This window comes from Bombus flavifrons, chromosome 6, assembly GCF_040668555.2.
Source record: "Bombus flavifrons isolate JBK064 chromosome 6, iyBomFlav1_principal, whole genome shotgun sequence".
Lineage (NCBI taxonomy): Eukaryota > Metazoa > Arthropoda > Insecta > Hymenoptera > Apidae > Bombus > Bombus flavifrons.
In genome coordinates, this window is record NC_138447.1 from 16,106,761 (window position 1) to 16,683,476 (window position 576,716).

The following is a 576,716-nucleotide window of genomic DNA, read 5'->3' on the forward strand; positions in this document are numbered from 1 at the left end:
AAATTGAATAAGAGTGAACGTTCTAAGCTGGTTCTAAGTTAAAGGGTAAACTGATACCTCGAAAACAATTGTGGAGAAAAAGAAGTCCTTTAGCGAAGTGAAAATGTTCGCTGTGAAAGGAAGCGAAAGGTCGCAAAAGGATCTTTCTCGGTTTCTAGTGCTGGGAGGTAACGATGAAACACGCCACGTGTCGCCATCAAGACTGGGAAGCCGAGTAAATTGTGTCATCCGGCGGCGTTGTTTCTAACCGGTGGTCACGCGAATTAGAAACTCCGGAAATCTGTAAATGACTGTAATTGCTTTCCCGCTGGAAATCAGGAACATCTAATTTTACTAATTTTCCAATAATCAACCATTCGCCATCCTCTCTATCTTCACCTTCCATTCGATTTTTACTCGTATAACCAAAGAAAAATGCTCCACCGTTACATACGAAGTTTTCCTTTCAATGGAATCACAGTTACACCATTATTCGCATACGTGTTGATATAGAATACATATAAAATTAAAGTAACGAGAATGACTGGAATGTATATCGAATAGAAAAGATAAATAGCAACGATGTATCCGATTCAACGATTTTAAACTAAACGAACCGAAATTGGTCGGACAGGAAGGAAAGAGGATTGAAAAAATACGCGAGGCGTGCGCGGCATTCGAAAACGGGCGAAAATCCCGCAACGCGGCGCCCAGGTCGCGTTGAATCCGTTAATCTAAAAATTACGGTTAGAATTAAGTGGTTAACGCGTGATTACCCTGGAGCGCTCGCTTCACGCGTTAAACGGATCATGACCGCGTCCGGGGTTCAATCGAAATTTTCATGCACGATTGAGCCTGAGCGCGACGACAGATTGTCCTACCTGTCGCCGTTTAAACGGGCTTCCTCCACGTGACCAAATATCGTTCGATTACAGAATCAAAGGCCGAAGGCGTAAAACAGTATGTAAATAACAAAGATGGAAAAGACTGCTCATAAACAAGCGTTGACCCGAAGCTAAGATAATCATAAAGAGAGCAGAAATTTAAAATTTACCAACAAACACGTCTGAATTTAATTTCATCGTTAATCGTAGCATGATAGTTTTCTTGATCACGATGGAATCAGGTTCCAAGCATTGGTGAGCCAAACTGAAAGCAGAAAAGGGTTAGAGTGTTGCAACGGGAGACCGGATCAGCTTCAAGCAGAGAAAGAGGACGTTAGTCGACGATAAAGTAAGAAGCAAGAGAGGTGGTCGTACGTCCTCTCGCGAAAATGTCACAAAGCGTGCCAATTACATTGGCACCCGAAATGGTCCCCACGGTGCGTACGACTGTCTGTTCGTGACTTCGAACAACCTCGACGTTTCGTAGGAACGCCTTTAACGAGTTTCGTTTCCTACGTTTCAGTGGAGCTGGTGTCGCGTTCGATGTTGGCAATAACGCTGTTGAGGAACGTTACTTTCACCTTCCTTGACTAAAAGAATCCTAGTTGCCGAGATTTTGTGCGTGTAAGAATTTCTCCGATATTTTAGATTCTTTCGGCCAGTTGATCGATAATCGTACATTTGTTCGGATAATATTTTATTTTGTGTTTTGCTACCGTTGTATGGTAATCGATTTCTAGTTGCAATTTATCGATTATGAGTGAAAATTATCGTCTTCTCGTGACTCGCGTAACTAAATCACTGTCCCAATTAGACTCGGTCCGACTAGCGAGTCACGGAAAACTATGATTAATAACCTCGTCGATATTCGCTCGACACAATACCGACGGCAGCCAAACTGTGGCATCCTCCTGGACGTTAATTGACCAGTCAATAATTGTGTTTGCCCTAAATGATATTAAGGCACACGGAATTTGATATGCCGCTTTATGATAGACATAAAATGAACCATTTCGCGGCTGGATAACGGTGTTGCTCATGATCGCAGGAACGTGTATGCAAATTCGTTGGTGAATCAGCCCGGTATTCCCGTTGGTCGTTGACGAAATTAAGGAAAAATTCAATTGTCGCGACCCTCGCGTTGCCCTCGAAATTCTCGTTATCCTTCTCGAGTTTCTCGTTCGTTCTTCGCCTTTCCCCTTTCGTCCTTTGACGAAAAATCCTCCTCGTTGCCCTCGACATCCAAGGCGTTTCACTTCTACGCGTAACCGTGAAACTTTATCACAACTATCCTGTATGTGTCTCAGCCAGGCCCCAAGGTTTCGTCGTCAGGGACCCACAACCTTATTTCGTAGTTGCGGCGAAATTTCGTTACGATCTTCTATCCCCTGGCCGTTTCAGCTCGGTTAAAGGAAGAAACAGGCCTTAAAGAAAGTCATAACGTCGCGTAGCCGGGAGATCGACCGGGACAAGAGAGAAATACAAAATTAGAACGTAAGAGTGGAGATGGAACTTATTAGAACCGCCAAAGCGTACGAAAGATTAAAGTTTGGTCGACTTGGTCTTCTTTTACCTTTCTCGATTCAGCTACGCGTAGGCGCTGATAATTGTTCCCTCCTCTCTTGCTCCTCGCTTTTTATCGGCGGTTTCTTTCGGTGAGTCGCTGTTATCCTCTGACAAGAACTCGCGATGTACTTTTGAGGTAACCCGCAGGAAGTCTCGCAGCGGAAATAATGGCTGTTGACAGAAAATTATAGTTTACGATCCGGCCAGAGTATCCCCGGTGCAGAGGTAATAAGGGGAATTGCCGTTGAAAGGGGGGAAAAAACCAGAGAGTTTCTGTTGTTCCGTTAATTTCACAACATACTTAGCTGCAGGTGGCGCGAATTAATTTAGAATCAACGATTCCGCGTCTCGCATAGTCTTCCCTTTAATTCATACGAATCTTAGATTCTGCGCTATATTAATTATATAATTCTGCTAGCATTGTGCTGGAGAACTATCGTGGCTATAAAATGTGTATATATATATTTATAGCATTTACGTGCGAAATAGATCCAAATGTATTCATACGATTCGGTAGTACCTTCGTATGATTACAAAAATTTTGACAAAAATTATGACAATAAAATGTAGAACTTGTCAAAACATCGCTTCAATAAATAAACGTGCGTACCAATATTTTTTGTAATCATTATACCTTATAACATACTTAAATTCTTTTCAAAGGTGATTAAATCTACTTTGCATCTATTGAATAATGCTAGTCTTTTCATAGTAGAAGATTATGTTTTAAAATATATATAAATAACTACTACTGTTTCTATTCTTCCTTACTACTACTACCATTCCTTAAAAATAGCTAAAAGAAAAATGAGGAATGCACAGTACAGAAATACAGGTTACTATAGCAGTTCAAGTTTGAAAGCAGTTTCTGCGAGATTATTAGCGAAAATTTGGGGATAAAGTCAAGTTTTCCTACCCTTGTATTAAAGGCAACAGGGTTTCGGTGCGCTGGCTCGATTAGCAAATTCTAATTTCCAACGATAAATTAGCGATGCCAAACATGGCGATATTAAACCGATTGAATATTGATACGCGATCGTGATTTTGAAGCAAAACACCGTGCCGACGATATCGCGACTATTATTAGTATACGAGAGACACGACCGTTTCAATAGATTCAAATATTTAGCCAAAATCCTTCGATTTCGATGCGAACGAACATTTGCTGCTAATCATGATATCCAGGAACAAGCTGGCTCACCGGAAATGTTGTAAAACGATACTGTACTGTTTGTTTTCCATCCATATTCACGAATGGATTGTGAAACAAAATGTTGATTTTCTCCTTCGTCAAATCGGAGATTTACATATTTATGGAAATTCATATTTGTATAAATGCAAGTAAAAGAATAACATTCAGAGCGAGATTTGTTTCGTCTACTAAATACTACAACTTACAAACGTATTTTACATATTTTACCTAAAAATCAGCAGTTTATTTATGATATTCGATAAATATCAGTTGTCTTGACGGCACCAACAAGCTCCCGTCGATATTCCATTGAAATAAGAAGCTTCGCTTACTTGAAATATTTATTTTATGAATACATCTCTATTTATTAATGTAATATTTTCGAAGAAACGTAAAATAATTCCACGTAATCCAACGTTCGATGAAGCGTCTCGAAGCAAAATTGCGGAACCATCGGATGGCGTTTCGATGCCGAGGATCAGATAAAACGGCGGACAGCCGGTCTCGGCTACCAATTTGCAATATTTTCGTGTTAGTCCTGCGACAGGCTGAGATATCCGGGAAGCCTGGTTTTTACGTTACGGTGTAGATGATGTGGCTGTTGCCGCAATGGAGATAAGAGATAGGAGGTGACGAGTAAAAAGGAGCAATGAAAGTAAAAAAGGAACGGATAAAAAAAAGGAAGGAGAAACCGACGAGAATAGACAGGGATAAGGGGACGAGAACGAGGAAAAAGTGGGGAAGAGAAGGGCAAACAGAAGAAGAGGAGTGTGTTTTGACAGGGGACAGGATTATCGACGTCCCGTCAGGGGATAGACTTCCACCTTGCTGCCTCTTTTACTTTCTTTTTCTTTCTCCTCGTCATCTTTCCCTCCATTGAAATTTTTCATCCTTTCTCACTTTTTCTCCTTCGCTTGCCATTGATACGCTTGTCACCGATTCCGCGACACAACCGAGCGGAAGACTCAATGAGCGGAATCTGATAACTGCTGGAAAACTTCGATTCGAATACGCGACACTCGCGAGAACGTCTCCGTCTCCACCTGCTATAACCGAGTGAATCGACGAACCGTTTGGATCTGTTATAGCATTTCACGGAACGTTTCTGGCTGCGTCGCGTTTCTACTCCCACGAGTAAATTGTGATTTCTATAGATAACCGGTTGCGAACCGACAGGGACCCATGTCCGACTCGAAATGAAACGTCAAAGCGTGATTTGCGGCAACTACCAGGGTTCACTGAGCGGCTACGCAACCCATGAGTTTGTCGTCCAGTTAATCCGGCTCGCAGTTTGGAAACCAGCCGCGAAGATATGTTGCAACGTAGTTCGTTGTTTTACGCGGTGAACTGCGGAGAGCCGCAATTAACCGTGCTCATTGTCTTCATTAATTTCCATGACCATTGCTGTAGATACTTGCGATATTGTTCGCACACGTCTGAAATGAAACGTGAAACAGACGGATGCAAACATCGCGTACGTTCTACGAGGAAGGACCTGCGTTAAAGCAAAGAAACGGTTTCAGCGGATCATTGGCAGTGGAAAAATTCGTCCTCACGTCCGGATGCTCGACTGATGCGCATTTACTGCAAATCCATTCTCGCGAGCGGCAGCTGAGCCAACCGATAACGTTGAAATTGCGAAATAATATTTTAACGGAATCACGTCTGGCCGGACGTAAATTTGCAGACTTTAATTAAAAGTTTCAGCGAAAAGCGTAGGGATGGGAATCGAGTATATACATGCATTGTGAACGGTAAATAATGAAGTGCGCGTTTACGCGAGCAAAACATTTCAAAGTACGTCGGCCGACTAACGTTGTGGTATGCCGTTGAATAACGTCGAACATGTCCTGCACACGCTTTTCTATAAAAATTAATCCAAAGAATACCACGCCGCGTGTAACCTTTGAACTGTAACTCGTTTTTCTTCAATTACCGCGGAAATGAATAACGTCGTTCTCTTAATTTTCTTTCCAAACTCCTATATGAAATGAAATAATAATTTTACACAGATATAGTTATGATATTCAGAATCGAAAATAATTCTCACTTTATATATACAGGACATTAAATTAATAATTTATTTCCAACAACGTAACACAGCGTGTCGAAGTGGTTCGACATTTTTTCTCCACGGGTATATTTTAATATTACGCATTAATCTATAGCGGTACTTCCGATGGTCTTTCAGTGTCGACGCTGATAAGGATACCAGTCGTTAACGAGAAAGATACTCCCCGATGATAAATTTCCTGAGTATGCTTAAAGAGGTATCCATCCATAGATTATACGAGGACGGTAAGACCGGGGGTATTAGCGGAACCTTATTAGCGGCTTAGCCAAGTTACGTGGGGGTAAACTAAATTCTCCCGTCTTCAGGCTTTCTTGCCCGTCGCAGGTGATTCCCTCATAACCGATACGCGACGGAGATGCTTTTTCACGGAAATATTTTCACCCGAGCCCATCTTGATATTATGAAAAACGGATTATCCCGTTCCATTAGACGGTAACGTCGTTTGCCACGTCGCGACTGCTATTTTAACCCTTCTCGTCTGCTCATCAATCCTTCGCGACAACCGCACAATCGTATCGTAAATTTTCAGTTATCGCCAGGATGATAAATTATTTTTTCACCGAAAAATTCCAAGTTCGAGGTGGAACAAGTTCGCGAAAGTAATTAAAATATGCTTAGGGTATAATCTGTTTAATTAGATCGGTTGTAAATCAAAGATTAAACGTGTTGTAGGGAAGTTTAGGAAGGGTTAATGAGGATCTTATTAGTTACCAGAAGCTTGAACACAGTGTTCTTGTATCTTTATCTCCGATCTTTGTCTAAATGGATTTCAATATCAAGTTGCAGTTTATTTAAAGAAAGAAATAAGAAAATGTGCTTTTCAATGTTTATCCAAACACGTTGTTTTCGTCCTACGATCTTCGATCAATCATCGTTGAAAGCACCGTAGGAACATCTTCCGATGCTTAATGTAGCGTGACAGGAGGACTGCTCGCTAAACGCTCGAAACAACGTTGAGGCGCGTGTAAAAAACGAGCTTCAAGCCTCGTATATCTGCGGTCACGAAAAAACTTTCTGCACGCGTGCTCCATCGCAGCGATCTCGCGCGTTCTTAGCGCGTAACCCGCTCGGATACTTTTCCTCTACGCGTGATTTACGCATTTCCGTCAGTGGCGCCGTAGTTCGAGACAACTCGATTAAAGTTATGCTTGCTGCGGCTTAGGGAGGATAAGACGGAGTAGGAAACAAAGAGAGAGAGAGAGCGAGAAAGAGGGAGAAAGCCTTAGTAACTTTTGGACGCGTCCCTGCACATTGCTAAGTGTAATATATAATGGATTTTTGGCCGGAAATGGCGAGGTGTCCATAGATCATGAACCCTACTTCCGTCGCACCTAAACCCTACCAGAGGCCCTGCGGTCTGATTTATTTTCCCGGTGGCGCAACGTCGTCCCTCTGCAGGTCCATTATCTTCGCGCTAGTTTCCTCGATTTGTTGCTCCTTGAATTTCCATTTCGCTACACCAGAGGAATAAGTCGCGTTACCGCGAACCTTGGCAAATTTCTGACTGCTACCGAGAACAATGGAACGAGCAACGAGGAAGGCGTTGAGTCGTCAACAAGCAGATCTTATTTCAACGTGACAGTGGCGACTTGTTTCTTTGTTCTTTCACGGAGAGTACAATTCGATTGAATCGTTTTATTCGTCGTTATTATTTTATTATATTTGCCTTTATTTCAATCGACCATTCAAGCTGCCGCTCCAAATAATTCTGAACATAATGAGAAGCATAAATTCCAATGTAATTCGAACTGTGTAATATAGATTTCAACGATGTACACTCGTGGAGAAATTGGGACATCGCGGTTATGAGACTTGGTCACGCGATTCTATCGCCATAAAGTATCCCAACACGGTACGTTTATTCAAATTTTACGAACCAGATCGATACACTGGTTCCTTATCGTGAGATTTCCTTTTTCGGTGGCGAGTACTTATTACGTGTTACGTCAATGTCTTCGAAGTATTTATCGCTTGGAAAGCGAAGCATTCCAGGTCGAGTGGCATTAAACTATGTATTAAACGACATGTCGAGCGAAATCAGCTCTTTTTTATGCCGACGGAAATCGAGAATTGGATCAAAAAAAAAAAAAAAAAAAAAGGGCTGAAATAAGGCTGGACGTTATTACGGTAATTAGACGTTAATATCGACTGTTCTTTCAACGAGACCGGCTGTTTCAAGAATAAGTAAGAAGGGAAACTCAACTTGACGATGATACTCTTGGCAAATGTAGGTACGTGGTGCTCCATGTGATCTCCATACGAACGCCATCGACGAACGTATCGCAATTTGTATGTTAATGTGCCCCCGTTTTGATAAAGTTCTACGCGGCTGGCAAAAGGAGATCACGAGATTCATATATGGAAAAGAATTAACTTCATAATGAGTACATAAGTTTATGTATGGTTGGAGTCGTGGAAAGCATAAATTTTAAGCGAGAAAGATACCTAGATGAAGGCAAAAATTCCTACAAACATTTCGACGATGAATTATAATCCGGTATATATTCCATAATTTATTCAATGACTAAATCAAACGAAGATTATCTAGATAAAAAATGGCACTTAGTACATTCTGTGGAAACCACGATCCTCTTGTTGGTTATCTCTCTAAACGTTCCACGAGTCATCCAGAGAAAGAAATGAAGAATCGTACAACTGAAAAATGACTGGATCCTTAACAGACGAAACGCCTTTACAGCTGATGTTTCTGCCGAATGGTATTCGCCAATACTGGGCGCGAGTTCTGAAGAAAAGTAAGAGCCACCGCGAAAAATAATAAGTCGTTGCCGCCCGAAGGCGGAGAACAATGTGGAGGGACGACAGGCAAAGGAGGAAACGATTTAGATGCAGCACGACGAAAGACTCGTCTGGGGACCGGCGGGCTTGAAAACGCTGGCTGAAGACAGCACCGAGCAAAAGAACGTCACCCGGGACCTCTAACGACTCTCGTTTACAAGCTGTGATTTCTGATTATACTTCGCCGCCCCACTCGGTCCATCCTTTTTACGACTTTCTTTCCATCCTATCCCGGGGGAGACAATCAATATAGGAAACTGGGTCGACTTTCGATGAGTTCCGATATCGTCCGACGATGTGCACACCGTAATAGCACTTAATCTTTCAAGATCTCCACGTAAAATTTCGATGTTCTCAAATTGAACGATTAATTTTTCATTAATTGAAATAGCTTAATGCTTACTTAAGACTAATACAACATCGTGTCTTAATAAATAAGTAGAACTTTTAAAGAATAGAAGTTTTCACGAAGATAAGTAAAAGTTGCAAAATTCAGTGCTTTACATTCTTAAAACAAATTTGAAATTAATAAAATGACAACTTAAACCACCGCTAATCCCGCGTATATTACGTATATTATATTCTATTTTAAAGGGAATCCCTGACATGAAAATCAAACAGCGACCGATTTCACTTAGGTCGATTTTCAGCGATTGATACGCCAGAAGTAACGTTCTCTTCTTAATAATACTGCAGCAGGTTATCGATGCAGCAACTGCGCAATGTCTACGATGTCTGTTAATGCAATTGCACTTGGCGTGCCAGCAGTTCAGCTACGTTTTACCAGCAGAGAAAGTTACAATCCCTCGACCACGTAGCGGTGGTTTGGGTTCGCGCGCCATATGCTTCGCGGCTGCGATATCGACATTCCCCGCCAGACAAACGATCGCGTACACGGTCGCGGGACGACGATTACGTAGCAAAAGGGTTGGAATGGGTGCAGGAAAAAGAACGAAACAGGATTTTCTGTGCTAGTCCAGGAATCTCAGCGAACTTCGAACGACGCATTAAATATTCGTCGCTTTAATCTTTTCTCGGAAGGTAGAGCGGCCGTTTCAATAAAGCGGAGAATCCTCGATCTATGATTGCGATTTTATACAGCAAATAGAGAGGCAGTGCCCTCGAAAACTGATTGCTCAGCGATAATGAAATATCGAGTCGCGCGGTCTCAATCGATCGTCCAACATTTCATCCATCTTTCCTGCTCGGTTACACGGCCGTGTCTAATTTAAATGCTCCGCGCTTCCGGCCGGTTGGCGTCCACCCGAATCCAGACAGGTTATTTCACCGGCAATAAAAAGACAATACGCCTGCGGCACATTCGATCGGCCCCGTTCGACAATTATTATTAGAGAAGGAACACAGTGTAGTTAGCCGGAACGAGAAGAAGATAAATAAGGGTTGAAGACAGAAGAAACGGACATGCGTAGATTACACACGTGCAGCTCGTTAATTATAGCCATGCAGGAGACTCGATAACGTTTCGAATTTGGCAAGCGATTTTCACGAGGATGCGTAACGGAACAAATGTCGTATGTAAAAATGACATGACGGAGAGAGGGGATGGTTGGAGGATAGAAAGAAGGACGGAAAGGCGAGAATGAAACGGAAACTGTCGGAGAAATATGGTGGGTGGGGGCCTCGACAGAGGGTTAAGAGAAATGCGTCGTTACGCAAGGAGGGTTAGGCTGTCTCCGCGCCATAGCAGAACGGTGTAACGTGACGTAGCAGTGTGAAATCCGAGTAGAAATTCCGGCGAGCAAGCGAGCGAGCAAGCGAGCGAGCAAGCGATGGAATCACGCAAAACTCATCCCGGCTTGAGTGCAAATCGAGCACAGAGAAAGAGCTAGAAATTGGGGGTGGAGAAGAGAGAGCAAGTAATCCAGCTCGCAGCAGGAGACAGAACACAGCGAGGGTGTCGCTATTTTTCATTAACCGCCTGATAGAGCAAGGGGGTCTTCTTTGTCTTCCCCTCCCTTTCTCTCTTTCTCTTTCTCGATGTTTTATTTCATCCAGTACTTTTTCTCTTTTTCCTTCGTTTCCTCTTCGTTTCCTTTCCCTAACTGGTCCTTACCCTCTCTCTCTCTTTCTCTCGTTCGTCCTATCTTCGTTCCTCCAACAGATTTTCCCTTCACTTTCTTCCGAACCCTCTGTTTCTCTTTTTCACCAGCTCCACCCACAGTTCTTACACTTCTTTCCCCGCCCAAAACCACCACCCCTGTGACGACGAAGCGGACCCTTTGTCACCCAGTCCCGGGGCAGTCCTTTTTTTGCTATTTTATTCAACTTTCTCACAAGAGGGGCGAATCCTTTTATTACCTGAGCGCGCGACTCCAGTGTTTAGCGGACAATAAGCCGATGAAAGCTACGTTTGAGCCTAGGGGATCCTTTTAAAAGTCCTTTTTCACCAATCTCTCTCACTCCCTCTTTCTTCAACCCTCTGACCTTCCTCTCGATATTTTTCTTCCTTTCTCACTCTTTCGCTTTGCGTTTCACTTCCTACCTTATTTTCTTCGTTCGTTCCTTCTCCTTTTTTCCACCAAGGATATTCGTCCTTAACTCACCCTTCACGGAAATTTCACGCCATCTTCTTTCCTCTCTTTTCTTTTCATTATCCGCTTTACGTCTTTCTGCCGTGTTGCCTGACTTGGAATTCCTTCTAGTTCGAAACGTACTCCATGAACTCTAGAATACTCGAGAGGGAGACCCCTTGCCTTCTTTCAACGGCGACTTCGGCAACGACAAAAGCGATCTTACGCCCCGCCAGCGGAAAGCAATTCGCGGAAAGGCTGAGAATTCATCTTTGATTCTCGCGAGCTGCGTACACCATGGATAATACGTCCGCTCGTTTCAACGACCGTTTATGGGAAAAGAAGCTCTTGTCCGCGCTGAAGTGTCTCTTTACGTTTAACGAGAAACCTATGTATCGGCACGTTAATACGATTATCGTATATTTCCTTTCTTATAATTTACTCCCACTTCTTATCAGAATTATTAATAAGTTTCGATGAAATGATAATTATGGAGCATTCTGATAATGGGCCCATAGCTCTATTGGTAAATGTGTAGACGTCGAATGCACTTTCTAGTTATATGGTTGAAATATTATACAAGCTTTATTTATTTTTTAAAAAGGACAAAATTCTCAAACACCAGTTGTCAAAGACCAGCCATTATACAGCAATCTAGTGTAGTTAATATTGAAAAAACTAGACCTACCGACACAGTATACCAGTTTCTCCATTTTGTCTTACGACATTTTGTCTTTTCCCACAGAGTTCTCCAATTTTATATATTTAAACTTGTATTCACTATTGCGCGTGATTAACGACAAGGAGGTATATTGTCAGTCTAAACCGACGTGCTAAGTTCAGAAAAGACATATTTTCGAACGCAATCCCTAGTCATAAAGGAGACGCATCCTCCGCTCCGGAGATACGCTCAATCGGCTCGGAATTCCTCCGTGCCATGAGATTACGTCAGCTGATTTATGGAAGAAGATTACCGAACCTTCCTCTAGGACTAGGAAGATAGCGGAAGTGGAAACACGCCAGACGAAGTGCAGACTGTACGACCAGGGGGTGACTCGTTGGGATATAAATAATAATTGCATGATACGCTTGCGACGACAGACGAGAGGTAAGCCATGTCGCAGTTCTTAATAAGAACGCTGTCACGGTTACGCTCGTAAAGCAAAGGGCTGGCAGGAATATCTAAAACGATGAAGATTCTTCGAGGCAACGGAGCCTCGGGGATCGCCGGCGCTCCTAGCGACCGTGCAGGGATTTTCTTGAGGGGAAACGGCTCTTCGTTACGAGAACAGCACCGAGAAGACAGCGATTCCTCGACGAATGGAATTTTGATGGCAGTAAAAGAGCAATTGGTTCGTTTGCGACGATCGTTAACGAATCGTTGTGACTTTGTAATGAAGAAATTGCTGGATTATTTACAGAATATTTTTTATGAGAGGAGGACGCGAATAATGCTTGGGGAAGTAACGAAGCTGGGGTAAATTAAAACTTGAATCGATTAACCTCTCCAGGGACCTCGTAAAGACCCAGAGGAAGATAATTATTTCTTATTTTTCTGAGAAAAATAATTGCCTTTCCCTGGCCTGTATAATATTAGACGTTACGGTTAAACATTTGTGAGAGGGTTTCATATACTGTAACGTTCATTATACCTTTGATAATTATGCTTGAATTAAAGAAAAACTGTTTCACACAAGCTGTCTTATGAAAAATTTCCTACGTCAGAAGGAACAGATTAATTTTCTCCTGTACGATTAAAAGCGAATAATGAAAGAAAGCTCGAAAAATAATTCAACGACCGCGAATAGTACTATCGGTATTCCGGTGGAAATATTCAAGCCACGAAAGCTACTTACTCGATAACGACTTTCTCGCGATAACATTGTGATCGTTGTTAAAGCAACATTCGGATGAAACCAGCTAAACGCTTTAAGTCTACACTCTTGTTCGCATAAGAAGCGAACTTTCGGCGACCAGAAGATTGCCGGTGGTTGCGCGAACACCAACGGGGTGGAAAGCCGAGGACAAGGGCAGAGGATGGGGTAGATAAATGAAGGCAGAGAGACTTAATGAGAGCCGCGGGCGCATTCATATTTATGTGAACCAACCGACGTACCTACCCAACCTAGCTCTCTAGCACTGAATCAGACTCATACCAACTCGGCTCGTTCCTCCGGCCACCGTTGCCCACCTTCTCGCTACGGCCGCCCAGAAACCAACCCTATTTGTTTTTATAATTCTATTTGAATAATTGCCAGCCGCTGCTACCACTCCTACACCTATGCCCCACGTGCTGCTTCATCTTTCTCCCTTTCTTCATCGATGTTGTCTGATTGTCGAAAGAAAGGTAAAAGGGAGCAATTGAAACATCACTTAGCCATTTCGTGTATTTATTGAAACGAAAGATGACAAAAGCCATAGGAGAAAAGAACGACAAGTTGTAATTTTACTTCGTTATTTAATGGGAGAATTTTTATATGATATGATTGAAAATAAAAATAATTTAGACAATATTCTAATATCTCTGTATCTATTGTAATATTATGACGAGCAACAAAGATAGAATTTCAACGATAATTTTGAAGTGGAAGTAAAGCTGAAAATAAAGAAATAAAAATATGGTGAATAATATCGGGTCGTAATTAGCATGTTGTACTTGATTTGTAAATGAAATTTATGGTAAAAAGGGCTGAGCTTTGATGAAAACTGCTGTTGGTTCAGGTTAGGAAAGGTTCCAAAGTTTTTAAGGTAGTCGACGTAGGATTACGAATGAGTTAAGCTCTTGATCGTTTGACTTAGCCGTGCGCAAACAACGCTTTTCTATTCTTCGCGAGAAAGATTTTTCCACCACTACGGTTTTCTCGACGAGCCGATCCTTGTACCTACCTATTCCACGATGCCTTCTCCGTCTTTCTATTCCCAGTGCGAACATATAAAAAGAGAAGAGAGAAAGAAAGGGGAAGGAAGAAACTCGAGGAAGAATCGGAAAGCAAGATAACGGCGGAAGCCTCGGCGAAAGGAGAATCCTTGTAAAGAAACCAAACGTAAAGGTCGTACGTGCGTCGAGCTTCAAACAGCCGGCCGGAAATTGCATCGGTCGTCTGAGACAACGGTAGACAATTTTTGCGCGCATTGATCGAGATAGAGAATTCGATCGGAAATTCGAGACCCAGAAAACGCACGATTACGAAAGATTGATTCGTACGTGTCGCGTTTATAGAACTGTGCGTTTCTGATGCCGTGTGAAAGAATCGAAGAAACCGCAATTTACTCACTTCTACCAGCTTCAAAGTAGTACAGAAAGAATGTAGATTCATCATACAGTGTGTACATAAAGTATTGACACACCATTCTGTTTACCATTGAACATTCTTATCTGGATACAAAATATTTCATTGCTATAAGAATGAAACGAAGTAATTTCTATAGTTTTCATTTCGTTTTAGACACTTTCCTCTTACTTGAAAAAGTCTCTCTACAGCAAAGAAAATTGTAAGTAATGTACGTATTTTTAATAATATTTTATTACCGTATTAGATCGTTTCCCATATGGCATCGATATCAATCTTTCGTTATCCCTGATATACCAGGTGCGTTTAATTTCGTGCAAGGCTTAACGGAACACTTCAGCGCGGTAATAGCCGATTGTCGTTCGTTGTGGATTACCTTACCGAATACTTTCAAGCAGGAATGTTGCCCATGGCGGTTAGCGTTCGATAAATTCCGTTCTCTGGTCACTATCGTGACCAAGGTGGCTGCGTTCCTCCTCGAGGATAATTTAGATTCCTGCAGTGTGATTTACTGGCTTTTTACCAAGCTCTAGTCAACCAGCTTACCCTTCCCGACAGAACACTGGCGTTCGCTCAACGAAATTCCGTCGGTCTTTATTATTGCCTCAAAATTTCTTGGTCAACTCCGAACGCTTGATCTCTGCGTCTGAGCCATTCCAAACCATACTACTACGGCGCGCACGCGATACAATTACACGAGCTGCCTGTCTGCTTCTGTTCCTGCTGTTTCTCCGATTAACTTTTCCTAATTCTTGTTTCTACACACACGGTCCCATGAAAGTATCCGAACACTTGTAGCCATCTTTTACGAACATATCACGCGTATAGTACGAAACATTTTGCAATATCACCAGCATTATGAAACAAATTATTAAGATTATATTGGTAAAGTTTGAAGTAAATATGGAGATTATACATATAGGAATTACGAGATATTCAGTACAAATATATATTTCCCAAAGATCACAGAAGTATCTAAACATTCAATTATCCATTAAATTAATAAGTTTTGATATTCAATGGGACCATTTAATGTTCTATTTAAAGATTCTATTTCAGTTATACAGTTTCAATCGTTTTCATGCCACAAGACACAAACGCTGACAGTAATTAGAGAGTTCGAGAAGCGAGAATGTAGCGTGATAAATACTTGAAGGTTAGTCGACGACAGGTAACACTAAAATTCAGCCGATCACATGGATGGGAACAGCACCCCACCAATTTTCACTGCAACCGCGTCTACCAATGAGAAACGTACGGAACACCAAGGAAAGGGGACTTCGTAGCTAGGAAACTCTTGGTGGAAGGGTAAAATAATTGTCGGTGCGCGTGACTCCCATGCCAAACATCCCTTACACTCGAAGCCGACTAGGCAGCAGCCTTGGAACCACCGCAATGCACCCATAAAGTTAATACTACCGTTTGCTGACTCTCGCCTATATCTGCCTCCTCTCTTTCTCCACCTCTGCCTTTCTCTGACCTTTAAGCCATGTTCTCGACTTACGTGTGGCTCGATACTATAACGTATATCCACGCCCTCGAGGTCTACGCTGTGCTGCAACCTGGCTGTCCCGAGGTATCTCCGACTTTTATACCCCGAAGCTATCGCAGAAGGGAATATTCTTGCATCGAGTTTACCTTTTGTGCCGCGCGTTATGAACACTAGGATTCTTCGCTAGTAGATGCCTCAGAATTTAAAAACTTAAAATCAAGCTCTACCATTATTTATATGTAATAGTTGAAAATAAATATATGTATATAGTGGCACTCCTAGAAATATATTATATAAGTTATATAAAAATTTTGTATGATACATAACCATGATCCCGATGAGTTTAGTACAAATCCGAAAATTTCGTTAAAGAACCTTGAACGTAAATTAAGCGAAAGTCGTATTCTTAAAATTTTCTATAACTTTTATCACAGTGACAAACAATTTTATCTCTTGCACGTCTATGGATGAGACAGAAAACTCGTAATGCGAAAGGATCGTTAGCATCAGTTACTCTGATTCTTCCTTTATTTCGGTAATTTTTTCTTTCTCCACGCTTTCTTCCTGTATTTCACGTAGCCGAGAGAGCCCTTGACTTATTTGCGAAGTTCGGGAGCCTGACAAATTTCTGGGGGGAACAAGAAAAATACGCATCGGTTCCAATGTCTGAACAAGGAACGGGCGGCGTCCGCGAAAACAGGGCTGTAATCTTCGCCGAGGGGAGAATTTCAGCGTGGAGGAAAAAAACTTTTGTACTTATGGTATTCGAGGGTAAAAGGGAAGCCTGTGTTTTCGCTGATCGTCGGCTAGATCGGTAGCGCGAGTTTCTCCGCTTTTATTTCGCCATATATTTCATCCGAACCCCGTCGTAATCGTTGGCGGTTAAACGACAACTATCGCATTTTATTGCATCTTTTGCTACAGTATTTCACTAGAAATTGCGTGTAAACAAAATAAAGTAAAATCCTACCGGATATTAATTTCCCCTGTATTTCAAGACTCTTGCAATTGAACCGCGTAAAATCGTGAAACGAAACGTTCTATGTTAAATCGAACGATTTAAATTTACAAAGACACACGGTTAAAATAAAAAATTTTCTAATTTCGAGGAAGCCGATCGGATCGACGATTAATTTCAGCTGGCAGGAAACAGAGATTCCATGATGGAAATCCTCTGTTGGTGAAGCGGTGGAAGGTGTGCAGGTGCTGCAGTGGGCAGTAACATTCGACCGGTGGAAATCGGTCATCGGAGATTTATTACGAGAATCAGAATTTATTTTCGGAATCGGCTTACGGACACACATGTAAGAGCGTGCCGTAACAGTTCGTGCGCCGCTAGATTGGCAATATACGAAACGGATCTAGGAGAACGAACAGCGTGATTTTCAGGTCAAACGGGAGAAAAGTTAATTTTCCGCGGCTCTCTATAGCGTTGCATCATCGACCTGTCATGAAAACGGTACGGTGTCGCGAATCGAGAAATAAATGAGTTTTGAAATCGAGTGCTAATCGACCTACTGGTTACCAGGAGCGAGAGAAACGGGCGAGGGGAAGAAAGGGAGAAATATGTGAACAACGAGCGAAGGGAAAAAAGAGAGAAAGAGAGACTGGAAAAAAGAGGTACGTGGGCTCGACGGTAACCCTGAAGACGAAGTTTCAATAAACTTCCGGGAGGTGAGACATTGGTGTCAATTTCACGGGGCAATCGCAGGTCACGAAGCAACTCAATAGAGAAAAAAGGAGCCAATGACTCTGGTGCAAAGAACGCCAGATCGCTACAAAAAGCGACTGGTATTTGGAACGAAGAAATAAGGCGAGGCGAGAGGACGTCGAGGACGATAGAAATAAATAAAAAGAAAAGTCTAGCTCGGTCGTGTTTCACGTGTACCCAGGACGCTGGTAATAGGCCGAGTCAATCTTGCTTGAAAAAGGTTCAGCGAAGAAAATTGGGCGGAAACAGAGCCTCGATAGAGAAGAAAATAGGAATTATTTTCATTTTACTAAATACACGAAGTAGAGTTCAATTGAAATGTTAGAATGGCTGAGAATATTAAAATTTCTCTTGTAAGAAGTAAAATAGAAAGAACCTGACCTTAAAGAGGTATGCAATATTTCACGAATTTGTAGTTACGGACGTCAATTCGATCTGATTAAATCTCGCTTCTCGGTTCATCAGCCTTTCAACTTTCCGGCAAGTTTTCGTCTAAGTATCCGCTTCGCAGCGGAGATCAGGCCAAGAGCAGGAGAGTTAGAATAACAGGGTGGTAGTTGCGGGCTCGAAGAGACTAAAAGGGCTCTGGTCCGACCAGGAATGGCGGGTGTTCGAAACTTGTCTGTCCTGGATGCGGTTTTCCGTAAGTACACCGTGAGCTGGGCCATGAGCTGTGGAAGAAGGCTACCGTGGCGGGATCGAAGAAGGCAGGAGGGATGGGCATCGAAGGTAAGGTGGAGAAATGAGACTTAACTGCACGCGATAAACTGTAACTACCGCTTCGAAAGCTGCTAGCCAACCTAGTAACTGTTACCACCTAATTATGGCCGAGGCTAATATCAGCTTCTCGTCGCTATTTCGTTGAGTTGTTGCGGCCTCCTCTTCCTTTCTGTACGAGGTACCTATCTCTCGAAGAGGTCAAAGGACCTGATCGTTGCCCCAAACCTTCTACATTAACTAACGATCGGTTACGCGATACATTTACGTACTAAAAAATGCTTGCCACTGATGGTTCTAGCACCACTCGACATTCGAAACGAATTTAATACGATCGTACAAACGAAACTGTCTTTCATTCGGTCTTAGCGAATCACGATTTCGACGGTTGCACCACCGTTAATTCCATTCTACTCGTGGAGGGTTTTTATCGTTTGTAGGACACTCGATAAAAATACGAGCGTTGCCGCGTTGCAGCTCGCGCGCGTCGAACGACCCTGAATCCGCGATTACCATTCAAATTGCCGCAATTTTTCCTATCAGACTTAAAGCGCAGATGGTAGATTGTAGTTTCGTGCCAGCACGCGTTTTTCAACCGCAACCGGCATAATCGGCACGATCCTTTATCCCGAGCGACGTCAAACTCGCCGCTTTTATCGCGGTCGCGCCTCTCCACTCACGCGTTAACGTCCTCGCGTCGCTCTCGATACCGTTTCAAACTTCGAAACTTCACGAAACTCGTTCACGACCCGAACACCGTTACAGCATTCGTTGCGTGGCATTCTTGCGCGTTATAAAAGGAAAGGGAAACGTTCACGTGCGACCGATTTAACATCGCCGCCACGGTTAAATTCCGTGGAATCCATGTAACGGGGTAACACGTACGAAACGAGGTTGTAAAACACTTCCTCGCGATAAGTCTCGTGATTTATCGATCGACGCGGACAGCCACGAATCGCCTGCTTCGAAACGGCTTGACGAAACGCAGGCATTTTCTTGCTTTTCTCTTTGGCCAGAGAAAATTGAAAGCGAGGGGAAAGAATAACGAGAAAGGGATGGCTGGTGATCGCGACATTACCACGATTTTATAGCATGCGAACAACTAGCAGATGCTCGGCTCAGAGACATTATCGGTTTTTTGGTGGTCGGGAGATTTTAGCTTTACTGCTCGTAAACACTGCAACGGAAAAAAAGTTATCGTGCGTTCGCGACTTTCGCGTTTCATCCTTCTTTTTCGGGCGACAATCTTGGCTGCAGCTCGCTTTTCACTATGAATTCGAGCAGACTGTCTCGTTGGAGTTTCAACTACTAACTGCGTGGTAAAAAGCGTGGCACACAGAGTCGCGGAATGAACGACGCGATCGTTGCGCGTGGCTGGTAATAAGACGAATCGGTTTATTGCATTTGGACGCAATCACGCCGGGTGCCGGTGGCGTTTTGTGCGCGTCACAGCTGCGAAATAATTCATTTGCCAGTCGAAATTAAAAGACTGAATCGCGCTGTCGCCGCCGCTATCGGCCGTCGACAAACCGTCCGAACGAATCTGGAGTCGCAGGACGAACGTGGGCGCGCGGATTGCGTAATTAAGCCCAGGCCTGGTAATGACGTTTAATCGAGTAAATGCGTACCGTCGCGTCGATCAGGTTCGCGCGCGCGTACGTCTATGCCGTACTTTTCATTCACGTTCAAACAGCTTTTCCGCGTTTTTGCCCTTTTGTTTGCACAAACGAAACACCGGCTAGCGCGTTTGAAGCTTTTCTCGCGCTACGAAGCTGGATTAACTCCCGGGATTATTTTATAACGTTAACACTAGCACGTGCAGCCCTCGCCGTTGCCTCGCCGAGACCCGTAACCGGTTGTTTGCTGTGTTAATATTTTGCGTTACGCCCGGAAACTTTTCGATTAATCGAGTGTCCATAGAAGCTTTCCAATTACCTTTGCTTCCCGACTATATAATTGCCCATATGGAATTCCTTGCCGTGATTAATTTTCCTTTAGTTTTAAATCAACATCGCGTTATCATATCACGCTATATTTCATTATACATTCACGCTCCGACTACGAGACGCGTAATCGAAATAAAAATTGCAATATAAATGTCGGTATTACAGTTACTCGTAAATCGTTCCGATTTTGATGCTACGATTGGGTATATCGAAGATTGTTTTTTTAGTAGATTTGATAAATGGCCCTTGAATTGGATGGATTGGTTCATAGATTGAATCGTTTAACGAGAACATTCTGATATTTGATTGGTATTGTTACACTCGCTTAAGTTTGTAAAACAAGAACCTTGTTTGCCCGTTCCGGCAAACATTATCAAAAAATGAAACATCCGTTTGATTAATTAAAGCAAGTTCGGCTGGACGGTCGTTAAATTTATAACTCCAAAAACAATCGACGTTATTACGGGAGAAACAGGCGCACTATCGAATATTTCTCCAATTGATTGCTGTATGCGTAAATATGTAAAATATTAAAAATATTAAAAAAGGCATGAAACGTTTCTCGTGGCACGTCGCACTTGTTCTAGCTTTATTTCAAACAAATTGTTTCGACTAAACCGTTATACATGACCCTAAGGAACGCCTAGTTATCTCGGATCTATTCGCAACATCGTATGAAAATCAGACTTAGGCATCGAAACAAGATAGAAATTGTCCGTCAAACTCGCCGAGTCCGCGCACGTAATCGTGTGCAGGGAAACTCTATTGAAATTTTGCCGAGTTCCCATCGGACCCGACGCTGGAAGCGCGTCAATGCGTTCATTGCCCGATACAACGAGGATTCCGTCTTCACGCGCGAGATTCTGCTCTCCATTCGTCCGATGGATCGTTTTGAAACGCGAATCCACATTCCTTGATCCTCGTAAAAGCCGGACAACGTCACAAATGCAGCTCCATGTTATGCTACATCGAAGGATACAACGTAATCGCGTGTGCGAGATCCACTCGAGAACACGTTGCGTCGTACATCCACGCTATTACGGAACTGCAGCTAGCTGAACTCTTCGGTTCACCTACGCATCCACGTGCTCCTCTCTCTCTCTCTCTCTCTCTCTCTCTCTCTCTGTTTTCATGGCTGGAATGTACCATTTCCATGGTTGGATTTTACACTCGGCTTGGAAGTTCAGCGAATAGTAGCGCAGAAATGCGATATATTCGTAACTGCCGCTTGTATCGGAGAATACTACGCATCGAAATATCAGTTTCTCGTTTATTAACTCCTGGAACTGGGAGAAACGTGTATTACTATGTCCAAATTTAAACGGAGTTTAGGTATTGGTAAAGTAGGTTTATTACTACCATCGAACGTAGATTATTAGTTGATCGTGATAAGCGTTTGATTATGAAACTATTACCGTTAAAACAGATATTAGTGTAATAACCCTATGACATGACGAGATCCTCAATTAGAGCGTCAAATAGCAACATTGATCGGCACGTTAATAGCCTTTGCTTCTTTCAATAGAAAACCACGTTAACATATACTTCATGTACCTTTACTTGTTATTCCAAATTTTTATCTTCTATGATTTTAGTAAAGCGGCTCGAAAATATACAATTTTACGATTCAACGTACAATTCCGCTATACCTCTTCCAACAAGTATATTAAAATCTCTTGCTTGTTAAAATTCGTCCCATAATGGTAGAGAGGTGGGATGATGCAGCATATGCAATGATCAGTATACATCACGCGTGCAGATCACGGACCTAAAGATAACAAGAATTAAGTCTCTATGCATACTTATGCGCCTTATTACAGAATATTCGACTCAAATACGGAGCACTTGCAATCAGATGGTATTTCAGGTTAAGTATCACTTGCTGGGTTTCATGAAAGAATGGGGATTACTACCGGTATTCTTCACCGACATTCTAATTAATTTTAACGCTATAATTGCTTGAAGTACCCTAGTACCTGGAAGATCTAAAGCTAGTCGACTATCCCTCGACTGATCGACTATCTGTCGTGGATAGTATCCACCCTACGGGTCAGTCGATAGTTAATTAGTGATCAGTCAGTGGTCACACTGTCTAAGATGATTTTTGTTGATCGGTTGACAGATATATGCATTTCTTAGGGATATATCTTCCGGTTTTAATCCCTGTCATGGACGATGCTTCAATTAATTTATCAACTTACATATGATACTGCGACAAAATTGATATTTAAAAAAAATTCTATATTCTTCTTTCAATAAAGAAAGAATTCCTATAAGCAACAAAAATAACGAGAGAGCTCTAAACAGAAGCTTTATGAATAAAAAAAGCAACGTAAAAATATCAAAAGGGGATTCTATCGATAATAAAATAATTTTGATACCAAAAGGAAAATTCTATCAATAATAAATAACGTTTTAAAGATATAAGAAGAGGAATTTCAGCGCAAAATATAATATGAAAGTGCACTGCTCTAAAAAAAGTTCACGTAATACAGTCGAAGAATTCAAAGGAAAAAATTCGAAAAAGAAAACAAAAGGGGCAACCCCTGGGAGTCGACACGCGAGGGAAATTCTGATTGACGCGAGACCACGTTCCAGCGGGCCCCGTACGCGTCTTGTAATTTTAAGTATCAGCGCACTTTCTCTCTCCGTCTCCTGGCTCTCTCTCTCCTTTCTGTCGCTGAAACATCGTGCGAGCCGCGAAACCCCTTTGCGACCGGTTGACATCAGTCTACCGAGTTCCAGTTGTGACTTGAATTCGAAATCGCACGGTCGGTCTACTCGAAATCGACACATTAACGATTTATTTCGCGAATCACGCCGGACGAACTGCGACCGTCCGGCTGCATCGTAAATACAGTCACGCCCGCTCGTTTTCTTCTTCCCCGTCAACTTCCCCGCTACGTAATGGTAACGATGCGGTTGAGACGAATCGATTGTCGATTCTATAGGCGACGATTCCTCGATCACCTGGACCTAAAATTTTCCAGAGGCGAGGCTTCGTCCTACATGCCACTCCGATCGACTTAACCGAGAACATTGTATTGTAACTTCGTTTGAAAAATCTTTACCGTTGTCCTTACCTTCTACTTATTGTCAATCTAGTTAATGGGTTGCACCTTGGCAATTTTATTTCTTTTCTTCTTTTTTCGAATAAAAGTTGTAAAGGAGAAAATACTAGTAAGCCTGAGCGAGATAAACCAAATGTATAGCAACAGATACGATCGGTTTTTCACGCGAATGCTTTTGTTCCTTCTGCTGTGTCGAACTTTTATTTTCCTGCGCGAAGATAAAAAAAGAAGCAGATGAGAAAAATATCTAAACATCCTGTTTGTTGTTCGGTCAAGCCCCGATAAAACGGCGGGATCCTCGAAACAAGTCGCGTTCACATCCCCCTGGTAAATCAACGCCAGACAAGCGGCAGACTGTAGTAGGTCGTGGACTGGTAGTAGATCCGGCAACCCGCTCGAATGCAAAATCTACGGCGTATAATAGAGGGAATTCAAGCTTCCCTTCCCCCCGGACATTCGCAGCCTCTCTCTCTCCTGTCCGTCCTATGTCGTCGTCTCTCTGTCGTTCGTCCCTCGCGTTGCTAGCAACGCGTGCACACACGTACGCGCATCGAACCAACCGCTCTGAACTCTTCTCGCTTCCGCGTTCTAGCTTTGTGCTCTCTTTCTCCCTTTCTCGTCTCCCCCTCCCCCCTTCTGTATGCCTCTCCCTGTCACCTATCCTCCCCCTCACCCCTGACACTAGGTTCTGCACCCTCGACCAACCTTCCGCTCGCACCTTTTGTTGCAGCGAGAACAAAACGCGTGTAAATTGGCACACCCACCAATACACTCGGGAGAGACACCCCGTCACACGCATGTACACACGCGTCTTTGCCTTCTCTCTCTCCGTCACCCTTCCTTACGCCTATCTCCCTCCGTTTCTTTCTCACGTTTTTTCGCCCCTCCCCCGCCCGTTCTTTCTCCTTCGGTCCACTTAGTCTCTGTTTCCATGCTCCTTTTCTCCTGTTCGCTCACTTTTCTATGCGGCGACGTGTGTACGTGGCCGAGAGTGCGAACGGGGGTGTGAATTCAGCCTGCTCGCTTCAACCCTTGGCCATTGCCGAGCATTCTGCGGAGCGTGCATACAGGCATCCCGTCGTCGGTGCACTCCTCTTCCTCCCGCGCCTCTTTCGAATCGCGCCGCTCCAGCAACCTGAGACGACGCGCCTTTGTCGGAGCCCTCCTTCGAATAATTTTTGCACGGGAAATACCTGGGATTAGAAAGAGAGAGAGAGAGAGAGAGAGAGAGAGGGACGGAGAGAGGGAGAGATTCACTCTGGCGTGTATAATTCGTAGGATTCGTAAAAATTTACTTGGTTTTTTTGTTCTTTTTTAGATGTAGTATACTTGTAGTATACTTTAGCGAACATTGTAAAAGTTTATTTTAGATGAATTTCGTTGTCGTGACTTTTACAATGAGATGTAGGTTCTCGTATGTTTACTTCTAGGGTTTACCGGTTTTCCTCGTTTCCCTAAAGTGTAAAACGAAATTTCGGATGTAAGAACGGAGGAAACCCGCAGGATTCGAGCAGGCTGGCTTAAGCCGCGTCCAATTGTTTTGAGTGGTTTCAATTATGCAAATCAGATGGCACACCGCCGAATTACGGGCCAAGAATCCACTTAGTTCCTGAGGATTCCCCGTTCGAAATACAGGGATCTAGTTTCCAAGTCTCCTTCCTTACGAGAAAAATCATCTTTCCTTCTTTACGATCGTCATATACATGATGTTCTTTAAATTTGAAGATCCACGCTGGACGAAACGAGTGTAACATTTCCAAAAGAGTATCGCATTTTAATAAAGAGACTGTTCGTTAACATTCCCCTATAACGTATACAGAAGTAATATGACAGTGATATCGAATATCAAACTGACAATTTTTATTCACCTGACACTTTTGCTTGGTGAAACATAGTTTAGAACAAATCCTCGAACATCCTCGCCAGGTGTGACGACACGGTATGACCAGTATTTGCCGATTTTGCGCGTAGCAGGGTAGAGTAAAAAATATTTAATTCGACCCTGCATGTCCATCAGGACGTCTAAATTAAAATTTTTGACGAACGACGGACAAGAGGAGCACGGAAAATGAAATATACATCGTTCCCCGTATCATTTCAATATTTGAGTGCGCGGCCGCACCGGTTATTTTGGAAAGTAGCCGGGAGGAGTATGTTTGAAAGCCGGATGGATGGCCGGACACGCAGTGAAAAAACGTATTCATTATCGAGGATATCGAAACGGAATAGCGAAAGGACAAATATTTACCTGACGTTTCATTGCTTTGTTGCAGATGTACTATTTTTCCGCGATTAATTCGTCTCTCGCCAATGATTCGAAAGTAAACGAAAAGGGGGCTGTTTGATATCTGTCCGGGAACCGGATCGTTTTATTAATTGACCATCCTGTTTTCCAGTATTGTCATATCTCGTATTTTTTTTTTTTTTTTTTTTTTTTGCAGATTCAAGCGTGAAAACAGAACGTGTTAGAATATCATGGAAAACGATTTTTTACCCTGTAAAATTACTCGTTTAAATCAAGAGAAGTTCACGCAACACGTATTCGAGTAAACCGAATTTTTCTGGTCGTAAAGCGGACAACAGAAGTAGGGAATTTCTTTTCTCGTAGCGCTGGTCGAAGATGAGGCATCCATTGTATTCGCAAGACCTTGTTTGCCGTAACTCTTTCCCGTTCTCAAAACTAACAAGTATCATAAAGGGAACTTACTTTTACGACGTGTACGACGTATAGATAACGACGACTAAAAAGTTTCGTGAAAAATGTTAGCGAGTAATGTTACCAACAAAAAGGGGACGAAGAAACCGTTCTTCCAATTCTGCAATTTCTATGTTGTTACTACAATACATACTTTATTTATCTTATACTTTAAAATTCTCGTTTGCTATTCGACCATTGTTATATACATCGACATACAGACCGAAAAATTTATCTCGACTATAATAGTATATTACGATGGTAAATTGTTAGTTAATCTCGAGGTGTATCGTTAACAAAGTTGTCTAGTCACTTAATTCCAGCAAGGTTTTAACAACGCCGACGTTGCCGCGAAATCATCGTTGCTGCTGATATTATCGCCAGTGTTCGTGAAACTTCGTAAATTTAGTATTAACCGGGCCCCTTTAAGGAAAGTTCGGAAATCACTTGAAAGACTCCGGCACCAAAGTTTAAATCATTTGGCCTGGAACAATGTAGTCAGTTCGACGAGGCGATGAATTCATAGAAATTTCACCGTGGAAACGTTTTATCGATTCGACTAAGGAAATTTTCATGTATTTCACCGTTACCATCGATCTCAGGGATCGCGGTGACGTTCTCGAACGATTTTCGACTCTCGCCGACTCGTTTCGCGTTCTGAGAACCCGTTTAAAGCTGATAACCATCGCGATAGCATTATGTCAGAATCGTAGCCATCACGAAGAAAGACCGACACGTTCATTGTCATGTGAATTCGCCACTTCCACGGTCGTCTGCTAGTCGCCTCTCGCGGAAGCAATTTCTCATGGAGGAAATAATTGAATTGAGTCAGCTATCTACTATAAATACCATTGAATTTCAATTTCTTTCATGATTCTATGGGAATTTATTCTATTAATCAATGTTTTGGAATTTCGATTAAATACAGTATACAGTATATATAACATCCAATTTTATTTTTCTGTATAAAGAAAGAGATTGGATCAGTGAAAAGCTACTGGATAGAAGCGGAAGAGTGTAAAGAGAGATTAACACGGAGAATAAACGCTATCCGAAGCGTCAAAATCCATTTGGTTGGTGTGGCATCGATAAATGGGATAAATAACAGAAACAAAAATAGAAGAGAATAGAAGCTTTCACAAGAGATATACGAAACTTCTGAATGTTTACTGTTATTGCGATTATTCCATCATCCGTTGAGTTTGATTGTTTCTAGAGATATAAAATAAACATCTAATTTTTAATCGATCGAGAGTATTCAAATTTCAAACGATACAAAAGAAACGCATTCTACGCGAATTTAGGAAGTCTCGCGAAACGACGAAGCAAATGAAATTTTCCAAAGTACCGGAAAATAGCAGCTCCCTGCGAAACCTCAGAGGACCCTTTTCGAAATACCGTGCACACCCACCCACGCTCTGATTTCAACCGTTCGAGTCTGCTCGCTAACGAGCCATAGATTTTCCTTTATTCTCTTTACTCACGAATTACGAGAAGTTCCAACGAAATTAGCTTTTCCCGATGGGGAATCTTACGTACTTGGTTATTTGAATGAAAAATGCGCGGATGTCTGTGCTTCGAGCCATATACTTCGATAAGGGAAGCAAATATATGAAATCTACCGAACGAATATTATTTTTGCTTTTGTTACATTCTCTGTAAATTCGGGATAGAAACGCAGCATAGTAGAAACGGTAGTTTGCAAACGTACGACACGGTTCCTACGAACGGTTTCCAGACGGAATATGCTTTTTAATCGAGTCTCCGCGAAAACCGATACGTGACTGATAGTTCCGAATATCGAGCATCTGAAGTAATCGCAATGAATACACGAAGTAATTAGAGAAGCAAAAACGTGGAGGATGAAACAGCACAAATCGTAAATCAGAAGGGAGAGGCTGGATCATCAACGATGAACATAGACAAACAAACAAACGGAGGAAGAAATCAATTGCGAGTGTCAAGGAGGTATGGGAGAGATCACCGGTGTCAAAGAACTCTCGATAATTACAGGTCGGCCGAGAAGAGAAACCAGTGAGTTCCATTTTCTCCGGGGCTAACCCCAGGATGATCAACCAGCATGCGCGATCGCTTCTGGAACGCCGCCCTCTCGTCCATCGATATAATATATCGCGCGCCACGTTTCGCGTCATATGTGTACACGTCATGTATATAAACGCGCACACATGAAATTCACACCAAGAACAATTCACGCACGCATGCATTTTTATTTTGTCGGGGTACGCCGCTGCATCACCCTTCGCCAGCTCACCTCTCTCACCTCCGACTATTCCCTCTCCTCTTATTCTCTACGGCCTTTGCCACTCTTTTTCCCTCTCGCTGCTTCTCTATACGTTGCTCCTGTTCCACGCTATGGTACTGCCAATCCCTGGTGCGTGGTTCGTTCACGTCGTCGTCGTCGTCGTCGTCGTCTCGTTTCGCACGGTCCCGCACTCTTTCACACCCTCCAGATATTCTCCTCCGCGTATGCACATATGGTTCTCTCAGTGCACTCTCGTCTACCCTCTCTCTCTCTCTCTCTCTCTCTCTCTCTTCTTTCTCTTTCTTTCTTTGGTTTAAGCGACGTGGCGACATCAGCCTGCTCGATGCAGCAGCCCCTGTGTCGCATACGAGATTCTCACACGTGTGTATGTTTGTATGAGGGTGTACGCATACGTGGCAGTCGTTTTCGATGAATAGGTATACATATGGTCGTAGCGAGCCGTTCGTTCGACAACGACGGCGACGACGATGACGACGAGTAACGCAAGCGATGTAGACGGCGACGGTAACGACAGGCAACGATGACTGCAGGACCGCGTCGAGGAGTTCAGGGTTCGGTGACCCCGTAACGACCGCGCGAATTAACACCTTGCTTTTCACTCTAGCCAGGTCTGATGGTTAATACGTAAGAACCTGACGTATACCTGTTTCCCCGGCAAGAGAACTATTAGTTCAACGGCGGCCGTTCTCATTTGCTCCGATACGACTGACGTCGGGTGAAATCCAAGCCCGACGGGGATTACTAACGGAGGAGGGCTCCCCCGAAAAGTTTCCGTAATGGGTTCACGATTAGCAAACAACGTAACGTTTGCTTATGTGCGTAATTTAATTGATGGACGTGGCGTGTTCCTTCTCTACACATTGGGAGCTAGAGGGGTGGTTTTTGGCTTTATCTTTTGGGAGAAGATCGATGCTTTTTCAAGAAGGTTTCTTGCCAAATGGGTAACTTCGAGGGTACACCTTTTAGTGGAATGAATGACACGAGGTACATTAAAAGCAGATTGAGTGTTTCACGAATATGTGGTATGGCGAAACAAGATCGTTGAAAAATTGTATGAATATCATAAATCTACAAATTGACCGGAATGAATATATAGAGAATTTATTCAGTTCTGTACAAACGCATAAATCAATCGACGTCGACATTTTTCAAATGAGTCAGTTTCTTTTCAAGCGATATTTGTTTCGATTCGTTTATTTTTTTTTTTTTTTTTGACGTGAATAGTTCCGAATATAATCGGGGATATATGTATATTTGCGAGTACGAATTTAAATAAAACTTATTCAACGAGTTGACGCGAGCGCTCATCCCTGAAAACCTGTGCCTGATGTTTATTAACAAACCAACTATTTTTATTCGCGGTTCTTCATCGAAATAACAGGAGTGTTATAAACTCATATCTCTCGTTGTTTCGACAAATGATCCTGCAGGTGCATATAGGCAATTTTGAAAACGGCCTAGCGCTATAGCAATCGATGGGAACGGACAACAGAGCCAACTTCTGTTTCCATAACACGTAATCCCATTATGATTATACAAATTTTAAACTATACCCCTGGAATATAATGCGAAACAGAATAACATCTATCGTGTTTCCATTATTGCAGAACGGAATTTGCCATACCAAAATTTATTGCATCGTATTTGTGTCAAACTCCTTTTTTAATATCGCGAAATATTTTTGTTATAACTTAAACACTAAATCTCCGCTATAACGATCCATAATATCGCGATATTAAACCGTTAAACGTTACAACTTTTTGAATCGTTATATGTACTATATCTTAGCATAGAAAAGAAAAATGTCGAACAAAGTATATACTTCGTAATAACAGCGTAGAAAGCACGTATCTATTGTTCTAGAGGGCAATATGATCTAAAACGAATATGACAGATATCCTTTTCATTTCCATTATCTCCCATGGCGTTTAATGATAAAGAGATCACGGGGAAAGCGCACCAGTTCGCGGGAAATATGTCGGGGTAATTGAACAAAGTTTGCGGCTACCTGAAGCTAGGGGTTGCAGGTAGAGGGATGAAAAGGGCGGCATTGTTGGGATACAGACCAAGGGCGTCATCCAGTCGAGATTTGTTTTGCCATCGAAATTATGCGGAACTAGTTTCTGAGGGTAGTTTCCAATTTGCGTCGCCTCGGATGGGATCGAATCCCGATTAATTTCGCGCCGGCCGCCTACAATATACGTCGGAAGGCTGTCGCACAGAAATTGTGACACAAGCCTACCCGGACAGGCAGCGCTGCCCATTCCGGGACGATTTAATCGGAAAGAAACGTGAACATCCGTGGTCCATGGCGTTGATTGGCTGAAACACATTTATTCTCTCCGATCGGACCCACCCCGTAGTCGGCCTCTGATCGACATTCTCTTCTTTCCTCTGCTGCTACTCTGTTCACTCTGATATTCGCACCGTTGAAACTCCATTAACCGTCAAAAATAGATCGACTAACAATGGCGGCTCGATCAACTGGTCTATCGCATTATTTTCAGCAGATATATCAAGAGTGAAATAGCATGTTTCTAATAAATATCGGGAAACACTCGAACAAATTGGTACCGAAGAAGAATAGCTACGAGAAACGGTATGGTAACAAAGTTAAAAATCGAATCATCGAGACAGTCATTTGTATATATATATATATACAGCTATATTAAGTACCTTAGTAAATTTTGAAGTTTTCTCAGTGTTACGTCTAAATTTCGATAGAGCAGATTCTACTTAAAAATTTTCATAGAATCTTGTACACCGGACCTGGGAAAACCAAGTTTATATATCTGAATATATCTGAAATTCTTAAGATTTAAGAATTCCAAGAAAATCCGTTTCTTGTAACAACAATGTCGTCGTTCAATGATATACAGTACATTAACTAAAAGACGCGGAAACATCAAACGAAGCGTAGATTCGTTTTCAAAACGAATGCGCAGCTGTCGCTGGTCGTTCGAATGACGCGAAGTCGCGGGAATTCGAATTCATTAAAATTAAAACGTCATTAGTGGCCGTGGGGTTAGGGCAGCATTAATGCTCTGCCGATGATGTTTCCCATGGAGCCAGGGAGCCAGGGAGCCAGGAAGCCGCGCGCGATCGTTAATTAAAAATAATGATACGCGCGGTTCGACGCTCGGGAACGTTAACAATGCAGCTTCAAGATGCCCACTGTCTGCGAAATAATTTCGCGAGAAGGAAGACGGGACTTGGCGCGAGCGAGTCTCATGGTTACGGTTAGACTACGCGTGAATCCACGTGGCAGGGCGAGATAGGCAGTATCCTTTCGCCACGTGAGGACAAACCGTTGGGCAAAGGGGTGACTGCAACAAGGGAGGGGATCGAGTTGAACGGAGGGCGCAATTCTACTCATTAAAACTCCGGTAATTAACGGGCGCAGCCCCACGATCTGGCACCCCACATGCTCGCTCGTTTGTCTCTTTTAAAGCAAGAGGGTTGCCGATGGAAACGGTCAAGGGTTAAGGCAGCGAAACGAGAAAAAAGTCGGGGTTCGGGAATCGTAAAAAGGAAATCAGAAGACTTTTGATTTCGTTATGACGTAAGACCGAAGTTTCGAGAAATTTGTACCCACGGAATAGTCGACGAATTCTCGGATCAATGTCGAGGATCGAGGAATTGAGAGATAAAAATCTTGATCGACTTTAAGCGTCGAATTTGCATCGGGCGTACCCTTTAATTGACCGATATTTAATGAACGCGATTGGATTATTAGATTGATTTCGGTCTGATTATTTATTGAATGGATAATGGCCCTATTAAATTTCGATTGCGATAGTCACGATGCCGCGGCGTGTAACGCGCAGACGCGCGTGCGCGAAACACGTTTACCGGTAATCACGTCATTTGCCGATGAGTTACTTATTAAAAACCGTCATCGGCATATTCCAGCGTAATCGCATTAAACGGTGATTAACATGGCGCGCAGTCGGCTCCGTGGTTGGAATGATTATTCGAACAACAGAGTTCAATTGCTTTCGTTGTACCGACGAAATAGAATTAAAATCCAGATCTACGTCAATCATAAGGACATAAATAAAATGCAATATGTATTCCGATATAAACGAATCTTCACGAAGTGATCCTCCTTTCAATAATCGTTATAAAGTGAATGGTACTGAAATTGTATCTGTGTAATCAATAGTATCTGAAATAGTAAACGACTTCACGATACCTAATGTACAATTGTCACGGTAGTGGCAACGTTTCTCCAACCATGTGCTAATTACCATCGATTACGAAGGCGTAACCAGCTGCCGCTATCCTAAAGCCGGTTAATACGGAGGTCTAATTAAAAGAGAGGGAGAGCCGATGATGAAGCAATAATTAACACGATGATGAAGCAATAAACCAGGACCAGGCGAGCCCTCCAATCTCAAAGTTGCCTTTCCGTGCCAGGTCCGTTCAACCCCCTTATAATTCGTCGGACCAGGAGGGGTTGTGACTTGTAAGAAGCGATTTGCCGTCAAGAACAGATTCTCTAAACCGTTGCCAAGTTATTAATCGATTCAAGCTGCCCTTGTTCAAAAAGTAACATTCGACCCCCCCTCCAACGTTCCGAATGATGCAAAACGAACAGGATTACGCAGGATATAAATGGCAGTGGTACCCTGTTCTTGGACTTGCTTTTCATGCAACGTACAGTGGCGCGATTCGTTCAGGAGCAACCCCTCATTATTGGACCGGTACTCAACCAATGACTGGAACCAACGAGAGAAGTCTCGGACATGGTATCTATTAATCGACGCTCGGACTTCCCTTTAATTAGCGATCGGCCCCTAGATAGATAGTGTAACGACGCTCGTTGACTCGCATATTTGCCGTCCTTGGTTTCATTGGCAGAAGAGATTTCAGAATCGTCGGCCCAGAACGAAATGGGAAGAAAGGGAGGGACGTTAGAGGAGCTATATAACGATCTATGTTATCCACTGGTCGAACGACGTAAAATTAAAACCGTTTCAACCGCGTCCGAAGCGAAACCATCAATTTCACCGCTTGCAATTAACGCGTAACTAGCGGGAAACGCGTTTGCGGTACGAATAAGTAAAGAGGCCAGCGCCGGAACGGCGTGGCTAGTTACCGGAGCAGCCATTCCGTGCTTCCCTCGTCCCTGGTGCTACTTGATAGTACGTTTTTTAGCGTGATCCTGGGTCGGTTATTATCATGCTATTCGCCTTCGTCCCGTATGCGATGAATCTCGTATATTCGGATCAACACGTGGAGATATTTGCCAGTCTTCATCGAAACATTTATTTGTTAATTGCTGCAGATATATCTTAGATTTATTCAGGGTCAGTCTTGAATTACGATCAAAAACAGGATTTTTGTATCTCGCATATTTCTCTCTTATTATCACGCACTCGCTTGATTCAGATGACTGTTAGTATCAGATATGAACGTTTCTTCGACTGAAGCACAGCGCGAACGAGCGTTTTCCTAATACCTGGAAAATATAACAGGATAGACAGATAGAGGAACACGATTAGCCAGCACGATCTGTTCCCTTGGTTCTCTTTCAATTATTTGTATTAGCTTAGCTAACCGACTGTTTCTTTTCTATTTTCAGGTAAGTAGTTCGGCCAGAGGTTGGCTCTCAACTCCGTCCCAAGGTGGTCGTCCTGATGCTGCGTGCTATCACGATACCCTCGAACCACAGCATCGTGCCCTCCCCATCGGCTGGTTCACCCTCGTCGTCCTTTTTCGAACGTCTATATTCCCCTCTCGACTTCTTCCTTCGCCCTTAATGCTCCTCTCACTTATCCGACCGCCCGTTTTCCCTGCAGCTCCCTCGAAAGTCTGGCCATAGTCGACTGGTAAGTTTACCTTTCAATTAATCGGCCGCCATACCGAGGCCAGGCTAACTGCCAACTATCCAGCCATTATCCACTAGAAGAGTAATTGAGATTGGAAGCCGGTAGGCCTTACGCCGCGTACACAGTCGCGAATAAGGACGGAAAGCGGCGAGTACGCGCGATATTTCTGAGCTCCCTTGATCCAAGATTTATTTTCTACCCTCCAAAGCTGCTGTTCCGCTTTCCAGTTTCTTTCGCTTTTTCATGGTTTTATTTTTTATGGCAGCAGGATGAAAGGCGACGGTGACAATGGTGGCGGTGCGGTGTAGCAAAGTTAACAAGGTTAATGAGGATAGCGTAACGTTACGCGATTAAAGCAGCCAGTTTTTAGTTGAAGTTCATTAAGGAAGTGGTAACGTTATCAGGATCATAGACGCCGGTGTCACGAAAAATTCTTCTTCCTCCCGACGGGACCAACTTCCCGCCAAGAAATATTAATTATTCCGTCGTTTAATATATAATGATAACGATACCACCGTGGGCGCGTGCTGTAGCTAGTTTTCATCTCGAGGAATTTCGGGAAAAAATTAATGGCGTAGCGTGTATCGCACATTTCAAGCTGTCTCACGTGCCAACATGTTGATTAGGATTTGTCGCGTAGTGAAATGTGGACGTTTTTAATCAGACATTTCGGTTCCTAGGAACACATGCGCTTTTGACATATTGCGAAAAGTCGCAAACACAAACCGCGATAGTTCGAAATTCACGTAACCTCTCGTATATTCGATTATTAAAACTAATTGTGCTACCGATGAAAATGTTAACTGAAAGACACTTATCTCTTATTTTTCGATCGTTTCTCTCTAACGAGATAAAATACAGGTCATGTGTGTTAATACACCATAAATATTAAGACACTTAATACAAATTGAATGCATTTCGTAGCTTTATAATGTGAAATATAATATCAAAGAAGATAAAATTTGCTGCAAACGAGTCCTAATACTCATGATCGACAGTGTAGCCATATAAAACACCAATTTGTTTATGATAGAGTTCTGACAAATGGATTTTGCCGGTATCATCGAAAATGACCATTTTAATTAGTAATCAAGCTGCATCGATATTGTTCAAATACAAATAATTATTAATTACACCAACTAACTCTCACACTATGACGCCATCTTTCTCCCTCTCTTTCGTTTATTTCCCTCTATCCGTCACTGTTTTCATTTTAACATAGTCCATAGACCAATCGATTGGTTAAAAGAGCCGAGGGGTTAGTTTATTAACTAACCTCGTTTAATTATACCTAATTATGTTTCTGGCAAATCAGTGAAACACGCCGCGAACGCAACTGTCACAGAGATATTATCAAATCGCTAAGTAGATATAGTTGATAAATAAACAGCGGGAATTAATGGACACGAATGTTCGATGCAGTTTAATATATCTATATTACTTCGGCGAATTTCAAATGTAGATTTCAAGGATATTAATCGATTCGCGACTGTCGCCTGCAGCTACGCGAAATGTTATACACTGTCCACGCTTGTAAATTGTGAAAAGAATCTTCCATAGACGTTGTGAACATAATTTAATGATAATCGATACCCTGATGAAATGTGATTAACACAGGTCTTTTATTTTCGCGATAAGAGTTTTTCGATAGTCGCGCGTTAACTTACGTCCACTGGGGCACTTATCGGAAGCTCTATTTCTCGGGGAAATTGAAATTTCGCGATGATTAGAACCAGGTCGATTACGGTCGGAATTACCAACCAATTAAACGTACTTCCCCAGCCGTTCGCTGCACCAGGAAGTATTCGCCGCGGTTAATAACTCGTAATAGATTGTAAGGAGACTCGTAAATATGAGATGCGGATCTTACAACTGCGAGCCGCGGACGTGACGGATCTTTTCTCTTTCCTTAACACTCGTTGGTATCCGAATAAAAAGCGGAACGCAGAAAAAATGGTGGAAGAAAAGGTGCTTCCTGGACGAAAGGGTCTAGGGAAGAATGAATCATTTATCTTCCTTTGATTTCTTCGACGTTTCTCGGTAAAGCTCGCAAACCCTCTCCTCGTTCCACTTTATTCTTTTTCCTTGCACGAACTTTGGTTCGCCTTTAGCAGCTCGAACTCGTTCGATTGTAAAAAAAAGAGAAGCATCGAGAAGGGTGGAAAGTGGTTGAAACAAAATCAAGCCCATGAATGGGGGAGGAGAGAAGAGGTAGGAGGAGCCTGGCGGCCTTCATTATTATCATAATCTTATTCAGCAACGAAAATCAGTCGCGTGTCCCGTGAACTTGCCTGAGAGTAGATACACAATGGGGGTCGTTCTTCCATTGTGAGCCTACCCCTTTCGTTCTTTCGCGTTCTTTTCAGGCATTGGCCTGTCCGCCCATTATTCGTGGCCAGGCAGCGTCAAATTATTTTATCAGCGCCTCTGCGGGTGCCGATAAACGCCGAAGGATCGATCCCTTCAGTTTCGGTCGGCCGAGCACGTGTATCGCATTGTCCTCGCCAAAGTATTGTCAACTATTTCCTCCGCGATATTTTCCACGCTCGAACGAAAAATTCGACCGCGTCGAACGCTTTTCACGCTGTTTCCTATCTACAAGCAACCGAGTATTCTTATTGTATTGCGTTTTCTACAAGGATCGTGATCGAACTCTGTCGGAAGCTCGCCTCGTTTCTCAAACATTTCCTTTTAAACCAACGCGATTGTCCGGAATAATACGAAGGAGTTTCTGTAAAGATTATATTTATTACTGGACGGAGAACGTACTTTATCGTCAATTCGTCCAAGTGTACGGCAGACGAGGACGGAATTCGTATCTATATGCTCGGTTCGAACAAATATCGAGAACGTTGTTGATCGATAAGACGCAACAACGTCGACGAGGCAACTGTTTAATGGGGTCAATAAGATCTCCCGAGAGCGTACCAGTGATGTAAACGGATCTAGCGGATCCCCGGGCGAATTTCACGAGTAAAATGTAAATATGATCGGAGAAGGCGATGCCAGCTGAGAAAGTCGGAGAAAAGGACTATCCCGCTCGGGGCTGCACGTCAGTTCCTCTCGCTTCCTCGTTTTTCTCTCCGACGCGCACATGCACACGTTCGCCCCGCTATCTCGTTTCGATCCTCCGTTGGCCCCCAGGAATTCCTTCGTCGGTTCTTTCGTCTCGTAGTTTCTGCCTTAGCGGCCTGCCCGGAGCATTTACCGCCACTTGATTTCAACCCGATTTGCCTTTCTACTCCCACAAACCCCGCCGGATATTTGCTTGGTTCGCTTGCTGAAAATTTCCTTTCCGATCGGCTGCAGAGGTTCGGTTTTTTTAAAGGAAGATTTGAGATACGCTTTCTTCTGTTCTAGCGTTAACTCGCTTTTTGTGTCTCTCGTACCGAACCTCTCTGCTATTCAAATTACGCGAGTGTTTATGCAAATTCGTATTTTTATAAACGTACATAGAGGAATGGAATTTGAGTATGGATATGCCCTCTAAATATTACAACAAGTATTTTACTTTGGCTATTTTGTATAATTTTGCATATCGCATGCGTTCTGTACATTTTTACACATTTAAATTCCCCATACATGCATAAAAATCCGTAGTACGTTAATCACTTTTTACCACCTATGACCTAACACCTACGTACACTCTCGTTGTTTGTACAAAATTTCACCTACACTGCCAGTATTTTTCGCATGGAAGTTTCTTAACAGTCCACGACTGGGCTACACTAATGTACGCAATAGACTTGCACTTCGTGTTGCAAGATATATTTCAGGCCGCTTTATCACGGCCGGTAATACGACGGATCGGACATTGAAAGCCTCGTGAACGTTCCTCTTCATCCCCCAGGGCTATCGTCCGGCCTGATATATCGAAGAAACGTAACCGTAGGAAGTCCTTAGTAGCGAATCCATCCTCTAACTTCCTCGCTAGCAGCCAGCTATCGCAACGAGACGGACAGGTGGGTGGACGTCGGTATAACCAGGCGTGAAGGGAGATTCTTGAGGCTTAACGTATCCGCGTAATCCTTTCATCCCTTTTCCCATTGCCACCGTCGTCCTTGGACGGCTCCTACGTGAATTGTACTCAACCGCACGAGGACTGATTTCGAAGCTGTTGCTCGATTCAGACGCCCTATTTCCATCTCTGACCAGAATAATATACCTACTCGCATCGGTCAACTAAAATCAAGCTAATGAAGCGACGATTAAATACAGTCCACTTGGAAACAATGGTCGTTCCTCTTCATCATTTTTTCGCGTGAAAGCGCCCGTCGCGGCCAAACACCGTCCAACCAACTGGACCTTCGATCAGCTCGTTATTAACAGCATATCGCCACATTTATCTTTCACACGCGTTTAAAAACTGTTGACACTGCGCTCGAACGCACCGCACGTTAACATTTCACATGCGCATATTGCACTGAATAATGCAACGACCACGTCTAGAGCACCGACCACCAACGATTCATAACAGCCGGCCGGTTATTTTTCTCTGCTTTTCGCTGCTTTTGCGTGTGTTCAACCACTTTTTCCTGCTCCTCGATGTCTCTTCCCTGTCCCGCTCGGGGAAGATACCGGTTTGATTCATCCACGTCGATTATTTATTATTTCGTGGTTTGCTGTTGTTTGTTCTTTCCCCCTCTCTCTCTCTCTCTCTCTCTTTGATTTATTTATGGCCTTCTCGGTATAATAATTTGACATCTACGTCGAGTTATAAATCCAAATAGCTAATCCAATATTTATAATAAATTTGACAGTATACGAAGATCGAAACACAACCGGAACTGTTTTCAATCTACTTGATCCATCATCGACAGTCCTCTGACTATCTCTAGGTAATAGTCCCTCGAATGAAAGGTGTCGCTATTACGGCTTGCAGCAGAGATACTCATCTATTATTTCATTAACGATGACAGAGACCGGCGCCGCTACGGTTCAAAAACAGTCATCACCTAGTCAGTGCGTTAGCATAATATAATACACGCTATATTGGACACGAGGAATGGCACGCGATTCATGTAATGGCGCGGCCATTGTGGGCTCGATCAATGCGCCAATTGATTAATATCGTGTTGGGTTACGCGAACGTATGCATACGCGTGCACGCGTGGAACTGTTCACGTTCACGAATTTCAGCTACATTGTCTTGCCGTCAAATCGCTCCATGCATTAAAGGAACAGAGAAGAAAAATATAGAACAGTAGAAATGCAAGAAAGAAGATAAGGTTTGAAGGGATGGTAGGAAAGAGCAGAAGAGAAATTTTGAAGAGTGCAAATTTGTTCATCGAGGAGAATGAAATATTTATTTGCTGGAGATCTGATAGATTCGATATCAGCGTAATCGAAAAAGTATGTAGCTGTATGCGTTGTTAATAAAACGGGTATACATGTTACAGATGAAGGTACATCCTGCATACTTTTAAACAAACGATAGTAATACGATCAACGTTTAATTGGTCATTCAACATTGATTGAAACTTAATACTTGTGTATCTAACTGCGCTTGACCTTCAACCGTACGTTGCTGCTAGGTTTTTATGATTGGAAAAGCGTACCTGTGTTTACTATACTTACACAGAGTGGAATTCAATTTTTATATTTTTCCGATAACTTTTGACCAGTACTGTATTTAATATTATTCCAAGTAATATTACTCGTGACTCGGGAATCAAGAAAGAACCTTAATCAAATAAATTTCTAGTTCGAGATTGTGAAACAACGAGAAATAAATTTCATTCGTTCACGTGCCGGTCAAAGGATCACGGAATGCTAGATATATCAAAGCTGAACTAGTCAGAACGGCGTTAAGACGTTGAAATGTTACGATTAAAATTCCAGCAAGGTTTCTATAACAATCGACTTCTTTTGTCGAGCTTCATGTCGGCTGGCATCGGCTTATTTTCTAGTCACGAACGTTCTATAACGAACAGCCTTATTCCAGAGTTCATTAAAAGCAGAGAATTGCCTAGTTCATACACATCCCTGGAAACTATTAAAACTATGAAAGCTATTAAAATCGCTGGAAGCGGAACAATATCCTTCTCTTTCTATTTTCAATATCAAAGAAACGAGACCGGGAGAAAATTGCTTGTGTTATATCTACTGTTATTCTGCCAATCGTACCTGGTAAACGAGCTCATTCACCAGAAATAAGTGAGATTTTTTCGTGGGAATGGAGATATCGTTTACGACTTACGGAGGCAGAAAAAGAGCGTATATTAAGTTCTAACGATACTCTCTTCCTTGTCCTGACTACAGAATAGTCAAGTGTAACGACTGCCGAATATTTATTTCGTTTACCGTGCCAAATAACTCACGACAGAATTGAAAGTGCAATTGACAGGCGGCCTACTGTTAAGGGAGGTGCTTGCAAGGCCACCGGCAGGGTAACCCTTGTAACGAAAGCGACCGAAAACTTGGCCCATTCGCAACGGGTGGTACGTCGCACGTGCTTAAAATTCGTACACACTTCGTCGTTCACTCGCGTTCAAATAACAATTCACTTCCCCTCGATAATAACACGACGCACGTTGTCGTCTCTTCAGGCAGTATCACTTGATTTCTGACGAAGGATCGGGTCTCTATGGTGGGAAACATCGGACAAAATGGGTAGGAGATTAATCGTGATGAAACGACTCGAGACTATCGTGCTGTTCTCGACTCGCCATGTCGCCATTTTATCTCTGGTTCCTTGATTTCCTCTTGTCGAGATCGTCTACCGGAAACGCGTATCAGAACCGACGACTTGTTACACGAGAATTCGATCGACGTTTATCACGGTCGGAAGTATCTCGATCTCGAGGTGAAAATCTAACGTCGCTGGATTCGTGGCACGTTTATCGAGTCTGCGAAACCTTCGTGTTTCCCTCGGCGCAGACAATGCAAACATTCTATTCACGCAAGTCACTCGATTCCGGCTGAACCCGGGGAGCTCGTAAATGTCTTCATTAAGGCGTCACTTTGTAATCAAGTTGTCTGCTCTGTAATTAAGATAAGCGTTGATGCCCTAGATGTTTGCTGAACGTTATTAAGTTCGGTAGCGAGTCTATCAGCGAGATGCCACACTTCGCGCCTCATAAATTTATTCAGGGACGTGAACGCAGTCATTGCGACGGAGGTTTGCATAATGCGACAGCTTCCCCCGAAAATAAAACGAACGAACTCGATGCGACGAGGACCGACCGAACCCTTGGGGATAATTGAATTGTTCGGTGTTCGTGATCGTCCAAATTCGTTCGCGATAGCGGAAATTTCCTCTTTTAGTCTTTTTTTGATCAAATGTGATATACGCTTATTGGAGAATAATATGACGTACAATAAATACGATGCGCGTGACAAAAAAATTTTCCGCTCTGAAGGTTTGAAAACACATATAAATTCCAGTTTTATGGTGAGCTAAAAACAAAGACCATTTTCATTGTACAACTGCTTAACAATGATGTATTGTAATTTACTTAATCGTCTGACTCGAAAGCCACACTTTGAAAATCTATTCTTCTTTTTCCACGCTTTGCAAACATTACAATTAATAATAATTCTCCATTTCTCTAAGTTTACACTACATATAAAAACATTTGATCCAAAAACTTGAAGTGGATATTATTATTAAACGTGTTGGTTGGTTTATTAATGAGACGAGTGATAAAATTGTAATAGTCGATTATATTAAAATCACAAGTACAGAAATAGGGTATGTGGTGGTAATCGTCGCTCGCTCGATGCTACTGTTCAACTCTACGCTCGCTATTCGACTGTATGTCTCGCTGTACGACGACTGTCCTAGAGAGCACGTTCGTCTATTTGTATCGACCGGTGTTATTACAAAAAGTTCAAATGTAACTCCGGTTGACGATTACAAATAGCGACGATAATGTTTTGTCCGGCGTTCGTTTACCTTTGAACCTAGCAAACCAAAACAATATTCCAAGGCACAATAATATGAATTTCTACCGAATCAAGTCTTCTATTGACTCATGTGCCGCTACAAACTTCTATATAATTTAGTATTATTAACAAATTGTAGTAACTAGTAATTAGTACAATTTACTGTTAAATTGGAATAATTTAATTATCCAATTACAAACATATTTCTACGATACTTTCTCTCTTACATCTTACATCCTCCTACATTTGTATCAGCTAAGGAACCAGCGACTAGGCAAACATTCACGTACGCGGTAAGACACAGGATATAAGACAACACACGGGAGGACCTGTTCCGCAGGTTAACCGGCAACAGGAAGCCGGTATTAACGACGTGCCCCGTGGAGCCATCGAATTAATATCATTATTTATGCTCGGAACATAAATGCGCTTCGTGACATTATCACTGGCGTCGTTAGTTCGATTCGGTTATCATTACGCGATCATTATGCCGACCGTGCTGTTTATCACGCGACGAGAACTCGTTATTTTCATAGGGTTCAACGGCCTACGAATTCTTCTTCTCGGATTACTCTGGATCTTGTTTCTGATCGAGATCGAGCAGCTGACGCGGTCGTCGTTCGCTCTTAATAAGCTGGAAAACGTTGATTTCGGAGAAGAGCGAGCAGAACGCATTGAAATGATTCTTCGCTGGTGTCGCAGCGTGTCATCGTGAAAGATGCGTCTGACCATTTTGAGGCGCTACAGAGCTTGCTTCTTGTTACCGACTAGAGATACGAGATCGTTTAACGAGCCTGTTGTAAGAGACTCGCCGACTCCTTTTTGGGAAAATGCCTTCTTCCTTTGTGCTTGCTTTATGGAAATCGCGTTTTGTGTTAACAAGTAGACGTGATGGTGTTTCTTGGCTGCAGTGATGTAATTTTGATATATATAGTATGTTCTATGTGACTCATAAAATATCCAGTGTTCAAGGAATTAAGTAGGTATTTATATCGAATTAACTTGGATAGATTTTGAACATACATATTTCGACAGAGATAAACGTAACTCGAGTGTAACTTCGAAGTTTCGAATTATAATATAATATTTTCGGAAATCATTTGGTAAATACTAGAAAGCATTTATATTCCTATTTTGTATCTTTAAACGAACATTTCGAGAAGTATGGTATCTATTTTCAATCGATATCGGAATCCGCCTGTTCGTGATTCTTGTCGAGAAGCGAGCATCTCAAGCGTGTTTTTATTTTCCCGCCACGCGTTGTAATTTATGCATTGAATTTCAAATTGGCTTGTACTTCTTCGATAGAATCCAGCCGATGCTTCGACAGCCCGTTAGATTTCATGACTAACAAATGTTTTATTGGTTGGCTGTGTTGCATCTATAGATGCCAACGAACTTCCACGTTACGATTCACTGCTCAATAGCGTCTGAACTGTTCCGGGGAAATAAATGGTGCTCTCTCTCCTTACCTTGTAGACTTAATACCTTTATGATATTAATCGAAACTTTAATCCAGTCATCAAACGATATTTTAATTTTAATTTCATGGGAGGAATATCTATTTTTCTTACTTCAACGAATATTCAAGATATTTTTTATTTCAAAGATAGAGGTAGAGAAAAGAATATTCATACGCTGTTCGCATACTTCTATACTCTGTGCACAAAATTTCTAGAGTTACTTAAACCGTTGTAGGAAAAAATCCTGCATATTATACACCGACACTGCGTTCGCAGACAATTTTCAAGTCTATCCAGAAATCCGTTTTCATATCAGCGCAACGGATCCGAACCGGATGTTTCTCTCATGAATGGAGATAAGATAAAACGTCCGGAAAAAAGAAGGTTCGATCGAGGTTGGAATTCCCAGGGGACGTGTAAGGAACCGTGAAGCTTTGAGGTGAATAAAAAATCGGTGGTTGGTGGCCGACGTCGAACGTCTCGCTCAAATATGCACCCCACGATTCTTCACGGGTCGTCACTAGCGTGGGACCTCTTATAATTTTCAAACGAAGGATTAATCGACTGGCAGAAACATTAACTCTCTCCGAAACCGTCGGGTCGCCCTCGCATAAATAATAAATGTCTCTTTTCGTTCCAGGTCGCTTTTAAAAAAGCTATGAGAAAAACGCTCCTCGCGACTACAGCCCCCTCTTGTCCACCGTATCTAATGCATGAAAGAGTTATTACGCGAGTCTAACAAGCACGCAACCGAACTGACGCATTGCTGCTATATTTAAAGCAACGATATGTAATTTATTTTGTCGTTAATCTTCCTATTTTCGAACTATAACTTATGAATGAAATGTATTGATCTTCATCTAGTACACTTATTTAACAACCCTGTTTATTCTCCTATAAAATCCAGTCGACCCCTATACACGCAACATGGGCTTTCTAGAAATTTCATACGCGTAATCTTGTATGTAATTTAGGCAAATGAACCCATGGAATGAAGCTTTCATCGTTACCGGAGGACACGTAATGCGGCCCATTTCGACGGGATTTAGCTCGTCGCTTAACGAGGTATATTCTATTCCACGCGAATGAAATTACTCGTACTCCGTCTAATAAAACACCGCGTAACCCACAGCGCCTGTTTTAATCGCTACGTCAGACGGCACCGAAATTACCGTCGGCGAGCTAAGGATTGCCCTTGAATTGGATCAACGACACGACACGCGCGCACCACCGCGTGGCTGCACGCTGGAGACGTAGCCAGAAGCTTGAAACGTATCAGTTTCGCGTATCTGTATTCATTTAATTTGAAATCCCCGCCGGAGAAGGTCAAATGCAAGGGAAAAGGGTGGGGTGCGAGCATAAGGGGTTGAAATCTGAATTGCAGATGGCCGGTTGCTCCGTCCTTTCTTCGGTTCGACTCTGTTTCCTTTTCTCTCTTTCCCACATTCACCACGCTATGCATCTTCGTTCCGCGCCCGTTTGACAACCCTCTTTGCTCGTTCGTTTCCCCCGCGCGTCTCGCTCCGTTTAAATCAGTTCCACTTCAAGTTAGAACCATCATTTACTCGTCGAGCCGTGGACTGACAGCCGGATGAATCTCTAGCAATAATCGATTCAATTTACGCATTTATTACGGGTACAGGGAACGTTAATGGTATATTCATAAGGCAATATTTTGCCAATGCTAATGACAAATAGGTAATGAACTCGTTCGGTATAATGGTGTAATAATTCTTTGACCGCAGTCCGCGGCAGGGCTGGTTACATTGTGCCGTGAACGCAAACTTTCGATGCACCTCCGGGCTATCAGTTGATAAAGTAGCTCCGATACATCATGCGATTTTGTTCGAACCGCGAATTGACCAACGCGCCATGCGTGACGCGCTCTGTCCCACTCGTCTCGCCTGGGATTGATCCCTTCTTGCTAATTTAATTACATTCTCTGCTTCGACATCCGTGTCCTGTGACTTTCCATGAACTCAGAATAACATTACCAATTCGTGAAATTGAAGCTTTGTCTTCCTCGTGCCTTGTCCCTTGTGTAATTGCTAAATGCAACATGAAACAGCGAGAAAATAAACTGATACTTCTAATTCTAGAATAAACTAGTTCCATGTGCAGGAGACTGTTTGGTTATCCTCGTTCAAACGTATAAAGTCTGCACAATGGAAGATTATCCCGTTTCGAAAAGCTCCACTACGTTCTACGCTATTACACTTCCTACAATGGGCGATATTCCAGTGTCCGTTCATTCGTCAAAGCTATTTTACACGATGTTCTTGCAAATCAAATTTTTAGTATCGCAGAGTAAGAGGTAGAAACTCCTCTCAGCTGTGTTGGTCTTTTATTCAATGGTTCTACGTCTACAGAGAACAGACCTTGTCTGAGGACGCATTCATCGTCGCGAAACGAAAACTATTCCCCGTGGCTCGCGAGCCACTTTCGATCTCCGGCGCGTACGAGCGCGGGAAAAGCTCAAGGGAACGGAGATGAAGTCGAGCGGACGATCGTGCGAATCGTAGCACGTGCACTGCTCGTTTCGAATTTCCATAGACTGCGCTGATAGAGAGGTCTCGCCGCGGGACCCAAGTCTCGTGTGTCGTGAAAACGATTTCGCAAAAATGTCCGGATTAAAGTGGCCGGTCACGTGCGAATGGCCACGTAACGAGGATGGAGATCTCGAGCGGTTCGCCTCGAGCTTTCATGATATTCTCAGGTTCGATGATTGAAACTGACCACTGTGTTTTTCATGTTAAACGATTTTCTGATTGCTGAGGTTGCTTTCTAAGATCTTTTAGCGACGGCTTTCATGTTGCATAATTTAATAACCCTTGAAATTTTGCATCGTTTCTTCCTGTATTTGAAAGAATTTATTGAAAAATATTCGAATGAAAAACTAACTATAAATATAACTTGCTCTGTTTTTCAAATTGAACAACAAACATACAACACTCGTTGTCCAACAAATGATATAAAATATATCATTTATACAATATACTTATATAAAAATAAATCACTTGTATGAAAATAAATCACTCACATGTGAAAGCAGAAATTCATCTAACATCTCGTGTTTTAGACGATTTTTTAGTTTCAATATATATTTAATATCCAAATTAATAATCAATATTTCAAAGAAAAAATTATCTCATAAAAGATCCCAATTATTAGATTTGATATTCTCTTTAAAATTATTTTTACCAAATTTTCTTCTCTTCCATAACACGGATCCTATTTCCACGAAAAAAAGAAGTGAAACCTTTTTCCTATCTTTCCTGGCATCTTGGTAGAATTTTATACAACGCAGAGACGATAATTCGCATCAGATAGGCAGTCCTAGTCAAGGCGATAGGATCGACCGGGAATAAAAAGGAAAAGTCGAAATGACAAGAGACATATGCACCCATACAGATGGGACGTGTCCACAGGCGCGTTCGAGTGGCGGAAAGGAGCGGGATAAGGTCTCCGGAACGTAATCCAACTTCAGGGATATTTCCCTTATCTGTCGGAAGCCACTGTAAGGGTGAAGGAACTCGCCCACGGCCAGCTGCGAGAACGAGGAAAGGGTGAGACGGTACTCTGGCTATCGAGTAAATTTAAATTTTAAATAGCGATGTTTACTGGCGAGAGGGAGTGGGGGCAACCAATTCAACATTTACCAGCTACGGGATTAGCCTTTCCTTGAGCTTGTTCCGTAACGTTTTCGTCCCCTTCTATTCGTGAGAGAACGGGAATCTTGATAAGAGGGTGTCTTGTGTTTATAAAGTGGTGTCGTTGGGAAATTAGGATGGATCGTAGCAAGCTTCCATAGAATATATTTTTATGAGAAAGATTTGTAATGAAGAATTCGATAATTAAATTTCACGTTATCCAAAATGTAGTTATGTTCTTAAGTGACGTTGAGTTTAAAAAATGTAAACGCGAGTAGAGAATCCGAGGTGTTAACTCTGCATAAACATCATTAAAACTTTGAGAACCGCTTTTGCTTAGCGTCTACTTACAATTAGCGAAGCTGAGTAAGTACGAATACACTTTCGTGTTGTTATCTGTCTTACAAGCGAACACGTGACACGAAAAAAGCGACGTACTTGTTATTTTCCAACGAATATAAATTTTATTTTACTTTATCTTTATTAATGGTAATTATCATTGTTATCGTATTAACTCGTGATATCGGAAAATAAACTACCCGTAGCAAAGCAGTATTCAGTTCCTTACCGTAATCTGATTTACACCGCATCGCTCTGGTCGGTTATCAATTACCCGAGAATCCGCTTAACCTAGAACCGAGGTAGCAGCTTGTGACGTAAATCAGTCATCGGATTTCCCGGCGATCCTCCCCTAAATGTACGATGCTTCGAGGAGTCGTGAAACCAGCAGCGTGTTCGCGTCGACTTGGACGAGCTAGAAAAACATTGGGTTGGTGAGGCAAATGGCAGAGAGGAATAGGCGACAGAGAAGAGCATTAATCCCATTGCATCCCCCTGTCGTGATTCGAATCCGCAGGAAGGAACACGTAATCGGTATCGATAGGTGGAACGAACCTGACCACAGGTTAGAAAACTGGCAAAGCCAGATATCGCGTCGGTTTTTGGATGCCAAGATTCACCGCACGTATTTCCCCTTGACGAATCCTCCCCGTTGGTCCACGTGTTGTCGTTGTCGCAGTTGTTGTCATTATTGTTGCCTCTCTCGTATAAACGCGCCTCTCGTCCGACAAAAATACGTGTGTATGCATCTATACGTACGTATACGCATCCTTTAACGTGTTCGTCTATCCATGGCATCCTGCACCATCGTCGAACCGAACGTGTGTATCTAAAGGGGTGGAAAGAAAGGGTAGTGAGCATAGAGGTGAACAGGAATGGTCCGCAGCTAGCTACAAATAGAATCCAGCCTCTCTCGAATGGAAGGATACACCATGCACCGTGATGCAGCGAAGTTTGACCGTGAGAGGAATCGGAGAAAAGTCGGCACGATGGATACGCGTATTAGCCAATCGTCGAGTCATTCGATATCACAATGCGGTTCGCGTAATTTTATTAATCATTCATATCAATCGTATTCAGAGGCAGACGACAAGAAGAGACATTCGATCCACGTACGATCTATTTTTTGATAATGAGAAACCGGTGGATTGAGTCGCGATGACATTTTTTAAATAACTTGTTCATTTTTAAAGTACATATCTGTGTACTAAAGATGGAACAAAGATATCTACGTCTGTTTGCAGATGAATGTAGAGATGACATAGTCGCAAGATTTTGGTTTGCTATTCCCCTTGTAAGGGTTGGTAATACGCGGTGCTGCAAATATTAGTACGTACTCGAGCTTATCGCGAAAAGTGGAATAGGCGGAGAATCATCATCGACAATCGACACACATCACCGGGAACGATTATGTGTCAAATTTTCCACTTGACCTAGCTCTCGGAAACCAAGTGAATAGTCCACCGGCAAACTTGTTCGGACCCTTCATTATGACGATAACGAGGGATCGATACGGGGATAGTCATCGAAATTTGGGTCAGCCTAGTCACGCAGTCATCGACTCTCGCCCTGTCGCTTTTAACACTGACGCACACTGCGAGACACACTGTATAAATCTGCATCTGTTTGAAGGGTCGTTCAATCAATAATTATCGGGATCGCGTAATTCTTTGAAATTTTATAGCCTGCCTGACATGCGAGTTAATATCGTCGCGCCTCCGTTTCTGCAAATATTTTCAACGTTCGATCATAAAACGCAATGACGCGTTCGTCCTCGATGCAATTAATGACCATTTTTCTTCTCTTTTTTATTTATTTTGCTTCTTGTTTCTTTTCTAACGAATGTTTACTAGCTTCGACACGATATAAAAATATCCAATGGCTGAACATTGGTTTTGTCAAACAAAGAAAAATAGAAACGAACATCAAAGCACAATGAAGCGCAGAATTTTTTACTCTACCTTTATTCGATGCGCGTTGCATTCACGACGGGATCAGTAACCATCACGGTACATGTAAAATCATATCAAATTCGTTGCGACGTCAAATTAACTGTCCCACGCTCGAAACTCTATACGTGCACCAAAAATCCGTATTCGTTAATTTTCTATCAATTTTTGTTTCGAGATTAAATATGACAAGACGCGAACAAAAAGAGAATATATATCTGAATACGTGGAAAAAATAGTTTGACAGAGAGAGGAAGAAAAAAGCGGTATGGAACAACAAAAGCCGAAAGAGGAAAGAATCGAGGCGAGTCTAGCGAAAAGATCGATGGAAATTTATTACTTTCCTGTTTATTGGCGGCGGCCGCTTCGCAAATCCACGTGTTTAGTCCTCGCAATAATTTTCAAAGGGAAACAAAGCCCGCCAGAGTCACTTTATTGTTAACGTAGTTGGTGCTTTTATCTAGGACCGTTATTGCGCGAACAATGAAAAAATAAAGAATGCGGGTTAATATTTGAACGAATATTACTCACATACGGTGGCCATTGTTGTCCGCGCCAAACTCATTTATTGTCCGGCGCTCGGTATTTTCCCTCCGGTGCCGCGGCGGGGACGCCATTATTAATATTTTTAATTAAAGCCTCAACAAAGAGAAAACGTACGCACGCAACCCAGGTGAAGGGTCGCAAAGCGGAATGAGATCTACGCGTGTTCTCGCTTCATATCTTCCTAAATACCGAATTTCATGCGTGGCCGGATGCGAATTTCATGGCGGAAACTCGGATCCATGCGCTACAAAAAGAGCGGCCAATTTCGTGCAAACGGAGTTTAATCAACGAATATTGACCAAAGGACGAAGAGCGTACAAAAATCAACGCGGGCAATATCATCGGACGTTCCTTTGCTTTGCACCGACCTTCCGTTTTCACCGTACGACTTAATAATCCATTTCCTCAGACGAACTCCATCGGACTGATCGATACAATTTATAAACAATTTTTAGTAATACATCGCTTTTCCTTTGTACTCGAATATAAGATTAGATAGATAACAGACCTTAATTAAAAATATCAAATTACAATTTCAGAATTCTCCTTTACGTTACCAATATTCTACTCGTAACACGAAATAAAGAATACCACGAGATGGTCCGTTACTGTTGATAAATAAGAAGATCGTTCATTGTCGTGAGATACCAATGCAGCTAACATACAAGCTCTGTACATAACAGGACCGGTCTCTTCGAGCTTAGAAGCGCTATTACTGGACGTTAATGGAATGTAGTTCCATATTAACGGGTCCCGATTTCGGATCTTCCGTATAGGCTAGGAAACAGCCGTTCCGTCGTTGAAACGAGATCGCGCGAAGGACCTGGCATTAATGGGACAGAGACCAAGAGAGATCTGCGAATGATACTGTAACGCGGCTGGGATTATAACGTGGCCTGTAGGTTATAATGAGGTGCGTGGTAGTCTCATGGCTGGCCACGAGAGATAGCGGCCTGCTGCCCACTTAATTGGCCTCGACCTTCCTACCCGTTCTCGCGTTTCCACCCCCGCCACCGACCCCTACTTGAACACCGCGATAAATCCTGCGAGAGCTCGGTGACGTTTACTGAATTCTGAATTCTCCGTCGCTTCTAGCTTTCCTCTTCCCTTCTCTTGGCCTATTTAGTCCGAGATCGTCCGATACTCGAATACGGAAAACTTCGAAGGTTTAAAATGGAGGAATCGTTTTTTTTTTTTTTATCTTTCCATCTCGATCGTGGAAAATTACACAGATCCGAAAAAAGATCGTAATGAATTATCATTGCAATAAATGCGCGTTCAGGTGAATCAGCGCTCTGGATGAGATATTTGAAAAACAAAATGCATTCACTCATAAGAATCCATACACATATTTGGTTGCTCTGATACGCATCCGCTGTAATCACAGTCTTAGATTCATCTCAATCTCACATGTATTTTTGACCGAAATGCCAGTTGCATCTACCAATTGAGTCGTCCGACGAATGAAGCAATCTTCCTTGCTTCTATGTTTCTCTGCTAGTATTCTTTCCAGCTATGCATAGTACAAGATCGTTTGCATGAAATAACAACGGGGAAAATTAATTCAAATAAAACTCGAGTGCTCCTTCCAGAATTTCTAAAGGACAGAGAAATTGCTTTTCGTTCGATACGTGGTAACTGGAATCCAGTAAATGAATCGTTTGGTCAAAAACCGACGAGAAATTCCATTGGAAAACACAGTATGAACAACGGAGCTCGTATCCGAAATGGTAATACCGCGCTGCGTTTTCGACTGGTTCGAACTATCGGTAATACAGGATGGAGTTTGTTCATTCTCTCTGTAAGGGCGTGCAGAGTTTTTCGAGGGTGTTTTAGGGAAGACTTTACATCCAGAATGAATATTCGAAGAAGTAAGTTGATAAGAGGGGATACGGGTAGGGAAAAGAAGGGACAAGCAAGCGAGTTCGTGCTCCTGTCGACGACAACATCGGAATGCATGCATCTCCCGCTTTCTTTGCGGCTCTTGCCTCAGGAAAGAGGAGAAAACGCGAACAAAGCAACGAGCAAAAGGCCGAAACTGCGGGGTAAAAATAAAAATGTTCGTCGCCGGACGAAACCGCATTCCGGATTGCCGGGTCGCCGGACAAAGCGGCTCGCTGCTCGTCGTTCGCTTGGCTCACGACTCGAATTCTCATCCTCCAACGAGCAGTCCAGCTTCTATTCGATGCGCTCCTCATCGCCCCTTTCGTTCGTTCGCCGGCGTCTTTCTTCTTCGTCTCATTCGATTTCCTCCCTCTTCTTTAGTTCCGCTGTGCTTTCCGTCGAGAATCTCTCTCTGTTATCAATCGTTAACGATCCTATTCTGTCTCGCTGTAATCGAATCGTTATTTTTCTTTGAATATATGCGAGGCTAAGAATCTCTCTCGCACACACATACGGCATAAGTCAATGAAATACTAGTTTTTTATAAAATAGCGTTCTACGTTTATTATTGTAAAAGTTACATTTTTCCATGAAAACGTTACGCGGTAGAAAGTACCGATGATACATTCAAAAGTTAGAATATGCGATTATATTGAACTTCTTGAAACCTTGACATACATCACTATGATTTTCTGCCTGCCATTTGTCAATTTCGAAAACGTATGAAATACAGGTGAGATGATTTAAAATAGGAATACAAAGTAAATAGGAACGTTTCAAGACGCTCCCTTCTGCTTAAATTATTTTCTACGTATTCTACGTTCTTTACATTTTTTCTCAAGGTTTATCGTTTTCGTTTTACCGTTCCATTATACTTGCCGCACCGTAAAGCTGTTTCGCGCCTTTCAAGCGTAACACCAGCCCCGTTTCAACATTCAACACCGCGCTTATTAACATTTCAGCTACATTAATGTGGCCAAAGGTTGTTACACCCTTTATAACATAGAGTATCGCTTACAGCGTACACGTACCGTGTATAACATGCAAGTTTTACATTTTCGCGTGAAAATCTCCTCGCCGTAACCATCGAGCGACCCGTATCCTCTCGATCGTCAAATGTTCTCGTTTCTTTCATTTACTCGCTGTCTGAACTACTCCCAGCTTCGCACCAGCTTTTCCTCTCTCCTCCCTTCTTTCCTCTATATAATAAATTATCTATTTCGTTTTCTACGTCGATCGATCACGAAATCGCGAGACGTTGTTCGCTGTATTCGAGCGTGGTCGATCGATACTCACGTTCGAGTACCAATCAGCTCGTTTCCGCACGAATCGGAGAATTATTCGAGCGACGAGCAGAACGTTCTTCGTAGGGTAACGATCGAGGCTCCGAGCGAAGCTTTCCACCGTTCGAGACGCGGAAACGGTCGAATCCGTCGGTCGTCGAGAATCAAGCGGGAATGGAAGATGAAGGAGTGGGAAGGAAATGACGTAGAAGGAAAAAAAGCGTGAAGGAAGTAAGCGAAACGAGAGGACGAACAGGAGCATACGGGCTCGAAGATTTTCGCTTCGCCGCCTCGTTGAATCAGCGACCGAGTCTTGATATTTATTCGTCGATAGCATGTTCGATCGTAGAATTTCGAGGTGAAAAGCTCTCGAGGTACGTAGGCTTATCGTCGTCGTTTTCTCGCCCCTGTAGGCTAGGCCTCTCCGGAGGATTGAAATCTTCTCTGGAATTAAATCTGTTCCCCCGATAATACAAACCATCTTCGGGTAGTTCCAATTGCGAACAGTTTACTTCGAGAGTACGTACAAACGTGGCTTCCTATTGCATCCGCTGATCGGGGTAATCCGTTCACTCGCGCGACTGAACGGTTATCGTATTTCCTTACAGGATCGAGTATTGGCAAGGATCACGTATAAAACGATTTATATAACGTAACGACTGCGTTGTTATGGAATACTTTTTGCATAACTGGTAGAGGTATTTCTTAATTATCAGTACTTGCGCCTTTAAATCTAGTTCAATCTTTTTTTTTTTTTTTTAATATTAGTATTTTAAATACAAATCATTTAATACATTTGAGATTTAGTGATTTGGTCTTTTAACGATAGTTCTTCATAAAGCTAAAATCAATTTTTTATGAAATGTACGATATATACGTTATATACATTAAACTTTCTGCGTTCTTCGGGTCATTTTTAAAATGAGAGATGTTTTAAAAATATTATGTGTTTTTGTTTGCGGAAACATTAAAGAGATTGAAATATAAAAATTAATGAGTTAAGGAATCAATATTTAATATACGATTACAAGATTCTTAATTATATTTTACAAAAGCTATGTCATTAAGAACAAAGATCCCCTGCAACGAAGTCAACTTTCTTCGAGTCTCACCGAACGCCATCGATTCGACGAATCTGTCGACCCATAAAAATGATTTTTCACCCTCGTGTCCAACGGAGTCGGCGCTCCTAAAAAACGCACTCCGTAACCGCATCTCAAAGTTGCACAAAGCAAGGCGATATTTACGACGTCGTCGACTACGAGCCGTGAACGAGAAGCCGTTCTCCTCGGTACGCTTTCGCAACCCCCTTGCTCGCAATCTCGAGGGTTGTACCCTCGAACGAGCACAGCTCGGGTCCCGTCTGGCCGCGACAGAGTAACAGCTCCAATTAATCCTTCGAACTGGAGTTACGAGCCAACGAAATGAGTCGTTATATAATACGGAGGTTTTAGCCGTGGCGCGCTTCGTGCGTAGAAGCGGCTTTCGCGGCGTGTTTGCGCTCGGCGAAGCCACGCATTAGGCCTCACGGTCGGCATTGTTCGCGCTTCTGCGCTCCCGTCGATCGTAAAATCTCGACGAGGCCTCGCCAGAGCTTGGGATATCTCTCGGGGGTGATTTAATGGAATTTGCCGAAAACGATTGCCGGGACGTAAGAAGGCTGACGCGAGGGCGAGCCGGTTAAACGGTCTCCCTCGTAAAATTTACCACCGCGCTGGGCATAAAGTGTATCGCGAGCGGTCGCAATTATTTGTCCAATAATTTATTTTCAGACAAAAAGGGGGTCGAGCGGTGCGGAGGCGAGAGCGACGTTTACACTGCCAGCAAAGTAATGCACGGTCGATGTAACGGTGATTTAGTGGTAAACGAGCAGGGTATAAAGAGAAGAAGTCGTCGTCGAGAAGAGAGAAGAGAAGGGGAGAGGGAGAGGACACACGACGAGAACGGAGTTTTGGCCGGTGCTCAAAGCGCGTATCACGTTCACTCGGGAAAGCAGCCTTTCTCTTGGAAAGGCTCCCCGGTCTGGCTGGCAAAAGTGCAACGAGCGTGTAATGCACCTCCTGCGGTTTCTACGGGATTAAGTATCCAGATGATTCGGTTTGCTTCGCTTTCGTCCGGCTGACGCGCCTCATCTTCGCCGCTCGTCGAGCAGAATTTAGGCGCACGAGCACGAAGTTGTTCGCAGTCACCGGCTACGTTCCACTGGCTTCGTTTGTTCCTCTGACCATGCCACCGTTACTTGACGCTGTGTCCAAAAGTTCCTAATCGAATATAGCACGGTCCTCCGAGATATGATAATTAACGCTTCGATGCGAAATTAATTCAGCTTCGAATAAACGGAATTAATTTTAAGAGCAAGCGAAAATGTTTTGGCTGCGAACTATCCAACCAAATCCCCTTTCAAAGGAAAACCCGTTTTCAGGAACCTCTGACTCCGTTTTATTTGAAAATTCGCGAATATTTCGATTCTAATTGCCCTCCGTATTCGGAACGCCAGCATGAATACGAAATGCAGAGAAAGGATCCTTTAAGCCAAGTACGATTCAGAACAACCGAAACACGTGGCTATATCGCGTTCAAAATCGCATGTACTATCGAGGGAAGAAAACCGGTAACGGGTATCAGGATTCGCGGACCAGGAACCTTGTAGACAAGCTGGTATTTCGACTCTCCTGGGTATGGACCACTCTATTGCATACTTTGAATTCAAACGTCTCGCCCATACATTCATGGATGCCGTATGCAAAACACCGATTCGACCGGCTAGGTCGGCTGCAAGGCGATGGAGGCAGGAAGTTTAAAGTAGGTACAGAGAGAGTCTCTGATGCGGGATTTCGGGGGTTGGAGCGCGGCAGGGGGATGCATTTAGCGCTTAATTCAGGCCACGATGGTTGGTTTCCCGATGTGATTCAGTGGAACTGCGCCGCCCCTAGCCGACGCCTAATGAAGACACATGCTTCGAGCGGAGCAAGCCAAATGATACCTGCCCGTGCATACGTTCCGCATGTCGTTGCGTTCGGTTCCGTTCCATTGTACACGCTAATGGCGTTCCGCGTACAGCTCGGTTGCCTGAAAATTCAAGGGGTTTCGACGAACGAGTCGCTTTGGTGTACTACTAAGTGCACCGTAAGAAATGACAAAAAAATTGCACGATTTCTCATTCCGGGGTAGAATATAATATCGCGTACGTTCCTCTCGTATATTTACCTGCGAGCGTGAATATCTCTGAGAATAATTTACTATATCGTTAAATCTGTTTACAATACGAGGACGTAGCGGAGAACGCTAATTTCCGGAAAGGAATACCCGAGTTCGAAGCTTTTTATGAATCTGTCTTTTTACGAAGCTGCCTCTCTATTCCTAAGGTGGTATTAAGGATTAATCGGTAGCAATTGCGGCTTTAAAGCAACGAAAGGTCTGTTTGGCTCTATTATACTTCTTAAGAGCGAATCTTTCGGTCGTGGTTCCAAGCAACCCCCGTGGAAGGATACGAACGACACGCAGTCAGACACACAATCGGAGGGTGGCTTAATTTACAGCGCGAGGGATCTGAGATTCTACGGGGGATTACCACCAGGGAATTTCGCACTCTCAGAATATACGAATCGAGAGTATCGGGTATTAGATAAACGTTTCGGGACAGACCACATCGAGATTCCAAGGGGTTCATTTAGTTCGGACACGCTCGAGTCTACGAAACGGTAAATCCTGATTGCCAAATGAGAGACGAAGATACGAGAAACCTATAAATACCAGGGGTGATGTCTGACAAATTTTCTGTGTCTCTAGATCCCCAAAGCTTATCGGCCGTATTTACATCATTTGACCAGAAACCGTTTATCTGACTTTGTCAGACTTAATCTACTTTAACAGCTTTAATTTCTCGGAAGTTCCAGTTAAATTGGATCGTCAGGAATTTTCAAAATATTATTTTCTATCTCTTGTAGGGAAAAATATCTCGAACTTGGCGTCCAAGTACATATCCTCAAGTACATTTTTTTCCTCAATTTCGCAAGAACATCTTCTTTCTTAACTTCTGTATCAACAAATGATCTCAGAATGTCAACCCTTTCATGTTATATGTTGTGTATACGTAATGTTGTATATACTTAAACCTATCTAAATGTACTTGCTTTCGGTAAAATCTTGTCTTCGATTCTAGTGCATTATATCATCTGTCTAAAAATACCAGAACAAATGTGTTTGTTGCGAATTCTCAACTAATTGGCGATCGGTCAGGTTGCAACTGATCGGTTGATATCGCGTACCATGAACGAGATTAACGCTCATGGTGGAGGTAACTTAAAGATGCGGAATAGTAGTATGTTTAGTTTATTTATTTGCACCTTTTAGTATACACGAAGAGGATCACTAGCAAGTTAAGATGCGGAATAATGTTATGTTTAGTTAATTTAATTGCACTGTCGAGTTACAGGAAGACTTTGACGCTCTGACGAAGACTGTTTTAAGACTGCCACAAGAAGCTTCCCTGGTCCTTATATACTAACTTTCCGTCCCCGGGGTTTCCTTCTTACCTAAACTAAAGATGGTTTTTATAGGACGAGAATCTATTACTTCAAATCTTGTAATTGCGTACTCTAGTGGGCGCATACCCTTTGGTATTGTTGATTGATACCAGATGTTTACTTTTGACTTGACCCATCGGGCACTTAGAGTGTTTATTAGCATCTTATGAGGTCTTAATGAGGTTTACAAGTTGGCAGGTAGGAAATTCGGACTTTCCCAAAGATAGCAGATGTGTTGTCCGAGTCGTAAACGGACTGCCACTCCAAATCCCGCGAACGGTATTTCTTATCAATAAATGTTGGAATACAACGATATCAATCGCATGCAGATAAGGTGGTTGATCGTATGGATTCTTCCTTTCGTTGTCCAACGCTATCCCCACTAGTGCGCGTTCGTGAGATGTACCATGGCGGCTAGCACGTGCATGCCCTTTCGAGAATTTAGCGGAAGAAGCTTAAGGATATGGATGGAACATTCTCGATGGGCACGTCGAGAAGCTACTAGAAGGTTCTGTAGCACATGTGACGCCACACAGACACTCACACAGGTCACACTCATTACTGCATACAGAGTGGAGTTCTAAACCTTTTTAAGGGCCATGGGTCACTAAGCAAGCCAGTCTGTGAACAACTAGCCAACTGTCAACATTCATAACGCTTACTTGTATTTTACTTGTAACTTTGTTTAATAAAAATCATAAAGTATTGTTTCACATTGTGTCTTCCACAGTTTATTAATCTTAATTTCAAGATTAAATTCTAACAATAAATAATGAAAGGATGTATCTTAAAACAACCTCAATTCTGGAACAATTAAATTCATAATGAACTCTTCGATTCAATAATTGCCGTTATATCACAATACCATGATCCATATTTTGAAATGCTTACAACGTTCATATCTATGTGTATGTCCTGCAGTCTGTCATTGACCTCGCGTCTCGAAAGGTCACGCGAGATCGTCAACGACAAGGAAGGAACGTAAACGTGACACGGGGGACTGTCCAGCGAACTGGACGAAGTCGCGACGCAAAGAGTTAATCGGATGCAACGGTCAGTTTCAATTTGGCGCAAGTGGCACCCGTGGGAGGTAGTCGCGGAACAGGTCTGCGACTTCATCGAGCGTCCCTTTCGCGATACAAACAACAACCAAGGTTCGACGATATATCGAGAGTGGTAGTTGGAATGATAGCACCCGCGAGACTTCAGGCTTCTCAGGAAATCACAATATTCAGCGGTCGGTGGGCGCATCGTCGAACGCTGCACCGGAGGCAGCGTAGTCGGAGCCCGCATCCGGTAATATCTCACGATACGGAAGCGCGATAAGGTATCACGAGGAGCGTGCTGCTCGATGCACGATTCTCTCTTCCCGCAACGTTACGTGGCCTCCTTCGTCCTTCCGGATTTCCCGTATTTCTTTGTCGTCGGCTTTATAAAAATTTATAGGCCCGGCCAGATTCGCCTGGATTAAGGCGATCGATTCGAGATCCAGGTCACCGAGTGACGTAAAGTTCCAGTAAATTATAATACACCAGAAGAACCATGGCTTATCTTCGAAGTTGAGAATTCGTGCATAAGGAGATTTCGATGGAAATTTTTTACTTTATTTTCGATCATTCTTATCGAGCCAGTAAGGAATTATCATCTTGCGGGAAAGGAAATTGAAATTACGATCTTCCCATTTTCAAAAAGAGATTCATTCTTTTGTAAGAATTTCCTATTTAGGTAATCCAATGATGCATAGTCTATAAATTATATCACACTGTTCAATTTCCTTGTATGCACGTCGGGAATTCAAGAGGATTTATACACGTGCATTTGACGAAGTATATCCAGAAAAATGCCGTGCTTCTAAAGCTTGTCGAACACCGGTAAGCCGCACGAAGGATAGCATCGATCGTATTCCATAATGCGACACCCCGCTGCGCGTTATTTCGTCCATGACGTGCTGCCTTTCGCGCACCTTGACCTCTCATCCATCAAAGCACGTCTCCGTGCATCTACTTTTAACTTCATACATCACAATTACGCTGGCTTCCTTTCGGGTCGGCCATTTGCATGTCGAGTCGCCGCCCGTTCCACGGAATCGGCCCAACCGAGAAATTATTGCCCTCCGTTGGAAACGCGGAAACGTAATTGAGAATAGGTCGAGATTCATCCTGCGCTCCTAATGCACACCGCTCCGAATGCCAGTTGTACGACGAGCTCGGTCAGTTGGATTTATTTATTGCCAGGAATAATTAAAATAATCTCTGCTAGCCAGGCGCCATTGATAAGGAACATTAATCGCGGTAGTGCGTTCTCGCGTGGTATGCCGAGCGAAGGTTCGCAAACGGCTGATGCACGGATTGCCCAGGTAGCCCCGTCCGTTCGAATAAATCATGCTTGTCCGAAATCTGCGCGGGAGAAAGTGGAGGAGTCCATCTTGAAATACAGCTCCCTTGGGCGGCTCTGTCGGACCTCGGAGAGTTCCTTCGTACTGCACGTACATTTTTATTCGAGCGTGGCTAACTGCGAAACGCGACGGTGCACACAGGAGAGAAACTGCGAAAAAGAAAAGACGACTCTCGTCGTCGACTGGTAAATGAGAAAGAAACAAAGAGGAACGGGAAACGAGGTTACGTCCAGCGTAAAGAGAGAGGCAGCGGCTGCCACCGTTCTTTCTTCGTTTCTTTCTGAAGCATCTCGCGCGTGACGGAAGCTTCAAACGAAATTTACTTAACCCGTCTGCCTCGCGTCTGCTACAAAGAGCACGAGGACACGATTTAATCGAATCGGGACACGGTGCTCGAGCAGAGCCAGCAACGCCGGACAACTCGTCAGCTCGAGTGCTCTGGTGCTCCCTTTTGCCTATCACTTGGGAGAACGCGAGCGTACTTCTATTCGGGAAAAAGGGCCTCCACTCCGTTTCGCGAGGGCTCCCCTTCTCTCTTTCTCCCGCTACGATAACGACGTAATCAATCTTATTCTCGGAGAGATATATTCCGGCTGATACATTAAGCGCTCAAACTTCAAGTAGCAGAAGAAAAATTCACGACGTGCATTCAGATTCTTCCCCGTCCCGATCGTTAAGGTTGCCCGATTCAAACCGGTTTAATAGGATTTCTGGCGAACGCTGAAAAGAACATTTTAATACGGCTACTCTCTTCTTCCTTTTCGTTTATTTTCTTTTTCGCCTTCCACCGCGGAGGAGTACATCGCTCGGGAGTACGGCAAACATCTTCCTTTTAAAAAGGGAACCGTACGCGTGGCATCTATCGAGCTTTGTACGTTCGAGAATGGAAATCTTGGCGCGTAATGTCGCCTTGTCCGGATATATATGTTGATATTCGATACTGTGTTTCTTACGGAAACGTTAAAAAACATTACAAGCCGTTTTTTCCGGGTATCGAAGGCCAAGGATGAATACGCTTAACGAGAACATGAAACGAACGTTTCGTATTCAGAAGTCGCGATCATCGTGGAGCACAGAGTCAAGAGGATTTCGACGTGAAGTGACACGACGGAAGTGCGAATCGAAAGCTAGGGATGAATACATTTAAGGACGTTATCGTGACGGTTATACCTTCGAGGGAAATTCCTTCTAGCTTGCCGAGAAGCCAGATATATACGCATCCTGTGTACATACCGTATACATATGAGGAATACGTCGAAAGACGGTGTATTATCGCTTTTCAGAGTTGATATATCGTGCATCGCGTGTCGAACGAACGTAGAGCGCAACCTTTAGCATTGTACTATGATTACGAACAATTTTCTGTTAATTAAAAATTGCGAAAAGATATTCGACTCTTACTTGGATATACACGGAGAAAATAATAAACTGTAAAGGGCGAGGAGGAAAATATATAACCGCAGGAAAAATAGGTATTTTCTTAATTGTTCTCGATTACGAATATCGGGTAGATCTACGTAAATTCTAGGTTCACTACGCGTACCGATCAACGTCTATCGATCATAGCGTAGATGGAAATTATGACGGAATACGTGTCTGCTTGAAACAGGTCAAAGGGACCTTTAATTGCACCTTATCCGATTCTCGATTCCTACCCAACCCTATTATTACGTAATACAGCCTTATTAGATAAGCTTTAGATCCATTACCAGCTAATATGTACAAGGACCTGCAGAGATCCCCTCCATCCGTTAGATTGAGGAGCCAGGAATGTCGATAATTGCGGTATGAACTGCCGATTACCGGCACTCGATGATGCCGCATGTCATGAATTTCACTTTGAAGTCCATTTGATCCGCCCTGTCTGTCAGTCTTTCGAGACCGAACGTCCGTCGACGTCTCTTCCCGTGGTCAACACCTAGGAATCTAAACACTCGATCTCCCGATGAAAATTCGTCTCGCACAAAAGAAAAGACCCTGTCACCCCGTGCATTGAATTAAATCGCTTTTAAACAGATCTGTCCATCACAGCATGATTGGCCGTTCGTTCGTTCGTTCGTGCATTACTGGAGCCTGGCTCCAGCTAACTCTATTGAAACCCCTTTAAAAGGAACCAAAGATTTCCGACAATCTGCAGGCGCGCCTCTCTTTCTCTTTCTCTTTCTCTTCCCCTTCGTTCCTTTCCTCGTTTTCTGCTTCCGTTCTCTCGTCTTCCGGAATTTTTTTCTTTCGTTCCTTTGCCTTGCCTCACTACGGTTTTGCATTTGTAATTCTCCCTTTTATACCTAGCTATTAGCTTTTTAATCGCCTCGCAGTCGAACTTTATTCGGCGTCTTCTTCCTCGTTCTCTCTTTCTCCCCCCCCCCCTTCCTCATTTTTCACTCGCATTCCGTCTGTTTTTTCATTACTGCCCATCCCTTACGTCACTTCTCGTCTTTTTTAAATTCTACCCTCTACTGGTTAAAATTCTCCACTGACTTTTCCTCATTCACGTCCTTCGTTCCCTCTTTTCTCCTTCGTTCTTCGCTAGAAAAAAAAAGAAAGAATTCCTTTCTTCTTCACGCTCTCATTCTTCCTTCCATTTGCATTCTAGCTCTTTAATCGTTCCACTGTCCAACTGGCTTCCTTCTCGATCAATCGGTACACCCTTTGCTCGTTCTTCGCTACGAAATTCACTCCACTGGTCGCTTCGTTCCTTTTCAACTCCCGCTCCCCTATTGGACTCAATTTTTATGCCCTCCGCCTCTCTCCTTCTTCCTTTATTCGCTTAGCCAATATTTATCGCTGTTTATTCTATTTTGCCCTTACGTATTAGCCCTTCGATCCTTTCGTTACCCATTTTGTACTTCCACCGTTTCTCGCTCGTACTTTACTTTAAATTCTATCCACCTTCCTCCACTCCGCCTCTCTTCTGGTCACCGCTTCTTTTGAACTCAACCCCATCTCGTCGAGATCCTCTCTTGTCCTTCCCTTTTTCACATTCTCCCCCTCCCCCTCCCTGCTGTATCTGCTTCTGCTGCTGTCTCTGCGCCTCTTTGTCCGCCTCTCCCACGTTCGTACCTATTCGGCCGGCTTTACTTACTTAGTTACTTACTTGTTCGCTTCTATCGAGACTCGGTTTGCCGTACGTGCCGCCCGGTCGGTGACTGGCCTCCAAGAGTGGCGGCTTGTCTCCACCAAAGGAGCACAAAACCGACCGACGACGGTCCGCCGCGCGACTAGTCGGTCCGGCTAATTGGAATTGCATTAATTCCTTTCTTCGCCGGTTGCTTGCGCGTTAGCCTAATAAGATTGTGCCTCTCAGTATGCGCGACAGGTATCCTTCGTGAAAATCTCTGTCGCTTCCGCGTCCCTGGCATTCCGCGGGTCTTTCTTTTTCCCCTCGATTGGTGAGAGTCGATCCAGTCTCCTCCAGTTACTCGAAGATCTCGCGATCTCAAATTAAAGGCCAGCGATCAATTTGCGTTTATCGAAGCTCGAAAAATAATCAGGTAGCTTTTGCCGGTGAGTAGAGCGCGGTAGAGAAGAAACAAGGGTGAAACGGGTTCACGGAAATTGACGTCGTTAATAAAGTTACGCAGAAAATTGGCTTCACGCGATCTCGTGCTTAACCGACTGCTGAGCATGCTAATATTTGTTGCCCCCTCGATTGATTAGCGCTATCGATAAAGCATCCTTTTTGGTCTAGATCGTATCTATCGTTTCTCCGTTACGATTTTAATTAATTATCCAACGCAACGAAGATTAATAGCAAAAGATCGATATGTTAGATTTATTGAAAAATTATTTCGACGTTGAGGCAAGGATCAGAAAGTTCATCACACTGGCTTCCAACGAACGAAACTTCCGACGACTCTCGACGCTTGTGTATACACCGCGTCCCGTTTCAAAGGGGCCGTATTCCCGGCCGCTTTATCCCGCAGAAACGTATTACGATTCCGAATGCTTTCGAAGAGGCTTTTGTCATCTCTTCAGGAACTTGCTCTTTCATTAAGATTTCTCGGAGCGTGTTTGCGATTCTCTTTCTTCCGATGAATTCTCTTCTCTCCCTTGAATACGTGCCATTTAACCGCCGCCTAAGAACGACGTACAATGTACATGGTGCCGTTCGTCCTTGTATTTTTCCCTGTTACATCGTTCCGTTTCTCGTATGACCTGGTTTTAATGTTTCAATAAATTCTTCGAAATCTAAAGATAAGAATTTTCTTGGGGAATGGGCGTTTGCTTGAAAAGACAAACGTCGACGTTTCAAGGAACATATGCGAAATCTTTTTGTTAATCGTCGTGACCTGATTGCACGTCGGTTACAGAAATGTTACCTACTTTCCTCGTTCTGGAAAAGCAATATCAGAGAAACGTGATGGACTTTGGCATTTTATTTAAACGAGACTTTGCAGCGATGCGTCGTCTTTTACACGAACAATATCTTAAAGCGAATGAATTTTTTTAATTCCGTTTAAATTCCAATAATCCGTGCAGATAATGAAAGTGGAATTTATGCTTTACTAGTTCACATTTTTTTATTATTTCTATTTCGTATCAGGTAACATTTTCGCTTAATTTACAGAAAGTCAGAAAATAAGGTTTGAATAATCTATAAGTCTTTTGGTAATGCCGCCTATAAATTATTTGAAATTCATATTGGAATATACTTCATTGTCGTACAAAATCGAGTGTCATTAAATAATTATCAAATATACAACGCAGTGATAAATTTGAATAAAACAGCTTGTAGCAAAAGAATTGTTCGTTACATATACCGTTTCGTTCCATCGCTACCTGTCCCACACTCAGCCAATTCAAATGGGCTTTGAGGCTTCCCTGTGTCTCGCTGTTCTATTTTCCTCTCCATTTTCTCTAAACGAAGAAACATTGCAGCTAGACCACGCACTTTAAAAATACAAGACCTCGATCACGGTAATTTAGCTTCTCGCCTCCACGATTATCCGTACACCTTTAAAAAATTTACAGGACGCTCAATTCGCTGATCTATCTACAAAACCGAATCTTCAAAACTAATCGAAAACCATTTTTAACACCTTCGAGAGGCTTACAATTATACGTATGGTACTTTAATTTAGCACAGATATAGCCCAAAGTAATACTTGAGAAGATTTATTCCCCGGGTGCTACTATCGGGCCGGTTGATCGGAGATTGTCATCCAAGTGCACCAGTTGCACGTACTGTAACACGATTTCCTTGCTCCTCGCACGGCATCCTCCTCGAATCGGCTGAAAATCGGTACCATTATCGCGATAAGATCGACCGCCTCAACGGACGATTTATTCGTCCCGCAATTGATTCACGCTCCGTACACCGTGAGGCGTAACCAAGTCCATTTTCATTGCGATTTAATCACTCGGTCAAACATAATAAATCCGCTCGGCCGGGTTAATAAATTCCCCGTCTAAAATCTCGCGCCTATAACCAATTATGCCGGCGTTTAATTATTTATCGCGCTCTCCGGAGCCGGAGATTCCCCGTAGGCTTTGCAAATATCGGCCGCGCACCAGATGCCCTGAACGCGAGACAGCCTCGCGGTATTTAATGCCTGGATCCATATTTAATTACGCGATATATTTGTACGAATTACTGCTACGGAATTAAAATTCCCACATCATTAGTACGAGTACATTAATCGATGGCCGGACATTTGTTCGGGGCGTTTGCATTTCCTGCACGTGCTCGCTCGTGTCGACACTTTGATTCTATCATCGCTATTCGCGGAAGAAAAACGATTTGGAAAAAAAGTGGACTGTACCGTTCGTTTATCGCAATTTATTATAGAGGAATGCGGTAGATTCCACGCGATAATTCTTCAATGGTGACTTGTTATATGTCGCTTCACTGACGCGAGCTTCATTCAATTTGACGGCGCGATACAAACCTTGAATTGCTCGACGATTATAGGAAAGATCGTATTATTAGACAACAAGCTACGATATACAGGTTGCGATGCAAGATATAAATGTGTGTGTAGGTTCATGAGCAACTGACGTGAATGTTGAATTAACCAACATACACGTAGATCATAACTACGCTATTAATGTTATTTTTTTAATATTACGTTTATGATTAATATTATTTTAAATGCTGCTGCATCTATTGGTTTTATACACAGACTCACAAAAGAATTCGAACACTTGTCGTAGAAAATTTGTCGTCTATATCGTATGCACTTCGTATAAGAAAGAATGTATTCACATATATTCATAAACGGTATGCACAAGTGTTCGAATACTTTCGTAAGCCAGTGTATATTTCTTCAACTACGAAGATCGAACGTGCTTCTACCTAGCAAATGCTTTTTCACTATTTTGGTACGGAAAATGAACATTGGCTGGAAGAAGATCCTTCCTTACTATTGTGTCATTAAGCACGCATTCGCATTAATTGTACAGATAATACGTACTAGCCACCAGGTTGAGAGACAGCTCAGCTAATGGACCGTCTCTCTCCTCTTCTCTCTCATCAACGACGGCTATTGTTGACTTCACGCGTCAGCCACCGTGACGGCACCTACGCGAATCGTACCAAGCACGTCGCCAGCTTGTGTCCTCGCATTTCCCCTAGAATCGTCGCAAACTCTCGTTGGAAATTCCTTTTATTAATGTGGCCGCATTGGCGCCGACCTGGCCGAGTCGATATGCTGGTGTAACGCTCTTCTGCTTGACTAGGGCGAGGAGAATATGTTGAATGGAATTGCGTAGATTACGAGGCTGTATTACGAGAAATCAACTGATTGGAGAATTACACGTAAAGCGGGTTACGTTCCTGCAGACATTTCTGATGCACACGAACCTTCTTCACTGTATCGATGTCTAGAATCGTTTCTGTAACAGTGTATTATTTAACAGCCTATACAACAGATTAGTATAACGTTTGATCATTAAAACGAAATTCAATATCTGTCATAAACGATAACACTGACATATGAGCTGTTCAGAAGCCACATTGATCAACGTCATTGATAGTTTCATATTTGACAACCGTACCAAACAACCAAGATTCGTCTAATTATCGTCCAACCATACATCCATTTGCTCGGCAATAACAGCAATATCCTACGACAACGAATCACTACGATGTAGTAGCTATCTTCTTGGACAAAGTCGAGTTCCTTGGTGCTGCTCTTCCGCGACTGCTTCACCGAGCCCGCTAACACTCTAGATACGTTTGCATGGACAACAATGGTATGTCAATTTACTCAAGCGAGAGGTCATTCACCTTGCAGCGGGAAGCCGTCTGTTTCGCCTAAAATCCGACTAAAATTACAAGCCATTGAATCGCGTAGCATCCTCGCCTTGCAATATCTCACTCCTCCGGTGACCTTTCCTCTTTTTCTCTCTACGTTTTGCTCTTCGCCTCTTCTTTCCGCCACGCCGGCAAACAGCAACGACGTTACGTGACGTGGCTACGTTTTAGAAAGGGAAAAAGATCGGTGTTGCAGCGTCGCGGCTGGAGATGCGTGAATATAATGATAGAGCGAGGGAGAGAGGGCTAGAGCCGTACGGATGGCGCTCGAGGGTCGTGGAGGAAGGACGAGGGTGGAGAACACGGTAGACGAGGGGAAAAGAGTCGGACAGGCGGAGAGGCGGACGCGAGCGAGGGTAATGTACTGTTCTCACCTCCGACAGGCCCTGCGGGCTTCCTCGGCTATCCTTCGCTGGCATACCGAACCGAGCTAGCGTGCACGCCCGTGTACTCTGCACCACCCCGTGTATGCATGCACTTGCACACATGCCCTAATCGACGGCGTACGTGGATGCACGGTCGCATGCAACGCGTAGAATCGCGGTACGTGCGATTGAAACGCTCACCTTGGTATCTGTTCATCGGTGTTCCTATCATATCCAGGCGATAGAGCGAGAGAGCCACTTGCCGCCGCTTCTACGAAACACCCTCTTTCTCCTTCTCGTTCGCGCAACTGGATTTTCTAATACCTAGAAAACCCGTGGTTCGAGTCTGATCTAAAAAAAGAAACAGTGAAAATTCGTGGTTATTTCGCCTGTTCGATAGATGTTTAATTTTCCCTCTTTCGAGTCATATAGGTTTTGGAATTACAGCAGTTTTGTAATTATCGGTGCATATTGATTTGATCAATCGATCTGTACGACTGTGTATATGTTCACTTATATTAAAGAATACGAGAAATTAGATCGAGAAACGATTTTAGTAGCCCGGTTAACGTTCAGAGACACAGATACCGCGTCGTTAGTATGTTATATATATGGTTCGCAAATTGGAAGGTTATTTTCGACCCAGATTGCTGGCGTTTTTATTCCACGTACTGCTCTGTTTTCAAAATATCCGAAGGAACGGTAGCTGCAGTCGATTGGATCATACATGCAATCTAGAACGAGTCAGGCGAGACACTCTCCTGCTTGCTAACTATTCGAAAACGTTGAGATATCGGGGAAAATTCTCTCGATTCCTCGTCAAGATACGGGTTATGTGTGGAGAGTTCGCTCTTGAAGAATACATTAGTGCACTTCGGCGAATACAATTTGATGGCACGAGAGTTTCGAGTCGTTCCACTTAGACTTTATCTACGTCGAAGTAGAACAAGTCAGGTAATAACTACACACGGGCAAATTCATGGTCTCTTCCACTTTTATTAGATTATAAAAATACTAATGTCGGGTACTAAAACGTAATATTAAAATAATATTAAAATTGGTAGGTAACTACGTAACTTTCTAGACCCAATTTATTAACCCGCTGAAAGCGTAATCACCAGATTTAGTGGAGAGAAAAATTATGGATTATAAAATCAAACGGCATATTTTCAGGTTGCAAAATTCGCAGCATGATTCTTATACAAGACGTATAACGCTGTATTACGATATTACACGTAATACTATGTACAATAGATGTATGATAACAATACATATAATTTAATTAATAAATTTAAATCCTTTAACAAATGTCTGTTTCGTATATGTTATATTGTGTCGCAATTTTGCGCGAATACAAAATTCTGATTGATTACTCGTTTCTTTGGTATTTTTAATTAATCGTCGCGTTGATGTCCTAATGCTTATGAATGAGAGTAAATGTACGTATACATATGCGTTGGTATTCGTGAATTATAGCAATCAAAACGATACATTCACCAGACAAAGTTGATGCGAAGGCGGAAGACGGAAAGAAAGAGACGAACAGATGCCAGTCGATCCAGAGCGGCAAACAAGGGGGATGAAGAAGAGAGAAAAGGGCTGCTGACAGACAGTGACGGGTACCACTTTATCCGCGACACGATTCTGCGCTTACCACAGCCCACCCATTCACCATCGGCGTCACCGATGCCACCCACGACCGATCTGATCTGATCTGAACCTACTCGATCCGATCCTTTACTCGCGCGCTCCGTATATCTGCCGCCTTCTTCTTCGATCTTCGTCCTCTCTTCTTTTCCCTCGTTACACAACACGAGTCTCTGTTTACGCAGCGCTCGTGTTGCTTATTTTTACCGAGAAGACAGACACGTTCACGTTCCAGCGAAAGAGAGGCACAACTACGATTTGGGAATAGAACACCGATCCGACCTCATTGTAGACCGATCGTACTTAAAAGATACACAACACCTATGGAAGTTTCCTGTAAATTCGGGGTTAATAGGAATCGGTGGTACATCTATCGATGGGAGAAGCGTTTTACCGCGAACGAGATAAACCGATATAACACGCGATGTACTTTTGCGTTACTTCGATTTATAGAAGAGTGAGATAGCTTGGAACTAATCGAATTAAAGTTAATGCAAATGTGACGGAAGAACGTCACAATAATTCCTTTGTATCTGAACAGTTAAATTATCGAAATAAATCATTTTTATCATTACCATTCGGACAGAAATAACAAAGCAAATAATACAAAAGCAAAAATTCCGAAACCTGTGAATTTTAATTAAGAATTCACATTTTACTGTATATATAATACAATAGAATAATCCGCATATTGTCTAAATTTTACTTAAAAGCAACGTCTCTAAACATTCAATAATGCATGATCCTCGATGAGAATGTCGAAAAATTGAAATATTTATTTCATACCATATTTACGATCAACTCTCCACTCAATAGATTTAGATCTTTCATTTATGAATTTTACGATATACATTTTTGATCAATTATTTTCAGCAATATTTCGAAAAAGTTTTATCGTCGTTATTTATTCTCATCGTTATTTATTGTCATCGTTATGTATTATTATTATTTCTTTATTATCATTTCCAGCAGAAATAAGCACTGCAAATTCACGAGGGGTTCAATTTCGATTTTGCATATTTGTGTACGTTTCTCGCCGGTGGAAATGCGTTGCATGAATTTTTGCCAGCAACTTTCGAGTCAATTTCCGCGCAAGAAGTAATCCGATGCATGGTAACATGTATCACGCGTGCCGCTCTATATCCTTCCACGAGGATTATGGATTTCTGAATCTCTCGGAGCGAACACACGTGCAATGTGTACACTATATGGTCCCTTGCATCCGTAAATGGTATGTGCATCACTGCTCCTTCTTGACGCATCGACGTGAATGGATAATAAGTGAGATACGAGGGAATCTATTCTCCGTGAATTTTAACGAAAGAAACCCATATAATGTGGTCGATATCTGTAACTCTAAATATTTCCACTTTATGATTTTTAATGCTTCTTTGATCGAAGATTTACACAGATTATTGGATAATATACAAATTTGTATTCTTGTCAGAGATCGAGTCAAGATTCATAAATGCCGCGTTTCTCTTGTATTCTGAATAAGCTCGAGCTTCTACATTCGATGGATACTTGAGCCAAGATTGATGGTACCAATCTGATTCATGCTCTTGATGAGTTGAAAAACTTTTTCTCGACGTTCTTTCGCAATTGCGATTAACGTTGAGGCACTATCAGCAAAATGAAACGTCAAAGCTAATTCGAATCATGACGAGGTATTCGAGTGAAATCTACCGAGAGAAAAATGGTTTCGAGCTTACAGTCCAATATCTTGGCCCAGCCCGTCCGCCTGATTAAACTTCCCTGATTTTTACCTCTACAGCTTTTCATGTAGGCCGCGTCTTTCCATTTTATGATCCAACTTGAGAATTTGATTCACTGCATAATGTCCAGGACAGAGTATATTTTACTCATGTAAATGCGAACTATCCCATGAATCTTTGTCACCGATGACAATTCACGGTGGAACTTTATAAATGTAACGATACTTTATAAAGAATCGTTTTACAATTTTTACTTAAAAATATTTCGTTTTACCTTCGCAGAAATAAAGCAAGCGCAGCGTACCGCGATTTTACAGGAAAATACCGAAATGTTCGCGGGTCACAGATTGATACCGTTCAAATAAAACCAATATAACATAGGCAACACAGCGTTCGCGATAATGAACGCCGTAGCTATTCATATCTTGCATTTATTCAGGAACTTCGTACCGAATACCAAGCTCCGTGCGAAGCATCTGGTGAACCGCGATCTTATCTCTCATAAAATATTATCGAGGCACCATCTGCCAGTTACGCAAAATCTGTTGGGGAAACGTTGCATTTATCCATTTCGCGATGTTGCAGCCACGCGGAAGTAACGCATTCGTAGATTAAAGAAAGTAATCGCTTAGGAGTATGTATCTTCGAGCCGTTCCACCGTGACTCCACCCATTCCTCCCCTTTCAACAGCGGAAAATGACGGAGTTTCCTTTTTCTGGGGCACAGTGAAAAATTTACGGATTAATATTCGTCTGATGCAAACGGTTCCACAGCCGAGAAAAGGAATAGCGTGCGAATGACTGAGACGCCGAGATCACGAGAACGATGAACTTGGTAACTTTTGAAATCTTAGGACAATGTGAAAAGGAAAAGAAACAAAGATACGATCGTCGTTATCCAATTTGGGATTGATTTACTCTGCTCGAGATGTCAAATTTCCGAAACACGTGTCTCCTAGGATACCTGTTTAGAAAACACCAACGATGAAAGAAGAAGCGAAAGAAAAAAACGCGAGAAAAAGAATAATTGATTAGTGAGTTTAAAAGGAGTATCGCCATTCGTACAAGTGTTAAGGGGGGAAAAAATGAAGAAGCTCAGGGAAGGATAAAAATTTCCACTTGGCAAGTGACGAGTCCCTAAATACTAGCCTCGTAATAAATAAGAAACAATTTCGTAGCCATTAATTCTAGGTATTTAATAAGCCATCTCCTGAAGAAGAAAATCGATTCCAGATAGTGGAACACACCCCAGTGACTCGGTTCGGCGAAAGAGCCCGAATCCTTTCTGGCCAGTCATTTTGGCTCGCGGCCACTCTTTTCCCCAGCGTCTTGCTTACTGCTGCTCGATGAACCTCCTAACGACCGGTCTCTGTCGACTAATTTCAGGGCTTTCTAATTAATACAAATAACCTTGGCGACCGGCAGCTCGTAGTCCACGCGGATCCACGCTTTCTCCTCGCGAATTAACCCGTCGTCCCACTCTGCTCCGTAGGCTCGTTCTCGAGGCTCGAGCCGGCGATGTACACTGCAAAAAGGACGGGGCCACCTCGAAGACCTCCAAATTACCGGCATTTATATCCCGCGCCGCTAATGTCGACTTCGGAATAAACGCTTCGGAGAAGTCGCGGCTCTTAATTACCGGCGGCCCACCGTGAAACTTTGTCTTGCTAAAATAGTTATGAATATTTATAGTTTAATTGTGAAAGAGAAGCCGTGAGCGTGCTCGCGGCCCGCTGCAACCCCGGTCGTGCCTTTGCAACCCTTTAGCCGGTTTTGTTTCCTTTCGTTTGTGTTCCACTCTCCGTTCCTCCTCCTCCATTACGATCTCTCTCCTCCTCCGCCTCTCTTTCGTTGTATACTCTTCCACGAACGCGTAACTCGACCCGCAATTCGTGAAAATATATTTTGAGGGAGAGAAACCTTCCGACTGTTTCCCTAGTCTTTCCTTGAAATTTCGTCTACGCGTGCATATGTATATTACTTTCTCGCGTATCTATGTGGCAACAGACCTTTCGACGATCAAACCACCCGTCTACCCACGCTTTCATCCTTCGCATCCGCATTATTAGTTTCAGGAACCTTCCGCGGGAAGGAGATCCGACAAAGAAGTTAATTAACTTCCACGTTTCTTCGTCGCTCAAATAACGAACCGAGAAACGCACGAAGCGTAAACGGTGTGGACGATTTATAATTCATTCCGGCTCAAAGTAACGGGGGAATGATGCGGTGGTAGCGTTTCGAAGCAAGGAATGAGAAGAGAAGGAAGCAAGGGGATGATGATGCGGCTGTCGAAAAACGTTCGACGTCCGCGACCCTTTTCACGTCGTTTGAAACCCAAAGCGGAAAGCGGCATCGGGAAAAGCGTTTGCTCGTGCCTCTTCCTCTTCCTCTATGCTCGGCTCCTTTCGTGTAAACAATAATCCTGCCGTGTAAACAGTTTGATAACGAGAAGGGTGCAAGCTAGATCCCTTTCTCGCGTTCGCTACCCCCACGAGAGTGAGGTTTGAGAGTTCGTCCGGTGGAAAGGATCCGGCGTGTACGCGCTCAGACGTACGCACGCGCGTTTCCGCGCTGCGTTTATTTAAAAACATTGTTTATATAAAGCGATGCAAATGCCACGCTCTCGTATTTGACGTGCAAACAACCGCCGTGCCGCGTCTCCGCTGCGGCTAATGACGCTCGTCTGCCGCTCTTTTCGGAGCCTACCACTTCGACAACGATCCGCGAGCATGCATGCAATGTCCCCGCGTGTTCTACACGGCCGGAAAAACCGCTGGGAACCGCGTTTCGATGTTGGAAACTCGGATAGCGCCGCCTGTAACCACACTTATCGGATTCACCACACTTCATCTCGATGGGATATTGGAATTTACGTCTCGCAGCGATACGAAAGAGATGGAATTCATTGCACTTTCCACACGTGGTAACGTAAAAAGAGAGAGAGAAAAGAAATATAGCAATTTCACGATACAAGAAAAAATTCGTACAGAGGCAGCTATGATAGTAGCGAAAAAGATATGACATTATATTAGAAGATCATAGAAGAAAAACATGATACATCTTGTTTTTCGTACGAGTACAATTTGAGAAGACACTTTTATTTTTTCCTTTTTTCCAATGAATTTTTTCCACTGTAATTTTCATTTATTAGAATAGAAATATGTTAGGTTTAAGTTGAGCCTACAAATGCGATTATGGTAATGAAAGCGTATTTGAATAATAGATATAAATCTATAATGAGACTGTCGTTACAGGCGAATGCTACGTAATTAATGATTTTAGAAATCTTTCGAACATAATTTCTTTAAAGGCAAGATAGAAGTTAATATCATCGGAATGAGTGGGTTCTGTGTTGCTCTCGGTGAATCCAATTATCAAAATTCAATATTATTTCTTTTGATCCTGCGCTGAGCGTGTTAATAAAGTTATTACGGCATCTTGAGATTGTTATGGAAACGATAATTAATTAAAATTCAATTTAGACGAGGTTAAAACACGCGGAAAATCAGTATTTAAATTCGCAAGTATCAGAACTGTTCGCGTGACTCAGGAATGCTCGCCGATGTTAATATAGTTGGAATGATTTAGGAAAGCCGACGTAAAATAATATAAACTGTATGGAATAGATCACAATTTCAAGAACAAACATCGCCGACGAGGATAATTAATCGAACGTCAACAAAGAAATAGATATGAATCGTCTAATGCCACGATTAATTTCTGGTTAACATCGTAGATACAGTACAGTCTTCAAAATTGGTTGGCTCATTTAATTAGGTAATCCTCTAATCACTCGGAGCAGTATATTTCAATGATACAATCTGTACACGACGTTCCCTGCATTTATTTCCTCATCGTCCCCTGATTTCATCGCAGTGCGCCCCTCTCAACAGCCAAGTTACAGGATGTTGAAATCCACCACCATGACGATGCTCCCCTATTCGTTACACCTACCCTCGCGTAGCTTCCACCCTCGCAAAGGTGTTGAAATTATCGATCCTCGGCGACTTTCATTTAAATGACAATTACCAGTGAGCGAATAGTTGCGCCATTTCGTTCAATAAATCTAAAAGAAATCGCCACTTTTGGCACAATAGAATAGGAAATAAAAGTTACTTCGTACTTACAAAGTAGGGATTAACTCGTCGAAACAGCGAGAGAGTCTGATTCGCGGTACAAAGCAGATGAACGGCTGCAGAAAATCATCGCATTGAAACACTTTGAAAATCCGGAATGCGGAAAGAAAAATAGCGACGAGTGGAAGAAGAGAGCAACAGGAAGCTGGTGTAACAAAGAATAAACAAGCGGGTCAAGCTTTTAATCTGAAAATTCGAAGCGCGAGTTATTTCAATTTGTAGCTTCAACGAGTCGGACGAGCACGGGAAAATACTTTCTTAAATAACATCATGGCGCGTTTCCTCGGTATCGTGCACATTCGCGATTCTAACGTAGAAAAAGACGAGGAAACACTGGCTTATGCAGCATTAAGCTTAGATCTCTCGGTTTTCATTCGAAAGATTCCATGGATTCCAAGATTTCCATTGCTCAGATGCACTTAATCTTATTCGCGCGTCGCCTATTTAGCAAATAAACATTTCAAGCTTAATTGCACCTTAAATTCACTGTTTAAAGAGACACAAACCTTTTATTTCCATTTCCTATGATCTTATTGTACTTTATACTTTATATAATTTATTCTTGCGAACACGATATTTATTGCGGTGTTCTGTTTAAAGATCGAGCTCTGATAATGTGCGACAAGTATCTATAATGTGTACGAGAAGTTAATTTATTAATTTCCATTTGCAAGTTAATAAACTGCTCATAGAGCAATGTAAATTCTTCTTGTTAACATAGTGTTCCTGTATGCAAATTAGGATTTGAAATTAATAAAAATGATCCACTCTATTAAAACATAATCTGACAGCTAATTTGGCTAATGTTAGATGTTTTCTTAACGTGATCACGCATTTTTCACGAAAGTTCTATTTAATTTCTGCATCTTCCCTTCCTACGTTCATACCGTGATCAGTTTCTCTAGAATCGCTTCTACAGACCATCTGACTATTGTGCAAGTTTCTAGGGAGTTTCTTCCAGTTCTAACAATTTACTTTTATGGACAGCGTCCAAGCCGGAACAGGAAAGACAATAGGAAAATAGGAACGAGCTTTCCTTTGACAATATCTTCCTAAGACTACTGTGACGAATATAACATTGCAAAAAATTTCCACATTCGCGGAGTGCCCCTGCTGTAAGGTGGAATTCATAAAGAGAATCCTAGCAACGTGACGATTCTACATTTTAAGCGTAGAGAGATTTCAGTGGCAAAAAATAATAGAGTGAAGACACCAAGGAAATGTTTCCGCAGTAGAAGACACTGCAAGGACACCATAAAGAATATCAAAAGCAGAAGTAAACGAAATCATCACAAAATGAAATGCGCTGCTGAATATACAAGATAACTCCAACACAGAACAAGAAGTAAAATTTTAGGTAAATAAGAGATTTTTTGTCGAGGTTATTTGATGTATAAACGGAGAAACTCGTAGATAAATTGTAAGGTAGAAAATATATTTTAATACAGAAGTGTAATTATAAGTAAGAATACAATTTGAGCTGGTCCAGGTCCGCACGCTAGCTGTGTTACGCAATAACTGAAAACCCCGAAACCAACGACGCTTGTCTACTGTTTATGGTCTGCCTTCGTCGCAGTCTTTTGTCTGTACACTGTCGATGGCTTCGGTGCTTGAGAAAACTAAAAAGACCAGATGTAGAGTTTTCTTAGAAGTGGTGACCATTTCAATATTTTTCAATTGTAAAGTCGTTTGAGAAATATACTATTTCGGAAATTCGAGGAACTCCTTTAACTTTATCATTTTATTCATACCCTAGATAAACCTAAGGAACCACCATAAACATAATCTTTTTAATATAATGTTTATAACTTACTCTTATTAACTTGGAGGAATCTCTAATCCTGTAAGTGCTTTCGGTTTATGTATGGCCCTTAGGTTTATTGTACGCTCTTACAAATTACGGAGAAAACGGGTATATACCTAACAGGAAAGGCGGGTTTTTCCCACGAACAATGTCACCAACAAGCCACGTTGGCAGGAGGCTTCGCGAATCATCACCCTCACTTTCCTAACGAAAAGCGTGAACAACGAATCCGCTGTCTTCGTTCAAAAAACACACTCATACCGAGCTTTCCTCCGTAATAACACGAGAACGGACTTTACTTGTTCTACAGCGACAGATCCATCGACGTCTCTGGACTGGATCTGCGACATTAGGACAGTCAACATCTCGGACTGATTCAACGACTACAGAACAGTCGCCACATCTCTAAACTGATTCTCCAACTTTGGAACAGTCAACGTATCTGCACTGATTCTCCAACTTTGGAACAGCCAACATATCTTTATCGGGTTCACCCGTCAATCATTCATCTACTTCGTTCATCTCTAAGCACCAGCGTAACTAGCTTTTATATAAAGTTATTGGAAATATGTAATATCTTTGAACTGTTAATCAAGCGCTACTCATTAAAACCACCTCTATTATCCTAATCGAAATAGGGGATCGATCTGCTCGTGGCGTCGATTATTCTAATCGTAACGGGAATTTACGACTCCCGTTGACGCGCTTCCTCGCGATCGCGTCTCCCCGCGACTGGTCGATGAAACAATAAGAATACCTGTATTTTCCTTGTGAACAACGTCATCCAAGAAATCCGTCTTATTTCCGTTTACGTTTACAACCGATGAACGCCGTATTCCGAGACAATCGAGAATCTACCGCATCGAGCTTGAGATTATCTCGATCGTCGGTGCGACACGAGCAGTCTCGGTATACGGTAGAGCGTCCGGAATTTCCTGGATAATTTGGCCAGGGCGAACCGCCAGCCTGTGATTTGCGAGCTCCCGATGGATAAAGACGATCCGCCATGGATAAGACGTCCAACCCAGACAGTTGCAAAGAGCGAGGCGATGGCGAGGCAGTACGAGAGACAAAAGGGGGTTGGTAAGAGAGAAACGGATATCAAGAAAGGGGTAGGAAGAGGGCAGAGGTAAGGAAGAGGGTAGGCAAGACTCGACAATTTGCCATCGAGTTTGCGAGCGACTTCCTGGCAGCCTGAAGCTTCGTCTCCTAGACGAAGCGGAACAGAAACTACCTGGGTTAATCTATGTGAGAACCTAAGCAGCTGCCTTTGGTAGAAGGAAGCCTGTCCTTCCCTTATTTCCTTCAAGTTGACGGCGAGGAGAAACAACGGGCTTACGAAGCCAGGTTTCTTAGCCCTGCCGCCGGCCTCTCGATTACAGTTTACGCGGAATGTCAGGTGTTTGTGTATTATTACTGCAAGCAATTTACCTGGAAATCGATACTTCTGTCTCGCGGATCCCGCGAAGACAAGCGTACCACAAGTAAGAGGCACGTGGAGTTTGCTTATTTACGCACCTCTGGCTAATGCATGCGACGGCAGCAACCAGTAATAGCTTCGTATTAATATAATAATCAACGTTAATTATGCCGTTGTCGATTCTCAAACAGGACAACAGGAAATATTTTTCTTTCCTACAACGATAAAGAGAAATGAGTTGGCACGATATTAAGACTTATTTCCGAAGTAACAAAATTGCAAAATTGGCATATATATCTTATTTCGAAGAAAGAATCAACGCGTTCAAGGGACATGGTTGTCCTCTCCTGCATTTTTTTCATGATCGAGCCAGTACTTTTCAAAAATTCATAAGCTCCCAATGCAGCAAAGTCAGACTTTTCTACAGAGTAATAGAACTTCCTAGCAAAGTGTATATATTATGCACAGACGCTCGCAACAAATTATGGCTCAGAAAATGAATTCTTCGCGTACTCCTGCAAACGAACCTCACAGAACGATGGCTGCGGTGGTTATTATCTTCGTTAAATATGTCTGACATGTCTGATACGACGTCCAACTTACACGAACGTATCAAGACACACTCTAAATCAACATAGTCTAACAAAGAGTACTTTTTTTTCAAACAAACATTCTCGTATCTATAAAATATTATAACAAGTACTATATCTGAAATGTCTCATACGCTTATGCATTTTATTCTCATTCTGCGTACTTCTGTGTCTTTAAGTTAAGTTAAATTCTTAAACATCCGTAGTTTATAATAGTAAGCAACCTCATAATTAACACGTCGTACGTCTTATTATAAATAATAAAAATATACCTGTCCAATAAAATTGACCAAACTCTTTTTCTTTCTGTTCCAGGTAAGTGTCCTCGCGGCTCCCTTTCGTCGATAAAATTTCGGGTGTCCAGCGGTGCGAAAGCTGCGTGACAGGCCGGCCAGACGCCGATGAAGAACGCGGTAGTCGAAAGAGAATGGCATGACTCGCGGCCAAATTGGACGCCGGAATGACGAATCGTCGCGGTGCTCGTATGCGAAATTCAATTAGGCCGGGTTCAACGGTTAGCCCCGCGGCCTGCCTTCGAACGAGACCCGCGAGACTACGAGACGAGGAATGGCCAGTCAATTTCAACCGGCCGCGATCTCGAACACGATCGATGTCGCGGCTGATCGAGACCCGGCCCCCTCGGTCCACTCGTTTTTCCTCCGTTTCTCGATACTCCGCGCGGCCCTTGAAATATTGACAATCACGCTCCTACGGCGTGTAAAGGATTAAGCGGATGATGCACGACGAGCTAGATCGTTCTGAGGGCGTTTCACGGGCTCCGTGGAAAAAATTGCGCTCGCAAGCTGGAACGTCGCCGCTTTTTCAGGCCCGCGTTATCGACGAACGCCGTCAGAAAACGCTCCAGTAAAATTAAGCGTCAGGATTTCTCGGGAGATTCATGCTAATTCTTTGTTTGCTTTTTGCTCGGTGATTGATCGCCGACACTCTCGACTGTGTTGAAAAATAGAGGTGGGGAGTAAAGGTGGAACGGATGAAATACTGGTTTCTAGCCGTATAGTGCATGCACGCATTATCCGAGTGTAATCGCGAAGTCCCGAATTCGTTTCGGCCAAGTCCATTGTACTTGAGCTTTGTACCTCGGTTAGTAATGGCTGAAAGAATTTTAGTGGATTTATGAGAAGGCATGGCCAGGTTGCATTATCGTATACTGCTCTGATATCGATGAAGATGTACTTCGTGACAAGAAGGATATATCGTTTCTGTTCGTCGTTGTAAGAAAGAGGAGGCGCGTAACTCGTTGCATTGTGATTTCACGAAGTTACACGTATGCTTGACAAATTAAAATGAGTCGACCATTCAAAGTAAATATGTGGAGCAGTTCGAACATGGGGTTAGATGATACCTGGAACTTGGTCGCTTTGGGAAATTTGCCGAAGAAGTTTAGGTATTTGGGGACCTGTTCGTACAGTCGAAATTAGTTTGCCAGGCAATTTACAGAACATGGTCAAATGAAGAAATATTATTTTAGAAAACCATATAATTTCGAATACACTTCTGGGAATAATGGAGTACAGAAATCAATAACAGGGAACAATTTAAATTAGAAACCACACTTTAAACGTAACTTCTCACATTATATTTCTGGAAGCTCGTTTCACGTGATTTATCTGTTAAAAATTATTTTCCAATTGATTTGGAAGATAGCAAAAACTATGATTAACTGCTTTCCCAACTTTTACGATATATCTATATACTTGCAAATTCGCGTAAACGTTGGTTGCAGCTAACAGTTCCTCGAGAGCAAATAGGATTATAGTATAGCGATGGACGACACGGCTGGGACGTCGTCGCGTCCTACAGGCAGCTGGTTGGCGCGGCTCCGAGCTAATTATTATAATTCCCACGACAACGCTGGCGCATTAAAAACTAATATCCCTGATGGGAGGTCAGAATTAATCATCGCCGGAACTGGACGTAACCAGTGACCCACTGAGACCGTGGACACGGTCCAGAAATAAGTAACTTCTCGAAAGGCCATCGGTCTCAACTCGACCTACGTGTCCGGTGAAAATGGCCAACTTGCGAATCGAAACGAACCGAGTTCGTTGACCTGTAAAAGGAATGCGCTCGTCGGTGATTAATGGCGAACCCCCACGATATTATCATTAAAGGATTGTTATTTATTTCCGGTGCAGCCGACGCATTTTTAAATCGAGACACTCCTTCCTTAGCGGTTCCTCAGATAATCGCCTGTTCGTGATACTTTCAATGGCACGATCGGTGAAATTGGTCGTCTTGGAACGTTTGTCGCGAGGTAAAACGAACGCAAAATGAATTTCAATGGAATTTATACATCGAGCGTTCACATCTTCGAAATTGCTTTTATTATGTCGTAGAAGTTTCGGTTAAAATTGTTGTATCAAACTTTCGATTTTGGAAATTTCACATTTCGTTCGTTTGTTCAAAGGTACTCGAGGGGTTCAGAATTGGCTCTGGCAACAAAAATCTTTTTTCATTCGGATTTAATAATCATTAATATTTTGTACCTTGTACCGTGGCACGGTTACGATCAGCTTCGATAGTTAAACCAGCAGTCCTTGTTTAAGCGACAACGGAAACGTGTCACAGAGGCGACAGCTCCGACGAAATTAAAATTCTTTCGGCGGGAAAGTCGTAAAAGTGTACGCTAATTTCCGGGACGATCGCGCCGTAACGCGAGATAACGACCGCGATAACCGATTATAGGTCTGAATTATGATGGAAGTTTAAAACTGCCCCGCCTTCAATGGTAAACGCAATTAATTAACGAGAAACCGCCCGCTTATGAATTATTCGCCCGCCCTCTTTGCCTCCTTTCACCATCGCGTGGCTCGTGTTCGTAACATCAACGTTGAACAAGAGGCTGACGATTCCGTATGAGAGCCCGCGTGCCATGAAAAGACAAATGTCCTCTGGAAATACGTCAAGAAAGAGAAAATCGTTTCGCCTAATGTGGCTCGTCTCTTCCTTCGATGCTCGCTTCCGCTTATGAGAAAACATAATAAATTGTCACGTCGAAAGCAATCCCTGACAAAAGAATGGCTTTTCCAATTGACATTTGACGAGCTCGTATTACTGACAGATCGTTATGACATCGCATTCGATTACCCTAGATTCTGGCAGAACGCCCCTTTCGATTAGACGAAGCAATCGAATTATCAACTTCGAATTGGATCTACTAGCTTCCTATTAAAACTAGTTCGTTCCCTTAACTACGAAATTTAAAAGAAAAATTGCCCGAGTTATCGATCGATCACGAGTAACGTCGTTAGTGTTTATAACTGTTATAGAACTGTTTATAACATGCTATATTCCTGCTTCCTGGTATTCTATAGAAAACTGTCCAGTTCCATGCGAGCCAATGATCGTACTAGAGCAGAGAGCAATTAGATCGATACTTTCAGATGCCTCGTGACCCTTATTTATTCAAGGAAGCTTGCTTGGACTTGACCAGCGTTTCGTGGAGGTCAAACACCTGATTCTCGTGACGATACCGTGTTCGAGGCTTAAGCGTGCGACGAAGTGGGACTCGTTGGGACGTTTTAAAAATGACTGCGCCACTCGAACCGCCTACGTTCACTGACTCGCTATCGTTTCGTCTAAAGTGTCGTTGCTATCAAGGAGGAAAAGAGTAGTGGTACACGAACTGCTAGCATTGTGCTCTCAAGACCGGGAATTGCAACCGCGCGAGACTAGATAGCTTTAGATCCGATCAAAGCCTAAGGTAGAAATTTATTCCACGCTTAAAATCCGGAGTAAAGGTGTCCACGAGAAGCGAAAGGCAGGCAACGAGGTGTTTTTTACTCGGTAGTCGATCGACAGTCGTCGACAATCGCACAGAATGGCAATATTTCACGCGGTCGTTTGCGCGTTCGAAGGCTAAAAGTTAACACCGGCACTTTCCCTGATCGGAACTATTATTATTCTACAAGCGTATATTAATTTAAAAAAATAGAAATCCGCGGACTGTCCGGCGTACTGATGGAGTACGTAATCTCCTTTGCGCGCTCTTCTTTCCTGGATAGGAATATGCACGATCGAGCTCATTGGTTTCCGATTTTCTCATCGATGCCTGGCTATTCGGCCGAATCAGGCTCGTTCTTAAAAATAAAATTTCCTCCAGTGCAAAGCGCGCGCAGCATGGAAATTAACGTTGGACCAACGTTTCGTGTTATTCCATTTGAGCTGCCCCATAAAATACATCGTTAACGAGTTTTCACTTAAACGAACATTTAATAGAAAAACAAGTTTGCTCGATGTCGAAAGCTTTCGAACCTTTCATTTCCAGAAATAATTGAATTAAAACACGAACTCCGCTTATTTCCTTGACCGAGAAAATATCGGAGGCAACGAAGGTGACACCTCCCCGCCGTTCGCATATTTATCGAATGAAAGACTAATGATCGCCGGGGGAAGAAGCGAATGGCAATAGCTCGGGCGAGCCTCGGTGACAGATACCAGCGTCGGTGGATCGATCGACTCGGAACGAAATAAAATATGCTCGCGGGAGCACGGTCGTAATTACGAGCGGCGAAGAAAAATACCGCGTGTCATTACCGGAGGGTTAAGCGAAACTGGTCCGATTGGTTTGTGCCACGAGAACAGCAGGTTGGAACGAAGCAGCATGGAGAGAGGGTGGAGAGAAGAAGAAGTTGGAAGAAAGACACGAAGAGGTAAGAGGGAAGAAAGAAAGAAGGGCGAAACGATCGAGAAGAGGAATTACTCAGATAACTGAGAACGTGGAACGAATGAACGTAGGGAACGAAGCGAAACGAGCAAAGCTGTTTGGGAAGGGGCAAAGATGGAGGCTGCACTGAAAGCTAGGGTGAAAGGGACGGCTTGCGTGCCCGAGCACGAGTTCGGTTTAGCTTCCGGTGGCTTGCATGCTACGAATCCACTTGTATTAGCCTGGTCGTACGAACTCCAGGCTCGTGGAGCTTCGATTACGTCGACTTTACGCCGCGATAGCAACAGAAACGTGTGTCTATAAGGGTATGCCTAGTACACGTGGTCGCGATAGAAGCCGTTCCAACCAGAGTTCACCCACGTCGCGAAAGCTAATCGCGTCGGTTGAATTAATTCCGCGGCTGAAAATGGCTCCTACCGACACGTTGGTGCTCGCTATTTCGAGGAGGATGGCTATCGCTTCGAAACGGCTAGTCGCCTTTTCCTCGATATACATTTGGGATAGGTAGTACGTGGTCGCTCAGATTTCGATTATTGCCCCCCAGAGCAATAGTGCGAATCGTTGATGAGCAATTCGGTTTATCGAGCGTTATCGGGAGTATGCTTGGCGAACAAGTTGATTTTGATTGTATAGGGAAGTGCTTCATTAGCAAACACAAGATTAACTAAACCCGTTTCTGGTATGTTCTATTTGTAGAATTTCTTAGAGCTAGATCACATCAGTATTAAGACTTGAGCAAAATAAACTACTTGCACTCTATAGGATTAATATTATTACTGAATTCTTTAAATCAGAAATTACAAGTTACTTTTTGTGCGACAACGACAGGTCGGTAACAAAGAAAAAGTCTACAAGTGAATTTTATTAAAAAGTAGATTACAAGTCAGCTAACTGTTCCATTCAAGATGAAATTATAAACTCGTAAAAGTAAGCTACTTAAGACAACTTGTCTCTCGTCAATTTACTAATGTTATTGATTATTAAACTGGCTTAGAAGACCTGTTTATTCCTCGTGATAGATCAAACGTTACGATTGTTTAGGATCGACTGGCGTTTACACGTAGTGTACCGACTAATAAAAACAAACTACCGCCTATTACTGTGGGAAATAACTATTGGAACGATTGCTAAGAACTAGAGATGACGAGAACCATTAGACTAGAGATGACAAGTAACTATTAGTTATGACAAGTGACGACTACGTATGACGAGTACCGACTTGTTGATGAGTAACGACTGACAATGGCAACTAGCAACTACGGAACACGATTAACTACGGCTTATTTCTAAAAGGCGATCAATTCGCAGTCATCTCTTCCAATGCGTCCGTAGCGCGATATTACCCTTGAACACAGGTAAAGAAGTTGGTTCCTGGTGGATAGCGACTTGGCAACAGGGCGACGAATCCCCCCAGTTCAAGACTTATCATTACAAAATACCGAGAACCGTTAAGCCCGGTATCTTAACGCTTTACCGACCGATAACCGATTAATCGGTTTTGTCGCCAACGCTTACCGACTGATAGCCTATTAATCGACTTTTTGTCGCCAACGCTTAGCTACCCATAGCCTATTAATCGGCTTTTTGTTGCCAATCTTTCTCATTATTTGAGCAGTAATTTGTTATTTAGTACTAACGTACCTTGCTCAGTTGCGTCAGTTGCGTTGCTTTGTAAGCTCCCACAATTTTATACCAATTTGAAAAACTTACCATTCGCGATGAACGAAAAGAATGGTATTGGAGAGTCTAAACCGAAACAAAGCCAGCGCCAGGAAAAATCTGCACCCGAGCTGCCTGTCGGACGTGCGTATGCTGTTAAACCGCTAGCGGTCGATAAAGTGTTAATTCCAGAAAATCCTTTGAAAAATCCTTTATAATAGCTTGCTAGGAAATGAACAATGACATCTAGCAAACGAATTTTCGCTAAGTGCGGCATATGGGCTGCAGGCCGGCCTGTTAAGAAAATTTGTTGAATAGCGAACGAACAATATCTATTGCGTAGTCTGGTAGGATATTTTTATTCTTATAATTTGCTCGAAACTCATACGCTTACCGAACGTACTATCCACTCAACCCTCATCTTTAACGAGCAAAACGCTGTTCATTGAAAAGGATCGTCGAAGCAATTCGGACAATTTCGAGGAAGAAACACAGACGAAGTACGTGTCGACGCGACGAAAACGGGCCCGCTTTTTTATGATACTTCGAGCAGGGCTAGTTAAGTTAAATAATAAATGAAGATTGGCCCGAACAGTCTGTGCCGAGGGTTGGAACCGAGCCACTTTGATGTCTGGCGGCAGCCACCGATTATGGAATCAATTATTGCACGCCACTCTCTTTCGTTCTACGTCCCTTTTTCGCTGGAGTACCGACGCGGCTCGCCTTTCAGCCCGCCTCGCGTCGAATTCAGCCCCCTCCCTTTCCCCCAGTCCAAAAGGCCAACAAGTCCTATCTCTGTCTTCTGCATGTCAGCGTGAAAGAAGAAGATTTATTCCGTACAGGAAGAAATTGCCCGGTCGAACGGAGTCACGGAGATTCGATTCCACGAAAGGTCAGACCAGTGCAGGTTAAGGTCCACCCGCGTGTACAAGGATGCCGCTATTATCGTCGTATAATCTACGCCAATTACCTTCAGCGTACGAGAGTATCGCGGAAACAGGACCCTAACTGTCAGTACGTGGTTATTTCTTTCGGTTGTGAACCGATCGATCGAGTTCCAGCTTAACGACAAACCGTATGATTTCGATAAAAACACCGATGCAAGCAATCAAGAAGTAATTATATCGAAAACAAAGTCTAAAGTGCTCGAATAAATTGCGTTTCAAACGTCGAGTAATAGAAGAGAATGAGGAGATGAATTTTTTATCCAAAAACGTATACTTTATTACAGCTGATGAGCGTCTATAATACAAAAGCGTATGGTTGTACTCTATGAATAATGTACAAACGCGAGAACAATATCGGAAATAATATTGGCGCTATTTTATTATAAATCGTCCGTCAACACTGACTTTTATTCTTCTTGCTCTCTTTGATGGAGATCACGTAACGTTGAGCGACTTTTAAAGGCGGCGAATACCCATTTGCGTAATTCGCGTCCTCAAATAAGACTTCGTATTCCTCGGTGGCTGTAGTGGGTGGTTGGTTCACGACTGCCTTATAGAAACAAGTCGTTTGAGGGTACAATGCCATCACGATGGATCCTTTGGGGAAAAGAGCATGAGGATCTGTTTCGGGATTAGCCCTCATCAATGGAAGAGGCACCACTCTTCGTCTCGACAAGGTGTGCCTGTCCTTTTGCTCCTCGTCGATATCGTCCACCTCGTATTTGTTCGTCGTAGGATTGAATTGAACCACTTCTGCCAAAATCCAATCCTCTTCTTCGGACCCCTTTACAAGGGCAGCCACCATGTCTCCCATTTTCGCGATATACGTAGGCTCTGCTGGGATTGCTCCACAAAGAGGAGGTGGTTTCGCCCCTGGTGTCTTACCTACGTACAAAGGGAGCGTTTGCGCGGTGCTCAACACCATCTTCATCAGAGCACCTCGACGGATAGTTTCTTTATTTCCTGCATTCCGAGCCTGTATCCGTCGTTCGTTTCTAATTGCTCGAATTTCGTTGATTTTTCCCAATGCTTTACGCAGAATCTCCTCTTCCTGCTGAGAGTCGCCGATCGCTGCATTGAGATTCTTCAGCTTCTGTTGATAATACGGGGATACCTTGTCCTCCGGTGTTACTTTCTCGTAAGTTTTTATAATATTGTTCAGATTATGCTCTGAACGAATCCTTTGTGTTTCGATCTCGTGCACCAAGTGATACAGGTTCTTCAGTCGTTCCTGTATTTGGGTAGCTGCTGCATCAGCTGTGAATGGCATTTTGGATCGTTGAAATGAACGTAAAAGGAACTCGTGCAACCGGGTGTTTATCTTTCCATCTTCTGCCTGTGCATCTGAATACGCGCTCTGCGGATAGAAATAATAATTCTCCTTTGTTGACGAAAATATTCCAGTATAACTTAAAAGTTTATAATTATACATTACATCATACGCATCTAAATATTACGAAATACGTAAGATACTAGAAGGCTAATTAAATTAATTGAAAAAAAAAGAAATACCAGGAAATCTCCCATCGCGGAAGATTTGAACATGCGACCTCTACAACTAAAACTTTACACGCTGTACGCCATGCCACAACATTTCAGTTTTTGTCAATTAAATTTCAACGGTATTTAAAGCATATAATGACATATCTTATTAATATATATTAATTTCAGTAAATATCACTACGCAGTTGTAATTCAACGATAAAATCTCATAAAAACAAATTAATTTCTTCTCAGGTAATTTATAGGAAACCGGTTAGACAGCCAAGTTGATGAATCAACACAAACATAAAATGGCAGACGGTCGTAATAAAATATATGGAGATATAAACGTACCTCATTCTGCAGAAGAAAAATCAGTGTCCAATTCTTTGTAGTAAACTGTTGAATATTCACCTTTCTAACACGAAGTTACAGACAGCACTAAACCGTTTCAACGTCCTACAATCGACTGTCGGTTCGCTTCTGCGCCATACTACTTCTCCCACCATTCTCAATTCTCTCTAGCACACGAAGCTTGGCTAAGGTAGTGCTGCCAGCTCCAGGCAAATGCTTCAACCAACCAAGCCGCAATAATTTTGTCCGTTACAATATATATATATATACCTTTACAGTTGAATTTCTCGTTAATGATTTATATGAAATGTATTGTAAAATCCGCACGCGCAAGATGCCAGTTATAAAATGAAATGTAACGTAAATAACGTGGGATTAACAATACGATTTCACGAATCGACAACAGAAATAACGGTTATTTCAATGCACGAAACGAGGCGCTCGAAACAAATGTGACGTTATTGCAGCTTTCGGTGCAACAGACGGAACCAAGAGATTGCAACATTTCCCGAATATTTCAGTGTATGCACACTTTGACAGGAATCTGCACAAAGCGCGTGGGGCGTCGACTATTCCAATTTCGTCTTTCTTGTCAATGTTATATTGGTTTCTTCCTCAAGAAAATGAAACAATCTCGCGGTATTTTCAAACAAGAGGATTTCTTGATAGTATAGCGAATAGAAATTTCTGTAGAAAACACAACTGCCGCAAGAATGAGGCGATGTTTATACGTATATATTTTATATTTCTTTATATGTCTAATAATCTATATTAATCTCACAGTGAAACTGCACTCTATAATGCATTTTATAAACGTAATCGCAAGTTACAGAAAATCAATGACGGAGTACTCGTGATAATCAAGTAAAGACTTCGATAAACGACCTGAAGAATAATCAATTCGTTGGTAAATTACACGGCCAGCGATGGTCGCGACAACTCGCATAAATCACCTAGCGCGGAAAAGCTCTCTATCGTTCTTGTTAGGTGGCGGATGATGTAGCGCCTCGACTCCGGTCTGATCGTGCATCAGAGGCGGTGTGCATCATCGCTAACGGCCGATAGCGATGCGAAACGCTTATAGTGGCTTCCCCCCGAAGAATCCCATGAACATCGCTGGGAGAAACTGCGTTCCAGCGTGAGCGCACCATAAACGTACATAAGTGCAAGGCGGCCAGGTTCTTACGAACTTCGTGACCTATTCGCAATGAGATGCGTGTCACGCGTGCCACTGGCGCGTACGTGGCTCTTACACACACGTAAGTCTGAAATTACAGCCGATTCAACCTGTTCCCAAGCGGTGTGAACAATGAGCCCGCAGAACGCGTGGGTTGAAATGTTATTTTGTTATTTTGGGAAATTTCCATTGATATGCCTGCGTGGGTTGGTTAGCAGCTAGGTAAGAGGAATATAATTTGTTTGAACACAGAAATGCAATTTCTTTGTTAGTCTCTTTCGTCTTTGATATAGGAGAATATAATTGATCGATACTTTAAGCATATGATTTCGCAATATAACTACCTTTTCTAGGTAGTTGCAATAATCATTAAGTGACATGGCACTATAACCGGACAAAAGGGCTATACATAAAAGCAATAAATTATTTGTACCTGAGCTATTTCTATAGAACAGAAGGCATTGTTCGCTCCGATTCTAAAATAGCCAACAACTTTACATACGCGTCATTAAAACTATTTTCAACGGATGATAAAAGTGAGTATGAAAAAAGAACTGTAATCGTCTGGTAAAAAAAAAGTCATTTGTGACGATGACTTTGACGCATGGAGTACGTTAACTCTCCAAACATCGTAGTCACACGTGCTTCAGTCTTGAGAAACTCTCTCTCACTCTCTCTCTCTCTTTCTCTCTCTCTCTCTCTCTTTCCCTTACCACTTTGTAATTATTACTCCTTTTGATTTATCCCTCTACCACGTCCATTTGTAACGAAGCCCCGGGAACAAATTATTTGCTCGTAAACGAAGAAAACAATAAATGATCCGACTTTATTATTACTGGATATTAAACTCTAATAGATTATCCCGGATTCGGTTGATCGATAGCGTCTGTCTTTTAACTCTCGCGTAGTATTAATTCCATTTTATTGCTGGTACCACTTTCCCACATACCAGCATGACGATCACGTTTCACCGAGCTTACGTGTACAGATAATATCCGCGTGCAGAGACCACGAGTCTGTCTCACACGCAACGATCCTAATGATCGAAGGACGTCGAAATTCAGCGGGACTCGTCAAACGCGCATTTGCACGGTCGTCGTGGTTCTCGTAGCCTGTAGCATTAACGTTACAATGTTTATTGCAACACCGTGCGCGCGCGTGTTATGCAAGACAGATACAACGCTTGAAATCAGCAGGATATTGCGGGAGGGATCGTCTAATCTTATGGAGAGTTCGTCGTATATATCTCCGTTGCTGCTCGTGCAATTAGTGTACATTCGTACATACACGATGTATTATCAACGACCATCGTCCCTGTCATTTTGTTTCTAAGCATTGATTTATTGCCGGCGCGGTTGGCAGGGTAATTATTGACTACCATACTGGCGTGCTCTGCGTACTTTTCCTTGGCAAAATCGCGAACTGATAAGCGTTCGAGCGCTCGCTCGCGTCCCGCGTCTTTTGCATATAATGCTGAGAAATTCATTTGTCTTTAAATATGATTCATGGGTTCCTCTATGCCTCGATGCCATTGAATCGTTCTGTACATGATAATTAGACATCAATGGGCCGGCGTTGTACGCCGATTAACAATTCAAATCAGCAGACGTTCTTACGACTTACTTTGCATCAATTAGGCATAAAATATTGTTCTAATGGCCGGGCCAGTACTGGCTACGTTTCAACGAGTACGATTTCTTCGTTGGAACAATTTCCTTCGGAATCCCCGTCGTTTTCTTAATTACCTACACTCCCATCCACTTTTCACAGAATTCTGCTCGTGTAAATATTTTACAGGCTTCATTGAGCTACTCTAGTGTACGGCAAATGCCTAGAAAAGTAGGAAGGTTAAAATGTAATATTTCTATTCTTAGAAATTCGTCGCATTAATAACTACGCATCTACCGGAAAACGATGTTCGGTGTTAGTTACTCATTCGTGGACTTTATCGTCGAAATTCACCCGCTTCTTCGTTGAGTGTTCGCAGGACTCGGACGTGAAAATCAATTCCTTTTTGCTCGACAGCCACTGGGCGAGGCCCAGAATGGTCCATTAAAACCAGTATTATGAAAGGCGACGAGCTTACCACTCACAATCCGCGATATTACACCGTATACTCGTACGTGCGTTTTCGAAGCGCGAAACAAGGCGTCTAACGAGGCGTAAGGAGACGTCGGGCCCCGGGGTACAGTCGCGCACAATGCTATTCACTTTGCCACCCTGTCTGCTAGCTGATACTCATTCGAGCACATGGTTCGACCAACGAATGTGGATTTCTGGATCGTCTGGATCGCGTGTTTTTGAACATTCAATCTATTCAATGACGTTCTAGAATCAAACTATCCACGATCAACTTGATTTTCTACAAGTTTCTTAATTTTATTACTAGTCCCTGTGATTAGCGTGTAATTTCCAGAAATCAAACAATTGACCTCCATGTAGTTGATAAATTGAGTTTCCGTGTAATTCAACTGTTCAAGTTTCGTATCGAAAGATATGGCGTTTCCTTTATCTAAAAAATTCTATCTGTTACCATTTTCCCGAGAGACATAAACAAACAATAGTATTGCTCGATACGATACATTTATAGACAGCAGCATCAAAGAGCAAGAATGATGCGGGAAGGCGCACGCGCGAAATTTATCATTGCACCCGTGACATTTATGCGCGGAGCACGCGAACCAGAACAGTCAGAAAACACGAAGGAAAACAAAGAATCGCGTGGCAAAGGACGGAGGGATGCCGCATAAATCGAGGACATTGGTCGAACAAGTTCGATCGAACGATGCACGGATCGCGTATAGATCGACTTTCGATTTTCATCTAATATCGACGCTTTACAACGGCTGACTTAACGACCTGTTGCAGCCGTTAATCCGGCTACGATGCCGGATAGCAACCGGCATAAACGATATTTCAAACAAATCCTCGGCGCGGCTCGGAATGGAAATGTCAAACGCAGTGAACGTTGTTGCCGGTCGTTTCGACGTCGAGTGCGAGGCCTACGAGAGCAGGAAGAACGAAATCACGAGGAATTCAGCTCGTAAATCGAATCTCTGTTCGATGGCAGAAGGGAAATCGGTTCTTCGTGACTGGCATCTGTTTTCTCTCTTTTGTTTTGCGATCGGCTCGTTTGTCAAACGATGTAGCCGAGGAAACGAATTCGCGATCGAGCGGCTTTTCACGCGGCTAACTACTATACGTTCGAAAGGTGAAGAAAATTAGCATTCGAAGCCTCACGATTTCCTCTTATCCTTCAATCGCTGTGAAACTATTTTCTGGTGCTTGTTTATACAAAGGATAGAAAGTCCTTTCTCAGGATTAATAAAGTTCGTTACAGAGTATCAAAGGCGAATACATTTGTTTCGGAAAGATAAGAACAGACAACCGTATTAAGAAGTCACAGGGAAATTAAATTCGCGTGCAGAAATTGTCTTAAAGAAGAATCCGCGTCATCTGTTTTCCTAGCGCTGTATTATCGTCCTTCTAATCGGTTAATCGCCAGAAAACAGTATGTACCACTGCCTAATGTTGGCACAACTCGGATCCGAAATCCAGCAAATTACCATTTTCTATATCGAGCCACATTATCGATCATCTGGAATATCTTATTCGCGATTCCGTGGCGTAATAACCGCGCGAGGTGTGATGAAAATGAATTGACTGCGCCGTCGAATGGATTTACATTTCGCGAGATTGTAAAACACGAGGAGAACTCGTGGAGATCGTTTAAACAGAAACGGCCTGAGCCGTTTGAAAACGCCACTGTCTGGTTTACCCTTCGCTATCTTGTTCGTCCTATCAAGTTCTTCTAAACGGGAAAAGAAAGAAAAACAAATATGAAAATGAATAAAATTAAAATGATTTTTTACTCGATACATACGAAACAAGTAGATTAGCATAAGCGTGGCTTTAATTTGCACCCTTTATCTGAATTATCTCGTTTCCGGCCTGCAACGAGCGCGAGGAACACGTTCCAAATGAAACGTTTCCCTTTACGTAATCCTGTGCACGTGCTCTGATAAGATAAACTTACCGTTTATCATATCTCGTGGAGATTTCATGTTATAGTACAACGTTGATAGGGAAAAGAGCAGAAGATCGAATCGCTGATTCTATAAACGAGTTCCGCAGGATCTTGGTGACGTTTGATTTACGACAACGTCCGGTCGGAGGTGCCAGAATTCTAGATACGTTTCTTTTATTCCTGTGGAGACAGGATACGTCCCTCGGACTCTGTATAATTCAAGAGCACGGGCATTAACGCGATTGAATCGATGCTGTCTCCGCGTCGATCCCTTCGTCGTCCTTCGTCAGTCGAAATCGATTTCCCCGCGTTATACGCGTTTTCCAGCGCAAGCAATTGGTCGCACGGGATTGGTTAGTCCAGTATTTATACACGAGAATTTCTACCAAAGGTATTATTACATTTCCGAGATATCTCGTCAATATTCGTACGTACAGCAGATGAGTCACGTTGCAAATCGACGCTGCTTTTATCTCTGGATGTGATAAATTACCTACGCGAATCCCTTCGAAACTTATAAATATTGTGGCGACGTATCTCGGATCAGAAAGCAGGCTGTGTATAAACAAGAATTTTATCCTTCGATTAGCGTGGGTATATTATTCTCTTTATTCACCGTGGTACGTGCAATTTAATGTACAGAAGTTTTTATTGATCTTGTTTTAATTTAATTTTGATTAGATCGTTCACTTTCAAACTTTAAACGAAAATGCGATCGCGTATATGTGACAAGGTGAACGAACGGGAAAAACTGCGAGGGTCGTATTATTTTAAGCGGTGCGGTGCGATAGCTGCACTTGAATAATTAAAACGGCCTTTCCCACCTTTCTCGATGTTACTTTTTTTTGGTGGATTGACACCGGCAAAGGCGAAAGAAGGGAAAGAGTAAGCGTACGTGTCCGTCCGAAAAGTTCGGAGGCAGCGACAAGAGAAGAGGGTCTGAAAGAGGGGTTGAAACTGCGCCTGACTGACACGTTCGCCCCAGTGACAGGTCGACGAGCGTATTAATAATAAATGCAAACGGCTAACATCAATTTCTCTCTGACTTCCTCCAACCTAGCCTCACCCTCGGCGACTACCTCAAACCACCCTTTCTGAAATTTGCCTCCTCGAACCGAAGAGAGCTCATCCACCCCTTTATCTAGTCGCTCGTTTTGCTTACTTACACGCCAACCTCGACCAGACGCTTGTCAACCGGTCGACCCTGCCGAGACCCGGAGAAAGAGCTCGAGACACCGGACAAACTGCAAATTGGTACGAGCCTTGTCTTTCTTCTCTGTCTGTCTGTCTCTCTCCCTCTCTCTTTCTCTCTCTCTCTCTCTCTCTGTTCCCGTTTCTATCTATCTGTCTCTCTCTTTACGCTATCGTGTAAGCTTTTCCATGGTTTTGGAGCGGTATTAAACTTTGGTTAGGTTGACAATCAGCCCCGACCCGCGATACTTTCCCCTTCGAGTTTGCTGATAATTCAGACTAGCTTGTTAAAAGCCTTGCCGCTTATAACAGAGCGTACTCGTGAAGTTGACGTTTTAAACGATTTTCAAAATTTAATACGCAAGTTCAGAAGCTGATAAATACGCAGTTTGAAATTTCGTTTGGTTTATGGTGTTTTTTAAAGGAAGGTCGGCGTAAAAGCGTCTGTTCGAGTATGTCACAGCCATTTTCGAGGGAATTTTGTGGCCGACAATAAGATTTGTCGTAGAAGCCACGGAGCATTCTCCATCCGAGTTGCAAAACGAGGAACAGTCTTCTAGGTTTGCGCGATCGAGAAAAGAGGAACGACATACGAGAAGAAAGCGACTGCAGATGGTACGTCAAAGGAAACACGGTAGAGATTTCCCTCGTTAAATGGCTCTTTCGAATGCGATGAAAGGGGCGGGGTACACTGGAAAAGAGGAGCGTAGTTGCGACATGGCAAGCCACCTTTATCGGTGGCCAGATGCACTTCCTTCGTGGACAACCTCCTTTCCTTTCTTCTGCCGTTTTCCCTTTTTCTTTTTTTTTTCTTTTTCTTCTTTTTTTTTGCTAGTCAGACCTTAACAGCGTTCGATGTAGCGAATCTTCGTTTCGCATACTCCTGGATAAGAGCCAGGATTGTCGGTTGAGACCGATTCTTTATCTCTCCTTGGTGTAAATGGCGGTACGGATAGGGGAAGGGATCGAGCTGTACCGCGTGTTTCATCGATTAAACAAGACGAAGGGGTCCGAAACTGCTGGAAAAAAGTTTTCGAATACACGGAGACCCGGTCGATAACCGGGGCTTCTCATCTCCCTAACTAAAATCACGGTTCTCCACTTAGCGGGGGATTTATACGAGCCAAGTTGAAATCGAATCCTGTACGGATGGAATTTTAAATTCGCCGCGTCGGTTATAAATGGTCTCTCTGCTGCTTACCGCGTCGAAACTTACGTGCACTTGCCGTACAGAGTAAGAGAAGAACTGGAGCGTACGATCGATGAAAGTAGTTACCGCAGAGATACTGTTCGACGAAACAAAGCCACGCCGAGGACGGGAAACCGAATCGGAACGGCTCGGTCGAGAACGAGTTAACGATGTTCATCAAAGTTGCGGAAACAGGGCCGAGCACGAACGAAAAGACGAGACGAAGCCGCGGGATACGGGGGAACGAATTAACAGCGAACGAGATTTATGATAATTCCCGATCGGATCGCAACCACGACGAAGTTAGGCCGCGGTCTTAAGCCGACCAGTTTCACCGCGAAGTATTCAATTACATCATTTCAATAAACCCGACAAAGTTGTAGTTAATCGTTTTACGAGTCTACATCGTGTAAACGCCAATGGAAAACTGGTCTGCTTTATGCGTTTCCGGCTCATAGATAATTTATAAGAGAATTTTTTTGCCACGACTAGACACGACTGACAGCGTGAATAGGTGAGAAAAGGAAGAAATAATAAGATCGTGGTAATTTCGTTGTCAATACTACGCGCGCAATTACCAGTCTCGTAGCGGATGAGTCGAGTTGACGGTAATCTATGGGAGCAGTAGGAGAACTAGAGGATCGTTTCGCAAGCAAGGAGGACGGGATACAACCAGCGCGGGACGAGAAACTATACGTATAACTAAAAACATGAAAGCGTAGCGTGGACGCAAAGTTCCCGGTGAACACCGAGATAAATAGCATTGTAAACCGGCCAGGGATACGAGTACGTTGCTCGTTTACAGGAATTCCTCAAGTCATATATACCTTAACGCTGCCTTCTAAGCGACGTGCCGATCGTCGATCGAGAGTATCGATAAGTCGATCGATGCCGAATACCATCCCGGAGAAAAGCAGGAACGCGAAGTATAACTAGGATGAGGGAGGAGGAAGCGAATGAAGGTCTGAAAGAGAAGAAAAAATGCGTAGAAGGGGACGAAGATATGGAGAAGATACGGAAGGTGGAAGAAGAAGCGACGATGAGAAAGAGGAGTAGAATTAGAAGGAAAAAGTGTGGAGGAAACGCACGCTGGAAGAAGAAGAGAGAAAGGAAGCACTGGCTCGTATTGAGATGCCTGTATGCAAAGCGGAGGCACTCGTTCTTCTGTAACGAGCCACGACACGGTAATAAGAAAGCGAAAGGATCCCGTATGCGCTGCGAGCGCATGTTAATTACCGACAATTACAAACCCAATAAATACCGTATTTATGACTCCCCACGTATAAGCCAGCCGGCCGTGGGACGCACACCTACCAATATATCGTACGCACGGGTCGCACGCACCTACGACGCGTTGCTCCGGCTCTTATGGTTACAGGGCCGCATCGTCTTCCAATGAAATTTTCACTGAAATATCTTTTCAACAGTTGTACAGATAATATATGATTTTTTGATACTCTAAGTATGTTGATTTTCGCGCCGCTATAATTGTAATTAATTAATCCCCGAAGGAACGAGATATATTACACTATATATGCAGTTTGGAGTATGTGAAAGTTGGGCGGGTTATTCAGAAGTTATAGGAATCTCTCGTATGTGTGTGCAACGTTTTGCAACTATTTTGTTTGGTAGACAACAATATTTATTGAAATAAATTGCTCTGCAATACAATCTGCTTATTGTTTGTTTCGAATAAAGTTGATAGAAAATGAAAGTTAATGGATATATTGATGGAAGAGGTACAATGTGATATTTCAATTTCGTTATGGTTTACGATTCTACATAACCTTTAATGTCGTATAATTCCATCGAATTACTTGTATACAGTGATGCGACCTTTCTTCGAAGTGTAATAAGTTAACGCTTAAAGATCCGTCGAGATAGCTCCAATTATTCGTTAAACGAAAGTACGCAGGTTCATTAGGCAAAGTAAAATGAAGACTGCAAGATATTTTTCAGCTTAGAGAGTCAAATATAACGACGCGTCACTAATTTCAAATGAATTAAATGTCGAACGATCCGTGATACGTCCCTGGTCGACTCGCGTGTATTACTCACAATCAGAAGCTGATGCTTTTGCGCCCGCTTTATGTTATGTAAATGCAGAGTGTCGTTGGATGTAGCCAGCGCGGCGCGCCGGAGCTATCGGCCAATAACGTTCGCGCTTTTCTTCGGGCAACCGAGTGCCTGATTTTCCTGTGACTTACAAGCACGACTCTTTCTCTGTGCGCCGGTACCGATCGTACCACCCCGATATCTCCGCGACTCTCGCATTAAACCAGGACCAGCGTGTTTCTTTTTGCGCGGCGGACGTACCCGCAGGCGAGTCCACCGTGAAAACGAACAACAACGATCGGAGGCGCTAACGATCACCGAGATACGGTATGATTTGCGCTCGATCGATTCGCTGCGCTCGCAAAAACCGCCTTCCCGTAAGTGCCGTAAGTCGATTATTACTGCCACACCCCGTCGTTACGTATACAGTGTGTGTCCTGTGGCTGGATTTTCAGCAGCACGTGTGTCGTGCACGCCTAACAGGGTCGGAAGAATGCGGTAGAAGAAGGTTGTGGCATACGCGGAAGTATTCGTCGGTAGTGTCTATCGTTAGCACGAATTGCATACGCGCCGGTTCCTGATGAGGCCACGATGAGATCGTAATCAACGAATAACGCGCGGATGCGCGGCAAGCGTAGTATTGGAAATTAATTTCCGGTCCGAATATCTCGTACCTCTTCTCTCTCTTAGAGATCCAAGAACAGACGTCTTCCTTTTAAGATCGTTTCTACGTACGCTGCACGAGCCTCCGTGGCTGCTGTTACGTAATGGCCTCTGCAACTACGATTGGCTTTGAACAAATATATGGCTGGTATTATACGTACGAAAAGGTTTGTCTGCGAAAATTTATCAAAAAGGTGAAAACACCTCTTGGTATTCGTATCGTGGTTTGTAGCGTACAAAGAGAGGGTCATTTGTTGACGCTGTTCGCGTTCCGATTAATAATTAGCGCGTCACTGACACGAGGCGAAATTCGTTACGCTGTCGATGGACTGTACGACCGTACCGTATTGTATTCAACTTAATTATACGCCAATAAACTCGTTGCCTGAAACAATGAATAGAATAATAGGCGGATCGAGGATCCTATCGTTAACATCGACGAAACATGATCGGGAGGAATGATTGTATAGATTTTGTGTTTGTTAAAAAATGCAAATTTCCAAGAGAAACAAAAGATCGAAAATATACAAAGACATACATTGTTCGTGGCTTATCGATCAAAACGTCTAAAACGTTCCTCCGCATGAAGAGATCGGAGTCGAATGTCCTAGTTTCGGGTGTGGATCCATATAACGATGGATCGACGACGATGCGGGACAGAGATCGGTCGTGTCGATGGAACAAAATGCTGGAACGCACACAGAGTGTACATATTTCGACGGGAGAATCGAGCTGGCGACACAACTGGTTATGTATATGAAAGACATCGTGCGTGGTATGGGTAACACATGTCACATATTAACAGGTTGTCCCATTAAACGATTTGGCACCTCATCGCCCGACCCCCTTCTTCGTCACCGAGGACAGCCGCGATTCGCTTTATCTTGCGAATTTGAATATACCCGAAAAATAAAGGAGTCAAGGTGCATTCAATTATAATTGAGAGGTTGTCGACGCTACGATAATGTCGACTACTCGTTTCCTGCGCGTCGACACGTGTGAATCCCGTTCGACATGCGTACCGGTGGTATCGCGCACCGATTCATTGATTAAAAAGAAAGGGAAAGAGACGAATAAAATACGGACGCGCTGGCCGAGAAAGGAAACCGAAAGCGCGACCGTTTTATTGTTAATACGCACTCTGACAGTACGCACACTCCGCGAGACATTCGCGAAAAAGGGCAACGGCTGGTTTGTCGGTGCACCAAAAGGAAACGTGTCGCGTCAAGAAAGTGCAATTAATCGTTACACCGTGTTGTTGGACGTCGATGTGTACCTGGGAAGATGCGTGTTTATTTCGCAAGAGTAATCATCCTCTGCGTCTGTGCATCGTTAGGCGACTCGCGGAGATCGAAGATAAATATATTAAACGGTGAGAGGGTATGGCGAATGAGGTACGCCTAAATATGTTCTTCTTGCGGTCGCTGTTTCGTTGGCGCGGTTATAGTTCGGTGATTATTAAATGGATAAATTCGATGGGAACGGAAAAAGGACGGGAAGACGCCAATCGGTTACGTATTGAATTTCATTTCGCTTAAGCTTGATCGTCGGTTGTCGAGCCACCCTGTAGATGGTAATATCGTGAGCGCAATATAAGAGTCCGAACAACACGCGTGGCTATCTCGAGGTATCTTAAGACTCGAGTACCAAAACGTGTTCCTACCCAAATAAAGGCCACGGAGCCAACGGGACGAGATATGATAAAGATAACGAATGTTATTGCTAACTGCTAACGAGTCAAAGCACCGAGCGTGGGTATCGTCCTCGATAAAAAACCTCCTGGCCCACGGAATTCATTTATTGTTTCTCCTTTTTCTCGGGGCGTTCCTCATTCCTCCGCATCGAGTCGCGTCGCGGCCCGGCCATTATCGCAAATTTCCGTTTCGCTGACGCCACTTGTCAATTAAGGCGTCCCCGCTACCTCCACGCTGTACACCTGCGACGTTTATTCGGTCGAAGGCGATCCGATTTATCGGCTAGCTTCTCTGAAATTCCTTCGTCGCGCTTCGATTACCGTCGAGCAACCGCTCGATAAACATCGGCTAGAACATACATAGCGAACAGGACCCCGGGTAACTACTATCACGATACAGCGTGTTGCTCGTGCTGTGGTATTATAGGATTCAGCCGCGTTATTAAATTTATCGTAATCAAGTTATCTATCAGGGTAGTCGATTTATGACAAGTATCAATTAATCCTCGAGCTGCACACAATTATCGAACTTGTCGTGCTGGAAATCAGCACATCGTTTACGGTAACCGAGATATACTTCGGAAACATTTCCTGCCCATTACAGGATAATTAATATGCAACACGGCCGCTTTGTAGGATATCGACTGCGTAGAGCATTAAATTACTTCGACGCTTTCCCAGCTTCACAGGATACATGTCTAAATTGCCAGGGAACACACAGACATTCCTTCCGAATTAAATCGGGGTAACTCCGACGCGAGGCTCTACACCATCCAACTATAACTCTCTTCACCGAACCGTATACCGTTTCTCTCTCGTAACGAACACACACCGCTACGACTCGAATCGAAACCCTTCTCTGCCCGACGTCAATTATCGCCTCGTTAATACGTAGTATTAACTATGTTGCACACGTGTCAAGTCGTGCGCGGCACGTGTTTCCACGTCGCGATACAGGTGTTCGTCACGGTACGCTCTCAGGGGGTCGGAGTCGCTTCATGAATTTGGGAATAATAACCGGCTAGGACGCGGGTTTACGGTTGAACCGCAGAACAAACAGTCGCGGAATACTCTGCATAGCGGCTCTGTTTGCACACCGTCAGCGCCCTCGTTCTCTCGCTCATGCCACCCTCGCGTTAATGTAACACACGAATCTCGTAGCGAGTTGTATACACGAAGGTTCCTTCTGTCTCAACGTCGCAAACCGCTGGCTTCGAGCGTCGAGTGTAAATTAAACACACTTTTCCTATCGAATCCTGGCTATCACAGAGTCGATACGAAACCTTATACCAAACTTATCGATTAAGTATTTCATTAGCTAAAGTCAAAGTAACTTCGATGATCGACTTTTCGATAACTTTTCTTCAAGTTTCAGGGACAATGTAGAACTATAAGAAATAGTTGATGCGAAATATTAACTTTCGTGAAATACTCGAGGCTGCACGAAGCAGAATGTAAAAGCTGTTTCTGTTTTGAAACCCAGTTCGAAGCGAACTGAAAGCATAGTTCTACGCTCGCTGTTATTGCGATTGTCTCGGGCACAGTAGCATCCGTCGATGTCTTTGTTTTGCATTTGCATGCAGTTCGATTGCAAGCCGGCGGGTGCATTCGCGCGGAAAGGTTATTGGTTTTCTCGTGGCTCGCGCGGCGAACGAGCCTCTGAAAATGATTACCAATCTCAGACGGTGGCGGGTAGACATTAGCAACCGATAGATCGGATGAAGAAGGTACCGGGGTTAAATTAACTCCCTGGCGAAGGTAGCGGCGACACACAGGGGCGAACGAGACCTGGAAACCGAAACGACTGAGGGGCGTGCAGAGGTAGCAAGTAGGTATTAGCGGAGATTAATCGAACAGCATGCCCGTACTCTATATCTACAGGTGCACGTAAGCCGATGGGTTGGGTATCTTCGGACCTGGAACGAGGCTGCGCAGTTTCAGATAGAGGAAGAAGGAAAGAAGGAAGGAAGGGGGGAAGGAAAGGAGGGAGAAAAGCGACTGGAACTTAAGTGGTGAGAAATAGAGAAGGATAGAACACAGGGTGCTCGTGATTAGTTACATACCTAGTTACTCTGTAGGGGTACCAAAGTGGAAGATTTCGTCCTTTCCGGTAGGAAATCTTGGGAAAGAGACATCGCCGAGGGACCACTATCTTCGGTCTATCTAGACGCATCGGTCTCTTTTCCCTTCTTCCTCTTCTGACTCGCAGGAAACGCAATCGTCGTTCGTTTCCCGAACCGTTACTCGAAATTAGATGTTTCTCGGCGAACGATACGTTATCTGAAAACGAGTTTACGATCGCTCTCGCGAGGTTGAGTTTATGAACTGTAAAATGGAGTAGGTATAGGTATCGAATGCGTCGATAATGGAAATCGCCGAGGTTTTATTCGATTTTATTAACGCGTCGATGGAATAACCGGCGTAAGTGGGTATATAATAGGAGGATGAAGACGAGGATACTCATTGCGTAAAATATAGCGTTTATAATCTCGTACACGCCGGGAAATTTACGAGCGGCGAATCAACGTATCCCTTGTTCTCGCGTTCCTCGCACACGGAACGACCATTGTTGCGGCCATCGAGCTAATCTGTTATCCCCCTATTTTATACGCCTTTCGCGAAACCATAGGATTACCGATCGCGAACGTCTCTGCGCGTGGCAAGAAGAGACATCGTTAAACCTGCTGACTCGGCGACTTTATATTCTTCGAGCGTTTTTGCGCGTCCATACGCCGCGCTGTTGAAATTACCTCGCGAAGAAGTTCATCCGACCAGAACAAAGTCCGCTCGTGCGTTTATAGTTCACCCACGTCAGTTACTGATGAGATACGTACCGTTTTTCATTCGGCAGACACGCATACCCGACGAAGGGAAACCCGAGGAACCGACAAACGTATGCTCCTATACGAGGAAACGTACGAGCCGAAACGGCATGGCGCGACGGTCCCGTGCGCCAACCAATAGCCCAGACGTAATATTTCAAGGTTTGCGCGTAACCGTAACGACGCAGTCTGTATCGACGAGTCTTAATTGTCACGATTGGTCTCGGGGCTCCTTTGCAATTTTCGAAACGAGCCGTGGGGCGAATTTATGTTCCGCGTTCCAATTCGGCTGGAAATGAGATCGTTGCACAGGCGTCCGAAATCACTTTCGTGCAGACTCGATCACTTGAAATCAAGCGGACGTCGTCGATTAAATTAGACAGGTTCGAATTGTTCCAAAATATTATTTTCACCTATTTGATAGCTACACTGTACGTATTAATTGAACTTTTGCATTGCTACAGGGTCGCGTGCGAAAATAATATTGGACAGTGTGTATAATACCGTAAAGATCATAAAATATAATGAATATTTATACTAGTTATAACATTATAGCAATCATCCCTTTCACGATGATGAATTTCACGATCTGAGTCGGGAAAATGAATTATCCCAATGGAATCGTTCTTTAATAAATAAAAATGAAGGGAGATCGTCTCATAATTTTCCCGTGGTCCTCGTAAATAAATAAGACGATTCTGTTATACCTGTAACGTCCGTATAGCATCCTAATGAAAAAAATTAGCGGGAGAAGACAAGATGTGGAAATTCTAAGGTCGTCCGTTGTTATGGGGTTCTTTAAGTTATTGTATGTTGTCCATTCTACTTGTAGCTGATATCTCCACGTTCTTTCGTTCGGACGCCAGTGTTCTTCCAGCTTCCCGTAACACCCGGATAATCTGCTTTTTATGCGACGCGTAAACGAGTCGATGGAGGCGAAGGTAACCAGTCGTTTTCTTGTCCCGTGAAAAATATCCCACTCGTAAAACGTTCGCCATTTACTCAATGTTTACACGTTGCCCGGTGAATTTCGGGCTTCTTAACCCATAATGTCAGAATGGTATTTTATTAAGATCCAGGATAAATGTAACGAGGCTCGTTTAGATTCTCTACAATCGCCTGGGCGTTCTTATCGTGCGCGAAAGGTCCTCAAGGAAATTACCGGTATCCGCGACGATTATTTGTAAGATATTGCTCAGCCAGATCGAAGTTGGTAATTTCGACTTAGGAAGATATCGGTTGAAATATATCACGAGTTTTTCTCGAAGCCTGAAGCTATCTAAAGCGCCTAATCAAAGAAATATCAGGTCTCCGTCGTAATTCTCGGCTGTGAGGAGAGGCCAGATTAAAATATGTAACATTCTTTGGTGCGATAGTTCGGCGAAGATGTATATTGCCGCGTGTACGATCGGAAGGTCCGCGTTAAAATCAATTTTTCATCGGGCCATCGTGAAATCGTAATTTTATTAGCCGCGCGTAAATTCGTACCCGCTTAAAACTCTCCCTTATGGCCGAGTTACGGACGGCCAAGTACCGAGCGTACCTACTACGCTCGACGGGGTGAAAGAGATAGGAGGGAAACGATTCATAGCTTTTTAATGTCGTGCCGCGCGTCGAGATAACGTTGGTTGGAGAAAGACACCGAGCATCGAGCTCGATGGAAAGAGAACGGTCCATAAAAGAGGTGGAGAGACATTCACGAAGGGTGTGTGGCCCAGAATGCTTTCGGGGAGGGACAACCGTGAATTCCATGCATTTAAAATGTTTCATTAGAAACCGTCTAATAAATATTGACCCCCTCTTTAACTGGGTTTAAAAGATCATTCGGCAAGTAGATGCTCTTGAACGCGGTGTTCCCGAAGGTGAACAGAGGAAGGAGAGCCCCGGGACCACGTTGTGGTGCAACTCGTTGACGGTACCTGTGCTTGTAACAAGATCTGATTTATATAGACACCGTCGAAAATTGGTTTCATCCCCGGACCATCTCCTGGGTGGCATTCTGGGAGCCTCAGCGACGACATGCTCGTTTGGTATACCATAAATACTCTTCTCCCTCGTGACTCGTCTCGGGACTTACGTTTCAACCACGAAGGTACGAAGTTCCGCGGAAATTGATTGCCGTAACTCTTGCATGCGTATAAAACACAGCCCGACAATAACGAAAATCCTAACGTTGCCGGTTAGCTTTGTAGCCGTGGAACGAACTTATCTTGCACGTCGGACAAGTTCATACGGATGAGCACCGAGGGCCGTTTATGCAGTTCGCGAAAACTGTTTCTCCGATCGTTGCGAGACGTCTTAAAGTCTCCACGTCGTCTTTTTGCGAAAGGTTAAACCATTCTCCGTGATAAATTCCATAAATTTAGATAATAAGATATTGGAATTTCTCGTTGAACTAGAAAATATTTAATATGAATTATTTTGCAAAGAAGATATAATCAACGATTATAACGTGTTCGAAATTGATTTCCTCTTTGTACATGCAACATCATCCCTTACGATAGTGACGTCGATAGCCCCCGAGGCAACTATTTCCCAAGCAACTCGGCAAGACGCGTAGAAGCTGTCTGTCTTGCCCGGAAATTCGAATGAGCTATATCGACCTGGTGATCCGCCGATCCGAGGGAATTACCCCGTTACCTCTCCCGGATGTCACAGAAGGGATATTAAGTGCCATATTCGTAGTTAACCTAAAAGATACATAGCATGGATGGAACAACACGAAAATGTTGCTCCTCGAACCAGACCTCTCGTGTTTTGCGCTTATAAACTGATGTGACTGTTCTCGTGGAAGTAGTTTTAGGTACGTAGAGGAGTTTTAATTAGCGTGTCACCGTTACGTCGTGTGCCACTCTTACGTGGTTACGACTTCATTATTACGTTCTGGTTCGTTGCTGTATGAAGTGTTGTTTGCCGTGTACGAACCACGCCGTAGAATTACGAGTATGTTAGGCAGTAAATATTGAAATTTGAAGCACATGCAGCTATCATGTGTGCTTGTAATTACTTGTACCCGTAAATGACAGACGCCGTTCTTTCTACGTTCGCCATGTATTCAGACAATTTTATCGGATAAGAATTATAGAAATTTGGACTTCGATTTCGAAGTTCGAAATGTGCCGAAGCCTAATCTCCGCCAAGTTCCTAATGGGTCCGTGATAATACGTGGTACGAACGTCCAATATGCTGCAACTGACTTTCGAATTATCCAAAAGGAGAATTGGATATATCGACAATAGGAAACGCATCCCAAAGAAGTTTTATGGCAATGAAATTGTAAGCCTTTCGCGATCCTATATCCCAGGCGCCTGTTCCTCGATCGAGAAGAACGAATTAACGGGAACATTCGTCATGGATCCCTTATATACACGATCGAACGATGCGGTCGGAGCGTTTCACGAACACCCCATACGTGGCAGAGCCAATAATTTTCAAGGAAGGAATATGATCGAAGGAGATGCGTCTGCAGGCGGTTATACGCACATATTCCCGGATTGGTGGACCCTTCGTTGCTACGTGTGGGTGAATACGTGTACGGGTCGCTTACTCGTAAACGCGAGGGTATTACAGAGCCCCGAAGATGGTAGATGACTGCGGCGCGGACGAGAAGAAAGGAGAAAGAAGGGAAAGAGAGAGTATGCAGCCCGAAGGGTTTTAAAGCGGCGGCCGGTTTGCGTGGGTCGTACGGCACCTCCGTTCGCCATACCAACTCCACTTGGCCCCTCTCTGAACACCCTTCTCCACACCACCTTCTTCCGTCTTTCTCCTTCTTCTTCCATCTTTCTTCGTCGAAATTCTTCCCTCCTTGTTTCTCTTCGAACAACTACATGGACACGTTCGCGTACCTTGTCCTTCCTTTTCGAGTTCCTCGCGCCTTCCTCTTCGTTCCTCGGCTCCGTTCCTCTCATTCATCACGTTCCCTTCGAAACCTCTTGCTCTCTTTCCGCGTGTACCATTTCTCTCTGGCCATCCTTGTTATTGCGGCTCGGTCTTTCTCTTGCCACGTATACGCTACTTACCGTCATAAACTCATGCTCGGTCAATATTTCAAGTTGGCCGCGGTGATTTCGTGGACGCGTACTCCGTACGTGTACGTGCGTGTAAGTACACGAGCTCGCTCACTCGCGAGTCTCAACGGGAAACACTGCGTTGTTCGCCTTCTTTCCTCGAGAAAGGTGCGTTCCAATTTTATTACCCACCGTGGCACGATCTCGATAATGAAATACTTCGGGGAACATTTCGGCCCCCGAGTGAACTCCATTCGACTATAATCGAGATAAGAGTGGTGCACGTACCCCCGAAACGGATACGCGTTCACGTAAGCATGCACGATCGAGGAACGTTGGCAAACCCCCGGGTTACAAGGAGAGACTTCTCTTTGCTTTTTTTCTTCCATTCTCGTTGTCTACGTTTCCTTTCTTTTCTTTTGTACGAGGAAACGAGGTAGTACTCCACGGTTTCCAGTAGTTTATAATTCATCCGTTGTAGACGAAAATTTCAATAAACTTGGCCGAATGACGTACGAAGTTGCGAACGATAGCAGACGGAAGCCAGTCAGGAATTCTCTTCTAGCAGTTCCGCTTTTGTATCTTACGGACAATGTATGAATATTTAATGCTCTGCGTCGGGTAGAACTCTCCTCCGAAATTAGAGGAACATCTAGACCATGAAACGAGAGGGACGGTATAAATCGCGAAACGTCGAGGAACGTCTGCGCCAACCGGAAGAAACAATGAACGGGCGTTTACGGGCCTGTGGACTCGATGCGTGTTGCATTTCGGAGCGTAGTCGTTAAAAGCTCGTCGAAACTCGTTTAATTATTTTCACGCTGCTTCGGCCAGCGCCTTGTTAGATCCACGGCTAGGATAACGGATGATGCCCAGGGAAAAATTCATTATAGGTTTGCAGTTCTGAAAAGTGCCGACCTGTTAGCGATTAAAAAACGTCGGTAGTCGACGAACGAGCACCTGAGTGCATTGGGACAGATAATAAACCACCGGCAGCTTTGCGCGTTGTTGGAAGTTCGTTAATGTCTCGTTATTACCCGGCGAGTTTATTTTTAACGGGCGTATCGATTGTACGGAGCTGACACGGCTGTTTTGCATACTTTGAACTCTATCTCGTGAAGTCGATACGCAACGTCTGCGACTCGGTACGCGACACCCGTCTCCGGAGACCAACCAATCAAACTTTGTAATTACATTTCCATAATAGGTGCCGCGAGTCAACAATGGCCACCGCCGTACTTTTTATTTTCTAAGCAGTATGTGTGTACGCTTGCTATGTTTCATTTTACGCGATTCGTTTGTACTTTGCCTATGTGTGTACGCTAGGTATCTGGAGAAATCAGGGTACCGTGAAATCGAGAGAAATTAGTTTTATTTGTTCTCCGCTACATTGATTACTTAACCTTTGCCCTGTGATATTTTCAAAAATATTAGAGCACGTATCAGAAATTTAACAAATCGACACATATTCTTTCTTTAGGATTTTCCATAAAATCACAAGGTTTCCAATTTTACTTGCGTTTCATCTTCTTACATACGAATCGCGTTGCCTGTCCTACAAGCAAAAATGTTACACGTGTATCAACGGATAACCATGATAATTTTGTTGCAACTTGTGCGAAATTGCACAACGAGGGCCACGTCACGAGTTACGAAGGTTCTTTGAGCGCAATAAAGACTGGCTGTCACAAGATATAGGCGATTTATTCGCTGTCGAGGCGAGCGTCGTGTTAACTAGCCCTTTAAAAACACCTTGGCCGCGTGATCAAGTCGGTTACGGGTGTTCATTGAAAATAACCAGGTCACAAATTGGCGGAAGGTGCGTCTTCCTCCCTTCTCGTATTCAGCCCCCGCTTGAAACGAGTCGACTCGAAGCAAAGGCAGCCGGCTAAATTATTGATCGCCAACGAACGAGTTAATTCCTCGAAACGAAACAAATCGAGCGGACAAAACATTCCAGTCCAAACGAGGTATCGCTGATTTCTTATTGACGATTCAAGATCGTTGCTCCAGTTGTCCGTAGTTAGAGCCTCGTCGGACAATAATTCCACGGTCATCATGCCTGACCGTATTCCGGTCTCCGAGCGTCCCTCGTTACACGGTGTAAAGATCTCCCCATATTTGATGTCATAATTATAATATTTACGAGCTGACACTCGCTACGTTTAAATCGTTTACGCGTGATGAACGACGCGAGTGAGCCCACCGGCTCCGAGTTTCTACGCTCTATATGTTGCGCGCCAGCATTTCTAACAACAGCGAAGACAGGGTGATTACGTTCCAGATATCGACTATTTCCTATAAATATTCAAGGAAGATATTCAGGAGCACAGAAAAGCGTCGAAGAGACTACGAAATGTCATTACGGTGAAATCACCATACAGACAATAGTAGGAGGCTTGAATTTGTCGGCAGAGGCGAAAAATACCGTTTACGAAGTTGCATAAGCTCTCCTTGCCACTTTCACCGTCGCTTTCGCTCCCCTTTCTCTAACATTAAAATAATTCCTTTCGACAGGGATAATATAACTTATGAACACGTTCGACGCGACTGTAGGGGGATAAATGGTTCGGCTGTTCCCCTGAGAGAAATTACAGTAGCGGTATCAGTGGAAGCCGAGTTTGAGAAAGTTTCGTGTTCGTCGCTTCAACCTGTTTGGACCATCAACGTCGATGAACGTCCAATTGTCCGTCACCTGTTTCCATTAGATTTTTGCGAAGCTGTATACAATCGCGAGGTCGTGAGATTCCGACATTCCGTTATAAGCAAACGCACACGGCGAGGGTGAGCACGGTTTAGTACGAAATGATAGGATGCCCGTCGAAAGTGCGGCCGGCCACGAGAGAGCTTCTCTTTACCGGCTATCTCGAATAACTATGGAAATCACTACGAGCCTCGGTTCTCACACCGACTCGTCGTGTTCCTTCCTCTGCTGGCCATTTCGTTTCCTCTCTCGCCTTCAATGCGAACACCACAGCGATGAGGCGTTGGTGCCCCCTTCCTCCATTCTACTCCTTACTTCCCCTTTCGTATTCGTATATACGTACGAAGTACGCGGCGTAAACGCGTTCACGTGAGAAAGCACACACGAAACGATCCTACGGTTTCGTTCCATCGCGCTGTTGCTCTGACCACTCCGCTCCAATCGGTCTTTTCCTTTGCCCACTTTTCTCGCCGTGAAATTATCACTTCCTCGTTTACGTTTTGTACGCGTGAACATCGTCTGTAAACATGCTCGTTCGCAATTCCAGGTTCCAGCTTCGAGTTCGAAGGATATCGATGATCGAGAGCCAATGCAGGCTCGCCGTTCGCTTCAGACAAGATTCATATCACTGTAGAGGATTGTGTTGGATTAAGACCGCGGCGGCGTAGTTCCAGATGATTACGAGGCTTTTTTTTCTTCTTACGATCAACCTCATTTCGTGCTTTGACTCACGACTGCCGGTGAAGCTGATTCAGGAAGTCGAGTTCACCGATCGATTTAAAGAATCGTATGGAATATCGAAGAGGAGCGTCGAAGACTGAAAGTAGCTGTTGGCTAAATTACGCGCTTCGAGGATCATTTCTACGATGTAGTTTCTTCGAGTTCGACGTAATGAAAGTTTCCAAGTTGGAAAGAAAGCTACTACTGTTAGAATGATGAACATCGATCATCGATGTTCGAAGTGGACGAAGGTGGAAACCTTAACCATAATACAGTCGAGCCTGCAAAGTAGGACTACGGTAATAAAATTATCTCTGCAGATTTATAAGGTAGTCGAATGGCCATAAGCCGATACGCTTTATAACAATTTGTCACGATACGGTAATCGCGTCATATACCTCCGACTGTCGAGCTAACAATTGCAATAACCGTGTATTGGTTCTAAATGGAATGGAAACGCGTAAACGTTTAGAGTTTCTCCGATCGGTGGCTAATGATTGATGATGCAGTTTCGCGAAAGCGATAAGTCCTTCAATATGCCGTATGGCCGTTGTATATTCCGTAACAAAGATACTGTTTTATTACACGACGATATCAGAGATACGGGATACGGAGATCGATAAACGAATCGGCATCTTGTCCAACGTGTATTATTCTCCGTGTTTCGTACGCAATGTATATATATATATAAACATATATCAATACGTGTCCACGAAAACATGATATTGTTGTTACGTTCCGCATCGATTCATTCGACATGTTGCTGCTGCTGCATCGGCTAAATACAACCGTGGCGGGAACAATTTGCGATCGTCAGCGTGATCTGTCACCCTGACTCTCGCGAATAAAGTTCTAACCAGAGAGTGTCCTAACGATTCACTTGAAATCTAGTATCCGAAGTATCCGCGTCCCATGAGACACGATGATTTAACGTTACAATGACGATTACATTGGCGACCGCCTGTTCGCGACGGGCATCGGTACACTTCGGATCGCCGATGAAAAGATTTTCTTAATAGACCGCTTGAAACGGTTCTGCCGATGTATGTTCTACTTATGTCCGGAGAAAACCGCGGCGTACGAGATTAATCGTCGACGTGTAGCCACGGCAATCGTTCGATCGCATTTAATCCCGCATTAGAGGAGTTTTTCAATCGAAAGGTAAGATGCAGGCCTTATCTGATACATTTCTTGCAGCTTCTATTTTCTTCACTCGCGAGGTTTGCTCGCATCCCGCGACGATCGCAGAAGGGAGAGAAACTGCGCAAGAAATATCGCGCTGGAAAAGGTTACCGTTTATTTCGTAACGCTCCTTTTTGCGGCGTTCCCGCGCGAAATTCCGACCGATAGATACCGATTTATACGGATCGATCTCTCGTTTGTTCTTATCGTTGCCCGAACACGTTTCATCGGCTCGTTCAATCCTCTACGCTACTCCTACCGTGGGATTTACTTTCCAAACGAAATTCGTTACGTACACTGTACGGGACGACGGACGCAGTGCAGTTGATTGCGCTCGAACCACTTTAAAACCAGGGAAATTTTATAATTTACGCCGCGGCGCGCAACTTTGTTTGTCCTGCGAAATTAACGAGCACGACTGCATAATTAAAACGTGACCGCGCTTTCGGTAATTACTCCGACTTCGAGGCGTTCGATCGATAAATTGTTAAACCGTGTAATTGAAAAAAGTTACAAATGGTTTAGTGGTACGATCGAAACTGTTTTCGTTCGTGCATCTATAGCAGACTATTAAAACGATATACACGGACTGCCGCTTAAAAGTATTTCAAGTGTGTCTGTATCGTCTAAATCGGTCTCACAGAAACACAAAGTATCATTAGTCATAAAACGCAACGGCTTATTCAGAGAAATCAGATACGCTTACGCTTAAGGGTGATTTCAATTATAGCTTACATAGATCGTATAGGTATATACGCGTAAGACTAGCCATAAAGTGGCAGGATTTACGGGCGTTACTTTCTATGTCAATAAAAATATCTCAAATATCGAGTACCTAACTAGTTTCATAAGATAGAAACCCTCACGAAGTGTTAAGTAAGTAGATAGTACGTATAGCGTATAGAGAAATCTGACGAAAAACAACGATATTTACGGAAGCAACCGCCGGTTTAATATTTATGAATTTCTTTTTAGTATATTAATTACACAAACGTTGCTGCTGTTGCTACATAAAATAATAATTCAAATAAGCGAACGGCAAGAAACAAGAATTAATCAGGAAACTTACTCCTTTCGAAACTACATAGATGACCAACGTAACACACGCTTCTTCGACGAGAACTCACAACACTCTAAAGCACATACGCCAAAGTGAATTTCTCATCAAGGAACAGAGTACAACTACGAGACTGGAGATTATAAATTATTTCCACGCTCCATTCTAGGTTACTGCGAACAGGCGGCGTTCCAAGTCAATCGACAACCCTTGTTGCAAAGTTGACACAGAACTGTCCCCGCCATCTGTGTCCGTCAGCGCAACGTATTTATTGCTGTCCTCGCGGCGACTCGCGGCGACGGCGCCGCGCGAGTAAACGAGTAATGCGCTAGCAACCTGGTCTCGAACAGCGGTGGGACTTAATGAGACCACGTGTGTACGGACACGGTGGTCTACGCGTGGTTGTGTGTCGTGGCAAGCCTTTACGAGGCTCGCAGACCGTTCGATCGGTACGAGATATCATTCACGGCAGAGCAAAGCGCTCACGGAAGCTTCGAACTCGATTCGATCCTGGCAAATTAATGCCGCACGAGATATCTCATTCAGACGTACATACACTGTGCGTTCTTACCGGGACACGCTGTCTGCGTGCATGCCCCGAGTACGCGCAGTAACTGGCCGCGAGCCGACTTCGAACTGGTATCGTGAGTCATCTATCAAGCCGCGTCCGTATATGCCAATTTATGACGGGAATTTCTATTATGACGATATTACCATCGAAGACTTTCAACGATCGCGAACGCGGATAGAATTTCCAGCTTCTCTTTCCTCGCCGATATTCGCCACGAAGTCTTCCAGGGGCCAAGTTAATGGAAATTATGTTCCTCCGTTCGCTCGATTCGATTCGACGTCCGGCTTTGGAATTTTATGCACGGCCGTAAAATTCCGATTCCATCCGCTCGACTCGGTATTTCTCATCCGCGCGAAAGAGAATCCAGGCTCGATGGATCGACGTCTCGGCGGGGCTAACGATCTTTCTAGAGTTTCGCGGGGCTCAAACACGAGCCGCAACCCCGGCGAGAAACTCGAAGAGCCGATATCAAACGGGTAATTATCGCTTCGAGAGCGGCAATCAGCCGGTGTTTCGTGCAAACGGAAGGCGCGACACAGACGCCTCCACGACGACATATAGACACCGGGAGCGATGCGCGTATGCTCGGTTACCTGCACACGGGTATACGTGACCCGGCCCTCTCAGGTAGAGAGTCTCGCACTCAAACGTTTCGACGTGTAAACGCGGAGCTCCTCCGATTCGGCAGAAGTGAAAACGGTCACGAGGACAGCGACCGTCACGAGCTGCACTCTGTGTACACTAATTTCCGGCCTGTTTGATAGATCTTGGGTGATTGTTAATTATGTTTAGAGAACCGAATGGAGAATCTCGAGGACGGTTGCTCGTGACGCGGTGACTCGATACGATACGCTTCAAAGCGGTATTAAATCTACGGTCACCAGTTTGCTATCTCTCTTCCTCCCTCTCTCACCCTCTCTCTCTCTCTCTCTCTTTCTCTTCGCCTTTCCTCGTCCGTTTCGAGCTGCCTTTACGTTGGAGTAAATTAGACAAATACCATTTAGACGCAAACGATGGGACGGTAAATGTTAAACCGTCCTTGCCTGTTTGCCGAGCCACCTCTCGGATTCGGCACACGTACATCGAGAATGCCGGAGGTAACTTTGATACATGGGTCCCGAGCGCGCAACTACGGATTCGTTTCTGGGCTACGGAGCACGCCGTTGCTACGATTAACTGGATACGTTTGTTGGTTCAGTAACGCGATTCTCTTGGCCTGGTTTAAGGAAAATTCGAACTCGGTCGCGATTTACTTCGACGACGCGTTTTACCGTCGCAGCATTCCCGTTTGTTGCCGGAACGATTCGTTAAGGTAAATTGCAGCAACAGATTTTGATAACCTCCGCTTGTACGCAGAGATTTTGCCGTTGTTTGATATCGTTACTAACGGACGAATCCCATTAATTTTGAAATTATTACGAATACTAATTGTACGCCGAAGGAGATTAATTTGCAGAAAACAGCAAGTATTGAAGCGCATTCTCGATAACGAAAGAAAGACTATTAAGAATTAAATTTTCGCGCAATACGCGGTATAAATGAACAAATAGAATAAATCTTCAACGATAATTTAATCGGTCTAACATGATTTTTTCGTGTATACGGGTACTTTTATAGAGCTGTTGTTTTAAAGCATTATCTACGAAACGAAAGTCTGTGATATCGAATTGTTGTTGGAGCAACCAGTATATTATCGAGAAAAGATTAGAATGCTGCCATGAGTCTACTTCTTAATAGCTGGAGACCGATACGTTAACGTGCGGCTACCTCTCGCATTATTTTACTTTCTAACTTCGCACCGTTTATTATTCGCTGATATGCTTTGTGAAAATGCAATGATAGGGCCTCCGCGAGAACCAGTCGCCGTATCAACCGATGCGGTATAAACGGTTCGTGAAACTTTGATCTCGCTACTTCAATCTCGCAAAGAGTGTTATTACCACGTGGGCAGACGAAAAGAGCTGGAAGAATGCGGCGAGAGGCGAATGCGGTATTACATTTAAACGTGGGTGCTACTTCGCTGTAATTTTCCCGACAGTTAAACCGCTGATGGCAGGCCACAAGTGGCTAAATAATTATGAAACAAAGATATCGTCACGGGTTTCGTAAACTTCACGCGGCGAGTCAACCGTCGTACAATTGCAATATTCTTTGTCGAAAGAATAATTCAACGAATAGCTAATTCGAAACGAATGGAAATCGTTCAAATGGAAGAGTAAATCCCATCAGGTAACGGTAACGAGTGGTTCTCGAATGTAGAAGGAAATCAATTTATCCTAACACTCGTGATTTACGATTCTCTCGATGTCTAATTACGCGTGAAATTAAAAACCTAGAAACGTAAGAGATTGAGTCTACCAGCGATGATACACTGTTGGGACGATGAACCAGCGATAGAGAAAAGTTCGATGACTCGATCCACCTGGTTATACCTTGATCTCGTAAAATTTCACAAAAAAATATGGTGGCCGAGTCTGTTCGCGAAGGAATTACTATCACCGGGTGGGTAGGCGAAAAGCACCTGAAAAAAAGGAACGCGAAGATGCGACGAGGCCGTGTTACTGCTCGAACGTAGGTGCTATTCCGACGATGGTTTACATTCCCCATGCTGGAGCCGGTTTTATGATCAGCGAACTTGTACGGGATAGGGGATATTTTTTAGCGATCTGTTCGCAAGAAACGGCGAGATCGAGGAAAAGCGAACGCGAATAGATATCTCGAAGTTGAGGGAAGCACGTCGCAATTGCTGCGTGGAATTTTGCGTTTGGAACGACAGCTCGAAATATTCGCGAAGGTATTCACGATGAGAGAAGCACTCTGCGATTCATTGAATTTCGCGGGGGCGTTACCGTGGGTGAAAAAAAAAGAGAACTCCACGGAGATGAGAAGCCGGAATAAAATATTTTGACGCAGCGCTATTCATTCCGTAGTCGTTGGAATATTTTACTAGCGAGGAAACGCGGAGATCGCGGGTCCGCGAACGGGAGTTGATCTGAATATTTCATCATCGTAATATTACCCACTACTGCAATCTTCTTACTACGTTTAAGAACATTCTGTTTTAACGAGATGCTTCTTTCCCTATTGTATCACTCAGCTTCTTCGAACGCGTGCGTCCTAACTTTTCCTCTCCACTTCGTTTCCATAATTCAGGTTGCACTATCACAATGCTATTTTCACTCCGAGTTTCCTCTCGTATCAAAAGTAGGAAGAATAGCTAGAGGAATACGAAGCTATGCTCGTCATCGTAGTAACGGAGTTTTGAGTCGAGTTTCACATTGCCCCAAATATTCGAAGGCCTCGACTACGAAATTACAGAGAGACGAAAAGTTCGTTGTTCCAGTAGATCCGCCGTATCGCGGCGATTCTGAGAGTATCGCAGGCAGAGGTGGATAGAGAAAACGAGAAATAGGGAAAGGAGAAGCGAGTATTATAGTAGCTTAGAGGCAAATAGGGAGATTAGGAGTTGGCTGCTAATTTCGCCCAATAAATCGCACGTTCGCTCTGTGCCGATGCAGCACGCATGCGAAATTAACCGGGGGATGCGGAAATTACGGGGGCGGAGAACTTTATCGGGTAACCAACGTCGACTGGCTTTAATTTATCTCCTGTCCTGGCCTCTCGTTCTCTCTCCGTAAAGCGGCACGCATAATCTCGGTTTCGCGGAGCCTGGACGTTATCGGTTGCACCTGAAGATCGGGTTGTCTTTCTACGATATTCGAGATTTATCGTCTCAATTTCAATGGGCATGCTCGGTCGAACCTATTAAGTTATCGCTTGTTCTCCGGCACGCATAACCCTTTCGTGCTCCGACCTCTTTCTTTCCAGAATTCATTTACATCGAATCTTGTGTTAAGCTTTAATATCTGATTATCTACGATCACGACGCCTTGTAACACGCTTGTAACGCAACCGCGCGTACCACGGCAAGAATTTCCTTGGAAATAGCGAGAGGAAAAGGTGGTGCGCGTCAACAGTAGCGATCCAGGTGGATTCCAGCATGTTCTCTGGCTCATTCTCTCGGGGAATCATAATTGGGCTACTCGAACGGGGGTATACCCACGGCTGGATCACGATCCGACCCGGTGAGAATGGCAGCCATTGTCTATGAAACGTGTACGGGATGTTTATCGGTCCACGAGATCGCTTTATTGATTTTGGCCGTTGCCATCAAGATAGCTACCCATTGCTCGTACAGTTAACAATGGCCACTGTTAATGATCGACTGCAGCCAGAAGTTACGGGTTTCCGTGATTCATGATTGGCCAACGTTAGCATCTCTCGATCCTCCTCGAAAGTGATGCAGCTAGTTCAAAATCTGCACAGTACTCAAACATCTTGCCGCTTGTGTTTAATGACCAACGTTCTGTAGCCGAGCCAACTTCGTGAAGTTTTAATTACCGATTCGGATGAAACTTCATAGACGCCGGTGGCATCGTGATTTACAATACAGTAGTTTATGGCGCCAACAAATTTATCCTGATGTACTAGTTGCAACGCTTTCTTTTGTTTATTCGTGTCCTACATGTTTACTGCTTTGTATTTGACTATACAAATGTATATTTGTATTTATACCATGAAATACATGTTTACAGACACCTGGCCTAAACTAAACTAAAACTTATCTGCTTATCTATGAATGAACAATGACGATAAAATGCGTAATTACGCCACTAATATTTAATATTGTTAATAATAATAACCATTAATATTTAACGAATTAATAATTCAACGATGAAACACAAATAGAATATCTGAGATACTCTTAAATGCTGAATTTTAAGCAGAGATTTCCCTTCAAATTTCACAAATACTTCAAAAACTAGTTGCTGTTGTTAATCTCTTGTCTAAATTTCTGCAACAGTATTTCTGAATCCGAATGTTCCACGCGATCGATCAGCGATCGCTTTCGCTCGCCCGTTCTTTCCTCGTCTCACACCGAAGTAATCTCGCGATGCATCTGTTTGCGCACCGGTACCACTCGCGTGCACATGGTGTTTTACACTACCATGTGCAATCCCTCCGAATTCCGTGATCCAAGGCCGAGAATAACACCGCGGCTACTCGTAATCGGCGTAACTCATTATTACAGCGCCGACGACTTGCGGTCAGCGCTATCCTGACCTTTGCGTTCGAGTCTCTCTTGCTTCCTTATTGCGCTTCTCTCACCCTTTGGATACATTCCACGCCACGACGTATAATGACGAAACTAACTCGAATCGAAATTGAACTGTACAGTGAGGAAACGATCATCTATCGACCGCGGATGAAGTTCAACCTTCGACGCAACTTTTGTTTCTTCATGGAAAACTGACGTGGAAATATACGACGTTTATCGCAGTTTACAGTGGCATTTATTGTGGCTCGCTGTCCTAACAAAGCGTCGATATTTTGGCTTTGCAGGGAAAAGTTTACGTCTACCAGAGTTACTGCAGCTTCGTGGAAACTTTTATCCGCCAGCAGCTTTTTCCGAAGCCGAAAGCGTCACATAGAATCGTCGAAGGGCCGTGTTGCGGCTGCAGTTAGCCTCGAAGCGCTTAACCGAAGTTGAAGTGTCGTTTTCTCGTGTCACTGCTTTTTGTTGAATTCTGCGATAGCTCCGCAGAAAAGAAAAAAGCAGGGACTTCTCCTTTAAGAAAAGAAACGGTGATTAAAGTTCGCCATAAATTGACTAGTTTGCTCACGTATCGCTTTACGTTGAACCGTACAGGTTTAAAGCGCTGTAGGAATGCTACTAGAAATGTAAAATAAGATAATAAAGACTATATCGAGTAACAAAGGAATGATGGAAAATACAGCAATAATCTGACTCTAAACTGACTCTCCATTATCGTGATTCGATTTTATCCAATTCTATCTCGCATGTGTATCTCAACTCTTCGCTAATATATGTAGATTCCTCTCGTTTCTCAATTATACCATTCTTAAAACTCTCACACGGACAATACACGATCTTGCTACATATAGTCAAATCTCCATATAACTACATGCATGCCAGATTTCCTGCTACATTCTTCGAATCATTCTATACTCCCTACTAATAGTATATTCTATATTCAATAGCGTATTCTAGCATAAATCGCTCGCCATCTACACGAATCTATTACTCCCACACATCCGGAAATTTGATCTCAATTAACAAACATCCAGCTCCGAGGAGTCGTAACAGATCAAAACGATCATGCTAAATGACGAAAAATAACGTACCTAATTCGGCGGATAAACGGTGTACGCGCGTAACGGAGGATATAAACGAAATTTATAACGGCGAAGTTTATAATTTCTCTTTAAGCCCGTTGAAGCGCGCTTCAAGCTCTCTGACCGGTAGTTCGATGGGATGCCATTGTCACCTTCTAGAATGACCATATATATTCCACACCTCATCTCTCTCCAGGCCGCAAGCACGACCACGAGCAAGAGCCTGGAGCCTGCGTTACGATGTAAAGAGCCGCAAAAGATATTCCCCACCGCGCTCGCGTTAACTCGCCGCGTACGGACAGAAGCGGATCGGCGCAGCAGGTGCAAACCCGATATCTTTTCATCATAATCGTCGCTGATAATGGGCTTTAGAAGTTTTAAATTACCGAAAGAACGGACTGGAATCTTTCAAAGTCAGCTGCATTCGCACCGGCCGCCGGATATGCGGCTCCTGATATGTCCGGCGCAGTAGAAAAAATCGTTTTGCGCCGCGAAAAGAGTAACCGGCCGATTAGTCGTTGTCAAAACGGTGAATGTGTATCTGGCGGCGGTGATCTCGCTATAGTTCTACGGACCGGTGACCAAGGGTGGTCGATTTCGTGGTCGGATTGTTTCGATCAGCTGCAGCGTTAGAACGCTGGTCGAACTTAATGACGTACCAGGTAAAGTTCGTTACGAAGGGGCGATCAAGAAATTTCTCGTTCGTTATCAGCCGCAGGTGAAAGTATATCAAGCTTGTTTAAACGCGAAAACAACGTACAGTGTCTTAAAACGGGAGATCGTGAAAAACGATTTCTCTCGTAAAGCCCACCGAAAATCAACAAATTACCGGACTCCCCTTGGGGGACGGATACAATGCTGTAGAACGGGCACGATAATCATAAAATATTCGCCGGTTTCGAGCGAAAGAGAAAGAGTAAACGAAAAGAAGGCAGGGTTCATGCCGTTGCTCTCCGAGTCATTATTTCGTTTAAGACGAAAACGATGTTTCGTGCGGCCGCGGAGACCGTGAAAATTGCCTGGAGCTGGATCCTCTTATCAAATAAAAAGACGGCCGCGTTTGTTGGCACGATGGTGCGAGGCAGAGCGACGGGCCGAGCCCAGAGTGAAGAGAAGAAAAGAGGTGGTGCTCGGGCTTACGGACGTGCGAACTGACAGGAGTCCATCCCAGATATCCAGCAAGAAGGTTCTCGTTTTGCGGCCGGTGCCCACCTTTTTTCCTCTCTTTGCGCCATCACCGGGGCTATACTTACGCCGGCCGTACTCATTATTTCCCATCCGTTCCTCTCTGTGAGACCTTCTTTCATATTTAACCCGTCCGTCGCTTCGAAGCTTTCGGCATGTTTAATTTAATCGGTATCGACGCCCTCGACCGACTGAACCGTGCGAGAGGGCTGAGAAGAAAAGGGAGAGGGTCCAGTTCCTGAATATAACCACCAAGTACTCGGCCTCTTCCATTCGTACGTGGATTTCACGTGGCGTGCCGTCGCATGTTCCTCAGTCTGTTTACACGTGCAAGAAGGTACACGATCGTGTCGCTAGGTCACACGAAACGATTGGATTTCCACCGTCGTCCATAGGCGACACGTTGATGAAACATAACTTTTATCCTACTTTCGTACCATTGAAATTACTTAGAAGCTTGGCCGATAAGGTTTTCCATGAGTTGTTTCACGGATAAGTATCGTAACGGGACGATTCTATCGAACACATTACAAATGGATCATTCACGAATTTTCTCAGATAGCGTAATCACACGCAGGAAAAGCTATAGCGTCGTTTTTGCACCAAAGGATTAATGAGCGGAAAGCTGGCACGTTGTTAATTAGTGATTCTGATTTCCACATTGTAGTATTTCGAAATTTCATTTCATTAAAATTATCATCTATACGCGACGTATATCGCATCGAAATTTAATTATCGTAACATGATACCGCCAGCCTTATTGATTTCAGCTTGTTGCCAGGGGCTTCCCCTGTATACGCAGCAGTTTTTCACGCAACACCGCCGACGGATAGAAGGGAAAAGCCTGCGCGTTCTTCTGTATGTGTGTATGTTTTCCGATTTTAATACCCCGGAGACTGCCTGTCCTCCGTGGAAATGGAAGAGATGAAATCTTTTATCTCAACTTCTGCATAAAGCGGCGACTTTATGACTGTCACTTTAAGGCCGAAGCTTTACGGCCCCGGCTGCTTGCATATTTTACTCTGATCCAACGTAGCGGCGCGAGATCAGGCGAAATTGAAGAGTCGTATATTATAACGAGAGCCACTTTTGACGTTCTCTTTGTCCGCTTCCGGAAATTGCACCGTCGCTCTTTTAACTATCCAGTAGTCCTTTTATTCGGCTGAAAATCAAAGGATGCATCCGTGATCGATACCTTCTGTGTCGTTTAATTAAACTAGTTCATTAAGGACGCTTCATAGTCTTTTCGCTATCCGTGTCAGTGAAACAGACGCTTCGAAACAACACCGATTACCCCAGAAATGGAAAATCTTGCGACAGACCCGGCGGAAACGTTTTCCTTCGTTCGCCGCTCGGGGATCGTATTTTCCGATAAAACGTGGATACCCGAAGGTACAAACGGAGAGAATAAAAAATTGCGTGAAACACGGATGAACCTGTAACTTGAGAAATAAACTTTGCTTTTAAACGGTACTTGCACTACGGTTGTGCTGGAACAGCATAGAGGTTCGTCGGTTTACAGCAAAATCTCCCACGAAAATTCGCTGCGGTACTATGGTTTTCTAGCGAGTTGCAGATGTTGATAAGAGGGTAAAAGGAGTTCTGTCGACTTCTTACAGACCGTTCGGTCCATAAAGATGTCCCATCGAATGGAATGGAAGTAAAAGAGGGACCTTTCTCGCCCGTAATATTATTATCTCGATTCTCTTCGTAATATTCACGAGCTATCCGGCGAGTTACCGTGGCTGCCGCGAAATGGAACGGAGCGAATTCACCGAGTAGTCGGTGGATTTGAAAAATGTTCCGACAGTTATTACCGGAAGAGAATTCCGCCGGAGTACGTTACGTCTGTCCCGGTCTAGGGGTCATTGCGATTAATGAGCTTGGACGGCTGCCATCTCAGGAATCATATAAGAAACACGTCGCTTAAACGGCAATTCCGCGCTGCGCCGTTTGTTATCGGACGTGGAAGGAGGGCAAATGAAAGAACGAATAGGAGAGAGAGGAAGCAAAGTCACATAAGCGGCTTCTGTCTCTTCTTTCTGTAGACTGTGCAGCTGTACATTGTACACGCTCGTCGGTACACGTCCCGCCGAGTACCGAAAGAAACACAGCAAGTTGTCGCGTGTTCTTTTCCTCTTGGAACGATAAGGGTTTGAGTGACTTAGTTGTATCCGATATCTCGCGTTGCGGGGAAGAAACGCGATCTTAAGAAACGTCGAAATTTGTGCTCTTCTCTTTGCAGTCGTAATACGACGCGCAATTTTGGCCAGAAAAATATCGGGACACGCGATATGTACTCTCACGTACATAAAATATATAGCGAACGTAAGATTCTAGAAATTCGTGTGCTGTAAGATATTCTTCTCCATGATATATTTATATATGACCTATATGAAAAATAATATTGGAAAGGGTTACGTTTAAATCTTCGTATAAACACGAAGGAAATAAAAATACACGAGGAAATTCTAATATAACAAACGTTATTGTGTATTATATACGTGATAAAGTCTCCTTAACTTTATTTTCGACGCGCGTGTTTTGAAAGACGCGTCTGGGGAAGATGTAAGAGAACGTTTTCAGGTTTTTAATGGAAACTGAGAATTCTTTTTCGACGCTGGCACCTCGCCAAAGTACACGCGAACGAGTAGCGCAGGACGTTTCGTAGGCAACGTTGCGTGTAACGCATCGTGACAAACTCAAATATACCGATCGTACTCGAAGTAAGCGCCGAGAACGTACGGCTAAACCGTTTCTGGAACTGTTCGGTCTCCGTTTCCGGAACCGCTGCAACTACTATCGCGCGACTATGGCGTAGTTTCATGAAGGTCCATAGACGCTCCCAACACGGTTTTGAACGTAGTTGCCAACCAAGTTCGCCCGTCTTATCCAGGAGATATAACTTTCGGCTCGATGTAAATTATCCAGCGGAATTGAAACTCGAATTTGCGTAATACCGCGTGCTACGACCTCCGCCTTGTCGTTCTGGTTCAATTGAAAATGGATCAGGTGTGGAATCGGGCGAACTTCCATAGAAACAAAAGGGGACCCGAATAATCTTTGAATAGTCGTAGAAAGTAACAGCCATACAATTTGAAGCTAACATAGATCGATAGTTTTGCAGATGTCCGAACTTTTTTTCGCGAAAATGCAACTGTGATCTGATAACTTGCGAAACGAGACTATTCCTCCTCGCGAGTCTTTTGCGATTTCAAATGGTACTTGGGCTACTTTATATTTGTTAAGAAAACAATTAACGTTTGCCTTGAAACTTGAAGTTTCAATCGGTGACATGAGAGGAAGTTTGTGTGGAGAAAATCTGTGATTCGTTCTTTTTAAGGTAGATACGTAAATAATTATTATAAAGATCCAAGTTGCAAGTTACGAATCTGTTTAATCATGATTTCTATTGGTATATTCAGTAGATTGGTCAAGACAAACGTATTAGAATTGTACTGGATGATATATTTATGATATTAAACTGCAAACCACATTTGTAATTGGGACTTTAATACACAACGAGAATTACGAGACGCACCGAACCGATCATTTATGTCTACATTTTCCTCGGTTGACATTTGGTTCACTGTTTTATTAGATTAAACCCGGTGACATTGTGCGCCTATGTAATCACGGTGGCACTAATTGCCCGAAGGCGTCACGCGTAATTAGAATTCATTTTGCCACCGCCTCCCGTGTCTCAGAGAAAATTACCTCCCCTTCCTTCGATTTATACGTCCATCCGTGAAGCCGTAACAAAGCGTTTCTCAGGAGATCCGTCCTTTGTACCGACGTCATGTGACCCGTAATGAACTTTCCGAATAATCGATCTGGAACGGATAACGCGATCGACTGTCGGTCGATCGTAAATTACGTGGCTTTAATCAAATATCATTGCACAAGCGGACAGTTATGAATAAATTGAACGAATTCTTGACGTAACGAACTAGATACCATGACCACGTTTCGCAATGCTGCTACTCGACTGGAGCACTGTATTTTTCATCCATCATACGACGACAGCGTGTTATTTTCTAGCGAATAGAAAATTAGGAGGGTATCTAGGTCCGTTGTCTATGAAATAATATCAATAATACGTTTTGAAATGTAATTATGACGTATGAAATATGTACTGTCGACGTTGCAACACGATGATAAGCCTCGTTAATAGACCATCGATGATTTGCTATATCGTTAAACATTGCCAAATTACTACGAGTCGATTTAAACGATGAAAGTATTACACGGCGATTATACGAAATTCGTAACTATTCGCCAGTCGAAAAAATCCAGTTATTCGTATTTCTCGTTAATTCGGCCGATTGTCAGCCAGGTATAAAGCGAACACAGATAGTAGAATGGCCTTTTCGAAAGTTGTTCTCCGCTTTGGATATCCGTGTCTTTTGTGATATCAGCATGGTTGGACAATCTTAGTCGCAACTGCCGCTACAGCGGTCAGTGGCCATACATGCCGGCCCTGTTCACGTTCGGAAGATGTTTTGGTCGAAGCCAATATCTTCGCCATGCATCATTGCCGTCGTCGTGTTTCGTACGGGGCTCGTATAACAAATGGTGGCTAAGGTGTGGAGAGAGGAAGGGGAACCCCTTGTCTCATGGTGTCTTGTTCCATTTTCGCGCGCACTAATCATCTGCATTGACAGGGCCTCGTTCGAGGCAAAAACTTGCTTAAATTCTGCTGCCACTGGCTCGTCCGCTTTCTTCTCTCTCTACGGTACCGCGGCAGGCACGTTGTCCCATCCCTTTGCATGGGATCGAAGGATGCAAACGACAGGCGACTGATTTACTCGTGCGTGATTTTTACCTCGCTCTCGATACCATCGTCGTCGAAGCCTGCGCGCGGTATGAAGACCGGTGCCATCTTCGATAGCGACCGCGCCGCGTTTCAGACTCTCAGGATGCAGAAAACATTTTCGGCGAAAGACTTCGGCTGAACGAGCTGCCGCCTCGACCCATGGAATTCGCCTTTCGAACGTTTTACATGCGACTTGTATCGTGTTTCGAAACATTCGGCCGTTCTTGTTACAGAAACCAGCGTTTCCCGATACCTTGTTTTGATCGACTCGCGCTCCTCGTCCTCCAGTTTGGTTCCATAGCGCGCGGACCAATCTCGGAATATAAAAGTAAGGAATTTTAACGTTATATACTACTCGTAATACGGATATATCTACGATAGCGTCGAGCTGGTAAGGTTGCTCGAACAATTTTCGAGGAATCTCGTGTATTCGTCATCCTTTCTGGCACGATTCTCGCGTGTACCATATCATCCTCCCTTTAAAAGAATCGCGATCCGAGTTGGATCTGGATGGGTTCCACGGTGCCGGACATGGTTCATGCACACGCGTGCACACGCGTGATCGTGAATCATACGTGTTAGAGCCGTGAGTCTTGCCTCGTAGCTCGTTAGATTTATCACCTTTCGGGTTCGCGAGGGATCTAGTTTTCCTCGCGCTTTCGACGATAAGACGATACTCGACCGGTCGACTCGTACACGCTCGACGGTATATACACGCCGGTATTTACCACCGGCCGTTCTTCTCCTTCTGCCACCAATGTTCCTTGTGTACAGACGGGCGAACCTTTTGTTACGCCCGTTGTGTCTCGATCTGCTTCGTAGGATCTTTGCAACCAGGTAGCGGGCAGCCGAACAGAAGAAGAAGAGGAAGGAGGAGGTGTACCGGCGCGGTGTGCCTCCTATCGAAAGTATCTCGAAGGGCACAAAGTATACACCAACGAACCCGCCAGCGAGCAAACACCGTGACTCTCGTTCCACGGCTTCCATCGACGCTTCTCTCCTCGGTGAGACCGTTCTACGCCTTCGTTCGGCCTCCCTTCACCGCTCCGTCTTGTAACGCTCGAGCAATACTTCTACCCAGCTTCTTGTCCAAGGTGTAAACGCGTCCCGGGCATTGCTGGCCTTTCATCGGCGATCTGACTGATTGCCGATAGTTGTGCAAAGTTCTGTGAACGGTGGAATGCTCGTACAAAAACACACAACGCCGCGAAGGAACAAGCAGGAAGAGGGAAGAGACGATGGGTGAGAGCAATCGAGATGCCGGTGCGAAGAAGAGTAACCTACGTTGCACATATCGCGCACGGAGGGTGGAAAAGGCAAGTTGAATTAATAATCGGCAGATCGGTCCGGATAGCGGCCTCTCTACCCACCCTCGACGAACACGTCATCGAAGAGAAGGGGAAGAGGGATAAGAAGGCAAAGGAAGGCAGGCAATGTGGACTTAGGGGAGGGCGAAGCTCTCTAAGAGTCGAGCATTGAGTTGATTTATGCCAGATGGTAGATAGCGCGGTGGCCGTGGCTGCTTTGCCTCGGTACGGTCTCTCTCGTTGAAACACCAAGCGAGTAACCACCTTCAGGCTCGGGATATATCTGAGGTCTCGGATGCGCATCGGCTCCCTCCGTAATACCAGGGACAGAGAGGATACGGCTGTTGCGGGGAGGAGATGAAGCAGCGTAGAAGAAGAAGAAACGGCCGTGAACGATAGAGCGAAGTGGAAAGGGGGGAAAGGATGGCGGTCCCGAGGACTGTACTTGGCTCGAACAACTACCGATGCTAGGTGAATCCGTAGAGGTCACTCGGCCCGTGACTTCCTACCTCGATACATTTTCATTAGCGCCAACCCCTTTCCTCTTGTTCGTCTCCTTCCTCCCTTCCACGTGTACTTGTTGCCACTCCACGCTTAGTAGTCATGGAGGTGCACCTTCGAGCGAGTATCAAAGGAAATCCAGCCCGTTTCTTCGTCTCTGTCTTAGCATCGTGTGTCCGGTCTTTCGCCGAGCCACGACCTCCGTCGTCTCCTCTTTCCTTCACCTTCTCCTCGTTGCCTGTTTTTCTTCGCCCCGAGCTTTTCTCGACGCGGATTTCTTCGGCTTCCTGTCGGCGGGGGACCCTTCCATCATCGTTGCCCTCGCGCGAGAAACCGCTTCGATATGCATTTAACGTGCAACTCCTTCGTCCACAGCTCCCCTGCTCCGCCCAGCGTCGTAACTCGATGAAAAAGAAAAACGCTCGACGAATTCAGGCAACTTCGAACGATGTTGCATTGTTGTCGACCGTTCCTGCTGGTGTAACGACGGTCCCCGGGGACAGATATACGACGCTACCTTCTGCGAACAACTTTTGTTACCCCAGTTACAGCGCGCCTAACTGATAGACAAGAATCTCTGTTTACGATTTCTCGGTTCTTTAGCTACGGCCGAGTTAAAAACCTGATATTCATCTACTCACCGGATAGATCCATTTCTACCACCAGGGAGAGAACATACATTTTCAGCGAATAAATAGAATGTAAATTGATCTAAAGTCGCTGGAATAAACGGATACGTACGACAACCGTGGCATATCTCCGTGAAAGTAGCGAATCGTAGCAGACGTCCTGTCTTGGTTTCACGCTTTTCTGGAACGTCAGAATAGTTCGCTGTCGTTAGCCTTCTGGAACACGGATCGGAGCGGCACGTACACGGTGACGGTAGCAGAAGGTGGCGAACCGACAGGAGTCCGAGAAGCCGGCCAAGAAGAAGTAGAAACACAGCGCAAGCCGAAGAGACGATGGCACACGAGAAAGAAGGTCGAATAGCTGTCAACCGGCATTGAAAAATGTGCTAAGTCGAGAAAAAGCGGCCCCCGTGCCTCGGAGCGTTCTGCTCTCGCTCTCTTTACCTCCTACCATCTTTCTTTCTGCCAGGTCTCGTCTCATTCTATTCCGCCGAGCTCGGGCTAACTGGCCCTCTCTCCATTACTCCGCGATCCTTGCTTTCTTACCTGCCTGTTAACCAGCGGATACAGCAAAACGGTACAGGATCGGGGAATGTGGAAGACCGGCCAAGGCTACCATCGTCATTAACATTTACACGCGTCCGTGCCGGCTCTTAACGCGATCTCGACGTATCCATATGTATGTAAATAGAGGCGACGCCGGTCGGTATTCGTTCGTGCGGATGCAAACGAGCGACCTTGCTCTCATAGGATTCTGTGGGCGAACTTTTCGTACGGTCTTGGTGTTCGTATCCGTTCCTCTGTGTAGCATCGAGGCAAAAGATGCTCGAGACACGATTACACGTGTCCCGATGACGGGCGAACACTATTCTTAAATTACCATTAGGTGGCTCGTTTGCATCTTCCTTTGACAAATCGGAGCCGTTTCGGTGGTCAAGATCGAGTCGATTCGCCATTCGTTACGGGATTGAACGTCTGACAAATGAGACACTGTCGTGGAACGACGTGTTCGTTTTTTGTCTACGATGTCTTCGGAGCATTGAACTCTGGCCTTCGTTGTTTTGAAAGGAACGGAATATGCATGAAATATTCTAACTCTCTATCTCGTTCGCGCCCTCCGGCGGGGATAATGAATGCACACGAGTCTTTTCACTTCTCTGTTTTCTTTTCTTCATCGAGGCGGGAGAAAGTTTTTCTTTGAATTAAGTAGTTTTACGGTGAAATTAATTTCACTTTACAATTATTCGTCAGAGGAAGACTGAACAACGTTTTTACCGGGAGAGACAGAGAAATGACGAAGCTGAATGTGTCCTGAAGTAGAGGCTAGTTCAATTTGGAAAAAAGCATTGCTCGACGGTTATTAACAGAAATCCACTGTCGATGAGGGTTATAATATCAGAGATGAATTGCAAGTTTTATTAATATAATTTCGCTGAACGACGGATAATAACATATTCTAGCTGCCACTATGGTTCCCTGCTACGGGTCAAAGGATTTTCCGGACAACGATCCGCGCGATGATTATCGAGAACCCGTCTGTACTTCGCTCATGAAGTCAATAACTGCCTGTTCGATGTACTTGAACCATCTAACATCTCACCATCTCATTCAGCTGCATACGCAACCTCTCATGCACCTTTCTAATTTCCCAAGAATTTCAAAGAAACAACGTACCAGAACCTTCTGATAAGTCAATTAATCTCGCCGTCTCTTTTAAATCGCGATAATTCATTCTTCCATTTCATCCGTGATTTAAAAGCCCACGAACGACGACCAAAAGAACATCCGAACGTATAAGTCACCCCTAATCGACCCAAGGGATCGTGTACCACTGGAGAGACCCTAATTCATCTACAGGCCCGAGCCGTGGAACGGGCCGCAGGCACCGTATCGACCCTTGAATTCGCGAAACGCGTGCGAAAGAAGAATCACGAGGGGCAAGATTATGAAAGGAGCAACGAGCACGTTCGATCGGGCCGAAAAGGCGATTAACACGAACGAAGTTAACGCGTTAGGGTAATTATGGCTGTTCGTTCGGTCGAGGTGCCATAACCGTTCGGTCACGGCGGGGCGCCACGAAGAATATCGTCGGCGAATCCGAAGGCGCTAACTAACCGACTGGTTAGCGGTCGAAGGCGCCTCTTACTCTCTTTTATCGCCACCTTCGCTTTACCCGGCTCCTCGGGGCTCGCCCGCACACGCATGCACACGAGACCGTTCGATAATTGAGTCACACGTTTAGCGGACAACACGACAATTGATGTATCGGCCAGCCGATTCGTTCCCATCGGATATCGGTCGGCCGAAGTACGCGCCGCTCTCATACGCGCGCGTATATATTTTCGGGCGGCTGAATTTCAGAAGGAGGCGCGCGTTAAATCATTGCCGTTGCTCCGATATCCGGCCGCGAACCGTGGAACAGCGCGCCGATGTCGGTCAAAGATAGCGGCGTAAATTTGCTATGCTTTGCGGTTTTGCAAACAAGCTGGAATGTCGCGGCATAAAGAAGTCAGGGTAAGTAGAACGGTCCGTTTGTCGTCTGACTGTTGTAAAATTATTCGCTTATGTCTCCGTTATGCTCGCTGTGTACAGATTTTTAACAAAGAAGGGCGAGTAGGCGATGGTCAGCTATTAAGAACGAAGAACTTATTTTGCTTATTTTGAAGCTTTTTCTGTAACTGCTCTTGACCCTATTCTTCGCCACTTATAGGTCGACGTAAATTAACGAATTAAGCAATGTAAAGCGACGTTTAGTGTAATAAGGAGACAAGCAGTTATTATATATTAAAATATTATAAATGTTGCTTTTTTCTTGCGGATAAATTTATAGAGAGCTATTGTAAGCAGAAACAGACGACCATGTTCTGTTTAAAATGTAGAAAACGTACCTGTAGAAATTGATTGTAGTATGGCATTATTTCGTGTTATTTCCTCGCGGTTTTAAACTATTTTACGAGTATTTACACAAGCAAAGTGCGTTTAAACGTTCCGTCAAAACCAGTAGTGGAAACATCGTTACAGTATACGAAATACTAAAGGCCAAATACGAAAAGCGATAAGTAATAAGCCGGCGTCAGACCGTTTAACATTTGAAACAGGAATTATAACACGTATTTTAATTTTCGCGATCGCGACCAGTCAAAGTAAGCGTGAATTCATATAGTATTCGAGCTACGCAATGTGTCGTGTGCGGATTTATAATTTGTCGTTCCCCTCGTGTAACTTTCCTTTCCTTTGCGCCTATAAAAAGGTGAGAAAATGTACACGCGAGTGGTCGTGGCATAATTGAGTCACGAGTTTAACGTTGGACAACAAATGATGTATAGGTAGAACGATTTGTTTCTAGCAGACATTGGACGCGGTAAACGGCGCGCACGAGCGCTTGATCCTCCGTGTAAAAATATCACGTCCGCGTAAATTTCGCGGTGACAAGAAATTACTGTAATAAATAAGTATTTGATGCGATTTCGCGTAGCTATTGGAAAACGCTAAAACTGTCACGATTGTTTTTGTTTCATTCAATAAGAGAAATTTATGCGCCTCGTTTGGTCGCGGTATTCGTAACAATCGCGTCGATAGAATTTTTCGCTAACGATTATTGTTACATATAGCCGGCTATCCTTAAAATCTGCAGTAAATATTTCCATCGCGAAACATAAATCAGAACGTTCTACGTCGTTGTGACATCGACACAATAGGCATACGAAATACATAATTGAATACATTCTTGGTAAGCTTCTACACAGAAGTGAATGAAACTTCGCGAGATAGAAGTCATTTCTCATAGTTGTAAACTTCCTCGGCAACGGATTCTTCTGCGTGTTCTGACACGTCATTACCATCGGTAGACGACCACGCACTTACATATGTCGGTCGTATAATTGAGTCGCAAGCTCCATGTGCAACTCGACAAATGGTGTGTCGGTCGGCCGATTCATTTTCACCGGATATGTGTCAAAGCAAGTATGCCGCCCTGTACTTCACCTCATGCCGGTGCCATGCCATTGCCTGAGTTTATTAATGGCTCGCAAACCAGATTATTATCTTCGCTATCCACGGGAAAGTCGATAATTACGTTAAAACGCAGGTGCTACGATGACACACAAGGGCGTCGAGATCATCAGAGAATCACCTGGAATTATAAAGCGTTGATCCATATAATATCGCGAATACATGAACGTGGTAGAAATCAACGAGCAGCCAGAAATAGGATTTCAAGAAAAAATCAACGAAATGTTGCAGAACGAGTTCCCTGCGGGCGAAATTTCATCTTCGCGGGAATCGACCTTGTTGTTCGACGTACAAGCTATACGGGCGATAAGGCTACTTTGCTTATAATTTGCTTTATAAATACCTTTTAAAAGCACTTGTAATTAACGGAGAATGTATAATTAAACGAAACCGTGTAAACGTTAAACGTGTGGCACCGACGGATCTTCTCTGAGAGATTAACCAAACACATAAGCCGGGCGCTGCGGCAAACGCGTAATTTGTCATCTCGTTAAGAGATTTTCCTCGGTCGCTGCTGGCGATCAGGCACGGACAGTATGCAAATACCGTATGCAAATGCAATAACGCAGGCGTACACACGCGACCGTTTGATAATTGAGCCACAGATTTAGCACCTAATGTGACAACGCGCGGACGGGTTAAACAACAGACGTCGCTATCCTTTTTCGCCACCTAGCTACCTAACCAGACTTCTCTCGTTTCGCTCGCGTAACTTTTTCCAACAACCGCGAACTCTCGCCTAGAACGGGGTTACCGTAATGTATTATGCATTAGCAAAGAGATTATTACGATCCTCGTCATTTTTCTGCGACTGGATAATGTTAGCCATTACAGCGAAACGTGGATTTCACTTTGCCGGATAGTTCTGCGATAAATGTGCCGGAGCGTGAATTCCCTGTTTAAACAGCCGTGAGTAACGGCGGAGGGCGGCTAACGAGTGAGTAGCTGCGTACGATGACTCGAAATGCCCATCATTATGCGTTTCGCGATAACATTCATCATCCAGGCAATCGTTTAAAATAATACACGCTACCGTTTGGAATTTCGACGTCGCTACTCCAGGTCTACTTCCATAAGGAAACTTTTTGCGTTGGCTAGACCACGATATCCACGCTGTACTTTTGTCGAGCATAATTTGCAGCGTAAAACGTAGAGATTTCTGCATAGCTTAGTGCAAGGTAATATTTATGAGGAAGTTTGACTAGAATCCAGTCGAGCTATTACATATAAATACACTAAAATATTCATTTACAGTCTAATTCATATTATTTTAGATTTATCGTAACTTCGAATAACCTGCAGTTAGGTCTCTTAACCGCTAAGTACAGACACCAGGGTTCTCGTGTTACTTGTTCCTTTATCAAATCATAACGTTCTAATAAATAATTTAAACAATTCGGTGTTTTAAAATTAAATAATCTATAACCTAAACGTAACTCGATCTACTACGACTTACGACTTAACGAAAATTAATTCGAAAAACGAGTTCAATTTTACGTTGACAACTTTCCAAGACAAAATATAAAATCCACCGAAGTACGCATACGAATGAATCGGACAAAATCAGTACATTAAAAGGAAGACAGCCGCCAGTTTGACTGATCATTAGTCATGATAGTATTAGTCATGGAAAACGTTAGAGGAGGTCGGGACGAACGAACCGTTTTCGTAAGCGGAATGCTCGATCGTTTACCCGCGGCGGCGGCCACACGCGACTGGCCGTACACGGTCGTGAGCACGCACACGCGTGTAACCGATAATTGAGCCGCAAGTTTAGCGCTTGCCGCGGCAAATGATGCATCGGCCGGTCGATTCGTTTCCCCCAGATAGCGGATCTATTCGACGCGCGCGCTGTTTCGCGGCCACGTGTGCGCGTGCACGCAGCGAGCTTTCGCGCCGCGTTCAAAGAGAGAGCGAGAGAAGGAGAAAGAGAGAAAGAGAGAACGGACGCTATTAAATCGAGCGGTTGTCAACCGGCGAAAACTAACTGCTCGCACCTCGCATCTGCATACTATCGAGATACGAGCACCGTACACGGCAGCGCCCCTCTCCCTTTTCTACTTTCCCCTCTTTCTCGCGCGAGTGTCGACCGTACGTCGAAGCGGAGGACGCCGAGGAGATGTTCATCTACCCCGAGCTCTAACGTATGCGGCCGTTTGTTTCCATAAGTACGCGCGATTCGAGCAGTAAGTCTCGCAACGGTTCGGTGGAAAGCGCACCGGGAGTACAAGTTAATTGCGCGGAACTGCGAATAAGGTATTCCCGAGCTGGCGGTGCGCGGCCTCTGAATTATCGCCACGACGGCGAATCGTTGTTTCAATTAGGCACCAACAGTCTTGGAATTTATCGAGGAACGGTCTGATCGTAGGTTTTGTCGACTTTGTCGACTGTTCTTTCGACCAATTGGATAGGAATTTTTTCTTCGCGTACGGAGGCTCAAGCAAACCGCAGGAGTTAATTATTTTGGAAAAATCGTAGACGTAGGTGCTTAATTATTTAGCTGATGCGCGCTTGAAGAGCGGAAATCTTCGTTTCGTTTCGTTTGATTCTGAACAAAGAATCTAGTACTTTTAAACGAAGAAGCACAAAATTTCATTTAATATATCTAACACTTTCATTTAATATATTTAACACGTGAAGTTTACCTTCATCTCGGTTCAATCTCTATTAAACGTCGTAGAGTACCGAATGCGGTGCTAAGTACATCTTTATTAATCGTTATTAATAAGTACACGCTAGAAAATTACTACACGAAGTGGTATTAGCCAAGAATTAATGACTCTCGTAAACACGTCTTTGTCAGGCGTGCAAAACGGGTGTCGTGATAATAATTCCGCTGGGGTTATTATTCAATACCAGTCGATCGTAAAAGCTAATTTATAGAAACCTATCGGCTCAGTTCAATTGATGCACAAGTCATTGGTGCGTCGTGTCGAACCGGACAGACCAGCGCGACTCGTACATTTCGAGCCATTAAGATAGCCTATCGATCGACCATTGAACGACCTTATCGAACGTTGTTTCGCTTCATATAGCTTGTTTTCTAGCCCTGTGGATGCATTTTACCGCTTGGGACGTAAGTTTCAAACTTTCGCTGATCGTTCGTCGCAGCTACGCTGGGGGCAGAAGATATTTAGGAAAGCATGACGACCTCGATCGCGCAACGATCGATCGCGTAATCTCAGTCATTATCCTGTCGCGTTATGGAAAACGCCATTTCATCGGTAATTTTACTGCAGATAGAAATATTCAACGAATACCCGCGGCAAAATCGGCTGATCGTGATCCTACGTTCCCATATTATTACCACCGCTGTCGAGACAATTATTTTCGCGCGTCTTTTCGATCGACAGGCTTGCGAGCTTCTCGTCTAGCAGCTTACGTGTACAATACAACGTAACCGGGATCCCCGAGTATATGTATTCGTAATCGTGTGTATGTATATACGTATGGGAAATGGCGGTGCAGTGTATCATCGAGTTGATATCGAACACTCTCCGAAGTTCTTTCGTTGCCGGATACACGACAAACACATCTATGTTTTTCTCAATCGAAGGTGTCGAAGCGCGACTGCTTCCCCCGGCGATGCAATTCCGTTGCATTCGTTACCTTGTCGCAGGGAGAACGCTGTGGTTTATCCACTTTAGATGCATCGCGCGGAGCAGGTGCGCGTTTCATGAACTGCGAAAACTTTCGAGAAGTGCGAACGCACGTCCGATCGGTTTATTGAAGTTTATTTGATGCCATTGCACGGGGCATCGATACGTGTTAGAACGGAGCTTGCTTTAACCTTCCGGAAATCGCAGTTGATCTGCGAGATACGTCTGTGAAATCTTGGAAATATTTTCAAACAGCTGTATCGTGAAGCTTGCTGCGAAGACTATTCGTTATATGATATAATAAATCTGTACGCATGCATATCTTTCGGCTGAATATAAATGTGTATCGTTCCTATTTTGTAGATTTCTGTGTATATGAAAATATTCTGCACTTTCATCAATGGAGAATCCCGATCATTTTACTTAACTGATTGTTGTTTATTTAGTACTTCTTTTTATTTTCATAGATTAAATTTATATATATATATATATATATATATATATATATATATATATATACAATGACATTTTTAAAACTACCTTCCTTAAAAGACTAAAACGACAAATATGCGATAATTTCTCTATATTTATACGACATAAACTCTAGATTTATGCTGATATATTTGTTTTCAATGGAGTCATTTATACGTGATAGAAATTCTACGTTTCCACGAACATTGATTAATTTTCATTATTCTGCAAATCAATATAAACCTCATAATCTCCGCCATATTCGGCATATCGTTGACACGTTTCTCGTTAATATACGCAAATTATCCTAAACTACGGTTAATTATCGAAATCAGAGGATGCCGAATTACAACGCCACGGTTGATAAAATTATCATCGACTCGCACGTCGGACACCGTGTTGCGAAGAGCAAAAGGCCCGTGCCTTGGAGAAGACGAGGCCGACTTCGGCGGTTTTTGCCACGAATCCCGAGGTAAACGGCTACCCGTGCACGCCATTAAGTAATGCAGTCTGTTTCTTCGACTTGTCGCCGCAAACAGGACGCTCTACCCCCCTCCTTTCCTTCGTTCATAGGGGACAGTATGCGATGGTACGAACTTGTTCGCACACGTTTTCGACTCCATCCACTTTCGTTTCGTCCCGCTTCTTTCCTCCGATCGTCTAACCCGCGCGGTACTTCTTACCCGCGAATTTCTGGCGAGCGCGCGCCGCGCCACGAATGCGACCGGTGTTTCAGAGGGTTGCTAATGGCGTCAGCGCAAGAATATCCAGGGACCAGATAGAACTATCTGTTCGCTTTAGGAATGTGCAGCAACGTTTAAGGTTAAGATGACATTCGTTTAGTCTGCGGGATCGTGCTTGTGGATCGTGACATTCGAATGTTCATTTAGATTTCACAATATCGGGAAAGGAAATAATTGTGCGCTAGTCATGAAATCTGGGATCATACGGTGCGCAGATTTAGGTTTCGATTCGCGAGTCATCGCTTTGACTGTTTCAGCGTCCCCGTAGACGTAGGCTGTTCCCGTACACACAATATATTCACCCATAACCTTATCGCTTTTCTTCAAAGTTTCCCGAGAATGCATTGCACAGTCCGTGAAAGGTTTTGGCCCAGAGTCGCTGCTTCACTCCTGTAATGTTATCCGTCGTCGAAATGTCAGTTATCATAGACTCTGGTCTGTGGTTTGCGTTAACAAGCGCGTCATATTTCTAAAGCCACTGGGAAACCGTTTTGCGTGGACGGGCGGCGATCGATTCAAGCGCCGAGATCGTGGAAGAAATCGCGAGCCAGCCACTCGAGTAAGTCAGAGGAGATTTAATTAAGCGAGAAAGAGGAAGAGAGGCCATCCATTCCGTCACGTGGCGCGCGTCACGTAACGCGAAATTTTACGCGGTTAAGCATCCATTTATAGCCGTTTCGATGCACCGGCACAATCGCCGGCAGATCGTTCCTACAGGCACGATCGACCTTTGGGCAACTAGACGGGACGAACGGCATCCTCAATTGCGAGAGGTGTGTCATTACATGCAATGCTAACTGCGCGTGCCTAATAGCGCCGCAACCAGGATTGTGTTCGTGCTGCAATGCTCACCCGGACCTCGTTGCCAGATAATCGATGTCAGGGTCGGCTGTGTTCGAACGATGTTGCTAAACACGCGAAAGATCTAGCCGTGAGAGTCGATCAGACGAAATTGGTCCCTTTCAGCGGACTTCGTGAGATACGTCGATTGTATGGTGTACTCTGTCGATGATTGCTTGCTGTGCATGAAGGTGAATCCGTTGATAGTACGTACCAGAAGGTGTTTCAGTTATGTACTTTGATAATTACAATTGAATCTTAGATGCTTCGTATAAGCGAACATAGTCGATAAGATGGTGTGAAATGTTAAAAGGTTGCTCGTGCTAGGTCTTGGAGTTCAAGTTTTTGGATAAATATCTCGGTATCGAGGGCTGGTTAATTTAGAGGAGATTCGGCTACATCGGAGGTTACAGTTCGAAATATTTCACGAGATAGATTGTAATTCAGCGAGCGAGTTAAATGATATAGCGTTTCTAGCCGACTGGACTTTCGACGAACGTGACAGGTCGGATTAAAAGGGCAGCAGGTACCAGTAAATCTCGGACGGACGGGGAAATAGCGTCATGGGAGTAAGTTCAAATATCCCTGGTTGAAGAATCGCGGAAAATTCGACTAACTTGGCACTCGGATGCGGAAAGGGCGGAGTCAACCGAGCGACGGAGTTCGTCTAATTTATATCCGGTATGCCGACTCCGTACCCCAGCGGACTCTCCGAATGGTGTCCTAGATTAAATTCCCTAAAGTTTCGTTCCGTACACGTACCTGTAAATAATATTCGATAAAATATCGCCGATAAAGCCAAGCCGAATGCCGTCTGATATATGCGACTTCTACCGAAATTGTATTCCACAGGCGTGCGCCCCGTATTTCAGTCGCCACGATGGAGACCGTAATTAATTTAACGCTGGAACTTCGGCCAGCGTCGACCAAGCCATCGTTGCTTCTTAACCGAAACGACAAATTCGTAACAGTAAAAGTTGCCGGTAAAAGGTACGCGTTTCTGTTTCCTCACTTCCTTCTGTTTTTTACATATATTCGTTTTTGTCCGATTCTTTTTCTATCATAAATTCGGCTTGATACTCCCTTCCACTTGTTGTCCGATTTCTCGGTGTACGACGAACGACAGAAATGCAATCTTCAGGGCATAAATACCAGACGCAGAAGGTACCGAAAGTAAACTTAGAGAATAAAATTTCTCACTTTATGCTCATCTTAACCTCTCGAGGCATAAATACGAGCGACGTCGGATAATTCCCGCGGTCGAAAAGATAAACGAACACCTCCCCGTCTGTTAGATTTACGTTATGATTCCAATAATTCTGTCGCGATACGTAAAAGCGTTCCGCTATATGGCTAAAGACGAGAGACATGCCGAAGTGGATAACGTGTTTCTGGACCGAGCCGTGATAAAAGAGCGGCCTTTCGAGATTGAGATCACTTGGAGTTCGCCACAGAGAGGAGGGCCTTGTCGGCTCGCAGAAAGTAACCATTTTATCGGCGTATTGGCGGTGATTCAGGCAGGAGAGAAACGTCTTGAAACCCGTGGCGATCGGTAGGGCGAAAGGCGGCGAACAATAAGAATCGCCACTTTAAAATGCACTTTAATCGTCGTAAGTAAAAGGATTCTTTATCCGTGACTTATGTCGTTTTGCTTGTTTGCTCCTTACATCTTCCAAAGCTTGTTCCACATTTACAATTTAATACTTTCAATTAGCTTTCAAAAGAAATTACTTCTATTTGATTTATTAGTTGGACGATTGATATCCTTGAAAGCATTCGATCCACTCAGCCAGTGTTTCAGAGGTATTCTCGGCGTTAATGATTCGCGTTACACGCGTTTCAACCGAGTTCGTACCTCCAATACTGGTCTCCACCTAAAAGACGATATTAGGATGCATTAACCTCAGCCAATACCTCCGACAATAATCGACTTGTACGTGCATTAATTGCAATCACGTTTCTATTCATCCTCTTAGCTGTTACGTGACCAGACCTCCATTAAGAAACTATGCCTTGAGTGTACCTTCTCCTTGACGTCAACCAATGGATTCGCCTTTGCCGATAACAATTTCATGCATCACATATGTTCTTATTTTATCGAAATGATATATAGAAGTATTTATCGTTCTTAAAAGAGCCTCCTTCGTCGTTCATTTTTATACAGCGAGAAAGATCTTCAAATTGTGTAATTTCAAATTCTTGAAATAATATAACAAAAATAATGTTGAAAATGAGTACCAGAACGGTAGGAAATTTAAGATACTGCTCGTTGGAAGATAAAATAAAGAGTAAACTTTGTTTCGTATGTGCTGCTACGAAATAGATGAAATTAAGAAACGAGCATCCTCGAGTTAGATTACTAGTGGGTCGAAAGGTGGAACATCGGTGGTCTTGGACTGCTTAAGGACCGACGATAAGTGGCCAAAGGCGTTAAGGAACCACACCCCTCGGTCAAAAGGCTCTTAAAGAAATTGTCTCACCGCATCCTTGCTGGTGAACTCTCAAACGCGCCGTTTATTCCCGCTTGTCCCTCGATGCTTTGGTCCACCTGGACGTTAATAAATGATATCGAGGTGCACGTTTGTCCCTTTGTTTCATCACAAACTTGAATAAATCCACTTGAACTACCGAAGGGACAACGAGTAGAGCACACTTGCCACAACGGAGAAGTGGATCCTTTGCGCAATGGATCGTACAAAGTTTCTCCTTCTAGAAACTCTGCTCATCTCCTACCACTACTATTTAGGTACATTTCATAAGAGGGACATAAATTGAAATCAAGAACCAGGCATGTGCAATTAGGAACGTAATACATCCGATGACAATGAAGATGTTATAACGAACAGCTGCGAAAGGAGACCTGTAGGGCTGTATTTCATATTTATTAACTTACCGCGCCGTGGGGTTAATTTTCTATATGCCACGATAATTCCCCGATAATTAAGGTTTGTCCCTGAAAAATCATAATATATACGCTTGCAGCGGCGCGCCTCTCGCACATTTTAAATTACCCGAAGTGACTTTCCGAATATTAAAAGGCTATAATTCAACTGGCCGCCTCGCAGCACTCCCGTTCCTCGTTATTTTAACGCGCCCGTGCCGCACGGCGCCAGCCATTACCCGCCTGTTCGTCGCGTACAACGCAAACCTCGTGCGCGCTTACGGATTCTCCTCGTCGTTCCCTCTTTTTTCGCCCTGTTTAGTGTCTTTGGTTCCTTTGGTCTTGCGCGCGACTTGATAAATTCGCTCGATGATCGAGAGGCGTGACTAACTGGTAGGCGCTTGACGAACAGGCGTACGGTGATTTTGGAACTGGCATCGTTTTGCCCTCTAATTAGAAGTTTTCGTTGGATGGACCCGCTCGTGCTACCAAACAGCAACGAAAACCTTTTTCGTTCAAGCTATCTGTATATCCTTAACGACGTGCTTCTGCGGCGATTTTAATTGGCGAAACGAGTCACGAGACGTATTAAATATTCTGGAAAAACGTCGATGCCAACGGAATCCCGTTAATTGCTCGGCGCGTCGACAATGTGTGCACGTCCACTTAAGGCTTCGTACACGAAACGTTATTGAGCTTTCCTTTGTACCGCATCGCCGAGTATTACTGCCGCATTCAGGTCGCCACCGTGTCGCTTTCCTGTGCTATTCCCTCTTGTAGACCGAACAAATGCCAGCCGCTTAACGAAAGATATATTTTTGGCCGGTAAGGAAACACTCGTTTTGCGTCTGGCGTAATTAGCGCCGTTGCTCGCCGCGGAGACAATCGATGCCGATGCATTATGGTTCTATTGTGAGGATCGCTGGAATCAAAGGTCGATGGAAATAGGTTCTGAAACGGGGAAGAGTAATGGCTTTTCGAGTGGCGGTATTGTTGTAGATGCTGACGCTCGTCACGTGCTTCGAGCTTCTGATTTTCACGTTTCTGTACAGAATAGAAGTAGATATACCTGGAATCTACTAGTGTTTCCGCGACGATGCCTAGTATAATAGGTCCAAAGGAACAGACGAATTGATTAATCGAAGTTAAACGCTACATCGTGCAGCCTGCCAACGATGTAACCTCAGACAAAGCATCCTAAACATCGCGTTCCGCAATGAGACACAATATAAATAACATCATCCTCCCAATCTTCCTCCACGTAGTCTTAAAACAAATCCAGCCTACCCCACGACTAATCGAACCACGATATCTCGCCTGCCTCCTCGGTCGCAACTATTCGTCTCGCCGCACAAAAACGTTGGCGTTCGTTCGTGTCCGCCCATAGGACGTCCATAGGACACCCCTCGAATCTTCTCGAGTATCGCGTGCTCGATTCCCAGGGCGTTACGCAATTAATTAGACTGCGGCGTATCTTCGATTTTCCGTCTAGGACGTTGAAATTCTGGACGGGGAAAGGAATCGTCAGTCTGGTCGACCGAGAAATGCCGAGACAGGTCGTTCTCGTTCGCCTTTGATGCACCGGTAGATTTGCGGCTCTATTTTGCATTCCACGTGGCCGTCTACCACGCGATCGCCTGCCTCTCGCGTTTCCCTCTCGTCGCATGTGTCCGTGTATTCGTCTCTGCGGTTCCCTGCGTCAGCAATGCTCTTTATCCGCGTTTAGAAAATTAAAACGAGCTTTTGCGATGGCGACAGTGACGACGACGCAGCGGCGGTGGCGGCGGCGGTGGTGGTACGCGGGTGCATTGTCAAGCGTTGTTGTCGGGCAATTAGCTCCAGTCTTTGTTCGCTTTCTTTCTTCCACGCTATACTCGCTTCTTCCCGCGCACGAATACTCGAGCAACGTCGTTTATCCGGGTTCCTTCGTCTCTTTCTGATCGAAAGCGACGAAAAGCGAGCCGCACAGCAACGCCGGGGAAACCAACGCGTAGGATTTGCCAGTCCATCGCAGTCGATCTCTCTCTCTCTTTGCCAACGATTCCGTTTTCCTTCATCTCTTCTGTCCCGACTTTCGTAATGCTCGTAGTTTGCAAAAGTCGAGCCAAGAAATCCGCGTGCTCCTAGGTAACGGCTCGACGAACCTGGCAGGAAATAGATCCGTGGACCGCGTGGTGTCTACGGCGCTCGACGAAATTAGAGTCCACGCGGATCCGCGCCGGTTATTTTCGCGTTGGCGCGCGCTCCGCCTCTCGGTCAGCTCGTCGCTCGTCGGAAACACGCACGGCCGCTTGTTCGTGGGGATTTCAAACGCGACAAGTAGACACGCCACTATTTGGAACGACGAGCCACCGCCCGAGCACCCATGGTTGAGTTTAATTTAAATTTTAACACGCCGCGAAATTCGGATGACTCCGCACGAGTCGGATATTAGGATATCGGATGTTTCGTTATCGGTGAAGGTAACGGGGGTTTTCCCTCTTGCTCCTACTGCATTCCACTGGTGTTGAGTATATAATTAGAATCCATGTGACCAGAAGTATTATCTGCACGGTCATTCGGGGGACAAATGGATTTGCTTCTGTGTACATAAAATGGAGGGAGGACGCCTGGATGCTGTAATAAAGCGTACGTCGACCTCTATTGTATTAGAGAGCTACGAGTTAATCTGTTGATCGTCGCGTTTGTAATCAGAACCAATTCTCGATTTTACGATTCATTTGACCATAATGCATGCCAGAAATTTCGCTCCGTTTAACAGTTGCCGTTTCATGAAACGTAGAACATTCCTCAGCGTATCCCAGAATAGATTTAATCTAATTAGGAACTGTCGGAGTCTGACGTCGTGTCTTGGCAACTCTGTTGGTCAACTTTCCAACGATCAAAAGCGCATTTTACTTTCCTTTCGAGTATATTTAAAAGCATGACATCGAACTTCGTAAAAATAACAGGAGAACGTTCTGTGAAAGCGGTACGCTTTTAGAATATTAAAAAACAAAAAAGCTTCGTCTTTAATAATATTATTAATTCAATAGACATAATATGTCTCTAAAATTGCCTACCCATATACTTAAAAAGTTAAAAAACCTCTCAAGTAGCATTCACGGTAGCTGTACGTACAGTTAAAGCAAAGGGTCTTTTATAATTTAACTCAAATTCGCAGATTCTCTGTCCTCTAACTTCCACGATGTAATTTTCATATAAGTTAAAAACGTTTAGAGAAAATTCTTATTAACGTTTCAACTATCATACTATAAAATTGCAACGAAAAGATCCATTTACTCCATACCTAATTCAATATTAATAAAAGTCAATGTTCACTTCTTTTCTACTTTGAACCACTGCAGGCCGCTCGTCTGCTAGTCGACGAAACCCGAATACAACTAAATAATTGCTAACTCAGCCCAGTATATCTGACAAGGCATCTACGAGCTAATTAAAAGGGATGTTCGATAAAACGGCGGAGATTCACATTATCGCGGTACGGAGGCGACCCGCTGGTACGTTACGGTTTCGTTTCTCGCGCGATAAAACAAAGCGGTGGACAGTTTTCCAATAACGAGATAGAACATATCACGGTACATTTGTAATCGTGCCGGCAATCGATTGCCACGGGACTCGGATTGCGCTGCGAAAAATGCTGCTTCGCTGGAATAAAATACCCGCAACCTCGGCCCCGTTATTAAGTATAAATTACGTTGTCGCGAGCAGAGGAATAGAGAGAGAGAGAGAGAGAGAGAAACGAAAAAAAGATCGGGGAAAAAAGGAAGAAACGAACGCGTACGGGACGAAAAGAGGCTCGCGCGCGTTCGACTGGAAATACGATTCTACGCTTAGCGATGTTCCACGAAATTTACGACCGTGGTAATAGATATTGGAGCCGTGGATTCCTTATTACGTGCTGCCGTTAGATTGTAGATAATGATGATTCCTAGCCGCGAACTTTGGCACCGGCTTTCGCGTCTTATACGAACGCGTCTAGCGGGACTATCGTCTCACGCACGATAGATCGAACCTCGCTGATTATTGTATTTCAATATCGCGTGTCCATAGATTGGTGTACGCTACGTGTAGATAATTGCGACAGTGGAACTTGACTCAGAATAAATTACGACTTCTGTGTGGGAACGGGACTCGATTCCATTCTCTCGCGTAAGTTTCATTATCGTTTGTTGCTCTTTATTCCGCAACTTTGTCCCACTTTATCCTCAAATTACTACGAGTAAGAAGAACTAATAGTTTTAGTTAGTTATAACAAAGTTACAGAGAACCGCCATGAAATCGTTAATAAAAATACGCGATGGGAAATCTCGCGAGTAATTAGAATTATTTAACTGTTCGATTATTTGGATCGGTACGTTGCAAAAGGAGAACACTAAACTCGTACAACTTTCGTACGATTTCCAAACTGCTTCTAGCCACGTGATTCCCTGTCTCGTTCCATGGAGTATCAGTCAATCTTGTTACCAACCTGACTAATCTATTCCAACTAATCAACGTGCTTACGCGTTTAAAAGGCGAAAAAACAAATCGAATGACGTAATGGCGCCAACTCGCGTTCCTCTTTGCATCCTTATGAACGTACCTCGTATCTGTCTAGACCTAAGTTGTTCTAACGAGAATACCAAAGGACGAGTCGAAGAGTATACGTGGCAATCTAAGAGGCGAACCTCGATCGTATTCGTTCGACGACGTGTCAAACAGTTTCCAACGCGTCTTGACTACGATATCGCTTTTTCCTATAGAATCTCTTTGTGTTTTATTGAGAACGATATCGAGTATTCGCGAAGCGGTGCAGTTGACATGTTTATCGCCATGATGCGTAAGAATATCTGAGTGGTCTGCAACCAGCTTTCTAATTATACTTCCAACCTACCAGCTAGACCTCTGTTTCTCACATTTGGTCCATAAATCGTATCACGAGTCTCGAGAGGTTAAATTATGAAGAGTTAATTCTAAGTCGATTAACTCGATCAGTAATCTTGTACTCAATGGGGCTAAGTGAAATATACAACCGTTTGTCAGTACAGGAGATCTCCATTCATCTAAACTCCATTTAGTGAAACAAAATTTTAATTATTGTTTGATTCCTACCGGTTAAATTGATTTTTCCAAATGTGAACGAAAAACGATAATCGGTAGAATTGGCGAATTTTATCGCTACGATACCTTACGTTATCGTATCCACATACTGAGAACTACGACTAATTGCGATATAATTACATCACTCCCCTTACCTCGCGACTTTCCCTCGCATAATAATTTCATCGTAACGAGAATAAGACCTAGCCACGGTGTGCAACAAACGAGAAATAAAGTAATAGCTCGTTTCACCGGTAAGAAACAATGTCGCTGACCCGGTTGCGCGGCATGTTACCGGTCAAGAGCAGCCGTGCCGCACAAAAGCGACTAGAGAGCGGTAGAGGAGCAGCGGGTCTAGGATTCAGTGAGTTTAGTGCGTGCAGAAACGTCCGCGAAAAGAACGGCGTCGGCGGGCGCGTGCACTCGTATGCGCGCCATTGCACGCTCGCGTGCACGTACGTACGGTTGACATTTAAATACATTATCATAACAATGCACACGGGTGCATGTTAAGTTAATATCATCATACCTCCTCGTTCCGCGAGCAGCGACCGCGCAAAACGGTAGTCCTTTCCGGAGAGAAAAGCAGAAAGAGAAAGACAGAAAAGTTTTGCTCGCAGCCATCCGCCTCTTCTTCTCCTCTCTACACACTGCGAACTTGCAGCTCTACGTGAAAGCAGGATTTCTTCTTCGTCTCGCTCTCGTCTCTTCGTCCTTTTCTCCTTTCTCTGCATATGTATATCGCTGGTGGTCCGCGAATGTGTCCCGGATTTTTTCGTTTGCGTGCACGCACCGGCCTCGCATCTGCGACGCCTCGAGGATACGCAGGATAATATATCTCGTGGCATGCAGACAATTTGTTACCATCGAACAAAGTAATCGAACACGATCGCGCTGCCATTCCGTGAGCCTCATTGTCGATCTTTAAGAACCAGTGTCCTCGACCGAAGGTTTTCTGGTTCGCCTTCGAAGATCATTGGTACCCTTTTTTCCCCTTTCGAAACGATCGTTTAATCGTTACATCGAGCGTCCTTTAGTCGCGTATACTTACAGAGCAGCCGTAAGGGTGAATGGTGCGGCGAATTAGTTTCGATATATATCAGAAATGCAATATCGTTGAGAGTGCGTATCCGTTACGGATCAGTTACGATTCAAGAGATTAATATTTACGATTTTCTAGATCAACGCGAGATATACGTAGTGGAAGCGAATATTCGCAACATTATAGTTAACCTAACCGATTATTATTTAAAAATTTCGATATAAGATAGGAAATTCCCGGTGGTATCCTCCGTGGCTGGTTTATTATGCTGTCCAAGGCGTTTCCTTCAAATTCATAGCTGATGAATATTTGATCCGACTACGTAAAATATCCGCAACGAAAATTGCGCACTTCGAAGTGAATATATAGAAACATTTCGCTTCTGCTGCATCTATTTCCTCCTCATGTTAGGTTAAGCGCCGTTAGAAATACAATGCTACCAAATTTGGCAGCATCGCCGCTACAAAATCGCATCGCATCGTATCGCACTAGACACGAAGCGATTAGCCACTCGCGTCAGGTGCGTTGCCAGAGATATTGGCCGCATTAACAACCACGTGTAATTTCTTTCAGCAACCCGACTGCTTGGCTCTTGACAGTCACTTCCCTGTCTTCTATCCGTCGGTGTGTATAAAATACGAGTGCATTCAGCCTCGGCTCCGAACTTATATCGCCGCGCACGCTCTAATAAACTAGTCGGGAACGTCTCCATTCACCGCGGTCGGGTCCTCGTCCCTTTTCTCACGACATTCCACCGATTGGTATCAACTAGACTCTCTCTCAGAGTAGACCAACTAGACGGAGTGCGTGGGTCTTTTCCAGCCAAAGAATTCCCCTCTACTGTAATACCGCGAAACTGTCTCCGTCTCTGTCAGGGTAAAACGGGGCTGGTAAACGGAAGACGAAAAGGGATGCAACGAAGCTGGGAGGTGGAGGAGGCAGGGAGGATAGAGCAAAGAGAAACGTACGCTCGCGAGTACAAGCATCTTATAACCCGACAAGCTCGGACGTCTGCCGCGCGGTGTGTCACAAAGAGACCGCAAACGGCCGTAGCGAGAAAGGATTTTTAGTGCTCGAAAGCGAGAGGATGAGCAAGGAGAAGAGAGAAGGAGAGAGAGAGAGAGAGAGAGAGAGCGGCGGTAGGGGTATAGGAAATATATTGATATTTATTTACGACTGGTAATAATAATTGATCTCTGGGCTGCAACTCTATGGAGGTAAAGGCTTGGCAAGGGGACGAAAAAGGAGAAGAAGGCGAAAGAAGGAGCAAGGCGGTGAATGGAGAAAGAGAAAAGGGGGCAGAGTGAAGCAGGCTCAGGGTCTGGACTGGCCCAGGGCCTTACGACTTCTTTATTTCGTCCGGCCGTATATCAGCTCCAAACGAAAGGGTTAAAGGTGTACGCTCCACTAAATAAATTCGCGACCATCTCCCGTCTTCCAACCCCGTCTTCGTCCCTGTCCCCCGTTTTCTCCCTCTCTCTCTCTCTCTCTTTCACTCTCACCGTCTCTGTCTCTCTTTCTGTCTGTCTGTCTTGCACGCGCGCCAGGATACTTTCGACGCCACAGCGAATCGAAAATTCCACGAGCAGAAGGAATTCGCGATGCCGCGCCGAGGTTTTATAAAGATTGCATCGCGTTGTTCGCGATGAAATATGAATTAATGTAAATGGGCAGCGCGCGTCGTACGGGGTTCGGGAATGACGACCGTACAAAAGGCCATGATTATCAAATGCATGTCGATGGAAAACGTAAATCTGCTGGATGATACGTGGAAACGGGTATTATACGGATTCTGCTGTCTAATTATAATGTTTCTCTAAATAAAACAAAGAGTCATCGTCGAATATATCCGATTATAGTTGAATACCTGTAATATCTAAGTACTTCAAAATAGGAATTAAGAGGAACAATGTGCTAGGTTGTACGAAAAGTTTCTTTCGTTTTATAAGGCGATGATAATTACCTTAGGTTCATAGATGATCGACGATTTCTGTTTTATATCGTTTTATTAAGTTAGGTATGATCCATTTCGTTCTATTTCTATTATTATGTTCGTGCATAATTGAATAAACTAATATAAAACAAAAAATATTGTGCGTCTATTATTTCCTTATAAAACAAAAGAAACTTTTGGACAACCTAATAGCTTCCTTCCAGATACCGAAGAATATTATGTCAGACTGATTTTAACCACCGAACAATTTATATTCATGTATTGTTTTCTCTTTATTTCATGTTCTGAACTTACCACTCTCGGCATCGATAGGCAATTAAGAACCATCTGGGATAAATTATCGCTTCGAAAACTCCGTTCGCAGAGCGCACTCGAAATAGTGCGCCTCGTTAGTCGGACGGCGAACGTTAGCCGGCCTAAACAGCGCCGTTTAATAAATACGTCGATCGTAAACTATTTCGCCGGGGATCATTAAATATCAACATATTACAAAAGGGCCCGTTCTAGCCTCCCTGTTTCGAGGCCCGTCTCGCGTACGGCTGCCCTTTCTTCTCTTTGCCATTTCGTTCTCAGCGCCCGGCACTCGCAATAAATCTGCGCCTCCTGTGCACGTATACACACGTGCACGTATGTACGCGAGAAGAGAGATCCCTTGCACCGTGTGTTTCGTATCTACTATTATTTCGAGAGGGCCGAGTCACGGAACTGCGATGTACAGCGGCACGCTGACCGTGTTGAGGTGAAAAATTCCCTGGCGCGCCTCGCAACTACGCCAGAATCTCGCGCACTTAAAATTTGTTCGCTCTATCAACGTTGCTGAAATTTTCGTCGAAATATTCTCCAATCGATCTTCCACTCGGTTCTGGAAATTCTCATATTCAATTTATCTATGAAGAATAATTCACGCAGCAATAACCAGTGATTCCCGTCGAATGGGACAGAATGTTAGAAATTTATTTGATATTCGATCTGATCAGACAGATGTGAAATAGAAATTTTTAATTCGAAATCGGCTACGAAATTAAATTAAACGGATTTCGAACGTACCCAATTTTCTCTGCTTATCTACGAATCAAACTGTGCAATCTTCCTCGATTTACCAATGCCATCGTTTAACCAAAAATTTGTCGAATCTCCTCTCGCGAATCATCGTAATTCGAATTGATTGCACCGATCAGGATATTAACGCGGCCTCGCACGACGGAAAAAAAAAAGAAAAAGGAGATCGATATAACATCGACATAGTCGAGCGCGTTCCCTCGGTGCGGTTCTCTCTGAAAACGGAATGTGAGGCAAAGATTCCGGGGGAGATACGTATCTTCCATCAAGGTGGTCGCCAACGAGAGGTTCCTCCAGGGATCGCGAAAAACGAAAATTCTGGACTGCGTCCATTTGGTCCCGCGTAGCCTCCTATACATCATTCGAAGCTCTCTCACGGGCTTACAATACTGCTACAACCGAACATATGCATACTCGGCATCGTAACTTGGGTACGTGAAACGTGGCGTTTCGCGAAACGCATGTTGCGCCCATGCAGTCACGCGTAAAAAGTTGAAAAGTAGCCCTTCGCGTTAGAGAGTTATGCGCGAAACAGCGCGCTTGCCTTTTGGACGCTGATAAAACGACGCGAGATGGAGATCGCGGTGGTTCAACGCCGAGAAAAAGATTTAGCTGGACGGCGCGACGAAATGGCCCGGCCGTAAAAGTCGGAGTAAATACTTGGCCGTTTGGAATATTTCCTCTGGTTGGCGTGCGAATTTCGTCTCCGTTTCGTTCTGAATGCCAGAAAAACGACCACCTCGGAAGCTTCGATATTGGCGTGGCTACAGAGCGAGAGCTCGCAATTGTCCCAGTCGTCCGAGAGGAGAGCCGTGAAAAATGATATGTGTATAATAGCGGTGCAAATCATACTCTGGAAGTCTCCGACCGCTATTTTCTTGATTTATTCGCTCCGATATGTGTCGCAGTAATTCTCGCGGATAGAACGTAAAGAATGATCAAAGGAGAGTATTGAGGGGAGCACTGCGTTTCAGTAGAACGGGACATTGTGAACCAGACAACCTCGTTATTGTGATAAAGACGTCGATAAAGCGTGCGTTAACTCTTTGCCTTGTGATTTCTTTAGAATTTAGTCCCTTTATCGAGTAATTAGCGAATATCTTAATTCAATAATTTCCGAAGGATTGAAACTTTATTACGAACGAAACTTGATTTTATTAAATCGAAGTTACGATTGCTATCGCAAGATCTATAGTACAGTTCTATATATATCATAAGATAAGAAAAATGCATCTCAGAATCTTCATCGAAGCTCCAATGGCACATTTACGCCTCTTTTCGCCCACCTTCGTAAGAATTGCGTGCACACTGTGACGAAAGATACGATGATCGCCATCGAGATAGCATCGAGCGATCGCTGAATGGAAATAATGAAAGAATTTTAACGTACCTCGGTAACACCAGGGCGCACGAATCAAAAAGTAATAGCTAGTTAGTCGCGGCCAGTGCGTAAACGCACGCCCCGAATCTGCAGGGCCGAGTGTTTAACCCCGTGGCCAGGACGATTAACCGACAAATTGAACGCCTCCGACCCTCTACTCTTCGCTATACTCGCTATCGACGAAAATCGGTCTGGCCAAGGTGCAAAGAGGTTAATGATGGCAGCGTCCTCGGTGTTTGAAGCTTGGGGGGCACGAGAAGTACTCTGGACCATCGAAATCCCTTTTATTGGGAAGTTCTGCCTTGTTTCGCGTATAAAAGGGCGAGACTTATCGTTTATCGAATAGTTACTGCCGAATATTATGGATATTGAAAAACACGAGGTGAAATTGAATTAGAAGAATCGTAGGGGTGATAAGAGAGGTTTAATATAGGATGTTATAAAGAAAATATATTATAAGAATTCGTGCGCTCATAGCGCTTGATGGGAGCAATAAAACGTGTCTAGTGCAATATAGCTTTTAAAATCTATCGCATGGAGAAAAAAACACGTTTGTGAAAGACGCCCGATGTTTCGTTCCTTTCGATGTTAATACAAGACCGATATTTGCAAATCTTGGATCAACCACTTCAGAAGTATTCCTTGGTGAGTGCTATAAATTCAATAGTAATAATTCAAAGTGTTGCACTTGTATCGTAGCTATTATATTGTCAGATGCAAAGCAGTGCGTTGCAGTTAATACGCTGAAAAATTTCTGCATCGCGTGATACATTCGATTGTGAAACAATTCAGTAATTGAATACTATGCGTATGGATTATATTTCGAGAATATTTAAACTACAAAATCGCCTCGACATTATATTCGTTTAAATCTTAAAATCGTTTGCCGATTCTACGCGCGATTTTTAACGGGGCATGTGACGGATCCTGTGTGCAATCATAGATTCTAAGTTCGGTGGATGTAACGCTGGCTGTTAGCATAATTTTCCCATGCGAGGCAACGGGCCAGGCAGAGTATCAGGATGCGCGCGAACTTTAACACCTCGCGTTTGCATGCATCGGCCGAGTTAATGACGTTTTCTTTCCTTTTACTGTTTCAGGTAAGTACATGACGGCGCACAGGTGAAAACCGGGAAGACGCGATCGAAAGCGTGGGTTCGGAGAAAGGTTACGTACACGTAAGTACGGTGCAAAGGTGATCGAAGAGTCGGAATCCAGTCGGATACCAATTGGCCCTTGGCAATTGCGTCGAACGACGAGTAAATATAGCATGTGTATCGATAATGACAGATTATATCCGTGCAAAATTGCGGCAACTTTTCGCTGTCGGTGAAACGTCCGTAGCACCGAGGATCTATTAGATCAGACCTCTGCATTACGGTAAAACGAGAAAGGTCTGCTACCCGACGAGTTATCGGGCGAATATATTCAAGGAAAATTGAAAATTCCGCTACGTAACTGCGCTATCGTAGTTTATAAAAGTTTGACGAAGGTGAAGTATTCGGTATTCGGTGAAAATACTTTAGAGATTTAAATAATCGTTTTATTCTTTGTTGCGTTTGAACGGCAATTCGGTGGAAAGAACCAGCAGGAAAAGTATTCCGATTCTCAAATGACTAATGATTTCTTTAGCACGAACTCGCGTGAGTACATTTGTACGATATTTTAATCTGAAAGGATTACCATAATTACTATAGAAATTTTATCGTGCTCCTTACCTGCTCTCTCTCCCTATAACTATATGTTCCTTCAACTGATTAACTCGTTCACACTGATTCTAATTTTCTTCCATTTTTCCTGGCACGTCGTTAGCCACGCATCGCTGCGAATGCACACACTGCCGATCCTTCGGTAGCTCCGCGAGCTAACTATTAAGAAGGAGGGATGTATCTAACTCAATCGCCGGGAACGCAGCGCAGAAGTTGCCAACGAGAAAGAAGAAAAAGGATGTAGCCGTTGCGGCGCGGCGGAGGATACCGGCCGCGACGCCTTTACGCTTGTTAACCGTCCCCTCGCCGTGAGCCAGGAGGGTACATTATCCCCCAAAGGCGACGCGCTAATTATTTATCGGGTCCGTCTCGACCGCAATGGACGATCCTCGTGTCACGAACTGGACGCTGATGGTGGCGGTGTCGTTCGCGAAATTAAACGTGCACGCGAGGTCAGACCGTGTGATTCTATCGCGATAACGATAGATCGATAAGATATTAAATATGTACCGCGGCCCTGGTGATTACGAACGGAAGTTACGAGCTTCCGGCGGTGATTACTACCTTCGCGAATCGCTCTTTCTTTCTCGATAGCGGAGGCTAATTTTAGAAAATCACATTGTAGCTTTTATGTTCATTCTGGTTTTCGTTGGTTTATTTAATTTGTTGAATTATAGTCTCGTTTCATGCCCGCGATACCGGTTATACTACGAATATGGAAAATGGAATTCAACAATTGAATTTTCGGTATTGATGATTTTATGTAAATTTTAATGATTCCTTTATATTGATATTTCTAATTACTAGACTGTAGATATTTATGTAAACTCGTACTTTTACGAACATCGATAAAAAGGTACCTAAGCAGAATTTTATTTTACTTCTCAAATATTGTAAGGAATATTTTTCCTAAGATGTACTGTATTTTTTTTTTTTTTTTTTTTAATTACATGCATTGTGTAAAGCAGATAAATTTGCTACACATGCGTATACAATCTATGAAATTAGCGAACAATAATAAGCTTACTCTGGCCAAGTATTTGTTAACCGTATCTATTTATTCTACTTATTTGGTAACGCGATGTCTTACTGCAAGGTACCCTTCTACCGATCTCGTATAAAACCGACAAACGAGCAGATCAAGCGTAATATGTATCAAAATATTAACGAATCATGGTCGATATTCAAGCGGTCAAAGGCCGGAACGCTCAATTACCACGCTCAGTACCGTAAATCATGAACGAGATACAGATCTGTGGTCAGATGGCGACCCTTTAAAACACCTTCAAGGTTATGTCGGGCCGAAGCAGAAGCTCTCGATAGATGCTGGAACAGTAAACAGGAAATGTATTCGATCGATAGGGCGAAGGGGCAGCAACGGGTAGATATATATCGGTGATCGTGGGAGTTCGCCGACCGATTTATAGTTCGACGATCCAAGACACGGAGGATCATATCGTATAAGGTCCTCTTCTGGTGAACGAGGTTTCTGCATCCCTTTGTAACGTATGTATGTACGACCTATCATGAAAGAAACTGTTTTCTCAATTTCATACGAATACACGTAAAAACTCTGTGCTCTGTCACTTCTGTTCGTTACATATATCGGAAAACAATTATTCCTGATTTGTTGATTTCATGTTTGTATTATTCTTTTAACGATCGTAAATAAAAAGAAAGTTGAAACGTTTTGTTCCAGTCTAGTATACTCGTGTTTGCCACGCATTTCGATAATCTCCGTTACGGAAATTGAATTCCGGATATCGAAGGAAATTTACGCGACCCTTCGATAATGAAACTAAACTGGCACTCAGAGAAGTATTATGAATAAAAAGTTCCCGGTGTCCGCGTATAGATACAATAACGCTTATTCCCCAAATACGCCATTACTTCGACCTCGTAAATACACCCGTTATGGCCCATAAAATCGAATAATCGTCGGCCGATATTTAGCGAATACAGCGGTGCGATAACGGTTTTGTCCATGGTCAGCAGATTGCTGAATCAATGATTTCATCCATGGAAAAATCGTTCACGTACTACGGTTAGGTAACAAAATCGGCCTGTTACGACTGGATCAAGTATCGTCGTGATATTTTTATATTGCTTACTTCGTACCAATAATACAGACATAAAAATCTCGAACGACTGGAAATTTTTGTTCCTAATTTACTCGTTATACAGGTAATTACTGTTCAACCTACGTATAATTATGAATCTCTAATTACTTGAAATCATTGCATAAATTTCTATGTCAAAATTATTATCTATCGCATACATTGTAAAAATATCAAAAAAAAAAAAAAAAAAAGGAAGGATGACAGATTCGGAGCGAAACTAAAAAATGAATAAATTATCGAAAGGAATATAGAAATGAATTTCTGAGTTGCTCATACTTGAGGCTAATTCAGTCAGACCTCTAATCTTCCATACTTATCCATCTAACAACATTCTCCGGTAATACTTTATCACTAGATGTTTCCTCTCGTATATCGTAAAACTTCTTGTTCTTCTTGACTTTCTGATTAAGCGAGGCACGACAAGGGCGAATGCCTGGCACGGTTCGCGATTAATCGGCCAGGTGTCCGTCGATTTCTCCATTGTCAGTCGGCTGACCGGGCCCGGCGGCGCGTCATTCTAACGCTTCACGCTTTACAAACTATATTTCACTCGGGCCAAGGTAATTTTATGTGCGAGCTGTCCCACCTATCTCCGCGGTGCAAGCACAGCCGCGGGTACACCGGCACCGGCCAGGCTAGATACCCGAAGTTTATTGCCGTTCGGTGATAACCCGTAAATTGCTGTCCATAGGAAACGGGTATAAGCGATAGCACAAAGCCGTAATCTGCGCCGAATCGCCCGCAGAGTCGGCGAACGGTGAACGGCGAACTTCTAGTGCCGATGCGCCTGGCTAACGCGCGGATGCGCGCGTTTTTCACCGCTTCAACGCGGCTATAATTTCCCCACGTTCAGGCGTGCGCTCCACGTTTCCGACAATAATTATTGCCCCTGCCGTTGATCCACGCCTATTCGTCGAATTGTTCTCTTCTCTTTTTCTTTTCGATCTTTTTTTTTTTTTTTTTTTTTTTGCTGATGTACACTGCCTCCAAAGAGGTGCAAAGATCTCCAAAATGTATATATGTTCAGTAGTAACGCCGTACTACATCTACGAAACTGCCATTTTTGAATCATAAAAACTAGAATAGCAGGAGATCGTTCGATTTGTATGTATTGTAAAAAGAATTTTTTTAAAGATCGAAGTGCACCAAAGTATTGAAAAAGAAAAAGTTTATGTACAATATTGAAATAACTTTGACAATAAGTATTGTTTTTATTACCAGAAACACCTATTCTCTTCGTAACTGATTTACTTTAGTATAACGAAATATGTATTTTCTCGATCAAACGTTTATTCATCTTCTTCTCTCATTTTTCTGACTTTTACGCTTCACTCTACAAGACATTTATATCGACCACTCGACGAAGAACTCGGAGCTAGTGATTTCATCCGCAGAACCGCGTCCCCACATATTTCTATACTTAAAGAGCGACTCGGTAACGCAGCCATTCGTGTATGAAAATTTATGCGCCATGTGCATTCAGTGACTCACCGGCTGCCAACGGTGTCTCACCTGTGCTGGCAAAAGGTATGCGCGTACATACGCTCGTGCAACACGCACGTGATCACGTCGCTGTCCTCGAGTTCTCGGGGGTTGGTTCAACCCCGTATCCGCGCGTTGAATTCAGGCCGAGTCATTAGTCGGCGATGCTGTGAAATCGGGTCAAGTATCTCGTGCACCGCTTCATTACATGTTCACCAGTGAGGATTAAGAACGCGTTTAGGGACGTGTGACAATGGTCGAACGCCTGGCTGCTTAGGAACTCGTACAATCTGATTTCCTTCACCGAGGTGCATGTGAATCCCGAATCAAGTCAGAGGTAGAATGCAGGATTTCGAGTGGAAATATTGGCGGCAGTACGCGAGGGAATTTAATATAGGAATTCTTTAATAATCATGATTATAATGCTATTATAATTTAGTAAGGATTTGTTATGATTGTTATACATAATATATACTTCTATAAATGTCAATTTTTCTTAGTCTAAATATTTCTACTAAATTTTGTCCTTTTCCTCTTTTTCTTTTTTTTTTTTTTGAGATAATTTGAATCTACTTGAATTTTGTATAAGAACATTTCAAATGTTTAATCTTACATAAATTTAAATTAGTTTCTAGCTACTTTTATCCACAATAAATCATACATACAGTCTAGATAGATAAGATCTATTATGGACACGTAGCCTAGACGGATAAATAGGTAGAACCGATGATGTGAAAATAGCGAAAATGAGCGTCACGGAATAGCAGGATGCTTGGTATAGATACAAGTTCACATATGGTCAGTTATTTACAGAGAAATTCTCACCCCCTATTTCGCTCGCTGTTCTATTCCAGGGATAGGTCGAACGTCAAAGCATCGGATTGATAACCTGACAATAAGTGGGAGCGCGCGCTCTAACAGCGATGGAAGCTTTCAATAATTTCCGTGGTCTCTGCCATATGTTCACTCGCACCTCCACATCGATCGTAATTACGCTAATTAGTTACAATGACTTTCATGCGGCGAGCTATCTTATCGAATTGAATCAGGACGTGCGCGCAACCGACCGCAACAAAACGCCGGAGTTTCCCGAGCTACACACGTGAGAATAACGCCTATTCAAGCGAAACGCGCGTACGTTCATGATTCACGAACAAGCGGAGAAAGTTCATAAATCGTCGCTGTGAACGACGTCTTTTACCAGCTTCAGAAACGTGAACTTTATTCAAACGTCCGTCTGCACCCGCCTACGCTCGCTATCGCTATCGTTTTGCTAGCCTCCCTCGAAAAACATGGCGTTTCTCTAGCGAAAAAAATCACGGAGCGCGGGTATTGAAACGGAGGCTAGAGACTGAATTGAATGCATGCTTTTCTGCCGTTTCACCGAGCAACCGGATGGTTTTTAACACGTTACGCCATTCTCGATGTTGGATTTCTAGCTCGTAGCTTTTCGACCATGCAACCAGAAAGCTTCTGGTTTCGCGTTGTAAGCTTGTTGCGGTTCGACGGCACCCTTTTTCGCAGAGTTGAAACCGGGAAATTTCATTGGTAACGATCGTGACGTAGCGTGAGGCTACTTTGTCTTCCGAAGATTTCAGACGATGACCTAAATTCTGGTCTAACTGGTTTGAGGGTTGGCAAAGACATACCGTGCTTTCGAATGGAGCTTCGAGCTTTCACGCGGTTCTACGCCGTGTTGATGCGGGGTTGCTCGTCAGCAGCACAGATGGGGCTAGTGGTTTCACCGCGGCGAATCAATTCAGAGGAAAAGATTTCTTTTCTTCTTTCTCGTGGATCTTTTTACAGAACGCAAAAGTTTGTATTTAGAGCAGGTGGAACAATTTCCCAGTGAGTGGGAAATAAGTTCGGTGTAACTCGGATCAGGTTAAAATGATCAAATCTGTTTGATTCAAAAGGCTAGGCTAGAACGACAATTTCAGTTTCATTGTTACCTTCTATTCTGTATTTTTTTCTCTCATGTCACTTTGTGCTTTTTCATTTCTGGGTAAAAATTGGACGATCAATGCTACCTACGATGGTACGTCAGAATCTTTGACGTATTTCTCTGCCGTTTACTATCCAACAACCCCTTACCGAGCGTTTCAATTACTGTAATTGGAACACGATAACCAGAGCGAGTGATTAGTTCCACATGAATCAAGCGAAGCCGCAACTTCTTCATTCGCTAGAGTACTTAAACGTGCTTCTACTCCAATTCCATTCACGTCAATTTACCCATGGCACAATTCATGAAAAACTTAGTGACCGAAATGTTCCTACGCAACTTGATCTTCGAATCGATCTACCGACCTTGTTTTTTCATTAACTCTGCGATACTCCACTCCACCTTTACTTTCGCTTTATCCTCCCGCAGTCAAATTTCCCATAACCCCAATCATGAGAACTAAGCCATGCGATGACCGACATTTTCCTTCCCACTTCACGACACCTTCGCAGTCGTCCATTCACCTCTTACAAAAAGCAGCAAGAGGAATGAAAATGAAGGAAAAAATAAATCCACCTTAAATTCTCGGCACCCTCTCGGCCGGTATCAATTACTCCGCCCGTGCCAGGACAATCGCGTCCACGAAGAAAAGGGACGTTTATGCCGTTGGGACGCGTGACGAGCTGCGTAATTACAGAGACGACGGTCCCTATCATTTTCATTTTCATCAGCGTTATCGCGCTGCCACGATGACGCCTACGCGAAAAAGGAGCGGGAGAAAAGAAGCGCGAAAGGGGAGACGCTCTAATAGATTGCACGTTCGCTATTCGTACGCCCCCTTTTGCACGTACGCGTTGGCACGCGCTCTCGTGCGTCGGTGGAAGCGCGAAATCGCGACGACTCTGCAAGAGGGGCCCGTCGACGACGTTCTTTTTTTTTCTCTGTTCTTTGCACGCCTGCAGGAGAAGGAAACTCAACGGCCAGCGACCCTTTTTTTTCGCCTTTTGTCCCCGAATGCAGCGAGAATCTGCGGTCGCGCTTGTCTTTCCCTCTATCTTGTTACAACTAGGTATAATTACGCGAGCAAGAGCCGCGTATCGAGCCGCGTAAGTGTCGCCTGTTACCAGGGACGAGCTAAAATCCTTCTCGAACAAGGATCCCTTCAGTAGCAAACGGGGCTCGTTAATGATGGAAGCGCGAGAAAGGAGAGTCATTGTACGCCACCCGCTTACTTTTATTCGCGCCAACGCCGCGCATCACTCGCGATGACGTTCCCCTCTCACGTATGGAAATAATGCCGTAATTAAATTTCTACTGCCCGAGCCACGGCTTTATGCTAACATCACTTTGTCTATCGACGCCCCTTTATCGCGATACCCCGCCCCCTTTTGGCCCCGCCATACCTAAGGACGTATTAACTTTGATGATTCATGGCGAAGGTGTAAAGTACACTTAAATATATACGGTAAAGGCTGTATAACGCCTTCTTCCTCCATACGTGAATTCGTATAACAGGAGAAAGTAAAAAGCTAAAATTTCTCTGTTTAATCGTAAAGTGATTAAAATTAAAATGATAAATAGAATCAGCAATGCGTTTATCATGCTTTTCTATTGCGATTTTCGTGTTATAAAGATACCAACGACAGGTAACGAAAGATGCAACACGTTGACAGGAAAAATGAATACGAACGAAAATATATTATATTCTTCGTCGGTGATTTGATCCGCGCTGCACGATTCGAAGGTTAAATACGTTTCAATAGTTCCTATTAATTTGGAATAATACATTTTTGGAAGAATACAGAGGAAATCATGGTTAATTATCCGTCTTCCATCAGAGATTATCTATCCTTTATCCTTAATGGACGTCTGGAATATTCAGAATCACGGATATACCAGAACGCGAATATTCTTTCAAGCTTCTGCACCTAATCCGAGAAACGAGCTACACTTTTCCTACTTCTCTAGAGGCAGCCTCTCCCGTTTCTCTTGGCCTCTTTACAGCCCGCTACAATTTCCGCCAAGCTCGCTCGAATATTTCTAATCCGGCTTCACTCGAGGAACGGCTGGGAACACTTGTTCCCGGTTTCCCTCGTCCGCCGAGGCATCATTTCCTCGCGTACGCAGACACATGGACGCTCGTAACGCTCTACAAAGCTGTCGAAAGCACGTATCGCGTTTACTCTCTACTTCTCCCTTTCTCTATCTTGCTTGTTTGATACGTACACGCATTTTTATGACGCGTTGCTCTCCTCGCGATATATTCCTATGCGGCGGGCCCACCGCGATATAAAAAAAAGGGGTTGCTCGCAATAAAGTGCATCGCGAAGCGGGTAAAAGGAGAGGATTTCGCTGGCGCGCGCTCACCAACGTTGGTAAGGGGTACTGAGTCAGAGAGAGGGTTGAAAAAGGGAAAAAGGAAACGCACGAGACGAGCATTCGGCTGCATACGATGCAGATTATTATAATAAAAGTCCCTCCGCTTTGTTCGGTCGTCCCGGTACGCGCTATGCCTTTGTCCAGCCGGCACTCGCGTTGCTTTTCTATTTATATTTGTCGTGCATCATGCGCCGAACGCCGGACGCGCCACGTCAATAGCCAAATGGCGATGTCGAATCGCTCCTTTCTTCCCTTTGCGCGGATAGGCGTCCTTGGCTAGGCGGGAAAAGCGCAAAACCATTTCGTTTGGATCGAATGCTTGCGAACGATAAGCGGTGATCTTGAAATTAGTTAAAGCGAAATCGAATTCCCATAGAGAATACGAAGGGAATAAAGTCAAGGTATGCCGCGATTAACGCGTAAGAATAAATTTAGAAACTTGTCCGGTGCTTGAGGTAAACTACCGTGATTGTGTTAACGAGTTGTCACCTGTCTAGAATCGTTTGACAAATAAACCATTCCGTTTATCTACCTCTTCCTATCTCCCTTCTTTTGAAATAATCGCAAAAGCGGGAAGATTTATCGCAGTTTTTACGTCCAGAAGTAATCTCCCTCGGCCAAGTAATTTCCAACAAAGTAGAACGATTCACGTATACGAAACGCTCTTTCAAAATCTTAGTAGAATAAAGATATATACGCGCAGAGTATTAAATCAGTATTTAAGACTGTAAGTACTTATAGCGCTTATCGAGAGGAGCGAGAAATGTAATCGATATGAGTCCCAAAAGCAATGAAAATTGTCGATAAGTGATCTAACCTCTAGATGTCTTCGACGCCGTATACCATATATACATCAGTATGGCCCGTGGAAACGAGAAAGAAAACACGAGGCGAATGTATTCCGCGATAACCGATCACCGGCGCTCGCTCAAGAAAACGGAGGAGGACGTAGTGGCGTCGGGCTTCACAGAGCCGTGAATTTCCGAGTGGCCTGGCATCACGGCGTCGTGTAAGGCGCGCACGCAATATACGCGCCACGATTCCACATAGAGGCTCATTGTTTTACCCTGAATCAATTACATGGCTGAGCTGCCGTCCGATGCTATCTGTCCGCGAGCACCGCGTGTGTCCCTCCGTTCTGCCTCGCGAGTGTGCCCTCCTCTCGTGTGCGTGCGTACACGTACGCTAAGCCTGGCTAGGGTACAAACAAAACCGGCAGATTCAAGATCCGAACTCGGTAATTGGAACGTTCGGATAAAGCTCGACTCTGCTAGCCGTCCGTCGCGGCTTTCGTTTATCGATCTTACGTTCGTTCCTGCTCTTCCACGACTTCTTTCTCTTCTTCTCGTCCTTTTTCATCCGCCTCTCGGCGATAAGCGTTTCCGGGGGCCAATCGAGCTCGCCGCGTTTGTTCCTCCCTAGCACGCCCGTTTAATTAAATCGATGCTTTCGTGCAATTAAAGTTTCCTGCCGCGGACGAGTAAATTCGCTTATTTGCTCGCAACATTAATATCAGTTCCTATGTTTACGTAATCTGTTCGCTCGGCCTTTATATCCTTGTGTCATAGGTGTTCCTGGTTATTAAACACGGAAAGAATCATTTAGATTCGAATGATAATTCAATGTTTTCGTGTCGAATTCGAATAACGTCAAGCGAAGATCATTTAAAGATCAGTTTATGTTTATAAACTTTCCTTTTTGTTATTTCTATCCGCGAATACAGTACAGCAAGCAATTTTCACGTTATCACTGACACTGCGACGGTCCCAATTGTGTACAAGTGACTAAAAGTGTGTTATCTATGCATGAACTTTTTTTCAGCTTTGTTTTATGCATTACAGTTACACGAAAAGAGAGTAGGTGCTCAAAAAGTTATCAACAGATTCTAACATTCCCTACCGTCGTAAATTGTTTTTAATAAAAAGAAGCACCGACTAGTGAATGAACTACCTTTATTCATATTCAACGCAAGACTTCCTTAAAAAAGACTTTCTTCTATGTTTCCACACGAATACGAACGATCCTAACGAATGCATCTATGTGTTAATTCCAACGACGAATGACACAGATTTTAAACGACCAATCAGCGAATCGGCACATTTGCTAAAATCTTAACGATCGTAAAATAAAACGCTCCTGTATAACGTGCAAGACAACCGACAAGGGAGTCTCTCTACTCGCACGAGGCGCGGTGCGGGTACTGCGAAAGCGCAACTCGCCGCAGTACGCAGCAACAAGCAAAGCAGATCGAACGAGGGAGGACGAAGCTGAGAGGCGAGACGCGGATACAGGCCGGTCGCCTTCTTTGAGATTACAGAAATGGAAGGTACGCTCGGTTTCGCGTTGAAACGTATCTAGACGCTCGCATGTACGTGTACATATACTCGCGCGAGCACCCGTCGTCAATCTGTAAAAGCAGAGTCGACGAGTAGCCGCGACGAGCTACCATCTCGCCTGTCCGTTCACGCGAACCCTGTGTACTCGATGTCAGCTGCGATGTCGGACAAGCGGAACCGGTGCTTGACGATTTATCAATCGATACGCGTCGCCCGGAAAGGCGACCACTATCGCCATTATTAACCCTTTCCTCACGAAGCTTTTTTAGGTACAGTTGCCATGTATGTAGCGAAAATTGTAGCGTACGAAGGGAAGGATGTAAGTAAGAGGATTACGTAAGGAGATTGTATGGAATAAGTGTGGATAGATCTGTTACGGAAGATATTGAATCAGAAGGAATACAAACTTTTTTCTGATCGTTATTGAATCGCATTTTTTAAAGGATCATAATTCCAATTAAATTAGGGCAAATATAAGTGTAACAATGTTTAGATGATATAATATTTCTGTAGATATTATGTCATCTGGCATGGTATTATACTAGTTTGTCGGAAAAGTTTCTTTCGTTTTATGAGGATATAATAGACGCACAACGTTTTTTGTTTTATATTATTTTGTCGAATTAAGAACGATCCATTTTGTTCTGTCGAGATAAACACCGCGACATTTCACAGACTTGGTTTCACGTTTGCACGAAGGTGCACTGTTGTAAAAAACACGTTTGCGAAAGAAAGACACTTCTTGGACAGCCTAATAATTAATAGCGAACAGTTGATGCTGTTAGAGGAATTGTAAGGCAAGGTGCAAGTTGGTCGTTTACGCCAACAATTTTTCATTTCCAGGCGTATATTAAATTGTTTCCATGTTTTACATAAAATTTCGAGAAATAATCAATACGATAATAAAACTGTTAGACGCACATTGTACATGAATCTTGGTGTGCGATAATCGCTTCGTGTAATCTATGTACATGTATTCATAGTCGTAAAAACGTTTGATGCTGAGAGAAAAATTTGATTGTACGAGCCATTCGCAGTTAAAATATGTCTTCGCGTACTAAATTCAATAACACATATCACGAAATGCAATAATTAAGCAAAATACACCGCCATGAACAGTCGCAAGTAATTATGACAAAGCGCGTGGTTACAAGTACATTTCTCGTATTATTTTTATCTTTACATTTGCGTTGGAGAAAAGCTTGAAAAATATCCAGGAGTAGGAAATTTGCAATTTCTTTAAAATGTATTATGTTACATACTTTCACACTACTCTTGACGAACGGTAAAGTTCTGTTACATCGATGTTACGCGCTTACCCTAGAGAAAATCTTCCTGATAGAATTCGCGAAGCTCCTTCGATATTGTACGAGAAAATCTGTAGTGAATAAAAGTAGCAGAAAGTGAAGCGCAGCGAAGATCTTTAGCATGTCATCTTAATTATAATTTTCTTACGTTTCTCATTTTAAAATTAACTATCTGGCTTAAAAAGAATTGAAATATCGAGTGAAAACGAACATAAGCGATAGGTAAGATCTTCACTTAAAAAAGAGTAAGAGTAAAGTTGAGTTCTAATAAAGAAATTGTTATGCTTCTGAACATTAGATATATTACTATATCTATTCATAAATTTTTGAAACTTCAGACTAAAATGTTTTAGGCAAATTGGAATGTTACACGTAATTTCCTGTACGTTTTCGGGGGGAAATGCGCTTATTCTACTTTTCTTTGTCAACTATCTAGTGTTCATTTTCATTATCTCTTCTCAAATATCTTTTACGCTATCGCGCTAAGAACAAATTATCGAGACTCGTCGCTCATGGCTACGATATACGTATCGTCACTCTCATTTGCATAACGCGTCTAGCAAATGTGGGAACAGAATTGGCGGCGAGAAACGCTGGCGTAAAGGCACGGTGAAGGAATGCTCGCCGCGGAACGTCAAAAGACGCGGCGCCGGATGCCGATTCCGATCCGACAACTTGTACGAGCAAATTAATGAAAATCCACCAAGCTCGGAACACACGAGGAGGGAGAAAAAAAGGAGGACGCGAGCCGAGCGGAAGAAAGGGACGATTCGTCTTCGTTGCTTCAACTCATTGTCCGGTGACAACGATTTACGGCAAGTCGATCCGCGTTTTCTGCATTTTTTCCGTTCGCGCCAGACCCATCCGGCCGTAATTTGGTAGCAAAACGAGACACCACAAAAAACTTAATTGTCCGTACACCTCGAAACGTATCCCCAATGCGACGTTCGAATTTTTACCTACTGTTCCGACTCGTTTACGCGATCGGTATCGCGCTACCTGTGTTTGGACAGGGATCTTATTTGCATGATTGTGGGTTGTAGCATCGATAAGATTGCGTTGAATTAATAACGTATGATAGATGCGATAAGAAACCTTCATAACTGACAGAAAGATAATTGTATCATATCGTGTGTAGGATCTACGATGTTTAACATAATAAATACTATTTGATATACTATCGTACTTTTTTAATATTAGTGATTCGCAGTCGTGAATAGCGAATAACGAATAACAATGAATAACGAACAATGATAAAATAATCGACTAGATAAATTTTCTTCGCTTAGTTTTTGCACGTAGATACTAAAAACTAGAAAATTAGAAAACTTAGTATGAAATTCATAAATTTATGCCTCGATTTAGAATCAAAAACTTACATTCGTCTGCCCAAAAGATCTAGGTTCAAGATTGGACGATTAAAATTTCCAACTTCGAAATTTCCACTGCGGGTTAAACACGAGTTAGGAAAAATGTACCTAAGTACCGAAGTTTAACGCTTAATTACACATTCTGAGAAAAACGAAATTAATTCCAGGCGGACGAATAAGTGTAACTCCAGGTTGATAGGAATCGTGTTAAATGCGTTTCGTTAATGCGGCCATTGTCTCTCGGCCACGATTAATCCGAAGTTCGAGCAGGCAAAAAAAGAAAAAAAAACGAGTAGCAGGCAGATCGAACGATTTTCCAGCCAGTAGTCCGTGAGCGTTGAAAGACACGGAGATACGCGGCCGCGTTCACCGGAGGAGGATAGACGGACGGATAAAACGGCGGAACGAAAGCGGACGTAGATTGGGTGTACCGATTTAATTTCGTTGCGAATCAGGCTCGGTAAATACCGGTCGCCACCGGATTCTGAGAGAACCAATCGCGGTTCAACGAAGAAACCAACCAGTTCGAGAGGGCAGGGGGAGCGTGCTTTAATTAAACGAGCGGAAATGATGCCCGGGTAAATATTAAATGCGACCGACCAGCCGCGCGGCCGTCTCGTTAACACGGCAGCCGTGTGAATATGATTAAACTTGAATGACAGGGCCGGGGCTTTCGCCCAGGAAAAATCTCCGCTTTCGTCTACCGATATTCGACTTCACGCTCGTCCGATTTGGGTAATTTTATTTGCCTTCATCCTCTCTCTATCGTGTTGCATCGTACTCGAAAAAAGGCATCATCGTGCTACGCGTGTAATATCGTCGTCGATGGTTCTTTGATTACAAGTTCCGACGTGATGGTTCTTTAGTTCCTTTTGCAACGATATCGTTCATGATCGTAAAGTAAAAGAGACAAAATTCGCGCTGGTTTTTTGGACGATTAACGACACCGACCCGAAGCAAGACAATCGTGCGAAGAAAGACAGCCATTACACCGGCTCTCGAAGAACCATCCACTGGGGGAATCCCTGTGTACACGCGTCGAGCAAAAGGCAGATCGTCCTGACAAGACAGTCTTTATCGTTTTCCACGAGAAACGCTGTCATCGCCTGTCTTGCAATTAGTCTCGACTGACGCGTTTTTGTCCGCCGTCTGGTAGACTCCGCTTCGCGATCCCGTGTCGCGTGTTGCCACGTTAGTTTTCCCTCTTTTCTTTCCCTCCTTTCTTTCCATGTCTCGCCATCGTGAACTCGAACGTCTCACTAGGAAACGAGTCGTGAACGAGGGCGAAACAGTATGCGAAAATCGCCTACGAGTGTGACACTGGCTACGAGGCGAGACTGCAAATTCGGCTTGGTATTTTTAACCGGGTGAGAATAGTTGCTTGTTACGCCGCGTTAACCCAGCCACGCCGATACTATCGAGGCATTAATTTACGTAAACGAGTGGAGTCGGCGTGGTTAGGACAACGAGGCGAATCTTAACGAGTTTGGCAGCCGGCTGGATCAGAACTCTGTTTGTTTCTAGAGAAACCGAAAGGGGAAGAGGTCGCGCTAAATCTATCTCTCCCTTCCCCGTCGGCTTTAGAACATTTTAATCATTCCCCGTGCCTTCGTGCAACGATTGCACCGATGAAAATGTTACTGACGCTCGGTGGATTCGAAACATCATGTAGATAGAAGGTTTGATTGTTTTTGGCGTAACTCCCTTCACCGCGTGCAAGTTAATTTAGTTCGCGATTCAATAGCGAGTGCTACGAACTAAAGCAGAATCCTACAAAATTAGGTAGGGTTGTAATGCAACTGCGTTCTAAACGTTCACCTCCACTGATAGAATCGAGAAAACCAGCCTGGAGATCATCGTGAGGTGTTTATAGTAAGTCGTTTTTTGGAAGCAATTTATTTAATCAACCTGATTTATTTTATTAAACGTATCATTGAAACAACCACCTTGTAACTTGCATATGCGTTTTCGGATTGATTTCATATTCTCTACTAAAACAATGATGACAGTCGTATTTCGTTACGGTGCGAATGAAACTCCGAAAGATATCACGTAACACATATGGACATAAATGTGTATACTATGGCAACTGTTCAAAAACTTTCGCGATCCGATGTACAATATCTTCCAGTTCGTACTTGATACTTCTCCTCGATTGTAGAACGGTCGTACCGCACGCGTTGTGAATCAAGGCGACCCGTATTTACGATAGGTCCCGAGAGATTAAATTCGTGGCGCATTATTATGTGCGACGCGGCCGTGCGTAGCAAATACGTCTGGATTTCGGGGTGCGAGTCGTGTGGATCGTAGACGCATTTGTATTCCAGCGGCAAGACAGCGAAGGCTCTCTCAGCAGGCCCACCTCTTCGAGCGGTGTTTCTCGATGCAAAACGATGGAAAACGATCAGCCCCGATTCCCATGACACGACGTAACTCGACTATACGGCACAGACAAACAGCCTGGGCAAAATGCGTTGCGTGAAGTTCCGCGAATCCATCGCGGGCCAAATGGAATTTCGCCTCCCCGAATTTCGAAACGCGAGTTCCGCTTGACGTACGATTATGGCCGGGGACCACTCGAAAACGTTTCATTCGCCAGGTCGAGTTAACGTATCGGACGTGTCCGCGTGAATTAGCACGTTCCGTGACGCGGCTTTATCCGGTCAATTTGAAAACTGCCGCCGCCGTGCACCGGCCGATTAACGCCCAAATTATTTCTTTATCCCTAGCACCCCAGTTACCGATAAGAGTAACAGTTTATGCTTCTCTGTGCGATAAAATAAAGTAAATTCGGAGAACGTTGGGAAAAGTTTTCTTTTGATTTTGTTTCGTTCGGTCGAGGCTGAGAAAGTGTCGTTAATCGCGTTTAGAAATAAACTTCGAAGCTTTATTGGCAACGAATCACTTGTATTATTCTTCTACCGAATCATTTCATAATCTTTGATCTTCGATTCAGCGAAAGACAGAATTCAAATTAATTTTGCCCTTATCGATCCTGTTGCGAAATTACTCTGTGGTTATAAAACATATAATATATATTCGCACACCACCGTATATATATTATAGCTTTGATACATTAATTAATTAGCTCCATGTATATTGAATTTCATATCATTTAATAGTACTTCGTTTTGTTAAAAAAATTTGATGCCATGAAAAATGTAACTTCTAAAAAAAAATGCTTCATTGTAAGACGAGGAAACGTACAAATATACTTTATAGCCACAACAATTCCCATCAGAAATCGCTCCAAGACGAGATAATAACTGATTTGTCAACTTCTTGCCATATAGCAAGTCTCCTATCAAATATCCAACATCTTTTGGACCTTTTTCTACCAAATATCTGAACCTTTCGTTTCGCGAATTTCTTTTTTCCGAACCATATACAAAAAAAAGAAAAACGCAATAAAAGAAGAAATAGCGGCTGACTCGAGATTCCGGATCTACGAGTATCGCGATAAATCGCGAGTGGATCATAAAGTAGAAAGAATTTCAGGTTGTATCCAGCGTTTCGCGTCAGAGAAGCGGCTTGAAGTTCGGTCTGCGCGGCGATTCGATTCGCGAACGTCGAGCCACGAACCAAGGGGGGACAATTAACGGCTCGTCTCCGACGAATATATGGACCGTTCGCCAGCCACGACCCACGTCATACGTCATGTCTTTCCACGGGCGTATTTCGGCGTAACGAGTCGAGTCGCACGCGTTTATTCGTGCGCGACGTGAGTAACGATCGGCTCCGCGCGCCGCAGCGACGCGACTCGATGCAACACGATGCAGCAGCCACGATACAAGCCGAGTTTCGGATTTCCACGGCCGTTTCGAGGACTTACCACTGTCACGGAAGGTACGAGGTCCAGCCACGGGTTGAAGGTCGAGTGGAAGGGCCGCGACCGGCAGCCATTCCGTAGGCTGTAGAGTAGCGCTGCGGGAATTGGGAATTTACGGGACGACCATCGACGCCACGTTAAAAGTGTCCACTGGCACGTCGTAATATACCTCATTACTCGCGCGCCACGAGAACTCCTGAGACTTCCATTCTGCACGAGTAAATCTGCGTCTTGGGAACTTCTTATCTTCGAATGCATTTGTCTCTTGTCCAATTTGCTTCGTCATCGATGTTCTTGAAGATTTTTCCTTCTGAAATTGGCCCTTCGTGTGAAGACATACCTACGATAGTGCGTCTCCGTTTGTTTCGAAAAAATTTTAACAGAATTCCTGTTGAAACCATTTAGCTGAAGTGAACTGTTATTATACGATCGGAAAAGGGTAGCGAGTGAATAAAATCGACAAATTTATTATTATATCCAGGATCGAGCAAGGAAGACACGATAAATCCACGTTTGGTGAATTTTCGTCACTGGATCGCTAAAAGGAAAAATTTTCGTACGAAGTAGTTGAAGAAAGAAATAATCTGTAGCTTCGAGGATGTAAGCTTTTTATGTGTAGATGATATGACTTGCAATAGCTCTGTACAGATACTACCGGAATTCTACTGTAATCGATCGATGCTGAAGTAAATTTCTTAAATGAACTCCGTATGAAGTCTGCACAGTGTTTTTAAAATTGTTTTAAAAACAATTGCAATCTCACATTCGCCTCATTCAATGTAATAAAGGAATTCAAGTTTCTGACCAGCTTGAAAAAGCAACCGTTTCCATACACCACTTCAGACACCTTACACGTATCTCCGGTTGAGAGAGCACGCGTATCAAATTAGCGAATGAAAAAACACGCGTGCTTTCGCGCGGCGTGTTTGTAATTCCTTTGTTTGAACATTACGGCGAAGTCGGTAATTGCGTAGGTTCACCGGTCGGATAAAAAGAGGCGGTCGGTTCGCTGGCAGAAATCTTCTCGGTACAGACGAAACTTCTTGGGTCGGGACGAGGGTTGTTTTGACAGGGGTAAGGCCTATTCAAATTATTGCGCGTGCGGCAACCCTCTCGAAGCAAAAGGGGTAAGCAAAAACCTTTATGCCGCGTTTCAGGTGGCTGGTGAATAAGTCGAGCAGGATTTTCGAGAATCCGCCCAGGCTTTCCCTGCGAATTATCCGAAACGGGTTACCAGCACCTGTCCACCGACCGAGGAAACCTGCGCTCGTTCTTCCCGCCAGCGATTTTTTTTCAAACGCGGTACGCTTCGATGATTTAAATGGCCACGTACTACTTGAGACGCGTATCTACGCTAACCAGAAGAAGGGCAAATAAACAGGCAAAAGAACGAGTATAAGACAAAGAAAGAGCAAAGGCACCTTCGTTTCGAGACAAAAATGCGAAAGAGCACTTTGTACAATCCAAAAGAGAAAGAGTACCTCCCTAAATTTCGCGAAGAAGCTCGGAGACCGACTTTCTGTTTTCTTCGAATCAAACGAACTCAGCCTCGTAGCGTGCCAGTCATCCTTGTAACGTCGATGAGTAATTAACAAATCATTAGGAAATACTTTTCTCTTAAATCTCCTCTTCTTAAAGCACAAACTATTCGTTTTCTTCTACCTCCCTTTTATTTTCATTTTGACGCCAGAAAGTGGAAAATTGATTATCTTCTACCGCCCTAAAGGTACTCTACGCTCTTCCTTCGGTAAATCCACTTGCTCATAAAAATCGTGAAATAGCGAGCAAAAATTCTCGCCATCGCATAGATCGAAAATTTTACAACGATGGAGTATCCGACAAAAAGTATCTATCGAACGTGAGTCTCAGAGAGAACAGATACCAGAGCACCTTTGTACCGTACCCAGTTCCACGATAGATCGGAACACGCCTTTGATGGTAGTGGTACGCGCCACGGCATGCAAAATATGCAGAGGCATGTACCCGCGATTCTGACGCACCGCTCCTTTGCAACTGGTCGAACGCTAATGACCTTAATGAGGCTGTTTTGACGCTTGTACGTCCAGCTGTTCGTCTTTCGATCCTGAGGCCTCTGGCACTTCTCGCTGGGTACAACGCTGTAACCGTATTGCTCGAAGTAATTGCCGCCCAGCCACTCGACTCTCATCTAATTGCGCCAGATTCCTTGTCAAGCACGAACCTTCGATATCGAGGCTGTGGCTGCAGGATGCTTTTTGATCGGGCGTCTGGCGCTTGTTGTTTTCGGTACCAGACCGCTAATGACCGATTATTCGATTTAAATTTCAGTTTTTATTCGTTTTTTAAATTTCTTTTTATACCTCTGAAGTGAAGTTAATTATAACGATGCGGTACGAATAGATAGGACTAAGGTGATAATTAATAATTACCATGACGCGATGTACACGAACTTTCTTGTCACACTTTTCAAAGAACCGTCATAAAATATAGGTTAGACTTCCTCATCGTAGTCATCATTACGGGTGGCAAGTTTCTGGCGGTCATTTATTAATTTCGCACGATACGAGAGCGAGAAAAGCATTAGGGCCGGGTCGGTCTTTTGATTCATTGTTCCCATAATCTTTTAGTGGCTGTAATTATGTGTTCCCCTGGTAATCGCACGTTCATTATCCGCGCGCGGTTCACGGCAACGCGCGATCCCGCGAGCGCGCAGCCGTACGCGCGGCAATATTTCGCCGTGGGTAATTGCGCTGTTAATTAAGTAAATTTCGCACGATTACTCTTTTCGGTTTTTCCTAGAATCGTAACTGACAGTTTTTAATTATATTTAATGACGCCGGTGGCAGTTGCAACGAACCCACTCGGTAACAGATAGCCCATGTGGGCTGTGGACTCTTTTGTGGCGCGCGCTCGGGCGCCGCCACGGACGAATTACCGCATCGGTTAATAGGCATGTAGCGTGCGCTTAAAGTGCCAAGATTATACTGCACCTACTCTTTTTTGCGACCCCGGGACAAATGGGTCAAAATGCATTATCAGAGGGTCGGTAGTGCATTACCGTGATAAAAGGGGGCAAAACCAAGAGCTTCGTAATAACATATTTTTTATAACGTTTAACGCGCTCCGTGCCGCGAAATTCACGTACTAGAGGGAAAAGGGGAGAAATAAAATCCACTAGGTAGACGGTGGCAGTAGAAAATGAAGCAAAGGAACGGTTGCTTTTAATCGTTCACCGGTCTTTAATTACCTGGTGAGAGAAAAGTTTGCAGTCCGCCCACGAGCTATTAGTAATATCGCGGTTGAAAATCGGGCATAGGAACTCGGTCGATGTCGTCGGGAACACGCGACCCTGGATTTCATTGAAACGCGTGTGCTGGTCCAATCTTTTTTGCGAATGTTGAACGACCCAATACGAAGAAAAGAAAAGGCGAAGGCAGGTGCTTTAGAACGTGAGAATCGAACGTGTTCGTTGGTCGAAATCGTTTTTCGTCGCACGATTCAACGCGACGCCACTAAATTCGCGATACAATGAGCCACGAGCTTGCATACTGGCGCGTGGATCTAAACGTTAAACTCGCCTAGAGATCGCGTACAAATGCATCGACGTTGAAATCTAGAAGTTGATTCGGTTCGTGGTACATCGATCGAAGAGGTCGATATAATCGGTATGGCCAATTAATCGTGCAATTAGCGGACCCTTTCATGCATCGAAAACTCGCTCCGTGTTTCCACAAGGTTGCCGACTCGCTTCGAGCTTTATGGAAGTACGATGAATTTGCAGGTAGCCTAAACGCGTAGGTAGTCTCCTCTTTGATATTGGAAGGGGACAATAACAGGCGTGGCACAGACGAACCGGCTAGCTGGGCGTCACCCACGTACGTATGCTAAATTTATGTTCTCTTGCATTGACTGGTATAAGGATCTAAGAGAAATCCTCTCTCTCTCTCTCTCTCTCTCTCTTCGATCCCTCTACGACCTGTGCTCGACCATACTGCGATGCGGTCGTCGATAATACGCTTAAGAAGCTCGTCGATCTACTTTTGTGTCGTGTAACGCGTTTGAAATCTCCGAGGAATTGATGGTGGCTTGTTCGGTGGAATTTTGTTGGTTGTGATAAGCTTATTTTATTCGTTATTAGTAGGCGGATGTTCGTCATATATTTGTCATATTTGTACAAAAAGTTTGTAAATGTTACAACGAGCACTTTGCTTTGGACATTTCGTATGCCTTTCAAATTATATCCATTTTATACGTTTCTACGGAAGTAAATTTCTTATAATTCCGTAAACGTATCTAATCATCGACGAAGGAATCATTTTTTTTCAATATTTCTTTTTCGGGCTATCAAGCTTACAAACGTGCCTCAAATTCTCCATCATCATTCGCGTGATTTTCGCCTTGTTTCACTAAACCATCGTTCATTCAAGGGAGGAAAACAGTTTAAAGGATGATCGCGTGCCTGAACAATTCACCACGAATTTACTACGATACTATGCAATATGCTAATAGCGCAATAATAAACACTTTACCTGCACGACAGCAGCGGTAAATAGGGGTTTTGTCTGCTCAAACACGATACTCCGCAATGGTTTCGTCCTGTACTGCGTATCTGCTGATTAGGAGATCGCTGATAAGGGGTATTGATCGCTTCGTTAGGCGACGTAGCAAACCAGCTAAGACCGCCTTAAACCTTGCACACATGAAACATACGAGAATATCAATGATTATCCCGTACGAGTGATAATTATTCTACGAACTGTCTTATCCATCTTCATGTATGTCATTGTCAGATACTTTATAAATATTTAAACACGACATCTGTCTTAACAGTGGCAAACGCCAATCTGTTAGAGCGATGTTTCCAAGGTACACACGGTGTTCGATTTAACACGTCCGCAATTTGTTTGCCAGGCGAACAGAAACGCAAACACGAGGTGAAAAAGGGGATGAGCCTACTTTGTTGCCAACTAGAATATCGGCCACCATTTCTGTCGCTTATCCAGCCGCGATACGTGGCCGATAAAATCGAAACTCGCGGTGAATAACGCGGACCTGAGCTGCCCGATCGCTCGACTATCTTCATCCACGGTCACCATTTAAAGTCTGCCACGCGAATTTACATGCTCGCGATGTTTGCGTCTGTTTCCTGCCTCTCTATTCCAGCTATTCAAAACAACACGTGCGCATGCTCCAGCCGAGAAGTTCTGAAAACGAACGTTGTTGCGAACTAAGAGACCAAAGGAAGAATCGTCGCAGAAGCAACGATAAAAATGTCGACGAGCTTATTTAAAAGACAGCGACGCCCGTTGGTTACCTTCGTTCCAAGAAAATTAAAAGGTTGAATCGTCGGTCTGAGATACTTGTACGCGTAGAAAAGTAAAAAAATGTAAAGCATGCACGCGAGTTAAAGATTTAGTTGAACCGGTTAGTCCGCGGCGAAAGGAAAACATATCGAAAGAAGGTAAGAATCGAGCAATAAAAAGGAACTAATTGTCCCACGTAAATACCGGCTCGAGGTAGGATTGATATGCGGCAGCAAGACGGCGCGGCGTCACGGCGCATTCCCTTTTTCATCGCGTCGTTGAATAGCATTACGAAAATGAGATCTCGCGAGGAAGAGGAAGATTTGCTCTTTCTGTTTTCGAGGGAAGAAAACGAGTAGACAGAACGAAAGGGGCGGAACCTAAAGTGGAATGGCCACGGAAAGGAATGGCTCACGGTGTCGTCGTACGCGAAGAGTAGCGACGATATTGCCGGCAATAACGATAATAACGATGATAATCATAATAGTAGGAAGCAATGCGGCATGAACAATGTGTTATTCTTCATTACCAAAGGTCTGAGTCCGGCTCCGAATGTTCTCTCGTTGCAAAGTACGCGGTGAGGCTTGAAAGGGGAGCAGAAAAAGGGGCGCAGGGTCGCTGATCATTTAAACTGCGAGGAGAAATCGCGGGAATGAGATTGAAATGCATTCAGCTCGTTCGCGGCCACTCAGGCGTTCGCCTGTTCTTCGTTTATTCGTCAAGCTCCTTCGGTTAGGACGGGTAAGAAAGAAACGTCGAGACGTCGACGAGGTTGTAGGTAGAAGGAAAAGCTGCAACCAGCAACTGCAGACTGCCAGCTTCCGCATAAATATATGCCGTATTGTGCTTGCTGTATTTACCAAAGACCTCCGTTGGCTCTGTCGTTATTGTTCTCCGGCGTTGATTTCCTCTGGAGAGCTTCTTCGAAGGCGAAACGGGAAACGGGCGACGAGCAGAGCAGCTAGTTTGATTTTCTTTTCACGCGATTCTTCTCGTCGTTCCGTCGTCGTTCTCTGTTATGCAACGGCGGACGCGGACCGAAGCGGAAGTGGCGTCGAGAGTACCCGGTAAATGAAACGATCCGGCTAAAACGCTTTCACCGGATCCCAGTGTTTGTAATTACATTCGTTCCTGCGCGACTGTAATAAGCATTTATTGTTTTTTTATACCCTGTACAAGATGGTCGAGATCGCAGCTGCTAGTGGATACGTATTTCGACAACCGTCAGACTTCCTTCGTACAGAATACTTTCTTCTCTTTCAGTCTGTTAAATGAAACATTGAACCGTTTAAAAGATTTTTCTTGTGTTTAGAACAAGTGATCGTAAGTTCTAATCAATATTACCACTCCAAAGCGTTCAATTTGTATCTTTATAAGCTCCATTATTCGCATGTGCACACACATGAATCACCTTACAATACGTTTCACTTTCGCGCGGCGCAACTGTATTGTCAAGAATAATAAATTAACATTAACCTTTAACCGCTGCCTTCAACACCCAACCAATCTAGCAGCCAAACAGTAATACAAGCCGTCTCATATCCAAGCTTGTACAACGATACGTACAAATTGATCCTATTGAACCACTCAAACGTTAATTCACTTCCGTCATTGCCGAAATAACAGCCTGACGTCGAATGTCAGTGAACTCTGGAAGATAGTCGGCAGTCGGGTCCCTTCGTGCTCGTGTACATTCCCGCGGCGAATTAGCCGCGATTTCCGAGAGAGATAGAAACACATCGTTGGAAGCTGACCGGACGAAAGCTCGAAGGTGCGCGTGCAGAGAAACAGTCGCGGCGGAATTACACAGCAGAAGAATGCGGTGAGAGCATGCATTACGGTGTGGTTAAGAGGGCATGTAACTAATTTGCTAAACTGGGCTAACGTCGTAATAAATACACTCCTGTAACCGTTCCCACCGGTCGCTTCGTCTCGCTCGTGCACACCCTCGCCGCGAAAGAAGAACCGTCAGGAATGCAGCCCGACGCTGCGCCTCCGCCACGTGTCACCGCCATGTCGACGCCAGTACATCTATAATGCGATGCAGTTCTTAACGTTCGCCGCGATTTGCCGCTGTTGGATGTTGCTACTTGTTCGAGCACCGGCAAACAGAATAGGTGCAAAGACGACGAGCCAGTGCTCGAGAAGGTTTCTCGTAATTTGTAAATTGCCGGATCGTGTAAGTTCGGCGTGTTGGAGATTCGAAGACAAACAGGTTTACTCGTTCCAAGTATCTGTAATTTCGTACGCATCAATGAAACGAAAAACCTGGCAGAGTACGTAGCATGCGATTATGCCCTGCTAACTACTTGTCGTTACGAAAATTATACTCAAGGTAGAATGTGTAAAGGTCAATAGCGGAAAACGGTCATTTAATGTTATTTTAAGTATACTCGAGTGCCACTGGTATAGATGTTTATTTTAGGCGATTACGTTTATTTGACACTGAGGAATATCGTAGACGATCCTCAAACTCGAACCAGGTGCTACTCGAACGCTTGTTATTCGTCGTTGGCGAAAAATTTTCGTCGCGACTAGACGAGGCAAAACCAGAATGATCCGAAAAACAGACCGGCTCTGTTCGACTAATCGTTGTGAATCAACGTCAAGTCACCGGTCGGAATCGACCACCATCTCCTCGGTTTCTTGTTCGACTCGGTAATGGAGCCAGAACCAACGAAAGAATGGCAGTCGGTTGGAAACCAAGGACGCGAAGGGTTTCTCGAGCGGCATTTAACCGAAAGCAGCGAGAACACGATCCACGATTTCGCGATCCTGAACGTGCTCTGTCGAGGCTGCGGGTCGACGAAGGATCGAGAGGTGGCCAGGTGAAAAAGAACACCGCGGCACCTCGTGACGCCGGTGCCTGGCTACAAAAGAGGAGCCGCGGGCGGAATGGAATGGAACGGAATGCCAGCGGCGTGTGAATTACATTCCTGACACGAGCTAAGCACAACCCGACATCCCATAGACCCACCTTACCGAACTTCTTCTTTCTTTCTTTCCTTCAGCCTCGACGTCCAGTCTCTTCGCAGTGTTACGCCAAAGGAGGATGCTCATGACGCGACCATCTCGCCTCGATCAACGACTTTTTGTCAGACATCTCCTTCGCGACGGTGGCCCGATTCCCCGTAGTTGTCCTACGCTTGAGTTCTACTTGAGACAGGATTCTGCTGAACTGATCGAAGTAAAACCTCGACGACACGGTCGCAGAATTAATTGACATTTGGCGAAAATAAGGAGTGGTTTGTATCGAATCTCGTGTAACATTTAACAATGCATACGTATCTATTCGCTGATTCCTTCCTTGTTCATATTTCTTTCGCGATCACTGGTCTCGCTTGGTATGTGACTGGAGAACTCGTTGCATGGACATTACGAACTCGATGTATCGCTATCGTTGCCTTGATAGACAACATCGTACGACCTATTACGAGAGAAACGAGTTTCCTCCAACACGTCGAATCAATAACGGATCCTATTCGGCGATAAAATCTAATAGACAACTAGACACGATTCGACATGCGAATCTCCACCGAAGGAGTTCTGTCGAACGCACGGGTCTAATCGAAAAGATTGTTTCGCGCCGACAGATATAACGAAAGCAACTGAAACAGAAACTACTTTTATAGGGTAGTAAACATGTCCCAGTTAAGTAATGTTAACGCAATGCCTGGTTGCACGGTTGAGAGTGCTAGACCGTGTAACTGGTACACGGGCAATAACGAATAGTCAGCCGAGGATCGACGTATGAACGATCGCACACAGCTCGCAGATGTACGCGTATGGGTGGCCGCGAACGCGTTCGTTGTGAACCTGACGATTTTCTGGTCGGTGTTATTGGTAGCCCGGCGACAGCATCGATAATTGCCAATCATTCGTAACAACCGCTAGAAATATATTGAACGTTGGTGCACGGTGCACGGTGCACGGTGCAGCCGGCTGGCCGGTTGTGTACACACGATATCATCGTTTGTTCGCCGATCGGTTTCCACGGTGGTCTGGTAGGCGCACGTCCTGCAGTACAATACAGTTTCGTTCAATATCTGTCAGTGATTCATGCGGTGTAATAGAATTTTTCAAGTGCGCCACGCTCGAGGATCGTTCGCCGGCCTGAAAAGTGACAATACGCGTTTGCTCGTTCAATGAATCGATTAGCCTCGGCTCCTTTCTCCCGTCTCGCGCGATTGTAAGTACCTTAAGCTACTTCTCCTGGCGATCAGAATAGAGAGAACAATTTCCGCCGGACGGGCCTCGTTTCGTTCACGGAATACTTCGATTTACGACGCGTACTTATTAGCAACCATACTAATATATCCGATCCATCAAGCGAATACATACTTATTAAATTACATACGGTACCATTGTGTTGTATGGCATACTCACGTGACTGACTGCCGGGTTATTAATCGTTGCAGTCACCGTTCAATCTTCTCTTATTAACATAATTGCCTTTTAATCCTAAGCCATAGGTTATTCTATTAATCGAGAAACTGTTATTAAGCGAGTACTATCGCTACGTCGTACAACTACGACCGACTGACCCAAAAGACAAGGTACGAGCTATTCGTACATACATACATGCATTGTACGTAGAGAAACGACGGAAACACGAAGCGCGCGTTTTCTTCAAAGTTCGCGCGATGACCTTCCCATCTGGCTGATGGAAAATGCTTTCCACGGAGTCGTTAACCTGCAACGCGGCATCATCGTTCCTGGACAGCCGATCTGTTGTCTCGCGTTCCCGCGTGGAATCGCGCGTGTATGTACTTCCGTGTTACAAACCGGCATTCAGTCGCGGCTTGGGCAAAGATTGCACGTTACAAGCGGCTCGCCGGGGACACAACGGTCCGTCTGTACCGGTAACTCGAACACGACGCGGCGACAATCCGCTAGACAAACGGACGTACCAGCTAGACGGACGAACAGCGGACAGAGCCACTAGGAGCACAAGCTTACGGAGATTCTGGTAGCGCGGCAAGAGGAAGACGCAACCGTTGACCTTTTCTTCGAGCTGGCCACAACACGATACTGCCTCTACGGCGAATCCTAACGAACGAACCTCTGCCATTGGATCGGGACTCCTGTGGAATTTTTCCCTTTTCCTCCGAGCAATCAGATAACGTCCACCGTATCGAGTTTCGCTGGACAACTATCTAAACTTAACCTGTCCTGTTCAACCTGCTTGATTTACGCGTCTTGAAACCAACACGACGATCGTAATAACGAAAACGGTGCCTCGTATATGCCCCAAGGGGAGTTTTAGATATCGACCATTGTCTTTTTAGCTCAAGATTCATCGGCCAACTGTCATGGTTACCAAACGACGATCGGCGATCCGTTCACGATTTCAACGATCCACGATCTGACCGTGGCTCGTAGTAAGCGTGCCGCGTGCCCTATACCGGATAAAAAGATGTGGATCTCCACCCGTGGATCACGTTTCCCACGAACGAAAGGGTGGGTGACTCCGGTTGGAATCGACGACGAGCAGGACTTCGAGTCGAATCGCTCGCGGTCGTTACCGCTTTACCGACGACGCCGATTCCTATCCTCCTCAATTACAGATCCTCGAGACGTGACTGGAGAAGTGACCCGAGCATCGCTCCATGGCTTCCCTATCCTGCCAGCGGCTCGGTTTTATCAGGTAACCCACCTACGCTTGCTGCATTGACAATACGGCTGGAAAAGCTTTCTGCACGGTTTCTGCCGATCGCCGAAATCGTTCCACGATTAGATCGATCCGTGATCTCCCGGAATACCGGTGCACGTAGAATCGTCTGCTCACGTTAATTCGATTCCCCGAGATGTCACGTCTGCCGAAGTAAGCTGGATTCGAAGACCTCTTTGACCGCTTTCCAGAAGCATTCAAGATTGAACCAATTTCTGATCGAAATTTTCGGAAAGTCGATTCGATTAGCCTGTACCATTGTCCATCGATATGTACGAGCTAAATAGAATAGAAATGTTTACGTTTGTTTCCGAGAAGTCTTCTCTTTCGCAGTTTCGCGTTATTTCAAAATCTCTTGATGATAGAATTCAAATGAAAAATGAGATATTCGATACCGTTAAACTATTCACTCTCGGAGTTATATTTGTTTTTCTTAAAGGATATCTTTATTTTAAATAATATTTGCCCCGATACACTGTCCCGACTTTATTTATTTCTTTAACTCTAAATTAATAGTAGCGAGTGTGTTCACGTTTATAGACATTCGTAGTGACAGAAATAGATAGACACCCAGTATATGAATGTCTCGAATCCCGATTCGTCTAAGCGTGTCGAACAGTAGCTCATTTACAATGATCAAACGATAGAACGTCTTTTTTACATAACCGAACTGTCGACACGAATATTTTCGTTTCCTGTACCCGTGTCCCGCCTATCGTTTCTACCTGGACAGCATCGATCAATTTTAATTCGTCGATGAAATTCGGCCCGAACCGATCCGAGCGTCACAACACGACCGCGATACGCGTGGTCCCGATCGAAGCGCTCTCCACGGAACTCCAATCAACGCCGGACTGATCTCGATCTCGATACGATCCGACATCCCGTCGGTATCTATGTCAACCAACGTGATACAATCGACTCGAGAGACGTGACAAATGATCCGATTTAACGAAATCCTCCTTGGACCATGTTCGTTACTCGATTCGTTATCGAATCAGTCCTGGTTAAATTATGCTATCTGTGTACGATACGACCGAGAGGCTTCGAGGTTAGTTAAGTAAGGCTGGAAGTCGCCTAACTCGCACCCGTAAATCGGTCGACCTCGTCCGCGAGCGCACGACTTCTGCTTCGGCAATAAACCAACGATAAAGCAACCTCGGCCCTGATTCGCACTGGATTAGCAATTTGTACGGGAACCTTTCGTGCAGCTATGCATGATTCAATCGAATCCAGAGAAACAAGGCACTTGGTGAAACTATTTGGTTGCTACGAAGATCCTTCTCGGTGCGATTGTATTTGGAGAAACATTAGTGAAACGTAGAAATGCGAATTTTTTCGTTTCGCTCGAAGAAGCAAGAGAAAGGATTCTATTGGGTTGTCAATACCACCTAATGACAAAATCCGCCATCGCTTAGTTGCCAACCCAATATTACGTTTCTTCGTAAAGTAATATAATATTTATATCTTATCTTCATTTATATCTGCCTACAGCTGAAAACCGTTATGAAACTATAGAAGTTGAACCATCGACGAATCAAACACTTGTTCTCCTAATGTGCGTTTTTCTTTTCTCAATTTCTTTTTTTACAGTTTCCTCGAAGCGGTAGAAGAATTGAACCCATTTCTTTGCAAAGTAATCTAATGTAAGAAGTTGCAGTGCACGCAGGAGGTGAGAGAGAAGATCCTTTTCCGAGGAAAAGTGTCTCGCCGAGGAAAGAACGCGGAACGTTTAAATCTGGCCAGATAGGGATCACGTTTAGAGCTGAAGGAGATGGTTTCTATAAAAGGATTCCTCGCGAATACGTACACGCTTCTTACGGTAGAATTTCTCGATTCAATTCGACGACGCTCACGTCTTTATAATTTGTGGAAGAATTTCTGCACGTACCAGCTTAATAATGCTCGATTCCAATCCGTATTGAACTCGCGTTAAAGATAGCAACCGATCGACCTCGAAAAGTCAAGGGATTTTCGAGAAAACGCTGATCGAGGAGATTTCAACCTTTCCGCTGCGAACCGATCGTACGTGTCGCGTCGTGAAAAACGATCGCGATCGGTACCGACGATAAATGTTAATCTCTGCGTACCATCGTAACCGGAGACATCGATGTAAGTGAAAACGGTCGTAAAATACGATTTTAATTCTATTTCGCGATAACTCGGGAAGTTGTTGCGTGGAAACTACGACATCTTCATTACATCGGTAACCCGTGTCGACGAACATTTTAATCTTCAACGGACAGTATTTTATTGTCGTTAAAATATTCTCTACATTATGGTGGAAGATTAACGATAAATATGACACGGTGAAATTCTGTTTCTTCGTTGAAACGAAACGTTAAAAGATGCTATCTGATCAACCGATACTATCTCAGTAAAAATTACTTCATTCTACTCAACGCGTTCACATCAAAGCTTATAAACAATTAACGAATATTAAGCATATATACCTCGTGACGAGAGGAGAGAGCTTGGACACGCTTAATAAAATATCAATGTGACACTGTCATATGTCCACCTGCCTGATAATTTCATTTCATCAGAGGCAACAAGACAGAAAGGTCGAGCGACGACCATTTAACGTGGTCGACGATTTCAACTCCGGTTAGGTAATATTTATTTGATAAATCACGCCACGGAACGAATGCTAATGAAACGACTACGCTCGAACATTTTGCCCCGTTAATCAATGCTCGTTCTATTAGTAAACGCAATTAATAAATCTGCGCGCAAAAGCACGGTTGTGGCGTGGCGGCTCGTGTCGGATATTCTGCGCGCCTCGCTCACAATTTCGCAGATAATCGACGGGCAAAACCGACCGGCAGTCTTTCCGACTCCATCCAATGACGAGGGGCGAGTTTTTCATGTGATCCGACCTGGGTTCGCCTCGCCATGGTTCGTAACGCGCGTCGAACAAGAAGAAGAGTTATACGAGGCGGTACTGATGACAGTGATTATTATATCTTGTTACCACCGGCGGTGTGGCTCGTAGGTGAACGCGGTATGGTTTAACGCATCGTTCGCGCGAATCATTATCTTAAAGAGCCGTCCGATACGAATCTCGATCGGGTGAATACTTATTTAGAGAATTGGAAGATGGAAAGAGCATACGGCGAGAAAGAGGGGATACAGTGCGATGCGAGGGAAGAAAAATTTAAGAAGAGACGCGGATTAAATTGATATTCGATTGATATTGTTCGCGCGATTGGTTCTTGCCGAGTACTCGAACCAAGTGTTTGAAATTGCAGTTTTCAAGGATTCTGATTACGAGACGGATTTTCACGCAGTTATAGGAAATTTGCAAGTGCAATGACTCGCATATCGAGCTAGATAAAACAATTTTCTATCTAGCTTCAACTTTTTTATTCGTATAAATATACGAACTTGCATAAATATCCGCTGTCTAGCTATAACTGGAAATGTCTTTTGGAAGTGGCTGTGTGATGAATAAAAAGATAGAGAAAGAGGGTCTGTGAGCGTACAGGAATAAATGGTTGGAAAAGTTGCAGGCGACAGTTAGTGGAGTATTAATCACGGTAAGAATCAGTTAATCGAGACTGAAATCAAGAGTAGGAATTTTGATTTGTCTTTATCGTTATTTCATTTGCGGTATAGTCTCCATTATCTTCTTCGAAGTTTCGCACAAGCTACATCTTAAATAGTCAACTTTCAACTTTGGAAATTTTCAACTTTGGTTAACCAATTTTCGTTTAATTCGCAGACGATTTTCATGAAAAACAGAAGAGAGCAAATCGAAGTGGCCAATCTACGAGTCATTCGCGAATCAGATCGATCCCTCGCTAGATTACCAGCTGGCTAGAATATAGTTAATTATATTGAATTTACCTAATTGGTGGACAAGGGTATCGAGGGTTCGATATCTCTGGCCATATCTCTATCGGAGTGGCACGGCCCGAAGTTCTGGTTGGATCGGGAGCGCGAGCTGCTCCACGGAGAGCAATTTTGCCAAGTTCGAATTGAAATCGAGGATTTCGCTACGTGGATTCTATTAACTTTAAGCTTTATATCCTGTATGTTTAACATGTAACTATGATATATCGCGGGAATTGATTATTCCGAGTATACACTATTTTACTAAATTAGACTGAACTTTTTTCTTCTTCGTTCTCTATTTCGTTTCGAAGCCTCGTTCTTCTCATACTCAGATCAAATGTTTCAATATTTCAATTTACAAAGCTACAGAAGCAATATCTTTCTAGTACTCGAACGCACCAAACGAAAGGAAAATAATTCGAAATAATTATTGCAGCGAGTAAAATCTCGCAAACACTCGAAAAAGCTGCAAGTCGAATGAGATTCTGGCGAACGTTGGCTTCATAACTAATTCCCAGTGGCAATTTTTCACAGTTCTCCTCCTCGAACTTCGAAATTACATGTCCGCCGTCTGGTCGCGTTCGCCAGCCCTCTCGTTCATGATATCAACAGCGCCGGTTGAACGAGGTATGGTCAAACGGGGTGGGTGACGAGGGGTGGCGACGATCTCTGTGTTGCGGAAACGACGATCACGAACGAAAAACAGCCACGGTGAGGCTGGTATGGGTGATAGCTACCAGCTATGGACAGAAGGAAAACCGTGGGGGAGGGATCTCGTAGGAAAATATTAACTCAAGCCTGGGGATGGGATCGGCTTACAATAAAATAGAATAAATATGACGTACGCCGTGCGCACGGACGGACGTACGGACGGACGTTGGCTTGGAGTGCATAAGTGGGATCTAAATTGAATGGAGAGCGAGCACTGGCCGCTCGTAGACCAAAGTGGAAGCTACGAGAAAGCGAGTAGAAGGGAGAGAGAGACAGTGGAGGAAGTTGAAGTGGTGGAAGTGCCGTCCCGGATGATAGCCTGGCTTTATTGTTTTCTGCCCGGCGGCCACCCGGTATGTGTACCCGCGCACCCAGTCTGTCCCTCTCCCGCCAGCCCCGCGAAATATACGTATATATCGGTGTCGTAGTGGCTGGTTCGAGTTTTAATAATTCCGCGAGCAGGGCGACAAGAGAGGAAGAGGGTTGAAGTATGGAGGCAGAGAACGAGGAATGGGCTGGGAAAGGGAAGGGGGGGGGCAGGATCGGATACATCCGGGTGGATCGGTTCTATGTGCTCGTGGTGTTCGCAATATCCGTTCCACAATGCTCTCTCTCTCTCTTTCTCTTGTTCTATTCTTCTCTTTCTATTCTTCTCTTGTTCGAGTCAGGATAAATAATTCATCGATAATTTAATCGGGCCAGGGTGGGTGTCGTGCGCGCGCGCGTCACCCAACAACGCTCGTCCTCGATAATTTGAAGCTGTCGGCGCCCCCCCCCCCGAAAAGCGGGGTGTAATTTAACGAAGCGAGAAAGCGTGCGAGAGGCGCGAAAGCCGAGATTGTCGGCAGCCAGTTGTTGTATGCCGGTCGAAAGAGCGCAAAGGAGGCGCCCGTAACGAAGCGCCGGAGGTGATTTTTAGTCATGCAGATGATGCTCACCGAGAATACTTTGTATGTATCGGCCCGGTTAAATAACGCATTTTAAAGTCCGATGCAATATAGCCGTTTGTCGGGCGCTGTGGCCTTTAAAAAAGAAGTTCATTTCGCGAATAGCCCCCGTGCACCTTAATAACTTTTCCAACAAGATAGACTCCTTCCTGTTTCTCTTCGAGCGGCCGCTCTCGTTATTCATGGCCGAGCCTCTCGCGTCCCTCGATCAGTGCTAAATTCGATCGACAAGAATTAAAAAGCCTCTCTGCTCCCTACGAAATTCTGCTCTTGGTACCGTGGCGCTCTCGATCTCGTAAACAAGTCAATCCTGAACGAGGCAACACGATGGAAAGAGACAGGCACTTGATGCTAGCTGGACAAGGATTCGCTTCACAGGAACGAAATGTACACGAGTGGGTCCGCTCGTAGCCTGAAGTTTGCGAAACGGTCAATTTTCCGACGGAACGTTCCATCGCATCTTTCGAAGACCGCTTCCTCTATGCTTCGTGCATTCGCTCATTACACATGCTCGATCCCGTCTCGGGTATCAGCTTCTAAATTGGCTCCCAGAGAAAGAGTCCCGAGAAGCGAGACTACGTCGAAGGAGGAAATTGGCCGATGGATGGGACGGTTCGAGCGAGAGTTTTTCGAGCTGGTGAAAAAGAGCGCGGAAGCACGCTCTCACCCGCGAGCGAACGATCGCTTGGTTCGGGTTGACCCGTGAATGGTCGAGGAAAAAAAGAACGACACGATCGTGTGATCGTAATTTTTGCAGACAGCGGATCGCGATGATTCGCTCGAAAAGCCCCTATAGCCGCATTGACGATCGGCAATCACGATACCCCGCCGTGTGCTCTTACCGGGGGTTAATAACGGCGAGCGCTTTCAGGGAGCTATATCTCACCCGTGTATACCTCCTTAAGCCTCGTTCACAAAGCTGTTCACGGCAAAATAACATCTTCCGCGCTTTATTAGGCGCCAATCGCTACCCCGACGCTACACAGACAGCCGCGTATATTTCATGTTAACCATTTATTCGCCTAATTATTGGTCGCTCGATAGGCACCGACGCCGCGAGAAAGTGTCTCGTCGTCCCAGATAAATGGCCCGGAGATGAATGAGAAGGATATTAATAACCGGGTTCGGCGGGATGTGGCGCAAAGAACTAATTGCCTCGACTTCGTCTCGTTCAAGTTGTTTTGAAGGAGCTGATAGGTGAACAGACCGTAGGTGTTTCAATAACAAGAACTGTGTAACTAGCATAATTATGCGTTAGAGAAAAGGAAAATGTTATAGATGAAAATGGAAATAATCGGCGGTGATGTCGATCCAGATCGTACGTGATACAACGCAAAGTGTGGAATAATTCAATTGTTAAAAATTCAAAATGCTACGTTTCCAACATGAATTTAACTTTAAAATTTGTTATTCCGACGAACAATAGTATAGCTGCATTGGTTTATTCGCCATCAGACCGCGATTCAATTATATCGAGAATACATTTAAATTGCAAACTAGTCTTTTACTATTTGAAACAATCAAAATTATAGAACAAATAAAGCTGCATTTAAATTGAAAATAAATAATATATTATAAATACGTATTGCGAAAGCCTGTTTCTCCAAACGTAGTAACGCTAAAAACAGTTAATATTGAAATTATCTTGAAGCTTTGAAAACACTACGAAGGGTGCCAAAAATACAAAACACTTGCATTTCGTATCAACAACTTGTAACGATAATAAATACCACTAGAATCATAAATGGGCAAACTGAATTTAAACATTACCACCACGAGTACATACGTCAAATATGGTTCCAGAACTTCGTGACGCGAAACGTTCGTACATTTTCACCTTTCATCGACCAATGAAAAGTATATGCACGACTACTGGCCGATCCAGACACGTAACGAAAAGCCAAAAATTTATGACCCTGTTAAATTTCGTTACGAAGTGTACACTGGGGCTGCGGGATTGAAATTTAAGACAGGGAGTAGCGGCACGGCGGGTTAATGCGGCGAGCGCAACCTGTCAATTTGCGTAATTACATCTCGCGCGTCGACGCACGCCAACTCGCTAATAAATACTTCAAATCGTTGAAAGAATGATAACGGCATTCCGTAGTAACGATGCGAATTGCACGTTCAAAGGTATTTATCATCCATTTTTATTTCTCTGCTTCGCGAAACCTGCTTATGCAGGCGATTTTTGCTAAAAATTTTGCTAGGGACACTTGTCGCTCTCCATTGGAGTTACAGAGTATCGAAGAATTTGCGTAGAAAGTATTCCATAATGAGGCGAGGAATATAACAACAGAGTAAAGTACGAACAAACATATGTTTTGTTTAATCTGGTTCCCAAGATATAGCCTGCAGCATGGCAAACTGGGTGGTATAGGTGACTCGATTAGATTCTTCAAATTGCATACGATGCTATGAAAGTACTCGGAATTCTTGCCAGATCAGAAAGAGCGATGATATGGCGATTGTAAGCTTGCATTTAAAATGAAGATGGTCGTTTGACACGCTTGCAATAAAGGAAGGCAGAAACGTCTATAACTCGTGAAAAATGTCCAACAGAATATGTAAGTAGCTGACGAAAGAAACCTTGGAAAATAAGCGCTATGAAAATAACTTTATAGAGCTGCATTTGACAAGAATAGATGACCATCGGAAATGTAGTAAAGACGTATCTAGCGCAAATACCAATTTTATATTTTCAACTGTCCGGCACTGTTTTCGTTATGTTCGTATCGCATATAGATATCGCATATCCTGCATACATCAACGTTGATTGAAATTGGCGTTTCGTAAATATTGCGTTTATAGTTGAGCGATCTTGTAGCGCGCGAAGTACGTTGTCAAAACCGTGTTGTTTGCTAAAGTTTCGCGAACGTTGGCCGATCGTCGACATAGCGACCAATTTTCTCGAGCATCGCTCGACACGTCCGCCAATAATTTCCAAAGCAATCGCATTGACGTATCTTACGTCGTTTAAGTGAAATTGCAAGACTCGCGATACGCCGCTTCGTGGCCTGTAAAACGCGGAAACAAAATCGGTGAAATTACTTCGATCGAAATCTCGGAACTAGTGCAAGAAAAACCCTGGTCCGCGGAGAATTTTTCCTTGATATTTTTGCTAACCGCCCGCTTTACATTTTTCTTTTTCTTTTAACGAGGAAATTGGGCGAGAAAGAGCACACCTGGGAAACTTTAATGCAGAAACGCGAAAAAAGGAGCGGATCTCTTGAAACAAAAATAAAAGTTACCATTGATCTTCGACAGCTTAATTGCCAATCGAGTTCAGGTAAGAATAAAGCTTGGTAGCTAACCGACCCAGAAACCTTTCTCTCGGTAATTGCTCGATAAGTCTCGTCCGACTTGCGTGATCGTGAAACAAGCGGATTTATTTATCGCTCCTATAATAAGTTAGCCAAAGAACGAAACCTTAAAGACAAGCTAAAATATTCCGACGCTTTGGACGGATTGATATTTCATTCTTGAAACTAATTCCTTAGGCGATTAATTTTATCTTATCGTATAATTACAGTAACTCAGATTGATCTTTCTTTTCTCTTGTCGGTTCTACTTTTGATTCTTATCGATAAAATCGCAAAGTTCAATGAAATAATAGGCTCTGTTTACACTTAGTTTACAGATCATTGCCCCAAGCTTTTCAATCGGAGTCCAGTCTCTATTTACGACGCGGAAAAATTCCAAGGAAAGGGTACGGGGCATGGTGCACGACAATTGGACTTCCTGAAATATTCGACGAGCAGCGACCCGAACGATCCACTTAATTGGAAAGCGAAGCTCGAAAGCACTTAGCGTGCTTCTTGATCGTTCGTTCTTCTGGTGGACGAGTTTTCCTCCAGAGGAACGCAGAATTGTTCGAACGACTTTGTATACGGTCGTCTGGTAGGCCAGCCAGCTCTTTCCGAGTAATCGAGCTGAGGATTGAGCGAGTGACTGAGTGACTTACAATCCCGATAGGATCTCCCTAATGATCGGACACGGAACTCCCACACACGGCTCCTCCGCGGATCCACCTTCAATAGGCTACGATCTGAAAACCGAAGCCCTCCTTAAGGCCAATCCTGAGAGACGTTATCAGCACCGGACGTTCACGTACGCTGATTCTCCTAATTGTTGACACGCCACTCTACATACGACGTGGTTACACGTGTGCGTGCTTGTTCAACAAGGACGCGTTCACCGTTCGATCCAACATAGCCGACACGTACGTGCTGTTTCTGCACGCATTCGCATCACTATAGTTGCGTGTCAGAACCGGAATACGTTATTAAACACCCACCAATAACACGTTAAGGACAGCCGATAGACACCTAACGGGCGCCTCGTGATGTACCATTCGCGGTCTCTTCTTTTTGCTTTCGCAGTCGAGATCGATTTCGCGATCGGATATCTACAGCGTCAGCGATTCGATATAACAGAGGATATCTAATGATGGGGGGATACACTGTACGGTCGGAGGTATAACGAAGTCCCGCGTGAAGTTTACCAGAGGTATATTGCACGCGGAATGTGATATCGAGTTTTGGATAACTGGTAATTGATTTATTGGGAATAATAGCGTGGAATGGCAATGTAGACAAACGTCAAATACAAATGGACAGCCTGCTAAGATAATTACCGCGCTTTTGTACACGGGATCATTCGACGGTGCTCATTATCGGCGATCATCGACAAAGATGCCAATGACAATATCGTGACTGTAACGCTTGGATGAACTCCAATAATTCGCTCGGCTAGCAAATATTCGAAACTTTACACGCTGAATAAACAGCGAACGATCCGAATAACCATCGGCAGAAAGCAAACAACACGCGTGAATCTAGAGAACCATTTCCGCCGATTATTAACACTTTGCTCGATATCCTCGAACTAATGTTCAAAAGAACGAACGAAATGAAACTCGTAATCGATCGTTTCGAAAAACCAGCACACCGACATACTGGCAAATTATGGGCTACTCGATGATTGGTGGGAAACTGGCGCAATTTGTCGAACAGAACGAGCGTTCGTGAGAGAAACCATGCGAAAAAAAATGGCCGGTAGACCGAGAGGGTAGGATGGTGTCGGTGTGCTCGAATCCCATGACCTCCCAGAACGTGGCGATAAGTGAGTCGTTAAAAACGTACAGTTCCAGGTTGTAACCGCGTGTAATCAAGCGGCGATGCATCAGCTGGATAGGCGAGCTCTTATAACGTGTCTATCTATAGCAACGCGTCTGGCGCGACTGGGACCATTAAGGACGCCAAGGTTGCACGTTGAAGGACCGCAGGGCCAAATCGACGACGACTCGTCGACCCGTCATAAAGCGAAAATTTTCCAGCCGTAATCTCGGAACACGAAACAGCAATCGGGCGACGCCGAGGAATCACCGATTAGAACGCGGCAAAGGTTCCCGTGCCACGGGACCTTCGGATACGCTATAAAGATCCGTCCAACGATATAATAGGGCACCGGTCGCTGGCTGCTCGCGATAATGGCGCGCGATACGCATTATAAAACAATATTTTCGATTGCTCCGGGCTCAAGTACCTGCTTCGATACTCCGCGATCGCGGGTCTTTTTTTTAACGCTCCGATAAAGGACCGTCGATAGTAATGCCTGGGATGTTTCTGTCTCGTAAGCTTTTTGAATTACTCTTGTATCGTTGTTTTGTTGGATTACGTATACAATTTCATTTTTTAAGGTAATTTTAGTAAGATAAGGATGGAATAATTGGAAATTGGGGATACGGTTCATCGTTATTATCGTATCTTTATCGTACCATTATTAAGGTTATGGAACTATGAGAATATTATTAAATTATGGAAACGGTAATATGTAGCGAAGAATGCAGAATCGTGGAAAAATCGTAAAAGCTATACCGCGTAATAAAAATCATGGACGTTGTAAAACTAGTAACAAGTGCAGGACTATATCGAATAATGAAAATTATTGAACCAAGTCTTTTCTCTTTGAAGCGTTACGCGAAAAGATACTTGCATTTCCTTATTTCCTTCGACTTCGCATATCGAATAACCCAATCATGTGTATTCACCTAAGAATTACCTACCTACCTACCTACCTACCTACCTATACGTATCAAAAGATACGATGGAAACTACGTAAACTTGATCTTCAGTTGCAGAGTTGCTTTCCTAAAGTAATCATGTACTTCCAAATACGAAACTTTACGGGGCAAGTGTTAACACGAGAGATAACAGTTACTGGCGATCCGTCGAACAATATTTTTCCAATAAACTTCTATCCTCCTTCATCTACCAACAAGAAGGTATAGACTCACCGACGCGAACATAGACAAGAATACAGCCGAACTGTTTCTTCGTTACATTTTCCAGATGGTGTGGGAGCTCTGTTTCCCGGTCACGTGCACGTGGCACGTGTCGCGGTGTCGTCGGACACGTGCGGCATCGACGTTTCGGCGTCGTTCGCGGGCATCCCTCTTCTCGAACCGTCGTGATTTTCGTGTTGACAGATGCGAAAAGATTTGCCCGTGCAGAGACGAAATACTCCACTAACTCTGGATAGAAATCGCGTGTTTGACATTTTCGATTTTGAAAGAAAAAGCCCACGGGCTGTTTTTCTGTTCGAATTACTCGGACACAGGGGTGCGTCGATTTGACGATTATTAATGGTGCGGTGACTGCGAGCATAATGAAGCAACCGGCACGTTTTGAACGGTGGAACCAGTCCTGGAAACACGTGCCAGGATCTGTTACGGAAAGGGTAATTTAAGGGATGACGATGGCATTCTTGCGTTACGTACCAGCGATTTCCAGCGGAAGCTTTCAGATGAATAGGGAAGCTCGGGTAGGTGGTACGAGTGTTTGTGTTTGAAAAATATTTATGGTTTCTATGGAGGGACTTACAGTTGGTTTAGCGTAATATAGCACAGGGGTTGTTTTCAACGGTTTGAGATATTGAAATTATAGTAGATACCCGTAAATAGATCGAGCGAAGGTCGAAAGTGAAAAGAATTATTATCCGATGAGAATGAAAATCGAGAGATAGGTAGAAAACACGCGATACCGTTTAAAACATCGCATTGCGAATAATTAAGCAGAAGGTGCAGCTCGCGTATTTCCCTAAATAATATCTCCAGTCGGCACGAATGCATTCCCATTTGCTGCTTATTTGCACTCCGCCAAACACCGTTTGTAATTTCCTCCGGCAGGCCTTAATAACACTTTCCACTGTATTCCGGGAACGTGTTAACCAGATCGAGTACAATCAACGCCGGATGAAAGTGTAGCCGTAGTTCGCGAGCCACGGCAACAAGGGATATACACGCGATCCCTTTCGTGCCTCCGCATATTCGCCTCGGTAAGAAGAAAATTGCCGTCTTGGATCGTCGGCTCACGAAGGGAACGAGCCAACGAACAAAGACAGAATAAAAGTGGGGGACGAGTGTCGAATCATGCACACCACGGGCCATTTTGCGATACCTCTTCTCTCTCCTCTGCCTTTTACATTCCATTTCTTCCTTCCCTGTACTTTCTTTTCGTTATCTTCGTTCCTTCGTACTTCTCCCGCGTTCTTTTCTCCTTGCTGTTCTCTCCTCTTTTCCTTCGTTCTCCCTTCCTTCAACTTTCTTCGTTCTGTCCTCAGTTTTTCCTCTCGACTATCTTGCTTCTACCTTTTATAGAACCGCACCATCTTCTTCGCTCTCGGCCCGTGAACAAGAACTCGCGACGTTAACCGCAGCAAAGTGGCCATGGCAAACTTAAAGACCGTGACCAATACGATTTGGGTGCGCTTATTTTTCTCCAGCACCGCCGTAGAATACCGTTCGCCATCCACGCTCAAGTTAGATTCGACTCTCGACGAGGCTTCTCTCGCGCGCCATCGTCGTTTCGTTCCAGCGCGTTCCACGATTCATATAAAATTTATTCGAGTCACCGGGACCCGGCACAATTTTTCGCTTTACGAGACGTTTACGAACGACGCGAAGTTTAATATCGCGAATCGAGTCGTTCGATGGTCGCGTGAAATTCCAGGTGACAAACGACCGAAGCTCGTTCTCGCTGTCGAGGAATTTCTCGCTCGTTACTCGATTACACATTCGTCTCACAATTGCTTGGTTCCTGATGTGGTGCAATTTTTTCAGCTATGCTGGCACCGTTAACGTTGCCGCACACGTCATTGCCCCGAAGTGGCGTGACTCCGCGTAAATCGACAGGATGCGCGTTGTTTGGGGACTAATTAGGCGAAACGAATCGAATTCCTCGCCTCTATAATTCGTAGCTGGCGATCCTCTTTTTATGTGCCCGTAAAAAACACGATTATAAATACGTCTGCTTTGTTCGGTGGCCAGTCGTCCTTTTTTCCTTTCGCTTACAAGCTCCGTTCGTGAGTCATCAGATATTTAATCAATTTAGAGCGAGCCTACATTTATATCATAGTCAAGAAGTTAATTTTAACATCTGTCATTTACGAAACTCGATCGACCACTGACAAATATTTTCGTGTTTTGATTTGAAATTACACTTTGCAAATATCGCTGCAATTGGAAAGGTACTCGATACTGTATGTAACTTTTTGACAACCGGTCTGAGAATGGAAAATATCAAAAATATAATTGGTCTAGAATGCATCCCGTAGTTTGAAATTATTCTTTGTGCACAAAGAAGATCGAGTAAAATTAAATATTTTTATGGTATCTGCACCCACTACATAGTATAGATAATTTGATCTTTGAAAGAATAAAAGCATATTCTGTTTCTGGTTGTGTCCACTGTTTCACATAGAAGAAATTAAATTATATTCTGTTTCAAAAGTTTTATAAAAAAAAAAAAAATCAGCGAGTTTCCTTTCACATATAGAGACAAGAATTCCGCATAAAAATATTCATCAGAAATCTACAATTTAATTAATCTTTCATTTAATTTATCGTTCCTTTCCTATCTGTTCCTATTATCGTCAACCGTGTTATGAACCCTGGAAATATATTTTTTGGGAATACGTTCCGTGGGAAATTCATTTCCCGTTCCGACAGAAGCGCAATTTCGATAGCGAAAGTTCCTCAAACGTAACCAGTGTACCATCGCGTAGTTCGCCGAGAAATAATCAAAACTGTTTTCGCGAGGCCGAACGATGCACATCCCCGAAGCGGATATTGGTTTTATCGGGCCACGCGAAACGAATATTTTCGTGGCTGGCTGTGTTTTGTTCGTCCGACCAGAAATTCGATAGTCAACCATGCATCAAGTACCACTCTGCTCTCTTTCCTTTTTTCCTCTCCTTCTATCTTGCCGCAGTTTCGTTAATTCGGGTTAGAGGGGAAGATACGAGAATCCTCGAAGAAGTTTTAACGAACGATTGGACACTCGACACTCGAGGAACAGGGGCGTTGGAAACGCAAGAAGAAGATTGTTACGGAAACCGAATGTCATCGTTTCCTCCTAAAGCGAACGTAACGAGTAACTCTTGTTCTACTCCGCTAAACAATACGGATTCCCCGAAATTCCAGCAACCAGGGAACATCCCCTCCGCGCAAATATACGTCGTTTTCAAGAGGGTAGCAACGCGGTCGAGAGCAGGGAAATTTAGGTGGAGAGGATGGAGCCACGCGATCCGGTAGAAAGAAAATCACCGGTGCGCGTTGGAAAACTAGGCTCACAGGGGGGAAAAAGCACCCCTCGAAGTCGCGGCAAGGGAGTTACCTAGACTACGGGGCGAAAGAGTCGAAAAGCGAGAGAATCGAAATGGAATGGTTTACGAGGTTGAAAAAGAGGAAGCCTTGAAAAGGAGAAACGCGAAGCGGCAAGAGACAGAAAGAGGATAAACGGTAGCATGGAAGACCGTTACGTCGTTCCTGAATCTCCGAATCTCGAAGGATTTCATCTGGCCTCATTGTACGATCGAAATCGATGGGATCCAATTAACCTCCCTATAAGGGGGTCACAATCCCCATTGTCCCTCCGTACATACTGATTTCGTCTGTTGGGACTAGCCAGACCTCCACGGTTACGAATCAAAGCAACGATATCGAACCGATGCCGATTGTGCGTTCGCCTTCACAAAGACCGTCTATACGCTTTCTTACATTCCGTTTGATTCCACCGTCGATTCTGTATACGATTTTCATGACGTCGAGCACTAAGAGGGGTGGAATTACGCAGGCAACGAAACGCCATTATCGCGATTTCCCCTAATTGATCACTCTTCAACCGTAGTGATAAATGCCAGTGAACAAGGGCGAAGAAACTCGTTCCGAACTGGTCGGGTATAGAGAGACCCGGTGTAGAGGGTGCGAGCGTGTTGAGCAACGGGCGCATCTCGCGACGCGAACAGGAGATTTTGAAAAAGGGGCGAGCTGCGAAACGACGATTGAACCACTGAAGAATGACGGGAGATGACAGTCGAGTGGTGCATTTGTCACAGCGGCGAAAGGAGAGCCTTTTAGCATCGTTGCAGCCCCGACGGGCTAGAATTTACGAGTGACAGCAACGCGTCACGCGTTCGAAGCCTGTCATCGTCTAACACGACGCGTTATTCACGAACAGGCATCGTATTGTCGCGCGTTTCATTCGTTTTCGATAATTTTCCCATTTTTCTATCACGGCGACGCAATTCTACTCGGCGTAATTTTCTTTTTCCAGAAAACTGATAACGCGTGTATAATTATGAAGTTTACCAGAGAACGAGTAAATAAGGGAAGATTGAAACGTTCGCCTCGAAGTCTGCAGTTGTTTGAGTTGTTTCCGTATGAACGAGAGACGCGGCCGAGAAAATTAACTCTTCACATAGGTTGTTCCAGCGAGAAAAATCCAAGGAAGCTCGTAGCCGCCTTATGGCGCTCGGAGCGACAGGTAGAAATTAAGATTCTATGCGTGGCGGTGGCACGCGGTGCTCTCAACTTTGAACCGCTTCGTGACACATCGACGTAAATTCAAAACACGTCGCCGCAAGCGGAAGTCCGAGGCGGCTACGACGTTCAGGACGTTCGCGTGCGCACTTTCTTGCCGTGGTAGCATTTTCCAGACCCGTCAAGTCCGCCGATGAAAAATCATTGACAAATTGCGGGGCTAGCGAGGCCATTCCCACGACGCTTCTCTTCATTAATCCCTTGCTCTGCCTATAAGACTCGCTTGCCTCTCTTCCGTTACGTTCCTCTTCCAGACCCGCCAAACGACCTCTCGATAAATTCAACGAATTTTTCTATTTCGAAATCGCAAGTAACTGTGTCGATTCCTTGTTTTATCTGTTTGACATAGATCATTCTTAATATCACGATATAAAGATATTACTTTTATATACTTTATATGCTCTGCTAAGAGTATTTAAGGCAATAGAAATATACTTTTCGCCCCTCTATATATAGATTACGGACAGCTAGTGTAGAAATTAATTGAAATTAATGAAATCTATCGCGAAGATATAGATATTATTTAGAACATACATAGGTTTATTAAATTGTAAGGAAATATCCAATTCTCATTTGCAAAACAGACTAAACTACGAAGTACAAAGAAAATGCTTAGAGACCGCGTCGAACATGCATAAGTATTCAGAAGCCACAGTGTGCATTTAGAAACCAAGAGAATAGATTCTGCTTACTGCATACAAACGTTTATAGGATTGAAATGATCAATCGTCTCTTTATCTCTGGTTGAACAAATATGTTGATTTTTCCTGTCCCGAGACTAACATTTATAAATGATATAGTATGCATAATATGCATTTTTAATTCTATCGCCATATAAAATTCAAGATCTACGGACAACTATCGAAAAAATGCAAACTTTTACAATGTTACGAGTTGACGGAGCCTTGACACGTAACACCGTCATATTTCCTCGTTTCAACGGCTGTCTACCAGCGCGGATTGTTGTCCGCTGAATAGAAGAGACATTTTATCTTATGAAGACGTAAGCGAGCGTAACGTTGTCGGTATTAAAACGTCGTAAACCACGTCGGCGATACATCAAGCGCGTCCGTGTTCGAGCCTAAGGGATCGTTCGAACAACGTTCACGTCGGACAAATTGCAATCACTTTTCACTTTGCTGCTAATGAACGCGGATTATTCGCGACCACTACGTTCCCCCGGACGGTTTTCGAGGTTGCCGCGCGTGTACGAGGTTTATCGGCTCTGTAGCCGGCGTCCACTTTATTTCGCACCGTAGATGATTTATGGAACCCGTCTGAACGTGCGTTAAAAAACGCTCGACTGGGAAGAAGCGGGGAAAAAAAAAAAGACAGAAAGGAAAAGGAAGAGAGAGACTCGGGTCCAGTCTTTATACGCTTTCTACCGAATTCGACGCAGCTATTTTCCCTTTGTCAGAAAAGATTAATATCGTCCGGCGAAACCAGAAACAAATCTGAGAAGTACGTTATCACAGCTATTAAAGTATCCTGTGCCGAACGAGCATTTGCATGGCGGCCAACGATACTTAATATTTATCCCGAGTATGGTATATGCGCTGTAGCGTAAAGCGATCGTCACCACGAGCCCTTTTTCCCCGACTGTAAAAAGTACTCTCGTTTCGTCCTTGCTGTTTTCCTCCTCGTTGCCGGAAAGTGCCCCTCCTGGATCTCGCCGTATTAAGAGTGTTATCCTTGATACATTATTCATGGGACACACTTAAACCATAATAGCGGTACGTGGCGTCGTAGAAATCGATCTTTACACAATTGCCACAAATATTTACATCCGCTGCGACGCGCATATTGCCGAGGGATTGATTCTTTACGGTGGCCCCCATCGATGGCCCCGTGCTATACAAAACCCCCTATATACTATTTCAGCGTGGCGAACGTGTAACATACATACGTAACAAGCGGCCAGAACAGTTCGAATCTACGAGCGGAACATGGGAGCGGAAGATGGATTAAGAGATAAGGAGGCGTATCAGGACCAATCAATTACGAAGTCGAGGGTTACGGATGCGTCTACGCGGTGGGGGTGAATCATTCGTCGCTCCGTCGTTCTCCGTCCCCGAACCTATTCCTCTTACTGCGCTCGAACACCAAGCGGAGACGGAAGCCCTAAAAGTGAAACGATTTTCTGAGATATTGTTCCTCGTAACGGCTCGTGCGATAAGCCCTACCCGTGATTCTTGCGTTTTTCCTTGTACGACCGAGCCATAAACCACCCTAATCGTTTGCCATCGACTACTGGCAAATGCGAACGATAAAACATTATTTGCCGCGGGAAACGTTGCACGTTGAAACGGGGATCGATAGCTCATGTATTTCTTCCGTGATATTGACGTGGATCCCTCTAGTTGCGGCGAAGGAGCTGCATTCCTGTGGAGGATAAAGATTTTTATGACACGAATTTGGGAATTTTTATGTCCACTTTTGTTGTTTCATTGCCTTTCCCTTTATCCTCGATGATTCTTTTTCTTCTTGCTCTAAAAGAGCGGTGCTTATCTCGAGATCGAAGATTGATTAAATCACTCTCACAAATTGCAAGATACATTAGCTAACCCTGAAACGGACACCCTCTTCAATCCTCTTTGATTTAACCGGGAAAAGATGCATCCGCCGAGAACCATGAACGATCAATTCGATTTTGAACCCATGGAGGGTCACGTTAACACGAAACAATTTGCCTAAAATGTTTTATTTGTTTGTTGAAATGTTTGCGTGGCAACCCTCTTATAAATGAGAACGTGAACGCAATACCCCATGCCGGTAAAAGCCTAAATCGGGGTAGCATGGCACAGCGCTGAGAATTTTCTATTGTGTTCCTGTAATGGCGAGGTTCAGCGGGGGGAAAAATATTCCCGAAACGGAACGCTTGTAATTCTCATCTTATCCCGAAAATGGACGTAGCGAGACGACTCCGCCACCGCAGCGTGGTCCACCCCTTGCAATCAAGTACGAGATATCAAATGTTCCCTCGGCATCTCGCGCGTGGTTTCATTTATCGGAGATGGAAGCGAACCGTGTCGAAGAAGCTGAAAAACGACGCAATTTAAGCCACTACGGGAAATACCCCGTGCGTGAGAAATTAGTCGTTCGATTTCGGGGAACAGACAGTGCTAGAGTATCGAGTGTTGTTCGAACGAAAATAGTCCAAGTTTAGAGAATTCTTTGAGAACATCGTAAGAATAACGTTTATTATTCGTTCAAACCGCATCGATAAATTATGCTTCTTTCATTTACATTACAATCCACCGACACTATTTAAACTTCACACTTGAAGAAAGTAGAAATACAATGCTGCAAGCGAGGCACATCTGCGTTTTCTGTGTCAAGGGAGTTTTCCCTCTGGTCGAATGCGGGTTATAGTTTATGCATCACGAATCGATCGCAAAGATGGAAATCATGGTCGTGACCAGATGGAGCCTTTCAGGAAAAAAGGTCTCTCAGAAAAATGGGGTGGCTCGTACGACGTATGGGGTTACGAGCACATTCTCACACTGACTGCCACATACCTAATACTCTTATAGTTACGTGCGTGTGGTGGGGTAACAGGGTATACCGTTACTACGGTACATTACCACGGTTAAAACGGGGGTGGTTTGTAGACCATCCGAACCGGGATGAGGGACGAAGAAGCCCTTACCTCACGTTTCACCGTAGCAGCCACCGCTGGCTATGAAACAAATCAATAGTTTGCGTTAAAGTGAGTTAAGGAAGAGAGAGAGAAAGGCGATTCTAAAGTGGAATAGAGTCAACGAGGGTGAGTGAGAAACAGAGCGAGATAGAGGTACAGCGAATGGAAGGTAGTGGAGGCAGAGGACGGAGTTTTCACGGGGGTGGTGATTGGATGGAGTTGCCCAGAATCCCGTGAAATGATATCCATCGAAGTAGAAGCAGATAACGCTCCTCCATTTTACTTGCTCGCTTGCTTTCCGACTGTGAATGCTTATAATCGTTTGCGAATGCATCGAGCAGTCGTGATCAACTGGCTCGTCCTCTTCGACTTCGTACGACATTATGGGAAAAGTTTCAGGAATGGCTCCGGTAGCTTTCGACCGAATTTCCTGCAGTTTCGTATAGTGTACCTGAATTTCGTTGGACAGATATCGCTACCTTGAACGTATGTATCTCCATTGTAATTCTCTGACCGATACTTCGGTGATCTTTTTAAATAAAATTACCATTTCTTATTCGTATTAGTAGCATGTTAATAAAAATCGTATACGAGGAAACCTGTAGCGTAGCGACAAAAACAAATTTTTGCAAAAAAAGAAAGGTTAATCCGCAATGATGGGATTGGTCGATTTGACCAATCCGACGGTTCTGGTGTTAGAACTACCTTTCCACGTAAATTCACAAAGAAAGGGAATCGCGCTTTTGAAAGACGTCTTTTAAAACTTCGCGAACCTTTGCCTCGATTCACTTTGAGCTATTTACACTTTCGACTTCGGCGCCAATAAATAGCGGAAGGACATTCTCGAAATCCTCTTTTCACGGCGGGGAATCACGCATTCCAGTCAGTGAATCGTACGACACCTATGTCCTTTTGCCAGGAGAGTGACGCTCCGGTTTCACCAAAGGTGGATGGAAAGGGAAGACAGGAAAAAGGAGCAGGTCTGCGAGGAACGTGCCGCGGAAATGGAAAGGCGAAAAACGGGAATACGAGCGCACTCGTGGAAACACGAAACGACTCAATAGGTTTGGTTCATGGATGGGGAGGGGGCTGAAAGCGGCGAAATGCGTTCTTTTGAGGGCAGATCGGCAAGATAGGGCAGGAAAAGGAGTGCGAAGGTAATTCTACAAATTCGCATCGCACCTACGTTCGTTTGAAGCTAAATAAAAAAAAAAAGAATTACGAGTGTATGTTCAGAAATGGGGAAGAAATTGGGCTACAAAGGTGAAAAGTACTATCCAAAGAGAGAAATTCAAAACGATTAACCTACGATCAAAGAAAGAAATATTAAAAAATCCACGCTTTAAATAGTATTTTATTATGGTTATTGAATGGTTGACAACTCATGTAGCATTGCTCTTCCAAAGTAATATTTCTTGCCTATATGTTCACCCACTTCGAAGCGGTATCGATGATCATCGCTATAATATTATTTCTGCAAATAAATCTACGTCCTCCGTGCTATCCTTGGGACATCGAACCATCGAAGGTACAACCACCACCCAAGTACTTCATAGACAAGATCACAAATTTGCATAATTATACACACACATCGCAAGAAAGTGAAGTAAAGTTTGCGTACGGTGCACGCGAAGGAACTTGCGTACACGTTAGCATAGTGGCGTGCAGGAGCATATGTATATATGTAGTGTCGCTGCTGAAAGTCGGTGACCCAGCTGCGCACTGACAGTTGTCGACTCTTTGTCAATTTCCCTAAGCGATTAGACCAGACAACGCCCCTTCGAATGGCACCCTCCCCACACGGTCTGACCCAGCCCTCCGTGCGCGCTTCCGCAGAGTAGATATCGCGAGGTTCGAGTGCTGGCACTTGTCTATTTTCCCATTAAGCACGTATACGTGATTACAGAGGCAAGTTGAATAAGCTACAGGCTGGGCCAGGCTGCTTCTTGAACCTAGCGACTGCCGTGTTTAAATGGATCATCGATCTGACGCATATGGCTCCTGGACCGTCTCTCGATTAATAATTTCATACAGCCGGTTCGTCTACACAGTTGTCTATACCTGTGTGTCTCCGTACGTGTGTGCTCAATTTTCCAACCTGTGCCACCGTATACACGGTAGACCGCCTTAGAATTGACTCAAGATTACGGAAGCGGAAATCAACCAGTCTACAATCAGAGAAATCTATGATTGGAGCGAGCCTAGGTCGACGTACGCGTGGTACACGAAGCGCATCGATTCACGGCCGAATCGATTAATGATTTAACGGTGAGTCGCGTCGAACGATAGAAAATTCTTAGCATAACATTATGACGATATGCTACATGGTGTGAAACGAATGAAAAAGCACGGTGTCGTTTTTAGCGGTGAAACGACAGAGAGAGAGAGAGAGAGAGAGGGAAACGCGATGTGATTATCCGTTTTCATATTACCCACGATGAGTTCCAATTTTATGGACTGTATCTATTTGCCCGATAGACACTCCCAATGGCTAATAAGCTGTGAAACGCTTAGGGGGATCATTGAAACGCACTCTATAACGGGGTACACACGAATCAACAAAATTGATACAATTAATACGCCTGGTATTCGTGACGTGTGCATAGAATCGCAATGTTCCGGTTGTCTATACAGTACAATTTGCATTGTGCCTTCGATCCACTCGAGTTGAGAGAATTATCGGATATGACCGAGAATTATAAACACTGAGTTATACAGTTGTGACAAATCGTATCTGAGTTATATGTAGTTACAAACCGAACATCGGGTACAATAAAATTGGACGCTCGATCAATCTCATACATACTCGACAACCGACTGAATTTAATCTTAATTCTTGATTAACAAACAAACGATATCCACACCAATCGCAGGGAACAATTTTCTAGGAAAATTGCTACCTTAATTTCTCACAGATTTATATCCAATATGATCAATCACAGTTAAATCAACGTATCTCATGATTTACAAACCCGTATTCGTTCCCGTGTAATTTATGGACGAAGACAACGAACACCATTGGCAGTGGCGCGGAATCGAGCCCAAGCGAAACTGTACGGAGGGCGTCGGCGCGAAAACGCGTTCCGCATAGCCGTGGGAAATTATAAATGAGCGAATAAATCAATCTAATCGATTCAACGAGGCTAGCGCGTACAATATAAATTACAAGTGGTCGCATCGGCGCGCAGGTTTCGCGAAATCAGCCTGGTACACGATGGAAAACCGCGCGCAAGCGGCCACCTGGCGTATTTGTCCCTCGCAGGATTGTTTGCGTTATTCGCTGGTTTGTTCGCGCTCGCGAAGGTATTTGCAAACAAAAAAGCAAATGTACCACGGGGGGAGCGCGGTTAATTGCCCGGCCAGCTTCGGCAAATACGTTCTATTGACGAGCGTAAATACACAGGGAAATTTTACTCTCAAAACCGGCCTCTGATGGTGGGATGCTGTCCGTCATCGGCAAACATTACAAGTAAAAGTGAAAAGTGAAAGGTATCGAGCGGATGCCGCTTGTTTACCAAAATTTTCCCGACGACTATTTACCACAGCCTCTCACATTACCGGAGAAATTCGCAAAGAGGAAACTAGTCTGGACATTAGACTGTCAGTTAACTCGTTCGCAGCTATTAAAATGAAATAGCTGCTTCTCTTTAGAAATTGCGTATTTTATTTCGTTGGCAACGAGCCGGAGAATTCGAGTAACAATTGAATAATAATTTAACATACTGCCGATTGATTTCCTTGTGTTTACGACGAAACACGAAAAAAGGAAAAATGTAACATTTATCAACAAACTGATCACTTACGCCTTTTATTAATTTCTTCATTTCACTGTATAGATACGCGATTAATATGCATTTCGGAAATACGTATCAACGAATTACAAGTGATTTAATTCCATAAGCTCGTTAATCGCAATAAGATGACGTAAATAGTAGTAAATTCTAAGATAAATTTAGGAAACAATGTTCGTAACATGATCGCTTTTCTGTAATTTTCACCTCATGGAATTGATCAATGTGGCTTCTAAATAGGAAAGAAACACTTGAATTAAAAGCACAAAATATACTGACAGTTTAAAGCAACATATTCTGTATGTATCCTATAAATGATATCTCGACTTCTTAAGAAAGTATTAAAAAGTTTAGAATATTTGAATCTTTAACTAAAAGTATCACTTTCTACCGCTGAGAGAAGCTTAAGACATATCGTACATACTATAAATAATCGTCGTCACACGCGTCTTCGCAATCATCCTGACATTAATCTGCGATAAAGCTAACTCGCCGACACGAAACAAAGACTCCCACTGCATTCCAAAATATCACTTTCAAAAGACCCGTTCCATTCGCACCTCGTAAATCGCCGGCGGCAGTGATTCCGTTCGAACAATGCCATCCTCCCTTTAGCAGCACGAACGATCCGCGCAATCTCGTATCGCGCGCAGCAAGCTCGAAAGCTCCGGGATCCCCCGGTGCGTTAAGTATTCCATAAAATTCCCAGTTCACAGCCACGTTCGCACCTACGCGCGCCTCGCAACAAAATTCCTCGAGGACTTAAAGAACAGAGTAACCTACGGCGTGGTAGATAACGCCGCATTGTTGCTGCACTCGCAGCACGTGTAAACAATAAAACGGATGCTCTCTACCTTGGCCACGGATGTGAGTAAGTTTCAACGCGACTTCGCGATGCAGTTGGGTCACAGTCGTCGACGCACGCACGTGGCATGAACATCGTCTGGATTAATGCTATAAGGGTCAATGGAGTGAAACTTGAATAGGAAAAATTCATTTCGTCTATTGACACGTTCGGAGGTCCAAGTGAAAATATACTTTTTATACGTTTCGTTCGTCCCTTTGAGAATGTTCTTTTTCTTTTATTATTATTTAATTTGTACTTTACAATTTATCCAGCTGGACATTTGGTAAATTTTTCTAACTCGATTGCTAAATAACATGTGGATAGCTACCCCCAGCGGGATACCATCTTCGAGTTTGACTATTTTATTTCTTTAGCGAGGTCAGTGGGATGTTTTCTTTTTAGTCTTCTTTCTATGGGAGACCTTTGAGAATGTGGCTAGATATTTAGCTTAGTTAGAAAAGATTTAAAAAAAGGAGACGTATAGCATGTAACAAATTATTGTATTAGCTATTTTCTAACATAGCGGATATTTTGTTTCTTATAACTGCTGCTACTAAATTAAAAATATTCAGAATTCAGAGAACTGTATACTATAAGTGTTAGACTTAATTTCGCAGATTACACCTGAAAGCTAGTCACACTAAAATCAGTAGGCTTATCGTCAAAAATCTTTAACAACCAAACACTTTTAAACCACTACTCGTGCATTCAATTCTCCGCGTTCAAACTTCCCTAACCTGCCCCATACCACGAGGCTTTGTTATCTTACGCAACTCATTCCGTCCCGACAGCATCGCGTTAATTCGAGGTACCGACAGCACGAGTACCGACTGCAACCTTCCAAGCAACGTTCTACGTTGAAACCCGTGATAATGGAAACGAAGAGCGTAGAAACAGCTGCGAATTCGAGATCGGACAGCCGCGGTACGGCGTCCAAGTCACGCGTGGCGGGTTCAAACGCGAGTGTTTAGAACGGATATCAAGGTAACGACGAGGAGGATGCGGTGGTGCACACGAATTCTTAGAAGAGAAAGAGACGGAGGCGGCGGCACTCGCGGTAATCGCAATGATTACAAGTGCCCCAGGGTGGCTGGTATATGTAAGAACCGTGTACACGTTCCTCGCGAGCACCGTATATAGGCCGGTTTACAGCCTGGCTGCACTCTGGCTACGGGAGACCTCTCTGGCCCGTTTAACGCTGCAAAAATTCTGCTAAATGTTGAAGAAATTACGAGGCGGCTCTGTCGAGGCGATGTTTATCTGCGTAATATCTCGTGATCGACGCTCTGGCCACGCGTCCCTCGTTCGGGGAAGCGTCGTCCTCACGGAACCTCTCATTGCGACCGATGAACGCCAGCCGAGAATATAGGGACGCGACCGAGAGATGGTGGCTCGATACGCGGCTAATGTAGGGATACCGCTGACGCTTTAACTCGCGATAGAGCAATTTCGCGTTCGTCACGGGTCTTTACCGACACCCCGCGTTATCCAATTTCCCGCGAACATTAGAATTACGAAGGTTCAGTCGTCGATCGCGAGTCGCGGCCCGTTTTCGAGCGGCCCGCGAGCGTCGCACGCGCTTTCGGATTTAGTCGAAACGTTTCTGCGTACTCAACGTGCCAGTTTCGCCATTCAATTCGGAATTCAAGGAATCTTGTAATTATGGATTGTCGAGTTCTTGATGTCACGAGTGGTCGGTTTGACGCCTGATTTTTGGTGATGTTAACTGATAACGGAGGTGACGTCGAGGTCGGCCATCGGTGCCCTTGTCCGATGTCTTGGAGACTGTGTCAGGGCTTTGTTAAGGATTCAGTCGAGGGTTTCGTAAAGAGTGATAGTGTCATGTGGGAAAATGAAAATACAAGTTTGGAGTAGATACTCTGATGGAAGATTATCGTACACGTGGAGTTCTAAGAATCAGTTGAACAAGTTTGTAGAGATAAAGATACATTTGATTTTCATTTATCGGACACTTACAAAATTATTGTATAATGTACTTTGCGTTTTAGAATTTACACTACAATAACGCGATCGTAACTGAAGGACTTTGAAAGATGTTATTCGACCTTTATTTTCGAAAAATCGCAAATGTCGCAACGACGATGTTTTCTTTCCGCACGTACCTCGCTTTTGAATGCCATTGTGCAACAGACCGTGGTGCATCGTGAAAGTCGTGAAAAGCTCTGTCACAGACGCATCTCGGGACATCGTTGCCGCACAATGCCACTTTTATAACGACGTTTCCGCGTCGGAAAAAAATCCAATCGGCTCGATAATGCAAATACTCGAGCCGGCTTTACTACGGCCGCCTATCGACTCCGCCGATCGTCCGTCTTTCATACCCACGGACAAGTGAACTTTTCTTTATCGGGTCGGACGATCATCGCTCGACGATTGGGTAAGGATAGTCACGCGGCCACTTCCTTTTGAGTGCTTATCTCTCGATTAACCGTCCATTCGTTCAGAAACGATGATTCGCGATCGACAAACATCCGCCAACGTTAAACAATTGTGAAAAGTACTAAGCGAACCAACGTTAATCATGGGAAAAAAGAATAAAAAATCTAACAAACGAAAAAAAGAAAAAAAACGAAAAGAAGAATGAAAAAGTGAAGGTGAAAAAATAACAGATCAGAAAAAATTGTCGCTTTTTTACAGAGAAAAAATAGAATTAGTACTTGGATGACTCCGTATCTATTTCAATTTAGCTACGGTTCACTGGCTCGAACAAATTCTCTGCGAGGAACAACACCGTCAACGATACAATCGGTGCGCACAGTGCATCGACAATGAGAACATAGGCTACGATCTGGCGGTGCGTGAGAAAAGGCCCACTGTCGCCCATAAACTTACCATCCCTCGTGCCAAATTTATTAGGAGGCCATTGTGACCAGGCCAGAGGTGTGCATACGCGCACCAGGTGCATCGACCCACTTCGCTGACACGTGCTCCGATTCACACATCAAACACTCCGCCAAGGAAGGGCCGTTTCCGAACAGTTTCAGAGATCATTATTTTTCTTTTTTTTCTTTCTCGTTGTACATCGTGGAAACACGTTTCGAAGTTCCAACGTCGACATCCGTTTCTCGCGACCTCGTCTACATTGTCGCACGGTAGCTCGTGCTTGGATTTCTCTTATGGGAATGACCAGAGGTGCAACCGCGTTCGCGAACACCATAACAGCAAGGCAGCTTTCTCTCGACTATTGCCTGCGGGAAAGGTCGGCACTCGTTCAATGCTGTGTCGACTTTTCTTGGCAACGAGTCTGCAGCTCGGACTTTTGAAGTAATAAAAATGTATAACGCTAATGATATGTTCTCTGGTGGAATAGAAATGCTGTTTCTGAAGTTTCTGTCGATTTTGGTTGATGTTCGCATTTGTTTTCTGATACCTTTAAATGTATAAAAATCTTATCGTGCAATTACTATTAGAATTGCAGTGTTCGAAATAAATCGTAGCGGCACATGAGTCTAGAAAGCAAAGCAGTATAGCGAAGAATATAGCGAATTATCACAGCGAGTCATACGAATTACAGTTACAACCGACCTACACTGTCTCTGTACTTGTGCTTGAAGTAATTTTAATATAATGGATTATTACAAAATTCCACTCGTCTCGTTTATAACTAACACGTGTAATACCCACCTCAAAATAATGATCGATAGGCAGAGCAGACTGTCAACCCTATCTAAATTTAGCTGTCGAATTCTTTCTATCATCAAAAATATTCCAAGGTATTAAATAACACTTAACTATTCGAATGACAGACCGCTCTTTGAAACAAAAGCAGCCGACGACATCGGTTTGGGAATTAATCTTTCATTAATTCATCTTTCATCTTTCATTAAAACGCGCTCTAGAAAGCAGTCCAGCGAACGAAACTCCGCCCACGAGCGAAAAAGGGACACCGAACAAGCTGTATGTTGCCAGAGATCACGCGTCAGAATTATTTAACCTACTCCCTTACAAAAGACCACCCATCCGCGGCAAGCAACGAAGCTGCATTATGCGTGTTTCACGGTGCATTATAACATTACCTTAATACTCCACGATAAGCCACTAATCTTTTACAACAGAGGTCCCATTTGGGCGAAGCGGTTCGTAATCTGTCAAGGGGGTAGCCATTAGGTAGCGAAGGAAAAAAAAATGTCCAACTACCCCGTGAAGGTACGATATATCATTCGCCGTTCCAACTCACCTTCACCCTTCCATCGTCCCTGCTGTAGAATTTTCTATTCGATTTTCCCCCTTGCCACTCTTCTGTAACCGTCTCACCCCCGTGTCTATCACTCGACATAGACGCGATACATTGACAGGCATTAGTAGAAATGTAATCTTACTTAAGCATATGCCAGCATGACTGATTGGATGGTCGACAGCTCGGATAAATAATAGCACGACTAGAGTCCCTTTCGTTTTCATCCTACGTGTGTCGCCGATTTTCCCCTCTTAGATAGACTCCTCTCTGTATCTCTGTCTCTCTCGTATTACGAATGTTCTACGCGCTTGTGGGAATTACAAGAAAAAAATCACATATGGGTACTAGTGAAAAGATAAAGGGGGAGCATGCTGGTAGGTTGATTGCGTCAATAGTCATCGATCTGGCCACTAAGTCCTCAGCTAAATTCAAGTACACGCACGAAATACGGTCGTCCGCTGTTCTAGGACTTCCTTTTCAGTGCACCGTGTACTTTCGCGCCGTGTTGACCGATGGCACGTGTTCGTATCGATCGCGCACCACGCTCCCCTAATTCAGCGTACAAAATGCGTATCGAGTGTCGCGTAACAGCCACCGTATGGGGCCAGGGAACTCTAAGTAAATTTCTCGGTAATTTCGTTAGACGTGATTTCGTTGGCTACCAGCGACCTGCCGTTCCACAGCTTTCTGAATTATACATTTTCCTCGTCCCGCTTTTATAAAGTTGTTAGAATTCGGGGCTTGTGAGAGTAACCAGTGTCTCATAGGAATTATACCAACCAACTAGACTGTGCAAGCCTAAAATTCTTAGTTTGCTTTTCTTCTTACAAAATATAGGTTTCTTCTTCAATTTTGTATTCCGATAGATCTTCTACAAATTATGAGAGACTTAGAAGACTTATTCGTATTCATAGGATATCGACTATCTATTAAGCTTTCAAGATTTTTAAATTTCCCGCGGCTTTTAATATTTTCAAATCGTATCAGAACCGAAGGTTCAACATTTACAAAGATTTTCAATACTTTCAGATCGAACCTCTTTCAAATTGAGATTCAAACACCTGTCATTAAATATAGACAACGTAGACAACACAATGGATGAATAAATATAAAATAACATTGCCCCGTCCTGAAACAACAAACGACGAAACGCAGGTAAAAGAAAGAACTCGAGGATTCCTCGAGCCGAACAAAGTACACTAAAGACAACGACGTTTCAGCGACGCATTATTCTACGATGGCTATTACGCTGTCCAAGCAGCGAGCGATGTAGCAGCTTCAATTGCCGAAAGGAACGCGCGACCGCATCGCAACAGGAGGAGGAACAGGCAGGAGAACGTAATTGAATCCCAGAGCTCGAACGTGGAAGCGCGGTAGCTTACAAACAGCGATTACGTAAAGCTGCCATTGTGAGGCTTACTGCCGCTTTATCGTGTACACCGTCTCAAAACTACGTTATTTGATCGATCGTCAGACATTTTGATACATTGTAGCGAAACCTGTACATGGTTGATACGTGTGTCGAGTATTAACATACGTTATCGTGACCAATATTCGCAGCTACTGTTCATATTTCTTGCGTACGGCGAAAGAAACGGGAAAACTTGGAAAAATCTCGCGTTTAATCCGATATACCTTCCCGCGAATGGATTACCATAAGCCAGAGGAGTAGCTGTTTAACCGTATCTTACGACTTTACTCTCGTATTAATTATAAGAGACGCTGAATATGGAACTGGAGACGGAGTGTTATTAGCTGTGCGCTCGGAGCCATAAGTAAGCAAGTCGACGCGTTTATTTCCCCTTGTAAATTATACCCACGCGGTGAAAACTGCAATTATTTCTTCGATCTCCTGTGTGTTGCTCGCGATGAGAATAACGAAAAGGAAAAAGAAGAGGAAAAAGAATCGTGTCACCCGAGGCGACGCCGGTTCTTTCTTCCCATTCGCCAATCCCCCTGTTGTTTCACGATCCTTTCTTTTTCCTATTCTTTGACAATTTGTTTACGCGAAAAATGTCCGAAGTTGCCTGATTCGATGGGGTAGGTTTGCGCTTCCTCGTTAAGACGGCCAAGGATCAAATTGCACGGGGGGGAAAAATGAAATCTGGGAAACCGTTTGGTAATACGAGGCGAAACACATGTTGCGTCTCGTGTCGCCGCACTACGCCACCTACAGACTTTCTCCTTTAGCACCGCCATTCTCATTTTTCCGCTATTAGATATTTTTCTCATCCAGTGGAGGCTACACACGGTACGCGTTCACAAGCACGTAGAGTCGCGCCAGGGGCTAGTTTGAAGTTTCCTTCTCTCCGTTCTCTCCCATCGCTACATTTGACGCTTTTACGCGTTTCTCGTTGGTGGCTGCTCGGTTTTTTTTTTTTTTATAACACAGGGGTCGCGTCTGGAGTAAAAAGCGTTTGCACTGACAGTTTCTCGAGAACATCGAGGGTATTAGCATCTTTGTGTCGCTGTCAGTTCCTCGATCGTTTTTGCTTTCGTGTACGTCCGACGCACGAAAACTTCCCAACATTCTGTTTTTCTTGCAACGTTTCAACTCGCTTATCGCCTGCTTCGTCACTGTCGATAAAACATCTCGACGTGTTGCCATCAAGGGACGAAGAATTAATCGGTGTTGATAACAAAGCCTTTTAAATCAACTTCTCACTAACTCGTGGTATTCCAATTGAAAGACGCTATCGTTCTTCGTGCCCTACCCTTCGTACCAACCTTGACGAAGGATTGACAGAAAATGTACGACCCGAGAAAATCCGAAAAATCGTTTCTCTTTATCTCGTTCCAAGAAATACCTACTCCTATAAACAACTTCCCTAAAATAACATTCACAGCCTTCCTCGGCGAAGTTGCTTCGAGTCGAGACGGGAATGGGAATGCGAAGAATGCATGGTGTAGCGTGCTCGAAACGAAACTTCGTGCACGCGAGATATATTCGCGTCAAGTAGACCAGTGTTCGAACGTGTCGCGGATTCGCGAGAATTTCTCTTGTGACCTGGTTGGTCGACGATCGTTTCCCGATAGCAACGCATTGACAAGGAAGCGTAGGGTCCTCCATTGTCTCCGGCTGTTCGAGGCGTGCAGAATCTGTGCCAGGAGTGCATGCTATGCGCGCATTGTGCCAAATGACGTCACCCTTGCGAAACTCGTTTGCGCAGACAATCGTTCGCCCTGTACATGCTACCATCGGACAATGACATTCGATCGGCAGCGTCTAGTCAGTCGATCGCTGCCCACCTAGCGCCCAAGAATGCTAAACACACCTAGCCGCGTTTCCGCGAGGGACGCGCATATGATCAATGAGTCACGGCGTAGCTGTCGAAGCGTATTAATAGGCTGGTTCGATGCTGGTTGAGCGGAGAATGAGGAAAGGAAAGAGTGACACAGAAGCTTTCACTTCGAACTCGTTGGATCGGATAGACTACGTTAGTCTATTTCGCAAAAAGGCGCAAAAGAAAAGTTCCTTGCGGCTAAAAGTATCGTCTGTTGATTCTTAATTGATAGTTATGTAGGCAATCCGGTTTGTTTATGCTATGATTGAGTGAAATTGAGATGAATAAAATTAATGTAATAAAGATTCATTAACTTTCGAAGCTAATTTTTATCTTTCCCGAAGAATTTTGTAAACGTTTGATTAAAAAATTGATCCTGTAATACAGCAGAGGCGCTCGAAAATATTCACGATCTTTTCAAATTATTTTCGGACCTATATGCTCGCAATGTTTATTATTTTGACTAATTATCACTTGTTGTTATTATCGTTTGGTAATTCTTATTTATACATACCCTGAGTAGAGCTCAGAGATTGGTCTTTCTGTTAATATGCGATGATAGGTGTAAACGTCGATACACTTGGAACTCCGTGTCGAACATACACTAAGCTTTCACTTCTTCGGGAGTTTAAGCGCTCTTACGATCGGCCAATTAGACCGACAAGGAAAAAGGACTCGCCTGTGATAACTCATGGTCCTTTTACAGAAGCGATGTACTCGCGAAGGGCGGAGTATTATGTTTCTGAACCGTCGAACACATTGAGATTTATTACCGACGGGCCTGGTGAAAGTCGGCGTATCGCGTGTCATAAGCGCGGGAGGATCTGGCTGTTGTAATGGGATCAAATCGTCGACCACGCTCTCGCAGGTATACGTACGTTCGATTTCAATGATATACCTCGTTCGTCTTCGTTACGCCTCTCGATTTGGCATTTTCTAGTTGCTGGAACACACGTATCGTAAAGTGAAGGGTTGAGATAGTGTTCCGTGATATATAGAGTTTAAATAGAATTCGTTGCTGGCTCATAGATAGAAGTCAATAGGAGACATACGAGTATAAATGACATAGGTGAGGTAGAATTTCATTCGATTTCTAGTTCTAAGAAAAGTCTGTAGAATAAAATTTAGTATTCTGGTACATAATGGCACCGAAGTTTCTATTTAATTCCCAACATACTCTCTCCACACACGCATCACAGAGTATCTATCGAGACACGTTTGTACTATTCTTTACTCGCCAATCTTCTACTTTCGAACGATCAGACCGTACATTTCATCTTTACGTCCCAATCAAACGTATATACTTGGAAACGGCTGGCGAGAACGTTTTGACATCTCACGCTCCATCGATCGAGGACAGGAGCAAGGTAGCCTCGTCTGGAGTAGCTAGGAAAGCTATTGGCTGTTTCACCGACGGTATTCTTCAAAACGAGGCAGGAACTGTGACGCGGACCAAAATGGATAGGACGTTTGAAGTGGCCTGAGAAGTTATACTAGAAGCGGGAAAGCATCATCGGGCCATCGTGTTCTTGTCTGTCGCGAGGAGAGACGGAGAGAGTCACGGTACGGCAGTCGAGCAAAGGCGAACTAACAGCTGTCAAAGCGTTCGTGGTCTCGTTCTAACCGACCCTCTTCTCTACGACCGTCCTCTGGCCGTGATGTTGTGGTTGCTAATGTACTCGGTCCACGATGTATACAGTCGTCGGGCGACAAGCGCCACGACAAGAAGAAAGAGCCACGCTTCGACTGGGAACACAATGTGTGTTTGCCTTCCTATTTAGAAGCTACGCACTCGAACAGAGACGCGACAATGCGCCCATCGGATGAGTCACACAACACAATCGAACAACGATGGCAAGCGATCGTTGGATTCCGTGTGATAAAATTCAATGCAGGAAGAAATGTAATCTAGGTTGACTTCGTGACACGGGATTTAGAGCAAAAGCCTGACGTTTTTATTGTGGAATCGACGTGTAGATGATACGACGTAACGAGTTTTAGATAACGAAATATTTAAAAAGTTAGTCTGTCGTTAACAACGAGCAATCTCGACCGCAGTCGATTCTTCCTCAAAAGAATTTTCTTGATTCTTCGACGCTCGGCTCCGATGCTATGCTTCGTCACTGCAATCAAAGGTTGGATAGTCGTGTCGCTAGTCTTCCGTCTCGCTAGTCGAGGATCTTCCGTCAGGAAGGCTGTTTCCGATTCAAAGTAAACGGTCGGCGCGCGGTAATCCTTCGTGGTTCCGTGGTCGAGCGGCCGTAGCGACTGCCGCCGGAGCCACGGTAATTTAAACTGCGGTCAAGGCGCCGTGTAAACGGCGAATGAAAACGTTGGCCCTCTGCTGGGCTAGATTCTACGTCCTCGTTCAGCTTACTCTGGAAATTGTGGTCTAATTCGTCTTGATGGAAAACGTTAGAAACCCATACAAAGCTTGGTAGGTTAAACGTTACGCTTGCAAACCAAATTGGAGACGAAGGATAGAACTTGAGGTATGTCTCGCGATGATCCTCAACGTGGAAAGAAATCTGTACGAGATCGTGAAATAGAGGAAGCTTGGCAGCTAAAATGAAAACGATGGAGAACGATCGAAATGTCTCGGTAAACAAGCAATGTAGCTTTGATTTCGAGTCGAAGAATCTAACCGTTGACACTCGACGATGGTGGCGCCTAATGGGCTTGTCTGGCGCTAAAAATATATGCTGGCTTTGAATTTCCCATCTAGCCACGGCTGGATACAGTGCACAGGAAAAAGGAAGAAAAGGGATGGGATCAGGGAGATGCGGGGGAGATGTGACTCTGCCACTGTTACTCCACTTTCGACCGGTGAAAATAACTCGACCGGTGCTTCGCGGTACCGTGTCATTTCTTCGTCTTCCTTTGTTGTTGGCGCACGCTTCCATCGTTTCCCGCGAAACGCGACTGCGTCGTCGAGAGAAGAGAGGTAAAAATTGCAAAAGCCAGCCTCTCGCATAGATCTCGCGAGTACGTGGGCGCAGATGGAAACGCGACATATAGGCTTTTTAGACCGTCGGTCTTTGTCACGGCTAGCACTTTTTGCCCTCACTGAACGAAACATCGTTCAATGACCGAGCAATTTCACGTGACATACGTTATTGCGTGAACTCGCGAGATTAACGTTGGATTTTGTCGTATTATCGAGGACAGATGACACTCTTTTAGATAACACAAGATGTAATTTCTTAGGAATAGCACTTTACGCGTAATTTGCATTCATAGGCGAGATATTTCACGAACCGATCTTCAGCCTATGGAAGAATTTCCAATGGAAGGAATTCGCCTGCTAATAAAAGGACGCGCGATATTTCATCCGTAGTTTCGTATTGCGTATCGTCGCTTGATTAATAGATTTGGAAAAGCTGAAACATAGAAATATAAATGTAATTTTTTCTCATTCACTGATACTAAATTTAAGAAGGCGATTACACATAATAATCGTTAATAAATGTACAAAGGCACAGGGCTGAAATTTCGTGGTTAAGCAATCTCGTGGTCGATAATCGGTTCTGTACACTCCGCAACGAGGTACACCGCGTTTCCAAAGAAAAGCTGATTGCTCGTAAGACAAAGCGTTATCGAGTTTAATCTTCCAATGATCACCGCGTGGTAATCGTGTTTGCCAACGCGCGCCGCAAGAAACAGCGCAGCGACGCGTTAATTAGAAATCCAACAAAAAGGAAGAGGCATAGTTTACCCGTGCTCGACCCACGTTCACAACGTGGACACGACGCCTCGCAATCTCGTCGTGTGTGCTCACGAGGGGGCCCGAAAATACCCTCGCATCAAGCAAGGCAGGCGATCGCTCTTGTTCACGTCACGTCGTTTGTCATTCGTTCGCTGGAACAAGGCGGCCAAAGGGCGGTAACCGGCAAGACTCATTCTAATCTGTTGGTTTGCCACCGAGTAATTTTCTTCGTTCCATCGTAGAATGCCGCATCACCGTCTCCCTTTTTCTGTCTTTTCTTCATTTTTCCATCGCGTTTATTATTACCGCGCTTTCGAATGGTTGCACGAATCACGATTATTATCGTCGGTACGGCAATCACGCGGTGGCGCATGTGCAACCAGTCTCTGTCGTCGAATTTCTTCAAACCAACCACCAATCAACCTGTTCTTTTCTCGCTTCTTTTGCGCTCGAATATTGGATAAAAATCGAATATCGAGTATCAGAGAAAAGAAAAAAAAAAAAAAAAAAAAAAGAAGAGAAGAAAATCACGTTACGAAATTCGGATGAAGCCTGACACCGTGGTTGGCTGATTACTTATAAGCGCTTGTAATACAGTGGTGCTTCCCAGGCAATAACGAACGCGTCGTTACCTCGATCGATAATATACACGGATAATGGGGGCAGATCGTTGCGAAACACCGATTACCGGCAGCCTGGATGCATTTAGCGTCCTTGTCGATAATCGACGAATCGTGGATAATGTCAAAAGAAGCTAATCTCAATAAGCAGGTTCGACGAAGACTATGAGAAAATTCTTAGGCCGCTTGTGTATGCATGATACGATACGATGCGGGCGCTCGTTGGAAAGACGAGGCGCTACTCGATCACCTTGCGCGAATTCTCGCATTATTTTCTCACGAGCCTTGAATCTGCTTCCACGCGAATACGTTACCGCGCGCATAGTAATTGCGGCAATTTATTGCCGCAAAATGTCCAGTTTTTGTGCTGACACGAGATCCGCTCAGTCACACACGTGATCAACGCGGCCGCGGAAAAGTGAGCAGAAAAACGTTACTCCCTAACAGGTTTACGTTTATCTAAAGGGATCTCGTCCGACTTTATTCGGCTGAAATCACTGTTTGCAAGCACGGCGTGCTTGTTTGATCAGTTATTACAGTGTCAATGATGTTCATCACATGAAAGGTGAATTAAATTGATAAAAAAAGAAAAAAGACAAACAATGTATATTTTTCAAATGACGGTCGAAAGATTCTCTTCGTTTCCTTTCAACTAGAAATTCTTGTTTTATCGTTTCGGACGAAACGTCATCAACGGACGTCAGCCTTTTTCGAAAATAGAATCCAATCCATAGGATATATTGACACAAATAATAGAACAGCAGAACTATTCGTTCACAATTCTTTGTTTATTCAAACAGATCTCTCCGGGATTAATTCCAACGAAATCACTATTCTTTTTATCACGATATTCTGGACAAATTCATTAAAAGAGACAGTAAAGGAGCTTTCTTTAAATTGAAATTGCAATAAAAGTTTCCTCTGCCACTCTCTTTATTCTCTGCTCGACCGAACAGTTTTCTTTTATCGTCTGCAAATAAAACGTCATCGATTGATACCAATTGCCGTCGAAAGTCATGTATTTCGAAAAAATAATACAATCTATAGGATTTATTCTACACTGGCAATAGAGCAATTTCTTTGGCAAAAAGCGTATATATAGCGCCTTCGTATCGAGCCGAAGCAAGCCAGGCGCCTTTCGCATTCGCGATATTCGAATCAACTGGCTGGCAATCTTTGTATTAAATCTTTCGCGTCTGGATCCGGTATCGCGCGATCTGGCGATCCATTTCAATTTTCTTGCCCTGCCTCTACGAGCGTCCAATGGGGGGGAAAAAAAAGATCGGAACGAAACACGACCCGCGGTCCCATGGAATCCCGATAACACGGCCGGCGCTTGGCAAACCATACGTGGAAAACTATAAACCGGGTAAAAACAACACAGTATACAGTGCTGTTGCCTGTATGGATTCATTAATCAATCGTTCGCGACGGTTCTGATTGTCAGCGGTGTTTCGTCGTCGAGTTTTTGTCGGTGCCTCCGTGCAGCCATGAAAAATACGAAAAGCCGGGATCGTCGGCGTGAACGCGCGAAAAAAGTGTAAAAGAGAAAACGATGAGTCCAGGCTTCGATCGTCCCAGTCGACGTGTCGCAATTAAAAATTGTCGAACTTTCCGGTGCCGCGGATCCACGATCGTTTCGCGTAGCTATTCTATCTCTTTTCCACTATTTTTCACGTTTTCCTCGCTCTTTTTTTCCTCGTTTTGTATCGAGCAGCTGCGTACGAGCTTTCATCACACCGAAATCCGTATCGTCGAACCAATTGTTAGTAAGTTGGCAAAATCCCGTTGGAAAAATCGAACGCCGTCCATTTCAACTTTATCGCTGCCCGCTTGTCTTGAAGCTTTTTGAATCTGCTACCTCGTCGTCGATGAAGCCTTTATCACGGATTTCAGTTTTTTCGCGGAATGTTGTTCGAATCGACGTTTCAGACTACGAGCGGTCTATATTTTTATCGGCTGTAGTTGAATAGGAATGTCGAGGAAAGTTTGAACAAACGTGGAATTCTATAGGGATTCCACAAATTAGCGAAGAAATTGGTTCGTATCGTTGAATATTCTTGTAATAGGAATGTTCGTAATTCGAAATCTCTCTGATACAGTGCAAATAATAATTACGGATGCGTATGTGTGTATTGCAGTAATCTTAAAGTTTAACTCTGGACATCCAATAAAATTCATCTATTTGTAAGAATATTATTGTCCAAACGGAACTCATCTGAGATGCACGAAGCAAATTAATTTGCCCGTGCACGCATCCTTGTATCGGATCTTAGCAACATGATGCAACGGATCGCAATCTCCGTCGCCTGCATTTACGCATTCCATTTACGCAACGATTCCAATTAGAAGGAGAAAGAGATTGGTTTTTAATCGAATAGAATGTAAACCCCGTGGATAACGCGGATTCCATCGATATCAGAGAAATAGAAACGCTACGAGGTTTCATTTGCTTAACCTTTCGTCTATCTCTCTGTCTCTATCGACAAATGGCAGAATTCTTCTCTGAACATTATCGATGATAATTACCCAATTGGCAATCCGTTTCTCCTAATTTACATCTGACCGAGACAAGCGAATAGATCGCGTGTCGCAAGATTTCATCGAGCTTACTCGATCTATGACTTCGACTGGCGACAAATCATCGAGACGATAAAGTCGCCGCAGCGATTTTCTCACCCCGGATGAGTAACCGCGAAACGATTTGCAAGATTCCCACAACTCGCTAGCGAAATGACATAATGCGCGGTGAACAAGGACGAGGATACAATTTTCATCGGTGCAGCGAAATCGAAGATAAAGAGAGAATCGACTTCCCGCCGGGTAGAATTGCAAATCGAGTCGATTACAGAGAATTCCATCGGTTTATCGAGGGAACCGGGTCTTCAAGGTGAGCTCTCACCAAGGAATGAGTTCATTCAGCCGATCGTCGCGAACCAACACCTACGCCCCTCGCGGCAGCTCGCCGTTGTTCCCCGGCAACGCCTTCTCGATTCAGTCTCGTCGAGACGATCCGAATCCACATGGACTTTCGCAACACCCACCGACCCGTGGCTCACTCTCTCTATGGAACGCTAGCTCTTGCAACCCGTGCACGATTCCGCGTGACGAGACAACCGACGTTCCAGAGAAACGAGGACAGAAGAGCAGAAAGACGACGAACGAGGACATTTCATGGAAAAATGTGCTCGCAAGTCGAGTCGATCGACGAACCAAACAAGTTGGAGTTGGAGGTGGAAGAACGAAGAAAGACAGGTAGCAGAGGTTGTTGGAGACGAGACAAGAAGCCAAAAGTGGCAGAGAGAAAGGGAGAAGGATAGTGGCCGCGAGAGAATCAGATCGGACAAACCGCCTAGCCAGGTAGACGCAACCAGGTGTGAGGAGATCAGAGAAGATCGCTGCAAGATCTAAGGAGATCCAAGGATGTTCGCCGGGCAAGCTGACGCGGCGATGGTGGCGAAGGATGCTAACAGTCTCCGAACGAGTCTCTCGAGCTACGACGCCAACGTCTACCTTGGCGGCCTGCAAAAACACCTGCCTACTTCTGTCTTCTCCCCTTCTTCTCCTTGTTCCTCTTCGTCGATGTCGTCTAAGAAGGATTCCACCGCCTTCGTTCTACCTGTGTATACACATGGTGGTGACGCGCGGAGGTTTATCGACGCTGTTACACGTGCTTGCTTTTGAGCGGCTGCTTCTTCTTATTCTGTGTCGGATCCTGGTCTCGGACCTCGTTCGATATCGGTGTCTACTAGACGGTCGACGTAAAAGAATTTCATTTGACGGTGAATACGATGACATTGGAAGTACGAAGGAACTCGATCATATCGGTTAAATGTTACGTCCAGCAAACTTCGTAAAACGTAAGATTAGAAATTACGAAACTTTAGATGCTTCTTTTCTTCTCCCAAATCGTTTCACGATTCTCTTGTTGCGATTATATTTACGGAATACATGCGTAACATCCAAGCAATATCCCGGGACATCGATATGTATGATTCGTTACGTGAAACAATTAGTTCAAAATAATTTCGGAAGTGCCATTAGACATCGAGGTTTATGCTCACGACACAGTACTCCTCAAAGTCTAATATTCCATTCCATTACTATCTGGTCCAAATAGTTTCACTCGCATTCTCATTGGGTTGGCGAATCCGTCTGGCGGATGTCGCGGCGCCTGTACAGGCAGACAAGCTTGATGAGACCCATAAAGCGAAATCCGTCTGCTCGCTTTACGATTTCATTACGAGAATTTAAAAGCCCCGTACCGGTACGCATCTCGCGCTTTATTTAGTGTCTCGTCGCGCACCTCGTTTGCTCTGCCCCTCATCTCATCCTTGATTTACGAGTGCGGCATGATAAACGAGAACGCCTTCGCGTGCCCCATCGTTTCTCCATTGTCACGGGCTAGCGGCCAGGAACGATCAGAAAGGGAAAAGATTTTATTACACCCAGCCGACTGATGCAGCATAAACTGATAGTCCACCTCCTAGAAATATTATTATGTATACCGTTGTGCAATAACGGTACAAAGTGACTGAAAACGTTAACATTTATGAACCAGGAGGATATCGCGATTCGTAAAAGCGATCTGAATATAGAAGTGTTTTACGGTCTCTTTAACGACGTCGTTGACGATTTCTAGGCAGATGATCGTTTGGCTCAAAGGTTAACTGTGTTCTACGCTGAACGTGGATGTGCCGACGAAAAGAATCAATTCGAACAGTTGGTCTAGTGCGTACGTTGAATAAAGTAATGTGACGCTTTTATCGTTTATAAAGTAACAATTTTATTTCGTAATTAAACCTCATTGAGAGCACAAGCGTTTATTTATATGTTTCATGGACCACATTTCAACACTTTTCATCGGCAATGCATCGACGTATTCTATTTTGCGTATCCGAAAAACGAGATTTATGGATCTCGAGTAACCCGAGTGAGGATGTAACGTGTAATCGTAATATCGGAACCTCGCTCCTGCCGTTTTACGATTACGCGGCGGATCGATGAATCTTTGTATTCCTTCGCCTCGTAAAAAAAGGGACATCGTTATTGCTTGGCTAACAGCTGCGAAGCTTCCCCCTTTCACGATTCTTTCTGCGATTCTTCGATTCGCGGACGAAACGTTCGAGGTTGTTAAACGCATTCCTCCGTATTTTGTAGCCTCCCCATCAATTTGGATTTTATTCGTACGTTCGAGTATTTCTCGGGAATAATGTAAAAAATAAAAGAATAATATAAAAAGACTCGCGATTATTTGGATATGAAATAATTTAGAGAAAACGCGAGAAAAATTCGACATTAGATACGTAATTTGTATTTTAATTCTTTATTTCATATTCGTGTACGTACTATTTCCGAATTTTGTTTTTATTATCGGTCTTTCAATATGCAATTATTATAAAACGCGAAACGCGGTTCTCGCGAGCCATACACAATACAATTTTGATTAACAAGCTTCAACAGGGATAATAATCTGAGCGAAATGAGAGATTGAATAAATGAAATTCAATTCTGATTGATCGGTTTACTCAAAACACAGATTTTGATGGGAAATCGTTAGAATAATAATTTACTCGGCCCCAGAAATTCAATTTATCTCCAATACATACATACTTTGTCGCTCGTTTTATCGCGTGAATTCTGCACGTATTTGCAAACGCGCCTTCCTCGCGCAGAACTATACGAACTTTGTTCATTAAATTCGATACTCATGTATATGGAACCGTTAACATGCACATGTTAATTAAGTTTTATAAATATTGATTAAATCACGCGCGATCTGACGTCTACTTTAATATGTGCCCTGCATATCCAGTGCACACGAATCGCGATCCGTTCGTTCCTGTTTGTAACCTCGTACGATGTATTTTTTCATTTCTCGAAATCATTCGAATTTGAACTAAATTTGAAATAACGCACATTGTTATTCTTGTCCATCTTTGGAAGGCTAAAAGGGAAGGGAAAGGGAAATAGAAAAATTACTGGAAAGGAAGTAGTAAATCTGGCCGGCCATTCGCCTTATGACATTGAGGATGAACGTGACAATACTTAGTTATGCGTTCCAATATGAAATTATGATTGCTTAGAATAATAATTGCGTAAAACACCTTCTGTAGATATTATTAGGGAACTTTTAAATCTTTGCGAGGAACAAAATTCCTTTAATTTTAGTTTGCATATTGAAATCAAGTTTAATCTATCTTATCGTTGGCATAACCTGACACCCTTCAATATTAATTTTCATGGAATATTCTAGGTACTAAGTATATCGCGATAGATCGCCACAATACACACAATCCAAATTATTCTAAATTTTTTATTAAGCGACTATAAAAACACTTTCTCAAAATTCACCTGCACGCCCATGATATCCATCTTCATTACACCTGCTCTTTCTTGTACTCTTTCAACGTATCGAAACCATCATCATCCCCAATTAATAACATCAAATTCGAAACTAAACGATACCGAAGTCGAACTGAATTTCAAACCGAAGATGGAACGACTGGCTGGAAAACGGTGTGTGACGAGATAAGGACAATCGGGCGACACTTGGAGCAGGTGATTACGTAAACAAATTAGCGCGTCACGGAAGACTTCGTGAGAACCGGAGAAATACGCCGAGAATAGAGAGCAACGGGTTGAGAAAATCAACTTGTTTTGGTCGTTATAAGCAAATGCTGGCGCGAATGTGAGCGCAGCCCACACGATCCTTCTCCTTGGCTCCGTCTGCGTGTGGAATCGTGAAATTATGTGGATATTGCCGGGCGTTCTTGCGCATAAACGAATGCAATCCGCCTATTCGCGTTAGATTGCTTCACCCTGTAGGTACCAGACGCGACTGCTGATTCAGCTTGTACAGTTATTTGTACTGGTCGCGTTATGGTTTCACAGACGCGTGGAAAGATGAGGTTTCCTGTGTTTCCTAGTTTCTATTTCGAGTTCCGACCTTTTGATTGAATTCGCGTTCAAATTCGATGTATTTCGACGCGTTAGAAATAAAGATAAATCGCTTAGTTTCGAGCGAATTCGGAGAAATAAATTTACAAAAATTGGACTTGATCAGCTTGTCTTTCGAGTAACTTTTTTGAAGTAAAAATGTGGAAAAGTTTTCTCGCGAGACATAAAACAAGGTTGAAGACTGTAATAGAGGCTAGGCGTCATGAATCCAGGGGAGAAAAAGCGGGGAAGACGGAGCAAACACGCCATCAGGAACGTTTCCTCGTTAGTATCCGGCGGGTGATTCGATTTGAACGCCGACGCCTTTTATTTACCGGCACTCGCGTGAATTCGCCGCGCATATTGATCCACGAAAAATTCCAGCTGCCTATATATCTATTGGGCTCGTTATTAATATTAATACAAGCCGGAGATTACCTAAAAAGAAGGGGGGACAGGATAGAGGAAAAGATAGAGGGTGAGAGACGGACAAGGGAATTACGAAAACAGGGAGGGTTCGAAGTTTCTGACAAAAGGTGGGAAAACAAGGGTTCCGTAGCATACATTTAATTATCCTCCCCTGTGTTCTCTCGTCTCACCTCTCCCTTCTCGAGCGTACTTTCCAGCCCTATCTTAAAACTGAATGTAATTTTCGCCTGTTCCTTTGTTTTCAGGTAAGTGGCTGTCAGCCGACTGCAGTTTCCCTCTGTGGCCGATTCAACAATGCTATCGTTTCGGCGTAAATGAAGGTTCAATCGTGGTCCTCTCGCGGTTTACTCCGGCAGTTTCGTGGGATCGTGGTTCGTACGTCGATAGTCCGGGTTAATTCGTGCGGCCGCCACGTTATAGCATCACGTATACGTCGTAAAATTAAAGATAATCGGACTCGCTTGCTTTTTCATCGTGCCTTCGACAGCGAATCGCGTGTATTCGAATTAAATCGTCCATGAGTATAGAAATAGTTCGCTGTAGAGTCACGTTCTTCCTGTCGAAATCGGCAATTAAAGCTACGATATTTGTCTTTACGCTGATCACGGATCGCGAATCGTCGAGAACGCTTGGGGGTTGGTCGTTTAAAACCGATATACCAATGACCGCGATTTAACCACCGAAACGGTGAAAGCTGTTACGTGACATCGAAACCGATACAACACAACGATCCCGATCGGACTATTTTTCTGCGAAACATCCAGAGAACGAAAGACAAAGAGAGTGCATCGTGTTACGAGACGGCCACCGATGACAATTTAGATTGTACGAGCCAGCAATAATCGAAACAACCAGTGCATACACGAGAAGGAAGAACAGAGGTGATTCGCCAGCGTTGCTAATGAAGAGCTCAGGATTAAGTAGCCTGTAACCCGCTTTATCCACGTTCCCCCGTTACCCTACCCCGTTCACGTTCCGTGTCCCATCGTTCTGTCGTGTTACATATGTATTACGGCCCCGTCCTTTTGCCCGGTACGATAGGAGGGTCGCCAATGTGTTCCTCTGTCGGTGCGTCCTGTGACCGTCGTGTGAGAGTACGCTCGTGTGCGACGGTCGTGCTCGCCATGGTATCAATTAAATCTCTGATTAGCGAGCCCTTCGACTCTACTACCAGCCCGGTCTAGCCCCTTTGAATCTCGTTCGCGATTGTCGGTCGTCCGTGCTAACTCGGACCGATCGAAAACTTCCTCCGCTTCGACCTGTGCGAAGATCAACTCTCGAGATTCCTTCGGTCCGACGAATATTTTTGTACGCTCACGGGCACCTCCGACAGCATTTTATTTCAGATGTTTATCTTTGATCGAAAACGTTCCCCGTTATAAATGCCCGAAATTTTTCATTCCGATAGATCCCGATTCTTTCCTTTCTAACGTACTAGTTCTTTACAGAGGCAAAGTTAGGAGATGGAAGCAAATTTCAATAATTTCAATCAACTCTAATTCATTTTTATATGCAGACAATTTCGATATAGCACGATAGTTAGGTTCCTAAAATATGTCGTGTTATCGGAAAATTAATAACGTTATAACGTATTTTATATCGGTAACTACAACGAACATACAACTACTATGCATGTTTGCATACTAAATTTAATGCTTCCTCATACTTTCTCGTTCAAATAACCTCACCATAGGCTTATTCGAATCATTATCTACCATAACCATTATCATAATTATTATCGTTTCTGATCCTTTTCCTTATCGGACCTAAAGTACACTATATTTTTCACATTCTTTCGTTATTACATTCAAGACTAATGGTGCCTCACGATATACCATAAACTTGATTATTTTCTGCAAAGATGAAGATTAAATTTTAAAATATCGAAGCTTAGCTGACCCAAAAAACCATGCCTTATTTTACTGTATCGTCTCATATTTGAGTGCCTGTAAAAAGGAAACCCAATGAAACTCCGTTTATGTAAAAATTTGAACAACCCTGACGTATAAGACAGATTTCTGGAAAATTCCATCGACACGACGTTCGGTGCCAACCGCGCGCGATATCCTTTAACGAACGTTGCGGCGGTGATCGTGGCCGAAGAAGAATTTGGCATCGTATAAGCGTCTCTCGCTGGCTGGCTCGACGGCTATAAATCCTGGTCAGCGCGGGCTGCGACCAAATAAAACGGAAATCGAGATTCTCGGTGAGCCACACGGATCCTCCGGCTTTCGACCTAGCGGGGTCGCAAGCTGGCTGTGGCTGCGTGCCGCCGGCGAATAAAACGATCGCGCGCGCATGGACTGTGAACGTGGGAGAGGCAGGCAAGGTCGCCGCCGTTCAGGAAAAGCTGAAAAACCTGCAGATTTATGAATGCTACGTATCAAGGCTCGTTCGCTACCCGCAGTGTTTGGGCCGATTCTTCATGCCTGCGGAGACAAGCTTGCCACGCCATCGCACGAGAACCGGATAGTCGGAAGAGAGCCGGTAGGCAGAATCCTTGGTAACCACGCTTGTTCGACACCCGCCTGTGACTTGGCTCGTCGAAAATGCTAGTTCGCTCGCACGCGCCTTATTTATGCGTTTTAGTCGATCCCACGTCGAGTTGACCGCGAGTACCTCTTGGATATAAAGTACGGATTTTCGGACAGGACCCAGAGAAATCTTTTTCTTCGCGACGGCGTGAATCGCATTCTACCAAAGGAGCCATCTTGCCGGGCCACGAATTGAAATTCCGAAGCCTTACGATTGGGCAACGTCTCGCGTTTTCTGGAAACGTTTTTTTTTTTTTTTTTTTTTTTTAGACAAAGTTGCGGGAAGTTTGGGGGAAGAAGAATATATACCGATCTACCTTTGCCAGATTTGCATCGATTTCCCGCAAGCACGGCGTATTTTTAGACGAAACACCTTTGTTTACATTACTCCGTTTCTGTTCACGCCCCAAACTCCCAGACTATAGTTCTGCAATTTCATGCAACGATCTCCACCTCCGCATGAGAAAACCTTCGCTAATCTCGGTGATCGTGTGACTGGCGGTTTTTCCCATCCAGCCACGAGCACGAGCAGAACCGTGACGCCGGGCGTCACTGGATAACTTCATCCATCCGCCCACGAGTCGATCGACGCGGCTGCATCTCGGTAGTAGGATCTCGTGGAGTAGCAAGGAGAACCTCCCAACGGTGACTCGGCGTCCGTCCTATGAAACGCGTCGCTTACCAATCGTGGCTCGGCCTGGCGTGGAGATGCTATTAATTTGTATCGATAGAGGCGGAACAGAGGAGGAACGTGCATGCACATTCGTACGTTCGTTAGTTAATCCGGCGTGGACACAACGAGCTGGAAGATGTGTACGCGACCACCGCTCGCCTATGCTTAACGCGCGCATGGATGCGCACCAACACGCGCACACGCGTGACCGCGATAATCGAAGCATATACGTTGCTGGCCGAGTATGCCGTGCGAGGCTAAGGAAACCTTCGCACACTATTCTATAGCTGGGCGTGTACGTATACCGGGCCGATGAAACGTGTGAGTGACACGTAGGAGGATGCTCTCGGCGGGTAATGATCACGATTGAATGAGAATGAGGCCGAGAGAGCCAATACAATTAACCTCGGCAGCATGCCATTGCTAGAATGCAACGCGTTCACCGTGCAAGCCTTACTCGCCGACCGTTGCTTCGTTCCTTGCTTTACCAGCTTGGCTAGAGATAGCAGCGTACCGGTCTTGTTCGCCTGGCCGCAACAAAGACTTCCTTCCTCGACCGGCTGGATGCCTCCTTGCGAGTGCAATTATTACGGCATCGCGGGAACGCGTCCATAGATTATAGGTAAATGTGCCACGCTGCATCGGCCTTCGTACAAGCTCTGGTTTGCGCTAGCCGACTGGCTGCTGGCCTGGTTAGTCAGCTTCTCTCGTTTCGAGATCGAAGGGAATAACCGCGAACCGAACCAACCACGCTTCGAGTTGGACGCGTGTGTGATCGTTTGGTGAACGGTGGAACTGGTTCGAAGGGAGCACGTGCCTTTGGTTCATTTCGCGGACGCAATTATCGCGAGATCGAGGCTGCAGGTTGATGCGCGCGTATACACGTAGCCGAGCGTTGCTTAAGAACAGCGTCGATGAATGGAAGACGCGGCTCGTGCCCGATGAATCGCGCCGGTCTTCCCGTTCTCTCCGCTTTCCTCTATCGCGATCGTGACGACTTTATTATTGCCGATATACCTGCGATAGAGAAAGAGACTCGCGATTCCACGATCGAGACTAGTTGCGCTTTGTTGCCTCTATTACCGTTAGGATCGTATCGCGAGGAGTACCGGGGTCGCCTGATGCGATCACTGAACGCCCGGTTCGAAGCCAGATATCGCGTCGATGGAATTGAAATTAGCCGCGCTCGACGCTTCCGCAACTTCTCTATGCAATTGAACGGAGATTTCACTTACCGTACGTACGCTACCATCTATAAGTCACGGAACACTTTCAATTAGTATACTTGGGAAATGTAGAAATGGATGTTGTAATTACGAAATGAAATTAGTATTTATTAACCGCGTGCATTACGAACATCCTGTGGATTTTCATGCATTTATGAATAATTTAAGACTGTAAAATTATACGGAATCGTAATATCCATTTTCAGATCAATTTCTGCTTTAGTGTCACTTTCTTTGGTTGAATTTATCAAAATGCAAATATAAATTTACATAAATATCTGCAATCTACGTTACATTAAGTTTCAAGAATTTTATTGCTACACGCCTGTTTATTATAGCTTATGTTTAAAATTAGCAAACGTCCCGTGACTTATACAGAAGTATATCTTGACACGATATACACACGGTAAAACATTCGATGTATGCTTGATTTCCATACATTAATTAAGTTCGACGAAACGTTTGTTTCGTGTGAATTTGCGCGAACGATCATCCGTGACGGTAGTACAGCGGTTTGGCGAATCGATCGGCCCGTTGAACGGAACGCATTAAACTCGTATACGATCGACGCCGATTTAGATTACGAGAGACAAAAAATACGAGGCAAAACGTATGCGCGTAATCCGGTCCCAGCTCGAACGGTTCGATGTATTGGCCGATTGGTTAAGATTAATCCGGTTTTCACGGCGCTTCTGAAGTACGTACGTCCGAGTCTTGGCAGCTGGCGATACCTACGGCTTCGAGGATGACGTTTCCACCCACGTGCCCGGTGATCCACTAATCCTATCGTGGCATCTTCAATCCGTTATCCGTGTACGTATCGGGGAATCGTATTTGGGATACCGCGCGCAACCGATCTCCACCGCGAGCAGTAACCTGTTCGAATTATAATTTCGACAGTGGACGACGCGCGCTCGTAAGAAAAAACCGAGCGCCACCGAGTAGGTCTGGCTTTCGATTTGTATTTTTTTTTTTCTTTTTTGCGGCTAACGTTTAAAAATACCCCGGTTGAAATTGATCGATTAGTATTCCAACCAGGTGTTATCTGCGACCGTGTCGTTCAAGACGATGCAATGGCTCAACGTTTTTACACCGTACAATTGGCGTTCGTTCGAATGCGAAACGCGAATCAACATTTAGAAGATAATACGTCGGTACAGACGATTTGTTGCAAATTGACGCAGTTAAAGTTGGAATTTGAGGCGCATCGCGTGAACGTAGCGTTGCGTGAAGATAATTGCGAACGGTGTATTGCGTATCGTAGAAATTTAGCAGCTAAGATCGAGGACGTGGAACGATCGTAATAGAGATCGACGTGTATCGTTGACCGGCGTCTGCGATAATTTAATATTAGCCGTGTGAATGATTTAATTGGAGATCGTAACGAGCATGTATGAAACCGAGTATAAAAATAGTACCTTGTAGATTCGACTGAATTAATATCTACTAAGCCTTGCAATCTTCCGAAGAAACTCTGTTATGCAATACGCCGATATGCACATATTTGCCAAGCCTCGGACTCGTTATTAGCGAATAATCACTTTTATCGAACTTTAATCCTGTCTGTAGTTTTCCTCGCAGGTGCAATTTGCACCAGCTCATTACTTTTCTAATACCTAGAATTATCTCAGCTCACAAATCTCCATATCTGATACTTCTCGTTCTAATTTATAATTTTCACACCCAATAACTAATCGCGGTTTTATACTGCGCTGGTGTCGACATTCTATACACATGTATAGTAACTGATACAATCATGACAGTTGAGTCTCGTTAAAGTGCTGATACAATTTCCAAATCTTTTGTATATACAACGTACTATACATAAAAATCTTCTTGAATCTTCAAATATTTTCGTGCGTATATGAACATATAAACTACGAATCATTAGGAATAAATTATTTAATATCGCACGGTTGGTAAAGGATTACTTCGTCGTAATGTCGTTTCTAAACGCAACATACCATAATCACCTCCTAAGCAATCAACAAATTGGCCAGATCCACCCGGTATACAAGGCTGCCGTGAGTATTCACGGCGCGCAGTACTCCCTTCCTATACGATGCTGGTTTTCGCGTCTCAAGGTAGCCCGGTGTCGACTTCCAAGGACCCTCGTCTGTCGTGACGTGTTAGTTCTTGCCTCGGCGATGAGGGGATGCGTACGGCGTTCCTCTGGTTCTACCTGGGCAGAAAGACGAAGCGGCTGCTTCTTGCGGAAACAGCCGTGCGGCTGCAATTAGTGCGAGTTCCCGATAAATAATTGAAATTCGATACGAGCGTGGTGCGTTTGTTAGACGGCAGCGTATCGGAATTTCTACACTCAGCCGCTCGGCTTGGACGTACATGCAAGACGTCTCGCTACTTCGTTGCTCGTAATTAATAATATAACATAGCGATGCACAACGGGCCGTCTCCCTTTTAACAAAAGTTTTCGCGACGGTATCAAATTTCATGAAACCGGCGAGCCTCACTGCGCTTCCACTAATAACGCGCGGTATCGCCGCAAATTTCGTGTTTTCAGGACGAAATTATCGATCGTCGACGGCTTCCTACGCGTTCCAACGATGCTCTCTTCTATGGTTGCGAAATTTATTTCGTCGCTATCGACGAAACCTTGACTCGCCACGTGAAGTCTTCCCGGGAGTGTTCTTGTATTTTAATTAGAAACTGACTGAATGGATATCTTATTTAAATTTCTCTCTATGTTCCTCCATTACAAATCGAATCGTTAAAATGAACGTTCGAATGTTTTAATTAAAAATCGATTCGTGGATTGATGGCGAATTCGGTAATTGATAGTTAAATATAAGAGTTTAACTAGTCATAACACGCAGAAAGAATCGTCTATTAAAAGCTATTAGTACGAGGAATTACCACGGCGTAATTGCAATGGAACGAGTATCGAGTAGCTTCATTGTGACCAATTAAATCGTTCAAGACTGAGACGACGCGGAGTAAAGACAATTTGCATTAGACACATCACGCAAGTGTACTTCGTTGACACAGTAAATGACTCAGACACCATTGCCCTTTCTTACAATCTTGCAATCTTACAATCACAATTATCTATCTCACGAGTTACCGTTCTACATTGAACAAATGTAGATAATTCTGCGGGTCTTCTAATAACTTCATCAGCCACCTGTATCTGGCTCGTCTACGTTAAAATTGAATTTCGGGAGACACGTTGACGTGCACGTTACGCGTATAACCTAAGACTCTTGTATCCTATGGGATGGTAGAGTTCAAGAGAACACACGTCCGTTACTTCGTCTCGAAGCCGGTATTTACGATGCTGAGACGCGTCGCGTCGCGGAACATCGGCTGTCAGACCAGGTTCGTCCGTCCGCAAAGTTTCGAGACAGCATCACGGATGAACCTTCCGTGAATGATTCACGATTACTCCCAGCCCATTCTAAAGAGAAGGAAAACGCTAATTGAGGATCTCGCCGTTTCAAACCGCCATGCGGTTCGCTAATTACGCTAAGCGAATTCCAGCAACGTCCCGTTCCATTGGGCGCTTCGTTATATTCGCGAGGAATACGGTCGCGGTTCGCTGGTTCGAGTTTAAAGTCGTGTTTTATACCGGCTGAAATCAAAGGGACCAAGTCGCCCTTCGTCGAATTTCCAGCAACGGACCAAGCATTAAACGTCCGGACAGACGCAGCAAAATGAAAGTCGCACATCGTAAACTCGGGCCCGTGCTAATGACGAGTATCTCTGGCACACTCATGCTCGTGCTTCGGTGATTACATAGGAACCCGCGTATTAGCGGTCGTGAAAGCTTGATAGCACGACGAAGCCTTTCCGCGGGGTTGATAACGGTGCAAGATAACAGAGAAGTAAGATTTTTTATATTTGATGATACAGCGATACCGTGAATGGTTTTATTGCGCCAATCGAGTGAACAGAAGCCAACAATTTCTATGGGAATGATAAAATTTATGTCAAGATTGACTTTAAGACGATTATGAAGATTTTATCATCACCGGCACTTAGAAAGGCAAGGGAAAAGCATAAAAATAAAGACGACAAGGATAACTATTCTCGGATTTTTTTAAGCCACGTATGTGACTTTTGCAGCGCAATTACTTTTTTAACTATCACTTTTAATTATCTCTTATATATTTCGATCATGATATTCGTTATTACAAGTGTTTCTGATCTTGATATAAGGTTTCCTCGATTACTTGACGATTTTCTAAGTGGTAAGTCTTTGAAGACCTCGAGTTGTTTCGAATTATCCCTCGAATCACTTCTTGATCGTAATTTCCATAACTGCAGCTATTGTATTTACGAATATAGCAAATGCACATCTTCTTAGAAAACGCAGTTGCCACCTAGAACGGACGGATAAATAATAGCGAAGACTTTCGATTAAACTTCGTTCTCGGCGTGAAAAATTTCCGACGAAGTTACGGAAGAAGTTGGAAGTAATAGACATCCGACGGTTCGAGCAGGCCGATCGTGGTTTCGTTTAACTTCATCCTGTCTCCTTCGTGCTTCGGTTATCTCGCGTGACCGCTTATTTTCGCGCGCAAGCTCGCCAGATTTGCAACGCTGACAGTTCCGTGTGTTGCAACGGCGAAGAGGAAATAGGAGTCAACTTGGTTGTCAGGACTACGAAAGGGAAGTAGAAAGGAAAAGATTCGCGGATCGGACGAAGATACCAGAAGGCGTCTCGCGGTACCGACTCGACGCCCGTGGGTTCACAGTGTGGATAGCAATTTGTTAGAATGGAAGAATGTTGCGCTAGAAGCGGGAATTGCGTGGCTGAACGTATTGCAACTTTGTAAACGAACATATAGGAAACATGCGCTCGCTCTGAGCAACATGTTAATTAAAGTCGTTAAAATAAAAATCCATACTTAACATCACGGTGAGGTCCACGTATGTTAGTCTCAAGCACTTCGATGAACTTTGTATTTCGTAATTTACGTTCAATTCGTATTAGTATAAAATTTATCAGTACTTTTATATGAATACAAAATTTTACTACGATGAACATGAAATGTCGATAAATAAAAAAAAAAAAAAAATACCTCATTGAGAAATAAGGACATGTGTAAGTTTCCCGGGATAAGTGTTGAGGTACTTATGCGAGTCACTATATATATTCAGATGATAGTTCTTCATGGAGTCCGATGTCGATGGCAGAAAAAAAGAACGAAAGGAAGGAAGACACACGGGACTTAATAGACAGTCGGGACGCTGTTTAATAAGATATTTAGAAGTCGCGAAGAGCCGCATAATCTATCCTCGTGCATGTGATGCCAGTAAAGGCGCGGTGAACGTTCAGCATGAGGGAAGCTGGCCTAATGGGACAACTCCTAAAGCAGACTTAACTCGAAATAAAAGCCGACGATTTATAAATCTTACGTCCTTGATGCGATGTTTATACCGCTCGTTCGACCATCACGGACAGCTACCACTGCGTGGATAGATTTTGCATGGCAGTTTAACGAGTAAACTAATTGAAAGCGACGTTCATCGGGGATGATCATCGTTTCGTCGAAGCGTAATTATTGAATTATCTCGTGGTTATCTTTTTTCATTTAGCAAGAAAGTATAGTGGTTTGCCGATAGTCGTGCGTTTAAACGCGCGGTTATGTACGAGTAGAAGAAAAGTTAGAATATAGTTGGGCGAACGATTTTCCCAAAGAGAAATCGTGGAAACGATACCGACGAATTATAGACAGAAAATACGAACGATACCAGTTTGACCAGCTTCTTCGCAGAACGATAGATTTTACGAGAATTTTGCTCGTGATTTTAATCCCAGTCGTATCCTCGATGAAGCGGCATTCTTTCGCCGATAAATAGCCTCGTCGCTTTTTATTCTTAAATAATATCGTCGTATCTCGAGATAGCCGGCGCAAATAACGTGTCGTTTAACTTTTAAGTTCTACTTGATGGTACTCTCGTTAGAACTTCAGACTTGTACTCACCTTTAGCAATATGTATTAAACCAGGAAATCAGCCTATCGCGGAATCATATTAAACGCGCGAAAATAAAATACTCTTTACGTATACAACTACTTATACGCAAAGATTAATAGACTCGAATCTTAATATAATATACGTCGATTTCTCACGATACGAGCGACCGATCGATCTCCAATCCTAATCCTACGTCGATGAAAACAACTCACCCCGTTGGTCTTATTCGATAAAAAGACAAACGAACGTAAACGTCTAATCGCCAACGGTGAAGTCACGTTTCCCAAGGCTGTTGTATTCCGGTTTATCCATTCTCATCTCGGCGAGCGATATCCCTGGGGCGATCGTCGAGCAGGGCACAGAAAACTCGTCGACGATGAAAGATCAACTCGCTAATGCAATATCAGGCTCACAGTGGGCAGAGATAACAGCGTAACCGCATTACGACACGATACGTCAATTAACGTCGGCATGGACCCGTTATAAAGTTTCTTTGGCCGAGGATGAGAAGGGTGAGAAAAAGACGCCACAAAGCAGCATGGAATTGGAATAACGATGACTTTTCGGCGATCGAACCACGAAACGATCGAGTTGAACCACGAGAGAATTAATCGGTCGCGAGTCGTCCTATTATAGTCTATAATCCTTGTTACTCGTCGTCTGGTTTCGAAAAATAAATAAACCTGTAGCGTCTTGGTCGATCGGACGCCTTCGGCTCGGTTATTAATGAGATACGGTCGCGTGTTTTTGCATAAATCCGATAACGACCGTTCGTGCCTGGCTAAATCAAGTTTCGACTCACGCGGTTTCACGTGTTTGTCCTTATCGATTATGTTCGCAGCGGACCCTCGTGTGCCAAGGCAGCTAAATTAAGATGTTGCCTCTTGAAAGATTTTGTTGCCAAGAGTTAAGGACTATAGTTTTACGCACTTCAGAGATTCTTAGAAATTATACGATCAAATTCTTTCTGAAATTTGCATCATACGCGAAGTGTAAAAATTTACCTATAGGTAATTAAGAACGTTGAAATTAGAAGGTACGAATGTCATTTCGCAAGCGGAAACTCGTAGCAAAAAGAATTTGCCTGACGTATTAAAAAATGAAGAGCGCACCTGGACGGCAAAAAATTGACGAGAGTAACCGTCAAAACGACAAACGCGTCTGATTAAAAATTAACGAATAAACGATGAAACTCCGGTGACAGTAAAAGTGAGGCAGTTAAAAACACGACGGGGAAAAGCGTAAGCCTGAAAGGCGTTGGGAGGTATCGTTCGGTTCGCGCTATTCCGAGTTATGTATATCCGTGGAAGTCCCAGGTGCGGGCTGGTTGCAGCTGCAGCTGGTGGAAGTTTAAGAAAGAGCGCGACGATGGCGATGGTGCATCGAAGCGGGCGAAACCTCCGTGAATTATGGAAATGCAAACGGGCGGGCGCGTTATTGACTGGCTGTGCCGATCGTAATCGGGTAATTGTCGATCGGCGGTCAGAAAGGAACAGAGCGATAAAAACAGAAGAGAGAACGAGGAAGGGGAAAAAGGGACGGAATACAGACGCGAGACGGTGGAAATGGAACGTTTCCTGGTGGCCAACGGGCAGTCTCGGCGTGGTCGATAATTTCAACGTTAAACAACCGGAACCGCGTACGTAAAGTATATAAATCACGTGGGAACATCGTCGTTTCTCGTGGCGGTGCGACCACGTCGGCGGTCGTTTAATTCAATTACGATTTATAAGATTATGATCTATCGGGGCCGGTTAATTAAGACCGCGCGTAATATCGCGGTCGCACGTAATACGTGACGTTGCGCTTTACGTTTTCTTGCGTTTCCGAGTTGGCCGGTGGCATAAATTAACGTTTCAACCGGTGTCACGATAACGTCGCCGCGTTCGAAAGTTACACCAAATTATGTGACAGCCGCGCGTGAACGGTCAATTAATTGCCGCCGTTACCGCGATTCTGTGTGATTAAGCGAAGTGTCCAGGTCTGGCGTGCAGTTATAAAAAGTATCGTTGTATTCGAAACAGGGGCATGGAAGGATTGCAAAATTTATAGCGATCAGTGATTAGCGACTCGTTCTAATCCTTTTATGTGCAGCAATAGAGTGTGTTGATTAATTAAAAGGACGTACCATCGTGGTCTGTACGAACCGAATCTACGAACACCGCGCACAGTGGATCGTAACAGCCATAGTTGGACGCGTCGGTCGATAAAACTTTATGTAGCAAAAACACGTGAAAGACGTTTTCTATTTTCTATTTAATCGAAATACTTTAGTAAATTGCGATACACACTGGGCATTTGAAGATTCTTAGTACTCCTAGTATTTTATATAAATAACAAAATTGGAATAATAGACGAATAAATATATCAAATGTATACTATGCATATTCTATATATCGTACACGAATCTGTCCTTGCAATCGAACTGCATCGTTGCAACCTGCCACAGTAGATTTCGCCCGACCCGGTCGGACACACTTGCCGCTACCGCGTATCGACAACCGAACGAGGAAGTTTCGACCCTATAACTCTTCTCCATGCGCCTAAACCAACGAGACGCGCAGTAAGTAAGATATCCTATGGGAAAAAGAGGTTCGGAGGTTCGCGCAGAGACCGAAATCGGCGTTGCCTGCAATCTCAGCACATCATCCAACCGAGACGACTAACGCGTTCCGCGTGGAGCGTGCGCTGTCCAACAAAGCAAATCCCGCGAGCCGAACGAATCGAGACGGAGTCATAGGAGGCTCAATCGGCTCGTTAAGACTTCCCGTGACGGTGAACACAGAAGTGCGCGCGCGGCGGTTGCCCGCGCCGCGGTCCAGGGACATGTTTAAGACCGGTAGTAGGTTGTTTATGCGTGAGCTCGCGCTTATGGGGAGCGAAACGTAATCCACGATGGGACGAGCGTGTCGGCCCTCTCGGATACCACGTCCCTTCCCCCTCCTCGGCCCCGTGTCCCTCTTTCAACTCTCCGTTTCTTCTGGCTGCGCTCATCTGCTCGTGCTTTCTTCGACGAGTCGCGAGTCGCGCTACGTGTTCAGGATATCAAGCGCCGATTCCTCGTACCGGCTTCTATATCTTCGCGTGAATACAAACTCGCAACGCGGACGGAGGTGGGAAGAGCGAGCGGGAAGGCACACGAGCGCACGAACGACGACGCCTAGGAAAAAGGGCGAAGCGCGCGCGGTCGCTCACTCTCCGAGTACGTATACTCTGCTCTATGCCGGCGTATACCAGCGTGCACGGTGTACCTTTCCGTCCTCTGACGGACGAGCCGCGGTAGCTGACAAGTTGCCCCATTACGCCTATGCTGCATACGCGCCACCCAAGCGCGGGTAGCTCGCGTTCGCAGCGGGAACCCCGTGTTCGCAGTCTCTTAAAACTCTCCTTCGTCCGCTTCTTGGCCTCGTTCCTTAGCCGGCCATAGCTTCTCTTCTCTCCTTTCTTTCTTGCACCTTGTCGCCGCTACGCTCTCTCCTCTCTCAACCCTCCGTCTCTCTTCCTTCTCCGAGACGTTACTTTCCGCACCGCACTCGCTCGTGCAGCAGCCGCTGCACCGACCGACTCCATTTTCTGCTTCCTGTATTGCGACGACTTCCTCGAACGCGTTGATTCTTGACGCGCCTCGAGCTACCGCTTCCTTTAACAGTGTGCGCCTCGTTGTAGCGCAAGCTTGTTAATTTCGACGTATTTATGGAATTATGGTTACGATCTCGTTCTAACCTCGCGATTGCGACAGCGAGTTTGATTAAGATAACCAAACGGGGGCAATTTTGTAACGTAAATGAGGATTAATTTGCCGCTGCTGGAAACAGTCAGATCGTCTTTTTACGTTTTCAGAAGAGTTACCAGATCGGAAGGAAACTACCATTAGTTACGATCGATGTGACGCTCTGATATACGAGCGGCAGTGTGCGTTCCACGAGACTCGAATTCAGTTGCTGGCGAGTTATTCGTGAAATCCGATCTTATTTACGAAAGCAAGGGTCGCGTGCAATTTCACCGGACATTATTTCAGCCTGAAGCGTGAAACGTTTCGCGTTATGAGTGACCAGAATGTTTTGAAGTTCGCCGTTCCGCTCGGCATTCCGTTGCTGTTCCGTCGCTCGCGTTAAAGTTCCTTGCTTATCGCGACAACTTTCACATCGACGGGTTTCCATATTCATGAGACTTTGGAAATAACTTCAGGAATAATCATAACTCGATGCGGCAACGGCGCGCGTTCAAACAGGGGATTCTTATTAAAAGTTGTAAGATCCGCGAATCCACGGTTTTATTACATTTACATTCCCCAGCTAGATGTAATTCCGACGAGAGAACACTATTCCTCGATGAATTATAAAACTACCAGTATCTCGATCGACTGGTTGTATCTCCGTCTGCGTTTCTATATGACTTAGAAATGTCAAAGGAAACGCGACGACTATTTTACGTGGAATATCGAGTCACAAAGTTTTAGCACTTCTGATCCAAGCTTTTTAAAAATCATTTGGAAGGTTGTTTAAAGATAGTTGAGAATTCTTTCGAAGTTATTCAAGATCATTCGAAGATTATTCAGAGTTATACGAAAGACATTGAAAGTTATTTGGTAGCCGTTCGAGATCGTTCGAACATGCTATTCGATTCAATCGTTCGCTTTCAATTTTCAATTTTTAAGAAGCTAGAAGTTATATAGATACTTTCGTATCGACGTTTGAAGCAGTACGAAAGCCAGAGAAATGACGGTACTAACCCAATATAAAAGTGGAATCTCTGTTGGAAGAAAATCGTAAGTTTCACAAAAGAAAAAGCGCGAATTGTCTGTTGTCTCTTTTTCAAAAAGTTTCTCCAAGCTTTCTTATTCTCCTAGTTTCTTGCAATTACAGGAGATATAATGCTGACGAAAGTTTCGAGAGCGCAGGGTGTAACGCGAGGAAATCCTGTCCGTGGTATTCCGCGGTAAAAAGGAGTCCCGAAGTCTCGAAAGCGGTTGGCGGTGTGCTTCGAGCTCGCGCAGAAACTCGAACGGAAACGGGCAAAGTGCGCAAAGACGAATTCTGATCGTAGATGCGTCCGGCCTGGTTAGAAGTTCGCGTATCCTAGCACAATGCCTCTTTCGCGAGAAGTTTCGAACGGGCGGAAGCGAATTAGCGACGGAGACACAGTGGACTTGACAGAAAGAAGACTCGAGTCTTCGCGAGCCCGGATCTTCAGCTTCAAACTTTTCTTCCTGATCTCGCGTTAGCTTCCAACAATTTTTGCAGCTAAGCTCCAAGTAATCCTAATGTATTATATCGAAAATGCAGTTAGTACACATAACTGCTCTCTGAAATAGCGATTATCTGAATACTTCGTCGTCTTCGTTTGGTTTTTTAATCGAATATCGTTTTCAGAATTTTCGATTATATCGAGTGTCGATAAACGAAGACAATCGCACACGATTTAAATCTTTGGAACAATGCGATTCTATCTCGTTCAAATTGTTTCGCAAATTACGACAGTATGAAGTCAGTTAAAATACATCGAGAGAATAACAATTATAATTTCAGTCGAGGACGAAGCACGGGTTCGTTCGAATCTCGATAATCGACACATTGTGATTAAGAGACAATTATTCGCGATTTGTATCGTTACTGGTTACCTGCAAGTGTGAAACACGCATTACGAATGCTCTTTAAAACTGCTCTTATTGTCTAGTGATTCTCAATGTGAAATCACAACGAAAAGAAGTGGCAGTAAAATGAATTCGCTTAATATCTATAGCGGGCCACCGGCGTCGAGATGAATGGATCGAAGCAAAGGGGCTGAATAATGTAATTTCAATAAATTCATTCCGGTGAAACAATGGCTGGAGACGGCTTCAATAACGTCTTGCAGCGTTATTCTGAATCGTCAGTCTCATTGAATTCGCAAGAATAGGTTCGGGATGGCTAATTAAGAGAGCAGAAACCACGCTCGTGATCTTACCTCCGGTAGGATCTTCCGTGGCTCGCTTTCACTTCCGCGAATATCTCGCGTTCGGCTTTCTTCGCCATGGATTTCATCGTGGCTTCCTGAAGGATCGAGGAACACGACGCGACGAACGATCTCGGGGCCCGGCAGCCGGAGAACAACATCGTGGCAAACTGCGCTGCTCAAGTTGATTGCGAGAGAGAGAGAGAGAGAGAGAGAGAGAGAGAGAAAGAGAAGCGAGATAGTCGGGCCACTTCAACGTTAATTGTAACTTGACGTTTAGCTCGGCCATCGAGGATGCTTCCAGGCAGCAATTTTAATCCTTTCGACGTCGAGACGATTTCGCCCCGAAACGGACGAAAGCCTGGTAAAATTAATGAACTTAAGCTCGATTTACGCGGGGAAAAATACTCGGAGGATCAAACGGCAGCGACGAATACGACGACGTCGACGAGAGACGATTGCGAGAGACGTCGATGAGGGGAGTAGGCCGTGACAACGCTTAACTTTTAACGATACTGCAGCGAAAAAAACGGAGAAGGAGAAGAGAGGCTGGAGGTGGGAAGAGTGAAAGGGACCGAGAACGAGCGGAAGGGAAATCGGGGAAGAGAGAGGACTCGAGAGTACGAACTAACCCTCTGGGCTGGTTCAATTAAGCCCGAATACACGTTGCGTGGCCCCCAGCCTGTTCGTTTACGCGGCTAAATACCGCGAAGCTTTCGGACGAGCGACCAGGCAAGGAGGTGTTGTTCGGGTCACGATCAACTTTTTTAATTAACGAACAAATTATTCAGATCGTCGACGTTAGTTCGACGCAACTGGTAAATCTGAAACGTCCATTCAATACCGGCCCGCTTTATTAATAATTTCCAGACCACTTGTCTGTCCTCGGCTGCTTACCGGTCCCGTATCGATGCCGCGTATTCTTTTACTCTTTTTACCGCATCGCGTTTTTCTATACCCAAGAAACTCGAACAAGGTATTGGACCCCGCTAAATACCTTGCGCAACACGGCACAGCGGAATGGTCGACAGGGTTTCACGGCAAATACTCGATATCGGTGAAATCGCGACGAAAACCTGTCGCGAACGACATATATATCGAACGAGAAAAGGGGATATTAAATGTTCCCGTAATCCGTGTTCGACTCAACGTTCATTATGGTTCATGATTGAAATTTATGAGAAAGTCTTGATTAGATTCTTCGCATAATTCTACGACTGGGTTCCGTTAATCCTCGCGTTAATCACCGCTCTATCGTCTAGGAATCTAACCTGGAGCTCGTGCAACATCGTAGATCACACGCGACAAAGGCGAAATAACGAAATAACTAGCGTCGTTCTACTGAAAGCGGAAAGTCCGTAGGAACGTAGATCTCGCGATCAGCTTAATAACCAATAAATAACGTTAAACGCGACCCGTGTTTTGATAAGAAGGAGCCGCCCTCGCTTCTCGTTTCGACCATTACGATCTCCTTCTCGCCGCTGTTTTATTTCGCCCGCGGGATCCGAAGCTCACCGAAATCCGTGTACGTGCACGCGCCTATACCGACAAGCGATGCGTTATTCTCGTCCTATTCCCGGTTAGCGTGGGCATCCTTAAATCATCGTCCTGTCTAACGGAGAGGCTAATCCTGATTCATACCGAGGAGGCACGTCCGGATCATTCTCGTGCTCTTTTCCCGGCTTTCGGCCTCAAATCACTCGACCAGATGGCAATTAACTCGCGAGGCAGGTTTTTTTGTTTGAGACAGAGATTTCAGAAATTTGAATATCGTGATATATTTATTTATTTGATGAAATTTATTAACCCATTGAAATTTCTAAAATAATACTCCAACATCTTCGTGTCAAAGGTAATATATATTCGAAATCATCGAACGTTAGTGATAATACGATAATAGGTAGGTGGCAACGTTATGGAAATTGCACCGATATTGAAACGAAGGGAATTTGAGAAATTTCGAAATTGATAAATATTTTAATAGTTTGACGTGATATAATATAATATAATAATGGAATAAAATTTCTGAATACTCTGACATCTTCGTATCAAGTTACACGTTGTGTGATATATTCGAACTTACCTGGAATTAGCGTCATTTAACTGTTACAACACCCAATTTTGAAAATGATTTCTACCCGATGAAAGCATAAAAAAAGAAAAAAATATCCTGAGTCAATAACTCGAAAGAGAATATTACAACAACCCCATAGAATCTGAAACGACATTCCACTAGTAGAAACAAGTATAGCATTAAAGCTGGCGCTCATCGCGTTATGGATACGATCGAGGCTTAATAACACTGGTATTGTTCCCGTAGCGTCGGTAATTATAACGTTTTAATGCGAAGCCGAGGATCGTGAAGCTTTGCTCCCGCGACAACCATGTTCGGCTGGATGCCCTTTGATCACGATCACTCCTAACGAAGGAATTAATCGTAATTTACTATCAAACGATTCGCTGTAGCGCGCAGCGTGCTTCGTTGTATGTGTACGACCTCTGTTTCCAGAGAATCACCCAGCGAACAGACGAAGCAACGATTAGCTGGTTCTGACCGACCAGTTTTCAAACGATCGCGCCCCATAAAATCCGATATTCCAAAGGAGAAGCGAATCGCGTTAAATAGAACGAAGAACAGGGATAAAAAGGGGCAATTCGGTCTTCGTGTAAATGAAGAAACATACCGTGACTAAACGGGACGTGGCGCCTGGTTGCGCCAGTTGCGTGGACGTCGATGGCACTTTTCTCGTTCGCTGGCTTGCATTCTCTTGTACAATGCCCACTTTTGTTCGCTGCTCGTCACGCGGACGTCTACAACAGAAACGGTAAGCGTAATGCAGAGAATGGAACGTGAAAACGGTTAATTCCTCTGTTTAAAGACTACAAAATTATTGTTTAAAATTCTATGGTTGGTTTACTGAACTGACAATGAGAATAATTGTAAACAAGTTAAAGCTCGCGGGTTTCTCGTAATACCTTTGTATCTGCCGATGAAAACAATGAATTTGTGGTATTAAATATCGTAACACTTGGCATAATTCAAAACGCTTATGCTCTTATTACGACAAGAAGGAAGAAGGGAGAAAATAAAGATTTAGGACTTATCGGTTATGCATTTGTATGAAAGACGGAATCGGTTATTGTATTTCTGGTTAAGAATTGTCGAGCATTCCGTTTGGTATCTATTCTTCCGCTGAATACGAGAATTACCACCGTTCGATTTCAGCAGTTTCAGCGTTTCTTTTGGTCGAAGATCGTAGAAAAGATCGAAAACGGAACGAGGCAATTCGAGGAAAGTGATCGTGATTCCGGCGTAAGTTAACAAAGGGCTATTTTCGCGAATAAAAATAAGAAGCTAGATCCGTGGCGACCGGTTTCTGAGTACGTGGTCGACGATGAGTCGATGACATCGGAACGATGGACAAAAGTGAAAGCAGGTTCGATCGATCGCTGGACGTGCGTCGACTCCGGAACGTCACAACGTGCACGATCGAATCGTCCCCTTCCGGTTTCCTTTCATCTTAGCCGGCATTCGAACGTTTCAACATGTCACGCGTCGTCCACCTCTCAAGAACATCTGATAAGTTTTGATCCAGCGTGTCCATTGCTTGGCACGCGAGACGAACTGCCTACGTTGGTAAATCGTGTCAATGAAACATCGTGGATAGGCTGTATCGAAGCACGATTAAACGTCGTGCCTTGACTGACAAATCATAACACACGCGTTCCACGTGAAATTCAGTGCCAACTGACAAATATTGTTCAGACGTCGATGATAGATTATTCAAGAGATTAGGAAATAGATATCGTAACGTTGCTACTATACTACAGATTCTGCTTGATTGAAATATTCGATCTTGAAAAGAAATATCCACGATCGGTTCGTGCTCCATATTCGATAGTTTGATTTATCTTCTCTATTGTGTCCATCCTTATTGTTATCGAGGAAACGTATTACTCTTGGAATAAGGATGTTAGTGTCAGAGAATCGACTGATTTATTACGGAATTTTGCGGAAATTCTGAAGTAGAAAAGTTGGTACGATTAAAATATCGCACAAATACGACAAGGGAGAGCATTCGGAGAATTTGCTTCCAAATACGATACTTTGTAGCATCTGCTATTATTAATTCGAATAAATACAAGAAATTCTTCTTTCCTTGTACGGCCATTGATAATTATATCTAATCACTTAATCATAAAAAAAGCGTAACATTAATTTCAACGCTAGTCTATTAATATTTATTCCGCCAAATAACTATCGAAAAAGAAATGGAATTCAACTTGTAGTAGGTCTTTGTCCAAATTATTCCCGGTCGTATCTCCACGCGAATCCTCCGATCAATGGAGTAGAAGATAAAGTTTGAGCATGTCGTTCGGCTCGTTAAATCCCCGCACGTGAAATTTGCAGCGTAAAAGGCGAGCTTTCAGACCGACAGCGCGACGCATCGATCGGCCGCGATCGGTCGCGTTGCCAAGTCGGTGCGGCGTAAGTCACTTCAGAAACGCTTACACAAAATCCTCGGCTGCAAGTACATACATATATAGCCGGGAACAAGGGAAGCCTCTGAACCCCGTGTACCGAATGCCGAGTTAGATGCCGTCACGTAGAGACCGGCAGCCTCCTTTACCTTCGCTCGTTTTCTCGGATGCCGCGGCTCTACGTCGATCGCGGCGCATAATGTCGTGTACACAAGCAGCGACGCGGCATGCACGGCGGTTTCGCGTGCGTGTCAGCTAATAATCCACGGTTACCGCGATATTTTCACTGAATATAGCGCGCCTGTGCCGTTGAATTTTGTCTAGAAGTTTATGAGAGCACGACTATTTCGCAACAAAGTCAAAGAAGGGGAAAATTAGTAGATTTCCGTATTATATACTTTCCCTTAGAATATTTCGGTGTTTTCCTAATTGAGCCATCATTCATCTTCCGATTTATTTAACAGCTACTTACGATTAGAAGGATTAGGGGTCGAATTTCTAATGTTTCGATTTTGTACAGAGAGATACTTCCAAATCGGATAAAGAGTATTTAGAGAGATAAAATCATTAAATTATGTACTCATTCTATCCGTTTCTATTATAATTAAATATCTCTACTCTACAACCTCGACTTTAGTTATTTCCGGAGCGAACCGACGTCATCGAAATTAGCTAGTAAATTAACAGTAAAAGTTACATTCGTTCAGACAAACTATGCAACAGGTCTGAACTATGCAACTGGTCTGAACGTTTTATAATTGCACGTGTGTTCTAAACGAATTACGATGCATCGAAGAAACACCGAACTAGTCGTTTCCCACGCGGATGAAAGGTTTACGCGAAAATTCCGGGAGTCCCGGCAGTGTTCTCGAATTAATATCGCCGTCTACCAGCCGGTAAGACATGAAATATCCGTACTCCATCAGCGGAAAGTTACAAAATGGTAACTGAATATTACTCGCGCGAAAGCCAGTGTATTTCAGCATTATAACAGCTGTACAACGAGCGGTATTAATACATATTTCGTGCACATTCAACTAGGATATATAATAAACGTAATTACCTGCGTGTAGTATAATTGCACGAGAAACTGGCGATAAGTTTCCTTAATGGGGGGATTACAGAATCGAACGCCTCGAGCAGTCACACACACCATCGTTCTTCGAGAATCTCTTCGCCTCGAAGATCTCTTCTCTTTGAGACGCACGCGAGCGCGCGCGAAGGGTTCGAGGAGTGAAAAATTCAGTGGGCGTGTTACTTCGATAATGTATCGCGCGTAAAGAGGCGGATTAAGCGTATCCAAAGAGACGTGTGGCCCAGCGGTTCCGTTAAAAACTAAATAATCGAAGAACCAAGCGAAGAGAAGTGGCGTCGTGGAGCCACGAATGCCACGACGATTCGGTACTTTCATGAATTCGTGATTTTGACAGTAGAATATGGCCCCTGAGTAAACGGCAGCGCGTTCCCTTCCACGATATTGTACCGTTTCTTTCGGCGTAAATATCGAGATTAGACCAGGAAATGATTGTGAACGATCGTCTCGTGATACGGAGGCGTATCGAGAATTCGAAAGAATGTTCCCACCATGGGGCGGGGAGAGGGGATAAGATCGAACATCGAAGAATGGCGAACCAGGAATTTGGAATTTAATTTAGTCGCACGTCTCGATATTTTTAGGCATCGATGTATAAATTCTCAGGGAAAGGATATCTCGTTCGATGTAACAACTACGAACTTAAGCCCCTTGAGTTATGATTTCTTTAGAGGAATTTCATTGCTGTCATACCGCTGTCAAATTATAAATTAAAAAGTTAGAACCAAAATTCGAGTTCAATCTACACGTTGTTAAGGATATAACCTATTCATTAAGTTGGGACCATAATCCGTGTTACGAGAATATAACCTGTTTGTTAAATTGAAACTATAATCCGTGTCACGTGGTGAACTAATGTCACAACTTATACGTCAAGTTGCAACGAAAGCAATTGGAATATCCAAGCTTACAATGCCCTCAATAATCTGAGAATCCAACGCAGTTGCTAAGATCTACGAAGACACTTCTATCGCTGAAACCATTTTCTTCGATCTACTCATTTTTATACGTTCCTCGGAGCTATCAAGATCATCCAACGTATAATCATCGTGCAGATTGCACAGCATCGTTGTCGCAAAACTTATCGTCGCTCCCAATTTTCCATGAAATCGCAAAATCTCCAACCACTAATTTTCATCATCGTCTTAGGTAAATGGTAAATTCCAGGTGTCGGCTTAGATTCGTTAAGCTGCAATAACGGAGGAACGTGTAAGAATCGCGGCACGTAGGTAACACATGCGGGATTCTCGACATCGGTCGCGTAAAATGAAGGTTTTCATTGGCCGAAGCTGGGGTAGGAGTCGGATTATGGAAATGGTTGAAGTAGCCCTTCTCCCTTAGCTTCGCCACCTTTCTGCTCCTACCATTCGGGGGACAGGGCCTAACCCGACTCTTTATTATTGTAATGCCCGAAGTTACGACCGTGCCGTCTCGCGCCTGGGCCCCCTGATACGAGGCTTAATTTATGAAAATGATGTGAAATAGGAGTCGGGTATGCCGCTGCGTTATCGCTCGCTAACCCGAAATTTCTTATTCCGCCCTCTTCGTCCCCGCCATTCGATCCTCTCGCTTCTGTTCTTACGCTACCGATCGCGCTACCGGTCTTCACCCTGCCGGATTTGTAAATCGAACCGCGTGTATAAGGCATAGAAAGCGATCGGCGACGTGAGCGCGCTTAGCACCGACATTTCGCGGACCGCGAATCCTGAAATAAAGTGCGATACAAAGTGTGGCTGCGCGATTCGCCCCCGGCCCGTTTGTGGCCGCAGGAATTCGATGTTTATGCCCATGGGATTTGTTCGAAGCGAAAGCTAAAGAGTTAGTGGGCCGTATGTTATGCTTTAGCAGCCAGCCGGATGCGTTCGGATATCCTGTTGCTTTTTCGCTGCAGCGGGCTTTCCGTTGCTTAAACGTGAAATATGCAATCCACGGATATTATTCCGTGACGCGTTGACTGCTGAGCACCCCGTATATCCTCGTTGAATTTCGCACTGTTCCGTGGCTCCTCGTCATTCCGCCTGTTGGGAAGAAATAGCTTGCCTTTTTCTTTCCGCGTCGCGCGTTCTTAGTAGTAAGATGCTCGTTCGAAAATGGTTTTTGAAAGTTTCCAACGACTGTCGACATAGAATCTATGTGGCGGTCTTGGCGTTATTGTTAACATTTCGATAGAGAAATCTTTCCGGAAATATCGCGTTATTCCGCTTAGGTGTTTTATTATATGCTTAAAAAATTACTATAAGATCGCTTTAGCATATGTACGATGCTGAAAAATATTGATTCTATTGATTCTAACGATGCTTTAAATGATAATTCAATTTATAACTGTGCAATCACAAGATCGTATGTAATGACGATAAATTGAAGGAGGCTTGAATATTACGTTGCACATCCTACGAAGGGCGATACGGTTCGCGAGGCTATACAGTTAGCATGACTAGCGGTGCGAATACTTAAAAATCGTAAGCGGAAACGACGCGACAGGGGCGTGACAAATTCTGCACTCTCGTTTTTGCGATCGTTAACAACCGTCCAGTTGCTGTCGAACGTGACAGGGATGAATTCTATCGTACACGCTGTGCCGCTTTCCAGTACCCATTAACAACCCTTTCTATTCTAATCCAACTTCACGTTCGAACAATCGTTAAAGACTAAAGATCCAGTGTGCTTTAAAATTGACGTGACTCGAAGGATGAATCGATCGTCGATCGATCGAGGCCTATCAATCGAATGATTTTGCAGCCTTCGTGGCGAATAGGCTGGAGGTGGCGGGGGCAAAGGGGAACTCTCTTATAGGAGTGAAAGGTATCGGTAGGTGTAATCGTAGGAAATTACCGTGAAAATTACACGTCGGTTGCGCAAGGAAATCTGATAGATCAGCCGGCAAACCACCTGTCAATGTTCCTCGGCGTCCCTAAGCCAAAGTTTTCTCGCGTAATCGCGTACCGTACGACGTGGAAAAATGCACGCGTGGCGCGCTGTGACTCGTCAGCTGCAAGTTTCCGCCAGTGCACGCGTCCTACAACCGGAATGGCTCGTTTCGCGCTGGGATCGTAGCTAGAGCCTTTCCACGAGCCTACTATTATTGGCACTATAGTTCGTGACTTTTACGGCCAATCGATGACATTAAACGTTTCTTCGCTACTTTATATTTATTTCCTATGTCACGATTATTCTTGCAGTTTTATTTACTTTCATTTTTAGAACTAAAGCGGCTACAGGTGGCTCGTCAAAGTATTTCTACGTTTACCTATAAATAAATATAATAAAAATGTTCGAATTGGTTTCGAACTTGACCGATATAATCATGATAAGGCAGGAGTAATTGCTAGATGCTCGAGAAATTTCAAATGTTTTATACAAAACACACAGTGTATCGACAAAAAGTTTCTACGAATGTTCGAATGCTTTCCCGAGCCACTGCACACGTTAGCTTTGGCGCAGGACAAAAAATGAATTCTATCGTCAAAGAGTTAATTACTATTTCGCCAATTACGTCTGCCCATTAGAATTGCATGGCGGCAGAGCGTGTTTAAATCTGCAAGTCTTTTTAAATTCGCTCGTTAATACCTAATCCGGCATGTCCCTCAATTCACGTGGCTCTCCGCTTCTGCATTATTCACGGTCGCGAAACGAAATCTCACGGGCGTGGAGTAAGTGTAATTAGCGCTGAAGCGAAAAGTGCAACATGGAAGCAGTACACAGCGACGTGTCACGTTGGAATTCCACGGTTTCCGTGTTTCATAGAATGTATAAACGAAATTAACTGGAGAATCGATAGCGACGGTTACACGGTGGAATATTATATTTCTGATTTCTCGGTGAAAAGAAAATCGAGCGAGAAGCTAAAAACTATACTCGTTACGAGAACAACGTATCACGATTGCTTCGGCTACGATCGTAAATTCGTTTCGACCAGGAACTACGCCACTTTCTACGTGGAGAAATATTTCGCATCGATATCAAGAAGGAAAAGTTTTCTCTCGAGATTATACGTGCTCTTAGCGATAAAAGTTTTCCCTGACTTTCCAAGATTCTATCGTTTGTATTTCTTTTTAAACCGGTTGGATCTGACTAAAGAATAAGTTTTGCGAACAACTAATTAAATTGTGCTTCCGTTTCCTTTATTTTCCTGGGACGAAGAGTTGTTTATAATTACAGAGACGACGAGCAGGCAAGTCACGGCTGCTTTCTTACGATTTACTATGTTTCATTATATTCATTACGTTCATTAGATTTCTTGGGAAATCGTGAACAATAAATTCGGTCGTGTCTGATAATGACTTTTGATGAATCATTTTAGACGTAGGACGAAGAACAGATGTAGTGGTTTGAGAATACGCGTATAGTCGTATTCGGCAAAATATTTAGGATAATTCATTACCGATAATAGAAAAGATACAAAGGGTCAATATTTCTTAGAAGTTAGGAAGAGCTGCCTGGTAACGAGGAAATCTTTAGAACGGGACTAGTGAAAAGTAGGACGAAGGGAGATAAAGATGGCGATGCAAGACGAGGTCGACGGAGAATTTAATTAAACTACAAATAGCGGTATTGACCGGTGGAAATCGTCGACGTCTCTGACACGATAAATAAACATGGTTCCGGGATGCAAATCAAATTACCTTATATTTCAAAGCTCATTTATCGAGATACACTTAACGCGGAATAGCGAATTTGAATAATCAAACATCAACGAGAAAAATCACGCGATTCATCCAATATTTTAGACGAATGCGATGCTTGACGGAAAAACAGGACAGAAAATTGCAAGGAAAACACACGCAGAGCGAAGCATCGAGAACGGGTATGCGATGAAAGAAGGACAGCCAGCGTAAAATAAAGCAAACTGGGGGAAATAATAACCGCTACAATGCGGATTTATTAGTTTAGCGAGCGGCGAGCCAAAAACCCGGCCGGCCGGTCTCTTGGCTGAGAATACGACGACAAACGCGTGGACAAATGTTTGGCCGGCCCAAACAGGCGCGTTAAATTTTCGAACGACCGGTTATATCCGCTCGAAAAAGAGTGGTACGTCGACGGAGAAGGGGTAACGTTGAGAAGAACATGGTTAAAAAAAATCACCGAGGAGACCGCAACGAGGACGTTGGAACACCGATAGAGTAACAGAGAAGCGATCAGAGATCGAACACGAACGACGAGGAGAAAAGAGACGTAGTAGGGTGGGGGAAAAATGGTTAGACGACAAATAAAACATATTGATGTTTGCAATTAAATCGGCCAGACAATGGACAAATACCGATTCACCCGTTTTGCAGGGACCGTCGCGGTTCGATTTAATAAATATCCACCTATTAATTTTCTCTCGTGATTCTCCAGCTTCTCTTTCTCCATCACCACCTCCACCTCTGCCTCCTCCACCTCCACCAGTGACTCGACTCTTGGTGACGCGTCAACCGAGCCTGCAGAACTATTTTATTCGTGGTAGGCCACGTATTTGCCCGCGCGTTTATTTTGCGCTTGTTACCAGAGCGGCGACGCTTTACGCAAACCCCTGCTATATAACCGGCCGCTTCCGACGCTCGTTTGCATTTCATTAACTTCACCTCCGGCCGATTCTCTTTGCGCGTCACGGTGTCGTCGATTTTGCCTTGCGACGCGCCGTAGAATTACCACGGGGACAGCCCTCGACGCAGGATAAATTGTTTTCGTCGTCAGGCCGGATTAGCACCACTATCGGACTCCGTCGCGAATTCCTTCGAAAACGTCGTGCGACACCACGTTCCCCTTCAGCGTGTCAACGCTGATTGATTTATGGGTGGCGGTAGTTGGCGTGTAACTAACTTCGCTTCTAATAAGCTTATGATTGCCTGGTGATTCTTTAGTCTCCCTTTCTCTGGCAGATCGTAAAGTGGTCGTAGATTTTAACGTTTTATCGCATTGTTTCCTTTTGTAATTTGACGTCATTCGTTGTTTTTACATAGACTATATCGATGTTTTGCTACCATTTGTTTACGAGTTTAACGCAGTATCGTAAGTCAAGATATTAATCGCAGATATTTTACATCGAATTTCCATAGAAATCCATCGCTATGAAAATCAAGCCCGCTTATTGCAGAATAATAGTTGCAACAAAAAAAAAAAAAAAAAAAAAAAAAAGAAAAAACGAAGGTTCTATACCACCCATTGACAAAATCCGCAATCACTTAGCCAAATCACTATTGCCAACCCCAATATATTCAAGTTTTCCGTAACGTTGATTCCACGCAGAAGAAACCAGCCATTTTTAGCCGCAAGCTAAACTCGTGCTTAATTTTCCTATGAAACAATCGCTCGAATAACTCGAGCCACGAAAGGGCATCATTCGCGCGCACTATCACGCATACAGGAAGTCTGAGTAGTTTTCCCTATTGAATCTGGAGACTCGTACGCGTCTCGTCTTGCGTCGATCGCGGTGTGTTTCTCACGTCTCGGATAAGGCAATAAAGGGCGAAGAAAAGGGTTTTTGCTGCGTGAAACTCGACGGTGGATCGCGTGACCGGTGGACCGTCGCCTGCCGCAAAAGGGGAAGCAAGTATTTCCCGCACGGTTGGTGTCGGTCGACCGGGATAGCATAAGGCATGAGCCATAAGCCACAAGGCATAAGGCATGAAAAAAAGGCAGGCGACCAGCGGTCACGGCGAGGAAGGGTGGAGGAGGTCTAGAATAGCCCAGTGAGCCGAGTCGAGTCCAGCCGAGGGAAGCCCCTCTGTACCTGACGTGCAACCGATACTTGCTCGTAACGCCGACTTGCTCCCTCGGTTATACCCGCTACCGTGACTCTCCGCGATACTTTTTCCACGGTTCTACGTGGGTTTCACCTACGACAGCGGAGCGCATCCACACAGGGCTGGGAATAGAACTCGCAGGAACGCCACCCCAAGCAACGGATCGGACACGTGCGTAAAGCAGATACGCGTAATAGCGTTACCTGTCTGTGACAACCCCTCGTACTATCGGTCTGTTTTTCATACCACTTCTTGACCCTCGTTATCGCGACGTATCATCGGCCCTGTTTCTCTCTGTTAGGGATCAACCAGGCGAGAGAGACGTTTGCTACCGTTTGTCGTTCGGTCGACCGACGATACCATACGCTCTTTTTTTTCTTTTTTTCTTTTTTTCTTTTTGACGCGGCAAAAACGGGGAAACGTCGAAATGAACATTTTTTTGGGCTTCCCGAGTGACAGACGGTACGCAGGTGGAGGTATTTAATTTGGTAGGTTCGTATTTGAAGAAGAAACGCGGTGAATGGATATGCATCTAATTATTAAAATGTCGATGCTTTGAATTGTTAACAATGGGATGTCTTAATCAAGAAGAACGTTTTGTTAGAGGCAGACATAGAAATTTTTCTTTCTCGCCTATGTAACGATACTCTCGCCTATCCCGTTCGCTAACGATTGACATTTACATACGCCAGCATAATGGCAACTCGCTGTATCACACATCCCGTCGACGACTTTCACTTTTTTGTACAACGAACAGACGTTCGAATATATTAAACGTTGCGCGCGAGTCCGATGTAAAAGGCTCATTAGAGGTGTCAACTCGGACAACGTGCTGATTATAGCGGCCCTCGACGATCGCCGCGTCACGTTAGCCGTGACAGTCGTCGGACGTTTCCTCCGTAACGTTCCAACAGCTGGAAGGAAAACTGGCCGGCACGGCGGAGGAATCATCGTGATATCGTACGTCCGTGAACGATGATACTGCTCCTCCCTCTCCGAATTCCTCGCGCACAGAGACTTCCGCCTTGGGGCGAACGATTATTTTCGAGTCGTTTCGAGGCCACTTCCTCGTTTCGGAGGACCGTGAAGCGAGGCAAACCGCTAACCACAATTCGTATGCGCGTGGAACGTGGCCGAACAAAGGAGAAACGTACGAGATAAAAGGAAAAAGAACGGCGAAAGAGAAATAGAAGGGACGATCCGGCGAAGGTACGAAGGAAAAGGAAGAGCAAACGTGAGAATCGATGTACACACGTGATCAGGAAGCAACGTATCCGATACATACAAGGCGACAAGCATAATAATTCCAAAACGAAGTCAAACGCGCGTCACTCTTCAATTTGCCTTTCTCCATTCAACGTCTACTTCTTCTTCGTTTACCTTCGACTTTCTTTATCTCTTTGCTTCACGAGCAGGCCTCACACGCCGCGAAGTAGGCAGTAAACCGTAATTTATATGCGTTTACCTGAAAGAACCGCGCGAAAAAGACGAAGTCGACGAGATGAAGAAGAAAGAGGACGATAGCGGACGGCAAAAGAGGAACGGACTTGGTCGGTGAAAAAAGTACCTTAACGCTCAACAAGGCGCTTTCGAACGTGATTATTCGCATAAATCAATAAATAACTCGCAGCCAGGCCGCGTACTTCCCCCTCGTCGCTTCCCGTTGCCCTTGCCTCACCTGGAAGCAGCATTTGGCATACATTATCCTCGGCATCCTACATTAAGGAGGCCTGATCCCCGCGAGCGACGATATATTATCTATGCCGCTTTTGGTGGCTGGTTCCATCGCGTAATAATGCGCCTAATGTCCTGAAAGTTGGTGTATTTGGCCGGCACGGTGGATCGTTTCAAAGGTGAAAACGGGCCGGCCCAGGCGACGATAAATTGTAAGTCGGACGGTACAGCCAAGACCCGAGGATCATCGAATTATGCTAAACACGTTCACCGGCTGAGTGATATTATTTGGTTAGCCGTGGCACGCTCGTAACCATTCCTCTAGTCGACGACCGCGACACGACCCTTTTAGGTCGCCCTTTTGCTTATCTCTCGCGCGAACTCCGCAGATTTTACTCACCGCGAGGGGTGAATCCCAGGCCTTCCGTATATTCGGGTATCATCCCCCTGTCTGGCTCAGCCAGGGGATTAAATCCGGTGGGAACCGGCACGCGAAAAGCTGTTCCGCGATTTAAACCGCTCGGTTTTCGGAGAGAGCAGCTGGCTAAAGAGCCGTTGGTTATTAGGTTTGAGGATAACCGTGTTGCGAGGGTTTGGGTACGAGCACGGTCGAGTTTTTAGGAAATTGACGCCAAGTGGCTTGGATTACGTGGTCTTGATTAGGTCAATGGGAATGGGTGAATTCCTCGTGCGTTTTAACGCAGTCGTGGCCGGCCGTTCTTAACGAGGATCTATTATCTTCGTTTGGTTCAGGCGTTTCGCGCGTCAAGGATGCAAGATTTCTTAATTCGTCGCGCTGAAATAGCAGAGAACGTACTTAGAACGTAGGAACAAAAACGTTGGTGAACTTTGCACGAGCTGTAAACTCTTGTTAGATAGATCTTACGATATTATGGTGGATCGTAAACATTTACGAATGCGTTTACGAATAGCAATAGAAAGTCTCTGAGCTATCGATGGTAATAATTATTAAAACGTTTAACGATTTACGATAGAAGCGAGGCATATTGGCGAGGAGATCCTAGAGGGAAGCTAATGATTTATCTTTAAACATAAGGGATCGGTTACGCCGCGTCGGGGATTAATTGCAAGAATTTATTAATATCTATGAATTATCCGTTTCAGGTTAGGGTTCATAGGTACTAGGCTTCCACAGGGAACGATCCACGGTTTATATCCAGCCACGCCTATCTGATCAGCAATGCTTCCACCAAAGATATTAATCGAGTACATACCAACAATGATGAGATTAAAACGAGACCGCAGATTAACGGACCCGTGGTTCTAGAGTCGTAACGTGTAATTGTGAGCCCTCTTATAAATGTTTGATTGCCAGTCTGGTGATAAATCAAAAATTCATTAGTAGATCGTTCAGTGATCGAGTCAGCGAAACGTCTCGTTGGAATTATTCTCATCAAGTTCGATCGTACAACCGATCGATTAGTTAACGATTTTCCACTGTGTGTGCCCTTCCTTCTTTTTATCCGTTCCGAAACTCCATTTACAGAAGAAAAACTGACGCAACCACTGCCCCGCTCGGTTTATAGAGTTTGAGCTTGAACCGGATTTCTCGGCAAGTTCATTTATTTCGTCGCGTGTCGGTGTAATTTTTCTGCGTTGGGCAATCGTGACTCGTATCACCGTGACTCACGCGACTGTAATTCACACACGGTCGCATCTCGCGCCACCGCCAATACTTTTTCACGTCTGAACGCGGCAAAACGAACCTACGTCCCGTACGGCTTCGCTTTTTTTTTTTCTTCTTTTTTTAGAGCCGTCCACAGGCTACATACACGTTCGAACGAAAGCGAAAACATGCCGGTGTACAATTACTTTATCGGCAATTAACGCGATGTTACGCGGTGTAAATGCAACGACGGAGCAGTCACGAGCGCTCATTGACTTTTAAGCGAGAGAGCAGGCTGTTGTTCGAGGAGGACAATTTCGAGCTTCGATTAGGTAAGCGACGATTCCAGCCAGCCCGATCTCAGGCCTCTTTAATAAAACCCTCGGTCGCGTGATTCACTGTTCCTTATGGCAAGTCCAGGCCCGTATTTTCTTTTCCTTCGACAAGCACGACGGGCACAAATAACTTCGTTCCGAAACTTTCTCGCTGTGTATCTCTCTCTCGCTGTCTCCGTGTTCCCTGCGCGCCTTCCGTTAGCATATAGCGTATACGCTAGACGCTGCACGAGAACCAGAAGAGTGAAACGGTCGGCATACTTTCACTTTACGCGCACGAACGGACGATAACTCGACCGTAACCGCCGGATGAACGCGTACGGGAAGACGCGATTCCGCTTACAAGTTTGCAATTTAACGACAAGCGGATCCGCTCGCGTCACGGTCGCGTTCTATATTTTTCCCTATCGACACAAAGGAGGCATTCGATAGAAGACGACCGTGAAACCAACGACGAAGCGTAACTTCTTATGCGAGTAACTACTTACGCCTCGATAACCGTTGCCATCGAGACTTCTTGCGCAGCTTTCTTCCCCTTTCGACGATTTCTTTTTTCCCTTCTTTTTTATTTTTATGTCGTGTACAGGGACGATGGAATGACGCGGGCGGACACTGACGCTGGCGATAATCGCGGATCTTGGTTCCGGCCTGCGAAATCTTCGTGGGATGTCGAGGTTTATTGCGGATCTCGGGACGTTATTCTTTTATCGATGCGTTTTGAAAGTCGCGATGGGACAGCGATATATGTTCTTTGATATTCCTGAGGCGTATAGGGGAGTCGTGACTTCACGAAGCGCGAAACTGCGATCGTATGGAAAGGTATAAACGACGATGACACGTGTCGGAGAATCGCAATTGTATTTGACGATTAGCTTTCCGTGCTAACTTTATTTCACTTTTACGCAGGTGCGCGGCTAATTGCGTGAAACAAGGCTCATCCGGTGTGTTTACGAATTTATCTGTTAGAATGAGCGCGTCACGCGGACTCGAACCGGAATAAATTACTATATATCACTGGATTAGATCTACTCGAACTAATAACTTTATAACAAACCACTAAAAACGATCAAGTCCCCCTACGTAGTAATCGTTCGATCGGAAACGATCAGAAAGTCACGCGTTCGAGGTCTCGTTTGGACGATTTTTCCGCCGTGTAGAATCGAACGAATGTACGCGTCGCGCCGGTTTCCCTTTACATCGTCTGGAGTCCAGACTCTGGACCACGCAGGGGAAAAAAAAGGACGAGCCAGTGACAAAGGAACAAAAGACGCGGAGCATAAACGCAAGATATCCCTATTGGCCAGTCGACGTCATTTGTCAATATTACACCTGGACACCTGCGCCACGCCGCGTTTTCTATGATTCCCGTGCCGCGGTCATTGATATGCAAATTCAACGCTAACACGTATCAGTTTTCCACCGGGTTGATTAATGCGCGTCCCGCGTTTTTCGATGAACGTCTGGATGCCTGGAACGAAGTTCTCGAGTCTCTGCGAAGGAGGTGGCGACCTCTGCGGTCCACGGTACCAAGCAACGTCCATCACACGGCATCGCGAGAAAGAATTCTTGAACTATGCGACCGCGCTGTTCCGAGTCAGCCACGAACGGAAAGGCACAGATACAGAGGGACGATGGTAGGGAGAAGTACAGGCACCTAGTAAATACCTGTACTAGCCAAGCAGGTCCACTTCGAGTCAAAGGCAAGCCTGCTCCTCCTCTTCATCCTCCACCGTGTCTTTCTCTCTCGCTCTTTTCCTCTTTTATCCACCTCCGACTCTTACCGTTATGAGTACAGGCTACACGACGTGCGGCCACGACCATGTATAGCACGCGTGCTTATTCCCTTTTCATTTCCTTCACCGCGATCGTTCGATCTCCCCTTGGAAAACGCAGAGCCCGAGGTGTCGTTCCAGCTCCTTTTTATCGAGCTGCGTTTCCGATGATCGACGCGGTTGCATCGGTCACCGGTCTTTTCATTCTGCGATCGTTTTTCTCGAACGACTGGGCATTCGAGAGTACTTTCGCGGAGAAACGACGGCAACGAATCGAAAATTTGAATGGGGAAAGAGAGAAATTTATATGGTGGAGGTTTCGATGCATCGTACTACCCGGATTAATGTTACGTTTATCGGTCTGAGGAGGAATATTCGCATGCCTTATTCGTGGACAAACGATTAACTGTCGTTGAAATAAATTTCGAAGTATCGCGGTTCGAATAGATCGCTATTCGAATAGTATTGATTACTTTGAAATTTTCCTGTTGATAAAAACACGAATTTGCAAAAATATCGGCAGTGTTCTCGCGTATATTCTGCTCGAGAAGATGATGACAACTCGCGTTAGTATAACTCGCCGATCTCAAATGTCGTTACTACAACTCGTAAAACTTTATATCCTAAAAGAACTTGCAGCAGTAATGATCGTCATAGTCCAAGCACGTAACGGCACTTGGAACAATGAGTTCGTTGAATTCCGAGCAAAGTTTTCTTTCGGCCAGGCTGCCTGGAAGGAACGGAAAGCCAGATTTCACCGGTGTACGGGTACGAGGCATCTGGCCGAAAAGCAATATCTCTTCGTTGCACGTCCACAGTCAATAGGCGAGCGTCGCCTCGAAAGGCGTAAATTCCACGGGGCACGAGGTTCGGTCGGCATTCGCCACGCGAGCAACGCGCGACGACAGGACGCGCGCGGCGTGACGCGTAAAGCACGGCAAAGGGACAATCGCGGGACAGTCTGAGGACAGAGCGTAGACGACTGGTTGCATAACCGTGCATGCCCTCGCGACAATATCGCCGCGCGTGGCCCCCGCCGTCCGCCCCGCGCCGTTTCAAACGCGATTATTTATGTCCGTCATACGTGCGTACATGCAAAGTAAATGGCGCGAACGGCTGAAAGAGAGCTTAACTAACCTACCGTATTAGAAATATGCCGGTGGTATGGCGCGGCTTGGAGCGGCGTGGCGCGCTGTCACCCGTTCCACCGTATATAACGAGGCGACATACGGTGCGGCCGTGTTCCAGCAAGACCGAGCTCGCGGTAGAAATCGCGCGCCGTTCTCATCCTCCCCCTCCTCTCCTACGGGGGTTGTTCGTCCATGCGTGCGTACTTTCGCCATGCCCCTGATCCCGCGCCCCTGTGGCCCCGTGTGCAACCACATGCACACGCACTCATACATTCGCCCATTGTTATACCAATCTGGATACGCGATGCACGCTTTCGAACGCGTAGTTATGCGCGCGTCGAGAGAACGAAGCAGCGGAGCCGCGCTGCTGGTTGAAGAAGGGTAGAGATCGAGGGAACAGGCAACGCAGAGAGGAAAATTGAAAAAAGATGGATAGAAGGGGCAGATAGAACGAGGATAGGAGGGGCGAGGTTGTAGGGGGAGGGTATAGGATGAAAGAGGCTCTCGTCCAACGCCAGGGGTGTCGCTAACAAGACACGCACCCCTACCACGATGGGGTACTAGGAGCACGGACACATGCTCGCACAGCGACGTCTGTGCGTCCGCATTGCGTGCGTAACTCGTAACTCGTGGCTGCCTGCCTACAACCGTGCGTGTACGCGACTCGACGACAGCCATCCCCTAATGACTTATTAGCAGCCGCGCGTTAGTTAACGACGCGACGGGATTACTCGCCGCATTGTGACGGCCTCTCTCTTCCCTCCTTTATTTCTGTTTCCTACGACTCCGCGCGCTCCTTTCCCTCGCCGTTCTTCCGTTTCTTCTCCCTCCGTTTCCGCGTCTACTCCTCCTCGCGCCCTCTGTGCTCCTTTTTTCTTCGAATCGCGCGTTCCCTTTTCCTACCTTCGTGTTCTCTCCACTTCTCTCGCCGACATTACGTCGCGTTCGTTCCCTTCCATCATCTTTCGTTCTTCTGCCTGTTCTTCCGTATTTTCTTCCTCTTCTTTTCCCTCTTTTTTTTTTCAATGGCAGTTTCCATGCGATACGCATTTCCGCGCGGTACTCGGGGCGTTTCCACGCAGGTAAGCACGCCGTCGTCACGCCGGGCAACGCGCTCGCCACTCTCGTCGGGAATGCGTGGCAGGCTATGAAAGAAGAGAGGCTGTAGTCGTTTCTCGCATCCATTAGGGAAATTAATGATTTTTAATTTTCACTCCCGCGGCTACGCGAGAAGCCTGGCCTTTGTGTCGCGACACCGGCTCTCTTTAGCCACAGCACCGGGCTTCGTCGCAACGTTTTCGTACGTCAGCAACGGAGACGCGTGGAAAACCCTCCGAATCGCAGGGAAACGTAGAATTTTTCTTGCTGGCTGATACCTTAATGTCATATGCTCGTAGTAACCTGTTAAGGAAACTATCATTCTGATATATTGCAATTCTCGACGTTTCCATAAATCGTTTCCTCGACATACGAGCACATTGCAGTTACGCGATGTTCGCCAAAAGATAAAAATTTATTTCGCCATATTCTTTCGTTGAAAATTTTTAATCCAAACAGGATTGGTAAACAGAATGCAAAAATGTCGTGTTTTGAAAAAGGTTTCACTTTCGCGTAAAAAGAACCCAGGCGAGACGAAAGGTAGTTAAGAAATCTTAACGAGAAGATACAAGATAATGACGATATTATTAAATCGCCGACTAGATTCACCAACTTTCCGCCAGCTAACCGTTATCGGAACGTGTCATTTACTTAATTATCCTGGCCGTCGCTTGACCCCAACCCCTAATTTGCTACCGGCGGCAGATAGCGAGCCCCAACATCCTTGCTGGCGTGATTCGCACAAAGGAATGCCAAGGAGAATTTCCACGTGACACGAGATCGGTACGATCGATCGCTCGTGGATCATTACCGTCGACACGTCGCGATCCTCGAGACACGTCGAGACCATGGTATACACGCCGCCAACACTGGAGGGTGCGCATCGAATCGACGTGGCACGATCGATATCGTTCGGAGCCGCCTAATTACAAGCGCGTCCCACTTAGGGGCCGACATTCCTCGCGTGACAATTAACGATTTGTAGCTCCTAATGTTTGGATTAGATTGAATCGACCTCTTCGCTGCCTTTCCTTTCTCATCGAGAAACTTCCCCTTTTTTTCTTTTAATTTTTTTCTTCTTCTTCCGTTACTTTCCATTTACCTCTATATGTATTCCCCTTCGGCCATTTTCCTTTTATCGCGTTACTTTTTTACGTCCTTCGGCTCCAGTTCCCCTGCTTCTTAATTCTATAGCTCTCCTCTCCTGCACTTCAATTTCGCCCTTCGATTTAGTTCTTATCGATGGTTGAAGTTTCTTGCAGATTCTCTGCAAGCTGTTACCTTCTTGTTTCTTACAATTTCGTCTGTTTACTCATGCGCATTGCTCGTGCACTCTCGGTCTCGTTACGTTCTTCGTTCGTTAGTATCGGACAGCATTTCTGTCTTTATTTTTCAGGTGATCCAATCGGTATTTCTCTGTTTTCGTTGCTTCTTCGCTTTTGCCTCGTACCTAAGGTACGGAGCTGACTTTTCCCTGCGCTGATTCGTCCCGGTTCTATCGGACTGCTATCTGATTTGAATAATTCGATGCGTCAACATGCTTTAGGTGTATCATACCCACGCGCGGCTATGACAGAGACCGGTATACACGTGGCGTCAGCCTCACAGGAAACGACGACCCTGTTCAGCTCGAACGCGTCGTTCCTCTCCTACGTCGATCACGTCGCGACGCCAGTCGTATACGAAACCGCCTCTCGTTAGCTGAAGAAAAAAACTTACTGGCGCTAGACGAGGAAACTGTAATCTCTTGAACACACGTGATGGTTATCGTTTTCAGCTTCCGCCACGTCGCTTTCTTTCCCCTTTCGCTGTGTCTTTATTTTCGTTGCTGGGGATATGCGCTAAATCCTCTCGTCTCTCAATGCGCACCTTTCGAGTATTAGAATATCTTCAATAATTAATTGCATCGCTTCGCTAGATTAATATTATGGATAATTTCGCACGTAACTTTCATGTCGGGAATTGAGGAAAATTCTGGGCAATTACGTAGATCGTGTCAGAAATGTTAATTCTATTAATTATTAATCTAATTAATTATAATTGCATGTATACTTTATACTAGCTCATACTGGCTAATATTATAGCTAACACTGTCATGGCGATAGTGTAACGTCGTGGCTCTTCACCACGTTAAAGTAGTCGTTCGAATCGATCTACCTTTGCACAACTTCCTTAACTTCTCATAAATATTCTCAAGTATACACAACTCTGATTAATCGCCCCCAAAAGGAACCTATTATAATCCTCAACCACTCCCACTCGAAGCCGCGTCGTAAAATTACATGCCCGCACACTGTAATAGTTTTTATCGTGTTACTTTCCTCCCGTGGTACACTTGCCGGTATCGCGATACGATTCCCTCCCACGTTTCCTCTATACATTTTAACAAGCACTAACAATAATCGCGCACAACCTCCTCGTACACGAGGCAGCCGGTAAAATCATGCAGATGGATCGTGCACGGGCATCGATTACGCGAGGAATGTAAATTTGCGAACACGCGAACCTAGTTCACCTTTCTCCGCCATCACACTCGTTCCCATTTTCTGTGTTCCATAAATCGAGGAAGACACGTGACACTGGTAGAAAACTAATAAGAACGAAAAAGGAGGAGAAGAACGAGAAACGAATTCCTGGTGGACAGCGGAGATTGTAACATCCGGACACGAGGGAGGGGTGAGAGGGTAATTCGCGGTTCGTGGAAGCGGCGGGCTCTTTGATAGCCGTCCGGGCCAAAAAGAGCCGAAGTGCACGGCCAGCACAGTCCTGGCAACGTTCGATCGAACGAAATTGCGCGTAATTACGCGCGAGCGCACGCTTAAATGTCTAAGATCGAAAGGAATCCGGCGTGGCGGGCGACCCATGCGCCGCTCGTGCGTACGTTCGTCTCGTTCGCGCTGTACACGCGCGTAATTACGCGTGCGTGCGTGCGACGCTGGCCCTTGCGACATCGGCCCCGGCCGACCGGTTCAAAGCGGTGTTCAATTAATATTAATTAAAATGGCGAGCTGCCGGGGTGGATATAATTATTCCGTTCTTCCCGGCGGCGCTTTCCTCCTTTTGAGGACGAGAGAGAACAAACCAGAAGTTTCAAATGTTTCGACGTGTGCTCGTGAACGCGGAAAATTTCGTTGTGCTTCTACGATTCGATTTCATTAGCAACTTCTCTGTAGAATTCCATAGAAAGTAAGATACAGATACATACAGTTCTAGTATTCTGATTGAAAAAGTGCAAGGAACATGAGGCGGTGAGATTTTTCACATGTTACAGATTGATATTAATCAAATTTTTCTCTAGCTTGAGATATTTTAACTGCAGATGAGATTTTTAGTAAAAATGGTACCTATATTTCAATAATTCTCATACCTGTCTCCATATTATATTGATTCTACGCGAGTATTTGACGTAAATTACTACAAAATTCCTTCATTAATTACAGGTTGATAAAGTCAATATCATACACACGTTTTATACATCGTGCGTAATGAATATACCAATAATATTACACCGATATCTTATTGAACTGCGATTATGTCGATGGCTCGAAGTGTTCAAAGTGCAGGAAGAATTCGCTTAAGAATTACAAGCAAATTTTCTGTTGAATTTCTTCTTACCGCGGCTCGCAGATGACTAGTCACGTTGATGCGTGCGGTTGTTGCGGAATTCGCGACTCATTTGGATAGAAATTACGAAGAGCGAAGTGAAAGCGCAGGTGTCGACGCGAAAAGTAGTCGGCCGTCGTGTTGGTAGTCTGTTCATGGAACATTCGTAGTCATTTGCACGGAAATACGTCTTTTGAGGGCCAGAAGCGGATTCGATAGACCGGTTTGCCGGGTATTTAGGCCCGTGCAACGTTCGTCGATTCGATTCGTTAAAGCGGCATTCAATTCTTATTAATTAAATGCGGCGAGTGACTCGACAAGCCGGAAGTAATACCGTTTATTCTTCCCGGTAGCCGATGAGAGACACAATATGTATTATAAATGACCGTACCAAGATCGATGCATAACTTGGTCCGTTTAACAAGGACGACGTAAATGCACCGGGTAATTACTAAGTCCTATTTGGACTCATCAGGCGCCGGTGGAAATGAAAAATTGTAATAATATTAAGCGGAACGTCTGCAGCTCGTTCCGCGGCTAGACAAAGACACTTTGAAAATGAGCAGCCGTGGCTTTGGTTATATTTAATCGAGTTACCCGTTCAACATCCTGCTCCTTTTGAAGAGAAGCGAGATAGATTTCTTCGTATTCTTAATCTTATATTTACTAATTAGTATTCCTATATAGATACAAGTATATGTTATTGACTTATTTCTTAACAACGAACGTACCTATTGAAACACTATCGAGGAAGTAATAATACTTTTATCAACGTTACAATGCGGAATATTATATTCTTCATAATATAACGGTTAAACGATTTCTTTCTTTCAATAGATTAAACCAATGACATAAATTACTGGAAGACGTTTAACCAAAGCACCGATAACGTCAACTCCTTGAAACTCGTGACTCGTCCTTTGAGCGATAATACTCGAACATCGAGCACCGTCGAATTATGCATTCGAGAGAAAAATCACAACGACCGTACTTTCGTATAGCCGACCCAGCAATGGCGGCTTCACGGACAACCGGAAGCCGAGAATTCTATCCGGCGCTTACGATTCCCAGGCTCGTTATCGTGATATACGCTTTGTATGGCAGGTCCACGAGCGGGTCCACTCGTACCGTTCTAAATGCAGTGGACCACCGGGGTTGGTCGAGCCACATGGCTACTGTACTTCGTATAACAGCATACCACGCGCACACACACACACACACATACTATGGCACACCGGTACGCACTTACCGCTACGACGTCGCGCACACAAGCACATCGATGAGCTCTGGCTTATCCCTGCTAGCTCGAGAGAGGGCGTGTACGCGACGCTTTAATTATTGGCTCTTCACGTTCTTATCTTCGGGCCACTATTAACTACAGCACCCTCGCGAAACAGCCTTTTCTATGGACATCGGAATTCAGTTGCTCCGTTTCGATGTTCGATACAGGGAGATTTTCACAGGTCAATAATTAACGGTCACTCGTTTAGAGAAATTTCCGTGTTTGTTACAAACCGTAACTAATTATTCCGACGCTGTACCTGGCACGATAATTATATACTCGTTAAAACCGACTCGGATTGTATATTTTGGAACAATAGTTTCGTTGAACGCAACGTTCGGATGGCTTGGCTGTCACCGTTCCTGCAATTTTGTGCTAAAAATAAAATTTGAAGCGGCCACTTGACCAGAATTTCCTGAACGCTTTGGAGCACCGGTAGGCGGCACTCCCGTGACTCGTCTCGAATTTTCCGAGTACATAGCCCGACGCTAGAGAAATCGCTGTTAGTCACGAGTGACTGCTTGAAAAATGACGTCGATGTTGGTGGTGGCCGATAATGAGTTTGAATTTCTAATTCGTAACGCTTACGAGCGAACCGTTAGGGGCACGTCGTTGCTCTTTCGATGTGTCAAATGATCAATTACGTGCAGAAACACCGGCAATACGAACATTTTCACGGCTGTTCGAAGATAATTAGAAACTCAATCTCGCGCACTGTGTTGGGTTCGCAGGTATTCGTTCGTATGCGAAACGATCATGTGATCATAGTTTGAAATCCAGACGAGAATCGTGTCACATTTCATAGACAAAGGCGTGCGAACACGATAGCAGATATAATTAACCGTAATTGGGATGCGAACGATAGGATTCGACTGGATTTAGATCCAATTACTCTCGGATGGAGTGTAATTAGTCGTAAACGAGACAGAAACTGTCTCCGTAAAATCGTCGCGAGCGATCTATTTGTTCACCTCGGTACGATTAATTAGTGCGGCTAATTGCTAATCTATCACGCGTGCAAAGTAACGGTTGCTCGACCCGGCGTAACATCGATTCGTAGAACTGTCGCTACAGAAAACAAGAAGGCGGCGGTGGTAGCGGAAACCGCGGGACCGTCGAATCGTTTCGTTTCCTAACGCGCTCGCATTACGCGACGCGTGTACGTCCCATGCGTGAGCACCGAGTGCGCGGCTGTACCGCGTATATTTATTTTAATGAGTTCTCCTCTCAACGTGGCACGCAACGAGTCACGCACTTTTCGCGTTTCTGCATTCCCTTCGTCACGCCCTCTTTCTCCTCCGACTTTTTATCATTTCCCCACGCACCCTCTTTATCGTCTTTCTAACACGTACATACGTAACCGTATGGATATACATACGCCGAGCAACGCAGACCGACATCGTCTCCTATGCCACCTCCGCCGCGTCACCACCACCGCTACAGTCGTCGTCATCGTCATCGTCATCGTCCTCACGATGGAAATCCTACTTTTCCTCGCAACCCCTATGTCGCTGACGAGGGGCGTTATACCTGCCTGCGTACGCATATAAGTGCATGCGGGAACATATACATAAGTACGTACGCACCGTTAAGAAGGGTGGGCAAGGCACGGCAGGGTGAGAGAAGCTGGAGAAGAGAGAGGTGCAAGCAAAGGGACGAAGGGAAAAAAACGGGGTAGAAGGTAGGGCACCCTACGCACAGCCACCGTGGGATCAATGCACCTTCAGGGTGCACCGCCCTGGCGAGTGCTCGCGCGCATCGTCTATGCATCTTCGCATGCAACCAGAACCCCGTTTCATCCTCATCAACCCCTTTTCCTCCGCGTCACGCCACAATTCCCTCCCTGTCTCCCATCTCGCTCAGCTTTTCTCTCGGTTACTACGTTCGTCTTCGTTCCACCCTCTACGCGCGATGTGTATCGTTCTCTTTCTTCCGACGTCGCCAGTCGTGCCGCGCTACTCCTCTTTCTCGCCCTTCCCAAAGGCAGCCCCGTTCAGCCAGTACGTCTCCCCTTTTGCTCTCCACCCTTGATATGTGGTTTCCATCTTCCACCAACAGTCATCCGTCCGACTCTCTTTGTTTCACCCTCTGTTTCTCTGCTGCCCTACACTCTCTCTCGTCCTAGCGACCCTCCTCCTCGTGTCCCTTTTCGCACTTTTGCACTCGGGCAAAACCCTACCCTACCCTAAGAATAATCCCTTCCGCGCGGTATATCGCGCGATCTATACGTATATCTAGTAGGAGGCACAGCACGTAAGCCCGAGCAGCCAACCCAGACCGACCTACCCCTCTCTTTGTCGTCCTACTGCACCATCTCCGCCCCCGCCTCTCCCTTTCGTTCATCTACTTCTCTAGCTTCTCTCTTATGAGACTGGCTGGCTGGGGTACGTGCTCGTAATACCGGCTACGGCGCGTCCTGAAGCACCTAGAGCTACGGAAGGCTGCGTGTGCATGCGTGCACGTCTGCAACCCTTCACCATAGCCGGAGAAAAGGGTCGCTGGGTGGTCTAGATTTTGTTTAAGTGCCTTCCTGCTGCAGCTTCTCCTCGGTTGCTAAGGCGAAGAAGCGAGGACCACTCGTCGTCGTCGTTCTCCAGTTCTTCCTGTTCTTCCTCCGTCCCTTCGTCTCCTAGCGTACCATGGCATCTTCTCTCGGTACCGTTTTCTTTCCACCCATATCAATGTTACTTTACACGAGTTTAATCGAGCCACCCTGTGCCCCGGTTTCTGGCCACTCGATCCCACGCGTCGTACCAACTTCCCGGTGTGCTTTTTATCGCAACGATGCATAATACTTGACTCCCTTCCTCATCCTTCCGATCGATCTTGTCTTATCGTATTTTAGGGAATTCACTTACCGCCACCGCGCCTATATTTGGATCTTTCCATGCCGTGCGTGTCCCATGGTTTATAGCTGCTGCGTCGCTTTCCATTTTAGAACACCAAACATACGGCGCGACGAAGGGAAAAAACTTTCTAATTAGGAGCAGAAGCTCGTAAATGTATTTTAAACGCAATGTGCCGCGAGGCGGCCATTAATTCGCGGTGTACGCCGATAAGCACGAAACGTATTTCCTTGAAATTTCACGGAGGTGTTTGTCCTTTGGTAAGGCTACCCGACAGAGAAAAATGTTTTTCTAGGTGTGCGATAACGCGTGGAATTTCATTTTCCGCGCAATATTTCGCCCGTAGAGAGTAGAGAAGCGGAGCTGCGGAAAGAACTTGCACCGTTATCGGGGCAGGCATCGAGCATGCAACAAATAAGGAAGAAAACACCAGGCGGTCGCGAGCGCCATCGGGAAATCGCGACAGGCACGTTCTCTCGACGTGTACTTCATCCTTGCACAACGTACTTCGTCCATCGTAGTCTAACGACTCCCACAGGCTGCTTTCAATCCGATCACGTTATCGAATAGTCCTCGAATCGTTCTTCGTTGCTCGTGTTCGTCACTGAAACGCTCGATAATTCGCCAACGAGTTGTACCGCGCGGTTCCAAGGCGTTCGACGACCGCCTAACTGGCAGGGCGGCCATAGAGTTGCAAGATCGGCTGCGAGAGATCCATTCGCGAGGAAAAGAGATCGCTCGTTCGCGGAGAAGAGACCGACTAGAGCGAGCCACCGAGGACGGCCGAGTCCCTTCAGCTTCTTCGCGTTTCCCTTCGAGTTTATCTCGAAGTACGTTTGACAGGTGACTGGAGAACACCCTCTACTCCCTTTACCTATCCCATAGTACCCAAGAACGAAGCATCGCCGCGGACTCATCGTTCGAATAGCGCGCAACGTCTGGAATCGCGTGGCGTATTCCAATTTATTGCCAACTGCTCGTCAGAGGAGTCGAACCGATCGACGAAGCGAGCTGTTCGTAGGTATCGAGGGACCACCTGAGGCGCATCTCGGTAGTATCCGTTGGCCAGCCATCGAACCCTGTCCACAGACCCGGCAGTGCTTTATACCCGCTCGTTTTCCACGTCAGACCAAAGCAACGGTTCTCGGTGACAGACGCGAACCTTGCGCACGCCGAACAGTCGCGGTTCGAGAGAAGAACGAACAGGGAAACGTCAGCCTGTAGACTGATCGGCGGCCACGGCGACAGCGAATGGCATTGCGAAATAACGTGGACGACGAGAACGAGCGAAAAGGGGGGCCCCGCACGGTCGTTTTAATAAATCGAGAAACGCCGGCCGCGATCGCCAAGCGATACACCTGCCTGGGGTGTAATCGGCGAATGCTTTCGGCTGCGTGAGAACCTTTATGGGAAACGTGAGTGTAGGCGATCGTAATTATCTTCTTGCAGCGGTAGCTTTTTTGGTACAACAACGACGTTGGTTATCGCGCCGCGTTCGGATGGCAATTTTCACGATTAACGAGAACAACAACATCTTTTTCTTTTTAGCATAAACGAAATAATATTTTTAATTGGTTGTCGACTTTAATCGATGAATTAAGAAAGGAATTAGACAAACGATTCGTGTTATGTTTACGCGAACGCGTGATATCGTATTAAGAACTGGATCTTATCCGTATAAAGTATAATCCATTCAGAGTCAAGAGATTAGAGAAATGTACAGTTCTGTTCTACTTTGATAATAAATATTCGTTTCAACGCAATGGTGAAAGTATTTGAAGTATCGGTAATAATTTGTCAGTAATTAGATGAAAATATTCCAAAGATATTGTGCGTGTTATTTATAAAGCCATTTTCGAGTTATGCATTTTATCATAGAAGACGATATATCAGAAAACGAATGGAAAGTATCCGTGCACCGATACTATTAGTCACCGATAGTAAACCTAGCGGTCTATCCGAAGGCAATAATCGCGTTCAAGGTCTACGTAACGCATATAGCAGCGTTCGCGAAACGCAGCCGATCGTGTAAAATACCACGTCCGTTTTCCTTCCGAGCTAAATCACCGTCGCGGTCATTACTTCGCGACATTTTCATAGCCGCCGCGAACACGGCTCTCGGTTATTGTAGGGTCACGCGCCGCTCGGTATGTCGCATTAATTCCGCAACGTGTTCGCGTACGCATAATCGCGTATACGATATCATATATGCGCACGAAATTCTTGGTAATCGATTACGGCAACGACGTACATCGTGTGCCGGTATACGAAGGCTAGGCTCGGACCGAAGAACGAGCGAGAAAGAACACGATAAGGAGAATGAGAAAGATCTGGCTAGAAAGAGCAAATAAACGGACGAACATCGAAAGACGGAAAGAGAAAGGAACGGAGCAGACTCATTTTCGAATCTCATGCAGTGTCGACGGAGTAGCGGCGTTCTCTTCTTGTAGCCGCAACGACGACGACGACGACGACGACGACGACGACGAGGAACGAAGAGAACGACGAGGGGTGGAAGCGATGCGGAGGAAACGACGAGATGATGAGAAAGAGGTGGATGACGAACGAAGGAAGGAAAGGAGGGACGTAGGCAGAATGGTATATCAAACTGGATGGTTTCCATCCTTATTCCGTATTCGGATGCGCATTCGATTAACATACAGTTGCACCGGGACCACGTTTCGCTATCCATCCTACTCCCTTTTCGCATTCTGCCCCGATGTACGCGCACTGTATGATCGTGCGAGTGCGTTCGGGAGAAGGACACGGATTGGTCGCGGAGGATTCGGTGAAGAGAGATAGAGAGATAGAGAGATAGAGAGATAGAGAGATAGAGAGAGAGAGAGAGAGAGAAGGATGGAAAGAAGATAAAAGAACGAGAGAGGAAAGAAGGAACCGGAAAGAGAAAGGAAAAGAGAAAGAGAGTGCGTGTACCGAACAGGCACTGTATATAAAGTCGACAGAGGTATAATAATGTTTGCGCGACTATCCAATGCGCTCGCGTTTCAAATCGACTCGAGTGGGCATTGATCTTTGATCTTGAAGCGAAGGCATACTTACTTACTGCATTCTCTTTTGCTGCCGTGCCACCCCCTCGTACCTGCCTTCCTCACCGATCCACCCGCCCCTTTGTTCCCTTCTGCTCGTCGCGTCTTCGACGACTCGACTACCTTTCGACGAGATGCCACCTCTTCATCCTCTCGTCTCCGTCGACAGATCTTCGGACACTTTGAGAATCGGTGCATAAAATGCCACCGATTCGATATAAAATGCTACCGACGCAATGTCTTCGTGTCTAACCAAACAGTCGTCAGCATTGTCTACGAACCATGTATGTACGCATATTGAGAAGATGAGACTCCTTGTTTCGTGGACGAATAACTATCATCTTGTACATTATGGCAGGCTATCGCGGGAGAAAACGCTTCCACTGAATCGTAACATAAACGATTCGTCAGGCTGTTACTACGAAATTGCTCTTCTCGCGGACTTTAAACGACAGCTCCGATCGTATGAGTTTTAATTAAAACCGCGAAACCCGGCATGGACCACACGCGATACTCGAACGAGCGACGCTTTAAAGATAGCGTTTCAATATTCCATTTTATACGCGATAACTCGGATCCGAGCAAACGAGCCGTATCTGTCTATTGTTTTCCGCATGGTCCATTCCGTATGCTCGAAATTTATCGCTTTCCATAAAGCGCGTCATTTCCTATACGTCACGTTGTATGCCGACATTGTACGCTAATATTCTATCCTTCCTCTGTTTCAGGTAAGTGAACGCCGATCCATCGCAGAGGCAATAATCGACCCTTACAATGCAGCGCCCTGCTGCTTCACGGCGTACAATGAATATAACTACGGATTACAGATATAAATTCACGTCGTATCCGATATAATCGACAAACCACGAGGATGCTATTAACCAAAGATCCAAGCGACCGCCAAATCTCGGAAAACGACGTTCGATGGTCAGCTGTGTAATTATTACATCATTGTATTATAGTATACGGGACGATGTACCATCTGCAGCCGTTTGTCGAGAGGGCGCGACATCGGTGCAAAACGATCGAAAGCGGTTAGACCTTAGTAACGAACGAATATAGACGTTCTTTTCTGTCCGTTTCTTCTTACGACCGTTGCGCGCCCTTATGTTCTTATGGACGAATACTACGTTATGGATTTCAACTGCCTCGCGGATCCTCCGCGTCGTCGAATTTATCGATTGTCAAAGAACGCGCGAAATTCAAATCAAAGTGTCGTAAAACCGAATGGTCAAGATTGACCGTGGCTGTGAGTTTACGAGTTTTGGTAATCCGTATCTTTATTGACTTTTTATAAGGAGAAACGTTATCGTTCGAGGGATTCGCTATTATCGTTCGAACGGACGCTTGAACTTTATTGTCTAACCGCGAGTCGTCCGTTGAAAAAGCGCAACAAGCTGTCGATGTTATCAGAAATCTTCGAACGATTACTTTCGAACGGTTATTTTAAATTCAAGAGTCGAGATATTTTAGGCAGGTTTTAAGCATCGTCATGTGTCTTGTTATTTAGTGGAACATGGTGTCGAGCACCTGTCAGAAACTGAACGTACTCGTGTCCTAGAATGGACGACATCGTGAAGCAATTAAAGACAGGATTCTTCCAATGGTTTCACACAGTCGATCGCAACAAAGTCCGACATCAGGATGGGATTAGGCGAATAAATTAGTATGAAATTATACGAGACATCGGTAGGATCCGTGCGAGGTCAGCGGGCGAAAGATTTCGTGAACGTTGCCCGACGAGGCGCGAACGATCCATCCGACTGATCGATCGATCGATCGATCAAGCGAATCAAAGCCCGTGACTTCCCGCAGCTCTCTGCGAAGTTTCTCGTTTCTTCCATTAACACCGGTTGCTGGGTAGGTAGAGAAGCGGCGCAGTATGCATGCACGGGATCTTGATAAGAGCCGATAAATCGATTTCCACTTAATTATGATAAATAACAGCGTAGGAAACAAGCGTGCCGACATTTCCAAAGACATATCGAATTTTCACGCCCCGGTAGACGCTCGTTTTCGCTGGCTAATTAATTCCGAGCATGGTTTTTCGGTGGTTCAGCACCGAGCCGAGCTTGTAAAAAGCACGTTAATTGGTTTTACGGTGAGGCAGGTTTATGAACTTTACGCGGGACGTCGTAACAGTCGTAAACGTCGGACGAAATTGCTCGGAACATCCGTCGCCCGCGACCAGCCAGAAAAATTTCGGTTGATCGTTAACGAGAAGTCCCGGGACCGCAATAATTTCCGAATAACTAAACAGAGATCCGCGCCAGTCGATCGTGATCCGCGCCGTGGTACAGCGTCCCGGCAAAAACCATCGAATATGCGTGCATGCACGCATCACGATTCCCTTTACGTACGTGTAGACGCATGTGCACGTCCGCTTGCTCCCGAGTCGAGCTTCTTGACCAGCCGATCGGAGCGCGCGTGCATACGCGCCCTTGTCGGGGCGTATGCCCGCCGCGGATGGCCACTAAATTAAGGCAAAAGAAAAAGAGATCGGGAACCGAACGAGAGGAGGACGAGGAACGAGGGAATGGAGAGAGTGCACGATGTAGAGGAGGAACGGACAAAGAGGAGGAGAGAAACGATCTCGAAGAAGAACGAAAAGGAGGAGAGAAAGAAAGGGATCGAAAAGGTACCACGAGGAGAGAGAAAAGGACACGAGGAAGGAGCAATGCGCATGCATAGCTCGAGCGACACGCATCGATCAATCATTCGCTAATTATGCCCGCGATTTCTTTCTTTCGTGAGGCTCACCGGCATCGCGAGCGGTCATCGACCCCTCGCGCCGAGGATGGAACGGCCACAACGGAAACATTCCCTCCTCGTTCTCGTCGATCGTCCTCCCGTGAGTCCTCCTCGCGGCTAAGTAGAATCGTCCTCCGCAGGAGATGGGACGTCGCGAGCGCGCGGGAGAAAGAGGAGAACGACGATCGTGGAGCAGGAGGCTGGGTTCAAACAGCCCGGGAACAAGAAAGTGGAAGAGACCGATGGAAAGGAAGAACTTAGACGAGGAGCGAGAAAGAAATAGAAAAGAAAAAAAGAAACAAAAGGGGAGACGAGACATAGCAGGGAAAAAGGGGGCGGTCAGGAAGTGGGCAGCCATCCGGATCGGAGCCGTATTAAATGAAATTAAGCAATTAACCATTTAACCGAATTAGCACACCGTAGAGAACGTGGATACGTCCGGAAGAACGGCGTCGTCCGTCGGACGAACCACTGCGATCCTTAGAGCGTTGCCTCGTTAATTAATTAAGGTCGCCTTCGGATACGACCGAGAGACCGGACGTCTCTCTCGCCCTCCTTTCCACCGCGGCAGCTCGTTTTCTTCCCACCAAAGGAACACCACCGGGGAAAAAAGCTGTCGGACGATCGGTATCCCGATCATCTCTGGCCGTGCCTATTTTGCGGATCGGCCGCCGTTATGCGTACTCGTCGGGGATCCGTTTCTTTGCCACGTTTCGATCCTGGTCCGAGACGATCATCTGGGCGATACGTTCTTGATTTAATTGAGCGATCCGACCGTGCCGCCACTCGCGGTACCTCGTTATTAGGATTCGTGGAACGACGCGACTGTTTTGCGAAGAATGTAGAATTGATTTTCGGGATTGCGTTAATCTCGTCAAACACATTGTCGCGAATTTTTGTTTCTCCCCCTTTTTGTTTCGAAAAAATAACGGTCCGTCGATGCGTCGTAATTTACGTTAATGCGATTACTCTTGTCGTATCGAGATTTCGCAATCGGATATCGGATAAACCTCCATAAATCCGTTCGACCGATATTTATCACGAATCGGAATCATTAGCCAATACTTTGATCGCGAAAAGTACGAGTGTGCCAGGCATCTCGTCGCCCACGTCGATGACGTCTCGCATTACGATATCGCGAGGCCGGCGATGGCGAGGAGGCACGAGTCCGATGTAATACATTATCCCGCGAAATGACCGCGGCGTGACAGTAATGACTGGTTGTAAAGCAATTAACGGTAGTAATAAACATAGCTTCCCGTAGAGCTACTTATACCGGCAACCTTCCGAGCGATCCTGTGAAGCGACTCTCACCGCAGAGGCAAAAGAAGGCGTCTGTGAGGTCGAAGTTAAGCAACGATCGCGCGAATCGAACGTGGATAAAGGGATAAGGAAGAGGAAGGGAGAGAGAGAGAGGGGGGGAGGAGAGAGAAGGACAAAACCAGCGTGTAGTACGCAAAGGGAACCGATCTCGCTGGTGAGTTGGTTCCCAAAGAGAGAGAAAGCAACTCGGGGCCGCGAATGAAAAATGATAATCCTTGAAAATAAAGACGCACCGGCGCCGCTGCGTTCTCGGAGCCGGCGCACGGTGTAGCTCGGAAATCGTCACTCCAACGAGTTATCATTACTCACAGACGGGATCTTAATTTATTCCGGAGGGAACGAGCGCCGAATCACGTCGTCGACGTCCATCAATATTATTCGGAGCTTTAATTTATAGAGACTTTACACGGATCCACGGGCATCGATCGATAAATTCAGTCGAGCGAAGGGTCCGCGCGTGTCGGGTACCCCACGCGCTTCACTCCCAATCGCTGCGCTACCGATCCTAGTAATTTCGCTTGTGCTCGAGTCGCGTGCCTAATCGATCTGATCGATTCACCGCGCTGTATTAATATTCGCTCGTCGTGAGCTTATCCACCAATGAATCACTCGATCGCGACCACCTCCAGCAGATATTCTCCCGAAAGATATTCGCGAATAATTTACGCTACGGTTACCTACGAGCACGACGATCCGGAAACCTGGTACCGATTGATCTACAATGCTCGATAGATCGGCAATGTTTGGATCAACGTAAAGTCTGCTCCATAGATTTCAAAGTATTTATTTACTACTCTAAACTCGATCGACTATTTTCCACTTTATAACCCCGCATTACTTCCGCGCTAACGATATTAGCCACGAATTTATCGTCAGTCGTAGATCAGATCGGTGAAAGCTGGACATAGCGTGGGCCACGGCAACGTATGCTCTATCAAGAGACACTGGCGGCAGCCACAACCACGAAAACCTTGTCCCCCATGTATCGTCCGGCTATTTGCCTAATCCGGTTTGACAGGCAAGTGACACGATGTTGTGACGGGGCTAGACGTTGTTCTCTCGTCCCGGCCGCTCGATCGTGAATTCTATCCGACGCCTCTGGTTCCACGATCCCTCTCCGTCTCGCACGGCTCGTTCGAACGCATTCTGCTCTCTGTCGCACCCCCCCCCCCGGCCGTGCCACCAGTGTAAGTTGATCTATTTTCTTATAATAGGACAGCCGTTAAGCTCCTTCGTGGTAGCGAGACCGAACCAAGAATACGAGTACCGTGTTCGCGTTCGCGCACGCTCAGGTATCTGGCCCCTCGAAGCTTCCACTACCTGTTCCTGCTACCGGAGAACCTTCTTCCAGCATCTCCGCGTCTCTGTTCCTGCTTAGAAGCCACGAGGATCTCCCGATCCTACGGCTAATCCGTGAACCTTTACGAAGTCGTCAGATTAGAACCGGCTGCTACGAGTTTCTCTCATTGTGCGCGTTTAGTCGACTGCGCGTAATTTTCCGTTTCACGGTTCGAATACCGCTTGATCTTTTTCTTTCCTTCGTTTTCTTCTTCGTTTCGTCTTGCCTCGCGACGTTGTTCTTCAGCTTCGAATAGGTCTCCGCTGTGTCGTTCGTTCAACATTGCAATTAAATCGAGTCGATCCTCGAGGTCCGCTGTCGCACGATTCGAGGCAGAAAAACAGAACGTCGTCGTTGGCGGAGAAGATTTCCACCGTTGTTTCTCTGACAGCTCGGAAAATTAAACCCCTTCACGGTCGTGGCGTTTCATTCGATGACTTCAGCAGGTTTCACGTGGTTACAGGAAGCGTCTAATTCCGTCTGTGCATTGATCGCGTTTAAAAAATTTCTTTCAACCAGTCATCGTGTCCTCGACGCTTAAGTGTTCCGTACTTCGTCGCGGTTACGCGCGCGGAAACGTATTTTCACGCTCGTGAAACGCTTGCTCTGTTCTTTAACCGGATCGTTTAAGATAACCACGTGCTTCCTCCGAGTAACGAGGGCTGTATGAAAATTCCATTCGTTTAGCCGTGAAATTAACTCGTTGCCATTGCCTCCGCTTCCATCTTTGTATAAAAACTCGTTATTTTCTAACCATCGAAAAACAGAAATTCTCTTTCGGTTCACGAAAATACGATCCGTAATAGTAAAATCCACCATAAAGGTGGATATAACTATGGATTACGAGACATAACATCGTTATGAAATTTTGAAATGTGTTGTATAACACACACGATATGGATATCAAAGTTTTCCATAGCAATTATTCACGTACTTTCGCCAGCCAATGTACATAAATAAATAGCAAATTCCGTTTCAGCGAACAGTAGTCGAATAAATAATGTCGATCGACTGTAAAATTTTGATGCCAAATGTGATTGCGAAGAATTCACCGATATAGAGACTTATTTGTGAATGTAGAACGAAAACCGAAGGAAACTGAGACAGACAAGCGGATAGGAAAGACGGGATGCGGTATTTAAGTTTAAACAGCGACGATCTAACGATTTAATGCGACGTTTGTATGGTCCGCGGCGTGTCAGCAACAGCGGGGTAAGAGGATGGCGCTGCTCGACGAGGAAAATTACAGGCTACGACACCAGCTTGTACACGCTCGGCGCGGAGAAACCGGCGCGACGCATTTTTCAGTCACCCTTAATGATCGCGAACGCCTCCTCCGGCTACCTGTTTACGATTAACAATAATCATTCAATTATACCGCGTGACGTGCAAGCTGCGCGGCGCGTATCATCGAGCCGCTGCTTAATCTCGCTCTTTTTGCGCTTTGATCCGAGTCAAAAGAACGAGTGGCCGAATCGCGAACGTAGTTTGTACGTACATACGGATACTTTCCGAGGATTGTTATACCTTGACGAAGGAAGTCGGAATATTGTGGCAGAAAACGAATAAACGACGAGGGTGATGAAACGACAACGATGAAAAATCTGCAAAAAATATAAAGAAACACAGAAGAGAGGAAACAAAGAATGGAGAATATAAAAAGAAGAGAAAAAGGAGTTTCCGATTTCAGTGATAGGAGACACAAATAAATTAACAATTAAGGTGAACGTTAGCTGTTTCAAAATGTTCACCATGTCCAATCATACTGATAGAAAATCGAATTTATCATTGTACACAGTTCGTCGTTCTCATTGTGTTCCGCTTCGATGGATAAATCACCAATTCTTCATGAATGAATCATCGATTCACCACGAATAGAACACGCTAACAAACTTTAACCGTAAGTTCTGAATCACTCTGTGTACGAAACTATGCGATACGGAGGAAAAAAAGTTGAATGAAAATTTTCTTCTTATCGTACCTTTTATCTTTTACGCAAGATCTATAATTATAATCATACCTACTGAAACAAGCCCACAAAAACGTGCGATACATAGCAGCAGAGTAAGAGAAGCATCGCTAAACGTAACAACTAAACGCTCGTCAATCATATTTTAGACGCTCAAAAACGTAACGTACAACCTGTAAAAGTTTGCACGAGTGGATGTGAAGAGAAACGACACCGCGAAACGTTTTAAGGCAACTTACGATGAGAAAGAAAGGAGCGTCAAATGGAACGGAGGAACGGAGATTTCCTCAAAGCCTTGGAAAGGCAATCGCGTTCGACGCTCGAAGGAGCGAAAAGCAGCGTAACAGGGTCGCTGCGCGCGTCAATGCGGCCTCTATCTTCGATTCTATTTCAGTTTCCAGTGCAAGGGGATTAGGATGTTTCCCGGGATGCCGCGAGTCGTCTGGATCACGCGCGAGCGTGCCGGCGCGTGTACGAGCGCGCACAAGCGCGTGTGTGCAACGTTGATCGCTTGTGCAGCGGCTGTACAAAAGCCAAACGAGCTCGAATGTTTGCTTAGCTGTCTCCGCTCTCCTCTTTGTGCTCGTCTACCTGCTCGTTTGTCTCCTCGCGTTCGTTTCGAAACGCGTATTAAGCAAACAGCATTAATGCTCGATCCTTGCCGGAGCGAGTTCCTGGCCCCCTCTTCTTTCCACCGCTTTCGGCGTCACGCTTCCGACATCGCGAATCTACCAGCGCGACGCGATCGTCTTATCGAGGCGACGAGGAATCGCCTTTCTGACGCGATAGCGCCTCGTATCCCGACTCTGCAACCCGACCATCGCGAAACCCAGTTACGTACTCTGACTTGCAGATGCGCGAGATTGTCTGCGAGCAATTGCGAGCATTGTGAACGTTCAGGAGCGGCGAATCCTTCGCGTCGTTTGCGAGATAATGAAGAGATTAAAAGGCGCTGGTTAGACTATCGCGTGAGTTCATTTTAGTGACATTAGATTGGCGAAAATGTAGAAATTTTGTAGCATGTTGCACGATTTTAATAATATTTATAAGAACAGTGGACGCTCTATTTATGCGGAATGTGCCAGTATCCTGCACGTTTAAAAAAAGAAAACACTTAAAAGAAAAATCGGTATATGGAAGGTTTGGAAATATTTATTCGTCGTATTTGCACAACTTTTTAAATCCTGCATTTTTAATCCTGCCTACTCTGTCCGATCGTCCCTTTATTCTCGAGTCGAGCGACGAAGCGCAAAATAAACGAATAATTCATGGCCCATTGTTATATATTAAATTGAATAAATATCATGGAATAATATATATCCACTGAGCACGTATAAAAAATAGCTTGTAAATCAAAAGATCAGTGCGTAGAGAGAGTCGTAAATTTTGGGCGACTGGTATTCGCAGACAATAGACGATAGATTGATTACGATCACTGTTGCGGGAGTTGTAAATTTATCTACAAGGTCTCACCCGAGTCTAGCGACATCTTATTTGATTTTCTTGTTAGCGGTTGACGGTAATGATTGGACGGTGACTGTCACAGGAATTACGATGTTCCTGCTTGAAATTCAATTTCAGGTAATGAAGAAATCAAGGAAAGTGTGATTCACGCTGCAACTATTTAATTGAATCAGCTAGCCGCGCACATTTCGCATGATGCTTGCATACCAAAACAAAATTGCCTCACGGCCGATGGGCACGTCCTCTTTCCTACATTCTACACGATCCAGACAGTCCCACTTTCCGTTATTCTTCACCGCTACCCACACACCTACTGTTTCGAGTCTCACGAAATATCTCGCATCTTAGGCATTGTCTATTGTCGAAGACAGATGAAAGGTGCATTTTACGCTGTGTCCCCTTTCCCGCACGGTAGAGCCCTTGAAATTAAAAATTTATTGACGCGCGCTGTTGCCCGGCGACTCTCACATGCGAAATAGACAATGGGCATTCATATCTCGTCTTTTAATCCTGAACATGGCCGCTCTGTTTCTCTTTTGCTGGGAAGCTCGCCGAAACAAGGCCAATGCAATCAGAATCGAAGATATCGAGAAGAACAACGTTTCATCTTGTAAGTCTTCGATCGTTGGGAATTAATTCGTATTTATCGATATTCCCAGCGTAACCTTAATTTTATTCAACTCCAACGATCCGTATCAATTTAAACGAATGAATTACAATGACAAAATAATTTCTACGCCATAACTCCCCTCTCACCGATGAAAGTCGACCAAAATCCAAAAAAGGAAGCCGAATAAAATTAACGAAGCATCTGCCCCGACGCAAAATGCCGGGTCCGTGACTGAAACATACCCCGAATTAATTAACGCCGTCCGTCGTTCGTGTTCACGTGTATAACGATAGGCGATCGGTCGCGAATTTTAACGCGGGACCAACGAAACCCCGGAGCGTTTCGCTCTTTTGTCATGGCATGTCCTGTCGTGTATGAAAGACAGGTCCTCCGGCTCGGTCCAGTGAACCAGCGCATGCTGGCAACCGTGCAATGGAAAGCAAAGCGAGAGAGGCAGACAGGGCTGGCCCGGGGCCCCGTTGGACCCGGCTTCGTGAGTCCAAGTCGGCTGTCTCAGATTACATCGTGTCACCTCGGTTCGGCCGACTTGGCACCGGCGCTCGGGAGAGAACACACGTGTTAACATCTTGTCGTTCGAAGTCCCCCAAAAATCTTCGTGAATTCTCTTCGTCGGCCGATCTCTCTGACCAGATCTCTGGGGCTACTCTTCGCCTCGGCAATCTCGCGATATTGAACTGGCATTTCAAAAATCTACCTTAATGACGCTGATTTCGCGCGGCCACGGCCCCGTCCAGTAACGAGGGATTTAGCGGAGCGTTCGCCATGCCTGCCATCGAGTACCGGGCGTTCACCGGCCAACGTTTGATCCAATGATTTATGGTTCGAAGGGCTTGAAACGATTCACCATGCTCGATGTCTTGTTTTTAATTTCTCCTTTTTTAATTTCGTTTCTTTCTTTCTTTTTTTTTTTTTTGTTTTCTTTTTTGTTCGAATAAATTAACGATGGTGATTCGTGGCATTTGTCGGAACGAATCAGAGGAAAAGGCGTCTTTGTTCCATTGATAGCAAACTTAATCGATTGACGGCGTTCAACGGGGTCAGGTTCGAGACAAGGATCGAACAACGAACGAATCGTTAAGACGGTTAAGCGCTTTCGCAAATGGGATCCGATACAATGGAAGATGAAGGGGCAGACTCGTTGATCGGGATGGCAGTTAGAGCACGCTTTCACGCGTTTATCGTGCATTATATTTTTATTGCGGGGTCCGACCGCGTTATAGATACACCGAGGATTAGCTCCGATGTGTACGCAGCTGAGCACCAAACGGCTACGTTTTCACTCGCCCGTGGCCCTGTTCAAACTTTCTAGAATCAATAGCATAGCAACGACTTTATCTTCCGACTGGGAAACCGATACCCATCGGATTATTTCGATTATTCGATTTGAAAGAGAAAAGAAGCAGAACCCGTGAAATAATATATCCGTATTATGCGAGAATGTTTGAAATTTCAAACTTCGTTACGTCTGATTTCAAAACTTGAATTTGATTTGAATGTTTGAATTCAAGTGTTCAAACTTTCTTGCGAACCTCTCATTTCGAATGATAATGCGCGGAACTGCTAAAAATCAAACATTCCTAACTACCTCTCTTATATTCATTTCTTTTCTCTATTCATGCCTGACGAGCCTGAAAGCTCGCACACGTCGAAAGTGGTGCGTCGAATTGTACATTCGATTGAAAATCGTAATTTCGCCAATTCTCTGTGAACGTCCTCCGCAGCGCGATCGAGCACCATTCATATAATAAAATATTCAACCAATAATGGCTCGACTTTCAATGAGATTTTTCAACGAGACGTTGAAACGTCATTGGAACCACTACTCGGATATTTCGACGCGATATAACGGCTAAAAACGTGAATAAGAAGACACGAAATCACAATTGAACCAAACATGATATCATCCCAGTTTCTGTATGCGTCGTGAAATGAAATTGCCTTTCCTCTTCTCTCCAAACGTAATACGTATAAAGAAGACGTTAGGTCTGTTAACGCGTTCGTTGTTTTCACAATTCCGTTCACGATTCGCAGTTCTTTGTTCGATATTAGAAAAGAGTATAGGTAGATAAGAAAGTTATAATTGAATCAATTACGAGACTAGTTTCGTAAGTTTCCGCTATATGTAAAACTTCACGATACACAGACAAGTATGGAAAATGGCTACGGGGACAGATATGGTACAGAAGTTATTTCTTAAGATATAGAGCACTGCAAGTAACGAAAATCGGATCGGGGTTAGGTTAGACTGGGAACGTGTTAGACGTCCCATTAGAGCGACGGTGGAAACTAATAGCGCGGTAAGATAGTTATCGAGGGAATGTTCTTCGAGAATCGTTTACGTGATGTGTGCTGGTGGTTTCGTGCGCGAAACGTTAAACATCGTTGGCTGACGGTTGACCAGGACCGTCTGAGAGCCGGTAGTCAGGGCCGTAGGCCACGCTGAATAATTCAGGCCACGTTCCGCTGCGCCATTGTTGCCTGAGATACCGAGGCAGTCGTGTTTTACGATTAAAAATCGAGAGCGGAATACGTAGCGGGGGCGAAAACGCCGCTTACGGGGAAATTCGTGGCGAAGATTTTCGCCGTGCTACCGATTAAAAATGAATGGCCCGATGCATAATAGAGGTGACCCAGTTTAGGAACCGGGTGGAAAGGAAGTTGCAGAAGTTGCGCGCCGACGACGCTCCGGTTGAATAAAGCATCCGATGGTGAGGGCACATCGACGGCTCATAGATTAGAAATCTCAAGCAGATATCGGGATTTTTAGATGAATAACGCTTGGAAACAGTATCGAAGAAGTGCTTAATACACGGATATATATACAGCTAACACGTTATTGGTTCGTTCTTTATCTAAAGATTTTTAAATATCACATTATCGTGGATGTCATTTTCGAATTCAGACACTAATTGCAATATATATGCAGTAATATATTAGGTTGTTCCAAAAGTTTCTTTCGTTTTACAACGAAGTAGGAGATGCACAACATTTTTTGTTTTATATTATTTTATTGAATTACGTTTGATCCATTTTATTCTATCACTACAGAATGGATCATACATAAATTCGTAAAATAATATCAAATAAAAAATGTTCTGCGTCTATTATTACACTTATAAAACGAAAGAAACTTTTGGGACAACCTAATATTATAAACTTAAAAAAAATAGGTCAATCATAGTTCTTCAAATGGAATATGCAGTCCCGCTCACAATGACATCCGAGCAAGTTTTAACGATGTCAGAAATATTACAACGAACCCCAATGGCGTTTGTAAAGATTAGACAATCCACATTTCGTTCTATTTTAGTTGAACGAACGAAGACCAGATATTTCATAGGGATCTAATCAAGATTCGAAAAGACATAATACTTCAGACAATAACGTATCGTATTTCTGCCAAGAGGCGGAAATTAATCGAAATTCCTCGAAGCTCTTAATCGACGCCTTATCAGAGCACTGCTTAGGCGTCGAAAGGTCACGGAGCTAACAATAAGCGAAAAATGATCTTTGATGTTACCATCCGACGAATGATATCATCGTAACTCGGTTCGAGTTTCGTTATTATCGTGGGTCGATGGATCTTGCGTGGGTCACGTACAAAAGCGAGCATCTTCCCAAGACATTTGCACGAGGACCCAGAAGCTTCGGCAGCGAAGGTGATACCTACGCAGCGAGATCGCAATGTAATCGACGAAGAAACGAACGGACGAAAGGATTGAGATTCAGCCGAGTGATAAGCTAATGCCACGTCCGCGATGCCATTATAATACGGTTCGCTCTTCGATGCGCACGGTTCATCCGACTCGCGCTTTGGTACGCGCGGCGACAATCACGAGCACTCGCTGGAGCGCGGTTCTCCACGCGTGATCGGTCCGATCGAATATTAAAAAAGTCTTTGCATCGAGATCAGAGATGCCGTCCGCGATCATCGCGCAAGTGGCCCTCGATTTCGATTCCCGTCGTCATCGTCGCGCCACGTCCACGATACGAACCGCGATTTTGTTCCAGGCCACGCTCTCCTTTCGACCGGTCGTCGTTCGCGTAACCGTTGGATTTCTGTTTAGTCATAAAGCTGCTGGCTCGAGGAGAGGTTTTATTGGTCACGGGACATGAACTTTCTTTTCAGTTTGGCCTCGTACTCTGGTCTAGCTGCAGGCCTCGAAAGGAGTCGTTGAATCGAGACGAACGGGATTAATTTCTTACGCGTCGTTCATTAAATCTTGCCACCTGGTTCTTGAATTTATTGTTCAGATCGAAACACACTGTTATTTATTTATGTAATAATGGTATAAAGAATTTTTATTAGAAAAGATTCCACAGTTACGTAATAAGATGTAAAAAAAAACTACGAAGGAAGGAGAACTTATTTCTTCAAGAAAAATGTGTCATATAGAGTCTATCCATTGAATTCCGATAATAAGCGCGTCGTTCAGAAAAGATTTACCATCCTCCTTCTTGGAGAAACGAAGCAAATCTTCGTTTTTTCCCCTAAATTACGTTATTGTCTCCGTGAGACATCGTCGCTATCTCGGACGAAATACGACGTCGCATTTCGAAGCGAAGAAAAAATTCACGAATTGCCGGTAAATGCTGTCTGCATCGAGACAAACGGGGAACAAAGCGATACTACACCGCCTACGTGGCGAAAGCGGAGAAACCAGTACCGAAATGTGTATCATTGACTAACGACCGATGATAGCAGCTATCGTTGCCAAGTCGAAGGAGCTACCGAGGCGGTCAGAAGTCCCGTCTCAGCATTGTCGGTAGCCCTCGCGGAATCGTTATCGCACTTTCGAGATACATAATGCCGTTCGGTCTGAACGTTACTGGTAGTTTCTACTGGGAGACGTATCTCGTCTGAAAAAGATCGGATATTTCTGTGCTAACCGATGTGCGAGTTATCAAATGACGATGTCGAACGATGCCTTCGAGTCGTTCTGAATTTTTAATGCCGAAAATATATAAAATTGAACGTCGAGAAGTTACGTAATTAGACGACATAGATCGTTTTCTTTTTGACCATTTTGTGTGTGAAATTATGTCTTTCGATTTAATCGTGCGTTAAGAAACTAAGCATCATACGAAATGCTATTAACGTCGTATTCAAAGACTAGGATTTGTATTACTGTACAGCTTTAATATGTCGAAATAGCCATCTTAATAATCACTTTCTTCGCTTCAGCAGAAATTCAATTTACCAACAACGACGCATAGGTACTCTATTTTTCCCATAGCCGTATAGATATTCGATACACCTGGTTTTCCTCCGCGCAATGTTTCACGAGCGAACGGGAGGAACAAGCACGGCGACCGGTTGCGCAAACGTGACGCAACAACCGAACACATCCACACTAGGGAAAATCGTATTTCAGCGGTTTCGAAATCCGGGACACTTTCGTTTTCCCTGAAACGACCGTCCGGACGTGCATACGTCACCACCCCCTCGTTGTGTAGGTTAGCCGATCGAACGGCCAAACGTGGAAGTGGTCTCTAAAAGCCGGCGTAAAAAGCAGCATGCCGCTTTATATGGCCACCAAAATAATCGATTCGCAAAGTATATACGTTATCGAGCGATTTCTCCTTGCTCGCGTGTATAACCCGCGCCAGCTAGCCTCCGATCGCGAAAACAATAGGGGGCTCGGCTTCTAGGAGAGACCTTTCGCGCCCGCGTTTACAACTATTCATTCCCCACGCAGCAACCCCGATGCACTCCCTTCGTCCCTTTCCTACGATTCTCTCTCGTTCTCTCGTTCACCGTGGATCATCGTTTCTCCCTCTTCCCTCTTTGTCCGTCATTCTCGCTCTCTTCCACACCACGTACGGTCGGCGTTGCACGTCTAACGTGTACGCGAGCAATAATAAATGTTCCCTTGTATACACGGTAGGCTACGGTGTATACCTGGACGTCGAATGCCGCGCTATCGGTATTCAAGCTTCGGCTTTCTAATACACGAGACAATGACTCGGCAAAGGCGCCGACCTGCGTGGCTACTAATTCGCGAATCATCCGACCACCTTTCATCCGCCGTCGTTTTTCATCGCGGCTTAATTTCATCGTGTTTCATTTAATTTCATCGATTTCGAGGCTATCTCGAGACCAACGACGATCATCGATCCATCCGTTGTTTCGATCGCTGGCACGTCTATTTAATCGAACTAGCAGGAGGAAATTTTCCCGGGACAAACGACGTTGCGTGGCTGCACGTAGGTGAACCGATAACGACCGCTCGATCTGGAGGCTGAACATTCGCGATCGTTGATTGAACTCGAACTGATAATCGGCGGGGGATCGATCGGTATAGGAGATACAGGGATAATCATCGGTTCTCTCGTAAACCGATTCGCACCACGAGTACAAAGTTACTTACCACAGATAACTCGGCTTCCTGCTTATTTATCGAACTGCGTATCTACGCAGGACGTACCGGCCAATAGAAAATAATTATTGGTTGCGCAACAACCGCGTCTTCCAGCGGTCGAGATATTTAACGGACGTTTAAACGGCGACCTCACCTGCCGCGGTGCCAACCAAGAACATTATGGAACCATCGTACACAATATCCGGAAGCAAGCTTGCTCGTCGATAACTCGATTTCTATACACCGCCTCCCGTTCAATCGTTCGATTCGACGCGTTTCTAATTCCAAGTACATAGAATTGTCGCTACTTTGTACCTCGTACAGATAATATATGTATGTTCTTTGCATCGTTCTAGAACGCTTTGGAAAGTACATAAAGCGAATATAACTTGGCTTGGAAACCTTGTGACGGAACTCTTGCGATTGGATATGGAAAGAACAGAATTGCTCTACAACGAGCAGCGGATAATTCTAATCTATTTTAAGAACCGACAAACCTGTTTATACCAGAGCCACGCAAGCTTCTAATTAGCGATACAGTTAATTTACATTTGTTCAAGCAATCTGCCATTCGCTATCAGAATAGAGGTACTTATAGTTACGTTGCTTTCTCAGGATACGACGATGTATTTCAATACTCTTGGATGTAATTAAACTAAAGTAGAGTTAGTTATCGAGATCGTAAGATCGCGGTAATTTTCTATCAGCGTTATCCTGATGCCACGTGTAAGTAAGTAATTACAAGGTAAATCACGAGCAACTATACAACAGAACGGTAAAAAGAAGCGTTACTTTTTCTTTCACAGGCGCCACTCTTGTTCTTTCGTTCGGCATTATGTAAATCGCGTTCAAAGCAAATAATGCTACTACACAGTTGCGTACAAAGCAGACAATGCCAATTTCTGACAACGTCTGATAACTTACAGTCACAGGGTTCGTATCGTTGCTACGCCACTGTAAACGAGTTTACGATCCCAACGTGGGCCGAGTTTACTTAGCCGGGTTATGCACGAGGACACAAAGACTCTGAACGGAGGGTGAGCATGCGCGCCACGTACAAGTTCCATTTCCAGATGACTATTACGCGCCCTGGCTGCTTCCCACCATAGAAATATGATTTGGGTCACGTATACTTTCCAAATGATTCTGAAATTACCATTTTTCTCGTTACGTTTCACCACTCCGGTGTAACGAACATTCGTTGATCGTCCTTAATATCGCATAACATAACAACCTTTCAATTTCTGTTCGATTGAAACTTTCGACTTACTATTGGCTACGGTCGTAAAAGTAAATAAATTGGATAACGTAGCACGTTTATAATTCTTGAAACAAGAGCTGTTCGAGGTTCGGGTTTCGTTTCGTTTCGTTTCGTTTCGTTTACGTCTATTAGAACCGGATGGTCGAGGATCGATAGCGAAACAGGGCAAGAAAACGAGTCCCTTGGTGAAAGGGATAAATTAGTATTCATGTAAACGGTATAGCTCGCGTGGCATTATCTCCGATCAATTAATTAGAAAATTCGTGCAACACACCGGACTGAAAAAGGGCAGAGCAACCGGGGGCGTGTTAAGGAAGGTGGCCGCCTAATCGATATTTCGAAGCGCCTCGAAACACTCACGAATAGAGAGAAGCGGCTCTCGCCACCGGCTAATATATTCAAATGAGATTTCGTCTAAACAAAAGGTAGCGGCCGCCGCCTAAATACCACGCTTCGTAATTAGTTTTGTCCAGAAGTTATAGCTGCTCTCTCGTTCTCCACCCGCGCGCTCACCCTGCATCTTGCCACTTACGTGCTTTCTGACGAACGAGCAGCTTAGAATACCATCGAGTCCTATATTTGAGAACACGTATATTCGCTCACACTATGCAACATTTCCCGCCCCCGTTTCGCCTGACGTTAACCTGGCCTATAGATACGCTCTCGCACACCGCAACATGAGTGCAACATTAGCATAACCTTGTTCGCACGCAAACCGCCCTTTCGCGCGTCTACGCTCCTCCTTGGATCTCCTTCCTTTGACACCGACCTCCTCTGACCAATGGCGTGGCTGCAGAAAACCCCAGGGTAATTCGATCTATCGAGGGCCGCGCGCCACGAGGCGAGGCGATATTCTCTCTGGCTAAAAAAACGAACAGTCGAGGCACTATTCGGTCTGCCGGACGAATGAACACCCTTTTAATCTATTTCTTGGTTGTTTTCTTTATGTTGCGGCAGTAGCCTGCACGAATTTCTAGAACGGTAGCGGCGGATCGGTGGATTAAGTTCTGCCGCTAAAACGAACGACAAATTTTTCAGGGGATAAGATGTCCCTTCCTATAATGAGATCTCTCCAAAACCACGGCACACACGATATCCCCGCTCGAACACCCTGTATTACGCAGCGGATCACCCACGCGCAATACCGCCCCTACATCGTTCGGTCAACGAGCTGGCCATGTCAAGGTGTTGTTTAAGAAAAGTATCGGATACTTTTGTTTCTAATGCGTATTAGCTTACCCGTGGTTAATATTCTTCGTGGTTCATATTCCACGGAACTTAGATACTACGCGCAGGTATATTTGAAAAGTAACAGTGATCGATATACTTCCACGGTGGATAATATTGGTAAACGACGTAGTAAAAACGAATACCAGCACTTCGTCAACGATCATCCAACGATCGATCATCAAGATTACGTTTTTCAAACGAGCTACTCCTGCACCTAGAATGGGCCACCCTTCTCAATATACGTAACACGAGGAAAGGAAATCGCTGTAAACGCGGTGAAACGTTAAATACGTGGATCGAGTGGCGGGGGGGTGGGGTGAAAGTGCAGCTTAAAGCTACCTCGCCTGTCGCGCGAAATAATATTCATCTACACTTTTTCTGAGATTCAGCTCTTTCGTCTTCCTTCTTTCTCGTCGTCGGTTCTTCTCCTGCTCCGGCGAAGAATAAACGGTGCATCGTTTAAAAAACGACACCAACGACAGAGAAGCTCACCGGATCGAGGCCGCACGATAAAATCTCGGTTTTCTCCGAAGACGTTTCGATACCTGGCGCACCAGGTAAGAAGCGACGACACCCCCGGCGAACTCTAAAAGTGAAAAATCGTGACAGAGCAGGAATTGGCCGAGGGGAAAGCGTTGCGATACGTTTGTCGTTGTTCGACGAGTCGCGAGTACCTCTAATAGCCGCGATTCCCGTCGACAGACGTCTTAATAGAAGGTGTTCGTTTCTGAAATGCACACTCTCCAACACCGCGTCTTCTATTATGTCAGCTTCTCTTCGCGCGCAGTCATCCGCCCTTTGTGCCTGTCATTGTTCGCCGTTCCATCGTCCGTACCCGCCGGAAGATGAATAGGGTGGCAAGGTTACGCGTGACACACCGGAAAGCTATACAGTTTTTTATTGCTGCGACACCGTTGTATCTTTCATCTTGGACCGCGAAACCGTCGAGGATTTTCACTTGGAAATATTCGGCGTTGGAAGTTACGACCATGTTACAGCGACACTGCAGCTATTGCTATGGGACTGTTAAGTTTTTAAGGATTTAATGATCTGGCGTCGCACTACAATTATTTAAATAATACCGAATAATGTAATGTAAAAGTAATTATCAAAACTTATATCCTAAATTAATTCACTAATCACTAAATTATTTAAACTTTCACATTCGTACAATGACCAGCCTTTAGAGGCGCCTCGTCGAAAAAGCGTTGACATGTTGTAAAATTGTATTACGATTTTTCAAATTCTCGTGTCGTTTAATTTTTAAGGAGTTCCTGTTATATTCATCGTGCAAATTCCACTATATTTTTATGTTGGAAGCTTCAAAAAATGGCTCGCTTGGAGGGATGGTAGAGATGTTCGAATTAGATTGGTCGGTTCACGCTGGACGGCCACGTGAAAGGACAATCGTCGAAAGCATTTTGAAGCATTACGAGGTATCTTCAGACAATGGTATCGAAAGAATAGCCGGTGAAAGAACACCGGTCAGATAAGTATCTGAAACGTATCGATGCCTTTCCTCCGACTTTCCACTAATTTCTCCTCGATCATCGATAGTTGTACGTTTCGACGGTTGAAAGAGATCACCGACGAGATAGCGGGAACACAGGTATCCCGAAACAAAGCTGAGGTTAGCGTGTCCCATCAAATGTTTCGTGTGTACTGTGTACACCCATCCAACTCGATCTCTCACGTTCAAAGCTACGTCGATCTTCGGGGATACGTCTATTCTTCAAAACTCCTGCCAGCTTTAAAACTGTCTTCTAGAATATCCTTCAAAGCCACACCGAGCTCTTGGCGTTCCTTCGAAACGACCACGGACAAAAATTTCAATCTTTACGGAATCATTAACCTGGAACACCCACTCGTGCTCAATAAAGAACACACTTGCTACGGATGTTCTCGGAGAGCTATGAAACCGTCTCCAGCAGCGATAAAACGGAAGAGAGCGAGACGAACCAAAGGAGAAACCAGCTGCCAACTGGGGAACGAGGAAAGTCGCAGGCGTTGCTTTCGGCTACTCGAAAAAACAAGCCGACATTTCGCTTATTAAGACGTTTAATGTTTCCCATATAATCGATTATTTATAGAGGTATTTAAATCTGGCCCGTGGAAACCCGTAGTCGCACGACACCCGGCCACGATCAGGTATGAAGATGTTCGTCGGCTTTACTGGCAATTTTCAAGCGTGACAGCACGCACACCATCTCATTCGCCGGTCGCGTACCATCGCAAACTGTTTATAAGAGTGCGTGATTTCTTCTATCTTTTTCCTCCTTTTTTTCACAAAGATACCCGCTGATCGCAGGGGTACTATCGCCGTGCAGGAGGTCCTCCGCTGGGGACTGACCAGGCCCTTTCGCAATTCCGCGTTAACACCGATTTATTGGCCTTATTAAGACAATCTACCGACTGTCACTCGGCGACAACATTGTAAAGAGAGGATACAGGTTCCTCAGGTGGATCGTGTACCAGTGTTGCAGTTTCCGTTCACGATATCCCTCGTTTTAAGCAGAGTTTATAGAACGCCAGGACAGGTTTCCGAAGTACCGCTGTTGTGTTTTTCGTTCGTAGTCGCGATACGCTAATTATGATATTCTCGCGAGGACCGGGTCTCGAATTTTTCATTTGTTTATCACTTACCGACCTAAGTGGATCAAATAAATCAATAAAACGCGAGCCTTCGGGTTAAACTGAATATTTAAGCTCCATAAATATTCAAATACTCGATACCGCTCGTAAACGAGTTTATGTTGAATTAAACTATCCGACGATGTACATTCCAAGTCGTACGAGACGGATGTATATCAGGTCTAAAGACAGTCATCGACGATAGTTAGCTCTTTCACGGCGTCTGTTTACAGAAAGTTATAAATTTCACATTTCAACTATCGTATGTAATTCGTGTAAAACGTTCAATTATATATTATTATAATTATATTTTTGAACGTCTAGGGATACAAAAATAATTATCTTTTAAATTCTTCGCCACTTTCTTACACCCTCAAAGAGTTAATATCAGCGATATTTGTTGACTAGTACTGGACGCTTCCAAGATATTCTCTCGAGCGATACGAAGCTATCCTATTTACAGTATTTCATCGAAGAAACAAGAGTTATACTGTTCTGTGTACAGTACCACGTGGGTGTGTACGAGGCAACAACGTGTTGGATATTCGAGAACGTGGCCGGTTTCGCGGTTTCATCTTTGTTATGGCAGCCATCTAGCCGCTAATGACCGCGAAGGGAACCAAGGATATAGTCAGCCGTGGGAGTTACGATGTCTCTCGCGAACCGTTAGTGATTGTACGCGCAACGATACGGTTGTTAATCCACGAACAACATCTCCAGGGTGTATGCACCGAAAGCGATATATCGTGTGGCCGAGTCACGTCTTGCGATAGTCTTAAGACCATGGTCAAAGTTCTTCCGCAACGCGACACATTAATTATCCGAGACTGATTACCCGCCGACCTAAAGACTCTTGATGGACTTGCTGCGACCCGTTCTCGTGTTTCTTCGAGGAATAACGTCAGAGCAAGCAGAGGAACGCTATACGATATCGTCGAACCCGTCGTTATTCACAGAAACGAAAACTACTACTGCGAATCACGCGGAACTTTATACGTCTGTCTTTAACGAGTTTGATCGCAGGTAGTAAATTTCATCAGACTACTGGAAATATAGGATTATTCGAAATGCGACGTTCTAGAGTAAAAAGTTATCGTGCGTGGAAGATAAAACGTCGAAGAAGTTGAAAATTCGTAACGTGCACGCATTTATTGTTAGCTAACTTGTAATGAAACACGTTCAACGTGACTCGTGACGGGATGTAGATGATACTTACTTTAAACTTAATTTTTTTCAAAGCGAGGCTTTCATCGAAAAACCTTATTCTACGCTTGGACTTATTTCTCAATGTGTCATCTGTCTTGGAACACTCGTTGAATCGACCGGAATCGACGTGCGAGTGGTATGTGATATTTAATTTGTCTGAGATAAGATGCCTATCTTTATGATCGTTTTATAATTTTATATGTTCACAAAGAAGGCGTGAACCAATTTCCATCTCTAGACACGATCAAGCGGAGAAGCGGTAAATTCGCACATCAATTTTATCGGGCGTTATCAAATCTCCAGTCTACGGGTGAAATTGATTCTCGACTCTAAGATCGAAGAAGAATGGAACGACGACTATGTCGATCGAAACGAACGGAGATATCGGTCAACCGAGGGATCAGCAATAATTCTGCTTCGCTCGCAGCTCACGAAGAAGGGACTCGTTAACGATCATAGAAACCCATGGAAATGGCCAATCACCCAAGATACGGTGCCCTTGAGAATTGTCGGTAATTATATCTAAACGATCGGTTGCGCCGATACAGAACGATCTGGCAACTCGTTCTCGGGTACAGAACGCGGGAAAGGAACGTAGATAGCCGGTATACCGGTTTTGCGGGTAACGCGTTACGTTATCGCGATTGCTTACGCCGTTCTGTGCGCTGTCTCTCTGTGCACGCGCGCCATCGCCGATCCGGAGAAGCGTTTAGACCGCTTAGGGAAAATTATCGTTACACCCGGCTAACACGCGAATCATTTTACCCCGATGCGACGCGACGCCGAGAGTCACGCCGGCGATTATCTGCGTGAACATCTACCACGGACCCCTTAACGCGTATCGTATCGGCTTATATCGGCGTTTGTAGTCGGTGTTCGAACCGAAATCGGAGTAACGTTGTTCACGAGTTACCGTCAGACGATCTTGTCTCGAGTGTCTAACTATTGCTTGATACGTAAACGAGAATTTAAAGACAATGGAGCTCCAGATTAGAACACGTTTGCGTTATCTGTCTGAATATCGAGGAGCAATATTTTATAGATAATTAGCGTTTAGTGGATTTATAATATAGACTCATCTCTTTCAAATCTTCTCGAAATTATTCCCCTGAGCTGCTCCCTAACAATTTCGATTAAATTTTCTTCTTCCTTTTGATACTCGTGTATCTTATAGATTATGGTGTATGATTATATACGGGAACATCGTTGAATCGCCTAAAAGTAGAGGGCCGCGCTCCGGGATTAACAGGATACGATGTTTTAGCACGTCTGTTTGCTGCGAAAGCTACGAATCGCATGCGAAAATGCATAAAACGAGTGTACACGATGACACAATAAGTAGAACAGGACCGAATTCACGACGCAATTAATACGTTCACTTGTTGGTACTCGTATAGGTAGCCCGGGAATATAATAGGATAGCAGGGAATAAAAACGGGTATGTAGATGCACGTGCGTGACTATAAATATAAGCGCATGTTGCGTTCACGTCATTAAGGCCACGCCTCCCGTATACAATGGCCCATAAACACTATCAAACATTGGTAGTAATGGCGTAATAGGAATTAAATCATAGCAATCGTAGTAATAATTATCGGGCAAGGCGTTGAACGGTGTGTTCCGCCGGGCAGAAATCTGCCTTGTTATACTTACATCGCTAGAGATTTACCGGTGTGCCAGGACTCGAACGGTGCTTAAATGTCTCGTTAACTAAAACCGTGCAACCAATTACTAGGCGTCCCTGCAGCGTACCGGGCATTACGCGTCTGCAATTAATTATACAAGAGAGCGTCTTGGTTAGCCATGAAATGCTCCGGTCAGTTCTCTAGATAGAAAGGGGGTAATTCGCAACGAATCGGCAACCTAGTTCATGACACAATGACACGTCGCTTAGTATACAACTTGGGAAGATATCCCCGTGAATTGTTGCGACAGTCACCGATTCTTTGTTACTTTCTCAAGTTAATTTCGTTCCATTGTTTCGAACAGCTGCTAATTTCGTTAATTACGATTCCCATCCTCTGCTAAGAGACGTTAAAGATTAACACTGCTGCTTGCTTCGATTCACCGCTAAATTCTCTACACGAATCGATCAAGCAACGGCGAAGAACAGCAGCACCGTCAGCAGCAAGTTGCAAAGAGGTTGCATCGGGCAACTTTCGACGAGATAATCCCTGCAAACCTGACAAAGCTGTCCACGTTTCATTAATAGCCGGCCATACGTATAAAACCAGGGGACGAGTGTATCGGGACGCTGGTCGTCGGCTGCGTGAACGTCGAGGCGGCCTCCCATCTCCTTAACTTCATCGTCACGGACATTTGTTCTCGCGGTTTTACAAGCGTATAACGTGTTGCGAGGCGACGATAATGCGAGGATAGTTTATTTACTCGGGCTGTGCGCAAGCCTTTACCACACTGTCCTCTCGCGTGTGCGATGCTTCCAATCCTGCACGACCGAGCCTTCTTCTTCCACCTCTCGACCAGGCGACACGCTTCCCGCTCGCGATGCCACGCATACTTGCGCTTTCGCGCGCCAGCCTACAGCTATGTAACGCGTTAACGTTATAGATACGAAAGAAGAAAAACACGACACTCTCGCGGAGCCACCAAACAAAGAACGACCGCCGACTTTTAAATTTCGCGCATTTGTATTCCCGTAAGTTTCTCTGGTGGAGGTGTTTGGTATTTTGCACCTCTATGTCCTCTCTGCGATTATGTTGCTCGCTGAGGCTTTAAATTTGACGCATTTATATTGCTCGGATTTCCAGTGGTGAAGATGTCGAGGTATTTTGCTGCTTTGTATCTTCTTTGCTGGTACGTCGATTGGTAAATTCTCAAATTTCACGTATTTGTATCGAACAGAGTTGCACCGATGGAAAATTAAGACAGATTTAAAAATTCTGTTTCTTTGTGACCGTCTTGTTCGATAAACCTTCCGTATCCACATCTGTATCGCTTTAATAGAGATATTAAGTCAAATTTGGGAGAATCAAGACGTACAAGGTATCTTATAGACCCATGTAACGGTTAGTGTATAAGATGCATCATGAATCATTCACGAACGCGGGGAAGTTAAATTGCAAACGATTATGAACCAATCATATTTCGATGACAGAGTAGAAAATAGTTGGTATTGTTCGCTCGTAACGAAATATTTCTGCGATATTTATTATGGATACCGATGTTTTTAAGAGCAGAGAGAAACGATAAGGTACGTGAAAAAAGGAAAAAAGAAGAAAAGAAAAAAGCAAAGATCCAAAGGTTCGGAAGCTCGGTGGACGTTTTTTCGCACGAGCCGTCAGACGTTTGGGCGGTCGGAACGATTCGATTCCCGCAGGAGAAGCGAGCGGCGGCGTCCACAAAAAGCCAACGACGTGCCAGCATGATGCGTCGGGATACGGGCGCCACGGGAAAAAACGCTCGGTCGTCCTTTATTTTCCGCCACGGTCCGCGAAGATAATGGAATCTCGTTGACACTTTTTGCGCGGATCTCTCGCACGATCAGCCGAATCTATGTGGGATTTGTTTCTAAAATCCATATTTGAAATACAACAGCGTTATACTGTATATATCCAAGATGGAATTTTTAATGTAAGAATACAAATCTAGAGAGTGTTTTCACATCCTTGAGTGCATGCATTGCATCGCTTATTGTAATAACTGTAACAAACGGCAGAAATTCAGCTTCCTCGGAATGATCGATTATTTACTTACGAAAGACGTAACATTACGTCAGCAGCCTTTAACGCGTCGAATTAAATTTTAATACAAAAGCTTCGATAAACGCATGTAAAAATGAAAGCAACGCAATAGAATACATAAAATATCGAGCCTAATTTCACGTATAGAGTTGCAAGGCATTTAACGCTTATAAACGAGAGTGTACAGTGTACACACGTAGCTACCAGGTTGTACTGCGAAGCGGAGACTATTAGCGTGAGGCAGTTGTTGGAAACTAGGAAGCGAACCAGCGGTGTACGCATCGTCTAATAAATAGACCGCGTTGCAGGTTCGGTACAGCGTTCTTGTGTAATACGTGACAGAATTTATAGATACGCGTAGAACGGATAAATCATGGACGATCCGGTCCACGAGTCGCGACGCAATTACACCGATGGAATGTGTTTTATATCATTTTCTCAATTCCACGCGACAAGGTATTGGCCAACGCTTTAAGTACCCGGCAACTGGCACATTTGTAATAGCGTTTCGGTGAGAGAACATTGCAAAACTGTTGGCGATGTTATCTACAAAGCGATCGTCGTGGACCGTAAAGCAGCTGTTTCGAGCCGCGTATACGCTGTATATATAAAAGATGATACACTGCCCTCTCCTCGTTCGAATACCTACCGACAGTCGTTCACCGCATTTGCATAGAAACCATCCACGAACGGAATATTACGATCGTTTTTCGCTCTTCACGATGCTCGTGCAACGTATGTTACAAGTACTTGGTTACGTGCACGTGTATAGGGTGTCTCTCTACCGAGCACGGCCATTTTGTTTACCTAAAGTATTGTAATTTTCCATTCTGATATCGAGTTCTTACGATGAATATAAATTTGAGCAACTTTTGGCGGAAAATATAGTAAGTATTGGTTTGATTCGAAATTTCATTAATATTTGCTTAATATTAGAAAATCTATTATTATTAACCCCCTATTAAACGTAGAAGTTTAGTGTTTTCTCTGTATATAACCATCGTGTCGTTACATCGGCAACGACCATTAACCCATAGATTTGAAATTCGAGTAAGGGAACATAACGAAATACAATTTCTCCTTCTTTAATAAAAAGTTTAATCGATATCATAGAAGAAGGATACGGACTTTCCTAACAACTTTCCCCTCAACCATCTTCACCGAATTCTCAACAAAAAGCTCCAGTACTTTTCATCGCCGCAATATCATCTTGCAAAGAACGATCCACGTTCCTTATGAAGTCACCGATAAAAATCACCATTGTAGAAAGTGAACCATCCGGTGAGCCGCAGGATTACGTAAAGGAGCACCCTATATAAGTAGGTGCGCTCGGAACGGAATTCAGCGGCGTCCCGAGCAAGGCATTAAACCGGCGGCAGAGGCAGTCCGCGCGGCGTTCGACAGTAAGTAGATTTATGGGGATCCTATGGCGCGCGCTTGTACTACTCGAAACAGGAAGATCTTGAACATGCGATGACGATTAATTACGGGTTACGCGCGTACGTTAAAGCGGTGCCCGCGGGCTGTAGCCGGCGTCCTCTCGTTCCAAGCGTTCGCGCGCTCGCTGCTACGCTTACACGCGGTGATTACGCGCTTCGACGCCGTATACTCGCGTTTTTGGCCGGTAAGACGAACGGGATCGGCAAACGACGACGACCGGGATATTAGGAACGCGACGATCCTCCTTTCCGTCGCTTCGGTCTACTCGTGGAAACCTTTCGAATTACATGCCATTACATTATTTTGGTGTCGTTGAGAAATCGACTTTCTATTTTCCTTTGAATACGCGTCTCCCTGCGAGTCGTCTCGTGCGCGCCAACAGTCGCGACAACACAGCTACTATGTTATGCATGAACGCCGCGTTCTCGGTTAACGAGCTGTCCCTCGTGGAACGATGCGCGAACGCGTGGGTGTCTTCGCACAAATGCCACACTCAAGTATGATCGATGGGAAGCCCGGCTGAGCCGTGTGAGATCAGCGTTCCTTGAAAAACTTCGGACACGGTCGAAACGCGAACGACCTTCCGTTGATAATGCGATAATGATACGTGGCTGGTCGGCTGACCGATCAGCCAGGGGTATCCTTGATACGCGGTTACGAGCGTGGCTAACGTCGCTGGCGCGGCGAGCTGAAACCCGGGACGAGAATCAACCGGGATAAGTCGTCGGCTCGTTTCGCGTCCTACGGTTCCCAGGAGAGCCGCGAATCCATGGATACGCGCCGACAGTCGTTTACGCGATACCTGCAGAGCTGTCATTACATTCGTGGCGTCGGATTGCTTCGACGTTGAATCGATCCTTATTACCGCGATGTAAAGATAGCGGCGTTGTCGTGGCCGCCCGTAAACCGAGCGTAATCGTCCTCTTTAACGCAACGTTTCGTAATCGGCTGTAATTCGCGAATTAGAGGATGCACAACGCGCAACGACAAATAGAGAAAGGAGGTCGAAGAAGATGATAAGAGGGAACGAGATAGAGAAGGAAGAGGACGAGAACACGCAGCTCCACCCTATCCGCTATAATTTCGATAATAATTGCAAAGGAGCCGCTGCGAGCGAGTTTCAGCCACCATGGCGGACGCTTCGTGTACACGTGTAATTTCTTGAGCCAGGCCGCGTGAACGAGGCGAGCAGACATCGCGGTTTGACGGCCGGGTGAAAGCATGAGAAACGAGCGAATTATGCACCCGTTTACCATAAGTCATAGACGCTGCCACGGATCTGGCTATACTCGAGGATTAGAGGCGGAGCTGTTGAGAGTCGAGCGTCAACGCGCTTAAGGAGCTCGAGGATCCGTGTTAGTAAGAGTAACGCGCCTCGAAACGAATCGACCATCTCGAATCTCGTCGCCATTACCAGCGGCGAGACGCACCTGCGACATTCTGTGACGAGTACACGGCTTTTAGCCGCTATTACCGCGTTCAAAGAGGTAACTGAAATTTCTGGAGACCGGTCCCTTAAATCAAGAGACGGGAGACAAGAGGATTTTTCTCTTTGAAGAACCGGGAACGGGATTATCGCTGCTCGAAACGCGTACATTGTGAAGAGAAGGGAACGCTGGGACACCTGTTGTTTCGAATGAAACTCGGAGTATTCTTTTTCAGCTTGAAAGAATGAACGAGTGTCGGAAGATCGCCTCTCTTCTTACGAAAGTCTACTGTTATGGTAACGAGGGAAAACTCACGTTAGATCTATCACTTTACTCGTTGACCTATTTCGAGAGGAATCCCAAACGCTCTCCTCGTATATTAGTAGTAGTCGTTAATTAACGGTATTGAGAGATTAAGCGCGTGTTTCTCGCGTAAGGACATTTAGCATCACGGAATAAGTTTCCCCAACGACGTCACGCACTTTCGGCACGACTCGTTGCAACACGCGATAAGGAGACGGGCTAATGCATATTTCAACAACGGGCCAATCGGATTCCCGTTTCACGTTCTAACAGAGTTTACATCGTTTATGCTAACTTATTCACCTAACAGCGTCCTTCGTGGATGAAATTTATTCAATTAAAACGAAATTTATTCCGTCTCCATACGTGATCTTCACATATTATGCAAATGTTCGAGAGCACACCGCCGCTCTTCCCCCTCCGTCGATCTCTCTTTCTCATCCGTTGCTTATAATCACGTTAGAAGACACCACGTACAAATCGTTCTCGTGTCGTACCTTTCTTCACGGAGGAGGTCTTCCCGTCGAAACGAATTCCGTTTCTTCGTGAAATAGAAAACACGAGGAGAAACGGAATGGAGTTTTGGCCACGGCGAGACACGACGGCGCGCACGGTGATGCAAATGTCGCGCGTTTCAGCCAGTTTTTACGACGCCGGTCGGCACACTCGCGTGTCTACAAAGCGTCATAAATGCGCGGAGGACATCCATTTTAATAAGCAAATTAGCGAAATGGAAGGTTACGCGGGATGTTCTTTCAGGCGGGGAACACGTTCGCGTGCCACCGGTGTTTTACTTTTTGCCGGGGCGGTTTAAAGCGCGCAAAAAGGCCAATGCCTCCGGAGACCACGAAGGGAGAAAAGTATGCAGCCGGGGCCAACTTCTTTTCGGGTCGCTCTCCCGTGGCTTAGCCGTGGCCGCGTCGTTACCCCTCGAAAGATATATTTGTCATAAGCCGCGGATTGACAAATGTTCGTTCGGGCCTTGCATCGGGCCACGAACGACCGACAATTTACGAGCGTACTTTGAATTATTCAACGAGCTCGCAATATCCTGCACATTTTTATATTATTGTTTATAACCGTGTGTTTCGGTGCGCGAGATACGTCTTCGATCGCGTGGAACAAAAAGACACGAGCGCGAATCTCTCGATCACGATTCATCGTCGGTATCTCGTGAGATACTATCTAAATTTAAAGGACAAACGACGAACTTGTCGTTTAATAATATACAATTAGCGACGGCCAGAAGTAATACATCGAGAACATTCTTCACCGAGGTCTTCTAATTGTAAAACGAACATCGATGAACGTTTCAATGGATCGAGAACGCGGTACTCGGAGAAAGTAGATACAAGCGGCAGATATGAAACGTCGAAAGGAAAGTATCGACGAATGTGTAGAACGTATTGCCACGAACGTGTCGTTTCGTAGACGACGAAAATAGAAGGAAAATCGTCGCGCGTCACGGAGACTTCGATGCTTGATAGGCGATGTCGATCGGTCCGAATCTCGGGATCGCGTACGCTTCCGTTTCGCTGGCTTTCGAGGAAGGACGAAATAAAAGCGAAGCTCGTTTTATAAGTGGAAAGGGACGAGAACACGCAGGTTGAGAGCTGGAAAGAGAGATACGGTCGAAATAAGGAAACGGAAGGGAAAAAGGAGAAGAACGTTCTCATCGATGACGATGTTAATGCTGGTGGTGGTGAACGCGAACCACGGTACGGCATATGTTTGACAAGGGAGGCAAAGCAAACGTAATACTCGGCCTCTCACAGGCTGCGACGCAATTTATTACGCTGATACGACCTCCAGTTAAACTCTGGCAGTAAAGTTAACGGGCATCGTTGTTGGTATCGGTGCGTTTCATCGATGTGCATTCCTGTTGCTAAATAAATGACCGAGTTTTCAGTTTGATTTTCTTTGAAATGTCAACGATCGTCGGACGTACCATGGCTAAACACACAGGCGCCGTTGAACAAGATAATCGCGCGTTACACAAGCGTAATCGATGGAGCTATCGCGCAAAGGACGAGGTTCTTGCGAAAGTTAATGCGCGCGCCACGTTCTCCATTTTTGTCGATCTAACGTGTTCTATTACGTGCCGTGATGTAACCCGATAGCAATTATTTAGCTACAAAACCGAGAAATCGTAGCGTTTGTACGTTCCAGTCAAATTGTTAGAATGGTGCTGGATAGAGGGTCTTCATTGGAAACACGTTCTCTTATCTGATCCATTAAAGTCCGAATTAAAGAAATATTCCGAGTAACAAGCGCCGTACTAACGAGCCTATACCGGAATAATCAACGATGTCTTCTTTTTCCATAGCGACCAGTCGACCGCGTTGAAATTGATTGTCTCATCGTGTACAGTTAAGATCGCGATCCGATCCGCGCGAGCGCGGCCCGCCTTAAATTCCCCATGAAACAAGCCGCACGATACTACGTTCCGTTAAAAGGTACGAAACTCGTCGTCGCTAAGCCAGTGTCGCCAGTTTCTTACACTTTGCCCGTAATTAACATCGCTAACTCGTATTTAAATAACTCCCTTACATCCTTAACGATGTATCCGGACAACGCGATCCTCGAGGATCGAGACCTGGACACCGGTCGAAATCTCGTGTCCGAGAGCCTGGGTCACATTAAGAGGCGGTCGTTCTCGCGCTCGCGTTTGACGCGACCAATACGAAATCGCGATCGATCGGCGTAAACATGCTGGAACGGGCACCGATCGTCCGTGGACGAGCTTAATTAACCAGATCCTCGACGCAGGCTCGCTGTACACGCTGCGTGACGCGTCCTCGACACACGCGATTACGTTCGCGTTTTTATGGTGATCGCGATTTTATTCGCGTACCGGTTGACAAAGTAACATAACGAGCATGGCAGGAGGTGCCAATCGGTCGACCGAGCCACGTGGAATCCGGAGAACGTCGACGAGGCTGGTTCTCGTCTCTTCTCTTCTACGGACGAGTTCATCGGCGACATTCTGCTCGGGTCGTGTGAAACGGGAAACGGAAACGCCCCTGGTCAACTGGAATGTCTGGTTTCTCCGTCTTGCCGCGTTTATCCGGCTCTTTCGCTTCACCTTGGCGAATACGCGCGTGCATATTAGCGCCGCGGGGTTCCGGCCGCGCGCGGGAACCTCGTCTTCCTTTTCTCCGAAAGGGTTAAGAGCCCCTCGATCCGCAACCAGCCGGCCGATCATGAGCGTCAATCTTACCTGGCGTTGTCGGCTACCGAAGGAAAAAATTAGCCTGGCCAGCCGTTTTGTCTTCTTGACGGTCTCGGCGGATTTAACGATTGCATGGAATTTGCAATCGACGATACCGGTGAAAGTGTGATATCGGTGGCGGTGTGTTTCGCGTTAGTTAGGTATTTTCGGGTGATTATGAAGGATCGTCGGGTGGAGAAACCGAGTGAGATTTCGATGCGTGTTGGTGGGTGAATTTTAATGCGAGTAATAAACGAAAGGAAGAAAAGGAAACGAAATAAATCGCCGGTGCAACAAAAATCCATAAATTACGAGAAAAGATCGTCAGTAGCCTCCGGAGACGTTTAATCCCTGTCGAATTTTATTATTCGATCATTTGCGAAACATGTCCACGAAATTGTACGCGGGTCTGCGTAACATCCATGCGTGCGCCTTCGATATTAATCAGTGTATCGGTGCCATATTAATTAATACCCTCCACTTAAAAAACAGGCGTGTATTTGTCTCAACGTTCGGTTACGGCCACTGGTACGGTCACGCGAAATTGACTCATTAAAGAATTTATCGCGCTGTTTTAATTCAAAGCAGTCCGAGCGTTCTCGTCCGGCGCCCCCGTTCTCTCCCTTTTTTCTTCCTTCTTGTACGTTCGGAAGGCATGCTTGACTAATTGGCAGGACACAGACCCGCAACGCGACTGGGCTAAGCGTGAATCTATTCGCGAACCAACGACGACCGTGTCCTTGGTCTCGTCGCATCGCGTGAAATTTGTAACTCTCGGCACGAATCAAATGAGAAATTTTCTATGCTGCATGATTCATTTGTAATTCAATGTCCCACTCACGAGTCTTAATTCACAGTCGTTCGTGGAAAGGCGAAAGGCGAAGTCATTCAATTCGCGTGAACTGATTGACAATTTTCCTTTGTCATGATCATGCTTTCGAAATAACGATTTCGTGGACACGAAGGTGTGAAATTTTTGCGGTTAAAACCATTCACGGAAACGCTACATATTCATTAGCGGTGTTTGGTAAATGACGCGCCGAATTTTTTGAGCCACGTACCGACACGTATCGATACCTGACGAAGCATACAAGTGATTTCATCCGACCAAAAGACGATTCGATGCGTCATTCGAGCTTGCTGTTCGGACATGTCGTTGATTACACGTGTGAGATCATCGACGAAGCGTTTCTTTGTTCCATTTCGTAGACGCTATTGCTAGAATAAGATGACTGACGGGTGGAACAGTCCGAGGGGGAACGTTCGAGTAACTTTTAAACGATATTATTTTAAGAGCGTCGGCAATCTCACGGATGGATCGGTTCCACGCCATCAGTGAAACGCCAACGAAGACACGACGATTGATTCCGCGAGGTTACCTGCCCCCAGCGGTTTCGACCGAAACTTTTACATTCGACAGCAATGGCGAGAACACGAGAATTAAATTACCCCGATCGGGACTCGCGATGGCCGTTTCGCCAAGTCTCACGGACGCGAAAGTTTCCCGCCGAAATCGAACGTATGCCTCGTTTAAATTTCCAACCACGCTGAACTATGGTATCCGTCGAAATGAATTTTATGTAACGCTCCATCTCACCTGTCTCGTTCAAAATGAAACTATACGACTAACTTTCACCGACCTGCGCATCCTCGAATAATCTCTTCGTCAAAAGTACATCAAACGTAATGTAAGCTTTGGTGAAAATTGTTTATTGGAAACTTAATTACGAGTCACATCGCTCGAAGGCATATCGAGAAGACAGAAGACGTTCGACGGCCTACCGCGACCTTCTATAGTCGGGTCTTCGCGGCGCTGCCACGCCAGATCCACCGACTGCAAATTCGAATTGAGAAGCGTGAAAAACGCATTCCTCGATCATTATATGCAGCTGCACGCTGACTGGACGGATCCTTCGTTTCGCTTTGACTCCTCCCCGAAGTCGGACCACAAATCACGCGAATGACGTTACTATCAGTCCGAGGGACAGCCGGCAGTAAAGCCTCGGCACTTTGGTTCGGTCCAACCGTGACCCATCCGTAAGAGAGGTCAAACGGCCGTAACGCAGCCGGAGAAACTTCTGGTTGCCCGTTTCGTTTCGTTTCGTTTCGTTTCGTCGCTTTTTCCTTCTCCGTTGGTTGTTTCGAACGCGTGACTCGGCAAACGGCAGCCCGCGTTCTCCTATAGAGACATCGGCGCGTAGACTCGACCCGTACACGAGAGTAGGAGCCCTTCACGTGGGTCAACAGGTGCATAAAATTTGTGGTACGCGGAAATTGACGGGGTGGCGGCCGTAAAATCCGATGCACCGGTGTTCCGGTCGGCGCGTTGCCTCGATAAAAGGAAGATTTAGATTCACCGTGCCAGACTATACCCGGTATCTCTGCAAATTAATCGCGAGGAAGGATATTAACGGCGATGGATCATCGGTTCGTTGAATCCTGAAGCCAGTGTGGTAAATTATTGGCGTAATATATTACTCAGCGCCGGCTGAGAACGAAACAGGAGTAAATCTTTTGGGCGAGACCAAGCAGCCTAACGCCAGTTCTCTTTCGTGCGTCGTACGCCATGCTTGGTAACTCGATAACGCTCGTCTCTGGCCTCAAGAAACGCAAGATAAGAATACGAGTGTATGTACGCAAGAAGAAATAAGTACGAGTTAATTACTTCCGCGATACAATACAATATAAGAACAGAATGGGATTTCAAGATTCGTGCTGTTTTATACATAAGACGTCTTCTACGAGGGTTACGAAACGTTCGTTATTAGACTACGTATTGGCAGTATTCGCGCAGGTGGTTGGCGAAGGCGTCAAACGTAACGATGAGAGGCGCGGTTACTGCTATGGGAAAATTGATCCTCCTGAGCAATCGATGCCAGTGTTATGTTTCATACACGAGTACATTGACAGACGAAGATAACGAACGATTCGTTTTTGATTTTGTCTATCAGCTCTGTTACCTTCTCCTGATGGAAGTCTCGCGATTGAAAGTTGTAAAGTTTCGCCGTTATGCTTATACAATACGATCCCCGTGTAATTGTCTACGGGCAACGAATATTGGATATTGAATATCGAATAAGAATGTTTCAGTCGGAAATATCTGTTCTCTATATAACGTTCCATTGCATGTTAGGTTAGGTTAAGAAAATAGAAATTCGTCAGTCCCGTCGAGGGTCTCTCGATGTACCAAAAATTTCACACTTCCGGTTCCACGGTAACAGGCGTGTAATCACAGTCAACCACGAAACGTGCGACTGTCACGATCGACAGGGACCGCTTGTACAGACGCCGCCACACGTATTTACATAGTTAGCGAACGTTCCTCGAGGCGCACTGCGCGTCTTCTCGTATAGGCGTGCGTGCACACGACCAGAGACTCTATTCACAGCGACGATCACGCGAGATCTCGAGAGACAAGCGAGATTAATCACGGGTACTGATATAACCTTTCTTAATTGGCAGCGTGTGACGTATCTATTAATGGCGAGCAGCGTCTAGGCGACCAGTTCCACATAGCCGATTCTCAAGATTAGGCAAAGCGAGGAGGGAAGACCCGAAGAGACGTGGAAAGAGAGAGTAAAAGCGTACGCGTGACACGGTGCTTGATACTCGGTGCTCAGGACGAAGCAGGCGACGAAACAGAACGAGGATAGTTACGTTCTGTCTACGTGGCGTTTCTTCCTGTCCGTGTGAGAGAGATGAAGAGATTGCACGAGAAAAATGGTATTCTCTGTTAACATGCCTGTTACCGCTCAGAAATTAATAGCGGCTTCTCTAATTGATACGTAGAATGACTGTTGGATGTCTCCCTCGATCTCCGTTGGCTTCTTGCTTGCTCTCCACCTACCTGTTTTCACATCTTCCCCCTTTATCTGTCCTCCACGATCGCCCGAATCCTCCTCTCTATCGCTCCCGACTCTTCTCTAGAACGTCTCGATGACTCTCGCTCGCACCATCGTCGTTCCACGGTTTTGTGCGTCCCTTTGCATGCCGCACTCACCTATACGATTCGAGAGAAGCTACATCGAGCGGGCGAGCGAGCCTCCAGCCGCGCGTGTTCACGCGAATCCTCGCGCCTTTCCACGTGTGTACCTCATACACACCTGTAGGTATTATATACGCCGAATCGGCGGCGATCGCGGCGGTATATTAAAAAGATAATCAGCCTGACTCCAGACAAGGACTCGCGATCGTCGAATTTCCCTGGCACTCCAAAGGAGTCGATATCACCGACGGAAATTCCTCGAGGATCACCTTCTTCCGCATTGATTCACGGACCGATATAACTCGGGCTCATTAAGGCCTCGACTCGAGCGCTCGATAACGACCGGGCTTCCACATATTCGCGTAATTAAAAATTATTCTTCGCCGTTGATAATTTGTTTCCATGTAACTGCTATTGAACGAGAAGCCAATATAGCGAGGCATCTCCATGGACTATAGCAGTTAGAGTATGTTTAATGTCTTTCGGTAGTAATGTCCAGTCATCTCGCTTCAGCTTCTATTTTCTTTTCTTTATGTTCGATCATCTACCTTCGGTATATCGCTTGAATATGTAATTACTATTAGCAAAGCAAACATCAAGGATGACCGTATATCCCATTACAGCGCTTGCTCGCGACACGTCAAGAGCACGGTAGCCAACTCGTAATAATTCATAATAATTCAGAATAATCAATAACGAATTTACAGCGTGTTCGAGTAGCTGGTCGCGTAACGTCGCTTTGACGACTTGTTCGAGGCCAACGCGAAGAACGGCCAACGATTCTTTATCCGGAGGCGACATCCGCGCCAGAAATAACGTCTCCCACGCTTCTCAGTATCCTTCTTTCACGGCGGGATCCACGAATTTCAGTGTGGATTTTTGGTTCGGATCATCGGGGAAACGAAATGGTTTGCTTACCTTTCGACATCCCCGCGGCAACGCACGCCTCTTTCATATTCCGCTCTCTTTCCTGGAATATGTCGTACTTTTACGAACCCGTTTGTATATATACATTCGGCCGGCACATGCTGCTTCGGCGTTGCAGCTTCACTGGAACGTCTCGTGAATCGTGGCCGTGCGGTGTCTTCTTGATTAACTGCCGCGCCAATAAGCCATCTCCCATAGGCTGTTTGCTCGTCACGGGATTTGTTTACAGATCGCGGTTGCCACATCCGATCGGTGGTCAATAATGGATCGTTTAACCATTTTTCGATATTGTATCGTCAAAGAACGTACAGAATTTCACAGAGAAGTTTGACTTTGATGTTTGCCGAGTAATCATTCCATAAATTAGAGGACGACCACGGCACGTCTTAAAATCGTATTTACTTTTGGTATCTAGAGAGTTGAAAACTGCTTCGATAAAGAACAAACTTTGTTATCGCAACAAGTTATCTAAAAAAACACTCAAGAATGTCTTAATAAAAGAATTACCGGCTGATTCGTGTCAGAACTATTATCGTCGTCGTAAAACAAATAGACTTTGCGTTTGTCGCGAAATATTCTTCCGTAGAATTTCAGCGACGATCGCAAGGATTACGATCACGAGGCGGTGCTCGGTTCGCCGCGTGATCGCAGCTTTCGTCGCTATTACTATCCATTTGCTCGTGCGACTAAACCGTGCGTGTGTACGCGCGCACAAAGCCTCCTTTTAAAGGCACGCGGATTTATACGGACTTTAAGAGCTCAGGCAACGCCTATAACGGCACGCTTTCCACATACAGAAGGACGCGGCGAGAGATGAAGAGCAATAAAGGGAAACAGCATCGTTCTGTCCACAAAGGGTGACTGATTCGATCCCTCGAACCCGGCAACGTTGACGCGCCTTCTTCGACCGCGGGTTTTACTTTTATTACCGCTGCTGGAACCGTAGTTCGATGTAAACGCGTGTGAAACGACGCTTTATTAGTTTATTTTTCGTGGTCCCCTTTTTGCTGGAACGCGCGACCGTATGTGCGGTTACTACCACCACCACCGCCGCCATCGTTGCTTTAAATCCTTCCGTCACGAGTGAAATCGCTGTTTAGCAACTAACCGCAGATTACAGGAGTGTTCTTTTAAGGCTTCTTCGGCTGGTTTGAATCTGTAAACGACCTACCTGCTTCCTTGTAAGAAGGGCTTTTTTAAGTCGATAGTCGGTGTTGAGGGTAGCGCAGTTCGGGCAGGAATGTTTTTGATCGTTCTGAATACTATATGGCGAGTTAGAGACAGGTTTTAACGCACGCAATCATAAATGAACGGATAAATATTAATTTATAAAAGAAAAATAAATTCCTCTAATACCGTTCCCTTGATTATTCCTACCTCCTTTTAATTAACCTAACGTCCTCACATAATATAACTCAATAGACACACATCCAAGTTTCGAGTTCAATAATATCCAGTCCTTCCGATAAACCTCCCGATTTTAATTCCTCCATAAAAGAACCGAAACTTCGATTCCAGCCATCACCAAAGCGCTCAACGACTTAACGAGAGAAGCTACAGGGACGTGGCATCGTGCAGCAGCTTCACGTTCGAAAAGGCATTCGTGGCTAATGCGATGATAAAGCCGTCTAATGCACGGTTACGGATACCTTATATAGGGAACGGCGTTTAATTAACATTTCCCGATGACTACGGAGAGCCGCGAACTGCGTCACGTCACTCTCGTTTGCGCTTTCGCATCGACGCTGTTGCTTAACCTTTCGATCCTTCATGCGCGCACCGTTAGAAAAACAAGTTTACGAACCATTAAGACGTTGCAGACTTTGATCAACGTTTTACCAGCAGCTCGTGGAACGCTTTGTGGATCCGTGTTTAAGATACCTTCGACTAAGAGACGCAGTGTCGTAACTGCGTGAGCTCGTCGCTTTTAGTAATGTCACTAGTAATCGGCCTCGTTAATGAATGACGAGCACGCCAATGAGCCGAGACATCTCTCGGCAATCAATGTCAATCAATTCGTGTTTCTTCTCGCGGTCGTGACTACGATACGACTTGCGGAACTATACTCGTGGAGAAGTTGATCGTGACTTTCAGACGACTACCGGAGTTACATTCGGCGAATAAATATTCTTTCAAACCGAGATACCTATGTCCGAATTCTTTCGCGAATAAGTTTTTGGCGATATCAACTACCGTCCATTCTTCTGCTTTATTCAAAGAAATTCCCCGAGGGATGGTCTCGACAAGCTGCTCCACAACGGAGAGGTTCGCGCGAGGGTGGAATCGAGGGCGGAGCCGAGGAGGAAAGGCGGTCATTGCGATGGGTTTCGGGCGAACGCGCGTCTGGCCCCGTCGTTAATCAACTAATTCGGCCGAATGTTAAATTGCACCGTCCGTGCTCGCGTCTATCTATCTGTCCGTCACGCTGTCCGTACACGTAATCGCGTGTCCGGTGATTATAGGACTCACTACCGATATCCACCACTTACACACCTGGAACCGAGCATTACAATAAGTACGTGGCCCGTGTTTCAAACTGGTCTCGACGATATCGCGCCTCCCAATTGCTCTCTTGAAATACATACATATACCTGGTATACAGACGAAATGCGAGACAGGCATAAAACAGCGTGGCACAGTTGCCCGCAAAGATCGACCAGAATCCAGGTTGGTAATTCACGGATCCACGAGGCGATGGATCGTAAATCTTCGGCATCGATTTCACCGGTTTTCGGCTAGACAAGCGACCGACACGCTGGCCGCGGCGAGACGGCCGCATTAAGCGGCGAGTTACAACTGTTAGAACACGGGAACAACTCCGCCGGGCCTCGCTCGGCCCTTTTTATGGTCCCTCGTGCTTCTCCGGTCGCCTAAAGCGGTTTTTGCCGCCTCGTTCGGAATTCAGGCCGCCCCACGCAAGCGACTGGCGCGAGCAAGATGATCGGAATATAGAGGAGGATTGAGGGAACAAGATGGAAAGAGGGCAGAAAGGAAAAGAAAGGATGCGTAAGGGAGAGGAAAAGAGACGAACAGTCATTACTCGTTGCTTTTTACACGGAATTCGGTCGAGACTCGCCACGGGACGCTTGGTGTTTCGTGCTCGTGCATACGCGAGAGGCGGCGACCAAACGGACCACCAAGAAAAAACGAGGCGTTAGTGAAAAATGTTGCGCCCCGCAACTGGATGCGATGCCAAAGCCTCGGGAAGCTACGAATTCTTCGGCGTGTACGTTTGTGTTGCGTTTCGTTAATTCTTTTGCTACGAGACCGCATAGTTCACTGGATAATTACTATGATCAACAAACGAGTTGTATCATTAATATTATGTATTTAGTCTTTAGTTTTACGACGATTTAGAAAGGAGATCATTAACGACGAAATAAATGCATTCGTATTTTCTACGCTTTTACGATCGCTTCTCCAAAAAAAAAAAAACGTCTTATTTAAACAAATCGTATTCTCCATTTTGGTTCGATTTTTTCTCGCAGAATCCTTATGCTTCGGAAGAACAACGAAAAAATAAATGTAAATTCGTTGTAACCTGTAACGGCCTAATTGAAGTTGTGGGCGTAGTACGATTAAATACGATTAAGAACAAAGACGATCAAAGATAAAATCTGTAACGAAAAAGATAACAGTAGAGCATCCCGTTAGTCGGCTTATATTTTGATTGCTCGATGCCTAATTTTTCAAGAGATCGATGTAAGCGTCGATGTTATTACAAATAGTGACATATCATCGTCTATCTAGTCTGGTTCTTCGAGAATCGAAATAGCTGTGGTGGAATTACAAAGGGAAGAATATAGTAACCGCTTGTTCCCGTGTGATTTCTCACGTTGTTGAACGTCGTTGGCCGCGCCGATCGTTGCGATATAACCAAACGTCGCCTCGAAAAACCCGTTAGCTTTTGCGGTGTACATGTCAGTCGATATCCCTGAAATAACAGGCTTGCTTCCGGTGATTCGACGATGTTTCAGCGTCGGACGGGGCGGCCGCAATCAATCGCAATTGCGATACTTTGAATGCAAAATTGTCGCTCGTTCGAGGCCCTGGTGTGCCGTTATGATTGACTTCTTCGGTTAGACCAGTCTGCACGAGCGTAACTTTTGAACCACGAGCTCGCCTAATGCCACGAAACCTATCCCCCAACGTCGGTGTTAGTTTGAATGCTGTGCTTCGAGAACAGATACGATCGATGATACGTGGCATTTCTTACCGTTTATCCCATTTTGCTCGATAAAATTAGTGGTTTCGAATGTGAAATGCCGTTTCGTAACCATTGACGTCACCGCAGTAAGATTCCAACCGATATACCAATATCAGAGATACCGAGATACCTATATCAAGGTATTTCGTATAAAACTAGAATTAAATCGTTCTTTTCTCGATTCCAACCGCAGTCAGATAAGAATTCTAACATTCAAACTTCCGTTCACATTAATTCACACCATTCACACTTGGAATCGCCCATTATATGATTTCCGATAGTCGAATCGGCGGACGCGCTCTTTCGTTCAACCATAATCCCCATAAATCTGTCACTCGCCGTTCCCATGCTTCGATTTTCCTAAAACACAGATATCCGATATCGCGATTCGACGAGCGACGTGGTAAAACGCGAGGAGGACAAGAGAAGGTGGACGGAACGTATTGTCGCCTAAAATATATTTCATTCCGCTTATCCGGTGCTCTTAACCGGTAATACCGTGCTCCACTTCGGATATATCACGGATTCAGCGACTTTCGCCTTTCGGCGGGGATAGGTCGGTACCGGAAGTCGGGCCCGGCGTACAGAGAACCCGCGGCGCGCTCCCGTAATCGACCGATCACCGGGGCCCACCAATGGAGAGACATTATTTCTCCGGCCCCTCGAAATAGGTCGTGTAAGTGCCTTCGTGGCCCACGTGGCCCCATGGCGGACACTTCCAGGTAGATATCGCTTCGAGACGAAAAAGGATCGATACATCATGGGACGGAGAAGAAAAGAAACGAACGAAGGGGTACAAAGCAGAGGAGGATGGTGGAACTTCGAAGCATTGAAAAGGGACGAACGACGAAGATAAAGACGGAAAGTAAAGCGAGATTCGAGAAGAAACAAAGAGATAGTACCTACCGAGGACGAGGAGAAACGAAAGAGTCTGCTATCGAACGCACGCCTCTATTCCTGCAACTCGCAGAGCCCCGTGTCACAGTTCGAGCAATGACGTTCGTTCCGGATTATTTATTGCCGTGAAAAATACTTCCAAGTGTTCCCCGTCTCTGCTTGGTTCAGCCCGCGATAAAAGACACAGCCTCTCGTCTCCTCTCTGTTTCACTTTGCTACGATCTTCGTATAGCCACACGACTCTCGGCTTTCATCCGCTTTCCTCTTTCATCCGAGGTACCCCTTATCTCAGCTTTGTTCCCTGCCGACGAGGAACCCTATTCGCCCACGTTCACCCTTGGGAATGGAACGACGGCCTCCGTTCTTCGAGAAAAGGGCAGCGTAGAGAGCGAAAAGGTAAGGGGACGACGCGAGCAGAAGGATATCGAAAGGAGCAAAGGTGGTCGTACCATTTCTTTCCTCCCTGATTCTACACCCTATTTTCTCCGTGGCAAGATACGGGAACCTCGTTCATGTCTAGAATCCTCGATTTCTTGTTCCTGCAGCTCGTCTCTGGATCGTTTGTACTTTTCCGTGTAGATAAATGCGCTTCGGTTATATTAGTCGGGAAATATCGTGCACCGTTCGAACTTTCACCTGCGTTGCTTCCACGCGAAACCTTTGATTCTGAGTATCGAGAACAAGTAGTAACCGACCTTCTACCACCGACTGTAAGAAGAGGTTCGGTTCTTATCGTACCTCTTATGTACCACTTACTTTCGATTGTGTGGTTGAAAGAATTCGTTTTACTCGTTATGTTCGTTTTATTCGGAGCAAGAATCGAGAACATTTGACAAGGTCGCTGTTGAGATTGCTTTCCCATTCGCGTGGGTGGTCTCCGACGATGACTAGCCACAGTGTTTTACGAATAATCACGTAGCCGTGGTGAAAAAAAAAGCACACACACAGGCGTCACAGCTTTCTGAATCATTGGCATCGATATGCAGTCACGCGTGGCTCTCAGCACACGCGCGAATCCTTTATTAAAAAGGAATATTACGAATGCTGTTCACGCTTCTCTCTCTCTTCCTGCGTCTGGTTCGATCGGTATTTCGTGGAGAGGCGTGAATGCTTTCTCTGGTACGCGCGTGCCTGCGGCTAACCTCACGGCCGAAAAACCTGTTCGCCGGGGACTTCCTCGTTCGGATCCTTGAGCGGTGATTTCTTAGGAAACGAACGTCGTGAAGCCAAACTTCTTTCCTACGTTTGATACGATGTACACGAAGTGTCCGGATCGTGACAGACTCTTCGTTAGTGCAACACTAGGGATCCGTTAAAATGTTCTTACATCGAGGTTTGAAGAGTTCGCGTGAGCGAGTGAAATCTCTTTTCTTGCTTGGAGATGAGGTATAAGAAACAGTCAGGAAGCTTGAGTTAAATTTCCGATGATGTAGCTAAGAGAAATTCTGCGATAAAAATCGACGTATCGATGATTAGAAAGTTTGGCATAGATTTGCGAAGGTCATCGAGATATACGAAGATACTAAATGAATTGCGTTGTAATATAGCTCTTAATACTAGCGAACACCATCGTTCTGCGTTCTACCTCTCGATCCTTATTCGGAAATCGATCAACAGTCGAAGAAAGATTCCAGGAACGATCTACCGACTGTTGTTTCTTTTAGTCGAACCGAAAGAAAATTGCAAATCAAACGTCGTATTACAACTCGAAAATGTCGGCGATCTGGTTCGCGGGAATGTAATCGACGTATTAACCCCATCGAAATATCTCTTTCGAGTAACCGGACGAATCCGTGACCGCCGATCACGCCAGGGATTACTGTCGGACAGAGCAAATCGGACTGCTTCGGCGTGGACGTGATTCGTATAACGTGCGAACAAGTCGCAGAATCGTTGCGCCGCTCCCTTTTTCGCGCGTGTCCCAACCTGAGATACAACAACCAGGATTAGCGTCAAACTAGAGACTTTACGCCAGCTGATAAAGCCTCCGACTCTGTTTTCTTCTATGCCGTTCCTTTTATCCTTCTTCTCCCCCATCTAAGTTCGCTCGTTCCACGATGTACAATTTACGACATATTTTTTGGCTTGTCACACCTGGGCCTCGTTCTGCCTGATAATCCCCACGCCGACGAGTTTCTGACTTTGCATTTTTATTCAATGCGATCACCGACTGGTACGGCTTGTGCGTAAATTCTCCAATTATGATTTCGCTCGTTCTGTTTGTTCTTCGTTCGATTCAAACTATAATTCGTACATTTTCCTCTAACTTGAAGGCTATTTGTTCTGCTTCGATTATTATTAAACATTTTTATCAACTTGACGATATTTTCTACTTAGCTGGGAATGGAGAATAGCTACGCTTGCTTTCTAGTATATTAATATATTAATATTGAAATATCGATGTATCTTCTACAAAAATATTATAACGCGGAATTATTTCAACATAAAATAGTATTAGCATATTTTCCAAATACCTAACGTCGAAATCTTAAAGAATCTCGAGAGAAGAAAATTATGCGGTAACTCTACGAAGACAAATGAACTGACATTGCCAACACTTTGCGACATCTCAAGAGATCAATCATGAAACATAATTCGTTTTGTTTTCTTTCCCCTCGCTTTCCTATAACAAGCTCGACCGCGTATCTTAATTGAGCTATCCCATCGAGGGAACTAATTGTACGAAGTCAAACAGGTTTAACAAAGCTTGTCCAAAGATCGTTATCGATCGACTGCAATTCTGATCAATTGGCGTGCCGTTTAACGAGCGTACTCGTCGCCGTGCAAACGTCTCGAATCGCTGGGTCCCGCCCCCGAGCTCGCGGGGGTGAACGTTATCTGGCAACGCGCAATCCGTTCCGGATATCCTGTCGAAATAATCGTAGAATCAGTGACACGAACTGCGAGGTCAGACTTCTCTGGCCGGAAACGAGCGTTGGAGGCCACAGACGAGTCGTTCTCGCACGCAGATAATATCTCGCTGACAAAGTGTCGTGATCGTCGACCACCACAGATCTTCTGTAATTAAGGGATAATAACGATCAAACAAGAAAATATCGTATTCCAAGTACATGGTTGAACTTTATGACGTTGAAAAAAGGCCATCGTAATCGGTGCAGATTTGAGAGATTGGAAATTGCGGATGATGACGCGATAAGCTGATTGCGAAACACTGTGTTTTAAATTGCCAAGTTTGCTGGAAATTATGTGGAGCTCTTCTGTAATAGCCTATGTATTCGTAATCATGTGGACTGTCGTCGTAACTGTTGAAAATATTAATTTATTTCTTTTTTTTTTTTTAGTTAAATGGAATTATATTTTGATATATAATAATAAATTTTAGATATGGGAAGACCTCCGAGGGCAAATATCCACGTCTCGTATTAGAATTCCGAAGAGTTCGTACCAGAAATCTAAATAGCACAAGATTTCACGGAGTTAAAATACAAAAGCGTGACACAATGGAAGCGAGAAATTACACGACCAAGACTGTGCATAAAAAAGCGAATGAAAATTTATGCGATTCCTCGGAACAAGCACAGTCACGCAAGCATTCGTTAGCATGGTCGCGAGCATCGTAGAGATAGCGCCAGGCAAACGAGCAAATCTGCCTAAATTGTTAACGACAGGAACACAGATATCGACGTTGGTAAAGGAATTAAGATTTTATCTCTAGTTAATTCCATAAATCGGTCTAATTAAGTCGAACGAGCGTCGAGGCTCGATAAGAACGCGGATAATGTCCGACCGGATGCAATTGATCTTTTTCGTACTTTCAATCTCCCCTCTTCATTCGCTTTCCTCGTGGGAGCTCGCCTCGAGAAAGTCACCGGAGGAAGAAAATCCACGTTCGATCGCGATACACAATTAGCTGTTTGTCAGAGGGGAATCCTCGGTGGCCACTATACAAAAGGGCAGAACCTTCGACATCTGCTTTCGGCGTACCACAATACGGACAACTATCTGGAACAACGCGGCAAAGCAACGCGTTCCTTGATCCAATATTTCATTGGTTTGTGCGTGCACAATAGGGGGACGATCCAACGGAGGCAAGGTAATTTGTTGACAAAGACGAATAAATCGGGGTAATCGAAATATGAGATAGTATTTCCTGGGTTATTTGATTGGTTGTCGATGCCGGTGAAAGTCGATAAAATGTTCGAAAGTTTCGTGGTTACCGGGAAATAGATTGTCGCGGGATTGGTATTTTAATTAAAAATTGCGTTACAGACGTAAGAGTTAATTAAGCGAGCGGGAGAGGGAAATGATTTACTCGAAAGATTAAAAGAAACTGAAAATACATCGTTAAATTTGATTGTAAATAGTTTGCATCGAGCTGCGAGAGTTATATCACACCACTTTACGAAAATAATGAACATAGTAGCTCCGATGTTGATTCCCACTTCTCCCTCCCCCCAAAAAATTGTAACTATTGCTTCTAGCTAAAATAAGAACAAATATCGATTTGTACAAATAAATTGTTGTATAACGCACACGATATCGGAGCAAAGTGAAAAGAAAAGAAAAGGGAGCAGAAAATTTGGAGGAAATTCAAAGGGAACCTACCAAGATCCGCGTTTCAGAGGTTTATCCTCGGAATCAGAAATTCCCTCGCCGCGTTTGCCGCCCGCGCGTATCTCGTCGCGCCATCGGAATATATCAGCCACGAACGAATAATGCCACTCCATCAAGTAGTAGAACGCGCGCGTACGCTTGGTCGCGCGGCTCTTAAAGCGTCGTTAAAGACACGATCACATGGGTTTTTCTCGCCGGTAAACCGGAGGAGGGATTTTTCTGCTAGATCTCGTGACTTGTACTACCGCAGGGGAAACATTTCCTTCTTAAGCCGTCAATAGGCACCGACACGTCGTCGCCGGTGGCTCGAGGTGGCCCGGAGGGAGGCTAGTTTGCTACATCCGATCTGGAAAGAGCAAAAACACGTCTTTTTAACGCGGCCACGAAAGCGATGCTTGGCCGGCCGAACAAAACGAGCACGAGCCAAGGCGGATTCGGAATATCGAACGAGCGAAAACGCTTTGTAGAAGCCGTGCGCGCGGTCCCCGAGTTCCGAGAAAACGAGATCGAGAGGAGATCTCACGGCGCTCGACGGCCAGTCCGCTCGTTTCCTCTTCTGCCTCTTCCTCTCTTTCTCCGTTCGGCCGCGAAGTACCACGACATCCCAACGACGTGTCTTCACGTCGTTCATCTCCGTGTCGTTCTAGGATTCGCACGATCCTTCCTCAATCGCCGACAGATTCGTCCTGATCCTCTACTCTCCCTTTCCCTTTATCTCTCCGCATCTGTCCACCATAGCGGCCCTTAAGTGTCGACGTTTCGACCGACGTAACAGCGGTGCTGGACACGAGGAACGCGAAGGGACAGAATGAAAAAAAGAGGAAGGGGGCACCGGCTCCCGATCGCGATGCGACGACGATCCATCGTTGAAGGTCGTTCTTCAAGGACTGCACTCGCAGAGTCTTTTCCCGCGCGCGAGAAACCCGCAAGAAAGGTGGATCAAATTGGCTATTCGCGAAACAACAGAGTAATCTTCGACGGAGATATCGAAGTTGTAAGCGATTCTTGCTAATTCATCGTGTCTTTGCTCGTTCGATGATTCGAAGGAAATGTATCGATTTCTTTGTCCACTATTCGCCAACGGTTTCGCCGTGAAATTTCGCGAGTACTCCGAAACAAAGGTACACCAGCTTCGGAAAGAAATTGATAGTTAATCGTGCATATCGAAATTTACTCCATCTTTAGCTCCTAGAAATGAATCGAGGTACATCAAGTTATTTTTCCAACGTACGATACCCGAGTCCCCGTTAAAATCAGGTTCAGAAATAGAGATTTATCGAATTGTTCTCTATTAACCAGAAATATCAGACATTTTACTCGTTAAAAAGTTTCAAAATATCCAACGAACTAGCAAATTGTAAGAGCTGGCTGCTGGATATTAAAAATTTATGAAAAGACTAAAATTACGATAAGAACATAAAACCGTCGTTAGATATCGAGTGGTTCGGTCGTTGCGAAAGCATCATTCGTCATTCAGCGAGCTCGCACGATCAATGTTCTCCTTGGAACAATGAGATTCCCATGGCGTCACTGATCGGACTGCGTCCCCTGGATATTACGCGCGATGATAGTTGTGAAACGGACGCACGGATAATAGTTTAGCACAGTGGAAATCGCCTGGCAGCGGTTCACACCATGACTACATGTGAATCGCATCTAACGCGGACACACCTGCGTGTACACGGTCTACGTACCGGTGCCTTTCACGCATTAATGATAATGACACGAAACCTCGATGAAGGACAGACTGGTTTCACGCTCGGAATTCTGAAACGTGCCGGAGATTTATTGCCTCCACTTCGCGCTCGCTGCGCTCACGTGTTAATTCGCTGCATTCTCGAAGACGACGACGACTACGACTACGACGACGACAAAGAACAAGAAGAAGGGGAAGAAGAAGCGTACACACTATACACATACAGTTTTGACTAAGGGGAAAAGCACGAGGATGAACGTCGTCGGAGGATTCCATCCTCCTTCGCGCCGCTATAAATTCTCCCTTTCGATTCTCGGAATCTGGAATTTATTAATGCCGCGCGAAGGCGAAGTGAAACTTCCACGATCGCCATCCGTCGAGGGAATGCACACGGAGAAGAAGAGGGAAACCGCGTGGACTGGTTCTATGAACCGATTCCGGTCTTTTGTTGCCTCTCACTTCTGTTATATTGCATCGATAAGTTCTTTTTAGCTCGATGATCGCATGTGTCGTTCGTTAGCTGATTTAATTTTAAAATTAAATTTGACAAATAGTTTTGCGTGTTATCAACCCCATAAATGAAGAAGCAAAAAATTAGAATAATATTAACGGACATTACTAATTGAAATTTATCACTTTATTTGTTATTATTTATTATCGTCGCGTTGCAACAAACAAATTTACACAAGCAAGTTAGTTGCTTCTTGAACGTACGTATATACGTGCAATAATGAAAATTGAGAGATTTACGATATGTCGAGTCTCATACAAGTTCATAGGCTTTACGTTTCGAACTTTATTGCATCTCGTATCATACCGAAAGGCTATTGTTTGAATATCTCTATTCAACGTTAAACCTGACACACGAGTTTATTGCTCCAGTTCTAGCAATTCGTTTAAGGAGTGACAACTCGATAACATCGTCGTTCCCACTCGAACATAGACGACTGTATCGAGTTTAGAATCATCATAACGAATGGTCGGATACTCCGGCCGTTCTGGGAATCTAGAAAACACGGCTGGTTCTTCGGTATACTTATGTCGTTCAAGCACACAAAGAGCGCAATAGGTGCGCGTGCACGGCGCTTTGTTATCGTTCTAAGTAAATGCGAAAAAATGTAGCGTCGGGTTTACAAAAGTGAATCACTCGAAAAATGAAAGAGCCGCGCGCGCCACGGCCCCTTCGTAAAAGACCTCAAACACACGCCTATGTGTGTTCACCCGAGGGAAAGCCTCGACGCGAGTCGAAAACTTCGTAAAACGCCTCGTGTGTTCGTAGCAAACGAACGACCTATATTCCGTCGCAAACTACCATGTACCAACTACGATGTTGTATCTTTTTTTCCCTTCTAAAAAAGTTATCCTGTAAACGAACCAGTTAATCGATCTCACGAGACCGCCTCCGTATGATCTGCTTTGACAAGGACGAGTCGAGTTTTTTAGGTTAAGTGTCCTTTCGAAGCGCACGCCCTCGACTAAACAGCTTCTTTCGCTTTGACGACGTTCGTGCAGTCAACAGGGTTACTTTTGCTCTTTTTCGAACAGCCGAAAACGGATTCGCGAGACTACGTATCGACCCTCGTTCTAAGATCGAGCGTCGACATGGACCATATGTGTAGTAGCTGGATTCACGTTTTCTCGAGTCTCTCCAAGCACGTGCTCTGAAAACCATTCTGTGCCGTATTTGTCGCGAGAAACTGCTCGACTAAGTTCGACTGGAGGCTTCATCGAGCACACGCACACGCATGAATCCCGTCAGACTCGTTGAACGCGTGGTTTGCGCACGTCTATCAGCTTCGAGGGGTTAAGAAACCCAGCTTCTTCCTTTTTTTCCTTCTAAATTGAGGATACTTAGGATCGCGAGTGTTACCCCGAAATGTTGGTCAGGAAACACATCTCGAAAGGGTTCCGTTTAGATCTCTTTGGATCTCCTCGAGACACGATCGTCGCATTTAGGCAGATGAAAGGTTACGGTTAAGGTTGATTTGTTCGTTGCCAGCCGTGTTATCGTTCCATTAAGAATTATTATTTATCGCAGGCACGGAATTAACCGTGTGGATAAAAAAACCGGCTGCCACCGGATGGGAACAGGTCCCTCGATCGACGGAAAACGTGACTTTGTCCCTGTCGCTGGCTGACTCGTAATTAACGACGCGCGGTAAAGATCGAGATAATGTACGAGACGCGCCGTGGCTAGACCGCCAGTTTGTAATAACATAGAAACCACTTAGTTTTTTCCTTGGTGCCGGTGAAAGCCGCCCTCCCTGTAATTTTTCACTTGCGCCTTCGGCATTGACCCCTTTTTTGGACGACGTTTCCTCTTCCGCGACGCTTTTTCACTTATTTTTAGCGGAACGTGGAGCGTTCGCAGGGAACCCAAGTGCTGGCGTTTTCGACGCTTTAAAAGCGAGCAACATGGAACAATCTGTTAGAAATTTTATTATTCCGTGCGACTACTAATCCACAGAGGTTGAAACTACATATAACTAGCCACCAGTTTGTTTCAAATGTGATTCTTACAGACACGACAAAATAAAGTTTGTACGTTTATCTCTTTTCCAATTCTAGTTATTCGTCGCAACTTTTATCTTTCCAATTCAAAATTCAATTCTCGAGGGTCCTCGATGGATAAGTAATAAAATTAAAAAGTATTCAGAGAAAAGATCTGTTTATCTTCTAAGTAGCTCAAATATAAAAAGCAAATTTAACCATAACAAAGTTCCTGAGAATCTACCCTTAGAGCCTCATTCAGCCATTTCTCTGTTACCCCGAAGCGCTTCATCTGCCGATTATTACTATACCTAATAACGATCGGTGAATCTCTAATGGGTTCGTGCGACGTGGAAACTTCGAGTAAACGATTCGCCATGTTCGACGCTAATTCGTCGTCTCCTGTTCGTTATAGGGGGAGGTTCCGTCTGTTTTCGTCTCGGGCGGGATATTAAGTGAACCGACGAGAAGTGGAAATCTCGATACACGCACGTGCCAGGATCGATAAATCACGAGGCGTGGCGTGGCCGGTCGTTGGTGCACTTAGCCGGCATCTAATCTATTATTGAGAGTGTCATTCTAGCTGGGCGGCGCTAATGCGAGCCCACCGCCCGTTTAAATGTCAGCCCGATATTTCGAGTGTACCCCGAGCCCATGACGGGATGCGCACCGATGGTCCCTGATTTATTTCCCTCGATGAGATCGAATGGATGTGTGACACGTCCCGGATGAGCACTTAACGCGATACCAGTTCCACGTTGCCCCTCTATGGTCTTCGAGGCCTCTTCTTGCGTCTTTGCACGGCATTCCATGAATGGCCGTCGAGAGGACATGTGTTTGCCTATTATCTCCTAAGTGGATGAAAATCATTGGGTGTTATTTGATTTCAGTTAGGAAATTCTTCGTAATCCTTGGATTAGTAAGAGTTTAGTCGATGATAATCGTGTCGTGGTAGTTCGAGCAATATGTACATTCATTGTACGTATTGGTAGTAACTATAGAATTATATTAATACGATTTTTAATATATGAGCGTGAAAACAGATAAGGTTACGATTATTTTCACGAAATTCTACACAGCTAGTCAGTGATACCGATCGACATGAGTTATTCGTGTATTACACAGCCAGTTTCCTCTACTATAATCAGACAGCGCGACGCGTATCAAACACGTTCTCTCATCCTATCATTTTTCATTCGACGAAAGTAGTATAATCAACACGCCATGAGACTCTGCCATAATAGCGAATGCAAATTACAAGCTGCTTCACCGTTTATCAAGAGTGAGCGCCTCATACGGGCGCCGTATTCATTGCTTTATCAAACACGAATATTTTGTACTCGCATATGTACATATGTGTATACACTATACATACATTCTACCATCGTGTGCTTCTCTTTCCATAAAACTACATCGAGCTACAGACTACTAGCAATACCATCAACCTTCTCTTCTTTATTCCGTTATTTCCACGAAAAAGAAGGTCGAAATATTCAAAAGAACGAATCACCCACGTTATTTATAGTTGGCAGCGGTTGGATTCGTAATTTCCATTCTCCAGCGGTCCGATAAGTAGTTCGAGCAGCGATTTCGTAGCAGCGACGCACGGGGAAACGTATAAAATCGGGGCCTGGCCCGATAACTAGTCGGCGTTTCCGTCGCATGTTTTCTCTTGGAGGCGACAATTTATTACGTGTTGCTCGAAAGTGAACGTTCCTATGAGCGGCAATGGGTGTAATTTGTATGCATGCCTTCGCGCCAGCAAAAAGTCGATATCGGCTGGCTGCACCGTTGAAAACTTGTCTTCGATAACGATTCCTAATAACATCGGAGATGCCGCGCGACACCGCGTCACCGCCGATCACTGCGAAGCGGATTTGGCTCACGCGCGCTTCCGCCGTGTTGGTGAAAGCCTCGTCCACGCAAACGTTGTTATCCTGTTTGCACCTTAAACATCATACGCTCATTAGATCCGACAATGGGGAAACTAACCGGTCGATCGACTCGCAATACGGCCGATCGATGTCCTTGCGTCTTGTTTGGTTATCCATCAATTATATACGGTTTAACAAGAAGTTGCTTATCTGCTGACGCGATCTAGTTTTCTGATCGAATAAGTTGGCCCAAGTTTGGCTAACGGAGCATAGTTGACGAGTGGTTGGTTAGCTTGAGGATTTTCAATGAATAGTAATTTATTGGAAGAAAGGCTATTGATCGAAGCTATTTATCGCGTGAAAATGAATTTTCTAGGCTGAATATTAAACTCAATAGGAATGCTTTCTATTATAATTTGGATGACTAGTACGAGAGTGGTTTTATAACTCGAATTTAAAGGGTCACGATCGGAAGATGATTGTACATTCTTATATATAGATGTAGAACGATTAATACGTGTAATTATTATAACATTCTAGCTATCTTTCAAGATGGACTATTATATTTCTACGATCAATACATTCTTCTGCGATATTTTCAATATTCTAAGCGCTACTGATACCATAAAGAAAATATTACAAAATGCTCGAAGTCCGCGAAGACACGGAAAGCATTGCATTTTCTACGAATTCACAGCAAGTTACTAATATTTCTTGCAACGTTACGCAGCCTATCGGCTTCGCATCCGCGATCTCACAGACTCTCGTTTGAAAGCCAGTAAAAGGAATTTCCCCTTTGTGCAAATGTGCATATGATCGTTCGTGCGGAAGAGTTCTCTGTGTATAGTGACTTCGGTTAATAACGTCAGGGCAATACGTAATACACCTATGACATTTCTATGCATTAACGCGTCCGTCATCTCGAATCGAGCTCGTCGAGGGAGCCGCGTCGATAAACGAGAACATCTCCACGTTCCACAGCTGTGCTCGATGAAAGGATAGAGGTGCGAAAGGCGATGCAACGATGCACCGTGGTCAATAATAAATCAATGAGTAATTAAAGGCTAACGGTACGGAGCAAATGAGCCTACGCTGACCACTAGCTCGGACCCGGAACGGGATTCTCTTGCTACTCTCACTCCAACGCGCCCAGCATTTCGCTGATGTACGAATGATTTCATCACGGATTATCCATCATCGCTTTGCCTAGCGGTGAGATGTTTGATGATGCCGCGATTTCTTGAACGCTTTTCGGACGTACTGTTGTTGCGCCAGCAACAAACAACTAGCTGTAACGGAAACGTTGCTCGATTTATTCCAATCTCTGCACGTTCACCGTAGCCCTACCGATGTTGTTGATTGAGCGGGGAAGAAGAATGCTCTATTACCGGCAAATAAGAACGTTGGAACGGAATTGAGAATGTTAAAGTTTCTTTCATAGAAGGTATTCCTATCTGGTGTTTTTTTCTTTTTTTTTCTTTTTTTTTTAATGAAAATGAAGAGGGAACCTTTGTTTAAAGTATCAGGATAGGAAAGAGAATTGAAGTTTCGGGTATTATAAGCATTGGTACGTTGAATAAAAATAAATGAAGTATTTATCAAACTTTCAGAATATGGAAACAAGCTTCTGTTATCAAAAGTGTTAAAATTTTAGATCAGGAAGAAATCTTCGTTATACTATTACATGAATCTCGCAGAATGTTAAAAAGAAATTGCGAACTTTAGAGTTTCTGAATATTTAATTTCTTGAATTAAATTTAATTGGAGTACTTATCGAGATTTTAATATGCCAAAAAGAAATTGAAGATTTTAAAGCCCTTGATGATATCGATATCTGATTTCATAAAGCAAAACAAATCGGAGTCTTTATCAAACTCCTAACAAGCCTCGTCGATTATCCATACTCAGTTTTGCTCGTATTTAATAACAATGATTATTCGACGATTATGACTCGTGTAATCTTTGTATAGCCGTGCATAATGACTGCGACTTAACACAAAGTATCATCCAACGCGTATGCAAGTGAACACACGTTACGCGACGATTGCGTAATAGTGTTTAAGTGTGCAATATGTTGGTAATTTGCATGTAATAAGCCCACCGTGTCGTAACGCGTGGCACAATGCACGATCAACAGCATATATTCCTAACTAACCGAGGGAGTTGTTACCGCGAATAATAAACAAGTCTATCGGCGACTTCGAATTTACCCCATAAACAATCTTTCCGCGCAGTCGGTCGAACATAATGCACGGTCGAGATGACGCGACAAGATACCACCCAATAAATTTCCTTATACGTAATTTTCTGAGTCGCGTATCTTCGCGTATCAGCGTAATATAAACAGAATTAACTATAAATAAATAAATAATATCGATAATCGTCAACGATTTTTACAATCGTCAATAATAACACGACACCGCGTGCTTAATTGAAGACGCGTAATATGAACGTTCGGAGAGTAGAAACGTAAACATACACTGGATTCGAGAAGTGTTATGTATGTTGATACGGGACTGATTTTTTCTACGTAATTTAACTTTCAACTTTAAAGAATAATATTTTAGCTGCAAATTTCTATCGTCTTCATCGTACAATATAATTTTTATATCATTGCCACTATTATAATTGTTATAGTATGTCAATCTGATTATTTCTTGAGATATTTGTTATTCAAGTAAAAATTACTGTATCATGAGGCCATATTTTGTATTCTTTAGTCATATAGGTACATTGTCGTAGAACAATAAATTCTTGGAGAGCATCTGAATGAATGTAAACATTTCGGAATAAGTTAATCTAATAACAAAAAGTAGATACTGTTGCATTTAAGAAAAACGAAATTTTCGTTCATTGTAAAATATCTTATTTGGTATACAGTAACTTTTACTGAATATAAATAATACTTTCAACTAGTGAACAGATGAAAAGATATACGTGAATATCGTAACATTAACACGTTCGCTTCATATTAGTTATAATTTACAATGCTGTATGTTAGCAGACATCAACGATACAATAGCTATCTCGATATTGTCTTTATATGCATGTTTAATACGTATTTGTACGAAATATTTGTTGTGCCTTATGTTAATATTTGTTGTGAAATATGTGTCTTACATTTGTCTGACATACGTCATGCACATAACCTAAAAACCCGCGTCAACTCAAATCCATAACTCTAATTGCATCATACGTAGCGAACGTATTAAACAGTCACAAATTAAATAAATATTCATACCTGTAGCACTCTCGCTGCATCCAAATCACGATGTCCCATCACAAAGACCATACATTCAGCTTCTCTGCATCGGTCAGAACACCAAACACACAAAACGCGTAGCTGCCACAAACATACAAAAATAACATTTTTTACACGTCGACCTAGCAATTTTCCCGGTTATACCGTGTCACAATAACTCGTCAATTTGTATAGCAGTACTTGGCAACGACATTTTATCCGTATTCATGGTGCACGTTCGCGCGAGTTCCACCGCAATTACACGCCCCTCGTTTCGTCCCAATTTCCATTTCCAGCGTGCTCCATTAATCGCGGGCGCGAATTAATCCGAACGTATGTACAGAGGGCGCGAATTAATCCGAACGTATAGAGGGCGCGGCGGATTGTGTCGAAATTGCCGCGAAGAAAGCCGAGCCGAAACTGTCGCGAAGAAAGCCGAGTCGAAATTGCCGCGAAGAAAGCCGAGTCGAAATACAAGTGTCGTGACACGAAAATCGGTAAACCGACATGCAATCATCGACATTTCGTACTACGAATCGTACTAGCTACCGAGCTTCTTTACTCCCAAACAACGCGAAACGTTAACGCGGTTACTCGCACCAATCGACAAGTTTAATTACACGTAATTCCAAGCGCTTCTCGCGAGGTTAGTGCGCCACGTTTGTGCTAGTTTTCACGCCTTCAGAGTTACGCAGCATCATCGTAAACATCGACATGCTGGAAAACAGATACAATTTCCTGGTTCTCTACGTCATCTCGCAGGTTTGTTATTTCCTTCATTGGTTAAACTGCTACTTTTAATAATGAAACGAAGTTAATTTATATATCTTAATAATTAATATCAAAAGGGTGGTTATTTTCTATCTTTAGTGTGTTATACATATGAATTTCCACAAATATTAGTACTTAGTATTAGTAATTAGTATCCGTAACGGTGATACCAACATTGTAAGTCAGGAAAACTGTAGACATTAGTCGATTGTGCTATAGAATCTCAAAAATAGATACAAAGTCTAAAAATATTTGGTACATACATAGAATCCTCGTGTCGCAATTTAAGTTTCAATACAAATCGAAGAATTCGAACGTAGAATAAAAGTATACGAAAGCAAGTAAGACCTCCGAGAAAATACAAGTCGAGCAACTCTCATCAGAAATTTATGACAAAAAATCTGAACAACTTCCGAGTCAATTTCTTCCACACGACGATTCTTGCAAATTAGCCGCGTTCGACTAACAAGACGCGTTCACGTAGCAAGAAACTCTCGCCGCCCGGAGCAAGGGAATGCACTTATCTGAAAGAAAAAGCAAAACACAGGATCACGCGAACAATCGGCAAGTTCGACTTCGAACCATTCGTTGATAAAATCCGTTTCTTCTATCGTGGTCAGGGATCGTAGCGATCGGTTGATCGATCGATCTACGATCACGATCGAGCGCGATATCGTCGAAGCTCAATGCAAACGATCGATCGGTCGACCGTCGAACGATTTCACCTCTCATGACTATGTACTTCTCTCCGTATTCTCTCGACGACCCTTTCGTACATTGAGGATGCGCGTCGACAGCGATTAACTGTAACTGACTATCCAACGTTGAAAGAAAGCAAACGATTTCTATGAGAAAGAAACTCACAGAATATTCGAAAGGACGCGTTCTTTCCGTGTCGATGTTCCCAGACCGAATTTCCGTCAATCATTGTTCCGCATTCCGGTGCATTCACTCTCGTGGGAGTGGTTTAACATTCGAGCTCACTGGCTCTTATTCCGCTCGAGTTCGAGAATAATAGAGGTCTCGCGAACGACCTCGAGGCTGCGATCTCGAACGGTTCTCCTGCGATTACGCGGTACAACGCTGACCGTCTTCTAGAGGAAATATCGGGCCTCGTACCAGAGAAGATCAGCGAGGAATGCTTTCTTGCAAAAATCCAAGCGTTAATTATACCCTATAGGCTTAAACCTAGTGTTATAAGGTACACTCTTGTTCGTGAGTATTAACTGTATTAAGACATCTGCTTCGCGAAACAGATTAGGTATCGAGGAAACGATTAAACGTTTTCATTAGAATTTGATATTTATACCAGGATAGCGATCCAAAGTACAATTTATAAAATAACAAAAATTTATAAAAATCGTTAAAGTAGTTAGACGAAAATTAAATGCTGATTCCTAGTTTAAATTCTACCGAAAATATTTATAACGCAGCAGGTGTAGGTGAGTTTAAGAATTTTAGAATTTAATTTTATTATAAGGAGAATTAACGATTTTTATAATTTCTTCCTAGGAATCGCGACAAAATGATAATGATAAAAAAGTGAACGGCCAATCTGTTTCAACGAACGCTCCAATCTTCCACCACAGTTACACCAAAAATGGCAAAAAGGTGGAGTTCACCGACCTCTGAATTCAACGATTAATCGAACCTTGCCTGATACTTCAGCCGTCAGTCTTGGTAACGAGTAACGTTTGGCGATTCTCGGAATCGCGATTGGCATGGAAAACTAATTAAGACGCGATTAGCCGAACGTAGCAGGAGCATCATGATCGATTAGCCAACCGATAAGGGTTCGTGGTTCGCGGCGCAACCTTAATTAGCGTACGCTCTGGTTCGATTTCTTTCTCTCTTTCCCTTTCGAAGGCCGTTGCACTAATAAGCGCGTGCTCCTCTTCTCTTCGTGACCGTTTCTCGCGAAGGTGGTCCGGCAAAGTCGCTAGTAGGCAAGCGTAAAAAGCAGGCCTATGAATCAACGGTGCTTAAGAATCGTTAGAGCTCCATTGACCGGTCGGTGGTGGCAAGAAAGCGAGAGCGAGGCGGCTCGCCTACGTGCACATATAAGTCTCGGACAATGCGTAGCTAAACCGTTTAATAGCGATAACAGTTTCTCTGCCGCGAATTACTTCCACCGCACATCGTCGTCAACACGCAAAAACGTTGGGAAGAAAGGCGAGAACTTCGATCAGAGAAACAAAGTTGTTCGAGATCTTGTTCGCGTTCGACGTATATGAAAATCGTCTTACGTGTGTCTCGCTGAAAGAAGAAGACTTAAGCCTACGCAGCCATTGTGATCAGGGAAGTGGAGGAATATAAATGAATCCGCAAGTGGATAGAATTCTATAACATGAGCACGATAAAGTGTTGTATTTTCGTTATTATTCGTGATTTTTCCATAAACGATGGCTTTAAACGAGAAAATTGTCGGGTGCTGCGAAATGGCTTAAACGAGTATAAACAAAGTGCTTAAAATGTTTGCATTTTATCAGTTATTTATTGGAGTTTAGTGAAATCTGAAAGGCTCGAAAGTTTCTGTAATATTAGGAAATAATTGGGTACTATGAAAAGGCTTAAACGAGTATAATATGGTTAGAATGTTTATATGTATTTTGCCAGTCATTTACTGGAGTTTAGTAGAGCAGGCGAAATGTTGAATAGCTTGCATAATAAGTATTTGAGAAATTGTTCGGTAGTATTTGAAGGCTTAAGTGAATATAATATGATTAAAATGTTTGTGTTTTATCGGTGTTATATTAGAATCTAGTGGAGCAGATGGAATACTAAAAAGTTCTTACAACTTGTAAATGGAAAAATGTTAGGTACTACAAAAAGGTTTAAATCAGTGTAATACCGTTTCGACGTTTTGTATTTTACCTGTTGTTTATTATAGCTTAGTAGAGCAAATGAAATGTTACAAAGTTTTCGTAAGATTCGGAAAGAACATGATGTATCTTTTATAGTAAGTTGAGTAAAAAACACTGGTTTGAGCATTGATTTGTTGACCGTTGTTAACAAACTTTACTTTGACTTTTTTAAAGTTTGTTTCCTCGTGATGGAAGTTCCTTTGGAAACTGCACAGGATTATGTATAAAGAGATGTAACAAAAAGTATAAACGGCGGGTAGTACAAAACTCCGGAAATTTCCAGGCTTAATAACTAATTTAGGGGGAAAACGTGCTTAAACAGTCGTTCTTTAAAGTTGCATTGTGTTCAAAGTTGTTTCTTTTCGCTGTTGCACTTTCTTTTCCCCTGTAGCTACGAGGTTTATTAAATCGATAGAAGACAACAAACTCGATAATTCAAGATACAAGTAGACAGGAGATTACGAAATTTAGAATCGTAATCTGATTCTCGCTAGGAAATTAAAGATCTAATCTAGACTCGTAATCTATCTAAAAAATTATAAATCACATCACTTATCACACATCATTTGTCATCAGATAAATGGGCAGAGAATATTTCTTTTAATCATAGCTCGAAACCACAAATAGATAGGTCAACAGGCGCAATAACAGGCGTGTACGTGGCCGATTGCCAGTAGGAAGATTGCACATGAACGTTGATTGCGCGAGGGTAGATTAGACATTCCACTGCACCCCCATAGTGAAGGCAGGAACACGATATGACACAATACAATGCGGCATTAACGACCTTGATGAATTATAACGCGCATATTCTCCCCGTTCAAATTTCCGACATACGTATCATGGTTTAATTTAACCATCGTACTTTACCATATCGAGAAACTATTTTTCAAGACAGATCAAATTAAGAGCTTAAATACGAATCTTGGGAGTAACAAAAAGTATAGTCATATTATCAAATATATTTTGTTTATAATAAACTATCTATAAGAGAGAATGATCAACGATATAATTGCATTTCTTCTTCGCGTAATATCTGATATATCGGGTTTTCTAATTTCACGATTACAGACTATCAAAACTCTTGATTAAGAGGTCGGTAATGATCACGTTTAACTAGCATCGTTTCGTTCTAAAAATTCGTACACAAAAGATTCGATCTCAGGTTCCGTTGCTGGTGGTTCGATCAGAGGGCTAGTGATACAAGTGGTAGGTAATTATAATAGACATTGATTATCCGTCGGATTATTTATGAGAATTTTATGTATAAGCCTGAAAGTCGAGCCAGTCGAACCAGGCCCGTTGAATGCGTGTTTCGACGCTACTATGCGCGTACAACGGTCAGGATGGAACGCAAGAGGAAGAAGGAAGGAAAGGTAGCTCGGAGAAAAAGCTGAAGAACGAGGCACGAGCCACGCCTTCCTCGAGATATACGGTATTTAAAGTCGTCGTCCCTCTAGCCTAGAAACGATCTGTTCGCATCGGTGGGAAATCTTTCTCGCCAGTTAGATTCCCGCCGGCGCCATTTTTAATTAGTCTCGATTGTCGATAATCGGTAATTTAAACTCCTCTCCTGGCATTCGTCGTGATTGCACATCGTTACGATCTATCTGGAGATCGATACTCTGTGTCGTGATTTCGTCTGTGTTTCTAATTCGATTTTAGCAATCGATTGGTCTCCAAGGATACGCAAGATATTCCAACTAGTGGTCCAGCTTAATTACTAACCTTGAAAGAGAAATATTCGTTTTTTAATACCATTGAAATTGTATACATGTAAAGTATTTTTTGTATCATCGCACTAATGGAAATATTTAGGTAGGACATTCTGTTTGCTGTGATTGGATATGTTCGGTATTGGATTAACGACAGAATTTATCAAAGATGAAGGAACATCGATATCTCTAGATATTGCTAGAAAGCGTTCTTAATTATGTGTTTTGAGCTGTTTGTACGCGTAAACTTTCAGGTCAGAAATAAAGAAGCGAAAGATAAATCGCAGTACGTAGAAGATCCGATATTCTTAGGAGTGTAAGAGCCATCTCTATTTATAATTTAAGTAGTACCATCATTTCAAACGTCTGCCATGAGTAACGTGTGTGGCCCATAGAAAATACACGCGACGGTTAAAAATAAATGTTCTTGCAGTAAGCGTTAATAACTCAATTAATGAAACGATAATTGAAAAATACTGATATAGCCTCGTATCTGTTTGCAGAAACACAATTGTAATTACTTTCGACAGGGCCGTGTCGCATGATCGTTCGAAAACATAGCCTCGGCCTCGCGGGAGCGCTAATTAACTGTTTAAAATGATCGTCACGAAACTGGGGGTAATCGAATTAACAGAGTCGTGGATTTAATTCACTGCCGATTAAATTCGCTAAAACGCCGATAAATTATTCCGCGGGTTATATCTAAATCGAAAAACGCGCTCGCCTTTTAGAGCGAGTAATTTACGACACGGGCAACAACTTGGACGCCTCTAGGCGAGATGCCACAGATTCGAGGGTGAAAACAAGACGAACCGGCTGCGAGTAAGAAATACGGAAAAACGTGCGGCTGACGAATCGGAGGTAGGATCGAAGTCGACGTGTTTCGCGGTCGTAACGCGGAAGAAATCACCGCGCCGGTCTGATTAATCCGCTAATCAACCGCGACAGTTACCACGTAGCTTACAAGAGTCGAGAACAGTTTGCGCGCTGCACGTCAATCCAATAACCTTACACGAATTTGCGTAATGATATTAATGGGGTTTTTAGCGATTAATGTTTAATAGACCATCCATTCAACGTTATTTTCATCCGAGGCTGTTGTCCAAGGTATTTTCTCTGGAGATATTTTTTTCTGAGTTTCAATGATATTAAGAGTAACTCCTTTATCTTATATACTCTTATATATGTTTGAATTCGAATTGTATTTAATATTTCGATGTTTTAAAAATTAATTGTTTCATTTAAAAATATCACACTGGATCTTAAAAGAAAAGGCGAACATTTCCTACCATTTCCTTTCACGAGAAATCGTACAGAGTTCGTAATGTCGTATGATATAAACGCGTATGTAAACTCGTTTCTGCCCATACTTGAAATGCCAGAAGATCAACTTGCCACATCCCGTTTCCACTGGAACACCCTTCCCTCTAACATCTAACTCGACAGTTCTACCTTGTTAAGCGTACGAGGTTATAGCCAACGGAATTCCCAGTCGACAGAAGTGCACAATAAATCAGTGCACGTTGCTCTAAACAACTAATTTGTTTTGATTAAACATTAAAGCTAGCGTTCGTGTGATTATCACACGATCACCGTAGTAGAAAAAATCGTGTCATTGATATCCTATTGAAATGACACGTACCTACATATTATCAACACCAAATAGACACGTATAATCGATATTCACGTTTATTTCAATTATACTGCGCAGAAAAAAAAATAAAACGTAATTAACAAACTCGTCGAGAGACAATGTAAGAGCAATGATCACGCTTTTCGTTATTTCCATTATTCTTGATAGAGCATCTCGTACGGACGTAGCCTGGAGTATTCGTGGAGCTGCTTTCTCTGTAGAGATTTTCTTTCTTTGAAAGGCCGCGTATCTTCCCGCGAACGCTCAGCAAACGAGAGAAACGCGATGGAACAAAACGAAGAAACAGAGGAGGGTGGTGGTGGATGCTGGTGTCGCAGCGAGCGATCTCGGCACTCGCTTTTGTCGAGGTAATCGTGATAATTGAGCTCAGCGCCGCGATTCCATTCTTTCCTTATCGTCCTTAACAAAATGTCTTCATAGGTGTTATATCGTTCGTTATAGCCATTGTAACGGGTCTTGTCACGGAAAGGAGACGTTGTTATCGGACAACCGGCCGGTAATAATCGTCACGATAGTTAAAGTGGACTTAACGTTCGTATAATAGAGTTTCAGGATTGCAGAGGGTACGTTTATGGCAAGAATATGGATATTACGCCCAATGGGAGCGTCTCCTTCCTGGTTAAACGACACGTGCACTATTTGAACGGACGACACGTGGAACAGCCAGGCTGCACGTGGAGATAGGGTTAAATTATTCGGGTTGAAATTAAGGAGAATCCACTTTACTAGGGAATCTTCTAGACTATGTGAGAATAATTTCGAATTGTATTTCTAAGGCGAGAAAAGAATATTGTACGAATAAACTGACGCTATTAATTCTGCTTTCACGAAGTTACTTTCAACTTCGAACTAAAAATTATATCTCGATCTCGTATTAGATGTTCGTATGCTCGCTCAGAGATCAAATCCATCAGCTTCGTTTTTTAAATTTGATTCCTGAAAAAGATTGTGGCAATGCCGAAAAGAAACTTCGATATATGGAAACCTTAAATTCTAACGATTGTCCTGAAAATCTAGGATTCTGAATTCGAATTTCGTTCTACTTCATCCCCGCACTTCACAACCAACAATAAGAATCGACCTACATACCAATCAATAGGGTTCTAACAAAAAGAGCTACCACAGTATGCACGTTACAAACTCTTGGGCCCCGAAGGCACAGTTACTGCCGTCTAACCATTGATTCGCATACAACCGCTGTAATAATGGAAACGTTGGTTCTCGAACCTTCGGAGAACCGTAATTAAGGTACAATTACAAGACGTCTGAAACAGAGCTTATTGTCATGCAAACGATCGATTCTCCTCTATCTTTGTCTCTATCGCATCAATTTTGGTGCGGACTTCTTCAATTTAGGAGAGGACCTCTTCAAAGAGTTAGAAATCATTAAAGAGAGTGTGTATCGAACAAACTCGCGGCCGAACACTACCTATAAGGTATCCGGTCAAATTGAATGTGTAATTAAATCGAACGGATGGACGAATGAAATAATGGATGTCATCCGATAATGACTGCCTCCCTTCGTCCTGCCAGTCATGGCACCGCGCGGCGAGACGCGAGATTAAAGTCGTATCTCTTTTATGTTCCGACAATACTTTGACTCCATCCCGCGGTCAATAATTAATTAATCAACTGCCGCAGATATCGCTCGTCGAGCGTGCTATTAGTTACCACTTGAACGGTCGTAATCGTACGTTCTCCACCACCTGTCGTTAACCGATGCTTGAAATTGTTTTACGAGGAAATTTCTTAGACTAGAACGGTACAAACGTCAACGAAAAGAATACCGATCGCTAGATGTTAGATAGGAGATATATAACAGCCCCCGTTCGCGTTGATCCATGAATGAAAGTCGGGATATCGGTGTACCTGTAACTAGCAGATACAAATTTGCACACGATAAATGGAGTCGGAGAATTGATAACTAGAAGGAATGCTTGTCCTGTATGGAATTGAATTAAATGCGGTGAAAGTCGCTTTCTAACGACTGTCTATGGAATAGGAAGCGATGGATCGATGATCTGTGAAATGTCGTGAAACAAAACCGGAGCGTTGTAGAGCTAAACGAGAGCCACGTCGGGTAACATCAGTCATCTGTGCTCCAAATCGTAGTGCACTCTCGATGGACGACAGCAAATGGAATAGTTTCTGGTCCATAGTTTCTCTCGGTCGAGATTGGTGGACCTGTAAAATCCACGGAAGCCGATGTAAAGAGGTTAAGAGAAAGAAAGAAAGGAAAACGGTGGAGGCAGAGAGATGGATCAAAGTTACGATGGGCTTGACCGATCGATTGGAACCATCGGTTTCACAGATCGGATACCGACGAGGCCGTACGAGTGCCCGACGCCAGCGTGGCAGCGTGAAAAGAAATAATGGCAGATAGTCGCGGTCAGATAAGGTGAACTGACACGAGCCATCACCTCGAGCTCGTCCGTTGTCCGTGGTCGAGAGAGGCTTTTGCCTTCTCTCGCATCGGGGGTTTCCGTTTGTGTATTCGGTTACCCTGTTCCCACAGCGAGACCCCGTGTCTCTTGTCTCTGTTCCACGTTACGCGTCCCTTCCCTTGCTAACGCCTGGCTGATGCGCAAAGAAGCGTGCATTTTCTAGTAAAAGCCTAGACCGCGGACGACAGCTCCTTCCTGTGTATCCTTTCAGGTCGCAGCGGTAACGGATAGAAGAAGGAACGGGAAACCGTAAATGGGCTGATGTTATCGAAAGGGCCCGATTGTTCGTTTACACCCTGTTTGCTCGGTCGCGCGCCGCGGAAGGGTTTCCTTGCCAGCCAGGAAATTACTATTAGCGCGAAAACAGGTTCATCATCGGGGGAAAGCTAGCTAGAACTGTCCGATGTCTAGCAGGATGATATTGTTTCGTAATAACGGTGTCTGGAGTCAGGATAGGATGGCATGCTCGTGTTCTTGCTGGAATTCAATCCTCGTCCGACGTCTAATGAAATCTGTAGATCAGTTGTACAGCTGGTTTCCACTGTCAGAGAGATACTATCGGATAAAGAGCGGTTTTTTCTTTCTCTGGATTTTACGATGTTGTTCAGGTTCCGATGAGACAATTCGCGAGCTATAAAACTTGAAACCGTTTTGTATACCGAGCATTATATCAGCCGACATTTAACTTACCTACACATCTATCCAATTACCAGGCAGCTCCATTTAAAAACGAGTACCGTTGAAAGCGTTGAATACTCGATTAGCAACCCCAAATAATCGAGTTCGTGCCGTCGACCGCGTTAAGAATTTCCTTCAATCCGTCATTAATGCTCGATTAAATCCCCGAATCCGTACAAGTACCTCGGGAGAGGTAAAAGGGAATGAAGAGGAGCTGTGCATGAGTCGACGCGTTCTTGTCCGTCTGCCAACTACCAGCGTCACCAGCGTTGCCACCGGTCAATCAGAAATTTTATTCAGTAAACCGCCGCGCCTTTAACCAATGTATCGCATTAAACGGAGTCCTCCTTGTTGTAAACCTCCCCCCTCCGGGTTCGGTTCGTTCGAGAATGAATTATTCATGGCCTCGACTCAATTCTGCAAGGGGGTCCGACTCTCTGCAAGTCAGTCAGAAATACAGGTCCAGATTATAATAGAGCTCACCCGGTCGTCCGAGTGTCCCGCGAAAACACTGAAAACTTCTCCGTCTCGACAGCTCCTTGGAATTAAAGGGAGGATGCCAAGATGGCGGATATTTCCATGCGAAAGTCTCGCGTCGAGTGGTCCTCTTAAAATCGCCCACGTCCGGTGGAAATGTATAAATTTCCAACGATGTCGGATCGAACCACGGTAAAAGGAATAAATATCAAATTCAAACCAAGTTTCTACCAAGAGTTTATCTGTACGAGAATATGGGTCAACGAGGGTCTTACGATCGCGAGAATTTTATTTTTGAAACAGTCTATTTTCTCCTCTGTAATTTCTTCAATTAAATTAGATCGAATGTATCTTAAATAGACGTCTACGCGAACGTGTGTTCTATAATAAACGAGAGAACAAATTTATTAGCGTGATATAACGAAATCCTGTCGGAGTATTCGGTTACCAGTCCAGGTTACAGCAATCTCTATAACGAACGGACGCAATCATCGTCGAAAGACTAAGGGAACTGCTTCTAAGTACGTTTCGTAACCTGCTCGCCATTCTTCGAAATGTTATTTTATATGTAATAAAACGAGCCACCCTTGGAGCAGCCGCTGCGTTTTCTGCAATATGGCGGGGCATGGAGCTCTAGTTACACGCGTCATCCAAAGGCCTTGCAATGAAATTTATCGCAGCACGCTGCTTAATTTGCGCTTAATACTCGTGAGCCATGCGAACGATCGCGCGAATTCAACGAGTATCGCGAGTTACGACGTCGATCCAGGCATAACCGGAATAACCGTGAATCGCGTTGAATTCTTGGACTCTTTGCCCTCGCTCGACGCCCCTATGATCGATGCATCGCCATCGATACGGAACCGAGAACCCGGTCATGTTCCGCGAACACGCGGCCAGGATGAAATAAAACACTGTCCAATGCTAATGAATCACAAACGTCGGCCAAGAGGCACGCAGAAATTCTTCAGGGTTGATTACGTAGTTGCGATTCGTGATATCTCGAAGTGATAATTTGCTTTAACCTTATTTTAAAGTGTTTAAGAATATTGTTAGAGAATTTCGAATTCCATATCGAAGTCTAGCGGAGTGGTGTTGCAGGCATCATTTTAAATTCGCTAAACGTAGAATTTTATTAAAATTCAAACGCTGTTCGTAATCGTTAACCGCTTTCCGATATCTATATCACTTCTATACGTTCTAGTTACGTATGAGTTTTCAAAATTTACATATGTATTAGACAGCTATTAATAGATAGATTTGACGATGTCCTTTTATGATTTAACGGTAGAACTTTAAGAATTATTATTAGAGTATTAAACAATTATAATATGAATCTCGTTTTACCTGCAGAAGAACTACGTTACTCCTTTAATAGTCCGTTTTATAATCCATTTAGACACGAACGTCGTGTAAAAGCGAATGGCGTATCTCGGTCTATTAACAACTCAATCTCTTTCGCGCAACCATAAGTGTTCGTTGTTCGTTATTCTCGAGCAGAGAAGAGAATTCATCCTTATTTGTCAGAAAGATTCATTCTGTGGTAGAAAAATCATACTCGAGGTGCCAGTTACGATGTAACTGTAAGATTTAACGAACGCAATTATCGTCTGGACGTGTATGAGGCAATAGCTCTTAAATAGGATAAGTTACACTTAATTACATTACCCTTATTGGTGTAAAAAAGGAGGGGAAAGACACGGACGGTAAGTGAAACCGTCTATTACTATAAAGATAGATCTGGTAGCGAGTTTAAAGACAGGGAGTCGACGAAGAAACGTTCCAATTACCATAAAACGTTTTGCATTAGAGGAAGACATTTTTCGAGAAGCAATTAACCGGCGGCTTCTAATTGACCACTGCGAAATCGATACAATAAAACGTCTGGACGAGACGTGTAATTGCAAAGGATTGTAGCGAATCGCCCTGGAATCACGAATAATCGGAAATCTTGTCGAAGGAGATTTACGATGTAATAAGAACGGACGGTGCGTGGCTCGTCTGGTCACGGAACGTCGTTTCAAAGGCGATGTACAGCATTGTCTCAGAACCGTTCCGCCTGGTTTCCAACGTCTACGTCTCTGCCCTAAGATAATTACATAGTCAGTTGAATACTTGCGATTACTATGCATTCCCAGGAGTGCAGGAATATTTAGAGAAGGAGAATTTAGAGACGAATAAATTGTGAAAACTTTCAAGTTGGAATTGTACTAGAATAAAAGATAAAGAAATTAAAAAATTAAGAAATTTTCGAAATTGCAACAATCGATTTACGTTTACGCCGTGTCGCTTCTGTGCGCGGAAAATTAATTACATTCTGAAATAAAATTTAGAATCGTTATGGTTTAACGAAGATACAAGAATTTCCAGAAAACAGATATTTCTTTTTAATTTTGGCTCAGAGTAAAGACAATTCTTATTGATAGCAGAATAGGTAGGATAATTGGAATATTTCACGTGGGTATCATTGAAAAGTAATTCGAAGTAGTAAGGCGTATCGAAGCGCCATGAAGTTTCGTCTCTCTCAAGGCTGTTCTAGTCGCGCTCATTCGGCACAGCTCGATTCTCACCGACTGCTGACCGAATCGTCGACCAGACAGAGGGGAGTTATGCTAATTTTACGATTACACCTCGACACGATTACCATGCGCTGGATCGATCACCGAGTTAAATGCTTTGCATTGGATTTCCAAGTGTAGGTTACCTAGACTCTGGTCTTCTTGCAGGAATCTTGCTAAGCAGCTCAAGTGAAAGTATATCTTGACGGTCATCTTTCTGATGTATTCTGCATCCTTGAATCGTAGAAATACGGTAACTGCGAGTTGTGTTTGTGAAACGCTTGATGAGTGATTGGATTTGAGGTCGAACACCCTTCGAAGTATTTAAGTAGGAACGTTTACCTCATAATCAGCTTGTAAGCTAGTACAGAGACTGAGAAGATTCTATGCGTTTTGCGTAGCTTAATCAATTAAAAGGATCGAGAATCGAGAGCGAGATGCCTATTAAAGTACCAGTTTGATTTCTAAGAAATCCTTTCCTTCTCTGTATTACAGGTAGTTGTGTAATCTAACTGAACAGAGCAGGGAAGATACAGCGATAGATAAATATTTTTAGAGTTGAAATTAATTTGCAAAGAAAGACGTAGAAAACTTATAAGATAGCAGAGATCGTGTACTTAAAAAAATGTACATTAACGACATCAAACTTTGACGTCAGTCCTATTTATGTTGTTGTTTGTTATTCATTTACGTAAATTCCTCTTACTACTTCCTCTTCCTCTTCGTTCCTCTTACTACTCTTCCATCACAACCTAGACGCTTGTCACATCCAGTATGATTAGCATGATTATATCTGAATATTTCAAGCAGTGTACTACTCACGTTGGAGCACGAAGTAATGAAATTTATCGAAAGTTTAATATTTACCGAGAATAAAGCCTCGAGACAAGTTACAAGAAGATGTACTTACTTTGATGGCTTAGTTTGTTTGAAAGAAAACACAGAAGTAAACGATTTGGAACACGACGTTTTACGTGACGAAGGAAAAGTTGTTTAATTTAGTAGTAAACATAAAGTTAGTTATAACTTCTGCCAAGTGTTGCAAGGAATTACTAAACACGTTAAATTAATGGTTAATAAAACGGCTTTATTGCTCGTTCGCGTAGAACATACGATTACTAGTACGTTTTCTGTTAACTTTCTGTTAAATCAGAATCTGTGCACAGTTAGACTTCGTGGCGAAGGCTTAATCACGAAAGATACCAGGGAAGATTGATTATTTCCTCGATAGGAGTAGTTACAAGCGGCCAATTAACTATCGGGCACACTTGGATTCCGTTTTCCTCCTTACTTGCTTTCCACGGGTTTACCACTGCAACTGATTCTCGTATAACTCTGTGATACATGTAATCAGTTCGAACCGTACGATCAATATATCTGACGCATTGCGTTTATTAATTTCCAAGGTACTCTCGTATCGGCGAGTATACCCACGTGCAGCGAGTTCGTGTTTGCCATTCCCACATTGTACACCGGACCGAATGAAATAGTTTAAAGCGGGATAAATCGTCTGTTCTCGATTGCTTTCCCCTTTTCTTCCCGCTCTTTCCTCCGTTTCTTTCTTTTCTTTTATTTTTCTCACCGATTCACGGTTCCTTTTCTACCCAACGATGTTTCCCTCTCGCTTCTCAGTATCCCTCGAATATTCGTAGACAGATAATTGCGGCTATAAATCCAAGATTAATCGAGCCCAACGCGGCCTGTCGTTGCCTCCTCCTCGCGAAATCCATTTCGCATTATAAATCAATCGGGCCGTTTCTCTCGTTCTCTCCGCGCGTATGCCCGTACCACCTCCCGATAAAACTTCGACACTCTCTCCCCTTTGGTAGAGATGATGCCCGCGAACTGGATTACATCGCCCCGCAACTTCGCCCTCGAACCTTCCCTTTCTTCTCTTTTCTTTTCTTCCCTTTTCCTCCTCGGTGAACTCTTGCGCGCGATCGAATCTCTCAATTTACGCGCGGCTCGTTTTCACGCGCCGCTGCGCCATGCGAGTCGATCGAGGGGTTGCAGAAGAAATTAAAAGGCAAACTCTGTTACGATTGTAAAGTGATTTGGAGAAGAATGTTTCTTAATAGACTCGGCGCATTTTAATTCCCAATATTCATCTCTCTGCACCGATGTGGTATATTTAGCGAACGAGTGCGAGACGAGTTTTATTACACAAGTACGTGCTTTTCAAAAGCAACATAGTAGGTCGTATGTACAAAATATTTTACTTTGACCGCGAGCTATATTAAAATTGTGGTTCGGTTATTTTGTAAAATTCCACCAGTTACGCCATTTACTTTATCGCGTTTTGCATTAAGGACATGTTTACTGTTTTCCTTATCTGTTCTCTTTTTGTAGTAACCTGTTTAGTGGAACCGAATAATAAACAGAATTATCCCGCGATTTCATACAGAGAAATGAAAAGATTACGTTCGGACGCATTGTCTTGAATACTAATGATGAACTAATACATTTTTCACGTATAAGGTTACCTTCTTCTCATAATAGATACCCAATCCCTCAAAACAATCGTCAAAGCAGCTCGTTAATCGATAAATAATCCAATGCTGTGCAACGCCGATTCGTTAATCGACTAATTCGCGGTATGACGAAGGGAACCGAATAAGACACGGTCGGTGTAAATTCGAGAGCGAAAGTCTCGGCCCGGGAACCTGGGAGAATACAACGGACGAAACGTCCGATAGCGTGGCTGGACGGATAGGTGGTCGAGTCCGAGAATGGATACGCCCTTCGAGCCCCGATCTCGCGCGATTTAGGGCTCTTAATTATATGTGTGTGGAAGAGAGGAGCGCGCGATTGAGGCAGGGGAGCCGACTTCTCGCACGCAGACGCGCGTACACACGCGTTCACTCGCGTCTTTCACCCTATCCTACTTCCACCCGCAACCCCTTATCTCTATTGCTGCACACCGCGTGCATTATGAATAAGTATACAACACGCTGTATTGACGCGTGTACACGGGGCGTGGCATGCCCCAAGCGTTGACCGTCCGAATCTTTTTTTCTCCCTTTTTCGTCCGTCTCTTGCGAAAGGTACATTACTTGCTATCCAACGCGTGCAACAGCAACATGCAGAGAGAACTTCGTGAAAGTTAAGATTTCACATGGTCTTTGTTTCATTTAGATACCGCGGTTGCTTACCTATTTATGGGAAATTTAAACACAGAGGATGCACGTAATATGATAAAGTATACGAAATGTGCAAAATAAGATACTCGTTGTTATATTTAGAAGGCGAAACGGGAACAAATTCGTTAAACACTCGCAGTCTATTCATTTCTCTCCTAGTTTTGTGGTTTTATTTCTGCATGAAATTAAATTCTGGAGATATTTGCAATGTTCAATAGGATCAGACGGAAATTAAGGTCTTATGGGCTATTGAGGTAATGGTTGCCTGAACTTCTTCGCGAGGCACAGGATAACGGTTTATTCGGGGAGTCCGAAGAAATTTCAGAGTGAAACTAAATTTGAAGTGACACATTGAGAACCTATATATTGAGAAGTTTGGACGTGATAAGTTCTTTCTTGATAAATTTAGAGTAAGACTGGATTGTGCTTACTCATGATTAACGATTATTTCTTTGGAGTCTGAATGTAGGATATATAGGAAAGCGGGCAGAAACCGATCTTATTTGGAGTATTATATTTGGAGATTTTATATTCGTAGAAGTTTGACATCAAGGATCTTATCTCAATTTCAATCTTCAGGAATGGTCTAGTTTCTCTTGTTTGAAAATATCGATGCTTACGTGTTTAAAACCTGACATTGTTACCTTTATAACTATCGTAAGCATTTCCGGGTCGCTCGAGCCGAGGATGACTTGTATCTGTATTTCAATAGCGTAATTCATCTCTCTACGAGTAACTGCCATAATTCCGTATCACGCGATTAGCACGATAAATTCTATCGTTATTCTGTAAACAGTTTATTTGGTCAGGGTACTGAACAACAGTGTTAAGTCTTCAGTTGTCGTTATTTAATTTATATTGTTATCGAAGAGTTATTTATATTTATATTTTTTCGCATCAGTTGATTCACTGCCGCATCAATTAGAACACGTTATTCACTTTGATAAAGTTTCCTACATTATTAGGTACTGGTACCGAAAATCAAATAGAGAATCCCGTGTGGCATCGCCATTCCGTTAAGCACATACAGCTCTCTTACCATCGCCATCCATCTCGTCAGAAATATCCAAAGATCACGTCCATAAAGATCAAAAGTTATCGTCATTCAAGCGATCAGCTCTTCATAGTTGGATATTGGTCCAGCGGCGTGTAACGCTTGGCGCACCAGCCCGATCGGTTCGCGTCGTAAAGGTTCAGAAAATAAGGATCGCCTCGCAGAAAGACGAATGGTATCGATGATCGAGAAATCGATCAACACTCCGGCGCAACGCGAGACGAAGTCATTCCGGTGGTGTATATCCGTGAAATTAAATCGTGGGCTCCACGGTGATCATCAGTCACACGTGTGTGCGCCGTTCCTCTGTCTGCGAGCTCGTGTATGCGGGTCGGGAAGTGACTCGCACGAAAGCGAGCGTCGTGTTTCGTTTCCATTGCGCGAATCGTCTCTTCTGGATCGCGGCGAAGCCCCAATGGAAACGCTTAACTTGTAAATTGCGTGCCTGCCGGGCACGCAGAACGCCCACGTCCAAGAAATCTCGCCAGTGGATCGATGAACCTAGATCATCCGCGTGACTCCCGAAGCGTGATCGATCAATCATGCTCGTTGCACCGAGCGCGCGGGAATCGATCGAACACCGGACCAACCGAGATTCGTCGTTCCGCGGGACGATCGTAATCCACGGTACCGGAATGACAAGCTCTTTGATTGCATGGTATCGCTCCCATGAGCAGATTACCAGAAACGCGTCGTCGATTCGACAGAGTTCGCAGGCTTATTGACGCGCACGCGAAGTCCGCCCTATCGTTTGACTCGCTCTTCCACCGATTGTTTAGCGTGAGTCTCAGCCGTCGTATTAACAACGTGATCGTTTATGCCGGGCACGAACGTAATTTCTAAGGCGTTCCGGAATTCTTATCGAACGCTTAATCCTTAGTTGCCGAGGATGACCTCTCGCGTGGCCGCTTCGCCGCGGAGGAATGCCTCGGGTAATGGTTAGTTAAGTCATTCAAGGATGCAACACGTAACAGTCTCGTCGGGATGATTCGTGTTTAATACGTAATCGATTCGGAGGTGATCGTCTACAACACTTTGTACTAGCTTATATGGCAGACTGATTGTATCGATTGGTTTGCATTTCGAGTTTGCGTGTCCGAGATCTGAATTTTTTCTTACAGCACCATCAATTTTTCTTAGATCGTATCGTTCGTATCAGAGAAATATTTATATCTTTTTTCGATATTGGAATTTTGAAATATTGGACGATCCAAGTACAATATACGATAGAGAATAATACTATCTTTAGAAGAATATACTATTTTTAAGGAAATAGCCGTAGTCCAAGAATATCGTTGTCGAAAACCCTATTGGTGAACGATGAAGCGTTTAAAAGATAGCCACTCGAAGTTTTAAGCCTGGGCTTAAAGTCATCCTGGTGCCCACGAACATCCAGATACCGGGAGAAACGCGATCCCAGCGAAAGAACGCGGAGGATGATATTAACCCGTGGTGTGGTCTGTCCTGGACAAATCGCGTATTTATGATCTTCAACTACAATGGAGGGATTTTTAATCCCTGGAGCTCGACCTCACGAGGACTTAGCAGAGGCGGCCAGTCGCATCGCGTTATATTTCGTCCTCTCGTAGACTGGCGAAACGGTTGCTTACGACACGCACGCGCGGGGAATGGACCAGCGGTGCACGGGGACGTGGAAACGGGAAGAGGAGGTCGACGTGTGTACATAAACATGTCAAGGAGCCATTATGCAAATTTTTAAATACGACGGGACCATATATCCAACCGGCGGAGTGTGAAAAATAAAATTAGCATTGCCACAAATGTTTTTCGGCTTAAGACCGCTCGGGCCACTCGCACGGGACCCGAACAAACTCACCGGTACACCGTCAACTCTCAGTCATTGACGTTGTTAATACCGAACTGGCTAGAACGTGAACGTTCGAGGAACCGGTGACTCTCCCCCATTCTGCTTGTCGTGAAAATTATGTTCCTCTTTCTGAGAACGCGGTCCCGGACAGTCGACTCTGGATGTCTTCTTGCCAAACTTCAAAATGATTCCTGGCTATAATGTAAAAAGGTATAAAAAAAAAAAAAAACTATCTATGGAATCTCAGCTTTGGTAAGATACAAATTCTCAAATGCCACAAATTTTCGATACTGTTATATAATCTCATATTTTGGTGTAACGATATCTAAATCTTAATTTCTATTAGTCACCGATATCGAAATATTCCGATTCTCGGTTCTAAGATGAAAATGGCAAAGGGAATCACACAGCGTTAATTCCCAGCCGGAAGCTTTGGAATTTTGTTCGACGAACCACAGGAATAAAGATCGCTGACAAATTGGACCTACCTGCCAGAGAATTTGTCGCGGTTTCGCGCGACAAAGTGTGGAACGCGCCACGCGATGTGCTGTTCATTTTTTACCGAAAGAAATTCGTGGAAATGTACGGAATTTCAGGCGGCGCCAACGATCGCTGCATTAATTTTAACGCCGGAGGAATTGATAGCGACCCGCTTGCAATTTGTCTAGATCGCGATAACGCCGAAGCAAAGATCGCCTACCCTCGAGCGACGCGACGCAACTACCCTTTCCACGCTCTGTTCGAAGACCGACCAGTATCTCTCTTGATTTACATTCGTGCTTCTTCTTCGACGCGGATATACCGCGGAATTGCATCCGCGCCACAATTACGTATCTCGATGGTTGTTACGTAACGCTGAATATCCTATTCCGTGGGCCAGCACCACTCATTTCCGGCAGAGCAGAAAAAGTCGATCGACCGATGCGACGCCTCGAGCATGCCAGATATCCGACATGAATGCGTACCAGCTATCATTTGCCATTCAACGTTCGAATCGGGACTTAAATAATGTAACGAAGTCCGCGAAGAGATTCCGTTTGACAGATTGAGTATAGGTTGCCTGGAAGATTCGTCGGTTCTTGCAGACCGGTGGTATTTAATGGAGTAACTAGAGGTTGAAGTCGCGATTGAAATTGTCGGGCTTGATACGTACTCGTCGAGAAAGTACTGTTGGGTATGATATTAGTAAGTAGCTGTTCTCGAGTAAAGCGGTATTTAATGGAGTGAAACATTGTGTCTCTGGAAGTTAAGAGTTAAGAATTAAGGAAATTTTGAACCTTATAGCGCTTGTATTTTTCTCGATCTAACCAGTAAGTACTTTAAGTGGAATCTTTTCTTCACTATCTACGGTAGATAGTATACATAATAATGTAATAATATATTAGAAAATATTATAACGCAGGGAATGAAAAGAAACAACTATTCAAATAAAAATCTAATTAATCTAATTGTAAAAAAATCTGGATACATATGTGCAACCTCGAAAAAAATACATTACAGAAACGTGTCAATTGTTGCTACTATAAAACTCGATACTCAGCATTATGGTGTTAGCTGGTTATCTTTCCTCGTTTTTCTTTTCAACTGGTTAACTCGTTCGAAAGAGATTGACAAGGAGGTACAAGTACTTAGAAGGAACAAGAGGCGAGATCGAACAACGTTCATTAAAGTCGGCTAGCGAAGATGAGTTTGTAATAATAGTTAATAAAGTATACATCCTCAAACCGTGAATTCTATTTTGTCGTAGACAACCAAACAAACGGAACACGTTCGACGTTCCAATCGTTTAACGTTTCACGGTTATGTAGTTTACACTGATCGCTGTGTTTCAACGTTTTTGCAACAGTACTTGTTCACGAAGACTAATGGAGCTTACGGATACTTCCTGTTGTTATTTTTTCTTTGGACGAATCGCCCTGGTAAATCGTGTCGGCGAGCGGAATATAATAGATGAAAGAAGCCACTATGTTTTATACGTGTTACCGTTAAACTCCATAGCACGTTGAAAATTTCGTTTCTTATCACAGCCTACCATCCGATTACATTCAATCCAATCTCGTCGATTTCCACACAGGCTTTTTGCCCTTAAGATCTGACAAGATAGAGAAGTGGGAATGTGGGGAAAAAATATTACATGAAGATGTAAAACCTGCGTGCAACTACGCATACCTGTATCATTTTTCCAACAACTTCAGAAATCGATAAACATTCCTCGAATAATTTAAGTCTAATCGATTAAGTTCATTCGACATCTCATTTGCAACTTTCTTCGATCAGTTTACGTTGTCGAATTCCGTTTTTCAACATTATTTAATTTTCGTCACTATTTTTTCCACCTAAGTTTTACAATTTTATGAAACTTAAAATATTTAATTCGGTCGTCGATGGTTTCAAAAATGTACAATTTCTAACCAATAATAAAATCAACAATAGCCATGATCTCTTACCTAACTTTTATAATACGAACGAAATAAAGTACAAAGCGTGTCGTTCGAATAAGTATCAGCAACGCTAAAGCTATACGCGTCTGTCTATAAGAACAGGACGCATATTTTTTTCTGGTCGAACGGTTCATTTCATCGACGTAGCCGAACCTAATCCACCCTCGAAAAATACGCGAATCACCCCTGAAACTGTCTCGCTGCCTGGAGATCGACTGTTTTGCGAGACGAGGCTTACTATACCCGAGGAACCCAACCGGGATAGCCGGCCGAGTCTGCGGCGGAAATGAAGGAGTTGATATATCTGCGCGAGCGCCATAACTCACTTAGTACTTGCATATAACCCTCGCGTCCTCTCCGTCCCTCTTTTCTGCCTCTCTTTCGCTTCATCCTCCTCGCGTCTCATCTTCCTGCCCGCCCTTATCTTCGCCACTCCACGGTTATTCCTTGCGCTTTCTCATAGACGCGCGTGCATAATCTCGGAGCTGTTTCCTCGTATTGGCCATGGACTAGCGAGCATCCGTAGAGTACGTGGGAGTTGGTTGGTTGCCTTTGCCATGAACGCGTAGGTATATACGTACACGGGTGAATAGAACGAAGAACGTGACGCAAGGAGAAGGACTCGTAGACCCTGGAGGACCCTGCGGGTCTCGACGTTGCGAGGAGCGATCCGGAAGGACGGAACAGGTCGCAGGAAAGCAAGAGAATCGAGCGAACATGAAACCAGGGAAGAGGAAAAAGATCTTGAACGATCGTTGGAGGATGAGTATCGAGGGAAAGACGATTACGCGAATGTTTAATGCCTCGCACTAAATTATGCAATTACCTTTATGTCCGGCCGTGTGTGCGATCCTCGAGTCTTCTTGCATATGGCGGGCGAGTAAGACTGGCCCGATCGGCGCGCGAGCACGCTCGGTCACACGCGAGTGCAGAATCGATGCACTCGCGCGAACACGGCTTCGTTCGTTGTTCTATCGTACTAACCAAGACATATGCACGCTCGATGTTCCGGTATCTTCCGTTCGAGGCCCAAGAGCGACGTATATCAAGGCTCGCCCGCTATTACCATCGCCATGGCGTTGTCCACCGGCGCCATTAACGATGTCCCGTGGGTACGAGTGCGATACACAGCGACCGACTAATATTATCGTCCTTGTCGTATTATTATTTCCGGCGACTATTAGCGATTGCATCCAGCGGACAATGTCTGGTCAATGGAAGCCGGCGTCGGGTTAATGCCGTTGTCGTCGCGGTAAGAAAACCCGCGTATCTATCAATGTAACAATACACGTAGGTGGGATTCGCTTAAGAGGCGTACACGACGAACGTTAGCAAAAGCATTCTATGCGTAAAAATATTAGCGAAGGTTGGCCCTTTGAGCGCCTAGTACCACTTACGGTTTCATTTCGCGGCTATTAACGAGACACGCTGCAGGCCCGTCTACGACAAATAACAAGTCTACCGTGATACGAACGTTTGATTACACTTTGTTCGCTGGCTAATGAGAGAGTCGCTATGGTCGCGAGACGTTTATATGGTAGTTACGTGATCGAGCGTTGCGAATAGGGTTACTTTCCTCGATGAACATTCTTTTTTGAAATTCGAATATTTCGTAGATTCGAAATTGGCGATGTATGTCATGTAAAGGCGATGTTTATTTTTATTGATGGTTATTAATTGGTATCGGGAAAGAAGTTGGAGAAATGAAATCGCATGAAAAGAATATCGCCAGAATCGCGACTACTTAATAGAAGTAACGATTACTGTTATTACTTCTGTAATAAAATTTGGAATACTTCTGAAGGCAGGCATAGAACATAGGCCAAAGACATAAATGTTTTACACGTCGATATCATAAAGTTAGTCAAAGAGTATATTCGTGGAATCGTAGCGCGAGACATAACGATGATCGGCAACGCTTTTACCGTAATAGAAATAACTAGAAACGACGATATACGATCTATAGAAAGAATAAGCTGGCTGTCAGGCATATTTTAATGAAATATCTGAATTCCATTATTTACGCGCGGGTTGCGAACTAGCGGCGAACTTTGTAGCCCGATAAAACATAGGCAAAGAGCTCGGTGTCACGTTCGGTCTCGGCGCGGGAATAAAATATTGCCAACACCGTGGCCCGATGCGACGCATCGAATGATATTTTATTATCAAACGTACGTTATCCGATTATTCGATGTTCGAATCGGTTACCGTGCGGACGTAACACGGACGTAGGTGTGTCAATACGGTAAATGGAAACTGTAAGGATCACGTTCGTTCCAAGGTCCCCGGTATTTCGCTGCCTACACTCTCAGACGCCTTAACGTTCTCTCTTCCTCTCCCCCCTCTCTCTCTCTCTCTTTCTCTCTTTCTCCAGCTTCGCAGCCTTGAATCATGGATTTTTTACGGTGACCGATAAAATATGTAACTCTTGTTACATCTGGAACGAAGCTGGGAATAGAGAGAGAACTTTTGAAGACAACTCGAAGACGTTGCACAAATATAGCGACCCTTTCCAAGGAATATTGCATCGATGAAACGAAAAGTAACGCTGTTCAAGTCACCTATCGGAGCTTATACGTTGAATACGTATCGCGAAATTATCCGAATGCAGAAAATTCTTGGAAAACTGGTGGAGTATCGTTCGCCAGTTGCCACAATTTATATATACGCACCTGAATCTTTCTGTCGTTGCTCCCCGAGCGGTATGTACTTACTACGATCAGACACACGTTCACTTTCATAAAGCGGAACGACACAAAGGACATTTAGCGACGGAGATGAAGTACACGTTCTCCTATCGAGCCTGATGAAACATTCTAGAAACGACGAGAACGAGCGGCAGACTGGAAATTGTGATACGTACATTCCAGGCGCGCCCACTCCTCGTCCGAATCGAATCAGAAAAATTGCAATCAATTACTCGAGGTTAAAGCAAGTTATTAACCATTAATTGACAGGGTGAAAGAGCCGTTGTCTGTCTGTCGAGGGTGAAGTCAATTTAACTATGATCGTGAAAAAAAGCCGATAAAATACACGTTTCATCGGAACAAATGGAATCACGTACTGTGTAATGAATAATAAATTTTATTTATGGCTGCATGAAACACGAGCTACTATTTACTTGTGTATTCTGATCTATAAAGTGTTGTATTAGGGGTTTTCTCCAATCTCAAGTAGCTGGTGGAATTCTCGTTTTCATTAACACGTTATCTGATATATTTTGCATTTTGTCGCAGAAATTTATCGATACACGTGGTTACAGCGAACGTATTCCTCTGATGGAGTGTTAAATGTCGCCATGTTTATGCATTTTATCATTAAAATATATTGTACTACATTTTACTATATTTATATTTTTTATTTTAATATATTTTATATGTGCTTAGTCGATTCTACAGTTCTTCCCGTTATTTAATTTTTCCATTTTGAGACTATGTAATTTTTCTTGAATTTATTAAATTTTTAAATCAACGTTAAAGAAACCTTCAAAAAGTCAAGTTAGAAACCAAATTAACACGATAAGATTTTCAAACGTGGTCTCGGGCTATATTTAGGAAAAAAGTTAGTTCATTCTCGCTAAAGTCTTTCACACGGTCGGCGCCGCGATCGCGCGCTCGTCCGGTAGCCTTGAATTACGGAAGACCTTCGGATAAAGCATGAAATATGTACCCTTTATTGAATCTAAAATAAGATGGAGATACCGCTGGACCCGCGCGTGTCATTTTAAAGCGGCAAGGTCAACTGTTGCATGGTCATCCGAGATGATCATCTCGGATGCTATTATCTGGATAATGCGCGATGCGCCTCTGCAAGGAAATACGTACGGCGTGCAGCCAGGACAATGAATTACGCTCGAAGGGTGCATCTTCTCCTTCGTCCTCGCCTTTCTCTTGGCTGCTGCAGCCGCCAGCCACCGTGCATCCTCCAAGAAAAAAACGATCTTTGACCTCCGGTGCATGTGTACGATCATTGATCCTCGTGCCTTCAAACCATTGTTTATCACGCCGATAAAATGGATTATGGATCTGACGAGTGAAACCGTTAGGGCGTTAAGAATTGCGCGAAGAAATTTTATTAGAATAATTGCACTTTTCTTTTTATTTGGAACTACAAGTTTTGTAATTGTAAAATAGAAGTGTTTACGGATGTTAAATTCCACGACGATATTACATCTGCTAGTTCTCACTCACTAATAACAGTAACAATTTCAACTTTCTAATTGTTTCCCTAAACGTGAAATCCTACGTAAATCCTGATTTCCGCGCGACACGAGCTAAATTCCTCTTCGCAATTCACATTTCTCGCTGCCCATTAGGAGATCTGTTGTTACATATACATCGGTTAGAATACTAAAGTCCGCTTAATACGTATCTGCTTCACGCATCGTCCGACATCAACCACATTATGCATATAAACACCATTTATTCCAGCCCATTCTCTCCCAACCATAGATCACTCTCCTTCTTCGAACTTAAAAAATTCCTCTCTTATCTATCAACTTGATTCCATCAGCGTGACATACTTGCCACTCCTTCAGGGACTCGAAAGACATTAGGGATGAAAATCAGTCCTAAATATAGCTCAACTAATATTACGTATAGCTCGTACAGTTCAGTAGCAAATAGATCACAATATACCATGCTTCTCTAGCAATAGGTTAGAGCATAACTTTTAACTGGGCTGAGAAGTTGGAGCATTCCTCTTCAAGCACCGACACCTGTGTGCAATGGGGTCGCGTATTCCACGGCCACCTAGATGCATCAAGGTGTAATTTCGCTGTTAATTATCAGAGTGACGGCGGTAGTGAATGGCGGTGTCCTACGGTTATCAGAGAGGGATCGGTTAGAGGTGCGTTCCAGGGCTGTCGACGCGAGTTATAACAGTCCCCAGTGATATTCGCAAGGACGAAGCGAGATTTTCGGAAACGACACGCGTGCGTGCACGACTTAACGTTTCATTAACCGTATATTAGCGAGACTTGAGTCGTAGCACATATGTCACGCAGATAACAGCGCCGGTACCGCGGGAATGTACGACGAGCTTGGCAGATAAGGGTAAGGAGATACGGGACGGGTAAGTTACGACGTGTCCGCTGATGCGAAATGTGCTAGCGGAACGAGGCTTATAAGCTGCCAAAATCGTGGGTATATACCAAACTTGCGCCCCGTGTCGAGGGCCACTCGCAGGAAACCGGGCGCGTCTCCTGGAGAACGAACGACGCGTGGATAAAGATCGTGGCATTTTTTAATCCTGTCGTGTCATGGCCCCCTTCTCTTTCTCTTCCCTTTATTCTTTTTCCTGCTGGTACTTTTATAGCATATTTTAGAACTGGACGGAGTTGCGCATTCCGGTGTTTGGAAATTTTCGAGAATATGCAACATTTTGATAGTCATGTAGGTAGGTGAAATATTCGATAGTATTTAGGTCGTAAATGTCTTGGTTTTGGTCTTCGGTATACTTGGTATTTGGTATACTAGCAGGGATTTTATATCGATATAGACTTAGGATATAGTAATGATACGAACAATAATTGTTTCCAAGAGATATTTATTGTGCAATTGAATTGTAATCTTCTTGCAATTGTATAATAGCAGTAAATTCCACTAAAAGAAAGAAGGGGAGAGTTTGATCGAAGGTTATTGTACCTTTTACGTTCTCATTGCATTTCATCGCGTGTAGCGGAGGTTCAATACGATCTTCGTTACCCCAGCTGTTTCCGCCTTTAAACCGTACATTTACACAAAGAAAATCCGATATTGAATTCCTGAAATGTAAACGCCCTTTCTCTGGTACGTGACTGAAAAAAGTTACGATTCTCATTCGTCGGTTCTCATTGAGAGAGGCTCAAAGCGGCCAAAAATATCCCGCGGCAGAACCGCCACTCCAATTACCCTGCGATCCTCGAAAGAGAAACAAAGAGAAACCGGGTGGAACAGAAGCACGTATCGGAAGCAAAAAATCGCGCGAGCCAAAATAGCTGGAGCCACTCCACGCGCTGATACATTTCCATTCATAAATATACACCGTGAGCGTTCCCAAGCCCTGTTTATCCGGCTGTGAAACACGCGAACCACTTTCGCGGATTCGTACGCTTCCTGATCGAACCTGAATCCACGAAAATTCGAATGGACACACAGAGAGAAGTAAAACGCGTACAGAAACGAAAAAGTGGAAACGCGAAACTCGAACACTAATCGCACGAAGGACGAAAGAAAAAAAAAAGAAAAAAAATGAACCGCCTAATTGGAACTCTTTAAAGCCATTTCGTCCGTGAATGGAGTCTCTTTGAAAAAATTTCACCACTTCTCGTGCATCGTTCGTTATTGGAAACGGAGAAATTAGCTATGCCATACTCCGAACAAAATTAATTGGTCGCTCAAGGCTACGTTTCTCATATTTGATACAAGCTAACAGAGGAAATGTGTACCGAGTGGATTCGGAACAAAATGACAGAGCGTTTAAAGTAATCAACGAGAAACTAATCGATCTGCATATAATTAGAATTTTTATTTTTTTCATACGTAACGTAACATCAATCAATGTTCTCAAGTTGTACCAACACGGATTTCAGAAGACGGGCTTGAACCTCGACTAGTACCATCGCAAAGGTAGAAACGACACAGCGAAGCTTACGTTTAAAGGTTTCGTTCTCCGCGAATCGACCAAAGATCAAACCATCCATTGATTACACTGGCTCGCTGACTATTACGCTCTGACGAGTAGCGGAATAATTATAATGATCACAGAAGAAGCGGAGAACCGAGCTCGCCTCCGTTTGTGGAATCCGTGTATCTGCGAAATTGTTTCGCAACGCCTCGAATCTGATAGCGGCACGCTTGTTTCTCGTTCGAAGCCGGTCGTTCCGACGATCGTTTCCAGACATTGGAGAACGTGGTACCGTCTACTGCGACGACTGGAAGATCAAGCGGGAAGAGATTCAACCGATCACGATCCAACCCTTAAAGGTACGCTTCGCTACTTCCTGGTGCCGTTAATGGCGAAAACCACAGAGATCTCCTTCGATGCTTATTGGTTCGTTATAGGATGGTAGGCTCGCAACAGGGGGTCGAAGTGTGAAAATTTCGCGTCGTTCGATGGAACGCTGGAGTACGATGAGACTGTACGATTTAACGAGACACAGTGGGTGTCGACAAGTTCAAGGATACATCAGGATCTTTATAGACGATAATAGATAGCCGGGCACGTGGTATTTTCTTCTTCCTTTATGACGTACAATTTGATACTGAATCTTACAATTAGCGCAAACAGGGTTACAGTGGATTTTCGAAGAGTTTTATTTTTTTACAACTTACTTCTTGTCTTATCGACTTCTCCAGTAATTATTAGACTCGTTCATCAGTTACTCGTTAAGTGAATTGTCATATCCAATCTACCGGTTATGAATTCTTCCTTCGTTTTTCCTTCAGGAATTCCCTATTTTATGCGTCCTTTCTTCCTCTTAGAAGTCCAGACCAATCGAAATTATCTTTATTAAAATTCTTAATTTCTTGATTATAGCAGAAATTTCTGTTTAACGAGTTGAACAAGCGTTGTGTGTACATTCTTGCAACGTTACTTTACATTTAGTAATCCTCAGTTGGAAGAACAGAAACCGTACAACTCTTCGACATTGTCCCTGGACGCAGTCAGTGCAAACAAACTTTCTAAAACTTCGAACTCACCTCGAATATCCTTTGTTCGATTCTGCAACGAATCGTGCAAGAAACTCGCGCTATGAATATATAATTAACTTCTCTCGGACACAGCTGTTGAAAACTTCCGACGACCCTCAGGTTCTACGTCCGTAAGCGCTAATACTTCCTCCACCATAAGGTTACAGCCGGTTCGCATTATCGTGGTTGCGGAATTTTAATTCGCTGAAAGCCAAACGCCCACGTGCGCGCCCGGGTAATTGATCGCGATTTAGAAGCGACTGGCGGTAATATCCCGCAATTTCTACGGGACGATTTGTAGTTCCATCGGTTTCCCCGCGAACGCGCAACATCTTGCCAACCGACTGACGGATATTTACAGCATCGTTATGCTTCGTTGCGCGGTGGAATGCTTTGAAAATCCAGCCGCGCTCCTTCGATATCGAACGACGGAAGTATTATCAAAGGGATCGTAATATCGGCTATGATTCGTAAGTGATGACAAGTTTGGGGATGGATGAGACACGTCGTGGATTGACGATAGGCACGGTCGTCGCTCGTGGACGACCGGCTGATTCGATCGAACGATTGCTCGAGGCGTGAACATGACGGGAGGCAGATCGTTATTAAGAATCTTCCTTAAACGGGACGCAGCCGATGTACATATAACGAATAGGTCCTTGAGAGCAAGGAGACTGCTAGCTCCAGGGCTGATTACCTGCCCCATGGAAACGCGGCGAAGAACAGATCAAACTGTTAAAAACTAATTGCGAGTCGGGAACCGGAGAATCGGACGGGGCATCTCGAAGTCGTTTATGTCTGGCACGTCGTGTTTCTTCGTTTATTCTTCGACAAGTGGATACCTTTATTTCTTTCTTCTCTGGCCCTTCTCTTTCGGTTATGGTAAATGGCTAAGAAAAGCGTCGATTGTGCGACCAAGCCGGTTAACTGGTCCCATTAGCATGTTCGATCAGATAGGAAAAAGATATTGATTAGATTTCGCGGGGAGCTCTGTACGCGTGACCGCCTTTTTTAGCTGGTTCGTTAGATGTTTTAGTCCGGAACTTGTTAATTTTCAATGAGACAGATCGTTGGCGGGTGATTAATTGATAGGTCGATTTTCGAGCGAGGAGGTTGTTGCGCGAAGCGTGAAATATGTGATTGATAATTGCGGCAACAGGATGTTTTAATAGTTGTTTTAGGCACGATGCGATACATTGGTGTCCCGAAGTGGTTGTTGGCATTTGGACGATTTTAGAAAGTCGTCGGGTGGAGTTTACGACCCCGTGCAATCTTCTACGAAGTAGAATAGTATACAGTATATACCGTGTATCGATCGTAAATCATTTGAATATCCAGTTTATATTATGTTAATGAATTTGATTTTGCCAAATTAAAAATTCCTTCGAACGACTGTATCCTGAGGTATCGAGAACGTAGACAACTCGAAATAGATTGAACAAAAATACTAAATAACTATATGACAATCTCTTATACAATTAGAACAAAATATTCGTGTCGCTTTCCTCCCTATCCGAATGAATGAAAATTGTAATGGTAATTATATTTTATATATCGTCCTTAACAGAGATTCCGGAGATTAACTATTCCGCCGTAAAATATCCCCTTTGTCCCATAGAAAACCTGTCGTTGGACGAATGGATATTCGACGGAAACCGATTTGAATAGAAAGTTTCAGCCTGGCGAGTTCATTAAGCCGTTCGAAGGCGAGCCCATCGATCCTCGTTGCTCGCGTTATCGAGCCGTTTTTTCATCTTCATCGTCTATCAGTGAGGATATTGTTTTCGGAGGCGTCGATCGTTTAACACTTTCAATATGACTAATGCCCGGCGAGGAATTCGCTCCTCTATCCAGTCGAGACCGCAACCGAGAGTATGATTTATCGTTTTGGTATCCTTTTATCACGACCGGCTGCCCTTGAACATTTGTCTTTGGACAAGCGCAGAATCACCGACGTTGCTGCGAATGCTGCGAACGCCGGCTCTCCATTATTGCCTTTTTCCACCGTGTAAAATACCAATTGCTTTTAAAGCTCAAATCGATGCTTTGAACGAGAGAAAGCACACGGATCTTTAATCTTCGTCATCGATCACTACGATTCTTCCAGCGTAATTTAAAAGCAGTTTAATAACCGATACATAAATCCTCGAGCATCGGTAAATGTTACAATTAGCGTCGTTAATTGCGATAACAAATTAGAGAAATACGTATTATCGAATGAGACAGCGATCTTAAATAGGTTTGAAGCGGGAACACTGGTCGTCTAGATAAGCGGTGATGTGTCCGCGTGATGTTTCCGAGACAGGAACGCGTGAAAGTGTCCATGGTTTAGCGTACCCTCATCGATCACCGTCAATCATCGCGCGTAACCCTCGTAAAAATAACGAAATTCTTCGTGACACGCTTGCTCTTTGCTTTTCTCCGTAGCGACGAGCGAAATTGTAGTTTCTTAATTAAAGTCAGAGTAGCAGCAGAGAGTTCAAGGCTAAACCTCCGGAAACCGGAAGCAATTACCGGAGATCCAGAAAAATTTATTAAACGTTCTACCGGGCCAGCATCGACCATTCTAACTCTTTTCCAAGTCTCCTTAATATCTGTACATAATTTATAACGAGAACGGAGGGCCAGCGTTTTCATTAGAGCTATAAATACTGCGAAGCTGTGTTTTATAAGATGGCGGAATAAAGTGGGTCACTCGGTGCTATAATAAAATTTCATAGCCTGTAAGTGTATACGTGGCAAGTACCTAAAGGATAGTCCACTAAATTGTGCATTATAGCCGCGGGTATGCTATAAGGTATTCTTGCTGCTCCGCAGCTTTCTAACTTTACGCTCGCAAAGCCGTCGATATTAGCTACTGATATTTCAGATTTTCAAGAAATCTTCACGTTTCAAGTTTTCAAATATTCCAATTGTTTAATATTTATCTAAATCAGTTGAAATTTCCAACTATTAAATATTCAATTTTTCAAACATTTACATATCAAAGTTTCAAAATTACGTTTCAAACTTTGCGCTTGACAACCCTTCGATACCTTTACAGTTAATCGATACCGCGTCATCGACTTACAAAGCCGAAAACAACAAATGTAACATAAATCCCACTGCTTCGATATTTATAATCCTATCGCGAAATATCTACAAATTCGTCATAAAACCAACCAAATCGTCCTTCGTTCAACTTTCACCTCACACCACTGTCTTTCCAAATCGAAAATCTTCGATATCCACGTCCCTCCCTTTTACGGCCAGCTTCCTCTCTCTGGATTCGATTCCAGAAATCTATCAGAAGTTGCAATTCCGTGGCTCTGTGAATCGTTGTTTCGTGTTGCAGTAGGCGGGCTGCATTATATCGGGATGCGAGTCGCGGGTTTATTGTACGAAGGGCTCGGTGAACGAGGTTGGTTCACCGTGCACGTACACGTACGTGACGGCCGAGGCGTGCAGGTCCTCCCCGCAGGTATACGCGCGCGCGTTCACCTGTTGGAGCAGACCTGTACGCGGCGCACGAAACCGAAGTGCCGGCAGCGGGAGAAGACCGTGTGAATGGGCTACCGTTCTGTGGTTTGCGGCCCCGTGTTTTTCTCGTTGATCGGAATGCGAGCCCTGGCGGCCCGGGTATCGGCCACGAGAGAAGAGAGGAGAAGCGGAAGAGGCGCGCGAGATGTAGCAACAATCGGTCGTTCGCGCGAGAGAACGCCCCGGTTAAAAGAGCGGCCTACGAAACCGAACACCGGATAACAGCCGAAGAAATCTTAGGCGTTCCGTTAACCATCGAGCTGCGATCACCCGAGAAATGTGCGACCGTGACCGCGCGACAGATCCAGTTCTCGATGGCTCTCCCGGTGGGAACTCCGTGGCCGGATGATGGACGGAAACGTACGCGATCGGGAAGCTCGCGCGTAGGAGGAGATCGGGGTTACTGAGCGTGACCGGTTACAGGTAACGGTGTTACGTAGATATCGGTTTAATTAAACCATGACGTGTTTTTGATGAATAGTTTACGATCACCGGTGTAAGGAATCCTCGAGACACGTCTAGACTCATAAGGCTTGGAAGGATATTTGAAATTTACAGTTGGCGTCCGATTAAATGAACTCCAAGTGACCGAATCTACTCGTTCGAACGTGAACTTTTATGAACGAAGAATCACAGGTAGTGGGCAGAACATCAAACTCGCTTGTCCTATGATACGTTCGAATAAACCACCATTTTTTCTCTATCGACAATTGTCCAAAGTGTCCGCCGATAGATCGTGTACATTGTCCACGAACAATCTGTAGACAATAGCACACGAAATATTAGTTTAGAGACAGTCCTACAATAAGATACTCGAGCTGGTTTTTCCCGAGAGCAGAGAACAATCGAGAATTAGAAACGCGATTCGCTTCAAGATTATTTTATTAAATATTTTGTCTCGATTGCAACACAACAGAGTCGTTAAAACGATTCTACGTATTCGAAGTAACAAGACGTAGAACGAAAAGCCGCTAGTTAACACCGACCCCAGACATAACTCAACCGTCGGAGCGGTGCCGGAGAAAACTCGCGTTTTCGATCAAACTGATTATCTCTCGGATATTTTCCCGCCCACGCGTGCGATACTACACCGTCGCCCAGCCGCTATATTTAACGTCGTAGCTCGATCAGCAATATTTATAGGGCCAATTTACGGGGACCGAGTCTGCCCTGTCGTCAATTATCCGGCATAGAAATCGTAGGCTAGGTCACATTCGAAAAGCCCGATCCATAAAAGCTGGATTTGAGTTATCGACCGTTCGATGCGGACGTCCTGACTTACGCGACTTGGATCGCGATCGCGCTTTCTATCGAAGGAGAGACGGTTCACGGAGAGGCGGTTAATTGCGTTCGCTTTGCTAAAGGATTTAACAAAGAGAAAACAGGCCGATCTTTCGAAAGGCGAGCAATGCAGCGGGAGAGAAACTCGATCGAACGCGGGTTCCACGCGCGTCTACGTACACTCGGGATACCACGGATCAATGAGTCGTATGCGGGGCCAGTTGTAACCAATTATCCGCAGCCATTAGAGCAAGTAACGGTGACAGCTATGGTATCGCGACAAGCGCGTACCCGGTGAACGCCTTTAAATCGTTTCCGACCGAGCTTGCCGCATATTAATCGGTAGAAAGCAAGTCGTACGGCCAGTGTGGGATCGGTTGGCGATTCTCGTAACCGTCGCTCCACCAGCAGACTTCGAATTCGTCGAAGGAATGTCGATGAATTTCTACCAAATCGTAGTGCAATCGAACTTTTCGCCGACGAAAGTGGAACAAAGTTAACAGTAGAGGAAAAAGAGAGACAGAGAGACAGAGAGACAGAGAGACAGAGACAGGGAGACAGAGGTGGATAAAATGGTCATTGCGGAGTCGTCGAGAAGCAATCAGAATGGCGGAGACCGCGATTCGTGTCAAATAACCTCTGGCTAAAATCGTTTCGATTCCTTCTTCGGTTCTCGATCGACACTCTCCGGGCAACGGCGAATGCGGTTACACGCGGTTCGTGTTTTCAATCATAACTGTCGATGTGTTTTAGCTTCGCTAGTCTGGAACGAGGACGTCCACGAGTGGAACTTTTCGTGCGGCTTTGTTCTTCGTTGGAAGTCGTTCGCTCGAGCTGTAAGAGGAAAAATGGTGTACTCTCACGGGAAGTAATTAGGTTTGGCAAAGTCTGCCCTGATGAATTAGGCATCTAGGACCGGTCCTTTGATTGGAAACAATGTCGAGCTTTCGGCGGTGCAATGTCTACTCGTTACACTGTTTTAAATACTTTTTCTCAAGGGAAGAAAAGCAGCGTATATAACCTACATTTACGTATAGTCGCTACTATAGGTGCATGGATGTATAAGTACGTTCGTTAATTAGGACGACAAACAGTTTAATAGTATGAATTTTTAACCTCGTCGTTATAATATTTTCCTTCGATTCGTTCAAGAAATTACGTTGGTTGGTCTAAAGCAAAATATAATGCACGTCACTTGCACAGAAAGATAGCTACAGTGTTCGAATAATATTCACCTAGGTTCTTGAGCTTAACTCGAAGATTGCTCCAGAGCGGGACAATAAGTTGTGGACGGTAATAATCGCGCGTGACATCCGCAGGATGTAAGAAACTGGCGTTACAATGCCGTACATTCTAACCAGATCGAAAATGGACCGGATCCATCCCGCATTTAAATTGGAATTTCGCGAAGTGCGTGCAGGAACGATATCTTAATCGCACGAGCGTCAAGAATATTCGGGATAAGAGCGAGAGATCTGGCAATGGCTTTTCCCATACTGGCGTGGTAATACTATTCGTGACGATCTTATCTGGAGAGCGAGTTCTGCAACCATGAAATCGAATGGGGATCGATGAAACACAATGCGGTTTTAGGAGCAGTCGACTCCAACGATAATCCACGCTCTTCGCGGTTCTCGGTATTTGTACCGTCGAAAATGATAACGCCTGCAATAGCGCGACGCAGATCCATTTGATCTTTTGAAGCGGATAGTATTTTTCTCCGTTTTATTCCTTCTCTGTGATATGTCGAGAGCTCGAAGCGTTTTTGCTACTTGTACCATATTACGTTTAGTACACTAGATATTTTTAGTATTTACGTTGATACAGAATTTACTTAGGTTGACATTAGCACGGAGAAAATATTCACATAAGTATTTTACATATTTCTTTCTCATTTATTATGTCGTAACGGAAGTAAATAGAGGTAATAAAATACTTTCATCTTACAGATATTGTATACGTATTATACTTTTGTAGAAAATTATTAGTCGATATTTCACCGTAAAATACCATAAATTGCTTGCGATTCAAGGGAATCGAGTCAAATTCTTAGAACAATTTATTTATATACTCTGGCATTTTCCATTACTTACAGCGTTTATCATAATTATTTATCGGCTTTCCACACACCGTGATACCACGCTGTGTATTCAGCAATTAAGCAGCCCACGCCAATTCGCATTTATCCCAGTCTAATTTAATATTCCGACTTACGCTATTTTTCAATCGCATGATTAGTGGCACGATCGTCGATATCGTCGATAACCAGGTAACATAGTTCATTTTTTTACTGCGGTCATTGCCCAGCAAGAGAAGTGAAAGGATAGGAAAAGGACGAAACGAATATAATTCCTTCCCTCTTCATTTCCGCGTATCAAAAACTACCGCATCGAAGCACGTACCGCGATTAACGCGCTCGCACCTTTTCGCGAAAATTCGAAAAGTGTTCAAGCCGTGAGCGTCGACAGATATCTAACGCGGCAGCTTATCTCGTTTCGCACGAGCGTTCAGATAATCGCGTCTAGGAGAATACGAGCGTCCAGATAATCGCGTCTAGGAGAATACGAGCGCCGCGAAAGCGCGTACGATCGATCATTCTGGCACGGGGACGAAACGGGTTCTGGTACGTCGATCCTTCGAACATCTTTCCTTCACGCCTCAAATCACGGCACGGTTGTAAGAAGCGTACGATAGCGTGTGGCGTCGCTTCTCTCGAGGAACATTCAACGGAGTAGGGACTACCAAAGAATAAAAAAGGAAGAGAGAGAGGGAGAGAGAGAAAACAAGAAAGGAAAGGGACATAGAGATAAGTGACGGCGCGTTTTTTATATAGCCAGAACAGATATGACGCGGTGCCGGAATCGTTCGATTTTAAAAAAGGTGTCCAGCGACACGTTTATCTGGGTTTTAAAGGGTTAAACCACGTACGCGTCGCATTCCGAAGCGGGAAGTAAAGATAATACGAAGGTAGTTTGATGCAACCGTGGCCATGAAAGGGGTGGGGACCGGTGTCGAAAGTGACGATAAGGATTTATGGTATTTTACAAGGAGTACGGCAGAAACCGGGGAATAACCGTGGTATTGAAAAAAGACGGATCGAAGGGTATCGCTTTTACGAGCGAGAATGTAGTCTTCTTTCACTGGGTTTTCCGTTACGAGGGGATTCGCGGTGTCGTCTCCACGAGTCTAACGGACAAACGGTTATGGAAGATCGAAAGAATCCGGAGTAAACTTAGCAGTTCGAAAAGTATCTCCGTTCCGCCTCTATCGGCGTGTTTCTTTTACTGTCCGAACAGATACTTTGCAATGAGTCACGGAAATCTTTATTTCCTTCCATAATCGTAAAATCCCCGTCCACGAATAATCTGGGGACTCGGACAGTTTCGAGGAAGCGAAGCTGTTTAGAACGGTATGCTCGGAAACGAGGGAAAGCCGGACGCGTTTCCGATAACCGAAATATGGAGAATCGCGTAGCCGTTGGACTTCTCTATTGATGTTTTACAGCCAATTGAAAAAATATGACAAAGCTACGCAGATCTTTCGAAAGTTGCTTTTCGGTCATAGGTCAGATCAAAAAATAAAAAATGGAGAAGATATCGGAAGTAAAGTACGTTAAGGAAATGAAATCTACTTTTATAAAATGTTTTATCTGTGGCTATAAAGATTAGGTTGTCCGAAATGTTTATAAGGAAATAATAGAGGCACAAAATTTTTTGTTTTACATTATTTTATTGAATTACGTATGATTCATTTTATTCCAATAGAACATACCCATTCCAGAACGAAAGAAACAGCTGGGACAACCTAATATATAAATTTCCATAAACACCTACGATAGATTTATTGTCCTAATCTTGCAATCAACGAGACATTTCAAGAATAACATTCAATCCTTACATCGATCCTAGAATTGAAATCCAATTTAACGAAATGGAGGAATAAAACGGAATAAGAAGATTTCCAACGCGTCGCTGAACATACATAAAAACATTCAAAGATAGAACAAGCGATCGTTGGAGAGAAACTCACGAGGAAACAGAGGTTTTGCGCGTACCGGTGGAAAGCAGCTGGCGGGAAGCGCGGGAGATGGTCGTAGCCAGTTCTAAATCACGGCGGCCTTTCGAGCTTCGACATAAAGACGTCTCGAATTCCTCGGACAGATCGCAGAGGTTCGCGTTGTAGCGTCGCAGGAGGTGCATCGACGAGAAGAAGCTGGCCACGTCCTGCGTGCTTATGTTCGCGCGTACATTCTGAAAATTTAAAGCTTTGCCCGCGTGCATCCGCTTACGGGGCGTATAAAGCATAAACAATGGCCCTGATAATCCGATCTCGCGACACCTTCCTACCGTGGCCGCAACAACACGGCTGGCTCGAACGCCGCGCACCCTCGAAGACGAATGTAACGCATCGTCAGCGAGCACGCGGTGGGACAAACAGCCAACAGGCTACGCTCCGCCGTGTATCCATGCTGGACATCGGGCAGTTTTAGCATTAGTCGGAGACAGATCGCCTGGGACGCTAGTTAGATATTTGTATTTACGATCGTTGGGAGTATGCTTCGAGGGACATTTTTAGTAGGAATCTTGCGTGTCTTGTACGTTAGGATTTAACGATTCGAATGGTATATTGAATTTTGGAAGTGGACTTTTATTTCGTTATTTCATTCTGTCAGATCGAAGATTTTCTATTAATTTCTTTATTTCGTTACATAAGAGCACGATTGATATATTCAATTCATAAGAAAGAAATTACTCGCTTCTATAAGTTCTCAAGAAAATGAGATAAATAAAGGTGTATTCCAAGGTAAATTTAAAAAGACAGATCTGCTACATCACTATCTTGCTGTACCTTTCAATTTTTGAAGTTGATCGATGTGGCTTCTGACGACTCATTCGTAAGAGCAGTTTCAATCGATGCAGGTAAGTTGATGCGAAAAAATACCTACAGTTCTCTACAGAGGATGAATTAGCTTAGCCAGTAAATAAAAATATCGTAGAACGTTGCAAGAAATACCGTACATCTACCATTCACCCCAAAAGATAAAAGTCTTGAAAACTACCTCGGATATGTAATTCTTTCACGTCCAGAACACAAAAGGGGAATGAAATATTTTCGAGTACGACCCAGCAACCTCGATTCGCAAACAAGCAACGTTATAAACTGCAATATTGTCCATTACAATCATTCTGACAGAAACGATCATCATAAATCCATTCCGCGTACTGAGCAAAACAATCACAGGTTCGCACAGTTGGCAACCGATCGGATCATCATTCTTTCATGGAATTTCCAGGTCAGACTCGCGAGACGCCACTAACGGCAGTGCTCGCGAATTGAAATTCGTCGCGGATCCGCGACTGTCTCCGGGAAATCCAAAGAGACAGGTCGATCTGCATTCTAACGGTTGGAATAGATCGCGTCGCCGAAGCACAGCGTTGTTACAACCGATTTACGATAGTAATAGGCGCTCGACTCGCCGCTCCACCATGAATGCTAATACACGTTTATAAAGTGGGCGTAGCATGGCAAATCCAATCAAAGCTACGGGACGAGGTTCAATTTACGCTCTACAGAATGTTCGTCAACTGTCGTTGTGATTTTTGACCGGTTATGTTCTGGTTCAATTTTCACGTTGCTTTCATACCTCGTTTTTTAAATGTATAATCTACCGACGTGTTCCACAACGACGTTAATTCGAATATTTTCAGCGATATATACATATATACATATATATGTATATATACATATGTATATTTTTTTCTCTCATTCCTATCAAAAGATTCGTGCGAATAATTCGTGTCGATAAGCAACGGTTGAAAAATTCTGCTCGTTTTTCGACGCACGAGAATCCCGTGCGATGACGAAATGATTAAAAATGGTAAAAAATCGCGTCTATCGGAACGTTTATTTTATTTCATCCGCTGCTTCCGTCGACGTTCGTTTCCATATTTCGCTCGCGGGGCGCATTATTAATTGTCAAATATTCATTCGACACACCGAACAATTTATCCTCGCCTCGACGAAGGTAAACACTCGATGAAAAGCAGGATATCCGGATCGAGTGGCACCCGTTTTCTGATAACGGTGCTCGCGCTTGCCAATTTCCAAGGAAATATTCACAAAATTCACACGATAATCTACTATGCGACGCAAGTGCTTCTCTTCGATGTTAGCTCGTCGAGGTTCGCGGAATGCCAACTGAATATAGCGAGGTAGGATTATTTGAGTCACGCCACTAATAACGAATCGAGAACTTTAGTTTTAAACGTAGAACGTTTAGAAGCTCTTAGCGGTCGAATTTGGCGAATGCAAATTAATCTGATTCAAATACCCTTCTGACCTGAATAATCCTATCTTAGCGTAATCCAGGACTAACCCAAAAAAAAAGATTGGAAAAAAGGTTGAGAAACGGTAGATAACGCGAAGAACTCGAAGAAAGTCAGGAAAACTAAGGTAGAGACGTACCGAGCGACGAAAAAACGAGTCGAAGGAAAATAGAGACGCGACCAACGCGTTGGAACAAGCCAGAGAAAGAGGGAATGACTTGGCTGAGACGATCCAATAAACACGAGAGTTTATCGAGCTGTTACGCCAGTCGTGGTCGCTTATCTCACGGACACCCACTTAAACTTCGCCCGGAGTCGTCCAGGTGAACCACGTGAAAAGCCTCACACGTCGTTGTCCGGTTCGCTTCGACTGCCTATCCTCGCGTAAACGCATAGACGCGACGATGCGAACGCGCGTGAGAAGCATCCTTCTCAAAGAGGGCGAGAACACGCTCGGTCACGCGTACGAAGTCACGTATGATCTGTTGCTGGACGGCTGGCTACGCGACGATCTTTCCACTTTCAAACATAGAACGACGTTCTTTCTCTCTCGATGAAACGGAAAACAGCGTAGTTCAAGCGGAATCTAGGTTCTCGTTCAGCCATTTTTATATGCTTATATATTATATTATAGCGAAGTTTCTTGCACGTACAGATTTATTAATTATATTGTTCTCAACGGAAATGGCGTGTCAATTTTCTTATTTTTACTATTAATAGAAACGTGAAATGCTTCAGCTAAATAGAATTAGTATTGATTTCTATCGAAATCATAACGTGGTAGTAGTATATTTCAGAATTTGAATTATTTAATTTCGTGGTTGGTTGGTCCAGCATTAAAATTACGAAGTCAAATATTCCTCTCATTTATTTATATTTCACTATTTGTACCGTTACACGTATCTAAACGTCAAAATGTTTGCTGAAAACGTTTATTCGTCCCGTGATAGACAGAAAAAATCTATACAAACATTTGACAATTAAAAAATTTGGAAATAATAGAATTAAGAATTCAAGGTAAAAATTGTAAAAATATCCATAAGAGCTGAATTGTAATGATTTTGTCAAATTTTATGCCTCTCTTCTTGTCTCCTTTTTACGCGATAAATAATTTTGTGATCAAAATATCGAGAACGAAATAGCAATTGTCAGGCAAGCTGCAACATTTATACAAAACGAGTATGAATGATGTAATAGGAGGACCTGGAAATCTCTGCAAACTCACGTTCAGCGATAAAAATATAACAAGCACTTTTCTCGCTGAATAAACCATTCGCAACCGAATATCTGGTCTTTTGGTAGAAAAATATCGAGCCAGAGGAATAAAAGTACCAAAGTGGATCCAGAGAATATTCTACCAATTTGACAATCGTTTAGCTACAATATCCTTCGAAAAACTATGATTCATCGGTTTAGTGCCCTTTGCTCATCTCCCCTCTTTATATATACAGTCACTCACGAAAAAATATTAAAAGTATTATATATATATATATATATATATATATATATATATATATATAATATGTATGTATATAATACCTCTTTTTCGCTTTGATAAAGTAAAATATCACGTGAAACGATTCTTATTTCTTATTCGTATGCTCACGCATACTAACCCAAAACAACCAAATACAGAGTTAACGAGCAACTAGTATCGAAAACGATAGTTCTTCAGAGAGGTAACAGCCGTTATCGTTAATTAGGTGAGAAGAAGATTCACCTAGGCGATAGATCGTCTGTTTGGAATCAGTCGATGGCGCGTATCTCGAACATTGGGCCGGCGCCGTGAGTCGATCGTGGGATAATAGAAGAATAATAGACTGTCTCGGAAACACGATAAGGTACTAATGACGCGTGAACTCTGGGATATTTCAGATATGTAGGTTTCGTATGCCCAGATAATGGAAGACGTGGACACGTGTACTTGGTCCACTGCCGCGACGTAGAAGTAGTAACGTGGGAATGGTAGCCTCGTTCTACTATTTTATGGAGTCCCGGGCCACGTAATGGGATGCTGATCGTAGCGGGGTTGGCCCTGTACGAGTTATGAGTTTTCAGGATTTGTGGAGGCCGACCGAACCAACGATTCGTGGAATGGGTAGATTGTACGCTCACGGTGTAAAGTTATGCGGTAATTAAGTCAACGTATAGGGAGACACGTGTTTTATGTTTATCTTTTGTGCCGCGTGAAGTAATAGTAATCTTTATGGCTTATCTTATAAACCATGAGAAATTGCTTTCCGACGTCGTGCTACTATACGAGACACATTCTGAAGCTCCGTTATAGCATTTGTATCGCTTTTAATGCGATCGATTATAATACTACTAGTAAATCTACGATTCTACAATTGGGTCATTTACAAATACGATGAAAGTTGGAGATCGAATGTTAACGTGTTTTGTGTAGCGTTTAATGCCTAGAAAACTAGACCTGAACGATGGACGAAAATTTCTAACTCGAAATTATTCGTTACTCGTATTCGATACGAACGTACAGGAGATGAATTGTTATACGCACTGGGCGAAACGTGTAGAAAGTGGCATATATTTGAAATACGATGAAAAGATCTCTTCAAACAGTAATTAGGTTTAAAAACGTACAAGTATCCTGTCGAAAAGCGCAAGCGACCCTTCCCTGTAGTAGACTAGAAAAAGCCCTTCAGTTCATTATCACTTTGTACCTCATCCAGATCCATCAAAGACATCCGTGAAAACCGTTTCACCGAAAGTCACCCTCTTGCTTTACCGCTAACGATCATACCTAAAACGCGGCAACAAAAGGTTCCACTCGTGGTTTCGCGTTTCCCAAACAGCTCTCGCGGTGGGGCGGGACGAACCCTCGAAAATCCGAGGGGGGCTGGAAAACGAAGAAGGAATCGCGAATAATACAAGCTTATCCGTGTATCTGAGCTGAAAATCACCTGCTCACAACGACATTTCTCTTTCTGTTTCAGGTAAGTGGCAGCTGCTTGAACCTTTCCCCGATTCCCGATAACATCGACGGCCCACGGGGATGCCGCAGTGCCACTTCTCCGAGCTTTTCCCCGCTCTATTGCTTTCATCGTGGCAGATGTTCGCGCCGTAATAACGATGGAAGGGATGCCGGTCCCCGTGGGGTGTATTTAGGGTGTAATTAAACGCGTTAATGACGGCGAGTGGCCGTGGAGAGACGAGGGGTGAGAATTCGCGGTGGGAACACGTCACAGACGAAATCAGGAGCAGGTAAACCTGGCGAATTTTTTCTGAAAATTCGCTCGATTCGCAGCTGAGCAACACGTGTCGTTTAGCCCAGTCGTCACTCGCGAATGACATGCGAAAATCGACGAGTAGATAAATACAGGGTTTTAGGTTTCTGTGACGAAGGCGTCATATTTCGTCAAAGGTCGGTCGAAAATTTTATCGCTGCTCTTTTTTTCTTTTTTTTAATATTGTTGTAGTTCAATACTAAAACCGAAATGAGCAATTTATCACGTGACAGGATTTTCGTACATTTACTATGGTCGATATATGTAAAATTTCATCTAATGAACAATGAAATTCTAATATATTTAGAATAGACTGAAATGTTGGTTACTGCTATCTATAATAACACATACTAGTACACGGTGTTCCAAATGGTTAATTTGTAATATTTCATAGAAATTCTGTAGATTTTCATTTTTGGCGATTTTGATGATTTTTTTAAAACTACATCCATCAGGGCTTCTCTTTTATCTCACGTTATTCATTTTTTATTTCATCTGTTCCAGTGTTAAAATATAGACTGAACGTAAATGAGAGTACAGAGCTTAGATTAGACAGTGAGTGAATTGAAAAAATTCAACGATAGAAATCTACTTTAACGAGGCCACGATTGCAGTATATTTTATGTTCGTTCGTCACACTTAATTTGAAAGTCAGGTTTATTATCTTTTGAATAATGATAAAGAAGAGTTTGTACTAGACGCTGGTAGAAAGCGTTCGCGAGTTTAAGAGCAGCACGTAAAATTTCAAGTAAAAAGTAAAACACGTTCCATAAACAAAAGCTCGTGAATTAATCATGGACAGGTAATATTATTCCGATATTGTAAACTGCTCGGTACTGCTTCTTGCGCGCCTGATTTAAATGAGGTGCAAATGCATAGAGATATCAGCTGCATCAGTCCGCAATAAGTGGTGTACCGATCGATAAATCTTTCTAACGGGTCGCTACTAATCCATAGAAAAATATCCATTACTATCACCGCTGTCATTAATTATTTCGTTACGTGGTTTTATTCCACCATATGCGTTTCAAAGCTTTCAAATGCCCCTTTCGACCATCCAATATCTCACAGCCACACAGATAAACATGTGTGAAGTCATCCGATAGACCTGATTTCTCTTTCAGGTGGTCGAGATAATTCAGTTTCAATTGCTTAAATTTTGTGTTTCAAGTTAACGAAGATATTCATAATCTACACAATTTTCAAATATTCAAATCACATATTATTTTAAATATTTATAGCAGCTTACGAAAATATACTAGCTTGTTGTTCGTTAACGATGTAACAAGATACGAATATCTCAGACGATATGTACAATAAATGATTGTATTGGTAAAATTTAAATCTGAAAATGTATATAAAATCACAGGATATTCATCGCAAGCATACACTAAAATATTTGAACAGACAAATATTCGTTATATTAGTAAGATAGAAAATTCAGTGACACCATGTTCAGCTCTAATTATTACATATGTTTGAGTTCGCAATTCACATTGTATGCTTGTTTCTTACAAAGTGTACGTTCGCAACAAATATCTTGTAACTTCTACATAGATTTTCAGATCGGTATCAAATTTTATCAATACGATCACGATAGTCGTGTTTCATTACAGTGCTAATGAAATTTCACAAAGTTTCCGTATAACGCACATATTATATTCAAGCGAGTTTCCATGTTTACACGTTGCAAAGTGATTATTGTATATACAACGCCAATTTGCCTGTTCTATCGATAAAGTTTTAACGCTCTGTTACAATAGAGTCCTAGTTTATTCTGGTTTCCCACGACGCAAGGTAAATTTAAATGGCAACTTCTTATCTACGATTACACGCGGATGCGGTAGATTTTCAACGCGCCTTCGTCGGGTGCATACGCGAGGGTCGAAGTGGATCGAGCCAGTGTTTATCGAAATCCGCGAGCTTGGAGGGAACGATTCGGAGCAGTCGCGTTCCAACATCCTTGCGACGCCACGCCACGGGATCTTGCGGCCGTTAGTTCCGCGATTTTATTACACGCTTAAGCTTAGGGTAATGCGCTGATCCCGTGACCTCGGCTTAGACTTCGCTATCTTCACCCTGCAACCAGTGATTCGCGTGGGCGGATCCGACCGAGGTAAAAAGCTTTGCTTTTCTCTTCTTCTTGCCACCGTTGCACCACAGGCAAATTTACTTTGCTGGAATCCCCTTGAATCTTAAGCTATTGAGTCTTCGTGTAAAGTTTGTGTTATATGAGATGATGTTGCTACTCTATAATCTGCTGGTTATTAATATCGATTTCTGAAATTTTTAAATAATAATTTTTATAACTTGCTGATGTTCGTCGAAATTGAAAAACGAGTTAGAATTCTATTTATTCGAAATAATTGTTCCATTAATTCTAATTATCGGAACATAAGAAAAAATGTTTAAAGGGCAGGATATAAATACGATATTGATGAAAATCAAAAGTCAATCAAACTACTCCCTATATTCCACTTATAAAGCAATGATATTTTATCGACAAAGTGTCCCTAATAAATGACGTATTTAGACAGAATGAATAATTTGCCGTACGATTAATTAAAAGTAGTCGATGTAAAATTAAACCGGTGATCGCGTACAGTTAACGAGCGAGCAACGTCCGGTGAAAAATCAGTCGTGATCGTTAAGCATCGTGGCAATTACGAAGGCTTTTAAAGATTCCTATCGGCTTTAATAACGTCATTTCGAAGTAATTAATTTCATCGATCATGCCATCGGTTTTTGCCGAATCTAAAAGAAGGGCTACGATGTACTCTGGCCAATATTATTCATCGGCCGTGTATTTTCGAAGTGTGCAGAGATAATCCGCGATTGCAGGCGTGCGTTGGTATAATACTTAAAAGCTTCGACCGGTTAACGCACTGGTAAATCGGCGAATCCTCCAAACTATCGTTCTTCTCCTCTTATCGTCCCTTTCCACTTCCCTTTAAATATATTTATCCGCATGTTTTATGCTGCTCGCGCAATAATGCGGTTCGTGTATCGCATCCAGCGCGGGACGTCTCGGCGTTTCGTTCGTTTTGCTGACGAGTCTGCCAAGAGCAGGAACTTGGCCCGTATCGGCGGATCGGTTTGGGACACGGCGTGCTCGAGAGAGAATCGAAACTCGTCTGGAACGACCCCACGTGCACGCAATAACGACGAATCCTGAAAGGGGCCAGCATTCGGATAAATTACGGAAACGCAACCGGTTTCCACTTTCCAGCATCGAATCGCGTTCTTTATCGCGTGTCGCCGAAACGACTGTCCGCCGAATTTTCGTGGCTTGCCAAACCCGAAACTCCAGAGTCCTCGTTTAAAACGATTACCTTAAGCCCGGGGCTCGTCTAGACCGTCGATCTTCCATATTTATCTCGAAAGATTCTTTCCAGTTAATGCTATATCCTCGAGGGCTATTATCTCGATCGATCCACGCCACAATCGTTTCGTGTCTATTACACAAATGGAAAACACGGATACCTTTTGTCTCTCGAGAGACATCGTATAATACCTTATCCGGTCTACGTATCAAAATTGCCAGGTTGGTCGAGGGAAAAAAAAGTAAGTGTAGGAAACGTTCCCTCCACTTCTTTGGACGCGTCTCGCATTCTTCAACGTCGCGTCGTCTGATACGCTCTCTTCCCCCGACGTGTCGACTCGACTGCTGGAAAGGACATTATCGCGTAAGCTTCTCAATCGACGCCGATTTCCTCCCTCGACGTCATCGTCGTCCTTCTCTTCGTCGTCGTGGATAGAAAGAAGGGGGGAGACAGCGAGGCAAGGGGACAACGCACCGAACGAGATCTTGCGTCGAGTTTGACAAACGACAGGACGAGAAGCGACGCGTTGCGTCTGCCACGGACGAGTCACGTAGAAACGGAAACGTGTGGGACTTCGTGGCTCCTCCTCCCTCCAGATCTCGCATCTATCCTCTCGAAGAGGCGGCGACGGTAGTCGACGGACGAAAAAGTGAAAATTTTCTCGAGCGGAAAAAATGATATTCAGCAGGCAGCCAGATTCTCGAGGCCTCTCCTCCCTTTGCCGGCTGACGCTCGCTTCCCGCCACTCTCGCTCTCCGTTCCTCCGTTTCCTCTTTCGTCTCTTCTACCCGCTTTCGTCGGTGCACACGAAATCCCATGCGTAAATCAGACGTGTTCCATTTACGATTCGCGCGACGGGGATTCGCTGCACGAGCCATTTCCCTGCAGATCAATCCTTGTTATCGTTTTCCCTTTTTCCTTTCCTCTCCTTTTCTTTCCTTCCCTTCCCTTTCCTTCCTTTTTTTTTTTCGCTCGCTAGGCTTTCTTGATGACAGAACAGTCTCTTTGAACAGCCTTTGAAGCTCCTTTGGGTAACGTGACACCGTTTATTGAAACGCTTTGACGACTCGAAAGTGGTAGATAATTGCCAGGGAGTTAATGGACTTTGGGAAGTTTTCCAGTATGATGGCATGCGAGAGAAAATATCAAACGAAAGTCGCATCGCGATAGAAAGATGGACGAGTAAAATTGCAGTTCGAGTCGTAAATATTTTTTTAAGAGTTTCACGCTGTTGCTGTAAAAATGACAACACGAGAAATCTATTTTTCAAATTGTCGCTGTGAGACAGTTTTTTAGATACAGTTTTCTTTAGATGTATTTGCTTCTGTTTCATCAGAATTATCTTCTTCGTTGTTAAACGTACCGTATTATTTTGTTCGAAGACGGTATTCGGTACTTTTAAAAAGCTACCAAAACTTTCACATTTTTAGTTATTAAATTATTGTCAGGAAGACGATGATACTATAATCTTGTGGAATTTAGAAAAGTCCATTGGAGTGTAGAATACACGAACAAAACCAGTAGAAATTTCACAAGTCGATAGCATGTTTTAAACGATTTCGAAATACAGTCCATTCCGATCTAAAAACATCTGTTACGTGGAGCAAAAAAGTAAAAGATCGCTGGTGAATACCGGTGATTCACATTCTTTTTCTTCGTTCCACTTGGTCCATGTATTCTGTGTTATTATTGTTGTATCAGCGCGCATTAGCATAATCCTGGATTAAGTAAATTTTTTATGCTCGGATGACGGATGAAGTTTTCGTTCGAACAGTCATGCCAGCTCTCTACGCGCGGGAAATTTATCTAAATATTTATTTTATATAAACGACTAAAGAGAGAGAGAGAGAGAACTACATGGAATAGAAAAGTTCCGAGATGCACGGAAGAAATCTTCGTAAAAGAAGAGAAAAAAATGGAGAACGCACTTACGAGACGAATTAATTTACGACGCTTTTGACCGCTTCTGACGCTTCTTCTCGACTTCTTCTCTATTCCTCTCTCTCTCTCTCTCTCTCTCTCTCTCTCTCTCTCTGCCTCTTACGTGTTTCCTTTTCACTCTCTTGCCGCGCATATTTGCGAGATGACGTCCGCCCGTAGATTTCGTGATCACGGATCGATTTTTGCCATGGGAATAGGCGATTATACAAATGTTATTTGGCAGCACAATAACGATATTTCACGGGAACGATCGAATGTGTTCATTCGTGCCGGCACTTAGCGGACAGACAACCGATTCCACTTCGAGAAAGGTTTCTTTCGGGTCGTTGATTTACGAGATCCATATTTCATCTTCTTAATGAACCCCTGCTCTCCGTGATTGTGACGCTTTTGCGGATTTCTTCGGCAACAATTAGATCTTCGCCTGTATCATAAAACTCGTAGCTTTACGTTTGGTAGAATGGTCGTTAATAACGATCGAAGAAATTAAATTACAAACAATTTCCTTACGAACGTCAATAAATTTAAAACTTCATCCACGAAAGAATAAAATTCTAAGATATTACTCGGAATCACATCAAATGAGAATAAATCCTTAGAAATAAATCCCACTGTATCTGAATACGATCTGCATACGACTGCGCATAATGTATTATCGTTATTTCTGATCGAACATCTTCCTCTAAAACACGTTTCTCTCGAATCTATCGCGATACACAAAGCTAACAGCAAAGACAAAGCGGAGAAGGATCCATAGAAACGAGAGAAGCATCGAACGAAGGTCAGAGCAAGAGCTACAGATCTTTCTCGACAGGGCACGCACGCACGTCCTACATGAGCTTTATAGTAATAGCTATCTATCCGTACATAAGTTATTTTCAGACTGTGATTTAAAGTTGCCAATGCATAAAGCCCCCTGTTTCCGCGCCGCTCGTCACGTAGGGTCTGTTCTTCGCGCGCCACAGCTTCTGTTAGCCGACGTTGCACGCGAAAATACTTGGACGTATGTGTACGTCGTGGAGAGGTCGAGAGAGGAGCGCGAGAGAAGGATAACGCGAGGGTGGAACGAGCAGGCTGTTCAGCTTCGCGCATTGCGTGCCTCTCCGCGCCCGTCGAACGCCAGGCAAGCCGGACTCGAGAGGAATCCTAGCGGCAACGCGCGTTTTCAACTTGCTTTATGCGAACGCTCATCGTGCACGACTCGTTCCACCGGCAAACCGAGGTCCCACTAATAAACTGCTGCCGGAGATTGGGCGATAAGTGTCGAGGGGCAGATTTCGTACACGGTGAAATTAATTACGGGCTGCCTTTTTTAAATCGATGTGGTTGCAAGCTCTTCGTCGAGGCCTTTTTATCCTTTGACGTATTTATGAAAGTTTGCCATCCGTTGATCTTTGATCGGCATTTTGTTTGCTTACGAAAAAATGACTCTCCAATTAATTGCAAGCGTTTATTTTGATCTAAAACGATGGGATCGGCGATTGTTACAAGTAGATTATTAGATCGGTATTTCGTACGTAAATTTATGTTTCTACCAACGCGATTAAAAATACGGAATTTATTTCACTCTGTAAATATCGTAACGATTACAAGAATTAAAGATACGAATATTCAGAATCATCAGCTACTTTCATCTCATCTTACATTCCTATTTTCTATCAATTTCATTCTACCCCTTCAACGCTCGTGATCAAGTTGGTATCGCAACGAAGTAGAATCGAATAAATCCGAGTACAGTACAGATAAATAGAATGTGCATAAAGAAGCAATACGCAAACCAGTGGGTTCAATCTGGACGAGTTTTTAATCGGAATTTCGATCACACAGTAGAAACCGCATAACTTGCCGCCGATATAGCGGGGCTCCTTGTCAAGGACAAATGTCTGCGGACACGCCCTTCGTTCCCGACTTCCAATTCCAAATACCATGCCGGAGAAGCGCATCTTTGTTCTGGGAACGGGTATTAGGTGGACGTCCACGGTGTCCTTCTCTACCCTCGAAGCGGTCTCGTTTCCGCCCTCCCAAGCATGAACGGTGAAACGTAGTGAGAGGATCTAGGCCCTTGGGCGCCGGATTCTAAGTTGCTCCGGTCAGTCCTTTTAACCCCTCTCTTCGGGTCAGCTCGAGATCTCCTCGCGATGCTGAGTCACTGGACCACGGTGACTCATTCGCGATCCTCCTGCACTCTTTTAATTATCCCCGGGGTTATCTGTTACGTGTCTGATTTATCTGAGGGCGGACGAGTATTTTACGTTTCCCTTTACGCGAACACCGAAATTCTTTCTTGGTGATTTTCACAGTAACGTAGATGATACGATAGAGAGTTTAGATGTTAAGTAATTAATTATCCGTTTCTTAGATTTAGAAATATAAATGTTCTTGGGTCTTCTATGAATATGAAAATTTATGGCGCGGTTGCCGATGAAATCAGAAATGTAGTTAATATTATCTGTGACGTGTGTTTCTCCGTGTTAAGTTTGAGACAGTAGAACGCGATAGAAGTTTTATAACATGAAAATAGACAACTTATATTCGTCGGATGATTCGATATAACAATCGAAATTCGCTTTCGTAAAACATTCAATTTCGTAGTACTTCCTCTACCTTCGTTAAATCTAATTATGATCGAAACTAGGAAGCCCATCTATCATTCGTACATCCGGATGCGCGCCCCCACCCTGTTCAACGCCACGCATTCGCGGCGATTTTGCTGGTCGCGAAGCTCCGCGAGGAAGGTATCACGAGTCGCTCGCGTTCGATCTTAATTAGCAAATCGCACGAGCGCGCCGTCGGTAATTAAAACATTATCCCGCGAAACGGCTTGATAAATCCACTTAGCAAATCCCCGACAATGGCGAACACGAGACCTGGTACGGCGACCGAAGTAATCCATTACTATCCCGCTGAGTTAAGCGCGCGCTATGCGAGATAACCGCTCAGAGGCCGTGACACGCATGAAATATCTCGCGGGGAAACGAGCCCACGTATCACGGGCGCCCGTTCGCCAGGATTGCGTAACAGTTTGTCTAAGGTGATCCAATTTGTTGACTCGCGGCACCAACAAATCGCTCGCTCGCGCTCTCTCTCTCTCTCTCTCTCTCTCTCTCTCTCTCCATCTTGTTCGCTCTTGCCCTCCACTTTTATTGTACCGGAGCGGTTCTCGATTCTCCTCGAACCTGCACACGCTTCTTGCCACGCCACCACGCCAGCAGAGAGCATGGCACAACGGCAAACGGCGTTGAATGCCTCTACCTACCTATCTGAATAACAGCCAACACATAACATAACACCTCGGGAACAGCCGGCCATTGAAGAGCGGCACCATATTGTCCTACGTTACAATGGGTCACTCAGAGGTACTGAATGACCCATGCCCAACCCATACAACTCGCCTATGGGATAGAGCCTCTTTTTCCCTGTCCTGCTCGTGTTCCATTCGCCTTCCCTCTTCTTTTACCTTCGTCGGCCTTCTCTTTTCTATTTTCTTTTTTTCCGTGTCTCCTTTTCTCTCGCTCTCTTTACGTTCTCTCCTACCTCTCAGCCGAACTCGGAATTCTTCCGAGCACGAGAACATCGATGAAAGGAAAACTCCTTTGCCAGAGGAAAACATCGCTTGAATTTCCAAAGCGGCCAATGTAGGGCTCGTGACGTTTCTGTGATATCGGAGACGCGTAATCGTCGATTGAATCGCGTTTCTGACTGTATAAAATGCAAGCAGAAATATGGGAGACAGTGAAGAAGCAAGTTTTATTGATGTAAGGTGGAGGAGGATTGGCGCTCGATGGGTGCTCGAGGATAAACGTGTTTTCAGAAGAAACATATTTCTGTCAGAAAGTGTGAGGCCAGGCAGAAGTATATATTTCTCTATCTGCTATTACTTTTGTAAGATTAATATTTTTCAGCCCGATATCCTTCGGTACGTGATCATTGTCTGTTTATCTGCCTGTTCGCTATTCCTATTCGAAGCAACGGTATCAGCGTTCTCCCTCTCTTGGTATATTTGCGACAGGAAAGAAAAACGTAATACGCGGATATTAAACTTCGCGTTTCAATATCGGTCGACAGAAAGGTGGCCGTCGGGCTTGGCTGGTAGGGGTTAAAAACTGGAGGCAGCCGAATTCAAGAACACCCCCCTCGGCAGTTTTCGACATAATAGAAAGCGTCGTTTCGTTGAGTCATCGGGCAAAGCTTCAAGACGCGCTTTTGTGCCCTGAAAGGAGAAGAAACGGAGTTGGTTCCCTTTTGTTGTACTCTACCTCCACCAAAAATCGCCTCGTCCACGGTCGCTTATTAAAAAAAAAAAAAAAAAAGAGAGAAGAAGAGGAGGAAGGGAAGGATGGAGAGAAAGGAAGAAAATGAAATTGAAAAAGTAAAAAGAGGAGAGAGAGCGGAGAGAGACAAGAGGAGCGGCGGAATAACGAGACCATATCTCACGCTGCTGGGCCATTTACCGCAGCATCCACGAAGCGCTGATGTGACGACACGCGAGCCTCCGAACAGCCTCGAGAACCGGCAAAAAGGACGTGGGAATAGCTCGAGAACCGTTGCTCTTCTTCTTCGTCTCCTCCGCGCCGCTCCTCGACAGAACGCTTCCCGCCTCGCCGCGCCACGCCGTGAGCGGGTTGTTTACTTTGGCGTGTCCAAGACGAAACGTGCCATTCCGGCCCCGTGGTTCCTTAAACAATCCAAATGGAGCCTAGAATGAATCTACAGACGACAGACCACACAGAATCTACCTCATGCGGTGTGTCTCGTGCTCAAAGGCGAATATCTGCTAAGGATGCCCTCCCCCAGTTTCTCAGCCAACAGGGTGGTTTCGCAGTCGAACGAATCCTGTGCCGAGACTTTGTAGCCGTTCGAACGTGTAGTACCGTCGAACGATCGTAAAAATGGAATTACGAGTAGATCGATTCGTGGAGATATTGCGGCGGTTCCGATGGATTTAGGGCGGATATTGTAGCGTCGCTAGAGCGACAGGTTCAATGAAACGTAGTTACAAACAAGACCGTCGCAATGGGGTGTCCGCTCGTAAAAAGAGTTTCATCGGACACGGGTGAAGTTTGTCGAATTCCAAGCAAACGGTCGAATTAGCCGTTTATTGGCATCTTTCGGGCAAGTTATTTACGATACGGAGCGATGTAATCGCGTTGTTACAGACTTGCTCGGTTTCTTTCGTCATAAACGCGTTCGAACGGCGGTATTAACGCTTCGTTGGGGAGGCGTGCTTTAATTTGCTACGCTGTTTGTACCTTTGCTTGTCCTGCTCTCTTCGGGAAACTCGTTGTCTTTGCTCTACTCCGTCACGCTACAGTACCATGTTTTATCCATTTGTCGGAATTGGAGTTGGAATTTTGAGTCGGTTATGCAGAACCCTCTTAAGAAAATTGCTCGGAAGTGCACATCTGCCTCGATCTACATCCCTTCGATCCCAGGGATTCATCAATAACGTATTAGATCGATCAAACGAATATTCGAATGAATATTCAAAGAAAATTTCACATTCAACGAAAGCGATAGATATACTTCCTACATATTGTGAACCACTGAAGCCAAAAGAATCGCAGCAGACATCAAAAGTCAGCAGTTATCCTCTGTCAAGCCTCGCTCTAGAGTATCTTAAAAGACATCCGACAAGCGAAGACACGAACACAATAAGGTTTATCCCCGAGCGAGACGATCTAGCCGTAGACCTCCCGTTTCAGCCAGGTAGATCACTGTTAGCTTGCGGACCATTCCTCAAAGGCTATCTTCGCCGGTCGTGCACGATATCGCGAGCAAATGCCAGCGAACACTCGGCGTCGTAGCATCGCGTGCACATCGGCATCGGTCGTCCCTTTCTCCACGGCAGGCCACTATCCCTTCTTTCGCTCTGTCCTGTCTATTAATTGCCCGATACAACGTGGGCGGCTTCCGCGCCGTACTAATTGCTCCACGAAGATAGGAGCAAGGAATAATTCGTGCATTGCCAACGGTCGAGACTGTAGAATCTATCCTCCCCTCTAATTCTCTGTCGCTGTTGAATGGTGTGGATGTTGCGAGCGAATCGAAGCGAAACGTGGAAGACCGCAAGAATACGACCGTATCCCTCGATATACGAAAGATCAGAGGGATCGACCTTTGGCCACTAATCGTGCGAGACACTGACAAAGTTTCGTCAGGATCGCGTTCTGCCCTGCGATCGTCTATCGGTATACTTTGGATCCCACCGTCTCTCGACAACGTCGTGACGCCCGTGACTGATCGCGCTCGTAAGAGTCTGTTCGCTTCCCTTCTGCCAGATCCGAAAGGATATCCGGCCTGTCGACGGGGGATGTTCTCGAAAACGGACGATTCCAACCTCGTTTCCATCGTGTTTCCAACCGACCTCCGTCTTGTTGCGGCGTAATAATTGTTAAAATAAAACTCGCGTTGAATGTCTGACCTTCGTCGTATCAAAGCGTATTTTTACGTACTAATCGATCAATCGAAATTTGTTAAAGAAAGAATGACATTTTCAATTTGGATCTTTCCGTGAGTTTTTTTGTCTCGAGTCTGCTATCGATTGAGCGCCTGATTAAAATGTCACACGTTTTCGCTCGCGCTTTTGAGTCTGCTTATTTTCTGCGAGCGTCAGCCCTTCTTCGAAGGCGTAAAAGACGCCCAATTAATTTCACGTCTTTTCCCGTACCGACGAAAATGTCCACGCGTCACCAGTGAGCGCGTCAAAGAGCACGTTGATAATTTTAATTTACGCCAATCTTGGCGGACAAAAGGAGAGTGCCACGGGTGGAGCAAGAAACGTCCAGGAACCCTGTAAAATGTAATTTCATACACGTCACACGTGCCATTGTGGACGTTACATTGTTGCGTCGTTTCCTCGCAAAAATAACGTCGACGCTTTGCCTGAAAGACTGACGTGCGAATAACGCCAGGAAAATTCATGTTTCGTGTCACGGACGCAATCGCACGTGCGTGTCCGCAGCGGGCCGACGAAACGCGGATTCTCGCGCACACAGGTCGAAGCGTAGGTGCTCACTTACGGCTGGACATTGTTTCCGTGGACTATGGAGTCGCGTGACCGGTGAAATCGTCGGAAAGTCGGTCGATTCCCATGTCGCAGCATTGTTCTCGTCACGAATTTTTTGTGAAAGCGACCAATTTATTTGTTTCGGTGATACGAATAAAGTTACATTGTGCTCGCCTAGCGGACTCCAGCTTTCCTGTTAATATTTAAATTTTGGGACAAAGGCTAATGTATATTCCTGAATGCTTTTTTCTTTTTTTTTTTTTTTTTTTTTTTTACAAAAGAGACAAATGACACAATCGTCGAAAGCTGAAGGTTTTAACTGAAAAAATCATCCCTCTCGCTCGCTCAGATCAAACCTAAATTTTTGATGTTACAAAAAATCTGAATAAATGCTGGAATAGTCATCGACGTTTCTACCATGTTATAACACGATTGGTCGAGTCAAACGTTTGAAACCTTTTCCAATAAAAATGGAAATACGTTCCAAAGAAAATGAAACGTACAGTTTCGTTTTTGCAAAATCTTTTCCCTTCTGTCATAAAATTCTTGCAAAACTACGTATGAAAAATTCTCTTCGGACAACGTTAGATCGGAATTAGCCACATCGGGCGTGAGAATTTCAGGAGCCAGGTTCGATAAAGATCGAACTGCCTCGTTCCGCGTTTCCTCGTGACTCACATCTTGACCTTCCAATAACGCGTCGTTCTGTTTGCATTGGGTCTGGCATTAAATGAAATAAGATAAGAGAAATGTTCCTGCTCGTTGAACGCCGGTCTCCTATGTAAATTAATATCTTAGGGTACTTGTTTGCCGAGCTTTCTCTCAGCGAGAACGTTTGTCCGGACAATTGGAAACAATCTACGATGAACGATAAGCTCTGGTACCTGTACGCCCGTAATAGCCTTAGTATAAGGATGATCCAATTATTTCGATCGACGTTACGTATCTGGCCAGAGGAAGAATTATCGATTCTTCCCGACTGGTTCCTCCTTCTACTCTCCATCCACCCTCGTGCAACCTGTCGTCCTTTATCCTTCGATGGAACGAGCAATCTTACGGAGGCGTTAATCCTTCGCTCATTAGCCCTTCTCCGTTTTCTCCCTTAGCCGTTCGGCTCGTTGTTTTCTCCTTTAATTTTCTTTTTAGCTCAAGCTTACCGTCGTCAGAGGAATCTTTCATAGCGTTCCAGGAAAATCTTAGCAACCCTTTTCTCCGGCGAATCTCGCTTCCACGTCGTTTCCACGTTTCCAGGCTACTTTACGATCTCGATTAAATTTTATCGGATACGAAGAGCTTGACTTTGACTCGTTCCTTTAGCTCGATACAACCGGAGCGTAAACTATCGTTTTTACGAGCGATAAACGGAAGAAAAAGAAAGTCACGATAAGTCGACCCTTGCCGTAGATTCGCCAACCTTTAACGGCGATAGAATAAGAACGATCTAATTATTTCAATCTAAGAACCATCGTGCGTTTTCTCTCGCGATACGTCGCATCCTCCCTAAACCCACCTATCGTCCCTTCGTCTAGGTGGAACGTGTTCGCCCTGCGCGATAATCCGCTGAATCGGTTTTTATCGAAATAGAGATGAAACTGTTTCGTTAAATTGCTCGTTATCGCGGTGTGATGGCCGATTCAAGATTCTATAACCAAGAAGAATGGACGCGCTAATTAAACCGACTTATTTATCTGCGAGCAAATAAATCCTTCGGCGTACTTACGGCGAATTGTGAAATAATTTATCCATAAGTGGCAGCGGTAAACAAGTCGGCCGTCTAGTTGAAATTATTCACGTTAATAACGATACAATTAATACAGTAATTAAATTGACTTATACCGTCGGATGTGGGTATAGATACAGTTAATTCGAGGCTTAATAGGATTCCAGACCAATTAACGATACCATTAAGCATCTTATATGCAGCCGATGATTCTAATACGTATTAATAGATCTAATATCGGTCATCGAGAGATGCGCTATTCAATTTATTGTACTTTTTATCGATGCCATGTCGGATGTAATCTTCTTCGAAACCAAATCCTATAATGCTTTGTTATTGCAAAACCGCTGTACCCTTTTGCAAACAAACTTAATTTCTTATCAAAACATCAATTCCATTATTGCCAACAAACAACCTTCTACTCTAACAAACGTTCTTTTTCTATTCTTTAACAAACTTCATCTTGAAAATTGCGACTCGCGTGTTTCTCTTTCAACAAGCACCACGCTAGAGAACGAATCGCCTCCGCTTCGTAAGCAGCTCGCGATCGGCCTCGCCTTGCCATCCCAGCTCCGATAACGGAGACAATCCAATTATTTCGAGCCGGACAGAGCAGACGGATCGACAATTTTTCCAGGGCGATGCACGTACAGCGGCCGGTTGTCCTCTATCTCTCGATACGGTGGAACGCGTATCGGCGTTACTCAGGCGCTAATCTGCCGCTCATTAAGCTTCTTTGATTTAGATATGTTCGTGGCTGGCCTTCTGGGCTCGCTCGGCCAAACGATACGTAGCAATCGCACTGCGTGCTCGTTCGTCGACCGCGTCGATGGAACGAGACGCTCAGTTACAACGAGCGTATCGTTCGGTATTGATTACGAGCGCGTACATTTAATTGGCTTTTTATCGAAATTAATCCGTACCGCGATACCGTGCCCCGTCGTTTAGATACATTCTCGTGACTAACCTGCGTTCTTTAATTGTGCACCGGGAGTAAAATATGCGAGGATTCTAAATATACAAATGCAGGGAACCGACGGCCAAAACGAGTGTAACTCTGAAAAATTTATAGTAGTCGCCATTTGTGGAAGATCGAGAGGTCGCTGACGAATGGAAATTGGCTTTGCTGTGATTTTACTCTGCGATTTATCGTACTCTGTGATCGTTGAATAAAACATGTCATTCAATACAAGAGATTCAAGTATATTTGTAATTTGGAGATTAGGTATCACGCGCATACACACACACACACACACACACACACACTCGTACATTGATAAGATTTTATTTCCCTTATTTTACTCTTACAAATTACTTCTCTTCCTTAATCCAGAAGATTTAGTTTATGAATTAATCGCAATTGATGGTACTGATCCTACCAGGAGGATTTGTAATCTTGCGAACCATTACCGTGACCTACTAAACTTTCTTCGTTCTGGGCTCTATCGTGATTTCAAATCGCAATTGCACAAATCTTGATAAATAGATCTTCGTGGCATTCTTCCCGTATATATTTACACTTTAGCGTCTTCTAACTCTCGCAGATTTATCTCTTTTCTATATCCGACGTAGATTTTCTGTCTGAGAAATGAATACGTAAATGAGTTATTTCCGCGAGTTTATGAATTTGTATATTCCAAGGACACTTCCTGCGAAATAACGTATGATGCCGTGCAAAAGTCTTAAATTAAATTAAACTCTACTTTTGGTTTCTTCATTTTTCGAAAGCGCTTCCAGAAGCAACTCAAGATGATTAATATTTCGCGATTTTCTTGCAATTTCTTCGGTCATGCGAAATAACTTTTTAATAAATTCGTTTCATTTCTACTGCCATTCTATGTTTAATACTTCAAGCAGCTAATTTCCATTTATGGCTTCCTTCTTCCGTTTTACTCGCCCTAAATACTTTCACGTATATCTTTTAATACATTAAATAAGTCAAATTTATATTTATGCTAAAAGTATGAAATTCGCAGTAATATTCTACTTCACTCGACCTTATTGCGATACAAATAGAATATGCAATTACTATTCATAACGGAAGCTCATCAATTTTTCACGCTACCTTTTATATCTCGTTCGCGTTCGGATAACCGAATTCGATCGGCAAGAATTCTATCTAATTTTATTAACTAACATTTCGTCCCAATAAATACAGTTCTGGCGTACTTGGAAACTTTTGTACAAAATTTACTTAGCCACGGTTTACCTAGCCTAGCAACTAGAACACTACCCTGAAGCTTTTACACGATGTAACTTGCATTGTCCGCGAACGTATTCGTCGAATGCGTATAAAGTACCACACCGCCACGTTTCACTCTGGCGTAACGCAACGAAAGAAACAGAGAGCAGAAGAACACAGAGAAGAGAAGAGGCCCTATCGACGTCGACGTACGTGGAGAACTGGTAAGAGGCGGGGAATCGTGGTATTTCGCGAGGCGGCTATGATTTCGTCGGTGGTACCGACCACTTGGTATCACGCGAGCCGCGAGGACAGTCGCGGCAGGATCGCGTAATTACATAAATTAGTCGGCGGTGAACGTGGAGGAGTGCTCTCTCGTGGCTGCGCCGGGATGGGCAGAGAACGAGGCGAAGAGTCCTCGAGAACGGGCCACGAAAAAGACGAGTATGGAGGAACGGGAGAGGGGCGGAGGTTCGGGGAAAAAATGAAGACGGTTAAAGGTGGTTGGAACGGTGGCGGTGGAAAACGAGGGATAAAGACGAATGGCTCGACGAACCGTGGCTGGAAGAGGAACAGGGAGATTAATCGACGTGGAAACGATAAAGGTAAATGGAATCGACGAACGTACGGGAAATAGAAACGCGAGATAAAGACGAATGGACGAGAGAAAGAGAAAGAGAAAGAGAGAAAGTGGCGGCTAAGTATGTGACGAATGGTTGAAAGGAGACAGAAGCAGGAAGAAAGAAAGCGAGAAGAGTAGATGAAGCAAACGCGTGTCTAATTTCCCTACGAATAGGCTGATCGGTGGACCCGCGGGCGGGCCCGGTGATTTATATTGCCAGTACTTACCACACACGGACCTAATGTTAATGCTTACAAGTTGTTAAACGTCCTTAATGTTGCTCGACGATGCTCGCCGAGTTAGCGGGAGTAGAACGTGCCACGCTAACCGGTGTATCATTTGAATGGATGGATGGTTACCAAGATGGTTATTAGAGATTGTTACGTGCGGTGCGTCCCTCGCTTCGCGATGCTCTTATCGGTCACGAATGATCCTCCGATCGAGAAAACTGGATTGAAATTGTTTTGACGGATTCATCGTTGATGACAGTCGGCATTGCAACCGCGTTTAATACTGTACATATTAATGTTAGCGTGTTCCATCTGAGACTTTTGAAAAAATATTTTGAAATTTCATTAACTGTACGATTATACGCGATGTTATTAATACTATGCTGGGAATTGAATATTATCAGCATGAAAATAAGTGAAAGTAGAATGTTTAGATGGTTGAGAAATATAATTTATGAACAGGAACTAAACTCGTTAGTTTCGTCGAGGTTAATCGCTTCGTTTGTGAAAAGTTAAACGTTAACCGCGTACTCTGCTACTTAAATTAAAAGATACATAGAAAATAGAATTGATCGATTTAATCCCGAAGATGGCTTTCCTAGAAACGCTGGAAACGAAAATACCTGGGAAACACAGGAATCTTAGTTCGCGTGTTTGAAATTAGCTTTCAACTGACGTAATCGCGAATATTCGAGAGAACTTACCCACGGTAGTCACGACGAAACTCTACGACCAACGGCTAAAAAACTACTCAGTCTGTGAAAGCCGAAGAAAAAAGTCAGGGTCTTTATTAATGACCGAGCAATTCCACTCGCCGAGTAAATTAATTCGGAGGCGTCCCGCGAACAGCTGTCCGGTCGAAACGGCGTACGACGATATTCGAATTTAAAGGAAACGCACGAAAGAACTCGTTTAGCAGGGCTGACAAATAATTAACCAATCGTCGCGAACGAGGCGAGGCGATGGATCACTCGTTCGGCCAGCAGAAATTAATGGCGTTCATAAATTTTCGTCAAACACGACAGCCGGGACGAGTTCGACTCGTCTAGGAATTACAGAATTTCGTGTTGCTTTTACAGCGAAATTTATCGACCGTGCGCAATCGTTTCTACGCAAATCGTCGGTGTGATGTCCCGGCTACGAGATTCGTCTCCGTTATCTCTTGGACGTACACGTCGAGTATAATGCTCGAAGCATCGAGCAAAAAGTAAAAGCTCCGGCGCAAATGAGCGATTCATTAATAGAAATTTCAGAAATGAGTTTACACGCCAACAAACCGTCCCGACTGCGCCTTGCAGCCTCGAACCTCGAGCTTCGCGAGAACTCGTCGGAGATGGAGCCTGGAATAAATCAAAATAGTAATTAGCCATACTTATTTAACGAGAAGGATATTCATGAATCTTCTTTGATTTAAACGGCAGAGGATGAACGTCTGCTTTCACGGTGTTTAGTAGAGTCACGATGATAATAAGATTAATAACGATAACGACGTTGTCTTTCTTAAACAACGAATCGCAGGAAACGGTAATTGTTTAAAAGATATTTGAAGGATACTATACGTAGAATATTCGAAGGATTACGAATGAAGCTGGAAGCACTGATTCCCGGTGAAAGTCCAGCGTCGTGTTATCAAAGAGAGCATACTCCTTCCTTTCTAACGTTCGAGAAATCCAAGAACACGATCCTTAATTACTCGGAACAAAGCGTTGCGAAGCGTAACCCTAAAGGTATGCATTCATTAATCCTCGTCGTGCTCGCGAGCCGAAACGAAAAAAAAAGAACGTCGGAAAAAAAGTCGCAAGGCGAACGGACCAGGAGAACGAGGAGAAGAAAAGGAAACCCGGAAGAAACAGAAGCACAAATTATGAAAGCGATAGAAAAAGAAGGAAGAGTGGTTGAAAGGTGCAATTTTCTGCGGCCACTTGTACCGCAACGCGTTAAGGGTTGCGATCAATTTGCGTCGACAGATGCGATTTAAAGCGGACGACCCGCTTACCAGCCTAACAATAGGACATAATTCGCCGATGTATAGCTATAATGCGTGATATGATCATTGGCGCGTATGCATACGCGCCGATCGAACTCGTGTGTCGCTCTGATTTTTGGATGGTATCGGTAACGTGTAATTGAATTTCAGCCTGGAATCGATCGAGCAGCTCGTAGACAGATCGTGCGACGAGAGAAGTAACAGCGAGAGAAAGAGGAAACATAGGTAACTCGTACTGTAAAAAGAAAGAGAGAAAACGAAAGATAGTTAGAACTGGTGGGACGGAGGGAAGGGTAAAGTTTATCAGCAAGTACGGGATAGCCAAGAGGGTATAAAGTTACAGCCACGGAGACCACATTCGACGCTCATTAGCCTAATCGCCTTCATTACATGAAATTAATATGCAAATACGCGGATGCGTCGCGTTATTTATAACGCACCGTGGAATAGGTATAACGGGGCCCGATACCACAGACGTACCAACACACGACATGTCACCCAATTAATTATCCACCACGTAATTCCTAGGCCGGTGCTACAGCCGTCGTTGCTGTTGCCTGCTGCTGCTGCTGCTGCTGCTGCTACAAACCGTCGCGTTGCTGTTGCTGTTGCTGTTGCTGTTCGTTCGCCGGCGTGGAGTTAACGGAGCCTTAACGAGGACTCTTCTCAGGTGCATCGTCGACGAGGCAGAAACGTAGAGGCGGAACGAAAGGGGAGTACGGTCGTGAAGATTTTTGTTCCCGTCGAGAATATTACGCGGGGCAAAATGAGGGATACTGTAAAAACGTGTGATGTTACGCTCAGCGTGAGCCGTAAAAGCGCGTGTATTTTACAAAATTAACCCCTCTCCGCGTTTATTTCGTTTCCTCTCTTCCTTCGTTTTTTGTCTCCTTTTTCGCGTTTCTTTCTTTTTCCCCTTTTTTTGCACTTGTAACGTTTCGTATAGCACGAGTTTGACTATTCTCTCGTTCCCAAGGGAGAGGCTGTCCACCATCCTTTTAGAAACGGATGAAAATGTCTCGTCTTCGCGGTTCTGAAACATTCTTAATGGAATTAATTGTCTTACTCGCGTGTCGCTTTAATTTCTTTGATATTTTTTTGAGCGAAGAAGCTTTAAATCGTATTGCTTTCGCCTCTCATTACGTTGCACTGTATCGTTTGCTTTATTCGAAAATACGTTGAAAATCAGAGATACAAACGTGAAATTTCATTGGAGAAGGAACAAATGTTTTGCGTCAAGCCGGTATTTTAGATACAAAGGTGGTAGACGGTATATCACGCGTTGCTGGCCAATACGTCGAAAGTCTGGTATTCGGGGAATTCGTGGAGATTGACAGAAATTTGCACGACACGAAGGGTTACTTGTCGATTAGCGTTCATCACTGCGAGAGCTTTATTAATATTTAGCGAAAATGGCGCGACGCGTACTTTAACAAACGAATGGAAATTGGACTTTGAACTAATTTGCCGGCGTCCCATCCGAAACACGGTATTCAGAGAATTCTAATTTCCAAAGGCATTAGGCTTTGTAATGAACTTCCGTTCTAACGAGACCATAAGGCAAGCACACGCCTCGCTAGGTCGAAGATATTGGAAACTATACATCTGGAATGTGATTCGTCGACTGACGGGAGCGCAGACTGATTTATGTCCCGAGACGAGACAGGGAAAAATTCGAAATTTCGGAAACTCGTATTACGTGGCTCGTGCGAGCGTGAACACATATTCTAGTAGGAAATTGTGCTCACCATATTGCCGTATTTACATGGACATTTTCGTTATTCGAGAATTAAATACAGAAACGACAAAAGAAAGATACGATACCGCTATATTGACTGACTTCTTATTTTTTTATGAAATGGTAGATGAAAAACAATGTACATATCCCAATATGATATAAGTTAGAAGAGAATTCATTCGTTACACCCAAAGAAACGAGTCTTTTAAGAACGAGGAACGAATCCAGAGACATTTATAAAAATACATTAGTATAAACAATTAGCAGATAACATGATCGTCAATATGTTTGGATAGCAAGAAGGCATCAAAAGTAATACTTAGCTCTAGAACCAACTGACATTAGCATTTTGGTAATGTGAATGTCAGTGACACTATAGAATATTCGAATCGCTGCTCTATAATAATATTCCCCTGTCATATTTACGTGTCAAACTACTTAAAACGTAACTTCACAGCCTTCGTCGAATTTAATATTCGTTCGAATCACGATTTCTATAGCGTTTTCCCTAAGCTCCCTTCCGAAGTGTGTAACCACAGAAAGGTACACGACGGTGCATCGACTGGACGCAATAAATTGGAAAACTCGGAGGGTCCCGGTCCTTTATCTAAATAGCTTATTAAGCGTTGCCCACGCGCCTGCGTTTCGACTTTTAATTTATGAAGGATACACCCGGTGTTAATGTACTCGCATGTACGCGTTGGGCTGCACGAACCGGACGCCTGTAACGAATAGGCTCCACCTATGCCGGCGCGAGAAGGTTCGAGACTGGGAAGGGATGAGGTACGAAGGGAGCCCGCAGCGTGGAATAAATTATGAAAATTCCGAATGTCAGGAGTGATCAAAGGCACCCGCGTCCGTCTCATTGTACGTCCTCCGGCGCGTTCAACTCTATTTAGCACCGAGCAAAGACTAACTGGAAATAAAGTGATAGCAAAACAAACTGACATGTGGTCCAGGATCGTATCATGGAATCGCTCGTGCGCGTCATCGTACAATTAAACGAGGAAAATTGAGAGGCGGAGAAGAAAAGAGGTGGCCTTAGTGTTAAACGGTAACCGAGACAGATCGTCGTTGAAAGGAGAACGACTCTAGACGATGTAGTTTCGATGTAGTTTATCGTTCTTGTCTGGAAAGTCGACTGAAACGTCCGATTGCTTTATGGTATAAAATAAATCTCACAAACAGTACGCATATTTTTGAAATATCCATAGAAGCAGCGATATCTGTAAATTGGTCGTCTATACATGCGGATCGAAGGAGGAACTAGATTTGTATCGCTTCGGTCTTGCATAATTCACCGTAGATCGTTTTCAGACGGTCCAGTATAATGCCGTGACGACTTGATTTACAATTGATCATTAAAACGTGTAATTTACTCGAAGAAAACCATAAACGTAGAATATTTCACGACGGTGAAAGAAGCCACGAATAATCGATCTAGACGTCGGATGAAAAGCACGTTGCGCCGACGCACGCGTCGATGCTAGTCTGATTATATCCAGAGTATATCACGGCGAAGATATTGCGATTTCTGTTGCTCTTTGAGGAAGCATCCATCTGTCGTACCGTATGTGCTCTGCCGCAATAACGATGGAATTCGAAATTTTAATCATGAATTATTAAAGAAGATGCGAAGGAGATCGTAAAACGTCAGGATATAGTCGAGTTCAACTAACGTTCGTGCTTCCTCGTGATAAATTAGAATTTTCGAACCGTCAGTTCCATATCGTGGCCCATTTTAAGGAATATGAATCTCGCGGAATCAGTCTACCGAGAAATTAAGTCTCGAAGTTTCGATGCGATCCAGGACGCGCTACGAAACGATCGGCTGGCAAATCGCGGAATTCGCGTTACAGTTGAATTAGAAATTAATAGAAACGTTTATAGAAAAGAACTTGTACAGAGGCAAAAAGAATAGTAGGGAGTACCAGGATAGATTTAGCGGCCTCGAGAACGGTTGCTTAAGGGAAGCGAGGAACACGTTAACGCACACACCATTGGCGCTAAGTGGTGCGTTTGCGTGTACGTGTGTGCACGTGGAGGTAGATCCATTGATAATGTCCCCGCCTGTTCTCGCCTCCCGTAAGGACTCGTTCGTAGCTCATGGATGTTAACCAGCTGGAAAATAAGGAAGACTCGGCCGGATCGCAGAGGAAACGGGAGGTGGGACGCCACGAAGGCAAAACTAAAGCTCTTCGTAGGAGGCTAGTTCGTACTCTGTCGTTTTTCCGCTATTTCTTATTCTCCACTCTGATCGCATTTTCTCTTCGGCCACATCCTACGTTAACCTGGCTCCGAACTGATCGAATGAAATGCTCGTTCTTGCCGCGTATTACTAGACAGCGAGCATCGCGGTCTGCAACCGTGACAAATTCACATTTACATATCTATTTGTTCTAGTATCGGTCTACGATACAATCCAACGTGTGTAATTAATGGAAACTCCATTTTTTTCTTTGTCTCTGCGAAATAATTTATTTATTCAAGTATAAATATATAATATACGTCTAATCTGCTCGCGTAGAATCTCTGAACTTTATTATCAAATTAATTACGTAATACCGCAGGTTAGTAACCATATTAATTTTAACGAGATATGCCGTATCACTTATGGTTTATAGTCTATACTATGTTAATAAAACTTGCAACGCGAATGCGCCATAAAGTCACGTTTGCCATAAGCTGTAATTGCACATGTAGTTAAACGCCGGCACTTTTAGGTCTTACGTTTGAAGATAAAGATTCATTCGCTCTGGAAACTATCGTCTCGTTGGTTTGTTCTTTTTCAGTCTGCTTTTGTAGCAGATGTTGACGGAATTATAAATTACAAAGCCACGAGGAACGAAACGTAGAAAACGAAAGGGACAGCCTGTACGATTCTTCCTCTTCGGACAAGTTAACTCGTCCTCCCGTCCTTCTGCCGTTCGTCTTTCTCTGTTCTCGCCCTCGCTATCTCCCGAGCGAATCCCCTTTTTTCTCCTTTTTCCGATTACGAACGAGAGAGCTGCCCTTCGCAACTTCCTATCCGCCTATTAATCTGGTTATTAATCATCGACGCGAGCGGCGTTCTTCATAATCGGTGAACACGCTCGCACCCAGTCAGCGGTTACAAATTGCCTTTTCGACCGCGCGCCGTCTTCTTAACCAGCAGCCGAACAAAGAGCAACTTTTGCTATTAACCGAGATATTTCTTACCCGCTTTCCTAATCAATTTACCTTCGATTCATCGTTTCAAGTTCCGCTAACTGGAATCCTCTTCGCGTTGATAGCTTTCCTATTTTTGCACCCACGCCGCATGCAAAATTTGAAATTTAACTATATATGCGAATGTTAATATCGAACGTGGTTGCTTTGGAAATCAGAACGATCGACGCAAAGAACTAAGCGAATTATTTCGTGACTGTAAGCACGTCGTCGACGAAGGTAACAAATTGAAATTTTCTGCGATCTTGGAATATCGTAAAATCAAGCTGCGGGGAAAATTCACGGGCGAATGGGTCTGTCGATAACGCCGAAAGGCAAAGTGCATTATGAAGGATCTAGAGAACGGCGCGAAGTCAATCAAGATCTCGAACGCGTCCCTACGTTTCGACATGGTGTTCGATCGACGAGCTTAATAATTTCGCGCGAACGGTCGGCCGACCCGATTTACAGCGATTCGCGAACGCATTCAGGCCCGTTGATACGTGCTGGCGAAAGCACAAAGCTGCAGAGCTTTAGGACACGCCTCGAGCACGGCTGAAAAGCCGGCAATAAATGGACGCTGTGTACGCGGTAGGCAGGAACTTATAATGCAGGTGGCTATGTCTTCCCTTCGCTCTCTGGGATAGCCATCTCTTATGCACTTTTATGCGCCACCACACACGAGGCTAAGTATGTATTTTAGGTATATCTATGTAGACATTTAGTATGTGCCACGTAGTGGATCCCTTGGCGCATAATGCCACACGTACCGGGTGAGACGTCTGAAATATCGCAACACTCTCGTGTCCTCTTTTCGGAGTGCAGATAGCTAGTTGTATAATTGAAAATGGAGCAAGTGGATTTCTCTGTACGAGAACGGGTAATATCAAAGGTTCCTTTAAATCAAGAAATTTGGTTGCATTAGATCAGTGTCATTTATTTTGTTTATTCCAACTTGGAGTGAAACGAAGAGATAAAACGATGGGATTTTGGATGTAGAATTTTCTAATAAATTAAATATACAAATGTATACAAATATATTAGTGTGAATATATTAATTGAGTAAATATGTATGGTTGCTAGTCAATGTATGCACATACTAATTGCGTAGCAAATGAATACATTTGTTTGGAACGGTAGATATTTTTCTGCTTAATGAATGGTTTTGCTAAAATCTTATGCAAATTTGTACACGCTGACCAAGATTTACATTTCCAGCCTGATGTATATAAATAACTCCGAAGATGACCAAGAAACACGAATAACGTACAAAGTTAAGAGTAATATACTGCATAAACAAATAGATCGGCGAATAAACAAAGGCGCTAAAAAATTAGGTGTGCAACATTTGAAAGTACAGTTTACCGCTAGTCGCGTCCAATCAAACTTTCCACGGAGAGCAACCCGATCCGGAGATCGCCTTGGAAAATAGTTCAACGCCTTTCATCCGGCAATTCGACTTCGCTTAACCTGGAAACTATTCCTCGAGCTTAACGAACTTTCTTACGCCGCGTTTTACACGGGCGTGAACAGATTTTAATTAAGAGGGGCCAGTGTTCTCTGTACGGAGCACCTCGTTACGTCGATGCGGGTCACTAACGCGAGCAGTGTGTCGCGGCTATTTAAACAGGTAGCCTGGACGGTCGCGCCGGGACGTTTTAGCATCGCTGAAACGAAACGACCCGCCACGACGATCCTAGTTTACGAACTCGAGCAAGAAACACGGCGAATAATATGCAAAAGGTGTCGGTAGAAAATAGCAGTTGGACGAATGTTTTCTTGCGGTCGGAGAGAGAAGTCGATTTTACAACGCTTAAAGACACGTTCCTTGGAGACCATCAGGACGTCACGTTCCTTTAGCAAGAAGGCATTCCTTAAGGAGCACGCAATTATATTATTCAGCTTACACCTGTTTCTTGGTTGCACCGCATCTAGCCACCAACCACTTTCTTGCAATTTCCTCGCCTCAGGCACGAACCAGAGAGAAAGAGAAAGATAGAGACGGAAGAAAGTCCTGGCTAACTCTCTGTTGAGCGTTTCATGGCACTCGAGCGAAATTGCTCGACGCTCGGGAGACGTCTTGAATGGAAACGAACTTCCTTGAAGTTTACAAAGCCGATGTCGATCAGACGGCCGATCGAGCGCGATAGATAACAAGCGTAGCTCCGAACAAGTTGGTTGACGGTTATCCAATACTCTGATATTGTTGTTATTAACGGGCCCTGTGTTTTGCCAACGATCGGATATTGGTTAACGGGATTGGTTTGAACGTTTTAAGCAGAGTATATACGAAATATTAACACGTACCATCGATGATCATTATCGAGCCGAGCTGCGCCAGAGTTATGCATGTTTCGTTGCTCTGCCGAGAGAGATCGCCGAAGTGGATGGTCCATCGCGTTATCGAGAGTTTTTCGATATAAAATAGATCGGTTTAATTAAGTTGACAAAAAAAAAAAAAAAAAAGAAAAAAGACACGCGATTACCGATACCGTTGATTAATAGAAACAAGACGAATGTAATTATGAAATTAATATATAAATAGGAATTATTTGAGGCAGGGAAAGGATATATTTCATGAAAAAACTTTGTGTATAACTTCGGAGTATTAGTAAAAAATTATACGCTACAGAGTTATGAAATAAATTGATTCTGGTTCTCCGCAGAAGAAAGGAAGATAACGAATGAGAAGTTTGAAATAATAGTCTCGCGCGTGCCCTTATGCATACGAAATGAAAGAAAGCGAAAAAACGATGAATCTTCGGTTTAAGTGCGCCGCGTTGAAACGTCGAGCGATAAAACGAACGTTTTATTCGTCAACGAGCTCGTACGTGACATTCATGAACATTTTTCCCTGGGGAGCGACAGTAACGACCGGTGGTGAACACGGTCACCCGGTATGCAGTAAGGACGAGCACCAGCTGACTGGTCGCATTTTTCATTAACGCGCTGTAAAGGCTCGCATGAATAGGTAAACCGACGAGGAGTGGAAGTGCGGCGCGTTCTTTCCGCGATGAGCATGATTAAGATTCCCGTAAGCTGTTCGCGTCGGACGACCGCGATGACGGCCCAATGAAAATTATTATGTCGAGGACTAAATTTGCCAGCGATCGTATCAGCCTGTTTGCCCGAGTTTTATTAAGCAGCCGCGCTTTTCGTCGTCGACAACCCTCCTTTAAAAGCATACCGAACGATGGGAATTAAGGGGCAGATTTAAACATCGAATTTAACGTTATCACGTACGTTTATATTCTGGTAATTAAGTTTTGACAAAGGGTACATTATATCGCGAAATTTGAAATTTATAGATAGGTACTGTCCAAGTTTTCCTCGAAAGTTATAAAATTATTTAAGATATTCCCATTTGAAATATTCTATACGTGTAATTTCCAGAAAAATAGATTAAACACAATGAACTATTACAACAGTAAACCATTTATCAACAATTTCTGTAATTTTTTATACAACAGGAATTCTCCAATTCTATCATTTTTTCGTTTATTTAATAGGTATTCACGTACGACTAAGTAGATTCGGACAGAGGCTAAACTAATTAGACGGTAATTAAAATTTCCATACGATAAACGATATTTCGCGACGAGAGAAGAGCTTCGTTAAGAGGAGGTTAAAAAGAAAGGAATAAAGAAACCCGATTAGCATTGAAATCCGTCATAACCATAAACAATATCCCGAACAATACCACTAAAGAGAACCTGTCACGCATCCACTGTGCCAATTTAAATCACGTCCCACGATCGAGCTCCGTCTCAGATGAAATTGCAGCAAGTAGACCGTTCTTCTCGTTATTTCGATCGATACGCCTTCGAAGTGAGCCGCGGGCGCTGACTATCCCTGAAGCAGGAAATCGTTCCGCGGGAATAATTAATGCTGTTCGTTCGTTCGTAGGAACGGCCACGCGATGCCCACGATTTCGTCTCTCTAACGACGATGTTTCCGACACCGAGAAGAATCCCAACGGTGCTTTTTCTTCCGCCCGTACACCTCTTCATCCTTCGCTTCCCACTTGGGATAACCGACCTCGGCTATCTTTCACGGATCCCTCGACCTTCTCGCCTTCCGGCTTCGACTTAAGGTTATACATCGATATCGTAACGACTCGTCGAGGATCGCGCGCCAACGGACCCTGGTATTCGCGCGGTCTCATCGTTCTGGGAACGCAGATGAGATTCCTAACGGAATGTCCGCGTGCACGGAATAGAATGCGTATAATAGGATCGATCCGAAGGACGCTGGCGCGTGAAAATCAACCGGAGGACCGTTCGAAGGGAAGCTGTTCTCGCGCGAGAAGCCACCTGTCGGACCGCGGGCGATCTCCGAGAGCCTGTCATCTTTTCCATTCGACCGTGCACGATCTTGAACGCCGTGTTACCGGTGTATGCTTATCGACGCGACGGGACGGGATCGATCTCGTCGCCTGGACGCCGCTGTTAAACGGCCGTGCGCAGTTCAATTGAAATGCCGTTCGCTCTGGAACTCGGTATCCACGTTCGCGGAACAATGCGGTCATCCGTGCAAGGGGGAGGGGACGGGTTGAAGGAGGCGTCCAGAAGTTTTATCGAGAAGGTAAACGAGTTTCACCAGAGATTTTTCGAATTGTTGCGCCGGTATTTGGTACCACTTGGGGTCATGGGTACTAACTGCTTGCGATTTAATTTCGTCGTATGAGCCGGGTAGAAAGTAAATTAAATTAGGAATTTCTTAATTTTAATGGAATTAACGCACACCGAACGATTAACCTCGATGCAGTCTAGCTTAGCATCTGCGTTCTTCTAAGTAATTGTGTGTAATAGATTTTTAAGTAGTTTCAGTTCCATATCGCGTTTCTTGTTGATAACAACCGACAATACACGATGCAGACCATACATTGAAATCAAATCAGCAATGGCGACGAGACGCGATAAGCAACAGCTTCGTCTTCTACTCGATTCATTCGTCTTAAATGTTAGAAATATTACTTCTCCTTCTCGCAAAGAATTTTCTTCTCCAATCTTCTTCAGTAACTATAATTACGAACTAAGGAGACTAAGAAATCTAGATAATTTATCAATCAAGTTCAACCTACCAGCAATGGTTGTTTATCAAAGGAGTCGACCACGTTACGTAAAAATCTGATTATTCACCGTCATCTTACTTATCCCCAATATCGCAGCATCATCGCATGACATCACGCAATTTTCTCCGGAAGATGAAGATAAAAAGCTGCGTAACACCTGGTTGCATATGAATCTCGCTTCGGATGCATGATGCAGAATAATTAAATCGCGGGTCGCGTTCTCGTATCGGAGACACGAATGCGTACCACGTCTCGCGCCATGGAAAATATATTCCGATACGATGACCTTTTTCCTTCGTGAACGAATATTTAATTTTCCGTGCCCCGCTCGACGTCGCATTGTTATTCCTCGTATAAGAGGTAACGTTTCCTCGTTCGTGCCCCGAAGACGTCGAGAGGAAGCGGCACGGAGGAAGCAACGAAGCGCGAACAACCGTGAGCAAAGAGCCAAGCCTTCGAGATGACGCGTCGTCCTCGTGGAACCGACTGCGATTTCGACATCTTCGCACTGGAATTTCCACTTTGATGTTCTGATGCTGGCAAACACGACGCGCTCCACGTCGCAGACTGAGAATCTTCGTGTAATACTGTTACTCTGGAACATGGCAATTAGGCGGGCCCGACATACGGAAATTGGTTGGGATCTGACGTGTGCGTGCACCGCTGGGAATACGCTGAAAAAGACGAGGCGAATGCCAGGAATAGTTGCTCGACGACGTATTGGGAAAATTAGGAACTGGAATGAATCTTTCTTCAACCGAGGTACGTCGGTGTATTTGCAGTATTGAAAGTAATTGTTGAATGACATTATTCAGATTATTCATAGATTATTATAGATTTCAGATTATTGTAAATTATGATAGATTTTTCAATAATACGACATATAGAGAAACGTCTGCAAAATTAAATACGTCTTGACTGATCGATACGTTTCAATAATTTATTCCGAATCTTCCCAATAATAGTTCAAAGATCTAATACACTAAGCACAGTGGCCTAATACGATGTAATCTATAGAATGACCGCGTGACATGCTCGTACCCTCGTGAAGTACCCTGAAATCAGAATCAACGACTATCTTCCAGTGGTCGTTTCAACCAACTTCTCTCACGCTGCATAACGTTCTCCAGTTTCGTCGACGCGGCTCGTTACGCGTTTATTTCAGCGTCAGCGATGGCGTGGCTCGATCCCGAAAAAATCGGTCAGGCCGAGTCCTTCGAGCGTGTCTCGGTCCAATAACCGGGGACCCGTAAACGTCTCGCGCGGGCGCAAAGTTCGCGCGATGATTTACGGAGTATGAGTCTCGAGAGTACGAAAAGAAAACGCGCGAAAGGGTGGCTGGTTAGACGGGCCAAAGAAAGAGAAGGAGACGGTGCGGTGTGGCACGAAGAACGCAGGGAAACGAAGAAGAGAGAGGACGGTAAATCTTGGCGCGATTGACACGTGTGAAATGCGTCGGCTGGCTACTCGAAGCCCTTTCGTTCTGACTTCGACCCCGTGTACGCGAGCACGAGCGAGAAAGCGCAAAACAAGCACTGTAAACACCGAAGAAAGAACGTGCGAGAGAAAGAGCTGGCTCGGTGCACTTACGAACTGCTCGAAATGTCCGTGTTAAGGGCTCGCGACCCGACAGAAACGCGCCCGTAAACCTTATCTCCAATTCTGGCCGAAATCGATTTGACCTTTCGTCGAACCGGCGAAAACGAACGTGTCGCGTCGTTCGAAGAGGACCCGGCATTTTGCGTGCCGGGGATATATCGTAAAGGCACGTACTGACCGGTCTCCGGAATGCATGGAAAAAAGTCTCGGGGCCGGAACACAAATTTACACCGTTTATCGTCGTAGGTGTAACGTTCGTTCGGTAGACAGAATGTTTATTGAGATTCTTAAATAATCCGGATCGGCCATGCCTCTGCTAGGTATTCCCCGATACTTTGACCAATGATTTAAGTAAGTGTCGGAGTATGCGAGGAAAAGACGAAGAGAGTAGTTTGAGGAAATACGCTCTCGTGGGGGTAACCCTTTCTGCCGGACAAAAAGCCTCGTGTTTTTCGATACGAAGCCTTGTACGACGTTGACGCTTGAAAAAATCGTGCCGCGTGAAACTCGAGATCGCTTCGAGATGGTTCGAAGATGCTTCTAAAAAGAAACGTAGGATTCCAGTTCTTTTTCACGTTCTATCGGAGAGTGTTATGAAAGGTTCGTTGAGCTCGTCGATTTAATAGATCGTTAATTGCCAACGAAATGACGTTTTCATCGAGTGTCGAGGTATTAATTTCGTCGCCGTTCGCCAGACCAGTGGAGAAGGAAGCGACGAACCGAGAATGGGGAAGCGATTATCGCAAAAGTTACAAGCTCACGACGACACGCGTTTGACGGGCTAAACACGCGAGGAAGCAAGACACGGAGGAGGACGAATTCGAAGCGCTGTCAGCGTAATGCTCGTCCTCCGATCCACGGCCAGCGTGGATCCTGTGCTGCGTAATCGTGCACGCTTAGCGGTACCTCATCGACAATTAGAAAAATGCCGGATATGCACGGCGTGCATGCCTGGTTACCTTGTAATCATCGGAGAAAGATTGTGCGAACAGTATTCGCGAGCGAACCGCGATCCAACGGTATACCGTTCGAACGGAAATGTGGATGAAATGGAGCCGCGGCAATTTGTCGGAAAAAGAAAAATTGTTATCACGAGCCAAAAAGTAGCGTAAAAATCGAATGGTCGAGCGAGCTTGCACATCGAGAGAGTATATAGCTCGAGGTAATAGAATGGCGGGTTTAATTATAGGATTCTCTAATAGTATTAAATTTACATGTTCGAATTAATTAAAATTTAATGGGCAAGGATAGATTGATTCGTCATACAGATAGCCAATTCACCGTTCCACATTCTCCGATGACTGATTTTTAAGTAAATCGTTATCCTTCTATTAAATATGCACTGTCACGCTCCTACATATTTCGTGTTTAATTCGTTTATAATTGAATCATATTAATATTTCAAAATTTATTAGTCACGTTTCATAAATCTTAATTTACGTTTGTTAATATTCAACCTCGTTGCCAGTGGAAATATCTAATTAGGAAATAAACAAGTTAAAAGATCGAACAACGTTTTTCTGCTATTCCGCATACGCTACGAGCATCCAGATCGAGCAACGTTCTTCGGAAATAGAAAATACGCAATATCTGTTACAATTTTGACTCGCGGTATGATCTTTGTTTCGCCAACTATCAATCACTTGAACCTTTCCGTTCTCTGCGAACATAATGCGCACTGTTTGCGAGTGTCACGCGTCCAAACGCGTGAAACGTGCCAGACAGCACGTCAAAAGCGCGTAACACATAAAACGCAGCTACTCGCGAGCGGTTCGATCGACTTCCGCTTGAGTCACCGGTTTATCGTAGCGAATCCTTCGTACGCGCGTGAAACAATACTCCTGCGACCGCGTTTCTTGGAAAAGCCACGACATCGTCGCTTATCCGATATTTTTCGATCATCGACGTGACAAAATTATCCGATATATACTCGTCTGGTCGCATCTTGAAAACGTGTCGAGGATCGAGCGATTCGCAAACGTGAACGAGGACCCGTTCCGCGCCATAAAATGCTCGAAAAGCTCGTGAAGTCGAGGGTCGCCGCGAAGGAACGTGAACGAACGTGGACGAAGATTAGCCGCCCCAAGGTTGAAAGGCGTAACATACGGCACACGAGCGGAAGGACTCGCTTAAATGAGCGAGAATTCTCGCCGTCCACCGGATTTCTTTATTTTTCTGCCAGCTTTTGTGCATGAACGCTTGCGCGTGCAAGTGGCAACCTCCGCAAATGAGCTGCTATTCAAAATTAGTCGATGGCCAGCGCTGCAACCGTGGCCTATCGACGGACGCGTCTTCCCAACTAGAGGACAAACGTATAACGCGACGAGTAGCCCATTCGTGGCTACTGGATTAGGTGTTGCATGGAACGGCCTCTGAGCTTTGATCGCGTTCTGCGTCGACTATTGCTGATAATATTCTGCTTGAACAGATTCGACGGGCTGTAGTTGGTGCTTCTAAGAGACGATCGGTGGAAAAATTGTTTCCTCTTTTGCAAGTTGGCTTTGACGTAGACGAACGGTGGAACGTTGTCGCGACTTTCTTTCAAATGATACCGCCTCGTGTGATTTGGAACTTTTATATTTCCACTAGAGTCGTATATACAGCAAGTAAATCCGATGTATTAATATAAGATATTCGCAGTGGATATCTCTCGGTTCGACGCGAACAAACACGAGAATTCCTCTACCGCTGGGAATATTTCGTTGCTATTCTCGTTGCTAACGTTTCATGTTGGTCTTAGGAATCCTTACGATTCCAATAACGAGATCGTATACTCGTGTTGAAATACAAACATATGGAATACAAACATATCGCCAGCAGTGTGCAACTGCAACATCTCTTGTCCGTACTAACTTTAATCAGGTTTCTGAATTTCTAAGAATTTTTATTTCCAAGTCAGAATTAAGTTTCCGTAGATCTAAAATTCCTTACTCCATATTTTTCGTAATACAATATAAGCGTAGACACAAGTGTAGATATAAGAATAAGATTTTCGTGAGCTACTGCATTTTTGTATTTCTTTGTATTTTCTATTTCATCTATAAATCGTATAAACGACCGCAGTCTTGTTATCAATCCATCAGGCAAAATTCATATATGCGCTGCGACATAAATTGCTCACGCTGTCACCGCCCGTAATCATCGTGACCTGCGATACTTATCGATGCAAGATGAGAAATAGCCACAGGATGACTTCTTTGGCTTTGTCCCCGGTGCTTAACAAGCCCGAGGGATAATCCAACATGTATCACGAGCACGTCGCCGTCGAGCAAGGTCCGATCGACGCAGATGCGCACAAAGCTCGGTCCACCGGACGAGGCCGCAAGTCAAACGGCTGGTCAGCAAGGCGTACGAAACGCAAACGCATCGCCAAAATTGCCTTCCACGAAACATCGGCCGAAGGAAAACATCTGCGGGCCGAGATATCGAAACATCGTGCTCCGACCCTCCCTCTTGACGTTTGTTTACGATTGGGGTGGTAAATCGTGATGGCTCGTGCCACGAGTCTCGAACGCTGCGTCGGTTTCGTTTATTAAACGGTCCAACTCTTGATCCTGCGCTTTTTACCAGCGGCAAATCGCCGCGAAATCGGTGGACGATGATTGGCAGAGCTACGTTGAAGTCGTTAGTGGTTTTTCAGGGGAAGCTAAATGACACGTTCCTTTTGTGGCATTTCGTTCGAAATGAATAGCACGAAGATGGATAGGATAGGAAGCGCGGCCCCTGAAGAAAACGCGGAATGAGCGGATTAAACCTAGCAGGTGGATAGTCCGAAGTCTGTGGTTTCTTATTAGCAACCACGTTACAAGGTACTTCTTATATCATAAAAGTACCAAAATATGAGGATAATACGAACAATGCGAGTCACGCTAGCTTTTTTCTAAGACGGATAAACGAATTATATTTTATTTCGTTTATTCTGCGTTAATTACGAGTTGCATTTCTCGATGTCAAGTGTCCTTTATCTTTATCCATCCAGTTCTTTATCTTCTTCGATCGACTTGTTCTCTGAAACTTATTTCCCAAGTTTCTCTTCTGTTCCTTAACTTTTCCTTCCTTTTCTTTCCTTACAACCAAAGATATCGCTAACGTCCAATGCTAGGTCCTGTTCGACGCTAGGGGAACTCTGCAACAAGAAAGGTAGAACAGACACCGTATCAATTCACGAAACGAATCCTTTATTCCTCATCCACGAAGATCTATAATTCAGAATGTACATCGAGCGGATGGTAAGAATGCGACTGCACTGTGAATCAGGGAGGCGTATAACTCGTTCCTCGAGACGAATCGTTATGCTCGTGGTCGTTTTATCAACGACGCTTTTCGCAAACGGAAATACGCTTTTGAATCCTCGTTACACGGCTGATGTATGCCGCAAGAGGGGCTGCCAAGTGCGCGATACAGATGCATTATTCATGCAGCACCGAAAAGTATTTCGGCGAAACACGAAGTCATCGCGAGGGCCGCGAGGTTCCTGGTCATTTCTTCGGGATAACTATCCCGCAGGACGTCGGGATATTCGCACGAGGAGAATGAGTACCGTTCGAAGAGCAAACCGGAACAGCCGGCCAGCCGGTCGTCGTTGTCGTCGCATCGTCATCGTCTTTTCGCGTTTTAAAGTCAGAGCCTAGGCCCTCTCACCCGGAACCTCCGTTTGACCGGCGCGGATTCGATCTCCAGCCGGTCGACGAACGCTCGGCGAACGCTTGCATTATTCATAACCAATTCCCGAATCCCGAACTCGAAATGAACCGGCGTCCAGGTCAGCTGCCTCTCCCCCTTCTGCACCCTTCCCCCTTCCCCCCTCCCCCTTCCTGCATTCTCCTTGTATTCCTTTAATTTTTTCTGTAACTCCGAGTTTCAAACGATTTCTCCGCCGATTCCTTCGCGAGAACGTCGTTTGTTCTCCCGCTCGGTTCGTTGGAAGACTCCGTGCCGCTAGAGATTCGCAGATCTCATGTGGTGTGTCCAGTTACGTGAGTAGGCCGTGAGTGGTTTATTCGTTGTTCGATTCTTTCGAGTTTTCGTCCAGGATCTATCTATCGTTTCTAGTTCGGTGTAACCAATACATCGATGTTTCTGCTTTGACACAGAGTAATCGGAATGAATCAAACACGCGATGTAATGGCTATCAAAATGTTTCTCACGAGAGCGCCGTCAATTTCAAGCTTTAAAAAACGCAAAACGGAATTTTTATGTCTCAATCTCGGTTTTTCCGTTGGAAAATTTTCAACGTAGAATTTAAGATAGAAATCAACGAATATATACCAACGACGATTTCTTTGTATTTCCCTGAAACTTTACTTTTCAAGAATAGCAGAGCGCGATTGAGTAAAAGATGGTCCTAAGAACGCAGCAGGGTTAAAAGAATAATTTAAAGAAGCGATAAACACTGCATAATTAAAAACCTTTAAACCAATCTAAGTAGCGAGTATAAAAGGGAACCAGGATATAAAGACAACGAACGCTATAGCCACCAAAGTTTTTTCCTGCAGGTATTCTCTCGGAACGATCTCCTTTGGAATTCGTTTTTGGCACGTAATATCGTCGTTTCAGAAATTTACAAACCGGTCAAGCTCTCGTCCAACTGCGACTTAGTGCAATCGTTAGCCCGAGTATCGGTGATAATGGCGGCGAGTATCCGATCGAACGAGCACGATAACGAACATTCGGACCGGGAACACGCACAAATCGGCGTTGATATCGGCGGTAGCGTCGGAAAAACGAATTACCAGCAGAGCGAAACCTGCAGATTTCCGCGTACCGATAGCGATATCGCGTCTCAGTGTCGTGACAGTATAAGAGAGTTCGTTCCCGAACATCGTACACGGACTGAAGTCAACTGCGTCCATCTGTCCGTGTTCGTTATCTTTGCAACTTCGGAATATCTTAATTCGTTTCTTCTTTCCCCTTCGTTGAATTTTCGACCAATTTCACGCCCACCTGCTATCACGAGATCGCGAATATTTGCCCGGTCAACGACATCGGAATTCATTCATTGACTCATTCCTCTAAACGGTCCGTTGATCGGGCAATTTGGTATAATTGAAAGAATTTCATACTTCGACGTTTCGCGGATAAGTTTATTGAGTCTGGTAGAAAAACGCTTAGTTTTTCATTTTTCTAAGAAAGTGGTGTGCATCTGTACATACAGATCGAGCGTTGAGCGTATCTGTCAAAGCAGTTCACTGAATCACGTTCACGTAAATTGCATAGCATAGTAGACGCACGTTAGTCCTCAAGGAGTTAAGCATCGGCGGCTTCATTTCGGTTGCCCCTTTGATAATACATCAGCGAGATCAATTATACTTAAACGCTTTAATAGTCGAGACATAAACTGATATTTTATAGCGGGAAGAGTACTCGTGGCTCACGATCGCATACTGTGCGGTATTTACAATACATAATGAAACTGTGCAAAAACCGCCGTGTGGAACCCCTATCCAAAAATACGAGCCAACCAGAACCAGTATCTTGACGTTCGAATGTCATCGTCGACGAGAAAACGAAGAGTCAACCCCGAAGCAAAGAGAACTCTGTCTGTCGAGTGAGTTCGCGGGTTTCTGATAGGTAATGCCGTTTATTCGGCTGTCCAGGAAAGAACGAAGGGTGGAGAGAGCCGTGCAAAGGCACGGTAAACGTCGAGCAACGACGGTCGTAAAGTAGATCGGATCTTTGATCTATATTCGGAGCTGGCTCGTCCGTCGCGGATAGTTTACCCTCTAGAAGCTCCACTCGGCCGCGACTTTCAGTGGCTTCAACAAGCAAAAACAGATTGCTGGTAACGGCGTAATAATAACTCGTTTCGCGGTTCTTGCGCAACCACGTTCGATTTTTGCAGGTACAACGACCGTCCAGGTTTAAGGGGAAAAAAGAGTATAATCAAGGCGTTGACCGCGAGTCCAGCCGCGAAAAGCTTCGTGAAATCCGTGACATTCCTGGCGGTTGTCCGAGAAACCGCGGGAATCAGGACTCCGTCACGGAACGTTCGCGATAATTGTTCGCCTCGAAAACCGTGGAATAAAGGCAACGAAACGGTGAACCTCCTAGCGGTACGATCTACTGGCTATTATTTTATGCCCGTCTATTCGCGGAAGTCGATACGATTTCAATTATCCGCCCGGTTGTTTTTGCTCGGTCCAAATAAATGGAGGATTAACTGGGAAAAAGTGGTATAGAGACGAAGCAAATCGAGTTTGGAATGGAAACGGTGTTATGATTTAGACGGAGACCGATAGCATTGTTAAGCGAAGGGTCGATTGGAAATTGCGTATCTCGGTCTTGCTTTCGTTTCAACGAATGAAACCATTTAGACGTTTTTAATATTATCAGAGGATATTGGTACAAAATTGAGACAACGTTTTTAAATCCTTTGAAAAATTTCTGGGTGGCAGGAAAACAAGATTGCTTCGGAAAGTGACGCAACAAGAATAAAGCATAGTTAAAGAACCAATATTATCTTTAGATAATACCATCAGACGTCCGGTGAAGTGCGCTAGATTTACCGACGCCATACCTAGAGATACCACCGCAAGCAACAACGGCAACAACGGCAACAACGAGTTAAAACACAATCCAACGTGCATCTCTCCTAATCAAACTCCATAATTCATGCTGCTTTTTGAATTTTCTTGATCGTAATCAGCGACTTTCACCGGTCCCGATCGCCACGACTTAACTTCTTACCCGAGCGAATCGTGTCCCGGACAAAGTACCTGTTGCTCGTACATCTAAACATCAAAGATACGATCCAGACAAAAGCGTTCGTCATGACCGCGGCTCCCTCGTCTCGTAATCCTATCAAGCGGATGTACAGATCGGTTCATCCCCCTCGAAGGCTTCTTTATTAACATCCAACGCTACGATCCAAGAGTCAAAGATCGTATCACATGCAAGATGCTGCACGACAGTGTTCGCCTAGGCGCGACCAGAGCAGCCCAGCGCCAGATACCTGGAGTATTTTTCAGTCAGCCCGTGATCCTGCTCGATCTAGCGTTGGTGTCGCGACCGAGAGACACGACCGGTAGCACGGTCGATCTCGTAAACCTAGGAGGTCCAGCGGTGGCCAGAGGACCGGACAGGTCTAGCCGTTATCTGGTCGTACGGGGGCAACAACAATCGGCCGCGGTGGAAACTCAACACGAGGACATCCACTAATGCCAAGTCTCGGCCGAGGCCCAATTAATACGCGTCCATTGAGAAAGCTTTCAGGGATCTTCCGTGTGTGCGTCACTTCGTGGCTACTGGCTGGTACCACGGACTATGCACGTTCTGGCCAGTCGCGGAAGAAGTCGGTGCCGTAAGACCGAGCATGGATGGAGATCGTGAAGTAGATGGCGAAGACTATGAAACGAAGAGCGGAGGCTGGAGCGTGGAAGTGACTAAACCACTATGAGGCTGACCACGGTGAAAAGGGTAGCCCACGGAGCAGAACCAAGTAGCCGCACGACAATAAGCAGGGAAACGTTTTATTAATTGCCGAGATCTGTCAGTGTCTCTGGCGAGCTGGCTGCCATATTAAACGGCTGGGACTACCAACCGAAACCGACGTGGTAGGCAGAGCAGTAGAGAGGGGCTCGGGGAACACCGAGTACGAGCAAACAGGACGTGAAAAGGCCGCTGTTCAGCAAGGAGGAGCCACCTCTTTCTAAGTATTACGTTTCCTTGCCTCTTAGTAGCGCCCATAGCCAGCCATTCTGGCGCAACCACGAACCAAGAAGATACGCTCCTGAGATCTCGAACCGGTCCGCAACGACTGGCTCTGACAGTACCGACCACCTGTAGATACCGTGGACGGATCCATGCGTTCCGTCTATCGTGTAGAATTTCTTGATTCCGATCGCGTACGAGCACACACCGCGCGTCACATTTGTTGGCTGGTTTTTTTTTTAGACACGTGTAAGAAGAGACTCGAATCGTTGGATAGACGCGTGGCAACATCGAGGGAGATTGTTCCGGTTATTGGAGCAGATTTATACGTTTGTATGTTAAAGTAACGAGAGTGCTGACTGACAAGTTCGAAGAACCAGAGTGTCAGCTGTGTGCATTCTTCTCGAACGGTATTCCGATGGATATTTCGTAGGAATTTAAGTAAGAACACGGATGCTTGCAGTATCTCTCGCGTACGTCGTGAATTATTTAGTGGTACGAAATTGGGCAGGTAGTTACCACGGTTATATTCATCAGGTGTCTGTAACCTGTCCTTCTCGTGCGACTAGGTGTGTGCCGTGGAGAAACTCGCAGAAGCGTGAGTAACTAAGTACGTATTTCAAACAGCATGAGAAATACACGAGATTAAGTCGTGAGTTATGGCACAACGCGTTTACAACGTACAGAAGCAACGAATACGTTGACTACTTTCTCAGGAAATATAAGAGTATCTGGGAAATATTACATTTTCACCAATCCAATATTCAATTTTTCAGTCGACCAATCCACTGTGTAGACAGATGATCATTGCACGATTCTACATGTGATACAACTATTTCCATCCTTCGTTCGTGATGTACGTGCATTCTGTGACGAAAGACAGCGAATTATTCGCTAGAGCGTGCCAATTAGTATTCGTCTCGCCATGTGAAAATATATATATATATATATATATATATATATATATATAGAAATTACGACTAACAGTAAGTTCGTTCATGTTGCACTTACGATACAGTCGGAAACTTCTTCAAATTTCCAAACCATCCCATTCAGAGCCTGCAGACATAAAATCGCGAGGCAATAATTATACGTGCGAGGAGGGTGGGTCTCGCAGTTCCCTTTCCGTGTTACCTGTCGCGAGCGATCTTTCTCAGGCGGATCTGAAATCGCGTTAATCAGTGGTAGAAGCAGTTAAAGAACGGCAAACGAGTAGGCTAGGAGGCAAAAGAACGAAATAATTTGCCTAGCGGCGTATCGGCTGGAAATGACAAGGAAGCGAAAGCGTGGATGCATAAAGTCGTGTCACGTACGTTACGTTCGGTACACGATCGGTGGATCACGCGAAAATTCTCGCTGGTATTTACCGTAAGGCGCGTAGTATATATCCACGCTAATTAGTATACTCGCGCAGGCAATAACCCTCATAATCCGAGGTCGCAACAGGTCGGCCGTAACTCAGCTAGCAACGATTCGTATCGTGTGTTTTCTCCTCTTCCGCTGCGATTCCTACCGGCCAGTGACGCTTTAACGCCGGCTACAAGGCACGTCAGTGTTGCGCTAACGGATTGTCGCCATTTTTGCTTCATCCGCCTAGACCATCATTCTCTACGCGACTCAAACTATAATTCTTTACGTTTCCCGACAATGAGAATCTCTATATGTATATCTTCGTACCGTTCATAGAGAGTCGATTTCCGCATAGTCCAACCGAGTTTCTCGCGATGAATCATAGTGACACGGTGGAGATCGCGTAACCTAACGAGTCGAACGAGCGAACACCGTCGGGGATCTCCCATAGAGCATTCTCTAGGTACTGGACCTACAGTCCACCATCATCGTGACGCGCGAAATGATCGACGACGTGCCAGATTCTGTGGCCACGCTGTGGTTTAAGGGAACCGTTTCGTCGAGGTACTGTTAGAACCGTCATGGTCACGAATCGATCGACGATTAGGTACTCGAGGGAACGCTGCTTTCCGGCGTACGATCCAGTAATGATCGGTTGACTCACAATCAGCGACGACCGAGTTAACCTCAGGCGACTTCCCTAGATGAATCACGCGTGATTTTTCTGCCTCCTCCGTTTTTTTCCTCCTTCTGGTTCTTCGAATGAATGTAACGTATGACTAAGTCCTGTACCTGTATCTTGGGTCACCTAACCGGTTCATTGTCATTCTCCGAAAGTGAGCTGTAAGCAGGTGCTGGTGTTCGTACAATTTTTATCTACTTTATTAAAATCTCATTAACGCGGCGAAAGAGGGCGAATTTATCTCAATAAACTAAATTAACGTGTATCTTCCGTTTCTTTTATTTCTTCCTCTTAAATATTTGTACGATTCTCATTGACGAAGCGAAAAAGCATTATTTTTTGCATTCGGTTATTCCAGCAAGCGCAACACACATAAATCTTATATCTGTACCGCGAGGAACATCTAATCTCATCCTCGTCGTTCTTTAATCGCGAGTGGTAAGCGAGTCTGAGCAGAGTCGCCGGCTATCTCTAAACATCATCTATCCACGAAATTTCTATCTACTTTATCGAATCCCCATTAACGAGGCGAAAAAGCATCGGCTGAAGGTTTGATTGACGTCGGCCTGTTGTAGCCGAGGCGGTTTCACGCCGTGCCGGATGGGGTCATCGTGTCCGATATCCGGCACCGATACACCCGCGTTGTGTCGCTCGTTTTCCCGACAATGCTTCGCGACCGTATCGCCACGGCCAGGCCCGTGTTTGCCTTGTTAGGCAAACATTCTTCACGATTCCGGTCGCGTTAAAGGCCGACATCGATCACCTCTTGTGTTCGGCCACGTTCTCCGTGCTGTTCCAGCTATATACGCGCCGGTTATGCGCTCTCTCTAGGCTTTACCTTGTATCCCTGTGGTCGGACGCTCGTCTCTATTCATTGTGCTCATCTGTCCGTGTCTTTGTCGCGCTCGAGGCTCCCACGAACTTCTCTCCGTGTTTCCCTTCGCGTGGTTACGATTCTCCACGACTCGAACCGACGGATAGAGCTGACTCGGAACGTCTATAACGGAATCGTACGCTGGTCTGGGGGACAGCGTGCCTGTATACAGCTCAACTAATGCGTTTACGATGTCTGGCTGACAGTACATCAAAGTTCAGCGGAAGCCTCCTTTTCTTCCTTTCGTCTATTACGTTCCTACGTTTCACCCTTTCGACCGAGCTTTCGGCTTTAGCCCTTGGTTACTTTTTCGACTGGCAGTCTGCTTTTAACCCTGGTCTGCTCTTTTAGGTAAGTTACGCTTTTCGAACGAGGGAGGCTCTCGCAACTTTTCCGCCGGCTTGATCGATAGGACTATACTGGATGATGCGTCTGAGGATAAGAATATCGTACTCGGGGATGGTTATTTTTATAGCTACAGACTTATTCGCCAATAAGTACACGTATTAAGAGTTGATTCATAGAACTGTATTTAATGATTCTAGAGTGGAAATCTCTCAGAGATTTTATTGTCAAAGATGGCTGTTTCTAAACGTGAATATTTATAACGATACGAGTATAGAATACCTTTGAATTGCATATAGGATACAGAACTGACGAAACTGCTGTTAATGATTGCAGGATTTGCATTATAGGATAATTATTCGTTTGAGTTAATTAAACGTTGATGTTTCTATCAAATTCCGGGTGATAGGAGGAACTTTCGCGCGAGAAGTTAAATTTCCTAAATGAATATAGCCGATATGGTCATTCTACGTCTAATCAACGCTCGTTTCAAACCATCGTAAATTTCCATAGCATCGACAATTTTACCCTCTTGACGGTCTTAACGAAACGCGAACATCGTAGACGGCCGCATATTAAGTCATACTATTATCGGCCCAGCGACTTTTTTCCGCGGTTCTCGTAAACGTTGTTGTCGTCTAAACGCCTTCCACGATCCTTTCTTCGATCGTAGCGTGGTCCGTTCCCCCTTTTTTCCCCTCCCAGATATATCGATGGTTGGCTGGCTTGTCCGTAGATAGGCATCCATGTCGGAGGTCGTTGATCCATCCCTGGAAGATCGTTCTTCGCCGCGAGGAAGGCCTTTAGCTGCCACGCTGGGCATCTGCACCGTGCATTCAGCGACGTGTATATACCGCTACGCGGACGAATATACGCCGCGGCGTGGACGTTCTTGCGGATCGATGGTAGAAAAAAAAAAGGCGCGAGCCAGGAAATCTTCGTCAAGACGCTGGATGTTCCACGAACGGTAATGATCGGAGACTGTACGCAATGGAACATATAAAACCCATAACCCGGGAAAAAATTTTAGGAACGTGGTACATGTTGCGCATAGAAAATGGTCGTTCGTGAATGAAGAAGGAACGGGGAATTCGTCGAAATAATGCTTCCGCGTGGAAACGAATTTTTTATGGAAGAACAGTCTTCGAGAATAGCTTTGCTTTCGCTGTGAGCACTATTCGACAATCAGTTGCACGTATGAATTTTGTTCCTTTACGAGAAAAGACGTTCTAATCGATTGTAATTTCTTTTCGGAGCAAAGGGGGCCAAATTAATCGGATTTGTAGTCGAGCCTTGCAACGATATGCATACGCCCTAGCAATCAGTGGAAACATTCGAAACGATCAATCGGTAATTTCAACCATCGCCGCGTGTTTCACGGTGAGGTTCGTCAGCCTGAGTAACGCTGCATTCTCGTTGCTTCGCATGACTTTCTTCGTCTTCCCGATCAAAGACAACAAAGACGGACATATGATGCAGCGAGAATACAGCGTTACACTGAGCGTTTCCGCGTCCAATTTTCCTCGCAGTTTACACCAGCGTTTTGCGTTAATTTGCCGACTAAGAATTACGTCCCGTGTGAACTGCTTCATACAAATCTATGAAAATCGTATATTCTAAAACGCAGAGGCAAATTGCCGCGGCGATGACGCTGACGCAAATCGCTCGTTTCAACCGAGCCTTATGGTCCGCGAAACGCCCGCGGTGCTTGTACGCGTTTGGTCGTAAAAGGATGAAAAAGAAACTAGCTGGGGAGGATCCTTCGCTGTTTCGCCGCGGACGCGCTGTTAATTAGACAGCTACAAGGCCACCGTGACCGATGTCCACGAAGGATGTCGAGGGAGGAAACCGGCGAACAGAACCGAAAAGAAAGGCACACGTCGGGTTCCCTCGGTTCGTAAAAGAAAAAAGTTCGTCCAGGAGGCAGAGATTGGTGCGAAGGCCGACCCTCGTACGGAATCGCGCTGCTTCGTTTCGGGCAATTGCCATAAACCATAAATAACTAGACCGGGGCATAAAAGTACGCGCTTGCCCTCTCATTAATTTGATTAAAAAGCCTGTAAATAAGCAATTTCGCTAATTGCGTGGTCATGGTTGCGGTGGTTCGATACCAGTTATCGGAAAACGCGCGCGCGAGACAACGTGCCAGGGTAACATGGTAAAACGGACGAATGTTCGAAGAACAAGAAGAAAAAGAATGGGGATGAAAGAGGGTGTACGAAATGGCGGGTGAAGATCGTGGTGGAATGACTTTATAATTGAAGTTGGTAGTGCGATAAAAGAAAGGAAAGAATATAAAGTGGAAAGCGAAAGGTTAGATAAGAAAAGGAGGAAGAAAGATAAAAGTAAAAGAAATTACACGTGAACGAACAAAAATTGCAGTAGAGTAATCTCCAGATCAAAGTGAATGGAACGGAGAAGTAGAAGAAGAAGAAGAGAGATTAGAGGTGAAAGAAAGAAACTCGTACTCAAAGGACGATGAAAGGTAGGTTGAAAAAGTTCCAGGTGAGTGGATAAAAATTGTAATGGAACGATTTTCAGATTGAAGTAGAAATGAAAAAAAGAAAGAGGAAAGAATAGGAAGAAAATGTCCTTGAACTCAAAGGACAAGAAGAGAAGGAAGAAGAATAGGGGTGAAGAAAGTTGCACGTAGTTGGATAAGAATTGTAGTGGAACTATTCGCAGATCAAAGCAAATAAGATGGAAGAGAGTAGAGATAGGAAGAAGGAGAAAGGAGAGCTTGCACTCGGAGGACAAGAAAAGGAAGCGGAGTAAAAGTAAAGGAAGTTGCACGTGGTTGGATAAAAATCGTGTTGGGACGACTTCCAGATCGGAACGGCCGGAACAGAGAGAAGGGAGAAGAACGAAGAGAAAGGAAGAAGAAAGTTCGTACGAGATAGATCGTAGCGGTGACCCGAGTGCACGCGATCCTAGAGAACCGTGAAAATTCATGCAAACGACAGGTCAGCGCCACTGTGAGCAGACGGTTGATAGCTGCGTGATTCCGCGTCTCTGTTGGACGTTGCGCGTTTCTGCCGTTTAAGGAAGAAAAAAGGGCTGTCGTGGACGAACGCGAGAACGTCTCGCGTGAATCGGAAGCAGTTGAACTCTGTCGGAGAGTAACGACGTCTCGTAATTCCTCGAGTTCTCCGGCACATACGGTAACCAACGCGGAGGGAATGATTCATGAATTATTGAACGATCGTCGAAGAAACGACGCGCTGATATTCTTTCGTGCGCTTAATAAAATCAGCATCCGGATACTCGACACTTTTTACCTGATCGATAATTTCTTCTTGTAAACAAGTGAACGCGAACATAGCAATTAACAGATACCCTGTTTGAATCGACAAAAAGTGTGAGTTTTATCGCCGGGCATTAAAGTCTCCGGCGGAAAGTTTCCGCGCGTTCTCTGTAAAAATATTCTATAAAAGTACATAAAGCATGTTAATTAAGAATCTATTAGCGGATAAAGATAAACTCAATCATAGATAAAATCTCTGATGCCGTTAAACTAATAGAATATTATTTGCCGACATATTCCAGACGATTATCATTCGCATCAAATAAACGTATAATCCTCGTTAACTTCAACGAGCGTAAGAAACACCAACGCTCGGTACATCCTACGATAATAATGCATTCTACGAAACGAACGAACAAGTGTCAAACGTTCAGAGAAGATCCAGCTGGTATAAATTATCGGCTAGCAACGCTTCGATGCAACAGCCCGGATTATTTTAATCCCAGTCTGCGGGTCGGGGGTTAACACCGTGCCGCGAATTCCGACCGAGTGAAAAACATTCCCGCGGGCCTTGAATTTCGCGGCAGGACGAAAAGCTCGAGTCGCGAAATTAAGTCTGGCGCGTCGACGAAATACCGGCCGAAATACCAGCACTTGGTGTGCCAGCAGGAGGGCAAATATGTGTGTGTGTGTGTGTGTGTGTATTTGTCAGAGCAGGTGATCACGCCCACACCTGCATACACCTTCTCGTTCCTAAACAAGCGCCGTCTCTGAGCTCGGTGAAGCAGAAAAATGAACGCGTTTCGAACGCGTGTCGAAGCAAAGGCTGACTAGAGTATGCTGTAGCCACTTGAGAACGATTGGATTGAGACGCTATTATAGTCGATGGGAATAGAAGATGACAAGTAACGGAATGGAGGATAAGTGGAAAGATACCTACATTATACATATATCGTTATAATTTAGGAAGGTTTACTTGTCAGATAATTTATGGGGGAGTGATTCAGTTGATTTGAGTAGGTGTTCTATAGACTGTCATATACATATATATGTATAATATAGTAAAATTTTAATTTATCTTACCTCATAGAGGAAATAGATCGTACAACCGAAGTTTCTGTAACTGGAATTCGCTAATTCTCATTGACGATCCTTTAGTTTAATAGACATACTGTGCAACCAAATGAACGGATTCAATCGACGAGAGTTCAGTTAATCAGACGCTTATTAAGATCTTGTTTTAATTGATTTTTCGCATCATCGTAGCATAAAAATCTATCTATGTTCAAGCACAAACGCGATATCTATGAATGCTTGATCCGCGCTTTTAGAAAAACCGCAGGTTCGCGCGGAGAACGCGCCAGAGGGAGGCGGTTAAACGAACCGATTCTCCGAGTATCCAAGTAAACGATGCTCGATCACGCGTTTCTCAGTGTGTTACACGGTCGGTTTGTCGTCGCGCAGAAAAACGAAAACGATGCAACGGTCGCGTCGTTTCCTCCCTGTTGCGTTAGAAGTTGACGTGAGGGGAACCGGTTTCCGAGGGGCCAGACGACGATGATTTCACGGCCGTCGGTGAAAATTACGCGAAGGAAAAACTTTGTTGGATCGTGGACGTGGCGAAAGTCATGGAAACCATAGTAACCACTTGGATTCTGAATCAGTTCGCAGCGAAGGGATTCCCGGTGTCTTTTGTGCGTGGCGAGAATGGAAAATCGCGACGACGTCGGATAATTAATTAGCCCGTTTATAGAGGAGTACAGAGCGCCGCTTGGTTTCCCTTTACTCGTGCCAGCGCGTATTCGCGGGCCACGCATCGTCCTGCCCACTAATTAGTTGCTCGGTGACGTCCACCGATGCGATCGTTCTTAATTAATATTCGTATCGTGCCGCGATGCGCCAGACGTCGCGGCTGTTTCGCGTAACAGACTCGCGCACCGGGGGACAGCCGCAAGGAGTGCCAAGAAGCCGCTCGTCAATAGCGTAATCGATGCGACAAAGAAACGACCTCGCGAACGATTCTGCGGACCGACGATTCACGGTCGGCATGCGAAGAGGCATAGCAGCCTGGATGTTTTCGTTTCCGCGCTCTGAATAGTAATTCTAGTCGATGAGGCAATTTGCGAAGTGCTTGACCGAGCTCGAGTGAAGTATTCTAGATGCTTGACCAAGTGTATAGGAGAAAAAAAAGGCTGGTATTACGATGGTATTCATAGAATAGCGATCGTATGGTCCTATCTGGAACGTGTTATTCGAATATGTTGTTCTTCTTTACTTCCTCTCAACGAGTTGTTCTACTTGACAATTATTATTGATTATCGATACCCGGTCGTAGAAGTCGGATGTCATAGTTAAGAAATTCTTGGAATCTATCGATACAGATTATCGATGCTGAATCGTACAATTCGTACCGAATACCAAGCTGCGGCTAGATAAATCTTACTTCTCCATCGTAATTTCTTATTTCAGATTCTTCATTTTCATCATGATCGATGAAACTGCGATTTGGACGAAAAAGAAAGCAAGATATCGTGAAAAAAAGTAAATTGATTGATACGTACTTAGTCACGATTTCTTTCATTAAATTATAAAAGTGATTGTTTTATTCGATACCTTTTTATTCGAATACAGAATTATACACGGCACACAACATTTTTAATTGTGTTCATTACTATCGCTATGGATCTACAGATACTCATTGAACCGCTTGTACCACGAAACGAGTCGGAAATTCTTAGTCGCAATTTCTTTCATTAAACTACTGAAGTGGAGCTTTCGTTCAATATTTTTCTATGCAAATAACGAATCATGCAGCACATGATTATAATTGCGTTTGCCGTTATCGCTAGGAATCTATACATACTCGCCGAACCAGTGGTTGTATCAAGAAGCGAATCGGTGATACAATGGGATGCGTTGTTCTCCAAAATTCACAAGATTCCCGCAACCATCCGAGATTCAATTCAATCAGGGTCTTACGTAACAACGTTATCACTGGACATTATCGTGGCTCAAAGGAACCTTGAACAAACACAATGACCAGCCGATATACACGAGAGTTATCGTAGTACGTTGACTGTGTTCCGGCCAGAGGTAAAACTACTTTGTTCTTCTACGAGCGGAGAAGAAGGTGCTTCGTCGATTCGATCTGATACAAGAGGAGTCAGAGGACCCCTTCTGCGCGAGTGGCCAAGACAATGTCGAAGAAGTACGTTAGATAGAAGGGGAACAACGCGAACTAGCTGGACGAGGAACGAAGCGAGTCGCTGGCTGACGATAGGAATGTTTCTGCTTCTGATACTGCGAGAAAAGAAACGAAGCCACGTGTATTTATCGATGACTCGGAATCTGTTCCAAGTTACTTTCGTCTTCAAAAATCAAACTCGACACGGTAATATTCTGCGTGAAAATCTGCAGTGATCTATTATATATTCCAATGTTATTGTAAAAAAAGAGAAGCATGTATATTCATGATATATTTACTATTCCACACTGTAATATTCGGTAGATTTCGAGATCGCTGCACTCCATATTCTACTGCCAAAATAGAAGCACAAGATTACACGCTAAATGGCGTAACAACGTCAACGTCCGCGACCCAGGCGAGTCGCATAGCGAGAAAGAAAGCGAAAAAACGGAGGAATTAAAAGTGTGGTCTCTCGCAGCTAGAGGCTGCGGGTAAAAGGAGAAGAAAAAATTAGGAAAAGAAAAAAGATGGGACTGATGCGTCGTGGTATATACTCGTCTTCGTCGTGTTCGTTGTCGCGAGCGTTGTTTCTCGTGCAGGGAGGAACGGAGACATCAAAGAAGGCGACATATCCGTTCACACTCGGCACTCATATATGTTCCCCTGTGTTTCAGCGTTCCGCTGCTCGTGAACCGTGCCACCATTGGCTCTCTCTCTCTCTCTCTCTTTCTTACTTTACATATACGTATCATGTACACACGTGTAGATATATATACAAAGACGAACACATCCTCGTTGCGTTGGAAACAGCTGAGGATATGGGTAGCTTCGGTCGGCTGCGGGTCTGCGAATAACACGTGACGGCCATAATGCGGCTGAAGGCGTCTTAATAAAATGAACTTGTCATTCCGAAACAGCTAACCAGCCTTCGGTCCAACCACCTCTAACTCGCCGCCAGGCTCGAACGCTTCTTCGTTGAGCGCCCTCCGCCTCCGCGCCATCTCTATTCGTCCCTTCGACGGTTCGCTTTCTCGCTGGTACCCTACTCAAAGTCTTTGCAGCTCTTCCCTTAGCCACGGGTCTGTTCTGAGCCGGCGGCTTTATTTATACCTCGTTAAATTAGCGGCGATCGGCGAGAAGGACCACGGTTTGGCCTCGTCTCCGATATACGGCGCCCTCCGATCCACTTCCATTGCGATATAATTCGAGACACCTCGCCGCGTTCCACGCGTCTCAACCTGTCATCAGCCGCGGCGGTCGTTCAGCCGCCGATGGGATACGTCGACCGATCGTGACAGTTGTTACAATGTCGCCGATGGATCAGGAAGCGTTAACGTCGTCGCGTTCAACCACGATAATGGAATTCTTATAATGGAGAGTAATTGCTGCTTCACCATCCTATATGATTGGGTGTGTCTGCTGGAACGCACGGTGTGTGCAATTTTCATCGTCGATGATGAAGATCGTACGCTTATTCTTTTCTGGGAATTTCGTAAGTTTCAATCTCGATAATAGATATAAAGTGTAATCCTGATTTTTTACGAGCCTTTGGATAGTGGTAGAGCTCGAAGTTAGTTTCGAAGGTGGACTGACTCTTATAAGCTATCACTGGCGAAATTTCATCTCGCGTGAATTTTAATTTAATAATATCTTGGCAGTATTATTTTTAATCATTGTAAATAACAAGTTTTTCTTCGTGTCGCGCCAGTCTGCCAATTCCAAATTCTACGGACCCATTTACCAAAAACTCGCTTCTCCGACATCGAGTTCAACGAGTCTGCACGATCGATCAAACATCCGAATCGCAAAGTCACAGAGAGACACCACGACATATATTTGCCTTGGAGCCGTGGTACCACGGTGCTCCGAGACACGAACAGCTACCGTCGATCGTGCCTCAAGATCGCGCGAAACCAAGGCAGCCGGACAGAAGACGAACGCGATCCGTGTCCACGAAATTTTCGCGGATGCAATAAATTACTTGCGACCGGCCGTCGCAAGGAGGGGTGGAAGGGGGACGAAAGAGCGATGGGTACACCGCGATGGCCTCGGAGAAAGGGCAGCCACCCACAAAAGGGCAGCGGAGCACTTGAAATGAAAGGGCGAATGGATGTGCCTAGGCAAGTGCAAGAGACACGTAAAGGCATTCATCTCATTCAAGGTAGCCTTAAGTTTCTGATCAGATAACGAATGTACACTCCTCTCTCCTTGGTTGGCATCGCGGTCGACGCATCGTTTTCTCTCTCTGTGTTTCTCTCTCCATTTTACATATTCCGTCTTGTTTTATTTACACGAAGAAACCTCTTGTCCCACTGATTCCGTGTCCCATGGTGTCTTTCTCCTGTCCGTCTCACGGCATCGACTCCTCCTCGTCTTTTTCTTGTCTCCGCGTGTCCAACTCGCGCGTCTGCTCTTCTCTCTCGCTTCAATCTCTCCTGTCCATCGTACGAAAGAGCGAGCTCGCGTTGAACGTGCTCCACACGCAAAACGACGTTACGACCGCCTTTCTGTAGCCCGTTGCAACGTGCACGCTTGAGAAAAAATGAGATCACGATTAGAAAGAGGCTGCGCGCCAGTATATACGTACACCGCGTTGAAATGCTGGATGAGCCCCCCTCTGTTTCACCGTCGTCGTTATTAATATCCTTCCTTTGGTCGTCGATCGGATCTACGAATAAGGGCGGCAGACGGGTCATAGGTCTGACAAAATAAACGATTAACGATATAAGTTGCATAAGGAAGGGTTTAAGCGAAGAGGCTGGATTTTTCAGATACGATCACCAAGTTTAGGAGACACGCCAGAAAGAAATTCCCCACTCGGTTCGGACGAATCGAAATATCGTAATATTCGTGCGCCTTGCATTCTACCGTCAAAATTTTCCTACGACAATCCTTCGTACTCTATCGTGCAGAGAGTTCGAGGTATTGTCCTCTTTCTTCTTCCCGATCGAGCAACGAGTTACACGAGAAGAGTTGCATACACACAAAAGGTCGTTGCAACGTTCCTGAACGCGATACACGAAGAGGGAGGCTCGATTCATCGGCGCGATTTATAGCGTAATTATCTAACCGAGATTGCAAAAGCGGCGAACGATGGGAAAGATAATCACGTCACCGAGATTCCGAACGTTTCTATCGTACTAGCTTTGCCACGAAACCAACGACGTCGGTTCTCTGTGTTCCATGAGAATTCTACGTTCCCCTCTTGTCTTCTTCCACTTCTCTTCTTCGTTTCTTCTCTTGCTTCCACCTTCCTCTTACGTGCCCGTTTCTCCTCGAGTTCTTGCTTCAAAGTGCATTCCATAAGTTCTGAATTCGCGCACGGAACCATCTCGAATTGTTCCCCCTGTTCGAAAGAGTGGCTGGAGGGACCGAAGTAGCCGGCGGACGTGAAACGTTCCACGAGAGACGATAGTCCGTGATTTATTTGATGTCCCTCCGAGAGAGAAAACGAGGAACCAACGGCGAACAGACCATCGGTGGTATACGGCACCCTGTACACAAAACGACGCAACGACAACGAAACAAACGGCTTCCAGGCACCGACTACGACGCCTTCGAATTTCTTACGAGCGGCTGGGGTCACCAGGGTGATTTCGTAGCGCGGATCCGCTCCGCGGACATAAACCACGCCGTCGCCGTAATCGAGGGAACCCACGATGCTTTTGAAATCGCGGTCGCGCACCAGGGAACACGCGCGAATGCGTGCGCGATGTCATGTTTGCGGCAATTTAAAAATAATTTAGATCGCCCGTGGTATCTCTCTTTGAGACGTTTTGCTCGATTCCTTTTTGCCATTATTAGTTAGCTACATATTGTTACCGCTGTTGGGTTTCTTCGATTCTCAAGATATATTTATTTACACGAACGCGATCAGCTCGAACGCGATGATATTTAATAATTTATTTTACAAACTATATGATCATTTCATTATTTTCTGATATTTATCGGATACAAGACGATGTTCCATTAAAATAACTGCACGACAGATTAAAGTGTCAAAGACGCGTCTAACTGTTACACGAAATCTGTATTACATTCGCAACAATGTTGCCATCGCAACGCCTCGTCTAGCTTATCTTTCAAACACAAATGACATCAGTAAAATCATAAACCATTGACGAATTCTTTTCCGAAAATCCATCTATCATTCGCCAACAGACGCTTTCAGTACCTACTTTCAAGATGGAACTTCTACTCATCGAGATCCATGCTCGAGAAAATAATGGAGCTTTCAATCCGAACGCCACGCAGCCCAGACAAGATAATCGATATCAGCCGTGCTATCAGGGACAAAAGGAAGCCTCTAAGGTCACGATAAACGAAGTCCAAGTTCTGTGGAAGGGTCAGGTCTCGGGTCCACACCTAATACAATCGTGAACGAGATATCTTGGCGGGGAACAATAGAGGACGCTGCGAGTGACACGACGTTCCGTGTTCGTCCTACATATTCGAGCACGTTCCGAAGAAGACGCAGAGGGGGTCCAGAACGATAACAGACGTTTCGTCGAAAACGAAGCCAGGCCGAAAGGAATTTGCCTGGCTGGTGAACCTACTCGGGGACGAACAGCCGTCCGATCGTAACAGATTTCTCAATATTTCTTCGGCTCGATCGGCCAGAACGCGTCGGACCTTTTACGGTCCTTCTTTTGATCCTTTTCATCGATCTGTACGACCGGACCCGCGCGCTCATGGCGAACCGCGGTTTAATCCCTTTCGACTTCACGAGGCGCTCGTAAAACGACATCATAATTCCCTTTGAATGTCCCTGTCGTAACCCAGCTCTCGACCAGATATCTTGTGCTTCTCCGCTCACCGGATGTTTCGTTCCTTCGTCCAACGTAATTTCATGGAATCGACGCTCCGTCGTTTCCCGATTTGTTTAGCTTATCGCGAATATTTTGAATCGTTGGTTTAGAGGGAATAATGCTGGAGGTTTGTTCTTTTTTTTTTTATAGTGAATTCATGCCTCATCGGTCACACAATAAAATCAAACTATGTGGTCAAGGAAATTTTCAAAACAACGTGAAATTGCTTCTCTGTAACTCGTGCTAAGACTCGCAGTAAACTTTACGAGTACAGAACATTCAACGCTGTGACACGCGGAAGATGCAAAATTATCAGTAGCATATACAGCGCAATTCGCGGTCTGTGAAGCATTACAAACTCGTACTTCGAATACGAACTCCCCGTTCTGCCTATAAACGGAGAAAAGAAACAGCATATCCGACCAGTTGAAACTTCATTCTCATTCCCACAATAGCGTGGAACGCCACTCGCCACGCTGATCCCCTCAAACGGCAGAAACTTTTCAATTTCCAAGAGTCCCTGGAGATCTGGTAGCTTAGCAATAAGCGACCTCTGACCCCGTGCAATACGTATACGCGAAACTTTCCGCAGAGTAACGTCTCTTTCCGCCCACCTGGTATCCTATGTCCAATGGGAAACAGGGTTCATTCGTGCTTCCCAGACGAGGCACAAACCGCGATAAATCCTTCTGTACCCGTTGTGTCACTGGTGTACACACCTCTGGATCCCTTCGATCTCGCAACGGATACGCGCGAGCGAGGAGTACTGCGGAGGTGCACATAAAATTAAGCCGCAAATAAAATAAGCCGGTGCTTGACTTCGAAGGTGTTCGCGCCCGTTTATGTCCAGGAGGCCGTGAATCATCTTGCCTAAACTAGTGACGTTTACTGTCAAGGATAACGTTTGTCATACTAGACGGAGGAGTCTTTTAGTTCGCACAACGAGTCAGGGCGGATTTGACGACGTGTCGGTCGGAAGGATGGAAAGAGACGAGGTTGGATCCGAAGGATTAGGTTAGCGAAGCTCAACCGTAGGGGCAACGCTCGAAGCACCACCGTAAATCTGCTGGCGAGCAGCGCCCCGAGACCGCTGAATTAACGGATTGCAATCGTAAAACGATCCTTTGACCCGTTCACGCGCGTCAGTCGGTCCGGAACGCCGGTGGATATTTGGAAGACTGATTCATGGCAAACTGCAAGGCTGATTTTCTTAGAAAGTTGTCCTATGGTAATGAAACGAGATTGACAAACTAACACGAAGGAATGGCCTTGATACGTGCCGCTAGATAGCGAACAGTTTTTTCAGGAAATACGCAATTAAAGATCGTCGTAGGTTACCGTTAACGGTTATTCACTTTCGACAAGGACACAGAGACGAATGGTATCACTGCGAGAAGATACATATGAAAACTCACGAGAGATTTGCTCCGAATGTAATACTAATTGATTGACGAGGACATTTCTGAATGGATACTCGTGGACTTCAAATTTTCTACCATTCGTAGATTGATTTATAGATTCATAGATTTACAGGTAGAATACTTGGAATATTACATTGGAACTTTATTTGTTCAAAGCTTGACTGAAGCTCATTCGTACAACAGGAACTCCTCATACAGCAATTGACAAAAGCATCCTGTGTCGCATTAAGCACCGTGTAAGAGTTCGTTCTGGCAAATAAAGTTCGTATACTAATATTTTTAAGTTTTATATAAAACTGATTAATTTAAGAGTAACGTACCATGTAGTTGTAAATGAGCGAACAGTATCACATTCGAGAAGGTGATCATTCTCCGCTCCATTTGGACGTGGCGGTGGTTGAATCCTGGCGTATAAGATCGGTACTGACTTTCCGCGCCAGGGTGCTGTCAGTTATCAGTGCATAAACATTCGTTCTCCACGCCGGTGCGACGTACCGCGCGGTCCCTCGCGTTGCGAGTTATACGCGGCAGGGTTCGGCCGGAGGGGGACAACACACCGGCACGCATAAAGTAAGAGCAAGGGGAGAAAAAGAGGTAAAAAGGTGGCGCGGAAGTTGAAAAAAGAAGGCCGATGCAAGACACGAAGCACGAAAGAAGAGGAAAAGAAACGGAAGGCGAGGAGTTGGAGGAGGACGAAGAAGAAGAAGAAGAAGAAAAAATAAAGATGAAAAAGACAGAGGTGAAAGAGGCGGAGCACGGCGACGCAACCCGGAGGAACGCGCGACGGAAGGGATGGAATATGATATAATGCAAAGGCAAAAAAGAAAGGCTGCGGTCTGCTGGGTGGACTGGTGGGGGCAAAAGGGGGAGATTTAAAGCCGCGTGGACATTGTCATCGGACGCGCGGCTATAAACCAAAGCGGCTGCGCTGCTAACTGAGACGCTCTCTCCGTTACCAGCGTCGTGCGTGCAACACGTACGCGGCGTGCCATGGTATGTTTCGAGATCGGCGGTGTGCCTTCGTCCACGGTACAGATCTCTTCGGTTATCCGGCAAACCTTTGCCTATGTATATATCGAGCCGCGTTTACGATCTTGGCAGCCGGCCCGAGACAGGTGTTATTTTTCATCGATTCGTTCGATCGCCGCGCTGCCTCCCGAACGATTCACGTTTCGCGCGAGGACTGCTTTAAGACTGTTCCGCGCCGATTTTCAAGTCTTTCCGGCTGTATTGTACGACTGCGGAGAAAGAAGAGAGAAAAACACGGAGAAAGGCGAAGAAGGGAAGGTGGGCGAGGGAAGAGAGGACAAGGAGGCCGCGGAGATCCGATCGAGATCGTACCGATAATAACGCATTCGGGAGTCGACTCTCGAAGGGAAGCAACGCGTCTCGTGATAGATAGGAAAAAATCGTACGCGTCCATTATGGAGCTCTTCCCTGTGGCCTCCTAACGGCGGAGATAAATCCTTGCACCCCCAACGCTCTTGCACTGTACCATACGTATAAAATTCGCAGTTCTTCCGTCGACGGTTCAACGATCCCTTCTTTAGTAAAGATCGTCCTTCCTCAACAATCGTTTTCGATTCCATTTAGAATTTAATCTCGCCTCCTCCGATCTTCGATCTAACCCCATTAATCCTAAACTCTCTCAACAACCTCTCTCCAACTTTTCTTCAACTTCATAAATTCGTTGCCCTCGGTACGTTGTCTCCAATCAACCACGACATTCCTGGAGACTCTTCCACGCAGCGAAGCCTCGCGATATCCATCGACTGGTTTTTTCTCGCGGACTGAGCGACGGTCGAGGTCACGTCTCCTCGTGGTCGTGAGGAACCCCATAAAGAGAGCCCACTGGATGGCAGAGGAGACGTCCGTCGAGGCTGGTACGCCCGTGACGGTTTCCTATCATCAATTGTTCCGTTTTACCTCGAACGAAGTGTGCGCAGCGTCTGTCCCTCCGTTATCTGTCGGGTCCCGCGGCGGGAGAGGATCCCCAGACAAGATTTCAATGAACATTTCTCAACGGACGTCGCTGCCCGCCGCAAATATAATACTCCGTTCTCGCGAGGCGAGGGTGTATCACGACCGTCGCGTTTTCCACCTCCTCCCTTCCCCTCCGTTCCTCTAATCCGCCTGACCAGCAGACACTCTCGGCTATCGTTGAATTCCATCTACGGTTCTCTTAACGCGGCTTCGTTCGTGATAATTCACACGCGCGCGAGCCAACGCCACGCCAGGAAAACGAGCCGCGTGATGAACGAGTCGATGGGCCGTGACGGGCCCTCCGAGACTTATTATCGCGCCCTCGAATTATACACGACCCCTCTTTAAGCCACAATATGCCGGGAAATTAATAGACGCGATTTGCGCGCCGCTTCGCTAACTTTGCCATCGTGAAATTATGTCGCATCCAGGCCCTCGAATAATTACCAGGACTCGTATTGCTGCTAGCGGACCTGGTAATGGTAATGCGTTGAGCTGAACTTACCTTTTCGATAATACGGCCTCTTAAACGCGTTGTTTGGCTAAGCTATGACTGGTTTCAGACGTTTAATGAAACTCGTTCGCTGTTATGGTTGTTTATGATAGTTTGAGAGATAATATTAGGTTTAACTCCAGGCTTAAATGACGTACATTATTGATTCAAAGTTCCGAATCGCTTGTTTAATGACAGAGTGGTATGGATTTTTTCATGGGAAACGAAAGAAACGTGTTCGAACTGTTACATATTTTAAGATAATAACTGTAGTTTATCGTTGTATCAATATATCCAAGCAACTAGAATCTCCGCTATAGAAACTGTTGGGTGCAACGAGGAAATGAAATAAAGATTACATTAGCGAAGGGGAAGACATTTGAAGAGAATAGAGCATTCAGTCACGTTTCAATGTCTTATCGATACACTGTGTTTGAAGTTAATGTTGTATAACATTGTTTGATTACTTTTCTATGGTATGGAGCCGTTCAACTTGAATTTTGAGCATTGTCACGTTCGTGGTTTTGATACGCGTCGAAGTAGTTGTGGTACGAGATGGTATAATGTAAACTTTCTGGTAACATTATACACACACACGTACAACGTTCAGATTTGTCGTACAATTGACGTAGCGATCGGGCGGTAGACGCAACAGTTTGACTCTACGTAGCCGCGCAAATGAAATGTCAAGCCCTGCTTACACATCTGCTTGAACAGACTGGGCGACCTTTGTTCTGAAATCGAAACCGACGCAAATCGTGTTAACTGGTTGAAATATGCGGATCTATAGCGTTCGATAACTTCATTGTACGAGTCGATCGACCATTAGACTCTCGATAAACTCCACTGTAATCACAACGATACGTCAGAACACTTTTTCTAATATGACACAATTCAAATTGGAAGGTACTGATTTTATCTACTACCACGTTTAAAATTTAGAATTAAACAAAGTAAGTAATAATCCGCAAGTTCATAATTCTAACAAAACATTGAGAATTGTTTGGAGCAACTTTTTAAAATCATAAACGTATTGAGATCGCGAGAATTCTAAGGTTGCAAGGATTAAAATATTTAGGAATGTTAATTTTTATTTATTATTTACTACGGCACAAGGTTTCGATTATAACGAAGACGCATGCAAATTTCCAGAATATGGTGGCTACAAATAATATTTGCATTCTCCCTTATTTTCTAACGAAGCGTTTTTTAAGTTCCATAGGTGTCAGTTCCGTAGCGTCAAATTTTTGTATTCACGTAAAAGTATTATTAAATGACACGAGATTGAATGTACTTTAGATTTAGTTAATTGCCACGTAATGATTATAATAAATAAAATAATGCGCAAATATTTCTTTCAACTGCAGCAATTTCAAAGATTAGGATTCGCGATAGCAAGCAATACACAGTAGTCAGTAGAGTTAGACGAAGAGACTCGAATCGAGTAGAAACAGGTCGCCGGTCAGACACGTTGGAAGCGATCCTGGACACGTGGTACGGCGAGCTTACGGTGACAGCGTATCTAATAATAATCGTAACATTAACGATACCATCGCATTGCCACGAAGGCATTAGAAATCGTGATTCGGTAGGCACCGATGAGCTCGTAACCTTTAAAGAGGTGCATCATGGCCAGATGACGGAAGATAACAGAGTGCTGTAGATAACGGTATGCAACGAATGGCAATGGCTAGATCTATGGCAGAAATGCGGAGATAATCGCGCGACGATGAAGCGAACGAAGAGGATGTCCACTTAGCAAATCGGATCCTGGTGAACCAGGATGTCGTAACAGTACGTCGAGAACGTCTGCGCAGGAGAGATCTAGATTAAGAGTGCGCGATGTATCCTCGAGAAACTCGAGAATAGAATGTTTGCATCTGAAGATGGTGCGCATATATGATCTTTGTGTAACATCGACACTTCGATTGGGTAATTAGGTAATTTCAGGCAAAGTGTTCGATCATAAAACCGAGAAATCATATAGTTAATTTCCAATAGCGATGTCTTAGATGTAGAAGCACCGTGACATCGATAATTCTGGCCTGAAATAGGAACACTTCTGTTTGTTTCTATTTTATTCAAAATTTCAGCCAGTGACTTTTATCTCTATGTCGTGTTAATTTTATACCTATATGAGTCTCACAGCAGCCAGACTGATTGACACCATTTTCGTCAATTTTTCAATTTCATCGGCCATAAACGTAATTACTGTTCAACCTTTCAAAAAATATATAACTCGATCCTCCTCGATCTATTCATCGTTGAAGATATAATTATTTTCTTTCTACTTTTACCGAAAGAACCTCGCTTTACTGCTAATTCCTCGCATTCGATCAAAAAATCCTATTAAACATGCTGCATATATAAATAATCTTTGTAACGAAGACAATACGATAAAATGGAACATATAACAATATCGGAGAACCATTTCCACGTGGCTAACAGGTGTACGATATCATGGATGTTCGCTCACATTCGTCGCGGAGGCCGCGTGTTGCACAAGTCTGGCTGGAGGCCAGTCGAAAGCCTTATTTTTATCTTTTGCGTTAGCAAAAGCCCATAAATATCCGTTAAGGTGTTAAGTTACCACCCATGGAACACGTTCGTCTCGCTTCCACCATCCGCTAGGCTAGTGTGCGTCTTGCACACGACCGAAAAAAACAGGGTAGGGTCCCGCGTACGTGCAAGTACGTATCGGCCGCTAATCTGCACCGGCATCGATGCCGAGCCAAGAAGTCGATTCGTACGCTCGTAATTCGTCGCGGCCCCAGGATCTCACCTGCGAGAACGTTATCGTGCCTCGTGGTCCTCGCAAATCCCACCATGGACAGACTTTCGGGGTAAAACGGGCTTCCTGGCCGCGATAAAAATTTACCGGATGCCGTTTGTAAACCTCCTAATGGGGACACGATCGCACTTTCTGTTCACCTCAACGAGACAAATTTCTCTCGAAGAGATACAAATGGTGGCCGGCTTAAACCAGCCGCGTCTAACGATTCAACGGAAATCCCGAATGTTTATTCATGGTTCTGAGAGTTGTCGCGGTCGGCATATTTGCGATTCAGGAGGAAATCAGGAAGTATTTATTCCAAGGAGAATACCAATCGCTTTTTGAATACGATAACTGACATTAGTACTAGAATCTTCTAATTTTTTTTTTTTTTTTTTATAGATAGAAATATGTATCGGATTAGATTAATTGTCGATGATGTGCCAATTGTTTAGCGAGGGATATAATTATTACGTTATAGTAGACTTCTAGTAGTTTCTGGGAAATTGAAAGACGCAAGTTGTACAGAATATACGTAATATCCAAAAACTGTATAAAATATCTCAGATACAGTGCTCGTTGAAATATTTAATGGACGAAAGAAATCTCTACCCAGATCTTACATTTTCAGTAATATTTGTAGTAGTTTAGTAGTTTCAGATGTACTTAGATGGATCAGATGAATCGATATCTTTCGATGAATGAACGTTTTAATAAATCTGGTATTAAGTAGCACTTGCAGATACCGAATACTTATAGGACAGCTGGCATATTTAACGGTATACAGAGACACGCGTAAAAGCGATAGACAGACGCATATTTAATTCGTGGCGGTTAAGCGTGTTTGAAAATGTGGAAGGGTGGCGATATGCGGTTACATAAGCGTACATTCGGTGGATAAACGTACATTGGTTCGACTGTTGGTTACGAAGTCGTTTCCAGTGGGGAAACGGGATTGGTATTTATGACGGCGTTACGTAAATGGTTTTCGGGATACATCGCCCACGGCGAGCACAAAATCTGAAATCTCGGCCGTGGTTCCGGAGCCAGACACGTCTCAATTATGCTGTTAAAGGAACTGTTGATCTTAATCAGCCCCCTCCTCCCGTCATATTTTTTTTCGATGCCACGAGATCGCACGGCCGCGAACCTTCGCTCGCGGATCGTGCAAATCAGATATGCCAGCCGATACGGATCGACGAATGTTGCTGGACATAACTGAAAACGATAGCCGATACTTTGGGAAAAGTTACGAGACTATTATGTCGACTCTTTTAAAAACATTGTCGGTTCAATTTATCCAAATGACGATTGTTATCAATCGGTAATTAAGGAGATTTATGACAACTATATCGTTGGATTGCAAGCACACTTGGATCCTGCATTCTGTATATTATAGTTACAAGAATTCCAGAATTTGGATGTCGTTAGTTAATAGTTGTTTGGTTAATAGTTGTATTATTTGAATTGTAGAATTCGAAAGCTTTCGTCGTTGAATTCCTAAGTTTCAAAGGACGTTTCTACCGAATTGGAGAATCACTTTTTTTTTTTTTTTTTTTTTGAATTCTAAAACTCGAGGTCCATGGCTGAGTTCTGGGATTCAAGAGCTATTGTTATCAAATTTTAAGATTCACAGGATATTCCCATGGAATTATAGATTTCGGTGACTAAACGTGTTACCAGGAAAATTAAAGATTCAAAAGTTATTCTTACTCGGTGTCCTACCTCCTCTTTCCATTCACTCGCGAAACTTAAACGTGGAACAGTCAGCGCGCCAGTGACGAGCTTCTTATTGCACATGGCGGAAGTTACGAAGTAAAGTCGAAGAACGACAGGAAGCAGAGTTTGCAGAGAGGGGTAGCGGAATCAAAGTCGGGCTTGTATTAATGGATTAAATTTAGCGAGTGGCAGTCGAGTGACGCCAAAAGGAAAGTCAACGGAGAAAGTTTAACGACGTCTGGTCCTTCTGTTCGTCGGATGGGTTCGAGCACGCGCGAACAGCTCGCGAGAGCAGAGTAGGAAACAGCAGGCAGGAACGTTCGCGTGAAATTCGTTAATTGAAACGTTTCGCGGATCGTATATACGGTATATACGGTAGCCGTGTGTTCAGAAACGGGCGTGACGGTTGTGATAACTCTATAGTGGGCAGGAAACCCATTATAAGTCATATCACATGGAACGTGGGCTCGTGTCACGTTGCCGGCTAAGTTCCTGAGTGCAAGGAATGGATTTCAACTCCTTAAACTCGACGATAGTAATGATCGACGAATTTTAAAATATCGTGACAATGGTTCTGGAATTCAGGAATCCAGCAACAAATTATTATCGAAACTCGAAAGTCCTTGCATGTTCCGATCCTCTGCTATTGCCTGCAATGGAGAAGGATAGAAATAGACGGCTTGTATAATGAAAAGTGGGGCAAACAAAGCGTGGCTCTTTATCAATCACTTTAATCTCTATGTCAATTTCAATATGTGTTTCCCGATCAACGTGAGATCAATCGCACGACATGTACAATTTGATGCCATGTTTCGCGGTTCGCATGGTGTACATACATCGTTACAAACGCGACTGGTGGCAACGTGAAATTATCTCACGGAAAGTTGAGCCTCCAATTACGAAAAGACCGGCGCGTTGGCATTGTTACGATTTTTTGCGACGGTGTTATTATCGTCCGGTTAGTTGCTGCTGGCTGGCAGGGGACGCGCACCATGCTCGGTTCTCTGATTTGCGATCGAACGAGCACGATCTTCGACAGGTAATTCTACACCCGGTACTTTTCAAAAAACACGCGTGCCTCCGATTCACCTGGCTGGGGAAGCTTCCCGTAGGCGCGAACGATTAACCACATGCAGATCGAACATTCGTGCGTAACGAGTCCCTCTTGAATCGCACGAAACGTTTCCGTATTTCCTCCTCGTTCGAAGCTCCACCGAGCTAAGCTCTAATGCGTTAACTACGAAAGACGCGAGTCGCGAGTTCAACGGAAAGAGACCACTTAATTTCCAGTTCTCCATGAGAAGTCGTTCCGCGTGTAACGTGTCTATTATACCAGCGAGGCAACGACGTTATCCAGCTAATCGGTCTGACCATTTTTCGCTAATCCTTAACAGACAGTGCTCGTACCATTTAGTCGACAAGTCCGGCAAATCCTCTTCCTTCGCGGCGATTAGTGTCCCCTGTAACACGCGTCGCCGCCACGGAATCAATTCTATCTCTCCATCTCTTGATCTCTTTCTTTCCTCTCTCTCTCTCTCTCTCTCTCTCTCTCTTTGAAGGGATTAGTTAAAAACAACGAATGGTCTAGAGGACCGAGACAACAGGCAACCGCTGCTCACGATCGTGTGCTCTTTTGCACAGAGAAAGGACGAGACGCGTGCGTTACCTCGATCGCCTTTTAGTCGCCATTCCCTTCCTCGACGTTCCTATGGTTCACGAGGCCGGACGAACAGAGGGGGGAAGAAACAGACGTCCGTACACGACATAAGCATATCAATAAAATGTTTAATTGGCGTTTACATTTCTTCATTCGACCCAACAAGATCGCGATACCGATCTTCCGCCCGGTTTCTCATTCAGACCCCGTGTAAGCTCGTCCTTCCACCGCGTCCTTTCTCCGCGGTGTACTGTAGGCCTGCGGATGTCAGACGTCTCGCGAAGGTAACCGGCCTCCTTAGAGACGAGGATAGAGAAGAAGGAAGGAAGGAAGATGGAGAAGAAAATCGAGCGAAAAACACGTGGAACGTAGAGCACGAAGAAATAGCGTTTGGAAAGAAAGAAAGAAGTAGGATAGGGTGTAACGGGTTCGTTTCTTTCAGGGATACAACTGATATCGCGTTATTAACTTCATAGGTAGTACTATACCAGTACACAGAATTCTACTGATATTTTTCCCCACTAGCTTTTCCTTTTTTTGTAATTCGAGTAAATAAAAGCTATCGACGTTCGAACCGTGTAGTTTGATTAACGTAACAATTGTTTCAATGGAGGTCGAACTTGCTATTGAATTTGTCTCGATCCTTTTGTATGGTAAAATTATCCGGATACATAAACAGGAAAGAGCTATCGTCTTTTTTAAGTAAAACAAAATGAATTGGAAGCTTGACATTCCACTATACTATACCAGGATCAAAAAGTACAAGCAGCAGAGAAATTTATTTTGCATTTGCATGTATCAACATTTACACGAGAATACACGTTATCAGAACCTCAATTAGTTACGTATATCTTACCTTTCAAAATACCAATTCCGATAGTCGTTCAATTAATTAAGAAAATATACACCTGACGATAAGTTACTACGGTAAAAGTACGTCGGTTACATCGGGTAAGGAACAGTCAACCGAGAAAGTGCGGAATCGAATTTTTCGTTATCTGATAAACACCTTTCTTGGACGTACAAGGGTTGACGAAGGAGGGGGATAGGGATTGGTCCAATTATTTCTTCCTGCCGAGCAAATATTTCTCGGCTTAATTCGCTGAAAATACTGCGTCGATCACGATGTCCGGTCTCGTGCGATATTTCACGATGAAACGAACATCGCCGCATTGACGTAATCGCTTAATTAAAGGGTTCTGGCCGCTTGACGTTCCTCTCGTAACGGAAGAGACGTAGCTGCGTGTAAACACGTGGACGATGCCGTTTGCACGACCGATCGCGCCTCCGCTCTCGCCGCGCCGTTACGCGCGAATACTTATGAATCGAAGACAGACTATGTCAGCGATCATGGTACCCACAGGTGCCGAAATTTCCTTCATTTATCGTCAGTCGACCGTTCGCTTGTTCACCGTTTAGCCGCGGCACCTTGTACGCCGTGTGCTCGTACATATATGCGTCTGTGTACGAGGATTCTGAAAGTTGGTACAGATGCGCGCTTGATTCGAACAAGATAGAATTCAGATAGAATTTGAATCTTGGCTACATAGCGGTTTACAGTGGTTTAGGATTTGAAGAGATTTGAATTTTGAAATTTTAAGGCCAATGATACTGAATTGAACGATACAGGGATTTTAGAAGGCTATACAATGTGAATTTTGGGATACTAATCGATAAGAATTTTTAAGATTCAACAATTCTGAGCAGCGAGTATTAGGATTTAGTAGACATTATTACCGAGTTTCAGATTCCAAGTTATTAGTAAATTCTGACGTACAGATTGATGTATCCGTTCTAATGCTGTAATCGTTCTTCGTGGCAAATTTCGATGATATTCGATTGAGGTGAGGCCGACGAAACCTTTTTCCGCAAATTCCAGGCAAACCGAAGGAGCGCAAACGCCCGACTCCTTGTAACCACGTATCTGATGCGGCTCATTAAACTCGCACTATACCCCGAGCAACGATTACGTGAACGAGAGGCAGCGAGAAAGTTGCTCGCGAAACGCGATGTTGACGACTGATGCAACGATTTCTTGTGTTGTAATTGTTAAAGGATCGTTGGTACTCTACGTCGAATCAGCAGAACTCTATCATTTGACGCCTACTATAGTGTGAAATTGTTCGATAGTCATGAAAATCGCTAATGAATTTCTCTCCCTCTCTCTCTCTCTCAGACTATCCTTTCAAAGAATAGCGATTATTTATAAGAAAAACTGGAGCATAGTTTACAAAACGTAATAAAACACATAATATCAAACGCTAAATGTAATTATAAGAAATATTTTAAACACGAACAGTGACCAAAGTAAAAAAACGCTTCCAAAGAGGATCGAAGGATTTTTACCTCGTCGAGTAGCTGTATAGCTCGGATAATTTTAATAAGAAAATAAAACAGAAGCAGAGAGAAGTAGGGAAGAAGGACGGGGAGAAGCGCGGGGTCTCGAAGGAGTCGGCAAAAGAGCCGTTAATGATTTACCGCGGGTTCAGCTTTATAACCGCGAATTCACCGTCGCCGCAAACGCCGAACTCTTCTTGGTTCCAGAGGGGAAGTCGAGAGAAAGAGAGAGAGAGAGAGAGAGAGAGAAGAACGAGGCAAGATCGTGCCACGCCCCCGACTTCTCATCTTTTACGCGTCTCATTCCATGACGTTGGTACGTGAGGGCCGCCGTTTCGGCACTGAAAGCCGGCGAACGCAACGCCTCGCAACACGCCAAAGAGGGGCGGATTTTCAGGCACACCGAAAACCACCGCGAATTCCTCGCGCTCCTTTTTCCCCTGGTTGCCGGTGTCCGTTAACCCTGGCCATCCGGCAATCTCGCGCAAAATGAATTTCGAGAGAGGACAGCTCGTCGAACAGGCTCGGAGATTCTTGATGTTCTTGATAAATGCCGAGACGAGCACGCTGTCGCGCTCGACGCGAGGATGGAAGCTTTTTGACTCGCCTGACTTTTGTCTGGCTTGCGGCGTGGCACTGTAAGGATTCAAAGGAAAAAGAAGTTGGAAAGAAAATGAAAGAGACGGTAGGTTTTATCCCGACGCTGATAGCGAATTCGTTGGCGCAATGCGAATGATTGCGCATTTGTGGAAAATTTAAAAAGATACATGTATAGAACACGTACGTGTAGAAATATGTAAAATGCGCGAAAGCAGTCGTTGGATTATTTAGTAGGAGAAACAAATCCTTATTTAGGTTGCGTTTGTCCAATTATAGTTGTAAAGACGCGAAACACGCAAGCAGGCATTCGAGAAAATATACAGAATGGTACGCAGACTAAACGCGATTCGTAATTTGTCTTCGAGTTGGAAGTCTAGATGACTTCCTGGTTCCTTCGTTGGATATTTCGAAAGGAGAAAACAAAGGATATCGCAAAAATAGATGTTTGAAGCAGCGCCAATTTTGGTATGATCGATCTCATTCGAAGAGGTAGGAAGTCGAACAAGAAGGTGATTAATGGTTGCAATAGAGGATGAGTCTTTGTTGCAACAGTTCTAGATGGTAACTAATGGATCATGAATGTAGGAAGTGTAACTTGTAACCTACGAGGCTGTATAGTTGATCGAATCTTCCACGTTCCGCGATGTCTCGTATTTTACAGAAATCTGGTTACTTCCGGCACCAGCAGCTTTTAAAATCCAAATCGAACTCTTCTCCCTTCAATCCGCTTTCAGATAGCATCAGAATTCGAAAGTTGAATTGAAAATCGGGCAGGGGGGTGCAAGTGGGAAATAATTTTCGCGTGGAATCCCATTAATCAGAGTGACTCGTTGAAAAAGAGTAGTTAAGATAGCGTAACCTCATCGACCGGCCGTTATCTCGAAATCACGATCGAGGCTGTTAACTCGAAACACGTGGCCGAGTGGCAACCGAACGTTCGAAGAGGAAGGGAAAAAAAATAAAAGCAGGTGGAAGAGAATTTAAAATCGAGAGAGAAGAAGAAAAAAAGCGTAATGAAGGGATGCGTTTTGTATACCTGAAAACAAGCGATTGCCGTTAGAAAAGGTGGAAACCAGTGTTGGTAACCGTACGTGCTGACTATTTCGAGAATCATTATTTCTGGATCGGTTTACCACTATTCATTAACGTCAGGCTTTCCACGTAACTCGAGATCCTTCGATGCCACTCGCAGACGGCTGCAAGCGTTAACAGACGCGTTTACCAACCAGCGGATAATTATTTTTCCTGTAGTCTTCTGTTAATCATTTTACGATGTGTTCATAAAGCGAACGGAGCCGAAGGAAAAAGATTCAAAGGCGGCGCGAACGTATTACGCGCCGTTATAAAAGCGAGAGTGTCCGATTAGGTTACAGGGAAAATCTGGAAACTCTGGCATGGAGAATGTCGATAATGGAAGATAAAAGGAACCTGTGCGAATTGCGATTTCCCTTTGAGAAATAGCACGATCAAAGATCAAATATCTTTCTCCAATTCTTTACAAGGCAGCCATATTGCTTTGGAACAACTGTATCAAAGATTATAATATAATTAGAAAAGTAAATACCGATAAATCAACGATACCGTAATATAATAGAAATCAATCGATCTCTCGCAACGTGATATTACAAATGCTTACCCTGCGGACCATATTCGCTTTTCATTTTTACCCACTCCTTCTGTAACAAACTCCTCGCATTAAACATCCTCAAAATTCCGCTGCTACGAAAATAACCTCGAATCTGAAACCCATAGCTATATCTCTCTCGACTTCGAGCAACGAAACTCGCTAAAAAAATCGAGCCGGTAATGTGGCTGGAGCGGCTAGTAGCGGTATAAATAAAGAATAAAGAACGATTCTGAGGAGGCCGACTTTCTTGCCGCATTCCATCGCTCGTGTGCAGGAAGAAACGAGCAGATACAGCGTCCGCGGGAGACCGTTTCCCAGCGCGCGAGGTTCCAAGACTATCGATTCCTCGACGATCGCATCGAAGAGCAGGCGTGGTTGTCCTACGAAGAAAGATGCATTCTAGATGTACGGAACGCGAAGAGCCACCGATGGAGACCTCGAGGTGTTGCACGACCGCGAGAAGGATACGCGACGAGGGCTTACGACGAGGGCTTACGACGAGGGCTTGCGACGAGGATGCGCTTTGGATCTTGGTCCAAGTCGCAACTACGGTTACCACGACGTACGCCATAGGCCCTTTCACAGCTGCGATAATGGATGAGCGTTCTTAATGATTTTTTCGCCGTGAAACGCATCGGTCATTGAGTAATGATGGCGCGTACGAGATAAGAGGCCGAAGGTTCGAACGACCATCCAGCGAAAGAAAAGATGGAAGAGGGAGGTACCAAGGGGATGAGAGCTGACACGTACACATATAGGGGGAGAAGTAACGCGTTAAATCGAGTCGCTGGAGGCGTCGTCGCGGCTCGTAAGAAAGGAACAGACGTCGTATCGCGAAGCCGAGATTCTCTTTGACGGGCTATTTCCAGGTTATTTAAACCAGACGACCACTCGTCGTGATCCTTCCGCGAGTGAAAGGGTAAAAGGATATGAAATGAATTCGACGCTTTGACAGACGCGGTATTTTTGGAAACTCTCGCTCGGTTATACCTCCTCTGTAGCTAATTATCTCGAGAATCGTTTCCTCTGTATACAACCTCGTATCGCTGCTGGAACTTCAAAGACACCGTTTCGATCGACGTAATTGTTCATAGAGCGTATCTTACTTCCTGACGAGATGTGTCTTTGTTGTACCACGTGGGAGAAACCGTCGGTGTAAGTAATGAACGAAGACAACGGCTATCGGTTAATTAAGTAAAGCGACGCGAAACGTGCAGAAAATAAGTGGCAAAGAAAAACGTGCTATAGTTAGCGTGGAGGGACCAGAAAACATCCGTCTCGACAACCCTAGCTACCAGCTATTTCCGGAAACAAGATTCTTTGTTGCGCCACGCTCTACACTCTCGCGTAACTATGGTTAATTAATGTCGCGAAACTATGCAACGACGTGTCTTCTCCGCTTCTCGGCTGCCACCAAGCACGCGCTAGTCGATACCAGGATATTATCTTCGTGTTTCGCTCGTGTTTCTTCTTTTTCGGAATGTCCTTTTGTTCCGACGACGCCGACGTATCACACTAAACGCATCAAAAGTACTTATCTTTGCTGGGTTACTAATGAATTGAAGCAAATTGCAATCTGTTGGAAACGCTGAGACGTGATTTTTCCTTGGAATTCTTTTCTATATTGTTCTTTCTGTTTGTTAAATTTACAGTTTTTATTTTTAACGGAGCTCGCTTTAATATTCATTACCTTTGGGAGATTCTCGACCGAAGGATAACTGATATTTTTATATCCGATGAGAGTGAGGCGAGGGAGCCTCTTTTATTGAAATTACACGATTAACTTTCAATTTAAAATTTCAACGGCCAAATATTTAAAACTTAGAGAAAGCAACGCCTCGTCGTACTTTATCATTATTAAATTGTTACTAGATGATAAATCTAATTGTCGAATTGTCTATAAATCGTTTAATTAACATTTTGAAGAATTTCAACGAAACAATCGAAGGAAATAAAATGCAAACAAAAGTAATCATCGTAGAATTAACGATCGGAGGGAAATCAATAGCGCATCCCATCATAATGACGACGGACGCCGTCGCGATCGCGTACGATCGTTGCATATGCATTAATCGATATCACACCGGGTTTCGATTAATACTTTATGTTAATGGGTGGCGATTATCGTCAGGTTCGATTATTCCCGGCACCAGTGACCGACGGCGTTTTGTCATTATTATTAATTATGTCACGGGCGTCCGTCATGAGAATGCGAAATAACTTCCTATCGTAAACACGTCGGTAATAATTATTACTTGACCGGGTAGGACCCCGAGGGCGATGATTACGTACAAGTCTCGTTGAGGATATCGATAAATTAATCGTGCTCATACGCGCGTATATCAATTAGGCGTAGAATGAATTATTAATTCTCAAGAATGGACGTCGCTCTGCGCGCTGCTCGGACCACGTCCACCAACGGGTCGAGTTTCTTCTTTTCTCGTTTCTGCTCGTCTCCGTAAGACTCGCGCTTTCTCTCGCGCACAAAGCCGCTGTCGCTCTGCTTAAGGAAGCGTTTCATGAGCGACCGCAAGGTGATTAAACGATATCGCATCCGGCGACGAGGAGAAGTACGTCGATGGGAGAAAGTTTGCGGTATCGCGAGATTTTTCTCAAACGTCTATGGTTCGTAAAATCGTTTAACGATAACCGATAGGGTTGGAAAGGCTGCGAACCGATAGCACCTGGACTATCGATCCGGAGGAACGCGGCATCGCACACGCGATATTCAATTATCCGGCCTGACAATTATCGCGCGATGTCTGAAACGACGGCTCGACTCGGTCGCGGACAAGAATTCAATTTGTAAAAGTCGCTGAATGCCATCTCTCCCTCGCACAACAGGTTTACAGGCTTTCTTGACTTTTCTTTTACCGCGGTCGTCGCGAACGCGCGCACCGCCAGTCGTATCCGCCGCGAAAAAGAGGATAACCAACCACGAGCTGATTGGACATTGAAGTCTCGTCGCGCGATGCAACTTCACGCCCACGTCGCTGAGATGTTCGACGCGCGTACAATGATCCTCGCGATGGCAAGAGGAACGTCCGCTTCCTTTTGCGTTGATTCGAGTCCGGCACAAACTCCTATTCTCGATTAACGTACTGAACAGGAAGGAAAAATTGAACGCGGTGTCACCGGTGCTTGATCGAAGCTTTAAACGCGCAGATCTTCCCCAGTGTATGACGTTTTGGCCGAAATGTGTCAAGGATTTAATTTTTAATAGATAGATGCGGTTAGACGTTGTTTCGCGTGAAGATAAAATTATATTTAAGAATATGAGACGTGACAATTTGAGTTTTAGTGGAATATACGAGCGAAATATATCTTACGTTTTATACGGAAAGTAAGTTAATCAACATTGTTGTTCTCTTCGCTTCTTCTTCGCGCTTGTAACTTGAAGATATCTTTAGGTATCTTCCTATCGTGGAATGTCTGTTTTCATAAAAAAAAAAAAAAAACGTGGCATGCGCAATAGATAGCAAAATTACGGCCAACTATTAACACTTTGATAATGTCTATTGAAATACTACATTCATTTCGGGTTATATTTACGCAACATATTCTTCTTCGGAATAATCCTGATTAAAGCTTTTCTGCTACGTTAATTCCGCGTTACTATACATAATTCCATTAAAACTATATTAAGAAATTAAATATCACAATTAGGAAAAGAAGCAAGAGTAGACTGTAGAAGATTGAAAACCATAACTTTATTAATATAACAGCCACTTCAGGCCAGCTACTGAATACTCTTGGTCTGTCCATGCCAGAGGGTTATCTGGGAACATAAATAACAAAGCGCAGCCATCTTTCAGAGCTAGTCAAAATAAAAATGAGTGGGGAATGCAGTAGCCCGCTATAGAATTGCATGATTTAAACACGATTAAATTAATGAAAAGACACGCGAGATGTCTTGTCTACAGCGTCGCGAGAAACATCGTTTGTATTATACGGAAGGGTTAAGAACCGCGCGTCCTTCAGTAAAATTTACTTTCATAGAGAAAAGTTTGCGGGATTCCCTGTTAAAAGGAGACTCGACGGTGAAATTGAAAGAGACGCGGTTTATTGTGAACTGTAGGAGTTACGAGGGTCGCACAGAAGCGGACTGCTCGCGAAACTTTCACCGACTGTTTTATTAGTAAGGCGGTCGGACAGCCGGGCGCATTAGGTCGAAAGAAAGAAAGAACGAGACCGGTTGGCCGTTGATTGGGACATTGAATCGCGTGCACGAGACACGCGAAGTGTCCCTTTTAATTCACTGACTTTGAATCACAATCGCGATATCTTCGCGAACGAATAGAAAAAACCAGTCTGCTGAGTTATGTATAGTCTAGAGTAAAGAGTAGAACAGAATAGAGTAGAACGCGCAGGCATTAATCCATAAATAAGCCTCGGTTTCGCCGGGCAAAAGTCAAAAATTCCATTTCCAATCTTCGATACTCATTAGCTGTTACCGCTCATTAATTCTAATGCTCGTTAACTCTTACACTCGTTAATTCATTGCCTCGCGTACTCATTAGCTTACGTTACTCCTGCTCTGTTCCTTTACCTCACATCGAACGCGGCCTTTCGATTATTTACAAATGTAAATCATCATTGTGCTCGAAAGCACGGGTTGTCGATCCAGCCTGGTTTGCATCTGTCGATAGTTCAGAGCACGCTCCTCTTCGACTATACAATGGCTTTCAAATGTTACCAGCCAAATGGTGGATATTCTAGTATATATTATACGAGTCTCTCAAAAGTCAAAGTAAACTCCATATGTTATTAATTCCTTAATTTCATCGCGTAAGATTAATATAAAATTCCCAAGAAATAAATTACTTCCTCGAGTGTCATCTTCTTGCGATGACACGAGTAATAGTAATTTTAAAAATCAATATACTTTTCTATTTAAAGATTAGATCAATACTACTTAAATACTTCTAAGTGGCTTAAACAGAATTCTGTATTTTGTTCGCAGCGAGTATTTCTGTTACTTCTCGATTCTAGTTTCGCTAAAATAAAAATTTACTACGTCGCTTTGACGATCGATTCAAAATCCGACAAGCGCGAGATAGATCTACACAAGAAAATTCAAATACAACTTTCCAAGAAATATACTAACCTTCCACGATTCCTCGATCCAGTATCGTAAAAGGATTTGCGCACGCGGTCGAAGCTTTTGAAACGAAACCACTGATCGCTCGTGTCGGACGTTCACCGTTAACCATCGCGCGGTCGAGGAATCCAACGGCAATTAGCGAACAATACGGAAGAAGGGTGGGGGCGGCGAAGCTTTCACGGTGCCGCAGTGCTCCTCCGAGTTCGAAGAAAGTTGGTATCCTGGGGTGAATATTCGCGTCAGGTCTAAAACGGCGAAAACGTGACGCGAAACGTCGTCCTTGGATATTCGAGCGGCGTATCCGGCGACGGCGATAAATTTCGCGGTTCGGCCGTACGCCAACAGAACGAGCAGCGTAATCACAATAGCGGCGAACTGAGGTGGTAACAGGCCTGGGTCCAGGACTCTCGCGTCGCCTTTGTGCAAGAGGCTGCTGGCTGCTGTTGCGGCGGCTCTTTCCTTACGCAGCACCCGAGACGTTCGCAGACGTGGCGGTCACAATAGACACGTCGTTGCGCCGCCTTCCGCGTGCCGGACAATGAAACGGCACAAAGGAGCAGATTAGCGATATTCCGCGAACGCGGCTAAGCAGCGGGGGGTGGTAGAAAAAGTGCTGCCAGAGGAAAAGACGACGGTAAACGAGAGACCCATCGGTGATCGAGTTAGAATCGTTGCTGATGAACAGTGTCGGTTCAACATTGTTGGATTGTCGAGGACTGAAATAGAAATGGAGGTTTGTGCTTCGGAAATCGAGTTTGCAACCTAAAAAGTTAATAATGTATGGTTACGTGGAATTGTAATAATAGGACGCAAAGAGTAAAAGAAGGAGAAAGGGAAGGTGAAGCGTATGTTAAGTACGTTGAAACTGAAGTCTGTTGCGATAGTGGAAGGTAGGTCAGAGGATTTGCATAAAGTCCGAATGTGAAATGAATTTTCAGAATTCTGAAACTATGTTTTGCTCTGTAAGTGACTGTAAAACGCGCGGGATAATCATTTTTAGGGAACTTTTTCAGGAATAGCGTTTTCAGTTTACATTCTCGCGTCGAGGATTACCACGTATCGAAGAAAATTCCGCTCAGGACAGATCCTAATAAGGATGTTAGATCGAAATTTTCGTCGATCGCTACGATCAAAAAATCAAACCAATTTGCAAGTGTACACGAGAATACAACAAAATACAAGGAACAGACAAAACGCAGATCAATCCATAAACAGTGGATTCGTATTCGTTTTCTGACGCGGGCCTTTACGGACCACCGTGCAAGACGGGCCAGGCACACATTGTTCCCGGACGTTATTACCAGCCGTGCCGAATGACGGGATGATTCAGGCGGAGTGAAATTCACAATAAATAATAATGATAATAAAATGTCGGAGAATACCGCGGCGTCATTATTAACCCGGGTATCGATCGATGGAGCCCATGGTGTACCGAGCGATCGCGACCGATAACGTTCTTTCTTTCGCTTGTTCCTTCCTGGAAGGTCCGTCGTAGGTCCAAAGGAACCAAACCAAGGGAGAAGAGGCTATTCCCTTTCGCTACACACACGCGTACCGAATATACACATCGGTCTGCACGCGGGTCAGCCACCGATGGTGGCACGGACAGGCCGAAATCTCGATTCCTCTATGTCAAGGCGCGCAGTCGGGGTTAACGTGGCGACCTGCTGCCACCTTTCTTCGGCTTTATTAATACTCGGTAGGTGGCCAACATGACAATAATCGTCTGTGATTACGGCGGAAGACCGCGGGAATATTGCCATATTAAAATGATATATCACGAGAAGGGGTTGCTCCGCGACCACACCCCTGCCGAAATGAGCCGAGGACAATTGCAGCTGTGGGAAATTAAACGACGGAAGTAATGATTCATTCGGAGTATCTACTGCTTTGAACACCCGTCCTATCGCGAATTTTCTTTCATACGTCACTCTCCAAGTGTTATAGGAACGTGCCGCTTTTACGAAGGATATGTTTCTTTAAAAATATCAATTTGTTATTGCGCAATTTAAATAATAATTTATTCGAATTATTATTTATTATGGAACAGATACCTTCGATAGAAATTTGTTACAATTTGTTACGTTGATATAGAATTAATTCGCAAATTAATCTAAAGCAGCGGTTTTATCAAAGATAAATTTCTAAGTTTCCTATCGGAGGTATATTTGTTCGATAGAAAGTTCTATGAATTCCGTATGAACTAGCGTTAATTTTATTAAATCACAGCATTCGTTCGTATCAATGTATCAACCAGATAGTCAAATGTACTGTACTTTTCAATACATTTCATTCAACCATCTATCTACTAACTCTATTCGAGAGAAAGTTTTCTACTCATAGACTGCCCCTAGTAAGACTAATCAACTTATCGTTTAACCAGTCTGGCCTGTTCCAGGAGACGCGAGTCTCTCCCCTCTGAATTGCGTCCGGGCTGCAAGGGCTCGCATTGAAAGGCCGCCATTAAACGGATCGAACGCGCAACTATCAGACGTTCCGCGAAAGATACACAAGCGGCGAGACCGCGGGAGAGTCCGTTCGTCTACCGTCTGTTCATCGTGTAATAAAGCGTATGCGAACGAGCCAGCGAGCAAGCGTCTATTTGGTCAGAACCAAAGTGTTTTGGGCTTTGCCTACTACTCTCTTCGGTTGAGAAAGGACCGCTCTTTCAAGATCTCCCCTTCCTCGAGATCTGGCCCTTCAAGGTAACCGTTGAAAAACAAGAAAACACCGGAGTTCAGTGGTAAGATAGAAGCAGAGAGGAAGAGAGAGATAGAGATAGAGAGAGAGAGAGAGAGAGAGAGAAGAGAAAGACGGCTAGTTATACGTAGGCTGTGCAGGTCGTCGATGAAGTCGAAGAAGATAGAAACACAGAGGGATAGGATGGAAGGAAAGAAAGAGAAGAGAGGAGTAGAGGAAAGAAACCAATTGGAGTCGAAGGGTTTCGGCGAAAAAAAGAGAGACACGTAGAGAGGAGAAGGCAGGGCAGACAGATAGAAAAGGAAAAGAGCCATGGAAGAGGTGATAAATGGGAATGAGGATTGCTTGGCAAAGTGCGAATGGGCCACGAGCGAGAATATGGACGGAAAGGATGGATGGATGGATGGATGGATGGGACGGATGGACGGATGGACGGATGGATGAGCAGACGGTAGTGTATGGACGGGTGGGCATTGCACGAGAGCGCAAGTATTACGTCTGGACGAAATCCAAATGCATTCACCGGCGCCGGCCATTTCGACTAACCAACTAATCCTCCCACCTGCGCATTTTTACCGCCATACTTTTCACTTCATGCCCGCCACGTCTCACCTTGGGATCCAGGTTGCCGCGTCTCGCACCACCAACTTCGCTGCTTCTTTCGTTCCACCCTCTGGAACGGGTAGCTCTTTCGAGTGGTTGTTGAAAATTTCGTTAAAATCGGTATATCCTCAGAGCCGAAATAATTGTCGATGATTTATCTGAACTTTCTACCGTTAAGGCGAAAGAGGATCTTTAGCCTTTTTCATCTCGAGTTAAAATTTACCATCACCCTTCGTTATATAAAGTTATTGGAATTTTACCTTTTAATTACTTTGCCCTAAGTTGTTACTATTGGGAAAAGTTTTGAATATCTGACTTAACCAACGATTATGTGATATAGTTCAGACGTACACAAGTATTTTAGAATTTCTGCAAACTTGTTGAAAGCCTAAAACGGTGAATATTTCAACTTTGAACATAAAGAATCCGGATTCTCTTACGAAGAATATCACTGAGAATTTAAAACCATTCCGAAACTTCCAAAATTTTTTAGAAACCCTGAAATTTCGCGCTAAATCACCGTAAAATAGGGAGGAAACCCAAGTAGCGCGTGAAAACGGTTCGCTTCGGAGTCCACGGTGCTCTCTGGGATTACTTCGTTACCTTAACGAAGCGGCCGCTCAACCTTGACATCATTAGTCGATTGTTCGTCTAAGTCCAGCTGGTACTGGTCGGAGGATTTATCTTCCTCGCGCAAGATGTATCGTTCGTCTCTCTCGCCTTGCCGCGTCTATCACACATGGCCGCGGGGTGAGAAGAACGGGCCACGACGACGACGTGAACGACGACGACGTGAACGACGACGACGTGAACGACGACGACCACGAAGAAGGGACTCTCGTCTCAGGATGTACTATGTAAAGAGAGACGAAACGCGCGATGGACAGAGAGGAGGAGTTCGTTTCTGTTCATCGATTGGAGATTCCGTGGATACGAGGCTCTATACGTGGTGTGGCCCAGGACCAGAGTGTTGATTGGTTGAACGAATAATCCAGCCAGCCGGCTAATAAGAGACGTATTTATACCTCTCACGGGGCGAAGACGAACGGAGTGACGGACAGGTCGATCAAAGGGAACGCCAAGCCGCGCTACTAATGAATCCGATTGTTCCCGCTGAATCGAATTGTTAATGAATTATATATCGTTGCGCGAACCTACCCCCTCTGAACGATCTATCCCCCGTGTTGCTGAGAGATTTCACGGTCCACCATCGACCGGTATCCATCTCTGTCGGAGCTCCTTCTATTTTCCCGCGGCCCAGACTGATCGCCTTCGCTTCGTTTGTCCGCTTCCTTTCCTATCTCAGCATCGTTTAGAGACAATGCATGCCAAGGTCGATCCTCTCGAAGCAAAAGGTGGTTCGTAGTTCGCCAACGATTCTCGATTTGTAGTTGGTTGTACAAAACGTGAAAAAAGTTCGAGCAGCTTGAGTTAAAATCGCGTGTTATAGGTTAGGCTTGGAAAGGATGAATTTCTATTTTCTACCGACTCGGACTGATCGCCTTCGCTTCGTATGTCCTCTTCTTTTCCTGTTTGAACATCGTTTAGAAACAATACACGTCGAGATCGATTCTCGCGAAGATAAACGTAGTTCGCGAAGGATTCTTCGAGATCCTTGGTTGGTGGAAGATAAAGAAGATGAAGGTTTATAGAGGTTCAGTTAGATTCGTGTTTTATAGGTTAGGTTTGAGAGGGTTGAAATTTGTGGACGGTGTTATGGGATGATTCGGAGACTGACTTTATTAGAAAAGTGTCCGGGTGGGTGGTATTGCGGGTATATATTAATTTTAACAGTGTCTTGATACTTAGTCGGATTATGTAAATCGGATGAAATATGTGACGTTGGCCAACTTTTCTCCCGTTGAGGGCACGAACGCGAGAATTTCGAGTTTTACGTACCGTCGTAAATCTTGCGTAATCCACCATATGCGGCCAGCTTTCTTTCCTTCGAAGCGCCAGTACAAAAACATTCTCAAAATCTTCTGCTACTCGAATTTGAATAAAAAGAAATTCTTCTCCTTAATACCTAGAAAAATTTCTCTACCCCCATCTCTGCGCACTGATAAGAAAGACGAAGATGTCAAATATTTTTTTTTTAGTTTATTATTTTCAGTTTATTTTTTAGTTTATTTATTTAGTTATTAGTTTTTGAACGATGATCATTGGATTATCCTGCGTTATGTCGCGATATATTACCCGTTACGTAGTTCAAAATTCTTTTAATATATCTGATTATAGCTTCGCCTTGCTACTGAAACGGTTTCATTCTGTATTTTCACCCTTCCAAAGATACTATAATAGAAATTCCTACCGTCGTAGAGTCTCTAGAGTCGTAAACAGAAGCGACCACAAAACCTAGCTTCCGATTGTTCGCCACAAAGAAAAGAAAAGAAAAGGAAGAACGAAGGCGGTAACTGGAGGTGCAACAGTCCGTACCCGTGTCTAGCATTTTCGTTGAGGTCTCTTTACCGTCTAAACGTTTCTCGAGAACGTTTACTCTTAAAGGATTAATAACACACCGTGGCGCGGGTCATTATCCCTCTAACTGTCCATATCCAGCGGTTCGTCGACGTCCGCTTCCATGGAATGGCGCGTTTCGTCCAGCAAAAGGTTACCTTTCCACTGAAACTGGCTGGAATCGACACGTACCGAAAGATCCATCCGGAACGTGGGTATTTCCGCTCGTTCGTAACGAGCCAATCTCCAGCCGGAGGCGTTTCTCTTCGTTACCGTGAGAAACCCTTCCGTGTCAGGACTATGACACTCGCTCGCAGTGAACCAGCGATCGGTGCACGTGCTGCTCTTCCTCCTATGCAACGTCTATCATCGTTACTGATTATTGCTTGTTAATCGTCACGAACTTGTCGTTCAACGAAACAGGTAATTTTCCCAACAATTTTCCGGCAAACCGAAGTATAATGAATAGTAAATATCGGTAATCTGTATACGTTGCTACGAATTCAAATGGAAAAATTATCATATTGACTGCCGAGAGAATTCTGTCAATTTTTCATACAGTAGAATCACTTATTTTAACACGATATATCGCTATATAAAGTTGTGGTATAATCTCAGTGGCAAAATAAAATTGTTTAAGCGTTTTGTAATGTATTTACATCGATACGTTGATGTTAAAAGCACGACTAATTCCACGAGTTAGGGAAATTAAATTTTCTAGGAATGTCGCGAATAAAAGATAGAGATTAAGTTATTGCTTCGCAAAGATTATTTGTGGTGCAAGAATATTTAATTAAATGCAAATATTGCCGCGGCAAGAAAATGGCACCACCTCTGTTTAATCCGAACCTGTGAAAAAAGCTTGATTTCTTTACTGGAACGCGGCTTGCAGTAACGTCAAACCCCATGTTGAATCACGTACAGAAATAGAACTCTTAACCTTTCTTAAACCGCAGGGCTGAAAACATCTGCTGTATCTGCTTATTTACACTTTATTACGAGTTTCGACCGTTGTTTCCACGTAACCAATTAGAAAAATCGTAAAAATCCTTCTTCGACGGAAATATAATGCTTAAAATGTTATTATTTCACGTTGTCTATAACGAATGTATAGAAGCGAAAATGCCTTTAAAGCTCTGAAAGCCGCATAAACTATTAACGAAGAAGCTTAAAGTCCCGAGAAACTAGCAGAATCGAATAAGTACTACGTGCGGAGACTGTTGAGAAGTTGGTTGAATAAGAACTTCGTGTTGCGTTTCTTGCAACGAAAGAGCCTGGCAAGCAACAGCAGAGGAGCGTAATTTGTAATTAAAGAAACGGTAAATCGATGAGGACTCGAGATACGCCGAGTTCTTCTTCGACGATCCAACGAACGCCCAGCGGTAAATGAAACTAAGTACATATTATTTGAAACCAGATACAGCTCTATAAGTTCGTTAAAAACAGATAAAAACCTGTCGGAGATTCGGTCGATTTTTACTTGTTAAAAGTTTTATTGGAATTCGAAGATCGCAGCTGAATTAAATTTGACGAGGACATCGAGCGACCCTCGTTCAACCTTCGACGAAACAACGTTACAGGGATAAAAATGCAATTCCCTTGGGATGCATAAATTCCGTAAACGCGGAACGCAAACGTCGTAAATCTCACGATCGACCAAGCAATCGACTAAATGGACACGTGAAATACAGCGTGGCGCTTCCATTAAAAAGGACGAAATGATAAAGAAGACGTTGAAATCGGCCGCGTTACGACTCGCTTAATGGGCCTCTGTTTACTTTCACATATTTATTAGCCGCCGCGTAATATAATGTCAATTAAAATCTAGCGCCGTTCACCGGCAAAAAGGCGACCCAATCGTACACCGTGCGTTCTCGAACGAATCGCGCCGACTAAAACGTCCTCGAATAAACGTCTTCTTCGCAGGGTTCGAAGGAACGAGCCATTCGTTCGTCGGAACATTTTTCCCCTTCCAACGCTGCTTGTTCACACCCAGGATGAAATAATAAAGCGAAACAGCGATTCGATTTGAAAATATAGGCTTGTTCGACAGTTTCGATGGTGAACCGTTCCTCTGTCAGCCTCGATACAGCGAGGTCCTTGACTTTTCGGCACACCTTCGAAAACTAATCCCGTCTTAAGGCTCTAAGATCGGCTTAGAGACGAGCATAAAACGTGAAATGTCCGGCACGGTCCGGTAGCTGACGTTTAAGTTCATTCTCGACTCCTAACCTCGTTGTCGCGGGTTGACACAGTCGTAAAACGGTATAAGGGAAAAACGTGATGAACGTAGGTGGAACAAAAACAGCTATAAACGATCATTGGAGGGTAGAAAAAGGAAGGAGCCAAGAAGGAATCCGAAATGAAGTCGGAGTTTACGATCGAGTATAATTCATACGTCGCTCGGAAGCCGATTAGTGGAAATAACTTAATTCACGGTTTCGAGGTCGTTGTATTTTAAGGTCGTCCAACGAAAGAAGGGACGGGGGGTTTGTTCCTCCCGTAATTCGTGCCACGTTTAGAGACTTATTTATGGTGTACGCCGCTCGCCGACGCAATACGCGGTCAATCGTATTTTATTAACCAAGGCACCGCTCGACTCGACCAGTCGATAAACTCGAATTACTTTTCTTCTTACATCGAGTCGTCGTTCTGCTGGCCTTTTTAACCGGGCACGGCCAGCCAGAGATTCGAACGGTGTTTCAATTAGGTTTCTCGAATAATTCGCAAACTGGTTGTGTCCGGGATTCATTCAGATTGCAAGCGTCTTCGTTGGAAGGTGTTTCGACGATGGTGTGTTAATTACGGTACTGATTACTATCAGATACGTATTCCTTCGATGATCTTTTTCTTTTTCGTTACTAAGCATTTGAAACGCCAATAGAGATTTACTTTAATTGGTTTCTTCATACACAAATAACGATCTTTTAGAAGGCTATAACGTTTGTCATGTAATTATCGCATAGAAAGTTTACTCTTTGCAAATTCGTCGCTAGTTTTCATCTACGAGAGTTATTTCATTATCCGGATATATTTATTCGTGTTGAATATCATGTTGAATCCGTCTAAGACAATGAAAAGGATATAACACATTTTAATTCCATCGTAAAAAGATATACATATTCTAAAAAAGAATGAAAAATCTATCCTATGTTTCTCCTTCCCTTGGGACAATCAAAATCCCGTGGCTTACCATTTCCTGCTTCTAGATTCCCCGATCGAGACGCGAAAGGACCGTGTATCGGGTGAACCTTGCACAGGGTTCGTGAACTCTCGTTCGACGCTCTATTTCACTTACGCCAGCGTTTTACAATGGAGCCCTTTATCTCTTACTTCCGACGAATATCATTGCATAAATAAGCGGTTTCCCGCGCAACAATGTTGACAGTAACGCGAAAATCATGCTAACAGCTGGGGGATCCGCGACGATGGGAGAGAGAGAACGACGACGTTCCGCGGCGGTTTCGTGATTTGGCCGGAGGTGCATTTGTAATGCAGCGTAAAGAAAAGATAAAAGGGCGAGCGGTTCATCGGTGCTAGGATCAGGTACGACCGTAGAGAGGCCAGTCGCTGGTACGGTCGCGAGATCACGTTTTGCAATATTTATAAGCCGCATTTCAATGATATTATTCCGCCCGTTCCATTTCGTTCTTGGCCGCGGTCCTTCACGTTGGCAACCATGCAAACGGGACCCATTGTCGCGGAAATTCATATTGAAATTTCACAATGAAATGTCGTTGATGCGTCTGATACGATCAGGTTCCTTCAATTATGGCTAAGGTGACTGGATAGTACGTACGAGTAAGAGTAATCGTGTTTAGCGAGAAGCTCCGTTATTGGTTTTTCAAAGGAATTTACGTAGGGTGGATTCTCCGGAAGAATTATTTGTTCATTTATTGCGTATTAACACAAATTCTTATATTCACCTGTCCGTATCTAATGACCATTTGCCGCCAGCTGAAAATACATTTAATGAAAGCTATAAATAGAGATGAACGAAGTTACATTCCATAGCGCAAACGCTATGCTTCTATTGTATTATTTAAAGAAGTAGGGAATTCCAATTCCGTAATTATAGTCATTATTCCTGTAATCACCGATGATAGCGATAGTTGCCACAGTAATTTATCAAAGTTGTTCTACAAAACAATTTTTGTTGCTTCCGTAAATTAAATCACACGAAAACATCAAACGTAATATTGTTCTCCTGTTTCCTTCGACTCCTTCCACGATCATCTCCAATTTGAAAAGCCTCGTTTTAAATTCCATTAGAACACCTATTCTATAACACCTATCAAACGTATACTACAAGTTACCATTTCTACAATACGATTTCCAAGGTGATTTCTATGCCAATGCCTCCCATCAATGGAATACTCGAAGACCACCCACCAAGACGCCCATCGACTCGAAACTCGTCTACAGGGAGCAACGAAAGAAAGACGAAAGAAGACGAAAGTGATACGAACTCGATGGAGCCTACGCATCGGTGGCCCAGGCGTCTGATTTGCGGTGTGACCTGAGCAAATTATAAATGGAATCGGACCGATCGCGAACTACAGAAGGAGCCTTAGAGAGAGATTCGCGTTGGATGGGGCGTGTTTCACACGTGGCGAAGGTGCGTAAGGTCGGCAGCCTTGTATGCTGGTCCGGGGTGTGTGTGCGCGAGTGCAGCCGCGTTCATACGTGCGAACAAGTGTGAAAAGGAAGGCGAAAAGAAAGAAAGAAAGAAAGGAAGGAAGAAAAGGGGTGGCGGAGAGGCGGCGCGCACAACTCGAACGTGGGAGATGTTCAGGTAGCTCTGGTCGCGAATACGTTAGGCAGATTACGTATTATGATGCCCTATTGTATACAAATACGTATACCTACCGTGGCCTGTGTCGGTATATGGGCGTAAACACACCGAGATAGCTTTGTCTCTCGTGGAAACGCGCCAGTAGCCCTGCGGGGAACGTTCAGCTCCGCTCCCCCATAACAGCGTTTCCTTTTCTCCCGCGAGAATATCGAGACGATATTGCCGCCAATTAAGGCGTCTTTTGAAAGAAGCGTTTTATTTAAGGGATGTTAACGAATCGATAATCTTTTCGCGTGAAGTATTTACGATTCTATTAGTCTGTCTTGCTTGATCATTTATTGGTACAGATTGGCTTTTACGTCGTACGTTATAATTATTTATCAATAATTTAGAAGTTACAATTATACGTTAATATTGAGAAGGTTACGGAGATGATTCGTGGAATAAATCGTTTCAGATTTTATCGTCGAGATTAGAAACAAGTAATTCGATAAATCCATCGAAGGATAAAAGAATATTTCATTTTAATACAATGGACAATTTTAATCGAAGGAAATGATCATAAACCTTGTTGAATGTACTTGAATATTTACCGTGGAAATCGTATTACGAGAAAATTTTCTACGACTCTTTAAGATTATCGAGAGAACGTGTTTTACGAGAATTATTCTTCTCGCTGACAAATTTACGTTCGAGGACAATTTTTTTCCCTCACAGGTGTTTAACCCTTCCTTCGACGAAACGCTCACCCCATAAACGACGCCTTTAATTTCCCCATGAAACAAGCCGAGCCAGAACCATTCCTCAAGAACATTATTCACTTTGTGCCATTCGAACCGTCTTCTGCGCCCATTATCGACCGGCTGTATCGGTTCATTTCCGGGACGCTTCAAAGCCGAAAACCTCTACAATGTGATACATAGTCCGCGGTCATTTCTTTATTACACCGCTCATGATTCATACTCAGCAAAACCGATTCGTAAATCATCGGAACACGCGACTATGCGTTTCGAGTTTCCACTCTTTCTCTTTCTCTTGTTCGACATTCAGTGCCTTCTCGTTTGTTTCTCATCCCCCCCCTCTCTCTCTCTCTCTCTCTCTCTCTCTCTCTCTCTCGCTGTATCTCTTTCACTCTCGGTCGAGACTGAGATCCGATCGAAATTTCGAGAGAGTCGTTAAATCATCGGACGGTCGATGGCGTCGATCGACATTATTTTTCTTCTTTCTTGTCTCTCGTTGCGGCTGGTTGTCGTTAAGACTCTGTTTGCTGCACCTTCGAACGGACAGAGCAGGATGGTGACGAGAACGCGGCCAGAAAGCGAAAGGATTGGGAGGGAGCTAGTTAATCAACGCATACGTACGAGACGCACGTACGATTATACGACGACCAACAGGGACGAGGGGATGTTTCAAGTTATTAATTGGTTGCGCTCGTAGATTATTGTGCCCTCCTCCTCTTGTCGCTTGTCCTAACTGGACTCGCTATTTCCGGCCTTTGAATGGCACTCTGTTACGTTACTCCGTGGTCCGTCGTGATTAAAAAATCGAGCATTTGAATTTAAAATATTTCCTTAATGGGGAATTATATGTGAGTCGATTTCATATCGAAGGATTCAAATTAGAGATATTTCGTCATGGAGAAATTATCGCGCGATTAGTAGATTCAACTTTATATCATTTCTCTAATAAATTATTTAGATTTTAATCGTTTCGCGATTAGGGGATGAGAGTTTGCAACATTTGGTTAATAAAGCACTTTAAATCTCTACTCTATTACTTTGTAATTAGAGAACTCGGATTCGAAGTATTTTGCCATAAATTTTTAACATCTGGGCACTGTGAAGTATTCAAATTTGAATCGTTCTTTTAGGAAATATAATTTTCAGACGCGTCGTCGTTAGAATTTACAATCGAATTTACAATCTCACGATCGAATTTTAAATCGAAAAGTCTATCTAGTTATAAAAGGATGAGTTTAATTTTTTTTCTTTTTTTCATCCAGACCTTTCAATAAAAAAATTACCAGCGAACAACGTGTGCAAACGTAAACGTATATCGATGACAGCATCGCAAATTTGAACAGGTTTGTCACCTAAACGGTGACTCGGGGCTTTCACACAGTAACGATGATGTCACGTCACACTCGACGTTCCTCCACAAAGGATCGATACGTAACTCCTGTCACGTTTTTTCCTCGCTCGATCCTTTTTTTCCGCCACTAACACGCTAGAACGTAAGTTCAAAGCGTCATCGGCGTGCACAAAGCGCTGAAATTATTTTAACCCTCGGAACTTTCATAATTCCCCGATTACGGCATTCGGAAAATGAACATCCTATCCAGCGATATATTATATTTCGGCGCAAGTTTGATAATTCTCTGTGATTGCGCAAAGGATCTGGCGATAAAACGTGGGAAACGCGGCGTGTGCGATATACGCCTAATAGAAAATTCTTTTTCACCGGTATATCACTCATCAACGTCCTTTGAACGCGTTACCGTGTTCAAACCTTTTGCTAGCGTTCGGGAAAAAATTGCTCGCCCAACGGAAATTGATTTTCGATCGCGTAATGTGCGGGAAAATCGAAAGCCTGTCGCGAAATTGCCACGGAACGCGCGTTCTTTGTTGCGATAACGATGTTAATGCAAAAAATACACGATGTTGAACGCACGAGTTCTTTATAGTCTAAAGTTCTAAACGAGGTTTAATAATTTCCTGATAGTGTGTCAGGTCTATCTTGTTTTTTTCCGCGAGTGTCCTAATATTTAGTTTGTGTAGCGATGCTCGAACCTGCAGAATGGAACCAGGAACAAAAGAACGGGGAAAAAAAATTGGAAAGCAAGAAAGATAGGAAGAAAGGAAGGGGGCGAGAAACGGGCGTTATATCGGCGTGAAAAAAGACGCGAGCTCTCAGTCTCATTTCCTAAGGGAGAAAGGAGATTGATTGGCTGCTGTTTGTACCTTCGATACTTCACCCTAACGCCTTAACTTAATGATCCGGAATGCATCGCTACTTTCGGAGATGCGCACGATCCCCGATCCTTTATCAATTACAGTAACGTTCGCGAAAGTGCCGTCTGTTATTAGCGTATCCCAAAGCGACACTTCGATCGATCGCTCGATTACTCTCGCGCGATTATATGGAACGGTAACATACGAGATGTCCGTTCGAAAATGTTCCCAGTTCGATAAAGATGCTCTGTTTGTCTCAGAATCAATTCGGCCGAATTTACTGTTAACGCGCTCGGTTACTGGCCGACGGTTGTTACCGTCGAGGGAGAATCCTGAAATTAAATCGCCCCGGGAGCATTAAACGTGTTTCGTCGGTATATACATATACATGAACGTATGAAGTTACAAAGGATGCAAATATCTGGAATCGGTGAATGGAAGTTGGAATCGGAATTCGAAACGATTCGCAGCTGGATTCGAATTGACACGACGCTCATTAGCAAAATCGCTGTGACTCCGGTTATCAATCATTCGGTTAATGAAGCCATTTCACCGAGATGATAAAGCACCTTTATACGAATTTACAGCATTCGTGGAAAATTATCACTCGTAGACGTTTCACGCCACTCGACGTCGTTGCGGAATAATCCTCCAGACGAAATTAATACTGCTCGAGCCAAAGTACCGATAAAAATCCCTTCTCTGACAAAGGCAGCCGCGAACAACGTAATAAAGACACTAACCGAGTCCGCCACCGCGTTAACAAAGTAGGTTAATCGGTTTTTGCATAGCACACCGCCACGCTAACTATATCGATATCAGCGACATCGATCTCTGATTACGAGACACCCTATGTGCAACGAGCCACGCTCGCCCAGGTACACGCCAGGCCATCGTTGGCCTCACCCCGTTCCGCTCTATACGCTTCTCCGCTTCGTCCGTCTCCCTCTCTATCGAAGCTTCGTACACCGTGTATACGGACGCTGTACCACGGGGCTCGACTACTAATAACAGCCACTTGGCGAGTGTGAAATAATTACTCCGAATGGCATCCAAACCAGTTTCCCCGCGGAGATTAGCATAAGTGATCGAAATGATCAATGAGCCCGTGGCCTGCGTGCGACGTGACTCGTCCCTTCTTCCTTCATTTTCTTCTGCTATCTATTTTTATTTCGTTTTCTCCTTCGTCTTTCTATCTTTTATAGCTGCACTCGTGTAGTAGTTTGACTCTGGTGGCTGCACGCGGCGAGATACTCCTTGCCAGGTGACTTACTATGCCTCTTTATGTATAATGTACGTAGTTGCGTGTGTACTCCGAGTCGCTGACACGCTCCACGGGATTTACGATCGCGAAGACCGTGGCGGTCGACCGTTGCTTGCCGCTAGTCGTTCACCAGGACACCTTTGTACCCGCTTCCCTCGATCGCGTGGCAACTTTCACCCGCGAGCGGATTCTAACGAGATAATAATAAGCAGGTTTTTGCGAATTCATCCGCGATCCACGGTGAAACGAACCACAGGATTTCGTCCTGTCTTGGCCGAGTCACCCTTTTTATATAGACGAGGAAGCTCGAAGAGGCGCCGTGGATTTTACTATTACGTCCGGTTTCATCGACATGGTGAGATTAGAAAGTAGCTACAAAGAAGCGCTACACCGTCGACCATACGAATATGGGAGAAAATACAGTTTGCGTTTTACTGCCAGTCAAAATCCAGATAATAGTATCGGGTTTCTTTTTAGATTCTGACTGTTCAAGTGATTTGCAAGTTGGTTATCTAGAATGGTTAATTGATTTTTCAGACGTGGGTGTGTTCCTAATTGCTTCCGCATTTTCTATTTTCATATTTCAATCGTCGAGGTTATAAGCGGAAATTTTTTTATCAATCCGCCAGAAGAAGATCAAACTGTTACAAACTCAGGCCCAAGTTTTTCTCTAATTAATCCCTTATTATCATATATTTCTCATAAGAAAAACATTAAAGTACAGTACTAAGTTAATAACTAGTAGAAACGAATTGCCAGTTGATGGTATACGATAAAACAAAATAACTCGATGTTAAGTGCATTCTACGTAAAAGGAACGTTCCGCTTACTTTTTCATAAGTACACAGTAGATTAAGCTGCCTGAAATATTCGTAAAAGAAATGGTACCCAAATTTGTCTTCCGCTTCCTGGCAATAATTAGTATCAATCATATCACCGGTTTCAGTGATTTTGCACGAACTTTGAACCAGCAACCCGAAATGCGCGCAAGATTCCAGCACGGTCATTTGTTTGGCCGGCCGACTATGCCTTGGACGCGGCTTAATTTCGTGTATCGGACAAGAAGCGATGCTTCCTGCGCGGCAGACTCGTTAACCCGAGGGTATTTGTTACAAGTGGATGCTGATGAATGACGGCAGCGTGGCTCTCGACCGCCCCGAAAATTAGGACAATAAGAAAAGATGCCTAAGGCGATACCCGACGAGGATTAGCGAACCTGGATCGTGCCACGGTTCTCACACAGAGAAGAAAGCAACGGACAACGCGGCCATTCTTTTCCAGCCGTGTTACCGTTGCTCTTGCGAGAGCAACGTTACGCCGTCAATGCCACTCTGTTTCGCGTTTCTCGTTCTGTATGCTTATACGCGCGAGCGAACGAGACGAGGAGGACAGAGGGAAAGTACAGTGTCCTTAGCGGAACGTAGGCGAGCCGTGATATATCTTCGTTGGTATTCGAGGCCCGTGCAACGAAAATCGTGGCCGCGACCGTGACGAATTTTAGCTAACTCGGTGGAAACTGGAGCGAGGGTGTTTTATGATCTCGAGTGCCGCACGGATTTCTTGGTTGAGCGGTTGGTAAATTGTTTCCGTGCTAGAGCGTAATGAAAACAAGCGGATACTTTGTAGAAAAAGAAGGTTCGGGAAAATGGTGCGGTTTTTTTAACACCTCGAGAGTTTCTCAAGTACTTTGACGTGTTTGTATTAGAACTATACTGTTCTTTATACTAGGTTGTAAACATTACAGCAAAAAAGATATTCATTCCTTGTATGACTTGTCACTTTCAGAAACATTACACTGCTATGCGTGCCATTAATATACATTGATTCTTTTCCTTTCGAACGAGACAGCGCGTATAGCGTCAAAGTTTCAAAACTAATTGCTTCTTTCTTTCGCGATTCTTTTGCAATATCCCTAGCACAACAAGCAACAAACTTGTGGTTATAAAATGTATTTTCTTCGAAGACAGTATGCAAGTGACTCGTATCACGTACAAACTAAATACTCGAAGAGTTAATAAATTATAATTGATCAATTACTTTTAACCAACGTTCCCGACCATTCTCACGATTCATCTATCGATCACATCCGCAAAATCCAAATGAAACATCAAAGTAATCCAAATTTTATACAAAAGTGAAATCTCAATAACAGTAGACGGACACTGAAATTCGTAACACGTCTCGAATAATACTGTTCCGCGGGCCATGCGGCCGTTACTAAAATTCGTCATTAAAATTGTGCATTATATGGGATAGAATTTCGCGTAACGGCTGCCTCAAATATCAAAGTGATATTGCGCTCGGGAGTATCGCTGGATGTTCGTCAGTCCTCATTCTAAATCGAAAATTGGCTCCGAACCGCGAAATCCTGTTTGAAATCCTTTTTCGCGCCTCGCGATTTCGATACGAATTTGGTTTGTGGCCCGGTGTTCAATGGTACTCGCATTATCCCCGACATGAACGTAATCCGCCGCTAATCGCTCGGGCGGACAGAAGCGGCGCGGAGCAGACGCGCGCAATTGTGTTCCGTCATTAATTCGCGTTTAACGATTCGAGCGTAACGTAATCAGACTGCCGGAATTCGCGATACTTAAATCACGGCCTGTTTATAATGACCGACCGAGAAGAAACGCGGTGAACGCGTGTAAATTTGTACGCGTTTCAATAGAATGATGTATGAACGGGCGAAGGAGGATTTTGCAATATTTTGCAGCTTGGTCTATGTGGCAATACACGTCCGTGTGGTCGCTGGCAGGTTTGTTACGTGGGTCGAGAAACTTTTTTCGGGCTCGACGTTTTCATACGATTGTCTATATATATGTTTTTTAATAAAAGAGATACGAGTTATTAGCGAGAGTTGTAATTTGATAGTAATTACGGAGCAAGGCTTTCATATATAATTATATAGTAAGGTAATTACGTTAGTAAATTTAGAGACAAATTGTTAAACAGTTTTTATAACTTTAAAAAACCATATCGTTTCGTCTGATTTGTTATTTGGAAAAGTTGATTACAGATTTTTGATGAATTGTTTTTGCAATTTTATGATTTTACGTCGAACATGATAAACAGATAATACGATTCGTAAAATTTACTTGCAAAATTTTACTCTCTTTTACTGTTACTAAAATTTCTACCGTTAAACGAGTTTATCGTATTAACAGTGTTGTAAAATTTTACTAACAACACTGATACGATCGTACAAGAAAATTCATGGATGATGAATTTAACACGAAGGCAGGAAAATTTTCCATAAAATAATAAATAAAAAGTTTAATTTGCTAAAATCCCAGGCGCTACAACTAAAATCAACTTCCCTATCATCTTTTTTCGCGGTATTAAACTTACAAGGGAGAGCAGTATCCTGCCGACTTAAGGAACATACGACGAGATTAAAAAATAACATTTCCTCGAAGCGGGCCGCGGAACATGCACCGGAAAGGACAATTACAAGAAGAAGAGAGTAGAAGAGAGGGAAATAGAAAGGTGGGCATTGTCGTCGGGTTTTACTCGAGCTGCGCGCACTATACGGAATTAAATTCTCTCATGCACGGCGACGTAAGAGGTATACGAGGCAGCGCTGATGCGAGATCTCGAAATTCCTCGTTGAGGACACGGAAACGACCTCCGAGTAACCGAGTCGTTCGTGCATACCATTACCGGACAGCTTGATCGCGAGTGGCGACCTGAAAAAGCCACGTTTAAACTGTATGAGAAAGTGTCAGGGCTCGTTGATGGAACGAGCCGCGAAGAGGATTTCAAGCTTGCTAAGGAGGGCACAGTCTCGAGAGGCCAATGGTCGCTCGCATTCTCACGACCCAACGGAATCGACTTTTGCGCTTCGATCGCTATACTAGAAACGTCGAACAACACGTAACGTTTCTTTAAATTTATTCTTTTTAAACTACATACTGTCGGTTGTGTACGTTAAAACATCGTCATCTGTATAAAGAGAGATAAATTAGCTGAGTAACGTGGATCGATCTGGTAAAATGGCTCGTTGGCAATAATGCAGAACGTCTCCCGAGATCGATGAGAGTTCTAGTCCGTGTCAGATGTTATTTTAGATTTAAAGCTCCGTCTTGATTACGCGCTTATGTCGATAATTGGGATTATTTATCCGTGGATCAGTGGAAAGTTCTTGTGGTAATACTCGTTGTTGCACGATAAACTTTATTGCTTTATAATTTGACTTAAAACCACAATTATTTTTAGCTCGCCGTATTACAACCTAACGTCTAAAAGAATAACAATATACGGCGGCTAGCGGACTACAAATTCACCGGAAACTGTATTAAGGTCGAGCGAGATAAAGCAATTTCTATTCCGCGTAAATCGAATGAACGAAGTTTTGATAAACGCGACGAAAACAGAGGAAGCTCTCTGCCTTATCTTCCCCCGCTACTCGGTAAACTTTTAAAGACTCCTTAGTCCAGTATCTCGCGCTATTAACCAAGAACCGAAAAACTACTTGGGTGGCGATCACCGTGCATGCATCACAAATCACCGTCATATAGTCTTTCCACGCGTACTGTGTCCGTCCGTTCGTTCGTCCGTTCGTTCGTCCGTTCGTTTGTTTCACCATCGACGTCCTATGGCTACCGTTCACGAAACGTTCAACGCCCCGAATTCCAACTCTCGCATACCAGCCTCGTTTTCAACAAACGCGCAGTGGCTTCCCCGATATCTCTTCACGCACCTGGACCGCAAAGGGATCGAACCCGTGATTGTTTCCGTTCCGTGACACGAAACGATACTTAACCGCGTCTCTCTGTGAACCAACCATTCCAACGCGAGGTTAACGCTTTGCGCAACTTTCCTTGGATTTCACGGCACGTCAAGGGGAATGATTAATAGGAAGACAAACCGTAGTTTCTTCGTTTGAGGATAGCAAAGTGTTGTAGGACTAATTGTAAATTTTCAATAGGTGTTTGGTGTGGTAGTAGTTAATTGAGGTATTTGAAGGAGATATAATGGTAATGGTAATCGATACATCGTTTCTTTTTGCTTTTCGAACGTTTTCTCACCGGTACGGGCAAGGTTTCTTGCCACGTGTAGATACCTTGCGTTTTGTATTCCATCATTAGATATATTTGACAAGACATTTCACGTTTCACATCGTTTCACATCGATCAATAGCAACTGGAATTCAACGATGAATGCGAACAATTAGAAATAACTGAAAAATATTACACACGAAAATATCCAACTGTATAACAGGTCTATCGAAGAAAAAACTAAATCTAAAAAGAAACGTGTGCTTCTCTATATAATACCATTCTTACTGTATCGTATCAAGGAAACGAACTTCCCGACGAAACCATCGAACTATCAAACCTATCAAACAATCAGACGATATCAAAAGACCCGTATACGAATAGCATTACCAGCGAAAGACGTGTTACACCGAATCAGAACACGGATCTACCTCCTAGGACATAAGCATGTAACGAGGATGATACAGCAGATATATAGCCTGGCAAACTGTCCACGTAGTCATTTATATTGGAAGGTCGTGGCGCGAGAGAGGGGTCAAATTTCCCGGTGGAAATAATTCAAGGAAAATAGCCGACACACCGGATGAATCAGGAGAACCGTATGGTCTATACGCAGATTATATCGTCCCGGGTGGTTGTCGCTGGTGTTACCGGTAACGGACTCGGTATACTTAACCCGAACCTCTTGTATATTACGTACATTGTACCGGATCGTTCGGTGTCGAGGTGAAAATAAAAGGAGAGCTGGATGTGGTGTTGTGGACGAAGAGAAAAGAAAAAGAAGAAAAGATCGGCGACGCGTACCGGATCTTGGCGTCTCGATGTTAGGTGTACGTAGAAAACGTGAAAGGGGATGCTGAGAGAACGCTTTGAGCCTGTGGTTAATGATACGCGATGATACGCGGCATTCGTCACTGTCCGATGTCCGGCTTGATTGCCGCTACTGTTCTCTATCCTTTATCTTTCGCGGCCTCGTAACCGGCGGCGTGTGTACGCCGTTGCTACGGTTAAATACGTCCACGTGTGCATAAAACGCGTGTGGATCCGAGCGAGCGTAATGCGCCAACCGAGAGTCCGCTCTGGAATTCTGAGGCTCCGAGTAGCCGGCTTCTCGTGATCAACGCTCGCGTTTGCTGAGATGAAAGAAATAGATGCTTCGATGCGAAGAATCGCTGAATATGATTTTTCACTTGAAACTTTCATTTATAGAGAGAATAATAGATACGTAAAAGGTGTTGAAGGTGAGGATATTTTCAATTTCTTTTTTGACCTGTGAGACAAATATGTATTTGAGATACGAAACGATTAAAAATTAAACATAATGAACTAGTAAAGCATCCAAATTCTTTGTGCGATGGAAACATTCGAGTTTCATATATTTCAATGAAATTCACTCCCTTCGAATGTCAGATATTTCAAGTTTCAATTTGCTACGTCTGGACCTCGCGTGATTTCAAATTCAAAGTACCGGGGAAATTCGCGCCAACTCGATTACTCTCTCTCTCTCTCTCTCTCGCTCTCTCCCAAACAAATACAACTTTCATTTCGAAACTTACACCTCGAAAAAAATCCATCAGCTTCGCATTCGATCCTCTCGTATGACCTACTTCTGCTCGGCGAATATTCAGACGGAAGGTCAGTTCCCGCGTTTACACAAAACTCGGGCAACTGGCGCATTTATACGCGTTGGATCGGCCGTGATCGTCGCCGAATCCGCGGCCAGAGGGAGACAGCGGACAAAAAGTACGTTTGGCACACTCCACCATTAGCGGTCGCGGCGAGGAGGCCCGGAACGATCGGCCGTAACTCATCCGATGAGCACGAGGATCAGACCAGCTCTGCTCTCCGTTACTCACTGACAGCCAGTCGTGGAAAAAGTTAACTTATTCTAAGCGTGAAACCAGACCCGGACTCCGAAAAGAAGCTGCACATCGTAATCAGTCCCCTCGCGTGCCATCGTCTGTGCTCGACTTTCGCAGGAACCAGAGCGTCTTCCGTTCCTTTATTACCGGCAAAGCTGAATCCCGATTCGTCTCGCCTGACGAGCTGAAATCTCCTGGCTAGGTTTTGTAACGGTAATTAGGATCGAGCCTATTACGGCGATGGCTTTTTACCAGTTTGTCGCCTATTGATATGCATTCCTTGTTTGTTGGTTTTAATAGGGCGAGGCGGACATTGTAGACGGTCAGTGAGGGCAATCTTTCGATGGGAGATGGTGAGAAGTTTTTTGCCCATTGATGCGATTGTCCAGGAATTTATGAGATAATGACAGGCGCTAAAATTATACTTCGTGGGAGAGAAAATGGTTGGACTCTTTCTGCTGGGAAGTATCTGGGTACTCGTTTGGCGTTGATAGAATGTAATTTAACTACGAAGCGGTGGTCGTTCTTTACGATCATCGCATAAACAGGATGAAATTTGTTCGTAGAAAACAGCATGCAATAATAAAATTCTTTGTCGTCAAACTTCGTGGAAATATTATATTTTTGCTATTTGAAACGTTCACTGAGTTACTAATCGGATATTTCTTTCCAAGATGGAAAGTCTACTTCAACGATATTCGAAAATAGAGTATTTTTGATCCGGTGATTTCATAAGAAGATATTAGATGCTAGTCGTTAACTTGCCATTAGTTTCTGTTATTTGATAAAATTCATACAAGTACTGCTAATAGCGTAGAACGAATTTGGATATTATTATGAAACGTACATATACCTACGCAATATATTCGACCATTTTCTCTCTCTCTCTCTGAAATCGATTAACGAGTCCTGGGAAAACAATGTCTAAGAATGTCTAATATCGTATCAACTAACAGAAATCACTCCTAATCCTAATCGAATCTGGTAATGTAGAAACACGTATGAACATTCCATTACAGTGTACCGGTGGCATTTAATCTTGCGTCTGTGGCACAATTTGCGGTACCTTATCAAGTAATTTCTCGCGCAACTCTAATCACCGAACGCCACCGAGCACAGCTTGTATCGAATAAAAACAAGAGTACCCGAGCGAATTAATACAAATTACCAAGATCTACACCGTGAAACCGGGCAAAAGACTAAAGTGTCGTAATAGGCAATTGAACGAACACTGGAACGGTATTACCTCCTCCATCGTGTACACGTTTTGATAATCGAACCAGCGGCCGAGCAGCTCCGATGAATAAGAGCGATATAATTGCTCGTCCTACTTCGTAATCGCAGGGCTTTCGATTGCTACCCGCGTTAGACTAGTTTCGATACACACTCCAATCTATACGCTTATTAATCCAGCTTCGAGGCCACGCTAAGCTTACCGTCTGGAATTCTATTCAACGTTCGCGTAGACACGGTAAACGAGCTAATCGTGTTCGCGCACGAACCAGCCTGGCATTTGTGTTTTCCCAACGAAACGTTAATATCCTATTAATTAACGCTAATCAACGATACTAACGATAATCAGGCGATCGAGACCAAACCACTTGTCTGTGCTCGTGATTCGACACACGAGGTCAGGTACCTTCGAAACATCGCCCATTGTTCAATATACTCGTTCCATATACTCTTTGACTCGAACGTGTTCTTTGAAACTCTGAAATTGAGAGTCGAGAGCAGAAGAAACGAGGAGATTCTACTATTTCATCGATCGAAGTCTCGCATCGGTCAGAGCGATATCTTCGGTTGGCACGCGATTCCACTGGCCTCGGATCCCTTCGAAGAGTTACTCGCGTTCCTGGTTCGCGCGGAACCTTGACATTCATCAATGCTGACTGGTGAAATTAATATAGCTCACGATGGAGCGTCAGCGGGGATCACGAGCTCGCCCTGGGACAGAAGAATGGACCAAGGGAACGAGTTGACTTTACGTTGTCCGAGGCGTGGGCAGGCAAGACAACGGTCACGTTGCCGCGAACTCGTCTCCCCTTGACTGTGTACAATGTACATACGATAATACCGGCCGTCGATGGCATATGGAGCACAAGATCGATACTCGGCCGATTCGCCGCGATACATCCGTGACGAAGGTATCAGGCGCCCTATTAGACGTTCTACGATAGCCACGACGTTCTCGCGTCTACCAGGGCAGGGAATATTCAACCTAAGTTTGCACGTAGATCGTCGGTGTCTCTTGATGTCCGAGCAATCTTTTTCTTCTTCGTGGACCGCTTCGTCTTCGTCGTCGTTCCTCTGTTCGTCTTCTTCGTCCACACGCTAACTCTCATCGTGGCTAAGTTCTTCTCTGGACGTTTCCATTCGAGCTTTGTCAGGGTAACTGATCGCTACGGGTCCCGACGATCGATCGATACACGCTCGATTCCCTGTAAGCATGTTGCAAATGCGATTGGCGTTGAAGGAGGAGCCTGCCGGAAACGGAGGGCCACGGCGAGCATTAGATGTATTAGAGGGGAAAAGGCGTTGTTCATCCGTGATCAACCGTTGTTAGTTAGTCCGCGCGAACCAGCCTGGTTGATGAATGTCGTGGCAGAAATCGTTAGAACGTTTCAGCGGACTCCACCGGAGATATATGTATGACGATCCCGAAGAAAGCGATAATTTATCTACCAAAAGCATTGGTATTCAACGATTGGTATTCATCGCGCGTCATTTCCACGAGAATACGTTCGATTGCTCCTGTATAACTACGGTACAGTAACGTTGAACATTCGAGTATTTCGAATATTCTCGAAAGTTCGTCGAACGACCATCCTACGAGGCTTTCCCTCAGGCGTCTGCCTCGTTTTCGCGTTACGACGTAACTTTGGCAAAAGGAATGTCACCGACGAATACGCGTCCTCGACGTGGTAGCGTCGACTGATATATTCGCGGGGCTGAAACAGCGAACGGGCTAATCCAGCGTACGATGGTAAAGGCACGAGGACCGAGGGTCCGTCGTCGTTACACACTCTCCTACTGTGTTTCAATATTTCCTATACGACTCGAGATCAGCGTTAGTGGCCGGTCTTTATATCGCGAGCACGCATAAAACCGGGCATAATAACTTTACACAGAGACACACGTCCACGACATTTTCCTCGCGTCCAGCGCCTACCACGAGAATCATTAAACCGCCATCGCCTGTAAATATCCGCGGAACATTCTCGGTTTCACGATTATCCCCGTCCTATAGCCAACAGCTTTCGCATGGCGATAAATACTTTCCACTTTAGGGTCGATCACACTGGACGCTATTTTGACATTCCTAGGCCTCCCCCGGACATCCTTCGACACTCCGTTGCCTGACAATATTACAACGAATGCATTGCTTGGCCCGTCTTTCCTATATATGGAATCGTTGGTTGAGAGTGGTTTAGCATAAGATTCGCTTCTTAGGACCCTTGTTAGCGATCCTCCTGAGATGATGAATTTTTACGATCGTGTGAAATCTATTGGATGCTGCTGCGAAAAATTATTTTATGACTTTGTCGAGGAGAATGATTTCCTTCCTTTTTTTTTTTTTTTTTTTTTTGGTTTTAATTAAATGGTGTGAGAATGTGTCGCGATATTCGATTCATCGACTTATAAAAAATGTCAAAGCTGTAATTCTTATCTTATTTCTGTATTCATAATGGATATTGCTTTTGCGTGAAAGCGCTCATGGTCGGTTAATCCGATAGTGATTATTCCAGGATAAAAATTTAATGGCCATTTGAAACCTTAGTGAAGATTTACTTCGAATAAACACATGAATATATATTCACTTTTAACCATCGTCGAACCAACTTAATTAGCTTTTTAGTATCGAATGGGAAAGATATTGAGCAAATTTTCTCGTTCAAAATAAACGACGCAAATTTCCGAACGTATCGATTTACATTCATATATTCATGTTACAAAGTGATTGCAAAATGTAACGAAAGAATTCTTGATCGATTTAACGGGCTCCGTCTCTAATTTCCCATCCACCACTACCGTTATTATGCCAATACGCAATCCCTTCAGAATCTCACCCCATCGAATCCCACGTTTCCCCAAACTCGTCGACCTCTCCACTTTCAAATCAAATCTCGGTGTGTTCGGAAGCTAGCAGGGATCGAGCAACAAAATGACGCGACGAAAAGGAGCAAAGAGGGACCGCGCTGGTAGGGGACGAGAAAAAGGCGAAATCGGCGGAAGGGGGCAGGTACGATCGTGAGGAGATCCGCGGGCAGATTTAGCGGCTCCCGCTGACAAGACAATAGCTGTTCCCCTCGTTTTCTGTGGACGCGCATTCCGCGGGTAGGTATGCGCGCTTCACGAAGCGCCCCGACGCGCGCAAACGTAGCCCTCTCGCGCCTTCCACACGGCCTCCCCACTGGAAGGAAGAAGAGTTCTTCCTCCGCCCCGAAGCCTGTACTCGGCCTGTCCCTTTTTCCTCGGGGACCGAAAGCTTCTTCTCTCAGCCACACCGCCGTGCCGTTCTCTACTCTCGTTGTTTTGCATCGACCAAACCGAGGAATCGTTTCCATTCGTCTGTCCTGTTCGGCCCAACTCTTGCACATGTTTATCGCCGCCGCGAAACTGACACTTTCGCACGAATAGGCGCTGGGGCGAGAAGCGGCGGCGGACACGGCAGAGCGGAGCGGAGCTTTTCGGCCGACAAAACTCCGAGCTGTCCCCTCGCGGCGATTTGCTTTTCTTCTTCGGTTTCTCTCTGATGTATGGGCTCCCACGCTCTACAGGTCTCCGTGCAAATAGACGGCTGCTTGAATAGAATTCTGGCTGATTTTTTAACGCTTTCCTGACTCGCTACCTCCGGTCAGAAGATCTCTCGGAGAAAGGAGACAGACTTTTCGGCGAGAGCATAATGCGTTCGCGGCCAGAAATCGTTCAGGACGTTTCGTAGACAGGCGCTCGACGAACGAGTCGCTTCTCCGTTTACGTTTAATTTGTGTTTCGTAGGAACGAACGTTGTTCGACACTTTGTGCGTTGTATCTTGTTGTGTCTCTATGTAGAAAGAATTAGAAATCTTTCTCTATTCTAATTCAATTCCACCGTGGAATTTTCCATAACGGTAACACCGTATGGTCGGCAATATCGTGATATCCTACCCACGCTGAACTCTGAGAACGAAACCATTCTCTATTTCTAATTTTCTGGAATTCCCAGAAAACTACCCAGCCGCATTCCGATGAAACACCGCGATTCACGGAAATCCTGTGAAATGAAGTCATCCCTACAACGAACCTCTGGCAGGGAATGATACCGAAGGGGATAGTTTCTAATTGAGCAAGTTCGAGTTGGGCCACGAAATTAACATTTAACGGGCTGGACACCTGGAACCCGAACGGACAGCTAACTAATGCTCGGGTTGGAACGCAACAGCGGAGCGCATGAGTGAGCGCGTGTCCACAGTTCCACGAACCTAAATACGCGTGTATGTATAGTGGTCGACCGTATGCGGCTAGACGCAAGGGCCAAGCATTTCACGCACCGCAACGCGCGTTATCTGAACCGCGAAACGTGTGCGTGTGGAGCACGGCACACGACCTCTCCCTGGTGTTTACAACTCTTGGGACCGCTGTTCTAGGTCTGCGAAAGACAAAAAGACCAGGTGTAACAGGCAGCGTGAGTCGAGAGAGAGCAAATCGGTCGAGTTCACGCAATGCTACGTGACGCTCCGAGGCGCAAACGTTCGCGTCGAATCGATAAGCCGGCTAAAAGCGAGCGATGAAATTTGTAGGTTGTCTCTGAGCTAGGTAATTCCACGGCGTTCAGTCTGGCTGATTACCCCGGGCGATTTTGCGTTTTGGGCGATGGAATGCCGGTTACGTTCTAAATCAACGAGTCTGCCCTGCTTTGGGAGTTAATAGGAAACTAAGTGGCTCGATGAGTTTCGAAATTTCTCGGTGGAAACGAATATTCGAAAGTGTGCACCAGATGCGTTTCAAAGGATCTATGTATATTATGCGGTAATGGTAAATTTTCGTTTGTTGTTTCTCGCATTTCACGTGTTTATAATCGATCTTCCAACAAATATAATTAGATAATAATTTAGTATATTTGAATTTAAATATCGAAATTGAAATAGTTCTTAAATTAATATTTTTTCAAACAGAAACAGCTAGTGCATTTTTTGAAATGATGGAACCGCACCGATTAATACGTGTCATCGGTATAAAAGATAAATTTTACTTTCATATCGCCATTATGCCTTTAATCGCATCTCTCGCAAAAAGAAAATCATTCAACTTTTATGCGAAATATCTGTCAGTCTCATTGACAGTTGGAATGTATTCACAAAGGGTTCATTTAAATGATTTTGCATTGAATGTCGCGAGAGGCGTAATATTTTTAATTACTCGACCGAATCGTGCCATGGTCGATCGCAAACATCACTCTGCACGATCTCCAAACGTCCACGCACGACAGTTACATATAACTGCGAAAAGGGACGTTTTTTAATACTAAGATTGATCGTTCGGTGCTCGGGACGTATTCACCATTCTACAGCAGATCTCGAAGTTATCCGCAACGAACGCGACAAATAGCGTGCGGCCGGGTCCAAAAAGCGCGGCTCTGAAAGACAAAGAGAAACGCAGAGCCGCGGGGCAGATTCGGGCCAGAAGACCGAGCAGCGGCCAGAAGACTTTGATTTACATTCTCCCTAATTACAAATGAAACGCGCGCTCTTATTGGCGCGTCAGTAGCTCGCAAGAAGGATGAGCCTCGTGCATCGTTGCGCGCATGCGTGCGTGCGAACAGACGGAATCAACGAGGCTCGCTGCGCATGCGTGCGTGCGCGGCTGCGTGCGTGCATTCGCGCAGCCACGGCCTTTCTTTCGCGACGACGACCGCGATACGTCTTCGAAACATGCGCACACGCGAATATTTCCGCGTGTACGCGCATAAGATACACGTGTAAAGGCGCGCGCGAGGTAACGAGCGAGTTGACGCTCGGCAGAGCAGCAGAAACGAAGAGATAAAATAGCAAAAGACGGAGAAAAGAAGAAAGAGACGACGACGCGGTGCCGCGGCGTGCGAATCCTCTTCTCTCCGGCATTTATCACTCGGCAACCGTGCCAGTTTACGCGCTTTTAGGCGAAGCGCGTGTGTGCGTGCGACGAATCGGCAAACCAGGACGGCGAGGCAGCGAACGCACGAGGGAGATCGCGTCCGTCCTTCGCTTAATGAATGTAGATTTGGTAGTCGCGCACGGAACGGATATCGATGACTAGATATTTGTCTGGAGGAGGAAGAAGAAGGAGAGAGAACGAAACCAAGAAGATATCTCTGCCGGCCAATTTCTTCCTCCCGCGTGGAGACGCGAACTTTGTTAATGTTTCTGTCCCTCCATTTTTTAACGGAACCCCCCAGACGATCGGGGAAATATACCGCTGCGTGTTTATGGTACGAGTGTCTTTCGCCTGATGAGATGTGTGCAGGATCCGCTATAATGTAGATACATACAAGCAACGTGTACGCATGTACGTATATGTAAATTGTTCCAGCGTTGTAACGCGGATAAACATATTCTTCTTATTACAATAGTTCGATTATCGAAAGGATCGTGTTCGTATTCTAATCGGGCGATCCCATCGGTTACGAAAGAACCATTGGGCAAAGATCGAGTGGGCAATTTTTCATTACAGTCCAGTCTTTTATCGTGCCGTTGAAATTACCAGCGCCTAATATCTATACAGAGGCTGGTGGCCGTATTTGGAACGGCGATTGTTACGAGTCACACGAGTGAGGCCGCGGTGCGTTCGGTTTGAAGAGGAAAAACAGAAACGCGACTGAGAACAATGCGGCGCAATTTCGAGCGCGATAACAGGGCCGTGCCGCGCGGCTGGGAACGGAGGCATTTGTCAGTACACGAGCGCTTAACGACTTCGCGCTGGAAAGGAGCAACAGGTATCGATAGCTAGAAATTAGTCTTCGCCTCGGGATGGGATATCGTATGAACTTTCAAGCGGACATTTTCTTTTTTCTTTTTCTTCTCAAAGGACCATGTTAATAACATGGAACAAGTGAAACGTTAGAATACGAAAGAGGAAGAAAGAGCAACAGAACGAGAAAAGGTTTATCGATACGTTGAAAGAAGGGATAAAAAAAAGTAATAAGAAAGCAAGAGACGCATGGCGGGAGAACGGTCCACAGATCAACGTCAGAAAAAGTAACAGCTCGACGACGTCGATGGAACGACGACGCCGAATGGGGACCCACTTCTTCGACCTAATGAATATAGATTCGTTTCAGCAAGAAGCGATAGATATTGATCGCCGTGAATACATCTCTCCGCGGACGAATATTAAGTTATCATTTCACGGAGATCGCGCATCCTTTCGAGCGCGATCCAGCCACGATACGTAATCCATACGGTCTTATATCGGTCTAATTGCCAGACAAGTTCTACGACGAAAGAACGACGAATACGAAAAACGAATAACAGCGGAAAGAAAAAACATCATCGACTCGTAATACCGATCGGACGAGATGTTCCTTCTTCGATTGGGCGAGCGCGTCATCCGAACGAAAGTAAACTCTGTCGGTCGCATTCCACGCCGATTATCGCCTCCGCTCGATTATACGCGCTTCGCCGGAGCAAGAAATCGCGGTAGCGATCGACGTCGGGTGAAAGGAAGCAAGGAGGATGCACAACAAGAAGAAAAGGAGAAAGAAAGTACACGTTGGAGAGAAGGTGGAGAAGAGAAACTGTACACGCGGTTGGTATAGTAGAGTAGAGGGAGAAAGCCGTGAGGAGGCGTTCGTCTTGGAATCCGACGAGTTGCAATGGAAATGAAGCGCGCACTCGCGCGTATATGGTACGCATCGACACCGTGACGCGGCTATCGATATCGATTGATTTATCTCAGTCGATTCAAACCGTGGACCCTGCGTCGATGACTCGTCTCGCCAAAGACGAGAAGGGTGTATTGGCCTCTGGTGGCGATGTGTGTTTGCGCTCGCGCGCGCGCCTACCTAATGACATCGGCTCTTCGTGCAGCCGCTCTTAGGGCTGATTAAAAATGGCATAATGAAAGAAGCTGCAGCGACGACGATACGGCGCTGCTACCAAGAAGCCGGCAAGCCGCTGGCAACCGAGGAAAGGGGATGAGAAAAGGCTGAACAGAAGAAGAAGGTTGAAAAGTGGGAGGGAAAGAGAGAACGAACGAACCGAAATCGCGCCGAGAAAAGGATAGAGTGAGACGAACCGGCCGTTGAGACTTCTGGTCCTGAGTGGAGTTTAGTTTTTTAAGCGATCAATCACCCGTTCTACAAGAAGTACGTATCCCACCTACCGAAACGTGAAGTAAGTTAGAAAGAGGGTGGGGGGAGGGGGGAAGAAGGTGGACAATGAGAGAAAACGAATGAACTCGGCAGCATGCTTGCATTCGGACAGCGAATCTTCGTTATTAAACGCTGTATCGTGTACCTTCGCGTAGGGCAATGACGATGCGGGCCGCTGTTCACAAGCCGACGGAAATTCTTATTTGGTCTTTCATTACGTTGTAATGGATTTGTATCCATTTGATTCTACGCTTTCGCGAATATCAACCGCGTAAATGGTAAAATTGACGTAGCAGTATTTTGCGGCAGCGAATCAAAGAAACAAACGCAAAGAGATTTTTATGTAAGATGCCTTGAAAATAAACGGACAAAGACGAAATTATTTCTACTAAGAGCAAAACGATCTACTTCGGTAATATTCTCCGCCTAAATTATCGGAATAAGAGGAACGCACTATCAGATTCGTTCTTTAATTCTCTCGTTCCGGTACTGCAACAACCGATCGCGCCTTGCCGCGGCAAACGCTAGCTGTATAAATAACGTCCGCGATAATACACAAAATCCATCTGCGATACAACGAGATACGCCGATCAGGAACAATCGTCTCGGAGCGGAGAGGTCGAGCGTCGATTTCCTTGTAAATTGCTTCTCGATCCCTCTTTCTCTCGCTTCGTCCTTCTCGGTCGTATCTCTCCTTTTTTCATTCAACATCCTCTCACTTTCTCTTCTTATATGCGTGCCTCTTCCACTGCATCTTCTCTCCAGCCATCCACCTCTCGAGCCTCTGAATTCGTTCTATCTTTCTCTTTCTTCCACGCCGACGGATAATAATAAAATATCACAATCATCACGGCTAACTACTGTTTCATTAAACGATTAATTAACCGACGATATATTACGTAGATAGTGGCGGAATCCCCATGCCCCTCGTCAGAGACCCTTTCTACCGATTATTGCCTCGACTCTGCCTACGGTGGTTGGTTGCGATGCAACTTTCACGCGGCCATCGATACGCCACCATCGGTGGCACAGTCCCTTTTTTTTCCCCCCTCTGAGTTTTCATATCCATCATTCCTTCTCCTTCCATACGATAATATCCAACGTGATCCTTTCTCTCTCGATTTTAATTCCCTCGCTTGAAAAGATACGTCAAGGGGAGGGTATTAGTTGTCGTTGTACGAAGGCCATCAGCACCCCGTCGAGAGAGCTGGAGATCAGATTCGACCGACGTTCGATTTGTCGGTGACGCGAGACGCCCGTGAAGAATCGGTGAAAATTAAAAATTAACCGGGCCCCCTATTTACACTGCTGTTTACCGTTACCACGGACCCGACAAATCGATCCTAGAGCTACAGCCGAGCCAACTCGTCCAATTACGATAATCACCGGTCGTTGACGTTAGATTTGTCAACGTGAATCGCTTCGTGCGTCTGATTCCCAGTTCCTGATTGCGATAAGGGCTAGGATGCTATTAATGATTGTCAACGAGTACTGGAGGCTATTTTTCGTGGCTCGTTTTAGTTTCGGTGATATTCGTCGGATACGGGTACACGAGGCGATTTCTTCGAAGATCGTATTTGATGCTGGTTTATCGAACTGACGATAGATGATCTTCCTTTGCGCGTGGTTAGATTTTAAATGGACGTTTTTTAACCTTTTGCGTTACAATTTTTTTGTTACCTATAACACTCCTGTTATACGTCAAATGTAATCTGTCACAAGTATTACATGTGAATCATGTTTGGTGATTGTCACCGAAGAATTGAGACTGAAATCCATGGTACAAACGTGCTTCGATAGTATGAAAAAGTCAGCGGTCGATTTTATTAACGTAACTATCGATGAATCATTTTGGTCCAAATATTGGTTGACCCTTTATTTTCTATCCTCGGCACATAATCGTAAATCGCACGGTATCACGTTGCAAAGTACATGTATTACATGGACAAGTTATGTCGCGCGATAGGTATAACAAGATTCATTCTGGTTATACGTTCGATTTATCAACAACGGCTAATTACCGGCTCGTTACGTACGTTATGTAATTCCGACTAAAAAAAAACCCTACAAATACGTTCTTCCGTTCTAGCTATAATTTATAGCGGACAATCGATAATCCATATGTATGTCGCAGTTCGTCAATCCTGATAATCTGCACCGTGTTCATCAACTAACCCTGTTAATTTTCCAACAGCTGTGAAAACATTGACTAAACTTCCAACGTTATTATCAAAGATCACGAAGGTTATATCTACCTTTCATCCAAGGAATAATTAATTACAAAATATATACAGAATGCATACTGCAATTATAGCGTGTATACAGATATACAGATTAAACTAAATTTCCCATAGATAATTCTCTAAGGAAACTTAATCCAAGAGATAAAGTGGATCTTTAAAATTATCATAACCCGCAATTATTCAGCAATTAAATGATCTCCGACTATGTTAACGTTTCAAAGAATTTCTTCGTTTCTTTTTATTTTTTTTTTTTTTCTTTTTCTTTTTTTACGAAAGGTCTTCCGAACATCCCCGAGCCAGCAAGAAAACGTAAAGTTATTTTTTCTCTCTCTCTCTCTCTCTCTTTCTCTGCCCTCCCCGCCATCTTCCAATTGCACTTTATTTATCACAATTTGCTGACGTTGATATATCGTTACACGGCCACACGACACATATGTATGCGTCATCGCAATTTACATTGGCCATCTCTCAATGTAACCGTCTTACTTAACGACCAGTCGACCGACCGCGGACTGTCTTTAGAACGGGGCCCTCGCCATGGAAACTCGGGGAATTTTCACGCGTCGTGCGACAGCTGGCCCCAACCGCGACGGCTGAAAGGTATACGAACGCGATACGCTTATCGAAAAATAGTGCATTTTGCAATAGGAACCGGTTTCACCGACAGATAACCCGGGGCCGCATAAATACACGCCACTAAGTACTTTCAGCGCGCGACGAACATAAAGGGACTGTCATATTGCACGTCTCTTTTCCCCTATCTCCTTCGGCTGGACCAACCGAGCAAGGACTCCAAGAGGAAAGCCTTTGAATAGTACCCTGTCGGTCTACACGTGCGCATATATCGAGTTCGTAGGTGTAACTGTTCAACCAGGATTTTCTAAAAAATGATCAATGGCATTTTATTGAATTCGAACGTTTATTATCATATACACCCGGAGACCTTAGAAATATCTGCGTGAAAGGACAACCAGATGAAAAAGTATTTGCTTCTTGGCGAGATACGTTATGCACGTGGATATGCAAGACAGTCGGAGGCGGAGGAACGTAAGAGACAATCGTATGAAACGGAGCACACGGATCACGAGGCAGGATATAGAACAATTAGGATGTTAAGTGACGACCATTTAAGGACGCGTGTCACAACATAATGCCCGTGTCCGTCTATCCATTCATTCGTACCTCGGTCCATCCCACGCGATCCTTATTCCGCTCCTTTTGGTCGGCTTGGCCGCGAATCCTCCGTCTCTCATAATGCTCTTACGACTTACAAGCGTCTTCGTGCGTCGGTTTCAGGATGGTGTGCATCGATCACCCGCGATCTCACGGTCCCTCTAACTCTCTCTCTCTCTCTCTCTCTCGCGGGCTCTAAAGGATGTAAATTATAAAACAGAAAACGAGCAACGCGAGATCACCGAGAATATCCCTGTCGACGACACACCGGAAACGTGACAAATTGAACGAGCACGAGAAACATCTCGCCATTGTGCCACGGTGAGACCGCGTGATCGACCGAAATCATCGCGTTTGCAAAGAAACAGAAAGGGGTTAAAAGAGACAAAAAAGAAAGCAGAGGAAATATAATACTCGAAGAGAGGGTAGAGAGCACCGACTTGTACGGACGTTTGTTTGTTATGCGCCAGCATTTTCGGCCTGAAAATCGCCTCTCGAGGTCTACTTAACCAGCCGTAATGATCGAAAATCGCCACTTGCGAGCGCGAGAAGGCGATGCCGAGCCTCCCCATCCTCCACGCAATAAATTCCATCGAAGGGAACGGAGAAAGAGACAAGGGGAGGGAGCTAGCGAGAGATACGGGCCAAATTTTTACTACCAACTTCTTTCACGATAATTGCGCCGACCTTGTTTACCAATCTGGCTACACGAGGCCATCGTCTGACCGCCTGAGCATCCGGTACAGATCGCGAGAACGAAAATTTCAATTTTTTCTACCGTCATTGTCTGTTCACAGCTTCAACGTGGATGAAATAAAGACGAAAGATAATCGTAGATTCGAAATTCGACCTAGAAATTTGACTCGAAAGAATTATCTATCTCTACTGTGTGCAGATGGAAGGAAAGTCTGTGGAAGGAATGCGACATTGACTGGTTATTTTTTATAGAAACCAGTGCCACCCTTGCAGCTGCGTCGTCCCGCGAGACTTCTTTGCATCGCCTATGAGTAGCGAAATTAATTAAAACGCGAATAATTAAACTGTTCCAAACGCTGTTGCAAATCTTCAGATTATATTATAACGCATATGAATTTTCATATCGAAGCCAGAGCTATCGACTGAATTATCTGTTATTAGCCGATAATCGCTAAAATTGGAAATATGTTCTACATTTTCGCACGAATGAATAACGATATACTCTAATTAAGTCGCTTTCTCGATCAATGCGAAACGATCCGACGAATATTAATGCTCGATGCGAATGCCTGGTGATCTCCAAAAATAGCGAATCTAAAATCATATGATTCCTGAGAGACAAGAAAAATAATATCCAAAACCGATCTGACAAGATAGCCGGAAAATAGCTAACAAATGGGAGGGATGTACGTAAAAAGCGTTTAAACAGCGCATTCGAAGAAAGGAAGAGGCGAACGAGAGGAAAAAACGAGGAGGCCGTATACGAAAAAGAGAAGAAAAAGTTGTTCTGGAAGGAAGGAGCGCGTTAGCAGAGGCAACAGATGGAAACGCGGTGGCAAAGTAGATGAGGATAAATATGCGAAGCACGAACGATCCTTCGACGGTCCTACGAGCTACCATCTTTATCCCTGTAAGCGCACGTACTCTGTAAACTTACGTGATGGATAATTAGAGTCGAGCGCTACGATTATCGCGCCATATTTAGCGAACGCGGCTAGACTATGTTGTAGGGAACCCTGGTAATGGACAACGGGCATGCACCTAACACGGTTACGCTTATTTTCCGCTTCGAAGAAAGCGTCCGGAAGGCAAGCGCGCACTCATTTGCCACGATGTTCGTCAAGAAACTCGAAGCTGTCTCGATCATCTAAACTCGAGAGTTTATTTTACGATACAATTAAAAAAGCGTAGATTCTTTTGGTGCGAATCCTAGCTAATAAAGAGTTGCCCAACGCTTTCGTTAAATCTGTGTAATAACGAGAAAAAGAACGTTACCAGATTGCTCCATTGATCCACTGACCAGGCATTTCTCGATCAGCGGGGGCGAATACAAATTTAATCGGCCGGCCGATTATTTCGGTAGTCGAAGGTCCGATGCGAGAATTTTTCGCCAGTCGTACGAATCATCGTTCGTTCATTAGGCTGGCCAGCTGCTCGAGAGATTACCATTGCCGAGATTGTTGCCGGTCATCGTTTGCAATCGATGCCCCGAGAACAGTATGGGGTCTATTCCCGCGGCGCGCGTCGTTTCTATGTCATTTTACTCGCGCGGCCCGACGAGTTGCTAGCGACGAGGCGGCTACGGTGTGCCTGGTAATTAAATATCCATCGTTTCATGCTTGCGAACCTGGCTAAATAATCGAATATTGGAGTCATAGAACGGCAAGAGGTTTTTCCCCTTTGGTAATGAATCTACGGTTATGGGATAATTAAAAGCGGCTAAAAATGCTGCTGCTGCAAAGGTATACAACGTTCTTTCCCATTGGTAATTTGAAACGCTGGGAACAGAGAATACGAATTCGATTGGAAAGCTCGATGCACAACGGTTTCGTTCTTGTACCGTGCAATAGGTGTTTCTAATATTCCTGAAATTTGATATATTATCGTTCGTTTGGTAACTGTCAATGTGACATTTCAATTTCATTAATAAGCATCGTATCGAATCGTTGACTCGCTCCATCCGTAAAATTATACCTTCTACTTTCGGAGCAACGAGTTCTACCAATAAAGAAACAGCTTTCAGTTTTTCTCGCTTAACAAGAAATTTGTTTGCATCGACAAACGACGTAGCTTTCGACCATACGTTGCTCTCGGATTATCCTCGATCAATTTCAATTTTCCGTTTATCTCGAATCTACGAGAATCTTGCCAACTACTTTTAATAAATTCTAAATTACCTGGACAAACGAATAACCCTCGTCTAAGAGCAACCTTTAGCCCTGGAAGAAAACAATTACCAGGCTTTCCCTCGCATAAGCGCCATTCGGCTTACAAAGTATCTGAAAGAAGAAGGAAAGCAAAAAGACGCGAAGGAGGACCGATGCATCGGTCTTCCCACGCGGCCGCTAATTACCTGACCGTTACCGGCTCGGTATCGGGAAGATGTTTTTACAAACGTTAGCAAGGAGCGGGTAATCATGAGTCGGCGCGATCCTCGAGCTCGGACGAATGTAATTCGCTGAATGAAACAAGGGAACCACGCGAATAATTACAATCCGCTGTGTTATGGATGCTCGGAATATCCCTGGTTTCCTTCGATGCGTATCGATCGCGCACCATCATCGGCAACGATTCTCTTCGATCCGCTGCAACCACATTACGCGCGCGTACACCAACGCACGATGCCTGCATGCGACGCATCGTAACGACGTTGGGATGATTCGCGAACGCGTGCAAAATCATCGACTTCGTTCTATGTTTCTTCGTCTTTCTCTTTTTGCGTCTTCGCGCACATGTTAAGAAGAAGGGAAGAAGGGAGATGAACGAAGGGAGAAGTTGCCGGAGCCAAAGCGTAACGTGGCCCGTTGAAAGTGATGTATACCGAGTGGCTGGCTTCTCGGCGCTAATTACCGCTATTAGTAACTCCCCACCAGTCCGGTACTCGCAAACATTAACATAAGGGACAATGACAAATGACAATAACGCGGCTGCGACGCGGTAAAGCACTGGCCTCTTCTTACCTGCCTCGTTCTCCTCGTTCGCGGCCATTGTGCTTTCTCTTCTCTTCCCTCGACTTCTTAAATCCCCCGCCGCCGCTCCTCACCGAGAATCTCTCGCACTGCGTTTGTTTCGAGCGTCGTTGATTCCACGCTTGCCACGCTGTTCGAACCTAGACGAGGTAACTAGTTTTCCCCGATTGGTTGAAACTGGTGCCATCGCTTTATCGTTATGGCTTGATACAATTTCCATAGCGATGTCACAAGCTTCTGTACATCGTATGATAAAAAATATAAGATTAGGGCATCGTCGTCGTAAATTGCCAGCAACATCGTAACATTCGTCTGGACTAGATTTTTCTCAAGTAGTACCGTTTTCACGAATCACTTCACGATTGAAAATCCAAGTCGATGACGTTTACTCTACAATTTTCCTTCTCGTTTCTTCGTCTCGTTCGTCTCGTTCGTCTCGTTCGTCTCGTTTGCCCGTTTACGCTCGAATTCCGATCAGGCTGGCGTTCCTCTTTCCTTTTTCGTCGACCACCCCATCGATCCTGCGGTGATCCGTAGTTCGATCCCCCGGTCGTTTCGTGTACATACGAAATTCGACGAAAGGGGGCCCCGGTGACGGCACGTCGAAAGGGGACTTCCGCGTGTTTCGCCGCACGATGGACAATTTGTTTGTTGCAGGGACGAGGTCCAAGAGAGAAGTTGGACGCTCCGTTTCACCCTTCTGGCCCGCCTTCCCGTCCCACCTTCGATAGCCTCTCTTTCCTCGACCAGTTACGTACCTAACGAGGCCGCGAGATGGATCGACTCTCCGTCGAGAATGCGCCTCTCTCTCCTCTTCTCCTTGTCCCTTCTCCTCTCTCCTTCTTCTTTCGTTTCTCTTCTTCTTCTTCCCCTTCATCTTCGTCGTTCTTCTTTCGTTCTTCTTCCTCCGTGTCCGCGATCGAACAGGAGCACCGTCCTCTGGCTAAGTAATTTGTGCGCGAAGACAAAGAATTCCTCTCTTCTCCCTTTCACGAACGTCGCTGTTCACAGCGTCGTTCTCGTTCGAAGTTCGTTTCGTGCCGCGAAACCGGATAACGAGACGCGGAAACTGATTGATTTCCCGTCGTGGACGCCTGCCAGCGCGATAGTCCGAAGCATTAATGAAGTTGTCGAGGTGACCGAGGCCTCTCGGGGCTCGGAGCTGATCGGTGAAGGCTCGCGGCGGGAAACGCCGTCCACTCGTTTGCGAACGCCAACGAGAACGTCCATCCGGACGTTTCCTCCGTGCCATCGATACTCTTTACCGCACTGACTTCGGGTATTAAGAACGAGAGACTGGCATTTACAGCATTTGTATGGAAACAGTCGTGGCTCGTTCGACCAGTCGAGTGAAGGATAGGCTCGAGCCCGAGCATCTTTAATCCTCTTCTTTATGCTATCTCTGGCCCTTGGTCGAAGAAACTATCGTATCGTAAACGCGAGAACTTCGTGACGGTGAAAAGCATCAGTTTCGATCTTCTAAATAAATCTACCTTAGAATCGTAAGTTTAATAATGGACATACAAGGATGAAGTAAATGTAACTATGTATGACAAATTTTAAGATTCTCGGAAGTAGTATACCTGCACTTGTTCCTTGTAAAGAACATTCGTTCTGCGTAATAGCCAGCTTTACCGGGCACGCCTCGCCAAGGATTAACTGCCGTGTGTCCCGCTTATCAAAGCGGAACAACCAGCCATGGACAGTGTCTCGATAGCCGATCGGACATTGTTCTACTTGGTTCGAAGTAGAACGGATGAAAGTCTTCGTAGCGGACAAATATGCATAATAAATCCGCCGGATAATGTACGATATAATAGTCAGTCTCGTAGTACATGACTTTCGATCGACCAAGCACAACGACTTCTATCAACGGTTGAGATTAATCGCGAGGAATCTAATGGTAAAACGGAGAGACTTTGAGCAGAAATCGTGTTTCCTGAGAAGATGTACGCGAGAAAGAAGACGCGCTGCTTGATGTTGTTCCAGCTATTGATTAGGATGACTGGGAGTTTCGAGATAAGCTCGTTCCCCGTCGTTTCTCCGTGTAAAGCCCCTTACCTTTCCAGCCGAAGCTGATTGAGTTCCGATGGGTGTGCCGCTCTTCAAACGCCTCCGCATTAATTATTAGACGTCCGAGAGGCTTTCTGGAGGCGCTGGTACGCATCGAAATCGGCCCTGTGGCTTGTTCCCCGAATTCCTGCGGGTTCCATACTCCGATCCTTTAGCTACGAGTTAAACCTCCAAGTTCGATCGTCGATCGAAAACGATCGTACCAATCGCGTGCTTTTTCAATCGTACGGACGTCGATAAACATTCCAGTGAATGGAACGATCGAAAGTTCGCGAGAGAAAATGGCGGAGGAGAGATACGAGTGGACAAAGAGGGAAACGGTTTACGAATTTATGACAGCAGCAAGGGGTCTCTGACGATTTATATCGCAATATAAATTTTTTGCCGCGCGCTTCTCCGTACAACGATGCGGACTATACCGCCTCTTCCACCGATGCAATCACAAAGCTATCGATGCCTGATGGCTCTACGAACGACGGCGCAATATTCGCGAGCCGTTGCGAGACCCGTAAGAAGAAAGAGGGAAAGAGGAAACACGGGCCGAAGGAGAAGCACGACGGTGAAGAGCAGCAGCGAAGAGGAGTTACGATAGCTTCCGGGCGGCAGGTGGTTCCACTCCTTCTCTCTTCTCATTCCGCGTGGTGCTCGTTCTCCGTTTTCCCATCGTTCGAGGCTCGTGCGTCGGCCACCACGGCGTATATCGCGTTGTTCCAGCTTTTATCATCACCGTTATTATAATTTCGGTGAGCGTGGCTGATGAATCGATGCGAAGACTCGCTCGAAAGGCGAACAACGAACAGAAAAATATGGCTGGAGAAAGAAACTTAAGTTGGCAGCGAAGATCGGTTCGAAAGAAGAAGAAAGAGGATGAACAGAAAGGGACCGTACGAAGAAGGAACTGGGAAACGGAGGAGTTCGTGGTTGGCCCTCCCTCCCCCCCTCCCGCCCCCTGGTAATTTGTAGCTTCGATATCATCGCAACGAGTTATTCAGAGGCGCACCAGCGTACGTACCTGGCTGACTACCTATCTACCGATAGCGCCTCCTTGATTCCGCTTCTTTCTTCTTACCCCGTCCCCGTTTCCTTCTCGGCTCCTCCCGAAATCCTTCCACTTTATACTTCCTTCTTTGTAACTTTAGCAACCAAGAACGCTGCCTGTCCGATCGACGAACCGGCTGTACATCGAGAGTTTCTTCCAGAGTTCCGCATCCGTTGTTATCGACGCTCCGCAGAAACATTCCTCGGAGAAAGTTAGTGGATTACCGTGGCGGCGCGCCAAACGGTAGCTTGCGTGTCATCGTTTCATCGAAATCGTTCGATTGTAAATACGACGGAGGACGATGAGAATCGGAGGAAACTGAGAATTACGAAGATCCTTTTTGCTCGGTATTTGGCAGTTTGTAGCGTGGGGGATTAAAGAATTCTCCTTTTATAAAATTCCTTAGTCGATTGTATAACTTTCACGAGAGGCAATTGAAAAAGAAAAGACCCGGTGACTTTGTCCTTCTCGTCCGATGGTATACGTCGCGCGATTTCTATTAAATCTTGATAATCTAGTATCTAGTAAAACGATAATCGATCCGATGTTCGTGCGTCTATACAAAATTTTATCGCGATCAATTGCTTCGATTGCACTGGCCGACAAACTCTCTCCACAAAAGTTTCCCAACATCGCTGCGCAACGTATTCATTCGGCTAAGTTACTCCATGAAATTATACGACGAAAACACCTGTTTGCTCGACCATCGAGACTAATCGTAATCTCCCGGAACCTCCCTCCTTTCCCAGGAATTTCCATATCAATATGGAAAGTAGCGGCTGATGAAACTTCGGCTAAAGATACGCCTCAACCTCCTGTTTCACGGAGACTGTTTTCAAGGAAACCGTCCGTCGAACGTCTTGTAGTCCGCTAATGACTTTCCAACGACGTGGCCGTCTCGTCCGAGACATCCTCTTTGAACTAGCTCGTCGTGCTTCGTTGGTCGACTGGCTTCTAGTCTGGGAGAGCTCACGATCGAACAAGTTTTCTTTTTCACCGGAACTTTCCGTAAGACTGTCCGCGACGATCTGCTTGGAACTCGAAAGGTACAAAGATTAACGTTTCGTTTATCTTAGAAATGAAACTCTGAAGTTTAAGGGATGAATAATTAATCAATTAGCCTATGATTAATATTAATTAATCTACGTGTGATCTACATTCGTTGCATTTTACTTTGCGGAGATCGAGAATTTCAAGCTAAAAAAAGCTTTGTACGCTAGCGAGACTTCTTTAAAGTATCTCGTGAGAGACTTTCAAAAGCGGTGAAAAGTCTCTCGAGACCGTTCTCCGTCACAGTGGAGTCATCCGACCAGAACAATTAACCTCGTTCTCGCGCTTCCGCGAAGAATCGAAAAAACCAAACTGGTACATAGCCAGAGCTAGAGAAGGTGAACTGCAGATAGGCGAGAGTTGGAAGAAACGTGAGACAAGCTGGTTCCCTCCGGGTTACGATGCGTCAGGCCGATTGGTCATCGGAGTAGGATGATCCATCGAAGCGGCTCGATGATTGCGGGTTAGGGGTCTGACCAGTACTTTGGTCGCCATCGAGGTGGCAGGAGGTCGCGATCACACGCCTACCAAGTTGGTATCGTGCCCTCCCTCTTCCTCGTCCTGTCCTCGTCCTCCTTTTTCGTCCTTTTTCGTCTTTTTTCGTCCTGGCCGATGTATTTCACGCGCGTAACACGATAGCGTGAGCAGCGCGAAGAACGGATGCGCGGCTGAGGGAAGGGAAGACGAGAGAAACCCTCCTCCTGGTTTCTTGGCTGCGCGTATATCCATCGTTACGGATTTCCATGAGGACGAGGAAGAGAGAGCAGCGTCGAGGTGGTTGCGTACACGGTGGACGACGCCGCGACGACACCTGGAAAAAACAATACGCCGGCTCGTATCCCCGTTCGTCTCCTTCCTCCTGAGTTTCTCGCTCGATTCCTCTGAATGGCGCGACGCGCACGGTCTATGAAGTTGAGTCCTTGCTCGCGGTCGCAATGCTTGTCAACATCGGTTAGCGGGATATTTCCTCTGGAGCGGGCATTGGCCATTGATGTCACACCCGGTTCTCTCTTACGTTTTTCTCCCCCCCCCCCCCCGCTCCCCCGGGCCTCTTATTCCTCCACCCCCTTTTGCACTCTCTCCATCTCTGTCCCGTTTTCGTTTGTTATAATCGAGCCGAAGGAACGAAGCGAGAAAGCGGAGATCTCTTTTCACAGCAGCTCGGTACCAGAATGTTTTCGATGCGAGAACACATCTACGAACTCGCTTCTCTTTCCCCTTCCTCTTCTTCCCTCATATATCGTCCTTGTTTCGCGTTTTTACCCTTCCATCCGACTCTCCTTCTTTCCTCCTCTACTTATACCTTCCCTTCTCTAACGAGCCCTTATACCTTCGTATCCATCCTTATTTCTCTTGTTCGCCGTCACTGTACATGGATGTACAGCGTACGAGGATGAGGAGGAGCGACGAAAGAGGGTGGTGGGCGCGGGCCTCCTTTATTTCACTCGGGGCTGCTTTGTCGAACGCGGTCTCTCGAGTGCGGGTTTCTTCGCTTCTTTGTTAGCGAGGCGAGAAATTCTGTCTGTCCTCTACGATTACTCGAACCGGGCCACGGCTCCTCTCGTCGTACACTCCCTATCGAGCAAAGCGGTCTGCTTGCTGGGACTCGAGGTGTGATCTCGCAGCTCGCCTGCTGCACCACCACGCGTCTTCCGTCGCACACGTCCGCTCGATCACGCTTCCTACCACGCCTGTTACGCGCCTACACGAACGTACACCACGTAATACGCTTTTTCATCCGTCGTCTTTCTCGGTTACCAAGAGAGTCGTGCAATTACAAACAGGCACACAGCCACACGAGCGTACTTACAACGCGTCGATACGCTCTCGAGGAGCGAGGCCGTGTAATCGGGTGGCGATCAAGCGGATCGAGATCCTCGTGAGACCCTCATACCCGATGAAACGCGACGCGTTTTCCCTCTGCTCGACACGTTCTACAATCGTGAGATGCATGGCTGAAGAATCGTGTCGAGGGGCACGGTTTCCAATAGAAAGAGAAGTCGTGAATGGTGTAATTGACCTATTAGTGCGCGCTTTTTAGAGCCCCGTGCAGCACTTCGCTTCGTTATTGCGATCCGCTTCGAATCGCGCCCTTTCCTATTATGGGGTTGCGCTGCCGGCTATGTGCGCGATCGACGCCCGATGAGTAATGCCCGGCTACCGCGGGAATACACAGGAAAACCAAGAGCGCGGAATCTTCCAGCCTTTTCATCCGCGGTTTCGTTCTCACGATTCTATGGTTCAAGTTCGTCCGGGGAAATGGAAAAAAGAGATCCTTCGTCCAGTCGGTTATAAGAGCCTCGGTGAAAACTTGCTGCCTCGAACTTTGACACGTTGCGCGACATACCTTCGATCACCGATACTTGGGTTCTCCTATTTTCTGGAAATATCGTTTCCAATTACAATCTGAAAGGAGATCGATCGCGCGTACTGTTTTTCTACAGGTTCGAAAGACGATCGAGTTATTCGAAGTTGGATTTACTATTGCTGGCTCGTTGCACGCGATACGCGTCCATACGTTTTCCGACCAAACGAATCAGTCGACGATCCATCGGTGGATCAGAACGAGCCAGCAATTTATTTTTCTCGAACGATGGTAAATCCTACCGTGACGAGAACGCAAACCATGCTGTGCGATTGAAAGATCCGACGCATCCTTCCACTCTATTCTTAACGCATTTTCGAACAAAAGCTTCGTTAAAGCTATATCCCTGAGCAATAAGATCGCGCAAGAGTCGCCCGGATCACAGGAGCGTCAAATTTGTCGCGATTGAATCGTATTAACAACTTGTTACGAAACGGTTGCAACGAAAGCGGTTACAAAAGGACAGAAATCGAAATGAGAATCGAGGGACGAGGAAAATAGGAAAGAAACGAAAAGCAAAAATAACCGATACGGCACGTAGCCGCGGTAGCCGCCGTGGTAATTGCATTAGATCGATATCCGAATATGGCCTGCGACAACGGGGGAACGAAAGGGTTTCGTGAGCTCTATCGTGCCCCGGGCGACTTTTAACTTTTACACGGCCGCGTGAATACATTAAGCGCGCGGCTTCGACGAGATACGCGGTTTCTTTAATCTTAATCAGAAGACGTATGGACATAGCGGAGCAACTACATTCGAACACGAGTACGCCATTAGCAAACAAGATCACCTACCTGACCCTTTCCTCGCCATCCGCCGCCCACCCCGCGCCCTTCGATCCGGTCGCGTACCGCTCTTAAAACACCTCTGTAAATTGGTGATAAACCAACGGTACGGGTGTCCGGGTCGCTGAAAAGTCACGGCAATGGGTACCACGAGAGAGAAAGAGATCTCGAGGAGGCACGGGTCTCCCCGGGACCCAGGTATCGCCTCGCAATTACGTGGATCGCAAGGCGTAACAGGTGGCCGTCACGACCGCGCGACGCGTTTCTGCGTTTCGAAAGCAACAGCGAGAATAAAGTTACCAAGACAATCGTACTGACCAAGCAGCATTTCCAACGACGTTCCGACTGGGTTTTTCGCTCCAAGATAAAGAGTTTCGCGTCGATGTTATTACGTACCGAATTAACGCTTGTCGATATCTTTCGATTTAAAGGATTCTGCGCTTCGAAAGTAACGGGAAGAACGAAGTCACTCGGACGGTCGTGACAACCGGTCTTCTTTAGAGAGGATTGCCTGGATGATTTTTCAAGTTATTTTCGAAAGTAATTGCGAAATTGACGGTGGAGGTTAAAAGGATGACTTTTTTGATATTGAGTGTCAAATTGGCACTTTTTGATATTTTCGAATTTAAGCGATTCGTGTTTCTTTAATGCGATATAACAGGACGATCGAACATTTGCATAAAATCTCGATACCGAATTTCTGCTGATAAGTCTGCGAAAACAAGGATTTCCACTTGAATAGTTTTAGTTGGTGACGCGAGGCAATCATCGTTTCTCACGTCGTATCGAAGATAATCTACGCTTTGGCGATGAGATCGACGAATCGTCGAACTTGTATCGAAGAATCCAATTTTTACGCTATCGTAATTTCTCGAATCAATAATCGATCTGGACCTATTTTGAAAGGCGAAATCTACTTTCATCTTGTTAAATTAATTTCCTTCGAAAATGGGGACGTGAAGGTGGATTTTTTCGCGAAAAGTTTTTCACCAAATGAAACAGCTCTACAGAATCTAGCGATATTTCTTCACCGTCCAAATCATTATCAATTTGAAAATCAAAGACTTCCCTCGGAAACGGATCCTTTAAAAGTGGCTGTACGATTTTTTCGTCTTTCTAATATCGTAATAATTACGATAGAACGATGCAGGCTATTAAAAATACATTTATACCATTGTTCCAGCGAGCCAGTCATTTTATGTTCCTCGAACGTCAAATATGGCTCATCAAAACTCATTAACTTCGAATCCGATTAACCGATCGATCGGTAGCAACCGTGACGGTACCCGAAATCGCGGCACGTCGTCGAACGTGGCGGAAAATTCTCAATTATAATTAACAACGGGAGCAACGTCCGATCAGCGGTGGCCTGGTGCAGCGAGATGATAAATCATCTCTCGTAGGCAGGCCGTCCACGAAATTCGCGGCCAGGCTTGAACGTAAGCGGCGGAGGAGAGAGCCGGGCCCTTTAATACCGTTAGTATAACGAGAGGATCGGCTATCGGGCTCCGATCGGCCAATACTGCCGGGAATAAATGAAGAGGCGAAGATCCGAGGCGAAATCATTACAGTAACGAGACATTAACCAGATAAGAGTCGCCGGCCTTCGGCTCCTATCTATCTGAAGCGCAGCCACGAACACCGACGCGCGGTTTACACACGATCCTCAGACCCTCGCGCGCTCCAGCTTCGAGCGCAGAATGGAATTCGCATTATTAAAATACGCCTCTTCGCGGTGGCTCAGCGTAAAATATCCCTTCGACGATCTACGCGCCCTCCAGTCTTTTCTGGACCCTAAGATGTTTATTACCGATACATGCTTTTGGCAACCTTCGTGCCGATCATGGAACCCTTCCTTTTACGTCCGTACAGTCCGTATAACGTAAGAACTGTTATAATACTTTTTGTAGCAGAGGTTACAACATGGAGTATGGCGAAAATACATTGCCGCTCATAGGCGTTAGAATATCTACCTGTTGCAAATTTATTGGAAAAATCTAACGTATTTTCGTTTCGTTTGGTATTTTAAATATGTTAGGTATTTTAAATTCGTTTCAAATATTGTCAATAGCGTCCTAACGCTTTAACGAATTTAATCATCCAACCTTCTCACAAACATACATCGGCCAATTTTCGACACTTCTTTTTTTTTTTTTTTTTTAAATATCTCGATAGAACTAGAAACAACAGACACGAACTAACCGCGAGTGCGTCGCGTGTCATGGACGCGAGAACGAACGATTCGAATGGCAGCGTGGGTGTCAGGAAGCATATATACGCGTTGCAGGCTGTACGAAGAGCCACGAGGCCAAAGTCATCCACGCAAATTACTTGGCCGCCATTAATGAGGGTCTTCGGCTGGGCACACGTCGAAAGTCGTTGCGGTCCCGGGAGATCGACTCGCTGTGGCGGCCACTTAATTCTTTCGGGCCCGTATCGGCGCGGGTCAGCCACGAAAGAAAGGAAATGCAAGCGCTGCCTTTCGCGGAGTAATTAAAACCGTCGTATCTGACCAAGCAGCGTCGTTAATTACCGCTAATTACTTCTGGTCCTCTCCGTGGTTCGACCTCGAAGAATCTCGTTGCCGAGAGATTTTGGATCCCGTTTCCACCACGAACGATTCCGTCCGCGATCCGTCATATATTCTCTGATAAACGCACGGATTACGCAGATAAGTTGTAAAGTCGTGGCAATGATACGGCGAAACTGATTCGGAGACTTCGGTTCGTTACGCTCGGATACTTCGTAACGCGAACTCTAAGCGCGAAAATAGATTTCGATGTAAGCTGCAAAGATAACCGTTAACAAGCATTGGTGTTGGTCATGCACATGGTCGACGAATCAAGTTTGCAGATATCGTTGGTTTCCGTTTGGTTAAGGTGTAATGGTTTTAGGCGAGGTTGCGTTATCGTTTTACGGTTGCGACTCGAAACGATATGCAACTCGGTCTCTGGATAACTATTTCTTTAGGTACCCGAGTTCCATACTCCGTACGAGTTTCTCGTACGTATATGACTGATTGTAATTAAGGCGTAGCGAATATAGCGAAGGCGAGTCGTGTTTCTTGGTAAAAGTCCGCATCGATTCTATCAAAAGCGTTTGTATACTTTCAATAACTGTAAAATTTATCGAACTTCCTGAACGATACTACAAAGATTCGACGTTATTCCCCATAAACAAAGAGCGAACCACATACCGTTCCACCGCACCATACCCTATTTCCTTCTGGCAATCGTTTCAATCAACTCGTATACACACAACCGTAGCAACGTCAGGAAGGAAGAATCGAATCTCCGGTGTAGTCCGTCACGCCCACGCGAGTGGCCACCTACAATCGTTTCGCGACAGAACGACGAGGCCTTCGAATAGACGTCGAGTCTCGGGAACGCCGTACGAAGGATCTGAGGGACGCCGACATGTTAGTCGAACGAGCTATGGCATGATTTAATTACCCGCGAGGAACGACCGCGGTACTAAACGTTCCGCCGCCGCTGCAACCGTCGTCTCTATCCGTTGCTGCTTTCGAATAGGGCAATAGCTCTGTCTCGGCGGTTAGGTTGGCTGCGAGATTCACGATCCCGGCGCGATAGGACGCGCGCGACGATACGATCGATGCGATCGATAAAAGAGCATCGGATCGGAAAAAGGACGATCGTGGCACGGACGTCGATCTTTGCCGCGCGCGACACTCGAAAGCAGCCACGCTCGACACGCGGCAGAACGGCCAGAGAGCGAAGAGTTATTCAGTAATTAGCGGAATAGCATGGCCGTTCTTTCAGACGACACGCAGCCGGCCATCGAGACGATCGAGAAAACCGGCCAAGCACACGGTCTTTTCTCGAATAGACGCGAGTAACACGAGGCCGCGTACCTGCGTAGTAAGCTCACGGGTGATGCATGTTTACAGGCCGAGAAAGGCTGCCTCTACTGTGGGCCGGCTGGCCGATCGTCGGAATTGAAATGCTCCCATGCAACTAATAGTCCTCTGTTCTTTTCTCCGAGCATGGTTTAACCAGCTGAGTTACGGGCATTCGCGTCGATGCCTCTCGATCGGTCGATCGTTCGAGAACCCACGTACTGCTGCACCGACGATATTCTTACAAGCAGCGGAGACGCGTCGCGAAGGATTTCTTGCGAGATTGCCCAGGGGGTCTCACCGCGGCCAGATTCCCCCGATGATAATGTGTGCACCGTGTCGTGGAATCCGTCGCTTAAGCGGACGCGACGAGAGAAACGCTCTGTTCCGTCCGGATTTTTCATCGCTTTCGCTGCGTTTCCCGCCCGCACCCGACAATTTCAATTGCCAACAGCCTCGTGATGAGACTGTGGTTTCGTTACGAGTATCGATATCGAAAGCACTTGTTTGCGATAGTTTGTTTAAATACAGGGGAATGTGCTAGTTCGTTTACAGGTAAACTTATCGATTTGCATATCCAGTCGTTTACGGAAGTTTTCGTGCATCTTACAAAAAGATTGCTCTCATCGTCATTCGAAGTAACGATAATTTCTTTACAGCAAAATGTGTTGTTCCACGGAGATGAACGCGTGATACGCTTGTGCAATTTTACCGTTTCAAGCTCTCCCACTTTATGAGAATCTTGTATAGATTTTAATACGTATAAATACACTAACTTCGCGGTGGATATTAATAGATTTTATTTGAACAAAAATAACCTTGCTATCGACTGTAGAAAAATTTCCACGACTGACTCTATATCCCCATCTCGGAATCCTCGTCGTCTAACAACCCACGAAGAGGCATACGAAAAGCTAAGTTAAGAGCCAGTCTCGGAGAACACATCCTCCTGTATTACCTTAGTACAACCGACGCATCGCGAGTTTATTACGCTCGTTACTCGGTACGTGAGAGCAAGACATTAAAAGCACATGTAACCGGCAAAAAGGTGGGAACAAATTTTCCAGGGTCTCCGTGCTCTACGAAGCAACGACTAAGCCTAACCGTTCGTATCATAAGCCCGAGCGAAAGAAACCTCAGTCCTCGGGAAGATTCCATTTCCCATCACGAACGTTTCCTGCATTAGTCGATTCCGCGTGCAGAGCCTCGACAATCGCGGTAATCGCAACGATCACGCGACACTGTGAATACGCTGTGTGCCGGCCAACCTTCAACGTGCAATTTCGGTGCATTCCGCTCGAAGCACCCGCACAATAGGGGAATGACGCGGTTTGCACTGTGTATCCGGTACACCTGTAGCTCGGAACGGGAGAAAGAGTTCGATCGATGGCAATCCGAGCTGGTCTAACCCGCGCACGTCCCGACTATTCACCTCCACCAGTTTCGCCATTCGTTCGTGCCTGTATACGTGCACAAACCTGGACAGAAACGAGCACACTCACACACGCGCGAACGCACGAAGATGAACGGGGCAACAGGTGGGTTGGCGCTGAATCCGCTTTGACCCATTTCAACGAGTTTCCTTTCCGCGTCCCGTCCGAGGAAATTTCCTACGCGTTTCCCGCGTAAACTTTCCGAACGTGCCCGTCGACCCAAGGGAATTCTTCGTACAATTTTTCTAGCCGAGAATCTCACGGGAGAGTGGGATAAGCAAGGAAGACAGAAAAGCGGGCGAGGACCGAGTTTCCTCTCTTGGAAGTCGATGGGAACGATGGGTAGAAGTATGCTGCGTGAAATTTTTATCGCGTTCGATATATGCGATTTTAATCCTGGTAGTGGAAAGCGCGTAGTTTTGATGTGCTTCGCGTATTTATGTCGGTTCATATTCGTTATACTTCGTGCGTTTTGAAATCGGTAATAAGTTTTGAATTTGCATGTAGCAAATATTTGCGTAAGTTTATGACGAAGATGTTTGAAGAACAGGGACAAGCGTTATTCGCACATATGTCGGAGAAGTTGTAACATATGAGAATACAAGAAGGACAAGAAAATATTAATTCGTGATAACTCGGTATCTTTATAATGGGTATATCGATCTTATATTAGTCTCATCTAGAACGAAGATGTAATACACGAACGTTCGATCAGACCTCAAATGAGCAGCCATTACGAAAGCCTCGTGTACAACATAGTACATAGTTACATATATTCAAACCACCTATCGCTACGCTAGTGCGCTACAACTTTATCTAGTAACAAGCTATCAAATTACACGTTTGAATCCAGACCGGAGTAACATTTCACTCAACTCGATCATCGTTTCGCAACCGTTATTGAATTCTCGTCGCTTTGATGCTTCGTGAATTACCTTATCCACGTGGAACAGCCTCGAAGAGGATGTTACCAATCGCCTAATTACACCTTACGGAAAGGAAAGACGCGTAAGACGAGGACTCGAAAATCGCCAAGAACATAGGTATATGCAAATGGGGCGACTGGCGAGCAGGGTGATCGCTCAATTCCTAGACTCGAGGCGAGCCAGACGATTTCACGCTTTTTCACACGCGAAAATTACGAGTGGAGAGCACGACCGTGCGTTTCACGGCCGCCAGTTCCTTTTAGCCTCTTTCCTGCCTTTCGTTCTTTCTTCGCCACGCCGCTGAATAAACGTTCCCAAGCCTCGAGCTATTCCGGATCGTTTGTTCGCGCGTATGATCTTCATTACGTGAAATTAGCGCTGTGCAAATATGGCCACACCTACGCATTCGGCTCGTGTCAGACCAACCGGCAACCAGCTCTCAGACGTTAGCTTTCTGGTTTTTTCTGTCCGCGAGAAATTAACACCCGAAGCGAGGCGCGAGGTCTCCATTTTTCCTGTTAGAGGTACGTGGAAGCGGTCTGTGTAACGATCGTAGACGCGCGGAAATTGTTCAGAGCCGATCGTTGAATTTATGGTTGTTATGTGTTACTATCCTCGAGAATCGAATTGAAATCTCTGTGGTGAGATCGGTTCTCTATGGTCGTCGATGTAGTATGTTTCTAGCAATGGAAGCCAATAATCGAAGCTTTTGAATGTATCCCGAGAAATGTGTTCATTACGATTGAACGATTATTAAATTTTTAAGCTTCGAAACTTTCAAACTTAAATTATAATATTCTAAGATTCCACGAATTTATTAGATTTAATATTACTGAGAATCTTCTCGCCGCATTGAACGCGACCTCCGTAACAAAGGCTCGTTCAAGTATGCAGACCACCGAGCAAATGTTCTCACGCGGAACCCGAACAACCCCGAAAAGCGAACCGCTCGCGATCCTTGCACAAGCGGATGATATTAACGGAACGCTAAATAACTCGAGTTAACTGGACTCCGAAGCAGCCGGTTCGGTCGGCCACGGTCGCGAGAAGCGTGGGAAGTTATGCAAAAAGAGCGATCGCTAGCGGAGACAGTACTACCAGAGACGGGATATCGGTGCTATTTAAACAGTCTGGTCGAAGGAAAAATTGCGATAAACGGGGAACAGAATGTGACAGACAACGAGATCCTAGGTCGAACCTGTATACAGGTTCTCTAGTACTTTATGCTTATAATCGTGAACATTTTAAACCAGTCGAGATATACGCAAGAAAGACCTACCTGTCTGTGAGAGTACGTGGATCCACTGGCTGTCACGTGTAAAATATTTTTACCGGGAGAAACGTCCGTTTCCTTCGCTTCTTCTCGATGTTCTTCCTCAGCTGTTGGTCGCCGCTGGCGACGTGGTCGTCGTTGTCGTACGGTGGAATCGTTGTCCGTGGCCGATCCCCAGGAATAATCACGCGACACCGTTGTCCTCGATAAATCGCTCGGCGCAAAACAGGTCTTGAAATGGGATCGCTCGGGAAATTACTAACGAACCGGCCCAGGTCGGAGTTCGTGGACGCTTAAACGAGCGGCACGGCTCAAATTAACGTTCAAGCACCGCGGACTCTGGCGTTCCCGCGTCGTTACGAATCCCGAGGAACGATCTCGTGTACAGGAACCCGACTCGTTCACCGAGCGCCTTGCCAATCACTTCGCTCCATCAGCGCTGCAAATTCCATGTCAATATCACGTGAATGGTTTTACGACTGGTCAGAACGTGAAAACGAAATTGCATAGTCTTTCGGTAAATTATAACATTTCGTCGAGAAATTTTTACATCGTTCGAGAATTATTTGCTTTTACAATTTTTTTTTTTTTTTTTTTTTTTTTTAATTCAAACAAATACGATTTGGACGTTTATTAAGAAGAATGGAAATATCTTTTTAATGGAAATATCTACGACGTCGACGGAACCTACCTATCACGACGCAATGTTTCTCTATACTATCTCCGGAAACTATGTTTATCCTGAATTTAATTAAATTTTCGCAAGATTATCTGATATATCGACCGATTCTATAATTTCATGTTATATTCTGCGGCGATCGCGCAAAGAATTATCCTGCCGGCTTGTGTACGCAGGTATTCCAAGGAAAATCCGGCAATTAATTTTCCGAAGCGACACCGCTAAGTCTTCGCGGAAGCCCTTCGCTCTCCATCCCTAATTGCTTTCGTTTTACGTGCTTGGGAAGCTTGACCGCGCGTCAGGTTTCCTGGCAACAATTAAACAGGCTCCTTTCGCGGGCACCGAGCCGTCGTAACTTAAGCGAACGGATCACGGTGTTGGCTTCGACGATAACGGTTAATTAACTCTGATTCATCGGCGAATTTACACGGTACGTTCTATCGCAATCTGCTGCGTTCCGAATTTTGCGAATATAACCGCATACGTATGGATTCGGTTGATTTCATTTGTAATTATTGAATCGTTTGTTTGTGAAATCGAGAAGCTTCGAAAGAAAAGAGCCGCGTGAAAACTGCAAAGCGATCTGATTCTGTTAATGAAATTAATTAATTAACCAATAACAGTCGACGATTAATTAATTGGTCGAAAGAGGTAAGAGCTGAAACGTGTAAAAGACAAAATTTCTACGTACAATGGTTGAATCGGCTTGATCGATGCGACATATAAAATTATATAAATCACCGATTTAGAAACTCGTCGATTCTTCTATATCGGATTATGCAAATGCAAAACACGATACGATAATAGGTAAGATTAAAAATAGTATTTGGTTACACGGTACTTAACGATTTAATTACTCATGGCATCATTCCGATGTATTTAATCACCGAACAAAATAAATTTCCCTGGAAATTACGGTTCTCTGAACCAGCGAAAAGGTAATTAATCCACCAATATTTGAAACTTTTATTTGCAACAGAGCAAACAATTCGATTACAAACAGTTGCCAGCTCTTCCTCGGCAATTGCCAATTATCGTTCCACTGGCTGAAACTAAAAACCGTATACTTATCCGTCGTCCGGGTGTTAATCTCGTGGAGCCTGTCCTCGAAAAAGTAACCAAGAAACCAATATTCCAGCGTAAAACAGTCATCATTACCGTCATCGCGTTATCAGCGCGATCGTGGTCGAGAGAAAAAGCGTCCGGCCACGGCGTATTACCTCTGGTGAAACAATTTCGAACACCTAATCACGATCGCTTTCTTTCTCCGCGTGGCCGGCACGAATGGTCAAACCTCTAATTCAATAAAAATTTAATGGCGGTAGACGGATGAGTAGGCCGAACGAAGGGAAGAGGGCGCTTAGGTTGGACGAGGAGCCGGACCGACAGAAAGCCCAGCCGAGCTCTGATCCTCGTAGCCGGCGGCCAACATCATCGTGGTAAGGATCAGAGAGCCCTTATCAGATTTACCGACCCCTCTTTCGGCTAAGCGGGACGATAGGACGCGAGCAGAAGAAAGGACGAAAAAAAAAAGCAGAAAAAAGGAGACAGGAAGATGGAGAAGGATAGACGTCGTGGAAAGCGCCAGGGGCGGAACGTCGTCGACGACGACGACTACGACGAATCCTTGAATATTTTAGGATTCGCGGGGGGGTCCGACCGCGTTCACAATGCCGCGAACGCACTCAAGTCCACCCTCCTGCGACCAAGCACATCGTCCAAGATTATTAACAAGGCATCGTTATGACTAGTACGGAAGGCCGGGACGGTGGCGAGGCCTGATTTGTCGGGGCTACTGAAAAAAAGCTGCCTCCCCTATATTGAAAAAAGTTCGAGACTCGACGCTGTTTAAGGATGTCGCGTCGTCCTCTCTTTCTCTTCGTTCCAAAGAAACGTATCAACCTACGCTCCAGAAGGATTTCACGGAATTATCTCTGGCTGCACCCTTCGGCCACGCGTTTGTCGTTACGGTCCCCGCCGATGCCTGGCCCTCCTGTTCCTCTTTTCGAACTGAAAACCAAGGAAAAATCTTTTGTCCTTTTGCGATCTTGCCTCGTGGAAAATCGGCCAGCCTATTTTTCAGGGAATCTGTCTCTTCTTGAGGGAAAGATCGAAGTAGAAGAGAAATAGAGGGTTGCACGCGTGTCGCGTTCCCCTTCGCGATTTCGGTTATTATGCTCTCGTCATCGAGCCGTCGAACATTAGAGGGAGCGGAGTCGAATAGACTTCCGTGACTAGGCGGATTACGTACAGCTACGTGGAAAGGAGAAATTAATCAGAGAACACAGCGGCCCTTCTGCTCGTCTTTGTCGTTCGACGAGCGAAACGGATCGAAGCCTCGGAGACCTTTTGTTTTCGATTAGGTACGCCGTTTCCTTTCGATGTCGCCGGAAAACCAGAAGAAGGGATGTTTTATTCCTCTTTGAGCCACTCTTTGGTCGGCTATCGGTCGATCGTATCGACGGATGATTTCGTCAAATGGCGGTTCGTCTCTGGTCGACGTATGGTCTCCCTCTCGATGATCGAAATACGTTTGATTCTTTGAGTGAAGGAGAAAGAAAACGACGAAAGGAACGTTCGATTAGTTAAAAGAAAACGCGAGTCATTGCCGAGAAAGAGAAAGTTATATCGCATTAGAGAATTAAAGAGCAGAGAAGTTTGCGAAGAGAGGAAGAAGAAATGCAAACACGATAGGGGAAAGACATGATACGTATAGTTAGATTAGTTCTCTCTGATTTTCATGCTCATATCGACAATTACATTTCCATTATATCGCAATAATTGAAATTTGGTTGACGACGTACCAAGTTTTGAAATTGCTCTTCCATAAAAGCATTCCTGGTTTTCGTTTATAAATGCAGCGCACTAAATACAATTAAAGATGTCCATTAAAAATGAAAGCAAAAAGCAAACTTCTCGAAACAATGGCCGCAACATACCTGTAGCCGTACGCGTTCGAACAAAAAAGAAAAGGATCGCAAAAACGTCTACACTTAACCCCTGTCGAAGGAATGCGCGATACGTTCGGAGTAACAGAACGAACATACATTTCGCACATTTTCTTACACGAGATAGCCGATCCAGAATTACACATCACCCCAGGACGCATCGAACTCGAATGGAACGATCGTATTGGCCGGTAATCTCGCATTGTCTCGGCGGTGTCAGTTCGAGAGTGACAAATGTGTCCTCGAAGGCAGGACCTAAGGATATACCTGGCTATTCTGGTACCTACGTTCCACGTACCTACGTGTATATGTGTGTAGCGGCGGAGCAGCAGAGCAAAGCTGTAACACGGCGTATCCTCGTAGAACCGAGATTAGGCTCTAAAACCCTTCCCCAGATAACGCAACCGCTAAGCTGTCCATTCGTCTATTGGTCCATCCTTCGTTGTTGTAATGGAACTTGGGAAATCTTAGCTCGCTTCTCGCGATTGGGTCAGACCAAGAGGTCTAAGATAGCGAGGAACTCGGGCAGATTTCGGTCCTACGATACCTTTTTGGTATCCACATTCGGGAGATAATAAAAAGGGACGGATAAGGGAAATAAAATATTCGGAATTCCTGGTATTGGAAAGTAGAGAAATCGACGCCGGGTTCGTGTTTTATGACGAGCCTGCGTTTTAATACGCCTTCCTGAGTCTTTGTAATCGTGCAGCTTTAACGCTAGAATTATCAGAGTAGTCGGTAAGTTATCAGCTTATAACTTTTCATGGAAATTTTTTGGATTTACAATTTTTCACTATTTATCTTTTCTTTTTTTTCTAAATTTATAAAGATACTAAAAGTTAGAAGCACATAAAGTTTAAGCGATAAGTACGAAAATTAACAGCCGTGTGCTCTCTATTTTAGCTCTTCCAACTTTGGAAACAAGATTAAAAGACAATCAAATACTTTGGACACTGTTTTCGAATTTAGACTCTTAAAAGGTTAAGTCAACGGATCGGTCAAAACTATTTCTGGATACACGATATGTACGTATATGTCTCCAAGAACATTAACTGCAAATACGATATTCAAAAAATAATTTTTCATTTATTATAGCGGATATGAAACGCCAATACTGAGTGGAGATTTATCACCGATGGATAACGCAATATGTAACTTTCGCCGGTGATAGATGTATATTTTAAAAATGATGTGACATACTTATTTAGATATGACATTTGACATAGTTATTTAAAATATCTTCGAATGGCGAATGGGAGATACAAGTTACAAGCTCGTAAGACAGATCGGGCAGGAGAAGTTAAACCGTTTGCTCTTTCGCTAGAAAATAAATCTTTTAACGTATAACAAGATGCTACGTTGTTTTCGTGAAAAATATTCCAGCTGGTTCGCATGCTTTCCTCGTCGAATATCCATTTCCAGCGTGTCGATACGTCTTGAAATACCGAGTGTCGAACGAGCGGCGATAAGTACATAAAGTGTTGGCAGAAAATTGAAATTCTTTCGTCCCATACAATGTTTATGGAACGGAAGGGTTCGCCGGTTGTTCCTCTTCCCCTGGATGTGCAACCAAAAGAACAGATAGCGACGAGTGAAAGGTACAGATACCCCACGAGTTGACATTTTGACGACTCGAGTAATGTTTGAGTTATCATCGGAATGACAACCATATTTAACCTGCCATAAAATAGCACTCCGCTGTGCTTTTACGAGGAAACCATGGCCGACGTGCGGTCCTCCAACGTCATGGAGCACAACGAATGCAGATAAGTTACTCGCCGATGCCTTACAGGACATTCCACTTTTCCCCTAGGATACGAGAACCAGTTGTCTCCTGGGACTACCGTTCCATCTGTTATCTAATCGAACGAATTTCCCCTCGCCTCGAATTCTTCCTCGGTAGTTCTCTTTTCATTTCACGTGAACTGAAAAATTCGAACGAGATAACACTGATATTTATGGAGCATCTCTGACTGCTTCGGGGCCCTTACAATTTTCGATGAAATGGTTAGAATTTTAATTACTACAGACGCTTGTTGTTATTCTCTTTTTCATCGAGACTGACGAAAACCGTATCAAACTGTATGAACGGCTATTATTCCATCGAATTATGTAATCCATATTATTTTCCAAATAAAAATCACGACATAGAACGTTTCGGTGTTCAGTTTTATAAAGTAAAATATTCGACGCTCGTGACATCGACGATTCAACCTGTACTGAACTAGGGTTGAAACGTGAACATCGACGATGTTTCCCTAAAAAGAGCGGACTATTGACAAGTTGCGAGCTTGAAAACAGATCTCCGGAGGCGAAAGAAAATCGCGTTTAATTCCTTCGGAAAGCATTTAGCAACCGGTGGCGGGCAACAACCCCTAGGAAACGATCCCTCGCCTGGCTATCGCGAGTTTCCTCGTTCTCGCTTCCTCGAACCGTAATCACCAGATCAAACTTTTACGAGGGGAAAATCTGGCGGCCGGTGTACAAACCCATGTCGAAGGTCAGGGAAGATACACGCACCTATGGGGCAACAATGGTAGAGTCTCGAGGGGTGCATCCCATTAGCGACGATGGTAGAGTGGCTCGAAACGATTGCCGCGCGCCCGAAGCAATACTGCAAGAACATGTCATACATTATTAACGCGTACGCGCGCTCGCGCTCTCTCGCGAGCATACTGCAGATACCCACTGTCTAATAGCCAATATATATTCATCGAATTAATTGATTTCTCACGCGAACCGAGCGTCATCTTCGTCGAACGTCGTCATTCTGCCACTTGCATCGCGGACCCAATCAACTTTTACTTTCCCTTTCGGCGCACGCGACATTCCTTTTCCAACTGCAAGTTGCAGCTTACAAACGGTTAGGTGAGTCCAGTGGACGAACGGAAGGATATGTGGAGGCTTATAGAAGATGGTTGATCGTCAGATTTACAAGACGAGATCGTTCGTTGTTGAAACCATCGAGTATATTTAAAATAACGAATAAATCAATATCAGAGTTATCCGTGGTCAATAAGTACCAGAGTATGTGTCATAGATGCGTCTATCAATTTACCGCGAATACCCGTAACGTATTATTACTTTTTCAGGGTGATCTACGTCGCGCTCTTGTAACATAACTAAACGATGATGAACGATGATGTGGATTAAAACATCCACAATTTCACAGATAATAACACAACGTCGACTATAATGCCGTTGGCGAATTTGACAGTTCCTTGGTCTGAGCAACACGTAACTGAAAAGCAAGATGTAGATATACTTCCATCAGAGTCCCAAGAGGAAGTAGTGATAACTCAAGAAAATGTAGTTGAACCACCTTCGTACGGTTGTTCCGAGACACGCGAAATAGAAGTACGCGATTTGAACACGACCCAACATCCTCTATAGATGTACAGCAAGATAGGGATATTTGGATCAGAAGAACGTTTTAGTCCACCCGAGCAATTTGCTTTACAATGCGCAACACTCGCTTATGAACGAGGTTTGAGCGAAACTCCACTTGAAAACGGTGGAAGTTTAACAAATAATAAAATATACTGTGTATTTATATAGATAGCTTGACGAGGATGTAAATACTTCTTAAATTCAACATGGTGCGAATATAGAAGAATATTTTTGCCCGTGAAGGTTGACGAATTCCAAAGAAAAATGTCGAATAATTTCAATGAAGAAAATAAAGTCGCCAGAGTTAGTATTCGCGTCTGAATACAGTTTAGACCTACAAAAATAACTTCCCTTTACTTCAAATCCATTTATAGCATTCTTTAGTCTGAAAAGCTTTAAAAGCTTTTATCTACCTATTAAATTTGTATTAAAGTAGCAGAGGCAAAATAATTTATAGGAGACGGTAAGATCTTGGAAGAATAATTTCGCCGGACTTGACTTCACAAGTAAACGCTAAAAATGCTATTTCTATATTTCCTAGTATTTTTCTCCGACGTTAGTCGCAAGCGACGGCAACTAATTATGCGATCATTTATTACCATTTCATTATCGATAGGTAGAGATGGGACGAAATTTAATCTGACCAGTTATAACGGGAAATTGAAATACCAGCGAATATTTGATGATTCAACGGACGTCGAGCACGCGCCACAAAAGCTAGAAATTCCTGTTTCCTCCGAAAATATTAAAATGACAAACGTTATGACAAGGGTCTCTTCTCTCAACAAGCTGTTGGGGTAGACGAATGTTGGAAAAACTTATGCGACTGAATGTTTCAAGGTATTCAGAAAGGTATTGTTTGAGAAATAGTAACGAGTTTCGTGTGCAAATGACACGAGCTTCCATACTCGAAGTTCTGCCATATCGAACGCATCGCGAGTGCGACTCGACTCCGCGTCACGGTAATCTCTGACTAACGCAAAACGTTTCTTCGATGTTTAACATAGGGTAACAGCAATCGTAAATCCCGTTGATTTTACCCGAACCATATATGTCACCGATACGTGAAATTTCCAGTTCCTCGACCGCGCGTGAAATGAATTTTCCAAACTCTGCGATCGTAACAAGATCCACTGTACGTATATGCAAAATATGCGGAATATCAGAACCGGTCGGTAAAGTTTCTTTTTATTAGAAGAAATTTATTAGTAAACTTGGTAGTACTAGATCAAACTTGTCGTTAGAAGAAATTCGTCTAGTAAAAAGTCGTTCAAGCATCGTAGGAATTTATCGTTCACTCGTTATCAAAGAAGCAACGTTTCTTCGACGAAAGGAGGAGAAAACGAAAGACGCAATCACCTACGGGCGCGTCGGTGTTATTAACAATTTTCACCATCTCCAGCCGTTTAGTGCCCCATGAAGGTAAAAGGAGAGTCCGGTTAGAGAGATATACATGTATCTTGTGAACTGCAAAGGCTCGCCGATAAAACCTGTGTCCAAGTCCCCATTCGCTGTATGACCCATAAACCCGGTGAGCCTCTGCAGCGGTTATCTTCAGGGTACGTAACTCGTCGTCGTCCGTGCTGGCCTAGGATAAAAACTACGTAGTAACGGTGCCTCATTAACGCGGACAGACTCCACTTTGAGCGAGCTGACTCAAAGGATGAAAAATAATTGAGACGCGTCAGTGGCTGAACGAGGAGGAAAAGAAGAGCAAAAAGAGGGAGGAAAAGGAAGAATGACAGTGGAAAGAAACGACGGGACTGGAAATCCAGAGGATGGAAAAAAAAGCGGTGTGTACGGAACGACGTCTTGGGGTAACCATGATGCGCGTACTCTTCCTGTTACCTTCGCCCCTCTTCAACTTTTTGGTTTCCTCGCGCAGGCTGATGCTTTCTAGCTTCGAACCCTTCTTATTTTACATAGAAACAGCACCCTACGGTGAACTCGAACGCATTCAGCGACAGACTTCAACCCCCGTGGATACGTTCGCGTCTCACCCCCTCCAGCTAACAGAGAGAGAGAGAGAGAGAGAGAGGGAGAGTACACCGTTGAAGAGTTGGAAAGGACGACAGAGAGAGAGTCCAGGGAAGAGGAGAGCAGCGGAGGAGGAGGTGGCACTATAAAAGAAGAAAGATTTACAACCCTCGTATGAAATTCATACGCACTTCGCACCTACCACTGTCTACGCTCCGAAGGCTTCAAAGAGCCTCTCTGTTCGCTCTCTCTTTCTCGCTAACGACGTCGCCCGTCCTCGTCCTATCGATACAACCCTTCCTCTCTTTCTCGTACACGCTACTCGTGAACTCTCCGACAGCCGGAAAGGACAAGGGTTCCGATGGTGCGAACAAGAGATATCCTGCACTGTCGTAATCGAACTTCTCGTTCTCCTTCTCGACGTCCCTCTAAAAACCATCAACAGCCTAGGGACACAGGGAAGAGATCGAGGAAGGACAAGGGGTGCAGCTCTCGGTGCACGACACGGATACGATCACAGGCACGTTGCCATCCAGTAAACCATCGAGCGGCGAGGATTCAGGCAATGGTAGAGAAGATGGATTCGCGCGGATGGTTGAAGCCTGCTCTCGTTCGTGTTTAATAACCATCGCTTTCCGCTGTGACGCGTAACTGCGGCCCCGTGCAAAGAAGATTGCGCGAGCTTAGCCGCCTCTCATGGGACGAAGTGTGTCGGTCACCCTTCGAACGCTCTCCTAGCATCTCGTAACGGCGATGGACATAACGTGCAAGCGTTGCCAAGGGCTGCCCGCGCGAAATTATTACCGGCTCTAATAATCCCGGGGAATTACGATGTATTGTAACTATAAAAGAGAGAGATTTTTTTGGAAGGGTCGGTGCTGTAGGTGTTGAACCGACTGCTGCTGTGGAAAAAACCCGGCGGCAAGCAAAGATCCGTTAATTCGCTCGTTCCTTCGAGAAGTTACTCGACCTTGATATTTACAACCTCGACAATGCTTGGCCTTCTTTTACAGGAAACGCTCCTCTCTTTCAAACAGGGCCATTTTCTTTCTTCTGCCTTCCTTTTTTCTCTCTTTTTTTTTCTTTTTTTTTCTTTTTTTTCTTTTCTTTTTTCTTTTTCGCTAAAGAAAATACAAACAAAACGGAACGAGAATTGCCTTCGTCCGAATTGTCCTTGTTTAACGTTAGGGGAATCTCAAAGGATTAGCAGCGTTTGAGGAAAGGGAAACGCGAGGCGGAACTATCGGGCGTATCTAGACGAGACTGATTCCCTTTATCGGCCAATTTCACGGTTTATGCTAATTCCGATGAATTGTAAGGCTCGTTATTTATTCTAATTTATGCTGATCGACGATCAGGGGACCGGGACATTGTCTTGTGAATCGTGCAAGAGAGAAAAATGTGTTGCAGGTAGACGCCCCCGGAGTAACTGGTAAGCTCGAAAACGTTAGGTCTTAATCCTCTTGACGAGCCAGGACCTCGAAACTCTCGACCTGTACCAGGGACAAAGCTTCTTCCGGTCTATAAATCATGTAAAAACGCGCGTCATCGATGAACAAACGTCGATAAGGGTAATTTTATTTGGACCTCGTAAATCCGTCCGGTTGCTGTTAGGAAACAGCAGACCTGTAAAAGGTAGTTTCGGAAAGTGACGGTAAATCAACAAATTTGACGGTCTTCGGGAAATCTTTGTCGTAGTTTTTCTAACTGTTTGAAAAGCACGCTTTTATTCTCTTTATGAGTCTTAAAAGCTGAAAAGTCACAAAGCCAGGCGCAAAATTATCGCTTTTAAGTAATCTTTTGCGCGCATCAACACCTGACGCGAATCCACACGCCTGTGTGCGCGACTTCAAAACCGAAAGAAGTCGTTTAAGATACTAAACCGTAGCTCGTCCCGTGTTACTACGCGAGTCTTTTAGGCAAGTGGATGAAAACAGCTCGCAAAAACACAGCGAACCGCGACGCGTGAGAGCCCGAAGGTACGGAAAAAATAGGTTAGAACGAAGCCCTAGTAGAGACAGTGTCATCGTGTGAGCACGCATCTCCTGTCTATGAAACGTTTCGACCGTGTAAAACCATTATCGTGCCGCTCGACTTCAAACGCCCGCGAATCACGATGGTTACAGCGAGATATTCATCCGGCGATTTCAACGTCACCTTCTCTGCTAATGGCTCGACGAACGCCAGTCACGGATAACTCGTAAATACAATTCGCGGTCTTTAATCCTCCGATGACACACACGGGACCTTGGAAGTCTGGTAACGGAGCATTATGAAAGTCGCGGTAGTCGTTTTAGGTCGGCGACCCGACGATTAATAACGATTTTTCATGGCAGGTCGCCCCACCTTCGTCCGTTCTGCTCGCATCCGTGCATAACGCGCTGAATGGTCGAGAAAGAATGAGAGTGCGGAAGGAGAACGAGAAAGGGGTGGAGGCGAAAGGAGAGGAGGCTTTTTTCACGGAAAGACCGCGAACGGAAGTTGCCAGGGGCGGCGCACCCTCGGTGGGTGGGCCTGCAGCTGAATTAAAATTGATGGATAAGGGCAGACAGGCCTCGCAATTTTCATCGAATTAACCTTCTGCCGAGCCATATTACGTCGCGTCTTGTTGCCATGTTCACGCGCGGACCTTTCGTCTTCCATCGAATATTCGACTACTCTCCCACCCCCCCCCCCTTTTTTATGGCTATGACGATCGCTCGTTCACGGCGTTGTTACACGGCGTCGCGTAATCGTTGATTATTTGGGGAATAATTAATTTATGGCGCGTTTGCGTTACAACGTGCCTCGATCTGCTATTTGTTCTCATCGATGAACGATGGGGATCGAGTGGATGAGGCTTTTGAAAGTGGTTTGGTCAATTTTCCCGTATAAAACACTGAGTTATACCGTGGAATTATTCTTCGATTTTATAGTATTTTCTCTAGCTTCAGTTTGAAAAGCAAAGACTATACTGCGATCGAGATAAAAAAGATTTAACGAGTCGTAATTATTCGTATCCGAACTCTGCAGTTATTGCAAACGAAATCCAGGAAGTTTCGGAAATGAAAAGGACCTTTGGGAGATTGATCGCTTTACAGAGCCGCTGCGTTCCCTCGTCTTTTGTTGGCCGAAGCTTAACGAGAAAAATTTCTGTCCGTTCGTTCAATGTTCTGTAATCTTTGGAGTGTTCATAACGAATCCAGGACACTACCGCATAAAACGATATTTACGCAATTTGAACGGGATTAAAGACCAATCGAATCAACGATACGAAAGTATTTAAAAGAAAGATTAGACTTTTATATTTATTTCTCACTTATGCTGTTCGTTACGATCGTTACGATGATACATAAACTTTTTCTCCGCAGACGACGCATTACCTTAAGAAAATTAGCCTTATTAGCATATTCCTCTGTGAAATTCAAATATTTTCCTTCTCCAATTTTTCTAGCGTACTTTCCTAATATTCCAGATTTTTAGAAATATTTTCTCGCGAAAAATCATCCTTTATTCCACTCGAATTTACGAAACTTTAGTAACAAAAGTATTCGAGTTTCGTTTTTTATTTCCTCTAACGAGCTGATATCTTGAGGTAGCACGCGCTAGTTTTATCCTTAATAGCACTTTCAGCTCTTATCTTGTATGATATAACGAGAAGCAAATTTATTAACGCTAAAAAGTTCCACGGCCTTGCTGCAAGATTTTCTCCCATTATACGATTTTAACGTTAACTTCCTCGTATCTCTTGCTTCCAATTCCGCGATACTGAGTGAGAGGAAATTATTTCCCTCGTACTTTTTAACAGATATCGTATCTCTCGCAAATATACCTACAACTTTCTATCTACGATCGTAACCTTCAAAAGCATTTTAACCCTATCGAATACTCGATCGATCTTTTTCAGTTTCGTTATAACATAAAAACGGGTTATATCTTGATTAAAAAATACACGAAAAATCTAAACAATTCTTAAGAATAGTTTTCTACGAACTAATTCGGATGAAATGTCAACTACCGCTTTAAGTCGCAGAAAGTTAACAACGATCGACCAGAGTACTTGTGGCATTTCGTTAGAACGTTAAACCACAAAGCTAATAAGCCGATGAAATTCCTGAAAGGTGAATTTCCTATTCCTTAACTACTCGTTGTTTCACCACGCATTAATCACGTTAATCATCCTGGAACGTGACCTAATCGCGCCCGAAATTACGCAACGCCGCAATCTTACCTGTTCGAACGAGTTTCAGAAATACGCGACTCGTTGCTGCGTCTCTCGCGAGTCTCACCCGTCTCTCTGCATAAATAACCCACCCACAAAATTTATGGTAATAAGCTGCCAGCCCAAAGTTCCAGTCCCATAAACAACAATACCCAAAAATTTCTTCGTGTCCGAGGCACGTTTCTAATTACGACGTCCGTTTTTCTCTGTTCCAGGTACGTAAATCCAATCAGTCATTTAGAAGAGAGCATCGGCCCGCGTAACGGCGTAAGTTCGAAAATCGAGGCCCATTCATTCCTATTCCCCGTCGACGCTCAATTAAGTCAAGGTAAACAATGAGAGAGAGAGAAGAGAGAGAGAGAGAGAGAGAGAGAGAGGACCGTGCCTGACCACCGAGTTCGAGGGCCCTCGTCTTTCCTTTTCTTCCTTTCCTCTTAATTTACGACGCCACCGAAGCGCCCTGATAATCAGCACCACGTCGTCCAAATAGCCGTTGCGATTTTCTTTCCTTTTTACCTGGCGGATTAGCGTTGATATCGGCTACGACCGGTGCGTGCACACCATCCTCCATGTTGGCTACGCGGTCCAGGAACCACGAGGATGGAAGGGAGTTCAAACTTACAACTTGGAAGAGAGGGAAAGGTAGAAACGAAAGTCAGTAGAGTAAGGGAGAGAGAGGAACGAGGCTCGATGGCAGAGAGGAGAGGAGGAGGTTTATGCGTTTCTTTCGTCGCGGGGTTTCGTTTGCAATAATTTATGCGGGGAGACAGCTTGAGAAATGACCGCTGGCTCCTTGTGCAACCTTAATTTGCAACAGTTTACTTCGGATACGTTTCGAGAAATGGCCGCCGGAGAGATACGCCGGGACCATCGGTTGCGCGCTGCTGCGTCTCCACTCGGACCGCATAAAGACATTTATCGCGGATCGAGCATCGATGAAACGTTCTCGGGAAGAAAAACGAAACGAAAGGGAAAGGTTGCTCCGCTTTGGCCCTCGACTAACTGGTATAATTAGCGATACGATGTTGTCGGTGGCGGGGCTTCGTGTGGGCGACGACCGACAGAGAAGCGGCGATGGAAACGCGGCCGCTTATCGCTATCGTTGGAATGCATTGTACCAGGGTGCACCGTAAAATATGGACGCGTTCGCGCCGAGGTGAAAAATAATAAGAGGAGGAAAGAAACGTACGTACGTATATACGAAACGGTCGTGTCCTATCTGATCCGCTTGTCGAGCCCGTTTCTCGTTCGTTGTCCGTGTATCGGTCTCGGTTGCCTGTCTTCGCGGTAAACGTTATTAGAAATTGTTAACTGTCAGACCGTTCTAACCGCGGCAACGGATTCAAACTGATAAATGAAACGGTTATGAAGGTGTTTACAAATAGTTAGCGATATCTTGCGGGAGATACAAAGCGCTATTATCCGAACCGATTTCTCCGTAATGATTGAAACGTACGAAAGACTATATACGATAGTTGGTAGGTAAGATCAATTACGTTAAACTTTCGTATCGTTATTAAAGCTTCGTACGCGGTTTTATTACCCTTCGTTTTACGATATAATCCGGCGGCCCGTTTTCGAACGGTACGGCGCCAAAGCTGGCCACGCTCTCACGATGGATAAGGTTAAGAAATAATAAAAGACGATGGATTCGGGATTCGATCGACGCTCTTAAAGCGCAAAGAAACGTCGTTTCGTTCGTGTCAGCGGACAGAGACGGCGGATAAACGAGCGAACGAAATCGGGCCGACATCTCGAGGAACGACCTCGGGGTTGCCGCAATCGACGGAGATCACGAGAAATCGTTGTGTTGCATCGTCCGGCCGCAGGACCTCTGATATATCCGTCAGCGTAAAGAGTCGTTGAAACATTAAACTGACCTTTCCGGTTCATTGGACATATATATCGGGCCGCGGGCCGATATACCCGTGAGACAATTACGCTGTAACGACCCGCGACCACGATCCATCAGAATTCCGTCACGCGTCGTGAGCATAACCGTGATTCGATGAAATTCCCTTTCAACTTTCCTCCCTCTCTCTCTCTCTCTCTCTGTCTTTTATCAGCCCGTTTAAACGCTGATTTAAAGGGGAGAATCGGAAATAATCGATGGAGCATTAATCGAGTTTGTTGAAAACAGCATGCGTACGCGCGTCCGCCATCCTTAAACGAAGAAACTCGTTCTGGAGCGCGATAAATCGAGGGTTTTCAGAGAAATTGATGGAATTCGATAAAAATCCTGGATGACGATCGTCTCGCCGGTGTAAACGTCTGTAGGATACGGTGCTGGATAATATACTGCTTATTGAAAGAAAGAAAAAGAATAGAGGAGTATTATCTATGAATAGAGTCTGAATATATCTGGAGATTGAGAATCGATCTGCGCGAACTCTATCGTGCATCGTCTCCTTTCGACTCTGCTGATCTCGAGCGAGTGTCGATTAAAAGGCTTAAACCAGAAATTGTTATCACGTAGAGGAAAAAGAAGTTTAACGGTCGATATTAAAAGTAAATCGAAGTAACAGTCCCATAATGTGTTACCAGTGCGTAAGCTATTGTCAATGATAAATTTCAGACGACTGGAAACTCGTAGCTGGAAACAATGTTTACGATAAATAGTAAATAAAACTCCGTAGCTAATTATCTCATATGCCATAAAATCTTACGTTTCGACGTACAACTGATGTCATTCGTAAATCCCAAACATTCACATCTTACACTCGTTCCGTAAATCCTCGCGATAATTATTTCTCCTGCTCGCTCGAAAGCGATACGCTAGAAGAAACAATTCGAAACTTCGACTTCGTGCATCTTTCGGTAGATTCGAACTGAACTCTCCGACCAAACATCGAAACATCCATATTCAACCGCAAGCGAATCCATTTTCCGCTTGGAATCGCGAGGTTCGAGTCCTGCTCGTTTCGTTCGAGGATCGACGGAGGAACTGGCGTCGGAGAGGAACGGAAAGGGGGAAAAAGATGGCGAGGGTTGGCGCGCGGGGAAGACGGAGGAGAATAAAGGCGAGCGACGAGGCGAAAAGCGTGGTAGCGCGGGATGAAGTCAATTACATTATGCATATGACTGGTAGAAGGCAATACAAGAAGCAATCGGCCGGCGATGGAGGCATGCCACTGTTAAATTAACTACCTACCTAGTTGTGCGTAATGCAATAATGTATTAGCTGTCCCTACTACCACCCTTCTTCCTCCATAACCTTCTTTCTTCCTTTTCCCTTTCGCGTATTCAGCAACCACCACGCGAAACCGCCTCGTCGCTCTTTCTCGTCCACCTCTTCGTCTCCGTTCACTTTTAACGCCCGTACGTGTTTCTATTTAAGTTTTTCAACTGCGATTTTCGCTCGTCTAACTGGGTGAATAATTAGACACGTAAATCGCGCTTATGCGAGACCAGAATTCGTGCCATTTGGTTTTTCACGGGAAACGAAGAAGATTTATAGCATCGGGAATATATCGAACAACGAGCAATTGTTTTGCAATTAGATCACGATGGTGATTTTAGATTTGCGCAGAAAGTTTTCAGTTTGTTTCCTAATTCGTTAGCGGAGATAAACTCGTGCTTCGATAAATACGATTTTGGGATAGTGAATAATACTTCCGTCTTAGGATCGTTTTAAATCACTGTACAGAGTCACGCGTGTACTTTAAGAAATACTCCAATTAGTTTAACCATCCGTTCGAACCATTCGCATCTATAAGATCTACTTAGCATCTTGGGTACGATGCGCCACTATAGTGGCTCACTGTACTACTTATTCGCTCAACGTTCGAACCAAATGATCTTTTTCATTTGTCTTGCTTCACACTTTTCTCGTTCTTGCAACGTTTCATAACAGTGTTAACAATATACAAACAGAATATGTAGTCTTTGTTTTTGATATGCCAGCGTCAGACATCAATTGTTGCTTTCCGTTAAAATAAATATACCATTATTAGATGTTCTTTTTAACACGCCGATCTGTATCCTTCTAATTTTGTAGAATCTTCAACCTCAAAATGTCGCTTCAAAATTCTTTAAATGCGTCGATTTGGAAAGTTTCGCTTTGGAAAATTTTAGCGAAATAAAAGATTTCAGTCATTTGTAATTCTACGAAAAAGATTGAAATATTCTACAATGTTGTTTTAATCAGGTTTTTATTATTGTATTATCGCAATATACGCGATATTGCTTCATATACACGTTATTACCGCACAAAAGGTAATACGGTAATCATGGCGAATAACACGATGCGAATATAACCTATACAGGTAGAAAATATGAATTAGATGGTGCTATTAAGTACTACTCAAAAGGCAGGGTATGCTAATAAAGGGACGAGAGGCATAAAGGAACTCTTTACCTGCTTGTGGTGCACCGTTATGTAGCTCTTTAATGTAGTAAATAATAAATATTCTTGCTAGTAGTAATAAATATTCTTTTTAGTACATCGATGTGTCGCTAGGTAGCCTATAAAATATTTGCTTTCTCGCTAGTTGTCGCAAAGGTAGTACGTTGCCTTATATACGGGAAACAAAACATATCTAATCGTTCGGTAGTACATATACTAAAGTGTTGTACGGTACACCCGGATCGGTGGTGCACTAGTAGTCACAACATGTAATTGTTATCTATATCTTGTAAATCACGTGTTAATAAAATAAATAGAAAATTTTTCTATTTTATAATCTCTACATGTAACGAAAAGCGTTCTTACATATTTATTTTGGCGATTTCGATACGCAATTCTCAACACGTAATACGCGTTCGGCGTAACCAGAATCTAATATGATAAATAGGTTAATGTTTTATTTGAGACGACTCAGGTTTGTGAAACAGGATGTCGGTATAGGTATTTCGTCTTTCTGCAATTACGAGGTTACTCGGAGTGAAACATTTATTTCGCGAGTACATCGTACCCCGGTGACTTATATCGGAGTTCCACGCACTTTGTACCGTAGAAATATCGGTCCCAGCAAGCATGTCGGTATAGCAACGTGTAATGCGTTGAACAACTTGATGACAACTTGCGACCTCGAGTTTCAGATCATCAAATCTATTCTGCGCTGATCGAACATCCGGAATACGAAAGATTCTAATAAACGACTTTCGTTTCCGAGAAAATTCAAAATGTCAAAAGTTCACCCTTAGACTGTAAACGTTTTTACGATACTCTAACTATAACTGTAACTCCGATTTTCGTGTCCGATGCATTTTTCAGTGGGTAACACTTGTTAGAAAAATCCCCAAAAATTCGTATGATATCTTCAAATGTTTTAGATTAAAATTATCATTAAAACTTTTATCAAATAATTTTTTTAGTTGGGCAGGTTTTCTATCTGCTCCCTTGCGAGAAACTCAACTCGATCAAAACAACTTGGACATGAAATACCCACCTCTACGGTTCAAGGGTTAAAGGTTCTTCGTCTCTTACATTCTTGTACACTCTTTTCCTTGAACAATACAACAACAGATTGTTAAATACGCAAAAGCAGTTGAACGCTTTCATGCAACGTTAGACAAATTTTGTACACTTTTCGGAAACGTATTAATATGTGTCATACGAAGCATGAAATTTCATAAGTAATCTAATTGAGACTCGAAACTTCCAAATGTTTTATATAACGCATATAACATATACGTAAATACTTTCTATGGAAAATCCAAATACCTTTACGAGCTACCGTAATGATGGATAAGAGACATAAAGGAACATTTTACCCGCTTGTGGTTCACCGTTATGTAGCTCTTTAAAAAATGCTACGAACAAACGGCTCGGAAAATCTAACTTCAACCGTGAAAAGAAACTCGCGGTACAATACATATCCCAGAAGCAATCACAGTACGATATTCCATACGATCCATTGAAAAAACGGCCAGTCGTTCTTCGTAACAGCGTAATAGGCAAAAATATCGAAATATACAGAAGTATCGCTAGCGCATCCACGCGTCGTCGCTAGGTACATCACGCGATAACGCGCCAGTGGATATACTCCTGCGTGGTTTTATGGTGTAATACTGGCCACGGTGGCATCGAGTCAGGGCGCGAATAAGGCTTTAGTACCTCCGTAATACCAAGTAAAGCTTCCAGTTTATCGGTGCGCTTCACACACCGCGTACCAGCGAGCGTAAGAACGATGAAAATTGTCTACGTCGCTATGTGTGTGCAGACCAGACTGGTGGAAGGTGGAAATAAAAAGGAAGAGACGAGAGAAAAAAAAAAAGGAAATCGACGCAACACGTCGACACGTGAGAAACAAGAATTCCACGGCTGCGTTCTCTCGCGCGATACGTCTTCCTCTTCGAGATGCTCGCGCGTTTCCTCGATTTTCTACCGCAATTGGGAATCGTAAAATACGATCGCGGAAGCGTGAGCTCTCTTAGAAAGAGAGAAGTTCGAACGGTACGAGTATTCTGGAAAATTGGCTCGTGGCGACTGCGGAACCATCGATACTACGGTGCTCTGTTTTACGAGCGTCGCACTAGGAGAAGTAAATTTCTCTGAGAAAGCTTCTCTTCGATGGAATCATCCGCGATAAAAATAGTCCGAGTCGTATTGACTCGGGAATAGAGTAGAGACTGGCGAACGATACGTTTCTTGGGACGAGTATGAGTTGCAAGTCCATTGCCGTACTTCTCCGCTAGATTCTATCGTGATAGATGAGAGAATTAAATCTTCGAGACCCAGTTGCTTCGTATAATTGATTGACGGAAGATTCAATTTGATTTGGCTTTATACCGTCTTCTTCGAAGCGTTATTTTAAGATTATTTCTAGCGGCAGTAAAGTGATTTAAAGGTTTTCTTAGTTTGCACTCGTCGGATCGGATCTCTAAAAGTACTTGTATCTAACTTTGTTACACTTACGTCCCATATAGCTTCATCGAACATAAATATCTTCTATACGACCCATATCCTATTTGTAGACGGTGGATGTCCATGCAAATTTTTGTGAACACAAACGGCAAGTTTTACCCTCTATATGCGAGAATACAAATTTTCCACCTATTTATTATCTGTTCTTTCGCGTTACGCGCGTTCGTTACGTATCCGCGCATTGAAATATCGCACGCAATTAACAGATTGTTCGATCTGTTTTCAACCAGTTCCGCCGAGTATCCGCAAAATTTATTTAAATCCCTTGCACCAACACCACCGATATTTCTCACTGCGAAAACAACGCGTTTCTTACGCGAGAACCCGTGTCAACGTAACACCACGCTCAACCAAAAAATCGTAGGGTAAAAATTTCGTGCGAGTAATAAGATCGCGGTATTAATGGCTCCTTCGGCGACCTCATTACATATCCGTGGCCGATGTTCAGCGTCGCATAACGCGAGCGGATGGCGATATTCCGACTTTATATACGCCTGGTTACGTAGGTGTGTGGCAGGGTACACGAAAGCAGGCTTAACGGAGAGGCAACCCTTTATCTCGACACGTGTGGCGTACGACTGGTCCAGCGAAGCGTGAAAAACGCTCGCGCGAGCGATCTCTTAACGGCCAGAGTCAGCCTTATCGCTTAACGGCGGCTTTTCATTTCGCGAAACTCGCCTAACGGGAACTTTTAACGGAAAGACGGCGATACTCGTCGCCGATCGAATATCGGCAAGGTAAATCGGCGAGGGAGCCTGATCGATGGCAATGATATTTATATCGGATGGAATCGAGCAAACGAGAACGACGAGAAATCGCGTGTGAATCGAATCGGCGAACCGATTCGTATTCGCGCCTTTCCGAGGGCGGTTTTCATCGTCTTACGAGGATAATTAGACCGGTTCGAGGCTTCGCGATTTCTCTCGTATTGCCACGTGTTATCTCGACACACAGGAAATTTGTTGACTGGCGAGGTACGAGAAGATGCGAGAGAATAGGAGAATATGGCTGATACGAATCGTTTTAACGATCGCGTTTAACGAGTCTGAATGGATGATCTCGTTTTACAAAGGTGAGACAATTAGAGGTTTAATTAATTCTAGAAATCGAGGTTACGTTTCGCCGCGAGATAGAGATACGCGCGAGAACGAATCGAATGGAATTGATGCGAACACGCGATAATGCAAGTTTCGTCATCTTCGAGTTTATTTTCAAGGATAGGAATAAATTTCGTCACATGTTGCATATTTTCGAAGATTTGACCGCGGCACTCGAGAGACGAATTTTATTTATCTTCGTATATCGTTACACCGATTGTATCTTTTCTATTCGCGTCGCCTTTGTGCAAGCGTAAAGTGAAAATATGCAGATATTCTAGAAGCGGAGAGGCTTCAATGGTAGATCATATGGAGAAGTGAGGTTTTGAGCAATTTTTTTGAAACGTGCAAGAACAACGTATAAATCGCGTGCAGGCTAATAAATTTGTTGTAATTATAGAAGGTAAATTTATTTGTTTGTTCTACACGAATATTCGAAAGTGGATATTTGATCCCTCTCTTGAACTTTAGCGGATGTCGGAATGTCTAAAAAATATCAAGGAATCAACTTCATAAATACTTCTATGATCCAAGAATTCAAATAATCTACAAAAATTAAAATCCTCCGCAAAAAACTTTCCTCTACTAATCGCGTTCGACCATCATCTTCGCAGTCTCCGCATCAATTTCTTACATTCGTACCATCCTTTTACTTCACGATCGTCTCAATCGCAAATAATCCTTCGTACCTCACACCTTCGATCAAACAAATTTTTTATTAAATTCAGTGTGCAACGTATGGTATTAGAACAAAAATAGCGACCTAATCCACCACCGTCGAACTTATTCATCCCTTGACACAAGAAACGAACGCAACACCGGTAACCTTGGGAGAAGAAAAATACCCTCGCGACGTCCTCGACCGCACCAGCGGCACGAAAATTCTATTAATCGAGTAGCTTGGTTGTCGTCTCGAAAATACGAACGGGTTCGTGAATTTTTTAAGAACGGTGGCGCGGTGCGGCACGCCGAAGAGAAACCGGCTCCGCGACGACCGGTCTCGAGGTCTCCTCCGCGACGACGACCGATAAGAAGTTTTCTGTTTTTGCTGTTTTACAGTGAGTCAAGGTATTAGTAACGGGAATACTGGGAGAAAAGAGCGAGCAAAAGCGGTACGCGAGCTAAATCGACCGGGCGTATCGACGGACAAATTACCGGCTCGTTTTAATGGCACGCCGTGTGAAAACGATGACCGTGAGATTAAAGGATTATTTTCCGGGGCATTCCTGCTGCCGGCGCGCTTGTACGAAATAAAACGAGACCGGGCCTGGTGACCTTTCGTGGTCGCCGCGCTACGCTGAATCGCGCTCGATCGCTGGATAACGGGTCGCTTGGACAACTTGCCACGGACGATGATAAACCGATTAGACACCTCTTCGATGGTCGAATTCTACGTCGAAGGGGACTAGGTATTCTATTTCGCTCGAACTGTTGCACTTTTAATTCCTTACCTTAATTCTTATTCGATAAAATTAGGTTGCACCGGTAATAAAATTTCTATCTTTGCTTTCTTTTATTATCCCTTGTTGACCTAATTGGATTCAACCGCACGAGTTCACGTTACAATTGATCGGCCACTTTAAACCCTAACTCTTCCAGAAACTTCAGTTTTATTACTCGGTCAGCATATTAACGCTGACTTCGAGTATTCGAAAATCGAACCGTTACGCATCTAGAAAATCGAAAAATTAGAACGAGGAACCCTTATCACAAAGAATCCTCTATATCCGCGTTGCTGGTTTTTATTAAAAATCCGAAACACCGACGAAAAGAATTACGGCACATCCTGGTTCGCGTTCGTTTCCCGGTAACGAGCGATTCGACCGAGTTCCTCGTTCGTGCGGCCCGTTTCCGAGGATCTCGTAACCGAGAGACGAAGGCTGGGACGACAAAGAGGATGATTAACCTGAAAGCGGAGGTCAAAAAAGGGCATCGACGTTGTTCCAGAGCGGTTGGTCGTCGTCGTTCGCATAATGGCGAATATCGCAGTGAGAAGCACGGCCATGTTCGTTGGTCGCAAGAGAGGTGTCCGCGGGTAACACGATCGAGGGTGGGCTTATGGAGATCAAAACCCCGTATCGGATTCCTTATGTCTCGCAAATGGCTGCCCTGGATGGTGTTAGTTACAGGCATCAGCCATCTTTGGGACCTTTGCGTGCTTCCTTCCCCGTGGATTTGGGACGAGAGTACGACGATAATACCAGAAACAACAGACAGAAAGTCTCGATCCCCTTGATGTTACCATTTTTACATAGAGTCTGCGACGGCTGCCTCTCTAGTCTCGTTTCCCGAAGATTATCAGCGGAATTTCCAGTGAAATAGGTGGCTGAAGGAGAAAGGTCGTAGAAAAAGTATCGGCTAGGTCGCGTGATTCCCGGTAACCGGTAATCTACGGTAATTTGCATTCAAGTACTGACATTTCGTCAATCGGCAACGGTAGATAAAACGCTAGCCACGTGAAACGATGGGAAAACCAGGTCTGGCGGCGCACAGCCTCTATCCTGTACTTGAATTTTCAATCACCCTTATTACGTGGCATCGATTGCATCATTTGACATTGCGCAATTTACCCGCTGCCCTATCAGGCTATCTGAAATACTTGGACGTGACCCGATACGGAATTAAAAACTCCCCACGGAGAATTATCTTCACCCACGGGGCAACACGCGAGAACACGCGTTCCACCGTCGATATGGTCTCCGCTATTGACCATCTTCCACTCTACGTGCTACATTCCTGCTTCTATAATAGCTCTATATAATTCCTATCTATCTGTTGGTTCTTGAGAAACGACGAAGACCCGACGATACCGATAATTAATACGCGCCTTCTTTTCTTCGTCTTTCCTCCCCTCCGTCGAACACGCCCCTTTCTTCTCCATTAGTAGGTCCCTGGAGAATATCGTGCACGACGAAACACGAGAAAGCCGACAGATAGCCGCCCCATTAGGTCGCGATCCACGGCCAAGGATCTCCAAGGTTTAATGAATTATAGATCGTACAGTAGTTACATCGTTGGTTAACGCCTACACGCTGATGACCAGAATGACCAATATCGGTCGGACATGGTCGCGATTTTGCGTGGGTGACGTCACCCTCGATTTACTCGCCCCGAGAACAACGTATTTTAGCGCATGGCCGGTGTATCGATTCAATTTGCCACACGCGATATCCGGCTCGGCTGTGCGTTGAGCAACGACTCTCGGAATATCTGCGTGTCGGGCATAGAATCGTAAAGGAGAAACTTCGAGCCCGACACGTACGATGATACGGATAATTAATACATGCATTGTATTTCTCTCTTTTTCTCTTTTTCTCTTTTTCTCTTTGTATCCGCCTGTCGGTCGGTTTTAATTGTCGTTCCTTACGGAGCAGACGAGGCGGAATAAGAGACTATGGACCGTGGGTGATCGAGAACGTCTCTACGGTGAATCACGCGGTGTACGGTAGTTACATAAGCCATTGTTATTGGATGGTAAATCAATGAGTGCCGTATGGGAGGTCTGATGTAGTCGCCGCTTGTTTTGGGAAAGTTATCGACGATGCGAGATCGAGTTGTTCGATTTCCATTCGCGAATAACTAACGCGCGAACTGATCCTTCGTCTTAAGCGATGTCCAGATCGTAACTCGAACTTTTTTCATTTCTCGTTGCGATCTTAGAGTGTTCGAAGGTTCGAGCAACCGTTCGTCTTGGCCCTTGTACTTTAGACGCGGCAGAAAGAGGCCACTGTGTATCTTCGTTGAACCGAAACTTTCAAGCCTAATTCGCTGCGAAGCTGTGCTATCGCGTCGGTGTCGACGTTTGTGATTCAAGTAAATTAGTCATAACTTGTGTAACATGTTAGAGACCATGAATAGACGTAAATGCCAGGAAAGAGGGACAAGTAGCATTCATAAACCTCTACACATTTATTAAAACACTTTACGTCGTAATAACGGATAACACCAGGAACGGATTAAGAGCGGCTATTACACGACGTTTTAACCTCGGAAACGATCTACAGGCTGGCAATATTACCACTAATTAATACGAAACGTTCCTTCTTCGTTGTGCCAGCACGCTAGCCCCGAGCCTTGTACTCTTTTCACGCGAACCGAAGAAGAGAGCTCGGTAGGATAACAGCTTCTACCCATCGAACTCCGAAGGCAAGAATACCGCTTTAATGAATTACGAGACGTACAGTAGTTATATCGGCGTGTACCGGCTATATAACAACGAACGAGGACGTGGCTGATACTACGAGAGTGGGCGATCGCTCTCCTCCTCCCTTTCGTCCTCTTACCTCTCTCTCTCTCTCTCTCTTTCTCTCTCTTTCCCTTTTCCTTCGTTTCACTCGCCACCGATCGAAGGAGCCAGCAAGCGAGCACACGCTCCGCGTTACGAGCGAGACCGAGATTGATTTCGCAATCGAAACCTAAGAATAGCGTTGTAAAATGTACTCGCGGCTGAACTGTGCACTCGGTACCTACGGACGGTGGTACTCGAGAGCTGGCGAACAAATGTGTGGGTGTCGGGCGAAAGAGGGGGTGGGTGCGCGCAACCACTACCGGTTTTGGGACGTAAATCAAGGATAGCGGAGTACAATCGGCGTGCAATCTAGCGAAAGAGAGAGAGAGAGAGAGAGAGAGAGAGAAAGAGCCGAGGAGAGAGCCTGGTGCTCAGGACATGGACTGTAAACGAGTTTATTAGCCCGGCGAAAAAGCAGAAAAACATCGTAACGAACTCGCGGCGGGCATAATAGAAGCGAACCGCGTGCCATCGTCGAATGAAATCCGATCCGCCAAGTCGCGTTCAAGTCTTAATTGAACGCCTTGGACGCCACAGTGGTCTTAAAACGCGACCTCGTGATTCGTTCCATTACGCCGGACGAATATATGCGAGCCGTGGCCTCGCCTATCACGATCGAAAATTAACGATAATACGATCTTTCCTACAAGCAGACAATTTGTAATTTGCGCGGTCGACGTGTGTATTTGAACGTGGAACATGGGTCACGCGAGATCGGCACTAGGTTATGTGTAATGAGATTCTTCGAAGTAAAAGAACTTCTTAGGAATTACTTACGGTTTTTCTAGGTGGGCAACTAGAGACTCGATGATGGATGCGAGGAAGAGAACTTGATTTCGTATGACACTTTTCACCTTTAAGAAATGTAAATTCGAGCAAAAAAGTTTTTTTTTCTTTTTCGTTACATCCAGTTGATGGAAAGGTAATTTCAGTCGTGTGGATATTAAAGCGAACCAGCTAACTATAACTATGGTGTGGTAAATTACGTAATGCCTTGATTTGTTAAGATTCTTTGTACTATCGTTATAAAAAGCAGGTTTCGATCGAAAATAGTGGAACAGATCAATCACACTTCGAGAAAATCTTGTACCACGCACCTGACACTCTCATCTTGTCTTACGTTCGTCTTATTTGATAGGAAAAAGTACACATAACTCAATGCCTCTAATGTAAGTTTTACATCTGTTCATCGTAGACCACCAATGGACCTCAGTGTTATGGAACATGTTAACGAGACCGTCTGTCAGACCATTGATACCCGGGACGACGGCGAGCTCGTTAAAAAACGAAAGCACAACGCGCTCGGGCTAGACACTTGGTCGAATCGTCTCTTCCAGGAAACTTGGAGCGCGTACACGCGTCAGAACGGAGCTTAATGAAGACGCGTTTCCATGAAACACGAAGTAACAGCCGCAAGGAAGATTATACGGGACTAGGCAGTAGCACTTTCCTGCTCCGTCTTCGCTCACCTCCCTCGATGAAACTTGAACTACTTTATGAATAGGATTAATAAAATCTTGACCAAAGTGGTGTCGAGTAGACGTCAGGAAACGCTTCTGGCGGCCATTCGTTAGCTGTCGCCCTCTCTCTCTCTCTCTCTCTCTCTCTCTCTCTTACTGTTGCCTGGCAATCGTTTCATCCGTGTAATAAAAGCTTTAACCCTTTCCCGCGAGTTGCTGGGTCACGTTAACCTACCTGGTGAAATCGTCTTAGCTACTCCCACGATTACGTTTATACGCTTTTTTAAAGAAGGAGCGAAACGAACAATTAACTCGACGATAAAACTTCCTACTTATCTATGACCAATGTCAGCGATAATTTACACCGCTACAAGGATTTCTCGTAACAAAAGGAAGCAAGTTTACGAGACCGTGACCCCAGAGCTCGTCCCCTGTCACCACATCAACCTGTTCGAAGGGAGCGAGCGAATAAAAGAAGAAAAGAAGAAACAAAGAAGGAGATGAAAAAAGAGGAGAAGTTTGGACATATCTGCAAAAGAGTCGGGGCAGAAAGAGTCGTCGGGCAAAACTGGAAGTAACTGGATCTGCAGAAGTCTTTCGTCTCTTTCCTTTGGTATTCTTCCCGGGGTTCGCTTGATTCACGCGCATTCTTCGCGCGGACAACGCGCGAAACCCATGGCAGTGCTGGACCCTCGATCGTGTACACGTTTAGCTCGCGACAGCTCCACCATAATACCTCGGTTCGGTCAGGCCTCGGTTAGAAGAGTATTATAGGTACGCTATAGGTGTACTATACAAGCAAGGGCCACGGTTACGAAAGCCGCTGCAGCCGACGGTCTTTTTTTTTTTTCCAAGTTGGAAGGTTGCTGCTGCTGCTGCTGCTGCAGCTTCGTGTCGTTCGTAAATCGGGTGGTGCACGTGAAATGGTCTGGCTTGTGTGACATCAAAGGAGACGAGTAGGAGCAGGACGTCGACATAGGTGTGAATGTAGTCAAATCACATCAGCCTCGCATCGGCCGACACTCGAACGGAAGAAGAAAAGGTAGAAGGAGGGAGGATGTATGGATGGAGGCGAAGAAACGCACCCCCTCGAGCCCTTCTTACGCCCCCACTCCCGTTATGCTCGCCTCCATATCCGCCATTCTCACGAGGAACAACTGTATTCTCTACACCGTATTCTCTAGAAACCCTGCGTGTGTACTCGTGCACCGTTCCCTCTTCTGTTTTCCCTCCTTTCCTGCGTCCCTCCTGACGCATACCACCGCACTTCCGGTAGACGCGTAAAATATATCGCCTCTCTCGTGAGCTGCTCGCGGGTCGGCTTTGTTCCATGGTCGTCTTCTTACCTAGCCGACAAGCGAGTCGGAAGACTTGTCGGCGACCCTCTTTCGAATCTCCATGCGAGACTGTTGCCCCGTGTTTTCTGCCTTCTTTTTCGATCGCCTGGCGTGGTAACGTCGCGAGAAGCTGTATATGGAGGTCGTCTAGTAGAGCTAGCCAAGAAGCGAAATGTAGTACTACAAGGCCTTTTACGATACAGCTGATTACGAAACAAAGACGAAGATAAGATTTCTTCTATTACTGATTTGAAGAATTTTAGAAGAAACTTCATGGAAGCAGCCTATTTGCGTAAGCTACAACTGCTCCCAGGCAATGCTGCAATGCTTTGAACTACTCAGACGCAATTAGAAAAACCGAACAAAGCTTGGTTTCTCATAGAAGAGCGAAGACACTTGGCCAAAGAGAAACGTCTCGTTCGAACGTTGGTCGATTCAGCCGGTTTATTTATTTTTCCATCCGGGTAACAACCCGCGCCGAGTCATTACTCAGCAGCATCAAGCACCATAGAAGCCCCGTAGCAAGAAATCATTGTTTCGGTCGTACGCCGTGAAAGGTGAAGGAGGCGCGGAGCAGCCACGGTTCCCTAGCTTCGATAATAATCACCAGCCACTGAGAGGAACGGCTGACGTTAACCGATCATTTTTGTCTCTTTCTCGTTAGGATCGGCACGCGTGCATTAATTAATCGAGTCCCCTGGATGGAAAGCCCTTTCAGTTTTTCTTCCCTCACTGCCGCCGTGGGACGTCCGCGACGAGAACTTCTCGTGATCCTGGCTTTCCAATCAAACTTTCCCCGTAGCTCGATGATCCCCTCCTCCCATAGGTATAAAATGTATAACGAATGACAGGAAAAAGGAGACGGGGTGGAGGAAGGGAAGAGAAAAAAAATACGCATACAGGCACACGGCAAGAGGCAAGAGAAGGGTGTTGCGTGAGACAGGGTGGAGAGGAGAGAGGGGGAAGAGAGAGAGAGAGAGAGAGAGAGGAAGAGAGAGCTTCGTCACCGGTGTACGTAACGCGTACCCAAGGGAAGAGCGAGAATATCATACGAGAAACCATGGTGTTCTCGAACATGGGCCCTGTAAGAAGATCCAGGCCAACGATTGGTCGATGGCGCACCCCTTGCATGCACGTGGGCGTGCATACGTGGTATTGAAATGCGTCGGTGTGACAGCCGCGTACACGCACCTCCGTAGCGCTACGTTGTGCGCGCACCCGGTATAAGAAAAGGGGTTAGTATACTCGGGCGTGCATGCAACAACCCCACGAGAGAGAAAGAGGGGCTGGAAGTCATTCGGTACCCTTTTTTTCCCCTTTTGTTTACCTTAGGGCCGATCATTAAAATGGCCGCCGTATCGGCGAGCTCTCATTGGCCGAGACCCTCCCCTTTACCGCCCTGCGCCCCTTCGCAACCCTTGCCACGGTAGAACACGCTTCATTGTCGAGGACGGACCAACGACTGCATATACCAGCCTGCATGCACTGTGCCTAGCATCCCTGTTTTTTTTTTCCAAGGGAGCTTTTACACGAGGGCACTCCTTTGCGCTCGCCTACGGAGAGTCCTCTTCTCGAGGATCGGTAACACGGAGGAATAGAATGGGTAGGAGGAAGAAATCGCTTTGAGCCAGCGCTATGGGGAGAATTTGTTTTGATTCGAAGCTACTCGGCTGACTCAGCGGCCGATTCTAAAAAATTAATCTCCCTTCCGGCCGTCACCGTATACTCGATCGCCGTCCATGTCAACCCTAGGATTTCATCGTCGTTTACAACTCTCGCCGGGAAAAATCGCCCATCTTTTATGTAGAACCCATTGAACGGTTGTGCGAACGGCTGCGAGTTTTAATTGGATCCGCGATCGGATCTACTTTTTACAAAACGGGAACAATACATCGTACGAGAAACCATGCTTCTATATTTCCTACATACTATTAACGCCAGTTGTATACTAATTTACCGAGAACATCCAGTCAAACGATCGAGGTACTGAAACGATTGAAAAAGAATCCCCTGAAAGTCCATTGAAAAGAAGCGTCTCGGCCAACCGATCGAACCGATTCGCGATCGTGCGCGAGAACAGAGACGTAGCCGGTCTGCCGATCGGCTTCGTTATCCCGAGCCAGTCGAACGACAGAATAATTCCCGAACGCGGAACATCGCGTCTCCTGCATCTCTGGCCAGGTCCGTTCGACGCGGCCGGAACGTGCAGCGTACGACGTATAGGTGTATAGGCGTTTCCTTAGGGCCGCATTCCGAAATCGGGAATAGGGCGGCGAATCGAGGCGCCCGCCGGTGCCGCCTTTATTTGCTCATTTCCCTGGAGCGTGGATGTGCGAGAAACGAGGGATCCGCGACAAGGGTATCGTGAAATGGGGAAGGAGAACGTGACGAACGGATGAGATAGAGGAGAGAGGAGGACGAAGATGGACTGTCACCGATGGTAATACATCGTCGCCTTCGTGGCTGCCCTCTTACAGACGGACGTACGGACAGACGGCGAAGACACGGCAGACGGGTTCGCGCAAACACGTGTTACGAACAACAGGTCCGTTCGTAATTCCCGAGGCTCTCTGTTCGGCTCGTGTTCACCTGTCTCTGTCGGTTGGTCGGTGGTTCGCCTGCGCGGATGCTGTCGTCTCGTTTCGATTCTTGGCTCGCACGTCGTCGCGACCAGGTAGCTCTCTTCGAGTCGGTTTCATTCCGCTCGGCTCGGCTTCACGGCAACAGCAGCGGTCTGCAGTCGCCGCGGGGCCCCTCGGCGGACTACAAACGAGCCGTATTCGCCAAATCCAGCTAACTCGAGCCGAACTGAATCGAAGGAATCCGCTCACGGTCCGCTCGTCCCTCGCACGCTCGGAATACAGCGCGTTGCCCTTTAGCTTCGACCGCCTCTCTCACCTTCCCTCCGTGTGTCCCTCGAACCCTACATTCCCTCTCGTTCTCCGTCCTATGCTCTCGAGTATACGCACCCTTCGTCTTCTCTCTGCCTCTCTCTGCCTCCACCACCCACGGTTTTCCTGACGTTCGTTCGAAACGAGAAATTAGCGAGGGAGAAAAGGGCAGCTCGAGCGTGGAATTCTCTCAATCCGGCAGCCCTCTGCGTCTTCGAACTCGTGTGCAAAGAAGAAGGAAAAAAGAGAAGGTGGAAATAGGTGACGAGGCGGCCGAAAGAACGCGAAGAAACATTTCTTAATAGGTCGGACTTACAAAAGGGTGGGTGAGTCGTTCCGCGTGTTCCCTCTTCTCGTTCTTATTTTTCGTTTTCATCTTCCCCTCGGTCCGATTCGATTTCGAGCTTTGAATATTTCCAAAGCGAAAGTGTGGGACTCGGCGCAGAGACAGAAGGAGACGAGGAAGGAGACTGCGACGAATCGAAGGAATTCGTCTCCCGGTGGCAGTCGTATATTTCTTCTTTGAGAGTCGAGGTCATGGCAGACCGGCCTAACGACGCTGCGAGAAATTGGATGGGTCTAACGAGCGGCGTCCTTCCCTCTCATTGCCGCGGTGGCTAATAAATTCATATTCGGAATTAATTAACGACTGATTTAATTATGGCCATTTTTAATTTCTAATCGACGCTCGCGACATTTAGCGCCGATCATCCGGGACAGCATGAAATATGCGAAACTCGATCGAGAATCTACGCGTTCCTTCGAGCTTCGGGCTTTTCGAAACGTTAGAGAGGGACAAAATATTACGTGAAATTTTACGTGTGTATATTTTGATGTATGAAAACGTCCTCGAGGCGGGTAATAATTCATAAGCGTCGGCGAACGTGTAATAACCAACCACGTAGGGTCCTCCGCTGTTCTTTATTTTTTCTTTTCTCTCTCTCTCTCTCTCTCTCTCTCCCTTTTCGAGACATTACGAAAACCTAATCCACCACACCTTCGCTTTAGTATGGAATAACAAGATGTTCGAACGTTCTCGTTCTTCGGATCGACTTGGTCGTTCACAAATTATGCCCAACCGGGTCGTCGATCGCGCGACGATATTTCGTAGACTCCGGACGATTCTATGCCGTGTAATTAAAATCAATGGGAACGATACGACTTGTCATCTTTGGTGGTATAGAACAGTTCGCCGTGTACTTTCGTTCGAGCCCCTCGTCGAATTACGTAGTTACCTAATCGCTTCGTAATTTATCGCGCGAGCCGCGTGTTTAATACACGATTTGAAAATCAAAGAGACACGAGGAATTTACGATCAACCGGATGTTCGATTCCAGGTTATTTCGAGTCTAGTTTTTACTCTGGTTTATTTTCTTTTCGATTTTCAAAGCGTTCGATTTATTATCTATTAGATAACGTATCGAAACCTAGCGCGATGTACCGCAATAAACTCCATACATACAACTCCGACACCACTACAGCAGTAAATACCAATTGCTAGTCCTTCAAGAATAACTCGCGATACGATATTGATCGTTATTGGTGGGATCCTACGATAACCCAGACGTTATTAACATTCTTGCAATTTAAGTAATTTCGATAATTCGAAATTAAAACGTACGTTTTAGTAACGTGTTACGTAAAAATGTCTATTGGCTTATCTTGAGAAACTTGACCTGACGATTAATGTATTTCTATTTCACCGTGCTAATGAAGAGTTATTAATTATTAATTTCCAACCAAGACGAATGAATCGGACAAGACCGTCCAGGGAGACGCGTCGAATCTGCCAAGATAAAGGAAGAGAGAACAGTGGAGAAAGAGAAGAATGGTCGGAGGGCGAGTAGAGCCGTTTAGAACATCACGCAAGTAGAAACTCGTGTATTCGGAGCGGCCGTAATTAGATACTTGGAAGTACCACCGGCGTCGAAGATGCCTCCTGGTCACTCTAAATCCTTCGACGAAATCACGGCAAGGAAAGTGACTACCTCGTCGGCGGCCACAAGGCGTCGAGCTTTCGGCTCTCGTTTATTAGAAGTGACAGTTTACACGAACCGCGCGGACCAACGATCCCGTCGAAAGAGCGGTATGGCGCGCTGGAAATCGAGTATTAATTTGAAAAAAAAAAAAAGAAAAAGAAAGGGAAGGTGACGACCAAGCAGTTTTCAATCGCGATGACATCGTTGTAAAAACTCGCTTTTCATCGCGATACGCGCATAAATTCCAGATAGAAAATGTTGACGAAATCGGTACACCGTAAAGGAGAGAAAGTTTAATCGCTCTTTTAATACGGCGCACGCTTCGGATTTCTAAATTGCAGATTCGATGAAGCAACGAACGACGAAACTTTTCATAAGTCGTAGAGCGCCGCTTTCGAAGATTCAGAGACACTCGAAGCGTTCCCTGAGTTCTACTTCTAATACACTTTGCATAACTTTATTTACCGCCATGCGATAACTCGGCGGAATCGCGTTAGCATCCCGATTGAAATTCCTCCTAGGTTTCACGATCGGGTGACAACTCGCCGAACCTGCAATCTTGCGTAACACGCTATTTAAACGAAGTGTCGAGAGTGGCAAAACAAAACGGATAAGTTACTGGATTTGAATAAGGATCATCGAACACGCCATTCCTCTTTACATCGAGCCACCGTATTCCTCTTTCGCAGAAAATTTTGCAAAAGGAATTGGGAAGCAAAAGATTTCGTACGACGGTAAATTCTTTTTTGACTAAAATCTTTGCAACCTTCGATACGAGCTTCGAGAGTCACGCGAACGTAACAAATTTCCAAGGCAACATCAAAGAGTAAGGAGCACAATCGATCCTTTAGGGACAAGCTGACCCTTGCGAGCGAGACAAAAAGAAACAGGCAACGGCTAAAGTAATTTGATTGATTGAAAGCCACTTACCTACTAGCAGATTTCAATCACCGATTGTTCTCGCCACCAATTACTACCTATTTCTATATTGTATGTCCTTTATACCTTCTACTCGTTAACCATCGTACACCTTTCCAAGCGAGAATAACGAAATTACGTCGCTTATTTTTTCCCTCCCCTGTTCTCTCGGTCTCGATATCGTGGACGCTCGCAACGAGCAGAGAATTAACCGACATAAAAGGTTGTTTCGAAACGTGTACGCGAGCCTTCTACGACCGCGGAAAAAAGTCGCGAACATCGTTACGACATTTTCTTGCGAGTATCTATCCATACGACCCGATACAAGCCGATTCTTGTCCCCGATGTCGTGGCAATCGTACTTTCATCGAACCGCGGATTTCTCCCCGCGCCGCCCCTTACCACCGTGTCACGATCTTCCTCTTCCTTTATCGTTTGTCCAACGCGCACCGTGCGCGCCGTTCAATTTCATCGCAACGAAATCTAGCAGCAAATTAAGTTCATCGATGGGCGATCAACGCGGAGCTTCGCCGAAGTCGTAAGTCCAAGGAGGAAGAGGAAGAGAAGCTTTATGATAGTCGGTTATGACGAGTCGTTAAAGTAATCGTAAATCGTTTGAGAAGTTACAACCTTAATACTATTTATTATAAGGTCATTACGAAATCGATATGTTAAGGATTGCAAAGGTTAGAAGGTTTACGATATACCGGTGGACAATGAAATTGCATTGTTGTTTAAATACATAGTCCGTGGAATATGTAGAAACAGCGCAAATATGGTACACAGTTGTATTAAATTGTTTCGACTTTGTGTTTTAACAGTCTGGCGATTGAAAGCTGAATCGCAAAAGCTGATATTTTAAAGATGACGCGATCTTACTTTTACTACTCTCAGTTAGTTTTATCTTCGTTTCTATACGATCGTTCAAAATGCCTACAAATTAACTACCTTAAACGAATCGTTCGTAGTACAGGCAGTAAAACTGAAACGTTCTATTTCTCAGGTTTCCAAATCGTCTCGAACGATCGATTACCTGCGCCATTATAACCCGTAGCATTCCAGACGGAAAAAAGAAACGAACGTTTGAAACTACAGACACGCAGTTGCTCTAGCCCTACACTGACTCGATCCTTCGACGATCGATTCGCACGATGAAACAGGACGAAGAAAGTCGCTGACACCGACGAACAGCAACAAGAAGAGAAAGCAACAAAGTATTTCGTAGAAGTCATGGATGCGCCCAGTTAATTTCGTTTCACTACCATGTTCAGGATAGCCGAATGGAAACAGACAGAAAATTCTCGGTTTCGTTCGTGTGTAATTTCCAATCGGTTTATGTATGCGATCTACCGCCGTCGCGTACACGGGATGGCGCCGAATTGGCCCGATTTTATGCACCTGGAATCGGTTGGAAAGGAGAAACGAAACGTGGAAGAAAGCAAAGGCGAAACAGAGGGAAAGGAAACGTAACCGACTGACTGCAGTTTAGACCATCTCCGAGGAAATGATAGAGAAGAGTTCGCCGGTTTGCCGTTAATCCTGATATTTAAACGGAACACGGGGGCCGCGCGGCGAGTCGTTCCGATGAAATTCCGCCGCTGAAAAAATATCCTTCGAATTCATGGTTTTGGTACAGTTGTATCCACCACGAAAGACGATCCAAGACGAAAAGACTTGGAATAGGCCTGGGGCCTCGTGCCCGATACCCGCCGATTTCCAGTCGTCAAAATATACGTTCGTCCCGTTTCCAACCGTTTGTCTCTACTCGCAGCCTCGCTTTAGCCTGCTGCTAATACCTGTTGCCCCGTGCTCCACCTAGTCCTATCCGGTGATCGTTGTTGTTGCTGCTGCTGCTTTTTCCTTTCCGTGGCCCGTAGGCTCGCCAACGAATTAGCCATTACCAAAGATTAGAGCGTGCCACGCCACTCGTTTTGCCTCTTCGCGTCCGTTTCGTTTCGTTCGTTTCCTACGTTTATTCGTCTTGGAAACCGACGACGAAGAAAGACTGACGTTTCTTTGTCCGGTACATACGAATGTATATTATGGCAGCAGGGGCCAAAGTCAGTGAACCAGGCTGAGTTCGACCTGTGCCGTGAGAATCCTTCGAGACTGCGTCGTTTTCGAACCTTCCCTTTTATCCTGCCTTTAGATGGGATGAAAAGAGAAGAAGCTCGCGAGGTATTCGTTAGAAACGAGTTGCTCCTTCGGTGCGATTCTATAGGTGGTTGGTTTCTCTCGATGCAGGAATATATCGAGGAGGTTGTTTCGGCATAGGCTCGTTGTTCTCTGTATTCTCGATATGTTTTCGATTGAGCAAGAAGCAGCAGAAGGCGTGTCGACGACGTAAAGGGGCATCGGTTGCCAATATGTATATCCTTTTACGCGGAAAACGTAATTAAGCGTTTCGTAATTGGTATTTAGCGGCGATCGTTAAGCCAATTGGTAGCGGCGCGCGAGTACGGAATGGACGGCCGAGGTCAGATTCGTTGAGGTGTGGGAGAGGAGAGTAAGAGAAAGAGAGAGACCCGCGTGCGATTAGTGTCAACGAGTTAGTGAAAGGAAATTTCTAATTGCATACGTGCCGGCACGATCGTCGAATGAGAAAAGGGATACTCCGTGCACCGCAACGTGCACTCGAATCGACAATCGCGCCCCGATCTCGACGTGGGAAGAGACACGTGGGTTTCTGACTTTCAGCCGAAAGAATCACACGCCCGTATCTTCGTATCTCTCTGCCAAGAAATACGGATTTTTGTCGGTGACGAACATTTGTCTCGGCCGAAAGCTGCTCGTTGGAAACGAATCGTTTCTTTTTTGGTCGGTACATCGATGGTTTTCATGAGAATTAAGGGCTTGGAAACGGAGCGGAAACGAAGTTGAATTTACTCGAATCGAACGGTCGGAGAGTTCGACCGGACAGACACGCTATTTTCCAGAAACTATTTCTGTCGAACCTTTGGGTAGGAATGCAGCTCGTGTGCACGTGTTACTTCGAATCGCGACATGTTCGTTACGCCAGCTATTGCTTCGCACTCGGCATTATGGCTCCGCTTGTACGCCATCTTATTTAAATTCAAATCGAGCAGGTGGCTGAGCAGCTTTACGCTGATTAGTGGAACAGTTCTTGCTCGAATCGTACCTGGTTGTTCTTGGCATTTTGAGTGGTCAGTTTAAAACGTCAGTATCTCTAATTGCGTGTACCGTAGTTATGGCGAATCTCTTCCATTCGATTCTTTCCCAACGTTTACAGCTTTTAACTATGTTTTTCCTATCCTTTATTTCGATACGAGTAAGTGATTTTCTTCGTTCAACTACGAGTAACAACTTACTCGATTACATACTTATCGAGCGTAATAGGCAGCGATAAATACTCGTTCTCGCAGTAAAAACACCTTAACACCGTGTTGAATTTCCTTCGGAGTGGATCAAATCGCTAACTTAGGTACCGAACGAAACCAACCGAAATTTCTCCTCGTTAATCAAATTTTAAAGTTATCTTTGACACGTCTGGATATTTACAGTTCGTTCCCATGCGATGATACGCGATGAGCCGATACAATTGCTCAATATGCCTGAAAGGTTGTTCTACGTCGGCACAGAGAAGACGAGCGAAACGTAGAAAAAAAGCGATCAAGGTCGAATCGACGACTCGACTCGCATTGGCAGAACTAGACTTGGCGTAATTATCGGTTAACCGTGTTCGACGACCCGAGCTAAGCTTTCGTGTTTCAACGATCGTCCGTGTACGGCTTTAGGTCCGGCGAAAAAGATGATTTCCTCGTGGAAATACGCTCGGGTAAACTGTCTCGCCACGGACAGCCATGTTATTATATCATTCGAGAGGAAAGAAGCAAATATTGGGTTCAGCGGGCTGACGGAAGATGTGATTTAAGAGTCTGCGCGGATGTCATTACGTGTATCGCGGTTAAATACAAAGCCGCGGAATCCGTGTATCGTGCGAGCATCGATAACCATAGGTTTATCTTGCGAAACCGATGCGCATTTAACGAAGATCGGCTGTAAAAGTGGTATATATATAGTTGATAGAACGAAGGTTTCGCGTGGTATTTCGATCTTTTCTTACGATCACGAAGCCATGCGAAAAGAAGGGGCGTCGATGAGATGGAAACGATGGTTTTATAACAGCAAAGGTGATATTCTTACCTCAACTGCCGGTCGGCGTTTGGCGAATTGTACTTCGCGGTATTTTATCGCTACGGGTCTTTCCAAGTACGTAATTGCATTTGATACGCTTTATTTGGTTCCTCTTTCCGATTATAGCGTGGATTATCGAGTCCGTTGAACGAAATCGACATAGGTTGATCGTTTGCCATTTTACGTACGAACGAATTGAAAATATGTGAAATTATAAAGCATAAAATCTGGAAAGAGTCATTACGATTTGATAAAGAATAATTGATGATTGGACGCTTAATTATACCGTAATAAAACGCTTTTAAAAGTAATTCTTTGAACTCGAAATTTTCATGGAAATATATTTCCATCAAAAGTTCCATCATGTAATAAAATTCAATTAAAAGGGGCTCGTTAATAATATGTTAAAATACGATTTATCCCAATTACTTTCTCTCGCGATGATATGGAAGAAAAGGGACATTACAGTTCGTTTCAGCAATTAATACTCGTTTTCATGGTCCAGTAAACTGGCCGAGGGAATTCCAATATTAATTACGTCATTCCAAATCGATGATCTTACAGGTCGAGCAAAGGCTCATTAAATACCCATGACTACTGGCTCCTATCTCGCTGTCGGTACGACAGGTACGTCTGGTAATCGCTTAAGAACATTATAGGGCTTACAGTTTCGCAACCACTAGCGGAGTATCAAAGTTCCAAGCCCGATCGACTCTTGTAACCAACGATGCATTAATCGTCGCGCAGAGACAAACGAGGCAAATCCGTTGACACGGCCGTCGAATCGAGCCTCTAAGAATTAATAACTGTCGGCCGTAAAATCGTTAATGTTCCTTATTATTAATAATAGAGTCGGAGGCGACCGATACCGACCGTTCTTACGCAAAGGTGGCGAACCAAACGTTTCCTACTGTTCAACGTCTCCAGTTCCTTAATGAATCGATCAGCTTGAATTATTTTCTCGCGGTTACAGGGGCCTTCGACTCGATCGAGTACCTTTACGATGAATAAATACAGAGAGACATTGATAGATTAAGTAAAGACGCATCGATATAACATAGCGATAACAAAATACTGCCAGTGTGTCGTCCGACCCCTGAAAAAGCTGTTTAACTATGTATACGACGCTAACAGAACGTCGTGCTATACTCGTATCGTAACCTTCGAAACGATATGACTCGATGAAAGCTTCGAAATCTTCCACAAATAATAGCGTTTGGCAAATAAAACGGATAAATATCGAATATCGTTCAACTACGAGAACGATCTCATACATGTTAATAAAATCAATATCTGTTCTCGCATTACCATCGTGAGTTCCTTTCGAAACAAAAAGAATTTACGATCTACGTCCAAACTAAACTACCTTATTCTATTTTTCTATCTTTCCAATATTCTCGTTTGATCCACAGAAACGTTATTCTGATCTAAACTTATCATTTGCCACTTTAACCCGTTGTTACTACCTTGTCCCGCCCTGATGCAAATGGCAAACGGCGATTTTATCTTCGCTCGAACTCGCCCCTTAATCTCAAACTTTCTAGAAGAAACGAAAACGTGCTAATCAAAAACGAGAAAAAAAGAAAGAAACACGACCGTTGCCAAAGCAAAACAGCGTAACGACGATCTTGCTGGTAGCTGAAACGACCAATGGTATTTACATATATCTTGACTTCAAATATGGCCTGGTTTTTCTTCGCGGTGTATTACGGATTATCGAGAAAGTACATTACCGGTTCGCGTTCTTGTGACATAAATATTGAACGTCCAACTTGGCTCGACTGGCGTACTACCATATTCGAAAAGCTCATTTCACCCGATCTTATTGACATTTTCAAGCGTTCGGTATTCGTCGATCGAACCTAAACACGATCGCGTAAATTATTAATAAGCCATCGATACGCACACGGGATCTCGTCGCGTTTCACCGCGTGATAACCAACGCTTTATGCGCGTTTTATGATTCGTCGTTTTTTTTTTTTTTTTTTTTATTTAAAAGAGAAACTGCACGTTAACGAACGACCAGCCGTTATGCCCAACGATTCCCTGATACTTTTCGCACCACCGATCACGCGTTATTTATCGCCAGGCGAATAATATTTCCTGCTTCGAAAAATTTGTTTTCGTTGAATATTTTATATGCCTAGGGCTCCGTACGTATATACGCGAAACACGAATTCTTCTACGCTGTATATTTGCCATTTTTCGAATACTTTGCATTCGCGACTTTTCCTGCATATTTAATGTCCTCCCTGCTGGACGAAGTCGCCCGTTTGACCCGTTTCCACGGACCCGGTAGCTAGGCGTAGCTGGTACTTACGCTTGCCATCGTAATGGGCGTGAATTATGTTCCTCCGTCGGGCGATGGATGAATAATCATGCAGGAATTGTATATCATTAATGGTAGAACATGCGCTAGGCAAAGGAACAGAGTATAAAATCCTCCGAAGATTAATAAACTTAAACTACTCGCTACTATCGGCTTTCATGTTGGATAAACCAAACCTGACCTCACCAAAAGCTATATAACGCGGCTAAAACTGTAGAAAAACTAAAACAGCATCCGCCATTTGCCTGACCAGATTAGCAACACGCGTTTCAAGGCAAAATGCAGATGTATCGAGGATAAAAAGTTTTATTACAGAAATCGTTCTCGTAAAGCAACCTATAGGGCTGTAAGCGTCAGAATAACAGGTACGAAGCCCACCAAGCACCGGGTAAGACACAGCAGGCGTTAGAAAAATTCTAACTGACTGCCCACTAACGACACGTTCGACAATGGTCGTTAAGAAAGTGTTCGATGACTCATTGGCAGACTTTTCTTTTTATACCGCGCATTCCTCCTTTATTGCGTGGTTTGTGCCCGCGATACGTCGATTATTTTATAGCACGTCGTATAAATACGCTGTACCGGCTCTGACATAGCCTAAAATATAGTAGCAGTTGTTCGAAATCTTTTGCTTAATTTAACGAGAGACGAGCGAGTGAGAAAGATAGAAACGGCTGAATAAGAGACGCGAGATAGGGCAAAGGCTAGGATATGCTAATTAGATTACAAGCGGGTGTAGCGCATGCCAGTTGCGCGAAAATGAAAAGACCAACGCGGCATAAGTACCAAACCAGTCCGTGAACTAGACAACTAATGCAACTCGGCAACATTCTATTCGTTAATGCGATGCATTTTTCATTGAACGTTCGCTACGTCGCGATTCGACCAACGAGAACGATCGAAACGATCGTTTCGTCCCGTAGAAATATTACTTCGTAATTAAGCGTTCGCGCCGCGACGATACAAACATCAAAACTCGCTCAACGGTAGTCCCAGACGTTCAAATGTATCAAAGCCACGTTGGAAAGAGTAATTATTAATAACCGTTCGTTGTGACAGGCCTGATTCTTGCGCGTGGTAGACGCGCAACGCGCGCTTACACAGTTACAGCGACATTACACGATTAATTATTCGCATTGTTACGCCTTAGTCAGAGATGCATGCGCAATCGGCGGAACGATCGGTTCGTGAACTGCGCGCGAGTTAAGGTCGATCTACGGAATCTTCTATGTAGCGAGCAATATTAAGAAATCGTGAAGCGGATGAAGAAATTCTGTACAATTGATTTTGGATCGTGAAACGTGAGTTTGACGTATCGTTACTTCTTCTTTTCTCGACATCTTTTGAATTGTCGGAAATGTCTCTCTGAATTGTCAATTTAATACGCTATTGCTTCTCGTTTTTCCGTATCTTTTGAATTTTTTATATTTATTATAATTATTTATAATTTTTTGTACTTATTACAAAATTTTCAGATGTTCGTTATACTCGGTACTCATTAAATCGACACTTTCGTAAATTCCGAGAGCAAACGTCGCCTCGTTTCCGAATATCCTCTCTCATAAATGTCGCACCGAGTCGAAAGTATATGAAACTTCTGCCACTTTCATTGCGTGTAGTCTGCATATGACATTATCGAAGCAGTCGCATATTCAGGTGTTTCTATAAAAACTTAAACACTTACGAAGCAGCAAGCTACTGGATTTATGTTAATTAAGATATCCGTCTGTCCCAATCACTTTTTCTCGACTCGTGCAGACTGCGATCATCGACGTTTAACACGCTTTTTAGTTTTGCATGCGATTTACAGCTGATTGCCGATGAAAGCTACCAACTGCGACATTTGTAGCTGCTAATAAACGATAAACGATCTGTTTATTATAACTTCGTCTAAACCTTTGACACGACAGACGAAAGTCTCGCGAGACTAAACGCAGTATCGAAACTAGAAATACATTTAAATATCTCGTGCCAATTAAATTATTTAGGTCGAGCATACATTTTTTTTCAATCAGTTTCTCAATCGATATCGCTACCGTTTATAAGCTGGTCACAAAAACAAGAAAATAATTACGCTTCTAAGAATTAAATAGCGAAAAGTTGCCAAGTCCTCGACTTATAACTGGAATCCGGATTTTTTACTTTTATGCCAATTAATTTAATCGCGTTATTAACAACTCTTTTCTCAATGTAATTCCTAATTAAACTAGCTAGGCTGAAAGGAAAAATCATTATTTGTAGCAAACATTGGCTGGTGGAACGCGGAGAAAACGATCGACTTAAAATGTAAAAAGAAAAAACATGGTGTCAGCTATCTCGATACACAGTTGTTTTGGCTCTTTATAACGCTGTTTGCGTCTCATTATCGACCGTGAATACACCGTTGGGTTTGCCGTGCGAGACGTTCGGTCGCAGTTTTAATTACCACTCCTACAACACCCCTATCTTATCTCGAGCAACGCGACGAAGTTTCTTTGAGAAACTGGTACACGAGGTGAACCTCCTCCGTTCACCGCAGTTCAGCCGCGTTTAATATTCCGACGCGTGAACGTCGTATTAAATCACGTGGATCCTATCAACCTTGTCGATCTTCCCTCAACGACGAGATTTACGGTAAATCGGTTAGCAATTTTCTGGGAAGAAAGTTTCTGCTTCTTCTCGATTTTCCGGCGATCCGACGCGTCGGTAGTATCGTCGATTATTAGAACGATCACGCTTTACGCAACGTCGAAAGAGTTCGTGACGCTGTGCGATGAAATTGACGGCGGCGAGAAGGCGTGAGAGATCGTGGGGATCCGTGCGATCTATCCGTGTTTGCGAATTGTTCGTGGACGATAGGTCGAGGCAAGCGGCCAGAGGTAAATTGAAATCGAGACGGACCAGCACGAAACGGTTTCGCTTTTGAAACACCCGGCCACGAGACGGGTCGCCGTTAATTAAGAAAATTTGCATGATCGTAATCGTGGCTCGTTAAGCGGAACGATTCTTAGAGCCGCGATTCGGACCGCCTCCCGATAAATCGGTTTCGAACCGGGAGTATCGAGAATGCCGCCAGTCGGTTTCGAAAACGAGCGTAAAAGCCGTAGCTGGGAGGGACGAGACTCGGTTGTTGCTAGCTCTCGATGGATCGATTTCTTTGCGACGTTCCGCGTACAGTGTGCCGCGTCTCCTCGCGTCTCGACTCTCATGATCATGAAAGTGTAATTGCCGGGGCAACAGGGACAACCCGTTGCTACACGTTACGTGTACACCGTGGCTGATTATTCGCTCATAGAAAATTCATCGTTGAGACTAATTGCGACTAATGGCCTGGGACTAGGATCAGCCGGGGTTAAGCTGGCAGTTGGATCGATTGCGAAAACCGATTCGAAGGCGTCGCTACGGGAGCTCGACACGGCAAAACGACACGGAGAGACGAAGACGGAGGATGATCGAGAACCGTGTAAATACGACAGCTAGAGAATCGACGAAGATAGGAATAGAGCTTGAAACAAAAGACACGTCCTCCTCCTCCTCCTCCTCCTCGTCGTCCTCTTTGTAGTTGTGTCATCGTTGTCGTCGAGCATTATCGTTGCCGTTATAGTTGCATGCTCGTGACTACAATAGCCGGCCCCATGGAAAAGGAGGCTGCCAATCGAGCAGATTCAAGCAGTTCCTGCTAACTTTCTCCTCTCTCGGCTGCGGCGAAACTCGGCTAGCTTCGAGTCATGATCTCTTATGTAGATCTACTTACTTCTTCCTCGTCCACCACCACCTCCACCGCGTCTCAAACTAACACCATCGTCACACTTCGTGTATACTTGCTCGTCGCTTCTCCTCTTCTTCCTTCTCGCTGTTTCTAAGCCCTAGCGTTACCGGCTGCTGCCGCTTTTACGATCGTTCTTGCTCCGGAATCGCTCGCTTACCTCATCTCGTTGCAAGATATACCGGCGATCTTTGGAGACACGCTGCGCTTTCTCGTCTTTCTAGCCAAGCTCGTTTGCCGGCTGCACGGATTCGGGCAATCGGACGCGCACGATCCACCGTTTCACACAGCGAGACTCGCAAGAAATCGGCTTCTTTTAAAAGACGCGACACCCGTTACGCTGGCGCTCGTGACGAGAGATACATTGTCGTCCGCGCGAGCTTAGCCTCGATCGAATCCTTTCGCTTCTGGGTAATTTACGTGAGATTTAAACAGGGATACGTATGTATACTATATGCGTGTACGTTTCGTTATTACGAAAAGGATCAGAGACAATAATTTCGCTAGATTATAGTCTAATAATCTCGTAAATTTGAAATCTCGTAAGGAAACAACGAAACTCGAAGATTTTTTTAGAAAGTTGGTTCTCGGCTGTGCGATATGTGTAAAATGGAAAGTGAATAAATTCAAGCTAGCGAACGACGTTCGAATCGAACGGTAGGAACAAACAGTAGCAGAGATTATTGCCGGGTCGCACGAAAACCATCTTCCTCGGACGCTGAATGGCCATTGCGCGCGTCAATTCAGCTCCTCGTTTCATCTCTAAAGTTGCTCGCGCCGCGTAGAAAGTTGCCAATTAACTTTGACAAATAAGCGATCGCCGTTTTGCATAAGAAATTTATTAAATGCGTGCTCCCCTTGTCCGTAAACGCCGTGCTTACCACTCTCCCTTTCCCTTTCGATCTCCTTCTCGTTCTATAGAAAACCAAGATGACTTTCAGCATGAAATTCGAACCATCTGGTTATTCCTTCGTATCGTAACTGCTTGCAATTTGCTTGCTCGTTGCCGCAAGACGCCCTGGCGCCTTCTTACGCGAGGCCAGACACGACCAACGATTAATCGATCACGATCGAGCTTTCACAGCGTCCACAATGGCGAACAGCGACAAAAGTTCATCCATCGTGTCGATGGTTTTTCGATGAAAGCCTGTATAGGCGACGACGGCGATCCTTTTTAAATGTCGTCTCGAGTCCCTCGTCTCGTTTTCGCGTTGCACAATCCGAGCCTCGACGACCTAAATAATTACAAAGACCGTACAATCGGCATTCCTAGCGACGCCTATGAGAAACACCTACGCCGCCGGTATAGTCTCCGCGTAGCCACCTAGACCGGCTGTACACGATTTTGCATTCGTTTTATCTCGTTTTATCTCGTTTTGCTCTCGATAGGCGAGCCGCGTGACCCAGATTCGGTGTTGCCGCGGAGAAGCTCGAGGGAATTCCCCGCCATTAGACCGCGGCTTCGATCTAACGAACAATAGAGATCCGCGCGAACGATAGAGCCCACAGCTCACCCTTCTACAACCGATAGTAACCGCCCTTTATTTTATTTTTCGACCGAGCTTTCCAAAGGTACAGGCCTCTCCATTCTATGTAGATACACGGGACGGCCTCTCTCGACGGTCTACCGCTCTGGTTTTCGCGCACGCAGCGCACCATCGGACTCAGCCGCGATTCAATGGCCTCTAAATCTTGCCGCTCTATGAATAATTTACGCTTGTCGCGCTTTCTAATTGACAATTAGCCGCGACAAATAGCATCATAAAGCTCGCGAGTAAACGCGATCGACCTTTTTCTCTGCTGTGTTCCGCGCTGTGTGTTCTGCATTTGTACGTAGCTATGCGTTTTACTTCGTTCGACTTCTTCTATAAATTTCCGCGTATTACGAAAGCACCGTGGATGTACGGTGCGTGCACGTTCGCTGTGAATTCTGGTCATTTTTCTCGGCAGGCGATCGAGGAAATTAAGTTGCGTTTATTCATTGTATCGTGCGTATTCGTTTCTAGATTACCAACACAATCGTAAGAGACAATTCTTCGAGTCGCTCGCGTCATCGCATCGGTCGATTGCTTATGCTTCTACTCCTCCACAGAACGTAAATTCTCTGCGTCGCGAAAGGGCAATTCCTCGTCCCTCTTCTCGATATCCACCTACGATAAATTGAAATCACCCCAAGTTAGAACAAAGCAATCGATATCGTAGCCGTTGAAACCCCTAAACTCCCTCGATAACGACTCAGCCAACACATTGTCGTAAGAGAGGTCGCATCGACATCCCTGCGTATCGAATCGCGATCTCGTGAAACAGCGGCCTGACTCTGGTTCTGACAGTCGCACGGCCAGAGAATGATATCATTGCGGCGTTAAGGAGTGAGTCATTTCCTATCGACGTTAAGAAGGACGATCGAGCGACGCGTTTCGTCGTGGAGGCAGCTCGCCTCTCTCACCCTTCTTGCGTTTTTCGAGTCTTCGAGCATCGTTGAACCCGACGTTGATTCGAGTCCAACCGCTTCACCTCGTTACGCAATCGTCTCTCATCGAGAGGATGCTCGTGGTACGTGAACTTTGCATGACACACGCGCGTGTACGCGCGTTACGACGAGTCTGGTTAGATTCTCTTTCGTCGTCTTGTTTCAAAACGACATCTGCGGCACGCTGATTCCAGGAACGAGGAAAAGTACATCTGCGATGATTTCCTACAACGGTGAACACGTGTGTCGAGGGGTGGAGAAACGCGAGAAAAGGGGAGCAAGAGAGAAGGCTTTTTTGCCGTCGATGCATAAATTCCGCCGACTTTGCGCGCTCCGTCTCATGAACCCCGAGAATCTGGGGTAAAAAGGGTCGGACAGGTTTACCAAGGTTCTTCTTTGTCCGCCACCTTGTTATCGTTGTGTGCTCCGGCATGCACGTCACCCTGCTTGCTAATTTATCGATTACCCTTTCCTGCGTTTCGCTCTTTCGTGAGAATCGTACAGCTACTTGTTCTTATGCTTTTTACGTCGGGAGTCGATGGTTGGAAAAGTCTCTTTGCTGATTCTCCGTTATATAATTCGGAGTTCGTTCTTCGCATCGTCACAAAAATACTATCGAACTCTATTTCTGTTAATTTACCCGCTATTTCGTAACTTTGCAGACGTAAGTAAGAAAGAAGAGTAATTAATTACGATGTTTTTTTCCAACAGCGGATAGAATGTTAATCATAGACGGTTGGTCGTTTATTCGCTTAGAACGTCGAATTCCCATAGAATTTGGAAATTTTATTTTCCTACTACTATATCTTTTACCTAGTCGAAGAGAGACAAATTTGAACGAACTATGTATATAGAATTCCGTAAACGTACAAAGCTAACAGGTTCACGTAAGTGTCACCAATTGAATATTTAAATTCAACAGGAACGCCAGTCGTCGTTCAGTAGCCAGACAATGTAGACGTTACCAACAAGTTCGACTAAAGGGACTTAAACGATGCATAAAAACGTCCCAAGTCGATGTGTAGGTGCGTAAAAGCAACGAGAAGCGATTGATTTCACGTCACGTACGAAACAATCGTCGCGAAGACAAGAAGAAGGTGTTAGGCCACGGTCAGGGCCACGCGTATTTCGACAGTAGGCACGAATAATCGCGGAGAACACGGGCCACGAAGCTCGGTTCCGAATGGTATTCATTGTAAAATTCGCGATTCTCCGCGCGTTCGCGTGGAACACGAGCCGGAGAAGGTCCGTGGAACCCAACGACGAAAGACGTCTTGAGGTCGCTCGTCTTTGCCATATCAGAGGAGTCGAATCAACCACGGTGCTTCAGAATCGCAGACACGTAGCCATGAAAATATTTCGGTTCTTTCGGCATGGCCCGTGGTGAAAGTGGTTCGTTCGATTCTTGGAAGCGACGATTCAACGAGCGCGATAAGCGAATAATTTTTACGTAATCGCAGGATTCCTCCGTCGTTACGCGAATCGCAAAGTGCGAACGCTTCGCGTTTCGAGAATTCGAGCGACGCTTCCCTTCGAGTCGAGAATCTCGGTCGTCGGCCCAACCGTTCTCTCGAAATCAGAGATTTTGTTCCCTCCGTTAGGAACGCGCACTGTTCTCAACTTCTATTGTTACCGTTACGATTTATATAGAAACAGCGAGGAACCTTTTGCGGAAGCACCTCGTTCAGAGGGAAGAGAGATCAAACGTGAACGTTATCGACGTAAAAGGGCTGGAGGCAACGCGAGACAGAAAGAAACACCACGCCAGCGGCCAGCGGCTACGTGATCAGCATATCGCATGCGGATCTCGCGGGTCCCGTGAGAAGCTTTCGCGCTGTGATCGTTAAAAAGTTGGTCGACTTTTCGTCGCGCTAACCGGCCGGTGAAATACGGTACGAATATTATAGATACGTCCCGGCCTCGTAAAACAACGACTCGCTTTATGGCGTATCGCTATTTATCTGGCGAATTTATCTCCTCTACTTTCTGTCAGCGTAATAACGCGGATAATTTATGCGCCGCGAGGTGAAACTTATATAAGGAACCACGCCGACGATATTTCAATTTCGCCTTTTATTTTCGGGCTCGTGACCGTTCGATGCGCGATTTCACGACGAGACATCCTCCGTGGAAACGTGGCCGCGTGGCAAGTGGTCCGATCGTCGCCTCTTAAAACGTTACCCACCTGCGAAACGATTCGCGTTATTTTATCATAAACGGTTCGAACCGACGAAATCAGCTCGCGCTCGGTAGCAACCGGTTCCAAGAGTACGCGCCCATCGCCATCCAGTCGTAAACGTCGAATGGAACAGCCGAAACGCGAACCAAGTTAACGTCGTCCACGCCGGGAATCGTTTCGCACCAGGATTTGCTCGTCCGCTGCGGGTACTTCGAACAGGACAAAATTTTACTCCCTTTTATGAACACCAACCAACGGCCACTTATCGCTTTCGCGTAAAACTGTCGAGTAGAGGAGATTGCGGTCTTCTCCTTTCCCTTTTACTCGATTTCGGCGTACGATCGATTTGTCGAGTTTTTAACAGATTCGTTTCCTTCGGATTTTACGAGTTAGAATATTTGTCATCGACTTTGATAACATACCGACTTCCTTTTAATATATAAGTGGGTAGAAGCAATATATATTTCCTTATATTTATATAATTATATTTTCGATGTATATTTCGGTAACACTGTTAAGTTTTGACGCGGTCCACGGAATCTTAAATTCGCTAAAAAAAAACAAAAAATGACTCATCACACTTTTTGCCTGAGAGTCAAGTATAATATAAAACTAAATATAAGCTAATATGAAACAAAAAACATTGTGCGTGTATTACTTCCAAAATGAAATGAACTTATAAAACGAAAGAAACTTTTCGGACAACCTAATATACATATCATGTACATCGGTTATTCGTTACTCGACCAATTTCACGTTCACCACCTGCGATTGCTAGCGGCTTGCGTAACTTTTCCCGCGCGCAAAAGTCCCAGATGACGCGACGTTCGATTCGTTTATCCTCAACGAGGATGCCGCCTATGCATATTGTTTTTCCGGGCGACAATAACGAGTCCGGATGATTGGTTTCTAGTTCATGAAGCGTGCATATGCTGCGAACAGCTGGCGCGGGTTCGATAAAATTCATAATGATGACGTTCTTTGATCCAATTTTCTGGTCGAAACAAATCCATCGGATCGGTTTTATTACCATCCACCTCGACGCCCCATCAGGGTATTCGTTGCGGCCAGGATTTCACCGCGTACAATTCACCGATCCTGTCCTCTACTCAAATATTTTCAAACGGTCGCAACGTGCGTGGCACCGCGAAACCGTGTGTATCTCGTTGAGGTTCGCTCCACGCCGATGTAATTAATTAAACGTTATCCTGACAATTGAATATTGCTGTTATTATAGGATATATCATGCCGGCTCTCTCGCCTGATACAACGTAACAATGTAACGCGATTCGATATCGACGCGTTAATTTCTACACAGCTAACTAATTCATAGCACCGACTACCTCGACTACCTCGGTTTTCAGTCATTTGTTTATTTACGATCACTCGTTTAGAATCGGGCATCATTATCACGATCGCAATTAGAAACACCATAATTACTCCAATAATTCGAAACCAATTGGATTTCGGCTTATCCCTGCGAGCATTGCGGTTCATCCGACGGACGCGTTGAAATATTCTGATAAATATCGTCAAACGGCAACCGAACAAAGAGGATTATTCCTTTCCTAAACATTTATATCTTATTTCTAATTACTCGTATTCTTCAAACGTCGTTCGATTCTGTTTACGGCCTCGCGAAGCTGCAAAAAAAAGTCTCGCCGTTTCATCCGCGAGACGATTCGCTTTTACTAGATCTGGCTATGCTAGCAGCCAAGTTCGCTACCACGATCGCTCGATCGATTTGCATACGCAGTAGAGCGCTAAAAGGCGTTCGTTTCCCTGGCAGATAAGGACAGACCGATTCTCGAAGCGGAAGAAGATAAATATCGGCGAGCCGGCCATTGCGAATCAAACGTAGAGGAACGGTAAAAGAGAACCGCGCGTACCGCGGCGATGTAGTTTTTCGCCTTATCGATCGACTTTATAGCCGAAAGAAGGCATAAACCTTACTTATTACCACGCCCACGGTTTACGCGGACTATTAACGTGCGAAGCTAATTCGCATTGTGCCGCTCGCGACTCGGTCACAGCCGAGCCAGAGGAATCTGGGCCACCGGCTAAACACCGGTCAATAAATCGAGGCATTATCGATACTGGGAGAAAGCGTTCGATATTCCGTCGCGTCGATCGCCGTTATATTACGCCATCGTGCGACACACCGCCCCTGTTCGACTTTGTTCTCTACACGTCTCGAAGTACTTACGTTCTACGTTGAACACAAAGGGCCAAGGAGAAAGAGAGGTAAAAGCGCAAAATTCTCATGGGTGTGCATTAACACGCGCCTAAGCTAATTAAAGCTAAATCAGTTGTGCGTGGGCGAGCACAAAGGCTACTACTCTGCGAAGAAAACGAAGTCGGTCATGGTGCACCGACATTAAGCTCGCTGCACGCGCGCACACGCGCTCTTCGCGTGCCTCTTTATGGAATCCCTGAACAGGGAAAATTGCAGTGCGAATTCCCGGTCGTTATCCGTTGGCGAATCGAACTTTTACCAGAGATCGAGGCGACAAGATGGAAGTTGGAGTTGGGCCCCCCGTAAAAAGGGACAAACGTTACCAGTGGATCCAGCGGAAAAGGGAACGGTCTTCTTTTCGCTTCCGATCCCGGTTAATTGCTACCGCGGACAATTAACGTAATTGTTTTTAACTACTTACGGCGAACGTCGGTACGTTCAAGATGGTATCGACCGACTGTAAATCTTGCCAACCACCGAGCTACTTGATCGCTACCTGTCGCGGAATCGCTTGTTCGTTCGGCTACTTGGAAAGTAGCTCCCGTTCTCTCTTTCGACATTGCTCTGCAGAATTCAGAATTCTATTTACGAGTACGAGGTTTTCCAAGGAAACGATGCTCGTTTAGATTCTTGAGCAAAAGTTCACGAAAGTGACGGAACTTCGACAGCAGCGCGATAACTCACGAGGTATCGCCGAGGTGTCTGGTAGAACTCGAATGACTGGTTCAGTCGAAAAGCGGATTTTTTCAAAAAGTTAAGTACTCGAAACTACGCGTTACGCCGCTATATCGTTACGTCCTTCGTTTTATAGAAGTTGTAGCTGAATAGCGTAAGAAAATAATTTGTTTGAGAAATTACGAAACGAAGGTTAGCAAGTAGCTCGGAAGTTTGTAGAAGAGAAGAGGAAAGATCGAGAATTAGATAGTATAATTCCCTTCTTTCGTACATCCGCGTGACTTTTTCGAGCAAACGGAGCACGTGGCACGATTTATCGGCACGCAGGCAGGTATCAAGCGTCGACCAACGGATTCGCACTTCCGTATGTGTCTGAGAGACAACTGGCACAGTCCGTAGCAGGTGAAATTGGGCTTAGACTCGCCTTCTGCGAGAAAGCTATCGAACTCTCTTGTTTAGCGCATTGCACACCTGTCGCGCACACGGAATGATACTTATTCAGCATAATAGATTCGAAAGAGCGAGCCATTCGGATCTTATACGGGTTGAAATGTTCAGCTGTTCAACGTTCATCTTCGATCGTTACGCTTGCGAACGAGGATGTTGAACCAAAGTGTGCCTCGATCGTTATTCCTTTCTCGATGAGATTTATCGTTTGCGCAATTATTTACGATAGTATAAGCCCGGTACCTAATCGTCGTCAATTTTAAAAATAATTTTAATAGCGACATATTGTAACGAGGCTTCGTTTATTTCAACAAACCATTCGCATTCGTTATTGTATATATAATGGTAAGCTATGTGCACACTTCTAACTTCAATTATATGATTATAAGGCAGCATTTACGATTATTTTCTAATATGATATTTCATAATAATATTCGTAGATTACCCCTCAAAGATATGGATGCAAACACAGTGAACCGTTAGATGCAAGATTTGTTCTCATTTTTTTTTTTTTTTATTGGTGTTCTAACAAAAATGTTTTTCTATTTATCGGTTATATTCAAAATGCCCTAACTGTCAATTTTCATAGAAATTTTACAATTGTAAAAAGTTCAAGCGCACCGGTCACCAATGACCACCGTGGCCGGTCATATATGAACAACGTGGCAGTCAAAGTGTTAACGTTGTATCTTGTTTTGGTTCCGAGGGATGACAATATTTTTAGACGATTAAAATAGAAGAAAATAAGGCAATTGTTGCCTTAAGACGAAAAAATAGGAAATTGGAAGCCTGAATCGATTCGAAATCCGTTCTGGTAGATGTTACGAGAGCTCCGTTAGTTTCCCTGTTCCATTCCGATGTCTTACAGTTAATCCCTGAATGCCAAACGTTTGTAATGCCGTCTCAGTGCGAAGCAACGTCGCGCGCAAAGCTATCTTTGGATATTTCTAAAAATGTCCTCGAACGATGTTCAAGCTATCCAACATTCTGAGATAATTTTATGCTACTCTTGGTTTTCATCGAGAAAGTCTCGATCATCCCGAAATCAATTTTATAATGCTCGCAACATCGATTATCGACGCCGTCTAAAATTTGTGATTAATATCTAGTAGAAGCGAATATTATAGCTTTTAATTTGCTTCCGTATCCAAGTTGCTTAAATGTTCGATGAAAGAGATATCCTTACCGCAGCGAAAGTCTTATTTTTGGTGACAACGGTGGATCTCCGATGAAAAATGTGTTAACGAGTGAAAAGGGATATTTAAAGTAACTCTGAAAGTCGATAATCCCGTCAGAGCGGATGCAGTTGAAAAAACGAGGCAAAACGATGGCTGCTCGCGCGTATCTGCCAAAGTTTACGGGATCGAAAGCATAAATGTTGCGTTACAAACGAGCATAGGGCCCGCCTCTCCGACAGGCGTTCATTCCGTGGACCGCATATTTCCTGTGTGCCGGCGCGCAAAGTAACGGGCCAAACAAACGACGAGACACGAAAAAACGCCACCGTGGAACCATGGATGGGGACTTGTTCCGAATCATTGCCCGCAATTTCTTATTCCCTCGTAACCGCAGGGACAGCGAGACTCGTGGAGGAGTCCCTGAAAAGAAAAGAAAAAGGCAACGAAGGAAACGGTCCACGGTGATTTTAAATATACCTCGCGAAACCTGTGCAAGGGGTTGAAAAAGAAAATAGGTTAACCGTGATTCTTCGGGTAACGATAAAACGAAAGCATTAAAGGAGCGATCGTCTAGCGTCGCCTCGTGACTCGAAATACCTGTCCAGCGCTCATAAATAAAACAACAGCCACGCGTTACCATCGAAATCGATTTCATTACCATGGCTTTTTCTTTTATCTCTTATCTCTTACCTCCTTTGACACCGTCCTCGTGAATTCTCTAGACTTTGCGACTGGCAGACAGGTTCACCGTCAGCTGATTAATCCTTTCAATCTAAACGCTATCAATCCCGTTGATTACAAACGACACGTGTGCGCGCGATCGAGCTCGCGATTAATATGCACCGCCGCATGAAAGAGGATTACCAAAGCCGGATGACGAATGATCGCAGCCACGGCTACGGATTCTAAGAGGGTTGACATTAGTTTAGGGTTTACTTGCCGATGACAGTGGTTACGCGACGTGTACAAAAGGACGAAGGGAGGAAACAAGAGGCCACGGTGAAATATTGGAGAATGATTTCATAGCGGCATTCCTCGGAGAGCGAGAGAGATACCGCGATGCCCATCTGGAATAATAGAATACCATTTCCTATTGTGTTCCTATCCGTCTCTCTTCCTCTCCACCAACGCCACTAACTACCTCTCTCTGCCTCTCCGCTTCTCTATCCACCACTACGTACGTACCTCTCGTTTTCTTTCTTTCCCTTTCAACCTCCCCCTTTTCTGTCCCACATCCACCTCTCTTCTGTATACATACGTACACACTACGCGGTGTATAAACGTAGACACAAATAGACGCGTGTGAGAGCCTAGATAAAGTGCAGCCACCTTCCTCTCTTGTAATGTGGTACACCTACGGTGGGCAACAGGCATTATGCTGGTCGGCGCGTTTTACCAAAGATTATGCAGCCCGCACACGTATGTCCGCCGTATTATGGCCGTTCAATTCCCGTGGAATCCACGGTACCGTCCTTCGAACCCGTGTATCTTCGAACCCGAGAACTCCTGAAAAGGCGTCCCCATTCAAGGAGCCGTCGCTTTCCACATCGATGTCCACTCTTTCTCTCTCTCTCTCTTTTCGTCTCATGCCGCGGATTCAAGAGACACACGCGAACAAACCGGACGCACACGCGCGCCACGAGCATAATTTGTCGACCATTGAAATGCGTAATGACGCGAGTTAAGCACGTACTACGAGCGAGAGTGCGGCTCGTGACAAAGTACGCGAGCCATGGAAACGTAAGGAAGCGAGAACGGGTCCGAGGAGACGGCCCCGCGGTACGATTTTCCACGGGCATTCCCGCGTCCATTTCGTACGGGCAGGTGTCTCGTGGCACTTTCAATTATTACGCGGCCACAGAGGAGAAAGGAGGTGGTTCTCGCTTCTCTCCTCTCGATGGTAGTATAATAATGGATAGTCTTTTAAGATTCCAGACGTGGTCGAAACAATGAGGGATGAGGGGAGGGACCATTGTCTCGGCGCCTCGAGATCGCCCGTGTATCGAATTCCAGGATACGCTCAGTGGCGTAGCCGACCTGTCTCGACGATAGATCTGCCGGGATATCCTTTGTCTGTTAAAACGCAGATTAAGATCGAGGAGTATTTCGCTGCGAGTGATTCGAAACGTGTAATTTTTAAGACTTTTAGAAGAGGGAAAGTCTTCAAAGCGATGCGTCAGTTCGGCTGGAAAGGTGGTGTATCGGTGGGAAGCCGTGGGAAACTGAATCTGCATAAATTACGACGATACAAATTCATAAACGATTCGGTTCGTAAACTCGTTGACCGAAGCGCTACATCGATTCGATCGGTTCGATGTTCGTCGTGTAGATATCTCGACGGTTACAATATATATGCAATCTCGTCTGAAAAGAGATTTCCTAACGATCACGACCGCGAATACAAGAAGTAATTCTTAACAATAACGATCGGATCTGGTCTCGCGAGTTTTCGACGCCAGTGTTCTCGGCCTCATCGGCAAGGACAGTCGATCGTTTTACAAATTAAATCCGTACACCCGCGACTGCCGTGGAGTTAATGCATTATGCGAAAAAGATAGCGAAAAGCAACGCTCCTCCCTCATCCGGAGAGGCGAGAAACCGGTAAGATAAAAGAAAGCCGTAGAAATCGATTCCTATACCGGTGGCTCCCATTGTTCCAGCGGACACCTTGACGCGCGTAAACGTTCGCTAATGGCTAATGGATCTCTGCGATCTTTCACGATCGCCGCACACGCACCTTGCCGAAAATTTTTCGAGTCACACAGGTGTCGATCTCGTCAAAGCCCCGGATCGATTAGCTCCCACCGACTATAACACCCCGACGATATCGTCTATACACCGAAGATTCGTCTTTGATCATCTTCGATCGGATCCCTGTCTTTCTATTCCGGCACGCAGAAATAAACCGTTTGACGAAGGTAGAGACGCGTTTACGCGCTCGACGGACGTCTGGAATCGCAAACAGGAGATTCGACGAGACGACGCGCGTTCGATCGTAGTTCAAGGCAGGGTCAACGTGGATCGCCGCGATGGATCGGTAATGAAGCGAAATGGATTCGACTCGATGAGACGTATGGGTATACACGAGTGTGCGAGCACGTTGGAACACAGCTGGTGAATTCGGCAAACGCCGTTGAATAATGATGATCGATGGGCGTTAAGCGTTTCACAACGCGAGAACCAGGAATCACGAAGCATCGAGCAACGATACGACTCCTCGAATCGGTCGCTTTCGGTATTCGAAGTTATTAAAATATGATAATTCGGCGAAACCGACCGGCGAACGACTCTAAAAAACCAAGGACGTCGGGCCTGAAAACGATCTTTCGTAATTTCGCTGATATTAATCGGTGCTCCGACGATCGACGCGGAAACCACGGAACCAGAAGAACGAATCGAGGTAATGGTTACTTATGTACCTACGCCATGAGATCGTTATGCGGAGACGCGCGAGAGGTTGGTAGCCGGCTAGAAAACCGCTATCGCGAGATCGATCGTCGAAATCCGTGTAATAAATCGCTGCAACAGCGATGGATTAATTTATCATCGGTCCGCGCCTCAGGGTGATTTATTTCCAGCGGTAACGTCATCGATACCGATGCATTAATAATGCTGCAAGTTTCTTGATTCGCGCGACTCGACCCCGACAGGGCGAACAGAGAAGTAGGGGAAATAATCAAACCGGCTCGGAATATTAAACTCAAGGACCATTAGGTGATTATACAAGCCACACACCGGTGAATTATCGACACCGATGCACTACGTTCGGCCAAGTGTAAGTGTAACTTTCCGATTTGGTATTCCGCCCTGGGACTTTCCATGGAATTACCATTTCCGTATCGTTGCACCTGCATTACCGAATGACTGCGGATTCGTTCGGGCCTCGATAGATAGACCCTGGAGAAACGAAGAACCCTGAAACCTCCTGCTGGTAGGATCTAATGTGTGCGCAGGATTTTCACTGTCCCACGGGCTCTTTTTACGGCGACCACTTGAAAATTCATTATGGGGCTGCACTCGTTTCAAAACTTTCCCCGATGCTTTTGTCGGCGAACCGTGCGTCGGTTCTAGGTTAAACGGTTCAGCGTCGTCACGATTTCGATTTAGGTATATACAACTTTTTGTCGAAAGTTAAAAGCTAAATTACCGATGACATAAAAGGTAGACATAAAACTTGTACCGGAAAAGTCAAAATGAAAAATCATATGAATAAATATCTAACTCGATACGTATACCGTAATATACAACTTCTATACATATATTCGAAAGAAATTATTTGAATCGTCAAAAGTATCGTCGTTTTGATCGTTAAATTTCTCACCGAATCTTTTCTACATTAGCGACATGTTTCTGAATTACGTAGCGATGGATGGATTCAAACCATCTGCGAAATCATAGGTACTTTAACGACCGGTTAAATTGTATAAAATCGAGTTTCCTTCTAAAAGTATCGCGTTCGCAACCGATATAAATATTCCAAGAAATGGTTTATTTTGAAAAATTTGTAAAGAGACGGGCGCGTGGATCGACAGAAAGAGAGAACATCGAGACAAATAAACAAAGCGTTCGATCATAAACTCGGTAGGAAATTTGTTCGAGCATGAATCCCGGTTCGATGGAAACACAAACCGAACATTTCGCAGGTTTTCCGTATAAACGGTGAGCGAGAGTTCCTCCCGAAACTAGGCGGACACACCTGCCTTCCGGAATGCCTGCGGTTTCGACGAGTCTAGCAGTTGTTGATCAATCGTTCGACAGAAGGCTCTCGAAATGGGCATCCTTCGTCTCGTGTGTACATAGGATTTGGCTTATCCAACGACGTTTCTTTTCCTCGAGTCCGCGAGAACCGCAAGAATAACGATCAATATTTACGAAGCACTCTCGTCTCCATGACTGCTGGTATTTATACAACCTACCGATTGGAGTGCCTCTTCGCCTCTTTATCCGGCGTGCATCCGTTTGATATCTTCATCGCCTTGGTCGAGCTCTCTCGTGCCTTTTCCTCGTCGATCGTGCACGATCAAACCGCATACACCGGAGAAAAAGGAACGATAACGAGGAAGAAAGTAGCCGGTAAGCGAAGATGTGTAACAAACGGATCGTGGATCGACGATCGCGAGACCTCGATCGGTTCTCTCTGTTTGAAGACGATTTAAGGATATCGCGGTATGGAACGTGACTTGACTCTATTAATACCCTGGTTAATCCTAAACTCGGCTCTTCCTCCTTTCTTTACCTTCGTCCAATACAGATTCTTTTTATTCGTCCAGTTATATTTAGGTTCTTTGGAACGTTAATAAACCGATTGACCGAAAAGTACGAAGGTGATAACAATTGTATTCTATTGGTCCACCGAAAGCGATTCTTAGGCTAAGTTTTCTATGCAACGACGGAATTCCATCTGCTTTATAGATCGTTCGACAGACTGCTTCAACTTTTTATCGACAATTTATTCACTGCTTTTAAGGTTCTTTCCCCATAATGTCGATACGCTGATTAAAAAGTAGCGGAAAAGAAAGAACACGATAGTTCGATGAAAGACGGTCGTTAGGAAAAGCTGTGAATAGGAAGAGGATTTTCAACAGAATGGATATATAGAATAAACAACGCTCGATGTTTCACAAAGATTCTTTGATTTATTGTAACCTATCGTTGAACGCTTTTACACAGATTTCTCCTTAGTATTTTACACGACGAATACACTTTGCGACGACTTTCTTCTCGCATAAGCATATTAGCAGTGATAGCCTCGTGGGATAAAACAGAGACACACCATCGAACATTAACGAGCCACTCGAGACTTGGCCGCAGACACGAACAGACGCGACGAAACACGATTGTTTAATCACCCATAACGAGGGAAAAAGCAAGCCGGCGGTTATAATCGATTCGTTGTACTCCTTGTCCGTATTTCCACTTCCACTCTCTTGACGATTCTATCGTTCCTGATCGCTTCATTCCGTCACAAAACCCGGAGAAAACAAGCAACGGGGAACCCTCTTTAACTAACGAGTCACATCAACTCTTCTCCATCGTCGATTAATTCAAAACATACCTAGTCCGACTAACAATCAACGCTGAAACATAAAAACACAAGCGGAGAAAAAAGAAAGAAGAGGAATAGTTACGGTCGAAAGAAATTACAGTTCGGCATAATCTATATTCCATTCGGGGGGAGAAAAAAAAAAAATGGACCAAGTGAAAAGCATGGAATCTCTCTAGAATCGGGCGTGTTCCTTGTTCTATATTAACGATTCATCGACTTTCTAGTGGGAGGACGCAATGCAGCCCGGCGCCGTGGCCCGATAGAATTTGAAGCGTTACATTAGTCCAACTAATGACCGACATGACTATCCGTGGGTAGATACCGGTTCTTCGAGATGCAAGAGAACCAACAACCATGCCCTCGAGAAGATGGTCGTAGACGGCAGAGCAACGCAGAGGATGATCACCGTGTCTGGCTTACGTGGAGGGCGCCACGTACTCGAGCACATTCGACGCGATTGCACGTATACACGCTGCAAACTATGCACCCTATCGTCCTTTCTCTTCTTTCTAATTCATGTATTCCGATCTGAACGTAATACGTAGTCCGTTTAAACGTCTGCGTTCGTCTTCTTCCGTAAGTCCACGATTTGGAAAATATCTATATACACGGATGAGACGTTTAAACATAGAATCATAGGACAAAGGAAAGTGCCTATTACAGATTCCATACGAAACGAACCACTATCGATTACTTGTTCTAAAAGAGACTGCTTTTTCTCTCAGCTTGATAAACACTTAGACAAAAAGAAGCTTTCTACGCGACATCCCTTTTACCGAGCACGAGGAATTATTTACACCCGCGAATAGTCTCGTGAAAACTAGATGAAGATTAAAATCTTCGGAAGACGCGAAAGCGCCACACGTCGGAGAAGGGAAACGCGGCGAAGAGCAGAGAAACGACGAGGGCGCGTGCCGAAATTGAAACAGGAAACGAGAGGACTAACGACGATCGTAAGTCGAGAAAGCACTCTCGCTCTTTTAAAAGCCCCCGCGCGTCTAGATGATAAAAATGGGAGAAAAGAAAACGACGAGGGACGCTAATTCATAGGACTCGAGGCGAATCGTGATCCGGACGAGCCTCCTCTCTACCACGCGCGGTTCTGCATTCGCCCGCTCGTGCCTACAGCTGTATGGAAATTTTCAGCGACGGTAATGAGGCTTAAGGGACGGTTGTGTAATCAGTGTGCTCCAACTCGATAGAAACAATGTTGCCGTGCGCGGTGAGGGCCGCCGTTCGTCGTACTGGAAATTAAATTCCATCCGAGTTTCGCAATTCCGCGCCACACTGCCCGCGTTGCTATTTATCACGCCGCTTGCTTTTGTTAATGAACGTCAAACTGTCTTTTCCGGCGCGTACCGCCGCAACGCCAGCCGCGACGATCTCAGAACGGTTTCTGGACACCCCGGAATCCTCCGGTCCCTGATTAAACGAAAACACATTGTCGCGAACTTTCCCTAACTCGATCATCGTGTTCGTTGCCGTTTTCATTAAATTGCAGAGGGTCTCGTCTAAATCGCCACGAAAAATAGAAGAGTCACGGTCGGTATAGTCGATAAAAGGGATCGATTACTTCTCAAAACGAATTGCTTTTGTATCTAAGTTAGAAAGTCGGTGTCGGATACGTAACGAGGTGTTTTGACACACGTCTGCAGAATTTTAGGAAATTTTTTGAGAGATTATTTCAAGGGAGGATTACGTGGATAGATTTTCTTGATACTACTTACGTAATGATAGAAGTTTAACCCTCCACGATCCGAATTCCGTTTGACATTCTATCTCGACCGATTTACGTCCAATAAGCTACTTGCACGTAGTAACTCGTCTAAATACGTTGACGTATCTCTCAAATAAATCGAATTAGAACACGAAAATTACAACACTGGCAATTTTATAACTACGCGCAATATCGTAGCTGGAAATAAGAGCTTACGATATTGCAAACACTGGAAACTTTGAAATAAAAAATACGTCACACTTTGTAAACTTCAAATTTCAAAACTTCACTGGAATAGTAAGTACTAAAACACAATCGACCTAAACGGCAAATGAATACCGTTTAGGTTAAATACTTGGATATTTTCTATCGATATGTAACGTAGCAAAGTGCAGAGTAGGTTTCTTTTAAGGAAACTAGAAAGATCCGAGAAATAGAATGGCAAACAATTATAAAGGGATATCCAACTGGCAATTATTAACTCGTTTAATTATTAACTTCGAACCTCGGCAACGTACAATTGAGAATTTATATATCGAGCCTTTACCGCTGTCGAAAGTGTGATACAATTTAAGAGACTGTTACGATCGCGATCAAAGTTTCGATGATCGTACACCTTCGACAACTACAGAGACTACGGTAAAAGTTTTTTGCACACGACCGAAACACCCCGTGCATCCGTGTACCAGGCGATATTAAACGAGTGCGTTGAACGATAACCAAGGATCTTAAACAGGAAATTACGTATCTTATCAACGGCGCGGTAATTATGCGAATTCATTTAATGGTGTTCGATCGACCTCGAAAACTTGGGCCTCACGGGCCAAACATGGCACGCGATGAATAAAGTTGTCCCCCCCTCCCCCCCACTAACGCCCCACGAAACGTAATTCCACGGGAAAATTGCTTTTAAAAAAATCCAATTCCAGGACCTCGTGAGCTCGCTGCGATGAAATTTGTCCGAAATTCGCGCCTCTCCTCCTCGTGCCGTCCCGATCAAATACTCTCACGTTCACGGCCCGCGCCCAACCGCCCGCGAACTCCTATCCAACCTTCCGCCACCTTCCTATCGAAATCACCTATCGTCGTCGACATCGATCTGCACCTTCTCTTCGAAGATATACATGGATACCTGAACAACGTCGATCGGTTTACAAATAAACCTGTCAACCGAGAGAGTTCGGTTGAAAACTCGAACAACTACGAACTCGAAACCGAGAACTGCTTCTCTGGCGCGACGCGATGGACCAAAGAGTGAAAATTCACCGCGTGCAATCCACACGGGTGGTCGCGACGATTGCAACTCGTGCGAGAAACGAGAATCTCGCATCGCGTACCGACGACACTCTCCGTATCCGCAGCTTCGAACCGAGCTTCGAGACGAAGCGAAGCGACGGCAACACGCTCGCAGGGAGAGCCACTCGGAAACTCGCGTCTCGCGAGCAGGCGGCGTAATACCGCGTAGTCGCGGACCAAGGCAAGACACGTCGGCGATGCCACGGAGGGAACGAGGGTCCTCGGGCTTCGTGCGTTTCCGGCAACGCTCGGCGCTCCCCGACACCCCCGGTCGTCGTTCGAGTCTGCCGACGCGAGACGAACGGCCGCGACAGTCCGCTCGGCCGACAGACGCGTCCGCGACACCGTGCAGGAAGGTACCGTTCTCTCTGCGTTCACGGGGCTCGTCTCGACGCAGCGAGTGCCTCTTAAACCATTGCTCGAGTCGCTCCTCGACGCGAGTAACGCGTGTCGGCCTACGATCGTATCGAGGCGAGAAGTCGACGAAGAAGTTTTCTCAGTGTTCTATCGTCCTCCTGGATTTATACGGAAACCGATATATCGGTTCGGATCTTGATCGAACGAGTGAGAGAGCGTCGCTCCGTTTCACTGGTTATGCGACCCGTGCGGATCGTAAGTGCGTGAGAAAGTAATACGGGGGTGTGTTCCGGGTGTAAAAGGGCACCGCTCCGTTTCGCTAGATTTCTGGTGCTGGTCCATCCGTGAGATTTCACGGTGCGATCTCTGACGACTAGAGTTTCTTGTTCCTTGTTCCTGGTAGCTGCCAGGATTGTCACAGAGGAGACTGGTGCTTTTATCGTTCAGTGAGAGTTTGCGTTTACAGTGAGAAATCTTCGATAGTTATTTAGCCGAAGGTTTTCATTCGTCTGAAACGACGTCGATCCGGGAGAAAAGGGTCGCTGGTGAGATGCTTGGCAGGTTCACGGTTGTACGGTGATTCGCGTGATCCCGTCGCTGAGCGTCGGATACCCTCACTGTCCGCGAACGACAGCCTTCCATCTATCGAACGGTGGATTTATCGTAAAATCATCTCTCCGATGCGCCGCATGTTCGACGAAGCTATTAGACAGAATCCTCTATCGACAGTTCGTCGTCGTTTCTATCGGATTCCGGCAAAGTTAGACCAATGAGAGGGCCAGTAAGGTGCGCTCCAGGTGAGAGAAACACGGGGTGGACCCATGGAACGCGAACCACGGTGGGCACCGTTGGAAACAGAACACCGGAGAAATTTCGCCGATTCTAACGACCAATCGCGCATCACCGACGATTTCATCAAAGAATTTCGCCACTCGTCGAGTCAACAACGTTCGACGACTTTCTCGATCTGTTAGACGCTCCGGTAGAACACACCGAACCAGAGGAGCGTGCAAAAAACGTGGGAAGATTTGTCGGTCGTTGAAAGTTGAACGAAAGCTGAGAGTTGCGAGAGAAATGTATCGAGAATAAAGAGGGACGAACGAGGATACGCGAGTCCCAGAATTTCGATCTTCGACGTGAGAAAAATAGGAAAAAAAAAGAGATAGGACAGGAAGAAGAAGAAGAAGAAGAAGAAGAAGAAGAAGAAAAGAAAACAAGAACCGATTCTAACGAAAATAGTGAAGTGTGGATGTGGTGTCCGTGCAACAGTGGTGGAAGGTGGTTGTGGACGACAACAAGAAAAGTGCAGGTGTCGTTGTTTGTTATTCTTGTTTTCGTCGTGGTTGTTTGTTGATTGTTGTATTCTTGGTGAGCAGTGGTGACGCGGTGCGCGCTGCTCGTTCGTCCACGTTGTTAACGATGGTTTCCACGTCCTTTGTAACTTTGGTGTTCTTCGTCTGCCTGCAAACGATTCTACTCTCCACTATGAGCAACTGCGCAAAGACGATCAGCATGTACTGGAACACCACCAATTCCATGTAAGCCAAATCCAAATTTTCTGCTCCGCGCGAGGAAAATCCTCCGCCACGTGACTCTTGCCAGACCTTGAGACAGTGAAAGATTCATTTTGTTCGCGTCTGCTGCTCGTCGAGTCTCGCGCAAATACGCATACACGCGTTGGCACGCGTGCCAAACGCGTCTCGTAGTGATGCTCGCCGGAGAATCGATTTTTCGCGGCGTCGTGCCTTTTGAGTAACGATCCTGCGCTTCCGGCGCGGCGGAGCTTTTATCGCGACGAAGCCGCGGTATCGTGTCTGCCAAAATTACAGGGGCGCATCGCGACGCCGGCCACGCTTTAATGCGCTCGCGAAATGGACCGAGCCATGGGGATCATTCCGACGTCGACTCGGTCCAAATCGCCGGCGATAAAAGCGAAGAAACGGCGATTTCCAGCAGCTAGAACCACGGGAAATTGCTTTCGGCGTAGCCGCGTGACCGATCAATTTTCTTCGTCCTACAGGAGTGCTTGAACTTTGACTAACTGGCTGTAAAATTCGTTAGCGAGTGTCAACTTCCTTGCGTCGTTTTTATTCGGTACCGATGTTCTTTGCAACTTTAAACCGTTAAACCCGTACGGTTCCTTTTAATGGTTCCGTGCGCCAGTCTTGCCTATATAACAACTGCTCGAACACCGTGACAGGTGAAAAATGTCGAGATATATTAAACCGCGTTTAGACCATAATTTGCAGCGCGACTGTGATTGTATATTATAGGGCAATAGGTTAACGCGTGCGCTTACCTCTAAATGCGCTATCTGTGAGAATTTTTATTCGGCTTTATCAACGAATATTTTACCAAGTATCGCGTTTTGTTTTTCCCCACTCAACTGATCTTCTCGCGTGGAAAAAGATTACGACAGACGCGTCGCTTTATGCGGAATATTCGATATTCGCGGTAGTCATTGAACGTGCGCGAGAAACAATCGGCTATAAAGCGTGAACTAGAACAACATATCCATGCAAGAAAGGGGAGAATGAAGAAAGCTACGGTAATTCAAGGTGTATAATACTCATCAGAATTTACGCGTCACGCGTTTTGTATCGCGCATAAGCATAGTTTCACGCGAAACGTGTAAATCTGGTCGGGTAACGAGGCTCGTTATTTTATCTGGAAAAAAAATCTATAAGTGCGTTCTCTGTTGCTCGCTTCCTGCTCGGACGACGAGCGAAATCAAAGTGGCGCTCGTCAAACCGAAGCGGCAGGCTCGATTCACCACACTGCCAATTAAATCCACATTACGTAGTTAATCTAATCTGTCACGGTATTTTTCTACTTGTCCCGGATAACTCGTTTCGTGTGTGAAACAACGGTAAAAAAATCATATTCTCGTCGTGTACAAGAACGTACCGAAAATTCGCGTGTAACTTGGTTAGATTTCGCGTGAAAATCATCCTGGGCTACCGTAACAGTACCCTGTCGACGAATTGTGCTAGTAAGAGGCTCGTAACGTTCCCGTTCTTTTTTCCTTCTCTTTTTTTTTTTTTTCTTCTTTTTTTTTCTTGTTACTCGAGGAAGCGGTGTCCTTATAAGCAGCTTGTTAGCCGAGCAATTTCTTTTGCAGGTTTTGCCCGGCAATTTGCGTAGTTCGCACTACTTTTTAGTATCCTCGCCGGTGCGGCGGTGAATGCGTAAATTCGCGCACGATACGCGTTGGACAAGAAACACGCTCGTGATTCGCGTCAACGTTATAATCGACGCGATATCGTTTCTTTTTTCGCTCGCTTCGCCTCCTTTTCGACGAGCGTGAAAAACTTGCCAGCCTCGTAATTTTCTCGATCGTCTGTAGTTTCTTGCCGATCGTTTTCTCGATCTCGCCATCGTTGTCGCCGCACATCCCGCCAACTAATTCGGTCCGAGAAAGAACGCTCGTAAAACGAAATTTTTGCCCGCCGTCGAACTTCGAAGGACGCGGCCCGAAGATCGGTCGAACTTGGACGAAAAATTACCAGAAATTCGATTGGACGATCGTGAAGGATATTTTGTAGAAGTTCCGCCGTAAAGAATATGGCGAAATTACCGCAGTAGAACGAAATTTTCGAAGGAACGCCCCGAAAGGTATCGCGTGGATATTCGGCGGTAAGTTAACGTAACTTTTTATCGTGCACGGTGTGCTCGAGAACTTGAATGCGCGTATTCAAGTTGCCCGGCGCAACAGCGTGTGCGTGCACAGCGCGCATCGTACAACGAAATCCGGGCACCCTATTCTCCTCTCTCGTATAAGGCCCCGACGTCCGGCTGACTTTGACGATCGGTTTGAAGTCGCGCATGCATTACTTACAGCCAGGACGACGTGGTCTCTGGAACGTGTGCGTGCCCGTACGTGTGAGAATCCATTTCGCGAAGGAGAAGGACGTTGTCAGACTGTCTTTTTCAAGGGACGTACGAAGGGCAGTAAAAAACACGTCCCGCACGGAAAAAAAATCGAAAAGGAAGTAACACGTATATAGCGAGCAAAAAGGAAACGAAGAAGATAGGGCAGAAAGAGAGAAAAACGAGGGAAAATATACTGCTGGAGAGAAGAGTGTGTTCTCGTCGAAGAAGCGAGACCGCGCGCATAAAGAGGGTGTAAATCTCGGCCGCTTATTGGAAAATCGAGATTCGCTTGAAGAAATTCAGCGTAAAACAAGGATAGAGGAGGGGGTGCGGGGAGAAAAAAGCTGTCACGCGAGGCACGGAGATCAGTGGCTCGTTGATTATCATAAATCCGTTTCCACGATGTTACGCTGGCAAGTGTATTCTCTACTGGCGGGCCAGAGCGCGCCAGCCTTGACGTTTACTACCTCGTTGTGTTTTCGACGAGAATTCGACTCTTTGTAACTATGGTGGAACGTATTAAAAACGATTGGCATCTCTTTACTTGCCTGTGTCGAACACGTTAAAACGATTTGATATTCGCTAAAAATATGGCGAAAGATAATTCTGCTGGTTAATAAGACCACGAAACGTTCGAACTATTCTTTTAATCGGTGCAACAATGGATCTAAATCGTCGTGGGATCAATTACTCAGGCAAGTTTCGCGGAGATAATTGATTTAAAGAAGAATTTTAAACGATCACGATGTCGTTGGCGAAATAACGACGACAGAGGCACGATCGCGGCAGCAGATGCTGCAGCGCCGCTGGAGACTTCAATGCCGGACAAGAAGATCTGCCGCGGCAGATTATTGAACTCTCTACTCTTCGGAGCGCGCGCGCGCGCGCGGCTAGACGATTCTATCGGGTCGAGGAAGGCATGGAACGGCCCGTGCAATAAGTGTTTCTGCTTGTCGTTGCGCTTACGGTTTCGTATTCGACTTGTTTCGCACATACGCGTAACACGGCCTGTCGTATTTTTGATCGGCCACGTCGTTAATTCTGCAACAAGACCAACGTGCTGACAAAGTATCAAATTGTACTTTATATTTCACGATAACGGTGCCGGTATTATCGACACCTGAAAGACGATTATACGCATTCGTATTAGAACATATTTATGACACTCGTTTCCACGTTACGATATGTACTATGTTCCTGACACTTTATGGCATTCAAACAACGATATTCGTCACAGTGTGTCAAAAATGTTTCGCACTTTATCTAGCCTCGCGTAAACATATCGAGCTAGTGTCAAATAACCTGATCGTGTAAATTTATTTTTTTATTATATTATATTATATTATATTATATAGTCTACGGTGGAAAGAAAGCGATATATCTGGATCCGATAAGAGAACGTTTCTGTACAGTCACCTGTTCCATCGATTCGTCAGTTACTTTCAATTTACTCGCAATCTCGCAACTCGAGTCGAAAAATCACTGTCAATGAAAACTACTTGTCGCTGTTGCGAGAAACCAGCGTCGCAAAATTAGTAACTAGCGTTACTTTATCGCGAATCCAATTATTTCATACGTTCGGTAAGTCAGGTATAACAGGAATAAATTTATTATAAAACTCGACGTCTAACGCGTTCGATCCCGTATCGTTTGCTCGAAATCGTTCGTTTCGAAGCAGTTCACGACTGTCAGAATTATGCCGTTAACGCGTAATGCTAGCGGCAAGCGTGACAGATTTCGTCGATACAATCGCGAATAGAACGTATCGTCCGCGAAACCGATACACGATGACATGTTAATCGCAGCAACATCGTTCGTTACATACGAAATATCTATGTGTAATAAATATCTGCGCGAAGAAATTGCTAATTGTACGAAAATGGCGGTTTTAGCAAGTGGAGCGTTAACGACGCGCCACGGCCTAAAATTAGAGTGCAGCGTGGCGCGTTAGCCCGAAAAATCTTAATTTCGGCGCGGTGTAGATTTCATAAACCGTTACACTTTAACACGGCCTCGGTACCGTTATTAAATTGCCGGTGTACACGCAGCAAGAAGCTCGTTTTTGAAAACCACCGAAGATTCCTATTATCCGGCTCTCGGTAGCTTCGTTTCGTGGCGCTTTATAGCTTCGAGTATTAAGGCAACATCGATTTGCAGCAGCCACAAATCAGTGGTTTCCCCGAGAAAACTAGTACCCTTCGTACCGAAGATCGAGAATTCGCTGCCCGATTCGTGGAAATAACCGACGGCCGGCACGCCGTTGCCGTGTCGAATCACGCGGAAACAAAGAAACACCTTCGTCACGACGGGACGATAGGAAACAACCCGGAGATCACGTACGAATCGACCGATCCTAATTACTCCGCTAACTCCGACGAAAATAGCAACAAGAATTTCTGTTAAAATTCTGTTATCGAAAAAATGTAACTTTAGAGGAGATACGTTGCGGCCTTCGTGCAGGAAAAACGAGATCTTCGTTTAATCACGCGTGGGAAAATAAACGACGAAACTACGCTGAAGGCAAATTGCACAGATGTCAAATGGTACACTGCAAATAGCTCGCTCTGCGAAGTATCGTTACGAACAGTGTGAAATCTCTACGTTCGCGAGTACCGCCAGCCTGAAGTCATCGGTTCCCTTCTCGTTAAAGCGACGCCCTTTCTACAGGAAAATTGAAATCCGCCTCGCGGAGCGGGTGAATAACGACCTATAAAATCGCTTGTATCCCAGTCTAATCGTTTCATCTAATAACCTTACATTTTATTCCTGGTTTAACGACGGTTGAGTGATCGGTAGTTTAGCTATTGAAAATAGAAGACGACGAATTTATTTTAAACAGACAAAATGGTATTTCATGCAATAACAGAAGGAAGTCTCGGAGCTTCTTCGTCTTTACATAAATACGCGAAACCACGACGAACAGAAGCGCGTCATTTTCCTATGATTGAAGTAATTATAAAAGAAGGAAATTCGATTCGAAGGAAATGTTTCTGTCGAATCAGCTGATTACGAGCATCGTTAAATCGCGTGTGACTGGAGGTTGTGGCGCATGGCTTAACGAGCGGCAAATTAATTATTCATCATTAAAAGCTAACGGGCCGTAGAGGCATCGCGTCAACGCGGGTCTACGCGAGAAAAACGAGACGCAAGACACACCGGTGACGTTTACGAGTACGCGGACAGCGCGTAAATATCTCCATGAACTTGCAGGACGCCTTCTTCCTGTTACCACGTGTTTAACGTTCTACGACTCGCACAGATCAAAGAGAGAGAGAGAGAGAGAGAATTTCTCTTAATTCTTCCACGACTGATACACTCTTATACACCTCTATGTGATATTCGCAGAGAACGATTTATGATCGCGAAAAAGTGCGAAAACGTGGCGCGAAACGCCGATCGGAAAACTCTGCCGACTGATTTACGAATTATAAGTTACATCCATCCACTTGCGCGTAATTTACTTCCGACGACGAGACTATTATCGCTCTGTAACGCGACTGTCTCGCTAAGAGGAAGTCATCGTGATTAATTAGGCAATAAAAGACGCACAGCAAAAGGAAAGCGGAATCGTTGACGAGGCATTCCTCTGAGCGCGTACGATTTGTCGTTAACCGAACTCGATATCCACTAATTTAACGCGAGTTACACCGATAATCCTATGGCTACGTCTCTCGATGTCGAGGAACCGTAAGCGAAAGGGATATTCCGTTCTCTTCGTCGTTAGCGTTTACTGGCGAAGCGACTCGGAGAGTTTCAACCATGGAAAAAGTTCCTCTTTCTCCACCCCTTGTGTCCCTGTAGGTAGCTCAAAGAAAGAGAGAAAGGGAGGGAGAGAGAGAGAGAGAAGGAGAAGGAGAGAAGCTGCTCCAAGAGGCACGTTTATCTCCAGCAGACTCTGGCGGCTGGCAATAAATCCTGGCGTTATCAGTATTAAATATCTTTCGTAAAAATCCGCAAAGAGGCCGAGAAACAAAAGATCATTATTAGCGTAAGCACGCGTGTACATCATTACTCGGTGTGTCCCATGCAACCGGTGCTCTCTCCTCCCGCTTGCTGCTCCGGCAACAATACGGATGCCTTACACTCGAGAGTCACCAGCGTAAGGGAGAAAAAGCGTACGTCGGGGCGTTACGAGCTACGAAGACCGCGTTACGGTTAATTAAACGCGAACCGAGCCTTTGGCCAATAGCTACGGATCGCCTGGAAACTGGAAACCAGACGCGTCGAGAAAACACGTCCAGAAAGAAAGAAAGAAGGAGAGAAAGCGGCGGCGCCCGTCGCAACCGTGAAAAGGGACCCCGGTAAAATCGTCAGAAAAGTGTCCTTCCCGAACGGCAGCTGTTTCCTGTTACAAAACCCCTCTACGGCTGTCCGTGTCTCTGGTCCATACTCGGGGAGATATGAGAGGGGCACCCTCGCCAACAGCGAAGAACCCCTGTAACATTGTGGTTAGGACTTACATGCGATTACGCGTTCTTGGCAGGGCGTGTACGACACCGTAATCCGTAAAACGCGTGCGTACCACAGGAATTTATGTCCTAATTCCTCGTGCGCCTCGTTATATTGCTACAAATGGACGAGATGGATGGGTTGTCGGATAGAGGGATAGAAAGGAAGAGGGAAAATAGCGTCAGAGTTTATGGTAGGATAAATATCACGATATCCTAAATCTTTACTAGGTAAAGAACAGCGTAATACGCGAATTAGTGTTCGATCAAAGCTTCGTACGTTCTCAAAATTTCTTCGTAACGTTGCAATTTCAACGAACAGACCGCGTACGCCCACCCCAAAATCCTGCCAGCGGTTAAAATCAATTTTCCCGCCTGTGGAAATTAATATTTGCCCAACAAGAACCGAGGGTAGGGGAGCGATCGATGGGGACCGGCGGTCGTATATCAGACTTACGAAGTAATCGCGTATTGTGCGTCGACGGATGGCCATCATCTAGCACGGAGCGTGAACGATATTTCGCGTTACCCACGCATTCCATTTTTCCCGGATGATCCCCCGAGTGTGGTCGCGTCCGCGTTTGTCAGTCGATAGGGCGTAGCGAATCGCGATGTTCCCATAGGTTTCGTCACCTGAAGGGCGAACGGATACCCGCAATGAGAAATTTCCACGGCTCAGCAGGTGGCGAACATTTGCACGAGACTACGTTACACGTTTGTACGCCAGAAAAAAAAAAGTGTATCGTTTGATTGTAGACGGTGCACCGTAATGATCATTATTATACCAATTAATTCGCGCCTACGTGTATACACTATACGCTGTTGGACGCGTTATCCCTGGTCAGCACGCGATTTCATCTGCGAAGGAACGTCATTAATAGCTGCTCGGATATCGCTATACACTTAAAATAATTGCGGGCCCGAGCAGCGTGTATGCACACACGAGTATTTCACGGAGGCACGTGGCGTTTGTGTGGGTTGCGCGAAGACGAAGCCGCATATTTGTTCGGCCGTAGGTGTGCGCCGAACGGACGAATAATTTTATTCCCACGGGAACTCGCGGGATAAGTCGTCCCGCGTTGGCCCAATTAGCTCGTAATCGACGCGTTCGTTTTTTGTCTCTGGCCAGAGAGCCTCGTACTCCCTTCGTTTGCTGAGAATTTTAACGCATTTTAATGGGGGCCCGGGCGCGGCTATAGCGGCTCAATTATCGATCGTAATTGACGGAGTGTTAGGAACGAGAATGAAAAGCTGTCCGGTTTCTGAAACATCACGTTTCGCGGCCCGGTGCAACGTTCCAGGATGAATTTTAAAATACCTAACGGGCTTCGCTTCGGTTATGAATTCGGTGGAAACGACGGCCGTACTGCATCGAGTTAATAAAGCCGCTTGCCGTATCCTTCGGCTTTATTTTTATCTTTACTTAATTACTGTTCCAACCGACGGAGCTTTCGGGACCTTCGTCGTAACGTGTACGTTCTTTTTTACGTAGAAATCAAATTCATCGGTGCCGAATGAAAGAAACGTTTCGTTCGAGCGTGAAAAACCAATAGGAGAACGAACCAAAACTCGGAGAATTTAGGACAGAGTCGTAAATCGTCCTCCTCGCCAAAAAGAAAAACTGCGATGTCGGCTATGTTAAATCGATACCAATCGCGTTAACCGTACCCTTTGTTCCCAGTTTCCTACGTCCTAAATTCCGTTCCACCTTTTGTCGAACGATTTTACCGCGTCGCTTGGACATCCTCGAGACCGCGAAAGGATTCGTAAAATGCCAATTTCCGTTTCACCGCACCGGCAACAGAGTCGTCGAGCTGTCGATGATTTCCGTGCTTCGAATAATGGAGAGACTCGCTCGGTGTTACGGAAGAACATGCGTATTTGCGTGTTGCGTGGGAGCAAAAGAGAGAGAGAGAAAGAGGACGGGAAGCATATGCACATGATGAGTGCGTATAAGTGCACGTTTCGTCTGCAAAACCGTGCAGGAGATTGCACCTCGAGGTCCTGCGGTGCGCGTTCCATGAAGAGACGTTGAACACGCTGAGAAAAAGGAGGATGAAGGAGAAGAACGAACGAGAGAGCAACTGCCTCACGGTCCCTTCTACCGACGTATCCTCGCTCGCTCGTCCTCATTTGTCTCCTCGGTTTTCGAGCCACCGGCCAAAACTCTTCGTGCCTTTCTTTCGGCCTGTTTCGTCTGACCGTGCTCTCTCTCTCCCTCTCTCCCCCTGCCACCAGCCGCTTCTCGTCTGTTTCTCTTTCCTCCTCCTCCTCCTCCTTTTCATTTTATCGTCCTTTTTCTTTTTTTTTTTTTTCTTTCTTTACGCCATCTCGCTTCCAATCCATCGCTCGCTGCTGGGACCCTGAAAGGACTCGCGGCTCCGTCAGACAGAAAGGAGAGGGAGCGCGGGCACAGCAGCGAGGCTTTTTCGAATCGAATCCCTCATTGTCGACTCGGTAATTCGAGGAGGATCGAAATAACCCATTATCCCGTAATGAGCGGTGCATTCACGTCCACACAGGGACGTACGCAGCGCTGGTCACGTGTGCATACGTGTTTCTTCGCGTACACGCGGCCACGCCACGCAACGATGTTACATTTACACAGTCAGCGCTCGTGAGTCGTTCGCCTCGGCCGACGTGCAAACGCTGTTACAGGCTTCTTCGTCCGTAAGGAGCTGCGCGTGTCTCGAAGACGTATCCTCTAACCACAAATTCTTCGTCAAATGTTGATAATACGCGCGGTTGTTCGTTCTTTCGTAGCCTTTCGACGGAATCGAAGCAAAATCTTGGTTGGAAACGTTAAATAATGCTTCGTTCTGGATGACGCAACTATCGCAAATACCATTCTACGACGGATTCTTGGTACGTGGACTGTTTTAACGTTACAGGAGGTCATGAGTAATACTTGTTTATTCCGTGTTAAATGTAGATATGGCTATCTATTTTTATCAAGCTAGCAGACAGCTACTTTTATAGACTTCGCGGAAGGGGAATGCATACGGCACAGATACGAATAGAGTACATGAACGCCGATCGATAGTTACAAGCTATGTATTCTAATCTTTCTTAGATTTCTAGCTTCTAATCGGTTCTTTCCGTGTGTCGAATGGGATCTCCGCATGACGTGTGCCAGCTTTTCGAAATTATCGAAGACTTTTTCGTCACAGGGAACCAGGTATTCGATCACACATAGTCCACCCGAAATATTATTCTACCAGTTTACCCTGTTTCTCCCCCAAAACACGAGTGGCACCAACAGTTGTTTTATTAGCCCAACGTGAGTCACGCAATTCCTAGAACTAATCAAACGTAATCAATCGTTGAGAATTTGTCGATCTTCTATCGTTAAACCACAATTCCAGTAATTCCAACTGAAACGGTCGTCCCTACGTTCTTGCTTCAAAATTCGCTTAAACCCGTTGAAAAAGTCTTTTTACTCTATAAGATCGTACAAAGCTGGATCAAAGAGCGGAAAGAACATTAATTTTATCGATTATCGATTAAAATCTTACAACTCGCCGATACCAATAAATCTCCCGTAACAGTAACAAATTTGCTAATACGAGAAATTATACGTATTAGGTTGTCGGATAAGTTTCTTTCGTTTCATATCGGTGATAATAAATGGACAACAATTTCTGTTTTACATTATTTTATCGAATTAGATATGATCCATTTCGTTCTATTTCGAAAGAAACATTTCGGACAATCTAATATTTACGAATCTCTCTTACAAATGCATTTACAAAAAAAAAAAAAAAACTCCTAACCTGTCGATTCGCTAATATCGGTTTTGTAAATTATGGTGCAAGTGGGTGCAAGGATAATTTGCAAAGTGGATGAAACAGTTCGAAAGGTCTTCGAACCTCGTAGAGGCGTTGGCGAAGCGTTTCTTAACGATACAACCGGCGCCATCTCTGGGGCAGGCAAGAAACCACTGGACCGCTCGTTTACGACTCTTTCAAGGACCTGGTCGCACTAAATCCTTGCTGCCTGGCACCGTGTGCCCGCTCCCTTGCTGCCGTCGCTGCTGGCGTTCACCGCTGTTCCGCCTCCAAGTCCTCGACATACCTTCGATGAACGGTACGGACTTTCGCGTTACCGGACGGTAAGCGGCGACGCGTAATGAAGTAATCATCCCCGTTATCGGCCCTCATTAATCGATCCACCTCGAGGAACGGGCACGGTTGCCTTTCCGAGCGACGCCGCTGTCGTTCGTTACACCCGAAACGATCGTTCGATCCCATCTCGTCGCGAGTTTCGCGATGTTTTCCGCAATGATGCCGTTGCATGAGAATGGAAAACAGGATTCTCGGGATTTTCATTAGGTATAGCGGTTATCGAACAGCAAACATGTCATGATACTGTTACTTGTTAACGAAGGTTCATCGACGATCCTCGACGATCTACTACGTCTCTTTGTTCGAACTTCCGCGAGCTTCTCAGGATGCCATGCGTTTATCTGCTGTCTCTAACGGCGTTCTTCTCGAAATAATAAGCCGAGGAATATAGATTTTTCGCATCGATCGTACTACGCTCTGAGTGAGATTTTTCATTTGGTGCCAAGCCCAGCGATAAGGGTAACAATCAGTTTCGAAATTGACACCGAGAAACGCTTCGTTCGTGGATACGAACGGATCAACGATGCGATATTTAGAAAGAGATTTTTCTTTAATTTGAAAAATAAATGGGTATATTAATATCTTATCCGGAGATATCGTACGTTTTTGTTATGAAACATAGCAAAATTCGCATAGAACGTTATACTTATCCTGTGAAAAGTTCAGCCTATCGAATCCTTCGTTAATTCAAAAACCAAGATATCCAGGAATCCCGAAATGAAACCGAACACGTCCGAAGATAGCATCGCGAAACTTTCGTGCGTTTCCATAGAATCCACTCGATTCGAAATACCTCGAATTCCGTCGTTGCCGCGGCTCCACGAATCGTTCCATACTTATCAGCATCGACGTATCTGTTCCCTCTATTTACTCGTTCGAAAGTGTACATCTTTTTCCTTCGTTCGAAAAAACCATAGAATTTTCCTTCCTCGTACTACCTAGCCGTACTTTGTACGCCTCTAATCTCTCCAACGAGCATCGTGTTTCCCGGAGTTTCTTTGCCCCGTCCATTGTTCTAGCCGGCTCTCGTCGTCCATTCTAATCATCGTGTTAGATTCCATATTCCCTTATCTATTCCCCGACAAGACAAAGAAATCTAACAGAGTTATCTGATGACGTACAGAAAACCGGTACTCGCGGTCGTGTTCCTCCGATCCGCGCTAATGGCCACGGTCTCCACAATCGTGGATTCACGTGGACACACCCTAAACAGTCGGAATTTTGCCTGCTAATGGAACGACGTGTTGACACGGGTTCGGTCTATTTGTACGAATACGTTTTGCTAGAGGCGCCGTGCGCCACGAGGTTATTTGCGAACGGACTAATCACGAGTTCCCAAGATCCTATACCCACACGGTAAGACAATGGAAATACCTGGCGAGAGTGTGCTTTTTCGTCTTAGAAGGCTCGCGCCTCCTTGTTCGTTTATCTCGACAAACAATCTACCTAAAAATGTTTGTTCCGCCGGTCGCCTGAAAATTTTGGTTGCGCGCGAGTTACAGCCAGGCGCCATGTGCTCCGAGTTGGAACGATCTGATCGCGGATCTAAGGAATCTACTAGTGTAACACGATAGGAGGTTTTAAAAACAAAGACGTAAAAACCTAGGATACGGCAACATAACACCTGGACCTGGCTACCTGCTGCTGGATTTTTCGGCTCGCCGTTTTGTCCGGGCTGCTCCTTTACACGCGTTTACCTATTCGCACACTCGCACCATCAAGAACGGATATTTCCCGAGAATCCGTGTAGATAGGTCTTTGAATATCGAAGAACGTCCCGTATCAATTTATACGACGTTATCGGATCGTCGTTGACAAATAAATAATTTGGCTGGATCGCGCCACCTTCGAAACGGCCAGGTTCCGTTGATGCGTTTCTCGCTAATAACGTCGACCTAACGAACGACTCTTTTGTGAAAGAGGACCGAGTTGTGTATAAAGGTTATACCGAACGACCAGAACCATTCGGTTTTAAGAAAGGTTTAACGTAATTCAATGGGATATAACAAATTCCACGATTCGAAGTCAGAAAAAGGGATCGCCTCGGAACGGCCTACCTGGGTTCCTGGCCTCCTCGTGTCCGACCGTTTCCCTGGCCCGGAGATCCTCCTTCATACATATCTACACATATATTTTTTTTAATTTCGGAGTTTCACCCGACAGAAGAGGATTAATGGGTGCTCCGAAGCAACGAAACCGTGACGCAGAAGGAGAGAGAACGGGAGAGATCGGAGCGAAGTCGGGCATCCTGAAACACCCCATTCCGTCCACCCCAGGTTGCCAGGTTCCTCGAAGCAGGAATGCCATAATCTAGATAACCGAGCATAATAGAATACCTGGACCTGAACTGGTTGCTTTCTACCTCGTTGCACCTTCGCCTTTTTTTCTCCCTTCTCAGTGCCAGCTCGTATCTCCCTACACTCCTCTTCGCTGCTCCTCCTCCCTCTCTCAACTTCTTCGCTCTCATGCTCGTCTCTTCTTCTTCTTCTTCTTCTTCTTCGTCTTCTGCTTCTTCTTCCGCTTCGTGTTCCCTTCGTCCAGCATCTGGCTGATCAGGGTCCAGCTTTTCCAACGTGATCGTCAATGATGATGACGTAAGGATACGTCTTTCATCTTCCCGGTGTTCCTCAATGACACGAGGATGAGGGAAGACATTCCTCGTGCTCGACAAGAGACAAGGAATGCCGAAACACAGAAGGAGAATGGAACAACCCTCTTGTTGTACGTCTTGTAGCTAGAACACGTGTTTTCCGCCGGACTACCGACCACCGTAACAAGGAAAAGCGCTGTCGGCACCGACAGACCCACCGAACTACGATCGTATCGAATTTTTGTCCGCTACGTCAGCAGCCTGAACCTGACCTCTGTTTCACACATGTGCATACATATACATATACGTATACATATACATATATATATATATATACACGTATGGTATCCTAGAGGAGAAATTTCGTGAATGTCCTGATGAGAACTCGCCGGGCAGCCAGTCTTCGTTATTTCTTCGCCTGTTAACGGTTCGACGATAATTCAACGTCCATGCCGCCGTGGGATTGGACCCCGCGGTGGCACGCAGCTTTCGTCGAAACTTCTCCTTTTCTTCGCCCGTACACTCGACGAAAATTATAGTTTGGTCTCTCCGTTGTTCGCTGCTCACGTGTCTTTCATCTTTCAGGATAATTCACAGAAATTAGTCACACGATAGAGAATCGATTCCGAGCGTACGATAAAGTATATACGAGGGAAACGTGATTTGGCGTTCGATTATCCGCGAGCAGTCTCTCTCTGCCTCTCTCGCTCTCTGTCTCCCTGTTCGCATCCCGAGAACATCTTGGGAATAAAGCGGAGGTCCGGCGAAAAAAATCGATTCGACACCGCTCACCGCGTACCATTAACGAACCGTTCACGAACGAGCTGGCATTCACAGAATTTTAATTCGTATCCGAGCACGCCGGAACGAACGATACAGCAGCATTCCCGGATTGTGTCTACAAGGAGAAGGCGTCGTGCCGCGATCGTTTGCCTTTACGTTTATGTCGCCGTTACGAAATCTCAGTTCCAATTGTCCTTCCAGTCGGTCGATACGGATCGTTGCCCCGCGAGCCTTTATCTAGATGGATCTCGACTCGCCGCGCCGTACCTCGAAACCACGAACCTAGCAAAGAGGTCAAAGCTCTCCTTCTCCTTTTCCTCCGTTCCGCTGTTTCTCTTATCTCTCTTCTTATTCCTCTTTTGCATTCGTTGCTTCATTACGTTCGAAGATTACTTCGAGGGAAACAGGGAGAAAACATAAGGGAAATAATAATTTTTGTACTATTTCGTGGTTAGAAGGAGCCAGAGATTAGGAACGACATACCAAAAACCTAAACTATGGTTTTCGATACTTTCGAGAACAACGGTTTCGATAATATTAGTCGACAAAGTAGCGCATTTTATAATTGCACTCGTATGAAGATTACCGAAAAATTCAATAGTCGAGTAATACTCGATCGTACTCGATTTTTGCCATGCTGCTGAACATTCCAATAACGATTCTTTGCTCGATCGTTTCTTAACCTCTATAGATTGATCAGCTACTTTAAAAAAAAAAAAACTTATATTTGCGAATCTAACGGATCGTTCAAGTGACAAATCAAGGAACGAATAACAACGAACTTTTCGTGTGCACTTTGTACGATAAATAAAAGACGCGTATATACTGCATCCATCATTTCCTT

General features: G+C 44.6%; 2 protein-coding genes and 1 long non-coding RNA gene across 9 annotated transcripts in view; 1 reads left to right on the top strand and 2 right to left on the bottom strand.

The window, feature by feature from the left end:
* Positions 1-64,408: 64,408 nt before the first annotated feature.
* Positions 64,409-327,555, bottom strand: LOC138181155 (uncharacterized). Of its 7 annotated transcripts, XR_011173453.1 has the most exons (5): positions 327,225-327,555; positions 243,054-243,180; positions 67,806-67,955; positions 66,398-66,818; positions 64,409-65,216 (listed from the first exon to the last, which is right to left on the bottom strand). It is a non-coding gene; the product is annotated as an uncharacterized LOC138181155 (long non-coding RNA). The 7 variants fall into 7 exon arrangements; XR_011173451.1 differs by lacking the exon at positions 64,409-65,216 and having other exon boundaries at positions 65,749-66,818; XR_011173455.1 differs by lacking the exons at positions 64,409-65,216; positions 66,398-66,818; positions 67,806-67,955 and adding exons at positions 225,041-226,831; positions 226,914-230,701.
* Positions 86,461-88,200, bottom strand: Sgf29 (SAGA-associated factor 29). The gene is made up of 2 exons (XM_069115195.1): positions 88,045-88,200; positions 86,461-87,565 (listed from the first exon to the last, which is right to left on the bottom strand). Exon 2 carries the CDS (start codon positions 87,476-87,478, stop codon positions 86,603-86,605), a length of 876 nt encoding a protein of 291 aa, XP_068971296.1. The 5' UTR covers positions 87,479-87,565; positions 88,045-88,200; the 3' UTR covers positions 86,461-86,602.
* Positions 327,556-560,006: 232,451 nt separating the features above from the next.
* Positions 560,007-576,716, top strand: part of Ephrin (ephrin) — a 51,807-nt gene continuing 35,097 nt past the window's right edge. The window contains 2 exon segments of the mRNA XM_069115790.1: positions 560,007-561,394; positions 561,397-561,592. Of these exon segments, the coding sequence (XP_068971891.1) occupies positions 561,304-561,394; positions 561,397-561,592 (287 nt within the window). The 5' untranslated portion in view covers positions 560,007-561,303.

Bases quoted from the DNA above. Each gene is read 5' to 3' on its own strand.
- Sgf29 (XM_069115195.1), bottom strand. From the start codon at position 87,478: ATGCCATTCACAGCTGATGCAGCAGCTACCCAAATACAGGAACGACTG.